Source organism: Halichoerus grypus, chromosome 5, assembly GCF_964656455.1.
Source record: "Halichoerus grypus chromosome 5, mHalGry1.hap1.1, whole genome shotgun sequence".
Classification (NCBI taxonomy): domain Eukaryota; kingdom Metazoa; phylum Chordata; class Mammalia; order Carnivora; family Phocidae; genus Halichoerus; species Halichoerus grypus.
In genome coordinates this window covers 175,368,211-175,906,836 of record NC_135716.1, presented here as the reverse complement: position 1 = coordinate 175,906,836, position 538,626 = coordinate 175,368,211, and the positions used below count along the sequence as shown (strand labels likewise).

The following is a 538,626-nucleotide window of genomic DNA, read 5'->3' as shown; positions in this document are numbered from 1 at the left end:
AGCACAAAGCACACAACCTTAGTTTAACAACCTGGACCAGACACCTGGCGGAGCGCAGTAACACTAATTCCATTACGCCCATTTTGCAGGAGAAGAAACTGAGGCTCACAGATGCCACTGCCTTGCCTGAGGTCCCTTGGCTGTGAGGGACAGCGGCTTCTGACGGTCAGCTCCTGCTTCGGGCCCGCTGGCTAAGGGTGGGGGTACAGAGGGGCCGTAACAGCGGCCTCACTGCTGGACAAGAGTCAAGCACCCCTTGGCTCCCGGGGCTCAGCCAGGGTGAAGAGAACGGAGGCCCAGCGCCTCTCAGCCGCGGGTCTCCTGTCTCCTGGGCAACAGCGGCTCCATCAGGCACACACCTGCAAGCGCGCTCTCACTCGTGCCCCCACGCACTCGTACACACTCACAGACACTAGTGCACACACTACATTTTGGGGGTGATGGGTTCCCCCAAACGCGGATGCGTCCTCTGCATTCACGCTGACACGCAGGCACGCACACGCTCCGCTCTCGAGCAGACCTGCCCATGCGCCAACACATCTCCCTCTTTACACCTACACCTACCTGCGCACCTCTTACAGGTGAGGAAGCCAGGTTCACTGGCTCCCCTCAAAACCCCGGTGATGGCCTGGGCAGGGTTTTGAGGGATGAATAAGGTTTGAGGCAGGAGGGCGCCTGGGTGGCTCAGTTGGTTAAGCGACTTCGGCTCAGGTCATGATCCTGGAGTCCCTGGATCGAGTCCCGCATCGGGCTCCCTGCTCGGCAGGGAGCCTGCTTCTCCCTATGACCCTCACCCCTCTCATGTGCTCTCTCTCTCTCTCTCATTCTCTCTGTCTCAAATAAATAAATAAAATCTTTAAAAAAAAAAAAAAAAAAAAAAAAGGTTTGAGGCAGGAGGCTGGCATGGAGCTGGAGGCCTCCAGCAGGGCAAGGATCCGGGCCTGGTGGCACTGCCAGGGGCTGGGGGCGGGTGCTGACCTGGTTCTCTTCCCCCAGGCCCGGTGCCCTCTCTGAAGTAGGGGTCAGGTGGGGAGTGGCTCCAGCCACCCCGATGCCCGCAGACCGGTGTGAGAGCTGGCTCAGCTCACACAGAGCTGTGTGACCTTGGGCAAGGTGCCTCATCTCCCTGAGCCTCAGTTTTTTTTCATCTATTAACTGGGAGTAAAAAAAAAAAAATCTCACCTCACAGGATCGCTGTAAGGATTAATGAGAAATATATGCAAAAACGATTGGCACATAGTAGGTACTTAACTCAGGGCTGAAAATAAATACCAGTGACGGGGACACAGATCTGTTGCATGATTACCGCACCAAGCTTCCCTACACCCACAGGAAGCCTGAAGAGTCTCCATTCGATGACTGTGTGTGAAGCACCTACTATGCGCTGGAATGAACAAGAGAGATGTGCCAGCCCTTGTGTCCTTTCTCTTCTTCCTGTGGTGGGGTGACTGGACTTGGCTTGGAGGGATGGCTCTGACTCACCATGACGCAGGACACTGGTCACAGCTGCTGATGTTCCCAGCTGGCAGCCTGGCAGCTCTGGGGGCAGGGGAGACTGGGAGGGGGACCCCAGCAGAGAACAGGGCAGTTCACAGAAGAGGACGCCTGGGGAGCCCACTGTGTCCCCTTCAGCCTAAGACAGGGACAGGTGGATGAGGCTGGGCAGTGGCCCCACCCACAGTCCCCTGCTCACCATCCCAGAGAAGGGACCAGGGTGGGGTGAGGGGGCTCTGGCTCTCCCCGCCTCTGGTATTCATGCTGAGCAGCTCCACACTGACTCAATCCTCTCATTGTACAGACTGGCGCTCAGACAGGGGCAAGGGCTTGTCCAAGGTCACACAGCAAATGGGTAGGGAATCAAACCCAGGTGTCCTGCCTGTCAGCCCAACTTGGCACTGACTGAAGACTGGGCCTTGCAGGGGTGGGCAGCTCCCCCTTGCATGCCCACACTCACCTTCCCAGTCCTTGGAATTCTGCTGAAGCTGACGATTCCCAGATTCCCAGACAGCTCTAAGATGTGTGGTTGTCCTTCCCCCGGGGGCAGGCTGTCCTTTCCCAGATCAGCGCACCGTCCATCTGCCCTGTGACCTTCTATTACCCTCCCCCAGTGCCCTCCTGGCTCTACCCATCTATGGGGGAGGAGGAAGAGAAGGGGAGGGAGTGCCCAGACGGTGCCCTGAATCCCATTCTCCCATTCTGACTTTGGGGATCCAGCCAGAGCCCCCGCTCCTGTGGCCTGCCCCCACTGTTCCTAGGCAGCTGCAGACATTCACTAGTCTGGCTAGACTCACAACCCTGAGCCCCTGGCCCTGGGCTGGGCCCTGGAGCATGGAGAGCAGACGCTGCGGGGCCTGATGGGAGAAAGATCAATCACCCGGAGCCTTACAGGGATGAATTAGACTCAGTCTAAGCCCAGGCGCTCCTGGAAGGGGGGCTGGCGTGGCTTGGGGGAGCCATGTGCGTAAATAGCTTGGGTCAGTGTGGACTGTGGTGCATCCCCATGCCAGCTGAGCGTTGTAAGAGCAGAGTTGCTTCTGCCAAGGGTCATGGGGATGGCTTCGAGGCGTTGGTGACCCTGGGAATGTGAAGGTTGAGTGGGACATTGGCAGGCAGACAAGGAGGAGCGCTCTGTGTGCACAAAGCTATGGAGGCAGGGGTGCTGGGGGGCGTACAGAGGACCAGAGCATCTGGTGTCTGGGGGGCCAAGCAGGAGAGGACAAGACTTCCGGCTGCGGTTGCCCATCTCCAGGCCTCCAACAGCTCCTCGGCTTTGGTTTCTCAGGAAAGGCAGAGCTGGATAAGCAGAAAGAACAGAACTGGAAGCCCAGCAGATCTGAGTTTGACTCCTCTGCCCAGAACAGGACATGGTCAATGCTCAGTAAGTATTTGTTGACTGCATCCCAGAAAGTGAGACCTCTTCAAGGTCACATATCTAGAAACTGATTACGGCTAGGGCCGACTGAGGCAACCTTTCCTTCATCTGACAAACGTTTATTGAGCACCTGCTTGTGTGCCCAGCTCTGTGTGGCACTTTCTAAGCATAAACGAGACAGACCAGGTTCCTGTTCCCTGGGGGAGGGAGGAGAGCTGGGGGGAGGTGGGCATTGATCTAGTAATGACCCGGGTGAGCTGAGAATCCCACCCCTGAGAAGCGCTAGGAAAGAGCTGTCGACGGTGTGGAAGAGAAGGGCCTTATCCAGCCTCAGGCGCGGAGGGAACATCCAGCAGAAGTGACAGTGACTGAATCCATAGCTAAAAGGGGAGTGGGACTTGGCCCGGCAGCCAGAAGGGCATGGGCAACAGTGGGAACAGTCTGGAGGCGGGACAAGGGACAGACTCCCTCCCCAGGAGGGAGAGAGGGCCATGGGGCTGGAGCCCAGGGCTGGAGCCTTTCCGGGAAGCCTGAGAAAGAAGGCCGCAGGCTGACCTCAGAATGTGCCCACTCTCAGCTCCACGCTCGGGACTGAGGGTTTCTAGCTGGAGTGGGGTGATAGGCCCGAGTCCTCCCCACCACATCCCTTACCCCCAGGCAATAAGCTGAACTAGGTGGGATAGGGAGAGAGAGAGAAAGTCCAATAGGGGAGGCAAAGTCCTCAGGGAGCTCTGAGTCTGACAGAGGAGACACAACCCCTGTGCCAGACACCGGGGGCACGGGGAAGAGACCAGCCCCCACCCTGGAGAAGCTTCCAGCCTGGTGAGGAAACAGGTACACTAAATTCATCTCCAAAGTGCCTGTGCTGGGCTTGGTCCGCAGTGGCTGCTTCATGACAGGATCCCTTCTCAGGGTTCAGAGGGTGGTACTCTGACTCCTGGGTGTTGGATCTCTGCAGGTAGGTAGGAGGCCCCCCTGCTAGGACCAAGACAGACGACAGGTAAGACACTGGAGATGCCGTTCCTGAGCTGTGAGTGTCATACAATAGGTGGCCACCAGGGGGCAGCCTGAGACAGCATCATTCTTGACTACTTTCATTTTCCTCCCACCCTTGGCCGACTGACCCAGAAAGTACCATGCTGGCAACTCAGACCCAGCCACAGTTGAAGGTTATGCATCGTGCGACCTGCACAAAGGTGCCCAGCTGAGGGGGAGGGCACTAAAATCCTTCCCATGCTCTGGTCAGCAAGCCTTGAGCTCTGGCATGGGCTGTGTCTGCCCCTATATGGGGTGCCTTTTACTTAACACAAAGATGTCATCTCCTTACTAAGCTGTGCACTACAGGGCTGTATCCACCCAGATCTATACGGGGGTGTAAGCTAGCAACACTTCTGAGCTCAGACATCACCTGGTCCTAACCCCTACTGTGCAGATGCGGCGACTGAGACCCAGGAAAGGAACCCAGGCTTGTTGGGAGCAGAGCCAGGACTGGACCCCACAGCCAGAGGGGCTCCGTGCTCCAGCTGGAGGGTTCAGGTGCTAGGTGCTACCTCTGGAGACCAGGCTGTGCCTAAGAAAGAAGGCCACAGGCTGATCTCAGAATATGTCCACTCGAGTGTGGTGACAGATCAGAGTCACCCCAACCTCTCCAGCAAGCTGGACTAGGTGGGGTAAGGAGAGAGAAAGGTAAGCCTCCAGTCTGATTGAGGGGACACAGCCACTGTGCTGGGCATGGGGGAGACTGGGGCAAGACCAAACCCTGCCCTGGAGAAGCTTCCAGCCTGTGAGTAAACAGGTGGTGAGGTGTCCTTAGCACTGGGACAGATATCCCCCAGTTTCTCCATGGACAGGCTTTCTTGCGGTCGTCACAGGCCCATCTTCGGTGGGGGAGATCCCTGCTGACCCAGGTGGGGCCATTGGTGAGGGCTTGGGGGCAGATTCAGGTGTTTGAGTTAATAACAGCAACAACATAATCATGTGTCAGCAGCTGTTGCTGAGACCCTTACGGGTCCTGTTCTGTTAATCCTCCCAGTAACCCTAGGGGTGGGTCCGAGTCGTGGCCACACTGGGGCAGCCCTTAGACTCCCCACTACCCCTCTATCTTGACCTCTGGGGTGATTCCGAGCCTGGTAACTCCTGGGGACGGGCAGCATCCCCTCCATTCCTGCTTCTTGATGTTTGCACAAGCTCTGCACCGCCTTGATCAGTCCACATCACACATGTCCCTCAAATCCCACCACTTAGGTCTTTCCTGTTTCACTCCCTCATTCATCAAATATTGATCAAATCTGTGCCTGCAGGGGCGCCTGGGTGGCTCAGTCGTTAAGCGTCTGCCTTCGGCTCAGGTCATGATCCCAGGGTCCTAGGATCGAGCCCCGCATCGGGCTCCCTGCTCTGCAGGAAGCCTGCTTCTCCCTCTTCTACTCCCCCTGCTTGTGTTCCCTCTCTCGCTGTGTCTCTCTCTGTCAAATAAATAAATAAAAAATCTTAAAAAAAAAAAAAATCTGTGCCTGCAATGTGCTGTCTGCCCAAACAACAGGATACAGTTGAGAGTAATCAGACAAGTCTCAGCTGTCTTGGAGATTAGAGTGCTTGTCAGCAAACTGATCCTTGGGCCAAGCCCGGCCCTTGGCCTGGTTTTGTAAATAAAGTTTTATTGAAATATATCCATGCTCATTTGTTAACCTGTTGTCTGTGGCTGCTTCACCTTTTTTTAAAGAATTTCTTTTAAGGGGCGCCTGGGTGGCTCAGTCGTTAAGCGTCTGCCTTCGGCTCAGGTCACGATCCCAGGACCTGGGATCGAGTCCCACATCGGGCTCCCTGCTCAGCGGGAAGCCTGCTTCTCCCTCTCCCACTCCCCCTGCTTGTGTTCCCTCTCTCACTGTGTCTCTGTCAAATAAATAAATAAAATCTTAAAAAAAAAAAAAAAGAATTTCTTTTAAGATTTTATTTATTTATTTATTTATTTTCGAGAGAGCATGAGCGGGTGGAGGGGGAGAAGCAGACTCCCTGCTGAGCTGGGGGCCCGATTCGGGGCTGGATCCCAGGACCCTGAGATCATGACCTGAGCTGAAGGCACACACTTAACTGACTGAGCCACCCAGGTGCCCCTAAAGATTTTTTTTAAGTAACCTCTACACCCAACGTGGGGCTTGAACTCACGACCCTGAGATCCAGAGCTGCAGGCTCCACTGACTGAGCCAGCCAGGCGCCCCTATGGCTGCTTCACCTCCACCTCACAACAGTGGAGTTGTGTAGTTGCCACTGAAATGGTATGGCCCCCAAAGCCAGAAATATTCTCTGGCCCTTTGCAGAAAAAGCTTGCCAACGCTGACTTAGAGTCTGGCAGAGAGGTAGATATTAACAAGTCACTAAAATAAATGCATTTATTGACAAATTGTGAGAAGAGCCAGGAGGGGCATAACAGGGCAGGAATTGAGATGTAGGGTTAGACTGGCCACCACTTCTTCTCACCTTCCACCCCTGATACCCTGACCAGGTCATCCAGGGCAGGACGTGGGCAGCATACACAACGTGCCAGCCCGTTGGAAAGTCAAATGTTGGATGGGAGTGGCCCCGGGGTTGTGTTTAGGCCAGGCAGAGGTGAGGGTCCTGCTGATGTCTGCGGCTTGGACCACTGCCCTCATTCTCCCGTTATCTGGCCTCGCCTGGTCTCAAGGCCTCCATGTCCTCCATCTCTTAGTCCCCCGGGAGGCAGGCAGAGCAGGAAGTACTGTTCCTTTTACAAATGGGACAACAGAAGCTCCTTTCGTTTAATGACTTGGCCAACCCTTGCTGAGCTGTAGGCAGAGATCTCGGTGTCATGGGAGAGCCCCGGACAGTATTTAGGACAGCGGGTTCTGGCCCAGGACTCGTGTGAACAAGTCTGTACCCCTCTGGGCCTCAGTCTGTTCATCTGTAACCCAGAGGGTTGGAGAAACAAACTTAAACTCTCTTTTCTGGACCTGCCAGTAGCACGCCAGGGCTCGCCCCATCTCTCATCTTGGTTTGCTTCCTAAAGTGAGGAGAGGAATGCTTCGGCTGGTCCCAGGCCAGGGAGATCACAGATGGGAAAGTGCTTTAAGCTCAGAGGAAGAAAGGCGCTCTATAAACCCAGGGGGTTATTAGGGTGGTGGGGATCAGGCATGGGCTGATGGCGGGAAGGCCCCAGGGCAGCGTTTGGACTGACCAGCAGAGGGCACTGTGGGGAGGCTAAGGCGGGATCCCGAGCTAGAACGCCTTTGTTCCTTCTAGAACAGGGACCCAGGGCCTACTCCGTGCCAAACCTGCACAGCTGAGTGTGGGGACATGGCCGTGAATGAATGGAACCCGAGATGCTCCCAGGCTAGGGGTGGGAGGGGGGAACATGGAACAAACAGGTTGTTGTTGGGTTTTTTTAAGATTTATTTATTTATTGGGGCGCTTGGGTGGCTCAGTCGTTAAGCGTCTGCCTTCGGCTCAGGTCATGATCCCAGGGTCCTGGGATCGAGCCCCGCATCGGGCTCCCTGCTCTGCGGGAAGCCTGCTTCTCCCTCTCCCACTCCCCCTGCTTGTGTTCCCTCTCTCGCTGTCTCTCTCTGTCAAATAAATAAATAAAATCTTAAAAAAAAAAAAAAAAGATTTATTTATTTATTTATTTGAGAGAGAGAGAGAGAGAGAGAGAGAGCGCAAGCACAAGCAGGAGGCAGAGGCAGAGGGAGAAGCAGACTCCCCGCTGAGCAGGAAGCCTGACCTGGACTTGATCCTGGGACCCTGGGATCACGACCTGAGCTGAAGGCAGACGCTTAACCAACTGAGCCCCCCAGGTGCCCCGAACAAACAGGTCTTGACACAGAGATGGGAGCTATGGTTGTTGGGGGCCAGACAGGGATGGTGACCCCCTTGCCGGGGGCTCAAGGGAAACTGAGAGGGGTCGTTCAGCCTGAAGCCCAGGTCGGAGGTCTGGGCTAGACAGCCAGAGGGATAACGTGGAGAAGGAAATCATAGGAGAGGCCTGGGTTCAAACCCTGGTTCTGCCCCCTACAGATAACTTACTTCACCTCTCTGGGCCTCGGGTTCCTCACCTGTAAAATGGGAATGGAAACAACACCTACCTCACAGAACTGTCATGAGGATTCAGTTAGGTAGGTAACACCTCTAGAGCAGGGCCTGACCCATGCACGTTCCTTGAATGTTGCTAGGGTGATCTCAGGTCGATGGTTTGGCTGTTGGCAACTGAAGCCATGAGGGGCTTGTGTCCACTTTGGGGGCGGGTGATGAGGACAGGTCCGAGGATGGGGCCACCTGGAGAAGAAAGAGGAGAGGAGGGACAGCCTGAGAGATTGGGGGGAGGGGGCGCAGAGTTGGGGGGAGGGTACAGTGAAGCAAGGGAGGGAGTTTGGAAGAAGAAAGAGTAGCCAAGCCCCCATGCAGCCCTTGCGAGTCACCCCTCTGGCCCCCTCCTCAGCTGTGTGCCCTTGGGTACATCCCTGGGCCCCCGCTAAGCCTAGGTCTCCTCCTCTGTAAAATGGGGGAATAACTCCTGCATCAGGGGGCTTCAGAGATTCTCCAAGCCCCGGCCTGATTCTGGGAGGAGGGTAAATGCCCCCTCATCATCTTCTATTGTACCCCCCGCCCCCCGGCCCCATAAGGGGCTGTGTCTGGCTCTGTCCCCATAGTCACCCAGGCGTTCTGTTTAGAAACCAGCAGCAGAGGAAAACCCCTAAAACAAACCCAGTGCGGCTGGTCTCCCCTGCCTGGCCCTGCCTTCCTGGCCCTAGAAGCGGGTGGGGGAGAAATCACACTTTGGGAAAGGGTTTTCTCCCAGTGGGTGGGGGCGGCAAGCAGGTCATGCCAGAGCTGACAGAGGGCCCGCAGGATTCCCCAAGGTGTCAAATATTCCTGTTCCAGCAGGTAGGACAGTGGGCATCAGAATCCCCTGGGAAGGTTCCAGAGCCCTGTTGCCGCCCCCCCCACACACCCTCAGGTCCTGATTCCCTCCTCTGCTGAGGAGCTGGTGGGGGGCTGGTGGAGGAGGCCCAGCAGTGGGGCTTTGAGACCTGCTGGGAGGCCCAGAAGCCGATTTGGGGAAAGGGCTGGGGTGGACTGGGAGGAAGTGGGATCCTGGGCACTCTGTGAGGACGGGGGACACTTCCAGCAGACTTGGAGGCCCAGAGGTAGCAAGAAGGACATAAGGGGGTCAGAAGCGCAGGAGAAGACAAAAGAAAAAGGGGGGGGCTCCTGACTGGCTCAGTTGGTGGAGCATGTGACTCTGAATCTCGGGGTTGTGAGTTCAAGCCCCACGTTGGGTGTAGAGATCACTTAAAAATAAAATCTTTAGGGGCGCCTGGGTGGCTCAGTCGTTAAGCGTCTGCCTTCGGCTCAGGTCATGATCCCAGGGTCCTGGGATCAAGCCCTGCATTGGGCTCCCTGCTCCGCGGGATGCCTGCTTCTCCCTCTGCCTCTCTCTCTCTGTCTCTCATGAATAAATAAATAAAATCTTTTAAAAAATATATAAATAAATAAATAAAATCTTTTAAAAAAAGAAAAAGTGCAAGAGAGGACATGGGACAAAGACACACACAGGGATGGCAGCCAAATTCAAATAAAAATAAAAATTCTTAGGATCTCCGCCTCATGAGGTGACGGTCTTTATGCACATTGTCCCTTTTGGTCCTCACCACCAGCCTAGGAAGTGGGGATGACTTGAGCACCATTGTGCCGATAGGAAACAGGCTCAGAGAGGCAAAGCTGGGGTTCCGCGTCCCAGGGGCCTAAGAGAGCATGGGGGGAGGGGCAGCACTCTCAAAGTCAGATGAGTTGGGTCAGCGGGGACGTTGTCTAGGGCTGGTTCCTTTGGGGACCCTGAGCTTCAGAGCTGAGTCACTGTGGCGCCTCCATGGCCTGGGGAGGGGAGCAGGATGGAGGTCATGGCTTAGCAGGAGCAAGGTCAGGCCTTCTGATCCTGGAGGTCAGGGGAAGGGGTCAGTCATCAGGAGTGTATGCCAGGCCTTGGAGATGTGGCTGCAGGGACAGTGGCCACTTTTCCTCCCCACTAGGGGAGCCACGGTGTCTTGCTGGAAACCCAGGCCCTGCCGTCTCCTTGGTTCTCACTTGGGAACCCACAGGGTGCCCTGACCCATGCAGAGTCAGGCAGGGAGGCTTTGGCTGCTCATCTGTGTGTCCCGAGGAAGCTGGTGGCCACTTCCCTTCTCCCCACAACTGAAAGGATCTGGTTCATGGTCAGGCCCTGGAATGGAGAGCCTGGTCCAGATTTGGAGATGAAGAAGAGATGATCCAGGCCAAGGGTGGCGGTGGGGTCGAGGTGGAGACAGGTGGGGAGGACGGAGCAGAACTCTGTAGGACCTCAGGCTCCCAGCCTCAGAAACCCTCTTCTGGAGGGCTTGTCAGGTGATTCTTGCTCCCAAACTGTCTGACTCCTTCCCAGGCCAGGCTGCAGGCCGTTCCTGGCCCCCAGGCTCTCTCCCTGCTACCGCTTCTTCCCCCCATTATCAGCCCCTCTCCCCATATCACCCTAAGCCTCCCCCCACCGTCAGCTGGGGCAGCAGGCCTGGACCACTTGGGCGCAGGTGCTCTCTGACCTCATGTGGACCTTCTAACACTTCCTCTCCTTTCTCCGTGGCGGCCGGGCTGGGTGCCTCCCAGGGGCGGGGAGAAAGAAGACACGGGGTCTGCAGGGGGAGGCGGGGATGGGGAGAGCAGCTCTCTGAGCAGGAGATGGGATGAAGCTCCGGGAGGTTGGACAGATGAGGGAGATTCCACCTGTAGTCAAGTGAGTTAGCCCTGCTCTGACCCGGCCCAGTTTACGGGTGGCTGTGAGGATGTGGGGGTTCTGCGCCTGGCATGTCCTCAGGGCTCAAGGCAAGTTCGCTGTTATCAATATTGGAGGTGGCCCCTCATGCCCTTGTCTCACCGCCTTCCTTCTCACCAGAGAAACCAAGACTCCGAGAGGGTGTGGGTTCTGTCTCGGGTCACACAGCGCTCAGAGCCAGCTGGGCTGGCGCCTCCCCAGGGCGGGTCCCTTGGGGCCAGCTCCATTGTGCTCTCCCCAGCAGGAAACCCGCTGTGCTCAGCAGCCTGGGCGGTGGGAGAGGAGGAACAAGTTTGGCTACGTGACTGGCAGGCCCTGGAGGCTGAGCCAGGCCCAGCACCAGGAAAACAAGCTGCTGGGGGCCGCCTGGGCAGGGCCAGTGGGGTGGGCACCAGTGGGGAGACCTCCCTGCCCGGAGAGGGAAAGTGAGAGGTGCTGCGGTCTCACTCCGGGATGGTGCTGGGACGAGGTCGCAGGGCCCTGTGCCCCCAACCTAGCTGCAAGGAGGCAGAGGGAGTCCTCACTGCTCCCCTGACAAGAGGCTGCTCTGGGGAGGAACAGACATGTGGGCAGCGGGGCCGGTGGGCACACACCTGGGGGTGATTCGGGGCCGGCGGGTACACAGAGCACCCGGGGGTGATTCGGGGCCGGCGGGTACACAGAGCACCCGGGGGTGATTCGGGACCGGCTGACCACCTGTTCCTCAGCTCTAGCTTACAGGAATCTGGGTGACCATGCAGGAGGGGAGGAGGGCTCAGCCCTGCCCACGGGCAGCTGGCTCCCAAGGGGCCCAGGGCCCACGGAAGCAAGGCCCAAGGGAGAGGAGTTGGGCCTCTGCCAGAATGCCTGGCCATAGGACCTGGAACAAGGTGGAGTCCCCCTCTGGGCCTCAGTTCCCCTTGGGGACTCATGGAACCATTGTGTCCCTCACTGCTAGAAGAGGCTCAGGGCGGACTTAGGGCCCGGAAGCCAGCAGTGAGAGGGCCCCACGGGCCCAGGTGGTCCATGGCACTGCCGGTCACCGCAGGGAGAGCCCTGAATGCCAGACCCAGCAGTCAGGATTTATCAGGAAGCAAAGCGGGGCCGCTGAAGTTTTCAGCACAGGGGAGGGGAGTGGTCAGCTGAGGCTGCCGGGAGGGAGCAGACTGGAGGCCCCAGCTTGGGCAGCAGCAAGGGCCTGGAAGGAGTGGGGGGGCCGGGTTTCAGGGAAGAGTAGATGAACTACAAGTGCAGGCTCCCTGGGGTCATTCCTGGCTGCCCCTCCCTGTCGGGGCACGTACATCATGCTGATGGTGTGTTAAACCCCTTGCATCTTCTTTGAACACAAAACAAAGCAAGCTTGGAAGAGGGTCAGGACACAGTGCCACCCTGCCTCTCTCTGGACGCGCCAGCACAAAATGCCCCGGGCAGGGGATGCCCAGAGCCAGGCAGCGGGGTGCAAAATAGCAAGAACAGGCCCAGCATGGGGAGACAGAGCTGTCACCTGGACAGCAGAAGGGCTGACGAGGAAGCAGGTGTCCCTCGGGGGGCCAACGGTGACCCCGTGAGCTGGGGGTGGCACGTGGTGGGCAGAATCTCAGTGGGGGGCAGGGGGGAACCTGGACACCAGTCAGTGTCATTAGGGAAGCCGGCTCCACAGCTCTGACCCGTTGCTTAAGGGAAGGCAACTGCAAGAGAAGACTCTGCCTGGATGAGAAGTCCCCTGCGACTGGGGTGAGCTGTGACCTTGAACTTGGCCGCAGTCTCTCCTGCAAGCTGCCACACACCCAGGCTGCAGTACTGTCTTGTTCCGCTCTCTGAGAGAGGGAATGGGGGGCGGGGGGTGGGGGACACAGGATGAACACATCTCAGCTCACCATCAGTCTCCCTCGGACTCTCAATAAGCCCCGGTTTCCTCATCTGTAAAATGGGGCTATAGTGGTGTTTGCATCAGAGGGCTGATAGGAGGGGGAAGTGAAACCATGTGCAAGGAGGCGTGGCGTATAGCAAGTGCCCCCCACAGATACAGTCTGCCCATGGGGCCGAAGAGGACAACTGAGGCTCCGGGAGGTTAAGGGGATCTGCCCCTGATCATCCTGCAGTTCTAACCATACAACTCCCCAGCTTGGCTTCTCTGCAGGGAGATGGCTGGCGGTGTATGAGGGAATGGGTGGGGTGGTAGGCTGGGTGCAGGATCCTCATGCCCTTCACTTGGAATGAAGGAGAGGGGATCCAGCTCCTCTCCCCGAGCCCTCTCCTCCATCTCTCCTGACCTGACTCCCCACCCCTGCCAAAGGCAGGCCCTGAGACAGATCAGGCGGGCAGCCCCATAAGCATCCCTTTCTGACTCCAGCATCCCTCCTTGGGCTGTAATGACTCTCTCGGCTCTAACCCGAATCCTTCCCACTTTAGCAACAGCCTGTTTCTGCCCCACCTGACTCTTACTGAGCCGCACCGCAGCCCACCGATGTGGAAGAGAGGTCACCAACCCCTTCTCCAGGGCATCATCCTTTCTAGCCCAGGGGTGCCTGAAGCTCTACCCAGCGTCCCCTGCTAGAGGAGCAGATGTCCCTCAGGCTCAGAGGAGTTGCTGCGGCCCCAGGAGGGAAATCAGACATCTGGTTCTAAGCAAGGGTCCAGGATCCTCCTCCTCTGGCTTCCCTTCTTGTGGCCAGATCCAGCAGGGCCAGAGCACTGAATGCCGACCAGAGCCAGGCAGGAGCCAGCCGGCGTCTCCTGGCACACCTGGCCAGGTGACACGGCAGTGAAGCCAAGAGCCAGCTCATCGCTTGGGTGTATCCAGCAGCCAGTGCGGAGCTGGCAGCCACCTCCTCTGCCCTTTCCCCAGCCCCCACCCCGCGAGCCCGGCCCAGGGGAATGAGGGTGTCCCAACTTGTTGGAAGAGTTTCCATCCCACACCTGTGCCCATACTAGGTGGGTGTGTGGGGTTGGTTGACTGAAGGGGGCCCACAGAGGATCTTTGTCCTCCAGACCCGCCCCCCCCAACTTCTCTTCCCCGATGCTGGGAAGGTGCCAGGGTTCTTGGAATGCCGAGGCCCCCACCTCATCCGACCCATCTCAGATGCCTTGGCCACTCATTCCCATGGCCCACGCCAGCAGAGCAGAGCAAGGGCAGTCTGGGAACTGGATCATGCCCTGAAGGAGGACCCCCTTGGCTCCCGTTCCCACCAGCTGAGAGCCGTGTCCTTTGGAAGAAGGGGTACAGCTCCAAGGTTTCCAGACACCTGAAAACAACAAATCTCCCACCCAACACTTAGGCCCTATGCCCTGTGCTCTACAGATGTGATCCGGGGAATGGGTATTGCCGCCTCTGCTTTAAAGATGGGGAAAGTAAGGCTGGTTGCATGGAAGCCTGAGCTCTGCCTTGGTTGCCCCTGTCTCCCCAGTGCCTGGCACACAGCTAGAGCTCAAGGTGTGCTCCTGGCATAGACGAATGAGGCTCAGAACACGCAAGTGCCAGGGTCAAGTTCACACAGCCGGAAAGTCACTCAACTGGGAATAGACCCAGGCTAGTTTGAATCCTAAATTCAGGCTGTTTTCAAGACCCACGCACCGAGGTGGGGGTATCACACACGCACACACGAATGTGCACCCCCCTGCTGTCAGATCCTGCCCACGCACATACACACACCTCCCCACACCACCCTCAGCTGAGAGCCCCCACCTGCCATACCACTCAGGCCCATGTAATGGGCCCTCCCCCTGCCACCTCCTGTGGGTGCACAAACTTCCTTCTGTGCTGGCCTCTCACACCCTCCTGTCACCACCCCTTCCTCCACGCCTGGAGAAGACAGGATGGTGCATGCCCTCGTCCACCCCCGCAGCCTTGGCACGCTCTCTGCCTCCCCAGGCCCTAGTCACCACATTGGCACCACTGCTCTGGAAAAGGCCCAGGGGCCCAGGGGACTCCCAACAGACCTGCTTGGGGACCAGCTGGGGCCTTGGGTCCCTGGGCAAAGGGGCCGGGGACTCACTCTCCAAAGCAGGCTGTACATAGAGTGGGCCCCTCCTGCTTCCCCACTCATGAAGGCCCCACAAGGCAGGGGTGGTCAGGGAGGCAGGGACCCCAGGAAGTAGAGATGGCACGGGCCAGACTGTGTTTGAGACTCCCCCCCAACACAGTTTTTCATTGAGCCTTACAGCAACCCTGGGAGATAGGCACTAATATTTATCTTAGGTACCAAGATTATTCCCATTCTCTGGAGGGGTAAACTGAATCCCAGAGAGTGAGGCACTTGCCCAAGGTCCTCAGTCCCTGGCAGACAACAGGTGTTGGTTAAATATCTGTGGAGTGGATGAAGTTGCAAGAGGGGAAGTGACTTGTCCAAGAGCACGAACGAAGTCAGGATTCGAACCCCAGCCTGACTCCGAAGCCTCTTGGCTTCCCCGCACAGCTTCCTCTGCAGCCTTGGGACAGACAGACAAAGTGTGACTGATATTTACCCCTCACGGGCACCCTGTGTGACGCGTGGCTCACTTTGCAGGGCTCCGTGCTGGTTCCTCTCACAGGGAGAAAGAGAAAACCAGCCCCTGATAGCCTGGCCTCCCCATTAGGCCATGGCATGCTCCCACGAACACAAGCAATTTCACAGATCACCAACATCAGACGAGGCCACCCAATGACCTTGATGGATCAAGACAAAGACAAGACCACTCCGTAATCGTGTCTGCACACAGACAAAAATGAACATGGTCCAAACCACAAAAATGACCAGACGTCCCTCTATCTGGCTGAATGAGGGACAGATGCTTCTTTGCCAAACACAGTTTCAGCTTCAATTCATTCCTCTTCCTTTCTAGATTAAAATGATTGAGACGCCCAATCCCAGAATTACTGCTGCTGCCGGACTGTGGCCAATCCAGAGCAGGGCTCCACCCCCCTGGAGTCCTCTCAAGGAGCACCCATCACCCCTTCATACGCCCCGGCCAGCTCCCTCTCACGGGTGCCCCGCGTCTTCCTGAGGGGTGCGTTCTCCCTCCTCACTGGGAGCAGTAAGCCCAGCTTTGTTCAGGTGTGTTTCTGGTGCTCTCTGGCTGGAAAGCATCGACAGTCTTAGGACAACTCAGCAAGACGTGTTTGTTCAGCCCATTTTGTTGGTGCCTCTGGAGGCTTGGGCCAGGAAAGTGCCAGCCTCTGATGAGGCATGACGGGGGGAAGGGGAGGAGCCTGCAATCTCCCTCTGTTCCCAGGAGGCCGTGTTTCAGGTTCTCGGGGCTGGGGGATGGTTAACCCCTACAGCACCTGTCAGCAGCATCCACCAGAGCCCAGATGTGAGCCTTGAAACCACCCCCAAACACCACCACCAGGTCTGGGCATCAGTCATCTGTATGGGAGGATCAGAGGAAGGAGTGATCGCTGGGCGAGGAGTTGGGAGACCTGGGTTCAGATCTTGCCTCTGCTTCTCATTTGTCAGGTGACCTGAGCCTCAGTTTCTCTATCTGGATAAGAGGGTGGGGTGGGGATGAGTGGATTAAGTGCAGGGGGGGACCCCTCCCCAGCTAGGATCACTCACCCAACTCTGTGCTATAAACCTTTCAGTGGTCAAGATAGAAACCTAGTCTCCCCTCAACTCCTGGCTCCCTAAGGTTAACCAGCCTTTCCCTGCCAGGCTTGATGTTGGAGTGACCCAGGGAGCAGGTGAGGGACTGGCGTCCTATCTGTCCCCAGTCACTAGAATCCTGGCTGGGTAGAGAACAGTATTAGTTGGAACCATTCCTGCGGGCTCAGGGCTCAGGGCTCCGTGCCCCCGCACCCTGTCCCTCCTCTCCATCAGGGCCCCCGTCCAAGTCAAACAAGATGGAGCCGGAGGTGCCGCAAGAAGGGCCCCGGGGCCTGTACGGAGGACACTCTGGCAGGGGCCACTGAGGAAGACAGTCTCTGTGGCTTCATTCAGCTCCACATCCTGCTTCTCCTGCGACAAGGGGATGTGGCTTCCCTCCGTTCTGCCCCAGGCAGGAGGACAGGAAAGAGGCCGAAGCTGAGGGATTGGAATAAGCCAACGACTGGGACCTTTCCTGAAAGGAACTGTTTAGTACAGAAGGTCAAGGAAGTTTGCTTTCCCTCAAGTGTAGCCCCATCTCTGTCCAGAAAGTCAGACGGGGGTGCCAAACCCACCTCCCAGCCTCACCCCTTGGCCCCCTCCTTCTCCCTCCTGATTCACCGGCACCTCTCTGTGAAGACAGCTCTTCGTTCTGCCTGGAATGCCCTTCCCTCCCCCACCCCTGTGCTGGGTAATTGCTACACATCCTTCAAGCCTCAGTTTAAATATTATTTCCTCTTGGAAGCCTCCCTTGGTTGGATCTCCTTGCAATGTACTCTGCTGCCCCCTCACAACCTTGATACCACGCAGCTGCAACCAGCTGTCTGTCTATCACCCTCCTCAAGGGTAAGGGACATTATGGTCAATTGATTTTTTAAAGAAGTTTATTTGTTTGTTTGTTTGTTTATTTTAGTAATCTCTATGCCCAGCGTGGGGCTCAAACTCACAAACCAGAGAGCCAGGTGCCCCTGGTCAATTGATTTTTGACAAAGGTGCCAGGAAAAGTAAATGGGGAAAGAATCTTTTCAAAAATTATGCTGGGACAACTGGATTTTCACATGCAAAAGAAAAAAGTTGGAACTCTACTTCACACCCTATACACTATGTACGTCCATTGTTAACTCAAAATGGATCAAAATCCTAAATTTAAGAGCTAAAAGGATAAAACTGTTAGAAGAAAACAGGTTTGACCTTGGATTAGGCAATTGTTTCTTAGATACAACATCTAAGCAGAAGCAAAGAAAAAAAATAGATAAATTGACTTGATCAAAATTAAAAAGTTTTATGCTTCCAAGGATACTATCAAGAAGTGAAGACAGGGGCGCCTGGGTGGCTCAGTTGGTTAAGCGTCTGCCCTCGCCGACTCAGGTCATGATCTTAGGGCCTGGGATGGAGCCCCACATCAGGCTCCCTGCTCAGTGAGGAGTCTGCATCTCCCTCTGCATGCTGCTCCCCCTGCTTGTGTTCTCTCTCTCTCTGTCAAATAAATAAAATCTTAAAAAAAAAAAAAACAACCACCACAGAATGGAGGAAATATTTGCAACTCAGATTCTAATAAGTGCCCAGTATCTAGAATATATAAAGAACACAGCTCAACAATAAAGTGACAAATAACCCAATTTATTTATTTATTTATTTATTTTTTAAGATTTTATTTATTTATTTGACCGAGAGAGACACAGCGAGAGATGGAACACAAGCAGGGGGGAGTGGGAGAGGGAGAAGCAGGCCTCCCGCAGAGCAGGGAACCCGATGTGGGGCTCGATCCCAGGACCCTGGGATCACGACCTGAGCCGAAGGCAGACGCTTAACGACTGAGCCACCCAGGCGCCCCAAATAACCCAATTTAAAAATGAGCAAGGGGGCGCCTGGGTGGCTCAGTTGGTTAAGCGACTGCCTTCGGCTCAGGTCATGATCCTGGAGTCCCGGGATCGAGTCCCGCATCGGGCTCCCTGCTCAGCGGGGAGTCTGCTTCTCCCTCTGACCCTCCCCCCTCTCATGTGCTCTCTCTCTCATTCTCTCTCTCAAATAAATAAATAAAATCTTTTAAAAATTAAAAAATAAAAAAAATAAAAATAAGCAAGGGATTTGAATGGACATTTCTCCAAAGAAGATATGTGAATGACCAATAAGCACACTTAAAGACACTTACATCATTAGTCATTGGGAAAATGTAAATCAAAACCACAGCGAGATACCACTTCACACCCACTAAGATGGTTACAGTACAAAAGAAGACATTAGCCACTGTTGGGAAGAGTGGGGAGAAATTGGAACCTCATACACCGCCAGTGGGAATATAAAATGGTGCAGAAGGGGCGCCTGGCTGGCTCAGTCAGAACAGCGTGTGACTGTTGATCTCGGCGTCGTAAGTTTGAGCCCCACGTGGGATGTAGAGATTACTAAAAAAAATAAATAAACTTTAAAAAATAAATAAAATGATGCAGCCACTTTGGAAAACAGTTTGGCAGCACCTCAAAAAGCTCACTGTGGGGTTGTGGGGTTACCATATGCCCCAACAATTCCACTCCAGGGAAGATACTGAAGAGAATGAAAAACATGTTTACAAAAAACTTGTACCAGGGTGCCTGGCTGGCTCACTTGGTAGAGTGAGTGGTAGAGCAACTCTTTTTTTTTTTTTTTGAGATTTTATTTATTTATTTGGCAGAGAAAACAGCACAAGCATGGGGAACAGCAGAGGGAGAGGGAGAAGCAGGCTCCCCCCTGAGCAGGGAGCCCGATGCGGGGCTCCATCCCAGGACCCCAGGATCATGACCTGAGCCGAAGGCAGACCTTATCCGACTGAGCCACCCAGGCGCCCCAGGAATGAATCTTGAAAATATTTGCACTAAGTGAAAGAAGCCAGACCCGAGGCTGCATATTGCATTTACATGAAATGTCCAGAATGCACAAAGCCACAGAGACAGAAAGTAGATTCGAGGTTGCAGGGGAAGGGGGGGCGGTGTGGGGGGGGTGGAGATGCAGAGTGACTAATAGGTATAAAGTTTCATCTTGGGGTGACGAAAAGATTCTGGAACCAGCGTTGACGGCCTCACAACCTTGTGAGTCTACTAAAAACGACTCAAGGGTATGTTTTCAAAAGGTGATCTTGGGCGCCTGGGTGGCTCAGTTGGTTAAGCGACTGCCTTCGGCTCAGGTCATGATCCTGGAGTCCCGGGATCGAGTCCCACATCGGGCTCCCTGCTCAGTGGGGGGTCTGCTTCTCCCTCTGACCCTCTTCCCTCTCATGCGCTCTGTCTCTCATTCTCTCTCTCAAATAAATAAATAAAATCTTTGGGCGCCTGGGTGGCTCAGTTGGTTAAGCGACTGCCTTCAGCTCAGGTCATGATCCTGAAGTCCCGGGATCGAGTCCCGCATCGGGCTCCCTGCTCGGCAGGGAGTCTGCTTCTCCCTCTGACCCTCCTCCCTCTCATGCTCTCTGTCTCTCATTCTCTCTCTCGCAAATAAGTAAAACCTTAAAAAAATAAATAAATAAATAAATAAATAAATAAAATCTTTAAAAAAAAAAAAAAAGGTGATCTTATGGTATGTCAATCATACCTCAATTGGGAAAAAAGATCCTTACAGATAATGTTAGCACAGAGTAAGGGCCCACATCTGTTGAGCACTAACCGTGTACCAGACTTGTTGTAAGTACTTGACATGTATTAACTCACTTAATCCTGTGGGTAGGTACTATTATTGTTCACCTTTACAGTGGAAAATGGAGGCAGAGAGACGTCACTTGCCAAGGTCACAGTAAGCGGTAGAGTCAGGATTCAAACCCCGGGGTGGGGGGTCTTCACAGGACCGAGTCTCCTTGATCCTCCAAGCCAAATGGTTATTGTTCAGAGCGGGAGCTTGAGGCCCAGAGAGGGATGACGACTTGCTCGGGTCACACAGCAACCCAATGGCAAAGCCAGGATGAGAATCCAGAGCTCCTGCCTGGGAGGCCCTCAGAATCAAGCCTTATCTGGGCTAGGGGTTGCTCTCAGGGGGGTCTGTCTGTGTGTTCTAGAGGCCTCAGGAAATTCTTCATGGAGAATAAAGAACAAAAACAGCTCCCACAATTGAACATTTACCGCAAGCTGAGCGCTGTGCTCAACACTCTGTGCCTCATCCCAGCGGAGCCTCCCAAAGCCCTAGTTACCTTCCCCATGTGGGAAAACTGGGCTCTCAGAGAGACAATAACACCTGCCCGAGATCACACAGCTGATGAGTGGCGAAGCAAAATATGAACTCAGCCGTGGAGCTTAGCGTGGGTGCTCTAAGCACCGCACTGGGAGAAGGCAAGGCTAGTCGAATGAAGGGGAGTTAAAGCACTTCCTGGCAGGTCCCAGGCCCAGTCTGCCCCTCGATCCACTCCACGGATATGGGGAGAGGGGATGGGGCGAGGGAAAGATGTTTTGGGGCAACTGGGCCAGCTACTGGGTTAATCAGAGAGCCTGGGAGAGGGGGCCCTGGGATGTGGACAGAGGGATGGGCAGTAGGCTGTGAGTGTGCGCGGCCTCCTAGCTGGGAATCCGGCGGCAAAGGGCTCCAGGCAGCCTTCCGAGTTCCTGTGCCATCTCTGGCAGGCCAGGGATCCACAGCCTCCCGCTGTCCCTATGGAGACCGCCCCTCCTGGTTGTAGCTCTTCATCAGGGGCTTCGAGCTAGGCTAGGGAGGGGTCCCGGTGCGGGGCTCAGCCCAGCCCTCAGATTCACCCCATGCCAGCCACCCCCCCTGCCAGAGAGGCACGAGGAAGGCCACGCACCTCCTCCCCAGCTCCCAGGAGTGCCTGGGAGAGTCCACAGGGCAGCGGTCGTGGCCCCAGTGCACTGGCTGTGGCAGGGGATCCCCATGGTGAGGAGCCCCCCAATCCAGGTCCCCGAGTCTCCTCACTGTCAGAATCTGCCAACGAGGGTCTCATCTCCCCACGCTGACTTGGAGCAGAGATGAGGAGCACCCCGACCTCCTCCTTTTCAGAAACCTCACTTCTACCCATAGCAGCACTGGAGGTGGGGGGGCGGGGGGAGGCGAGAGGGCCAGGGTACAACAGGGGGAGAGTCCTTCTCAGGGAGAGGGAGAGATGGGGGTCTGGGTTACAGTCACATTTGCAGAGAGGCTATGGTGTGGCACTGTCAGTTTAGGGCATGAAACTCCAAAGCCAGCTGCCCTGGGTTCAAATCTCAGCTCATGCACTGACTAGCTGTGTCACTTTGGGCCAGTTACTTGACATCTCTGAGCCTCAGCTTCCCCGTCTGTGAAATGGGTATACCAATGGTGCCTACCTCATAGGACTGAAATAAATTCATATATGCAGAGTGTTCTAAGCAAAGTGCTTAAAATAGCCTCTGGCTGTTCTAAGTGAGCTCTCAATTTTAGCACCCAGTACTCAGCGTCTGGGTACTGTTGAAAGCCAAAGTCCCCAGCCTTTGTGGAGCTCACAGCCAAGTGGAGGGTAGACAAACTATAATAAGGATTTGAATAAATAAATAAGATCGTCACGATTTGGGCATAAGTGCTGGGAGGGAAATAAACAGAATGTGGAAGGGGGTGGCAGTGTCAGGAAAAACTGCTCTAAGGAGGGACTATTTGAGCAGATTCTGGAAAAACGAGAAGTCAAGCTGTGTGATGATCTGGGGAGAGCGTATTCTAGTCAGGGCTACCAACAAGTGCAAAGGCCCTGAGGCAGGGACTGATTTGGCATGCTCAGGGAACAGAGGGGAGGGGAGTATGTTGGATGATTCTTTGTGGTAGGGGCTGTCCTGTGTGTTATAGGATGTTTAGCAGCATCCCTGGCCTCTAGCCACCAGACACCAGTAGCAGCGCACTCCCCTAACTGTGACAAACAAAAATGTCTCCAGACATTGCCAGATGTCCTTGGGGGGGGTGGGTGGAGGGCCAGGTTGCAGGGCCCATGGGGCCTTGTAAGCCACTTAGAAGCCACTTTGGGGAGTTGGATGATGGTAGGGTCACAGGGGCTGGGATGTGGCTGGGGAGAAGGGGACCTGCCCCCTGTATGGGCCTGACCCAGCTCTGCACCAGCGTCCTCCAACACTGCCGCCTCCATGCTGCTCCTCCATCCAAAGTCACCCTCCTGGCCTCCCCCCGCCTCCCCTCCTGGCCCCCGTGCTCTCCAGCCTCTGAGCTCTTGCTTCTTCAGGTAGACCCCACCCCTGGGATGCATGCATAAGAGGTCCTCAAAAAATTGCCCTAGGGACGGGTGATCTCAGATGCACAGACCAGGACAAAAAGCAGACATGAGGGTTCCTCCCTCTGTCCCCCACTCAGGGGCGGCAGAGGGGGAAGCCCCTCTGGCTGAGCCCCCTTCCCTCCAGGGCTGCTCCACCCCTGTGCTCTGTTCTCTGGCTCCCTCTTTGTCAAACTTCCATCCTTTCTCGGGGCGGGCGTCTCTTGGGCTTCTCCTTGGGCCTCTCCTCGTCTCCCCACCACTGCCCCAACATCCTCCGTCATCCTATCTGTCTGTCTGTCTGCCTCCCATCCCACCTCATCCCTCTGTCCCTGTCTTTGTCCTTCGCTGTCTCCTCTCTGCCTTGGTCTCTTTCCCTCCCTCAGGCCCCCCCACCTACCTCCTCCCCTTGCTGCACCCCGCCTCCCCCCCCAAGCCTGTCTCTCTCTGCCCCAGTGGCTCCAGTGGTTTGGACAAGCTCAGCTCCCTTCTGCCCAGATGACCTCACTTCCCCACCACACGCAGGCACGCATGCACTCCATGTCATACACAAGTACCCCCAGACGCGAACTGCCCACACACCCAAGCACGCACACGTGCACCAACGCACACTGCTCTCTGGCTGGGTTTCACTCTCAATCTGGGGGGTCCCAGCCCGGCCCTGATCTACCTGGCCAGGTCCTGGGAAAGGGCGAAGCCCAGGCCAGGCTTGCGGAAGGCAGACCGTGCTCGGAATCCACTGGCCTACACCCTACCTGGTCTCTGCCAAGCAGCCCCTCAGCCCCCTCCCATCACCCCCCTGGGGCTCAGGGGACTGACTCATGGGTCAGCCCCCCCGCCCAGGATGGACTAGCCATCTCCACTGTTCCCCTTCCTCTCCTCTGCCTTCTGCAAATCCTGCCAGCCCTGGCCTGGGAGCTGGAGACCTGGGTCCAGCTGGCTCAGCCACCGAGACCCTGGGTGACCTTGGTCTCGTGCCTCAATTTCCTCCTCTGTAACAGGGAATCTTGACGTCAGTCTTGCAGTACTGGGAGGATCAAAAGGGCTAATTTAGCCCCGTGCCTGGCACGCAGCAGACACTCAGCAGGGACAGGCGTGAGGATTCTGTGGATAGCCGCCCGCCCGCCCGCCCGCCCTCTCAGACCCCCCCAGTCTGGGCCCTGGGCACCTCTGTAGTTAGCCCCCCACTGACGGCCTGTCTCCAAGAGAACTTCCCGTCAGACTTGGGGGGTCGGAGGGAAGGGGGAGCCGGCCTCCTGCCTTCTAATTTAGATTCCTGGGTTTATGGCAGGAAGCGCAGGGAAGCTGACGCTGTAATTAAGGCGATTCCTGAGGCTGAGTGAGGAGGCAGGGAGAGGAGCCCACCGCAGGGCTGGCCCCCCACTTCTCTCTGCTCTCTGCCAGGAGTCCCAACCCCAAGCCTGAAGCAGGCTCCTCTGCCTCCGATCCCCTGTTCCTGCACTCCATTTTGCAGCCCAGGAAACCAGAGATGGGCAGCAGCATACCCAGGGTCACACAGCACATAGGGACACAGGCCTGATCCACCCTCAGAGGGCTCCCCCCAGCCCCCGCCGCCAGATGTGGTGCCGCCCCCAGGGGTGCAGGGAGGGTCCAGACACGTAGCTTCTTTGTTCTGTCCACCCCTGGACCCCAGGCCCCATCTTTCCTGAGTCCCCCTCCCCCCACATTCCTGAGGTGTCTGGGCAGAGTCTGGCCAGGGCTGCGGCAGGAGGGGCAGATTCTGCTCAGGGGTCAAGACCAGGGCAACAGCCTAGGCCTGAGCACCCGCCTCCAGGTTGGGCCTGCCCTAGCTGAGGCGGCTGGGCCAGGGCGGCGGTGGCTGGGAGGGCGTCTGGGGGCTCAGCACCTCTGACCATCCCTCCCATCCATGGGGGGTGCTTCAGGGCTGGAGCTCAGCTCCTCCCTCTGCTCCTCACTGGGTAACGTGGGGCTCCTCCCCTCCGAGTCTTGGTGTTCTCATCCGTACAAAGGGTGCAACCTTCACCAGGGAGGCCAGTCCCTCTCCCTAGCCCTGGCGGGGCTTGGGATGCGACCCTACAGCACAGATAGGCGGCCTTCCCAGCACCCCCTCCCCACCACTGCCCCAGTCCCGCCTCACCGGGCTCTGTGGCCTCTGCATCTTCCTTGGTAAAAATGAGGGCTTTGAACAGAGTCAGGGGCTCAGATGCTGGGACAATTCAAAAAATGGGGGGCGCCTGGGTGGCTCAGTCATTAAGCAGCTGCCTTCGGCTCAGGTCCTGATCCCAGGGTCCTGGGATCGAGCCCTGCGTGGGGCTCCCTGCTCTGCGGGGAGCCTGCTTCTCCCTCTCCCGCTCCCCCTGCTGTGTTCCCTCTCTCGCTGTGTCTCTCTCTGTCAAGTAAATAAAATCTTTAAAAAAAAAAAATGGGGCAGGTGTGGGTGGAGGAGCTGTGACTTTTTGCTTTGCCAAGTGAGGGTATTTTTTAAAAACATCAGCAAGCACAAAGACACAGGAAGAGCCAAGGTGAGGCAGGGCCCTCACGCTCTGGCCCTTTCTCCAGCCCAGCGGGCTGTGGACATGTTTGCTCCAGACCGCCTGGGATTCTGGACTGAGCTCAGGGCTCCGAGCTGAGGGCTGGGCTGTGTGGGGGATGCATGTGGGTATGGGGGTGTGTGCGCGTGAGTGTGTGTGTGAGTGTGGCCAGGGGAGGTGCGGGGGGGGGGGCAGGGGTAAAGGGCCAGGATTGCCTCACAGGCTCAGGACAGGGCCAGTGCCCAGCCTGGGCCCCACAGAGTGAACCCTGGGGTCTGAGTCTCCACACAGATGGAGGCGGGGGTGAGAGGGGTGCCAGGCATTCCTCAGGATGGGGAGAAAGGGGGCTTTGTTGCCTGAAACGGAGCCACCCCCAGCCTCCCTGCATGCCCGGGGACTCTGCCAAAGATGGCGAGCCCACTCGGGCGGTGGTGGGGTGTGCTGAACCTCTCCTGAAGCTACGGTCTATCCCTGCCGAGGCGTCTCCAGTCGGTTGCCCCCTACTCCCAGCCTAGGGCCAGACACGTCCTTCAAAGGGTCCAATGCCAGCCTGGGAGGGGGCTTGGCTAAGGGCTGACACCCAAGGATGGGGGTCGGGGTGGTGGCGCCAACCCTGAGATGCCCTGCCCCCACCCCCAGCTGGGCGCGTGGGCTATCTCATCCAGTCCTCGCCACAATCCTGGGAGAAGGGTCCGATGAGTCCCATTTTACAGACGAGTACACAGAGGCTCAGTGAGGGGAGGGCATGCAAGTTCACTGCAGAAGAGGAATTGGAACTCAGGCCCTCTCACCCCTGAGCTCAAGCCTCAGGGGGTCCTGCCCCCTCCTCCTTCAGAGACACCTGGGAGAAGGAGGGGGCCACCTAGCTGTCCCCAAGCTGGGCCTCCCCCGCTCCGAGTGCCTGTTCTGAGTGGCAGGTCTGTGGGGTTGGTCCTGGCTGCCACCTTCCAGAGTTTCAGGGATCAGATGACCCACGGCATAGACCAGTGTGGCTCTCAGTAAGAGTTTAGTAAGTGCTCATTGATGAGTGCTCATCGTTGATGCTGCTGGGCGACAAGTCCTGTCCCTCTCTAGGCCTCGGCCCCCCATCTATGCCCCGAAGCTGCCTTCTCTGGCTCCAGCTGACTCCACCTTCTTCTCCCAGCCCGGGGGCCCCCCGGAATCCCCCAAGGCCTCCGTCATTTCACCAGGCTGAAGGCGGCCTTATCAGCATTTCGGGGACGCAGGAGGAGGTCCTGCCCGCAGCCTCACATCACAGGCTCTGGCCCCAGATCTGAGAGAGGTGCAGGGCCTGGCATGGGGACGGTGACTGGTGGTGACAGCAGGGCCGCCAGCCTGACCTGCAGGCCCAGCTGGGGGAGGTGGCAGGCTCTGGAATGTACAACCTCTTGCTGTCCCCTCCCTCTGCAGCCTGTGACTCACTTCAGACAGGGTTAAAACACAAAGCGCCTTCCTTTGTCCCCAGCCCATGCTTAATAGGATTGGGCGGGAGTGGGAAGGGGGCCTCTGGTGGGGGGCACCTCGCCTTCCACGGCCACAAAGGGGCCCTGTGACATCACGCTGCCCCCTGCCGTGATGTCAGAGGCCACCACAATGGACCTTCCCAGACAGATGGCTGAGGATGGGGTGGTGGGGGATGGGGCCGGGACACCTGCATCCTCGGTGACTCCATCCTGGGAGTTGTTCTGAAGAGCAGGCCCTGAGCAGGCCCCCACAGGGGCACACAAATAAATCAGCTTTTCTTTTTGTAAGCCAACACACACACACACACACACACTTTTTTTTTTTTTTTACAAGGGGACAGCAAATTTTGAAAAACATGCAAGTTGAGATTTTTCTTGCCCACCTCCCCTTCCCCCAGTTAAAAACCATCGAGCTGCTCCCTGGTGCCCACCCTTAGGATAAAAATCAAATCCTCAGCAGGGCAACAAGGTGCTCTGCGTTCAGACCCCTGCCCACCCCTGCAGCCTGGACCCTCCCTGCTGCCCGCCCTGCCCCCACAGCTGCGGCCACCCCGGTCTGCCTCCGGCTCCTGAGGCGAACACCCTCCGTTCTCCCCCTACCACCCCATCCTTCCAGTCAGCTCAGATACCACCTCCTCCCGGAAACCTTCCCTGACCTGCCCTAGACTGAGCAAGTGGCTCTTTCTCTGGGTCCCCAGTTCCCATGCCTGTCAAGCCACAGAATTTCTCTCTCAGGCACTCTTGATCTTTCCCATGGGCCTTTCTCCCCAACAGACTGGGGAGTCTGTGAGGGCACCACCTGGGTTCTCCCACCCCTGACCCTCTCCCTGGTGCCCAGCACCATTGGTGGATTCCTTCATCGGATAGGCGGGGGGACCCTGGTGGGGAGCCAGGAGCCACGAAACAGACTTGTCCTCGCCCTCATGGAACTGGCCTCTGGGCAGGGGGTGGGCATCAATGACAGATATTGACCATTGCCGCCCATTGTTGCGAAGAATCAAAAGTGCAGGATAGAAATACGGTAGGGGTTCCAGGGCACCTTTAAGAGGGGAGATGGGGGTACCTTCTCTGGGGCTGGACGCATGAGCCAAAGGCCAGAGGAAGCGGGTGTGTCAGGCCAGGGGTGTGGGGAAGAGCTCCAGGCACTGGATGGCACATAGTAGCCCCTGGAGAATGCCTGGGCTCATTTGTGCCCAAACCCATCAGGGTAGAGCAGGGCTGTGGGGCGAGGTGTCCGGTTCGAAGCCTGACTCTGCCACTTGTTAGCTCTAGGGCTTTAGGAAAACCCCTCCCTTCTCCACATCTCACGGTGGGGTGACCAAATAAATTATCATCCAAATGGGGACAGAGGGTGAAGAGGAACACTATTACTAATTATATAGGACAGTCGATGTAAGCCAGGTCCTGGACAAATGGGGTACACAGTCCCCCCACCTGTGGCGTACATAGCAGCAGTTCTACTTCATAGAGTTCTTGAGGAAAAGAAGTTGAGCTGCTCAGAGGATGAGGCAGGGACAGATGGACACACGGCTGAGGACCATTGCAGCTCCACGGCCATCCACGGGCTGAAGGCGGCCCTGGGAGAGCTGGGGTGGTTTTTTCCCCAGTTCAGAGCAGGGGTGGTTCCGGGGATCTCTCAGAGGATGGGGAACCCCAGCTGGGTCTGGGAGATAGAGGACAGTTTTCGCAGGCAGAGATAGGGACGGGGGCGTGGGGGTGGGGAGAGCTCGGATGGAGAAGCCAGGGTAGGATTGGGGCGCCTGGCTCGCGCCGGAGTGCGCCGGCCGGGTGCGGAGTCTGGGGGAGGTGGGCACAGCCGATGCATCCTGGGCTGAGGTGGGGAGGTGCATCTGTCTGCGCCCAGATGCTGGGGTTGATCTAACTGACCCCTGAGGGCTGGTCCTTGGCGGGGAGGACCCCCCCGCCCAGCAGGAGACCTGGTCACACAGCTGCCTAGCTCCGCCAGACCAGTGTGGAAACTGCATCCATCCATCCGGGCTGTGGAGGCCACGGGGGAATGTGATGAGGCTGCTGAAATGGGGCCCAGGCTCAGGGGGAGAGAGGGGGCCCCCACCCCTGGCAGGGCAGGATGCGGCCGCAGCTTCCCAGAAACCGGAGTCTGGTTCTGCCGACAGACACTGGCTGACAAGGTCTGGATTGGGAAGCCAGACCCCGAGGGGCTGGAGTGGGGCCTGCCGCTGGGGACTGCCTGGGAAGAGGGCCGGGGCAGGTCTGGGGGGTGGCAGGAGCCCCTCATCCCAGCAGGGACGGACTTCCAGCCCTCCACGTTACGAATGGACAAACCGAGACCCAGAGACACTGAGGGACGTGCCCAGGGTCCCCCAGCAAAATCAGTAGGTGCCCAATAGAGCCTCTGACTTCCTCTTCCCACCCTGCTTCCCAAGAACCCCTAAGACCCCCAAATGTCACTCAGCAGCAGGCGGTGGGAAAAGAGGGCCCTTGTCTCATAATTCTGCTCTGTCACCTCCTGGCTGAGGGATCACGGTGTTTAGCCTCAGTGTTCCCCATCTCTAAAGTGGGGATAAATCCATGTTTTGCAGGGTCATTGTGATCCTTCAGTCAGACAACATGGGCTCAAGCTTGGCATGCTGATCGGCACATAGTAGGTGTTCAGAAACGCTGATCCCTTCTCCTTTACTGCCTGTGTGGTCCCAGCGGCCAGACCAGCGGGAACTGTGTTGTCTGTGTCACACACGCCCCACCCCCAACACCCCCCAACACAACCTCGTTTTGGGGATATTGAATAATCTGGCTCCAAACGGCTCCCCACTGGATCCTAGGGCCCCTCTTCCCTCATTCATTTGTTTATTGAGCAAATATTTATTGAGGGCCTGCTAGGGGCCAGACACGGCTCTGGGGAGCCAGAGATCCAGGCATAAAGCACAGTGTGGGTGAAGGCACAGAGGGCCAGAGCTGAGAACTCCAGCACACATTTCCTCAACCTCTGTTCTAGCAGCATCTGCTGCGCGGCAGGCCCTAGCCTGGGCCCTGGGCCACAGCTGGAGGTGGGGGGTGGTAGGAGGGCGGAGAGCCTGCCCATTCCTCTAGGATTTGCTAATTAATTAGGAAATCTGAGCCCCGTGTCCGGTGATACTGTTTTAACTTGCCACCTAGACTGGGAGCAGCTGAGAAAGAGGGCAACCCCCACCCAGCACCCTCCTAATTGCTGCCTTCACCTTCTTCAGGGCTTTATTGGGTGTATCAAAGGGCTGCCAAGGCCCCTGCAGCTCAGAGCCGGGGGGAGGGCAGCGGGCTGAGAGCCCACTTCCCAGCTGTGACAACTGAGGTCAGAGATAAAGGTTCTGCTTGGGGTGGGAATTCGAGCAGGGCTGGCATCATAGGGCTGCGCATGGCATGAGAGCCAGGGGCCAGGGTGGTGTTGGAACCAGCGCGTGGCTTGTCCTGGTCCAATGGGGGAGACTCAGGCCCTACCCACAGAGGTCGGGAGTACGGAGGGCAGGGACAGGCTCTTCTGAGGGCCACTTCTCTCCACCTCACCTGGTAGACTCCCACTTGACCTGTGTTTCAGCTTGGATGGCTCTTCCTCCTCCAGGGAGCCCGCCTGAACCTTTCAGGCTGGGTCAGGTGTCCCCTTCTGGCTCCTATACATCCAACTCCTCCCCCTCTTAGCCTGGGTCCTGCTGTAGGGCCACTCCTGCCCGCACCTGAGAACTCTAGAAGGGAAGAGAGGGGCCAGGTGCATCTCTGTGGCTCCAGCGCCCAGCGCCCACTGAGGGCAAGGGGGGAGCAGCAAACCCATCTCCATCCTCTCCTCCCCCTGCCCCAGTCTGAGTGCCTGGGGTGTGGGGCCCTGAGGTATTTGGGGAACCTGGGCAGGTTACGCGACCTCAGTTTTCCCAGAACCAGTGCTTTTCAGATCATATCTAGGGGGCTGCCCAACATGGCAGAGAGAGCAAGAATGTCCTGTCTTGGCAGTTGAGGGTAACAAACGGAAAAGCATTTTTTTTAAGTAATCTCTACACCCAACGTGGGGCTCGAACTCATGACCCTGAGATCAAGAGTCGCAGGCTCCACTGACTGAGCCAGCCAGGCGCCCCCAGAAAAGCATTTTATTAGGGGTTCTGTGGCTTGGGACCAAGACTGCCTGGACTTGATGCCTGCCCCGGCCATGCAGGAGCCAGGTGGCTCTGGCAAGTTAATTAACCTCCCTGTACCTCGGTATTCAAATCTGTAAAATGGGCTAACAGTGACACGCCCCTCAAAGAGTTGTTGTGACTATTAAACAAGTAAACATGAGCGGAGCACTGAGATCAGTGGCTGGCACCCAGTAAATCCCGTGTGTTTGATGATACCTGATCTGGAATTCAAGAAACATATCCCTTCTGCCCTCTGTTTTCGGTACACGTCAGTGTTTGCTGGGTTTCTCCTCCGTAAAATTTGTTTCTCCTTCTTTTTTTTAACCCTTTCTGTAGTTCCTCTCTTTGGAAGGGTATCCCTAGGTCGAGTTCACATTAAAAGCCTGGATCTGGAATTAACCTCCACCCGCTGGAGGTGAGAACCTGCATGAATTATGCGGAGCTCTTCTCTAAGGAAAATTTGTCTAGTCTCCTCTATTTAGTTATTTATTTCTTCCATCCCAATTTCTATCAGTTTGGACTCGTGGATATGTCTTTCATTGGGCTACAATTTAGTTCTGTGTCATTTGTTCAACCTGCTCCAGGTTTGGCCATGGGGGATCTCTTTCAGGTTGGCTGCTGGGTCTCACATCCCCCCATCTATTTATTTGTTTTGAGCATTTCCTTACCCTCGATCCCTAGAGGATGCTCCAGTCTCATCCTGTACTTTCCCTGCCTCAGCCCTGGAATCAGCCACTTCTCTAAGGAGTCCTGGGTTCTTTCATTAGAGAGTGGTGCTTAGGAGCCAAGATCTGGGGGCTGGATGTGCTCATCGCTTTGGGGGGGTCGCTGCCTCTAGGTCCTCTAGAGGGCAGAGCTGGGTTTATTTTAATTAAAAACACACACACACACACAATTTCCCCTCTAGGCAATCATGGGGTCCGTTGGGGGCTCCAGACAGCCGCCCACTGGCATTTGAGCACAGATCCCAGTCTGCGGCTCAGAGGTCGGTGTCCTCGGAGAGCTTCATATCCATCAAGGCTTGCAGGGAGAGAGCCCATGAGGCCATCTCTCTCCCGTGCTCAGCCACTTCCCCGTGTCCACCTCTGCTCACCAGTGGGGCCATCGAGTGGCCGAGTTGCTTTGGGATTGGGACCCAGGCCTGGCCTCGGGTGCCCTCGAGTGCCCGGATTGCTGTGGGATCGCAGGCTTGCGCCCTGCTGGACCCACCATTCTGTCGGTGGTGATGGCAGCTGTCACAGCCCCGTAACAGAGCCATGGTGGCCAGCCAGGCAGGCCCAGCAAGGGTCAGGTCCCAGGAAAACCTGACTCAGCCACGGTGCCTACCACGCCCAGGCGGCCTCGCGCTAACGGGAGGAAGGCCTGGCGAGCTGGTCCCGGGCTCCCTTTCCTTTCCCAGCCCCAGCCCCACCCCATGTTGCATGGCTCCCTGATGCTCAGTGGGCCAGACCCAGACCTGGCTCCCCATGGAGGCCACTTTCCTGTGGTGGCAGGGGGTCCGGGCGGAGCGGGCCAGGCTTGAGACCCCAAGGCAAGCTGAGCATCCTCACGACTTTGCTGCCGCAGAGCTCCAGGCTGATCTGGGAAGCAGGGCTCGTGGGCCTACTCTACCGTGCCTTCTGGTTGGGGCACAGTCATCACGTCTCACCCTGCTTAAAAATCTTCAGTGGCTCCCCACTGCCCTCAGCTTAAAATCCCCACTCCTGGACCTGCCTGACGAGGGAGGGGAGACCATTTCGGCCCCCCACATCACGCCCTAATAACCAAGTGTTTGCGGTTCCTCCTTGCACAACCACATGGTTTCACACCTCCAGCTTCCCCTGCCCCCACTGTCCTCTCCCACTGCTTCACTGGCTAATTCCCACTTGTCCCTACAATCCCTACTTGGCTCAGCTCAGGGGCCACCTCCACCAAGAAGCCTTCCTCCTCTGCCCCAGATCATCTCCGCTTACCTGGTCCACGTCCCTGGTCACCTGTGGATGACACCTTCCTTTTTTTTTTTTTAAAGATTTTTTATTTATTTGACAGAGAGAGTCCCAGTGAGAGAGGGAACACAAGCAGGGGGAGTGGGAGAGGGAGAAGCAGGCTTCCCGCCGAGCAGGGAGCCCGATACGGGGCTGGATCCCAGGACCATGACCTGAGCCAAAGGCAGCTGCTTAACGACTGAGCCACCCAGGTGCCCCTGGATGACACCCTCCTAAGGCTCGCTGTGAACGACCTCCAGCATGCGGGGCCGCAGCGTGGGATCATGGAGAAGGCTCAGGGTTTGAAATAAGGACTCTAGTTTCCCTCAACGCCTCTGTTCCTTCCTGCTGTGTGCAAGGTACTGTACATTCCTGAGCCTTAGTCTCCTCATCTGTGAGAAAAGCATCTAATTGGGATTCCCAGCCCTGCTTTCAATTCTGGCCTCTGCTTCTAACTTGCTGTGTGGCTTTGGGCAAGCCCTGTCCCTGGGCCTAGCCTCAGTTTTCCTCTTCTGTACAATGGGGCTGCTCACAAAAACTCCCAGTACTGAGGCTCCAACAAGCCAAAACTTGTGAGAAGCCTTTGTAAACCTCAGGGTCCTACGTGGATGGTCGAAAAATCTATTTCAACAAGCTCTGCAGAGATGTGTGGGAGGGGGCCCATGGCTGCTCTCACCATTCTCCTGCCTCCCAGCCCTCCAGAAGTCTAGAGATCAAAGGTGACAGAGGCCAGTTGGCATGGAGGCCAGGCTCGGCAGGGCCTGCTTCCTGGCCCCCTGCCCACCTCCCACCCACCCCCACTCCCATGATTCCACGACGTGTGTGTGCCTTGGGCAGGAAGCTCTGTTTAAGCGCTCGGGGTGAGCTCCCCACCCCCCACTTCCAACACACAGGGCCTCTCTCTGGCCCCGCTGCTCCCTCCAAAGACTCAAAACCAAGATCAGTTTGAATCATCTGCAACTTTATTCCAGAGCAGAAATAAGTCATTTCCTAACAATAAATATAAAAAAAAATAATAATAAATTAAGGTTCGAAAAAAATACCCAACAAAAACGAAATCAGTAACACTGACATAATGAATGTTGTCTAAAGGGGAGGGAGACCGGATGGACCGGCCCCCAGCCTGGGAATGTCTGACACAGGCCACCGTCTGCCCCCCAGCCCTGGCTGGGCCCCCTGCCACACACACATACTCCCCACAAAGTACAAAATATATATTTAAAAAAAACCTCAACACAACCAAGCATCCTGCGAGGGCCCCAGGGAAGCAAGATTGGGCCCGTTGGGGCTGAGGACAGGGCCTGGGGGGCTGAGGAAGGCACCAGAGGGACCGGGGAACCACTTTGGGTCTCGCCCAGCTGAGTTTGCTGGCTGTCCTCTTCTCATCTGTGGGTGGCGCTGGAGGCACCCTGTTCACCTGGCCACAGGCTAACCTCTCCACCTCCCGAGACGGCGCAGGGGAGGTCAGTTTGGAAATGTCCTGTGTCTGTCCAAATGCCTTGGCGGGGCTCCCGCCCCAGGGCATGCTGGGAACATGGCGGCGCCTGCTAAGTGCTTGGCAGTCTGTCCTTCGTAGACGAAGAGGCCCCCAGCTCGGGGTCCCTGAGCATCTCCCCAGTATAGGCCAAGGTGTTGTCCAAGACCTCCCCCCCAGCAGAGGCCTCAGGGGGGCATCAGTAAGGAATAACTAGAAATAAATAAGGTCCCTGGTGGCCTGGTGCAGAGCTAGCAGGGAGACAACTCAGCTTCTTCAAGTATTCTTGGCCAAGGGGGTTTGAGGCCTGCCGGGGCTCAGATGGGGATCCCCACTGTGTTCACCTGGTCCTTGAGTCCCAGCAAGCTGTAGGCGATGCGTTTCTGGTGGCCAGGCAGCCGCACCCCAATCCTCTTGATGTCCCTGTGGGGGAGGGAGAGAGGGAGTTAGGGGCTGGGGCTGGGGAGAGGTGAGACGAGGGAGTTGGGGGGGTGCCGGCAGAGGCTCGATGGGAGGATCCACATCCTGAAGGCTGCTAACATCAACCAAGTTAGGAAAGCGATAGAAGCACCCACTCTGTGAGAAACTTCTCCCCTCCCCGGTGCAATCTACACCATCATCTGTGAAGCAGGTGCTCTTTTCACCGCCATTTTGCAGAGTTGAACATTTGAGGCTCAGAGAGCCTCCTCCCGGGAGCAGCGTGGACGCCATCACTGGGGGCTGGGGAGCGGGGGCAGGGACCCTCTAGCTGTTGCTCACAGCTCCCCCCACCAAGGCCTCTTCTCAGCCACCGCTTTATTCCACCCCTCCTCCCTCCGAGTGCCCAATGCTGACAACTGAGGAAGAACGCAGGAAACACTGCAGGGGGACCTCAAGGGTTAAACTTCCATGTGCAGAGGGCTAAGGGGAGGGGCTTGCGGTCACCAATCAGGTGACTAGGTCACCCCAAGGCAGGTGTTCTCCCTTTAGCATCCTCAATTTCCTCACCTGTAAAATGGGATGAGTGCCTAACTGGAGGGTGGGAGATCCCCCGGAAACGGGTGGCAGAGGGGGAAGGCGGCAGCCAGATGGGGAGATGTGCCCAGGAGCCCACGGCCCTCTCCTGCCCCCCTCAATCCCCTTGTAAAACCACTTATGCTCCCAGGAGCCCTGGAGCAGGACGTTTATTGCTCACTCTGGGACTTTTCTCTTCCACCACCCTCACCCATCAGCCCAAACCCATGAAAACACCCAGGTTTTTATGGGCCGTCTCCTGGCTGTAAATGAAACTAATTATACGGTGTGAGCTCCTGTTTGCAATTCCGGAGACATGACTTTCCCACAGGCTCTGGGAGCCCTCAGAGAAGCACTGGGCAGGGAAGGGCAGACCAGGGTGCGTGGGGAGGATGGCTCAGGGACCTCCAGGAGGGGCTGGTTGCTCCCGCCGCAGCAGGAAGGCCAGAAGTCAGACACCAGGGAGAACTTCCCAATCCACCACTGCGGGCCATTCTAACCGAGACAGCTGGGGCTGTTGAAAAAGCAGCGCTGTTTCCCCCACACCTGTAGGTCTCCAAGTGTGGCTTCCCAGGGAAGCACTGGGACCCCTGGGGAAGGAGGCACTTCCTGAAAAGGCAGCATCCCAGGCCTAAGTCCAGACTCACTGACCTTGAAGTTCTGATGTGGGGGGGGCGGCAGGGAGTCTGCATCTTATCAGGTCCCAAAGACCCTGACGTATGATTTAAGAACCAGTGGGTTAAGTGAGTGCTAGGAGGGTAACAGCAGACACCTAGTCCCCTGGGCTCCAGGATAGGCCTGGTACACAGTAGGTCCTCAGGAAGTATCTGCTGAATGAATGAGTGAACATGGAGCCACTACCCAGGCCGCCTTGGGCCCCTCTCCCAGACTGGTGTAGTTAATCTGACAGGGTGGGAGTGAGGCTGCTCCTGAGACTCGTCTAGGAAGCAAAAACCCTGGGCCGGGAGGCAAGAGACCAAATTCTAGTCCTGGACTTCATCAAAGCCTTGGGCAGGTCCTGTCCTGTCTCTGGGCCTCAGTTTCTGTATATGTAAAATGGGAAGCTTTGCTTAGATGCTCCTGAGCTACCTACCCCAGCTCCACTCTTTTTCACACACAAGAGACCCTGACACCTTCCCTGCCTCATCTGCTAACCACAGAGGCACATAAGATGAGAGTCACAGACCGTCCCAAGACCGTTCCTGCCCCAGCCTCAGTTTCCCTCTTGTCACTCCCATCAACTCTCATCACAGGGGTAGGGAGACACACGACCGAGGCTACCTTTTTCCTGAGCACTCTCAATGCCGGCCCTGGCCCTGGGAAATCCAAAGGCCACACCTCCCCAGCAAGCCCCTACTGTGCACTGGCCCTGGGCGCAAGGAGTGAGAGAGGGCTCCTGGAGCCTCGCGGTCAGTGATTCATTCCCTCGGCAAACTGCACCAGCACGCAGAGCCTATGCTGAGGGCACGCGGCGACCATAAACCCCATCGGCCTGGGCCCCCTCCTAGAAAGCTGTGTTGCGTCGCCCCAGACACTGGACAGGGCCTCTTGCTGGACTGGGCATTTTCTGGGGCTACAATATCTACCACTTCCTTAGTTCCTCAAAAGACATTTAGAACCACTAGTCTGGCTAGAAACTCAAGCAACTCCAAAATAACCTGGTGAATGCTCAACCTGAGAAAAGGTGGCAAGCAGCCGGCCCCTTGGAGGGGACGGGAGTGGGGGATGGAGGGGACACTGAAGCCTAAACCTTGACCCAACCCCATCCAGGAAAGTGCTGCGTTCTGAGACCAGCTCCCTGCCTCCCATTGGGACTCATGGAATGTGTAGACACAGCCTTCGGGGTAAAAAAGTGCTCTAAGATCCCCATTCATTTCATTTATTTGAAATAAAGAAGGAGGCAGTGGGGGTGAGTCACGCAGGCCCCAGCTCGGAGCACCAGCAAGCTGGTGGGAGGCGGAGGGAGCGTGGAATGACTTCCTGCCTTTATTCGGGCCTTTCAAAACACAGCGCACATGCACTCACACACACAGCCTCCATCCACCCAAGACAGCCCCGTCCCTGCTCGTGGGAAAGGAATTGGCCAAGGAGCACCCCGGGCTATTTCGGGAAGCTTCTAAGAACATGTGTTTCCTGTAGGCCCTTCTCCTTGCCCTCCGCTCCGCTCACCCACAAGAGTAGTTATGCTTCCCCGGTGGGAGCCCCTGGAGGGGCCAAGGGGCTGTTCTAGGTTCCCAGGCAAAAGGAGGGGGTGCAGGAACCCTGGCCTCTGCCCACAGGCTGCGGGCTGAGAGCAAGGAGGTCAAGGTGGGGAGGAGAGTGACGTGGGTTAAGGCCCTGCTGTGTACCAAGCACGTCACCTGCTCTCACCCATGCAAACTGCACAGCAGGGAAACAGGAACCAAGGCTCAAAGATGGAACCGAATCTGACCAAGGTCTCCTGCTAGGAAGTGGCAGATGTGGGACTTGAAGCCAAGTGTGACTGCAGAGCCCGAGCCTGGGACCCACCCCCTCTCTCCGGGCCTCCCTCTGGCCCGCTCTGGCTCTGTCTGACTCCCCGTCCCCTGGGATGGGCCACCGCCTAGTCTAAGAAGCTTTGACCAGCAATCAGCAGCCCAGCTCAGCGGTCTTCAGAGGCCCTGGAGAATGTTCTTGCTCGGGCTCAGATCCCAGAACTTCTGTGACCCAGAACTGTGTGAGGCCCGGGTGGACCCCTCCATGTGATTCCCAAAACCTCCCAGCCCCAGGGCCCATTCCGGCCCTGACCTTGGACCCTAAACAAACTGGGCTCTTGGGACTTCACACTATTTTTAGAGGCACAAAAGGCTAAGAGGATCATGTCTTCTCCCTCCAGGGATGAGAAGAGGTATCCTTGCCAGGGCCATGCTGGGAAGGGTCCCTGATGTTGGAGGGGAGAGCAGAGCTCCCACAGGGCAGCCTGACCACCATGTGGGGAGACGTCCCCAGGAGGGGATGGCCTATGGCACTCTCTCCTAGGCAACAGCCAGGAAGTCCAAGGGCTCTGCCCATTTCTCTTCGGCACCCTGGAGAGGCACCCTGCCTCTAACTGGCTGTGTGACCTTAGGCAGGCTACCTACCCCCTCAGCCTCAGTTTCTCCACTAATGACCTCCGTGGTCCCTGAGTTCTGGGCCCTCACTGACCAGGGCTGGAGCTCTACTGGGCCCCTAGTGGCCACGGGACCCTGGGCAAGTCATTGCACCTCTCTGCCCCCCGGTTTCCCACCTGTCCGTGGAGAGATGGACAAGCCCCACCTGCCGAGTTATCCTGAGGCCTGATTCAAAGTGCTCAGACACGCAGTCAGTCCACAAGAAACACTGCTCTGATTAGGACAATGACTATTATTTTCCCATTCTGGAAAAAAGCTGCAGGAAGAGAGGGAAGCCAGGCCTGAGTGCCCAGAATTCCTGGCTGCCGGCCTGGCTCTGCCCTTCCTGGGAAGCCTCTCTGCCCGCAAAAGGAGACAGAAAGAGGAAGAGGGGCGTGGTGGGCAGGTGGGGAGAAGGTGGGGCCGGACTCACTCGTTGCTCATCTGCACCACCTTTTCAATGGCGGTGTAGCCAGCCGCCAGGAAGTGCTCTGTGTACTGCTGCATCTTGATGGACTCGAGCCACTCGGACACCGTGCGGAAGGGCACCCCCTCGGAGCCGCTGGTGCTGGGCAGCCGGATGGACACCCTGCAACGGGAGTCACCCACCTGCCGGTGAGCGGCTACAGCAGCCAGCCCGCCCCGGGGCCCCCAGCCTGCCGCTCCCCAACCTGGGCAATTCACCCCACCCCGCCGCCCGGTGCCTCAGTTTCCTTATCTGGGCAGCCGAGAAGCCCAGTCGGGTAGGGTTCAGGGAGACAGGCTGGCATGTCAGGAGCACTCCTGCTGCCACCCCACCCCACCCCCTCCCCCTGGCAACACCACCACCAATAACCACAAAATAACAAAATGTTAAGATTCAGGTTCCTGGAGGCAGAGCCCCAGCCTGGCCACCTGCCAGCACATAAAATACTTAATCGCCCTGTCTCAGGTCCTCATCAACAAAAGGCGGATAATTATAGGACCCATCTCATCGGTCGTTTGAATGAGTTCAAACATGTCAGGCGCTGAGCACAGGGCCCGGCGCGTTTCCCATGTATGTCGACTGCTTCTCCTAGTCTCATCCGAGCCCCCGTCCAGGGTAAGCAAAGCCCACGCGGAAGTCCCGAGCCCCCTGCCCACCGGCCCTGGCCGGCCGCCACCCCGCCGCGGCTCAGGAGCAGAACTGGGGGCCGCCGTGCACGGGGGCTACGGAACTCACCGGGGGTCAAAGTCAGCCAGGGTCTTGAGGGAGTCGGGGGCTCGGATGAGCTTGTCCAGGATGCTGACGATGTCGGCAAACTTGGGGCGGCGGGCACGCTCCTGCTGCCAGCACTGCATCATGAGCTGGTAGATGGCGGACGGGCAGTCCATGGGCGTGGGCAGCCGGAAGCCGTCGTTGATGGCTTTCATCACCTGGGAAGGCCGGACGGTCAGCGGTGCCCGCGCGGCCGCCACACCCCTGCAGGCTCCCTGCGGAGGCCCGCGCGTGCAGGTGGGCACAGGAGGGAAGGGGAGCCCCAGACACAGAGGGGATGAGCCTTCTTTCTCGAGTCCGACACGCAGGTGTCAGACGCACCAAGGGCAGACGCTAAGGGGGCGGTCTCCCGAGCTCCACGGAGGAAGGGGCTCCTGACCCTGCTCCCTCCGGGGCAGCCCAGGCAGCAGCCAGGCTGTGTGCCCTGCAGCCAGCCTCCCTCCAGTCTCGGGACGTCTACCCCAGCCACTCAGCTAGAGCCCACCTCCCGCTCCGTGTCGTCCCCCCACCCCCTCGCTGCACTCAGTCTCCAGGCCGCGTGAGGCACCAGGCGAGCACGCTCACACGCACACAAATGCATCTACCGCGCGCACACACGCACACACACAGGTGCGTGCACACAGGAATGCACACCCCCTCCCCACTACCGTTTCTGTGTCCTGCCACCGACTGGAAGCAGGGGCTGGCTCTGGAGCCCAGCACAAGGCCTGGCCCACAGTAGGCCCTCGATAAACATTTACTGAATATATCAGATGAAGATGAGCCCCCAAAACTCTCCTCTGCCTGGCCGCCGGGGCGCAGAAAGGAGTAAAGGGCTCCAGTTCAGGGCAGGGCGTGGGGCCCTACCTCATGGTTCGACAGCTCCCAGTAGGGCCGCTCGCCGTACGTCATCACCTCCCACATGACGATGCCATAGCTCCACACGTCGCTGGCGGAGGTGAACTTGCGGTAGGAAATGGCCTCCGGGGCTGTCCAGCGGATCGGAATCTTGCCGCCCTGCAGGGGACCCAGACCCGGTCACTACCATCCCTCTGGCCAGCCCTAGGACTCTCGCAGCCAGGCCGGATAGAGCCAGGGCCCCTGGCCCATGCTCCCTGGAGGCGTTCTTGCCTGCGGAGGCCCACGCCCAGGTGCACAGGTGAGGGGACCTGGGGCAGCGTGGAGGCCGCTTCACCCCTGGGGGGCCGACAACTGCCCTAGCGCTTACACTGGTGGTGTAGGTGGCCTCGGGGTCGTCTTCCAGCACGCGGGACAGGCCGAAGTCGGACACCTTGCAGACCAGGTTGCTGTTGACGAGGATGTTGCGGGCGGCCAGGTCGCGGTGGACATAGTTCATGTTGGCCAGGTACTTCATGCCGGCCGCGATGCCCCGCAGCATGCCCACCAGCTGCAGCACGCTGAACTCGCCATCCTTCTCCTGCGGAGCACAGGCCCTCAGCCAGCAGCCCCCGAGCACGGCGGGGCACCCTGAGCAGCCCCCAGCATCCACCTGCCCCGGGTTCCCACCTACCCCGACCCGCAGCCTCACCCGAAGGAACTTGTCCAGGGCCCCGTTCTCCATGTATTCGGTGATGATCATCATGGGCTTGTCTGCAGAGGGCGGCACAGGTGTGAGGGGGTGGCCAGAGGAGTAGACGGGGGGCGTGAGTGGGGGTGGCGGTGGGCACAGCTATGCACAGAGCCCCCCGTTTGGTGGCCCTAGCAGCCCCTCTTCACCCCCACTGGGGGTGGTCAGGTCCCGGGTCGAGGTCCCGTCCCCACCCTGGTACCAGCGCTCACATTTGGAGACAACTCCCTCCAGGCGGATAATGTTGTGGTGGCTGAACTGGCCCATGATGCTGGCCTCGCTGAGGAAGTCCACCCGCTGCTTCTCCGTGTAGCCGGCTTTCAGCGTCTTGATGGCCACGGGCACCTCCTTCTTCCCTGATGCCTTCAGCGTCCCCTTGTACACCTCCCCAAACTCTCCTGCGGGAAGACGAGGCGGGAGGAGCACCCAGTCAGCCCGGCCACTGGCCATCGCGCGCCCCCGACCCGTCCCAGGCCCCCCTGCAGGGCGCCACGCTCACCTGCTCCAATCACCTTCTGCCGCGTGACACAGGAGGGGTGGATCTCGGTGGTGAACTTGAGCACCGCCTGGTTGGGGTCCTCGTACGTGTGGGGGTCCACGTATGTCTTTAGGGGCTTCAGTTGTTCTGGAAGGGAGGAGGAGAGGCAGGGTCCCAGTTTGGGGAGGGGTCACCCAAGAGGAGGAGGAGGTGGCCACATGATGATCACTGAGCTTCCAGCTCAGCCCCTCTGAGGCGCCCAAGGAAGCCCCAGGCCCCCTCCCCGCAGAGCCCTGGGAGCACCCCAGCTGCCCCATCTCCACCACAGAGCTAGGGGGCTCTGGGGGGGCCGGCAGGGGCGGAGCTGAGCATGGAAGGGCGCTGCATCTCACCTGACTTGGAGAAGTAAACGTCCTCTGAGGACTGGCGAGTCCGCAGGCTCTTCCTCCTGAGAGAACCCCATGGGGAGCCAAACACACAGGGGAGGTCAGCGGCCTGCTCTGGCCATGAGCCTCCTGCCACCCGCCCCCCCACCTCAGCCGCCCCGTCCTAAGCGGTGGCTTGGTGTGCTGGGAGAGGCGGGGAGGAAATGAGCAAGCAGGGCTCCCTCCCTGGGATCTACGCCCCATAATGGCCCCTTAAGTGGCCATAATGAAGGCTTTCCTCATTAGAGCTCCCAGAGCTTCCTGTCTGCGTGTCCAGAGGAAGTGTGGACACACCGTTACTAACGAGAGCAAAGATAATGACCGCCACGTCCCGAGCCCCCGCGGTGTGCCAGGCACTGTGCTGGGCACTTGACAGCTCACTGCATCTTCACGGGCCCCCGCGAGGCAGGGATTAGACTACCATCAGCCCCATTTTCCAGACAGGAAACCGAGGTTCCCGCCCCTCTGCATCCCACCTCAGCCCCCGGGGAGCCGGGGCATGGGCTCCGACGAACCTGCGATGGATGAAGAAGCCGATTCCTGCCAGCACCAGAAGCAAGACAACGCCAACGGCCACACCACCAATCACCGCCATGTTGCCAGATCCTTCCATGGCTGTCAGGGGAGACCAGCTGATGACAAGGGAGCCCCCCTGCACCCTAAAACATGGCAATGCCCCCCTTTTTCTTTAAGATTTTATTTATTTATTTGACAGACAGAGACACAGTGAGAGAGGGAACACAAGCAGGGGGAGTGGGAGAGGGAGAAGCAGGCCTCCTGCCGAGCAGGGAGCCCGATGCGGGGCTCGATCCCAGGACCCTGGGACCATGACCTGAGCTGAAGGCAGACGCCCAACAACTGAGCCACCCAGGCACCAGCAATGCCCCCTTTGCACCCAAGGGCCACTTTAAGGACATGTGCTGGATGCCTTTACTTGTGATGGTTCATGAGAATCTTTATTCCCATTTCATAGATGGTAAATGACAGGTCTTCCCTAGGGAATACGGTAGGAACCGCCAGGTATGTGGGACTTTTTCCACGACACAGGATTGGAACTGCATCTGCCAATGCTGGACCCCATGTCCCTCCTTCTCACAACACTGCCCTGAATGCATGTCCCTGCGACCCCTCCCCAGACTTGGGGTCGATCCCCACCAGGCTCTCCTAGGCCCTGGCTGACCAGGAGGGGGGCATTTCTAAGTTCTTTGATCCATTTCCTCCTCCCAGACGTCCTAACTGTCTGTTCCAGGGCCCCGGCCCAGCCCATGCCCTGCTGCCCAACTCACACAACGTCTGGAACTCATGCATCTTGCTACCAGCACCCTGGCCCTCCTGCGTCAGCGCCTGCACCTGGACCAGGTAGATGGTATCCGGAGCCAGGTCATCCAGGGTCACCGAGAAGCCCTCGGTGCGGCGCACGTTATAGCTGTTGGAATCCCCCTGCGGGTGCGGGCAGGGCGGGGGCATCAGCTCAACCCACCAGGGACCACCCCCAGCCCAGTTTAGCAAGGCAGCTCACATTAGCAAACCCGATGCTCTTTTTTTCTTTTTTTTAAGATTTTACTTACTTTTTTTTTTTTAAAGATTTTATTTATTTATTTGAGAGAGTGTGAGCACAAGCACGGGGAGGGGCAGAGGGAGAAACAGACTCCCAGCTGAGCGTGGAGCCCAATGCAACATGGGGCTGGATCCCATGATCACGAGACCACGACCTGAGCCAAAACCAAGAGTCGGACACTCAACCGACTGAGCCACCCGGGCGCCCCTTGACGCTCTTAACAGTGCAGGAAACTGAGGCTCGGAGAAATGAAGTGAGTCACTCAAGGTTCCAGCCAGCAAATGCATGACCCAAGACTTGAACCCAGGTCTGTCTGATCGCCAAGACTTGGCTCTTTCCCCCACCCTGACTATCTCTTCTGGGGATTCCAGAACACTGTGTCTTCCCTCCCGTAACTCTCTGCTGTGCTGGCCTGGGAGAGGTGACTCTCAGGAAGTCCCCAGACTCAGTGTCCTCATCTGCAGAATATGGTAAGCATCTCTGGGACCGGGCCGTCCTCTGCTTACAGCCCAGCCAGGGTCAGCCCTGACCCCTTGAGTTACCTTCTTGTGATAGGTGACCTCATACTTCCACACACGGCTCTGCTGCGGTGGGGGGATGCTCCAGGAGACACTCAGCGAGGTGGTGCTGCGGCCCTCCAGCTTCACCTTGGGGGGCTCTGGGCAGGACAGTGTGGGGGGGAGTGTGAGGAGCCACGTGGGGGCAGTCGGGGGAGGGGGCTGAGTGCCCCCAGACCCAGTCCCATCCACAGCCCAGGCTCTTCAGATCCCAAGCTGGGATTCTTCTGGCTCCGGCACACACAGAGCCGCAGGCCCTGGACCCCACGGGCTGGCACATCTGGGGTGGCCTCTGAGTAGTTATGAGTGCATAAATAATAAAAGTCAAACAACAGCTAACTTTTGGTATATCCCGTCTGTGGACAGGCACTGCTCTAAGAGCCCTATATATAATAATTTACTGAATCCTCTTGAGAGCCCTATTACGACTCCCATTTTATAGGTGAGGAAACTGAGAGGGGTCCCAGAGCTCGGACGTAACCCCACAGCCTGTGATCTTTAACCACCGGATGCTGCCTCTCTCTGGACGCAGCCAAGCCCTGGGTGGCCGTCCGGCCGACGCGCGGCCCGCACCTGTCTGGTTGATGCTAACGCTAGCAGTGCGGAAGCTGCGGCTGGCCACCAGGCCCGAGACACCGTTGCGGGCCTCCACGGCAAAGGTGTAGTTCATGTGCGGCTCGAGGTCACTGACGGTCACACTGGTGCGGGTCAGCGCGTGCGGCGGCTCGGAGTAGCGCACGCTGGCCTCGCAGGGCCCGCACTCGCCCGACTCGGGCCAGCACTGCTCACAGGTGACGCTATAGACGATGTCGTCCCGGCCCCCGCTGTCCTGGGGGGGCGTCCAGCGCAGCTCCACTTTGGCGCCCATGCCCACGGCCGTGAGGTAGTGCGGGGCGGAGGGCGGGCCTGCACAGAGGGCAGAGGCCAGAGTTCAGACCCCGGTAGCCTGGACGCCACGTCCCTCCCCCCCCCCTCCCCGGCCACCCTCCCTGACCCACAGCAAGACTCACGAGTGCAGGGCATCGACAGCAGGTCCTGAGGGGCCCGGAAGTAGCCTTCCTCACACTCACAGAAGGTGGCCCCCTCGGGGGCCAGCACCGTGTGCACGGGGCACTCCAAACAGGGGCTCTCGGATGCCTCGGACTTGAAGAATCCAGGCGAGCAGGCTGGCGGACACAGGGATAGACATCAGTTCAACCAGGTCCCACCTGAAGCGACTTTTCTAGTGGGACCTCGTCGTGGGACCCCAGCAGGTTGCTAAACCGCTCTGGGCCTGGTTTCTCGTTGGTAAAGCATCTTGTGAAGACCAAGTGCACGGCAAGCACGCAGCTCACGCTGGGCACCCAGGAAGGGCCTCTCCCGTGTGCTCCAAACCTCTGCATAGCCCCCCACCAGCTCTCGCAACCAGGGCCACAGCTGAGCCTGGCGTTCAAGGCTCACATCTCACCCGAGGATCCCATCTCACACCTGGCTCGGCACCAGACGGAGCATGCTGCCCGCCTGCCTCCTCCCCTTTAATCTGTGCAGACCAGCCCGATGGGTCCCCCACCTCCCTTAGAGCTGCCCAGGGCAGTAAATGCATCTTCGCCGCTGGCCTCTGTTGACCCGCTGTCGCCACCGCCTCATCCCAGCGGCCAGGCACACCCGTTCAGGATGCCACCCCTGCGGGTGTCCCCCCTAGCCCAGGACCCGCTTGCCTTCCTGTTTCGGGGCTGGCCCACCAGGAAGCAGGAAAGGCCAGGCCCCCAGCACTTTCTGCGGAGCTACTTCCAGGACCGAGTCATTTCCGCCCCTTACAAGGGCAGCCAGGAAGCAGCATTTCCTCCCCCGGTGGAAGGTCCTGTCCTGGCCCTGCCGGCTAGGGGCTCAGGCACCTGACTCCAGAGGCTTCTTCCTCCCACCATCCTATCCTGCCCCTGCCCCTGCCCCAAGCCCCTTCCTGGCTTCACAGGCAGGAAGCTGCCCAGACACAGGGCCCACGGTGCAGGGCTTGGGCAGCTGCCGAAGTGGCCAGAGTGGGGGGTGGGATCACCCAAGGGACCTCTTCTGCAACCCACCATTACTGTACCCGCCTCCATCTTATTCACCTCAGGACATCACTCTGCGGCATGGCTCAGGGAGTGGGCCTGCGTGACTATGTCTGCCATAAAGGAGGAGGGGAGAGCTAAGGAGGTCTGAGGAGTCATAGAGGGGATATTTCAGCTGGGGCTTAGAGGCTGAGTAGGAGTTCGGCAGGGCAGAAATGTTGGAAGGAAGAGGTAGGGGTGAGAAAGAGCAAGACTCGCACAGAAAGTCTGAGTGGCTTTCTGGGCATAAATGCGGGGGGGGGGAGGGCGGGGAGCAGGAAGCAAGAAGGCCGAGGGGTTTCCAGGGACCAGACTGAGTGAGGCCTTTAATGCCAGGTCAAGGAGCCAGGATTTTATCCAGGGGCAATGTGAGCCATTAGGATTAAAGGTTTGATGCAGAGCAAGATGGCACAGTCAGATCCACACCGTCGAGAACATTCTCAAAGTCTCCCTCCTTGTCCAGTTCCCTTTGTGAGCAGAGGTGGGGAGCGGGACTGGGAGTCAGGGGACAGGCCTCGAAGGACACCTCGGCAGCCCCTCTCGCCCACCGTGAGTGAGCAGCTTGCCCCGCCACGTGCCGCCACCACGTCAGAACCGCAGCAGAGGCCCTGAGGGCGCTTGTCCAGGACACAGGGGGCTGCTCTGTGCAGTGACACAGTGACCGCTGATTAAGCACTCCTGTGTGCAGCTCCTGGACCACACACTTCACATTCATTCAGTCCTCACAACAAGCTTGTCTAAGTTGGGCACTGTATCATTCATTCCACTTTCGAGGGGACAAACCTGAGGCCCAGAGAGGCAAGACCACTTGTCCTAGGTCAACAAGCTCCTAAGACACAAAACCAAAGCCTAAACCCAGGACACCTGACTTTGAGCCCCTCTCCTCCCACATGCATCTCGTTTTAGAGCAAAGAGAAACCAACGTTCTGAAACGAGCCTGAAGAGACAGGAGATGAGTCCTGACCTGCTTTAATAGCCAGAAGATCCCAAGACTAATTTCAGAGCAGTGGGGTGGTGGGGCGGGGGTCGACATAGGTCTTTTCAAACACAGCACATTTATGGCCTATGCGAAGAAAGGGTAGAAGCAATCCCACAGCATTGGTTGAGGAACCATCTCCTATTGTACTTCTGCAATCCACATGTATTTTTTTTTAAGATTTTAATTTTAAGTAATCTCTGTACCCGACGTGGGGCTCAAACTCACAACCCTGAGATCAAGAGTCGCATGCTCCACCGACTGAGCCAGCCGGGCGCCCCTCACATGTACTCTGCATTCCTCCTTATATATCTGTCACATTACAAAAATAGCTGTCTCCTCCCCAAATCTTCAAGTAAAAATGAGACTCCAGAGAGCCGGGCCATTTTATCTTGGGATTTCAATTCCCCCGAGTGCCCTGATTTGGCCCTGGAGGGGCCTATACCCCAGGTAAGGGCTGGCCCCAGCTGTCCAGGCCCAGTGGAGTCGGGGTGCCCGGGGAACCCCTAGAACCACCTTCCAGCTCAGACCCTCAGGCTGGGGAGGGGACCACGGGCCCCCACGGCTCGGGCTTGGTTCTACCGAAGGCGTTAGCCGCCTGCCACCCCCCCACGACGCCCCCGCGCAGCCCCCCACCCAGTCCTATGCCAAGAGGAGGAAGGTGGGGTGGGGGAAGAGTCAGGTTCCATTCTTTGGCCCCAGAGCCCGGGGGTGGCCTGACTGCTGCCGGCAGGAAAGAGGGAATTTGGAGAGATTTCCGCTGCGGATATGCCAGATAATACAGGGGAGAAGCAGCGTCAACAGGGCATGTGCCGGCCTGACGAGAATGCGCTGCCCCCTCCTCCCACCGCGCGACAAGGGGCTGTCCCCGGGGCCCTGCCAGAGTGGGCCGGTACTCAGGGGCCCCGGGGTTCACGGGGAGGACACCAGCAAGCCCCCGTGTCTTTCTGACCTTGCCTGGCTGGGCTTCCTGGCATTCTGGGCACACACATCGGGCGCTCACACACACCCAACCACAGCCACGTGCACGAAATACCCACGGTCCCTTAGCCGGCCGGGGGACTCCTATGCACCCTTCAATACCCTGCTTGAGCTCCTCTCCACAGCCCTCCCAGACTGCCCAATTTCTGGCCCTCTTCTGCCCCACGGGGGCAGCTGTTACTCAATCTTATGTTTACCAAATAGAAATGGAGCACTTCCTACGTGTCTGGCACCATCTGGGATATGATGGTGAGGCAGATAAACACCGTTTCTGCTTCAGGGGAATTCACAGCCTGGCTTGCGTACTCCCTTTGAAATGGCTGCTGCTCCTATAGAGCCCTCCGTGGGACTGGCAGCAGGCGCGGAGCCCGACGTCTCTGCGGCGCTCGGCTCAGCACAGGGTCCGGCACGCAGTAGGTGCGCAGCTACCGTTTGCTGACTCGGTGGAGGGACGGGTGAGCGAATGAATGAGTGAGTGAATGTGTGAGTCAGTGGCTAACCCTAGGACTCGCCCCAGGAGTGAGTGGTGTCGCCGTGCCCTGGGAGACCCTGCGGGGACGGCGCCCCAGGACGTCCACCTGCCTGGCACGGGAGCCTGGCCTCGGCACACCTGTGGAGAGCTTCTCTGGCCCGGGGTTGACTGGCGGGCCCGGGGCCACCCCAAGCAAGGGAACTGGGCCACGGTGGCTGCACCCAGAGCTGCACCCCGGTTTTTCCAGTTCCCGATGCCCGCCTCTCAGGTGGCAGCGTGGAGTGACTTAGGGACATACACCCTCTGGAGTGACGCAAATCGCCCCTGGCAGAGCCCCTCCCCCCCAGGCCCAACCACCTCCCCAACTGGTAGTGGCGAGGTCACAGGGTCAAGAGGTCGCAGTGGGCCATTCACCTGGGGCCAGTCACCTCCCCAGCCCTGGAGGCAGAGTGTGGACTTTGTCTTGTGCCCTGACAGGCAGCAAATGGTGACCCAGAAGTCATCGACCCTGCCAATGAGGGGAACTGCTAGCTCCCGACCCTGGGGGCGTCTCGTTCCCCAGCGGGCCTGGCGGCCCCATGTGGGGATGTCCCTCTGGCCTGACTGCCCCCTTCACACACACCCTGGAGAAATCTTCAGGCACATTCCTCCCCCCCCCAGCCTGTGATAAGCACCGCTCCCCCCCCCGCCCTGCCCCACTGCCCCACCACCAGCCTCCACCTCCTGCTGTCTCCCCACCACCAGCCTTTTATCTTCTGTTTGCTTTCCCTGCCTCCTTCCTTCCGTTCTGGGGACCCACTTACCTCTGGAGGTAGGGGAGGGGCCACCCCATGGAGCTGCCAGCTGAGGGCGGGGCAGGTAGGACGCAGAGGTGGGGGACCAGCCATCCATGGCTCCCACCCCAGCAGGCCAGAGGAAAGCACAGAAATGAGGCCAATGAGGCCAGGGAAGGGACGTGCCCAAGTGTCAACAGCTCACAGAGCCCCCGGCCTGGGGATCAGTCATGTCCTGACTGAGCGGGGCTTCTGCCCATTGCTCCTGACACAGCCCGGGGCCCACCTGCCCCGAGACCACCTGACTGGAACTGTCCCCTGCCCAGGGAGTGCCTCCTCTTCAGCTATGGACCCTGGGCTGGGCCTGGGCCACTCAGGATGCCAGGACTAGGACCCTGCTTCTCACCCCGCGTGGTGAGGTCATCCAGTCAGCTGCTTACCAGGGCAATCCGGGTTCTCAGGCTTTTGGTAAAAGTCACGGGAGGTAGATCCTGATCACTAGGTCAGCAAGGGTCCAACCCACCCATTTGACAGGTGGGGTGAATGAGACCCAGAGGGACTTGCCAAGGGCACACAGCTTATGGGGAGGACACACGCCAGGAGCAGCAAGCTGGGGACAGTACACCGCCCTCCTCGTGCCAGGCCCCCGCTCTTTTGGTCACTGGTCACTGTGTCTTCTCTGGGCCTCAGATTCCTCATCTATAAAATGGAACTAACGTCCTCAGCCTTTCCGGGTTTGTGAAGACTGAAGGAACCACATGAAATGCTCAGCCTGGTGCCTGGACTGGGTAGGGTGTCCGTATGAGTTGCGGGGGGGCGGGGGGACACAGAGAAATTAGAGAGGAGACATCCCCAGGGGGCTGGGCCCCTTGAAGGAGCCTCCAAAGAGGGAATGCCCCATGGTGCCCACCTCCAGCTCTGGCCTCCCAGCTGCTGGGCTGAGCCTTTGGCCAAAGCCGCCGGCCACCTGCTCACCTGGCCGGCCGTGCCCACGGCCGAGGCGCCAGGCAGGGCCCCAGCCGCTCAGCGGCCGATGCCAGCACAGGAAGCAGAGACAAAGCCGCCCTGGGGGAGAGGATGGGGGAGAGGCCGGTCAGCATGAGCGACTCCACTGTCCCCCAGGCAGGGCCGGGGGCAGGGCGGGGGCCTGGAGTGAAGCTGGCTCATTCCTGACATAGCTCGGAGAGCTCTCTGGGCAGGGTGCCCACCTGTCTGACTGCAGCACCTGGGAGGTGCCTCCCTTCTGTTGTCCATTTAACTCTTTCCTGAGTGCCAAGCTTCCTGGGGAAAGAACCCTGAAAAGCAGCAAGCTCTGAAGATGACCTGGACCAGGTGCTCGGTGACCTCAGGGAATCCACACCCCTCTCTGGGCACGATTTGTCATCAGTAAAAGCCCCAGTGGGAGAATCTGGCTCCACAGCCCCGGGGAGGGTCAGGCGGGGAGGGCCGACCCTGCACCTGCCTCCATTTCTCCCTCTGTGTGCTCAGTAACAGCCCCCGATTATCCACCCTCCCACACCAGGAGCCGCCATCCGGGGGCTGCCCGGAGAGCTCGTGCTCCATCCCCTGGCCAGGAGCTGAGTCAGGGATTCCAAAGGAACTGGTCATTTCCCGCCCCATTTCCTGACCCATCCTCCGGCCTGGGCGCCGCTGCATCGCCTAGATTCAAATCCCGCCATGACCACACATCGCTGTGTGCCTCCAGGCGAGTCTCTTCACCTCTCTGAGCCTCAGTCTCCTGTCTATGCAGTGCCTCGAAGACAGGTGGGCCCGATTCAGCAAGTGTGCTGATAAAGTGCTCGCCTGGCTCCCGCCAGCCCGTGGAGGGCACCTGCCTATAGGAGCTCCTGTTTTTATCTCCACTGGCCCCACCGTCGGGAGCTGCTGCGAACATCTGCAGGGATATAGAGCAGCCAGGCTGGGGGTTCCCAGCCATACCGAGGGCCCCTAAGAACCACGCTGAGGGATCTCAAGGAGAAAAAATTGGGGCAACAGGTAGCTGGCCGTTGAGAGCGTTCCACCAATAAAGTCAAAGATTTTGCTCTTGGAAACCAGTCCTCCAGATCCGGGGCCTACGCAGCTCTTCACCGGCAAAGCCTGCCAGAACCCTGACCCCCCACCTCTAGGGGAAGGAAACCTGCTCCCCCCTTACTGGAGAGAGCCCCCCCGCCTCCCCCCGGACAACCCCAACATCCACTTATCTCTGCAGGGCCCGAATCACCAGCCTGTGGAAAGTTTTCAGCTGCCCCTCACTCCCCACCCCTGCATTCTTGTGTGAGGATGTCATGTGGGAGGAGCCTGCTCGACCCACTGGGCTGCCTAGGCCCCCCCACCCCGCAGTCATTGTCTGAAACTGGGAGTGTGCACTGGAGGTCACCTAAAGCAGGGGCCGCCTCGGGAAGAGAGACTCGGCATAGGGGAGCTGGAAGGACAATGGGGTGGTAGGAAGGGCTGCAGCAGAGGCTACACCACAGGCCTTCTAGGGAACTTCTCATCCAGGGGTTTACAGACTGTGTTAAGCAAGGTTCTGAGGATTTGTTTGAGGGGGCAAATGGAGCCTATCAGAAAAGGCTTTAGGCTCCTCCAACATTTCAACTTACTTCGTCTGTCACACGATCTATGGCTAAAAAACCAAGGAGAAAGCCTTCTTATTTTAGGCCAGAGATGAAGAGAGATTTACCCAAGATCTCTTGCCCAGTGGGTACATGCAACTGCAGGGACTGAACCCCAATTTCTCAACACCCCGCTTATCTCAGCAAAGAAATTCCCAGAGAGAGCAGATGAGCTGGCCTTCCAACGGTTGGCCTGCATTCCACAAATGCCCTGCCCCACAGCCATTTCTAGAAAAAGTCACCCATTGAAAAAATCCACACTGCTGTAGAGATTTCCGCTGTCACAGGCCCCGGCCGTGCCAAGCCACAGCCTCCTGATGTGAGCTCACTGATGCCCAGGCCCTGTTCCCAGACAGAGTCCCGGAGAATCGGGCCCCCCCCTCCCCGGCTTCTATTTGTTATCAGTTAGAAGATTCATCAGGAGAACCTGGGTCCGCGGCCCCGGGGAAGGTCAGTAGGGAGGGCAGATTTTGCACCTGCCTTCCACTCTGACCTCAATGCAGACATTTTTCAAAAGCTCCCCAGGTGATTCATGTACACCTGGGGGGTGTGAATCCTGGGTCCAGTTCCCTCACCACCAAGTACCAAAGAGCAGCCTGAGACCCGGAGAGGTTAAGTGACTTGCCTAAGGTCATGCAGTGAGCTAACAGAGATGGAACGAGCTCCGGGAACAGGACCACGTGTCCACGGTCCTGGTATATAGCCGATACTGAAGTTATATTTGTGGAATGAATCAAAAATAACAAGCACACTTAAAAGCACCTACGTATTAAGCACTGAGCTAAGCACTCCATGAGCGTGAGGTCATTTGATTATCATAACAAGCCTACAAGATGGGCACCGTGTTCCTCTCCATTTTACAGAGTGAGCAACCAGGCACAGAGAGGTTAAGAAACTGGTCAAACATCACACAGCTAAATGTAGAGCTGGGATTTGAACCCAGGCATTTTTGTCCTAGAATCCTTGCTCATAACCTCCACAGTATACCGTTTTTTAATTTATTCCTTCTCAGTGAATGAGTGACTCCAACCATAAATAAGGAAACTGAGGGGCGCCTGGGTGGCTCAGTCGTTAAGCGTCTGCCTTCGGCTCAGGTCATGATCCCAGGGTCCTGGGATCGAGCCCCACATCGGGCTCCCTGCTCCGCGGGATGCCTGCTTCTCCCTCTCCCACTCCCCCTGCTTGTGTTCCCTCTCTCGCTGTGTCTCTCTCTGTCAAATAAATAAATAAAATCTTTTTAAAAATTAAGAAAACTAAAAATAAGGAAACCGAAATCCAGGAAGGCTCTGCGATTTCCGCTCACAGAACCACCACACGTCAGAGCAGGGGCGACCTTCCCAAGGTCCCAATGGTGCCAAAGCCGACCCTAGAACCCAGGAGCACAGCCTCCCCCCACCCCCAGCACCCCCTTGCCCCGCCAGCGCCGCACCACCACTCACCCTGGCAGGCGTCCTCCACCTTCTCGTAGCCAGCCTGGCACAGGCACTGACCGATGGGCACCAGCCACTCGCCGTCCACCGCGCAGTGCATGCGGGGCTCTTCGCCCCCCGGCGGCACCACGGCGTGCTCCACACACGTGCCGGCCACCGTGGCCAGGGAGGGCGCGTCGGAGCCCGCGATGGTCTCGGGGAAGCGGGCCAGGCCCTGCAGCAGCTCGGGGCACTTCTTGTAGTAGACGCGGACGGAGAGCAGCGCCACGCAGGCGCCGATGTCCTGGAAGGCCAGGTAGAAGCCCTTGCGGCTGAGCGGCCCCACGGAGCGCTCCTCCACGTTCAGCTTCACGTGGCGCGCCTCGAAGTCGCTGCTGACCGTGATCTCGTCGGGCGCGATGGTGTCGATCTTGGTGAACTGGCGCTTCTGGAAGTTGGTGCCATAGTCCACGTCCGACTCGGCGTAGTAGAGGTTGAAGGTCTCCTTGCAGGAGCTGGCGCCCCCGGGGAAGCTGTTGCAGTCACGCACGGTGAACTTGAGCTCGATGAAGATCCGCTCGGCCTCGCCGCGGTACACCCAGTTGGTGCGGAGCCAGTTGTCCTGGTCGCCGGCCACCACGTTGCACACGGAGTACATGTAGATGGGCATGTCGTCCATGATGTTCTGCATCAGGTCCCACTGCGCGGGGGCCGGGGGTAGGGGGACAGGTTAGTGTGGGCAGGCGCCCAGGGAGAAACTGAGGCCCAGAGGCAATGCCCAGGTGGCAAGCATCAGGACGGTGCTTTACAGTTTTTAAATCTTGGCTTTGGAACAGATCGGCACATGTTCTTCCCTCCTCAGAACATCAGCTCAGTCTCCTCTGGGAAGACTTGGGCCAAGTGTCCCCCCCTCTGGCTCCCACAGTCTCCACGTCCCCTTTATCACAGCACTTGGTGCCTATGTGGTGATACCTACATCTGTCCCCTACTGGATTTTGAACTCATTGGGGCAGTGGGTACCCCGAATTCATTTATGCATCCCCAGGGCCTGCATGGAACAGAGTAGGTGCTCAGGAAAGTATTTGTTGAATGAACAAGTGAATGAATGAATGAATGAATGAATGAATGAAAGAAAGAAAGAAAGCAGAGGAACTGGGGATAGAAGCCTGGGCTACACTACATGACACTGGCCAAGGCCTCACTCAACTGCCCTTGGGCCTCAGTTTCAGTTTCCCACTCTGTATGATGAGTGGGTTGGATTAGGTGATCTGTGTTTCCTCCCAGCTGGACATTGCAGGATCCTGGAAACCTGCAGAGCTGTACCTCAGGCCTGCACAGGGCTAAGGTGACCAGGGACAAGCACGTGACCCACACAGACCTGGCCAGCAGTGGGAACTGCCCCAAGTAACCCCCTGGAGATGTACTTCTCCCCGCCTCAGGGCCCCAGGACAAACTCAGCAAGGGCCTATTATACAGAGGGGAATACCAAGACCCAGAGAGCAGCAGTTAGCCTCCCCAAGATCATGCAAAGCCGGGAAAAGGATCCATCCCAGTGTCTTGCCCTCCAGTCCTGGTGACAGTCGGGCAGGGAAGGGGGGCAGGTCTTGGGTGGGGATAAGGCAAAACAAACTCAGCCCCTAACAGGAAGGGGAGGTAACAGCTGGGGGAGAAGGGAAGGGGGCCGAGCAGGAAGGAACTGGATCCCATTTCCCAGGGGCTATGGGGACCCTGTCTCTCCCTTACCCCTCACCTTCTAGGCTGGGACTTTGAAGACAGGGAGCCTTTAACCCCTTCCTCCCAAGAGGTAGATGGAGAAAACTAGAGGGGGTTCCTCTGAGCATTGGCCGGCTGGGCATCCAAGGGTCCCCTGCTCTGCTGGGGCCTCCAGCTGTCTCCCCAACCCTTTCTGCCTCCCCCTTCCCCACCAACCCCCAGCCCCCTGCCCTGGTCTGGGATGGCAGACTCTGAGCCCGGTGTGGGAAACAGGAGTTTGGTGTGGGAAACAGGAGTTTGATCCCTGACTGAGCTGTTTGATTTAGGTGGGCCGCATCCTCCCTGGGTTTCAGTTTCCCCATCCCCATGCCCGCGCTTGACCTTGAAGGCTTACCCCTTTGCCATATGGGTGCGTGAGCCAGCCGAGTTCCCCCTTAGCTGCGGCAAAGTCCAACAGCACAACTGGAAGAGACAGGAGGGAGGGCCCATGAGCTTGGGGGCGTCTCCAGGAGTCAGGCCGTGGTGGGAAAGGTGAGAGTCCCCCAGGAGCCCCAAGAGGCCTTTACGGCTTCCTCAGCTTTCATAGAGAGACCCTACTATATGGGGTTACTATATCCCAAAGACCTGTCCCTCAATGGAGAGGGAAACAGGGACCCAGGGAAGGGAGGGGACCCAGTCAAAGCCATGCGACAGGCTGGGTGAGGACTAGGCCCCCTGTCTCCCAGGCCACAGCTCCAGCCACGCCACCCCCCCCCCATCAGCCCCCAGCTGGGCAGAGCAGGACAGAGCTCAGCTCAGCAGGAGGGACAGCAGCTGGGCAGAGAGCTGGGGCGGGCAAGGCTGCTAAGTGACACCACGCCCACCACATCTGCTTCCAGAAACAAGGCCCCTCAGCAGCACTTCACATGCATGTGGGCCTCGGGGGCACTCGTGTCTGCTCCTGCCACACACCCCCCCAGCATGAAACACCCCCATCCTGCCCAGGCCACGTAGCACACACAGACGAGGCACACATATGTGCATCATGTCTCGTGGCACTCCGAGAGGGCTGTTAACAGGTGGGAACAACTCCAGGGGAGGAGAGGGGGGACGATGAGAGGGGGGTTTCTGGAAACTGATCTTCCCACCACAAAAGCCACAGAGCAGGCAGGATAAAGCTCTGAACCCGTAGGGCCTCTAGGAGGGGCCCAAAGATATACACAGCTGGTGAGGTCCTGTCCCTGGGAAAGTCGCTCCCACTGCCCTGTCCTTCATACCCTGGCTACTGCCCTATCAGCAGTGCCTGGGGGGAACAGAGCTGGAAACCTTTAGAGGGGACTTCTAGGCCCAGAGGGATCAGGGGCCAGGCTCATGCTGTCCCCAGAGAGGCATCTGGAGCCTGACAGAGGGACACGTTGTCAGTGGCCTCCCCTAGATCTAGCCCTGCCCTTGGGCAGCTCCCATCAGTCCACCCCTGGCTCTTTGCCAGGCTCAGTGGCTATAGCCGAGACCCAAGACCCCGGGGAGCATCCCTCCTCCATTGCCAAGTCAAGTCCAGGTAGCTGCCAATAGGCGCCACCCTCCCTAGAGAGAAAGGACACTGGGGGAGCTCAGGCAGAGGACCTAGACAATGTTGCCCCCGCCCCCCGGATTCAGAGGGTAAAGCCGTGGGGGGGGGGGGTGAGGACCAAGCACTCACTTCCTTGGACCCTGGAGCATGAGGAGTATGGCCTCAAGAAGCGGCATTCCTCAAGCCTAGGACTTGGAAGAATAACTCTGAGGGTGGAACCCGGGCAGGCAGGGAGCAGAGATGGGCCGGATTTAGGGGTGGGGATGGAGTGAGGGGACTGAGAGAGGAGTCTTGGAAATCCTCTCCTCGGGTTAGGATGGCCTCCTCCCCTGGGCTGAAGGCCCCCAGGCCTGATGTGAGGCATGGCCACCCGCCGCTGAGCTGGGCCAAATCTCTCTAGGAAGGGCCCCGCAGCCCAGACCGGGAAGAGGAAATCCGATGTGGCACCTGTCCCAAGGCTACAGGGATAGGGGAGGGTGGCTGGAGCGGGTGGGGTAGGGGCGCAGATTTGTTCGGGCATGCCCGGGGCCCAGGCTTGGAAAACTCACTCACCCCACTAGCAAATGGAATGTTCTGGCTACAAAGGAAGGAATCTGGGGGTTCCTGGCTCCAGTGGGGTGGGTAGGAGGACAATGGGGAGTGCCCCCCACAGCTCTGTATATCCCCTCCTCCCCAGACCGGTAGGGAGCTGCAGACTGCCCCTGAGGGAGGGGGCTCAGGGCTCCCAGGCCCTGAAGGGTTAACCTGGCCCAGAGGGACCCCACCACCCCTGCTAGAGCACATTCCCCTTCCAGCCCCAGGCCTGGCTCTAGAAGTATCACGGGCCTCCATCTGAGAAGAAAAGAAGCCTTCACACAGGAAGGAGCCCCCCCAGGGGGCTTCCAGCCACAGCCCCCTCCCTGAAAATTCCCTAGAACCGATCACCAGGAACCGGAGCCCAGCCCTGGTGCAGCTCTCTCTCCCTGAGCTCTTCAGGGACAGAGGGCTCCGGTTCCCTGGGAGGGGTGGGGGGGCCAGGGAGCCCCTTGGCTGCCCCTGAAACCTTCACTGAGAGGCCCTGGCTAGGCAGGGCTCATCCGGGAGCCCTCAATCCCTGTCGCCACCCCCAGGAAACCTCCCTCTCTGACTTCGCCTTCGGTTCCATCATGAATGTCATATTGCTTTCTTTACTCAAACACAGCACTACCTGGGGTCACCTCCCTGCTCCCCGCATCCCACTTTAACCGAAACCAGCTAATTCCTAAAGAAAGGGGGGGACACAAGGGGCTCTGTGGGGAAAAAAGGAAACAGAGGGCAAACAGGGCTCTTACGGAACCCAGCCAAGGACCTTCCAGGGCCCCGGAGCACTCTCCAGCCCCCTTCCCATCAGCCACCTCATCAGCACCACTGCATCCGTGCCCAGCTATTTTGCTTCCTAGGAAAATCAGCCACAAAACCACAATGCCAGGGGCCCAGGGCTCCAGCGGCCCTAGAAGCCAGCCGCTCAGATCTGACCCTCTGTGCAGAGGGCCCTGGCTGGCAAGGGCTTAGCTTGGGCCTCCCTCAGTTTTCCCATTTGCAAAAAGGGGACAGATACAGTGGCTGCTGAGAATCCAGATAGGCTCCATCTGGGTCTCCAAATACATTCTGGCTCCTCTACCCCCAGGGAGGAGGCAAGAAAGGAGAAGGGAAGTGAGCAGAAGCCTGGGTTAAGGGTGGAAGGGGCCTGTGCGTCCTTCTCTCTGCCCACACACCCACCCCCATCTACCCCCAGCAGACCCACCACCACCACCACCGTAGGCATACCTAGTGAGTTGTTCACAGGGACTCTTGGAGCCTAAGCAAAAATGTTCCCCCACCCAGGACTCTCCAATACACACCCTCTTCCTCCTCAATCCCATGGAGGGGGTGGCTAGTGGGCTAGGCTGGGGAAGGCACAATGGGGCACAAGGACCAGGCGGCTCCAGGCTTCCAGGCTGGCGGCCGGGCACCCGCTCAGCAGCTCAGTAGTGTGGGTTCTGTCTAATCCCCTCACCCCCAGGACAGCCTTCCAGAAAAGCCTGTAGTGATTCCAGCTGTCTCTCCCCTGTTCTCCAAGCACAGTCCCCCCAGGAAGGGGGAGGACCAAAAGCTGGCGGGTGGTGGGGTGAGTATTGGAGATGGTAGAAATCCCTGCCGCCCACTCCTGCAAGTTGGGACCCGGAGCCTTGACCCATACAGGAACTGGGACAGGATGTGCCCCCCACCTCCACCTCCAAGAGCTCCAGCTCTGGCCTCTTTTCCTCCCAACTTGGAAAAGCAAAACCTCCCACCCCTTTTTGGGAGGCAGAAAAAGAAAGCAAGGCTCAAGGAAACTTCTCACCGGCCCGGGTTTCCTCTGCACTTCCCCCTGCTGGAGGCTGCGGAAGCCTCGCTCTGCCCAGGCCGACGGGGAAAACTTGCTCTCACTGTTGGAAACCGAAGCCGGCCTCGGCTGGACAGGAAGGTCCTCGGCCAAGGGCAGGAGCCCCCATCCGCTCTGCGACCCTAGCCGAGGGGCAACGCCCCCACTCACACACCTGCCCCGCCCAGGGCAAAGTCTGCGGGCCCCTCACCCGGCGCCGCTCCGGGAGCGCTGGGGCGGGGGTGGGTGATTCAGTCCCCCACCCCCGGATGCCCGGACTCCCCGGTGGCCCTGGGGTGACGGCTCCACACCTTTAGAGACCGCGCCCCCACCTGCCGCATTTCCTCGTTCTGAGTCACCCCTTGCTCAGAACGCTTGACTTTGGGACTTCCTGTCCGCACTCGCGGCCCCGAACCTGACCCCCGAGCCTGGGAATGCGGGTTGGGAAGACAGGGAGGCTCTGCGTGGGCAGGTTGGCCCGAAACTCCCCCCATACTCTCCTGCCCGACTGGAGGCAAAGGGAGGCGTGGAGAAAATCTCAGGGGGCAGGGGCTTCCGCAGGGGGCTCCCTGCCGGGTGGAGAGCCCCCTCCCCAAAAATGAGGGGCCTCCACAGGAATGCTTCTCCGCCAAATCGGGGCAAGCGGATTAGTGAAGACAGGTCACCAAGAGGCTAAGTCCGCGGAAAGCCCCTCAGACACCCCGTTCTCCAAGGGACCCCCGCGCCCCCGTCGGGACGTGTTTCTGAAGCCTCCGCCGAGGCTGCGACCGCGTGGCCGGCGCCGCGGCCCCTTCTCGGCGGCCTCCGAGCTCCGCGCGCCCGGCCGCCCCCCTTGGTCCCTGGAGGCCCCGCAACCCCGGGCGGGGGGTCCCCGATTCGTCGCGAAGGCAGCGCGCGCGCCCTCCCGACCCCAGCACGCCGGGGCTGGCGGTGCCAGGTCGGTTTCCAAAGTTGCGCGCGTCGCCCCGCGGGGCTCCGAGATGCTCGGGGTGCCGGGGTCGGGCCGCCCGGGCTGCGGCGGGCCGGGCCGGCCCCGCGCGCACACTCACCTTCCTTGCCCTGCGCCGCGGCGGCCGCGGCCAGCACGCAGCCCCACAGCAGGGCCAGGCAGGCGCGGGGCTCCAGAAGCTCCATGCCGCCTCCTCGCTCCCGGCCGGGTCCTCGGCGCCCGGCTCCCGCTCGCCCGCACGCCCGCACGCCCGCACGCCCGCCTCGCTGCCCGCTCCCGCCCGCGGCCCGCGCGCAACTTCTCGCCTCCTGCCCCAGTCTTAATGGAAGTTGGGTGAGAACCGGCTCGTGTTCATTCATGCCCCGCGCTGACGTCACCGAAGCCACGCCCTCAGGAATGTCTTTAAAGGGGCAGGGCTGGCACCGGGCTAGAAGGGAGGGGAGTCCCGAGGGGTTTGGGGAGGACTTTGGGGCCCTCTGGACTCCCTGGCGCCCCCCAGGCCCTCCCAAGTTTCAGCTCTGAGCCAAGATCCTCGGCCAAGACATGGGGATGGTTGGCCCTGAGCCGTCCGCACTCTCGCCCTTTGCCCTCGGGATGGGGCTCAACGTTGGCCGGCAGGCCTGGGCTGACGTGGGCTGGGGGGCAAGAAGCAGTTGCCTCCTCAGCAGCACGCCTATGAGGGGAGCTGCGAAATAGACCGGGATGCCCCTCTTTCTAGGACCTCTGAAGGGCGCACCAAACCGGTGGAGGTCGAGGAGAGCATCTCTGCTCAGGAGCCTTCAAGAATATCGTAATCTAAGAGCAACCACCTCTAGGAATGAGTCAGACACGGATTATCTCATGTAACTCTCCTCTGGGAGGCAGGTATCATTATCCCTATTTTACAAAAGAGGACACTGAGGATCCAAGGGCTTACACACATGCCCAAAGATTGCACAGCTCAAAGGAAGTAGAGCCAGGATTTGAATCTAGGTAGTTTCTGCTTCAACCGCTGCCAGGTGCTGGGGAAGGGCAGGCAGGAGGCTGCTGTGTGGAGCACCCCATCCCCCACCCCTGGCAAGGCTGAATCTGTCAGTCTGTTTCAATACCTTGGAGGGCACCGGCCTCCTACCTGCCCCTTCAAGGGGCCCCTCCCCAAAGGTTCCTCAGACATGAGCTCATCTCCCCTCCCAACGGAAGCGGCTGGACTTAGTGAAACAAACGGGAAATGTCCTCTCACCCGCCTGCCGGCCACCCACAGTTACCTGTTGCCCAATCGCCATTTGGCCAGTCCGGGAGGAGCAGCTGTAACAGGCCTGATTCCCTGAGAGACTCCAGGCCCCTCCGTCCACCTCCCTTCTCTTTGACCCCATCCTTGACTCTCCTTGACTCCCCTGGACCTGTTTGGCCAAGCTGGGCTGCTCCAGGACCCGCGTCCTCCCTACCAGATGTGGACATCTTGGCCTCTCGGCCTTGGCGCCTGCCCTTGGGAAGCGGGTCCAGACACTTCCTCTGGAGAAGGAGGAGGGCTAATTACAGGTGTTGTGGTAGCATAATTAAAGCCTTTGACCAAGATGATAGGAGAATCTTGGTGTTCTGAGAGTCTGTGAGCGTGCAAGTGTCCATGAGAGTGAGTGTTGGTGTGCGTGAGTGCATGTGGGCCTGTTGGGGTGTGTGTGTGTGAGTGCATGTGCATGTGTGGGTGTGTGCGTGAGTGCATGTGCATGTGTGGGTGTGTGCGTGCGGGGGGGTGTGTGCATGCGTGTAAGTAGATGCGGGTGTAAGTATATGTGTGTGTGAGTGTGCCGTCCGTGGCAAGGGCTGAGAACATAGGCTGTGGAGTCAGCCCATGGGTTTTTGGACGTTTCCCTTCTCTGAGGCTCAGTCTGCTCATCGGGAAGATGGATAAACCTCCTTCAGAGGGTTATGGTGACGATGGAGGAAGGTCGTGCACGTCAACCACACAGGCTGTGGCTGTGGGACGTACTTGTTAAACCCCAGCTGTGACGACAGTTACGTGGAGGAAGCGGCATCCGTGCTGGGTGGAGCCTGTGGCAGGCACTGGGCGCCTCGATGGCACGTGCATTGTGTGTGTGTGTGTGTGTGTGTGTGTGTGTGCGCGTGCGCGCGCGCGTGCGCAGTAAATGTATGGCTAAGTGCTTTGCATATTGTGTTGGACGCTCTGGGCTGCGGTGAATGGAAGATTTCATGTGTTGTGTGTAGGGCCCCGCCCATACAGGTGTGTTACCTGCCACGCAGGCTCCGTATGCTGGATGTCAGGCCGGAAGATACGCTCCAAGAGTGTGGGGACGTTTGTCTGTAGAACACAGTGTCTGACACATGGCAGGTGTTCAGCAAACACTCGCCGAGGGAGCGAAGGAAGTAATGAGGGCATGAGGGGGTTGGTAAGCTCTGTGTTGCCTGAGAGTCTCCGTGCGTTATGTTGGAAGGTCCTTTGCGTGGCAGGTGTCGCATAGGTTTCCCTGCGTGGCCCCACTAGGTTGGCTCCACGTGCCAGGGGCGCCAGGGGTGCGGGAGGCCCTGCTGGTTGCCCGCTGTGTGCCTGGAAGTATGTGCCCAGCTGGGGACCCAGAGCGCAGAGACAGGTGTCGCTCATCTATGACATGTGAGCGGAGGCCTGTGGGAAGGGGTGGTGTGTGCGAGGGCAGGAGGGTGGGGGGCGGGGGCAGCTGCTCAGTCTTTAGTCACTCACCTGGTGACACGCCCTTCCCTCTCTTCCTGTCTGACCCGACACAGAGTCCTTCCCGCTCAGGTTGACTGGATGCTGACAAGGAAAGTTCTTTGGTGAGTCTTATGAAGCGGCAGCACTGAAAAGTGGTATTTATTGTGACATAATAAAGCCCTAATGGAGATAGAATTACCCCATAAAGGCCCCAAAAAGCCCGCGGGGCCTGGGTGCCACCGCAGGAAGCGAGGCTTCGGGTACAGGCAGGTTGAGGCTGAGTGTGTTTGTGTGTGGCTGCGCCGGCCTCCTTGCCCACCGTCCCCACCTCCAGCCCACCAGCCTGCTCAGGTGTCCCCCTTTGCTAGGACTTGGCTGTGGGCTGGGGACAAGGAGATGACAGAGATCAACCCTGAAACAATAGCTTCATCCACCCCACCTTGGATCTGTGCCTGCCCCTGGCCAAGACTAGCAGGAGGAAAAAAAACCACTGTAGCCAACACTTACAAAGTGCTTAAGCGCCTGGCCCAGCCCGGTTGGTTCTAGGCCCTTGACCTACACTGACCCCCTTAGTTCTCATTATAGCCGCACAAGGTGGGCTCAGTGACTGTCCCCATTTTGCCGAGGAGCCAAGCTAAAAGTTGCAGCTGGCATTCTAGTCCAGGCAATCTGGATCCGCAGTGCACATCCTCACGGGTACCTGTCTTGTCCCCTACTTCTGGAAGCTGAACTCCACAGACCACCCCCCTTGCCCCGAGCCGTTCCCTGGCCTGGAATGAGGCACCTGCTTTCTGTTGCAGGTGTCTCGGAGGCCAGTCTGATGATTCCGTCTTCGGTGAAACCCCCCCGGGGATCAGGCCTTCCCCTGAGCCCCTGGAGCCCCCATACCACATGCCCCCCTGGACCCTGGCGTCAGCCAGCTAAGCTCTTTTTGTCTCCCCAGCTAGACTGTAAGCTCTCCAAGGCAAGGAAGGAGTCTGACGCCCCTTTGCCTTCCTGGCACCAGCTAGAACAGTGCCCTGCGCCCAGGAGTCACTCAGTAGATGCTCACATGTGATGGTGACATTCTATTTTTTTTTTTTTATGACTTTTAACTAATCTCTTCACCCACTCAGGGCTCGAAACCACAACCCTGAGATCAAGCGTCTCCTGCTGTGCTGACTGAGCCAGCCAGGTGTCCCAAAGGTGACATTCTACATCAGCTCCCTCCATTCGTTTCAATTCCCATTTCTTGAAGGCCTTCGATGTGCCAAGCCGCCTTCACGTAGAACTCATTCACCCTCCCAGCAGCCCTGGAAGGAAAAGCTAATATTGTGGCCATTCTTGTGGATGAAGACTGAGGCCCAGAGAGAATGGACTTGTCTAAAGTTACAGCTAGGACTCGGCAGAGGTAGAACTAGAAAGTTAAGTGTGTCTCATCCCAGAGCCCAGTCTCCCTGCTCTTTCCTGAACACACTATGTGTTTTCAAGCCTGCATGCCTTTGCCCAAGCTGTATCCCGCATCTCCCTGGCACTCTGTCCCCCTCGGCAACCCCGGGGAGAAGGAACACTGGAGAGCCCCTGCTCTACAGTGAGCACCGAGACAGACTTAGTGGGCCAATGAATGAATGAATGGACAGTGGGTCCAGCGGACCTGGATTCTGCCGCTTAACCAGCACTGTGGCCTTGGCCGAGCCTTATAACCTCAGCTGCCTCATCTATAAAATGGGCACAATAATAATGGTCTCAGCCCTTCAGCACTGCTGCTGGATTAAATGAGAAGATATCGTGTCTAGCTCTTGGCATAGTGTCTGGCACACAGTGAGTGTGAACTAAATCTTAGCTATGTGTTACCTTCACAATCAGAAGGCACTTCTGAAAAGCTGCTGGGCTCCCCCAGGCCAAATTGTTTCACCCTGGAACAAACCTCAGCTCTCAGGTCATAATTACTTCCTCACCTGCCCTCCCCTTTAGGCAGGGAGCTCCTTGAGGGATGGAGGCCGGTGTATTCCTTCTTGCCATGCCCTATGCAGCTGGGCATGCAGTAGGCGCTCAGTAAATGCTTGTGGGCTGCACAGACATACAGGCACCAGGACTCTTTTTTTTTTTTTTCAAAATAACACATGCTTCAGTTGCAGCGGCAATTGGAAGCGATGTTCAGGTGAGGTTTTGGGGGTGAACTTGCCTGAACAGAAGTTTTGCTGAGCTCCCCTCCCCCGATGGAACAGTTTGAGATTGGGGGAGGGGGTACTTAAATGTGCGCTCCTCCCGCATTTGGAGCGGAGGCGGACAGCGTGGGAGGAAGCCCTCCCCCCCCCATAATTGCGGGGCTTCCCCCAATCCCAGAGCTGGGTCGGAGACTGTGCCGCTTCCTTTGGGGCTTGCTCAAGCTTCCTGGGACCCTTTGAAGTGGGTTCCTGGCAAATCCTGCCCCGGGGCCTGGATACGGGGCGGAGTCTCGGGGGGCGGGGCGGGGCCTCAGCCTGGGCCAGCCGCTGGGGGCTCGAGGGCCAGTGTTGCTGGGGGCCATCTTCCGCCTGGTGCCCCCATCTTCCCGACTCTGGTTCCCGGTTGTCACCCCTCATTTCTCTGAGCCTTCCCTTCCCACTCTGGCCACATCCTCCTCCTCCCCTTCCAAACTCAGCTTGGACCCTCCACTCCTGGAAGCCTTCCCTGACCATCCTGGGCCACCAGCCCTTTCTCCCTTCTCTGAGGGCCAGTCTTTAACCAGGTGTCTTAAATATCAAAGGAAAAGCAGTGCCCACTTGTTGAGTACCAGTGATGAGCCAGGCCCTGGCTAAGAGCTTTGCAGCCCTGCCTCATCCCAAGCACACAAGCACCCGGAGAAGTGGGGGCTCTACTCCCATTTTACAATTGGAACTTTGAGGTTCAGGAAGGTCTGAGTCACTTGATCAAGGTCAGGAGCCTGAGGGGCAGAAGGATCTTCAAAGTCCTTGCTCTCCCAGCCCCTACACACACACACACACACACACACACACAACCTTGACCATGCTTAGGAAACTAGTCACAGCATGTCCTGTGGAACGGGACCTCAGAAGATAAAGTCCAACCTCTGTATTTTACAAAACTGAGGCCCATGGACGGGAAAGGCCTTGCTGGCGGTCACAGAAACAGCATGAAGACTGGAACCCCGGCCTTCTGACTCCAAAGGCTGTCAGGTGCCTGGAAGGTGCCTCATCAACCTTTGGATTGAGAATTTCAAAGACAGAAATAGCCCTGCCTTAGGGCCTTTGCACTTACCTTCCCCCTGCCAGGATCACTCCCTCCCACACTTCCTTCCTCACCTCCTTCAGGTCCCTGCTGGAAGTCCATTCAGCTCACTGGGGTACTTTACCTGACCATTCTATGTAAAAGGACAGCAGGGTACCCCACATTGGACTCACTATCTCCCTTCCTTGCTGTGTTTTTCTCCATGGCACTTACCACCAGCCCCACACTCTACTACGTAGTATTGTTAATCGTCTGATCTCTCTCTCTCTCTCTGTCAAATAAATAAATAAAATCGTTTTAAGATTTATTTAGCCACCCAGGCATCCCTAAATAAATAAAATCTTAAAAAAAAAAAAAAAAAGAAAGAAAGGGTGCCTGGGTGGCTCAGTTGGTTAAGCATCTGCCTTTGGCTCAGATCATGATCCCAGGGTCCTGGAATCTAGTCCCACGTCAGGCTCTCTGCTCAGCGGGGGGCCTGCCTCTCCCTCTGCCTGCCCCTCCCCCTGCTTGTTGTTTCTCTCTTTCTCTCTGTCAAATAAATAAAATCTTTTTAAAAAGTTGCCTGTTGTCTGCCCCATTAGCGTGTAAGCTCCAGGAGGGCTGGCGCTGCTCATTTTGTTCATGGCATTGAGCTTTGTTGAACGAATAGGCCACTGTTGAGCTTCAAACAAACAAGCAAAAAACAGCCAGTTATTTTATCAGTAAAATGGGTTTACTCAGGAATAGCAAAGAATTGCAATTCAGGAAAAGCAAGCCATAGGCAAGTCCAACAAGTAAAGGAGAGGAATGTTACTTTATGGAGAAAAAGGAGGAAGTTGGGAGGGATTGTTCTGAACAAAAGTCCACCGGAGGGTTCAGGGTGGTGACAGTTTGTCATTGGCTGAGTTGCTGATCAGGGAAGGAAATCTTCCTTCCGCCTGGAGGGGTACAGTAGTATTGACTTGCAAGGCACATCTCTTCCTCTCTGGGTCTGTGACTGACGGGTGGCAGAGTGGTAGTGCATGAAGGCTCCCCCTTTGGGCCTCCCAACTCCGTTGTAATTAATTAATTAATTACTTTTAGCGGGGGAGGAGCAGAGGGAGAGAGAATCTTAAGCAGGCTGCACGCCCAGCAGGGGGCTCAATCTCATGACCCTGTGATGGTGACCTGAGCTGAAATCAAGAGTCGGAGGCTTAACCAACTGAGCCACCCAGGTGCCCCCTCCCAACTCCATTTTAGATGGGGTCCTCTTTTATTAATTTTCACACTTCCCACTGCACTGGTAAGAGAATTCACTCAGTGTGATCTGGGCTAGTTACTTCTCTCTTTCCCTCCCTTTTCCTCACTGCTAACGGGGGGTGGGGGTGGGGGGGCGCTCCAGTGGGGTATGGGGGGAGGTCTTCCTCTTAGAGAGGGGGAAGGATGCCTCAAGCACAGTGCTCAGCCACACCCAGAGGCCCAGGACGAATTTGGGAGACAAGGGCTGATGGGACTTGTGGGGGATTCCTGCTGCTGCAGAAGGTGGGGAATCTTCCCTAAGTTCCAGGGTCCCCCCCCTTCACTGTGGCCCTGGGGTGCTCTGACCTTCCAGGTGCTTTTCCTGCATTATCTTATTTCATCCTCATGGCAGCCCCTGTAAGCAGCACATCCCCCATTTCACAGACAAGGAAACTGAGGCTTAGCCAGTACAGTGACCTGCCCAAAGTCACGCAAGCAAGTGCAAAGCCAGGATCCGAATCCAAGCCCATGGGCTCTATGGTCCCAGCGCTACTGGGCTAAGCATGACCTTTGGAGATCACTCTTGTCTTCTTTCCCCCCTGGTCCCCTCCTTGTTGTGAGTTGTGATGGTCCAGCCCGACAACCAGGGGTTGTGCCAGGGGTGGCGAGGGGCCAAGGGCACACTCCTGGCTTCCCACAGCCACCACTGACAGTGAACCCCGGACGAGGAGCTTCTGTTTTCTCCTTGGTCAAGTGGGGATAAAAATATTATCTTTTTTTTTCTTTTGTTTCGGGGATAAAAATATTATAATACCCACCTTGTGGGGGGAGCCATGAAAGTGTGAAAGACTCTTGGCACAATGCCTGGCACATGGCAAGTCCTCCGTAAATGGCAGCTGTGATTATTTTTATCACTGACACCATAGTACCTGCCAGGCGCCGCCCCGCATCCTGCATCCTGACAGTCACTGCTGGCCCGGCGGAGGCTCTGATGAGGAAGGGAGAAAGGGCAGGGAGGCTGGTTCTCTGAGAACCTCCAAGTCTGACCCCAGCCACTTCCCCTCCCTGAAGGCCCCATTCCCTGGGAACCCTGCCCCAGGTCCCCTTCTGGCCCTGCTCCCTGGATAAACCTCTCAGGATCCCATCAAGCCCCTAAGGGAAGGGCAGGGACCCCACCCTCCAGGCCCTTCTTCCCTTGCCCAGCATCAGGCCTGTGCCCTCACGAGTCTACACACATATTAGGAAGTGCTGTGAACACAATCACATCCCCAGCAGCACACATATCTGCATGCACACGCGGGCACGCGCGTGCGCGCGCACACACACAAACCTGTCCAGGCACACAGGTCTCTGTAGGAACCACTGCAGGACAGACAGAAGCTCCTATCCCACCCCACCCCTGCCCCTCCTCCCTATCCTGTCTCCCTCCATCTGTCTATCCATCTCCATCTACCAGTCCCAGTGGAGCCCTGGTCACTCCTTTCCGACTCCCCTCCCCATCTACCCACCCACCCATCCATGAGTCCATCTGTCTGTCCTGCTGTCTGTAGCCAGCCCAGCAGTAAGCAATCCATCCTCACCCAGTCCTATGCATCATCTCTGCCACAACCTCCCCAGCAAGACCCTGTCCCCACTCTCAGCAGTCTCTCTCATCACTCACCCACCCCCTCCCCCAGCCCTCCTCCACTCCCTCATCTGTCTCCCTCATCTGTCAGTCTGTCCATCTATCCATCCTTCCTTCCTTCCTTCTCCCATGGGCTCAGCCCCATCCATCACTTCCCAGACAGTCCTGCCTAGCCAGGTAGTCACCTCTTGGCAGCTGCTGTCTGTCCGTCTGTCCACCAGCCCATCCATCCATCTGCAATCCTATCCATCACCCCACAGCCACTTGTCCACACTAGCCACCGTTCACATAGTCCCTGGTTGGGCCCCCTGAGGTGCCCCTCAGCCAGCCCTGGGTGGGGGTGTGTGCGTGCATCTGGACACGCTGCTCACGTCTGTAGGGCCTCGGTGACCTGGGACATGCATTGTGCTGAATCCTGTGCCCCTGTGCCGAGCAGGAGGCACCGGAGACCTGGACACAGCCCTGCCTTGAAGAGCATGTGCTGGGGGGGGGGGGGGGGGGCAGTAGAGAAACTAGGAACCTTGGTGGCGCCTGGGGGGTTGGTGTGACTCTGGCTGTGTGTCCTTCCTGCGTACCGGATGCATTTTGCACCATATTCATCAGTGAGCTATACAAAAATACGTACATGACTTGAAAAAAAGTACCCAGCCTCTAACCTTATCTCCTGCTTGCCGAGGAGGGGCCTGAGCAGGGCCCCACGGTTAGGGACCCAGGCTCGCCCCCCCCCCCCCCCGCCCCAGCCCGGCTACTCCCTCTCCATCCCTGGCCCCAGAAGGGCCCTACCACCGCCGCCCCGCCGGCTCTTCCCGCGGCTGAGGGACAAACTCGGAGCCGAGGCTCTCAGAGCCGCCAAGGAGCCGGCGGGAGAGTCCAGAAAAGGCCCGGGGGGGGGCGGCCACGTGGACAAGGAGAGGCGCTGGAGGCCCGAGAGAGGGGCCGGCGCGCGGGACCGGAGAGCGGGCGGGGCCGGGCGGGGGCTCGGGTCCCTGTCGCGCGGGCGCCCCACCTGCCGGGGGCGGGGCGGCCGAGGCGAGGGCCCGCGGCGGGGGGGAGGGGGGCGACGGGGGAGCGGCGGGAGGGGGCCACCTCCCCGCGCCGTCTAGCGCCCCGCCCCCCGCTTCCGCCCCGCTTCCGCCCCGCAGGTGTCGCCGCGGAGGGTCTCGGCTCGCGCTTTGCGACCCGGCAGAGTCCCTTCCCCGCTGCGAGGAACCGCCTCTGCGCCTCCCTAAAGGGGTCGGAGCCTGGGGAGCGGCGGCCCCCCGTCGCCATGGAAACAGGGGCGGTCCTGGGGACGACGACAGGGGACTCGCGCGTCTGGGGGCGCGCGGTGGGCGACAGGCGCTCCCCCGTGCACTTTGCAAACAGTTTGCTGGTTCTTCCCCTTGGGTCCCAGCCGTCCCCCCTCACCCCACCTTTAAAAGTCACCTCCTCCTGAAAGCCTTCAGCCACTACCACCTCACCTGGCGGCCTCATTACAGTAATGATTAACAATGATCCCAGTGGGCGTTAGCGAGCTCTCTCTCCGTGCCAGGCACCAGGCTACCACTTCTCATTCATCACCTTTTGCCCTCATACCAACCCTGTAGGGAAAGCAGATGAGGAAACTAAGGCTGGCTCAAGGTGTCACAGTTAGAAAACTCCATCCTCATTCTGGTCTCAGTTTCTCCGCCTGTAGAAGGGGAAGGTTGCTCCTGGGACTTGCCAACTGACCAGCCAAGGGCAGGAGCAAGACCACAGACTTGCCTGGATGTGGGCTGAGTAACATCCCGGCTTCCAAGGTCTTTAGACAGGCATGCACGCACCAGTGTGCCCCAGCGCTGTGCACCACACCCAGTGCCCCCATGGTGAGTCCCCCTGTGATCCTGAGTGGGTCTGTCCAGGCCAAACCCCCGGTGACTCAAGAGACATCTCCAAGGGGCCTCCCAGCTCCCACATTATGAAGAGAGAGTGACCCACTCTGACTAGATGCTGGGGTGGGGGTGCCTCTCCCATTAGATTGGGGTGTTCCTAAGGGTCAGTACATTTCTGCCACTTCTCCAGGTCTGTGGTCACCAGAAACACACAGACCCAGGTGATTGAAGGTGGTTGACTACGTCTGTCCACGGACGAGCACTTCCTGGGGGTCTGCCCCAGCCCCTTGCCCTGCCCCAGAGATGTGGCTCCACAGGACTGGGTTCCTGGTGAGGAAATGCAGGCTGTGCTGTGGAAGCAGACTGGTCCCAGACCCTCAGACCCTTCCCACACACAGGCTCAGAGCAGGAGAAAGGGGTCCAGGGACCACCTTCAGGGAGCCGCCACACCAGAGTCATTAACCCTTCTGCTTAGTGAGCTATGGGTCTAGCTCGTCTTGAACCAGCCCAGTGAGGTAGTTATTATTTTCATGCCCATTTTATGGATGGGGAAACTGAGTCTCAAAGAAGGAAAGTCACTTGACTAAGATCACCCCCAACAAGTGGCAAGCCCATTCTTTCCCCCAGCACCCTGCTGCCTCTCTATTCAACTCCCAGCGTAACTCATACTGACTTGAAACTGGCTGTTGACACAAGTCTGCAGTATTGGGTGAGCATCTTGGGGGAAAGGAAGGAACAGGGCTTTGTTTTGCTTTGTCTTAAATCTGAGGCCCCAGTGCCCAGCTCAAGGCCTGGAACATAACGGGTTTGTTGAATACCCTGATAGTATCTGTCATCTTCCCTACTCCAGGCAGGTTCTGCCTCCCCCCGGCAATCCAGCCAGCGTTCACTGAGCATCTACTATATCCCAGCACTCTATCCATGTCACACTTGATACGGATCATCCCATGGTCTGTATCCCTGGCCCTGCGATCTCTCAATGACTATTCATATCCCCATTTGACAGATGGGGAAACCGAGGCTCAGGGGCAGAGTTGGCGTTCGAAGCCGGAGCTACAGGTCTCTCATGCACTACCTCTCCTGAGCCTGGGGACCTTGCCTGGGGCCTGGCTGACTTGGGGGTCCACCCCAGAGACAGAATGCGGCTGGTGGGGGTGGTGAGGGCTCTCTTTGGGGTCCTGGGAACCCTGCCATGGCCCCCAACTTCACATCCACGTGTGCATGCAGCTGCGTGAAGGTCTTTGAGCGAGGATGTGTGGGCACCTTGCATGAGAGTGAGCGGGGGTGCTGAGCAGGGCATAGGTGAGTGTGTGGGAATGTGTGCGTGCCTGTGTCTGTCTGTCCTGTCCTAGTGCAGGGGCGCGGGGGGGGGAGGAAGGCACTAGCCTCTGCAGATACTGTATACGCAGGCATGCGCGCGGTTACGATCCTCCTAATAGCCCTGGAAACCGAGGCTTAGGGAGGTGGAGGGGCTCGCTGTCTGCACGGGTGTGCACGGGTGTGCAGGTGTATGTCTGCGCCTGGGTGCGTGGGGGGCAGGGGGGTGGCGGGAGGGCTGCCTACTGTTCCAACCCTGTAATAGAGCCCCCCCGGCTTGCCAGGCCTGGAGGAGCAGGCCATAATCATTGTTTTGCCTAGGGGCTTCACCTCATGTCACAGCCTGAAAATGTGCCTTGGGGCCAATCTGAGAGACCACCCCCTCCGCTGCCGGGGGCCTGACCCCAGGCTGATCCCTGTGGGGCTGGATCTCTGGGCCCTGCTCTGCCTTCCTCACCTTCAAACTGCCTGCCTGCCTCTGTCTTCAGACTGTGAACCCCCCAAGGGAAAGGGGCAGGGACTCCTCCAGCCAACTGGGGGCCTTTTCCAGGTATGGAGTATATGCCCTCTGATCAGAGTAGAGACATTCCCAGGGCAGAGGCCAGGCCTTCCCCCATCAGCCTGGGGTGCCTCCCCCAGCCCCCCCACTCCAAGCCTCACAGACACTGCCCCGTTCAGCCCTAACCCCCAAATCATTGTCTTTGGTTCCAGTCGCCTCCCACCGAGCCTGAGAGGGGAGCCAGGGCAGTAGGGACAAGAGTGTCTGGGATGGGACTTGCTTCCCCCCACCCCTGCCCGCCCTTCCCCAGCCCTGTCATCTCCGCTTCCTTCTCTTATCAGAAACCACCAAAACCATTCAATCAGTTGAGCATCCGACTCTTGGTTTCGGCTCAGGTCACAATCTCAGAGCCACGAGATCGAGCTCCATGTCACGTCGGGCTCTGCTCTGGGATTGAGCCTGCTTAAGATTCTCTCTCTCCCTCTGCCCCTCCCCCACACCCGCTCTCAAATACATACATACATACATAAAATCTAAAAAAAAAAGCCCACAAAACCAGACATCGAAACTCCTGGCCATCTGACCCCCACACCTCACCCTGCCCCACCCTGTCTCCCGCATCCTGGCGCCCAGTGTCCATGACCCGCCACTTCTGTTCCAAGGAAGACCCAGGAGGGAGCAGAACTGGCATCCAAACCCCTCTAAGTGCTAGGCCCTCTCCCGGTGCCAGTCCCTGCACCTGCCCCTTTCTGCCCAGGATGCCCGAGTGGGGTGGGGGTGGGTGAGGGTGGTGCCCGGGGCATTGCCCATAAAGATAAGGACATCTGAAGGCAGACACTTCCAGACCAAAGTCTGGGGGGGGGGGGGAGCGGTGAGACCAGCCAGGGGCAGTGACTTGTCCCTAATCAAGGAGGAAGTTGTGCGGCCTCCCACTTTCCCTTCCTTGTCAGGGCTTGGAAAGACACCAGGCTGACCCCAGCAGAGAAGGGAAACTGAGGCCCAGGGGCAAAGGCTAGTCCAGGCTCCTAGAGCCAGGCCTGGCGGGGTCCCTCCCCATCCTGGCATGCTGAGCACAGGCCTGGGTCAGAGGCCAGTCTGTGCCCTTTACTCATTGAGGACCTGGCTGCACCTCAGTTTCCCCACGTGAACAATGGAGGTTATCAAGAGTGAATTCGTTTTATTATATGCGATAAGGACGCAAACGACACAGCTCGCCCGGCGCCTGGAGCGCAGAAGGCACTTCAAAGAGCCGCTGCCTCCCTGCCAGTCTGAAGTCCTCCTCCCCGGGGGCCCCGGGCCCCACTGCCCCAGCGTCTTTGCGGGGACAGCCTTACCTCCCCCGTGCAGACCTCAGACGTCCACCCTCACGTCCCCCACTGTGTCCCCAGATGGGAGCCCTGGGGCTGCCCCCGCCCCCCTCCGAGGGAAGTAGAGCTTCGTCCTCCTGCCTGCCACCACCTTCCCGGTGCTCCGCGGTGGGGGGGCCGGGGCTGCCGGGCCTGCTGACTCAGCGCCTGGAGCCGGGCCTTGCTTAGCAACAGGCACCCGCCTCCGGCAAACACGGCCACAGGCAGCCACACCCCCGCCACAGGAATGCAGCGGCATTCCTGGGGGGTGCCGTGGCACTGCGCCCGCAACTGGGTGGGGGGGCAGGTGGGCACCTTCCTCTGTCACCTGGGCACCAGCAGGGAAGGGGCCTCGCACCGGGGCCCCGGGGTCCCACAGCCGCCCAGGCCCTGGGGCCGGCCTGCGGGGTCCCAGCCCACACAGCCAGGGCCTGGCATCCCGGGGAAAAGAAGGCAGGAATGAGGTCCGGAGGCTCTGACTCTTTCCAAGCTGTGTGACCTGGGCCAGGCCTCCCTGAGCCTCAGTTTCCTCCTCTGTCACGTGGGCAGGAAAGAATAGCAGCCTCCTGGAAGGCTTGCCGGGAGGACTGGTAGAAAGAATGCAGGTCTGGAGCTTCGCACCGGCCTGCGTCACTGCAGGGACTCAGGGAAGGGGACCCTGAGTTACCAAGCCCGCATCCCCACCACAGAGCGAGGGAGGTCTTCTGACTCCGGGGGCGCCTACAGGGAGATCGAAGCCCAGAGAGGGATTTGTACCTCCCTGGGGCCACACAGCAGGGCCACGGCCGAGGGCCCAAACTGCCCAGTGTGCTGTTCCCTCAGTCCTCTCTGCCCGCCCACGCTCCCTTCTCTCCTGGGCAGGTCTGAGTCCCCAGACCCCACTGCTCACGGCGGCCCAGGGCTCCCAGCGCCCCCCTCAGGGGGCCGGGGGAAGGGACGTCCCACAGGAGGCCCTCTCTCTCCTGGGTCTGTCCCTGCAGCCGGTGTCTCAGCTTCCTCTCTGTCTTCAGTGCGCTTTTCTGTCCCTGCAAGGGGTGTCTTCAGCACAGAGGAGCCTTGTTCATGGAAAAAGCCCTGAGTGGGAGCCGGCTTACCTGGATTCACACCCTGGTTCTGCCTCTGACTTTCTCTGTGACCTTGGACCAGTCCCTTGCCTTCCCTAGCCTTCCCTTTTCCCACCGTCGCCTACCTTGCCAGGGCCCGTGAGGACTACCCAAGATCAGGAAGAGCCCAGCACATAGTAGGGAGTCCCATGGGAGCGCCTCCAGCCAGCATCCCTGGCCTCCCACAGCCTCCCGTAATCCCCCTAGATCTGCCGGCCTTTGATACTCCTGTCCGGGCTGAGCTGGGGCTCTGAATAGGAAGCTGAGGGCTCAGGGGCTGTGGGGAAGCAGGCAGGAGCAGAGCCTGCCAGGCCGGCCCGCGGGAGGGGGCTGCGGGCCCCTCGCCATTCACCACTAAGCCTGGATCCGGACTCCTTTGTGCTGAGAACAAAACCCAGGGGATCAGCTGTTATCAGACCTGCCTCTCTCAGCTCCGGAAGGGACCGGAGTCTGGGCCTGAGGGTGGACTGTGCCCCCTCCATGGGCCCAGGAATGCAGGGGGGGTGGCCCCACACCCAGAAGCTCCCCACTACCTCGGGGTGTGGGGCTGTGGTGGGTGAACAAACCTGGGTTCAAATTCTGCATCTTGTGACTCTTGGGTAAGGGTATGAGCTCCTCAGAGCCTCAGTTTCATGATCTGTAAAGTGGGCATTATAACGGCTCCAGCCTGGTGGAGCCTGAGGATTTGCTAAGATGATGCATTCGGGGCTTGGCAGGGCCCAGGGCCCAGCAGGTGTTCTAGAAACGGAAGCTGCTATTAAAGTACTTTTCTTCTTGCCCAGGTACGTGGGGGTATAAGCCAGATCAAATCTTGGCTCTGAGTGCAAAATACATGTGGGGCGGGGAGGAGATAATGGGGGGCTCTGAGCAAGCCTGGCCAGGCCCTAGATCCACACACCTGCCTACTCTGCTTCCCAGAGCACCCTCCAGAATGCCCAGGGCACATGGCTCCCTCCCAGCCAAGTGCCCTGGGCCTGGGGCTGCAGGCACTGGGGATGGGTCCCTAGAGAGGAGGGGTGGAGGGACTCTGAGCATCTGGGGGATGCCGGGCCCCTGCCGACTGGGCCCCAAGGTAAAGTCGAGCCTGAGCCTGTCCCTTCTCAGGCTTCCTTCTGGCCCTCAGCCCCAGGCCTCATGGTGACCAGTTGCTCCCAGTCTGGAATGGTCAAAATGCTCTGGCAGGGGCTGCCCCCTGAGGTGTAGCTGAGAGAGGTCTTGGGGGCTCTTCCTGCTCCGGGGGTCTCTCCCAGGACCCCCAGGCCTGAGCCGCTGTCAGGGGACAAGGCTCTGTCGGAGGTGGCTGGGATCGGGCCCCAGGCAGTCATTGCTTGTGTTCCCCAGGCAGGGGGCCAGGAGGCCCGTGGTCACACTCTGCCTGGGGCCTGGGCTCCGGCCAACCATCAGCAGCCAAGATTGTTGGTTCGGTTTTATTTTAAATAAGAACTTTGAGAGAGACACGTGTCTCTCCTTCTCCCCCTCTCCCTCTCTTTCTCCCCCCAATTCATTCTCAAGTATTTCTCTTTTTTTGTGTGCTTCCTCTTCTGTTTTGCCCTATCTCTGTCTTCTGTTTCCATCTCTCTTTGTCTTTCTATCTCTTAACTTCTCTCTCTCTCTCTCTCTTTCTCTCCAGCTATCAGGGGTCTGGAGTGGTACCTGACTTCCTCCCCTGGGGTATGGCCCAGGCCCCTGGCATCCCACGGCTCCCTGCTGAAGGAATCCCCAGTGGGTACCATGGCCCCATGCAGGCGTTCTGCCCCCAGGGAGGGCTAAGAGTCTCCTCCAGGGGAGAGGGGATTTGAGCCGCCGAGGCTCCGGAACCCAAATCCTCCACCCTCCTCTCCTCCTTCCTAAGCCCCGGCGTCTCCCAGATCTGCCCCTCTTGTATCTATGTCTTATACTAGGGATCTAGGAAATAATTCTGCAGCTAGAACAAGTTTTCAACCACTGATCTGGTCCAAACCTCCCATTTTGCAGCCAGAGAGGCTGGTGTCAAGAGGGACAGTGACTTGTCCAAGGCAACACAGAGAAACAGGAGCAAAGCTGGACAGATCTAGGTCCCCATTTTTTGGGCAGCATCGCCTACACATCAGGAAGAGGAGTGTCCCACCCCCGGACTCGCAGTCACTGCACTTCTCAGGCCCCAGGTCTTCCAGAAGGGTGGTCTGCTTCCTAGGGGGTGAGAGACCTCCCCTGAGGGGTCACCAGCACAAGGGACCCCCCTAGGAAATGGCAGGCCTTGGCTGGTCACCCCTTCCCTCCAGGACAGCCCTGTTACTGGGCCCCCACCTTCCAGCCCCTTCTGCCACTCACCAGGTAGCAGAGAGATGAACATCCAGACACTGGGTCCATGTCCCAGCTCAGCCTGAGTCCTTGTGTGACTGTGGACATGACCTTTCCCCTCGCTGGCCTCAGTTTGCCCATCTTTGTAGCAGAAGGCTTGTTTTTGTCACTAGGCACCATTTTACCCTTATATTTTATTGTGTTCTCGTCTCTTTTCATGGAAAGAAACTTCTGGAACACCTGATCCGGTATGCAGTTTTCCCTCCCAAAGTGGGAAGGACCCTTCCCAACATGACCAGCCCCCTTTAACCTCCAGGCTCACCGTTCCCTGGGTGCAAATGCCTTAGATGCCACAAGCAAGAGGAGAGATGCAGAGTGGGGACTGTCACCCCTTGTCAAAGGAGTGCCCCTCTGGGTGCCTAGGATCCTGCCAGAGCTCAGGTAGGAATAGGAGCAGCTGCCCGGGTGGCAGAGGGGAATTTCTCCCCTCTCCCATGGTGCCCGGAGGTCAGCCAGGGTAAATGAGGGGGATTAGCCAGCCGGGGGTGGGTGAGCTTGTCTTTCCAGATTTGGGCAAACTCTGTCATCGCCACTGGGCAACTCAGGAATCCCTGCCCAGGAGCCCTGGGTGGGAAAGAGATGAGGTGCTGGCCCCCCACCGCTGATGCTCCTTTCTGCCCCCCGGGACCCCACCCACATGCCCCAGCCAGGCGCCGAGAGGTACAACCTTCCACAGTCCCCACTATGACCTTCCACCGTCCCCACCAGTCTTGCAGATCTCCTCACCTCTGGGTTGGAATGTGGAAATGATTCACTCTACAGATGAGGGGGGAACTGAGGCACAGAGCGGGGAAGGGTCTTGCCTCTGTTGTACAGGCCTAGTGGTGAGCTGGAGCGGGTTCCTGCCGCCTCAGGGAGAGGGGCTTGTTCAGTTCTCGTGAATTCTGCAAGCCCCATTTCATTGTCACCTTGAAGTCAGCTGTGGCTGGAAGTATCGATACCACAGCAATGGGCAAGCGACACAAACCAAGGTTTTGTGTTTTATTTCTGTTTGTTTGTTTGCTGTTTGTTTTGTATTTTCCTTTCAGACAGTGGGTGGTTAAACATTTCCCAGCGCACCACTGACTGAAGGCCACAGCTTTTATAATGTTTCTAGAAGGGTCCCTAGCTTAGAAAGTTGGAAGAGCTCCGCAAGACCACGCCCTTGTCTCCAGATCTGTCACTAATCTGAGGCTGACTCCAAAGCCAAAGCAATGCCTTCCTTCCCTCAGGATGCCAGGAGTTAGCTTCTTTCTGCTCCACCATAATAACATCCCGTCCAGGGCAGTGGACTGTCCTGGCTGTCCCTTGGGGCAAGGATTAAAGCCACTGCAGGTCAGAGCGCCTGGCCAGCCCGCCCTGCCCTCTGACACCACGCAATCAATTCCATAAATATTTACCAAGCTCCTCACTTAACCTCCCGGAGCCTGTTTCTTCAGCTGGGGAAAAAAAAAAGACTCGTCAGCCTAAAGCTGTCCATCCGCTCATTCAGCCAGGGGCTCCCGTGTGCCAGGCAGGTGGCATCTTGGAAAGATTTCTGCTCGGAGTCCTGGCTCTGTCACGGGCTTCTGGGGTCACCCTGGGCCCCGGCCTTCCCATCTCTACCTTGACATTGTCTGTAAGGTCTCCTTCTAACCTCTCCCCACCTCGGGGCTGTTGCAAGACCCCAGGGGAGGCCCTTGGTGGAGAGAACTCTGGGAAATGCAAACATGGCCATCAGGGGACTACCAGGCTGGGGACACAAAGGATCAGCAGTGGCTCACACCCCGGAGACAAAACACACCCATGTGATTCACGCCAACAGTGGTCCCTGTTTCTGTTTACTTGAATGTAGAGTTCAGAAAGCAGGGAGGTGTGGGAGACTCAGACAGGACTTCCTGATGGGGTAATAAATAACACGGTAACAGCTAATGTTTTATGAGTACTTACTGTGGGCTGGGGCCTGTGCTGAGCACATGCTTGATCTCATTCAGTCCTTTCAAAAAACTCCCGAGGCAGGGACTCGGACGATACCCATTTTGTAGATAACAACACTAGAGCCCAGAGCAGGGGAAGTGACCTGACCAAGGTCACTCATGCAGTCAAAAATATTCATGGATGGGGAGTTACCGTTTCATGGGGACAGAGCTTCAGTTTGGGAGGATGGAAAAGTTCTGCCAAAGGATGGTGGTGACAGTTGCACCACAGTGTGAATAAAAATGGTTATAATGGTCAATTTTATGTTATGTATATTTTACCATGATAAAAAATTAATTGAAAAAGTTGCTATTGATCCCTAACTATGTTCTAGGCACCGTGCTGGAGCCTGTGGACAGCAGTAAATAAAGCAATTATCTCTGCCTTCATGGAGCTGACATTCTAGAACCTTCTGTGGACGGAAGGATAGACGATGGCAGTGTTCCACATCTGCTCTGTGCCATCTGATGGTCACCAGCCACAAGCGGCTACTGAGCCCTTGAAATGTGGCTAATGCCCCTGGGGAACTGGCTTTAATTTTATTTCATTTAAATTAATTTAAATGTAAATGGGCACCTGTGGCTGGTGCTGAACTAGACAATGCAGTTCTAGAAGGTTAGTCACATGACGGGGGAACCTAACCTACCTGTCTTATTCAAGCTTTCACCGCTTGAATTCCAGCAGCGTGGGCCTCCTGTGTCAGAATGGCCGGGGAAGCATGCTACAAATTCAGATCCTCAGGTTCCACCTCAAGGCCACCGAATCAGAAGCTCAGAGGATGGGGCCCAGGAATCTGTATTTTTGTCAGAGTCCAGGACAATTCCAATGCACAGTAGTTCCAGTTTGAGACCCACCGCCTTTCTTGTTCAAGACTCCCAGCTGGGGCAAGTTTGACAGGTCTGAGCCTCCTGGGCGGGGGCCAGGCCTGCTTAGGGGACCAGGCCTGTGCCCAGCTCAGGGCTTCCCCAACCCAGCTAACCCAGCCTTGAGGATAACTAGTCCTGGCTACCAGCTGAGATTCCCTCCCACTGTTCCCTGCAAAGGAAAGACGTGGCTTTTCTATATCGTGTGCAGAGGGGCTGGGGAGGGCTCCTGAGCTCCTTGTCTCATGTCCCACGGTCAGCCAGCTCACAGCTCTGGCCCTAGCCGGTGGGCAGCAGGAAAGAGAGAGACTTGGCCTGGCACCCCACCCTGCAGACCAGCCTGGCCCAGCAAGGGGAGGAAGGAAGCAACGGCAAGCCAGGCCAGGGACCAGTGGGGACAGAGGTGGGGGGTGACGCAGGCCTCAGGAATTTGAAAACAAACATTTAGCCAATGAAGGAAGAGGCTGCTGTGGGTCGCTGAGCCAGGGCGGGCCCAGTTCCCTCCTTCCCAGGGCAGAGGGGAGAGTCCCAGCCCTGCTGACAGTGGCCCCTGGCTGAAACCAGTGCATGGAGGGTTTCCACTCCAGTGGGATGGGAAGGCCTTTGTGGGGGGTGTAGGGACCCCGTGGGCTCTGCCCAGACACCGGAGCATCCTGGCGGGAGCGAGGAGAGGAGGCCCCAGAGAGCAGGGAGCACCGGGAATACCCAAGAGGAGGCTCAGTAGCAACATTTTGCTCACCAAGCATTTATTGAGCACCCACGGCATACCAAGAATTCAGAGACAAAGGCACTGCCCGGCTAGGGAAAGAGGCAGACGCAGGGGAAGATAATACTGACAGAAGCCCAGGAGCTTGTGAGCCCTTGGCAGAGGAAGTCACAGAAGGCTTCCGGGAGGAGGTGGTACCTAAGCTGAGCCCTGAAGGACAAATTCTGCCAGGGCAGAACAGAACCTTATTAATCTCACTCCTCCCTCTCCTAAGGCCAGCATTCGGTGAGTGGATAAGTGAGCAAGTGACCAGCAGATACGAGGAATGAATGAAGGAAGGAAGGAAGGAATAAATGAACAATGTGAAGTCTGAAGTCTCAGGGTCCAGACGGCAAAATCCATCTTCCCACCCTCAGCTATTAACTCTCTCTCTCTCTCTTTTTTTTAAGACTTTATTTATTCATTTGAGACACAGAGATACAGAGAGAGAGAGCGCATGAGCAGGAGGAGAGGCAGAGGGAGAGGGAGAAGCAGGCTCCCCGCTGAGCCAGGAGCTGGACGTGGGGCTCGATTCCAGGACCCTGGGATCAGGACCCGAGGCAAAGGTAGACGCTTAACCAGCTGAGCCACCCACGGGCCCCTATTAACTCTCTTTATAGCCCCGGGGCTCTGCTCTCACTTACATCCAGAGACCTGAGCCAGCCTGCACGGGTTCAAGTCCCAACTCAGTCAATTACCAGCTGTGTGACTTTGAGTATGTTACTTAACCTTTCTGTGCCTGGGGGTCCGTTCTCCATAAAATGGCAGTAACAATACTACGTCATAAAGTGTCTGTGAAGACTGCATGCGTTCAGACAAGTAGGGTGCTTAGAACAATGTCGGGCGTGGAGTGAGAGTGACATCAGTGTTTGCTAACACGGTGCGGCACTGGCTTACTCATTCACTCATTCACTCACTTATTCATTCACGGATTCATTCCTCTGTCCGATCCACCACTCACTCACACACTCCTCCCTCTCCCCATCGCTTGCTGAGCCCTCCCACAGCCCAGATCCTCTCCTGCCCGCCTTCCCAGCCCCACTCTGCCAGTCCTGGATGCCGCCCACCACACTGCTAATAACTGTAACACTTGCATTAATTCCCCCCAAACTCAAAACAAACCAGAAGAAGCTATCTGGAGCAGGGGTGACGTGCTACCACCAGAACCAGGGTATGGGCACGAAGTCTCCGGCATGGGCTCCTGGACCGGGGGCCCTCCCCAGGAGCTGCCCCAGCGATGGCCGGATTCTTCCAAATCTCAGCCTCGCCCGCTCGGCACCCACATCTCAGGCCCCATGAATGCCAGGAGCCCCGGACCTGGTCCTCAAGCCAGCTCTGCCGGAGCCAGGAGCCCATCTCACAAGTGAACGATCAGAGAGCTGTGTGTTGAGCAGAATGACGGCGTGCTGATTAATGTTAGATGGGCAAGCAGAAGATTCCACGGCTTCCTTCTTTCCCACGGGCCCCGGAAGAACAGGTCATGCTGGGGAAGAGTCCAGAAAGAACATTTCCTGATCACCTCCAGCATGCCGGGGTCCCTGCTCAGCACTTTCTATATTTTGATGGCACGACGTAGTGGGCCTGACTGCTTAAGTCATCACCGAGGGAAGTGAGGCTCAGAGAGGGAAGGGGACTTGCCCGAGGCCACCCAGCCAGAAACTCAGTCCTGGAAATCAAACCTCTACCGAGACTGGGGCTCCTGGCCTTGATGAAGCCTAAGGTGTGGGTGGGGAGTGGGCACCGCCAGGGGTCCTGACACCCCCGCCCACCCCAGGGATGAGCAAGGTTGGCATCTGGGGAGCTGGAGAGGGGCTGGGTCTGGGCAAGAGGAAGAGAAGGGGAGTGAGAAGGGCAGGGCCAGGTGCCCAGCAGGAACAACAGTACGGGGCGGGTAACGGGAGCCCGGCCAGGTCTGGGCTCTTGGGCAGGCCCTCCTGGGCCCTGGAAGCAGCAGGCTCATCCTGCAGAGCTGCCAGGCCGATACCAGCCTCGATCAGCCAACTCAGCGATTGTATCGGCCGTTTCCTGGAAGACTGCAGATGCAGTGGGGGAGTCCAGAAAGGAGGCACCTGTTTGGGAAAAGGGGGTGTGGGCACCCCTTCCAGCGCTGCCACGGCTCCACCAGCCAGCCCACGTGTATTTGCCTCCGGGCACTCTGCCAGTCGCCCCCTGCATGCGTGGACCCCAGAGCCACTGGATCAGGCCGTCAGAGCGGGTTGCGGGGGCTGCGTCCAGGTGCCACCCGGGCCTTGAGTGACCTGTGCTGCCGGCCACTACCTCAGCCAAGCCGGACAGCCTCCGGGGGCCCGTCCACACCCGCCTTCTACAGCGCCTTGTTTCGTTCGCCCCCCCGGAAGGGGCAGGCACAGACGGGTGTGAAGACGAGACTGATGTGACACCATTTGGTGTCCTCCTTCTTCGGAGAATGTCAGTGTCGCTCTGCCATGGGTCGCAGCTGTAGGGGCACCAAAGGCCTCCACGGGATGAGGTCCAAGGCATTGCACTGCCTAGCTGGGCAGAAGACTTCGCCTGGAATCCAGAAGGACTGGGTCAGGAGCAACCCCTGCCCCCTCCACCGCCCCCCCAGGCCTGGAGGAGCACCGGGGGGGGGGCAGGGAGCCCGGCAGGGCCCGTCACACACTTGTCACTCCTCATAGGGGATAACAGGATCAGGGGCTCAGCGCTGCAAACTGCATCATCCCCACACCCAAGCCAGGCGTGAGCAAACAGACGGAGGGCAGAGGCATCAGGAGGGACAGGCAGAGGGGCCGAAGCCTGGTCAGGAAGCAGAGAGGGCCTGTGGGCATCTCGGCATCATCACTTCGCCGTCGGCCCACCTCCCGGAGCTGCCGCCAGAACCGTGGCTGGTGGACGGGCATGGGCTTCCTGAGCTGGGAATGGCTGCAGAGCTGGGAGGAGGTCGTTGTTCCAGTAAAGGGCTTCGGGGAGTAGGCTCGGGGTCAGGTGGGCTTGGGTTCAAAGAAGCTCTGCCTCTTATTTGCTGTGTGACCTCAGGCAAGTCACTTCTCCTCTCTGAGCCCTGGTTTCCTCCACTGTAAAATGTGGATGCACAAACAGAACCTGCTCAGAGGTTGTGACAGTGGTTAAAGGAGGTGATCAATGCTGACCAAGTGGCAAACAACATTCAGTACTTGGTGGTGGTGATTTTTATTGTCCTTGTGCCATTATGTAGCCAAGAACTTGGCAAAAGCCTGGGACGTCACAGGCCCAAGGGGGTAGTCTCCAGAGCCTCTGGGGATAAGCATCTTTCAGTCGTAGGAATCCTCCCTTGCCCTTCTCCTCACCTTCCAGGCAGTCTCAGAGGGAAGGGGCTCTGGACTCGGTGCGGACACATGCTCGGACATGTATTCAAGACACCTGCAGCAGCCCTGAGTGCCCGGCCTGTGTGGGGATCCCTGAAGGTGTCAGAAAGCACTGACTGTCCACTGGGAGTAGGGAGACAGCCACAAGCCCCGTGATGCTGATGCCCGGGAGGCGGGGCTGTGAGGGAAGGAGGGGGCTCCGCACCCAGCCCTGGAGTCAGCCTGTCGGCTTCCTGAAGGAGGTGGTCACGATCAACCACCGCTTGCTTGTCAGACCCCTTCCTCTCAGAGTTGAGACCGGAACTGGGCACGTGCTCTTGTTTTCCGGAGGCTGTGTCCTCCCTTGCCCCCTGCCCGGCCCGCTGCCCCGTGCCCCTACCCACCCGCACAGCTAAGCTTTGGGAGGGCTCATCCCCCGGGGCCGGGAGGAGTAGGCGGGGCGCCCCCCTCAGGACCCCCGCGTCCCAGCCCGGGGCTCTGCTGCCCCCTAGTGGCAGGACTGAGGAGGACGCTGCGCCCACTAGGGGAAACCCGTTCAGGGACAGCAATTACCATAAAAAATAAAATGACGACGACAATGATGATGATGATGACATTCATCGCTTTACAGTTTGTAAAGCGCCTTCTCAGTCAATCACAGGCTGAATGGAGTAGGATGCAGGATACTGGCCTGAGATCAGAACCTGAGTCGGGTTCCAACTGGCTATGTGACCTTGGACAAGTGTCACCTCTCTGAGCCTCAGAGTCCTCCTGTGTAGAATGGGGGACAAAATAGGGCTGTTGTAAGGATTTGTGACCTAACGCCAGGTGCACGGGTTGTGCTGGGAACAATACCATTGTCGTTATCATCATAACACGTGCCCAATCAGCTGGCCGTGCATCACCTCCTCTTTGAATAATGTTTTTCGCAAACTCTTTTTTCAAGGTGTCCCCGTCTTTAATCGGCACTACTTTTTTAAAGTTCTTTATTTAGGGGCGCCTGGGTGGCTCAGTCAGTTAAGCATCTGCCTTCAGCTCAGGTCATGATCCCAGCGTCCAGGGATCGAGCCCCGCATCGGGCTCCCTGCTCAGCCAGGAGCCTGCTTCTCCCTCTCCTGCTCCCCCTGCTTGTGTTCCCTCTCTCGCTGTGTCTCTCTCTGTGTCAAATAAATAAATAAAATCTTTTTTAAAAAAAAAAAAGAAAAAGCCTTTAAAAAAAATAAAGTTCTTTATTTATTTAAGTAATCTCTACACTCCATGTGGGACTCGAACTCACGACCCCGAGATCAAGAGTCACGTGCTCTTCCCACTGTGCCATCCCGGCGCCCCTAATCTTTACTGTTACTCCCATTTAACAGATGAGGAGATTGAGGCTCAGAAAGGGGAAGTCACTTTCCTAGAGCCTCCTGGCTCATAAGTGGTAAAGCCGGACTCAGAGCCAGATTGGTCTGACTCCAATCCCAGTGCTCACTCCCCACACCCTTCCTTGGAAACCCCCATGTCCTCATGGCCTCATCTGAGTAAGCAGGCACAGCCTCTGCCCCCTTCAGCCTTTTTCTCCACCTTCTCCTACAACCCCAAGCCCAGCAGCTGTCCCCTTCCCTCCTTCCTGACCAGGTCCCCAGCCCTCAGGGAGGCTCATGAGCAGAGAGCTTGAGAGTGTCTTCCAAAGGTCATGTCCATCCCCCTGCACCCCGCCCAAGGAGATGACTGTTCATCCTGTTCTTCATGCTGCTCAGGGAAGGAGATTCCATAAATCCACTTCCTCTACCCACCCAGCGGTGGCAGTTCCCACAGTCGGGAAGTTCTACCATCGGTCTCACCAGAGTCCCTCCTGCTGCCGCATCAGCTCATTTCCTTTTGTTCTTTCCCCTCAGGAATGTCAGAAACACAATCTGGGGAGGACCCTTGAGGCCTGGAGAGAGGAACTCTGGAATGGGGAAGGGTCACTCAGGGACAGGAAGTGAGAGCTGGGCCCAGGTTCAAACCCAGGTCAGGGTGGCAAGAGTGGCCAAGCTGGTCTCCTGGTGTGCAGGGCAGCCTCAGCCCAGGTGGGGCAGCCTCGCCCACGACTGAGGGCACCGAGACCCACCCCCTGCCTCACTGGCACCGTGTGGCTCATGCGCCCAGCGTGGGAACTGAGGAACAGAGCAGTCTGAGGGCATGTGAAGCCCTCAGGCTCAGGGGCCACCTGGCTGGGTGCAAATCCCCTCAAACCCCTCAAGAAACATTTGCTGAGCTTCTCCCCTGTACCAAGCACTGCATTCAGCGCTGAGGCCAAAGCCAAGGTCGCTGCCCCACGGAGCTCACAGCCCAATGGGGAGGTGACAGGAAGCAAGTCAATAAATGATAAACAAGACATCCAGAGTGGCAGGAGGGAAGGTAGGGAGGCCACATATTTGAGAGCGATCGGGGAGGTCTCCCCAGGAGGTGGCATTTGGGTCAAGACTAGGATCACAAGAAGGAGCCAGACCTGAAAATCTGACAGGAGAACTCCCCAGGAAGAGTGAATGGTCTGGGCACAAGCCCTGAGGTTGGAATGAGCTTGGCATCTAGAGACCCACTGGAAAGCCGGCCAGAGCAGCGAGCTTGTATGGGGCTCTGGTGTATGGACTCACACACTGCCTTTCTCTCTGACTGTCTGTTTTCTTAGCTGTGAAATGGGTTCAACAATACCCGATTAATATGGAGATGAACATACAGTCCTTATATCAGGGCCTAAGTGGTCATTAAATACTTGATATTCTTTTTCTTTTCTTAGAGAGAGACAGTGCATGAGCAGGTGGGGAGGGGCAGAGGGAGAGAAAGGATCCCAAGCAGGCTCCACACTCAGCGTGGAGCCCGATGCGGGGCTCCATCACACAACCCCAAGACCATGACCCGAGCCAAAATCAAGAGCTGGACGCTTAAATGATTGAGCCACCCAGGCGTCCCTAAATACTTGATATTCTATCATCGCTCTATTAACAGGTCCATCGGTGGTATACTTCAGGTTGTAATTTCAACACCATCCCCCAGCCCCAAACTACCCCCACCACGCACACAGGACTGCCCAACTATGTAATTGGTTACGGAATGGTTTTAGGCCTTGTCCAAGTGCACTGCACTTCAGTTTATAAAGCACCCCCTCCCACCCTTCCACTGCCCTGCAGAGCGGATTGTTGAGGAACTCCTTGGAGGCGTCCATGGCAAAGGGTCCGGCAGTGCCTGGCCCACAGCAGATGCTCAGAGAAAGTCAGGTGCAGGTCCTCCCCCTGCCGCCCCCACCATGCACTTTCAAATTCCAAAGGCCTTTCTTACCAAAAGTTCTTCATCTGAAAAAAGGGTTCAGTTTCCAGCCACACAGATCCTTAAGCCCGGATGGTTCTGGCTTACAGCTAAACTGTTGGAATCAGATGGCAACCCCCCATCAAAACCCAGAAAAAATATGGGAGTAAGGGTCCTTGGGCCCTCCCACATGGAAGCGGAGCAGGAGTAGGCCAAGGCCAAGGTCTGGTCAAGGACTCAAGCCACTGGACTCCTCTCTTCCTGACTGCAAAGAGCTCCTTGTTCCCAGAGGAGGGCAAATCCTGGGTCTCTGCTCTGCTGCATCCTTGTCCTACCACCTCCATGTCATTCTTCAAGATGTAGCTTGAGTGGCGCTGCGTCCAGGAAGCCTGTCCTGGTTTCCTGCAAGAGCTAGCGGCTGCCTTATTTGCCCATCCACAGCCCCAGGGTTTCTCCTACTGGGACAAAGCTTCTGTTGAAGTTTAACTCACATACATCAAGGATACAGATCTTACATGTGCAGCTCAATGAACTGTCCCCAAGAGAGCAGCCTGTGCAAAGGGCGTCCTCAGACCCCTCCCCCACCCGTTACTACTCTTGCCCCGAGATAGCCCCACCCTGGCCTCTACCCCATCAGTGGGTTCTGCCTGCTTTCGTACGTGATGTGAATACAATCATCTGAGAAGCCCTCTTTGTGTCTGGCTTCTCGCACATTGTGTCTATAGATTGTGTCCTTAAACACACTTGCCGATGGTTTATTCTCCTTGGTGTATAGTGTTCCCCGTGGGAATAGACCACACTTTATCCATGTTGCCACTGATGAGCATTTGGGTCATTTTTAGTATTTTGGTCATTAACGAATAGGACTGCTATGAACATTCTAGTTCGTGTCTTTCAGGGCACGCATGTACACATTTCTGTTGGGTAAATACCCCAAGAAAGAAGTGGATTTGTTGGGTCACTGGGTAGGCATGTACTCAGCCTTAGCAGATGCAGCCAAACTGTGTTTCCAAAGTCATTGTGCCCGTTTGAACCCTGCCAACAGTACAGGAGAGGTCCTGCTGCCCCCCATCCTCACCGATCTTGAGCCTATCTGGGAGCTTTGCGTCCCGTCACTTGTCTGTCTCACCTGTTACAGAGAGTGGATGCTTCTGTGCCCCACCCCCCATAGGGGACACAGATGAGAGGAGAATGAAGGGGATCAGAAAGAGAGACACAGAGAGGCAGAGAGAGAGAGAAGAAGGAAGGAAGGGAGGGAGGGAGGAAGGGAGGGAAGGAGGAAGGGAAGAAGGGAGGGAGGGAGGGAGGGAGAGAATCAACAAAGAAACAGGCTGACTCCATGCTGTGGGCCCCACACCCCTGCACACCACAGTCACCCCAGAGCTTAGTGCCTGCTGCCGGGACTGAAGCTTTGGCTCCTGGTTCACCCAGAAACTTCGGTGTGCGCTATCAATGAACAACTGATAAATTTTTCTCAACAGTTTCCTTTCAGGATAAAATCTTTGAAACAATAGTAAAATCTGGGGCACCTGGGTGGCTCAGTCTGTTGAGCATCTGCCTTCGGCTCAGGTCATGATCCCAGGGTCCTGGGATCGAGCCCCACATCTGGCTCCCTGCTCAGCGGGGAGCCTGCTTCTCCCCCTCCCACTTCCCCTGCTTGTGATCTCTCTCTCTCTCAAATAAATAAATAAAATCTTAAAAAAAAAAACAATAGTAAAATCTTTGCAACAATAGCCTGGGGTCCACTGAGAGTGGTAGAGGACAGCAGGATCCCCTTGGTCCCTGTAGAGAAGGAGTAAGCCCTGGGTGGAAAGGGGATTCCAGGAAGCCTTGAGATTGCCTCCCAGAGGTACGGGGCTTGGAGACTGGCTGAGCAGACAGCCTCAGAGGCCAAAAGCCCTGCCCCAGACAGGCCCGCCCTCATCCTCATCTCCTGTCCTGCCAGTCCCACCCCCACCTTCCTCCTTCTCCCACAGCAAGCAGGGGCAGGACCCTAGTTCCCGGGCCAAGGCCAGATACCCAGGCCGGGCCTACGAGGCAGAGGCAGGTACCACTGAGAGAGGGGCTCCCTCAAGATGCCTTGCCTGGATATACCTCCCGGGTAGGTGGCAGAGGAGGGAGGCGGGCCTGGTGGGGCCTGGTGCAGCCCCTGCCTCCCTGCCTGGCAGCATGGCCCCAAAGCCAGCCGCCAAGCACTGTCCCCCCCCCCACCCCCTCCCTCCGGCCCAGCCCCCCGCAGCCTCGCGCAGACTCGGGTGCCGGCCAGCATCCAGATCGGCCAGGGGCAGCCTGAATGGGAGCTCGTTTCCTCTGCTTGGCCAGCCTAGTGCCAACTTGGCTCTCCCCACGCAGATTCAGCCCTGAAAGAAGCAGAGAGGCCTTCGGTCTTCACTCAGTACAGGAATCCCGTCCCTAGACTTTCTGAGTTCCTTACATCTTCAAGGACAGAGGCTTCGCCACCTCGCAGGGGCCCCCACACCCTGGCTGTGTAGCTCCGGCACAATGCGAGCCGCCATTTTTGGCAACTTCTGATGGGCCAGGCCCTGTGTCGGCCTCATGTTCGTTCTTTCTCTCTCCCTTCCTTCCTTTCTTTCTTTCTTCTTTCTTTTTGTCTCTCTTTCTTCCTTTCTTTCTTCCTTCTTTCTTTCTCTCTTTCTTTTTTTCTTCTTCCTTCCTTCTTTTTTTAAGCTTTTATTTATTTGAGAGAGAGAGTGAGCACGGGGAACAGCAGTGGGAGAAGCAGACTCCCGGCTGAGCAAAGAGCCCGATGCGGGGCCGATCCCAGGACCCCAAGATCATGACCTGAGCTGAAGGCAGACGCTTAACTACCCAGGCACCCTTTTCTTTTTTTTTTAAGATTTTATTTATTTATTTGAGAGAGAGAGAGCAGGAGGAGGAGCAGAAGGAGAGGGACAAGCATACATGGGGCTCCATCCCACGATCCTGAGATCATGACCTGAGCTGAAACCAAGAGCCAGATGCTCAACCCACTGAGCCACTGAGGCGCCCCGATCTGGCATATTTTCTCCCACAGGGGCTCCATGAAGTAGGCATTACTGTCATCATCCGCATTTTGCTGATGTGGTAACAGAGGCTTAGAGCCGTTCAGTGTCTTACCTAAAATCATGTGATATAGAGAGATTTCCTTCGTCCATCCAGTGGGAGGGCCTAGAAGCAGTGACACCTCAAAAGCCATGAGCACACCCAGTGCCCAGATCTGGGTTTCTTTTTTTTTTTTAAAGATCTTATTTATTTATTTGAGAGAGACACAGCGAGAGAGGGAACACAAGCAGGGGGGAGTGGGAGAGGGAGAAGTAGGCTTCCCCCCGAGGAGGGAGCCCGATGCGGGGCTCGATCCCAGGACCCTGGGATCATGACCTGAGCCGAAGGCAGACGCTTAACCGATTGAGCCACCCAGGCGCCCGCAGATCTTGGTTTCTGAACACCATCTCCAATAAAAGCAACTACGCTCCTTAGAGAAGTGACTGATTCTAGTGCTCAGGCAGGTAAGACACAAGGGTAAACACAAGGCAAGTGTGGAGCATCTCATAGTGCCAGAAAGTAAGGAAATGCTCAAAAAAAACAAAAAGAAAAGGGAATGTCAAACAGACACAGGAGGGACACCTGGGTGGCTCAGTCGTTAAGCGTCTGCCTTCCGCTCAGGTTATGATCCCAGGGTCCTGGGATCGAGTCCCACATCGGGCTCCCTGCTCAGCGGGGAGGCTGCTTCTCCCTCTGCCTCTGCCTCTCCCCCTGCTTGTGCTCGCTCTCTTTCTCTGTCAAGTAAATAAATAAAATTTTTAAAAAATAAAACCCCAAAACAGACACAGGAGTGGATAGGAAAAAGCTCCCAAGCTGGAACGATTTGAACAACAAAATACATAACTTAATATTGAATTCTAACCCAAGGAAAGATACAAAAAGGCACAGGTTCTTTATGATAACTGACTGATTATGTAAGTAGGGAAAAGGAACAAAAATCTTCCTTACAGAAGAATCCCAAATAACGGGATAAAGGGAGATACATCCACCAGGAAGCGGGAGTGTGCCTTGAATGTGGGCTCCACTTGCTTCCAAAGAACAGAGTACAGACAGGGGAAGGTAGTAAACTTCACAGTGGGGACAGCCTGGCAGCCCCAGCTTCACCATGTAATCAAGGTTAACATCACCAGTAATAAGTCACGTGAACATCACGTGCCTCCTGAGGTCATGTGATGAGAAGGGCACTTGGCCTCTGAGGTATTCTTCCCCCAAACTCAAAACTTCTGCCCAGTCATCAGAAAAACATCAGAGAAACCCAAACGGAGGGACAGTCTAACAAAATTCTGACCAGAACTCCTTAAAATTGTCAGAGCCATGGAAACCAAGGGCGGATGGAGAAACTGTTGCTGACCAGAGGACACCAAGGAGACGTGAGAACAAGGCGCAATGTGGGATCCTGGATCGGATTCCTGGACCAGAAAAAGGACATTAGTGGGAAAACCGGTGAAATCCGAATAAAATCTGGAGTTCACTTAATAGTCATGTACCCGTGTTGGTTTCTTAGTTTTGACAACCATACCATGGTAATGGAAGATGTTACCAGCAGGGAAACGGGCATTTGGAACTCTCTGGGCCACCTCTGAAACATTTCTGTAATCTACAATCATTCCAAAGTAAAAACTTTATTTAAAAAAAAAATCACATGGCGGGGGGGCCCCAGGTGGCTCAGTCATTAAGCGTCTGCCTTCAGCTCAGGTCATGATCCCAGGGTCCTGGGATCAAGCCCCACATCAGGCTTCTTGCTCAGCAGGGAGCCTGCTTCTCCCTCTTCCACTCCCCTGCTTGTGTTCCTGCTCTCGCTATCTCTCTCTCTCTGTCAAATAAATAAAATCTTAAAAAAAAAAAAGATTAAAAAAAAAAATCACATGGGTATAAATATCTGAACCAGGATTCAAATTCAAATGTATCTGCCCCCTTGGCCCATACGCTCCACCCTCCCTGCACCATCTCAGGTTAGAAAGTCATTCCCAAAAGCTTCTTCATGGGTCTGAGCGTCTCCCCATCTGCCCATGTTTGCCTTCTAGGACCAACCTAGCTCACGTTTTCCTTGACCCATGACCTCCTTTTGAGGGATGAAGGATGCTCTGGTCCCCCCAGATGTGTTCACATATCCAGGCTCATTCCCAGGTGCTTCTACTCTCCTGGGTGATTTGGGTTTCAATGAACATTGGCCTCCCCAGCAACTACCCCTCCTCTGCAGCAGCCATCAGACTCCACGTGGGAATCCATGGGGTTCCAAGAAACGTAAGTCCCCAACCTGGCTACAGAGCTAAAGCACATGACCTGGGCTAGGTCTGTCAGCACACCCCGCCCCCTGGCCACTGTGATCAGCCCAGAGGTAGCCACGTGACCCAAGCTGGTCTAGTCAGAAAGCATCCCCGGACTTTGACAGGGAATGCTAGGACAAAGACAATTCCCTCCTTCCATGTTGGATGTGAATGAAGAAGCCCCTGGAAGCCTTAGGATGAAGACAATACCAAGGACAACCGAGTAGAAGAATGGAAAGAGCTGAGTCCTCAGTGACATCAAGGAGCTCCTGGATCAAGCCTTGCTTGAAGCCCACCCTGCCCATATACTTCTTAGTTATGAGAACTGTGGTAGGCTGAGAAATGGTCCCCTAAAAGATATCTACATCTTGATATCTAGAACTTGTAAATGTTATCTTCTATGATAAACAAGGGAGGGGAGATAGATTTTTCAGGTGGGATTTAAGTTAAGGATTATGAGATAGATTATCTGGGTGGACCCCAAATGTAATCCCATGTATCCTTATCCTTGGGAGGCAGAGGTAGATCTGCCACAGACACACAGAGGAGAAGGCAGTGTGACCACAGAGGCAGAGATTGAGTGGTGTGGCCACAAGCCGAGAAAAGCTGGTAGCCACCAGAGCTGGAAGAGGCAAGGAACCATTCTCCCCTGGAACACATCCCCGCTACAGGGCAGAGCACGGCCCTGCCGACACCTGGATTTGGGCCCAATGATACTGACTTTAGATTTCTGGCCTCCAGAACAGTCAGAGAATACATTTCTATTGGTTTAAGTCATCTCGTTTGTGATCATTTGCTACAGCAGCTGTAAGAAGCAAACACAAGAGCCAATCAAGTCTCTTCGATCTCCAAGCCTAGTTGAATCTGATATTTTGTCAATTGCAGCCCAAAGCTGTCTAATTCATACCCAGCCCTGCTGTCTCCTCCTCCGGTTAAGAGGTGAACTCTCCCCATTGGGAGGCAGCCAGGGAGCCTCCTGACCTTTAGTTGGAGGAAGTGGGGCTGGGGTGGGGGCAGCATCAGACAGCCCGCAGACTCCAAGCAAAGGCATCATGGGAGTTTATTTACAGAAAAGTCACAGCCACCAGGGCCCATGCAGGCTCTGGCCAGAAGACACCAGATATATATATCTATATACATATAGGTCCCAGCACCCATCAGCACGAGAGCTGTCCCCAGCTGGGCCCCTGCCAGAGGGACCAAGAGTCAGGCAGCGTGAAGGGAGTGGGCCCCAGTCCTTGCCAGCTGTCACAGGTCACCTGTGCAGTCCCTCTGTGGGAGGAAGAAACTGGTGTCGGCCCTGAAGTGTGGACCTGGAGGAGTGTGAGGACGGGCTGTACTCTGGACGCCAGGTCGTGGAACACCAGCAGTGGCCTGGGGCTCGGGACACTACAGGTCCCTGCAGACCTGTGCAGGAGCTGGGCACGGAGCCGGCGTCCCAGGCCATGGCTGCCCATCATGCGGGGGGCTCTCCCAGTTTGCTGGTGGCACTTGTGATCCGCTTATTCTCTCGGAGGTTTCGAAGGCGGGCACTGAGGCTGCTGATCTCTTCCACGTAGGCCTGGGGCACCCACCCCTTCTCGCCATCTGCCAGGCGGACCCCCTCCAGCCAGCCTAGGGGCACGCAGGCCAGGAGCAACATCAGTGGCATCAAAGGGACTCCAGGGCCAGGTCTGCCTTGTCTGCGCCCCTGGGGCAGAGGTGACATCATCCCAGCAACCCAGTTCCAGGAAGGACCCTGCCTCTAGCAGTCTTGTAGATGAATTTCTGACCTGTTTTTCCTGACATCCTCTAAGAAGGGTATTTCCCATTCTTTCCCATCAGTCACTCTGCATCCTCCAGCTTTATAAGCGGGAAGTTCCTCCTCTTGTCTAACTTGATTCCTGCATGCTGTGGTTGATCAACACTTGCACAACTTTTTCCTGTGATGTCTTAGACATCTAGCTACCTCCTGCCCACCCGGGTCCCATCAGGAAGGCCTTCCCAGGAGGCCCCTCTCACCATCACTGGTTTGGGTCCTCACAGCCAGGATGTCAGTCTTCTCCAGGGTCAGCTCATCCGGCTGCAGAGCCTTGTATGTCCTGACACACTGAACCTGGGGGTGGTCTGACAGCCCAAGGGAGAGCGAGGGAGTCCCCGGGGCAGGGGGTGATTGGGGGTGGGGAGGGGTAGGAGAGGGAGTCCCCGGAGGGTGGGTGGTGGCTCCTGCTGCTTCATTTGCTCCGCGCCTCCCACTGCCCACCCTGGCCACTGTCCTCTTACGCTAAACACAAGCCCTTGGTGAATCCAGTCCCTCCCAGCTTGGGTTATTGCCCAGGGCTCTCACCTCCCCAGCTCAGTCTAACACCTTGACGCTGACCTCCAGGCCAGTGTCCACCTACCCCAGACACCCCCCACAAAACAGTAATGGCCCCTTCCTATGCCCCTGCTGCTATCCAGGGCTCCCTCTAATCCATCCTTCTCAACTGGGACCTCCCACTCCTCTGAGTAAAATCCAAAGTCCTCCCCACAGCCTACAAAGCCCTGCATGGTCTGGCATTGCGTCCTCGCTAGCCTCCCCTCCTCCCTTCTTTTTCCCCTCCCCCTCCCCACGCCCCTTGCTCATGAAGCTCAGCAACACTAGCTGCCCTGCTGTTCCCCCAACATTCTGAGCTCCCTCCTGCCTCAGGGCCTTTGCACTGCCTGTCCTCCTTCCAGGAGTACCTCCCCCAGAAGAGGCTGCCCCTCTTCATCCTGCAGGGGCCTTCCCTGACCACCTCTCTGGAGTGGGACGCTCACCCCACAGCCCAAACAGGACTCTTAGCCCAAGCCAGAGAACCTGCTTCGATCTAGGCCCTAGGCTCTTTCTACCACGGTAGACAGGCTGGCAGTATTGCGAAAACCACAGGCTTTGGGGCCAGACCTGGCTTGAATCCCAGCTCTGCTCCCCACTGGCTGTCTGACCTTGGGCAAGTTACTTAACATTTCTGAGCCTGTTTTCTCAGATATGAAAAAATGAGTCTACAACAGGGCTATCATGAGGACTGAAGAAACTAAATGCGTATAAAAGCCCCTTACACTGGGCCTGATGCATGGCAAGCATGGGTAGAAACCAGTTCCTTTCCCTTCTTCGTTAGCTCAGCCCTAACTCCCCCGCTCAGAAACCCTCAAGAGCAGCCTGGTATCCACTATATCAGGGTCCCTCTCTGATTGGGCAGCACTCTGGCTTACCAGCCTCACTCACACCCCAGAAAGAAGCCTCCATATCAACAGAGCTGATCCCGCACCCCCCACCCCCGGCCACTTCGGTTCCTGCCCTCTTTGCAACAGAAGTGAAGGTGGAGACAGACCCGGGCTCCAGCCGCAGCTCTGCCCCTTACTAGTTGGGTGAACTTGGACAAGTCACTTTAACCTTTCTGAACCTCTGTTTTCTAACTTGTAAAATGGGTTTCTGTGGGGATGAAATGGGAGGATACAAAAGGCTTTGCCATCTCCAAGGTGTCGCCTGAGCACATGGGGGTCGGCCTGGCCTCTGTAAATGTTGTCCCTCTTCCAAGGATCTGCACAGTGGCCCCTGACTGGCCCAGGCCGGCCCCTGACTGCCCCAGGCCGGCCCCTGACTGCCCCAGGCCGGTTGATCTCTCTCCCCGCTGGCTCTGCTGGTAACATGGCACCAGGATGGGAGGAAAGGGGAAGAGGAGTGAGGGACCCAGCTGGGGGGATGCGGGCCTTGAGGCGGGGGCGGGGGGGGGCAGGGAGAGGCAGGCTGCTACCTTGGCCCTCGCTGAAGACCTCCTTCTCCTCCTGGGAGCTGGAGGGGCACATGGCTGAGATCCATCGCTGCTTCTCACTTCTAGGGAGGGGGAGGCTGAGTTGGCACAATGCGCAAAGTGCAATCTCCCAGGGCCAGAGTGGCGAGACAGGGCTGGGAGAATTGGGGTATGATGTCCAGACTCAGGACCCACCCAGGGCCCGCCCCACAGCCCTGTCGGTCCCCAAGCTGGGGCCCCACCCAGCTCCGAGCATAAGAGAGCAGGCCCGGAAGGCTCTGGACACCAGCTCCGCCCGTGGCCTGCCTTATGCCCCTGTCCCCGCAGGTAGACTTGAAAGGCCTTGTGCCTGCCCGGGGAGGGGTCCTCTCTCTCCACACCCAAGCCCACTCACTCAGTCCGGGCCCTCAGCAGGAACTGGTGCTTCGCATGTGGCCCATGGAGGAGCTGAAGGAGGAACACGTGGCCGGGGATGCCTTGGAGCTTCAGGCTCAGATCCTTCACCTGGAGCTCGGCCATCTTGGCATGGACAAACACGGCAAACTTCCCTAGCCTGCGGGACCGGGGGAGGTGAGGTCAGCCTGGCTCACCCTCGGGACAGGGGAGTTCCGATCAGAAGGGAGTGGCTGCCCCTCTGGCTCCCTCCCCATTGGCTGCGGAAGGGCATCACCCCCCTAACAGCCAGCAGAGGCCCCACAAGGAATGGGGAACACCATTCCCACGGGCTCCCTGACAGAAGTAGAAGGTGACAAAACCCAGTCCCTGACCCCGGGCATGCTTTCAGGTTCTCTCTGAACTGCTCCCCGCCCCCCCGAGTCCTTATTCTAAAGAGCCAAGGGGCAGCCCCCCAGATGAGACCCCTGCGCTGCTTAGTGTTTGACTCTCGGACCGGTGTAGAAGCTGAACTCTGTCTCTCGTTTGCCGTTCTATCCCAGTGCTTGACACTGCCCGGCCCATAATCTGGGTTCAATAAACACTTGTGGGAAGGATGGGCAGGTGAGTGGGTCCAGGAGGTCCCACAGATTCCTTCTTCTCAACCTGTCTAAATAGAAGTCAGTATCTCCCACTCCAAACCAGACACCTTCCCTGTTCCCCATTCCAGGGAAAGACTCCATCAAGTGGCCCAGGAGGAAACTCTGCCATCATTCCAGCCTCTTCTCTCCCTCTCCCCGCACACCCCACCAGCAGCTCCATCCTACCTAACTCCCTATTGTCCCTGGAGTCCACACAAATCCCAACCACTTTGGGGGCATCTACTCTCACCTGGGCAATTGTAATAGCTTCTGGTCTCTCTCCTTCCAGTCCATTCTCCAGACTGACCAGGAGTAAAATGTCACTCATCTGCTTAACTCTCCATGCTCCCCATGGCCCTCAGAAAGCCCAACCTCTGTACTATGACTTTCAACAACCCAACTTCTTTTTCCTGACCTTCCCCTCTACGAATCCAGCCGTATTAGGCTCCATCATCCCCCAAACACACTCTGCTGTTATACCTTACTGTGACTTTGCTATATCCTCCCAAACTCCTTCTCCACCTGGAAAACTCCTACGTATCCTTCAAAACCCAGCTCAAATGTCCCTTCCTCTTTGAAGCGTTACTGATTCTCACCCCATACCAGAAGTTGCTACAGTAGGAGTGCACCTTTCCCCTCAAAACACTGACCAGGTGGTTATCAGAATGTATCATCATTGTCCTGAGAGCTCCTCTAGGCAGAAATGTCCCTAGCACCCATCAGGGCCCGGAAGAGAATAGGGGTTCGGTGACACTTTAGTGAATGAATGAATAAACCAGGAATGAACCCTTCCCATAGTCTAAGAAGTCCTTTCTTCATCACATCCAGCCTTAAGGCTTACCTCACTCAGAAAGACTTCTCCCTCATCCCAAACTGATACCAATCACAGCTAATACGGAGTGAGTGTTCACTGCGTGCCAGGCACTGTGCTAAGCTCTTTCCATGTATTATTATCACACTGAGTGTCCCTACATGGTAGTCTCTATGTTACAGATGGAGGATAAGATAATAACAATGGTTAAGAGCCTGGGATCGGACACCGGACAGACCTGGCCTCCTGGCCCCTGCACTTACTAGATCCATGCTCTTGAGAATAACAAGGGAGCCTACTTTCCAGGGAGATGCTTAGAGGACTGAAGAGAATAGTGCACACAGGATGCCTGGCACAGGACAGGCGCTCAGTAAATGTTGGCCATTATCAGGATGAGTTGGGGCGGAGCTGGGACTCCAGGACGGTGCTCTTAATCTCTGCTCTGCAGACAGCCCAGCCCTTGGTTCTCAGGTCTGGAAAATGGACTGGCCTCACATCTCTGCCTTTTCTGGGGGAACCTCCAAGGCTCGGGGTGCTCCAGCAGCCCAGACAGGGGCTCCCAGGCCTAGTGATGGACTGTTTGGGAGCCTCATGGTGGGGAAGAAGGGAGCTGGCTCCGATCTACTTCCCGCACCCTGCCCAGACTCACTCCTTCCGCCGAGAGAGCAGCAAGCAGTCGTTGAAGAGGTGCAGGTAGACTGCCTTGCTGGACAGCTTCAGCTTGGCGGGGGGCGCTGCGGGCAGTGGTGCCAGCTCCATCAGTTCCCCATGCCGAACCAGCCAGCGGGCCTGAGAGATCAGTGGGAAGATCTGGAAGGACGGAGGGGGCCGGGGGAGGGCGGGTCAGGCCCGGGACAGCAGGGCAAAAAGCACAGAACAGGGGAGGGGTGGGGCAGGGGAGCGAGGAACTGGCCTGCCGTGCTCAGGGAAGGAAGGAACAAGAGCAACCCCTTTGTGGCCCCCATCCCGCCAGCAGCAGGCATGCACCTTGCCCTCAAAGTGGATCTTCTTGCTCAGATGGATGAGCTCCTCTGTCCTCTTCATGGACTGCACGCTGGCATTGCACTCTTGCACCAGCTGGGGAGGCCGTGGGTGGGTCACCTGCGGCCCCCCCCCACCCCTGCTCCCAGAGCCTAGCCTCAGGCTCCCACCTGGGGACCAGAGGCTCTGATGGCTGGGGCTCATTTAGAGATATGCCGGGGATCTGGGGGCGCCCTGGGGAGCTGAGCTCACCTCCTTGAGTGCATTGAAGGCTTTGGTGGCCACGTCTTCGTCTTCAGAGCCCTGTGCTGTCCGCTTCAGGATGTTCTGGAGGGTGGGGTCGGTGCAATGAGGCAAGCTGGGACCTCCACCCATAACCCTGCCCGCCTGTCGTTACCCAGGAGGGGCTGTGGAAGGCACAGCACCATTCCCCCCTCACAGCCCTCACTGTAGCCGGGTGCCCTCCAGCTACCTCCACCAGCATCTTGAGGCGGGTGATCCTCTGAAATGGCAAGATAAGGAAGGAGGTGAGGGGCAGACGTTGGCATACGGGAGACTCCTCCAGGCGAGCCAGGATGCCAGGGAACTTGGGGTTCTCCAGGCTGGAAGATGGGGAGGGGCCTGGGGTCACAGATAGGCTCATAGATCCTATGAACCGCCAGGATCCATGACCCCAGCCACCCTCTTGATTTTTCAGGTACCTCTCGGCATATCCTTCCTGCCCCTTGGGGTTGGGTCTAACCTGATCCTAGGTCAGAGAGCCCTGTTCAGGAACCACCCCCCTCCCGGGTCACCGGTCCTCCATACACCCTTCCGCCTAAGACTCCCTTTATCTCCCCCCCCCCCCTTCAGAGTACAGCAGACGCTGGTAGGTGCGCTCCTGGTAGGCCTGGTTGGTGACGTAGGGCAGGTACACTCGGCGGAAGGCTGGACAGTGGTGCAACACAATGTCGCACACGCTGAAACGCAGGACATCTGCCTCTAGCCGCTGCTCCAGGTCCTGCAGAAACCTGAGGGGTCCGGAGAGGGGTCAGGGTCAGGGCCAAGGAGAGACCCCAGACCTGGGAGCCGGGCCAATCATAGGCTTTGTCCCCGCCCCCCCACCTGACCAGACCACTCCCTCACCTCTCGCTGGTGCTCTTGACCTCGGGCAGTTTGGAGAACAGCCATTGCTTGTCCTGCACCCCCAGACATTCGCTCAGCTCAGCAGATCCTAAGAAGTGGCCCACGGCCACCGACAGGCTGTGGATGTATGAGGCCTCGGACGTGATCAGCTCAAACTTGGCCTGAGTGAGGGCGGAGGCGGGGTTGAAAGGGCCCGACAAGCCCACCCCGGACACTGTGACCTCACTTACCACCCGCCCTCCCGACCCCGCCATTCCTTTACCCCTCCCCCTGCTGTCCAAGCCCTGGACACCATCTCCTTAGATACCCCACCTCCGATGACCTGGTGCCTGACGGGTGAAGGAGACCACCTCTAGCCGCGCGCAATTGTTCAAACTCAACTAAAGACCTTGCCTGAGCCCCTAGCTCCACCCATCAGGCCTGCCCCTCCAGCGGGGAGCGCTTCATTTAGCCCCGCCCCCGCCCCGCTCAGTCCCTCGCCCACCAGGCGTTTTCTCTCCAGAGGGCTCTGCCCCTCCGGGTCCTCGCTTTCGCGGTCCCACCTCGGCCGGCCCAGCCTGACTCCGCCCCTCCGCTGGCCCTGTTGGCCCCGCCCCTGGCCCCACCCCTCCGTCCAGCCGCCGCTCTCGACGGCTGCTGCAGCGCTCCCGGCCCCGCTAGCAGCCTGCCCCACCTGGTCAGGTCCGTGCACCCACCTTTCGCATAGACGGTCCCGCCGGCCCCGCCCTCTCGTGGCCCCGCCTTCCCCGCTGGGTCCCACGCCCACCTCCAGCAGTGTGCAGTCCCGCTGGCCCGGTAACCCAGGGCCTCAGGCCCCGCTAAGTCGAGGGACCACCCCTCTACCACGTCCTCCTGGCCCCGCCCCTTCTGTGGCCCCGCCCCCTGCGGGCCCCAGGGCCACCTCCCCGGCTGGCAGCCCCGCCGGCCCCCGGCGCCCACCTCCTGCAGTTTGCAGTCGCGCAGGCTCAGCGTGGCCAGGACGCCGCTGCCGCGCACGTCGGGGATGTCCTGCCACAGCGAGAAGGTGGAGCCTCGCGCCGAGCGCTGCGCCCGGAAGGAGCTGCTCGGGGAGAGGTTGGCGCGCGGCGGCCCGGGCCCCTCCTCCGCGCCCTCCGCCTCGTCCCCCGGGCCCTCCTCCTCGCGCTGCTGCCGCCGCAGTTCGCGGGCGCTGGCCACGTCGCTGTATTCCTGGTAGAGGACCGCTGGGCGGGGAGAGGGGCGGGGGAGGGCCGTGGGGCGCCCGCCGGCCGGGTCCGGCTCCTGCCCGGCGCCCCGAGAGCCCGCCTCACTAAACGAGCCTTTCGGACGGTTCGGGTAGCGGGACACCGTGAACTCGTTCACTCACTCACTCACTCCTTCCAGAAACACTGCTTGCGCACTCACTGCGTGCTAGCCACTGTGCTTGCTGCGGAGATTCAGCTCTCTTGCCCTCTCGCAAGATCCCAACCTCTCAACTCTCCAAACCCGCAGCCCCCCAGCCCCTTCCTCCCACGTACTGTTAAGGAGAAACCGTGACTGGCGCCGCTCGCTGGCGCTCCTGGACCCCGGAGCCAGCTCTTCCGGCGTGTCCTGCCTAGGAAAGGGACAGGGTCAGGGCCCTTCTTGGCCGGCACCCCTCCTCGGACCGAGCGCGAGTGGGAGATGGTACCTGGGCTCGGGCCAGCCGCTATGGCCCCCGCTCGGGTCAACAGGGGCTGGCATCGCCAGACCGTCCACCCTCATCTCTACACTGCGCGACTCCCTTCCAGATGCTTTTCCTGGAGAGGGCAAGAGCTGAGGGTGGGTGGCTCCAAGAATGGCGCTGGGCACTGGGGTGCCACACTCCAGCTGACCAGCACCCCGTCTCAGGTGTGGGCCGTGCCCCATGCTGCCTCTGGCTCGCGGCCTGCTCTTAGGGCCCAGGGAAGCAGCTGGTACCTTCCCGAGCTGCAGCAGTGCCTGACCCTGGGGTCAGCACCCTGGCTGCTGAATTCCGCCCCAGGCGCAGGGAAGAGTGCAGCCGGGTCATCAGCTCAGAGGCTGAGAAGCGCCTCCGCTCAGGCCCCTCCAGGCCTCCTCGGGAGGGTCCAGACAGCTCCAGTGGCCTAGGCTCCTCTGTGCTCAGGGTCTGCTCTGCCGCCTGGCCAGGCTCCAGGAAAACAGCATGGGCTTCAGGGCTGCCAGGGAGCTCTTCACGCTGGTACACCCGCATCTTGCGCCCTACGGGGAAGTGGGGTGAGAGCACAGGCTGCATCTGCTGGGCGCTCTCTCCACTCCCCGCTGCTGCTACCCTGTGGCCCTGAGCCTCTGAGGGAAAGGTCAGTGTTTTTGCCAGGATCTGGTCCCCCCGTCCCCCGAAAATGGGATCCACAAGAGGGGTAGCAGAGAGAGCACAGTGCTTGCCTGCAGTGGGCAAAGGGCCAAGGAGCCCAGGACAGCCACTCATTTGCAGTGCAACCTCCAACAAGTCACCAGTCCTCCCTGATTTCCCATTCTCTTCTCACTAGAATCTACCACTTGTCCTGCCTGTTTGGGGAACTCTGGGGCTTATGAAGCTTAAAAGAGCCACCCGACTTCTCCCCTGTCTGTCCCACTGGGCCACCACCCCTCACCCAGAGTGACTCACAGGCAGACTTCTTCTCTGAGCCATGACTGGCCCGGCGCTGTGGCTGTGGGTGCTGGGGACTCCAGGGTCCCTCCAGAGCTGGGGGCTGGGCACTAGGACAGTGTGGCCAGCTGCCAGCCCTGCTGGGCCGCATCCCCCCACCAGTGGAGATGTCGGTGTCTGGGACTTCCGGGGATGGCGGCCATGGCAGCCCTTGGAGAGGAGCAGGGGTCCCCAGGGACCAGCGGCTGCCAGGAGCCCGCAGCTCCTCTGGGGCCACAGGGAAGAGATCCAGACACACAGGGCTCGGGGGCTGCAGGGCAGGCAACTCTGCAAAGGACAGGCTCTCCTGCTGGCACACGGCTACCGGGTGGCGGGCAGAGCCACGTGGCCCAGCCAGGTGGGACTTGAGGGTGGCAGGTGGCCCACAGTCCATTCCTCCTTTGCTCTGCCACCCACCTGGGCCTGCACGGGAAAAGGTATGAGAGGCAGACACAGAACAGTAGGGCTGTCCAGCAAGCCACCTCCGTCTCGGAGGCCTGGACAAACCCTTGTGTACACGCATGCGCACACTCACGCACCTAACTGCATAGTAACAGCTAATACTTACTGGGCACTTACGGAGTGGCAAGTGCTGGGCAAGTGGCAAGTGCTTTATATATATTATTTCATTTAATCCTCACAACCCTGAGTTGATGCTATTTTTATCCCCATTTTATAGGTGAGGTAGGTGAGGCACAGACGTTATTTGGCCTATGGGGGGAGCCAGGATTCAAACCCAGGCTGTCTCGCTTCTGAGTCTGCGCTTTTAACCACCTTGTGCATTTTCAACTCTCACTGACCTATGATCAGACACACATACATACGTTGTCGCACAATCCATGTATGTTCCAGGCACATGCACACGTTTTCTTCCAAGTACACACCTGGACATACACACTCTCATAGGTACACATAGACACTTCAAAGCCACAGGCTCACGCATTCACACACTTTTCACACAACTACATATATTCACACAGACTCTTTCACACACACATACACACACACACACACACACACACACACACTGACCCATCAGATATTTATGTACCCACTCAAGCTTTCTCACACTCCTGTTCCATTCACACTCACACACCGAGATACAGACACAAATACACGGGCCCAGAAGTCCTTGCTTTGGTGTTACCCAACCTCCTCTACCATGCCCAGAGTTGCAGCCTTCTGCGCTGAGTGGTGCCCACACCCTGCCAAGCTGGCTGGGAGGCTCACAGACTGGCAGGCGGGCCACCACCCAGATCAGGCTAGGCCCTCCCGGGAGAAGGGCAGGGAGATGTCCTGGATCCCCCACTTGGGGCGAGAGAGGGGTTCTTCCCTACCCGGGGGTCCCAACCCCAGCGATCGAGCCAGGCTGACCGGGTCCTCTCTGGGCAGGGAGTCATCCCCAAGGAGTCTGCCGGAGCCTCGGGGCAGGCCTGATGATAGAGGGATCCGAGCCCCCACAGCCCTTCCCCCGGCCCTCCACCAGCTGCCCTCCTGCAGCCTCTCACCTCTCCAGCCGAGGGCCGCTGATCTCGTTCTGCTCCTGCTCCGGCGGGAGAAGCCCTCTCTCTGCCCAGCTGGCTGGGGGAGATCCCACCCAGACAAAGAGTTTGATTCATCAAACCCTGTGGTGAGGCAAGCGGTAGGGAGGGAGGGAGCAGGCAGCGGGCTGGGCGGGGGCCTACCCTAGCCTGGCCTCACTGTGGGCAGGCGGGGCAGCAAGGACCCCCCCAGAGGCCCCCTCTGGCCAGAGGAGCAGTGCCCAGCCTGGCAGGGCAAGGAGACCGAGGGGACAGAGACAGAGATAGAGACCCAGAGATACGGAGACCCTTTAGGCAGCATCTCGGAACGGGAGACCCCAAAACACTCAAACCCAGAAAACCACAGACGCCGAGACATTCAGGGACCCAGAGATGGAGACAGAGACAGAGACACTGAAAATTTCACAGACCAGATACTCAGAGACAGATGCAAAGCCCAGAAAAACCCAGGGAGACAGATGGACAAACGTTTTGTGGCCCACAGGGTTGCCAGTCTAGTGAGGGAGCTGAAAATGAAAACAGTTACAATCCGGGTTGGCAGGAGCCAAGCCAGAGGAACCATCAGCGCTGGGCTCAACTTGACCTGAGCATTCCAGGAAGGCTTCCTGGAGGAAGTAATGGCTAACTGTTCTGGCTGAAATAGCCAGGGACCCAATAAACATCGATAGGGAGAAAATCTTGACCTGAGAGAAACAGTGACAGCGTCAGTGACCGAGGGATGAGGGGGGGATGGAGGAGAGGACCCAGGGGGGGACCACTCCATCTGCAGAGCTGCTCCTCTGCTCTCTTCAGTCCCTACCTGGGATGGGGTGGGGCTGCTCCTAAGAGACAGTTACCCTCCCTGTCCGTGTGGGCAGCTTAGCTTGTACCTTAAACCTCTGTCCATCTGAGCACGTCTCTGTTTCCTCATCTGGTAAATAGGCTAGTCCTGCCAGCTTTAAAACACTAACACGAGAATTAATGATAGCACCCGTAAAGCCCCTCTCACAGAGTGGGAGCTTTGGAGTTGATAGTCATTCTCCTGAGTATTGGGATTAGTCTTTCTCTAGTCAGCAGGTGGCTTGGGTCGTCACACGGATGGGGAAACTGAGTCAGTGAGGATGAGGCCCACCCTTCTTTGTAGGAGCATGTGGAAGGAGACTTGGGACCACTGCCGGCCAGAGAGATCTCTTTCTCTCCAGGAATCTGAAGTCCTCAACATAGGAGTCCTACTTTCTTCTGTGGGGACCCATGTGCAAGAATGTACACGTGCTTCTGCTCCCTTGTATTCTGGGAGATCCTCTCCACTTGGATTCAGGGAGCCCCTGGAAGGCAGGGAGCACACCCCCCCATACCCTCCTGAGTTACAGGGATAAGTGAGCAAAAACATGGAAGCCTTGGGGCAGGAGCCCCCCTATTAAAGGCTTAGAGGAGAAGCCTGGGTGGATGCCAGGGGAAGGTGGTAGGTTTTCCGTAGAGAGGAGGCTGGAGGCAGGTCCCTAGAGGGAAAGTCAGGGGTGAGTCAACCTCCACCTCTGTCCAGACCAAAAGGCAATGGGAATGACCCATCTAGCTTGGATACCAGCCCTGTGGCCTTCCCAAGATGTGGCCCGCTCAACCTCAGTGCTCGGGACCAAGGAGCGGTTGAGCTGTGTTCATACTGTGTGCAGCTCATCTCTGCTAGAAAAAAAAATAAAGGAAAAAAACCTCAGGAAGAGAACTGGCCCCAAGTAGCAGGCTCATTCCCTGCTCCAGACAGGATCACCGGATATTCTAGTGGCAATGGTCATTCTGGAACCCATAGGGGAAAACCCCTGCCAAGGTTCAAGCCCAGTGTTGACACTACCAGCTGTGTGGCCCTAGGCGAGTCATAGCCTGTTCCCGGGCCCCAGTGTCCCCACCTGTAAAGTAGCATGGAAGGTCCCTCCTGGCTGCCCCCTCTAGGAAACTCGTGTCATCATGAATATCTCTGCGGGCAGAAGGACAGGCAGGGACCAAGGAGGGCCCCATCCAGTGGACACTGCTAATCACATGGACAGTGGGCCCACTTGGCAAGGCTGGCAGAGAGGGTCTCTGGATACTACTATGGCTCAGGGAGAGCACCTCTGGCTTCCTGCGCCCAGGATTTCCCTGCCTCCCTCCCTGGTCCCCCTTGCCCCGATGCCCAGAGGAGTAGGGCCCTGCCATGGCCCCTGTGCCCCTTCAGGGACAAAGCCGAGTGGAAGGTCATGGCTGGAAAGGGGATCCAGGCCAAACAGGCTACGGAGCCCCAGGAGGCCATAAGTGGGTGGGAGCCAGGATCAGAGGCCAGGCAGGCAGCACAAAGGACTCACTCTGGGAAGACTGGCGGGAGGAGGATGGGACGGCAGGCAGCAGGGTGGGGCCCTACCTCAGCCAGGGAGCTCTGTCCAGCCTCCGACACGGTCCAGGGCTCCAGACCACCTGGGGGCTCTGGGGTTGCAGCTGGGTCCTCGGGGGGCTATGTCAGCATGGCCCCTGAGCCGGGCAGTGCACGATCCTGGGTATTGTGTGGGGCGGGGAAGGGGGAGGCGAAGGCGGAGGGAACCTCGCAGGCGGGCAGGCGGCTGTCTCAACGTGCCTGCTCCCCGCCCCCCTTCCCCAGAACCGGTTTGGCCAGTCTGCGGTACAAGAGGGGGGCTGGAACAATGGGAGTCCTATGCCCGGGAGAGGCTCTGAAGGACCCCAGACCGATGTCCTAAAGATGGGGGAAGCACTGCTTTTCCGCCCAAGAAACAAGTCACCCCTCTTCTGAAGCTTCCCAAATGTAAGACATGCTGGGGGAGGAGAGGCTTCACAGAGAACCTCCCAAGCCTTGGACTTCTCAGGTACGCTGAGAACTCTGCAGTTTGCTGACCCTCCCTGAACTGGCTACAGCACCTATAAAATAGGAACACTCGTTTCTATGGTGGAGAGATGGAAATCATGAAAGTTGGTGATGTGCATCCAGGACCATCCTGGCCAACCCTTCCAGCATCACTGCTCCCATGAATGACCCATCCTCTCCTGCTGCCTGGAATGACCCACCTTGCCATTTCCAATGGCCTCCTCCACCAGGAAGCCTTCCCAGACTCTAGCCCACACCGAATAAGCCCTCAATAAACCAATAGCCCCAGTAGAACCAGCCTCCAGTAAGGAGGCTGCAGCAAGCATGCAATCTTCCCAAGCCCATGAAAGGGAAAGCTGTTCTATTCCCAATACTACCTGCCATTTATTTAAGCACTCAGCAATTGCCAGACACTCAGTGTTAATATCAATATGTACACAAATACCAATACTCATGTTGCTCATAACTTATTGTACACTATGTGCCAGGCACTGTTCTGAGCACTTCACATCTGTTTACAGGTTTCCCCCACTACCCAAAAGTAGAGTGTTCCTACGAAAGCTTTCCTAAGCCAAAACGGCATAAAACAAAGAAGCAATTACCATTAATGTATATGGAAAAATGTTTTTAGCATTTCCATACCCCAAAAATAACCTCTCTTAGGCTTTTCTGATACTTGAGGACACATCTTGCTAACAGATGCACAAAATAAATCGAGATAAAACACAGATGCCCCAGGACACAGCTCAAAGCTCTGTTGGCTTGATCCTGAGATGCTGAGTGCCGGGCCAGGGAAAAGTTTGGTGTGGCAGGCTCTCTGCTCAGGGTGTGTGCTGCCTCTATAAAGGATTGCTGCAAAACAAATGTTGAACGCTATTTTCCCTTTTTCACCTTTTTCCGTAAAAGCAAAAATTTTCTTTGGATTTCTTCTGGTTAGTGAAAACAGGTACTAATAAATAGAAGTCTTCGGTGAAAGCCAAGTGGTGTAATGCAAACTTCTGAAAAGCAAGGGATACTGTATTCATTCAATCTCCACCACAACCCTGTTACTGCTCCCACTTATCAGATGAGGACATGAGGCTTGTACGTGTTAAATCGGGGGAGGGGGTTATCCCATTCAATCTCTCATCAGCTCTATGAAGTCTCTATTTTATAGATATGAAATTGAGGTCCGAGGGATTAAATCACTTGCCCAAGGTCATACAGCTAATAGGTGTCAGCACTAATATTCAAACCCAGGTCTTTGACTCAACCACCAACCTCTGTCCTTAGCCACTGCCCAGGACTGCGTCACCAGGCTTTTGGGAGAATCTGGTGAAAAGTGTGTAAATGTCCGTTGGGAGGTGTCTCAGCTCTCCTGACTAAACCCTTTTACTATTATTCATACACTGCTGGCCTCCATGAGCATATGGGGCAGGTGTCCAGGGCCCAGATCCCAATGTACTCTCCCCCACCAACTGGTGACCACTCAGTACTGAGTGATTAGGGTCCCTCCACTCCCTTGGCCTCCAGAGCATCCAGACAATGAAGAGACACTGCACAGTGTGTGTGGAAACCAGGTGTCCATGGACAGGTGGCACACTGGGGGGCAGAGAGAGGTTTATTGCCAGCACTGCACACAGAGCAGGAGACGGGGACAGGGAGAGGGAGGCAATGCAGGACTAGCAGTCTTCAGTGAGCTTTAATGCTCTAATCCTCTCACCCCAGTTCCGAGGCCGACCTTGGGGCCGCTGGCCAAGGTACTGCCCAGACCCCCGGCCAGAGGCAGAGGACCCCAAATGGAAGGAAGCATCTGGGGAACCTAGGGTTCTTGAAGGGCAGTCCCGCCTCACTCGCGCCTGGTCCTGGGCTCTGGGGACAGCGCCCCTGCTGCAGAGGACAGGAAGCATGGCTTGGTCATGCTGAATAGGCTGGCCCTGGAGAGCAGAGGGGACTCCGGTGGGGATAATGTCATAGAGGGGGCGGGGGAGTGGGCGGAGTTTGGTGAAGGGCGGGGCCAGGCAGAAAGGAGACGGAGGGGGGCCAATTCTCCCTCTGGGAGAGGCCAAACTAGAGGGCGGGGCAAGAGAGGGCTGAGCTAAGGCGTGGGGGCGGGCCGGGGGGCGCGGTCGGGGGACCAGGGTCCGTTAGCAGTGCTGACCTAAAGCAGCGCCTCCCCGGAGTCCGCAGGCTTCTGCATGGCCAGGTAGCGCTCGCGCTTTATTTTGGTAACCAGGGCTGCTGCAACGTCGGGCACGAGCCAGGCGAGGGGGCGCACGGAGACCACCACGTGCTGGGGCCAAGGGGGAGCCAAAGAGAGAATGAGTCCCTTAGCTACCTTAATTTATCGAGCGCTTACTAAGTGCAAGGCACCATTCTGAGGTTTCCCGGGTATTAATTCACTTAATCCTCACAACAACACTAGGAGGTGAGTACAGTCACTATTCCTGTTTTACAGGTGAAGAGACTAAAGCATAAAGCGGTTGTCATTTGCCCAAAGACACGGGTATAATTCGAAACCCGTAACACTAGGGACCCTGGTAGAGACAGAGCTGGAGAAAGGATCCTAAGCAAAGCCGGAGGGAGCATGCCTCCTCTCCTTCCTCCAGGTCTGTTGCCCAAAGATAATAGTCGTAGTAGTAGTGCTATTAATTTATTGAGCACCTACAATGTGCTGGACACTGTGCAAGTGCTTGGCACCGAATCTTCATAACGACCCTATGAAGTAGATCCTATTCTATAGCATACCCCCCGTTTACAGCTGGTCGGCGGCAGCGCTTGAACTTGAACCCAAGTCTGTCCCACACACACAAATAGCTAACCCTACCTCGAAGGCGACGATGAAGCCCAGACGCACGGCCAGCAGCTTCCAGTAGAAGAGGGTGAGGTTCCCCTGTGGGTCGAGAAAGGCCGCGTACCTGAGCTGAGGAGGGCGCGGGGTCCGGCGAGTCTCTCCCGCCCCTCCAGGCCCCGGTGCCTGGCCCCGCCCCTTCAGCGGTTCCCCCACCCTCCACCCCAGCTCTGCCCAGCTGTCCGCCGCGCAGACTCAGCTTCCTATCCACCTAATTGGGCTCCGCCCCACCCCTCCCACGGGCTCACTGCTCCGCCTCCAGATTCAGCACCCCGCCCCCCGCAGCCAGGCCCCGCGCGTCCCCAGGCTCAGCGCTCCACCCCTCCCAGACAGGCCCAGACCCCCTCCTTGAGGCTCCCACTTGCAGGGCGTGAGGTCCTCCTGGGCAAGGTAGGCTGGAGGTGCGGGCACAGTTACGCAGTTGAGAAAGCTGCACAGTAGGCTGTGTGTTCCTACTGGTACAGGAGACAGGAGACGCATTAGGTCCGAGGTGAAGGCGAGGAGGAAAGCCTGCAGGGTCAGAGGGACTCCAAGGCCCAATCTCCCAACTACCCCGACCTGGGTCCAAACCCATTCCCGTGGGCAGGATGAGCCTGCGCCCAGAATCCTAGAACTCTACCTCTTATTTCCCTACCTCTGACCCTGGAATTCAGCCTCCATTTCCCTATTCCTAAGCCACCTTTCTGGGTCTCTGATCTCTATTTCCCCCTCTGACCCTGTATGCCCCTCCTTTGCCTCATGCTCACATTCACAATGACCAGAAGGTGGGCCATGGCCTCAAGCAGAGGCAGCCAGATTCCAATGCCCTGTGCCCGCTCAGCCACTGGCCTCCAATACTCGTACAGGAACTTGTGGGTCCAGTCGGATCTCTACCCAGTTGTTGCTGAGCAAAGCAAGCAAGGGTGCCAGAGCAAGGGCCCAAAGCCCCCTCACCATGACGAGGGTGGCTGCAGAGCTGGTGTGTAGGTGAGGAAGGCAATGTGGGAAGTAGGACTCCTTCAAGCCTGTCACTGGGTTCTGGGCCATCTGTGCGCCCAGAGTGGCCAACGCTGGACGTGCACACTCCTGTTCAAAGAGGCAACAGATGTGCCTCCTGGGGCCCAAGAGACTGGGTGTCACAACCCTGGGGTTGGGGGAGCCCCCCATCTTTTTCTGCCTGAGCAGGGAGCTCTGGAAATACAGGAATGAGGTCCACATCATTTTTGTTTCTGCAGGGCCTTTCCCCCCAAGGTCCTGGCTAAAAGCCTGTGGATGGATGTATGCATGCATGCATAGATAGGAAGGTAAACAGAAATGTAAACAACAAATGGATGCACTTCTGGGAGAGGGCTGAATAGGCTGATGGATGGGTGGGCAGTAGATGGACAGATGGGTGGGTAAACCGGACAGGCAGACAATTGGCAAATCTCAATAAGTGGGTGCACAAGTGGGTGAGTAAAAGGGCAGATGGGTGGATAGATGGATGGATGGCTAGGTGGATGGATGACAGACATTAGGATGGATGAATAGATAATGGATAATGGGTAATGTACTAGTTCATTCAATAACTGTTAACTGACTGGGGCACCTAGGTGGTTCAGATGGTTGAGCGTCCAACTCTTGGTTTTGGCTCAGGTCGTGATATTGGGGTCATGAGATCGAGCCCCACGTCAGGCTCTACACTCAGCGGAGAGTCTGCTTGAGATTCTCTCTCTTTGTCTGCCCCTCCCCCCTCTCTAAAATAAATCTTTAAAAAAAATAACTGTTAACTGATTGCATACTATTCTGCAGTAGATACTGGATATGATGGGGTGAACAACCTGGACAAGGCCCAGTTCCTGATGGAATCACAATCTAGTTGGGGAGACAGACGTCAAATGAATAAGCACAAATATGTATTGTGAAAAAGTCTGATGAAGGAAATGATGCTAAGTAAGGAGAGAGTGGAGGATCAGTCTGTGCAAAGGCAGGGCCATTCTTTAGGGCACATGAGTTATACACCGCACTATTCTAGAGGGCACCATTCGCATTGACTTTGCTACCTCAATGTTCCCTTTCTGCTTTCTCGGTCCTCCCACAGCTATTTAACCTCGTGCATCCCGTATGGCATAATACAACCCCCCTGGAAGGCTCTAAGGAGGGCAATGCATGATGTGATTTGTGTTTTCAAAAGATCACCCTGGCAGCTGAAAATGAATTAAGTAGGGCAAATGTGGGAGTAGGGAGACCTTGGGAAGGCTACAGCAGTGGTCCAGGTGAAGCAATATGGCTTGGACTGGGGTTGGGGGTGGGGGAGGAGCAGTGGTGGAGATGGAGACAAGCAAACAGATTCAGGATCAATGATTAGGTGTTTGGATAGGCTGGTGGGTGGCTGGATGGATGGGTGAATAGAATGCTTCTCCCCTTCCTCCCTGTTCCAAAGTTTCTCTTTGAGACCCTAAATGTGCCCAGTGTTTAATCTCACCAAACCTTGTATCATTCTGATATCAGGGGAGGGTGGAAAAGTAACCCAGGAGGTGTGGGGAGGAGCCAGATTTGGATCCTGGAATGATGGACTCCAGTCTGGGCTCCTCCCAGCATGCCTTGTGGTCTCTGAGAACTCTGGGAAATGGAGTTCTGGACCTGGCGGGCTGAGCTGGGCATCACCTCCTCTTCCTGGAAGCCACCGAGGTCCTAGGGGTGAGCCAAGGGGATGCTCCTGCACTTCCAGTGCTCCAGGAAGGCCGTGGCTCAGAAGGACATGAAGATGCTGAAGAACACAGTTGCCAGATAGTCAGAGAAGTAGCCCTACTGCAAGGGAGGGAGAGAGGACATACTGCAGGGCCAGCACTGCTTTCCCTGCAGCCAGGCCCAGGTGTCTCAAACACCTACCCATGCCCTTGCTCTTGTCCCTGGCTCACCTTGCCATGGGGCAGATCTTGGAAATATTCCACATGGCACAGGTGTTGCAGAGTGGGCACATGAGGAAGGCACCCTCACGGCCCAGATCTCTTCCCTGGGAGCAAAAGATGTCCATCATGGGAGGGGCTGTTCCCAAGCAGCAGCCGATCCGGCCCACCCAGCCCATCCCTCTGCCCCCAGCTCCAGCCACTCATGGTGTGTTGGTGCCCATGGCAATAAAGCCAGAGATAAAGACCAGGGTGCCCACAAGGGCGGCAGACAGGCTAGCAGCCAGGCTGTGCAAAAGCCTGAAGAGGTGACAAAGTCCGCGAGCCTCCAACTCTGCACTTGACCCCAGCTCCCGGTCCCCACCCCCGGTGCCCGACTCACCTAGCCAAAGTAGATGGCCACCTTCTCCCCAAAGTACTCTCATACGAGGTACAGGGGTTGGTGCTTGTGCTAGCATCTCCAGCAGCCCAGTATGAGCACAGCAGTTGGCGAGGGTTGGGGTCTGCACCAGGCACCTGATACCTGGGCAGTTCACAGGGGCCCTAGGCACATGAAAGGAGGGAGGGCTGTATTCCCTCCTGATGCCACAGCGGTGGAAGAGAGCTGAGCTTGTGTCTTCTCCACTTCATGCAGTGGGAAGGCTGCAGGGTAGACTCCCTCGGCCAGCAGACAGGCAATGGCCATATCTGTGCGTTTCTGCTCCCTATAGACCGCCACCTGCCAAGAGAGAATCCTGACATCAGCTCCCTTCCCTTAAGGTCCCAGCTCCACCCTCCTCAGGAAGTTGTCTGTTTGTGTGTCTCCCCTGTCTCTGCGTGTTGGAGAAGTACGAGTCATGGGACTCACTGCCTAGCAATCGGCGAGCAGAGCAGGGGTCAGAAGCCCTCTGCCCAGTGCGAGACCTAACACAATGGGATTGCAGGGTCTAGTCTCTAAGCTGGTGACAGAGGGTGGAGACGTGCCAGTTGCTAAGCCCGAGAGCCCATCTACCCACAAAGCTCAGCCTGGGCTGGTGTGTTCCAGCCAGAGGAGCATCTGAGGGGGATTGAAGAGGTGGGACTCAGGCCCCGGGAGCCGCTAGGACACAGACTGGCTAAGCCCTAAAGTGAGCGAGGCGACAGTTGCCTCCCTGCGGAACCTAGGAGCAAAGCGCCCCGCCCCTCCGCGGAAGGCTCCGCCCCGCCTCACGGGGCTCGCGGGGAGCTGCGGCTGGGAGCGCGTGGAAGCCCAGCGGCTGCGGGGCCACGTGTTGCTGCAGAGAGTTGCACAGGCGCAGGCGCCGCAGCGGCTCCCCCGAGCGGTCCGAGGCCAGGTTGGAGGGTCACCCGCACCAGGCGACACTCCGCACCCGGGCCGACCCCTCCCGGGCCCACGACTCGGTCTCAGTTCCTCCGCGTGGAACCAGAGAAGCGCCCAGGGAGCGCTCAGCTTGGCGAAGGGCACGGTCCGGGCGCGGCGCTGGGAGGGACCGCGCTCCTGGGGGGGCCAGGGTCTCCCGGTGGGCCAGAGCCCGGAGCCCCTCCCCTTGCGACCCCGGCTGGGGGTGACAGATCCCGTTCTGCGCGAGGGTCCTTTGAGATTCCAACGAGGAGGGAACTAGCACCCCCACTTTATAAACGTGGATAGACGCTGAGTGGGCCGGCGTCCTAGAGCAGTGGCTGCTCTTCCCCAAGTATTGGGCGCCTGCAGTGTGCCAGGCCCTGGGCTGAGCGCCGTACACACTCCGCCCACTTAAGCATCACAGCCCCTCTGGGGGGCTGACACGACGGTAAAGCCCATTTTTACAGATGAGGTGGTGCAGTCGCTTGCGCAGGTCACAGAGCTTGTTAGGGGAGTCCGCGCTCAGCCTCGGGTACCGAGCCGGCGCAGCCCGTCTCCACCGCGCGCGGGTTCCGCTGGAACTCACACTGCGAGCGCCGCCGCGGTGGGCGGGGGGGGGGGGGGGGGGAGGCACAGCGGCTCATCCGGCAAGAGCACGAAGCCTGCCCCACCGCGGGGGCGGAGGGGGGACAGTTAGGACCGGTCTGCCTCACTTCCCTCCTGGGCGGGAGGCAGGGGACTGGGTTTATCAGTCTCAGTGAAGCCAGAAAGAAAGGAAACGGTGGGCTGCAGCAAGAGGGATTGGGTTTAGTTCTGAGGAGGAACTGCCCACTGCCCGTTGCAAGCAATGGACCAGAGATGCCACGGGATTGCTCGCGGAGGGAGAGGGGATTCAGGAGAGGGACTGTCGCTTGGCTACTCTGGCCTCGGGTGACGTGGGGCAAGAGTCCCGTCTGGCCCAGGTCTCACCGACTTCGGTTTTCCCGCCGCGGAAAAGGTTGCCCCTGGATTCTGAGGCACAAATGCTGACGCGGGACGCGCAGAGATGGTCGTCGTCCAGGTCCTTGTCCTCGGTGCCATCGCCGTCCTGGGCTCAGCAGGACGGGAGTGAGGGGGCGCGGAGCCGGGCGCAGGCGCAGGGCAGGTGCCGGGAGTTTCCCCGTTCTCCGTCGCCCCCAGCTGGGCTGCCCCGCCCCTGGCCGAAGGGGCCGTGCAGCAGCCCGTGTGCCCACCCGACGACCCGACCCGGACCGTCTCCCTCCTCTCCAGCCGCGCTCAGCCCAAGAGCGGCCACCACTACCGTAAGAACAACGGGGAAGATAATAGCCAACATTTATTTTGCCCCTGCCTTGGTGCCTGGTGCTGCGCTGAACATTTTACACACATTTACTTACAACTCCAAGAAGCGGGGGCTGTTACCTTCATTTTACAGACGAACACACAGGAATTAAAGTGAATGGTCGGAGGTCCTAGTTCTCCTTCACCTTCCTTCTGGACGCCCTCCCCACCCCCAGCCTCAGTCATCTTTGCTCCCAGGATCCACCCCTACTTTCTAGAATAGAGTTGAACACCAGCTTCCTCCACCCCCACTGCCCCAGCCTCTGGGTCTGAGGTCACAGGGAGGGGACAACCTCCAGCCCCCCCCCCTTCACTCCCCACCCGCAGCTTGGCCCTCTTGGAATTTGGCTCCACACAGCTCCAACTTGTCCTGGGCCCCTGAGCCTCCTTCCTCCGTCTGGGCACTTCCCTCCCCCCCCAAGCCTGTGCCTGGCACATGGGGATTACAGCTGGCACCAGGCTGCCCCGGTAGTAAGATGATCCACCGCAAGACAGGAAAAGCCCACCCCCAGCCTGGACTCGGCCTGGGCCCTGGGAGCCCACCCAGCAGCCTTTGCAGGTGGGTTCCTGGATCCCCTTCCTTATCCTGGGGCCAGGTCCCTTGCCAGGGGTCCTCCCAGTTGCCCAGTTGCCCAGCCAGATTTGGCTGGCAGAGGGAAGAACTTGTCACTGACCAGCTCAGTGTGGCCTGGGAAGGGAGCGGGGAGGAGAAAAAGGGAAGGAAAGGGAGGAAGGAGGTGCCAGCACTGTATTCCCTTCCTATGGGCAGCCCCAGGCTTCACAGCTGGAAAAGCTGGGAGGACCAAGAGAGGAGGGCCTGTGAGGAGCTGGACCCCAAGACAGCATTAGGGGATGGGGGGAGGGGTTCAAGGGAGGGGAGTGCCTAGGGCTGAGAGCATCGGAGCTGCTTCGTGGCTCTGCAACCTTGGGCAAATGCCTGTCCCTCTCTGGACCTCAGCTTCTCTAAGTCTGTTCAGGCTGCTATAACAAAATACCACAGACTGGGTGGTTTATAAACAACAGAAATTTGTTTCTCACAGCTCTGAAGGCAGGAAGTCCAAGATCAAGGCACCAGCAGGGTCCTTGGGGACCCTCTTCCTGGTTTGGAGACTGCACTTTCTGTGTCTTCACTGGGTAGAAGGGGCTACAGAGCTCTGTGGGGTCTCTTTCATAAGAGCACTGATCCCATGCATGAGGCTCTGCCCTCAAGAGCTAATCACCTCCCAAAGGCTCCTAATATCATCGCATTAGGGATTTGGATTTCAAATTATAAATTTGGGAGGGACACAGTCAGTCCATGGCACTCCCTATCTGTAGGGAAGGGGGTTAGGACTCCTTGAGAGCCTGTTTGGGGTAAGGAAGGGGGCGGGCTGGTAAGTCCAGACTGGGAAGATCAGCAGCAGGGCTGGACCACAGCACAGCCCACCCCCACCCTCACCTCAGGAGATGGTCCCTCCTCCTACAGGCTTCCCTCCAGAGCCCCAAAGTTCAGTGGCTCCAGGGCCCTGAGCAGCAAGCATGGCTACCCTTTTCCCAAAGGTCCAAGTCAAGGCCCACCCCTGAACCAGTCTGGGGCATAGTCACTACCCCTTCCTTCCACAGAGCCTCGGGGCCCATGGAGGGGGTGGGGTGAGTGGAGAGGTGTTTGCCTTTGAGCTGTTTTGATCTAATGGTGGAATTTGGGGCACCAAAGCAGGGGGAAGGCAACTTCTTCATGGCCTTGCAACAACTTCACTGAAGTGGCCTCTGTCTCCAAGCCCTGAGAGGGGAGCTTTATCTGGAGCCCAGACCCTCTCCCTGGACAACACACACAGGACCTGCTGCATAATCTGTGGTGTCCAGAGTTTCAAGATGGCAACAGCAGAGCATTAAACCAGGTGGGAAGGCCCCTCTGAGTGTGGGACCCTGTGGACTGCCCACGTGGCAGGCCCACAAAGCTGGCCTGAATCCACTCATATGTGTCTACACATGCTTCTGGTTCTCCATGTGACACTGCCCAGAACACACACTGTGGGCCCAGCCACCGGCTATTACAATAATGGTTCGCGGTTCCTTCCTCCCTTGGGCTCCCAGTTCTGCACTACCGTGGAGTAGTAGGCTGAAGTGGCACAGGGGCAGGGCTCGCAGGGGCTGAGAAAGTGGGGCTGGGATGGCAGCCGGCTGGGCTCCAAGTCCCAGGCCCACTACCCTCCCCATCTTGTCCTTACACAGGAAAACAGCAAAGGGAATTGTTCACCTCTTGGTTTGGGGTGAAGGAGGGTGACAGGGTGATTCTCTGATGGGAGCAGGGCTAACCAGGAGAAAACTGGCCTGCTGGTGCAGAGCTGGTGCCCAAGAAGGATGCAGAAGCTTCCTTTCTGGGGGAGCTTCATGCCCAGAGATAACTGGCTGGACATGGGGTAGCTGGTGCTCACAACACAGGTACCGGTAGCTGGGGGGGAGGGGTCACATTCAGGCCCAGAGGCTACCTGGGGTCCCACTCCCAAGCTTTGCTATTTCCTGCTGGGGTAAGGTCTATTGGAGCTAAGAACAGAGAACGGGCTGAACCCACTGCCCAGGAGCAGAGGAAGCCGACAGTGGGAAGGTCTCCAGCCCAGGAGTGGAAGCTAACCTACCAGCTGTGCCACTGTGAGGCATGGGGTCCTGCCCAGGGACATTCCTTCTCTGCGGTATGGCATAAGCTCAGGTCTCAGCTCTGAACCAGAGTTGGGGGTTAGAAGATGCTAAAGTCAGTCCTTTAGGCCCTGGAAGGGGTGACGAACCTATGGGTAGTGCCCAGGGAGGCAGACATAGTAGACGCCGTGCAGGCAATCAGGGTGCCCCGGAGTGTGAGCCAGAGTGGGGAGGTACGAACCTCCTGTGTGTGCCAGCAGGAGTGTGTAAATGTGTGGAGGAAAGTGTTTTAGAACAAGTGCTAGTACGTGATCATGCATGTTGAGTATGCGGTGTACAGAGCTGCCGGTGCTGCCTTCTCAAGAGGGGGCTCCAAGGGTCAGGTGGCTTCTGGGGTCACACACCTGGGCCCCCAGGCCCTTCCAGCTGGTCAGACTCAGGCCAGGCCTCAGCCCACCATTGGGGGTGTCAGAACGCATAAAGGCCCTCTTCATCAGCACCCCCCGCCCCCAGACTTTAGCCTGTCTGGTAGATGGGGCAGATGTGAGACACAAGAATGGGCAAGTTCACTCTTGCGGGCTTTCCACAGGGCAGAGCTGCCCAACAGGGCAACTCACTCCCTGACCCCACCTGGTCCCGTCCCTGGCCCTGTGTAGTGAGCTTTCTGATTCCCCAAGTTGGCGGGGCCCCTGTCCTAAGCTTAGCCTGACACCTTCACGATGGAGAAAGGTACTGCAGAGAGAGGGCTCGCCTCCTCAACACGATGGTGGACTACATTTCCCAGCATACCCTGCAGCTCCATGTAACCATGTGACTATGTGTTGGCCAATGGAAGGTGGGCAGAGGCCAGGGCCTAGGAAACCTCCTAGGTAACCTTCCACTTGCACTCATTCCCAGTCCGCTGACTGGAGGTTGATGCCCCAGGGCAAACTGGGAAGCCATGTGTTAAAGACCTGAGTCAGGGTCTCTGCATGAGTTCATTCCCCTTTCACTTACACCTGAGGTGAGATAGAGCAAGGAAAAAACTTCCATAGAGTTAAGCCACCGAGACTTCAGGGTTTATCTGGTACAGCAGATGGTGTTACCTCAACTAATACAGGCTCTTGATTGAAGTCACTTGAGGTCTAGGGCCCAGCTGGGACAGCCCCTCTTCCCACTCACCCTCTCTGGGAGGACAGCAGGCAGTTGGGGGAGAAGCTTGAGCCCTCGGGCCCTGCCCCTACAGTTCCTCAGCTTCCAGAGCCTAGACTCCCCAGGTCAGAAGGAGAAGGCCAGGGGGCACCCAGATGCCCTCAGACCACTGACCCCAAGAGCCTTGCGTCCCCATCTCACTGCCATGAATTCTGCCAGGAAGGAGCTGCTGGGGCAGGAGGCTTCTCAGGACACCATCCTCCCGGCAGCCCCTCTGGCCAGTCCTCAGGACGAGATCCATATTCCTGCCTCAGCCTTAGGACCTGGGTGTTGCCCTCTGCCTTGGGTCACCTGAGGGTTGGGACTAGGGATCAGCTGGGGGTGTTCTCAGAGGTGTTGGGGAGCAGGCCAGCTGCCACCTGGTCCTGGTGCCACAGCTGTTCCGCCAGGCCATTGAGCACGTGGGCAATGTCAGCCAGCCCAGCCCGCCCATCCAGTGTGCGTCCATCTGCCAGCCGCCGGCCTGGCACACTCTTCACCCGCAGGAGGGGCAGTTTCCAGGCCTGCCGGAAGGCTGTGAGGTCCCGCTCAGGCACATCTGTTTGCATGTACTGGTCAAATCTGGAGGAGGGTCAAGGAGCCTGGCCGGATGCCTCAGCTTACCGCCTCATCACACCTAGCCTTAGCCCTCCTCGCTGGGCTGGTGGGGGGGAGGGCCCCTGCTGCCTTTAAGATAAAGTCCATGGGACTAGACCCCACAGCTGGGCAGAGGCAGGGTACCTGATCCCCTCGCTTCATGCCTTGCCAAATGTGGCCTCTGACTGCCCCAGGGGCCACCCAAAGGATACTTGGAGCCGATGACCATCCTGACAACACCAGGGGCCTCGCCTGCTACTCGGGCCAGCTGTCCAGGGAGGTCTTCAAAGGAGGCACGGTCGGTGAAAGAGAAGAGGAAGAGGAAAGCATCTGTTTTCTCCTTGCAAGCCTGGGGATGGAGAGGCTGATGTGAGACTTGTAACCATGGGCCCTGAGAAGTCTCAGCTCACTCCCTTCCTCCACAGGCCCAGTCCCCACTGCCAGCTCAGAGCTCTCCCACCTGGGGCAGCACCCTCAGCCCATGCCCAAATCTGGCTCCTGCAGACCAGGCAGGCTGGGCTCAGACACTCAGACTCAGAAACCCATCTCAGACAGCCAGCCCCTCCCGGACCTTCCCGGGCCCACCTGCCTGCTCACCGGCAGCATGTGATCGAACTTTCTGAGTGCAGACTCCCCACAGTCCCAGAACTCAAAGCGGAACATGACAACACGGTCGCTGGCCTGCAGCTTGGCTGGCCAAAATACCACGGTGGTCTGGATGCCTGGGAGGGTCAGCCATTCAGCATGGGGGAGGCAGAGTGGAGAGGGTTAAGGGGACCGGGAAGGAATAGGAAGAAGACACGTCCTTGGTGGGTCACCAGCCTGACAGGGAAGGCATATTCGCTGACCTGGGAGAATTCTCAGTCTGATGGGAGAAACTGACCTGCCCTAGGTGAGCCTCCAGTCTGCTGGGGAGAGGAAGCCCTAACCCTAGCCATGACAAAGCAGTTTCATTTGTACGTATAGGGGGACCCAAAGATACTGGATACTGGACACTGCTGCAATCTGCTGGCCAATCAGCATCCAGCAGAAGGAAACAAGAAAGGAAGAGTAGTGCTCCCTGAGCACCTTTCTTGTGCCAGCTCCATACTAGGTCTAGTACTTTGGGGTTGGTACTATTATCTGTGCTGAATGGAGGAGCCAGATGTAGGCTCAGAGAAGTGAAGTGACTTTCCAAGGTTGCACAGTAAATGGTGGGACAAGGGCCAGTGTCTCCTCCACCACAGGGAAGGCCTCCCCGGCTGGACTCACCAGTGGTCTCATGGTGTACCACGGGTACCTCTAGGCCAGCCAGCTTGGCCACCAGGGCTGTCTTGCCCACGCCACTCTTGCCAGACACGAAGATCTTGTAGCTGGCTGTGTCAATGGCCACGGGTGGGGGCAGCACTGGTCGCTCCAGCAGCCCTGGGACAAGAAGGGAGCCAGGTGGGGTCAAGAGGTCAACCTGCACTTGCCCCATCAGACCCATCGACTCTAAGAGCTTTTCAGTGCCAGCCAGCCATGGTTCTCTATGCTCATTACAGAGGCCTGGGACACAAGCAGGGTCCCTGGGTGAGCTCTGCTAAGAACACCTGTGCTCTGTGAGCTGCACCAAAGCCTACTCCAAATAACACTGAATTACTTTTATTTAAAGTTTGATGCATGAGATTATTTTTACTGATACTTTATCACATGTTCTAGATTTTCCACATGTAAAGGCAAGGTTTTTCATAAGTCTTTCCTCAATGGAGAAATATCAGCAAAAATATTCTCAATTACTATAAATAAACTCAGTAGAATCAATATATCGACATCTTTATGAATGCTTTTAACTAACTTGAAAAAAATTTAATTATGATACATCCATAGGCTTAGGACCTGAAAGTCCTAAGTTGTGGGTTGCCCTCTCATTCTCTGGTCTTAAGCCTTCTGGTGCTTTGTTTCTTCTGTCCAGAGCTGAGCCCCCACAGCAGATGCCAGGCCCCTCTGCTGACCTGTCAGCCCAACCTTGGGTGAGTTGGCTTCATCCTGGGAAACATGAATGTCTTGCCTTAGAGACAGCAGGATATAGAGGAGGCTTGCCTCTACTTACTAGGCTGGATCTTGGAGAAGTCTGTAAGGTGTACTGTTGAGGGTAATTGGGAGTCTGTTGTATAACGTGCCCAGCAGAGGGCCTGGCACCCAGTGAGAACTCAATCAACAGCCTCTCTGGTGACAGTGGTTCTTGGCAGGGTTTCCACTGTTTCCATGTTCCTGGTCTGATGATGGAATTAACTCTAAGGTGATTCGGTGGCGGGGTCCCCAGGGATAGGGCTTCCAGGGGTCCCCAAGCCTAAGGAGTGCAGCAAAGCAGGCTCTCACTGCCCTACTTCTTTGCTTCCCCCCCAGGGAACAACAGGCCACAGGCTTGGGGGGCAGGCACTTACCAAACACCCGTCTGCGGTTCTTGCGCAGGATGCAGGCCAGGTACTCCTTGCCCTCGGCGCTCTCGTGCCAGTCTGGAACAATCACCGAGCCCGGGGCAGGTGGTCTGGCCATGGCTGGGCGCCCCGACCGGGTAGAGAGATGGCAGAACGCTGAGTAGGGGATGGGAGAGGGTAACTGTCCCGAGCTGGACCTGTGATCCCTCTCAACCTGCTCTCTGACTCTCCCTTGGAGCCCCAGCTCCCTCCTTGGGGTGGGGGATCAGCTATGGCCCCCCAGCCTTATCTCCATTAGCGCTATTGGAGCCCGAGCTTCCTTTCAGTCCTGGAGAGTTCCACACTCCCCGTCTCCCTCTTATTACCCAGAAGGTGCAATCCCAGAGTCTCTTCTTCCCCATATTGTTCCCTGGGGAAATACTTATCCCACTATTGCCTCGGGGGGAATTTACACAGCCCTCCCCTCCTTTGTCATCTCGGGGCGGGGGGGGGGGGGCTGCTTTTCCTCTGCCTCGATCCCGACTCCCTGGGCCACCCAGCCCTCACCATCAGCAGGTCCCGTCGGCGAACGGGCCCGGACGGAGCTGGTCCCTTTAAAAGCCCAGCCCGCTCGGGTTGCTTCCGCCCTGCTGGCATCCGGCTTCGGAGCCCGCCGCCCGCCCAGGCGCGGGTGCTTGAGGCGCATGTGCGGAGGCTGTTGTCAGGGAGACGCCGGGGGCGGGGCTGGGCCCTCTGAAGTTCGCCGCTACCACTGCGCGGCGACACCCCCTGGACGGGGCCTTCCCCTCTGGGCCATGGGTCTTACTCATCGCTCGGTCCGACACCCCAAGCTTTCCTCCAAAACCTGATCAAGTCCCTCGTCTCCAGGAGCCTTCCCTGCCTCTCAGTGCTTAGTCTCCTTTCTATAAAGTGGAGGTAAAATACTATTACCTGCTAGGGGTTGTTGTTTCGTTTCGTTTTTCCAACAGCGCTCGGCCCATAGCAGTGCTCAGTAAGTTACCGTCGCTGCTGTTACTGTCTACCAATTCTGCTCGGCAGGACCTAAGAGATGAGTTAAACGCCTCTGGCTTCACAAGTGGGGAAACAGCAGCTCAGAGCGGTTAAGGGACTCGCTCAAGGTCTTAAAAATGAGTCAGAGGCCCACAGGATTGTACTGGCCAGTCATTCATTTATTGATTCATCCCATTCATTCAACAAATAATTACTGAGCACCTACTGTGTGTTCCCCCCGTCCTACGCGCTGACAATACAAAGACTACCCAGAAGTACTCCCCTCCTGGAGCTGACATTTCAGCACTGAGGCCTTGAGCCCCTCTCCACTGTTCCAACAACAGGCACCAGCCTGTTACCAGAAGGTGGGTGCTCAGTAAATGCCTGTTAGTGGGACAGGATGCAGGTGGGTCCTTCCTCAGAGGTTGTCTATTATGCTTGATTTTCACCAGTATCTTCTTCAGGGCCTTCATGTAGGACAAATCCCTGTTTTGTAAGGAATCTATAAGTTAACTTTTATTGAAGGCTAACTAAGTGCCAGACAGTGGGCCTTTATAGAGGTGACCTCATTTAATTTCGTAAACAAGCCTATGTAGGAAATATTATCCCTCTTATCTTTTACAGAAGAGGGAACTCAGAGACATTGTGATTATCAGAGGTCACATCACACAGATGGTCAGTGGGAAAACTAGACTTGGAACCCAGGGTTTTTGGACTCTGAGCATCTATCCTGCCAGACTGGGTCTCATGTTTTTTACACTCTGCCCCCAGCCACTAGGAGGGCTCTTCTTAGTAATGCTGAAAGCAGCCAGAGGGCCATGAACCCACAAATCACTGCGGCCCATTATGTCCAAGAGAGTAGAAGGGATGCGGCTGTGTGAGACAGGGCTCTTGCTCTCAACTTGCTTCCACGGCAGCCAGGCAGAAATACAACAACTGAATACCCATTCCTATGGGATTCTGCCCCTTGAAACCCTTGCCCACACTCCCAGGTTGCTCAGCTCCCTTTCCTGCAGTTCTTACCGCATCGGCCCAGAGTCAGGATTGGTCACACTGTGTGGAGCACTCTCTCTCCGTGGCAAGGCTCAGATCTGACTTATCTGAGTTTCCAGGCTTCACATTTAGCCCTGCTCTGTCTTGGCTCTTGGAGGGCTCAGGGAGAGTGTGAGGAAACGAAGCAACTTGGCAGAATGAGCTTGCCGGTTCACCTGGAGGCCAGATGTGAAGTCCTCTTGGACGGAGAGGGAGGCTGGTGATCAGAGTTAGTGGCCAGAGGTTTTAGGGGAATCAGCCTTCACTGCCCTCAGGAGCCCCTGAGAGGACACTTCAGTGAGCATCAGGAGGCTGTTCAAAACATGGATTCTTGGGGTCCATCCTCCAGAGATTCTGCTTTAGGGGGCCAGATGGGTCTGTAAGCTTGCACATTTAACAAGAGCACTGGGCAGTTTAGAAAGTAGGTTCTGCATCAGCCTGCAGGGGCTGCCATAACAATACCACAGATTGGGCTGCTTAAACAACAGAAATCTATTTTCTCACAGTTCTGGCAGCTGGAAGTCCAAACTCAAGGTGCCAGCAGGGTTGGTTTCCGGTGAGGCCTTTCTCCCTGACTTGCAGGCAGCCGCTCTGTGCACACACACCCTTGGTGTGTCTTCCTCTTTAAGGAGACCAGTATTATTGGATCAGGGTCCCGCCCTGATTACCTCATTTAATCTTTATTACCCTCTTCAAGGCCTTATCTCCAAGTAAGTCACATTGGGGGTTAGGGCTTTAACACATGGATTTTGATGGGGGGTGAAGAGGGAGACACACGATTCAGTCCATAGCAAGTCCACAGATCTCACGTAAACACTGCTGCTGGCGGCAGGAAGCCAGTCAAGGGTTAGAGCCTGGGAGTGAGGTGGTCAGAATTTCATTTCAGAAGGATGCTTGTGGACCATTTTGGTCTGGTGAGTTCCGCTTTCCTGTGCCCCCTCTGACCGTTAAATTGAGTGTCCCCCTGAGCAAGATGCTTTTCCCCTTAAGGCCTAAGGTGAAGCAGGTGGACCCTCTATCTAAAGGCCCTTCTGGTGTAAAACATCCTGATTAATCCATTCATTTCTTCATGGTTTGGTCTCTCTCCATCCCCCAAGCTGATTGAGCACCTTCTGGACAAGGCCCCATAAGGCCTGGAGAGGATTTATCAAGGCAGGGAGGGACAATCACCTGCCTGAAGTAGATGGCCCAGGTGGGCAGACACACAGGCCTGAGGATCTCGGGGGCAGGGGTGGGTGGGACACCCAGGGAGTGAAGTGGAGAAGGGACAGTCGGATTTATGTTTCTCTTCTCTTCTCTGCCTGGACACTGCAGCTGTGTCCTGCAGGGTTTGCCAGCTTGAGTCTGGAATGCCACGGAGGCACCCGAGTGGTCTTTAGGCAACATCAATCTGGCAATGCCACACCCATGCTTATAGTTTTCCAGTAGTTTTCACTGCACTCAGAATGAATCCAAACCTTGTAACTTCAAGGCCTTTTGCGACTGGCCCCTGACCACCTCGTGCTTTCAGCGGTCGCTCTCTTCCCCTTGCCTACCGCACTCCAGCGAGCCTGGCCTTCTCCTGTTCCCACACAGGGCCCCTGCACTGCAGTGCCCACCACCTGGCGCTCTCTGCATCTCCCCCACTAACCTCCCGTGCGTGGCTGCTTCACCTGCACAGAGGACTGCCTCCTCCCCCACGCAAGGACATCCCTTACCCGCTAGGCTCACTCCTTCACGTCATCCTGTTCATGATTCTGAAATTTTACTTTTTTAAGATTTTTAAGTAATCTCTCCACCCAACATGGGATTTGAACTTACAACCCTGAGAGCAAGAATCACATGCTCTACCAACTGAGCCAGCCAGGCGCCCCTTGATTCTGAAATTTTAAATTTATTGTCGGTCTCTCTCACCAGAACATAAGCTCCATGAGCACAGGGCCTTGTCTTTTTGTTCTCTTCTATCCCCGTTACCAGTTTGCTCGACCTGCAGTAATGAAGTACCACAGACTACGTGGCTTACACAACACAAATGTGTTTTCTCATTTCTGGAGGTTGGAAATGATAGATGGAGGAGTTGCTAGGGGCGGGAGGGAAGGGTCTGCTCAGGCCTCTGTCTCTCTGGCTTGTAGGTGACCATCCTCTCTCCACGTCTTCACACTGCCTTCCCTCTGTATGAGTCTGAGTCCAAATTCACTCTTCTTAGAAGGACGCGAATCATACTGGATCAGAGCCCACCCTAATGGCCTCGTTTTAACTCAATCACCTCAGTAAAGACCCTATCTCCAAATATGATTACAATCCGAGGTACTAGGGGTTAGGACTTCAACATAAGAATTCGGGGAGGGGGGGCGGAAGGACATAATTCAGCCCATAATAATCCCTACGAGCTAGAGTATGTCTGACACAGTAAAAGCTCTAAAGACGTGTTGGCTGACCGGCCGTGGCTGCAGCTTGGGAAATGGCCTCAAGAGGGTGCGCCTGGAAGAAGGACCAGTTAGGAAGCTGGGCAAACATTCCAGGCCTGGGTGGATGAAGACATGTACTTGTCAAGTGTGTACAAACACTCCCTGTGCCAGGCCAGACACTTCGAAGACCACTGTGAAGTACATACAGACCCTGCCCTTGTGGATCCAACACTGGTGGGGACTGTGATCAAATAACCAGGCAACTGCACTTAGAAGCAGGGCAGTAGGGTAGAGAGGAAGGGCAGATTGGAAATGTCCAGATTCTGTTTAAATAGAAGATTTGGGGCTGAAGCTGCCAAGTCATCCCCAGGGAGTTCTTTTGAGCCTCGAATGTGCCAGGCCTGTGCTTGGCAGCAAGGCTAGTGTCCTTGACCTGGACAGCCTCATGCATCACTTCCTGCTTACAACCCTCTACACCTGCACCTAGAGTCATGTCCACCGCCCCCCCCATGGCCACAAGGGCCACCCGCACCCTCTGCCTTCACTCACATACTCCAGACATGCTGGCCTTTCCTCTGCTCCTTGAACTTGTCAAGTTCATGCCTGCCTCAGGGCCTTTGTTGCTGTTCTCTCTGCACAGCTGCTCTTACATTCAGGTCAAATGTCAGCTGAAATGTCACCTCCTTGGAAAGGCCTTCTCTGATGAGTCCAAGCCCATCCCGTTTTTATTTTCCTCATGGTCCTCATCTGGAACGATCCTGCTCAGCTCTTTACACATCTGTCCCTTCTCCCTCACCCCCCACTGAAATGTCAACTCCACAGGGAGGGTCTGGCACACAGCATTACATTAACGCAGGGGTGAGCGCCGGCCTCCTCTTCTATCCAGTCAGCCATCAGGGGCTTAGTTTTCTCCCTATACATTTAAACATCCTCTCTGGTCCAGACCCCACTCCTGCCTGCCTCTCATCCCCCATCTCCAATGCATTCTCCAGTTCTGCCCTGTGCACTCGGGTCACAATGACCTTCTCAAGGTTCCGGAAGGGCTGGTCACACTTGGATTTCTGTGCCTTTGCGAAGGCTAGTCCCTCTACTGGAATACCCTTCTCCTTTCTCCCTCTGGCACTGGCCACAGCACCTCTCACCCTTGGTTCTTGCGATTCCCTAGCACTTTATCTGATTTCTTTCCTTCCAACTGGAGCAAGTACAAGCTTTTACCTTCACTGAAATAGAACTTTGTTTCCTGACTTGATTTAATCTGTCTGCAGTCATTTTAATCCAATAATTTCCCGGTGAACTTGAATTCAATTGACTTCTCATTCTCTACAGTTTAAACTCAATCTCCTCAAGGTTGTTTCTTCTCATCTCCCCCTCCTCTGGCCCTGGGGCTCATGTTCAATGTGTAGGAGGGCCTACCCAAATGCCAGGAAAGCATGTCTGGGGAGGGAGGCACCCGTTCCTTGGATGTCCTCTGTTCTGGACCTTTGTGGGCCTCCTGTTCCAGGGAGAACTCTCTTCCATAATTCTGCCACGGCCCCATCTATGCTGGCCTCTCCTCCCACTGTGGCTTCTGGTCATAAGCTTCTTTCCCTACTACATCTGAGGGGATGACCCCTGGTCATCAAATCCATACGGATCACTCTGCACTGCCCTCGGCTCCAAATACCAGCCCTTCTGGATATGCCAGACCTCCCACAGCTCCTCTGCACCTTTCCTGGACCACAGCGAGTCAGTCTTCCCCAGTGTGAGGCCTAGAGGCCTGCCAACATCCTGCATTGACTGCCCCAGGCCAGGCGTGGGATCCCCCAGAAAGGCTTTATTCTCATCTGCCCCTTGCCTCAGTTCAGTGGGGTGAGGCTGGGGCACGGAGAAACCCATCTTTTAGCTCTTTCTGGCTTCTCAACAACTCTCCTGCCTGACTGGCTATGTTGGTTACAGTTCTCTATCTCCTTCGTATCTTTTTAGTCTGGTATCTAGACCGTCTTTGGCTTCTGAAGCTCAGGATTTGTCACCTTTGTTCAGCCTAATGTGATACCTCTCTGGTTTGTGATGAGGCTGTGAGCAACTCTAGGGGCAGGCCTCTTTTCAGCCATCTGTGTCCCAGCACCTCGAGGGTCAGTACCTGCTCAGGGAAAGGTGTGCTGAGAATGAATGATCCTCAGGGTAGTGCTGGGCTCTCTTGGCCTTGCTGATGGGTGGGCAGGAGCTTCCTTCTTCCTTCCAGGTTTCTGCCTGGTAAGGCCTGGCTCCCAGCCCTTTCTCTTCCCTACAGTGGGTGGGCAGACAGGTTCCCTGGTGGGGAAATGGCACACACTGCCAGGCCTCTTAGGCATTTTCTTCTAACATCAGCTCAGCTTTGTACATGCTGACAGGGCCTGGGCCCAGAGCCCAGCCCGGTGGGGAAAACTGGCTTTCCCACAGCTGGGGGCTGGGGCAGAGAGGGCAGGGGGCCAGCCCGGGGGTGGTGCTCAGAAATGTGGCAGAGGCCAGGGATGGGGTCCTACCCAGGTTTTACCAATGGAGGGAGGGGAGAAATGGGCATTTTCCTCCTCCAGCCCGTTCAGTTTCCCTCTGAAGACAGCTTCTCACAGAGTGCCCAGGACGCAAAGCCTTTCACAGGGTGCCCCCAAGTGGTCTTTTGGGGAAGCGCACCCATTCCACAGTTACTGCCGGATCCAGCTAAATTGCTAACCTGTGAGGCTAGCTGCATTGCTGCCATGTTAGTGATAAAACTGAGCCTCGGATGGGGTCAAGGGGCTCCTACGTGCCCTTTCAGCCCTTGAGTTGTGGGATGACTTGTCTCAGCCCAAAGTGACAGTACCAGCTTTTGAACCAAGGTCTTTTCTGGTTGAAAGTCAGTCCATGTCCCTGTCCTGCAGCCTCTCTAGGAAGCCCTTTCTGAGTTGAAAGGGCATGGAGGGGCCCCTTGGTCCCATTCTTGATCTGATGCTTACATCAGTTCTGTCATCCCTTCCCATGCAAGTTATCAATCTCTGCTTGAGCACTTCCAGCAACGGTGGAATCACGACCTCGCAGAGCATCTACAAGAGCTCTGGACCGCTGTCGGCAGTGGTATATCGTAGCGGGGAGGGGACAGTTATGGCCACAGAGGGCAGAAGGCGGACCGGAGCTAGGGATGCTCCCCGGTCTCTGGGGAGGTGGGAAGGCACAGAGGAGCAAGGGTGAACACCGGTCCGCCGTGGCAGCACCACCAGCCGACCAGCCTGCAAGATTTTGAGGTGACGCCGCCTGTCCTGCTGGAGGCTAGCCTTTCACGGGTTCCCAGATGAGGGTGATGGGAGGCAAAGCCTCCGGCTGCAGGGCTCACTGAGAGTAGTGACAAGTGCAAGGCCCTGGTCTCCTTGTCTGAGTCAGTGATTCCTGCGCTGCCTGCCCACAGAGCCCGCTGGAGAAGAGCGGTAAAGGCCTGGGAAGGAGAAAGGGCAGTGTGGAGCTGCCCTTCCCCTGGCTAGGAGCTGTCATTTAGACTAAATGTGCACGGGCCTCTGGCCCGTCGATACCCAGAGGAGTGGCCCGGGAACCTTGTGCTAGGCCTGCATGGGAAGGCCGTGGCTGCCGCCTCCTGCCAGGCCTTGGGGGAATCGTGGATCTTCTCTGAGCTGTGTTCTCCTTGACTTTAAGGGTTCTCCCGAAATCGGCACATCCCCTCTTCTCTGCTCCCACACACCCTCTGACCTGAGGCTGATCATGTTGCTGTCTTCACGTTCAGGTCATCTCTGGAGTAGGAGCATGCTCATCAGTGGTCAGGAGCATGGCCGGTGGCAGGGACGGACTGCATCAGGACGCTGTCTGGGAGGCTTACAGGCCAACCTGTCCTGACGGCTGGGCATGTGGGGGCCCTCCCCAGGCACTGAGGCTTGCCTCCTTCCCCAGGACCATGGATCAGCCCTGGCACCCGACCCACCAAACACTGCCTCCTCTACCACATTCCACAGACTGCCCAGGCAATGCCTGAATTCCCCCAACAGTGCCGAACTGGTTCTATCTGATACATACAGCTCTGACCATAACAGAGTTCTTCCCAACAAGGCGGAAATCTCTTTTCCAGAGCTTCTACCCACTGGACCTTGTTCAGCCCAACAGACCCACAATGAGCACGTCCAACCCTTCCACAAGGGCAACTGTAAAAGAATACAAAACAGTCATTCTACCTCTTGCCAACTCAGTAGCAGCCAGCACATGGCGCTGCACCCTTTGCACCCAGGACCCTTCCTCAGGAAAGTTCTAGTTTGCTGTGTCTCTCAAAGTATAGGAAACGGAATAGACAGCATCAGACTACATGCTGTTAGAAATGGAAGTTTCATGCCACAGCTTGGGAAACACAAATGTGCAGATAGGGTGAGAGCTGCAGGCTCACAGCACCTGAGCCTGGGACAAAGTCAGTACACAGTACGCGCTGAACGAAAAGAACATAATGGTGCTTGGCACAAAGACCCATGGGTGTAAGAAACTGGCACACCGTCACCAAGTGGCTTCAGCACTGGGGCAGCCCCCTACCCTTGTGGTGCCTGTCTCCTCCCAAGCCCCCACGCCACTGCGCAGACTCATGTCGTCAGTCCCCAACTGACACTTCCAGACTGGGAGCCAACTAAGTGTGCCCTTGAATCCAGGCAGAAGAACACCTTATGTGCCAGAGGCAGAATTCAACTAGCAAACCAAGGAATTAAAGTCCAAAAGGGAGATTAAACAATGAGACAGTTCTGACCTGATTTATGGCAGCAGCTGCTACTTACTGCTCTCGAGAGGCAAAAGCCTCAGAGGTTCTCACGCTGACATCTAAAAGATGACCCAGACAACCACAGACATGCATAATCCTTACCAGGGGCATGCTTGTAGCAATGTACACAGTGAGCCCAGCTCTTTCCTTCCTGATCCTGTTTTTTCTTCAAGGGTTCTTTATAAATAATAGCCACCATCTACTGAGCACTTACCATGTGCCAGGCGCTGTGCCTAGTGCTTTCATATACAACCTCAGTTAATCCCCATAATCCTTTAAGACAGAAACAACTATATTTACAGATGAGGAAACTTGTATCCAAGGTTAAGCAGTAAGCAGGGGAAGGCAGGATTAGAACATAGGCCTCTAAGGGCTTCAGGCCTATGTTTCTAACCACCATTTGCTATGCTGTTTCAAGATCCTGGGGCCCTGTGACCTCTCTGCTTAGGAGGCCAGGGATGATGTGGCTGTTGTCCTGGTCCCTGGGCCTCTGCTCCAAGCTCATCACCTCTCTTGGGTCTCCACCACAGGGTGGTACCTGAGGCTCTGAAATGCCAAGTCCTTCAAGCATGACGGAGAGTTGCTTTATTATTAAACGGAGCTGCCCCCTGGGAAAGGGCAACTCTCCACCTCTACCCCAAAACACAACCCTCCTAGGGCAGGAGGGCAAGTTTTCCAACTACCTCACTTCCAACTTCAATCTCCAACCTCAACTGCTTTCCATCAAGGTTGTTTCTTCTTTTCTACTAATAAAACAGTTAAGACAATTCTGTCCATTTTGTTTTATTTGTTAAATTGCTAAAAAGTCATTGGGGAAAACCTTAACAAAAAATGAAATTGACAGATTTAAATATCAATGAAGTCCACTTTTCATTCCTACACTGTTACGTGCCTAAAATGACCATCTCAGGGTAAGCCACCGGGGACCCCTGAGTTGTATGGGAAACACCACTCACAGCACCAGCTTCGCCAGGGCACGACGGGTGTGCACTGACATGAACCCTGGTTGGTGGGAAGGGAGCAGAGCGAGGAAAGAGAGCAAGGGTGGAGCCAAGGCCTAAGGGTTGCTCTCATATGACAATGAACAGTGAGAGGGAGCCACTTACTGGTGACCATGCAGAACATGCCTTCTGCAGTTCGTGGGGAGGCTGCCCAGGACGCAGGCCTCAAAGTTCGGCTTCCTTGCCCCTGGGTGTGTTCAGATCCTCCCCACTGACTTGTGCGCTGGTAAGAGAGCACAGACAATGCAAAGCAGAGCACATCACCATGCCAGGATCACCACAAGGACAAGGACAGACAGACAAACCCACAGGAACATCACTTTTAAGGGGAAGCAAAGAAGCAAAGCAGAAGGAAACCCAGAAAGATAGAGGAAAAGAAGTATCCTTCTGTTCTCCATCAGCTGGTGGCTTTCTGTTCTCCAAGTCAAGACTTCTCAAGTTGGTTTTCTTTTGTTGTCCTCTTCTTCATTTTAGAGAGTTCCAACACAGTTCCTGGGATAGTTCGTGGTTTTAGCTCTTGATATAAAACTCAAACATTAAAATCAGATCAATCCACAGGGCTGGGAGGAGAGGAATGCCAATATTACCCTTACAACTAAATTTAAGCTTGTTTCGACACCTAATTTGTGCTCCTAAAATACAGAACTGTGTGTGTGTGTGGGGGGGGTGAAGGGGTGTTTGTGCAGCGCACCACCCGTGTTTAGAAGAGTAGAAATGTGAACGGAAATACAGAACCCTCTCTGCTGCCCAGCCTGCAAGGTGAGAAAACAGAAGCTCTGTCCAAGAGGGAAGGAAGACACCGAGACTCTCACAGGAGGTCCCCAAGGTGGCCGGGGAGGTCCATGTGACAGTGGGGCTCTCAAAGGCACACTTGCAGGAATGGAAGGGGTTAAAGCTTCAAGTAGAAACAAAATGTATTTTAAATACTTCAATACTGACAAATATTTGCTAATTTAGGTGCTCCTGAAGGCCAAAGAAATTTTTGTCTCATTTTTCTCAGTGAATTGTTAAGACAAAACTGGTATCCTGTCCAAACCAGAGCTGTAGTTAAACGTGCCCTCACCGAAGCATCCAGGGTGCTGGCGGACGCTCTCCGCACGTGGGACACCCGAAGTTCCCCTGCACGCATGGCTTCATAAGGGTCTGAGGACACGACCACCTTGACTGTGTGGAGTCGTTCTCCTAAGGTATCTGCCCACAGCGCCCAGGAGCCACCAAGACCAAAACCACCAGGTGCAGAGGAGGCAGATTTTTCCTAAGGAGCTGTAAACCCAGTCTGGTTCCAAGCAGTCTCGGTAATACTGGGTGCCACGGAGTTCCAAGGAGCCAGTTACTTCCCAAGGGCATCATCATCGCCTCCACTGCCTGCCCATCTGGGGCAAACAGAGGGAATCCACAAGCCAACAGCTGGCTGAGGGAGGACACAGGACAAAGGGAATGGTCACAAAGTTGAGATTCTGAATTCTCAGGCTTCCAAATACTTTATATTTAAATAGGAACTGAGTTTGGGGACGCTGTCCATGCACAGATGCAATGTCATAAACAAGGTTCAGCAACAGCAATAATGTAATACCTAATTTTACAGGCTAAGCTTTCTCTTGTGAGTAAGGACCCCACATGATCTAACAGTCTTTGCCGAAGAAGGACCAGCAACAGCCCAGGAGCAAGGTGTCTAGCAAGCTAAGTGCTGAGCTAGGAGTAGGTGGACACCATAGTAAATAGGCACATGGTAGTTTCGTCATCTAAGGGAACAGTTTCTGGAACACAGACCTCTCCCTGTGATCTGGCCCTTTCCTGGGCTTGGCACCAGGGGGGCTTTCCCACCAAGACCACATTGTAAAAGCTAATGGCTAGGGGAAAGAATTCAACATGATGTAATAGGAGAAAACACACTTATCAGACAGACTGCTAAGTGTTGGCCGGAAGCCAGGACCCAAGGCCAGCTGTAGGCAGGCTTGTGCTTGGGAAATGCTAATAAGAAAAACGGGAGTGTGAAAGATGGGAAATGCAATGTTTTAAAATTCAAATCCTAAAGTAAAAATCTTTCCACGGATGAGAAATTACCAAAAATTAAAGTGGTGCCATTTGACTTACTCTAACATCTTCTAGGCTCAGGCCATGGTTTAGAGACTGGTAATTTGTAACTTCCTACACAACCAAAGAAATGCTCTAGTTCGTTGCACTTTATCTCAGAAATGGCGTGACATAAAAACCCAACCCTTATTTGGGTCACATGTGAAAGAGACAGTCACAAAGGAGGGGCCCCTCCCGAGGTCAGCCTTGCATCAAAGAGCTAAGCACCCGACACTCAACCCAATCAGTAGTCAACAGCCAGGCAGAAAAATGCATGTCACAACAAGGGCAGAAATCACTTCTAGAAGACAGTATTACTGGGATTCCCTTTCAGGATCACTTTCCACAGTATATAAATATGGATGGGTGTGCCCAACGTGCTTTGGAAGTAAAAAGAAGCCCAAAGGGAAAAAACAGTATTTTTTGATGCTTTAAGGATTTCTCATGATACTGACATCTTGGAATTCCCTACCAGGCCCCTAAGTGATACCAGAGGAAGGGTTCCAAAAATATCTCTAGGAGATTTCCCTAGGCACCTTAGCTTTGTAAAAGAAACAGAAAGTGAGAAAGCTTTTAGGGCTTAAAAAAAAAAAAAAATCCACATATGCCAAAAAAAAAAAAAAAAAAAAGGAAAAGGCAGCTTCTGAGGATCAAGTTTTAAGGGAACAAATGTGGTTTTTGGCAACTTGCAATCAAATACGATTGTCAGAAAATTCCAAAATCAGACACCAATATGTTTTCTGAGACACGGAGGGAGCACGCTAAAGACCAGCGGACACTAGGTGGACAGGCGTCTCTGTGTAAACACGGCCTCACGGTGATCCTGGCACACACACGTGGAACAGAATTCCTGGTTGGGTAACTTTCCTCAGTCCCAAGGGCAGACGGCATGACCTCAAAGAGAAGTCTGCACCGGTCCTGTGTGGTTTTAAAAGGAAGAGAGGAGGAGTTCTCTACAGGCTCCTTTCACCCTGCCAGCTCCTGGGGCTCGTGGGCTGGGAGGCCCCACATGCGCACCTTACACATGCTCTTTCTCTAACTCCAAGAAGGCCACATAAAGATTTATGGGGGCTCTTCAGTCGCTTTAGGTAAGTTCTGACATTAGTCTGTCCCCTAAATTCTTGGTCTAGTTACCAGCAAAGGAGAAAAAGGCAGCACAGCCTCTGCTGAAACACAGCAACAAATTTACCTGAACCAGGACGGAGACCGCTCCCTCTCTGTAAACAGAGCCGGCTATAGAATATATATTTATATATTTATAGATAATTTTTTTCTTAATGGAGATTTGATCCCAGCCTGGAGTGAGTGAGGTTGGGAATTGGGGTTTTGGTTTATGGGAGTAATTCTGTCCTTTGTTTTCCCAATTCTCAGTCCAAATGCTTGCACGCTGGAAAATTAAAAGCCACAGAAAGGGAAAGGGGTTTAGAACACATTATCTCTTTGCTCGCACAAAGTACAAGGCGTTTGTTTTTGGATAGTACTTCACATTCTGTTTCTTGTCCATGAGTCCTCCAAATATGATGAGTTCACCCCTGCCTTGGACCACTGTATGCAGGCTGGTTTCAGGAGGTCCGACCACAGAACTGCTATTAAATACTTTCCATTTGACCCGCCCCTTCTCCTTGGTGTCTTTAATGTCTAGCACGTACATCTGCATGGGCTTGCAGTTCATACTCTGGTACAAAGGTTTGCCAACATTTAGGGACTGAGGAGGGTGGTGGCCCAGGCGGCGGGCAATGGGAGGTAAGGAATGTCCATCTCCTTGGGCAGGCCCTGGGCGGGGAATGGGCACTGTTTCTCCACTGCTCAGGTTCTGGCTCCCGGGAGAGCCTGGAGAAGACCCCAGAGGAGGACTTAGTGCTGCGGAGGCTGAGGGGCCTTTGGATGACATTGCTTTGATGGCTTCTAGGCTCCGACGCAGGGCACCTGGGGAGACAGCTCCTGCAAGGGCACTGGCCACGTGTGGCGGGGTGTGCACACCATTTGTCTGTTCAGGAGGGTGTCTCATGCTTCCCCCAACTGTCCTGTTGTCCACACCATCCATATGATTGCTACTCGATGCGGGTTTCAGATCCCAATTCAGATCTATTGATCCTAACCTCAGATCTTTCTGGTCCGGTAGTGACCCTCGTCGGGGGGCCAAAGAAAGTCCCATTTTGAGGTCATATCCTTCAGTGGTAGATGGAGTGCTAGGAGATACAGCCTGCACAGGGCTGTCCAAGGAAGAGCCACCTAGAGCTGCTGTTCCTGGAGACAAATTCCCACCGTTGAGGATGGGAGAGCCATCTCCTCTGGCTGGGGAAAGGCTCCCTTCCCGGGAACTTGAGGGGGTCTGCCTTTGAGCTCTGGGCCTCAGTGTTCCCCAGCGGCCGTTAACACAAGGGGCTTCATCCATACTCCTTACTGGAGACTGAGAGCGGTACTCTCGGGTTTCAGGAACCAGGGCTGGAGGAGTGGCACTGATAGGTGATGGGCGGGAGTTCAAACTGGGGCTGAGTGGGGCTCTCCCACTGGGAGCCTGGCTGAAGACCACCACACACTGCCCCACCTGGAAGACAAAAGACCTATGTTCAGTTCTGATCATTCATTCAATATCAAACATTTTATTACGAGCACCAGGGCAGGCCAGGCATTCTGTAGGTACTGGAGATCCAGAGATGAAAATAACGTAGTCTGCCTCTAGGCTAGAAGGGGAGACAGACACAGGAACAATATATGGCTAAAGCATGACAAGTGCTATCATTAGAAGTATGTCGGCAGGATAGGGGTGGGGTGGAGGGAGGAATCAGTTTTTGTTTGGGGACCCTGAGGAAAGGTTCACAAAGACATGCTTAAGGCTGGCACTGAAAGGATCAGTGGCGGGGGCTCCTTGCTGACTCAGTCAGTGAAGCGTGCAACTCTTGATCTTGGTGTCAGGAGTTTGAGCCCCACCGCTTGGCATAGAGATTACATAAATAAATAAATAAACTTGGGGCTCCTGGGTGGCTCGGTCGGTTAAGCCTCTGACTTTGGCTCAGGTCATGATCCTGGGGTCCTGGGATCGAGCCCCGAAGTGGGCTCCCTGCTCAGGAGGGAGCCTGCTTCTTCCTCTCCCTCTGCCCTACCCAACCCTGCCCCCCACCCCCGCATGCTCTCTCAAATAAATAAATATACTTAAAAGAAAAAAAAAGGGATCAATGGGGCTCACATAGGTTTCCCATCTAGAGGTTCACATATGAGCAATGCCCAAGGAGCAATGGTTAATGTCCACTTCTTTTATGATATCAAGGTGTTTTTTATTTCCATACAAATTTGCTTGGAAATCTGACGAGCCAATGTGGCTTTACAGTCAGTGCCCTGCTTACCCGACAAGCTGGGTGGCACCACAATTCTGGGGCCCCATGGTCTTCATTTTCTACCTTGAGTGGCTGCCAGGCCCAGGGGCCCGAGTGCATGTGCAATAACCAAGCATCCTTGAAGAGCTAGAAGAGAAGGACCAACACCAGGACTCAGGTGAGGTGCGCTACACAACACATACACATAGTGGGAATCCCAAAGCTGTGCTGTCTGGTCTAGAGAATGTGCAGGCTCTTGAGAAAGAACAGCAACATTTGTGGTCACTCATTCACTCATGCCCTCATTCATTCACACACTACCACTGGCCCAGAACATGCGATTGTGCTTGTAACTCATTAATCAATTGTAAGTGGTTTTGAATTTTGCCTGTGGTTGTGTGTGTGTGTGTGTGCGCGCGCTGAGTGTGTTGGTGGGGGAGAGGGTAGATAATACATATCCGCAACTTTCTGAATCTGCATTCTTAAATAAATTCCATGTAAACTCTGGCAGTTAGCAGCCTGTTTTTCTGTCCCACCCTTCCTTGAAAAAAATGATAGCAGCAAACCTTATAGCCTAAAGAGGAAGTGGGAGCAGGAAGAATATAGATACAGATATGAATATTTAAGAGACAAATGTCTCTGATTTAAAGCACCTCTCACCCCACAGGAAAAAAAAGAAAAGAAAAGAAAAGAAAAAGAGCAGAGTTTGGCCAGAAAATACCATGGCTATATACCCAAAGTGAAAAAGGTACTCTCTCAATAAAAAGGACGTCATGCTCACAAGGTGAGACGGGGAGCAAGTTTTGAACCCTTAGCAGCATGTGCCTTGTAATGCCACACCAGCAATACTCACAGCATTGGGACCGCCACACCCTCCAAGGATTAAGATAGTTGCATCATCTATGACAATCTGGGGAGAGGAAGACATTTAAAATAAACCTACAAAGACACAGGCATCTGATCTCCTATGCGTCAGTGGTAATATGAAAATAGCCTACCCAGAACCCAAATTAGAGTATTCCAGTCACCATAAACTCTCCATTCTCCCAAAACCATGTCAATTCCAATCCTTGTGAACAAATTACTGATGATTCACCTGAATGGATATATTCCTTGTTGATCAAACATTAACGTGAGCGTACATAAAGTGCAGGGTTCTCTTGAGAAATCAAACAGCAAAGTAAATGTTTTGGGGAGAGGCATAATATAAAGGCACTAAAAATAAATACAACCCATTAGAAGTTGAAAAATAAATACCAGCAAAAAAGAACGACAAAGTCTCTTTGGCTTATGCATGTTGGCAGCTTACCTGACTCCCTCCTCCCTTTCCCATCCTAACTGGAAGATGCTACAGTGTTTGCTGAATAGTTATTTTAATTCCTGAGCACCTGAGATTGGCCACCTCGAGGATGAGGACTGGGGCCGGAGATGTTCGGCTTGGACCACGCCCACTGCTCGAGGTCAAGGACCCAGACATCGTTGCTCCTATAAGATAAGGACATAAGGTTGAAGGAGTTGGGAGCTCCCAGGGACCACAGAGATGATATAAATGAAGTTACATTTATATTTTATTTATTTTTTAAGTTATTATTTTTAAGTAGGCTCCATGCCCAACATGGGGATTGAACTCATGACCCTGAGATCAAGAGTTGCACGCTCTACCGACTAAGCCAGCCAGGTGCCCCTGGAAGTTACATTTATAAAGATGCCCAGCAAAGTGCCATGGTCATAGCATCTTTTTTTTTTTTTTTACTATTATAAAAGCTTATTTAACAAAAAAGTTCAATATGAAAATGCACACGACCTGATTTTTATATTGTAGTAAAACAGGTACTATGGAGGGGACATGTGGAAGCAGCTGATTTCTTCTGATGAACACACCCATTGTTTACACTCGCTCCAAGGCTTCTAACATGATGACACCATGTCCTCGTATTACCACCATTCCAATATTGTTCTGTTGCCCGCTAGTTGCCATCTCCACACATTCATCTATCACAAGATTCATAAACGGATCGAACCTCCACAATATTCCTTGGACATGTCTGCCACCATTTAATTTCAATGACAATTTCTTGTCCATAAATGTTTTCAACTCGGGAGGGTGAGCTTTGCTCATGGTGTCTACTCGGCAAGCTGAAAGATGCCTCCAAACGGAATTTGTGGCGTCCCTCATGCTCTGGTCATAGCATCTTAAACTATATTTTTCTTCCCCTCCTTTCCCTGGAACCCATCTCAAGACCTTCAAACCTTTGCTCTTCCCACTGACCCATAAAGCCTCTTTTGAGTCATGTCTGCAGCCACATACTAGTACCTGAAGTAAGAGTGAACCAGTGATAGCAGGAAATAGCTACTGGTCAAGATATAGCCATTCAAAAGCAAAAACCACAAGGAAGAGAAAAAACTGATGTAAAAGGTAGCTCTATCACTGTCCAGGAGATAAAGATTTATCGATTCTGGCTACAAAAAGTAATTTCACCATGGCTAATGAGATCTGCAGTTTTATCAAGGACAAACTGGCATCTCCAACCCTCAAGGGACCAGTATGGCAAGGACAGACTACTGGAAGGCAGTCTCTATTTTACCATCACCTCGCTAAGGTCATTTACTCATACAGAGGAACACAGGAATAAGAACTCTAATACTATAAAGTCTACCCTAAACTTTCTCATCCGGGGGGCAGCTCAGTCTCTCCACAACTGTTTTGAAATGGGAAGATGGGGAATACCTTGTCTAACAGAGAAGATAGTTGGGTCTGGAATGCTTTTACTGTTGACAGCTCATCAGCTTCCCTCTCATGACCATTAATGCAGCTACCATCAACTCAGATAAAGAGTGATTCCGATGGATTGCTCTGGCCCTTGACTCTGGCCTGAGCTGGCCAGTTGTGGCCAGAGATGGTAAGGACAGTAGGTAGGGAGCACAGCCTCACAGAAGTGCATCGGACCTGACAGTTTTCTCCCTCCTACCCACTCCCCCAACCCATCTAATTTGGAGAATGAATCACTTACAACCTGTCCTGTCAATCTACCTCTCTTCTATAAAGCCCAAGAGGGCACAGGCTGGGACACAAAGGAGAGAGCAAGTAAAAGCACTCTGTGCTTCTTAGAAGATGGCCTTCTGTAGGCACAGGTAGAAACAAACAAGGTGGAGGCTATGTAAGAATTTGATCCCACCGAATGAACCACATACCAAATAAAAAGATTCTACACAGCTCTGATTTTATGGAGGAAGTTTTCCAACCTATTGCTCTGTGATTAGGGGATCAAAAACCAGAATGCTAGGAAGCAAGAACGGGTTGGATCAATTAGAACCATGCTGAGGAATACTGACCTGACTAGTTCACTCTTCTGACCCGTTATTCCCAGGAGTATTTGCCTTCAGGTTGATAGGCAGCAAACCAAATATACTTACATTTGCCGGGATCCTAAGGAGCCACCGAAGACAATCATTTTATCATCTATCACACAGGAGGAATGGCCAGCCATTGGAGGTGGCCCATGGGTTGTCACAATGCAGTTCCACCTAATACAAAAAGAGAGGAGGGAGCCAGCAAGTCAGCACCACCTGTATCTGGTCTTGTGTGTTTAAGGCGGAAACAGCCAAGTAGGTATCCTTTAAAATGACAATCCTATCACCTTCAGCGGAGATACTGTTAGGATAATAAATGGAAGATGGCACAAGGTATTATGCCTTTCCTACAAACCTGCTAAAGCTATGCTCACTTTCAAGTTCTCAGCGTGTACCGCTTAGAGGTGGAGTACAGAGATGACCAGAGACGCCATCATGGCTCCTTGTCTGCTTCAGCCTAATGTGCTAAAGAAGCACCGCCTTCCACTTCTTTCTACGGTCCTGATCAGCCGCAGCTGCCAAGAGCCCTGTACTAAGTAGTCCATTACAAGGAAAAAGGAAAAAGAGTGTCAGGGATCAGTCTTCGAGACATAGCAGGGAACAATGAATCATCTGGATCCACAGCATGCCTGAGGGATGAGCAGCCAAAACTGAAGAGCCCCTATTCTCCAAATGGCATATTTATTTTTCTAGGAAGAGTTATAAATCTCTTCCACTTTTTCTCTTTGGAACAGAGGTTCTTAGCTTTATTTTTTTTTTAATTCTTTTTTTCTTCTTCTTTTTTTACCTTTTAAAAAAACTTTTTTAAATGTAAGCTCTACACCCAACATGGGGCTTGAACTCACAACCTGGAGATCAAGAGTCACATGCTCCACCGACTGAGCCAGCCAGGTGCCCCTTAGCTTTAGGTTTTAAGGGGGTCCTGTAAACTCTTTGAAACTGTCAGCAAATCTGTGCATATGTAAATCTGTTTCCTGGAAAAGAGTCCAGAGCTTTTACCAAATTCTCAGAGATTCCTGGACACAAAAAAGTTAAGTCATCCATTCATTTGAAATCTTTTATTAGATTTCAAGGATTGAAAGGATCTTATCTTTGTGGCTTACCAGTTTTTAGAAGGTGAGTAAGTGTGTATTTCATCAAAGAATCTCTCTGGTTGGTGTAGGGGATACGGGCTTGGCCGCGTCCAGCCACCAAACAGCACCAGCAGGTCCTTGTACACGACCAGAGTTGCTCCAGCTTTAGGGGAAGGATAGGACCCTAGGAAAGGTCAATAACATCATGGTTAGGATTCAGGGTCTCACAAGCCATAGTTAGGTTGTCTACAGATCAGCTTTCCCTGAAAGAATCACAAAAGGGGAACCAATACTATAAAACATAAGGGAAAGGGGGAGAACAAAACTGGTTTGAAGTCTGACAGAAAACCATCACCAATTTATACAACTTTTTTTTAATATAATTGATACACAATGTTATATTAGTTTCAGGTGTACAACATAGTGAATCCACAAGTTTATACATTATGCTAAGTTCACCACAAGTGTAGCGACCATCTGTTGCCATACATCACTATTATCATATCACTGACTCATACATCGTTTATAATTAAAAGAGAGAAACCTGAGTTAGGGGAAAGTTACTTATTTTGCTTACCTGAAATTAGGGATGAGAGTACCTATCTCATAAGGCTGTTTTGAGTAATACATCTGAGGGGCACCTGGGTGGCTCAGTTGGTTAAGAGCCTGCCTTTGGCAGGGTCCTGGGAGTCAAGCCTCACGTTGGGCTCCCTGCTCAGTGGGGAACCTGCTTCATCCTCTTCTCCCCTGCTCGTGCTCGCTCTCACTCTCTCTCTCCCTCTCTCTCAAATAAATAAATAAATAATCTTAGGGGCGCCTGGGTGGCTCAGTTGTTATGCGTCTGCCTTCGGCTCGGGTCGTGATCCCAGGGTCCTGGGATCGAGCCCCGCATCGGGCTCCCTGCTCCGCGGGAAGCCTGCTTCTCCCTCTCCCACTCCCCCTGCTTGTGTTCCCTCTCTCGCTGTGTCTCTGTCAAATAAATAAAATCTTTAAAAAATAAATAAATAAATAATCTTAAAAAAATAAAAAATACACCTGAAGCACATACACAGTGCCGGGCACATAGCAGGTGTTCAGTAAATGCTGACTCTCTTGCCCATCCCTTTAATCAGCTTACGAGAACCCACACAGGAAAAGAATGTAAGGAATCTGGCGAGGACACATACAGGCTAGTACCTGGGTGCAGCGTAAAAACAGCCGCTGTCAGCGAACCTGGGTAAAACAGGTGGCAGCCTGGAGTTCTCCTTTGTGCTGAGTCACATGTTAGCATGGTGACCTCCAGGCCTCTAGCTGTGGGCCTCACTAGTACAAATGGGGGCAGAATTTCAGGCTCAATATGAAGGCATTCCAACGGAGCTGCAGGCCTGGTACCAGCAGTGTCTATTAAGGCCCTCCAGGCTGGACTTCTGAGCTATGTTGACCAAATCTTGAAACAACAGAAATCTGGCTTATGCTAGAAAACCTTAGGGATAACAAATGTCACATAGAAGCAGGATTTCTCAGAGCCTTTTCTGTCTTTTAAATAACAACTGCTATTTCTCCCAATCTCTTACTCTACATGCCACATTCAGTTTGCTAAAGATAAAGAAACTTGTCTCAATACCCAGGTGTCAGTAAATACTGTAATATTCAAGAAAAAAAATTTTTGTTACCACTGCAGGATCCATTAAAAAAAAAAATCTTAAGCAGAAAGAATCCCAACAGTATATTAAGCTAATAGCAGCTGAGGTGCTCCCATTCAGGTAGAGAGCTGGGCCCCTCCCCTTCAGCAAGGGGTTTTGGGAACATGGTTTGAAAACCCCTCTTAGACTGCTTTAATGGTGTTGATAACAAAGTCTCAAGGCTGGAAAAGTGAGCAAGTGGCTGTCTTCCTTGGGCTCCAACTTAACAGGAACTTCCATGATCTACTGGGAAGGTACCAATCCTCAGACAGTGGAGTGAGCATCTAAGAGTACTATGTGGCATCAGCTATTTTGAGCACTTTCCTAACAGAACAGACATCAATCCAAACAGGATCTGACCACAGAAATGAGTTTTCTCTAGGAATGATTCTCCTGTCAATTAGCAGCACTGACTGAGGGAATACTGGCTGAGGTACTCCACGAGCTTGCTCCTGCTACCCTCATACCCTACTGGAATCATGACTAAGGGGGCTGTTGTCCTTCACAGAGTCTTGTGATCTCTACTTAAAACTTCTGCCTTCCCATGGGACACCTGGGTGGCTCAGTCGGTTAAGCATCTGCCTTTGGCTCAGGTCATGATCCCAGGGTCCTGGAATTGAGTCCCACATCGGGCTCCTAGTTCAGCAGGAAGCCTGCTTCTCCCTCTGCCTGCCGGTCCCGCTGCTTATGCTCTCTCTCTCTCCATAAATAAAACAACAACAACAACAAACAAACAAACAAACAAAAACTTGCCTTCCCAGGAGGAAGCTTCCTAGAAAACTTAACTAATATAGTGGTCTAGTTAAAATGCTAGTATTACCCCAAAATGATTTAATTTGTGAAATACCAAACAATGCTTCAAGGTTCTTACCCTTACTTTGGAACTCATAAATACTATGAAAAAGTTGGAAAAAAGCAAATAAAACACATAACAGATTCAGCAGAGTAGTTACTTAAAAACTTTCCAGACTAAAATTTGGTTTGGAATTTGAAATACTGGAAATCCTGGCTTTTAAAATCAAGTGTACAAAATGAAACAGCACTATTTGCAATGATGTGGATGGAGCTAGAGTGTATTATGCTGAGCAAAATCAGTCAGAGAAAGACAAATGCCATATTTTACTCATATGTGGAATTTTAGAAACAAAACGAACAGCCGGGGGGGGGATAAACCAAGAAACAGACTCTGAACTACAGAGAACAAACTGATGGTCACCAAGGGGAGGTGGGGGGGGGATGGGTGAAATAAGTGATGGGGATTAAGGAGGGCACTTGTGATAAGCACTGGGTGGTGTACGGAAGTACCGAATCACTATATTGTACACCTGAAACTAATATCACACTGTATGTTAACTAACTGGAATTTAAATAAAAACTTAAAAAAATAAAATGAAGCAACAGACCAAGGGTCCCCAAAACAGAAAAACATGGAATCAGAAGCGCCTTGCTGGCTCAGTTGGAGGAGCATGCGACTCTTGACCTTGGGATTGTTGAGTTCAAGCCCCATGTCGGGCCTAGCACTTACTTTAAAAAATAAACTGATTAAATTTTTTAAAAATCATGGAAATGATCAAACAGAATTCTTAATTTTTTTTTTTTTTTTTTAAGTTTTTTTTTTTTTATTTATTTTTTGACAGAGACAGAGACAGCGAGAGAGGGAACACAAGCAGGGGGAGTGGGAGGAGGGAAGCGGGCTTCCCGCCAAGCAGGGAGCCTGATGCGGGGCTCGATCCCAGGACCCTGGGACAGTGACCTGAGCCGAAGGCAGACGCTTAACGACTGAGCCACCCAGGCGCCCCCAGAATTCTTAATTGGCCATTTGTATCAAATCTATTGTCAAAAAATTTTAAGTGCAGGGCACCTGGGTGGCTCAGTTGGTTAAGTGTCCGGTTCTTGATTTTGGCACAGGTCAAGATCTCAGGGTGGTTGAGTTCAGCCCCATGTCCAGCTCTGACCTGAGTGTGGTGCCTGCTTCAGATTCTCTCTCCTTCTCCCTCTGCCCGCCCTTCCCCCCACACTCACTAGCTCACACACTCTCTCCCTCAAATAAATAAATCTCAAAAATAAATTTTAGGGTGCCTGGGTGGCTCAGTCGTTAAGCGTCTGCCTTCAGCTCAGGTCATGATCCCAGGGTCCTGGGATTGAGCCCCGCATCGGGCTCCCTGCTCAGTGGGGAGCCTGCTTCTCCCTCTCCCACTCCCCCTGCTTGTGTTCCCTCTCTCACTGTTCTGTCTCTGTCAAATAAATAAATAAAATCTTTAAAATAAATAAATGAATAAATAAATAAATTTTAAGTGCATATGCTTTCAATCAGTAATTCCATTTCTAAGATAGCTGGAAAAATGAAAAAAGAGATAAATACAAGGATGCTCATTTGAAGTGTTAAAGTAGACCAAGGAATATTTATATAAAAAAATACTATGTGGCAATTAAAAATTATGGGGCTCTTTATTTGTCTTAGAACAATCAATGTCCATGCTTTATTAGGTGAAAACTAAAAGCAGCAACTGACCATGTGCCTATGTTTAGGGGTTATGGGGAAGGTGGTAGGAAAGGATGGGTGACTTGATTTTTTTTTTTCCCCATAAAGATTTTATTTATTTACTTACTTACTTTAGAGAGAGAGCGTGGGAGACATGCATGAGTGGGGGTGGGGGTGGTGGGGGGTGGAGATGAGAAGCAGCCAGAAGGGAGAAGGAGGGGCAAAGAATCTCAAGCAGACACTGTGCTGAGCACAGAGTCTGACATGGGGCTCAATCTCATGACCCTGAGATCATGACCTGGGCTGAAACCAAGAGTTGGATGCTCAATTGAGCCACCGAGGCACCCCGGGTGACTTGGTTTTTAAGAGAAATTGCAATTACTACTATTAACTACTGCTACTACTAATGATAATGACTAATATTTATATTTATTATATGCTAGGCACCACCTAAGTATTTTGCATGCAAAAGCTAATTTAATCCTTCCCTTTAAAAAAAAACAAAACACCTTTTAGTTTTATTCCCATTTTACAGGTGAAGAATACTGAGGCACAGCTCATTTAAATAACCTAAGGTCATAGACTAATAAATGGTGGAGTTAGAATTCTAATCTTACTTAATCTGGATTTAAAACTCATTCTCGGGGCGCCTGAGTGGCTCAGTCGTTAAGCGTCTGCCTTCGGCTCAGGTCATGATCCCAGGGTCCTGGGATCGAGCCCCGCATCGGGCTCCCTGCTCTGAGGGAAGCCTGCTACTCCCCCTGCTTGTGTTCCCTCTCTCGCTGTCTCTCTCTCTGTCAAATAAATAAAATCTTACAAAAATAAAAAAATAAAACTCATTCTCTTAGCCATTATATTAAACTGCTCTTCATGCATATACATACATTCTTTCTAAGTAGTTGCCACAAGCAAGTCAGATAAACTTTAAAAGGTGGGAGTGTTTCAAAGCTGAAAAAATACTTTCCTAAGAATTAATTAGGTAAGCCACAGAGAAAGAGTACACAAGAGAGGTAAATAAACTGAACAGAAAGCTATTCTTAGCACCTCTTTTTCCCCACAAGACTCTGGGTCACAACCTACCGCTGTTACAGGACCCTTTACTTGTTCTCTGAACTCTCCAATGAAGGGTAAACTGGGGCCAGTGACAATGACATATCAATCCTTAAGGTAATGACTTTCCAAAGTGACTTCTTGGGGCGCCTGAGTGGCTCAGTCAGTTAAGTGTCTGCCTTCAGCTCAGGTCATGATCCCAGAGTCCCAGGATCAAGCCCCGCTTTGGGCTCCCTGCTCAGTGGGGAATCTGCTTCTCCCTCTGACCCTCCCCCATCTCATGCTCTCTCAAGTAAATAAAATCTTTAAAAAAAAAAAAAAAGTGACTTCTCAAATATCTTGACCTTTTAGAAAGCCAAAATCCTTCCCTCTACTTCCTATCCCAAGGAGTGGGAGAACTCCCTCATCCAGCATTTCCAAGGCCTATTTCATGTCACAAATATATATTTTAATTTCAGCATCTTAAATATTTTGACAACTAAGTAGGGTCATACTTAAAGTTAACTATGTTCCTCCACCTAAATTTGTAAGGAAGGTGGGAAAAAATTACCACACAAGAACAAATGAAGCGGGGGGGGGGGGGGGAGGAAGGAGGGCACAGAATTCAACATACAGCCCCTATATAGTTAGTTCAGGTAGGAGAAGTCAAAAATACTAACGTATCAGATTTTCTATGACCCAATTATGCATATAATGTTTGTATTTGTTGCAAATTGGATACTTTTAAATTCTTGTTACTTTAAGAATCAATAGTGAAGCCTCTGTAAAAAGTTCCTAATTTGATCATTTCTAAGAATCTACGTATTTCTTTCTTTTTTTAATTTAATTTTATTTATTTGAGAGAGCAAGAGCAGGAGGGGGAGGGGAGAAGAGGGAGGAGGAGGAGTAGAAACAGACTCCCCGCTGAGCAGGGAGCCCCACCCTAGGGCTCCATCCCAGGACCTTGAGATCAGGACCTGAGCTGAAGGCAGACACTTAACCAACTGAGCCACCCAGGCACCCTCCTATTTTGAATTTGTTTAAAGCAGAGGGTCTTTAACTCCCCTCCCAATGATCTTAATTCAAGGTTCACAAATCAAATGAATTAAATTTATCGTGAGGTCAGAGACTGCAGGGGTCAATGAACTTTGGCAATTTCTGTAAGTTGAAGAGTAAACGGTCTTTTTAGCCAAGTGGAGTTCTAGAAAGCAAACAAGTCTGTACTAGAATTTTGAAAAAACAAGAAAACTCATATTCAAATTACATACCTTTATCTATGTTTTAAAGTTCCAAGAAAAGCAAGCAATTTCAAGAGTACTTAAAACTTTCTAAAAAACCCAAAACAAACAAAAAAACCTCAAAACATGACCACACCATTAGATAAGGCAAATAACTTTTATATGAACTAGCCCTAGACAAAATGTGGGGTCCAAAACTTTGAAGAATTGTACATACGTACATCCAATTCATCCCATACAGTAGCTAGAATGATACCATATTTGTTTAATAATTTTTTATTAACACACACCTGCGTACCATGCTAGAGACTGATTTATTGGAAATCTGGTACATTATAAAGTACTTTGACAACAGCAGACCCTCCACAGTTAAGAGGCCCATCATCATCATCATGGTGACGTATGATGAAATAAACCCCCTTCCCTCAAAAAAATTCATATATGAAGGATTTATACTCATTAGGACATCTCTTGGCCTACCTTCAAAATAATGTGCCTACTAAGCCTCTAGACAGAGTCTAAATATCACTGTATCACAAAAGTTGAGGAAGAAAGGGTGTCGATCCCATGCAGGCTCTTGTCAAGCACCACAGGACCGAACGTGCCCATATCAAACCATGTTACTCGGGCCTGTTCCCCCAGAGCCAATAGTAGGCCTCACAGGGTTCATTCCCCAAACATAATCACACAGCAGATAGGATCAGTGGAGCAAATCTCTGAACAAGGCACAAACCAAAAAGGCAGCTGTGGGAAACTGGATAATCAGACAGGCACCCTCTACACAGAACTAACATTCCCTAAAATTGCTAATTAGTTCAGATGCTTCCCAAGGTTCCTATGAAATCAGGGAATTTCACATGTGAAAGACAGTGGCAGAATTACAAGGCATTCTTGTTTACTTTTGCAAAGAAGATGGTAAAACAGTGAAGCAATTTCAAATTCTGGTTTGGTTTCTTTGCCACTTTCCCACAACTGTAGTTTCTATTCACACAGAACGAAGGACTAGAACAGCTCAAATGTTTGATACAAGATAAAACAAGTACTGGTTTTAATTAGGGATGCGTATAATTTTATGCATGGCTAAAACATTATTTCTACATCTCTATTCCATGATCGGTCTTTATTAATATTATCGATTTATTATTAAGGTGTTATAAACAATAGCCACCGTCCCCCTGGAGCGTTAGTTCTCAAACTCCAGCTTATGTTAAGTTAAAAGCAGCTGGAGGACTTATTACAATGCAGATCGCTGGGCCTCACTTCTGCCTTTCTTATTTAGTAGGTATGGGGTGGGGGCCCAGAAGTTACATTTCTAACAAGCTTCCAGGTGATGTTCATGTTTGGGGACTAGACTTTGAAAACCATGTTGTAGAGTTAAACCATCCTTGAGTGAGCCTGTTAGATAATGCTCCTAAATGACATTAACATGGAATATATACAGCCTGCCTTTCTTTTCTTTCCTTCCCTTCCCCTTCCCTCCTACCTTCCTTCCTTTCTAAGATTTACTTATTTGAGAGAGAGAGAGGAAGTGAGTGCATGTGTGTGTAAGGGGGCGGGGGAGGCAGGGAGAAGAGAGGGAGAGAATCTCAAGCAGACTCCCTGCTGAGTGCAGGGTCCCACATGGGGCTCCATCCCACCACCCGTAAGATCACAACCTGAGCCTAAGCCAAGAGGCATACGCTCAACTGACTGCGCCACCCAGGCACCCCATACAGAGTTTCTTCTATGCACACTCAGTATATGACTATATGGAAACCCTCATTTTGGTTAATAAAGTAAGGACAAAGGTCCAAAGTGGGCTTTCCTCAACAAATGCTTTGCTCACAGGGGTGCTGAAAAGAGCCCTCACATTTTCAGTATGCAAACATTTCTCCTCATCTACAGGTCACTTAACTTATACTTTGCAAAATAAATAAAAGGGAAAAAAAAAGTTCTACCTACTGGCTTTCAGGCAAATAGCTTTAAGACTTATTTACAGCAACATAGGTTACCGGCTAATAGTTCTCCATGACTCTGAAAATAGAAAGACTGACGACTAGGAATTAGGGACTTACAGTAGGTAAAGTTTGAAAACGACTATGAACATGAAAAATTTAACCATGGGACTCATGAGCATACTAATAGATCCAGAAGAAAAATACTGGACAAAAATATTTTATTTTGCTCATGGAATTCCAGAATGTTCTGCTATGTGATTTGCTTTTTTTTTTTTTTTTAAGATTTTATTTATTTATTTGACAGAGAAAGACACAGCGAGAGAGGGAACACAAGCAGGGGGAGTGGGAGAGGGAGAAGCAGGCTTCCCGCCGAGCAGGGAGCCCGATGCGGGGCTCGATCCCAGGACCCTGGGATCATGACCTGAGCCGAAGGCAGACGCTTAACGACTGAGCCACCCAGGCGCCCCTGTGATTTGCTTTTTAAAGGGGGCTTGGTCTAAACTGGTTCTTAACTGGCAATCAAAAGATTTTCCTCTGGATGCTTTCAAATATTTTACAGTAATGATGCCGATGGGGACGTTAAAGCATGAATAACTGCTGAGGTTCCAGGTCACAGTCCCGACTTCGTGTCAGCAACTCTTCACATGCACTCACTTTCACATGCAGGGTAGGTCCAAAGAAAAGCACTCCCTCGCAGCTCCACAGGCAGCACCCTAAGTCCTTCCCACACAGAACTGGCCTCCAGGGCAAAGCAAGACCAGACAGACCAGACTGACCTACAATCCTACCTCACAGCTTCTTTTGTGTGGGTGCTACTTCTCTGTGGTAGCCAGGAGCCTCGAGTTGGTGTGTGCACAGGGGGTGGGAGAGATGAATTTTGCTGAGAGAATCCAAGCTGGGTCTTGGGAAGCTGACCAAGCCTTTGGCTTGATAGAGCTGTCATTATGGTAGTGTGTGAAGTGACTGACCTTGATAGCAAGAGTTCAGAGGTCAGGAAAAGAATAATTTGGAAAGGCATTTCCCAGAACACATTAGCATCTGAATCAAAAAACCTAGAGGGTACGAGAGGACAGGCTAGAAAGTAAAAGGCAAGAAATCCCTCAAAGAAAAACTGCTGGAGTTATAATTTAACTGCTTCTATCTCTAAACTGTTGATTTTATAGGTAATACTTTGTCACAGAAACAAGGAAAACGTGTTTCACAGTTTTATCGTTTGAGGAATGGAGAGACAAAAAGGAAAACTGAGAACATTTTACAATTTCTGAGTATAAAGTCTGTCTTGGGCTGTAAACACCTGGAAGACAAATAATTATTCAGAACGGTCTCCAAAGTACACAGCCAAGGTCCACAGGGGTTCTGTCTGGAAAAGATAACAGTCTCTCTCCTGATAATGAAAATATGTCCAATTTACCATCAATGTGGCCAATAATAATTACAATAAGCCTTTGCATTTATAGAGATGCCCTCAGAAGATACAAAAATATAATGCTTATTTTACAGAAACAAAGTAGGAAGCAAATATAAAGCTATTATTTGGCTAAGTCACTAGAGAACCCCTAAACAGCTTTCTAGAACTTGGCTCTAGTCAAGTATGCTGTTTAAACAGTCTAAAATAGAGATTTAAGTTACAAGGAACATGGTACCGGATGCAGAACACTAAATTCTTCTGCACAGGCATGGCCTTCTTTGGGACCTCTGCCAGCACATCCCTCCCATGCTGAGCTAAAGAGCCTCCTGGAAGAGGAGGGGTACACAGGAAGGGACATCCTGTATCTATTTCAGTCCCAGAACTTAGCACACTGTGTTGAAATTATCCATTTAGAGTCTCCCAGTAAGATTTTACTATCCTAAAGGGCAAGAAGTATTTCTTATGAAAATGCTGAACTAAACCCAACCCTGGACACCAAATGGTTAAAGATCCCTCCTGAGTTGGGATAAGAAGTGGCTCCAGTTAATCACAGCCTACGCTGGAGGCATCAGCCAGTAACTCAGCAGGGGTAAGGCCCAACACTTTTTGGGGTGTCTCCCTTACACGGCCATTTTTTTTTCTTTTCCTATTTCATTCTTCAGTTGCAAAATGGCCAGAAAGTTACTGACCGATATCAAAACAATTCACTGATGTTAGACAAAGCCTGTCTGGATCTCGGGCTTTAGGGCTTAGATTTTCATTATTATAATTATACCCACATCAAAACATCACTCCTTGGGTCATTTACAGAACATCCAAAACAAGAGGAACTTTTATAATGGGCATGAGAAACGTTTAGATCCTGTATGCCTGCCACAGGCATTAACAAAAAGAAATTCCCTATTGGCATTGTTTTCACTTCTAAATAAACCCACCAGAAAGGCCACTTGATGAATAGGGTAGCACTTATCAGCTAAAAATTAACAACATGAAACCAATAATAGTTCCTTGTTACCATTTCAAGTAGTCTTTTTGATTCAATTTCTCCTGGAAGAGAAGAGGCCCACAGTCTGCTTAATCTGATAACTTGTTAATTGCAGTTCTAATGGGGGTTGGAGAGTGGGTACCCTTTGAAGTGGCTGTGTTTAAAAGTAAAAACAATGTTGCTAGTCATAAAGTTTCTGGCCTGGTGTCAAAACAGGAAAATCCTAGTCAGGCGGGAGAGCCAAACTGAAATATGGTATAATCTTATTTATTCTCTCTCCTGGAAGACTAGGGTTTACCCAGATTTGTGCTATGCAAATTTTCCCACTCTTCTCTCCAGCAGGAGAGAATGTGTACCCACCTTAGAAAAGCATGTATTCTGGAAAAATCCCAGGTTCTGAACTTTATACATAAACAGGAAGGATTCCTTCCTTTCCTAGGGGAACCCACTGGCTCTGCTCTCATGCACATCTCCCGAGACCACCACAGATCCAGGTTGTTTCCAGGACTGCAAATGGCTAGAGGAGACAAGGAGAAATCACCAACTCATAAAGAAGATTAACCAGGAACGGGTCCAGGGATCAGGAAGTTGCTAATGTAACAAAGAACTTAAAAGTAGTAGCTTAAGTATATCCTATGCCTTCTTCACAGAGATTATTAACACCTGGAAGTGGTATCTGGGCACCTGGGTGCCTTCCTTCTATGAAAACAGAAAAATGTTTAAAATACTTCACAGTCATTTTAATCAAAAGCAAATCATCTTAATAAAAACACATAACTGGCCTTAAAAATAAATTGTAACAAATTGTGAAAAGAATCCAAATTCATTAGTGTGCTACTTCTTTCTTCATAAATCAGATTTCCTTTAAAAATCCATGCGTCCATACAGAAGTCCTGACTCGACACAGTTTATAACTTTTTTTTTTTTTTTAAGATTTTATTTATTTATTTGAGAGAGAGAGAGAAGAGCAGGGGGAGGAGCAGAGGGAGAGCAACGAGTCTGACACGGGGCTTGACCCCACGACCTGAGATCATGACCTGAGCTGAAATCAAGAGTCAGATGCACAGGCGTGGCCTTCTTTGGGACTTGTGTGTGACTGAGCCACACAGGCGCCCCTCTAACTTATTTTAAACATGCCGCCTGCTGTCTGGAAGCACCAGTCGTTCTCTTCTTGGTGCTGTACGTTCTCCGTACGCACTGACTGGTTTACTGCCTGTTCACACCTGTCCCTGCTATAGAGCTGGGACAGCACCGGCCACACATGCGCAATAAAGAAAGGCATGAAAAGGAATACAGACGGATGAATGCAATCACTTTTCAAGCTCTGGGAACTTGAGGATAACTTCTGACTACTCCCCACTCCATAGCTAGTACTTCAGTATATGTAAAGGTGTCAACTTCATCAGATTCTATATCCCTTCTCCAGCTGAATACCGTATGGGATAAAATCTGAATAGAAACTAGGAAAGGTAGGTATTACCATCTCTACTCTAAAGGTAAGGCAAGGGGCGCCTGGGTGGCTCAGTCGTTAAGCGTCTGCCTTCGGCTCAGGTCATGATCCCAGGGTCCTGGGATCAAGCCCCGCATCGGGCTCCCTGCTCCGCGGGAAGCCTGCTTCTCCCTCTCCCACTCCCCCTGCTTGTGTTCCCTCTCTCACTGTGTCTCTCTCTGTCAAATAAATAAAATCTTAAAAAAAAAAAAAAAAAGGTAAGGCAAATGAGATGTTAAATAACCCATTTAAGGTTGCCAGTTACTGAGCAACAGAGATCTGATGCAAACCTGTGTCTGCCTGGCACAAAAACCAAGCTCTTAATGGTGTTACCAACCAGCCTCCCTCCCTCTTCCAACACATTCTTCCCATCACTTTCGGTGGGGAGGCCCTCATTATGAGCAGTATCTTTAATTATTAGACAAGCAGACGTTCCTCCCCAACCCTCTATAATACTTAGTTACATCATTAGATCTTCCTACTTAGAGCAGGACTAAGTGAACAGAGGACTCTCTGGGATACTCACCATATCTAGAATATTCCTTTTCTTTTTTTAAAGATTTTTATTATTATTATTTTTAAGTAATTTCCACAGCCAGTGTGGGCTCGAACTGACAATCCCGAGATCAAGAGTCACATGCTCTACCGACTGAGCCATCCAGGCGCCGCCCCTAGAATATTTCTTAAAGTTGATAAATGGGTCTTAAGTAAGTAAGAAATGAATGATATGTCCACAAACTTATATGAGAATGTTAACTGCAACTATATTCAAAATAGAAATAACCCAAGTATCCATCAACAGGAGGATGGGTTAAAAAAAAAAAACAGTAGTATATTCACGTTATGGAACACTCACAGCAATGAAAAGGAAAAACCACTGGTAAATGCAACCACACAGATGAATCTCAAACAAACCAAGATGAATCTCAAATCACTTAGAAGTCAAAAGGTGGTTACCTCTGTGGGGAGTGGTATTGATAGGAAAAGGCATGAGGGAACTTTCTGAAGTGATAGAAGTATTTTGTATCTTGACCTGGGTGATAATCACATGGCTGTATACACTTTTTTTTAATGAGTTTTATTTATTTATTCAATTTTTATTTATTTTTTTTTTTTAAGATTTTATTTATTTGACAGAGAGAGACACAGTGAGAGAGGGAACACAAGTAGGGGGAGTGGGAGAGGGAGAAGCAGGCTTCCTGCTGAGCAGGGAGCCCGATGCGGGGCTTGATCCCAGGACCCTGGGATCATGACCTGAGCCAAAGGCAGACGCGTAACCGACTGAGCCACCTAGGCGCCCCTATTTATTCAATTTTTAAAAAGATTTTATTTATTTATTTGACAGAGAGAGAAAGCGAGAGAGGGAACACAAGCAGGGGCAGAGGGAGAGGGAGAAGCAGGCTCCTCGCTGAGCAGGGAGCCTGATCTGGGGCTCGACCCAGGACCCCGGGATCATGACCAGAACCGAAGGCAGACGCTTAATGACTAAGCCACCCAGGCACCCCTCAAATTTTTTTTTTTTAAGAGAGCACACATGTGTTGGGAGAGGGGCAGAGGGGAAGGGAGAGAGAGAAAATCTTAAGCAGGCTCCACGCCCAGCACAGAGCCTGACGTGGGGCTTGATCTTACAACCCTGAGATCATGACCTGAATTGAAATCAAGAGTCAGGGACTTAACCAACTGAGCCACCTAGGTGCCCCTACATATTTTTTTTTTTTTAAGATTTATTTGAGAAAGAGAGTGGTGGGGGGAGAGGGAGAGAGAGAACCTCAAGCAGACTTTCTGCTGAGTGCGAAGTGCAGAGCCTGACGCAGGGAGGGCTCAATCCCAGGACTCTTGAGATCACGACCTGGGCTGAAATCAAGAGTTGGACCTTCAACCGACTGAGCCACCCCACCCAGGCATCCCTGTATACATGCTTTTACAAGTCGGAGCTGTGTACTTAAGATTTGTTCATTTTACTATATATAAATTATGTCTTAAAAAAGTATCGTTGAGAAAAAAAGAACAGCTAATGTCTGAGCTGATAGACTGAACTATCAACCATGTTTATGCCACTGTCACATGGCATCACCCACCGCTTTAACCAGTAAACAGAAAGACCACTGATCCACTGCCAGAAAATTCATTATGTGAGGTCTTCAAGAACATATTCCTCAAATAAAATGCAATCATGCTATAACTCACACATGTAAATCAAACAAACAGCAAGAAACATTTTAAGATTGGGCAATGGATTTCAGAAACCTTACTAAAATGGGAAAGAAGACAAAAAAGGAACACAGCATAAAAGCCAACAAATCAAATATAAAATCCATAGCCCATAACCACTTCTAGAGAGAATTATGGAACAGAGGAAATTATCCGGGGCACTGCTTGTGTGAAAAGTAGGATTCATTAAAGCAACAGTTCAGGAGTTCATTTCCCAAAGAGATGAGAGGTAGCTTCTAAGCTTTGAAAGGATAAGGTAGTATCCAAGGATTTGTTGATATTTCAAGTTAATAAATGACCCATCACAACCCTCGCCCACCAAGAAAGACCACCCAATAGATCCTTTACAAATCTTCTCAAAGTTACAAGAGCTAGAAACCTTGAGAAACTGGACCAATCCTGACTGTATAGAGAATAAACAACCAAATAATATGCACTGGGCAGGAGCTGGTACAAGGCATTGCTGAGTGTCCTAAAAACCAACAGTGTCATCCATGCGGCAGGAGTCAGGAATAAAATCTATATAGCAACGGAGATACATAGGGATAAAGCATCATGCAAAATGAAGTTTACTGTGCTCATAACACACCAAGTGCTGTTGGGGGGAGGGGAGGTTATGTGGATACCTGAGAAAAACAGGAACACTAGATGGTCTGAGAGTTTTACTGCACAGGAAACCCAAGAGCCACCAAAAACTGCTTGTCAAGATGGTAGGCAGACAGGATAACAGTGTGCAGATATGAAAGCCCAGAATTCTCTCCCTCTCTCTTTGTTAAGACTTTGTTTATTTATTTGACGGGGGGGTAGTGGGGGGGCAGGCAGGCAGAGGGAGAGGGACCAGCAGACTCCCCGCCGAGCAGGGAGCCCAATGCAGGACTCGATCCCAGGCCCCTGGGATCATGACCGGAGCCAAAGGCAGACGCTTCACCGACTGAGCCACCCAGGCACCCCTAATGACCTGTTTTCAGAACAGAGAACAGGAGCTTGGAGTGTATTTGAAAGGCATATGTGTCCTCTTGTTATATGGTCCGATATTTACCAGTTGATAAGCATCCACCTCTCTCTCATCTCCACAGAACTGGCATTCTCAGAACACATCTGCATATAATGGTAATTTAAAAAAATGTATAAAGTGTTTAGATGCAAAACAATACTAAAAAGCAGAATCTAATGCCTATGAGTAAGTACACTAATACATTATTTTTAAAATTCCACATTCAGCTATTTCAATGTTAACACTGACACCTGGGACCTACACTGAGGAAAGGACTGTGTGATCTTTTCTAGAACAGACTCTCCTGGTTAGCTGTTTTGGTTATACCTGGTGCCAGGTATCAGTCCCACACTCCCTTACTTGTTTTGACATTTCCTGGACACGTTACCACAGCTCAGGAAAAGGCAGTAGAGAACCTAAGACTAAACTTTTCTACCAGACACAGGACAGCACAACATCAATGGATCCAAGAGCCCTATGTGCATCATTTTTAAGGTTTCATTTACATAGGAAGAGAAACAATGACACTCTGGGCAGTTATTTCTGGACAGTTCCAGAACTTTCCAGCTTCTAAGGCTATCCTGGCCTTCCCACAGACATCTGATACGACCGATATGACCAATACTCTTTCTTTTTGCTATCCAACTCCAAAAGTAAACTAGTTTTTCTGCTGGATTACTCAGTGATTTTGGAAGATGTTATTATTCATTTAGGGAACAGTCCTAATGAAACAAAATTATTTCCAGTAGAGCTTTTGGCTCTGGGTAGCTGGAAAGATCTGGATGTGCTAGGTCATAATAAAAAAGATGTTGTCTTCAGCATTCTGCTCCCCACCAAAAAGTTTTAAAAAGTCATGTTGATATTTAAAAATTTCCTAAGCTTTGAAAATTTTTCTTCAAATGACACACCCTCTGCTCATTTTCCTTTCCTGACTCTGATGATAAACATAACAGCCAGATAGCTTAGTTATTCCCCCCAAATTCCATGGAAGATCAAGGACCAAGGACAACTACAAATAAAGGGAATCACAGGAAAAGAAAGAAAAATAAACTAGAAAAAAAAAATTTTTTTTTTTAAGTAGGCTCCATGCCTGGCATGGAGCCCAACATAGGGCTTGAACTCACGACCCTGAGATCAAGACCTGAGCTGAGATCAAGAGTTGGACGCTTAACCAACTGAGCCACCCAGTGCCCTGAAAAAATAATTTTTAAGAAAGGGAAAAAAAAAAAAAGAAAAATTTTACAGTAGAGCAATCTAAGATACACCATCTCAGCCAGGTGATCAAGGTTATCAAAAGCAATAAATCATGTTCATAGTATGTTCTCTTGATAGCATGTGATGAGAAGGATGCTCTACTGCTGTGGCGGTTCCTCCTCAAACCCCGTAACTCGGGGTGCCTGGGTGGCTCAGTCGGTTAAGCGTCTGCCTTCGGCTCGGGTCATGATCTCAGGGTCCTGGGATCGAGCCCCGCATTGGGCTCCCTGCTCGGCGGGAAGCCTGCTTCTCCCTCTACCACGCCCCCCTTTCTCTTTCTAATAAATAAATTTTTTTAAAAACCCCGTAACTCTAATCTAACCGTTAGAAAGACCTCAGACAAACCCAAACCGAATGACAGTCCACAAAATATCTGACAGTACTCCTCAAAACTGTCAAGATCATCAAACAAGGAAAGTCTGAGAAACTGTCATAGGCAGGAGGAATCTAAGGAGACATAAAGACTAAATGTAATGTATCCTAAGATGGGATCTTGGAACAGATAAAAGACTTTAGATTAAAAAAATAATAATAAGGGGGCGCCTGGGTGGCTCAATGGGTTAAGTGTCTGCCTTTGGTTCAGGTCATGATCTTGGGGTGCTGGGATCGAGCCCCGAGTCCGGCTCCCTGCTCAGCGGGAGTCTGCTTCTCCCTCTCCCTCTGCCACTCCCCCATTTGTGCTCTCTCACTCTCTCAAATAAATAAAATATTTTTTAAAATAATAAGGAAATCAGAGTAAAGTAGGGACTTTTTATTTAATAATAATGTATCAGTACTGGTTCATTCATTGTCATAAATGTACTATACTAATGCAAGATATTAACAATAGGGAAAGCTGGGTGTGGGTATATGGGAACTCTGTTCTCTTCTAAAATAAAAAGTCTAGGGTGCCTGGGTGGCTCAGTTGGTTAAGCGACTGCCTTCGGCTCAGGTCATGATCCTGGAGTCCCTGGATCGAGTCCCGCATCGAGCAGGGAGCCCGCTTCTCCCTCTGACCCTCCCCCCTCTCATGTGCTCTCTCTCATTCTCTCTCTCTCAAATAAATAAATAAAATCTTTAAAAAAAAAAAATAATAAAATAAAATAAAAAGTCTATTTAAAAAGTTTTTAAAAAATAAGTAACGTGAAATAAATTATAGAAAAAATAAAACTAGGGGCGCCTGCGTGGCTCAGTCGGTTAAGCGTCTGCCTTCGGCTCAGGTCATGATCCTAGGGTCCTGGGATCAAGCCCCATGTCGGGCTCCTGGCTCAGCAGGGAGCCTGTTTCTCCCTCTTCCTCTGCCTCTCCCCCTGCTCTCTCTCTCTCTCTCTCTGTATCTGTGTCTCAAATGAATAAATAAAATCTTTAAAAGAAAAAAAAGAAAAAAGAAAACTACTCACAGCATGACAGAGTAGAAAGAACACAGACTTTAGAGGCAAAATCTTGGGTTTCAATCACTGCTCCATCATTTATTGGCTGTGTGATCTTAGGTAAATTACTAGGTGATTTTCTGAGCTTCAGTTTCCTCATCTGTAAAATGGGGATAGTAGTAGTGCCAACCTAACTGGGTTGGTTTGAAGGTTAGATAGTATGTTTAAATAATCTGAGACCACCAACATTCCACCCCCAAAACCCTCTCAAGGGTGTCCATACACATTTCCTCAGACAGCAGGCCACTCCTGACTAACCAGGGTGTAAAAGGTAGCTCTTTCTACAAAGAAGCAGTTTAAGAGAGCACAGAGCAGCCATCCTTCCTTAACAACAGTTAGGGAGTGCAGCTCTGCATATTACACATTCACCTAACAGACTGTGATAACAAAGTGAGGTCACAGATTGCACATGAGAAAGCCAAAAGATTTCGTAGGGATCCAGGATTTCCAAATTTAGCTAGGTTTAGAATCAACTGGGACATTTTCTGTTTTTTTAAAAAAATCCATCACTCTATCCCCAACCCCTTGAGATAAGGTGAGTCTGGTATGAGGTTGAGGAATCTATTTTTTTTTTTTTTTTTTTTTAAGATTTTATTTATTTATTTGACAGAGAGAGAGACAGCGAGAGCAGGAACACAAGCAGGGGGAATGGGAGAGGGAGAAGCAGGCTTCTTGCCGAGCAGGGAGCCCGATGTGGGACTCGATCCCAGGACCCTGGGATCATGACCTGAGCCGAAGGCAGACGCTTAACGACTGAGCCACCCAGGCGCCCGAATCTATTATTTTTAGTATTTTTAGATGACTTGGATAAAAGTGATCTGCTATGGGATTTTTAGAAACAGTGATCCTGTCTCTTCTTCTTTCACAGAGAAGGAAATGGAGGCCCAAAGAATGCAGAAGTGATTAAGGATTTTAAGTTCAGAGGCAAGCGGTCCAGGAGTGGCAAAGCCAAGACCAGAACACATGGCTCGTGGCTCGGTTGTGTATCTCTGTCTTGAGTGTTTTCTAAAACAAAGGTCCCGAACCATAAGCTGTCAATTGGAATTTCATGTGTGACTGACAGGGAAGAAAATGAAAAGCAAAAGGATTTATTGGGCAAGAAGATTCTATGGGGAGAATGTAGTGGGAAAATCTACTGTGCTCAGGGACTAGTTAACAGAGATGACAGACTGGGCTTTAAATCTTCCCCTAACAGTTACCGACTCTCCTACCTGTTGAAAATTCGAACACTGAAACTTGTTCCCCTTTTGTAAATGGGTATGGGCTAATGTTTAAGAAGTTTTGAAAAATCAGGACACTCCAATTTTAAGTGTGAAAATGTATGCTTGAGGGGCGCCTGGGTGGCTCAGTTGTTAAGCGTCTGCCTTCGGCTCAGGTCATGATCCCAGGGTCCTGGGATCGAGCCCCGCATCAGGCTCCCTGCTCGGCGGGAGGTCTACTTCTCCCTCTCGCACTCCCCTTGCTTGTGTTCCCTCTCTTGCTGTGTCTCTCTCTGTCAAATAAATAAATAAAATCTTTAAAAATAAAAAATAAAAAAAATAAAAATGTATGCTTGAAAATCTCTACTGTGATTTGAAGTAACCAAAAAAGGCTGTGACTGATGATATTATATATTAAACAGATGCCAAAATTAGCCTCAGTCTGACGAACGGGTATTTTAGAAACAGCGGTTTAAACATTAGTCTTCTGAAGAACCTATCCCAAGAACTGTGCAGTTGCTTTGGGAACCAAACACAGGCTGATTAAGAATTAAGGTGTTCCCTTAGTACAACACCAGAAGGTGAAACATTCAACTTCCTAGAACCGTCTGGCAAAGACTACAACGTAGACAACTGTACATTCATAATCACCCGCCAGGATTTCCAAAGGCTTCTGTTCTGTCCCACCCTCAGTTATTTTATCTGAGTGATAAAGCAATCAGTAAGAACTTCCACCAGTTCCCACATCTATCCATCCGCCAGCATCTGCAATCACACAACCCTTCCTGTTCCTCTGGATAAGTGGTCAATGCTCCCATCCACAGCTAACCCCTCTGCCTTTCTCACCACTGGAGGACAAAGCTCTAACAATCCTTCCCCTCCATCCACACCCATTCCTCTCTCTAGATCATTCCCATCAGCATGAATATGCTATACAATCTGTCATCTTAAAAATAAATCTCTCAATTCTACATTCCCCTCCACTTAGCATCTCATTTCTCTGCTCTCTTTTACAGCAAAACTTCAAAAACTGTAATGCACTGTTTATACTTCCTGTCTTCAATTCCTCTCTTCCCATTGTCTTGAAACCTTTCCAAATACGCTTTCATCCTTATCGCTCATCAAAAATACTCTTTACTAGAAGAACCATGAGAGACAATGGACTCTGAAAAACAAACTGAGGGTTCTAGAGGGGAGGGGGTTGGGAGGATGGGTTAGCCTGGTGATGGGTATTGAGGAGGGCACGTTCTGCATGGAGCACTGGGTGTTATGCACAAACAATGAATCATGGAACACTATATCTAAAACTAATGATGTAATGTATGGGGATTAACATAACAATAAAAAATTTAAATAAAAAAAATAAATTTCTATTGTTTAAAAAAAAAAAATACTCTTTACTAATTTTAAGGACAATCCTAAGTCCTCAAATGACTGGACCTCTTCACTGTGTAGGACCAGGCTGATTATCTCCACTCTCCTGGAAACACTTTCCAGTATGGTGACTTCTAAGATGCCACGTTCTCCTGGTTTTCCCCCCACCTCCTTGAGTGTTCCTTTTCTAGTTTTTTGTTGTTTCCCCCTCTCCTCCCTGATCTCCAAATACTGCTATGTCCCAGACTTACCCTCCTCCTCTACTATCTTTACTCACTCCCCTGGCAATCTCACCCTGCCTCGTGGTTTTAAATCCATCCATATGCTAATAACTTCCATTTGACTATCTAGACAAATATCTCTAGCCTACGTGTCTCCCAGAACTCCAGACACATCTCCACCTGGATGTCCAAATGGGTGTTTCAACGTATGTTTCAAACTGAATTTCTCACGTCTCCTGCACTTTGCCAACCTTGACCACCCACACTCTTACCCACCTTAGTTAATGGCAACGCCATTCCTTCAAATGCCCAGGCTAAAAATCCCTAGGGCCATCCTTGACTCCTCTCTGTCTTCCATACTCCACATCCAAACCATGGGCAAATCCTGTTCCCTCTGTCCAATCCATCCAGTTCTTAACTTCCTGACAACACCCTAGTCCATGTCACCATCATTTCTCGCTTAGATTATTGCTACCACTTCTTAGCTGGCCTCCTCATTGCCACACTTGTCCTCTTACACAGTCTTCTCAGAACCCTAAATGACCAGTCACTTCACTCAAAAAAAATGTGAAAAAGCCCCTACAACAGCCAGGATGTCCTACATGTATGACACATTTCCCTCCATTATTTGCCCAACCCCCTCTGCCAGTATACTCTCCTTTCTTCACCCAGTGCTAGTCACACTGATTTGTCATTATCCCTGGACTGTCCCAAGCACACTCCTACCTCTGGACCTTTGCACTGGATATTCCCTCTGTTTGTAATGTTGTTTCCTTAGATATTCATTTGGTTCACTTCTTTTACCCAATCAAGTCTTTGATCTAATGTTGCCTCCTCCGTGAGGTCTACCCTAGTCACCCCAGGTGTAGTCCCCCTATCCCTGACCCCCTTAACCATGCTATTATTTCGCTTCAGTAGCTTAATCATCTTCTAACATATTATATTATATTGTCATTTATTTATTATTTTTTTTAAAGATTTTATTTATTTGAGAGAGAGAGACTGTGTGCAAGGGTAAGCGGGGGAGGGGCAGTGGGAGAGGGACAAGCAGCCTCCCCGCTGAGCACAGAGCCCAACACGGGGCTCAATCCCAGGTCCCCAAGATCATGACCCAAACCAAAGTCAGACACTCAACCGACTGAGCCACCCAGGTGCCCAACATTATTTGTCATTTTAAGTATCTGTCTTCCCTCATTTGGATTTGATCTCCATTACGAGTGGGATTTTTGTCTGTTTTATTCATTCATGTATCCCCAGCATCTGAAACAATACCAGACACAGAGTAGGAAATCCATAAATATTTGCTGTCAGAACAAATGAAGGATGAGAGTAGAATTAACTAAACAAAAGGAAGGGTTATGGCGTCATTTAAGGGAAGGCAGGCACTCTATTTTAAATGTCAAACTCTCACAACAACTAATTATGGGATACCACCCCTTAAATGTATAAAGAAATCAAAACTTAAACTTCTTCCAAATATTTATTCTCCATTTTAGCCAATGGGCCCACTATCTACCTAGCTGCCAAACCTGAAACCTAAATCAGTCTAGACTAACCCTCTCACCCTCACAGAGCCAATCCACCAAGAAGTCCTGTTGATTTTATTATAAAATTTCAGCTCAAATTCATATGCTACCCTTTCTCTCTACCACTAGGACTCTAGTCCAAGTCATTACCTCTTCTCACCCATACCACTGTGATGGCCTCCTAGCCGGTCTCTGTTTTGTTCTTGTGACTTCTTCAATCCATTTCCTAAATGGCAGCAAAAGTGTTCTTTAAAATGTAAATTGGATAATATTCCTCTGCTTAAAATTTCAAAATCTCCCAGACCTTGGGGTGGGAATGAATTGCCTCCTGTCTACATCTCAACTCCATCTCCACCACTCTACTCCTTGCTCATCACGCTACATCCACAAAGGTCTGCTTTCAGGTCCTCCAATATGTCCTATTCTTTGCTGTCCCAGGGTCTTTGCACATGCTGGTCTCACTCTCTCTTCATCCTTCAAATCTCAGCAAAGAATGTTGCCTCCTGTTTAAAGTAGCTCTTCCCCTCTTATTCTCTCTCATTCCTTGTTTTCTTCATACTTTGTTTGTTTTTGTTTCTCCCCCAATACAATATAAGCTTCATGAGAGGAGGGGCTACAATATTAGCTGTAAAGGGAGGAGGAGGTACCTCACTGGAAATGCCTGAGAAGCAGCAGCTGTAGGTAGGTGTAAGTCTCACTCAGCTGTTTTGTCTCACTCAGCTGTAGTAAGTCTCACTCAGCTGTTTTGTGTGTGTGTGTGTTTTTTTTTTAAGATTTTATTTATTTGAGAGAGAGACAAGAGATAGCAAAAGCGGGGAGGAGAGGGAAAAGCAGGCTCCCCGCTGACCCGGAGCCTGACACGGGGTTCGATCCCAGGACCCTGGGATCATGACCTGAGCCAAAGGCAGACGCCCAACCGACTGAGCCACCCAGGCGCCCCTGTTTGTTTGTTTGTTTGTTTAAGTAGGCTCCACACCCAATGTGGGGCTAGAACTCACAACCCTGAGATCAAGAGTCACATGTTCTACCGACTGAGCCAGCCAGGCCTCCCGAGGTCTCACTCAGCCATGAGAGCTGTCATTCTAACACTGGTCACTACCATGCTCCCTCCAGATGGAGCACTTACATCATTTCAAAAGGAACTAACAAGGTTTCAGGGGCAAGTCACATTAATTCCAATGGCTATGGACTGAACTGTGTCCTATCAAAATTCGTATGTTGAAGCCCTAACACCAATGTGATGGCCTTTGGAGATGGAACCTTTGGGAGATAATCAGATTTAATGAAGTTATAAGGTTGAGGCCTTTATAATGGGACTAGTGCTCTTATAAAAAGAGGATGAGACACCAGAACTCTACCTCTGCCAGGTGAGGACAGAGCAAGAAGGCAGCTGCCTGAAAGCCAGTAAGACAGCCCTCACCAGCACTGTGACTTTGGACTCCCAGCCTCCAGAACCATGAGAAATAAAGTGTTGTTTAAGCCCCTAGTCTATGTTACTTTGCTATGGCAGCCTGAGTGGGTTAGGACACCACCCAAAATGAGAAGGCTCCAGTCTCACCTGCACTATCAGCAAATAAACAAGGAAAGAGACACCTGATGCACCAGCACTCTCCAGAAAGACTCTCCACTCCAAATGAAACTGCCCCCTCCGGCTTGTCTGATGCTCTTCTTCGTACCGCTACACTTTCCCGAAGACTGAACCCTGTTTAGGCTATTGCTTTGAATACTCACTGCTGACAAATGCTCACACGTGAGAAGACTTCACAGCTGACACCACAGGGTGGCAGGCACCCTCCGGAGGCTTCAGCCACCTTCCAACCTACCCACCTCCAAGCACTAAAATGGGTGCGTCAGGCACACCAAGGCACATCAACAACTGTATTTTGTTCAGAAAGACTCGCTGATGTTTGTTATGAAGTAATTTTGGTTGGGACTCATGACAGCAGACAGAAACATTTCCTCAGGCAATCTTCCCATGGGATTTCTGCCTGAAGGAGAATCTCATAGTTTTGGTTTTTTTTTTTAAGATTTTATTTATTTTTTGACAGAGAGAGACACAGCGAGAGAGGGAACACAAGCAGGGGGAGTGGGCGAGGGAGAAGCAGGCTCCCGGCCGAGCACGGAGCCTGATGCGGGACTCGATCCCAGGACCCTGGGACCATGACCTGAGCCGAAGGCAGACGCTTAACGACTGAGCCACCCAGGCGCCCCTCATAGCATTCTTTATTAAAAACTAGTGCTTGTTTGTTTGTTTAAAAAGTAGACATTTCAAATAGCTGTTTTTCCCCCTTTAAAGCTAGGCTTTAATTGTAGATTAGAGTGAAGTGGCCAGCAGATTCTTCGAGACACTTTGTTAGAAAATTAAGCCTTGAGGAGTTTCTATGTTTTATAAAAGGAAATAGTCTAACTTTGTATTTTTATTTTTTACTTTATTTTTTTGAAAGATTTTTATTTGAGAGAGAGAGCGTGCGCATGCGGGTGCACAAGAGTGGGGGAGAGGGAATGGGAGAGACAGAATCTCAAGCAGATTCCCCACCGAGCACGGAGCCTGATACGGGGCTCAATCCCATGACTGTGAGATCATGACCTCAGACAAAACCAAGAGCTGGATACTTAACCAACAGAGCCACCCAGAGCCCCTGACATTGTATTTTTAAAGTCAGTTATTTCTCTGATACTTCAAAACATAGTCTTAGTGGTTTAAAAAAAAGAAGTCCCATGTCTACCTTACAGGGAGAAATAAGGGAAAATAAGCACAGTAGTTAGCAATGGGTTATGAAGGTCCCACAGTCCAGAGCTTCACTTCTAGAAGAAAGAGCAGTGCTTAGTTCAAATTATCAAAGGCATAAAGCTTGGTTACAAAATAGAGAAAGAAAGTATTAGTATTTTGTGACTGGAATAATCAAAGCTGCTCTGAAATGGGACCTGGACACCAAGTACAGTGGCAACAGGATGCTTAAGCTGAAGAGATAGTCTACATTTCCAAATATTAATCAGTATTACACAAAGTGCAACAGGGGACAAAGGGATAGAAAAGGAAACTCTCCAAAGTACACAATTCTGAGGGCCCTAAAATAGTACCAACTTCCAAAAATTTTAAAAGATTAACACTTGGTCATCTTTTTAATGATTTTAATAAAGAATTTCATCTATGCAAACCCCAACCCCACCTGTGAGTACCTGCTGTCAGTAGGATCCTGCCTCCTATGTTTGCCTACTGCAGGGGAAGGAATAGGAGCTTACAGCTTTGGGGGAGCAAAATACAGCTTCATCTCATAAAACGGTTTTAAGTCCCTGGCCTAGACATTCATAGCAGTCATTACACAAAAAAAGGGAAGCATAAACTAGCCTTCCCAACCCACTGGAAAATAGAATCATCTAGTCCTACTCCGTATTTGTCCCAGAGAGATGCAGTCACCTGTTCACAGATATATGGAGAACTGGCTATTATGCCAGGAAATGAAACTCAGGGCCCTTTCTACTATACCAAGTCGCTCCCCATCTAGTAATCAAAGTAGTAAATCAAGACCTAAATAAGTAAAGCATCTACTCAAGGAAAACCTCAGTTTCCTTAGTCCTAGTGTGAATTCTGACCTTGAAAAACCAAATGAATGTCTGGGAAAAGCTTGCCAACAAATCTAGTAGAGTACTTTATGCTCAGTGGACTCTATTTCTCCATCACACCAGTCCCTTCAATCTTATGGTTATGCCTTTTCAAATTGTCCTGCCTCAAGAGTGCCAAAACAAATCTCCCACCCGCCCCAAGAAAGGTTAGGTCAAAAAGGAGAAAACAGTTTCTTTTTGCTAGAATTGTGGCATAGTGGGACTGTGCAGGAATGCACCTACTCGAGAATCTTCCCACACTCCTGAGTTAAGAGTAACCGGTAGAGGCATGTCCCATACACTCCCCAAATATCTGAGCTGGCGACAACAAAAGATGCTCATTCAGAGATCTTAGCCCTGGGACAACAGCTTCTGTCAGTCAACTATAGTTCTCACAATGCTGTGTTTCTGCTCTTACTTCAACTTCATACCAAAAAGCGTATCACGCCAGTGCAAGCACTTGAGAAAACCACACAGGTGAATTCACACAGTATTACAGCAATTCTGGCAGGGCACCAACAGTCAGGATAAAGTGTTTTTTTTTTTTTCAAAGACCTTATACAAACACATTACTTTTGGCATTTACACAGCAGATTTGACAAAGGGCCTGGGGCCCCAGTACCAGAGACCAACACCAAAACAGCCGGATAGAATTACCATGCAAAGGGAGTTACCTGGTAAGAAGGCAAAGATCAGCATTTTATTTCTTACCTGAAGCCAAAGGTCGGATCCACTCTTTGCTATTTAGGTCAAGTCTCCAGAGGTCATTGAAGGCAGCATTGCAGCTGCTCTGGGTACAGCCTCCAAACACATACATAGACTGATTAGCATCGTAATAGCATGCACCTAGAAAGAAAACAGTAAGTGCATAGCTGATGTTTAACTTTGAAGCCCCTCTAACACCATAATTATAGCTCATATCTTTCAAAGATCAATTATTTCACACGTTTTGCAACTCTGTTGCCAGGTACCATCTTTTTATAACCAGTCTCTTGTCTTCAGATTGGTTAATAGCACATTACTCTTTATTTTAAGATTTTATTTATTCACCTGACAGAGAGAGAGAGAGCACAAATGGGGGTAGTGGCAGAGGGAGAGGGAGAAGCAGGCTCCCCGCTGAGCAGGGAGCCTGAGGCGCGGCTCGATCCCAGGACCCCGGGATCATGATCTGAGCCAAAGGCAGAAGCTTAACCAACTGAGCTACCCAGCCGCCCTGGAAATGTTATTTCTGAGCACACTAAGCAAATTGACAATGTCATCATTAAATAAGACAGTATCATTCCAGCAAGAGCACACAAGAATTCAGATTAAGGATGCTTAATGAGTAAAATTTCAGAACAGCTGCATAATTAATCTAAATCTGCATCATTATGCTCTAGGGCTAGGGGAGTCAGTGCTAACAGATGCACTGAGTCCTCCCGCTTCTCTCCTGCAGCCCTCCTCTTATCGTTTTTGCTTTCAAATGAAACCTGAAGCACATCTTTATATGAAGAAAATGACTAGAAAACATTTTTAATCAACGCCATGAAGTAATGACACATAAAGATCAATGCAGCTCGGGGATCTCAAAGTAGTACGGTTCCAAAGCAACTGAGAGAAAAGCACACAAGTCATTAAGCCCCTAGGTGCGTCCAAAATCCACCAACACAGGCTGGTTGGTGCTGAATGGAAAACTAGCTCAGTAACATTTAAAAAGCACCAAGGTCTCTCAGAAGAGCCTTTTCAATCAGATGATTATACACGCCTCACTGATGGGCACCATTCCAAAGCAAAAGGGCAAGGACTGTAAGAAGGGCTGGGCTGTTCCCCCAAAACCAGGAGGACCAGAGCCAGAGTTTAGATGAGAGGCACTGTCACCTTGCTTTGCACTAAAAAGCTCACTTAGTCCCTATCCTTTGGAAGAGATGACCCCACTCCTTATAGTCTTGCATTTACCATCTTGGATCGCAGGAAGAGCACCGAGCAAAACTTTCCTTTCCATTCATTTCATGCATACTGGTGGGGCAAAAAAGACCTCTCAATGTTCATATGAAACTAGGCTGGAACACTAAGTGTCCCGTATGAGGCAGGGAAAGGGAAAAGAAGCTTGAAGATTCAATCCACTAGAGCATGGTTTCAGTGATTGGCCAGCTTATTTGTGGGTCTAGTGCAGTTTAGCACACCTCTGTTTGTAAGAGACCTTCTGAACTCTGCCACCACTTACTCACGGTCAGAAAAAGGGAAGTGCCATTGCTATCATTACCTCTGTGATATGCACTAGCTCTGCGAATGACTCTCCTTTTTTTTTTTTTTTTAAGATTTTATTTATTTATTTGAGAGAGAATGAGAGAGAGAGAGAGCACATGAGAGGGGGGAGGGTCAGAGGGAGAAGCAGACTCCCCGCTGAGCAGGGAGCCCGATGCGGGACTCGATCCCGGGACTCCAGGATCATGACCTGAGCCGAAGGCAGTCGCTTAACCAACTGAGCCACCCAGGCGCCCTCTCCTTTTCTTTTCTTAACCCAGCCCACCTCACAGGCCCTTTAAGGAATCTCTACACTAGGAAGGCCACATCAGAAAACTGCAGGAGTTAATGAGGAACTACAAGCAGTGTGTTCCGTCACTTACACTTGGTCATCTCAGCCAGTGGAAGGCATAGATCCAAATCATCTGACCTCTGACACTGTACGATAATGGAGGTGCAGACTTTTCAAATTTAACAAACACACTACACAATGGTATATGAAGATTTAAGTGATCTTGCACTTTCCACTAACTTTCTTTGCCTTTGAAAATAACTTCTAATCTATATCAGTTTTAAAATCCATACCCCAACAAGAAAGTCTATTAAGAAGTAACCCTGCCCCACCAAGAAGTAAAATCCTATGAAACTCCACTGCTTGTATTTCAGAATGTTAAGAACTGCAAATAACAACAACAACAAAAAAAGAACTGCAAATAACAAAGGACAGAATTTAGCTGACATTAGACAAACAAAAAGCATAACTGCTGGAGCCACATTTCAATCACCACTAAAGCAGCTGAGCTTCAATATCTTGGGTCTTCTCATATCTGTCTTCAACTAGCCACTCCAACAAATGGGACTGAAATTTTGAACTGAACCAACTGGTGCCAGGCATGAAAGAACATTCTTTTCCTCTTGGTAACCCATACTTACGGAACAGAAATAAGCAGTGTCCTATGGCTTATGAAGCCTTAATTTGTGTCCATTATAAGAATGTTTAATAAGACAAATCCATAACTAAGAGAGTCAAGGGCTCATTTATGTCTCACCATTCTTTAAAGATCAAATCTTGGCAGCTGTTTCCTTCATATAGCAAAAGAGCACAGTGCCTTTATTTTTCAAAGAGGTAGCAAACATTCTTCTTCTCTATTTGTATTGAAAACCCAGCCAACAGCTGGGCCCCATGAGGTCCTTGCCACATGTATTTTAATCCTATACTAAAATAAGGCAATCGGTATTTTCCTGCTTCTCTTTGAGCAAACAAAGGTTTCTAGAAGAGGAAGGCACAGCCCAAACTCTGCAAAACTAGCAGGACTGAAATGACAAGTTTCACACACACTGTGTTCTCAATGCCTATCAGTTAATTAGCAACGAAGCTTGGAGAGGAAGGGAGTCAATTCAAGCAGCTATGTTTAGAACTCAGATAGAATGGAATGAGAAAATAGCCATCATAATAATACACTCAAATATTTTAAGCATCCTATTAAACTTTTGTTTATTGTCTATTTTTATTTAAGACACCTACATGTTGGTATGGGTGGGGGTGGGGAGATCCAACAAGTTCAATGGGCCTTTTAGAAAAAACTAAGAATTTAAGCAAATGCCAGTGCTCTAGTAGTCATTTCCCTTTTACCAACGTTCTCCACCCAAACAGCACATTTTCTTTTCAGAACATCTAGACCACTGGAATATGCCATACAAAAGATACAGTTCACAGTACAGTATGAATATTCTGCTAAGAAGTAACGTTAAGAATGTTTATTCTAATTGCTAAATCTCTTCAAATTTTCTGAAATGGTTTGATTGCTCCATGAACAACTATTGCAAGACATCTATCTCCAGTTAGTATCTAATGATCCCTACTCAAAGGCAAGTCAAATATTCACATTAACACCCAGCAAGCAAGCTGTTCTTCAGCATCCTGAGCACTTGCCGACTGTAGTACAATCCTCTCCAGAGCAAGGTCTCCCAGTTGTTTCATATTTCCCATGATGCCTGGGAGTCACTCAGGAAATGTTCACTGAACTCCAACCTTTGCTCATTCAAACGTTAAATTCTCTTTTGTTTTCCACTTGTTTCCAGGGAAAGGTCCTGAGGCATTTATCCCATGCTTAAAAAGACTACGCTGTCGTGTGTCTCACGTCTACAAGCCAGGACAGATTTGATAAGGCCTGTAGTTACGTAACTATGGAACAAGCAAGGCTGGTTATCCAGTTTGGGCCTGCTAGCTACTGCAGAAGCACTATTAGCAGGGGTAGGAAATGACCTGACCCTACGTGCAGCCTAGACCTAAACACTAAAAGCAGGATGCTGGGGGCTCTAACAGAGCCCTACATCAATCTGAAAAGGACATTCTCTGTTAGTCAAGGCTTCATGATTGGTCATGCACACACCCGCCAAAAAACTAGAAAAACTGGCTTCATTTTTGTCCCAGGCTTCTACACCGGAAAGAAGCTGTACTGCTCCATCTTTGTGATACTTAATTTCACAGAATTCAATAGATTTCAACTACGAACCAAGTGTTGTGAAAGGTACATGGATGTCTAAGACTTGGAACCTGCTTGTCCTCCAGTAGACAACCACTTGTGGGTGAGACATCTTCATCACCCTATCACTTTGCAGTTTAAAATATATTTTTACAAGTGTTTCCTTGATTAAATTTCCTAGCAACCCTGTGGCATAAACAGAATTTGTTATACACTTTTTACAGATGAGAACACTGGGTTAGAAGAACCAAGGAGGGGCGCCTGGCTGGCTCAGTTGGTGGAGCACGTGACTCTTGATCATGAGTTGAAGCCCTATGCTGGGGTGTAGAAATTACTTAAAAATAAAAAAATTGTTAAAGGGGCGCCTAGGTGGCTCAGTTGGTTGGATGTCTGCCTTCGGCTCAGGTCCTGATCCTGGGGTCCTGGGATCAAATCCTGCATTGGGCTCTCTGCTCAGCAGGGAGTCTGCTTCTCCCTCTGCCTGCAGCTCCGCCTGCTTGTGCTCCCTCCCTCTCTCTGTCAAATAAATGAAATCTTTTTTAAAAAATTTGTGAAATAAAAATAAAAAAAGAAGAGCCAAGGAACTTGCTTCTCAAGTTTAAAGTGCTTTCATATTCAGCCTCGTTGAAAGACAATTATGGCAACAGACAGATGGTAATAAACAGTACAAGACAGATAAGAAGAGTGTTTTAGGGGTGTACAAGTAGAGGAAGAAAAGAGTTTAATCTCCATAGCAGAAAATCTGAGAGGAGTTTATGAAGAACGTGGCTTTTGGCTTTATCTCTGAGATGGGTGTTAGAGGATGGAACATTTTCGGAACACTTTCAGTCCATTAACAAGGGACAAACAAGTCCATGGACGAAAAAGGAATGGGAGGGAAAGGAAGAAGGCAATAGGGGCATCCAAGCAAGGCCATGAAGTACGGAAGTTTAGGGGCGCCTGAGTGGCTCAGTGAGTTAAGCATCTGTCTTCAGCTCAGGTCATGATCCCAGGGTCCTGGGATCGAGCCCCACGTCGGGCTCTCTGCTCAGGGGGAGCCTGCTTCTCCCTCTCCCTCCCACTCCCCCTGCTTGTACTCTCTCTCTCTCTCTCTCGGTCAAATAAATAAATAAGATCTTTTTTAAATAAAGATTTATTTATTTATTCTATAGAAAGAGACACAGCAAGACAGGGAACACAAGCAGGGGGAGTGGGAGAGGGAGAAGCAGGCTTCCCGCTGAGCAGGGAGACTGATGTGGGGCTTGATCTCAGGACCCTGGGATCATGACCTTAACCAAAGACAGATGCTTAACGACTAAGCTACCCAGGCGCCCCTAAAATCTTTTAAAAATTAAAAAAAAAGTAAGGAAGTTTTAAGACATAACAAGGAGTCTCATGTGGGTGGAGCCTAGCTATGTGAGGATGCAGCAGAGATTCAAGCTGAAAGAGTATGCTGGGGCCTTGAAAGTCAGAGGGAGGGGAAACTTCTGCATGCAGTGTGGAAAGACCGCGGTTTTTTGGCAGAGGAGTAACAAGACTGGTTTGAGGTTACAGACTTGCCGCGGTTCCAGACACAGGCTCCTGTCATTTTAGGCAGGTCCATTCTCTTTGTGTAGGAGCATCCCATTCACTGCAGGACAGCGAAGAGTCCTGGCCCTTGCCTACTAAATGCATGCAGCGCTTTCCAGTCAAGCAAATGAGCAATGAATGACCTTACATATCCAAATGCCCTACGAGGTGGCACTGTCCTCAGTTTCAAAGATGGGTGCCAACAGTGTCTAGTTCAGGTTTAGATGAAGACAGAGAAAAAGAAGACCATTTAGAAAAAATTTAGGAAAGACGGAACAATTAGCTCATAAATGTGAGTAATGGGAAAAATAAGGAAAGATAGAGACTGCAGAAATGGACGGAATCAACAAGATTTGACTTTTGTTGTTGAAGGAAAGAGAAGAACTGAGGATAAATCCAAGAATTCAAGCCTGTGTAACTGAAAGAATGATAATGCCATTAACTAAATTATGGAAAGCAGAACATCTGGGGGCAACTACCAAATACCACCAATAGCTGGTGAGATAGGAAACATCTGTATATCTCTGGGGCAATATGAGCAAAGAGCTGGAAATGCAGACCTTGAGCTCAATGTGAGTCAGGAATAAGAAATAAAATTGGGCTCTGGGGAGAAATACACAGTAGGAAGAGAAAGGAGCTAAGGAAAGACACTGAAGGAATTCCTGGTTTTCAACCTATTCTGAAAAATGCCCATTTCCGTGTAACAGTCTTCCTTCAGTCTGCCAGTTAGCATGCAGAGAGGAAGGGAACAATGAGAGATGGGCTGAGAGGAAACTGGACACAGACACCCCCCCCCCTTTTTAAAAGATTTTATTTATTTATTTGACAGAGAGAGACACAGCAAGAGAGGAGGGGGAGTGGGAGAGGGAGAAGCAGGCTTCCCGTGGAGCAGGGAGCCCGATGCAGGGCTCAATCCCAGGACCCTGGGATCATGACCTGAGCCGAAGGCAGACGCTTAACGACTGAGCCACCCAGGCGCCCAGACATAGACCCCTTTTTAAAAAATCTATGGCCCCTTTTCTTGCCTTTCAAGTGAAGATATGAAAAAATTTTAAGGTAAAAACACATATCGAAACCCACCAACCTCTGAATTTCTGTGAGCTTACTCACTGTACTTTTCCTCTCCATTTCCCCTTCAAATAACTCTATTTTGTGGTGATACTCTTTCCAAAGCTGTTAACAGAAAAACATTTTTTTCTTCTCTCATTAGAAAGCTGAACTGTTACTGTGATAATTATTCACCTCTGAATACTTGCCAGTTTGGTTTCTACTTTCCCGATTTCCCTCACCTAGGGTTCTAAAGCTACTTGTTTCAAAAAACAATCTGAAAACGGTCTTTGGAAACCCCGTCTCCACTTGTTATTCCAAATATCTGTAGGTAACTGAAGTTAACTCCCCCTCAACAATAAATACTGGACCTAACATGGATTCTTCTGTAATTTCATTAAATATTCTTGGCAAGAATTCATTTACAGTCTGTACTTCTGAAAACATTCAAGACCCTTTCAAAACTATGTCTGAGGTAATAATACTGAGGAGGAGGAGGGAGAGAAGAGGAGGAGGAGGAGGAGGAGGTGGTAGTGATGGTGGTAATAGTAGTACTAGTAGTACTAGTTGTACCAGTCTGGGTTTGGGGTATTTTTCAGTAGTTGCTGTTAATGGCCCTTTTCACTATGTTGACATTTGCACTGATGGTGCAAAAGCAATGCTAGGTAAAACTGCTGCAGCCTGTGTAAGACTCAAGGCAGGGGTATTAAAATAAAACCAGTTCTGACTTCACAGACCTCTGAAAGGGTCTCACCGATGCCCTCCTCCCCAGAAGTCCAGGAATCACACTTTGAGATCCACTGTCTTAGGGGGTTTATAACAGGACAAGTAAAAATAGCTCCTCAAGAGAACTGAAAACACAGGAATAGTGTGGCCTGTTCCTTTGATCTATTTAGACCCAGTTCAAAGAGAACAATAAATTATAATTATGGACTGAACTCTCCTCTGGATATGAGTACAACATATGGTCTGGGCAGCCAGCCTCCAAGATGGCCTTCGATGGTCCTCACTTCCTGGTATTTACACTACTGGTCAATCTCTGTGTGACCAATAGAACCAAGCAGAAAAGTCGGTATTCACTTCAGAGAGAGGCTGGAAAAGACACCATGGCTTCTGTCTTGGTGTCTGTCTCTCTCTCTCTCTCAGTTCATTCATTCTGTGGAAGCCAGCTACCAAGTAATTAGCAGCTCTATGCAGAGGTCCAAGTCCTAAAGAACGGAAGCCTCCTGTCAACAGTTACTTGAGTGGGGTTGGCAGCAGATCCCCTGGGCCCCAGTCAAGCCTTCAGGTGACTACAGCCCTGGCTGACAGACTGATTGATTGCAACCTCATCAGAGACCCTGAGCCAGAACCTCCCAGCTAAAGCACTCCGAATTCCTGACCCTCAGGAACTCTGTAAGATAAGAAATGTTGTTTTAAGCTGCTAAGTTTTGGGGTTAATTTTTATGCAACATGAATAACCAATACACTCTCCTTCCCCTCAAGAGTTCAAAATATATACACTTATCATGATAAGCACTGGGTGATTTACAGATTTGTGGAATAACTACACTGGACACCTGAAACTAACTACTGGAATTAAAATTAAAAACTTAAATTAAAAAAAAAAGAGTTCAAAATTAGTATTAGTATCAAAGAGTATCTAAATTAGTATTCCAGACAAAAACATAGGCTTAGGGGCGCCTGGGTGGCTCAGTCGTTAAGCATCTGCCTTCGGCTCAGGTCATGGTCCCAGGGTCCTGGGATCGAGCCCCACATCAGGCTCACTGCTCCACGGGAAGCCTGCTTCTCCCTCTCCCATTCCCCCTGCTTGTGTTTCCTCTCTCGCTGTGTGTGTCTCTCTCTGTCAAATAAATAAATAAAATCTTTAAAAAAAAAAAACAAACATAGGCTTAGAACAGGAAAAACTTTTCTATGAGCTAAAGAGTTGAGAGGTTTCATGAAGGAGCTAGAACTTCAGCTGAGTCTTCAAGGAAAGGCAGGCTTCAGCTAAGTGGATGGGAATACTGAAGCAAGGAAGAAACCAGTATGGCAAAGTGACAGCCTGAAAGAGGAGAGCTCCTGGGAAAAGCTGGGAGATGAAGTAGTAAATCTGGACACATATCAAATTAAAGAAGGCTCTGAATGTAACACTAAGTTTAGTTTTTATCTTGTAAGCAAAGGACAGGCACTGAAGGTTTTTGAACAGGGAAGTAATATAATTAAAGCTGTAATTATGAGAAACTAAGAGGCCCCCTCCAATGACCTTTCTTTATGCAGAACTATTAATAATATACCTTTACTGACCTAAGATATACCACATCTCATTCTGATGAAGGTATGAATCACTAATAGAATAAAATGGTGTCTATAAAAATCAATTAAAATGGAGAGTTAATTCTAGAATAATTTTTAAAACTCTAAATTACATCTAAATTGCCAGAGCATTTATAATTTTACTATTTAAATTTGTATTTTATAGTTAATACCCTTCATGTTCAAAATTTTTGTGTGACCCCAGTCAAAATCAGTATTTTCTAAACATATACTATGTTAAAATAAGGAATTATCCTAAGACTTACTGCTAAACTCTGACTACTCCAGAAGTAGGATCTCAGAAATACCCTCGTGCACTCCTTTCCTTTGTCTTCCTCTGACATGATGTCAGATGTTCAAGTCTAAGATAATATCTTGACCTCTTTGGAGCAGATACTAGAAAAATCCAAATATAAAATTATACCAAGGTGCCTACACTGCACCTAGGCTCACACTCTTCCGATTCTAATTATAAAATTAATGTAAATCCTCATTTTGCATTCTCGTCATTAAAAAGTCAAACAAAATACATGCTTCCAAAGTAATTTTTAGAAATACGACCACAGGCAGGGTGGCCTCTGCTCTCATGGTGAATACTTACTGTGTGAGAACCGCTGAGTGATCGGGGTTCCAGGGTAAGGGTACGTCCGACTCTCCCACTGAATGTGTCCTTCCTGGACAGCCTTTATGAAACCATGATAACACTGGTGGGCTACACCTAAAGACAAAAATAACAAAGGCCTCAGCCTGGATACTTCACTTTTCAATCAAATTATTAAAACTGCATCCACTGGGGCGCCTGGGTGGCTCAGTCGTTAAGCGTCTGCCTTCGGCTCAGGTCATGATCCCAGGGTCCTGGGATCGAGCCCCGCATCGGGCTCCCTGCTCTGTGGGAAGCCTGCTTCTCCCTCTCCCACTCCCCCTGCTTCTGTTCCCTTTCTTGCTGTGTCTCTCTCTGTCAAATAAATAAAATCTTAAAAAGAAAAACAAAACTGCATCTATTAACTGTCTTATCACTTTCATAAGACCTAAATTTCTTAGTGGAACTCCAAATTTCTCTGATTTTTCATTCAAAGAAAGAAAACAGAATTTCAAAACTAGAAGATCCAATCCTTCTACTTTACCAGGGTTTAGGGAGGTTAAATGTTACAAAGCTCAAGGTTACAAAATTAGCTTGCACTGTAACTGTGCTCCCCTTTACATCATATGATGAAGCAACACATTAAAATAATTGGTAGGGGCGCCTGGCTCAGGCAGTAGGGCATGCAACTCCTGATCTTGGGGTGGTGCATTTGAGTCCTATAATGGGCGTAGAGTTTACTTAAAAAAATAAAAAAATAAATAAAAATAGTATAAAATAAAACAACTGGTATTATTTACTCCAAAGCAAAAGGGCCTGGGGAATAATTTAGCTTTGTGAGAAAGAGCATGGTAAAACTGTCTGGAATATAAATTACAGGCATTCATAAATATCTATGTTTAGTTAAACGGTGGCAACCAAGCATATTCCATCTTAAACAAAGAGATGATAATTAGCTTACAGTAAATTATGAAATGATGAATTTACAACTAAGGAAAGCTGTTTTTAAAGGTGAGAGCTTTTACTATAATGGTGGATACGTGTCATTATACATTTGTTCAAACCCACAGAATGTGCACCCTAATGCAAACTATGGACTCTGGGTGATGTTATGTCCATGAGGTTCATCAACTATAACAAACGGACCACTCTGGTGGGGAATGTTGATAGTAGGAGAGGCTGTGGATTTGGGGAGGACAGGGGGTATATGGGAAATCACTGAACTTTCTGCTTAATTTTGCTGTGAACCTAAAACCACTCTAAAAAATACAGTCTATTTTTTTTTTTTAAGTGAGAGCTTCATGTTTCTGAACAATCTATCTTTTTAACTCAAGAAATGATTATCTTATTTCAAAGAGCAACATTTTGAATGAAGAGAATAACAAATTATGTTACACTTTGAAAGAACATATCATTTAAAAAAAATTTTTTTTGAACATATCATTTTTTAATTCATATCACATTAGTGGATCCTTAAATGGGATCAGAGTACTTATACATGTTTTCCAAAGACAATCACTATCTCTTGGCTGAACTCACAATTAAGGATTAAATATTAAGGGGCGCCTGGGTGGCTCAGTCATTAAGCGTCTGCCTTCAGCTCAGGTCATGATACCACAGTCCTGGGATCGAGCCCTGCTTCGGGCTCCCTGCTCCGCGGGAAGCCTGCTTCTCCCTCTCCCATTCCCCCTGCTTGTGTTCCCTCTCTCGCTGTGTCTCTCTCTGTCAAATAAATAAATAAAATCTTAAAAAAAAGAAGATCTTAAAAAAAAAGAATTAAATAAAAAAGACACAGCCACTCAGCTTGTGACAGCACTGCCAACTACACGTTGATGAAGAAAGTAACACAGATTTATAAACACTGAAATGAGGTAAGGCAGCAAGGAATAAAAGACAGATACTTAATGACAGAAAAGGACAGGAGGGAAAATGTCTTGGCAGTGACTTCCTTCCCCCCGAAGATTTAAGACTGTGAGTACTAGGTTAGGGCTCCTCTCCCTTAAAAAAATACATATATATCAAAATAGTAAGAATGCCAAATAAAACTAAGAATAAATTCATATATTTGATTTGATCACAGTCCCTCATCTGTGATTCTTCCACGTCTATTTTAGAGATGAAATCATCTACTTCCACAGGGTAGGCAGCCAGTCTCTCCTGGAGAGTCCATTAAGTCTGCAAATAGTGGGGTGCCTGGGTGGCTCAGTCATTAAGCGTCTGCCTTCAGCTCAGGTCATGATCCCAGGGTCCCGGGATCGAGCCCCACATCGGGCTCCCTGCTCAGTGGGGAGCCTGCTTCTCCCTCTCCTGCTCCCCCTGCTCTCTGTCAAATAAATAAATAAAATCTTAAAAAAAAAAAAAGTCTGCAATAGAAGCAGGCTGTGCACACCAGTATTACCAGCTGTGAGCAAATGACCTCACAGTAACAGGGCCCAGCAAGCAGTTTCAACACAGCTGGTCCTCAGTCTTCAGGCTGGAGTCTGAGCAATTGACAACGACCCCATGCCTCACGAGAACCACCCTGATGAAAAGATTTTAAGACTCAGTCTGATCTAAAGGTTTTTCTGTCCTAACTCTGTTCCCACCAGGAAAGAACAAATTGATACAACCCTTGCTTTGATCAAAGATTATTCAACTGGCCTGATCATCTTCATTTAAAAAATGGGCCCTTTCCACTTAAAATGTAATGAAGCCAAGGGGCACCTTGGTGGCACAGCCGGTTGAGTGTCCGACTCTTGGTTTCGGCTCAGGTCATGATCTTGGCGTCGTGGGATCAAGCCTTGCATCAGGCTCTCACACTCAGGGTGGAGTCTGCTTAGGACTCTCTCTGCCCCTCCCCTCCCCTCCACTCTCTCTCTCTCTCTCAAATAAATAAATAAATCTTTAAAAAAAAAGTAATGAAGCCAATTAACTATCTATTAATTAAGAATACAGCACACTTAGTAACTACAACAGTTAGCCAAAGTTGAAATCTTGATTAGAAATGATGGAAAAACAGGAGAAACTCATTTTTAAATGTAGAAGATATGCACAGGGCCTGTACTCCTTGAGAGAAAATTAAGCAGTAAATGCTTGCACAATCCCACATTTGCCACAATTAGCTACTTTAAGAAACAAAATGATATCCTCATAAAGAACATGGACTCTAAAGCCAGACTGCCTGAATGTGAACCTTTGATCCCCCATTTACTATCTGTGTGACCTTGGGTAAATTACTTAACTATGCCTCACACTCTGTTTCTTCACCTAATCCAAAGTCTGCTGTGAGGACAGGAAAGCAGTCACTACACTGCCCGACAACAGTAAGAGGTATATTAACGTTCATTATACCGTTACTCCATATCCATCCCTACTTCTCCAGTTTAAGAATACAATTTACCAGATCAACTCTAAGAATATGCAGAAAAAGAATCTTCATTTTAAAACTGCAAGTTGGATTAAATATCACAAAATTCAAGCTGTTCATAAAACTAACCAGGATTAAGACAAAAGGAAAACGTACAGAGTTAATTGTCTCACACTAAATTTTAGAACCATAATACATTTAAGGGAGAAAGGGGAAAATGAAACTGGGAGTTCAAAAATAAATCATTAAAACAGATTTTAAATAAGCCTTTCCACTGTCCACAGTACCTTTGATAAGTCGATACCACTGTTTGCAGACAAGGGCTGCAGTTTTATGCTCCTGGTATGGTGAAAGAAAGGACAGGATATACTCCAAAACCTCTTCTGGCAGTTCAGACATGGACCTGTTATGTCTCGTCTCCTCAGCCTCCAGCGCTGGGTGGGGCTCCTCATCCTGCTCCATTGTCCCTTCCAGCATAGCTTCTTCTTGGTCCACAGCCATGAAACTGTCATCTTCACTGTCCGAGGAGCTGGCCATGACATTCCACTCAAACAGCTACGGTGGGAAATGAACAAACATTAGTATATACTGTCAGAAGCTCTGAAACAACTCAGGTACACACATCTAAGCAGCACATGATTTCTTTTAGACCCTCAATGAAATCTGTTCCTCAGTACTTGCCCACACTAACTGTAAGCCACCCCCATTTGACAGGTAGAGTTCAAATACCAAGCCCATCCCAAATATCTAACAAATCCCTAAAGGCTTCTGATTGTATTTTTTCTCTCCACTGTAAACCAGAATGACAGCCGAGTTCCGGGATAACCATAAAACTGGAAGATTGTTCTGTAACAGCTACTCTAAGGCAAGTTTCTGACTGACAGACAGCAAAGGGGATAGCAACTAGATTCCCTTGGCATGATTCAAGACCTCAAACTTCAAAGGAAAAACAAACTGTGGGTCCTATAAAGAGTAATAAGAACACTCTGAGAATGTGGATTAAGAAAAGTTTTTCTAGCTTTTATACAAGACAATTCACTTAAGAGGAAAACAAATGTTCCAAGAATAGGCTTAACTAGCTAAAATATCATATTTATATTAGAAAGCATCAAAACAGATCCAGGGAGTAAAAGAACAATATTTATGCCCATCAATAACATAACAGATATACTGTGGTACATTCACACAATGAAATTAACACAATGGAATACAGCAAGGAACTACAGACACCCACACAGATAAATCTCTCAAACATAATACTGAGCAAAAGAATACAGAAGAGTACATACTACATGACCATGCTTATATCAAATTCACAACTAGGCAAAATTAATTCATGCTATTGCAAGTGAGTGCTGCAGGGGTGCTGGTAAAGTTGTTTCCTGATTGGGTAATGGTTACACGATGTGTTCAGTCTGTGAAAAATCCACCAAGATGAGTACTTAATGTTTAATGCACTTCTTTCTCTAAAGCTTACCAAAATAAGCCATTATCAAGTTACCTCTCGTGAAGGTGATTAATTTTAAAAAACCATTATGGATGATTTTTTTTTTAAAGATTTCATTTATTTATTTGACAGAGAGAGACACAGCGAGAGAGGGAACACAAGCAGGGGGAATGGGAGAGGGAGAAGCAGGCTTCCTGCGGAGCAGGGAGCCCGATGCGGGGCTGGATCCCAGGACCCTGGGATCATGATCTGAGCCGAAGGCAGACGCTTAACGACTGAGCCACCCAGGTGCCCCATTATGGATGATTTTTAACTTCTTTTTCTATATTCCCTAAATTTTCTAGAAAGAGCACAAAATATGTTAAAATACACACATAGAAGCAGGCAACTCATTTATATCATTCTTCTGATGTTTCATGCAAAGCCTGCGATAGACAGTAAAATGAAGGGAATAGGGTGATTTATGTAAGAAGTGTGTCACAGGTTCGATTCTACAGGAAGCAAATGCTAAAAAAACAAAATTAGGAATGAAAAAAGATTTAAGGTGGGGAACTCTTGTGAGAAGGAAAAAAAAGGGAGCAGGACTGAGCAGGAGGAACAGAGCTCAATGTACCCCTGACAAAGCCTGTCCAACAGAGCTCAGGAACAAGGATAGCCAGCTCCACTACTGGGCTCATCTATAATTGCTCTGCTCAGCCACTGGCTGGGGGCTGCTCCAAAGCTGAGGCCCACCCTGAAGGGACTAAGGGATTTCTTCAGTTATACTCCTTACAGATGGGCAGGAAGTCCTTTCTTTAAGGGATATCTGAGTTCATTTTCTTATTTTCTAATACATCTATTCCCCTTGACCATACACACCTACCCAGATCACTCACTAGGCCATTCATCTTAAAATTTCAAGCATTCCCTCTAACACTGATGAGAAGAATAAAAAATAATGGGAAGAGAAAAGTAATCTTGAAATATACTTGGGGCTTTGAGAAAGATCTGAAATGTTCCAGGGATGCCTAGCTGGCTGTCAGTAGAGCATGCAACTTTTGATCTTGGGGTTGTAAGTTCGAGCCCCACACTGGGCATAGAGATTACTTAAAATACATATATATATATATATATATAGAGAGAGAGAGAGAGAGAGAGAGAGAGAGAGATCTGAAATGTTCCAAAAGATGAGGGGGGTGGGGAGAGCAAAGAACAGAATGTTTCCCCCCTCATTTCTACCATTCCTGTAATTTATATACAAACTATGTACGACATCTTAAAAACTGGAAGAATGATCACATAAAGGAAAATGAAAAAATGCATTAGCTCATAAAGTCGCTTCCAAGAAACTCATCTATCAAATTAGCTCATGATATTGCAATGTGTCCTAGCGAAGTGGCCGCTAGAATCTTGATGATGGTGAACAATAGGTGGCTAACTGCAAGTAGTGGAGTAGCCTAAGTCCTCCTAGCTGGGGGAGGAGGGACAGCAGAGGGAAGGAGGCAGCAATCCCCTCCATTCCCCAAAAGTAGGTTTACTGTAATTGTATTAAATTATCCTAGATAGTTACCCCCCACCTTCGGTGAGCTGTTTTTCCACATGCTTACCTCACTAAAGGAAGGCCTTTCCATTTCCAGCCCTAACTCCTACCCTGAAGAGTATTCATATAAAATATAAAACAAAAATAAAATTTTGGGGGGGCACCTGGGTGGCTCAGTCATTAAGCGTCTGCCTTCGGCTCAGGTCATGATCCCAGGGTCCTGGGATCGAGCCCCGCATCGGGCTCCCTGCTCCGTGGGAAGCCTGCTTCTCCCTCTCCCACTCCCCCTGCTTGTGTTCCCTCTCGTGCTGTCTCTCTCTCTCTCTCTCTGTGTCAAATAAATAAAATCTTTTAAAAAATAAAAATAAATAAAAAATAAATAAATTTTTTTTTTTCTGGCAAAAAAAAAAAGGTACTTTTTACTACTGGGAAAAAATTACTTCCCATATTCCCTCTTATTCTTTCCCCTATAAGTTATCATTTCTCACTTCCCACTGGCTATCTTCCCTTATTTATTGACTTTCTCATATTTTTAACCCCCACTCAGTGCTGAAATTCACTAGGGAAAAGAATCCAAAGAAACAGATTCCTTGGGGCGCCTGGGTGGCTCAGATGGTTAAGTGTCTGCCTTCAGCTCAGGTCATGATCCCAGGGTCCTGGGATCGAGCCCCACATCAGGCTCCTGGCTCAGCGGAGAGCCTGCTTCTCCCTCTCCCTCTCTGTATCTCTGTGTCTCAAGTGAATAAATAAAATCTTAAAAAAAAAAAAAAAAAAAGAAACAGATTCCTTGAGTTTGGCTGCATCTTTCACATTTGAATTACACATAACATCTCAAATACAGTTGTTCCTTTACTCAAAAGCCTGACAGATTGTGAGGCTAGGGTCCTCTTCAGAACAAACTAAATCCGTAAAGGCTGCAAGAGCTTATTTATAGAATACTATTTTTTCCCCAAGCAAAATAAATGTTTGGCCCAATAAAACAACTTCTTAATCCGTTCCCAAATCTTCTCAAAGTACAATTAGCAAGCAAACATAAAGGGACTCACACTTTTGTAATACCCAGTTTTAAGTAATTCTCCCATTCAACCATTTCTCTGTCCACAAAAGCATCAAACCCGACGCTCCTGAGGGCATGTTTGCGAACTTGGCCCTGAGCAAAGATGCCAATGAAAACACACAGGGATGGGATCAGATGCGATTCCTCTGTAATTACACGCCCAGGACCAATTTGCACAGTCCTTCATTTTCACTTCCATGATTAGGTAATGAAATCATCACTCATATTCCCACAGGATATGGAGGCATTCTGAAACAGTTTTAGTTTTCTTCATGCCAAAAGAAGCCCTACAAAACAATTCGCATGTAATTGTTGTTAACTCACTGAATGTGGTTTTCATGAAGTCTTTTTTTTTTCCAAGATCTTTTTTTTTTTTTAATTTTATTTATTTAACAGAGAGAGAGAGACATTGAGAGAAGGAACACAAGCAGGGGGAGTGGGCGAAGGAGAAGCAGGCTTCCCCAGGAGCAGGGAGCCCGATGCGGGGCTCGATCCCAGGCCCCTGGGATCATGACCTGAGCTGAAGGCAGCCGCTTAACGACTGAGCCACCCAGGCGCCCCTCAAGATCTTATTTCTTAAGTAATTTCTACACCCAATGTGGGGCTCAAACTTACAACCACGAGATCAAGAGTCACAGCCTCTACAGACTGAGCCAGCCAGGCGCCTCAGTTTTCCTGAAGTCTTTATTTTTTTTTTTATTTTTTAAAGTAATCTCTACACCCAATGTGGGGCTCGAACCCACAACCCTGAGATCAAGAATCACATGCTCCACTGACTGAGCCAGCCAGGCACCCCATCATGAAGTCTTTAAGAGAAATCTTCCTCACCTTTCACATTTGTGTTAGACCTTCTTAGTTTCCCCAAGTTTTTGGTAGAAACCACAAACTAGTCATTTACTGGAATCTGAGCTCCCTGAGGGCAGAGACCATGTCTAGCCATCTTGTCTTGCTAGAACTAGACATGCAAATGAGCACAAGGTTTATTGAAATTTCTACTCACACCACCCTTGTGCTGACTTCGCATTATTTTATACTAGAAATTACATCATCAGTACATCCGAGAATAGCAGACCCTACCCTTATATGTCACTGGATGCTGCCAAGATATTTTATTGGTCAGAATGAACATATCTCTCTGGTTCCTTGAATTTTGACCTTTTAAGGTGTACACTGGCCTGAGAGTCTGCACCAGACTCCAGAGCCATACCCAATGAACTTTTGCTGGGTCAAAATGGGTGGTACTAAAGAAACCATTTATCTGGACCAGTAGTATCACTACTATACTACACTATATATAGTATACTATGAGACTACATCCAACTAAATACAAATTACTTTTAAAAATCCAAATACCTTGGGGCGTCTGGCTGGGTCAGTTGGTAGAGCATGTGACTCTTGACCTCAGAGAGCTCAAGAGCCACCCACACTGGGCATAGAGCTTATTTAAAAAACAAAAATCCATATACCTTGCCCATCTGAAGTATAAATTAAGTTTAAGATTTTGAGACAAGGAGATTTGGCTACTGTTTCTACCTGTAACACTGTGTGACCCAGGATAGGTCACACAGAACAACATGGGAAAACCTCTTTACTCTAAGTAATGAAAACTCCCTATCTACTTTATAAAGATTCTGTAAAGGTAGCAGATATCAGCAAACTACTCTGAACTCCTTGGAGGAAACTGATTAACTTGTGAAGAGTTAAAATCAATTCAAAGAAATTCAGGATGGGAATGAGACTACTTTGTTATCCACGTACAAGTTTTTACCAGATCCTAGTACAATATTTGATTAACTGTGCCTTTGATTTCTGTACAACTAGACATCTGACAATCCTCTTGGAGTAAACATGTCTTTATGAAAATCAAAATACACTTCACTAAAAGGAAGCTGAAGATTTAAAATGCAATCAAGATTATTCTTCACAAATTCAAAAAGCTAAAAAAAAAATGCAATAAGGGAACCTCTCAGTGACAGTAAGATAAAGCACTGAGACTTCACTGAAGAACATGTGGCTGGACCGGATGGAAAAGCACCCACAGTTATCCCTCAACATGAGGGCTTCTGAGGCTTCAGGAGCAAAGCAGCAACCTTGCACAGATGTCAACATGAACTCATGAAGTTACCCACCTCAGCAGCACTCATGTTAGCTAAAAGGTATTGAATACACTTTTGAAAATACAAAATACTGTTAAATGAAGACCACAATATGATTCAATCTAAGATGGTAACAAGCCTTCTTATTAATATACCACATTATTATCATTGTACTAACTCAAATGAAAAAGTTACAGAAAATGGTAAAATATAAATTTCTACCTTACCTCATGCATTCAACAAATATCATGGGACATTTACTATACGTGAAAATACTGTGCTTACATCCCATGGGAGTGAAAAAGAAGAGGACATGCCGGGGCTCCTGGGTGGCTCAGTCGGTTAAGCGTCCGACTTTTGGTTTTGGCTCAGGTCATGATCTCATGGGTCGAGGATCGGGCCCTGTGTGGGCCTCCATGCTCAGCGGGGAGTCTGCTTGAAGATTCTCTCCCTCTGCCCCTGTCCCCACTCGCACACATGTTCTCTCTCAAATAAATAAATAAATCTTAAAAAAAAAGAAAAAAGAGGATATGCTACTATTTCCTCTCAAGGACATTAACCTGGTAAGAGCCAAAGACACATAAATAATGAATACTAACACAGGACAGACCTGTGGTACAAACAAGAAGCTTTAGCAATTCAGGGAAGGAGGAGATGGCTTCCAACTAGTCTGATCAGGAAATTACACGAAGGCAAGCATTTCCACGTTGAAGAATAGGTAGGATTTCAGAGAATGAAATGGGAGAAGGTGGAGGGATAAAGATCTTCAAATTACTATCTCTTGAAATGATATTCTTTGCTACTTATGGAATTACCTTTAGGACAAAGGGAAAAACTATTTTTTATTCGATGGGTGTTTTACCATTTGCACACACTACTTAATATTTTATCTACATTAACAGAAGCTCATAATCTGGAGATTCCTTAGTTCCTCACAGTCAATGTTTTGACAAAGTCTAGAAATAGAATCATTTGGCATAACTACTGTTGCTATTAGCAAACTGTGAGCTACTTTGACAAGCAAATTCAGAGAGCTGTTTCTATAAAGCATTCCAAACCTAGTAAGAGATATCAGCTGCGATAAGTTTTTTTTTAAGTGGTTAACTCATCAATGTGTTATCTAATTAAGACTCGCTTTAATGAAATCGAAAAATACTTTGCCAAACTACCCACTTAGTATACTTTTATCTTTACAATGACTGATACTAAATGAAAGCACTTTATGACTTTTCTAGAGCCATCCATATTCATACGTAGAAGCCAAAGGATTTGTTATTACTAAGTATTTGGTCAAGAAAAATGTGCTGGTTTCATATCATGAACGGAAATACTCTAGGTTCTGAAAATTCCATATGGAGGAACTACACATTCTAGGTTCAATAAAATGTTTCATTTGGTAGAAAGAATACAACAGAACTTTAATACCCAAATTTATATTTTGTGAGAGCTTGAATTTTTAGATTTTAAGAGAAGACAGTGATAATGTACAAAGTACAGAATAATTAGGATTGCAATAATTTAACATATAACAGTAATTTTAAACAAAAGGCTTTCATTTGAAGTACAGTATGAATCAGAGCAGTTGGAGGAGAAAAAAGGTGCATTAAAGGGTACATTATTCTGGGTTTGGAAATTTTTTCCCCCTCTCAAAAATAATTATTTAAGGGCACCTGGGTGGCTCAGTTGGTTAAGCATCTGCTTCGGCTCAGGTCATGATCCTGGGGTCCTGGGATCGAGTCCCACATCGGACTCCCTGCTCCGCAGGGAGCCTGCCTCTCCCTCTCCCTCTCTCTCTGTCTCTCATGAATAAATAAAATCTTCAAAAAATAATAATTATTTAAGAAAGAAAAATGCAAAAGGAGCAAATACTCATACCGTAACAGTAGTAAACTATATTAACTCAAAATTGACTGCATCAGACTACAGAAATGCTCAGAACATACCTACCTCTCCCTCTCCGCTCCCACAATACTAAGTACTGCCTGCAGTACTGGGAATTACTACACTGCAATTGTCTGTCTGCCTCCTCCTCTCCCCTTAGGGCACAAAAGAAAATTGTTTTCTGCATCCATATAAGAGCTCAGCAAAAGGCTATTGAATGAATAAACAAATACAACTTTATGAATTAATTTTAGAGTCAACGACAAAATCTAAATGTTAATTCCTACATATTCTAATGGAAAAAAAACTTCATATCAAAAAGTAAAATAAAAAAGGGACGCCTGGGTGGCTCAGTTGGTTAAGCAACTGCCTTCGGCTCAGGTCATGATCCTGGAGTCCCAGGATCGAGTCCCGCATCAGGCTCCCTGCTCAGCGGGGAGTCTGCTTCTCCCTCTGACCCTCCCCGTCTCGTGCTCTCTCTATCTCATTCTCTCTCTCAAATGAATAAATAAAATCTTTAAAAAAAAAAAAAAGTAAAATAAAAAAACAATAAGAAGAAAGTTCAGATGGCTAAAGACTAATAAAACTAGAGGATGGAAGGTAAAAACAGGCACGAAGAAGTGGGAATTTTTATTCTTTTTTTTTTTTTTAAGATTTTATTTATTTATTTGTCAGAGAGAGAGAGCACAAGCAGGGGGAGCAGCATGCAGAGAAGGCAGAGGGAAAAGCAGGCTCCCCACTGAGCAAGGAGCCTGATGTGGGACTCGATTCCAGGACGCTGGGATCATGACCCGAGCCGAAGGCAGACGCTTAAACAACTGAGCCACCCAGGCATCCTGGGAATTTTTATTCTTAAATTAAAAATGTACAGTATCTAAACAAATCATTACTATTTTTATTTTTTTTAAGATTTTATTTATTTGAGAGAGACAGAGAGATCACAAGCAGGGAGGAAGGGTAGAGGGAGAAGCAGACTCCCTGCTGAGCAAGGAGCCCAATGTGGGACTCGATCCCAGAACCCTGGGATCATGACCTGAGCCGAAGGCAGACACATTTAACCGACTGAGCCACCCAGGCACCCAAATCATTACTACTTTTTAAGATGTTCAGATTTTTCTGCCATTATGCACCTTTCTTCTGACAAGAGAGGAGTATGCAAAAACCACTGCAGGCCAGGATTCTCTTAGCCTTTTGTGGAGAGATTCTATCACAATGGTTCCCAGACTTATGAATTTCACAGATCAGCAATTTTTTTTAGACTGACATAGGGTCAACAAATTTTTATTTTCCCAAGTAAGGACAAGGAAAAAAAAAGACACCACAGACACAAATCCTACCATCTAAATATCATAGCTTCATAAAGGAGATTTAAAAATCTGAACAAGGTAGAAGATCATAATCTTTCAATAAAAGCTTTCCCCTCCAAGAAAGAAAATCTTACACACACACACATGCACACACCTTCAAGACAATGAGGGTGAACAAGTATTTTTGGGAACCACTACTGTGTCATGGTATTTCATTTTAACACTTTGCTTTATGGAAAAAAAAAAAATCCCATAATTAAAATAAGTTCTAATCTGTATTTTATTTTATTTTTTTATTAAGTTTTAGTTTTAATTCCAGTATAGTTAACATACAGTGTTATCTTAGTTTCAGGTATATAATATTGTGACTCAACAATTCTATACATTACTCAGTGCTCATCATGATAAGTGTACTCTTTAATCCTCATCACCTATTTCCCCCATCCCCCAACCCACCTCCCCTCTGGTAACCATCAGTTTGTTCTCTACAGTTAAGACTCTGTTTTTTGGGCACCTGGGTGGCTCAGTTGGTTAAGCGACTGCCTCCGGCTGAGGTCATGATCCTGGAATCCCTGGATCGAGTCCCGCATCAGGCTGCCTGCTCAGCAGGGAGTCTGCTTCTCCCTCTGACCCTCCCCCCTCATGTGCTCTCTCTCTCTCATTCTCTCTCTCTCAAATAAATAAAATCTTTAAAAAAAAAAAAGACTCTGGGGTGCCTGGGTGGCTCAGATGGTTGGGCGTCTGCCTTCGGCTCAGGTCATGATTCCGGGGTCCTGGGATCGAGCCCCGCCTCGGGCTCCTGGCTCGGCAGGGAGCCTGCTTCTCCCTCTCCCTCTGTCTACCCCCTGCTCATGCTCTCTCTCTCTCTCTCTGTATCTCTGTGTCTCAAGTGAATAAATAAAATCTTTAAAAAAAAAAAAATCTGTTTTTTGGTTTCAACCCACCTTCCCTCTGTTAACCATCAGTTTGTTCTCTACAGTTAAGACTCTGTTTTTTGGTTTGTCTCTTTTCCTTTGCTCATTTATTTTTTAAATTCCACACGAGTGAAATCATATGGTATTTGTCCTTCTCTGATTTATTTCACTTATCATTATACTCTCTAGCTACATCCATGTTGTTGTAAATGGCAAGATTTCACTCTTTTTAATGACTAATATTCCATTGTATGTGTGTGCATATATATATACATGCACACATCTTCTTTATCCATTCTATATATATATATATTTGAACACACCACATCTTCTTTATCCATTCATCTATTGATGGACACTTGGGCTGCTTCCATAATCTGGCTGTTGAAAATAATGCTGCAATAAACATAGGGGTGCATGTATCCCTTAGAATTAGTGTTCTTGTATTTTTGGGGTAAATACCCAGTAATGCGATTACTGAATAGGGTAGTTCTATTTTTAACTTTTTGAGGAACCTCCAAACTGTTCTCCAGAATGGCTGCACCAGTTTGCATTCCCATCAACAGTGTAAGAAGGTTCTTTTTTCCTTCACATCCTCACCAACACTTGTTGTTTCCTGTGTTTTTTATTTTAGCCATTCTGACAGGTGTGACGTGATAGCTCACTGTGGTTTTGATTTGCATTTCCCTGATGATGAGTGATGTCGAGCATCTTTTCATATGTCTGCTGGTCATTTGTATGCCTTCTTTGGAGAAATATCTAGTCATGTCTTCTGCCCCCTTTTTTAATTGGGTTGTTTTCTGAGTGTTGAGTTGTATCAGTTCTTTATATATTTTGGATACTAACCCTTTATTGGATATGCCATTTGCAAATATCTTCTTCCATTTAGTAGGCTGCCTTTTAGTTTTGATGACTGTTTCCTTTGCTATACAGAAACTTTTTATTTTGTTTTTTAAAGATTCTCTTTATTTATTCATGAGAGACAGAAAGAGAGGCAGAGGCAGAGGCAGAAGCAGACTCCCCGCAGAGCAGGGAGCCCATGCGGGACTCGATCCCAGGGCCCTGTGTTCATGACCCATGCCAAGGGCAGATGCTTAACTGAGCCACCCAGGCACCCAGAAGCTTTTTAATTTGAAGCAGTTCCTGTAGTTTATTTTTGCTTTTGTTCCCCTCGCCTCAGAAGCCATATCTAGAAAGATGTTGCTTCTGTGGCTGATGTCAGAGAAACTGCTGCCTGTTCTTGGATTTTTATGATCTCAGGTCTTGCATTTAGATCCTTGATCCATTTTGAGTTCACTTGTGTGTAGTGTAAAACAGTGGTCCAGTTTCATTCTTTTGCATGTAGATGTCCAGTTTTCCCAACATCAGTTTGTTGAAAAGATTCTTTTTCCCATTGCAATATTCTTTCCTCCTCTGTCAAAGGTTAATTAACCATATAATTGTGGGTTTATTTCTGAGTTTTTTATTCTGTTCCATTGATCTATGTGTCTATTTTTATACCAGTACCATACTGTTCTGATTGCTACAGCTTTGTAATCATAGTATCATGTCATCTGTAAATAGGGAAAGTTTTACTTCTTCCTTACTAATTTGGGTGCCTTTTATTTCTTTTTGTTTTCTGATATCTGTGGCTAGGACTTCAGTACTATGTTGAATAAAAGTGGTGAGAGTGGACATCTTTGTCTTGTTCCTGACCTTAGGGAAAAAGCTCTCAGTTTTTCCCCATTGAGTATGATGTTAGCTGTGGGTTTTTCATATAAGGCCTTTATTATGTTGAGGTGTGTTCCCTCTGAACCTACTTCATCGAGAGTTTTTTTTATCAGGAATGGATGTTATACTTTGTCAAATGCTTTCTCTGCATCTATTGAAATGATTATATGGGGGTTTTTTGGGTTGTTTTTTGTTTGTTTGTTTTGTTTTTTTTCCTCTAAAGAGTCATTTATTCTAGAGAGAGAGTGTGTGCACAGGAGCACGTGCAAGCTGGGGGAGGGAGAGGGACAAGCAGACTCTGGGCTGAGCGTGGAGCCCGTAGCAGGGCTCGATCCCATGACCCAAGCAGCAACCAAGAGCCTGAAGCCCACCAAGGCACCTGTTTTTTAAGTAGGCTCCACTTAAAAATTCCCCAATGTGGGGCTTGAACTCATGACACTGAGATCAAGACCTGAGCTGAGATCAAGAGTTGGGTGCTTAACTGACTGAGCCACCCGGGCACCCCAGGATCATGTTTTTTTTCCTTTCTCGTACTGATGGGATGTATCATGCAGATTGATTTATGAGTATCAAACCACTCTTGCATCCCAGGAATAAATCCCACTTGATCGTGGTGATTTTTTTTTTAATACATTGTTGGATTCGGTTTGCTGGTATTTTGTTGAGGATTTTGGCATCTACGTTTATCAGAGATATTGGCCTGTAGTTCTCTTTTTTGTGGTGTATTTAACTAGTTTTGGAATCAGGGTAATGTTGCCCTCATAGAATGAATTTGGAAGTTCTCCTTCCTCTTCTATTTTTTGGAATAGTTTGAAAAGAATAGGTATGACCTCTTTTTGAAATGTGTGGTAGAATTCACCTGTGAAGCCGCTTCATCCTGGGCTTTTGATTACCGATTCAATTTCATTGCTGGTAATCGGTCTATTCAAATTTTCTTTTTCTTCCTGCTTCGGTTTTGGTAGGTTACATGTTTCTAGAAATTTATCCATTTCTTCTAGGTTGTCCAGTTTGTTGGTGAATTTTATTTATTTATTTATTTGGTGAATTTTATTTTTAACAAAACTAGCTGTTCCCAGTATGCTGGGAAACCATTTCCTAATGCTACAAAGACAGAGGGAATGATGGCTACTGGCAAGAGTACATGAAAGATGAATGCAACCTGATTTCTTTTAGAAATATCTTAGCTGCTCTTGGGGAACCTGGGTGACACAACTGATTGAGTGTCTGACTCTTGGTTTCAGGTCCTGATCTCAGGGTCGTGAGATCAAGCTCCGTGTCCAGCTCTGCCCTCAGTACAGAGTCCACTTAAAATTCTCTCTCCCTAGGGGCACCTGGGTGGCTCAGTCGGTTAAGCAGCTACCTTCGGCTCAGGTCATAATCCCAGGGTCCTGGGATCGAGCCCCGCATCAGGCTCCCTGTTCAGCAGAGAGCCTGCTTCTCCCTTTCCCTCTGCCTGCCGCTCTGCCTACTTGTGCTATCTCTCTGTCAAATAAATAAATTAAAAAAAAAAAATCTTTAAAAAAAAAAGATTCTCTCTCCCTCTCCCTCTGCCCCTCTCCACTCCCTTGTGCATTCTCTCTCTCAAAAAAAAAAATAAATAAATCTTAAAAAGATAACTTAGCTGCTCTTTTCATAACGCTTTTTAATTTACAATGTTTTTGTTTTTTTTTTTACTCATGTGCTTTCCCCACTAAATTCTTAAGGTCTTTATTTTTAATAAGATTTAACTATAGCACTTTTTTTCTTTTAAACTGCAATTGAATATATTAGTCAGATTTTATTACTGTTATTGGGAGTATTACAGGCATACCATAGAGTTTCAAAACTTTCCATAGAAGCTAAAGTTTTAAGCATCAGGTTCTCACACAAGATGCTATTCCGTGCTACTTTCAAACAAACAAAAAAAGAACAAGTCTAAAGTTCATTCCAAAATTATGTAAGCTAGTAAACTCTTCAAGATCCAGTAGAAAGTATCAAATAATAAAGAAAACAGTCTCCCCTGCATTAAGGATTGACTAAAGCAATCACCACTTCATGGCTTCAGTTTTAAGAAAGGCTAACAGCTTTCTGGTTCACTTATCCACTGTAGATCTATTTCAATGGAAGGAGTAATTTTTTTTTTAACAAACTCATTTTACTTTATACAAGTAAATACTTGTATTTATTCCTGGGATGCAAGAGTGGTTTGATACTCATAAATCAATCCGCATGATACATCACATCAGTACGAGAAAGGAAAAAAAACATGATCCTGGGGTGCCCGGGTGGTTCATTCAGTTAAGTATTTCCTTCAGAAGGAGAAGTTCATACAGAAGAAGTTCAAGAATGTATTGGATTTAGCAATATTTATCAATTTAAAATGTTCAAACCCGGGGCACCTGTGTGGCTCAGTTGGTTAAGCATCCGACTCTTGATTTCGGCTCAGGTCTTGATCTTGGGGTCATGGGATCAAGCCCCAGGTCAGGCTCTGTGCTCAGCACAGAGTCTACTTGTCCCTCTCCTTCCCCCCCTGCATGTGCACGCACGCTGTCTCTCTCTCTCAAATAAATAAATCAAATCTTTGGGAAAAAGTAAATAAATAAAATGTTCAAACTCTTTGACTCAGCAAATTTTAATTTTCAGGTATCTTTCCAACACAAACATCCATACACATGCACAAAGATGTATGCACAAGAGGAGGTCTGTAATATCTTCTTTGTAATGACAATAACTTGCAACTACTTAAATGTCCATTAGTAGGAAAATGGCTAGGTAAATAATGCTGAACCTAAATTACATAATTATAGCAGTTTTTAAAAATGTTGGGTATTTCAATTGTGGGCATATTTCATATACTGACATGAAGAAATCTCCAAGATAAACTATTATGCAAAAAATGCATACCATAAAGAATAAATCAGGGGCCCCTGGATGGCTCAGTAGGAAGAACGTGTGACTCTTGACCTTGGGGTTGTGAGTTCAAGCCTCGTGTTGGGTGTAAAGATTACTAAAAAAATAAATAAATAAAAACTTAAAAAAAATCAGTGGCTGCCAATCAGAAAATCTTGAAAGCTATTAAAATTCAGATTCCTAAGACCATTCACACTAACCAAATCAAAATCTCTGGGGCATGCACTGGAGGGGTGGGAGGGGTGGGTGGAGGCAGGGATTGGATCTCAGTCATTTTTATCTTTAACAAAGCACCCAAACAACTCTTTCATAGCCAGTCCAACAACGAACAAAAATTATACATCCACCTAGTCTCCATATATATAAATGCATAGAAAAATTACCTAGAAAGACACACATATCAAATTTGAGAGTATAATCTCTGAGGAGGGAAAGACGGAGTCTTTGCCTTTTTAAAATTAATTTTTAACAGCCAAAAATATCATATATACAAAACTGTATAGAGGTGGAACTGTGGGAAACAGTATGGTAATTCCTTAAAAATTAATCAAAATTACCATATCTTACAATTCCATTTCTGAATATATACCCCAAAGAACTGAAAGGACAGACTGAAAGAGATTATTTGTACACCCACGTTCACAACCGCATTGTTAACAATAGCAAAAAGGCAGAGATGATCCAAATGTCCATCAGCTGATAAATGGATAAACAAAATGTAGTACATACGCACAATGGAATATTATTCAGCCTTAAACAGGAATGAAATTCTTACACCTGCTACAACATGGAAGAAGCCTAAAGACATTATCTTGTACATTACTGTACATTATCCTGTACTGCAGGATTCCACTTACATGAGGTACCTACAGTAGTAAATACATATAGACACAAAGCAGAATGGTGGCTGCCAGAGGCTGAGGGGAGAGGAGTACAGAGGGTTATTATTTAATGGGTACGGAATTTCAGTCAAGGAAGATGAAAACATTCTGGGATGGATAGTGGTGATAAGCAACAATGTGAATATATGCAGTGCCATTTAACCACACACTTAAAAATGATTAAAATGGTAAATTTTATGTATATTTTACCACAATTAAAAAAACTGTAGAGAACACAGATGTACAATTCAAAAGATGATAAAATGAACCACCGTGTACCCACATCCAAGTTAGGAATGCCCCCTCATTACCATCCACCTCTGACTCAACCAGAAGTAATCACTGTGCTATTTTATCACTCCCTTACTTTTCCTTATACCTTTACCACATAAGGATATGACAAAGAAATATATTGTTTAGTTGCTGGATGTAGCTGTAGTTCATTTTCACTACAATATAAAACTGTTGTACAAAGACATCACAATTTATCCATTCTACTGTTGAAAAAAATCAGTGTCCCCAATGTTTGCTCTTATGAAATAATGAGCATTTTTTTAGTTTCTGTAGATTAGGAGTTGCTTTCAAACTTTCCTGACAGCAAACACAGTAAGAAAATACATTTTATCTCACAAATCAGTTCACCTACACATACAGATATATAATTGGGAATAAGTTTCTCAAAATAATACCCTTATAATGAAGTACACATGTATTTTCTGTTGTATTTAACACTTAAGAAAACTGTTGGTCAAATGCCATTAAACTGCCTTCATTCTTACTACTGGGCTACAAGCCATAAGTTGAAAACAACGCTCTAGAATACATGCTTAGGAGTGAAATGTTTAGGAGTGAAACTGCAGGATTGCAGGATGTAGGTACAGGCGTGTACATCTCTACGAGGTAATGTCAAACTGTCTTCAAAAATCATTCCAATTTATACTCCTACAGTGTATGCAACAAGTGATTTTAATTTAATTTTTTAAAGTTTATTTATGTTTAAGTAATCTCTATATCTAACATGGGGCTTGAACTCATGACCCTGAAATCGAGTCGCATGCTCTTCCAAACTGAGCCAGCCAAGTGCCCCAATTTGATTTTATTTTAAAATCATAAATGAGTTTTAAAAGTTTATCAAATGTTTTTGCTGCAGTTACTAAAATATATGGTTTTCTGTTTACTGAAGCAAATTATATTAATTGCTTTACTAATGTTAAAATAAGCTTGCATTCCTCAGATAAACTGAACTAGACCATGATTTACTGTATTTTTTATAATGCTGGATTCTGTTTGCTAACATTTGGTTTAGAATTTTTGTATCTATGTTCATGAGAGAGACATGGCCTATAATTTTTCTTTCTTGTATTGTCTATCTCTGGTTTTAGAATCAAAATTATGCTCGTTTTATAAAATGATTTGGGGACTGTTCTTTTTCCCCCCATTGTCTGGAAGAGTTTAAATAAAACAGGGAATTATCTGCTCATTGAATATTTGGCAGACATCACTTGTAAATCTATATAGGCCTAGAGTTTTCTTTGTGAGATTTTTCTGTACTGATTCCATTTCTTGTGTAATAGGACTACTTGAGCTTTCTGTTTTTTGAGTCAATTTTGTAATTTCCTATCTTTTTCTAGAAATTTACACTTCATCTAAAACACGCCAGCCAGAATCAACTACAGCTTTCATTACCCGTATAATTTAAACTTAGACTATTGACAAAACACAGAAATGAACTATACAAGATGTCATCTAAGTGACTGGTAAATGCCCTTAAACAAGGTATATATCCTCTGAAAACTTTCCAATTTATATGTGCATTTAACTTTTTCTAATCTGCAACAGATGTCACTAAAAGTCCTGTTCACTTATACAGCCCTCATAGAAAGCCCATCTTTCTATGGCCTGCTTCTAAATTCCATTTTAACTTCCTTTCTTCCCCACTACATGGTACACTACTTGAGAAAAGAGGCCAAGTCATTTTTGTATTTGTAACATCTGGCACATTAGCAGGTACCTTATCAACCTAAAAACTTTTTTTTAAGATTTATTTATTTTAGAGAGAGAAAGAGAATGCAAGCGGGGGGAGGGGCAGGAGGGAGAAAGAATCTCAAGCAGACTCCCCACTGAGTGTGGAGCCTGATGTGGGGCTCAATCCGAGGACCTTGAGATCATGACCTGAGCCGAAATCAGGAGTCAGATGCTCAACCAACTGAGCCACACAGGCACCCCTAAAAACTTTTTTAATGAATGAAGATCACAAGGTCCCTTACTGAAGAGGTTAGTGTTACTCACCTCTGGTTGCCACTCTTAAGGTATTTAGTGGTTAATGTGGAAGGACTCTATTGGATTCTACTTTCACATAGCCCTCCTTGTGACCAAAAGCTCAAAGCCATCTGTAAGACAGTCTGCCTTACTTGGGAGTAGAACATAAAACAGGTTTTCCTTCATTGATAAAGTTACTGAATTAAAAATAAATCTTCAACTACTTGCTGTACCTAACTTCTTGCTAACCAAATGAGTCAACCCCCTAAGAATAAAACTATAAAATGAATAATAGGGATAACACCCAAAAACAAAGGTAAAGTGCCAAGATACTATTCAATGCCAGATTCTGAATACCTGGATTCTTTGAAAATATAACTATTACTTTATGAAAATCTGCATGTTAGGTTTAGGGGCTTAGCTAATAAAAAAAACTAAAGAGGCACCTGACCCCAAATCACCATCTTTTTTTTTGTTGTTTTTATTTACTTATTTGAGAGACAGAGAGCACGAGCGTAGGGGGTGAGTAGAGGGAGAGAGAGAAGCAGACTCCCCTGCTCAGTGGGGAGCCCGACTCAGGACTTGATCCCAGGACCTGGGATCATGACCTGAGCCGAAGGCAGACGCTTAACCGACTGAACCACCCAGGTGTCCCTTTTTAAGCATTTTAACATTCTAGTAAAATGATCCCAATTCACATTTGTCAAAACCCACAGAACTTGACAACACAAAGAGTGAAACTTAATGTATGCAAATTATGGGGCACCTGGCTGGCTCAGACGGAAGAGCATGGGACTCATGACCTAGGGGTTGTGAGTTCAAGCCCCATGTTCGGTGCAGACATTACTTAAATAAACTTAAAAAATTTTAATGTATGCAAAGTAAAAAACTTACTAGGAAGAAATGAGACTATGACAAAAGAATCTAACTGTATTACAAACACATAAAACAGCTGTGGGTAGAGGAAACCATGTAACCTAAGTAACTTTGAAAATGAGTGACATCTGTAAGACTAAATGCAGTAGGCACTACAAATAAGCACTAGACTCTATCTGATGAAGTTGTTTCCTACAGGAGCACAGTTAATAATTCTAATACAGCTATACACGTATACTGGACTTGAACAAGTAAGTAAATGGATGGTTGATCGTTGGAGCCAAGTTTCTCGCTTTTGGGGTGGGAATTCATAGATAAGCAAGGGGAAGATGTAATGATCATATGATAGTGCATTAGAGAGGCATTAGTATGAACTCATGTTTAGCTTAATATAGATACAGATGATTAGATACAGAAATATTTATAGACTTATGTATATACATGGGTTAGTATATACACATATATATCCTTGCTCTGTCAGCTGAGGGGGCCTAGAAGCAACAACACCCTCAAGTAGCAACAAGCATACCTTAGCACCCAGATCTTTATTTCTTTTTTTAAAATTTATTTTTTGAGAGAGAGAGAGAAGAGGGGCAGAGGGAGGGGGAGAGAAGCATGGAGCCTGATGCGGGGCCTGATCCCAGGACCTTGAGATCATGACCTGAGCCAAAACCAAGAGCTGGACATTCAGCTGACTAAGCCACCCAGGCACCCCCCCCCCCCATATCTTGATTTCTAATACCATTCTCTAATAAAAGGAAGCTGGGCTCCTTGGTGAAATGGCAGAATCCAGGACTAGGACAGAAACTATGCAAGATGAGCTTGAATAAACCTATTGTGTCAGGAAGTAAGGATACAATTCAAAAACAAAACAAAACACTTATAAGATCATGTCAAAAGGACAGAGGAGACAAATGACATGGCCAAAGATGAGACATCTTGAGCACAATATCCATGAGTTCATACTAACATAAATGACTGAATAAGTTAAAAAAAAAAAAAGACAGGAAACAAATCTCCCTTGCAGATTTCCAAATAATTCATATAGAGGGGCGCCTGGGTGGCTCAATCGTTAAGCATCTGCCTTCGGCTCAGGTCATGATCCCGGGGTCCTGGGATCGAGCCCCACATCGGGCTCGCTGCTCAGCGGTGAGCCTGCTTCTCCCTCTGCCTGCAGCTCCCCCTGGTTGTACTCTCGCTCACTCTCTCTCGCCTACACTCTAACAAATAAATAAATAAAATCTTTAAAATAAATAAATAAATAAATAAACGTAAGGCAAATGAGATGTTAAATAACCCATTTATAGATACTGTGTCTCTGTCAAATAATAAAATCTTTAAAAATAATAATAATAATAATTCACATAGATTCTCATACTTCCAATAGGTGGGGCTTAATTTCCCCCATCTTCCTAACTTGTCTCTATCTAGGTAGAATTCTTATTAACATACAGTGTAGCTAGACACTAAGCTAGTTTTTTACAATACATAACCAGAAGACTACTGCATAGCTTCACTCCTCATACACTGGGTAAATAAAACCTTTGTGTATATGCCAGGAAATTCACAATGGGGAAATGGAGGTTAAAAATAAAGAAATGAAAACCAGGGGCGCCTGGGTGGCTCAGTCGGTTAAGCAACTGCCTTCAGCTCAGGTCATGATCTCAGGGTCCTGGGATCGAGCCCTCCCTGCTTGGTGGGAAGCCTGCTTCTCCCTTTCCCACTCCCCCTGCTTGTGTTCCCTCTCTCGCTTTCTGTCAAATGAAAGAAAAAGGAAAGAAAAAAAGGAAAGGAAAGGAAAGGAAAGGAAAGGAAAGGAAAGGAAAGGAAAGGAAAGGAAAGGAAAGGAAAGGAAAGAAGGAAGGAAGGAAGGAAGGAAGGAAGGAAGGAAGGAAGGAAGGAAGGAAGAAAGAAAGAAAGAAAGAAAGAAAGAAAGAAAGAAAGAAAGAGAAAGAAAAGAAAGAAAGAAAGGAAGGAAGGAAGGAAGGAAGGAAGGAAGAAAGAAAGAGAAAGAAAAGAAAGAAAGAAAGAAAGAAAGAAAGAAAGAAAGAAAGAAAGAAGAAAGAAAGAAAGAAAGAAAGAAAGAAAGAAAAGAAAGAAAAGAAAGAAAGAAAGAAAGAAAGAAAAGAAAGAAAAGAAAGAAAGAAAGAAAGAAAGAAAAGAAAGAAAAGAAAGAAAAGAAAGAAAGAAAGAAAGAAGGAAAAACCAGTAAGTACTTTCCATTAAAAGGCATCACCAAGACACCCGAGACCCCATTTCCAACTATCATGATTTCCAAGTTGTGATTACCTCCCAAACATACCTTCATATTTGCACCCCAAGAACTAGACTCTGCTAATTTTGTTAGCTGACTTAGTAACAGTAGCTGACTTAATAATCATCATCACAAAACCCTTGCTTACAAGTTATTCTTCCCTTTAGCTAAAGTGAACTATCAATATTTATTAATATATATTCAGCTTCTGTGCAAATGAAAAATAGAAATGGTAAAAGAGCTGTATGACAGAAGCACAATCTTAAGGAGGCCAGGCCTCAACTGACCCCCATAACAGGATTTTCTGAAGCGCAGTTTCTTTTTTTTTAAAGATTGTATTTATTTATTCATGAGAGACAGAGAGAGAGGCAGAGGCAGAGGGAGAAGCAGGCTCCCTGGTATTCGATCCCAGGACCCTGGGATCACGACCTGAGCTGAAGGCAGATGCTCAACCAACTGAGCCACCCAGGCGCCCTCTGAAGCCCAGTTTTGATCACGTTTTTAAGCAAACTCTTTAGATCTTCTATTCCTTTGGGAATTTCTTGAAAGGATAAAAACATAAAATACTGAGGAGGAAGTCATTACCCTCTGTTATGGACTGAATGTTTGTGTCCCCCTTAAATTCATATGTTGAAGCCCTAACCCCCAATGGTATGTGGAGATGGGGCATTTTGGAGGTAATTAGGGTTAGATGAAGTCATGAGAGTAGGGCCCTTAATGGGATTAGGGCCCTTGTAAGAAGAGCCACCAGAGAGTTTTCCCTTTCTCTTTTCCTCTCTCCCCCAGCCCCCAAAGACGTCATGTGAGCACACAAGGAGATGGTAGGCACTTACAAGTCAAGAGAAAAGGCTTCAGAATGAACACTACCTTGCTAACACCTTGATATTGGATGTCTCGGTAAAGAAATATATGAGAAATACATTTCTGGTGTTTAAACTGCCTAGCCTATGGTATTCTGTCTTGGCAGCCCAAGCTAAGACACTCTCCTTCCAAACACCTCATAAAAAAATGCTAACATAAGTACCTAAGAAGTAAGCCACAGTAGATTTATAGCACAACAAACTAACATTTTTTTTTAAGATTTTATTTTTAAGCAATCTTTACAGTCAACATGGAACTCAAACTCACAACCCGAGATCAAATTGCACGCTCCACCAACTGAGCCAGCCAGGAGCCCCAATAAACTAACATTTTAAAGGAAGTATATAAGATGGGTTACTGGTTATATTTTATTACCTTTAATGTTTAGTCACTTATGATGCAGCATATTTTTGCCTTAGAAAAGATCTATTGATTTAAGCGATGCCCTTTTATATTGTGTTCCTTTGTCCTCCCAAAAAAGGTATTGATAAATTGACTGATTCTGGGATAACAAACAGGTATGGGGAGGCAGGGAAACAAATGAAATAAAAATGTCACTACCCCTTAGCCATCTTCAGTAAAATTTACCACATATACTGAGAGCTTTGTTTATACTTAAAGATGATATTGCAGTACACCTGACTGGCTCAGTCTATGGTTATGCAACTCTTGGTCTCCAGGTTGTGGGTTTGAGCCCAATGTTAGGTAGAGAAATTACTTAAAAATAATATATTTTTAAAAAAATGTTGTACTTGGGGCGTCTGGGTGGCTCAGTCTGTTAAGCGGCTGCCTTCGGCTCAGGTCATGATCCCTGGGTCCTGGGATCGAGCCCCACGTCTGGCTCCCTGCTCAGTGGAGAGCCTGCTTCTCCCTCTCTCTCTGCCTGCCACTCTGCCTACTTGTGCTTTCTCTCTCTGTGTCAAATAAATAAATAAAATCTTTAAAAAAAATTAAATAAAAAATGTTGTACTTATATATTAAAAAATTTTTTTAAATAAATAAAAATAAAAATTTTAAATTTCTCCAACACAGCAGGAAAGCAGATAATTATTATTATTGAATGAAGGAAGATCAAACATACCTATTTTTATCCAAAAAAAAGAACATTTATGGAATAGATGAAAAGATTTCATGGATTAAACTTTGATATGTCACCTGGGCAGAAAGTAAATAAAGTTACCTTCCTGGACCCTAGAAAATATAACTTTATTTTTTTTAAAAGATTTTATTTATTTATTTGACAGAGAGATAGCGAGAGCAGGAACACAAGCAGGGGGAGTGGGAGAGGGAGAAGCAGGCTTCCCGATGAGCAGGGAGACCGATGTGGGGCTCGATCCCAGGACCCTGGGATCATTACCTGAGCTGAAGGCAGACGCTTAATGACTGAGCCATCCAGGCGCCCTAGCAAATATATCTTATCTGGTTTAATTCTTCCTATCAACAATAGGAATGTTTTGATAAAATGAACAAAATTACCAGACAATAGCTGCCAAAACATTCCAAGGATTTAAGAATAAGATTAATGTCTCTTTCTCACAAATTTCAATTCAGTCATTTTGAGCTACTTGTTCCTGTAATAGACTCAGCTCTTTTCCCATCTCTGGTCTTTCTTCTTGCTGGCTACCCCGCCTTCCTAAAATACCCTTCTCCTACTTGCCAGCTTGGCAAATTCCTACTTGTTATTTAAGAGTTATCTCTTTTGTGAGATCCTCCCATTCCCTCCAGCTCATTAAGTATTCCTTCTGGCCTTCTATTAATTTTGTACACTATCTTCATTATCTTAGAGCTGTATAAATATTTGTTGAGTTAGGTGGCCTACAAGACTTAAGCCAACATTAGATAAATAACACAGATAGTTCCCACTTTTCATCACTTCAAAAGTTACAATTCTACTCATTAATAACTTGCCTCATTAAAACCCCTATTTCACTTCTTATTGCTATGGTTTCCAATAAAGGCCAGACAAAGGCAACAGCACAAAAGGTAATCAAGATTCAACATACACAGCCAGAATTCTGCTTTCAGGCAGACAGTATGCATTAAGATAGGGTACCTAGGAACATGTGAAATGACCAATGCCAACTGTACTTTTGTATGTGCCGCATCATACTGTACTTCAGATGGGTAATGTGATGGCTGAAAATCTTTAACACCCTAATTTAAATTTAGGAGTCCACATTTAAAAGGATGGAGTCAGGAAAACTGATTTCCATTTTTGATCTTCTTTAAATTTGCTGTGATCTGAGGGAAATTGATTTTGCATACTGTATCAATTAGCTGGTAAAAAAAAAAAAAAATCCACCAGAAATTTCAAAATGGGGCATATTTTATCATTTCTATAAAAATAAGTGAAGATTGTGTAGAATATAAATGTATTCAAAGAAAGCTTATTAATATCGAATTCAGCTAAGGCGTTAGGGTGGCTCAGTCAGTCAAGCATCTGCCTTCATCTCAGGTCATGATCCCAGGGTCCTGGGATCAAGTCCCACATCGGGCTCCCTGCCCAGCGGGGAGTCTGCTTCTCCCTCTACCCTTCCCCCCTGCTGGTGATCTCTCTCTCTCACATACACTCTCAAATAAATAATATCTTTAAAAATATATATATTTATATATGTATACTACCAGACAGAAATATGTGAAGGCAAAATTTTGTACTTACTTAAAATTGATTCTACAGACAAAACTAATGCCCTCAGACAACACCTTACTGGTGTTTGGAGTTAAAGGCCAATTGTATGGTTTGTTCTAAACAGCTGACTTTTTTTCTTTTTTAAGATTTTATTTATTTATTTGACACAGAACGAGAGAGAGAGACAGAGAGCAAGCACAAGCAGGGGGAATGGCAAGCAGGGCAGAAGCAGGCTCCCTGCTGAGCAAGGAGCCCGGATGCGAGGCTCGATCCCAGGACCCCGGGATCATGACCTGAACCAAAGGCAGACGCTTAACCAACTGAGCCACCCAGGCTCCCCATAAACAGCTGACTTTTAAATATTCTTTAAAAGAAACCCACAAGTAAGAACACAATATAAAACAAAATACTCCTAATTTCACTGCTTCACATGTTCTATTCTGGATCAGTTTACAAACTCTAAAATCAAACTGACATGCATTTATAGAATTCCTACTCACACAGTAACACTGTCATACAGAAGAAAGATGATACTTATGTTATTAAGAGTTATCTACTTCTGGGACGCCTGGGTGGCTCAGTCATTAAGCGTCTGCCTTCGGCTCAGGTCGTGATCCCAGGGTCCTGGGATTGAGCCCCACATCGGGCTCCCTGCTCAGCAGGAAGCCTGCTTCTCCCTCTCCCACTCCCCCTGCTTGTGTTCCCTCTCTCACTGTCTCTCTGTCAAATAAATAAATAAAATCTTAAAAAAAAAAAAAAAAGAGTTATCTACTTCTCTGTTACTTCTTTTAAGCTGCAAACCATAAATCCAAACTTCAGGAGAAATGTTAAGTAGAGAGTGCATGAAAATGAACTATATAGGCAAACAGGTATACAGACACATTCAAATTCTCTTATTCTTATCCACGAAATTCTTTGGATGAAAGCAAACCCTCACTAAATGGGAGTTTTAGAAAGGTAAACAGTGATCTTGATGTATTATCAAGAAGAAAAGAAAAATTTTTAAGAAATAAATTACCTAATTTTATATCAAGTTGGTGGCATAACACCACAGAGAAAGGATTAGTTCAAGCAGCTTTAAAATACAGCATTTATGACTATGTATCTTCTGTGAGTTATATTTTAAGTACAAAAGCATAGGGCACTTGGCTGGCTCAGCTGGTAGAGCATGTGACTCTTGGTCTCAGGGTCATGAGTTCAAGCCCCATGTTGGGCACAGAGCTTAAAAAAAAAATTAAGTACGAAAAAAATTCATATAAGAAACAATAAAGCTATACTTAATAGTCTTATTGTTAGTAACAATACTATCATTATTATTTTGAAACTAATATAGGTAAAGTGCAGGATAAAGCCAACAAAAAATTATGTTAACTATTAAAAACCAAAAAAATTTAGCATAAATGGAGAGCTATAAGTATAAAATTAAAGAGAGTAAATAAAAACCCTGTAACTGGGGAGCCTGGGAGGCTCAGTCAGTTGGGTGTCTGACTCTTGGTTTCAGCTCAGGTCATGATCTCGGGTCCTGGGATCAAGTCCCATGTCGGAGAGCACTTGGCATAGGGTGGGCTTGAGATTGTTTCCTCCCCCCTCCCCATTCTGCTCCTCCCCCTGCTCGTGCTTTCTCTCTCTCTCTCTCTCAAATACATAAATTTTTTTAAAAAATAAAAACCCTGTAATTGTACATTTGAATCAGAAGTATTAGTGGGAACTCGTTTTTTTCATCTCCTGGGGTGGTAGAGCATAAGACTCTTCATCGACTCTAAATCTCGGGGTCATGAGTTCAAGCCCCAGGTTGGGTGTAGAGATTACATAAACAAAAGAAAGAAAAGAAGAGAAGAGAGAAGAAAAGAAGGAAGGAAAAAAGAAAGAGAAAGATTTTTCTAACCCTGTCTACTGAAAAATATTCAAAAGCAATGAGTAGCAAAGAATATTCCAGAACCCCGACTGTGGTCTTTATATCCTATTTTCCACTAAAAAGATAAGTCTCCTTGGAGAAATGGCTATTTCTAAAATTGGGGCAGGAAATGTACAAGGTGAGCCTGGAACATCTTCTTGTGCCCAAAGCAAGGAGACTATTAAAGACTAATACAGTCTTGTCAAAAGGTCACAGGACCCCAAAAAAAGGCACTCCCACAGGCCTAAGAGGAAACAATTTGAGCATCAAAACTACAAAAAACAAAACTATGGATTCAAACATATGAAATATATAAAAATCTGTACATTTATAATGCTACTAAAGAAAATTCATGGTCATCAGGGGAGGCTGCTAAAGGGACTAATTCATGATTACTCTCAAATTACTTGAAAAATAAGGGGAAGAATCAAATCCCTTTCCTGCCTTTCCTATACTAATCAACAGGGTAACCAAATAGTTAATGTCATAAAATTCTTTCTGAGGAATTCCACTTATATGAAGAAGGAAGGACAGAATAAGAAAAGTACCATTTTGCAAGCCCTAATAATTTATAATCAACAAAAGGTACTAAAAACATTACATGAAAGGTTGATAGAAAACATTCTATTTTTTTTAAAGATTTAATTTATTTATTTAATTGACAGAGAGAGAGAATGAGACAGCGTGAGAGGGAACACAAGCAGGGGGAGTGGGAGAGGGAGAAGCAGGCTTCCTGCTGAGCAGGGAGCCTGATGCAGGGCTTGATCCCAGGATCCTGGGATCATGACCTGAGCCGAAGGCAGTCACTTAACCAACTGAGCCACCCAGGTGCCCCGAAAGAAAACATTCTAATGGAGAGATCAGGCTACTATCATCTGAACCCAGAGCCCGATCTGAGGATGGTTAAAAGTGAGACCTCTAGAAATTACGCATCATGAGCCAAACAATGGGAAGTATGCAGCATTGCCTGTGAAGCACTCTTTTTTTTTTTTTTAAGATGTTATTTATTTATTTGACAGAGAGAGACACAGCGAGAGAGGGAACACAAGCAGGGGGAGTGGGAGAGGGAGAAGCAGGCTTCCCGTGGAGCAGGGAGCCCGATGCGGGGCTCGATCCCAGGGCCCTGGGATCATGACCTGAGCCAAAGGCAGACGCCTAACGACTGAGCCACCCAGGCGCCTGTGAAGCACTCTTGCTTTAAATTTTTAATTTCATTATTTAGCCTCTAGAGTAAGCTAAATGATACCACAAGAAAGCAATCAGACAAATGCAGACTATGGGACATTCTGCTATTCAAAAGACTGATTGGGGCGCCTGGATGGCTCAGCTGTTAAGCGTCTGCCTTCAGCTCAGGTCATGATCCCAGGGTCCTGGGATCGAGCCCCACATCGGGCTCCCTGCTCAGTGGGGAGCCTGCTTCTCCCACTCCCCCTGCTTGTGTTCCCTGTCTCGCTGTTTCTCTCTCTGTCAAATAAATAAATAAAATCTTAAAAAAAAAAAAAAACAAGGGGAGCCTGGGTGGCTCAGTCATTAAGCGTCTGCCTTCGACCCGGGTCATGATCCCAGGGTCCTGGGATCGAGCCCCGCATCGGGCTCCCTGCTCAGCGGGGAGCCTGCTTCTCCCTCTCCCACTCCCCCTGCTTGTGTTCCCTCTCTCTCTGTGTCTCTCTGTGTCTCTCTCTGTCAAATAAATAAAAAAATCTAAAAAAAAAAAGAAAAAGACTGATTGCCTAGGCTGTCTGCCTGGAGGCAATTTTTGGATCTCAACAAAGTGAAGAGGGAACCAAAGGAGCCCAACAACCTCTCCTGAGTTGAGAAGATAGATAACGGTTCAGGGAGGCTGAAGAGGCTAGAAATTCAGGGCAAAATTCCAGAAAGGAAGGAAATTACACAGAAAAAGAACTACAAAAATCTGCATAGTATCCCCTTGAATCTTTGCTAAGTATTGTGCAACACTTGCACGATGAGTCATGGTATTGTATGGATGGAGGTTTCTGTGATTCGTCCTGCATAACCTACCACCCAGACCTACACGTATGCAGGCAGCCTAAAGAATGTTGTTTGTGAGACTTGTGCCGCATAAGTGATCTTGGGAACCTGATTAGTTGACATTAGCTGGCCTCCAGGTCAGAACTGGCCCTTCTAGTCTGCATGCCAAGAGCTATAAATTTTGCCTTGCATCCCCTCCGGCTCCAGGCTGGGCTGGCCCCCCGGAATGGAACCCGGGAAGGGAGGCAAACACACCTAGCCCAGCCTCCTTGAATATGTAAGACATGATAACATAGAAACGCAGCTCGCTCCAAACTGCACGTAGGCAAACAAATGTTTAACTTCAGACCCCATCATTTGCCCTATAAATACCGCCCTTCTGCGAATGGCACTTCACCCGGGCCTCTCACTGGGGATTCCAGCCTGGCTGTCTCTATGGGGCTTCCCCAGCTGATGAGGTTGGATGTTGTAAGTCCCCAATTTGATGTAACTCTGTCGTATTCTCCTTTACCGCTTACTATTGTCCTCACCTATACACAGATTTCCCTTTTCTTCTTTAAGTTTCTGTTAGATTTTTGTAATATCAATAAAAAGTTTTTTTCCCCCTTTGAAACTAAGAGTACGGCTGCTGTGAATCTTTTCTTCAGAACAGTCAGGCAAAGAATGACAGGGAAGTTATAAGCTGGTCAGTTCTCATAGCTCACAAGCACAAAAACATTCAAGCTCCAGCAAATTGGGGTAAAGAGTCCTTGGCGATCACCTGAGATATTCAGTAGAGACTCTATACAGGATTCACCCCTCAGTATAGTGCTCAATTGTCTCTGCAATGAAGGCGACTCTAGATCTACCGCAGCAAAACCTAAAAACAGAGCTCAAAACCATGAAACTGATCAGCAGGCAACCTACTGTCTGCAAAAACACTCTAAAGAAAGGCAACGAAAGCCAGACACTCATCCAACACCCAACCAAAAATTACTACATGTGCCAAAAGACAAAAACAAAAACAAAAACAAAACCATACTAAGAGAAAGTTAGTCAACAGGAACAAACTTGGAAATGGCAGATGGAACTGAAAGACAAGGACATTAAAACTTTGAGAATGTTATTATGTTCAAGGACTTAAAAAGAAACAAAGCTGTAATAGCGAAGAAATGGAAAATATTTAAAAGAAGAAACTTCTAGGAAGGAAAATACAATATATGAAATGAAAATATCATTGTGTGCAATTAATGGCAGATTAGAGCATGCATAAGAAAAATTTCAGTTGAAATATAAGATCCAGCAACAAAACTACCCAAAATGAAACACATAGGGAAAAAAAAGAAAAAAATTAACAAAGCCTCAGTAACCTTTAGGACAGTATCAGAAAGTCTAGCACACATGTAATTGGAGTCCTGATGGAATAGAGGGGAGGGGCCAGATAATCAGATAAAGTTTTTAAGAAATAAAGGAGAAAAATTTTCCCAATCTCGTGAAAACTATAAACCCAGAGACGCAAGAATCTGAACAAACCAAGCAGGATAAAACACATACACAGAGACAAAACCACACCAAGGCATATCATAATCAAACTGCTGAAAACCTGTGATAATGACTGTCAGAAACTATGAACGCCAGAAGACAAAGAAATGGCATCTTTATTTTTTTTTTTTTAAAGATTTTATTTATTTATTTGAGAGAGAGAATGAGAAAGAGAGCATGAGAGGGGTGAGGGTCAGAGGGAGAAGCAGACTCCCTGCTGAGCAGGGAGCCCGATGCGGGACTCGATTCCGGGACTCCAGGATCATGACCTGAGCCGAAGGCAGTCACTTAACCAACTGAGCCACCCAGGCGCCCAGAAATGGCATCTTTAAAGTGCTGGAAGAAAAAAAAAATCAACTGGGAATTCTATATGCACGAAAATATCTTTAAAGATAAAAGTGCAGGGGCCTCCTGGCTGGCTCAGTCAGAAGAGCATGTGACTCTTGATCTCATGAGTTTGAGCCCCACATGGGGTACAGATTACTTAAATTAAAAAACTTAAAAAAAAAAAGTGAAATAAAAATATTTTCAGACAGACAAGGTGGAAAGAATATAACACCAATACACCTGCATGACAAGAAATGTTAAAGGTAGAAGGACGGTATCAGCTAAAAATTTGGATATTCACTAAGAAATGAAGAGCACAGGAAATCATATATGATTAAATATAAAAGACTTCTGTTTTCTCACCTTTAAAATTTCCTTAAAAGGTAACTGACTGTTTAGGGGCACCTGGGTGGAACAGTCAGTTAAGTGTCCAACTCTTAGTTTCGGCTCAGGTTGTGATCTCGTCGTGAGATCAGCCTTGCACTGGGCTTCAGAGTCTGCTTGGGATTCTCTCTCCTTCTCCCTCTGCCCCTTCCACTCATGCTCTCTCTCAAATAAATAAATTTTTTTTTTTTAAAGTGACTGTCTAAAGCAAAAATAAGGGGCACCCAGGTGGTTCAGTTAGTTAGGCATCTGCCTTTGGCTCAGCTCATGATCCCAGGGTCCTGGGATCAAGTCCCACATTAGGCTCCTTGCTCAGCTCTGCCCTTCTGCCTGCTCTCTCTAATAAATAAAATCTTTAATAAAAAATAAAGCAAAAATAATAGAGTTTAAGGTTTATAACACATATAGAAATAAAATGTATATTATAGGGGTGCCTGGGTGGCTCAATCAGTTGAGCCACTGACTCTTGATTTTGGCTTGGGTCAGGATCGCAGGGTCATGAGATCAAGACCGCATCAAGTTCCATGCTCAGCATGGAGTCTACTTATCCCTCTCTCTCCCCCTCAGCCCCTATCACCCTCTTGTGCACAAGCACACTCTCTCTCTCTAAAGAAATAAAATCTTTTAAAAAATTTATATTGTAGGGCGCCTGGGTGGCTCAGTCAGTTAAGCAGCTGCCTTCAGCTCAGGTCATGATCCCAGGGTCCTGGGATTGGGTCTCCCGCATCGGGCTCCCTGCTCAGCGGAGAGCCTGCTTCTTCCTCTCCCTCTGCCTGCCTCTCTGCCTACTTGTGCTCCCTCTCTCTCTCTCTCTCTGTCAAATAAATAAACATATTTTTAGAAAAATTTATATTGTATATTGTAAACTGTGATCAATTATATATTGTGAACCCTAAAACCACACACACACACACGAGGTGTAGCTAATAAGCCAACAGTGAAAATAAAATGGATTACTAAAAAATACTCAGTTACTTAATACAAAAGAAGGTAGGAAAAGATAAAAGGAACAAAGCACAGGTGGTACAAAGAGAAAATAGAAAAATAGTAAATTAAAATCTGTATCAAAATATATTAAATATAGGGGCGCCTGGGTGGCTCAGTCGTTGGGTGTCTGCCTTCGGCTCAGGTCATGATTCCAAGTCCTGGGATCAAGCCCCGCATCGGGCTCCCTGCTCAGCGGGAAGCCTGCTTCTCCCTCTCCCACTCCCCCTGCTTGTATTCCCTCTCCCGCTGTGTCTCTCTCTGTCAAATAAATAAATAAAATCTTAAAAAAAAAAAAAAATATATATATATATATATATATATTAAATATATATGGTCTAAAGTCTCCAATAAAAAAATAGAGATTACCAGACTGGCTAAAAAAGCAAAACCTAATTACACGCTATCTACAAAAAATGTACTTTAAATATAAAGGTGCAGAGAGGCTAAAAGTCACAGGATGAGACAGACAGAAAGGAAACACCAAGCGTTAGAAAGCTAGTGTCTGGGATGTCTGGGTGGCTCAGTCTGTTAAGCATCTGCCTTCAGCTCAGGCAGTGATCCCAGGGTCCTGGAATCCAGTCCCAGCATTGGGCTCCTTGCTCCACCGGGAGCCAGCTTCTCCCTCTGCCTGCCACTCCCCCTGCGTGTGCTCTCTTTCTTTCTCTGACAAATAAATAAGTAAAATCTAAAAGAAAAAAAAGAAAAAAGAAAGCTACGGTGTCTATATTAATGACAGACATCGTAGGCTTCAAAACAATATTAACAAGAAAAAAAGAGGGACACTTCACAATGATATTTCACAATGACAGGTAAATTCATCAAACAGAAATAATCCTAAAAAATGTGTATATTGTCAATAAGAGCTGCAAAATACAGGAAGGAAAAAAGAAAACAAAAAACAAACCCAAGACCCGAAAATCAGTTAAAGATGAATATGTATTTATTTGTGAAATGAGAGGATATGTAGAATTTGCTTCAAAACACTCCACACCATGATGTAATGTATGGTGATTAACATAACATAAAAAAAAAAAAAAAAAAGACACTCCACCACACCGCAGCCCAAAAGCACGAAGACAGATGAAATAAGACAGGTAACATGTCAGTAATTTTTTGAGCTAAGTGAGGAGTACAGAGAGATTCACTACAGTAGCCTATTTATGAATATATTTGAAATTTCCCCTTATATAAAGTTAAAGAAGGAAGAAAAAGGTTTGACCAAACTCTGTGCACTAATTAAGGGCATACTTAATGAGGGGTTGCTGAGAACAGTGGCAAAACTGTGATGCTGCCAGAAGAATTCTCAAAACAAAGGTGCCACAGTAGTTGGGAAAATGGTACAGAAATACTTTTGTATGCATATGAATAAAATTAGACTGGCAAGGAAAGTATATCTTGGAATCACAATTGCCTGCAAAAACTCTATTTAAATTTTTGAATTCTATTTAAGTATTTCTTTTAAAAGCCTTCATTTCTTTAGCTATAAAATGTGAGTAATAATAATACCTATCTCATAAAGCCATTGTGAGGATTAAATGCTTTAATGCATGTAAATTCTTCAAAAAGAATAAGGCATATACAGTAAATACTCAAATGTTTTTTGCACTTTGTTTTACATTTCTATTTGCAGAAGTATGGTTAAAGTACATTTTTTTATTTTTTTAAAGATTTATTTATTTGACAGAGAGAGACACAGCAAGAGAGGGAACACAAGCATGGGGAGTGGGAGAGGGAGAAGCAGGCTTCCCGCAGGGCAGGGAGCCCAACACGGGGCTCGATCCCAGGACCCTGGGATCATGACCCGAGCCGAAGGCAGACGCTTAACAACTGAGCCACCCAGGTGCCCCATAAAGTACAACATTTTAAACAAGCCAGTAGTGAGAGTAAATTTGTTTTACCATAGATACCAATTTTTTTAAAAGATTTTATTTATTTATTTGACAGAGAGACAAAGAGGGAGGGAGAGAGCACGAGCCAGGGGGAGAGGCAGAGGAAGAAGCAGACTCTCCACTGAGCAGGGAGCCCAACACGGGGCTCGATCCCAGGACGCTAGGATCATGACCTGAGCTGAAGGCAGACACTCAAACGACTGAGCCACCCAGGCACCCCATATATACCAATTTTTTACCAGAAGATGTGTTTCCTTTGAGGAAAGCAGTTGTATATTCTACAACAGTAAGTTAGATGAATCAATGTTCTTAATAAGCACAAAAATGTAAACATACTGGGCTTTATTTCAAACTGATTCAGAAAATAGTGTTCCCTATATTGTTACATAGGATGGCAAACATTATTCAAAGAAAAAGTTGCACTTTACAATCACTTACACCAAGAGTTCTAAGCCTAGCAAACAAATTTCCATTGAAAGCAGTGCCAAATATTACAGGTCCAAAAGGAGATAAAACAGTCGGCCAGGATCAGTTGGTTTCCCTTGATTTTGGTTTCCAATGAGCATAATACTTTAGTCAGAGCTCCTCTGGAGATGTCTTTGCACACACAAGGCATACACGGAAAAATAGTAATATATGTGTGTATATATTCTGTATCTTTTTAATGTCAAGTAATATCCACAATTAAAAACCTCATACTGCTATCTTTAAAATTTCCTGAAACTATTTTTCATTATGTAACATGTATTGCTTGATTTCCAAATCATTTTAGAAGCTCTGGTTTCACTTTGATAGAAGAGTTACTGTCACTCCGTACAAATAATATTCCTACTTCTGCCAGAGTAGAACTTTTTTTTTTTTAAAGATTTTATTTATTTATTTGACAGAGAGGGAGAGAGAGCGCACAAGCAGGGGGAGCAGTAGAGGGAGAGGGAGAAGCAGGCTCTCTGCTGAGCAGGAAGCCTGATGTGGGGCTTGATCCCAGAACCCTGGGATAACGACCTGAGCTGAAGAGAGATGCCCAACCGACTGAGTCACCCAGGCACCCCAGAGTAAAACATTTTGTATGTAAATAAAAAATACTTTCTTTTAAATTTACAAAAGCAAACAATTTTCTAATTACAGTCCTTTACAAACAATTAGTATGGGAACTATACTGATAAAGTAAATCTAGGCAATTTATTTATACTAAGCTCATTTGCTTATTATTACACTAGGAGAGAAAATATATTCTCTTATTTTCCTCCAAAATTATCTATAGTTGACTTCTTGAATTCAGGAAGCCCTAATACAACAAAAACCTTTTAAAATCAGCTTAGCCACAAATTCTGTTTATAAAATGCAGCAGTACTTGAGGGAAGCCTAGAGTTACTGTTCTAAGTGTTTATTTTAATTTTATAAAGAAAAGCCTACTTAACTAAAACAGATTACCATAATTATCTTCATTATTATTTCCTATTTACATAGTGCTATGGCCAGAACCAGGAGCTATTTGCAAACTTAAAGAATTGAGGGAAAAAAAAGTATTCTTCAGACTTTAAACAACACAGTTACACGAAATTCTACAAATGTTTAGTGTCTACCAAAATCTGATTTAGAAAGAAATGCAAAATCATATACATGCATACATCCATATGTGTGTGTGTGTGTGTGTGTGTGTGTGTGTATATACACAGAGAGAGAGGGGGGGGGGAGAGAGTGAGGGAGGGACACACACATATATTTATGGGGAGTGGGGAAACACTTAAGATTTAGATGTTACAAGAAATTATTATTAACAACACTCACCCACAGTGGTACTGATTTCAAATTTGTAATAATCAAGATGTTAGTCATTTATATGCAAAGATGCAAAGAGTCACCTGGACTCTTCTATTTTAAATTTTCATGTTTTCTAGTCGGAAAGGACATTGGCAGTTTTTTTACATTGCTGAGCCCCCTCTGCTGGTTTAGCAGCAGTAGTTATCCAAAAATTAGTTGCAGCACTAATGAATACACCTTCATTAAATTAATGAAATAAATTAATTGGTATTTCATTATATACACATTTCATAGAATGAATATTTTCAGTTTAAAGCAAGTTGCATTAACTTTAGACCTAAAAAGGGAAGTTGTTAGTAAAAAAAAAAAAAAGTTATGTACATTAGTAAAGAAAGACATGCTTCACCAACTCTTTTTTTTTTTAAGTTTATTTTTAAGTAATCTGTACACCCAACATGAGGCTTGAACTCAGACCCCAAGATAACAGCTGCACACTCTACTGACTGAGCCAGCCAGGTGCCCCTTCACGAACTCATTTTTTACAGTCACAAAAATGAGTACATAAAACTAAATCTCATTTGTACAATATTGCCCATTTAAAAATAAAAATTATCAGTTATATTAATACCTACACAATTCTATCACTACATAGTGTTATGAATACATGAATATGTAGTAAAACATACAAACATGGGGCGCCTGGGTGGCTCAGTCGTTAAGCGTCTGCCTTCGGCTCAGGTCATGATCCCGGGGTCCTGGGATCGAGCCCCGCATCGGGCTCCCTGCTCTGCAGAAAGCCTGCTTCTCCCTCTCCACTCTCCCTGCTTGTGTTCTCTCTCTGTCAAATAAATAAATAAAATCTTAAAAAAAAAAAAAAAAACATACAAACATGCCTGGGAATAATGAACAAAATTCATTTAGGTTATTTTAGAGAGTGATCAAGGCAATTGGAAGGGGAACACAGAGGGTTTCAACTGATACCTGTGTCTTTTATTTTCCTTTTTAAAAAAAATCTGAAGCAAATACGGCAAAAGGACAAACCTGATAAAACTAGTTGAAATGTTAAAAAAAATTTTATTGCCTCTAAAAATATTTTTCTGTAAAATGTGGTATAAAACATTGCATTTCTTTAAAAAAAGAAAAAAGAAAAAACTAGAAAAATGAAGTATCACTCTTGAATCACTCTACTGGATACTTCAAATTAAGTGAGTTAAATATTAGAGTGAAATTAAACTTCAAGAAGAATCAATTTTATGTGTGGGAAAGATGAAAAATTGCTAGGAAAGAGGTTTGTTTTTTAAAAAGCAGTAAGAATATGGGGTGTCTGGGGGGCTCAGTCGTTAAGTGTCTGCCTTCGGCTCAAGTCATGATCCCACCGTCCTGGGATCCAGCCCGCATCAGGCTCCCTGCTCGGCAGGAAGCCTGCTTCTCCCTCTCCCACTACCCATGCTTGTGTTCCCTCTCTCCCTGTCTCTCTCTCTGTCAAATAAATAAATAAAATCTTGGGCGCCTGTGTGGCTCAGTTGGTTACGCGACTGCCTTCGGCTCAGGTCGTGATCCCGGGGTCCTGGGATCGAGTCCCACATCTGGCTCCCTGCTCAGCGGGAATTCTGCTTCTCCCTCTGCCCCTCACCCTGTTCTCATGCTCTCTCTCTCAAATAAATAAAATAAAATAAATAATAATAAAATATTTAAAAATAAATAAAAAACAGTAAGAATAAAGAAATATATTACTGGTCACATAAAAATGTGAATATACTTAATGCCACTGAACTATCCACTAAAATGGTTAATTATACATTACATATATTTTACCACAAGAAAGAAAAATATCATGAGTCTGGCCAGTTTAAATTGAAGGAAGACAATATTTTATTTACAGGTAAAAACTACGGAAAAAAATTCCAAGTGGGAATTTCTGCTTAATAGCAGAAATTCAAAACTGAAAGCACAGCAGACTGGCACACTAATGTAATTTGATCTCAGTCATGGATCAAAAAATATGAAAAATGGCACAAGAGAAAAAAGATTTTTAAGATTACACTGTCATCACACCTATGGACAAACAGAAGTGAAACAGCAAACCTTAAATTTATTCTGAAGAACAAATTTCTGAAAATTTCCAACTTCATCTGTTATCACTATTTTGATTCCTTAAATTCAGTTTAATCCTTGATGACTATATATCCCCATTGGTCTGGTCTCTACTACCTCTCTGACCCCTCATTCTGAGGTTCCTTTTTCCTTTCATACCCTAAATGTGGATGTGGCCCCTAAAATTCCATTTTGCCTTCTCTTTCCTTGCTACATTTTCTTGTTAGGCAATTACATGGTTTCAAACATAACTGCTAAGAGAATGATTCACTAGACCATGCGATCCTTGGTTATAGACTGTCGTGTTCATCTAATATGTCCAGCAAAGGCAGATTTAATTAGACATTTGTTCAGATGGACAGATGGACAGACGGACAGGCACACAAATCACTCCACAACTCATCTTTAGGCCTGATTCTCCTGAATTACATCTCCCCATTTTCATATTTTTAATGCTTTCTGGAGAGGTGATGCCAAATTCATATTGAACATTTTCCACCCACCTGCTTATCCTCCTGTTTATCTAACTCAAAACCTAGCGGTCATCTTTTATTTTTCCTCTTCTCTTTCCTCCCACACCTAATCAGTTGTCAAATATCCCTCGCATTCGGGGCACTTGGGTGGCTCAGTCGGTTAAGAGTCTGACTCTTGACTTTGGCTCAGGTCGTGATCTCAGGATCATGGGATCAAGCCCCACGTCAGGCTCTGTGCTCAGCATGGAATCCACTTGAGATTCTCTCTCCCTCTCCTCCTCCCCTCTCTAAAATAAATAATCTTTAAAAAACAGAACAAATATCCCCCGCATTCACCCTCGTTCCCACTTCTCTCCACTATTGCCCCAGAGGCCCGAATCATCTCTTAACTAATCTACTATAATAAAGAGAAAAGGCTGGTTTTGCCACTGCTTACTCCTTTCTTCTTCTTTTTTTTTTTAAGTAATCTCTGGGGCGCCTGGGTGGCTCAGTCATTAAGCGTCTGCCTTCGGCTCAGGTCATGGTCCCACGGTCCTGGGATCGAGCTCGGCATCGGGCTCCCTGCTCCGCAGGAAGCCTGCTTCTCCCTCCCCCGCTCCCCCTGCTTGTGTTCCCTCTCTTGCTGTGTCTCTCTGTCAGATAAATAAATAAAATCTTTTAAAATAAATAAATAAAGCAATCTCTACACCCAGCGTGGGGCTCAAACTCATGACCTTGAGATCAAGAGTCCCATGCTCCACTGATGAGCCAGCCAGGCACCCCCTCCTATTTGTTCTGTATTTTATTTCAGGATTAATTTTCATGGTGCAAATCTGGATCAAAAACTTTCATCAAGTAGGGGATGGGTGAAATAAAGAGATTAAGGGATACAAACTTCCAAAATACAAAAATAAATAAGTCATACAGATGAAAAGTACAGCATAAGGAATACAGCCAGCAATTTGTAATAGTTTTGTATAGCTACAGATGGTGGTGACTACAATTATTGTGGATGAGCACTGGGTAAGTATAGCATCATCAAATCAATATTGCACACCTGAAACTAATATAACATTGTATGTTAATTATACTTCAGTAAAAAAACTTTCATTGATTACTAAATGCCTTTTCTTTAATATTCAAGGTCTCCGGCATTGATTTTTCTTGTTTATTTCTATTTTTATTGTAAAATACATATAAAATAAAAAATAACATTTTAATCATTTTAAGTCTATACTTCAATTGCATTATGTGCATTCACATTGTACAAACATCACTACTATCCATCTCCAAAACTTCTCAAACAGAAACTCCATACCCGTTAAACACAAACTCCCCATTTCTCCCCTCCCTCAGCCCCCAGTAACCCCCACTCTACTTCATCTCTATGAATTGGACTGCTCATATAGGTAGAATGACACAGTATTTATCCTTCTGTGTCTGGCTTATTTCAGTTAGTATAATGCCTTTAATCTTCATCCATGTTGTAGTATGTATCAGAATTTCGTTCCTTTCTGAGGCTGAATAATATTCCACTGTACAGAATATTGTAATTCTCACCTCTCAATGGACATTTGCGTTGTTTTCACCTTTTGGCTACCAGGAATATGCTACCAAGAATGTTGATGCACAAATACCTGTCTAAATTCCTGCTTCAATGCTTATGGATATATACCTAGAAGTGGAACTGCTACCTCATATGGTAATTCTATATTTAATTTTTTGAGGAACTGGCTTCCACAGCTAGCATAACACTTCAAAGTCACCACAATCTGGGTCAAACCTCATTTTCTGTGTGCCTCTCCCACTCCAGCCTAGTCCTCTGTCACTCTGACAAACTAAAATTTCCATAGAGCCTCTTCCTATTACCTCTGTGATCCCTTGTCCTTGATGCTCTGTTTGGGATACAATTTCATATGTGCCAACCTGCCTATCCTTCAAGGCTGGCTCAAGTATCACCTACTCTAGAAACCTTCCCTGATTTCTCCAACTAAAAGGAATCTCTTTTTCTGAATTCCCTTTAAATTTCCTTCTCACTTTCCACATTTCTCAGTAAGTATGGGTTATATGTCTAATCATGTATGTATTGCCTTCAGTAATTAGCAGGTAGCAGACAATGAATAAATGAACAGAATGGATCAATGACAAAAGAATAAAGATAAAATATAACTCAAAATTTCCAATCAAGTTGAGGACTGTGAAGGAAAACTAAATCGTACCTGTCAAAATCTTTTAAAAACTGTTATCTGTCAACATTTTAAGTGCACGTGCCAGATGACCCAGATGTTCTACTAGAAATATGTCTGAAGTAAACTTTGGCACAATTGCAAAATGGATGGTCAGTGCAGTACTTTTTCAACAGAAAAAAAGAAAAAAGAAAAGAAAAGGTAAAGAAAAGGAAAGAAAACAAACTACATGTCCATTCACAGGGGAGTAGATAAATTATGACACAATCATAATCCTAAACAGCTGTTAAAAAGGAGGTAGAACTATATGTACTGACTTTATACTCTACAACATATTGTAAAATTCAAAAAGCCATTTCTGCCTAAAAATGTAAGGATGAATTTTTTTGTAACCACAGAAAAAATTTCATTTCAAACTGTTAAAAGTAGTTATCTATGGCAGTTTGTAAAAAGGATTCGCTTATGTGAACTGGTTACAGCAAGCATCTGTTCTTTAATTTTTAAAAATGTCTTCCAAATTTTCAGTAAATCCAACTCGGTTCCAATTTTAAAATGTAAAAATGCATATTTAAAAGTAGAATATTCTATAGTCTAATTAAAAAGAAAAGACACCCAGGAGATTTTATAATATTCCTGCCAAAAATAAATATAAGAAAATTAGCAATTTTGTAATGTTCAGAATCAAAGTGCTGAGAGTGGTTTACATATTACAACTGTGTATCTTTAAGTAGAGGGAAAAACAAACTCTGCATTAACGGGTGTTCTCTAGAGACAACTAAACATCAAGGTTTAACACTAGAGCTAAAATTATTCTAAAATTGTTCGAAACTTGCCAGACTTTTTTGGGCTTCGCTACTTTAAAATTGAGCAAAAGACTACAACAAAAGAATAAAGTATGGTTCCATTTACGTAAAGCTGACAAACAGGCAAAACTAAACTACTGCTTAGAGATATACATGCAGCTGATAACAATATCAAGAAAAGCAAGGAAATTATCACAAAAGATGAACAGTGATTACTTCCAAGAGACAGAAGTGGATGTCATTAAAGACGAGTACATTGGAAGTGCTTCTGAGGCACCAGCAATATTCCACCTCTTGACTTGGTTGGGGGTTACACAGCTGTTTGCTTATAATTATTCTTTAAAACACATACATTTTATGCATTCTTCTGAATGTCTCACAATAGTTAAAAATCTAGCTGAACTTAACCTTTAACACTATTTAATAATAACATAGAAAGATTTCTGCAGTTGAACTTTTACTCTAAACATCTGCTCATATGTTTCATCTAGAATAGTTTCAGGGGTGCCTGACTGGCTCAGTCAGTGGAGCTTGCCACTCTTGATCTTGGGGGTGTGAGTTCAAGACCCACGATGGGTGTGGAGATTACTTAAAAAATAAAATCCTGGGGTGCCTGGGTGGCCCAGTTGGTTAAGCGTCAACTCTTGATTTTGGCTCAGGTCATGATCTTGGGGTCCTGAGATAGAGCCCCGTGTCGGGCTCCAAGCTCAGTGGGGAGTCTGCTTGAGGATTCTCTCTCTCCCTCTACCTCTGCCTCTCCCCCCCACTCGTGCATACTCTCTCTCTCAAATAATCCTTTTTTCGAAAAAAAGAAAATCTAAATAAATAAATAAATAAAATCACTTCAGCTAATAGTGCATAGCAAAACCAACCTGCCAAAGGTAAAAAGAAAAACCCTATCGTTAGGAACTCAGGCAAAAAGGAGGAAATCTCTCACTGGAAATCTCTTAAAGTTCCAACGCTTCTCGAGTTTTAATGTGGATCTCATTAAACTACGGATTTGGATTCAGTGGGCCTGGAGTGGGACCTGACATTTTGCATTCTAACCCTGGTGATTCCAATGCTGCCACTGCACAGACTCAGAGTATAAAGTTCTTAAACAGCCATTAAAATGTGGCTGGTGTCAAGATGATAAAATAAAAGGGAATTAGAGAGGGAGACAAACCATAAGAGACTCTTAACCCTAGGAAACAAACTGAGGGTTGCTGGAGGGGTGGGAAGAGGGGGGAGGGGTAACTGGGTGATGGGCATTAAAGGAGGGCACTTGATATAATGAGCACTGGGTAGTATATGCAACTGATCAATCACTAAACTTTACCTCTGAAACTAATAATAAACTATATGTTAATTAACTGAATTTAAATTTCTTTTTAAAGGAATCAACAGGTATTGAGAGTATGTGCCAGCTGCCTTACCTCATTTAACCCTTACCTCAACTCTATGAGGGGCATTTTATCAGTCATGTTTTACAGATAAGGATAACAGGGATCAAATAAATTAATTTGCTCATGATTACATAGCTTTGTAAAAAGAAGAGGAGCCAGAATTTGAATTGAATTCTATGATTCCATTTCTTAAAAAAGAGACAGTATAAATCAGGCTTTGAAATTAATTTAAAATAATTCTCAAAAAAATAACTGTAACATGTTCCATTTCATAGTATCTTGCATACAGACTTTTACCTTCCCCCTTTGGTTCATTCTTCAAAATGGCCTTCCCTTTATTGTTATTCCCTCTGCTGTGATGCTGGTCATTGTTACTCACATTTAAACTACTATAGCTAATACCTATCTAATATCTAACTTCCCTGATTCCAGTCTCGGGCCCCATCAATTTATTCTGAAGTCTCCAGGAAAGAATTCACTAAATGTGAACAAATGAGAAGCATGGGGAAATGGTGTTTAAGGAAGTAGAATTCAAAGTACTCTACAATCCCAAGATAACTCTTACCAAATCTCTCAGTTTGCACATAGAGCCAGCTTCCTCACGGACACAAAAACACATTCTACGAAGAACATAATACATTTTGACAAGATGCTTTAAGGGAATGGAAATTTTTATTTCTACTTCTATTTTTTTTGGTGGTGGTGAGAGCAAAGGAATTCATAAAAAGTGAATAATCTGTTTATTCCCTATCCTCCAGAAACCTAAAGGACAACGGCATGTACACATAAAGTAAATCTTTGTTTCACAAGCTCACTTGACCATTAAAGAAAAAAAAAAAATCACCTAGTAAGTAAATTTCCCAGAGACTATCTGAAAATAGGGAAGGGTCCAGGAATCTTTTTTTTTTTTTTTAAACAAACACTACAGTAGATCCAAGTTCAGAAAACCCTCAGTAGTACTTTTAAAACTTAATCTGATGTTCTCATTTATAGTTTTCCTATGTGTTGCATACTTTACTGAGCAATAGGTTTAAAATATGGCTAATAAAATTTCCAGAAAAATATAAAATATTATAGCAGGAGATCTTAAAGATTACAGAGCAACTGAACCCTTATTTTACCAATGAGGAGAAACTGAGGTCAGAAAACATGCAACTTCCTAAAGTCGTGCAGGTAATTGGTGGCAAAACAGAACCTGTGTCTTTTATTTTTCAGCTCAGTGTTCCTTCTAACACACCATACCCAAATCTACTTTCAAAAAAAGAGTGGTAGTAAAGCATTACTTATTGATGTTTATCAAAAACTGACTAGATGAACAAATCCAGCACATCCACACAACGAAGCTGAGAAAAAGATGGATTACTTCTGTTCCAATATGGCACAATCTCCAAGATACAGTAAAAGAGAAAGGTGCAGAACAGTGTTGTAGAGAGCAAACTGGAGTCTTTCATGTCAAGCAAGGGCCTGTGTCCAGCAATGACACAAGCAGTTAGGTACTGCAGCTAGGAGATATCGTGGGGATAAGCATCAGCTGACACCCCAGAACCAATAACGAGCAGAACCAGAAGTCTGCAGAGACCCCAAACCGATTAAATCCCTTTAAAAAGGGAAGGATTTTGGCAGTAAACTGTCAGACTCTTCAGACCTGACCCCTCTATGTCTCACCACATAAAAAAGGCAACTGCGGCCAAAGGCTCTGCCCGAAGGATCTCCAAACAGAACTGAGAGCCTTCCCTGCTTAAACATAAGCAGCAGGAAGTGCCGAGAGCTGAGCCAGACCAGACTGAGGACTCATCTCAACTGCGCGCCCACAGACTGCCTTTGAGTTTGGTTCATTAACTTCCTGCACCTTTCTGTTATCTTGTTTGTTGTATGGCTCATTTTCTTTCCTGCTCTGTGTACTGTGTAAGAAGCCAAGTTTAATCACATGGTGAATTGTCATTGAGTTTGGAATCCTGAACCTGCTTTATAATTGTGATTTCACTTTGCTTTATGATTGAATAAAGCTGACACCGTGGAAAGACACAACTTGTGTGTGCACCTTCATAGCGTGCTCATGACGACAGTGTACATACTATGGCAACCTTTCGTGTAAGAAAGGAGAAAAATGAATATATGCAGATATTTGCTTATTCTTGCAAAAAGAAACACTGAGAGGATAGACCAAAAATTAATAAAAATTAGGAGAGTCCAAGTACCAGTCATGTGGCACATCTTGGCAACCCCTCCTCATGGTCCCAGCTCTGAAAGTGGCAGCCAGTGCTTGAGGTGGTAACACTTCCTCCATATTCTTTTTTTTTTTTTTTTAAGATTTTATTTATCTACTTGAGAGCGAAAGAGAGCAAGAGCAGGAGAGCATGAGCGGGGTGAAGGGCAGAGGGAGAAGCAGACTCCCCGCTGAGCGGAGAGCCCAATGTGGGGCTCAATCCCGGGACTCTGAGATCATGACCTGAGCCAAAGGCAGACACCTAACCAACTGAGCCACCCAGGCGCCCCGTCCTCCATATTCTTTAAAAGTTCTGGTAATACCATCTAACCTTTAGGTTCCCCCAACTTTTTTTTTTTTTTTAAGATTTTATTTATTCATTTGACAGAGAGACAGCGAGAGAGGGAACACAAGCAGGAGGAGTGGGAGAGGGAGAAGCAGGCTTTCCCACTGAGCAGGGAGCCCAATGCAGGGCTCGATCCCAGGACCCCAGGTTCATGACCTGAGCCAAAGGTAGACGCCCAATGACTGAGCCACCCAGGTGCCCCTCCCCCAACTCTTGAGACTATAGTTTCACCCTATAGTTATGATTCTCTAAGTTACACCCTACTCTTTTTTTACTGTCTTGCAACACATATACTACCAATTCTCTACACTAAATCTCCATTTGAATATCTAGTACATTTTTCATTCTCTTGAATGGATCCTGACAGAATGTTAAGGGTAAAAAGAATCACAAAGGAATCTTAAATTTGCCTCAGTAATTTGGTTAGTAGTAACATGGATACTATATTTTTAATATTTCTTATGTCTACTATAAGATAAAGTAAATAAATGTGAACAATACTTAAAAACCAAGACTTCCAGTTAAAGAGAGACAAATACAAAATCTCTTAAAGAGAAAAAAACCTGCAATATGTTCAAATTAAACTGGAAACATCAATATGAAGTTTTTATTTCTAAAAAACATATTTTCCAATTCTGCCCACTGAAAGGACCTAGAAATAATGAAGACCCAGTAGCAATGAACATTCCTAGCACTCAGATCTTAGGTTTCTAATGACATTACCTATAAAAGAAACTAGGTCTTCCTAGAAAAAAAATGACTAATTTCAGTCAAGGACAGGGAAAGTACAAGGCGAATCTAGGATATCTTGTTGTGACAGAAAACAACCCAAAGACCAATGGGGGCATGTCAGAAGGACACAACATCAGCTTAAAGAGACTTACACTAGCCAAAGTTCAGTGTCAAAAAGACTAATGGCTGCAACTACGTGTAAAATAATTAATAAATAAAAATCATGTACTTACAGTGATACAGAAAACAGCAAAGAAACTTATTTGCCACCAGTGAGGTGACCAATTCTTTACTAAGAAAATTTACAATGAAAAGCAAAGAATTAAACACTCTACCTTATTAGGAGAGATTTCTAGTAGCTCATTCTCAGTTGATCATATCTTGCCAGCTACTAAGTGTGGAAGGAAGAGAAATAATAATCATCCTTCTGCAACATCCAATGAAATAACTGATTCTGACAAGAATCATTAATGGATGCTAAAACCAACAAGTGAAAGACAGTTGAGAAATAGCATAATTGTGTTGTGTTAAATTGCTACCCCACAGATTACTTGATCACTATAAAGGGAAAGCTTTATAATAGAAAGATCAAGACTTTCATATTAACCAAGTGATCAAATTTAGCATCATTATAATGGAAAAATATGACACCAAGTATGATACAATATGAGTATTCAGTATCACAAAGGATTGCAAATATGAATACAATCAAGCCTTGAGTCCTCTCAAAAGGGGATAAAGGGGCTAAATGACACAAGGAAACATTGAGACAAATCATGAATGTGAAAGAGTCTACCAGAGAACCAGACTGGTACCTTCAAAAAGTCAATGTCATTTAGGGAAAGAAAAAAGGGGGGCTGGGGCAGAGGGCTTTTTAGATTAAGAAGCAAAAGCTAATTAAAGCCAAATGCAATTTAGGAATCCTGGCTGGATCCTGGTTCCTACTTCAGTCCTCTGCACTTGTTCTCTCTGTCCCCAAAACTTAACACTGAACATTGTGCCTTGTGTCTCAGCCTGAACATGACCTTCTCACAGAAGCCTCCTCTAAACCGTCCAATCTCAGCCTTCCCCTTCTGCTCCATGTTATTATCACATCACCCTGTTTTATTTTCTTCCTAGTACTTACTACAATTGGAAATTTTATTCATGCATTAATTGCTTTCTCCAAACTCGAATGTAAGATCCAGGGAACTAGATACCTTGCCTATTTTGTCCACTGTATCCCCAATACCTTGAACCATGCCTAGCACATAATAGCATTCAATAAATATCTGGGGTTTTGGAGTTTTTTAAAAAAAGATTTTATTTATTTGACAGAGAAAGCACAAGCATGGGGAGCAGCAGGCAGAGGGAGAGGGAGAAGCAGGCTCCCCTCCGAGCACAGAGACCAATGTGGGGCTCGATCCCAGGCCCCTGGGATCATGACCCAAGCTGAAGGCAGACGCTTAACCGACTGAGCCACCCAGGCGCCCCTCAATAAATATTTGTTAAATAAATGGACCAAGAAAAAGGCAACAAAGATTCAACAGACACTTGAGATCATACAATATCTCAGAAAGCTCATGAGGAACATCAATCTTTAAGAATTGAAAGTATATACTAAATGAATATCTGAGTGCCTAATATATAAGCACTAAATGTGCCTACAAGGCACTAAATATATTACATATGAATTACACTGCATGATATATCCCTTTTAAGCTATTTGGCAGAAATTAATTAGCAAATAATGTTCTTTTTGAACATTAACTTTAACCTAATTGTGCAAGGACGAGTGGCTCAGTGGTAGAGCGTACAGGAGATAGTATACAGAGCTGCAGAGTAGTTAAATGGAAAAAAAAAGAAAAAAAAAAAGGCCTGGGCTGCCTGGCTGGCTCAGTCAGTTGAGCGTCTGCCTTTGGCTCAGAACATGATCCCAGGGTCTTGGCTCCCAGGGTCTTGGCGGCGGGCTCACTGCTCAGCAGGGATTCTATTTCTCCCTCTGCCTCCCTGGCCCCCCATGCTCTCCCTCACGCGTGCACGCAGGCTCTCTCCCTCAAATAAAAATAAATAAAATCTTTAAAAGAAAAAAGGCCCTCTACCTAGGAAGATGAATGTTCCAGTTGTACACACAAGCACAGTATACATGAGAGGCAAGGCAAGGTACAATGAAGGTCATACAGAGAGTTCAAAAGATAAGCAGGGAACTAGGCACTTACAAGTTACCATGGGTTCTTAATCAGGGGAGAAACATTCGAACAATATCCCTTAAGACTGTTCTGTCAAAATACTGTCACCTCAATCTTAACCATTTCCAAAGATTACTGAGAAGAAAATCTCAAATAACAGCAGCTTCTGTTTATTGAGTGTTTACCAATGTGTTAGGCATTTAGTTAAATATTTTACACATATGTCATGAGATAGGAATTGTAATTGCCATTTGAAGATGAGGGAGACTGAGATCATAAAACTACCAAATGGCAGAGCCCTGGCAACAAGAGCAGCTAAGAACTCTAACACTAATTCAGTCTGCTTTCAGCTCCTGAAAGCCTGGTCTAGAGTCACGGCAAAGTCATGCAAACCTAAGGGATACTGAAGAAGAGAATATAGAACTGCATGGCAGGATACAGGAGATGAAAGATTTATTTATTTATTTATTTATTTATTTATTTATTTAAGATTTTTTATTTATTTGACAGAGAGAGACACAGCAAGAGAGGGAACACAAGCAGGGAGAGTGGGAGAGGGAGAAGCAGGCTTCCTGCGGAGCAGGGAGCCCGATGTGGGGCTCGATCCCAGGACCCTGGGACCATGACCTGAGCCAAAGGCAGACGCTCAACGACTGAGCTACCCAGGCGCCCCGAGATGAAAGATTAAAAAAAAAAAAAAAAAGATTCCTAGTTTTATGGTCTATCAGACCACAATAATATTATTCTACCTACGGATATGGGAATATTGAGAAGGGAACTTGCTTAGTGAAGGTTTTTACCTTAACAGAGGAGAGAGATGAGATAATGGACTCAGTTGTGAACACTTGCACAGCTGAGTTAGAGAATATGCTCTATGAAGTCCCTAGAGAACCAAGAAGCATAAAAGACAGATCACATCTAGATGGATTTAAGAGACATCAGGGCAGTGGTGTCAAATGAAGCCATGAATAAGCCCAGTTCTCCAATCAAGGGTAGAAAGAGAAGCACAGGAGAAAAAATAAAACATGCATTCCTGCAACAGGACAGGTATGCCACTGGGACTACACTATAAAGAAGTTAGGAGATTAAGTTCCCCTTGTCCCAGTTTTTTTTTTTTTTAAGTTTATTTATTCATTTATTTTTAAGATTTTATTTATTTATTCATGAGAAAGAGAGAGGCAGAGGCAGAGGCAGAGGAAGAAGCAGGCTCTCTGCAGAGCAGAGAGCCCAATGCGGGCTCAATCCCAGGACCCTGGGATCATGACCTGAGCCAAAGGCAGACGCTTAACCGAATGAGCCACCCAGGCGCCCCTACTTATCTACTTATTTGTGTAACCTCTACACCCAACGTGGGGCTCAAACTCATGAACCCACGATCAAGAACTGCATGATTGAGCTGCACGATCAATCCACCGACTGAGCCAGCCAGGCACCCCTTGTCCCCAGTTTTAATGTTCCATAAAAACAATATAATAACATCTAATATTTGGATGTTTATATGTGCTACACAATGTGCTAAGAAGTTCACATACATTCCCATATTTAATTGTCCCACAACACAGGCATCATTATCCTCATTTTTTTTTAAAGATTTTATTTATTTTTTGACAGAGAGAGACACCGCGAGAGAGGGAACACAAGCAGGGGGAGCAGGAGAGGGAGAAGCAGGCTTCCCGTCAAGCAGGGAGCCCAACGCGGGGCTCGATCCCAGGACCCCGGGATCACGACCTGAGCTGAAGGCAGACGCTTAACGACTGAGCTACCCAGGCAGCCCCATTATCCTCATTTTATAGATGAAAAAACTGAGACTTAGAGAAGCTAAGATCCATACTAGGAGAGAGAAGTAGGGTATGAGCCTGAGTCTACCTGAGGTGAAAGCCTAGGATCTTTTTTTTTTTTTAATTTTTTTATTGTTATGTTAATCCCCATACATTACATCATTAGTTTTAGATATAGTGTTCCATGATTCATTGTTTGTGCATAACAGCCAGTGCTCCATGCAGAACGTGCCCTCCTCAATACCCATCACCAGGCTAACCCATCCTCCCACCCCCCTCCCCTCTAGAACCCTCAGTTTGTTTTTCAGAGTCCATCGTCTCTCATGGTTCTTCTCCCCCTCCAATTTCCCCCCCTTCAAGGCCTAGGATCTTAATTACTATGTTAAAATAAGTGGTTTTCAAGCCATCCCACAGAGCATATATAAACCATTAAGTTACTTTTTTTTTTATTGTGGTAATATATACATAACAAAATTTGCCATCTCAACCATTTTTAAGTATGCACTTTGGTGGTCTTATGTACATTCACACTGTTATAAAACCATCCCCCCATCTATCTCCAGAACTTGTAATCATCCCAAACTGACTCTTTAACTTTAAACTATAATTTCCCAAACCCTCTTCTCCCCAGCCCTTGGCAACTACCATTCTACTTTCTGTCTCTATGGATTGGACTACTCTAGGTACTTGGTATTAAGTGGAATCTACAGTCCTTGTTCTTTTTTGTCAGGCTTATCTCACCTACCATGTCTTCAAGATTTGTTACCATTAAATTACTTTTAAGGTAAATAAAATGTGAAATTTTAACCCTCCAGGTCATTATACATCTCTAGAGAATTACATTCCCAAATTCCGTATGATGTATGAAACACACTTTTGGAGGAGAGAACTGCATTTCGTGAGAAAAAAGGGGAGAGGTGAAAAAGGTAGACAAATCAAAATTTGAAGGACCCACAGGGAAGTAAACCTTTAGTTTCAGTAACAAGGAAGAGAGCAGCTTGCTTGATCTTGACTAGACCAAAGGATCTATTTGGGAAGATGTCATTAAGTATCAAATCAAAAGTTAAGAAAAACAGTCCTGCACAACACAATGCAAACACAATACTGTTTGATCCCAAGACAAGATGTTCCTTTTTGGCAAGAGATAGCAAAGACTACTAATAAAAAAGCTTTAGGGGCACCTGGCTGGCTCAGTCGGTGGGGCATGTGACTCTTCATCTCAGGGTTGTAGGTTTGAGCCCCATGTTGGGTGTGGAGGTTGCTTAAAAACAGAATCTTAAAAAAAAGGGGGGGGGGGCCTGGGTGGCTCAGTTGGTTAAGCGACTGCCTTCGGCTCAGGTCATGATCCTGGAGTCCTGGGATCGAGTCCCACATCGGGCTCCCTGCTCGGCGAGGCGCCTGCTTCTCCCTCTAACCCTCCCCCCTCTCATGTACTCTCTCTCTCTCATTCTCGCTCTCTCAAATAAATAAATAAATCTTTAAAAAAAAAAAGCTTTAAAAAGAAACATTGAAATAGAAGGATAAATTCCATTTCCCTCTGACTTCCATTTGAAAAGCTAGGAGATGGGAAAGGCAACATTTTAGTAAAACTGTATTTTTTTTATTATGTTAGTCACCATACAGTAAGTACATCATTAGTTTTTGATGTAGTGTTCCATGATTCATTGTTTGCGTATAACACCCAGTGCTCCATGCAATACATGCCCTCCTTAATACCCATCACCAGGCTAACCCATTCCCCCACCCGCCTCCGCTCTAAAACCCTGTTTGTTTCTCAGAGTTCATAGTCTCTCATGGTTCATCTCCCCCTCCAATTTCCCCCCCTTCATTTTTCCCTTCCTTCTCCTAATGTTCTCCATGCTATTCCTTATGTTCCATAAATAAGTGAAACCATATGATAACTGACTTTGTCTGCTTGACTTATGTAAAACTGTATTGATGAATTTATAATTAACATCAATCTTTCTCCAAACAATGCACTAAGAGGTTCATTCCGGAAAAAAATTCCTTGTTCTCTATTAGCAACATGAAGCAAGCATTTTAGCATACGTGCTGCCGAAGCGAGCACTTGAACCAAGCATTTAAAATGAGATTAACAGGGGCCCCTGGGTGGTGCAGTAGGTTAAGCATCTGACTCTTGGTTTTGGCTCAGGTTGTTATCTCATGGTGCTGAGACAGAGCCCCATGTGGGGCTCTGCAGTCAGGGCAGAGTCGGCTTGAGATTCTCTCTCCCCCTCTCCCTCTGCCCTGCCCACCCATGCATGCTCTCTAGCTCTCTAAAATAAATAAATAAATAAATCTTAAAAAATTAATAAAACGAGAATAATAAAGGAAACACAAATTTGGAAAGTATGCCCTACTAGTGAATTCCTTAAAATAGTAGAAATAAAAGTACTCAAAATAGGGGTGCCTGGCTGGCTCAGTCAGTAAAGCATGTGACTCTCAATCTTGGATTCGTGAGTTCAAGCCCCACACTGGACATACAGCTTATCTTAAAAAAAAAAAGTATCCTAAATATTAAATATTCTAAAAAAATAACAGCTGAAACTAAAACCTTTATAGAAATTAACTGAACTACCTCAAATTTATGTATTACTAGAGGATAAGTTACTGTAGTAATAATTTACAAGTGACTACTACTTTATATAATACCTATACATTTATCAAATTTATATATATAAGTAAGCATCAAAGCACCACAAGATTATTTCTACTTTGGAAACAAAACACAGAACAGTGACACTGGAAAAAAATAAAAACTTGGGCAAAACTTTACAACTTAAAAAGTAGAAATTTAATACAGAAAGAATCAAATTTCAAAGCAAATTTGCTTTCCAATACAACCATGAGTAAGGAAGAGCAAATTTAAGCTATAGGAATACCACTAAGTTGTAATTTTACAAGACATTTAGAGGGTCACAAGAAACAATTTAGTTCTTTTTTTTTTTTTTCCTCTTCCAACACTTTTTTTGTTTAAAGTAAGCTATACTCGGGGCACCTGGGTGGCTCAGCGGTTAAGTGACCGACTGGTCATTCCAACTCAGGTCATGATCTCATGAGTTGAGGGACAGAGCCCGTGTCAGGCTCAGTGCTCAGGGGAGAGTCTGACTGGCTCCGTGCTCAGCAGAGAGTCTGACTGAGGATTCTTTCTCTCCCTCTGCCTCTGCCCTTTCCCACGCATGCGCTGTCTCTCACACTCTCTCTAATAAATAAATCTTAAAGTAAGCTATATGGCCAACGTGGGGCTTGAACCAACAACCCGGAGATCAAGAGTAGCATGCTCTATCAACTGAGCCAGCCAGCACCCCCAGGTCACAAAAAACAGCTTAGAAAATAAGCCGGGGGTACCCAGGTGGCTCAGTCAGTTAAGCATCCACCTCTTGGTTTCGGCTCAGGTCATGATCTTGGGGTCCTGAGATCAAGCCCCACATGGGAGACTGCTCGAGATCCTCCCTCCCTCCGCCCCACCCCCCATTCGTGATCCCGCACTCATGCGCTCTCTCTCTCTCTCTCTAATAAATAAATAAATAAGTAAGTCTAGAAAGAAAGAGAAAAGCTGAATTATGAGTACAATACTGGGCAATTTTTTTTTTTAAAGTTTATTTATTTACTTAAGTAATCTCTACACCCAACATGGAGCTCCAACTCACAACCCCAAGATCAAGAGTCACATGCTCTTGCAACTGAGACAGCCAGGTACCCTAAGACTGGGCAATTTTAAAATGACTTGTCTATGTCATATCCTTCTATATGTAACAAACTCACAATATAGGAAAATAAACAGACACATCACCTTCATTTTTCTGTCAACCAACACCTTAAAGCCCTCATTTTCAGTGTTGAATGTTTACATGGTAACATGTAAACATGAGTGTTACCAAACTGTAAATGTTCTACTAATATTGCACCCCGTAAAGATTCTACACGTCCAAAAACTCATAAAATGTTTGCAATATAGGCGACAACATGCTAAATTAATTATAAAACTACCACAGCACTAAGATGAGGAACTTGTATTGGGATACAGAAGTTCAATATCAGAGATGCTAAGCAACCTTTATCTACATGAATGGATTCTACAAAATAGTTTAGTGTAGTCCTGGTTTAAATTGTCAGCTTCACCCAAAAGAAAAAGGACCATCTCGTTTGATTATTGGGAGAAAGCAGACAGTACTAATAACTACTTACAGTCAACATTCTAAGGGATTGACAACTAAGCATTAACTAAATGTGATCAAATTAAAATCATATGTTGCTTCTTATGCCAGTTTACAAAACAAAAACAAAAACATCATCACTCTAAAGTTGTCACCATTTAGTAATCTGAGATATTTTCATTGCAGCTGCAATGTTTTTGTTTGTTGCCTGGCATATGACTCACTCTCAGGTTCTCCCAAGACTGTTGGATTTTTGAGAATGCAGAAATCATAACTGGGGCATACTGTGTGGGAAGTGTCATGACAGTGAATGAATAAAAGGGGGAAAGAACTCATGATAAAAATTTTTTTTTAAGTTCTTATAAAAAGCAAGTCACTCACAAAAGGCAGATTTCTCTGCAGAATAGGAAAGGCTGTGAAGCCATCCCGGCTCTAAGAAGCCTTCCTTGATTCCCTTGGTTGGATTCTGTGCACGTCTTACTTCTTATACTATAACATACTTAACTGGTTTCCTTGTCTGGCTCCCCAACCAGACTGTAGGCAACTTGAGACCAAAAGGTGTCTTATCTTAGAATCATTAGTACCTACTTCCCAGCGTATATAGAGGGCCCTCAGTAGGGGGTTTTCATAAAACTGATCGTTGAATAATCAACCTTACATTTACCTGTTATTTTACAAAGGACTCTCACAAAACATTACCTCTTTTGACCCATATAACAATGTTGAAATAGAAAAGGCATTAATTAATCAGCTTCTGGTTTTGTAAAGAGTTGTTAATTCACTAAAACGACCTTGAAATCACAAAAGATAATCACTTATTTGTTCATCTTTGATATAACTTCTCCTTGGGACCTCAATGTTCTTGTAAAACCCAGCGGTTTTACTAGCATTTTCTGTGCCTGCTCTTCATAATAGGTAGGAATCACACACAGCTCTGAATCTTACAGGACTTTAACTACATAAAGCAGTGTGAAGGCTCTTTTAAGAAATCAGAGAGTAAGGAGCATCCTAAGCTATTTTTCCTGATCCTGTTCTTTTTGTGACTCTGAGAAAGTAAGGAATTGCAGAGGGCAAAATGCTAGAGAGTGAATGATGTCATGGATGTCATGAAGTTGCATCAATACCTGATGATGATTTAGCACAACAATGCAACACATTATGCCAAGAAGCATAATGTCAAACCATCAGGATGTTTTACTGCATTATTTCATGACTCGTAGCAAATTGAAATTTAAGGTGGCTCTCCAATTTTCTGTGAAGTTATTTGTTCAGGTTTACATCTTTATGAAAGGCACTAAGAAAATCTATAAATCTCTATGGGAAAAGCTTTAAGAAAAGGTCAAAGAATTAGCTATTATTAAACCAAGCAGTTGTCATTTTAACAATTAAAAGCTTTTTGAAGCAGACAAAACATCCGTTGGTCCATGTTGATTGAGTAATAGATTTATACTGGGTTTGTCAAAAGCAAACAGTTACAGGGTATAAAATGACAACACACAACAGAAAGGACACCCAATCAGATTATACACATGAATATGCTCAAAAGTTAGGAATGTGATACAGAGTCACTATTCACTGTAAAAGCTACAGACTGAATTTTAAATGTTCAACTCAAAATGATGGTATTTCTCCTCTAATTTCCTTCTCCCTTTAAACCCATGTCGTCATCATTGCAAGCACAAGGAAAACAAATTTAAGTTACAAAGATATTCGGTGTGTCCGCGCCAAAGCCATTGCCTCAACATTTCCCCCATAGCACAATTCCAACTGATTCCATCATTCTTCAAGGAAGACATCACAAGGCTTCAAACCGGCTTCCCAACGTGAGAAACGAAATCAAAACCTTCCAATTAGCAGTTGAACAACAAAAACTTATTCTCAAAAAGGAATAACAAGCATAGTAGAATGTCCTTGCCAGCAAGTGAGAACTGGTAAGGTGCCTAAATCTTCACCCAGAGCAATCAGAATCCCACCACAGAAAAGCCCAAAGACTTTGGCAATTAAGGAAAGCTTTTATTTTCCTAATAAAATTCGGGAGAATTAACACAAAAGCAATTAGCTATTCCGAATCTCAAAAACACAAAGGTTTTCAAACAAACGAAGACTTCATTAGCACCGAAGTTACTCTGCAGAGACTATCAAGATCTCAGAATCGGTTTTTCTCCGTTTACAAATTCGTTCCCACCCTCCACCGTTCCCTTTGCACAAACAATTCTCACAGCCACAACGTGGATTGCTGCCTCAATCAAGGAGACCCGCAGTTCCCACTTGGCCGGAGGAACACTCAAAAAGCTAAGCGGTAAGACAGACTGCTTGTGTTTTATTTTTTAAACCAATTCCAAAATCTTCCCCTTTGCAGCTACAGCTTCCCAGATGCTGGCCCCTCGCCGCAGCCCCAATTTTGGAAGGCACTGGACTCCGGCTCCTCAGCGCAAGACGTTAAAGATCCGGAGGCTGGGTGAAAGATAGATATCTGACACTCTGAGAGCCATCCCTGCCCTAGTCATACACCCTTTCGTGGACCTGGTGAGGGGATATGAACCGCCCTACTTGAGGAGAGGGGCCGGGTTCACTCCCATCCCAAGGGCTGGGTGGAAAGGGGCACTCCTCCTCCCTGCCTAACCCAGAGAGGCCGAGGATGACGACAGCAAGGCCCCCAGGCCAGCCGGCACCGACCCCCGGGCACGATGCGCGGCCTGCGCGGGGCCAGGGACGCCCCCTGCCCCCCGCGGGCCTGGGGCATAAAGGGCAGAAGGCGCCGGCTCCCCGCCGCGGCCCCAGGAGAGGGAGAAGCCTCACCTGGCCCAGCCCGCGCCACGCTCTCGGGTTCGCTCCGCTGGCGACGGCGATGAGGGAGCCGGGGACAGGGCCAGAGCAGAGGCGCTCCGCCTCAAGCGGCGCTTGCCGCACTGGGGCTCCTTACAGCTGGCGGGACCCAGTGCAGCCCGGAGCCGCCATCTTCCTCCACTCAAACGCCGCCGCCGCTGCTGCTGCTGCTCTGGTCGGGAGAAGACAGCGCGGAGTGCGCATGCGCCGGGGCCCAGCGCGGAGGACGCGCTCGCACATACGTCAGCGCGGCAGGCCCGCGCGAGGCGGCCTGGGGATGGCGCCATGTTGGGAAGGGACGTGGTCCCAGGCAGAGGTTCCCCAGAGGCTGGAACGCCGCCCCGGGCAGTGAAGCTGGAGTGGGGAAACGTCGCGCTTCTGCGCCCGCCTTCCTTGAGTCCCTAGAACCGACCTCAGGGCTGCACCCACCCTCCTTTGCACTTAGGCCTAGGGGCAACTGGGCAGTTTTCCCAATGGCTTGAGACTGTATAGAGCTAGGGCCAGGAATTAACTCTAACTCATTTGGACCCCCGGGGGCCTGATGAGCACAAGGGAGGGCTGTGGTGAATGGAAGTGCTCTTGGACGTCAACTGAAGAAGGGAAACTCAGTGCCTTGATTGTGCAATCGAAGCCTCCCTTAATGGAGGCAACCACTGTGTGACTTGTTACTAGCTCCATTTTTCAGATGAGGAAAACTGAGGCGCAGAGTATTATCAGTATATTTTCCCGAAGCCCACACATCTGAGGGGCAAGATGGGGGTGGGGGAGACAGGGCAGAATTTGGACTTAGGCGTATATGATTCCCAAGCTCCGGTACTTTACGGTATCACTATCACCAGGTGGCGGGGTCCAACAAAATACCCCTTTCAAGGGGGAAACCTGGTGTGTAGGTGAGAATCTCCATGGACTCATGAGTACAGCAAGTGGTCTAAGGAAATGCCGGAGATACAGAGCTCAAGGGCTTCGGTCTTCACCGTTTGCGCCTGAAACTGAAGCAATCTTCAGCTGCCAGCCCACCGTTCAGGAATAAAGGCGACCTTCTGGGGTATCTCTTGGGACATAGGTCTGGGTCAGAACCCAAGTCCCCTCTCAAGTTGGGAGGGCAAGGTGCTGTTGAGGAGACGTGGGTCAGCCTCACTCCAGAAAACACTGGATCTGTGGTCCTCAAACTTGAATAATGCAGAGGCCCCAGGGGATATACTCAGGGAATCCCAGTATGAGAAACTCTGATTTAAGAAACTCAAAGTCTTTCAGTTAGGAAATGTCACTATGAAAGAGAAACTTGACAACTGTAACTGGTAAAAGAAATATTAAAATCCTGGAACGCCTGGGTGGCTCAGTCGTTAGGCGTCTGCCTCCGGCTCAGGTCATGATCCCAGCGTCCTGGGATCAAGTCCCACATCGGGCTCCCTGCTCAGCGGGAAGCCTGCTTCTCCCTCGCCCACTCCCCCTGCTTGTGTTCCTGCTCTCTCTGTCTCTGTCAAATTAAAAAAAAGAAAAGAAAAGAAATATTAAAATCCTGTCATTAAAAACCCCAAACATAAAAATTGCCATAGAGCTTGTGACCAATCCCACCACCCACCAAAATACTCTATAGAGCTCAGTGTTAGAAACACTGGACCAACTATTAAGGCTTCCTTTTAAAAATGCAGGTTCCAGGGCCCACCTTAAGACCCCACCCACCCACCTCAGACTTTTTCTAAAACTTTCTAGGACTTCTGATGCTCAGGTTGGTTTGGAACTGCTGGATCATGTTAGAACAAGTTCAAATATAGAACCACTCCCCCACTCAATCTCCTAAGTCAAAGACAGCAGATAGTTCTGTTTTGTTCACTGCTATATCATCTAATATAGAGACTGGCACACAGTAGAGACTTACTAAATATGTGTTGAATAAGTGAACACATTGGGAATTTGACAACTAAGAGGGCATCTAGTCAACAAATATTTAGTGAGCACCTATATGTGCCAAACCATGTAATATGTATAGTAACATTTTTAAATAAAACTAACAAAGCCCCGTGCCCTCGTAGACGTCCCCTAGAGTTACTGGGAGAGACAGACAATAAACAAGTAAATAAGCCAATATAAAATTATTAATTGTGATAAGCATGACAGTATTATTATTAAAGCAAAATCTTTAATAATAATCATAGCTGATGTTTATTGTGTGCCCTTATTATGTGTCAAACTGCTAAGTAGGTGCCATTATTGTGCTTATTTTGCAGATGATGAAACTGAGGAGGGACGCCCGACTGGCTCAGCTGGTGGAGCATGTGACTCTTGATCTCCAGGTTGTGAGTTTGAGCCTCATGTTGGGTGTAGAGATCACTTAAAAATAAAAAAAAATTTTTTAAGATTTTATTTATTTATTTGACAGAGAGAGACACAGCGAGAGAGGGAACACAAGCAGGGGGAGTGGGAGAGGGAGAAGCAGGCTTCCCGCAGAGTGGGGAGCCTGATGTGGGGCTTGATCCCAGAACCCTGGGATCGTGACCCGAGCAGAAGGCAAACACTTAACGACTGAGCCACCCCGGCGCCCCAAAAATAAAATCTTAAAAAAAGGGCAAAAGGAACTGAGGCACATGGGGATTAACTAGCTCAACCCAGGATCACAGGCAAAGGTTTGAACCCAGGTGGTTTTGCTTCAAAGACTTTGTTATTATTATTAATTTTGTTCATTATTTTTTCCAACTTTTTTATTGTGATAAAATAGACATAAAAAACAAACAACATTTACTATCTTACCCTTTTGAAGTAGCATTCATTGCTATTAAGTACATTCATATTGTTGTGCAACCATCACCAACATCCATCTCTAGAACTTTTTTTTTTAAAGATTTTATTTATTTATTTGACAGAGAGAGACACAGCGAGAGAGGGAACACAAGCAGGGGGAGTGGGAGAGGGAGAAGCAGGCTTCCCGCGGAGCAGGGAGCCTGATGTGGGGCTCAATCCCAGGACCCTGGGATCATGACCTGAGCCGAAGGCAGAAGCTTAACGACTGAGCCACGCAAACTACAGTTCAACATACAATATTATATTGGTTTCAGGTGAATGATATAATGATTCAACATTTATATACATTTCAAAGTGATCACCACAGACATATCTACCAAGTGTTACCACATAAGGTTGTTACATATTATTAACTATATTCCCCATGGTGTACATTGTACACAGCGAGTACATGATCCCATTGTACATAGCTGTCTTTTTTATTTTATTCATTTATTTATTATATATTTATATTTATATATTTATTATTTATTTATATATTTATTTTTATTTTATGACTGGAAGTTTGTACTTTTCATCTCCTTCCCCTATTTCACCCATTCTCCCACCTCCTCCCTCTGGCAACCACCACATTGTTCTCTGTATCTATCAGTCTGTTTCTGTTCTGTTTTGTTTGTTCATTTGTTTCAGGTTTGGTTTTTTTTTCCTTTAAGTTTAGTTATTTATTTTTTAAAGTAATCTCTACACCCAATGTGGGGCTTGAACTCACAACCCTGAGATCAAGAGTTGCATGCTCTACTGACTGAGCCAGTCAAGCACCCCTGTTTTGTTTTTTAGTTGCCATATATAAGTTAAATCATACAGAATTTGTTTTTTCTCTGATTTATTTCATTTAGCATAATACCCTGTAGGTCCATCATGTTGTCACAGAGGGCAAGATTTAATTCTTTTTTATGGCTGAGTGATATTCCATTGTATAAATATATCACATCTTCTTTATCCATTCATCCATCAATGGGCACTTAGATTGTTTCCATATCCTAGCTATTGTAAATAATGCTGCAATAAATATAGAGATGCATATATCTTTTTGAATTAGTGTTTTTGTTTTCTTCGAGTAAATACCCAGAAGTAGAATTGCTGGATGTTATGGTAGTTCTATTTTTGATTTTCTGAGGAATGTCCATACTGTTTTCCACAGTGGCTGCACCCATTTACATCCCCACCAATAGTGCACAAGGATTCCCTTTTCTCTACTTCCTTGCCAACACTTGTTTTTTCTTGTGTTTTTGATAATAGCCATTTTCACATGTGTGAGGTGATATCTCTTTGTGGTTTTGATTTTCATTTCCCTGATGATGAGTGATGATGAGCACCAAAACCTATGGTATTAATCTCTATGCAATGTTCCTTCTGACAAACAGGAGGAGATAAGATTGAGGCCAGTTTATATATGATCTGAAATATCATCAGGAAAACTGGATATTACCTTCTAGGTCATGGAGATTTGGGGACAGGGAGGATATATGATGAAAATAGTATTTTAGAGGGGCGGCTGGGTGGCTCAGTCAGTTAAGCATCTGCCTTCGGCTCAGGTCATGATCCCAGGGTCCTGGGATAGAGCCCCACGTTGGGCTCCCTGCTCAGCGTGAGCCTGCTTCTCCCTCTCCTCCCCGCTTGTGCTCTCTCTTGCTATCTCTGTCACTATCTGTCTCTCTCTCAAATAAATAAACAAAATCTTTATTTTTTAAAAAAGATTTTATTTATTTATTTGACAGAGAGAGACAGCAAGAGAGGGAACACAAGCAGGGGAAGTGGGAGAGGGAGAAGCAGGCTTCCTGCGGAGCAGGGAGCCCGACAAAAGATGAGGCTTGGGATGAGATGGGCGGCAGTCACCTCTCTATAAGTGTAAAAGAAAAGTTAGTTTTCCTCCAGAGTCTATTCCAATAATCAATTAGTGAAGTTCATTTCTTATGTATATGCTCATGTAGAATAAGTAAGCTATTAACATAGAACAACATTCAAAAGGTACAAAAGGACACATAAAAATTACGTCCATCCTACCAGTCCCCCAGCAACCTCTCTCCTCCATCGAAGTGACGCATTACAAGGAACCATTACAAGTTCCTTATATCTTTCCAGAGAGGCATACACAAAAACACACATACACATATGGGGTACCTGCCTGGCTCATTCGGAAGAGCATGCAACTCTTGATCTCTGGGTTGTGAGCTTGAGCCCCACATTGGGGGTAGAGATTACTTAAATTAAAAAAACAAAAAACAAACAACAAAAAACAAAAAAACCAACCCACATACACATTAAAATAAATAAACCTACAGATATCAGCAAACTATACATGTTGCTCTTTACCTTGCTGCTTTTATTATTATTATTATTATTATTATTTAACTATAATTCTCTGAGGTCATTCGATGTCAGCATGTTTAGGACCATCAAAATTTTGTTAACAAATTGCATTCTAAAGTACCATGTATCTTTTAAACAAATGCTCTAGAGATGGACGTTTGTCTCTACTGTTTTGTGACTATAAACAAAGTAGCAAAGAATATCTTTGTACTTTTGTTATTTGCATATGGGCAAATGTATCTACAGGAAAATTTCCTAGAAATGCAATTGCTGGGTCAAAAGGCATGTACCCTTTAAACATTGGTAAGTTTGCTCGCTTTTTCTTTCTTTCTTTCTTTTCTTTCTTCCTTCCTTCCTTTCTTTCCTCCTTTGCCATTTATTTCTTAACACAACTGCCTACATAGCCTCAGCTTGTGCATTAGATGGAATGTTTTCTTTTCTTTTCTTTTTTTTTTAAAGATTTTATTTATTTATTTGACAGAGAGAGACATAGCGAGAGAGGGAACACAAGCAGGGGGAGTGGGAGAGGGAGAAAGCAGGCTCCCCGCAGAGCAGGGAGCCCGATGTGGGACTCGATCCCAGGACCCTGGGATCATGACCTGAGCCGAAGGAAGTCGCTTAACCAACTGAGCCACCCAGGCGCCCTAGATGGAATGTTTTCTCACTGTGGGTTTTGCTCTTTTTTTTGGCGGGGGGGAGGGAGAGGGAGAGAGAGAATCCCAAGCAGGCTCCAGGCTCACCAGCAGAGTCCGATGCAGGGCTCAATCTCACAACCCTGAGATCATGACCTGCGTTGAAATCAAGAGTCAGATGCTTAACTGACTGAGCCACCCAGGTGCCCCTGGGCTTTGCTCTTAATTCCTATCACATCTCAGTGTTTTATGTGGTGTATCAAATGTGCCTGCAGTTCTGAATGCAAGTCCCAAACATGAGTGGTGTATCAAACGTATTTCACAGGAAAGAGAAACTCATGTTTTAGGATATCCGTTAATATATATATATGTGCCCCTACTTCAACTTTTGGGGCTTTCCCCCAGTGGAAGAAAACCACCACCACTTCCTCAATTTTATTTATTTATTTTTTTAAAGATTTATTTATTTATTTATTTATTTGACAGAGAGAGACACAGCAAGAGAGGGAACACAAGCAGGGGGAGTGCGAGAGGGAGAAGCAGGCTTCCCGTGGAGCAGGGAGCCCAATGCGGAGCTCAGTCCCAGGGCCCCGGGATCACGACCTGAGCTGAAGGCAGACACTTAACGACTGAGCCACCCAGGTGCCCCCACTTCCTCAATTTTAGAGCTTATTTGGCCCCATCTCTTCATTTTGCAGATGGGGAAGGGACTTGCCCAAGGTCACAAGGGGCCTATATGATTAACTAGGGCCGGTCTCCTGGTAGCCCATCTGTTGGAACAAAAGCTATTTCCTTTGCAGGATCCTCCAATGGTCTCCAAGATCTCTATCTTTCTGTTCTCCTAGAAAATTCAGTCCCAGGAATGCCCAACTAATTCCTTCGTTAAGGCACATTGCCAAATATAACAAAATTATAAGGAATTATCTCCCTCTGCTGGTAACATGCTACAACTACAAAGCCTTAAAGAGAAAAAAAAAAGTGTCCGCTGCCTTGAAAACTAATCACACCCCAAGAGACTTACGTGAGGCCTGATAGACAATCTCATCCCCCCGCTGTCCCTAAGGCTTAGTCAGTATAATTCATTTAAGAGAACAGGTTCACAGAAGAATGTATTCGAAATGAACATAGCTCCAGACAGTGAGCAAGACAACACTTTGAAGTTGGTCAGGCTGTTCATAATATTAGTTACATTTTAGAGTTGAGCTGCTAGTGGAATATCCATGTGGAGATGCCAAGAAGAAGCCTAGCTATATGAATCAAAAACACCAGGGGAGGTCAGGGCTGGAAATCAACTTTGGGAATCTTTTGGTGGCTCACACCATGAGCGTTTAGGTAAAAACGACTGACTGAGGACACACCCAGAGATGATCCGTATTTCAGAGACAGGAAATCATGAAACCAGAGAGTTAGTAAGCACGTCACTTTAACTTCTAAGGACTAGTAACATTTAATACATGACTGCAGTTTATAATAATAATTATTAGGAATACAATTGCAAAAATTCTCAACAGGAAGCTGTTACTTTAGGAAGATTAAAGGCATGCTAAAAACATGAGAAGAAACACATTCCAGGTTAGACAATTTGATTACAACAGCTAAATGCAACACTACCAAATGACAGGGTTTAAATACTTAGAGGCTTATAGGAACACATCGATGAGAATAAAAATACATGATGTTTATTTTTCCTTTGTTTTTGTGTTTTGGGAAACAACGGATGATTAGAGAATTTCAAGTCTTCTGAGGGAGGCAAGACACCCTTATAATGATAATAGCTAACCTTTGGAAGTCTTACTGCCGGTCAAGCACTGTCCCACGCTTTTCCGCATAGTAACTAGTTTAATTCTGACGATCTACCTTTGAAGCGTCTACTACTACTATTATCTCTGTTTTGTACACTCGGGGAAACTGAGGCACAGACACCGTAAGTTACCTAAGATCACAGGATCTTGTTCGAGTTGGAAGCGTCCGAAGTCGAACTTTAAAGTTGAAGGTCTCTACCTCTGTAATGGAGAAAAATAAAACAGGAATACCGTTTAGGAAGACGCGTAAGTAAACTTTTAAGGAAATGCTAATGTATGTATCTGTTATTAACGACTCAGGAGAACTCTAGTAGTGCTGGTTGTCCAGCTCGGGTGCCAGTATTATCAACTAACGATGTTTTTACTGAGGATCCAAAGGAGGGTTAAGAGATGCTTGTAATACTGCTTTATGTGCAAGAAAAACTGTAAAAAATTTCCACCCTATCACACAGAAATAATAGAATGTCTTATGCATCAGCAGATATTTTTCAACCTCTGGTGAGGTATAAAACGTTTTCAGAACGTTGAAGAAAACGTAATCTGCAGTTTATAAAGATTACGACTCACTTAAAAAAAAAAGTTTTCAGTGATTGCCTGCCCTTAGAAAACATGGCTCCAAAGAACACACTTTCCGTACTCAAGACGATGACTTCACAGGGGCTCTCCCACTCAGTACGAGAGATAACGCGTTGCCCTTAAGAAAAATGGCAACTTTCTGGTTTCTCTGCCCTTTTCCAAGATGGCTTTCTCGATGCTAGTGAGCCCTGGCCTGCATGGTGCCTCTTCCGGGTTTGGCAAGGGGCGGGGTCCATTGAGTAAAGCCTTGCGTGCCGGCGCCCGCGACGGAGGCGCGCTTCAGGGCGCAGGCGCGGGGAGGGGGTGGGGGAGGAGGGAAAGCGGCGAGTAAGATGGAAGATGAGGAGGTCGCTGAGAGCTGGGAGGAGGCGGCAGACAGCGGGGTAAGGAGGAGCCGCCGCCGCGGGGCAGGACCGGGCGGGACCTGGCGTGAGGGAAGCCTCCGGGGAGCGGGCCTGGGGATGGTTCTCCCCAAGGCAGGGCCCCACACGCCGGGCCGGGGGTGGAGGAGAGGCCCCCGGTCCCTGAGCGCCGTGAAGGCCTCTTAAAGGGGCCGCGTTCCATTTCTCCCTCCACCTCCGCCTTTGCGCCTTCCTCTGTACCCCCGACGTGCGCGTCACCCAGGGCGCCCCACCCGCCACCCAGGGCCTCTTTTCCTGGCCCCCGCGCCTGCTCGCTTGTCCCGGGACTCTCTGACCCTTCCTCTCCTGTCGCCGCCCCCCCCCGCCCGAGGCACCATTTTAAAGCTCATGTGCTCTGATGAGGAGCGACATACCATGTGTCGGGGGGGGGTTGCTGCGCGGACCGGGGCGGCGTGCCGGGCTCCGGAGAAGAGCTGCGGCGGGCAGGAGGGGAAATTGAGTCGTCTCTGGCCCCCTCCACTCTTTGCTAAAATCCCCTATTGCTTTGCGCCTTCCGCCGCTGTGGGCGAGTCTGGGGTTTTTTTCTCTTTCAGTTTTACTCTGAGAGCCCGTTGCAGGCGGGTCTCCTGGGGACCCCGCCGGAACAACCGAAAGCCCGGCGGGCAGCGCCTCTCCCCGGGGAACCACCCGACGATCTGAGCCCCGGGCGAAGGTCTCGGAGAGTGCTTGCGATTTGTAAAGTAGCCACATTCCTGGGAGAGGAGGGGGTGGAAATGGACCGTTCGATTTTGCTTTTGGAGTTTCTGTTTGACTCCCAGAAGCTGTAGGAAAAAATAGCTTATCCCAAGCTGGAACAGCCAGAATCAATTCTATTAGGTTTGTGATTAATTTGGATCTTCTCAGAGTTTGTGGTTCTGTGGCGACCCTCATGAAGATGGGGAGATGGCCTTTTGGCCTCCCCGTGTTCGTGTCTGTTCAGTGCTGGCTCGAGTGACAGCCAGCTTCAAGGTTTATGTGTTGGGAGTGGGGCGTGGAGAGCCGAGTATAGCAGGGTAAAACAGGAGCTGGGGGTCCCCGCGCCCCCCGCCCAAGCGCCTTTGAGGGTGCTCGTTAGAGCTGGAAGAGGCCAAGAAATTGACCCTCGCAGCAGTGGGTGTATCTCTGCGGGAATGTTGAAACTTGGCTTCGCTTCGAAGTTTTTTCCTGTGGTTCAGCATTTCTTTCACGGTGTTTATGTTTTTCCACTTAGCGTAATTAAGGTTTTGAAGAAGTAATTCGTTCAGAAGGTGTTTGGTACAGTTCTTATGTGCTGACCATCTTCCTTGGATTTTGACTTGAGTAAGGAGACCAATTGAAAGATTTTGTATGGAGCAACAGGTGTCATCTGGGTATTTATTCAACAAACATTTTTTAGTGTCTCTATGTGCAGGGTAGGCAGTGTGCTTAGCAGTGACTTTGTGCCAGAGAATGCAAAATTTCCGGGTACAGGCATTTTACTGCCTACCACCAATATGAGTGCATCATTCAGACACCCTTCACGTACAGCCTCCTGCAGAGAAGCCTGGCCTGCAATTTGAGTGACTCAAATGATAAGTTGCTTGAGCATCTTGGCCTTTCTTTGATTTTTCTCACCTGTTTACAAGGGACATGAGTATTTCATATTAAAGAAGAAGAAAATGAAAAGAATGAATGCAGGATTCAGAAATTGGGGATTACTTTTGTTTTTCAGAACGTGAAATTCACTTAGGGATCAGCTAGCCCAGTCTCAAATTTTACAGCTGAATGAACCCCAGGGATATAAGATTTAACTTAGATCTTTCTGATGCTTTCGGTGTTCTTTCTACTGTAAAGCCCTTTAAAACTGCCAGGTACAAAGATGGAACCCAAACCTTGCCTTGTTGACGTAATGAGTGGTAACTGCCCAAAATGTACGTTTCTTCTATATCTTTTAATTGAACCATTGAAGTAACCTGTAGAGTTAATTGTTCTTTTATAAACAAGGAAACTGAGGTTTAGGGAGTAACCTGTCTTGCTCAAGGTCACACAGATAGTAAGTAGGGAGCTGGGATTTGACACCAAGCCTGTCTGACTCCAAAGCAGGATTCAGTCTGTAGCATTTTGCTGTCTCTTTACCTGGGACCTGGGGAAGACTTGGGAGTTGGGCATTACCTTCCTTTTTTAATATGTTTGCTTTGTGCTTATATTTGAAAACTCTCTTGAATTTGATTCCCTTTTTGAATTTCACAAAGGGTTTTGTAGATGTGCACTTTTGTGGGAGGGGAGCCAGGGAGGGGATGAAGCACTATGTCCACATCACTGGGAAACCAATGCACTGTACATGTCTTTCAGATGTAGCCGGTTGCATCTGTAAGTGTTAGCTTCTGTTTATCCTGTCTTCCAACTGATACATAGTAATGAGTGTTAAGTACCCACCTGTCCAAAGAAGTAACCTGGATGGTGAGAAGACTAGCAAATGGGGGTTGGCTAATTTCTAAAGTGAACACTCTAACTTTATATAATCTGGAGGTAGTTCTGATCCTTGAAAGTAGAGGCTTTTGGTGATCCCTGCCGTCATCACCACAAAAAATTTTGACATCATGCTGGAATGTCTTAGGTGTCAATACATCTGAGGTCATTTTTTCTTGCATATCTTCAAAATACTCAATATTGAGTGCTATTGTGTCATTCTAGGAAGGCTTTGAGAAACACTCCAGATGTTCTGTAAATAGGCTGCTTTTTGCTTTTAGTATGGTGAACACTGACCTAATACAGAATTGTTCCTTTGCCTGTTTCCTCCCAAGGAGTTACATCCCCAGTCAAAGGACAATTCAAGGAATATAGCTTACATTCCGCTAAGGAAATGCTTCTTTAAAAATACACTGCCTTTGGGAGAAATGAAAATATAAATTGAGTTAATGTTGATTCAAACTCTAAATTCTGTCCTTTGTCTTAAGCACATTTCAGGGGACAAATAGAGCATTTTGTAATTGGAAGACATCTTTGTGCTCCAGGAAAGAAAAATCAGATCAACAGTTTGCTCAGTTTCTGATAGTTTGAAGTCTTACATATTCATTTCTGATAGTTTGAAGTCTTACATAGACAAAAAAAAAGACATGACCTAGTCTATCTTGTAGGTAATGGGTTAATCCGATCCTAAGGGAAGATAGATGGTACACAAATGGAATTATACTTATTATAATGCATTGGCAACCTCTCTGATTTCTTTGCATTTCAAAAGTTGCATTTTGTTTTTGGCAAGGGCAAGTCATATAGCTAATTGAAAGAAAATATATCTTAAGTTAAAGGATGACTGGTCTTCTGGACTAGAATTCAAATTTATGTTTACTTTTTACCCTCTTTGAGCCTCTAAACATGCCCCATCAGTGATGCTGGGTGGCATACAAGTCTACTGTAGGAAGGTGTCAGTAAACACTGAAAACTTACTGTGTACCAGGCACTGGCTGGAGGAGTCAAATGGGCAAGGCAGCACTTTCTTTGGAAGAGGCATAGATGGGATACCATGGCTGGGATCAGAGACAGTCCTGTAGAGAAGGTGATGATTCAAAGGACCACTAGAATTAAGTTGTTTTAAGTCTGGGAGAGGTGGGTAGAGTGTAGGGCCAATGTGCATATAGGCAGCAAGAGAAGAATGTGCTGCATTGGGAGAGCTACAAATACTCAAATACTTCCTTCTGGCTGTAGGGTAGGGAGTTGGCAGGGCTGAATGGAAACAGATGAGGCCAGAAAGGTATGCAGGGGCCAGATCTGGAAGGGCCTCGTTGTACTTGGTCCTGGGGAGCTTGCACTTTGTCCTGAAGCTTTGAAGGCTTTTTGTTTTGTTTTGTTTTAAGCAGAGTGGTGACATAGATTTTAATTTAAGAGGTAAGAACTTTGATTAACTTCTTATTCTTTAGAGAAGAGGCCATTCTCCCCGAAGCATGGCTTCTACCTCACTTTGATGTCCTCAGCACTTCCTGTAACTGCTGTCATTATGGAATATTTACAGTGGCTGTGGGTAGTGGGCAAATAACAGTTATTTTGGAGCTACCTGGTGCTGATTTCTTTGTCTATCCCTATAGTAAAGAAGGCATTTAAGACTTGTGGTATGAGAAAGCACAAATCCCCGTGTACTCTGCCTAAAGGAGCCATTTCTAAGCTATTCCGATCTTTCTGGGAAGATTGGGTCCTAAGGACTGTGATGTGCTCAGTGCTGACTTTCTATAAAGCAGTTGGCCAGTTTAGACATGATCATGCTGTGAGCAGTCTGTCCCTGCGACTCTGGAAAAAGATCTGTTTTACTACGGTTTCAAAGAAGGTACGATAATGAGCTTTTCACTATAACTTCTCAGCTCTTTTCATTGAGGCTGCATGGGGCGCCTGTTACCAGCATGCTCTGGGTGTTTGAGAGAGCTGCCATGGTTGCTGTGGCCTGGAAATTCAGGCAGTCACAGGCCTTCTTGCTTTTCCTTATACAACAGGAGAGAACTTAGTGTATCCCTCTGAAGCTTTCAGTAAATTCCTACAAAGAGAAAAGTCACTGCTGTCTGGATCTGATGACTTAAACGTGTTATTGGGGCCAGCCCTTTCTTTCCAGTTCTCACCTTTATACTGCGGTGGCTTCCCCACAGTAATATCCCTTTCTGGCTGTACCAGGTAGAAGCCTTCACAAGGTATGGTGTGTTCTTTCCTGCACACTTGCCCCACAGGAGTAGAAATTTTTTTTCTGTTGGGACAGTTACTGACTTGTTGGTTTCCTAGGAGAAGACTGAGTTTAGCTACTTATAGCTGTGGCCAAAATACAGAATGCATTTTTTTTTTTTTAAGTAGTAACCATAGAGATTTCTCTTGCTGAAGTGTTTTTAACTGCTAGCCTCTGCCAAGCATCCTTCTCTTTAACATTCAGCTCTCTGCAGGATGTTTGATGGGAAGATAGAGGTTAAGACCCACCACCTCAGAAATTAGACAAATCCTGACCTCAGTCCTTATGTAGATACAGAATCTTATCCCTGAGGGTAAGACATTTCAAAATGTCCCTCCCAGGGCGCCTGGGTGGCTCAGTTGGTTGGGTGACTGCCTTCAGCTCAGGTCATGATCCTGCAGTCCCGGGATCAAGTCCCACATCGGGGCTCCCTGCTCAGCGGGGAGTCTGCTTCTCCCTCTGACCCTCCCCCATCTCATGCTCTCTCTCGCTGTCTCATTCTCTCTCTCAAATAAATAAATAAATAAATCTTAAAAAAAAAAGTCCCTCCCAGTAAGTCATCCCCTCCCCATACCCAAAACTCTTGCCCTTATAAAATGAACACAGGAAATAACAGTCATTCCTTTTAAAGGAATAATATGTACGTTGAAATTGCATTCTTTAGGGTTGTGATCCTTAGATGAGATTGTACGGGATAGTTATGACTCGAATCTGGAGAGGTCAGGATTGTCACCACTCTTCCTAGACCATGAGAGCCAAATTCCCAGCCCTCATGCTCTGGCCTTCTTGGCTTATACAGGCATTTGTGACCCTCCAGCTGTCAGTTCTGTTTTTGCTACCTGGCTGCACGACTCGCTGGTGAATGGACTCTGACCATAAGCCTGCAAACTCCCAAATCCCACGGGCCCCTTTTGGAAGGACTTGTTAGATAGCATCTTAAGGGCTCACTACAGGCTGGGTGGAGTACATTTGTACGTTCATCTTCCCAATCAGTCTCCGTGACCTATTGACGTGGAGGTGTTTTTATTCCTAGTGTCCAGGAGAGGAAATCACTTGGCGGATCTCAGCTCAGCTATTGGCATCCTGAGCCCACACTCTCAGGGAGCATTCTGGACTGTTTGTTTACCTTTGCTTTTCAGCAGATAATTAACCAGTTAAGTGCCTTAGGATATTTAGTTGCTAGTTCCTTTGAGGTAGTTACTTGTCTCACCTGGGATTGACCTTCTGCCTCTGTAACCTGATGGTGAGGTACTAAATTTCCTGTCCGAGAAACTCGAATTTGGTTCTCGAGAGCTAAGAGGATGCTGCTGCTGTGTGTTGTAACACTAAAAACAGTGAACACTGATGGCAAGTGACATGCTGGTTGAAATCTTGATCATAAGTGGGAAATAACTTTTTAACATCTGGGCAGGTGAAAAGAGATAATATAAATAAGTTTTGCTCAGATCTCTTGAGAAGATTTAATAACTCTGCCCGCTGTCTTAAGGATCCCTGTATCTAGTTGCAAAATGGCAGCTCTTGGGTATTCAGCCTATATACTCTTTGGGATGCACATTTTTTTTTATATATTGAGTTTGAATGCCTTTACCTGGGTCTTGGTTGCTCTCCTCTCCTCTCCTCTGGAGTCCGCACTTTATGTATTGTGTAACCTCTTGTGTTCTGTCCTGCTGGCTTTATTGGCTTGGTCCTGGAGGCATTGTGTTTGCTGCCCGTGCTTAGTACCATGATTCTAACTAGCCTTTGATGACATTGCCCTTGGGTGTTTGGATAAACCCTCGTGGTGGTGTAGAGGGGAGGTAAGAATGATTTTGTGCCATTCCCCGGAGTCCAAATGCATATTTCCTTTCGGAGAGGAGCCTTTCTGTCTTCTTTAATAAAAGGAAGAAAGAGTAGGTCACTTCTGCCAGTTAGTGACCCACTTACTCTGTCCATGGCAATAATAACAAAAGTCAGAAGGCTAGGCTAAGTGTTTAGGTGCCAGGTCTGGTTTTTGGGCAAATCACTGCCTATCTTTCTCTCAGCTTCATTTTCTTCTTTTGTAAACTTAGGTTAATAAAATCTTGCTTTGCCTGATGGTAAGAGCTGAGTGAAGCACTTAGTAAAGCATCATGCAAAGGCAGATGTCAGGGCACAGAGTGCCGTTGCTGTGAACGGGAGGACGTTGTTCTCCAGCTCCCCAGCCACTCCAGTACAGCCTCTGTCTGGGAAGAGTGGGAAATTCCTGAGACTGGCTGAGGGGTCTCTTTTATTGCTGCGCCTGAGGACTAATACACTCTTTTCTGTACAAGTTGGAAGGGAAAAACAGTAATAAACTTGGAGAAAGGGGAGCCCCGTTAGATTCTACCCACTATTTTATTCCAAGGACAGGGCTCACCACCATTACTCCTACTGCTGCCTGTTCTGCACCTTTAAAGGAAAGGGTTGCATGGATTCCCGCCCCCCCCCTCCGCCCCATGGAGCCCCTTTGAAGAGGTACTGGAAGCAGAAGGAAACAGTGTCTCAACATGGCAACTCAGTTTCTGAGATGTATCCAGCTTGAGATACATCTAAATTGTAAGGCTTGTTCTCTGTTGAAGAATTACTTCTTTTTGGGTACCTCTTCACAGATTTAATATCTGGACTTTGTTGTGATGGGCCACTGCTGTAGTCCTTCCTTAGGAACCCTGAGCTTGCACTGACCTGGCCTGGGGTGTAGGGGAGGCAGGTTGGTGTTCCCTGTCAGCCTTTATCCTGCTTGGTAGTTCCTGTGGCCACCCACTAGCCAGCTCCTGAACCTTTTTGCTTCCTCTCTTGAGATTTAGGGTTCAGTTTTGTCACTTACTAGTTGAGTGGCCTTAGGCAAGTCATTTAACCTCTGAGTGTGTAGCAAGGCTGCTGTACGTCCCTTGGATTGTGCTGAGTCTGAGAGGCGGTGAAGGGAGGGCACAGTGCCTTCCTTACACGAACCTGCGGCAGGTGCTTGGAGAATGCTGCTGCGGCCACCACTGCTGAGAAAGGCCTACAGCGGCCTTAGCTCTTATTTTGTTTTTTGTTTTTGTTTTTGTTTTTTAAATAGTTATTTATTTGAGAGAGAGAGAAGATGAGAACGAGTGGTGGGGAGGGGCAGAGGGAGAGGGAGGGAGAGAGTCCCGAGCAGATTCCACGCTGAGCGTAGAGCCTGACTCAGGGCTTGATCTCACGACCCTGAGCCAAAACAGAGTTGGACGCCCAACCAGCTGTGACATCCAGGCGCCCCCTTATAGCCTTAGAATATGGAAGGTGTTGCTGCCTTTGGACTCAGATAGACCCATTTCAAATTCTGGCTCCACTCCATACTAGCTATGGAACCATGGCCTAGTTAAATAACCTCTTGGAATCAGTGTCTCAATCATTTGTGAAATGGGAATATATCTCTAAAATCCTGTTTCAGGGGCACCTGGGTGGCTCAGTCGGTTAAGCATCTGCCTTCGGCTCGGGTCATGATCCTGGGGTCCTGGGATTGAGCCCCATGTCAGGTTCCCTGCTCAGCGGGGAGCCTGCTTCTCCCTCTGCCTCTTCCCCTCCCCCTCCTTGTGCATACTGTCTCTCTCTCTCAAGTAAATAAATAAAAAATTTTTTTAAAGATTTTATTTATTTATTTGACACAGACACAGCAAGAGAGGGAACACAAGCAGGGGGAGTGGGAGAGGGAGAAGCAGACTTCCCACAGAGCAGGGAGCCCTATGTGGGGCTCGATCCCAGGACTCTGGGATCACAACCTGAGCCGAAGGCAGACGCCCAACGACTGAGCCACCCAGGCGCCCCAATAAATAAAATCTTTTTAAAAAATTATATTTCTAAAATCCTGTTTCATAGGATGGTTCATTAATTCATATGTTGGGTACTATTTTAGGCACTATGGACAACTGTAGTGAATGAAGTTTCTTCTCATAAAGCTTGCTTTCTAGTGGAGAAAGATGGACAGTAAAACAATGTTCTATACACATACACAATGAAGAAAAATAAAATAGATAAGGAGCATAAAAAGTGACTGGCAGAAGTGCCATTTGGGGGGGGGGGAAGGTCAGAGAAGGCCTCTCCATAAAGATAGGCAGAGAGACCAGGAAATAAGAAAGCAAGTGTGCAGACGCTGATGGAAGTGCATTTCGGGCAGAGGGAACAGCAAGTGCAAATGTCCTGAGGCTGGAGCATGCTTGTTTTATCTGAGGAACAGTGGGGGCTAATAGCGCAGAGTGGTAGGAGAAGAAGTCAGAGGTAGCAGGGAGCCAGATCCTGTAGAGGCTACTAGGCCATGGTGGGTATTACCTTGAAATAGGAAGCTATGTGAGGGTGTTGAGCAGAGACTGACTTGGTTTGTTTTTTGTTTTTTGTTTTAAGATTTTATTTATTTGCGAGAGAGAGAATGAGAGACAGCATGAGAGGGAGGAGGGTCAGAGGGAGAAGCAGACTCCCTGCCGAGCAGGGAGCCCGATGCGGGACTCGATCCAGGGACTCCAGGATCATGACCTGAGCCGAAGGCAGTCGCTTAACCAACTGAGCCACCCAGGCGCCCCCTGACTTGGTTTTTAAAAGGATCATTCTGGCTGCTGTGTGTAAAATAAACTGTAGGGGCAAGAGTAGAAACACAGACTGATGAGAATGCTATTTCAGCTGTCCATTCAAGGGCTATGGTAATTTGGACCAGGGAGGTCATAGCAGCAGAAGTGTTGAGAAAATTCAGGACGTGTTTTGGAAGTAGAATCAATAAATTCTGATGTGGGGTATGAAAGAGGCATCAGAGATGACTCCAGAGTATTTGGCTGAGCTGCGAGAAGACTGGAATTTCTGAGATGGGCTAAGTGGAGGAAATGTGGGAGAAGCAGACTTGGGTGAGTGAATGAAATCAAGAGTTTGGTTTTGGACCTGGTAAGGTTAGGTCCCTTGTGAAATCAAAGTGGGCATATCCAGTCAGCAGTTGTATATCGATGTCTATAAAGCTGTGGAGGGGCGCCTGGGGGGCTCAGCCGGTTAAGCATCTGCCTTCAACTTGGGTCATGATTCCAGAGTCCCCGGATTGAGTCCCACGTCGGGCTCCCTGCTTAGCGGGGAGTCTGCTTCTCCCTCTCCCTCTGTTTCTCCCCCCCACTCATGCTCACTCCCTCTCTCAAATAAATAAATAAAATCTTAAAAAAAAAGAAAAACAAAAAACTGTGGAACTAGATGAGATCACTGAATAGGCCAGCGGAGCTACAGAAGAGGAGAGGTGCAAACTCTCCAACCTCGGGAGGTCTGGATAGGAAGAGGAGCCTATCCTGTTGCAAAAGAAATCAAATACGGGGTGTGAGAGGAGCTATCAGGGAGGTAGGAGGAGACTGTGGGAGGTGGGATCTGGGAGGCTGGTATAGAAGATGCTTTAAGAGGGGCACCTGGGTGGCTCAGTCAGCTGAGTGTCCAACTCTTGATTTCAGCTCAGGTCATGATCTTAGGGTGGTGGGATTGAACCTCGTGTCAGGCTCTGCACTTGCCGTGGAGCCTGCTTGGGATTCTCTCTCTCCCTCTGACCCTCCCTTCCCCCCCTAAAAAAAAAAAAAAGAAAGAACATGCTTTAAGGAAGGAGTTTTGAGCAGTGTTGGATGATGCTGAGAGGTTGAGTGAAGCGAGGATGTAGAATTTACCATTGAATTTGGCAGCAGTGGAGGTCTTTGGTGACTCCGACAACAGCAGCTTCAGAGCTAGTTTGACACTAGGTGTGAGTGTTACTCAGAGCTGGGTCTGGACCAAACATTGGGCACTGGGTAAGTGCTAGTTGCTGTCATGCCAAAATGACAGGACTCACCAGAGTAGGTTTTGCACATCAGTAAACAACATGCCCCTTGGGTCCCTAAGGAATTAAGTTGCTAGTTGCTGAAAGATTAAATGTATAACAGATAGATACATCTTATTCTAAAGTTAGATCTCAAGCAGTGTTGTCCAAGGAAGTGCCATGCAAGCCACACATGTAATTTAAAACTTCCTCAAAGCCACATTTAAAAAGTAAAAAGAAATAGGTGGGATTAATTTTAGTAGTTTTTTAAAGTTTTATTTATTTAAGTAATCTCGACACCCAACAAGTGGGGGGAGGGTGGCTCAAACTCACGACCCTGAGAACAAGGGTCGCATGCTCTACCCACTGAGTCAGCCAAGTGCCCCTAATTTTAATATTTTAAACGGAATGCAGTATACCCCAAATAGTATCATGTCAGCATGTAAGCAATACTGATAATAGGTTAATGAGCTATTTTACACTATTTTTGGACTAAGTCTGGGAAACCTGCTGTGCATTTGGCGCTTACAGCACAGCTCAGTTGGGACTGGCCATGTGTGGTGGCCACTGGACTGGGGGGCGTAGCTGGAGAGTGTGCCCAAAGGATTTCCTCTTCCTGGGCAGGTGCGGAGAGATCCTGAAAGCCCCAGTGAACTTGGGAAGGAAAGCAGGAAGCAGTTTTCCTTTCCAAGGAAGTAAGAATTGTTTTGTCTTTACACACACTCCGCCAAAGCCCTTCAGGGTTTTCTGGTGCCCCTGGTTTCTTCAGATTCTTACCTTGCTGGCCCAGTGAGGTATAGCCGGCTTTCTGCAGCAGCTTTTTGAGTAGTGTTCCTACCAGCTAATAACAGCCATTGCCTACTGCAGCTCAAGTAATCTCAGAAGTTTTTCAGTTTAAGAAATCTCTTATTTGGGGTCCCTTTCCTTTTTTTCCTTTCCTTCTCTTCATGTTTTCATCTTTCCCCTCGATTTTTTTATACCCCTCCCTTTTCCTTGACACTTTTGTTCTTTAGGTCTCTGCAGTTTTCCCTGACTCCTCATTGCAGGATCGCTTACTCTCCATTTCTCTTCCAAAAACACTGTTCGTACAGCTAATGTAGCAGCTGTGGTTCCCTGATCTGTCTTCTCCCTCCTGGTTGGGCGCTCCTCTTCAACGATGATTGCCTGACCTCTGGGGGTCCAGCATCTGGCACATCTCCTACCTTATAGTAGGTTTTCCACAAATGCTTGTGTCCAGCTTTTTGTCACAGTGAAGCAAAAGGACACCTTTGAGATACATTAGCAAAGCATGGACTTCCTTAGGGAGGGAATTTTAAAACTATATCCTGTGCCCCCACAGTAACCCACTTAAAGTGGAATCTTTTTCCTTGCTAACGGAATAACAGAATGGAGGAGTGTTTTGTGGGAAATAGAACCTTCCAATACACTAATGTGTCTATTAAAAAGGCAGCCAATGAATTCATGGCCTTGATGGTCTTGTGTCTCAGCTTCTGAATGCTGACTTTTTAAAGATTTTATTTTATTTATTTTAAATAGATCTTTGTTTTTGTTTTTTAAGATTTTATTTACTTTGACAGAGAGAGGGAGAGAGCACTGGGGGTGGGGTGGGAGGGAGAGGGAGAAGCAGACTCCCATCTGAGCAGGGAGCCCGATGCAGGGCTCGATCCCAGGACCCCAGGATCATGACCTGAGCCGAAGGCAAACGCTTAACGAACTGAGCCACCCAGATGCCCCTGTTTTTTAAAGATTTTATTTATTTATTTGACAGAGAGAGAGAACAAGTAGGCAGAGAGGCAGGCAGAGGGAGAGGGAGAAGCAGGCTCCCCGCTGAGCAGGGAGCCCGATGTGGGACTCGATCCCAGGACCCTGGGATCATGACCTGAGCCGAAGGCAGCCGCTTAACGGACTGAGCCATCTAGGTGCCCCTAAAGATTTTATTTTTAAGTAGTCTGTATACCCAGAATGGGGTTCGAACCTACTACCCCGAGATCAAGAGTCACATGCCCCACTGACTGAGCCAGCCAGGCATCCCACCTTTCGGGGTTTTTTTTTTGACTTAACCAATAGTGTTTGCCCAGGAGTTGAGTTAATGTTTTGATCTTGACGGTGATCCTGAATGAAGCATCGCTTCAGAATCAAACCCAGCGTGGTAAGACTTTGGGGGCTTCCCTCCCTGGAGTTCGCCAGAGGCGGTAGAGTAAGCACTGTCACTGTCACACCGCTGACGGAGAGAAACAAGGCAGGCGGGCAGAGTTGGTGGGGGGCTCAGTCGGTTCGGTTAAGCGTCTGCCTTCAGCTCAGGTCATGATCTCCGGTTCCTGGGATCAAGCCCCACATCGGGCTCCCTGCTCAGTGGGGAGCCTGCTTCTCCCTCTCCCTCTGCCCCTCCCCTGCTCAGCTCATTCCCTCTCTCTCCCTCTCTGAAATAAATGAATAAAATCTTAAAAAATAAAATAAAATTGTTGAAAACAAAAAACCAAGAGTTGGGGTGGGGCTGGTTTGGAGAAGTGTCTGTGGATTTGAAAGGGCCAGTGGTGTGCTCTGAAAGTACAGAGACCTTTTTATCTGATAGTTTTAAACCAGATTTTGCTGGCTCTAGCTGTGAATTCTTGTGTTTCACTCCTAAGTGAAATTGGGGCCCTTGTAAGAACAGGCAGAATCTCATGCAGATGTGTGGTATGGGAGACATAGGTGCCTTGCTGGGGACACAGGAGGGAGTGGATGCTGGGGTCGTGCCCAAGACTTAGAGAGATCAGGCCCAGCCTGGCGCTGTCGCTGGTGCTGGGAGTTCAGGGCCAGACGTGTTGGAACGAAGGCCTGCTTTCTCCTCCTTCCCAGCATCTCCTTCTGTGCTTTTTTCTGAAATGGTGGCATTGTGTTCATCAGGACCTGTCAGGCTTCAGTTCTGAGAGAAACCCTGTATGTGGGGTTCCTGTCTCTTTTTAGATTCCACCCAGTGTCTGTCTGCAGATATGTGCTCCCCCGTTTGGGGTAACTGCACAAGACCAGACAAACCTGTGGTACATGGTCACAAAGAGTCCAAAACCAGTCATTATTCCTTGAATTTGAAAGTCAGAAAATGTCATCTTCTGAAATGGAAACTGACAAAGAGAAGCAGATTATCTGAGAAGAGTCACTTAAATAGTAACTTCTGCTGATAAGAGGTTATTTCCTAACTCGGAGCCAGGAATCTCCATTTGATACAAGATTTCTTGAAATCTTAGGACTTGTGTTGATTGTGTTGGTGACCAGGGATTCTGGTTATCAGAGGAGGGATGCAGTGGTGGAGCAGGATAGTCCGCTCCTTTGGCACTATGGCGGGGGGTGGGGGGGGACAGCAGAAGGTCAGGCACCAGAAAGGGTGGACACCCCCTCCACCCCAGTGTAGCAGAGGAGGATTTGGGTTTGTTCACTCTGTCTCTTGTGAGTTTGGCTAGTTTGAATCAGTCCCCCAGGGCGTCATCACCCCTAGGTAAACCGATAGTCTGTTTCTTGAATGTTCAGGCCTGAGAGTACAGCTGTGGCTGAGCTGTACTTGCTGTACTTTGCACCAAGGCCCAGAGCAGCCCAGTTACTGCTCTTCTTTGCCTTTCTGCCTCTTCTCTCCGCTTCCCACTTTTGTTTTTTCCTTTCTCATCCACCTCTTACTGCTAATTTGCCTCCCCTTGCAGATTCATCCCTATCCTCTTTGTCTCCTTTAATCCTTTTGAAGATGGTGGCTGTGTAACAGAGTAGGCTGGGATGTCCCCTTCCCTGCTCTTTCCCTCGTGTGCCTCCGTCCCCCAGCTTTCTGTGGGAGCTCACAAAGACAGTCATTGCAAGGTTAAGGGCATCAGCAGCCAGTGAAGCTGTGCTTCTTCCTCAGGTGAGTGGAATTTGCAGATGTTGCTTCGCTGCACCTGACTTCATTCACCTTGTGGCTGGGGCCTCTCCTTTACCTCCCATAAGGGACTGGCCCTGTCCAGAACTACCTTGCTCCCCACTCTGGTTCTTCATGACCTCCTGCCTTCACTCCTTCCTTCTGGTTTTGCTTGTTCTGTCGGACCAAGAAGGGTGTACCTCATTTTGTAGAGATGTAGCCCCACAGGGCAAGTGATCTCCGTATCTGTTAGTAGCAACAGAGCTTTTGCTTAGGTTTTGACCCAAAGAGGAGACCACACCTCTTAGCAGAGCACAGGGCATCATCTTCTGGAGTCTGCTTAGTGCTACTTGACCAAAAATAGCAGCCTTTCCAGGAACAGTCATGGGAAATCAAACTTTTCTTAGCACCTCACCTCTGATAATGCTTATGCCCTAACACCTGCTTGTGTCCTGGTGACCCCTTGTCACTCCGAGAAGGCATAGAGTGATGAGCTTATATATGGGTTTCTTTCACTACGTGTGGAGTTTGGGCCTCTAACACGGAAGTGTTGACCTTGGACCAGGGTTCTGTTCATCCTTATGAAAAGAGAAGGTGCCCTTAGGTGATAGGTTTCTTGTTGGGGCCCACATCTAGATGCTTCCTCACACAGCATTCTGAGGCCTGTTTAATTCCACTGGGCTCCACTTGTCTCTGGAGGAGACAAGCATTCTCCTTGTAGTGCACCCCGTAGGAAAGTTTTGGCTTGGTGCAGCTCTTCAGAGCACGAGACTGAGAGCAGCTCCATTGCAAGGCCTTGTCCAAAAAGAGAATGTTCTGACTCATGATACCTGGACAGACGCCAGAGGGAGCTGCAGCGCTCTCTCCATTTGCTGGCAGGGCACTCCTTAGCGGGGCCAGCTCTGGGCACACTGGTGTCCAGCTGGCCGTCTGGACATGGTCAGGAACAGCTTTCTCCCAAAGCTGTTGGATTTATATCCTATTCTCTAATCTGATGGAAGAATTCCTCCTCAGCTCTGATAAGCCATCCTGCCTGGTGTGATGGAGTTTGATGGGAGCGCTAGTCATTGGAGCGCCACGGAGCAGTGTGACATTCAGGGGAGATGAGGAAGAGATCAGGATCTAATGGCTTTACCATCTCCAGGGGGTTGAGCAGCTGTGGAGCTGTGCCGGCGTTGGGGAGGGCCTCGAAAGGCCGCAGTTCTCGGGCTGCCTCTGTGGTTTACTTTGTGACATTGGGTTTGTTTCTTAACCTCCCAGAGCCACATTCCTTCATCTGACAGAAAGGGGTAAAAGCTCTTTCGTCTATCAGACAGGGGTGGTGTAAACAGAAAATGAGTGTCTGGGGGAAGTGTATTTGACAGCCATAAAGCATTATATTGACGTAAGGCATTATTTTTATTTTTGTTTATTTTTATTTTTTTTAAAGATTTTATTTATTTATTTGACAGAGAGATAGAGAGAACACAAGTAGGCAGAGCGGCAGAGGGAGAGGGAGAAGCAGGCTCTCTGCTGAGCAGGGAGCCTGATGTGGGGCTCAATCCCAGGACCCTGGGATCGTGACCTGAGCCGAAGGCAGACGCTTAACCGACTGAGCCACCCAGGCACCCAAGGCATTATTTTTAAAGCCAGCCGTTTAATGTCAGGTATATCTAGTCTGGGGACAGAGGCCCCTTTACTCAGATATGGTCCGTAATGCCCTCTTAAAGGGCTTTTCTCTATCCAGCCTCCATTTGCTGGGCCTGGGCAAATTCTCTATCTTCCCTAAGGCCCTACAGAAAGAAGGAAGCAGTTTGCTCTCCTGAGAGAAACCTGGATGGGACTTCTCACATTCAGCTAAAGTAATGTGTATTTTACCACAATTAAAAAAAAAAATTGACTCAAGTATTAGCCCATTTGCCTAAATGCCTTATTTGGCTATAGCATAGTGATATGAAAGTGAGAGTTCATGTAATGAAGTTTAAAAATGTAGAGCTTTCCCATAAAAATCTTGAATTTGTTTTTTCCTAAAATAGCAGCTCTGGCCATGTCAGCCAAGGCTCTGCTGCCTGTCTGTAGGCAGGGCCAGTGCCCTTTGGTGCCTTGCAGCCCCTTCAATTCCCCACTGTGCTCCCTGCAAAAGGGGTTTGGGTTCCTTGCCTGGCCCATGGAGGCATTTGGTTCTGACCCTGTGTGAGGGCCTCTAAATCCCACAGATGGTAGACCTTGCATTTATGATGGAGAAACTTGAGTAAGAAGTGTCATTTTCAGGTGGGAACAAAATGATACAGTATGGAGCTTTAAAACTAAGTTATTTGTGGAAAGCCCTTACATGGTAACAGGCTTTAGACTAATGTGAGACATAGGATCTACTCAGGCTATACCACCGGTATTAATAAAAAAAATTTAGAAGAACTGCAATTCTGATAAGACAGTGCTGTGAGCCTAGACTCTCTGTGCGTCTGTCAGTTCCCAGAAACCTCCAGGTCATGCCCGTACTCTCAGTGCACCTTTGTCAATCAGTCATCAAACAGTTGTTGAGTGTCAGCATGTATCCTAAGCTTGAATGAGAGGTCTTCCATCTGGTGGCTTCCTAGCCCCTCCCCAGAGTTGATGGGACCCTCAGAATACAGTCTGTTGTGCTTGCCCCTAAATATATGTTGGGTAGGTGATAAAAACAAAAACTGTTAAACACAACTCAGCACCAATCAGAATGAATGTCGGTGTCAGACTGGATTGAAATCTAGCTTCATATGGTGAGTCAAGCTTCATATTGTTTACAGGAGACAAAAGTAAGAAGAGGGAAAGATGAGAAGGAAAAGAGAGAAACATTCTGGGGAATACTAACCAAAAGAAAACTGGCACAGCTTTATTCATATTAAATAATAAATTTTAAGGCAAAGAAGATCATTTCATAATGATAAACGGTAATTTACTAGAAAATAATCTTTGATTCTTTGCATAGTCAATAAACCTAACAAATGAGTAAGAATGTAGAGGTTCTGAACATTATAGTTAACCAGCTTGAACTATACTCATCAGCTGTAGAATAGTCATTTTCAAGACATTTGGAACATGAAAACTGGCTACCCACTTGGCCCTGAGGTGGATCTCAGCAAATTTCAAAGACTTTACTGGCAGTTAAGGCAGTGATTCTTAACATTTTGCAAGTTCTAGACTCCTTTGAAAAATTCCATATATCCTGTAGGTCAAGATTGTCAACTTCAGCACTACTAACATTTGGGGCTAGGTAATACTTCGCTGTGGGGGCTGTTCTGTGCATTATAGGATTTTCGCAGCATAGCGTCCCTGGACTCTACCCACTAGCTGCCAGTAGCACCTCCCCTCTGGCAGGGACATCCAAAAATGTCTCCAGACATCGCTAAATGTTCCCTGGTGAGCAAAGCCAGTCCTGGTTGAGAACCACTGTTATAAGCCTTTTCTTCAGAGAAATAATATAATTTTTCATACACCTTTTCCTACTCCAGTAGCTAAATGTTCTTGTCCTCACTGAGGACAGTTGAGTGGGATGTTTCGTATGAAAAAGCAGTGGGGCAGCCAAGGAGCCTGAAGGTTTGGTCTTTGCCCGCGCACAGCTTCCCCCGTCCAGTGTGTGGACCCTTGTGCGTGAGGGTATGGGAGCATCACAGAGTTCCTGGTGCCGAGGGCCTGAGGGCTCACTGCCATCCAGTTTCACAGGTGTTAGGCTTCTGTTTTGTTCTAGACCTTTGGTTAGGTACCAGTCACAGAGTTCAAGTCCATAACAGTGGGAGAGGAGAGGCTGTAAAATATGTGATACCTGTGCTCATGAAGGAATGGAAAAGGGAGAGCTTAATGTCTTGAGATGAACTGTGTACGGAGTCAGGGAGATTTTACCACGCAAAGGCCGACGTCAGTGTGGGGTTTGCAGGGTCAGTGGAAGTTTGCAAAGGGGAGGCTATTGCGGGCGGGTGGATCAGCATGCTGGGTTCTGGGGCTTAGTAACATCTCAGTGTCACAGTGATGTAAAACAGGAACAGAAGATAAAGGAAGCTAGGGGCGAGGCCTGCTTAGGAGCTTGGACTTAATCTGGCAAGCAATTGAAGGGGTTTCAGTGGGGAAGTGACACAACCAGATTTTTGTGTAGCAAGTTGATTTGAGTGGCTCTGTGAAGGACAGATTGGAGGCCAGGAGACTAGTCGGAAGCTATACAAAGAACCCAGCTGCATGATGAGATCTAGAACTATCACCATGGCCATGGGGATGGAGGGAGATGAACCTTTAGGGAGTCAGGTTCCCAAACCCGAGTCTAGTAAAGGGAGATCTGCATCCGTTACCTCAAAGGGCACACTAATGTCCCTGCTCAGAGGACACCATCCTTAGCTCTGAAAATAAAGACATAAGTTTTTATCTAAGAGAGATTTTTTTCCACTTTTTATATACATTTTTTTCCTCTAGGAAATAGACAGACGGTTGGAAAAAAAACTGAAGATCACACAAAAGGAGAGGTAAGGCTGCTGTCTGGTCTGAGGGCTCATGCTCTCTGCCAGTTGAGAGCTGGGCAGTCAGTGGTGTTCTCCAGGTGGCCGTTAGGGTTAGCAGGGCAGGTTCCCGAGCGTGTCCCTCCAGGATGTGGTGGCTAGAGGCTTTGAGAGTGAGGCTCGACTGTCGAATCTGCCTTCTAACTTAGTGGGTACCCGGTGTGAGGTGGTCTGGTGGAAAGTGGGGAGGTGACAAGTCAGAAAACTTGGGTTTTAAGCTGGCTCTGTTCCAGTTGCTCTGAGGTTTGGGACAAGCTGTTTTCCCCTCTGGACATCAGTTTCTTTCTCTGTGACATAAAGAGGTTGGACAGATGATTTCTCTGGGCCCTCCATGACGTGGTGGCTGAGGGCATTATGGGGGTATTCTGGAAGAGAAGATTCTCAGAAATTCTCAAAGACCTTTTTAAGGATATTTTCCCCCACCCAGACAGCAGAGAAAGTGGGTTTCAGTGCACGTGAAAGTTGACCTCAGCCGTCTGTCTTTGGACTTAGGTAACCTGTGGGCTTCCCACAGGGACAGTGAAGGGAGGAGGAGGAGAGGACCTCTCTGGACTTGCTTATCATTCCCCAGGGGACGCCAGGGTGCCCTGCCCACCCGCTAGTTTCCTGGCTCCCTGCCTCTGATCAGATTGCTGGCTCCTTGTCTGTCTGCTTGTCTCAGCAACTGCACTGATGTCTGGTTACAGTCCCTTTGCCATGCCATTCCTGTCCCGTGTGGGACTTGTTCCAGTCCCCCTGGCAGGAGCTGAGTTGCTCCAGCCCTTTCCCATCCTGCCAACTGGGGCTCTGAAAACAGGCCCCCCCATAGGCTGTTGGCTTCTGAAGAGAAGCTAGTTGGGGCTGCTCTGGGAAGGGTCTTTGTGGCTGTTGAAGGGCCGTCATTCCTGCCTGGATCCCTTTTTCCCTGGTGGCTTTTGTTTCTCTCCCTTCCTGTGTGGTTTTCCACCTCTCCTTGTGGACACATTGCCCGGTGTGCACATCCACCAGCCTTGGACAATGCTTCTCCTCTGAGCACTGCCAAGCACTGTTTCTAGGATCATCCTTTACCCCAGCCCCGCCGCGTCCAGCATCCCAGGGAGCCATGGTGAGGGAGGTGTCTCTGCTCAGAAACTCTTCTGAAGAGATGATCCAGTTGTCTGGAGTAGCTTGTCTCTGGGAGGCACAGGTCACTACCAGAAGGCTGAGGCGGTTTGGTAAACCCCGTCTTGGTGCCAGGCAGGGATGGTGGAGCGGGCTCCTTTGTAGTGTTTGACCGGTGTGAGCACCTGTGGTGGAGGCCATGGCTAGAGTGAACACTTTGCTGACCCCTCAGCTAAGGGGTCCTACTACACCGGCCTGTTACACTCTGCTCTGTGTAGGGAAGTTGGGATTTTAACTGACGTCATTGGATTCTGGGCACGAAATGTTTTGCCACAGGGGCCAAACAGTGGTTGATGTGACTGTGAACCGGGGGATAGAAGTCCCAGAATGAGGTGCTGTTCCAGCCCCCCTTTGCCTGGGGTTAGGTCTGAGGAGCAGACCTGAGGACGACATGAGCTTATGGCAAGGTTGCTCTTTTGGGAAACCCCTTTTGAGGAGTGAGAGTTTTGGTGTCTGGTCAGAGGCCAGAGAATAACGACTAGAATTAGGAGGAGGGAGGGGAAAGTGATGGGGGTGGGTGAGGGACATGGATGGGGCCTCTGGAGTCAAGGGTAAGACTTGTGAAGCTGTATTTGCTCTTTGTCAGCAGGAAATCCAAATCTCCTCCCAAAGTGCCCATTGTGATTCAGGACGATAGCCTTCCCACGGGGCCCCCTCCACAGATCCGCATCCTCAAGAGGCCCACCAGCAATGGTGTGGTCAGCAGCCCCAACTCCACCAGCAGGCCAGCCCTTCCTGTCAAGTCCCTAGCGCAGCGTGAGGCGGAGTACGCCGAGGCCCGGAAGCGGATCCTGGGCAGCGCCAGCCCCGAGGAGGAACAAGAGAAACCCATCCTCGACAGGTGAGTGCAGCCGGTGGGGCTGACCTTCCGCCACTCCGCCAGGCCGCTCCGAGGTGGGAGGGGGAGTGGCCTGGCTGCGGGCAGAGTAGTGAGAAGCAGGCAGAATCAGGTCTGGAACCGTGGCAGCTCCAGCTGCCAAGCCCGACCTGGTGGGCAAGTTCAGGGTCTGCTGCTTCGGCTCAGGACTGCAAGCTTTGAGGTCGTGGCTTACTGCTCTGCGGCCTCTGCAGGCTTGGGCACGGGGGTGGGGAGGAGGGCAGTGTGGCACAGAGGTTAAAGGCACAAACTCTGAGTCAGAATCTGCCATTTCCTTCCACTTCCGGCTGCCTAACCTCTCTGTACCCTCATAGCCTCATCTGTGGGGGAAATGGGATAACGATAGTACCTCCCTTGTCAACTCGTTGTGCAAATAAATGTGTAGTGTTTTGAGAACCCCGCCTGGCACAGCAGATGGTGCCCCACGAAGTGCTTAGATGTTATCTTCTGGGTCTCATAATAGCTCTCTGTGATGTTTAGTGCATTTTCTAAATCCTTTTTCGTTCCCGGCACTTTTTTTTTTCTCTGCAGTCCTAGAGGTTGCGTTATGTAAATTTGTCACCTCCTGCTAAAGCAGTATTTGTTAAAATAGCCTCTTTCTGACTTTGAGAGGTTCCTTGGGTTTGCTATTTTGGGACTTGAACTAATCTATGTACCTTCTTCCTGTCCCTTGATTAATTTGATAGACTCCCGTTCTCCTCTAAGCCTTCACTTGGCAGCCTAGAAGAGGTCTGTTTCCTTGTAGTCTTCCATGTTAAAATGAGTCAACCATTAACCACATGATTCGGAGAGAAGCAGAAGGGCAGCCATGGCCGGTGCCTGGTCCCTCTCCTGAGCTCTTGGTTAGGGGTCTTTACCTTTGCCCGACACCCTGAAGGGTCTGCGCCACGTAGTTCTGTGGAGGCTGAGCTGTCCGGGCTCACTGCCTCTGGACAAGCTGGGCCCTTGAGCACTCTCCCTGCCCTCTAGATTCAGGGGAAGCGCGCTGCCACTGCTCAGGTGAACATAGACCACCTGCCTCACCTGCCCACGGGGGCTTCGCAACTTGCAGATCCCCTGGGTCTGCTCGTCGGAGAGGGGGCCAGAGCTGGCTGACAGCTACTTTGCCTTGTGCTCTAGCTGCAGTTTTAAGATTTGGGGACCTCTTTTATGTCCTTTTTCAGGCCACCCTCTGATCTTCTTCCCTCCAGGCCAACCAGGATCTCCCAACCTGAGGACAGCAGGCAGCCCAATAATGTGATCAGACAGCCTTTGGGTCCAGATGGGTCACAGGGCTTCAAACAGCGCAGATAAATGCGTGCGGGAAAGGATGCCGCCGCCGCCGCCACCGCCTCTTGGGTCGTCCGCCACGGGTCGCACTGCTGTGGCAGACAGCTGGACTTGAGCAGAGGGAACGACCTGACTTACTTGCACTGTGATCCCCTTTGCTCCGCCCACTGTGACCTTGAACCCCATGCACTGTGACCTCCCTCCTTCCCCCCCCCTTCCCACTGTGATTGGCACGTCTACAAGGGCTGTCCCAAGTCAATGGAAAGGGAAAGGGTGGGGGTCAGGGGAGGGTTGGGGGGACCCACGAAGGACTCGGAGTAGAGAGTCAGACAGTGCCACTTGGCCACTTGGGGTAAAGCCGGTGCCAGCAATAACAGTTTATCATGCTCATTAATTTGGGATTTCAAAACACAGATGAGAATTCCCGTCCACCCACCTGCAAGTGCATGTCTTCATCACTTAAAAGCAAGTTCCATTTGAAAATATCCTTTCTTTTTTTTTCTCCTTCCTATTTTTGTTTGTTTATACAAATATCTGATTTGCAAGGAAAAGTGCATGGGAGGAGGGGTTTTAGCAGTTTAATGAATTTTTAATTGAGAAAGGGTAGTTTGGTAGTATACTTAAAAATGTTTCTGGGAAATTCACTAGAAACATTAACCAATAGGACTTCAGTGAGCTTAGCTTCTGTATTCCTACTGCCGCCCAGAAAAGGGGCAGGGCTCCGCAGCCCCCCGGACAGATGAGCACCCCATGCCTATACGTCCCTCCCTCAGCTCAGTCCCGGGGCATTTAGGCCCTACCGGGAGACCGAGCTAGCTGTACAGGCTCAGAGAGCCTGGGGAGGGTGCCAACCCCACCTCTAGTATTTTGGGAGATAGGGAAAGTGAACAGACTTCCCCTTCCCATACCCCTCAGGGTGGTTCCCTGCCAGCCAGGCTTGCTCCTTTCGGAAGAGAGCAGGGAGTGAGATGCACTCCGGGCTCAGAAGTAAGGGATGTGAGACTTGCTCAGTGTTTTGCTCTTAGTCCGAGGAGAGCCAGGAGAGAGTGGCTCCAGGACTCTGAGCCTCCTGCCCAATATGCTCAGAAGGTGGCTAGATCTTCCCACTCCAGCAATGCCTAAACTCTCAAGGGTCTGTGGAGCACCATCTCTGTTGATGGCACCAGCTTGGTAACCACGCCTGGTACATTTCCTTTGTGAAACATTACCTTGGGAGCCGACCATTCATTTGGGAAAAGGCAAGCTGTGCATTGCAAAGATTGATGGTGACAGACTGGTTCCCCATAGACCCAGGCTACCCTTCACCCATTTTTCCAGAGCGAGGGCCTGGAATGAAGGCAGTTTCCCCTCTGTCCCTAGAGCCTAGAGATTTGCTTTGGCTCTTTAAGGTGGAAGAGGCTAAGGGCAACTGCGCAGAGCAGCTGTGTGTGTGTGTGTGTGTGTACAATCGGGGTCCTCTCAGGCTTTCTGGTCTCTTCCGTTGCACCGCGCCTTATCCCTCAGCCAGCCAGATAGCCTCCCACTCAGCGGATGAGTTTGGGAGTGGGTGAAAGGACGTTTTGTGATTAGGACAGCTTGCGGTGGCCAAGGTGACAAGCTCGGTTTTGCAGGCTCACTCCACCTTTGGTTCACCTGCCTTTCAGCCTTGCCCTGTGGGAGTGTAGGCCAGGCCCAGCAAGCCGTGTCCCTCTGCATCTCCTGCTGAGGAGGAAGGGCCAGCTGCCGTTGGAATCTGCAGCTAGCCCATAGCACAGCCTTGTGACCGTGAGCAGCCGGGAACTTGTGTGTGCGCAGAGCTGGGACGGAGCTTCGGTCATGAGGAAGCCACAGGCTGTTGGGTTGTGCCCACAGGCTGTCGTGAGGGGGTGACCCCCAGGAGTGGGCAAGGAAGAAGGTCGGCTGCTGTCTATAGCTCCACTGCCCTGACCAAGTTTCCTCCTTCTAGATGCAGTGTCCAGCCCTCGCGTAATAGTGGTTTCTGGCCCGAGATGAGACTGTCCTTTCAGTTGGAGAAGGGCACAGAGGTAGGCCAGGTGGCATGGCCAGGAGTACTGGTTGCTCAGCCATCGGGACCACCTGCTCTTGCCCCCCTCTCCCCTGGCGGGAACCGAAAGGAAGGTCAGCTGATGGGTGTCTGTGGATTGAGGATGTAGTAGGGACTGGTGCTCCCACCTCCCTCTGGCCAAAGATGGGGCTTTGCCCGCTCTGTGCCTGCCACCACCCCCCAGCAGTTGTACCCTTGGCTTCCCAGATGGAGAGGTGGCAGGAAATTTTTAAAAAAGAAAGAAATGAAAACAAGGAACTGTATTGTGTTGGGGGGAGGCGGGAGGGGAGATGGGAGAATGGTTTGGATTTTGTGTGTGTGGGGTTTTTTTTTTGTTTGTTGGTTTTTTGGTTTTTTTTTTTTTTGGTAGTTGTCTGTAACTTTCCTTAAGTGCGCCTTTTTTTTTTTTTTTTTTTTTTTAAAGTAAGCTGCAGGCTTTGGCTTGGAAAACCCCGGGGGGGGGGGGGGGGCAGAAACCTGAGGCTGCTGCCCCTTTATCTGCCTTCATGGTACTGTCCCCTTCCCCCAGCTCCTCCTTGACCCCATGAGCCAGGCCTCAGACCTTCCAGCTAACCGCTTCCCATGAGCCACTATTCTGATGTCAGCCTATAACCAAAGGAGCTGGGGGTCCAGGCCTGGTGACCAACCCTTCTCAGCCCACTCAGTCAGGGTGCTCCCCACCTGCAGGCAGGAGGCAACACCCTATCTGCTACCATCAGCCCCTTCCAGAGCCCACTGCCCCGCCCTGCCCTGTCCAGCCCAGCCAAACCCTGCTCTGCCCCATGTGGGTATGCTCTGCTCAGGGATGGGCTGGCAGGGCTGCCCCAGCCTCCCTGGTAAGCAGAGACTCTGGAAACCTCTGGGGTCCTGTTTTCTGGTCGTGTGATCCAGGGGTGCACATGGGCCCCTTGGGTGTCTGAACAGAAGGGCATGGGAGGGAGGGCCGCACCCCTGCAGTCCTGCTCTGCTGGTCTAGCGGGCAGCTGCCTACCCCACCCCACCCCGCACCGCGGGCTCCTGAGTCGGCAGATTAAGCATTTTATAAATTGTATTTTAAATACATGTTTTAAACTTGTCAGTGCCTTGTCCTCATTTCAGTCCCTGGCCTCCTAACCTCTTGCTGTGCCTGCTTGTTTAACCACTGGGGGAGCTACCTTTGCTCAGTCCCAGGGAGGGGCACTCCCTTTGTTAGAGAAATAGGCCTGGGGTGGTGTGTGGGTTGGGGGGGGCAAAGACCCACACACCCTTAGGTTCCAGGAGAAGGGCCCCCATGGGTCCGGGGCTCTCTTGGTGAGAGCATGGCTGAGACCCCTCCTGCCCGTCTGCACGGTCTGTCTATCCCTTTTAGGGTCCAGAATCTTTCCCACCATTCCCTTCGAGCAAGTGGGGAGAGATGCTCTCTGCCTTTGGCGGGAGACACTTATCTGAAGAGAGTCCCAGCTCTGTGCTTTGAGAGTGCATAGAAGGTCAAAACTTTGCACCCAGGGTCCCTCTAGCAGGACCCCCAACCCCGGCAGGGTTTCAAGGTGTGTCTTGCCTCAGGGTTTCCTAAGCCTGAGGGAGGCTGGGGCCCTGCACTCTGAGAGCCAAGTGGAGGGGTGAAAACCTGGGGGCCTCCCCTGGCACCAGACACAGAGGCCAAGGTTCTTGGTGTTTATTGGCTTACCAGGCCACAAAAGCAAAATCCAGCAGCGATACCTGCCTAATGACCTGTCCACCTGCAGGTCTTGAACAGCTGCTCAGAGTCGGGACTCCAGAGGTCAGTGTGTTCGAGCCGGCACAGAGCTGAGCCACTTTCTGCTCTCAGAGCCGTGTTCCCTAGGGAGAGAGGTGAGGAGAAGGGTGGGAGGAAATGAGCCATTCCCAGGTGCCCCAGGGGAGAGGTGGCTTCCCTGGGAAGCAATGGAGCCAAGTAGTTGGGCTCAGGGGCCTGATTGCAAAGTCCTGAGTTCTTTTGCCGCCAAAGCGCCTGGAAGAGGACTGGCAGGGGAAGCTTCCCTCCATCCAGCAGTCAAGCCTGTTTCCTACCGCTCCTACATGGAGTCAGACTCGGGCAAAGGACTTGCGAGCTAACCCCCTACGTGGTGGTACCAGCCTGAGAGAAAGATGGTATGTGCCACTGAGTGTGGGCACAGCAAGGCAGAAGTGCCCTGACTTAAGCACAGTCGCTGTAGCACGTGGGCCCTCAGTAAAGCTTAGCTCCTTACTGCTTCCATCCTTTCCCCCTTGTTCCCCTTTTCCTCCCTGGAGCAGCAGTATCCTGGGCATCATCTCCTGGAAGGATGGATTCCCCTTGGGTTAGGCCAGGGCCTTGTGAAGAAAGGAGGTGGGATGGGCCTGGGCTGGAGCTCCTGCCTTCTGGGCACCCACCTGCTTCCTTGAGATCCTGACTGGAAGAGTAGGCTCCGGATGTCAGGGCCCAGGCTGGTGGGGGTGCACGGGTCCAGCACGCAGTGGCTACCCTGCTTCTGACGGGTCATCTTCTTGTCCAGCCGAGGGCAGAACGGGACACAGGGCACCTGGGCGTAGGGGCTCTGCAGGTTGGCATCTGGCAAGGGAGGAAGGAGGAGGCAGGAGCGGGGAGTGCCTCAGAGCAAGCCCAGCCTTGGGAGGCAGGCAGACCCAGCTGACATCCCAGCTTTGCCACATCCTGAGCTGGGTGGGTTTGGGCAAATCGGTTAACCTCTCTGAGCCTCTGTGTAAGCTGGGGCTGAGTACCCACCTCACAGAGCTGACGATGAGGATTAAAGGGATAATACATGCGCAGCATGCCGCTGAACGCCAAGCACAGTGTAAGGGCTCGTAACAGCTTACACAGGAACACGTATCTTTGTGATGGGTCCTGGCAGTCTGGTAGGCACACTAGAGAGACTCTGGAAAGCTCCTAGCCTATCACTTGGCACACAGTAGGACTCCTAGTTTAATCAATGGCAACTGCTCTTACGGGGAGGCAGCCTTGCCCAGTGAAAAGAGCACAGGTTTTGGAGTCAGACCTGGGTATAAACTGCCCTTTTTTGACACGGGTTAGCTGTGGGGCCCTGGGCCTTGGGCTTAAACTTGCTCAGTTTCACTGTTCTCATCTGTAATATGGGGTAAATATGTGATCGTAAGCACTAAATTCTAGCACATCTACAAAGGGCCTAGCATGGGGAGTGACCCCAGTGGGTGTTCAGTAAATGCGGAGCTGCGATTGCTAATCGCCCTCCCTGCTCAGTGGAGGCTCTCGGACCAACGTGTGCTCAGGGCTGAGCCTCAGGGAAGAGCGCAGAAGGCCCTTGTCAGAGGGCTAGAGGTGGGGTGGGGATTTTCAGACCATTGACTAATGCACACAGTTAAGCCCAAAGTGGGAAACCATGTCTCTCAGCTCCTGGGTCTGGCTGTGGGCCCAGGGAAAGAGGCCAGGGGGGCAGGAGAGCAGAGTACTCGCTGTGCCCAAGGCCCTCACCATAGTTCTGCTGCTTCAGCCGGCTCAGGATCCTGAGGACCCTTCGTTCTGGGACTTCCAAGTCTGACTGCTGGGGGTTGTAGGGAAGCTTCTTCCGGGACCGCAGCCGGCCTATGGCCAACTCCATCTCTCGGGCCTTACAGGTGCCTTCCTTCAGCTTCTTCTGGTAATAGCTGGGGAGGCAGTGCCCGCCCAGCTCAGCCTGGCTGTGTTTAATTCACCTCCCCTCCCCCCTCCCTCTTTCTGAGCCCCTGTTCCGTCTGGCCAGCTCTGGGACAGGGACACAAGCCCAGGAGTTAGGAGACCTGGGTTTTAGTCCCAGCTCTGCCATTAACTCCCTGTCACTGCCTTGCTTTGGACTCCAGTCACCCCGACCCTATCTCTGCAAGTCACATGACTTCTCCGGGCTTCAGGTTTCCCCTGGGTAAAATGGATCAAACAGTCTTCACGTTCTAGGATTAAATAACAAGGCCCATCAAGCACTCAGCAACGTGGCCCATGGAAAGAGCCTGGTCAGTGTCACCTATGCTTTCCATCACTGATATTTTACTTAGATGTACAAGTGCTCTGTAAGACAGCTGTGCGATTAACCTGCTCATCTTCCAGATTTGAGTTTTATTTTCTTGACTCACGGCGACTTGCCTGCCCACTAGACTGCGGCTCCGCTCATGCATTCAGCAGATACTCAGTGGGTGTTTACTGCAGGCCGGCCATGCATCTAGGTGCTTGGGAAAGCAGTGCAGGAGACCTCCATAGAAGGTCCCTGCCTCCTAGTGTCCCAGCCCCTCTCTCACTCCAGCCACTGCCACAGTGACCACTTCCACACGGACTTGGAGCAGCCTTGCACAGGGACAGTCTGAGGTGGCCTCACCTCAGAAGCTGCCTGCCTGGAGCTTCTCTGAAACCACGGTGGGGGCCACCCTTGACCAAAGGAGCTAGCAGCTGAGGTATACAGGTTTCTCTTTCTTCTCATGACAGAATTCTGAACCACTATCCCTAGTCTCCTCAGAAATCCTGGGGGTGGTTGACTCAACACATGCTTGTATTGGCCCTCCTCTGTTCACATTCCTTCTCTCGCTCCTCCCTGGAATCCCTTTCTAAATTGACCACCTAGGCATGCACCTAATGGGGGAGTCAGACCATGAACAAATAAATACAATACCATGTCGATAGTGGTGGGTGTAATGAGGGCAAGTAAAAGCTGGACAGTGGGTAGTGATGAGGGGCTATTTAGCTCACAGGGGTCAGCAAAAGTCTCAGGTGGTGACATTTGAGCAGAATGAGGGGAGGGAGCAAGTCAAATGGGTATCTCTGGAGGAAAAGTCAGGCAGAGGGAATGGCATGTGGAAAGGAGGTGGGAAAGAGCTCAGTGAGCTGTAGGAATGGCAAGGAGGCCAGAGGGGCTAGAGCCTGGTATGTGAGGAAGAGTGGGAGATGTGGGCAGCAAGATGGCAGAGCCAGACCACCCAGGGCTTTGAGGCAGTGGTGATGGGTGGGCATGCTACTCGGTGCTGGGAAACACTTAAGGCTTAAGTTGCTCATTCTGCTACGGTCTCTGCCTGTCTCTGGGGCCTGGAATTTGGGGGTTTGATGAGCTTCACACATAGAACACAGAAAATGGATAACAGAGCGCTCACATGGAAGTTGGATCTAGACCCCTATGTAAAACTAGGAAATGAAAAGGCAACATGTTGAGTAAAAAAGATGACCAAGAAAAAACTTCACTCCACAAGGGCCAAAAGGACATGAGCAAAATGTGTGCAACTTTCTCGGTCACAGTTTTAAAGGACATTGCTTGCTCTCCACTTCCTGTCTCCCCTTCCCGTGGGCTTGAATTCAGATGTGTTGCTGGTAAATTGGTTTAGGATTGACCTAGGGAATGGTGCGACAATAAGTTAGAAAGAAACAATAAGTTGTGTGCTGCGCAGCCTCGTCTTCCTGCCTGCTTCTTCTGGACTGTCAATATAAGAGAAATAAACTATCTTGTTTGAACTGTAGTGCCTCGGGGTCTATTCCTGAACTAATACAACAATATAGAATTCTATATCCAGCTAAACTACTCAGTGTGACTATAAATAAACTTTTGCAGACACATAAAATCTCAAAAATTTTGTATCCCATGCATTCTTTCCTCAGGAAGATACTGGAGGACATATTCTTCTAAAATGAGGGCATAAACCAAAACAGAAAAGGAAGATACACATATAGAAAACAGAAATTCCAACACAGGAGAGGTGACAGTAAAGGAAGATGGTAAAGGGAGATCCTGTGTTGGTAGTGCAACTGTCATAAAGGACAAGTTTAGATTAGATCACCATAACGTAGGAGACAGAATAGGGGTGGCATTCCTGCAGCAGTTGTTGAATCACTTCCTTTACAACCCAAAAAAAGCTACTAGGGAAACATGCTTCCATTACTTTTTAACAACCAAACAAGCCAAGAAGGATTAAGCAAACCAAGGAAGAGTAAGGCATGTAATCTAACAAACAGAGAATCCTAATCAGAGGAAAGGAAGAAAGAATTCCTAGGATGACAACAGACCCCCAAGATGACAGCTCAGCAACAGGCTTAAAAAGAAATTAATCCAAAAGTGAGAATAATGGAATTATTTAGAACATGCCTCCAAGAAAAAGAAACTCTAAGAAGGCAGCACAGGAATTATTAATGAGTACAAAGAAAACAAAATCAAGGCAATTGTCAACTTCAGGAACTAGAAAGGCAAGGAAATGAAATCATAGTATAATAAAATACTCAGCTATTAAAAATTATATAGCCATAATAATAGAAACCCCCCCAAATTATTTAGTGAAAAATGGTAATATATTAGAATAGGTAGAGGGGAATTTAGGGGATGGTTGTATCAGACAGCTAAACCCATACCATAATAGGAAGTCAATAGATACAAGTCAAAAAAATCACTAACCACAGTACATGCATATGTTTTCGAAGTAAGGAGAGAGTCAAAAGTATTTGTCTTGGGAAGGGAGACTTCAGGGAGTGGGGAGCATGGTGAAGAGTGGTGTGGGGAACTACAAGGGTTTATTATAAACCTTTTTGGACTATTTGGCTTTTTAAACAATGTACACATTCAGTTTTTAAGAATTAACTCAAAGGATAAAGTTATGTCAGTTGAATACTAAGCAAAGGAAGTTGGTATAACCATGTTAATATTTTAAAAACTAGGCCTTAAGACAAAAAGCATTACTAGAGACACAAATGATTACCATATAATGATAAAATGTTCAGTTCATCAGGAAATACAAAATTCTAAAAATGAAATATGAAGCAAAATCTGATGAAACTACAAGGAGAAGTAGACAATTTCATTATCACAGAAGTGATAATGGATACTCAGCTTTGCCAGTGTAGCATCTAGGAATCCATATACTATATGTGTGGATGAATGGATGTGGCTGTGTTCTGATAAAAGTTTAACTGTAAAAACAGCGAGCAGAATGTGGCCTGCAGCCCATAATAGACCTCTGTCTACTATAGACCTTACCTAAAACTAAAATTCACAGGAGAAACAGAGTTTGGAAGTTGAGTCTACCAAGTTAGAGGGTTTAGGTAACACCTGGGCCTTTCACAAATATGTCCTAACAAAGTAAAAAACCAAGACTACATAAACTCGAAGTGATCAGCCAGTAACTGAACTGCCTACAAGAAAAAAAAATTAACACTCATCAAAGGAAGAGTCCGGTTTCCAAACAAAACAGAATCCAGTCTCTAAACCATATCATCTAAAATATCCAGGACAGGGGCCCCTGGGTGGCTCAGTCGTTAAGCGTCTGCCTTCAGCTCAGGTCATGATCCTAGGGTCCTGGGATCGAGCCCCGCATGGGGCTACCTCTTCCACAGGAGGCCTGCTTCTCTCTCTCCCACTCCCCCTGCTTGTGTTCCCTCTCGCTGTGTCTCTCTAGTCAAATAAATAAATAAAATCTTTAAAAAAATAAAATAAAAAATAAAATGTCCAGGACACAATAAAAAATTATCAGACATGCATGGGGTGCCTGTTCTTGGTTTCAGCTCAGGTCATGATCTCAGAGTCCTGAGATCGAGCCCCGTGTCAGGGTCTGTGCTTAGTGAGAGTCTGCTTGAGATCATCTCCCTCTCCATCTGCCTCTCTCCCTCCTTGCTCTTGCTCTCTCTAAAATAAATAAAATCTTTAAAAAAATTATCAGACATGCAAAGAAACAGGAAAATGTGGCCTATAGTAAGGCCCATAAAAATAAACTCATGGAAAGCAACCTTGAGGAAGCCCAGACATTGCATTTAGTAGACAACGGCTTTAAAAGAGCTATTAAAGGGGCACCTGGGTGGCCCCGATGGTTAAGCATCTGCCCTCGGCTCAGGTCATGATCTTAGGGTCCTGGGATTGAGCCCCACATCAGGATCCCTGCTCAGTGGGGGCTCTGCTTCTCTTTCTCCCTCTGCCCCTCCCCCCACTTGTGCTCTCTCTCTCTCTCTCTCTCTCTCTCTCTCTCTCTCAAATAAAATCTTTTAAAAAAATATTAAAAATATATTCAAATAATTGAAGGAAAATGTGATCTTAATGAATAGAGAAACAGAAACTACAAACATGAAACAAATGGAAATTCTAGAACCAAACGGTACAATAACTGAAGTGAAAAAGTCACTTGTAGCAGATTGGAGATAGCAGAAAAAGGAATTAGTAAACTTGAAGACAGATCAATAAAAATCATCCAATCTGAAGAACAGGAAAAAAAAAAATTGAAGACAAATGAACAGAATTCTGTTTCTGGCCATAATGAAGGAACTGGTACCGAACTTGTCATCCTGCCATAAATAACTACACATGGACAAAATATATGAAACTGTTGTCAGATATTGAACGACAGGCAGCACAAGACTTTAATCCCTGAGAGAAAAGAAACCAATGAGATGAGCTTAATGATCTCTAGAGAACTTTGCCTGGAGGTACTTTCTGGACCGTGGTACCGGAAGTGGTACCCAGGGAGAACAGTAGACTCACTGAGGTAAAGGGATAGACATTGTAGTTGGTGAAGATGGAGGCCACTGGGATTAGTGTATCAGGATATCAGAGAGATAGGAGCCATGCAAAAGAAAGAGCTGCAGAAATATGCATGGGGTATTCTTGAGTCTTTGGTTCCATATTAAGCAGTACACACATAGTGTGAAATTTCATAAAGCCAGACAAAGAACAAAAAACAGAAGTAATTACCAGAGTTTACCTAGGGCTGAGAGACACATGGGTTTCAAACAGCCAGAGCAGAAAGACTTTGTTGAACACCTGTGGAATTAGTAGAGCTCTTAGATGAGTTCTCTTTCAGTAGTCGGGACTAACTCAGCCCTAGAGGAGAGACTATACTCAATCTTCCCTAACAAAGCTTTAAAACCTTGAAAGATGGGCACCTGCCTGGCTGAGTTGCTACAGCATATGGCTCTTGATCTCAGGGTCATGAATAGGAGCCCCATGTTGGGGGTAGAGTTTACTAAAATAAAATAACCTTGAAAGAAAGAAGACTATCCTTAGTAACTTAATCACCTGCCCTCTAGTTCAACACTTTAAAGAACAAAATCCAGACAAATATCCAGCATCCAATCAAAAACTAGCAGACATGAAAGAAGCAAGAAAGTGACCAATAAAAAAAGAAAAATCAGAAAAAAAAGAAAAATCAGTTTATATAAATAGACCCAGAAAACACAAAAGATGATGGAATTAGCAGAAGAGGACCTTAAATGAGCTATTAGAAATATGCCCAAGGATTTAAAGGAAATATGAACATGAGGAGAGAAATAAAACTATGAAATAGAACCAAATGAAATATTTAAATATGAAAAATGCAATAGCTGAAATGAAAAATTCATTAGATAAGCTTAAGAGGAGATTAGACACAGCAAAAGAAAATATCAGCAAACTTGAATGCTTAGCAATAGAAATTATTCAAAGTGAAGCACAGAGAGAAAATTCAAGATACAATGATCAGAGCACCAGTGACCTATGAAACAATTTTAAGTGCTATGGAATTGGGGGCGCCTGGGTGGCTCAGTCATTAAGCGTCTACCTTCAGCTCAGGTCATGATTCCAGGGTGCTGGGATTGAGCCCCACATCGGGCTCCCTGCTTGGCGGGGAGTCTGTTTCTCCCTCTTCCTCTCCCACTCCCCCTGCCTGTATTCCCTCTCTCGCTGTCTCTCTCTCTCTCTGTCAAATAAATAAATAAATAAAATCTTAAAAAAAAACAAAAACAAATGACCTTTACAGAGTATTTTAAGTGTTATGGAATTGGAGTCCCAGAAGGAGAGGAGGGGGGCATATAAAAATATTATTTATGGAAAAATGTACCAAAAAAAAGAGAAATATGATAAAACTATAAATTATAAATCCAGGAAGCTCAATGAACCCAAAGTAGGATGAATACAAACTGAAGGGACCTAGTCTCAGTACTAAGAGACTGAGCCAGTGAACAATGGGACATCATGCCTAGATTTGTTCTTTTCTGCTTGTTACAATCTGTTTTTCTCCCCTTTTTACAGGTATGTTATATCACAACTTCTAACTCAAATTTCTCCCTATAGTCACTAAGCTTTTAATATATGAGATTTACGAGAAAGTTTCAGGTAGGGGGACATGAAGGAGTTTAGGGCATGCCACTGCAAAACAGGCCACTTTTGGCATATGGTTATTTTAGTTAAAACAATTGAGGGGTGCCTGGGTGGCTCAGTCGATTAAATGACTGACTTCTGGTTTTGGCTCAGGTCATGATCTCAGAGTCCTGAGATGGAGCCCTGTGTTGGGCTCTATGGTCAGTGGGGAGTCTGCTTGAGATTCTCTTCCTCTCCCTCTCCCTCTACCCCTCCCTGCTTGCTTGCACCCACACACTCTCTCTCTCTAAAATAAGTAAATAAATCTTTTTTATTTTTATTGTTTTATTATTTTATTTTATTTTTTTAAAGATTTTATTTATTTATTTGACAGAGAGAGACACAGCAAGAGAGGGAACACAAGCAGGGGGAGTGGGAGAGGGAGAAAGCAGGCTTCCCGCGGAGCAGGGAGCCCGATGCGGGGCTCGATCCCAGGACCCTGGGATCAGGACCTGAGCCAAAGGCAGACGCTTAACCAACTGAGCCACCCAGGTGCCCCAGGAAGAAACATTCTTATCACAAGAGATGGGAGCCTTGGCTGAGAGAACTCCGTAATAGACCTTGTTAAAATAACTCTTATCTTCCTTTAGTCTGCCCATGTAGTTTCACTACTTCTCCACATTCACTACTCTCTGTTCAACCTAGTATAGAAACACTCAGGCTGAGTCATTTCTTTGGGTCTTCATTTTTCTTGTGAGGCCGCCCATTTACATATAACTAAGATTCATATGCTTTTCTCCTGTTCATCTATCTTTTTTTTTTAAGTTTTATTTATTTATTTAAGTACTCTCTACACCCAATGTGGGACTTGAACTAATGACCCTGAGATCAAGTCTCACAGTCTACTGATGGAGCCAGCCAGGCGCCCCTCCTGTTCATTTATCTTATGTCAGTCCCAGTTGGAAATTCTAAGAGAGAAATGGAAAATTTTCCTCTCCTGGACATCAAATGACATTTTTACTTGAACGAAGGACAAACTATGGTTATTCAGCCTTTGGTATTCAGTGGATATTTCTCTAAAAGTGGACGAAGTTAGCCCATCACTTCAAGGAGAACAACTGACAGCATTTGTTGCCTCCGATAAAATGAAAGCTTTCAAGAAAAAGAATTTTGGGAAACTTAAATCCATTAACATTTGCATATACATGTCCTGATACAAATAGTTTATAGCAGTGAAAATGAATGAACTACAGCCACACATAACACTTCTAATACTTAAAGACTTTTCTGATATTAGTGGTGATATTAATTATACTATAATATAGTATATATATACTAATTAATATAGTCATAGTATATATATACTAGTTATATATAGTGTGTATATATATATATATATATATACACACTAATTAAAATGAAATGTGTCAACACCTGGGAGATAGGCAATATTTTCCAAATGACCAGTGCATGGGAGAAGGGCCATTCAAACTACAAGATAGACCAATAGACTTTTATATTTTATTTATTATTATTTTTATTGTTTTTTAAAGATTTTATTTATTTATTTGACAGAGAGATAGAGAGCACAATTAGGCAGAGTGGCAGGCAGAGGGAGAGGGAGAAGCAGACTCCCCGCTGAGCTGGGAGCTGACGTGCGGCTCGATCTCAGGACCCTGGGATCACAAACCGAGCCGAAGGCAGATGCTCAACTGACTGAGTCACCCAGGCGCCCCTAGACTCTTATATTTAAACAGGGGCTTCTGGCTGGCTCAGTCAATAGAGTGTGTGGCTCTTGAGTTTGAGCCCACGTTGGATGTAGAGAGTGCTTAAATAAACAAACTTTTAAAAAATAAAAGAGTACAGGGGCACCTGGGTGGCGCAGTCAGTTGAGCATCCAACTCTTGGTTTCGGCTCAGGTCATGATCTCAGGGTCATGAGATCAAGCCCCGTGTCGGGCTCCCTGCTCAGCATGGGAATCTGCTTGGGATTCTTTCCCCTTCATCTCCCTCTCCCTCTGCTCCTCCCCCTGCTCTCTCTCTTTCTCTAAAAAGAAAGAAAGAAAGGAAATATTTTTAAAAATAAGTAAAAGAGTACAAAAAGTTCATTGATACGGTTTCAGATTACATATTATAACCACATAAGGCTCTCCCATTACCAAGTCTGGTGTAGTATCAAAGAAAAAGATCAACATGATGTGTGGGTATTAAATGAAAAGGCTATTAAAATACTTCCTTTTCCAGTTACATATTTGTGTGGGTCAGAGTTCTTTATATACTTCAACCAAAGCAACATATTGCAACAGATTGAATGCAGAGCAGATATGAGACAGAAAGCTGTCTTCTTTTCTGCCAGACTCGGAAGAAGAGATTTGCAATATTGTATAACAATGCCATTCTTCTCATTAACTTTTTTTGTGAAACTATAGTTATTTTTCATTTAAAATGTTTTTTTATGTTCACATGTAATGGGGTTATTATAGTTAAATAAATTAATAAGCAATTTAATTTTTTTCTCAGTTTTAAGTTCAAATATAGAAAATATTGACAAAGGTTCCTTGGTGTCCTCAAAAATTTTTAGGAGTGTAAAGGGGCGGGGCACCTGGGTGGCTCAGTTGGTTGGGCGTCTGACTCCTGCTGAGGTCCTGATCTCAGGGTCCAGGGCCCCACATCAGGCTCCCTGCTGAGCAGGAGCTTCTCCCTCTCCCTCTGCCTGCCATTCCCCCCTGCTTGTGCTCTCTCCCTCTCTCTGTCAAAATAAATAAATAAAATCTTTTAAAAAATAGTATGTAGCAGTGAGAACAATAAATGATTGATAATTACTCACAAGAATGTGAATGAATCACAAAACATAACGTTGAGGAGAAAAAACAAGTAACAAAAGACTTACTACGGTAGGAGTCCGCTCTGCCAGAGTCTGGCATAAAGGAAGACAGCTTTCCGTCTCATATCTGCTCTGCATTCAATCTGTTGCAATATGTTGCTTTGGTTGAAGTATGAGTCCACTCATATAAAGTTTATGAAAAGCTAAGCAACAAAGTATTCAGGAATACAAATGTGAGTGAAGATCAGAAAGCGCCACTCCACTCCGTATCTACCAGAAGAAAGACTGATAGTACCAAATTTGCACAAAATGTGGAGCAACTGGAACTCTCCTATTAATGGTGGGATGGTAAAATGGTACAACCACTTGGGAAAAGGTCTGGTGAGGTCTCAGAAGTAAAATACACCTACCTGCAATTCCCTTCTGCATATTCGCCCAAAGAAACAAAAGTATGTGTCCACGGAAGGACTTGTACAAAAATGTTAATGGCAGCTTCGTTCATTATAACCCCACACCGGGAACCGCAGAGAAATCCATCAGTAAAAGAATGGATGAGCCAAGTGTGGTAGATCCACCAAGTGGAACACTACTCAGCAATAGAAAGGGGTGAACCCTGACACCCACAACGACATGGACAAGTCGCAAAAGCATTGCGTCGAGTTCAAGAAGCTGACCCTAGGATTCCATACTGTATGTTTCCATTGATGTGAAGTTGCCAAAAGGCCAAACCAATCTGGGACAGAAAACAAATCAGAAGAGTGATTGCCTCCACGGGAGTGGGTTCGGAGACCGACTGGGAAGGATCATGAGGGCACTTTCGGGAATGATGGTCAAGTTGTACATAACTTCACAGGGGTTCAGCTGTCAGCAGTGGCTGAGATTCACACACTGATGATTTATGTGTTTCACTGAATGTAAATTATACCTCAAATAATGAAAAAAAACTCTAAATAAATGTCGATCTCTAGTTATTGATATGTATGCTGAAGTATTTAGAGGGAAATGACTATAATTTATTTTGAAATGAATGAAAAACCAATATGGATCAATGAAGAGAGGGATGGGTAGACGCAAGATTAAAACAAGCATGGCAGATTGGCAATGGTAGAATCTAGGTGGTGAGTATATAAAATGTTCACTGTGAAATTCTCTCAACTTTGCCGTATATTTGAAATTTTCAGTAAACAAGGGGAAAAAACAAGTAGTGAAAATTTAAAACAGAAAGCAAGGGAATAAGATGGTTAGTTCTTATTTGGGGAGAGAGTGTTTTGTGATTGGGGTAGGGCACACAGGGCTTCGAGGTTATTGGAAATGATCTATTTTTTTTTTTTTTTTAAGATTTTCTTTATTTATTTAACAGAAAGAGAGATAGCGAGAGCAGGAACACAAGCAGGGGGAGTGGGAGAGGGAGAAGCAGGCTTCCTGCCAAGCAGGGAGCCCGATGTGGGGCTCGATCCCAGGACCCCAAGATCATGACCTGAGCGGAAGGCAGACGCTTAATGACTGAGCCACCCAGGCGCCCGGAAATGATCTGTTTTTAAACTAGGGAAATGGACACATGGGTATCTTAGGGTCCACCCCAGGACCCTAAGATCATGACCTGAGCCAAAGGCAGACACTTAACCAACTGAACCACCCAGGTGCCCCAAGCCTTGCTGAGCTTGAAACCAGGGTACAGAGATAAGTAGGAGAGATAAAGCCTTAATGGTATCTGGTCTCCTGGATCCAGCCATTCCTGAGGCCATGATCCGTTATGTGAGCCAATATATTCCCCTTTTGCTTAAGCCAGTTTTATTTGGGTGCCTTTCACTTGCAACTGAGAGTCCTAACTATCAAAATTCCTCAGCTGCCAAAATACTAGGTGCCATTTCTGTGTCTGCAACCCTCCACCCCCAACCACCAGCCGCACTCACTTGGTGATCTCCTCTAAGGCTGCCTCCGGTAGGGCCAGCATCTCCACCAGCAGGGATAGGATCTCAAAGAGCAGAGTGTGGGGGTTTGGGGGAGCCATGTCCGTCAGGGCGTTCTGCTCTGGGGACATGGGATGATGTCTGCCGTTACCATTTGGCAGTTCTGGATGCCCACTGTCCACCAGCCACCAGACCCCTCCCCGAGCTCTGACTCCTCTGGGCTCATCCCTACTCACCCACGGAGCAGAAGAAGCGCCTGGTGTCTGTCATCACAGCCAAGAAGTCCTTGAAGCCTACATGACCATCTCCTGTGGAGGCCAAGGGTGTGACAGTGGACAGGGGCCTGCCAGAGTGTGCCCAGGCATTGCAGCCCCGCTTGGTTATTGGCATTTCCTCAATGGGTTTGATTATAAAACACATAGAAGACACATATTCAACACATATGTAACATGTATTCAGTGCAGCCAGTGTGGTGCACACAGCAAAGTAGAAGGTGGAAGTTAAAATCTCCTGGGTTGGGAGCTCCAAGAACTCGGGGCAGCAGTCTGAATTCACATCCCTGGTCCAGCATATCCTATCCGTGTGACCTTGGCAAAGCCCCCAACCCCGCTAAGCCTTAGTTTTCTCATCTAGAGGGTGAGGATAACCATGATACCTATCTCATGAGAGATTGAAGCCAAATGCTTAGAACAGAGCCGTGTGTATTATACAAGTTCAGTAAATGTGAGCAACTGTTATTATTACCATGTGCTAGTCACTGCATGAGAGTTATGTACCCACAAGATTCCCACCTTGGCCTTCAAGCCCCTGTAGGACCTGCCTGTTACCTGTCTCCAGCCTCACCTGGTGCCAAGTGCCCCCAGCATGAACCTGTTCTTCCACTGGGGGCACCTTTCCTGCCCCGGGCCTTTGCACATGCTGCTTCCTCTTCCTAGAATCCTCTCTACCACCCTCTAACTCTTTAGTAAACATCCTAGGCGTGCTTCTGCTTGATCATCCCTTCCCCAAGAGAAGTCAGACCTGACCGGGTCAGCTGCCCCCCTAAACACTCTCATAAAACTCTGTACTTCAACCACACGCTTGTAAGATCTGGAATTTAATGGAGGTGCCAGAAGGCAGGGACTGGGTCTGTTTTGTTCTGTACTGTGTCCTCAGGGCTTAAGACAGGTAGGTCTCGGGGACACCTGGCTGGCTCAGAGGAACATGCGACTCTTGATCTCAGGGTTGTGAATTTGAGCCCCACATAGGGGGTAGAGATTACTTAAATAAAAAAAAAAAAAGTCAGGTAAGTCTTAGCAGATGTTTTCTGAGCTACTAGACGAATGAATGAATGGTCTCTAATCCTGAAAACCACCCTCTGGAGGTGCCTAATACTCTTATCCCCATGTCACAGATGGGGCCTTAGACACAGAGAAAAGCAAGCTTTTGCCAAGAGTCACGTAGAGGCAGAGCTGGGGTCAATTCCTGGCTTGTGTGTGTGGATTCGCCCCTGTGCGGTGATGAGGAAGTATGGTCAGACAGGTAGTGGCCAGGAGCCCAGGCCCCTTACAGCTCCACAGCTCCCCACGCCCTGCATCTAGCCAACCAAACCACGTGGGATTCCCCTCACCCTGCATCCTCCTCCCTTTGTCTAGTTTATTTCTATCACGAGGAGTGCCCTTCTTTCTTCTCTCCCCGCCTAACCGCTATTTAATCTTTCACAATTTGGCTCAGGCATCACCTCCTCCAGGAAGCCTTCCTTCCTGATCCCTTCCTCCAAGCCACCTTAAGTGCTGCTTCCTTTGGTGACTCTTACTTCTGTGTCACTATCTATGTGAGCACCTCAGGAGCAGGGCTCATGGGTCTTACACATCTCTTTATTCTCAGTGCCCAGGTCAGGAATGTGCACACAGTGGGCATTTAATAAATATTTACTGGATGAATAATACTAGCAGCTCAATGTCTCCTGGACACACTCAGTGCACCAGGCATTGCGCTCAGTGCTCTGTCTGGATTATCTCATTTGCTTTTCAGCAGCCTGGTGAGATGGATACTGCTCTCAGCCCCATTGTACAGAAACTGAGGTTTGGTGAACTTCAGTGACTTGTCCAAGGTCACACACCTGGTCAAATGAGTGACCGAGTCACGGGAGAATGCCCTGTGAAGCACACACACAGGCCTAAAAGGGAGGGATCTCAGACATCACCGACTACATCCTGGGGTCAGGAGGTAGGTCATGGTCATCTCTGGGTCTCCAGAACCTGGCACTGAGTAGGTGCTCAGAGAGCATTAACGTTGGGGGCCAGGACGAACCACATAGTTTGTGGGCCCCGGTGGAAAATGAAAATGCAGGATGGGGCCCCTCACTCAAAAATTTGTGAAACCTTTCCAGACTGCAACAGCAGAGCATTAAACCACATGCAGGCCCCTTGAAGCGGGGAGCCCTGTGGGACTAGAAAGGTCTCCCATGGCTGGCCCTGCCTAGGACTCAGAATGACGCCCCCCCAACTCACCATCGACGTCAGCACTCATCAGGGCGTCCTCGACCTGCGCCGGGGTGAGGGAGATGCCCACGAGCAGCAGGATGTTCCCCAGGCTCTGGGCGTTCACCTCGCCATGGCCATTGAAGATCTCAAAGTAACTGCGGAAGGCTGCAGTGGGGCAGCGGTGGGGGGGAGGGGGGTCACATGAGGCGGGGACATGCCCTATTCCCACCATCCAAACCCCCTGTCCCCCACTTCCAACCACCCTCCTGCCCAGCACCCTTTACCACCATGGCTGGATGGGGGGGCACAGGCAGCTAAAACCGCTCAGTCCCACTAACTCACTCCACTCTCCATTCCAAGGTCAGGCCAAGGGTTCAACTGGTGTGCCACAAGCTAAGCTCCTTAGCGACCTTCACTTAGTACGAGGAGCGCACCCACTTTAGGGCTCCCCTATTATGTGCCAGGCACTGTGCTAGGCTCTTTACAGCCACATTCTCATTAAAGTCTTACAACAGCCTCATAAGAGTGGGATGCCTGTTCCTTTTGTCACGATAGGGAAACTGAGGCTTAAAGGTTAGGTGACCAGCAGGTCTTTCTGACCCTGAAGTCTGTGCCTTTGACTTTGGTGCTCTGTGGTCATTTATCTGCATGGACGTGCCTTCTAGGATAGCTTGATGCCAAAGCTGTGCCTGGCTTCTCAGCCCACGGCAAAATGCCGGCAGAATCAGCGGACCGAGGGAGGGGGCTGGCTCTGCCATTTAATAATAAGCTGGGTTGCTGCTGTGGGCTGAGCTGCATCCCACCAAAATTCTTATGTTGTTGAAGCCCTAACCCCCAGGCCCTTAGCATGTGACTGTATTTAGTGACAGGGCCTTTAAAGAGGCGGTTAAGTTAAAATGAGACAGTGGCATGGGTCCTAATCCAATCTGACTGGTGTCCTTACAAGAAAAGGAAATGCAGAAACACGAGAGACAGCAGGGATGTGTGTGCACAGAGGAAAGGCCACGTGAGGCCACGTGAGGCCACGTGAGACCACGTGAGGACACAGGCGGCCACCTGCAAGGTGAGGGGAGAGGCCTCAGAAGAAATGAAATCTGCCGACACCTTGATCTGAGAACTGTGACCTCCTGAACCCTGAGCAAAGAAATGCTCAGCCGCCCAGTTTGGGATACTCTGTTACGGCAGCCCAAGCAAACCATGCAACTGCCACGGGGCAAGCCCCGGTACTTCCCTGAGCCTCTGTTTTCTCATCTGTGAGGTGGACAGAGTGGTACATCCTCCGGGAGTAGTTGTGTTAATTCAGTGCCTGGTGCATAACAGACTCTGAAGTCTGACACACAGAACTGAAATGAGAGAGGGAGGACTAGGGTGTAGGGTTGGGGTGAGTGGTGACCCACCAAGGACAGGCACACCAAAAAAGGGAAAGAAGAGAACAGCTCTTAAAAGCAGATGTGAGCAGGGCGCCTTCAGCTCAGGTCATGATCCCGGGGTCCTGGGATGGAGCCCCGCATCGGGTTCCCTGCTGAGCGGGGAGCCTGCTTCTCCCTCTCCCTCTGCCTGCAGCTCCCCCTGCTTGTACTCTCTCTCTGTCTAATAAAAAATAATTTTTAAAAAATCTTAAAAAAAAAAAAGCAGATGTGAGCAAAATGCACCGTGGTTTGGACCATCCGAGCAGGGCAGCCAGACAGGGCTGAGGGGCGTGGTGGGAACCCCGAGTCTCTAAGCCACAGCAGCACCTTGTCCGTGAACTCTGCTCAAGGACATGGGGCAGAAGAAGAGGCTCTCTGAAAACGGCTAGAGAGTTGTAATGCTAGAAGGAGTGAGCTCCCGGGAAGCGGTCATAGGGAGCCAGAGAGCTCATTCAGGGAAGTCAGAAGAAGGGGCCAGTGGAGAGAGTCACAGATTTGGGGGGAGGAGTGAAGAGTGGAGGGAGGACAGACACGTGCTCTTCTGGGGCTGGGGCGGGGTGTGGCGGGGCTGCAAGCAACCTGTGGAGCGCATGGAATCAGCGCTCCCTCCTCTTCCTCCTTCTGGGGCAAGTGGAGTCGTGGAGCCCAGCCCCAAGAATGACGGAGACAAAGACACAGTGCCTCCCCCAGGTGGGGGCTCCGAACTTTAAAACTTTTTGGAGGGGGTGGGATGCGGTGGGAAATGGGACTTGTCCAAGGCAACTGGTCTTGTTAAACGGTGAGGGAGGGTCTAGGGCGGACAGGGGGGGCCTGGAGCCCTGCCTCCCATCCAGTCGGCCTCCGGAGGCCCCGTAGCCTGGGCTTGGGTTGAGGGAGGCAGAAATGCCTCCAAAACCTAAAGAACTTTGCCGGACTTGCTCCATTTACTCAGAGAGGCAGCTGCGGAACTGGAAGAGAATTGGACCCCAAGGGAGAGGGCCCAGTAGGGGCTCTGGGTCCCCCAGACAGCTGCCCCCCTGCACTGTCTCCCTAGCCAGGAAGTCTCCCCTGGGCCCACGACATGGGGCTGTGGTGAGCATCAGGTCAGCGGTGTGGTCTGGCCCCCCACCCCCACCCCAGGACTGAGTGAGACTTCTGCCACGGGAGGGGCTTCCCCGGACAGGCCTGCCCTCACCTTCCTCTTGCCTTAGGGTGAGGTGCTCCTCGAACCTCTCATCCCAGTTCTGGTCCAGCTTGAGGAGGCGGCGCTCCTCTAGCTCCCGCCTGCAGAGGACAGACCCCAGACACGGGGCACACATCCAGCCACCCTTGCCCGGGGCCACCCCCAAAGCCAGGGGAGGGCAAGGGCGAAGGTGGGGCAGAGGAGGGCAGGGGAAGGACCCTGGGGTGGGGGAGCTTTGGGAGGTCGGGAGAGTCTCAGAGTGACCCTGGTGGGGAGGAGGCAGGGGTGAGGGGACACGAGGGGAAGGGACACACCATTGGAGATTAGAAAGAGAAAAGCTCGCAGAAATGGGGAAAAGGACCTAGACATGGGGGAGGGAGGGGGGCAGAAGTGAGGAGAAGTGCAGAGGGAACAGGTGCAGTGCCTGGACGAGAGATGCCGGGGACACTGGGACACAGACTCTGACCTCGGGCGCCCATTCCGGGGTGGCTCCTACCGTGTCTTGGGGCTGCTCAGGCTCCTCTCTCCGCTCGGGTGCAGGAGTTCAGCCCTTCTCCAGCCCACGTCCAGGGTGGGGGCCGGCAGGGCTGTGACCAGCCCCGAGGCTGGGACCGGGGATCCCACGGGGGTGGGCGCGGGGACTGGCCCGGGGGCTGGCAACAGGGCCCAGGATGGGGCCATCGCAGGGGCCGAGGCGGGGTTCTGAGGCAGGCTTGGGGCTGAGGTGGGCACGGGGGCCAGGGTCCTGGGGGACTTCCGGTTTGGCAGGGCCCGGGCCTTGGCAGCCCTCCGATGCGTGGCCTCCTCCTCCTCCACCTCCAGCAAGCACTTCATGAAGCCCTGCCGAAGGTTCTGGGCCCCTGTGGCCACCATGGGCTCCCGAGGCTGCTTCAGCACAGGGTCCAGATCCCTCCTCTCTCCAATGCCCCTCACCTCCTGGGGACAGGACAGGGGAGAGGATCCAGCCAGACTGCCCCACAAAGCTTCTCCTGCCACTCACTCTCCATCCTCACACTGTTCTTCCTCTTTGGGCCCCTGGAGGCTGCCCTCCGAATCTCCCATGCACCCCACGAGGCTCCTCCCTGCCCTCGACCTGGGCTCTGCAGCCTCCCGGCGCTATGAGCCTGGGTCTTAAGTGAGTCACCCCCCGCCCCACCCCTCATCTATTTCCTTCCCTGGGATCAGCACAGCCTCAGTGGCCTTGTCAATACCCGTTGTTTGCCAACCCGACCAGAAGGTAAGCCTCATACGGGCAACACCTTGTTTGCCTCTTTTATCCATGACTATCCAGTGATGACACGTGGTAGGCACCTAATAAATGCCCACTCATTCATCCAACAAATCTAGCCACCTCCTGGACCTCCTATTACGGGGACAGGCCGTCCCCAGCCTGCAGCTCTTGTCCCTAAAGCACCAGCTCTATTTTGTCCATCAGCATAAACATGCTATATTATCTTCCTTCTAAAAAAAAAAAATCTCCCCTGACAAACCCCTCCAGCTACCGGCTACCAGCCCAGGGTTCTGCTCCTCTTTCCAAGCTCCAGAGGCTAAGGGCATCCTTTGCCCGCCACCCAAGATGCACACACACTTGTGCTTGCACACACGCAAACACACACACACGCGTGTGCACATCCGTGTGCGCACTCACAGACACACAGGCACGCTCACACTCACACCTTCCCCAGTGGGACTCCAAATACCATCCCAGCCCCTCCTCTGCCTCCTTCCTCCTCCTGATTCTGCACCCGCGCCCTCCGCATCCCCACTCCGGCTCTACTTACCGGTGGAGGAACAGGCCCTGGTGCCAGCTGGGTCTCCACAGCCTTGACCCTAAATAAGGGAGAGACCCCGGGGTGGCAGAGGGGCTCAGCTCAAGGCTCGTCCTCTGCACCGACCTTCCCTCAGCCCCCAGGACACTCAGGTGCACCACCCCAGCCTCATCTCTCCAACCTTCTCATCTCAGAGGGGCCCCTCATTCCCTCACATCCCCATGTCGGGACGAGGCCCTGAAAGTACAGGTTTGCAGAACAAAGAATTCTGGTGTTAGAGCTATCCTACAGATGGGGAAACTGAGGCCCAGAGGGGCATGACTTGCCCGAGGTCCTATATCAGGTCAGGAGCAGTCGGGACTAGAATCCACCTCACCTGTAACTTAACAGAAGCGTGGTCTTTTTGGGTCAGGGAGTCGGGTAGGGGATGGCATCAGAGGATGGCTTACCTTCCTTTGGGTGGGTCAGGTCCTGGCGTGGATGGCGGGAAGGAGTTGGCTGTATTTTCCTCCGGAGTTGCCAAGGGCATTAGGTGCACTGCCTCCAGGGAACTGTCCTCCTGTGGCCTGATATGTGGGGTGTCCACCTCCTTGGGGAGCTTGTCTCCCTGTGGCTGCCCACAGCTGTCCAAGGTGCAAGAAATCTCGACTGGTTGCACCATGTCTGCCCCATGAGCTGCCTGGTGACCTGGGGTGGGCTGACACTCTGGGCCCTGCTGAGGACAAGACACCAAAATGAGGAGCCTGAGCCTGGCTCCCAGGAACCTCAACACTCGCCTGGAGACCAGTCATCCCAGGCTCACTGTGATCTAGGCCCTGCAAGCATCCTCTTACTGAGGGCTCTCAGCACCCCTAGAAGGTGGCACAGACTCATTTTTCAGGGATGAGGACACTGAGGCCCACGGGAATCACGGCCTACCCAAAGTCATGGTCCATGCTTCTCTGGGGACATAGGAGGGGAGCTTGGAGGAACTGAGGTGTCTCCCTTTAAGTGGGATTTTCCAAGGAATGTTCAAAGTACAAGGATCCTTCTCGATGCTCCCTTAAAAAGGGGTGTTACGTTAACTGGTTTCAAGACTTATTGTAAAGTGACTTATGATCAGGAAAGCGTGGTACTGGAATAAAGATAAACATACGAGTGGAACAAAGACTCCACAAAAATGTGTAAATCCAGAAATCAACTTATACATGCATGCTCAACTGATTTGCAACAAAGGTGCAAATTCAGTAGGGAAAGGGGAGTCTTCAGCAAATGGTGCTGGAATGGTTGGATGGCCATACGCCAAAACCTGAACCACGATCCAACATGCCATGCACAAAAATTAACTCAAGATGGATCATAAATTTAAATGTTAAACCTAAAATTATAAAACGTCTTGAAGAAAACATAGGCGAATGTCCGATGTGAACTTGTGTTAAGCAAAGATGTGCAAGAAATAACACCAAAAAGTCGAGCCCTAAAGAAAAGATTAATAAATTAGGCCTTATCAAAATTCAGAACTTCTGTTCTTTGAAAGTCACTGTTAAGAGAATAGAAAAGACAAGGCACAGGCTGGGGGAGAACAATCATCAATCACATGTCTGACAAAGGACTTGTATTCAGAATATGTAAGAACCCTCTAAACTCAATAATAAGAAAACAAAGAACTTCATTTTTTTTAAAAAGGCAGAACGTGAAAAGATAATCCATAAAATGGAAGGAAAAATGTGTAAATCATATATCTCATAAGAGACTAGTATCCAGAATAAAGAACTCCTACAACTCAACCATAAAATGACCAATCCAATTAAAACAATGGACAAAGTATTTGAACAGCAATTTCTCCAAAGAAGATATACACATGGCCCACAAGCACATTAAAAAATGTTCAACAGGGGCGCCTGGGTGGCTCAGTCGTTAAGCGTCTGCCTTCGGCTCAGGTCATGATCCCAGTGTCCTGGGATCGAGCCCCACATTGGGCTTCCTGCTCAGCGGGGAGCCTGCTTCTCCCTCTCCCGCTCCCCCTGCTTGTGTTCCCTTTCTCGCTGTCTCTCTCTGTCAAATAAATAAATAAAATCTTTAAAAATAATAATAATAATAAATGTTCAACATTGGGACACCTGGTGGCTCAGTCAGTTAGGCCTCCGACTTCGGCTCTGGTAATGATCTCAGGGTCCTGGGATCGAGCCCAGGGTCGGGCTCCCTGAGCTCAGTGGGGAGTCTGCTTCTCCCTCTCCCTCTGCCCCTCCCCTGGCTCGTTCCCCCCACCCCAAATAAATAAATAAAATCTTTTTAAAAATGCTCAATGTCATTAGTCATCGGGAAAATGCAAAATAAGGCCACAATGAGAGTCCTCTAGACACCTATTAGAATGCTTAAAATTTGGGGGTGGGGGAATGGGTTAGCCTGGTGATGGGTATTAAAGAGGGCACGTATTGAATGGAGCACTGGGTGTTATACGCAAACAATGAATCATGGAACGCTACGGCACAAACTAATGATGTAATGTATGGTGATTAACATAACATAAAAAAAAAAAAAAAAAGAATGCTTAAAATTAAAGACCGGCCCTACCAAGTTTTGGGGAGGATGTGGAGCCACTGGAATTCTCATCCCTCTGGTGGGGATGGAAAATGGGACAACAGCTTTGGAGAAGATTTTGGCAGTTTCTTAGTAAGTTCAACATATGCCTACCATATGACCCCTTCTACTCCTAGGTATCTATTTGCTCAAGAGAAATGAAAGCTTTTGTTTCTGTGGACATGGAATGTTTGGAGAAGTTTTATTTGTCATAGTCGAAAAGTGAGAACGAACCAAATGGCCATCGGTAGGGGAAGGGGTGAAGACATGGCGATGTACGCATGCGGTGGAGTATCACTCCGCGACAAAAAGTATGAAATCTTGAGACCTAACAGCATGGGTGAATCTCAAAATAACTGTGCTGAGGGAAAGCAGCTGGGCAAAAGGAATGTACCCTGCACCCTTCTGTTTGTGTAAAATTCCAGGAGATACGAACAAATCTGTAGCAAGAAATGCAGATCAGAGGTGGCCTGGGGATGGGGTCAGGTGGGAGGAGGCATGACAAGGGACATGAGGAAACTTCTAGGGGGGGTGACGGATATGTTTATTCTCTTGATGGTGGTGATGGTTTCGTGGGTGCGGACGTATGTCCAAGACATCAAACTATGCGCTTGAAGTACGTGCAAATGTGTGTCCATTATGCCTCAGTGAAACTTTTCTTTTTTTAAGATTTTATTTATTTGAGAGAGAGCATGCACAAGCAGGGGGAGGAGCAGAGGGGGAGGGAGAGGGACAAGCGGACTCTGCTTGGAGTGTGGAGCCCAATGCAGGGCTTGATCCCAGGACCCTGAGATCATGACCTGAGCTGAAACCAAGAGCTGTACACCTAACTGACTGGGCCACCCAGGTGCCCCATACCTCACTGAAGCTTTAAAAAAAATTAATCCTAAAACGAAAATAAAAGGTATTTTGTAGTCAGATAGCTTTAAAAAGGCACCAAGCTCTAACCACCTCTTGCAAGGTCCCACAAATCTCAGCAACTAAGAAACAGCTTCGAGGATATCCTAGCATAAAGAAAACCGTTGAGCTTTGTTAAATCCAGCACGTCCCCATTTTTATTGTACATAGAACCCCTCAACTCCTCCCCGCCTCCAGCATCCGTTGACATACTGTGGGGCCACTCTGGTAAGAGGTTGCAAAGTCTTGCAATCAAGAACATCCAGAGGGGCGCCTGGGTGGCTCAGATGATTAAGCGTCTGCCTTCGGCTCAGGTCATGATCCCAGGGTCTTGGGATCGAGCCCCACATCGGGCTCCTGGCTCAGCAGGGAGCCTGCTTCTCCCTCTCCTTCTGCCTCTCCCCCTGCTCATGCTCTCTCTCTCTATCTCTGTGTCTCAAATGAATAATAATAAAAAAAAAAGAACATCTAGAATATCCCAGTGGCGCACAGAGACTGGACACTTGACATCTCCAGGGCACGGAGAGAAGTAGACACACCTGTACTGAAATGGGGGGCACGGAGGGGGGAGCTCCTTCGTCTCCCCTGTGGGGCAGTCATTCTGTACCCTCCTGCCGCATCCCCACGGACATTACCTGGTGGCTCTGGAGGGCCTGACCCTTCGCCATCCCTGGGTTCTGCTGTCTCCCCTGCTGGTCCTCGGTCTCTTTCCCTTCATGTGCTGCAGGGACCCTGGAAGTCAGCACCCCCAGCTCACTTCCTGGCTTGGCTGGACTCCAGCCTGCTTGCAGCTCCCTGGGCCCTTCCTGGGGGGCCGGAGTTGACTGCTTCTTCCTGGGGAGAACAACAAAGCGAAACCTCAGCTCCCGGATTGGCCCACAGTTTTATATTCTTAGGCTCCTATGTGGTTCTCAGAGCATCTGTGCAGAACTAGGCACACCATGGGTGCATACTTAATGCTGGAGAGGATGAATGAAGGACTGACGTGAATTCCCCAAATCCCAAACACTTTGATTTCAATGTTTAGGGGAGTTAGGATTTTATTATTAGTAGTACTGTTGTTGTTGTTGTTGTTTAGGAAAAAAAAGAAAAATCAGGAGCACCTGGCTGGCTTGGTTGGTAGAGCATGTGACTCTTGATCTCAGGGTTGTGAGTTCGAGCCCCATGTTGGGTGTAGAGATGACTTAAAAATAAATCTTGGAGGGCGCCTGGGTGGCTCAGTTGGTTAAGCAACTGCTTTCAGCTCAGGTCATGATCCTGGAGTCCCAGGATCCAGTCCCACATTGGGCTCCCTGCTCAGCGGGGAGTCTGCTTCTCCCTCTGACCCTCCCCCCTTTCATGCTCTCTCTCTCTCTCTCATTCTCTCTCTCTCACATAAATAAATAAAATCTTTTAAAAAAATAAAAGATCAATCTTGGGAGTGCCTGGGTGGGTGGCTCAGTCAAGCATCGGACTCTTGGTTTCGGCTCAGGTCATGATCTCAGGGTCCTGAGATCGGGCTCCATTCTCAGCACAGAGTCAGCTTGGGATTGCTTTTTAAGGCTATAGCTACAACATCTTAAAAATCATGCAGATGAGGGTGCCTGGGTGGCTTAGTCGGTTAAGTGTTCGATTCTTGGTTTCGGCTCAGGTCATGATCTCAGGGTCATGGGATCGAGCCCCCCATGTCAGGCTCCGAGTTCAGCAAGGAGTCGGCTTAAGATTCTCTTCCTCTGCCCCTCCCCCTGCTCTCTCTCGCTCTCAAATAAATAAATCTTAAAAAAAAAAATCAGAGAGAACTGGGCTGTGTGGAAGTTGAGACTGAAGACTTGAGCCTAGGGTCATAAGGCTGCAGGAGACAGCTCAGGATTTGAATCTGTGTCAGTCGGATCTCACTTTCATGTTCTGGAATACTTCCGCCAGGCTTCTTCCTATGCGTGTGCATATGTATTTGTCGTGGAGATTTATTTCATTACTATCTTCAAATAATTGCCCAATTTTACATAGTACAATCATATTTCATAGGTAGTTTTGCAATGCTTTTTCGATGATCATTATAACCTAAATTTTTCCCTGCCGAAACACTTAAATAAACATGCTTTTTAAGTGAAAGTATAAGCTGGCCAGGGACCCCTAAAATTCCATATTTTATATATAAACATACTCGACTTTATCACTCCTCTATCATGGACAGAGAAAAAAACTTGCATAAAACTTTGCCTAACTATTTAGGGGCACCTGGGTGGCTCAGTCGGTGGAGCATGTGACTCTTGATCTCGGGGTTATGAGTTTGAGCCCCAGGCTGGACATAGAGATTACTTAAAAAAAAAAAAAATCTTAAAAAAAATAAAAAAGATTAGGGCAATGCTCTCGGGCCCTCTCCCTCTTTGGAAGCTTTGTACTATTGCTCAATAAACTTTACTATCGCTCAATAAAAATCAATCAATAAAAAAGATTACACTCTCACTGTAGACAAGTTTAAAAATATACAACATTTAGAAAACAGTCACCATAATGCCATGTAAATGTGTGCTTCTGCCTCTCTTTTGTTTATTCTTCCACTGATTCAGTGAATACATATTTACTGAGCATCTACTATGTGCTAGGCCCAGTCCCCGGTATGAGGGATTTGAGGCTGATCAGGACACGTCAAAGAAGCTTGTGGTCTAGTAGGGCAGTGCAGATGAGAGGTTCCATGAGTAATGATGTGGCATGATTTGTGCTGCCTGAGAGAGAAGCAAGGGCACCTCTGCTTTAGGCTGGGAGCCCTGCCTCATCCTTGTCCCCCAGGTGTCTCACAGAGTTCTCTCCTGGACCTTCTCTAAGAAGTCCCCAGCTCACCTTGGTCCTGCCGGATGCGTCTGCTCCTGGGTCCTGAGCTCCAGAGGACCCTCCTCTGAGGATTCCCTGTGTCTAGGTTCCTTTTCTGGCCCTCCTGGGGTTGATGAGGGCGGCTTCCCACTGTCCATCCCTGCAGCATCTGGAAACTCAACCTGGAACAGAGATGTCCATGGCGCTGGCCCAAGGGATGGCCACAAGTACCCATTCTGGAGGGTTCCTCCCTCTCCCTGGGCATTGTCCTGGCCTCTGAGGGAGAGAGGTGAGGAGGAGGAGATGGGGGGGGGTGCGCTGGAGAGCGTGACTGGGTGTAAGACCTGGCCCGGCCCAGAGGCTGTCACTCAGTACTAATGGCTCTAGCACAAAGCTGAAGTCCAGAGCAGCACCTGAGCCAAGGGGATTCCCTGAAGTCAGCCCCACAGGGCCCCCTGGGGGACATCAAGACCCTGAGAAGATCCAAGAGAGGTGTCCACAATGTCCACTGCTTCAGAGCTCAGGCTCGGGAACTGGGTTTTGATGCCCATCTTGGTCTATCAGTCCCTAGTTGAGCCAGTGGCTTAGAGCTGGCTCCGAGCCTCACCCGAGTCAGCGGACTCCAGACGGCCTGGCTCAATCAATCGGTGACAACTGTTCTACTGCGAGATTGTGCCGGAAGCCAACACTGAGGTCACCTACCGCAGGAGGCAGGACCTGTGCCCGTGCCTCCAGGGATGGAACCCATGACACACACAAGGCAGTGGGATTCAAAGGGGTGCAGTGGCCTGCCCAAAGTCATACAGATGGTTATGTGATGGGACTGAGACCCACGACTTTGCTCGTTGAAAAAATAAACTGGGGGTAGAGGTGGAGGAAGTCCTGAATGTCTTCCCCAACCTCCTTCCAAGACCCCCCCCCCGCCCCTGCCACACACACACCTTCAGGTGCTCTCCCTGCCCCCCAGGGGAAGCCATGATTTGTAACAGAAGTTACAGGGAGAGGGCAATACTTTACCCATGGGAATGTTGACCCATTTTTTCATGGGGACATTTTTGGCTCTGGGGAAACTAGATGGGAAAGAAGGCCTTCTCTGTGCTCTTCAGTTCATGCCACTTGGCACTTAGAAGGATGGATGGAAAGAGGCTGAGAGGTGTGATAAGAGCTTAGGGTGCAGGCTGGGGGGCTGGGGAGGGTCATGGATGGAAGCCTGGAACAGCTGCCAGGGGAATAAGGGTTATAAAGGGGGCTGGACGCCACGGAAGGTGCATAGTAGAGAAAGTAGGAATTCTTATTTTACTCATCCAGCATCTATCCTGGTAAAAAGAAGCCAGCAGTGTGTGTGTGTGTGTGTGTGTGTGTGTGTGTGTGTGTTGTGGTGGTCATGGGGCCTATGGGGTTCAGTGGAGCCAACTGAGTACCACCTCTGGCTTCATTATACCAAGAGATCCAGGCCACTCTGCTCTGCCATGGTCACTAATTCAGGGATGAGCATGTGACGGTGGGCCAAAGACAGTGGTACCAGAGACTTTCTTCAACTATTGCAAAGAGGCTCTCTTCCTGTTGGGGATGCTATTCCAGAGGATGCAAGATGAGAAGATTTAAGTCTGGAGTGGCCAGGGAAATCCTTGCCGTCTTTCAGGGAGAGTGGGCCAGGGAATAGCACGTTGGAAGGCAGAGCCAAGAGACATTCGTTTAGCACCTTGATCCAGCCATACCTGAAGTCTACTGGTAGATCTGTCCGTTACCCAAGCTGACATATTCTCATTCCTGCCTAATCCAGTTTGAATTGGGTTTTATGTCACTTGTAACTGAGTTTTAATTAAAGTAGTTGGGGAGGAAACCTGGGCAGGCGAGGGGAAATGTGCCTGCTGGGAATAACAGGGTCAGAACATGAGGTGCAGGGCCCTACCTGGCTGACTCCTGACATGGTGGGTTCAGCACCAGGCCTCTTGCTGGTGGCGCTCATGCCAGGACTTGGCTGGGCCCCAGGAGCCTTGATCCTTCCCTCCATGTACATTCTGTTGTCCGTTGTGCCACGGCCAATGGGGGTACCAAGGGAGGGGCATCAGTTGCTGTGGTCCCACAGGAGAAATCCAATCAAAGTTCCGCCAAACCCATTATCTAAGCACCTTTTCAGCAGCCCACGTGGAACCTGTAATATAGAGAGCCTGACTCAAGGGAAGAGTCAGGGCCAGGCCTGGCACTGAGGGGCATGCCCCAGAACCAAAGAGCTAGCCACGTGCAATTTACGCACAAATTCTTCCTGATTCTCACAATGACTCTGAGGAAAAGGAGGCTCTGGGAAGCAAAGTGACTTGCCCAGGGTCCAACACCAACTGGGCCACAGAGCAGGAATTAAACCATGGCCTGTTGGATCCCAAAACACACATAATTTTCTCCTACCACAGCATTTCCTAATGGGTGCTCTTTGGTCCTAATATTGGTCCCACGAGGTATATCGCAAAAAAACATTCTGAGACCAAATGTGTTTGGAAAGAGCAGAGTTAAAATGGAACAGGCTCTGTGCTGCAGGACTTCTCAGAGCCTTTAATATACATTTTAGATATGCATTTTCAAGAGTGCCCGAGAATGTCACGGCCGCTGCTGTTATAGATGAAAACTCCAAGTTCTTCTTGGGCTTAAGGAACAGGAGTTGGGAACATCTGTCTTGAGAACCCCAAGGTCTCCAATGGCATATGTAGCTCACCAAAGCACCCCGCCCCCCCCAGCTGCCTCTGCCCTGGACACATCCCTTTCTAAAGCTTTCTTGGTGTCTCTCCTGCCTCTCCCGTCCAACCTCATATTGGACTGTACCACCATCCCCTACACAAACATGCTGTTTTAACCTGGGCAGCCTCCTGCGATCCTAATCCCAGAGACCCCCAGCCTCTGTGCCTGCAGCCCACTTCTCTGCCTCTCCAACCCCCACCCCCATTCTTCAGCCTCCCACCTCTTCTCCAAGCTTCCAGCCACCTCAGCTCTCCCCTCAGCCTCTGAGTTCCTCCGAGGCAACATTAACGCTATTTCTATGGGTGCATCACAGACCCCATTTTACTGTTAATGAGTTTCTAGGACGTAAATCCTACCCCTCCATGAGACCGTGGGATCTTGGAGATCTTGATGGTGTTTTCACTTTGAATCATGGCAGGCCAGCCAACAGACACGGAGGAACCTTCTATTTGCTGGACACGTTTGTAAGCAGTATTCTCCCAACCCCCCTGTGAGGTCAGTGGGTTTAGCCCTGGGGCTCAGAGAAGCCCAGTCTCTCGTCCAATACAGCACAGCTAGCCTGCAGAAGATCTGGATTCAGACCCAGGACTGTGAGGCTCTCGAGACTGCTTGTCTCACCATATTATCTTGCCTCCAAGCCACTCATTCTCATTCGTTTACCTACGCAACCAACAACTGTTTCACGGGACCCATGCCCAAGCTAGGCACAGCACCAGGCCCTGAGGGTACACTGGATGTTCGGAAGGCTCTCACCGTTTATCAGGGGGCACAGAGGGGGTGCCCCCCTCAGCCACGAACCCAAATCCCCACTCCCTCCTCCTTTCCTCCCACCCTTGCCTACCCTCCAGTTCTTCCCACAGCTGGACCAGCACCCCCACAATGCAAACAAGATCTCCACTCCCGTGGGACGCCCACCCCAGGCGCAGTCCCCGCCTCCCAAAAGATCTAGTCTCTCACTTGGCACAGGGAAGTCAGCACTGCGACCAAGTCCCTCCATCTCCCTGGGGAGTTCCTCTGTCCTCCTGTCTCTCTCCCATGAGGACTCCCTGCACATTCCCCTTTCCTCCAGGCCTTCCTGCCCCAGGGGTGGATGACCCATCTGGAGGAACCCCCTTGAGACCCCTTGAACACACCCCCCATTGTTCACTGTCTCCACCTCAGAATCCTCAGGCCCCAATATTCCACAAGCTGAAATTTTAAGGGGGCAGAGGCTCCAGAAGGGATCCAGCCGCCTCTCTGTCCCCATCTGGAACTTACAAACTCTGTGAGCATCTGAACAAGGGATGACCCCAACCCTAATAGAAAGGCATGGAATCTGAGGACAGAAATGAGGGGGTGGCTGGTATATATAGATGATGTCCTCCTTTTGGAGCACTTGGTGCCTTTTCTTTTTATTCACAGCTTTATTGAGATTTAATTCCCATACCATACATTTCTCCCGTTTAAAGTGTATAATTCAGGGGCACCTGGGTGGCTCAGTTGGTTAAGCATCTGCCTTGGGCTCAGGTCATGATCTTGGGGTCCCGGGATCGAGCCCTGTGTCAGGCTCCCTGCTCAACAGGGAGTCTCCTTCTCCCTCTGCCTGACGCCCCACTCGTGCTCTTTCTCTCACTCTCAAATAAATAGTGTACAATTCAGTGGCTTTTAATATATTCACAGAATTGTTTGACCGTCATCCAATATTAGAACATTTTTATCACCCTAAGTAGAAACCTCACACCTTGTCGCCATCACCTCCATTCTCCCACCCAACCTCCAGCCTTAGGCTACCATTAATTTACTCTCTGCCTTTTAGATTTGCCTATTCAAGACATTTCAAATAAATCGAATCATGCAATATGTATTCCTTGGTGAATGGCTTCTTCACTCAGCAAAATGTCAAGATTCATCCACGTTGTAGCCTACATCCATCATTCCCTTTTATGGCCAACATACTACATGTATATATCCATTCATCAGTTAATAGACATTTGTATGTTTCTACTTTTTGGCTATTCTGAATAATACTGCTATAAACATTCATGCACAGATTTTTGTGTAAATATATGTTCTCATTTCTCTTGAATATATATCGAGGAGAGTAATCGCTGGGTCATATGCTCACTCTATGTTTAGGCTCTTGGGTAACTGCCAGACTGTTTTCCGAGGGAGCTGCCTCATTCTACATTCCCAGATGCAGTGTATGAGGGTTCCAACTTTCCCACATCCTGACCAACACTTGTTATTATCTGCCTTTTTTAATTCTAGCCATCCTAGTGGGTGTGGGTATGAAGTGTGGGTATCCCATTGTGGTTTTGATTGACCTCTCCCTGATGGCTGATGAGATGGAGCATCTTCATTTCTTTATTCATTTTTTTAAAGATTTTATTTTTGGGGCACCTGGGTGGTGCAGTCAGTTGGGCATTCAACTCTTGGTTTTGGCTCAGGTCATGATTTCAGGGTCATGAGATCAAGCCCCCCATTGGGCTCTGCTCTCAGTGCAGAATCTGCTTGAGACTCTCTCTGCTCCCCCTCCTCACCGGCACTCACTTACTCTCTTACTCAAATAAAATAAATAAATCTTTAAAAATAAATAAATATTTTTAAGTAATCTCTATGCCCAACATAGAACTTGAACTTACAATTCCGAGATCAAGAGTTGCATGCTCCATTGACTGAGCCAGCCAGGTGCCCCACGATGGAGCATCTTTCCATGTGCTTATTGGCTATTTGTATATCTTCTTTGGAAAAATGTCTACTAGAGTCCATTGTTCATGTATAAATTGAGTTGTCTTTTTACTGTTGAGTGATAAGAGTTCTTTATATATTCTAGACGTAAGTCCCTTGTCAGATACATAATTTGCAAAAATTTTCTCACATGATGTGCATTGTATTTTCACTTTTTTGTCCTTTGAAGCACAAAAGTTCTAAATTTTATTGAAGTCTTATTTATCTATTTTTTCTTTTCTTGCTTGTGCTTTTGATGTCATTTCTGAGAATCCATTAGATTATTTTTTTTTAAAGATTTTATTTATTTATTTGACCAGAGAGATACAGCAAGAGAGGGAACACAAGCAGGGTGTGTAGGAGAGGGAGAAGCAGGCTGCCCACCAAGCAGGGAGCCCGATATGGGGCTCGATCCCAGGACCCCGGGATCATGACTGAGCCGAAGGCAGACGCTTAACGACTGAGCCACCCAGGTGCCCCTAGATTATTTTTTATTAGAACATAAATCCAAGGTCATGAAGACTTAGGTCTATGTTTTCTTCTAAAAGTTGTGTAGTTTTAGCTCTTACACTAAAACTAGGATCCATTTTTAATTTTTTGTATATGGTATGAGGTAGGGATTCAACTTCATTCTTCTGCATGTGGATATCTCAGCACCATTTGTTGAAAAGACTATGGTTTCTCTATTGAATTGTTTTGGCACACTTCTGGAAAGTCAACTGCCTGTAAATGTGAGTGTTTATTTCTGGATTCTGAATTCTATTCCATTGATCTATACGTCCAGCATCATTTCAGTACTATACTGTCTTGATTACTGTAGCTTTGTAGAAAGTGTTGAAACTGGGAAGTGTGAGTTCTCTAATTTCATTCTTTTTCAAGATTGTTTTGTTACTGAGTGCCCTTTTATAAGTGGTTTCCCCATCTGAGGAATGGGGGAATTTCTCTTGGAAATGTCTATGATGGAAGAAAAATACAGCAGAGAAAAATGGTAAGTGACCTATAATATATATTTCAGGAGGCCACCAAGGACAGCTGTCCACACCAAACCCCCCACCCTGGCCCTGGACCTGGACCTACCAGAAAGCAGCTGGATGAATCAGCAAGACTTTGCCTCTCTGTTCACCTCCTCGTGCTTGGAATGGGCTCTATCTGAGCCTATCCTCTGCCTGTTGGGTTGAATTGAATTCTTTTGGTAAATAATGTAATTAACCTGGGAGTAGATGATAGGTCCAATTATTCTCAAGCAGAGGTCTAGGAATGCCTTTTGGGCAATGTCCAGCTATGAGGTGGAGGTTTGAGAAGAAGTCCAGGGACTGTCTGACCTCCTCCGACTGCAGGGCAGTGTGGTTTCCCTGGGGCTTGTCACAGTTTCAGTGGCCTCCGTTACACAATGGAGATAACAATCTTTGCCCTGCCTACCTCACAGGTATTATTCTGTCACTGTAACCTCTTCTGGAGAGCCTTCCCTGACTGCCCCCGGCTAAGTTGGGCCTCTCTTCTCTTGGCACCCATAGCCCCCGGGAATTCCTCCATCCTAGCACTTCCCGCCATGCATTGTCAAGATTCTTCCTCGCTGTGTCCTCTGGTTTGTGAGCTCGATGAAAGCAGGAGCTGGGTTGGCTTCATCCCTGTGGCGCCCGCACCCAGCACCCAGCACCCAGCGTACGTTAGACGGAACTGAGCTGCCAGTGTTGTGACACGCTGGCAGGCCAGGCTGTCCCCGGGCACGGAGTGGTGACTCCCTCCGAGGTTCATGAGGGGAAGGCTTCCTACCTGCGGCAGCCACATGGCGAGGCCAGTCACCGCGTGCTGCCTTCACACTGCTTGGCTTCCAGAGTGGACGTGATGGAGCTTGGTGCCGATTGTGGACGCCACCCCAAAGTTCAGCTCTCGAGAGCTGGTGCTAGATGCTCTCCCAGCTGGAAGTTCTCTCACTCTAAATGAGTCCAGGTGCTTTACTCCTTGGATACCCTCTCTTCCCCTGGGTTGTTCAGCACGTATTGATGCAAGGAGTCAGAGCGTGAAAGAGAAAACGCGGTGGCACGTCCCCAAATTGCCACTTGGTTTTGGGATGTAGCCAACTGAACACACATTTACTCACTCATTCACGGAGCGCTGACTCTGTGCCAAAACCTGTGCGGCCGAATACAGGGTCCTGCAGATGACAGGGACAGGGTCCCGCGTTCAGGAAGCTCACAGTCTCTGGGGCACTTGGGTGGCTCTGTCGGTTAAGCGGCTGCCTTCAGTTCAGGTCATGATCTCAGGGTCCTGGGATGGAGCCCCACATTGGGCTCCCTGCTCAGAGGGGAGCCTGCTTCTCCCTCTGCCCCTCCCCACCACCATGCTTTCTCTCTCTCTCTCAAATAAATTAATAAAATCTTTAAAAAGAATAGAAGCTTACAGTCTGGTGGGAGAACAGTCATATAAATGTAATGGTGGGAATGTGAGGGGATAAGATTGTCGATGTGGGAGTGTGCCCTCCCTGCCCCTTTCGATATCTCTCCCCCCTCCTTTATTTTTATTTATTTATTTTTTTAAAAAAGATTTTATTTATTTATTTGACAGAGAGAAAGACAGCGAGAGAGGGAACACAAGCAGGGGGAGAGGGAGAGGGAGAAGCAGGCTTCCTGCCGAGCAGGGAGCCCGATGTGGGGCTCGATCCCAGGACACCGGGATCATGACCTGAGCCGAAGGCAGACGCTTAACCGACTGAGTCACCCAGGTGCCCCTCTCCTCCCTCCCTTAAAGGGGAGTTCTGTCTTTGACACTCCAGGACTTTAGGAAGATAAGAGACAGGATCAAAGACGAAGGAAGAAGAAATCTCATTTTCTGGGTCATTTCTCAATTTCTTCTTTGTTGCAGAGAATCAGGGTAATGAGCAAAGTTGAAATTAGAGGTTAAATCAATTCACATAAAGAGAAATTAATTTTACACCCACCAGGATGGCTGTGATCAAAGAAACGGAAAAGGGGTATTGGGGAGGAGGTGCAAACATCAGAACCCTTGTTCAGAGCTGGTGCGAACGTTACGTGGTGCAGCCACTAAGGAAAACAGTTGGTGGTTCCTCAAAAAGCTAAACATAAAATTACCATATGGCCCAGTAAATCCACTTCTAGGTAGATACTGAGAGAACTGAAAACAGGGACTCAAACATAGCAGCATTATTCCCAGGAGCCAAAAGGTGGAAAGAACCCAGAAGTCCATCAACAGAGGACTGGGTAGACAAAATGTGGAATATCCACATGGTGCAGTATCATTCAGCCATCAGAAGGAATGAAATTCTGATAGATGCTATGACAGGGAGGAACCTTGAAAACATTATAGTAAGTGAGATAAGCCAGATACAAAGGACAGATACTGTATGATTCCACTTATATGAGTTTTCTAGAATAGGCAATTTCATAGACACAGAAAGCAGAATAGAGGATACCAGGGGCTTGGGGAAAGGGGGAAATGGGGTGTTACTGTTTAATGGGTACAGAGTGTCTGTTGGGGAAGATGAAAAAATCTTGGAAACGGCAGTGATAGTCATGCAATATTGTGTATGTACTTAATTCCACTGAATTGCACTCTCAAAAATGGTTAAAGTGTTAAAGTGTATGCTGTTTTTTAGTGTATATTTTACCACAATAAAAAATAAGATCTTTTAAGAGGTTAGATTAATTCTATAATAAAGAACTTACACAGCGTTGAGTACAAGGAGAGAGAGGAGAGAGGAGATGCGGGTGGAGCAAGTTTGGGAGCATTCAGTGAAGCAAAGATTTGGGATCAGCTGTTCCCCACGGAGGACCTGGCACATTGTAAACAATAAATAATCGCTTAGTAAATAACCGTGGAACGAATGAGAGGATGGTACAGGAGAAGGGATTTTGAGAATTAGAATTTGACTATGGTTGGACAAAATGCATCCCCTATGACATTCTGTGAGAAATCCAAGTTAGGACTGGGAGTCTTTTTTCAGGACAAATTAGTAGACTTTGCTCTTCGTCGAGTCGAGGCCACACTGGGCCCTGGGCACGTGGTGGGGGAGGATAAGGGTGGCGCCCCACTTAGCGGTGGGTCAGGTAAGCCTCTCTCTTCGAGGAGGAGCCTCAATGGAGGCTTCTAGAGTCAGGAGAAGGAAGGACATTCACGGAGAGCCCGGGGAAGTAAAGGCTGGAGGAGAGATTTGCGGCAGGGTGAGCTGTGTAGGTAGATACAGCTTTGAATCTCAGCCAGCTGGGCCCCAAGTGTAAGTGTTGAGGGGATGGGGATGATCCACAACCAGACAACGGACTGCGGTGGCGTCTGCACCTAAGTTTTCTCTGCTGCGCATGAAGCCTCGTGGGAGCGGGAAGCCCCCAAAAGCGCTTGTCCCTAATCACGTGGCTTCAGGATCCGTCCGCCGCGTGTCTTGAGCCAGAGCCGCCAGCAGAGGGCGCGCGGGAGACAATCGTGCTGAGGCCCGCAAGCTGCCGCTCTAGCCTGACCCGGGTCATAGAGTCGCGTCGCTTCCGGCCCCGAGGCGGGGAAGGAGCCGGAAGTCCGGCGGCCCGCGGGTGTCGAGATGGAGGAGGGCGAGTACGAGTCGGTGCTCTGTGTCAAGCCGGAGGTCCACGTCTACCGCATCCCGCCGCGAGCCACCAACCGTGGTTACAGGTGACCGCTTGCCGCAAGGCCGGGCCGACCCCAATTTAACCCCTTCCCCGCCGCCCGACACGCCCACCGTGGGAGCCGAGGACGGCCCCGGCCGGTTTAGGGGAGAGGCGGGAGGTAATACTGCGGTTTCTCCCAGTTCGAGGCCAGAGCAGGGAGGTCTCAGTCTGCCGCACGGGGCTCCCAGCGCGGGGAAGGCGTTGGAGCCGTGTCTAGCCGTGTCCCCAAGCGTGGTTGGGGGTGGTGGTGTCACAAGCCCTTTTCTTTCAGCCCTAATTGGTGGCCTTGAAGGGAACCTTGAAAAGCCTGAAGGGGGAGGGGTCCTATCACGGGCGGAAATCCCCAGGGGGAGGAAAACAGCTCAGAACTGGCCGAAAGGACCCGTCCCAGGAGCTGTAAGCGGATGGCCAGAGCCCAGGGACCCCTCCCTGCCCAGCTCCCTTGCACGAACCTCAGGCCTTATCACAGCTTGTGGCGGTTGGGAGGAGTGCATCTGCGCTTCTTCAGTGAAATGTTCCCCTGAGAGGGATAAACAGATGCTTGTAGGGGCTGGAAGGGAACGCAGGAAAGGGCAGTGGGGGTTGGAAGGAGACTTCCTTTTACGATATGCTTTTTTTGTGCTGTTTGCATTTTGTTACCAAGCCTATGCGTTACCTATGAAAAGAAGGAGAAAAAAAAAAAAAGATGTACCTGTTACAGACAGCCTGGTCTCTAGCTATTTTGTGTCCCTGGGTCGGGGGTGGGGTCGCTTTTGAAGGCAATGTTTGTGTCAGTGATTTGGAATACAGGATTGGCCTGCACCGCAAGAATGGTGGAGTGTCCGCATATCGGGGCTCTTGTTACTTTCCAGTTGTGTTAACACGGACTTGTAGCCGATTTTCTAGATAACAGATTATTTTATTGAACACCTAGTACATCCACGGTGTAACGTAAAAGTAGCGTGAAAGCAACAAGAGAAACAATTACAAAAACACGTTTGCTTTCTGTTAACAAACTGGAGATTGGACACCAAACCCGGATGGTCAGTCTACTCTGATCCCCTTCAGTAGGATGGGTTTGGTCCCTCCTGGCCCCCCGAGAGTGAGGTTCCCAAGTGTCAAGCCTGGCTGGTTTGGCATAGAGGAAACTGGCAGCCCCTGCCCTTGACCCTCAGAGCCCCTCTTAGCTTGGATCTAAGGCCTGTGTTGCCCCACTAGGAGGAACTGAAACTGAGTCTGCTGGTTGTGAATCGAGAGTCTGCATTTGTGTGGCCTTCAAAACAACCTGTGTCCATAGTTAATGGAGTCGCGTGGGGACTTCCAGGAAAAGCCTCTTGAAAACACCCAAGGTTCTTGCTATTTGGGGGTTTTACTGAACTGCTTCTTAGAAGTAAAATGTGAAGTTACTGCTTTAAAAGTACCCAAAGAAGCTATTGTGATAGGTCGGTGGTTTCCTGGGGTTCTTTCGGCCTGGGGCACCTTTGGGGTTATGTTTGTTGGACACCCATCCACTTTCCTCACACGTACAGTTGCTCTCCTGTTCTCCTTCTGCTATATGATTGCTCCCGCCCTGCCTTTCCTCTGGGATCATCTCACTGGTCCCAAATGGTCACTCTGGCCCCCGCAGCCCGGCAGTGTCTGAAACAGCAGGCCCAGGAACTGCTTCCTTTACAGAAAGAGAACTGGAAGTCCTACTTCTGAGAAAAAGTCTCTGTAGTCTAGAACTGGGGTCGGCAAACTGCGACCCACTGTGTTTTTGTATGTCTCACAAGCTAAGGACGGTTTTTACATTTTTAAATAGTTGGGGAACATTTTAAAAGAAGGAATATTTCTTAATGCGAAAATTACATGAAATTCAGGTTTTTAGCGTCCAGAAAGTTGCGCTGAAATACAGTCACACTCAGCAGAAAACACTCCATTCCAATCCGTAAAGCACCAGCACGCTCCTGCACTGTCGATGACTGCTTTTGCCCTACAGCCGCGGAGTGGGTGGTGGTGACAGGGATGGGATGGCCCTTTTCAGAGAAAGTTTGCCAGCCTCTGGTCCTGAGCAGGCAGCCCACATGCCCTCCCCATTCCCGTCCCCAGCATGGTTTTTGTCCCCTTAGGGCCGCGGAGTGGCAGCTGGACCAGCCATCATGGAGTGGCCGGCTGCGGATCACTGCAAAAGGGCAGGTGGCCTACATCAAGCTGGAGGACAGGACCTCAGGTAAAGGCAGGGGAGGCCCTAGTGGGGCTGAGATGCCACACCTCCTACTTTGTGAAGGGAAAGGCAGCCCTGGCCAGTCCACTCGGGTCATGGGAACCGATCCTCGAAATCAAAGGCCCAGCTGTACCTCTAAGCCGCCTCCATTCCCCCCACCTTTAATAGTAGAAAGCACTGTCTCCAGGTGTAAAAGGGAGTATTTCCTGTCAAGCATCTGTCTTTGGTGGGGGGCATCCTTAAGAACATACTAATTTTGGAATCCAGGAAGAGGAGACCTACAGGTTGGTCCCAGGTAGGAAGCCCCAGAGTTTGCTTTGAAGACCAGCTTTGGGGGGAAGACGCACAACCCTCTGCAATTGAGCTCTGCTTCTTACTCAGGAATTCTGTTTATCAACTAAATGGTAACTCCCCAGACTGACCACGCCCATTAACTGAAAGAGCCGGAAGCTGCCCTACTCAGCTCTTTCTTTGGTGAAAGGACAAGCCAAGCCGGGCTGTGTTGGGGTCAGCTGGCAGATGTCACCTTAGGGGAAATCTGTCTGGAAGTCATGTGCCACCAGGGCCTCCGGGTGAGCTGTGGAGGGCAATGCGGTCTGAAAGAGCCCCAGCCCCCAGAGCAGGCATCAGGCGCTGCGGCATTCGGTCATTTATTTTTCTAACACGTAGAGATTTTCCTGGGTGGGATGGGACCAAGTGTAAAGCGTCATAGGCAACACTGGCCGCCTCTGAGAACCGCATCTCTTGTGTCTGAGCTGTGAGACCTTGGGCGAGCCACACATGACCTCTAGTGCCTTGGCCTCCTTTTTGAAATGGGGATCACATTAGCTCATACTTCACAGGATCGTTGGAAGTACGAAGTGAGCACACATTTATCCAGTTGCTTTGTGAACTGCAAGGTGACCCAAAGCATTGATCTGTTCTGGAACATGGGGCTGGCTGGGTATTGGTTGTGGAGGAGTTTGAAAAGACAGCTGCTGTGACTAGGCCAGAGGACTCTGGCTTTGAGGTTTGCTGGGGTGTCCCAGGTGATCTCACAAGGCATGGCAACACCTGTTTTCTGGGAGCCTTGGGAACGGACTTTACGGTGACAGCCTAGTGGAACAGCGACTGCCCAGAGCTGAGCTTCCCCTCCAGGAGCCATCCCAGCATGCTCTTCGCTCGGGGTCAGGCCTGCTGGGTCCTCTTTGTCTCTCGCTCTGCACTCCTTCTCGGCCAAGGCTAGTGGCATTTGGGCCAGGGGACTGTTGTGGGCTGTCAAGTCAAATTTCAGATGTGTAGCAACATCCCTGGCCTCTGTCCACCAGATGCCAGTAGCACTGCCCAAGTTGTGAAAACCAAAAATCTCTTCACACATTGCCACATATCCCTGGGGGCAGACAGGGAGCAAAACCACTCTTGGTTGAGAATCACTGCTCTAGGCCGAAGGCGTCCAGGTGAGTCCCAGATCCCCAGGGACCAAACTAGGGGGGCAGAGAAATTATCAAGAAGCTACAGACTTGGGGTCCACCGATTTGGATTCAGTTCAGCCTTGATTGCACAGTCACCTGTGAACCCCAGCATTGAGTAGAGAAGCCTTGGTCAAGTACTGGAAGCGCGAACAGAGGTCAGCACCTGTGGAAGTGATGTGAGTCCAGAACGCCCCCAGAGGTGTGCACTGCACTGGGGCCTAGAGAGCCGGAGTGACAAGGGATGTGTTCCGCAGGGGCCCCTTTTAAAACCGGTGGTCCTCTTGGCCTATCTCAGCTGCTTCAGATCCTCCTCCTCTTTTTTTTTTTTTTTTAAAGATTTTATTTATTTATTGGTCAGAGAGAGAGAAGGAGCACAAGCAGGAGGAGAGGCAGGCAGAGGGAGAAGCAGGCTCCCCGCTGAGCAAGGAGCCCGACGCAGGACCCTATCCCAGCACCCTGGGATCATGACCTGAGCCGAAGGCAGACGCTTAACCGACTGAGCCCCCCAGGTGCCCCTGCTTCACATTCTTCTGTAGGCGCCCAAACCCTCTTTCAGTGGATTCCGCGGCTCCTCTACAGTCCTGCCTCAGGTCCCAGGCCTTTTCTGAGGTTGTGCTGTACCTGGACCAGGGCCTGCCTGCTCTGGGACCCTCGGGTGTGGGCAGGTCAGCTCTAGCTCAGCCCTCCTGTGGGAATGGAGTTCCAGCATTGCTAGAGCTTTGGATTGTCAGAGAAGACCAGAGATCTGGATTATTTTACATGTAATTTGGTTTTGAAAAGTTTGGCAGTTAAATTAAGAATATTAACACTGGGCTGTATCTGACCTGCAGGCCACTCCTGACTTACCTTTCCTTGGTTATAGGTCTGTGTCTTCTCTTCCATCAGAATGGATTTGATTTGAACCCGAGAGTAAGGTTTGCCTCGCTGCCTTTCAGGAAAAAGACCCCAGTGGTGTGATAGAAATGTCAGGCTGGAAGGGGGCTCAAGGCTCACCCTAACTTGTGCTTCCAGGGGAGCTCTTCGCTCAGGCCCCGGTGGATCAGTTTCCTGGCACAGCCGTGGAGAGCGTGACAGATTCCAGCAGGTACTTCGTTATCCGCATCGAAGATGGAAACGGTAGGTGCGGGTCTCGGGGGGGTCCTCCTCATGAGAAGGGTTTCCTCTGCCTCTGGCAAGTGGGATTAATCATGTGTTGTCCCCAGGACGCCGGGCGTTTATTGGAATTGGCTTCGGGGACCGAGGCGATGCCTTTGACTTCAATGTTGCATTGCAGGACCATTTCAAGTGAGTGGTTCCAGGCCACACGTGCTCATGCCTCCTCCCTGCTTTCCCTGGACAGAATGGTTTCCCAGCTTAGGATACCCAGCTGGTTGTGTGGGATTCGTCTGCTAGCAGGGCCTCCGGGAGACTCACTGCTCCTGTGGAGCAGGCTGCCTTCTCTCCTTTCCAGTCCTTTCCCTTTCCCCCGGCCCTGTCTCTCACTGGTCAGCGGGCCCAGCCTCTGAGCTGCCATACCTCTTCCCTTACCGGCACCAGAGGAGCCGGAGGCCGTGGGAGGCTCATGGGGCCTTCCTGAGCCTGTTCCTCCGTGATATGTCCTGGGAGTCCTTTCTAAAGCTAAGACAAGGGCAGGAAAGACTGCTCCCCTGCCACCTGCAGGCCTCCATCTCTGGCCGCTGGGAAGTTGGAGTTTGTGCAGCGACTCATGTGGGCATCTCTGGCCCTTGCCTGGCCTGTTGTCCCTGCCCAGGGGGCTGCTAGATGGGTATCGTGTGGAGGGTGGGGGGGACCTTTGTGTTGCTCTCTACTTCCTGGGCATCTGTCTTGTCTCACCATCTACCTTATGAGTCCTTGTGAGTGGGGGGTGTGGATACACTGTCCTAGCCCTCATGCCGAGTGCTAGGAGGAGAGGGCCAGGTTCTCAGATTTCCTGAAGACTGGTGTCAGGACCTTCTTTTACATCCATGAGCTCACTGAATTTTCATAGCTGTCTTTAACACATACAGAATTGTATTCCCATTTTGTTGATGAGGAAACTGATGTGCACGCAGCTACTTATGTGTCAGAGTCAGGATTTGAATTCAGGCCCAACTCCCAAGCCTGCGTGTGCTCTTTCTGCCATATAAAACCTCTTCCTGGAGCGATGGCAGGTGGAGGTGGAGTGAGGGAGTGAATGCAGGGCGGCTGGTCTCTTCCTCACCTTTTTCTTCTTATCCTCTGCCCAGGTGGGTGAAACAGCAGTGTGAATTTGCAAAACAGGCCCAGAACCCAGACCAGGGCCCCAAGTTGGACCTAGGCTTCAAAGAGGGCCAGACCATCAAGCTCAACATCGCGGTGAGTCCCACCCTCACTTGGCTTTGTTGGCCAGCACCCAACCCCAGCCCAGAGTCCACCCCTCTTTTCCCACCCTTCAGTTCCATCAGTTGAGTAGATGTTTGTGGATCAGCGGCCTTTTGCCAGGTCCTGTGCCGGGGGTAAACGAGAGAGCTCTGCTCTCATGGAGCTCAGAGTTAAACGGAGATGGGCGAGACAAGATATGACCACAACCTGGCAGGGGAGGGGATGCAGCGCAGTGCCATGAGCTCCTAGAGGAGGGGCACGCAGCCCATAGTTAGGGGAAGTAAGGAAGGGTTCCTGGAAGAAGTGACCTGTAAGGAAGGGGAAAGAGGGGGATCAAAAGGCGGTTCAAGCAGAGGGAACAGCATGTGCAAAGCCTCTGAGTTGAAAAGAAGCATCAGTCACTTGCTCCCAGAGCTGGCATTTCTGACCAGGCTCTTAGAATAGGGGTCAGCTGCATCCTGGCCTTGCACCTCGAGTAAGGAAGATTTGGGAGAGCTCTGGACAGGAAGGTGTTGAGGTAGGTGCTGGGATTCATGGGCAGCTTCTGCTGGTGGTGGTGGTGTCCTGACACCCCGTGTCTTCATCTTGAGCTGCCCTGCATCTGGGTTTCCCCTTGTTAGCTCCTGTGGAGAATGGGAAAAGGTAGGGCTGGGCTGGGTGTCCAGGACTCGGTCCTCACCGGACTACAGGGAGTGGGGGTTGGAGTGATTTGGGGGAACCAAGGACCACATGGAAATGTTTTTTGAAGAAACTTTGTAACCCTAAGATAATGCTCTTCCTCTTTACTTACTCTTTATTTACTATCTCTTTCTCCTCTTTTCTGCTTCATGCTGGTGATGATTTGGGACCCTTGACGTTGGCCAACTGGCCCTTAAGAGAAAATACAGGTCATGTCCAGTGGACTGGTTGGGATGTGATTCCTCTCTTGCTGGGAGGAAACTAACATTTAATGAGCAACAGCTGTGTGCCAGGTAGTGTTTGTTTGTTTTTTTTTAGGCACTTATATGAATTAAGCATTCTCCCATTTTACAGGCAAGGAAATGAGGCTTAGAGAGTTTAAGGGATTTGCCCAGGTCATAGAGCTGGAAATAACCAGCACAGCTGGACTCTGACTGAGGGCTTTGAGGCTTCTGGCTTCAGGGCTGTGGTCTTAGTGCTGGATTAAGCTGCTGCTCCTTACAAGGTGGGAACTGTGTCTTCATCTTTGTAACTTGCACTGGTTTCTGGCTCACATCAGGGCTCAGGTTTTTGTTTTTGTTTTTAATTTTCTTTTTTTTTTTTTTTTTAAGATTTTATTTATTTACTTGAGAGCAGGGGCAGGGGCAGGAGGAGAGAGAAAGGGAGAAGCAGACTGCCCACTGAGCAGGGAGCCCAGTGGAGGGCTCGATCCCAGGACACTGAGATCATGACTAGAGCTGAAGTCAGATGCTTAACTGGCTGAGCCACCTAGGCACCCCTTTTTTTTTTAATGTTTTATGGAAGTATGATATGCATACAGAAAAGTGCACACATTATAAATGCAGAACTCAGTGAATTTTTGAAAACCAAATGTACCCACGCAAACTAGCCCCCAGATCAAGAAGCAGAGATTATCTGCATTCTGGAAGCCCCTCTCCTGTTCTTGTCCACAGGACAGAGTCACCACGGTCCTGATGTGGAATGCCCTAGATTTTGTTTTCAAACAAAATCTGCTTCTGTTCTGTTGCTAATAGTTTGTCCATTGTCACAGCAGTGGTGTATTTCATTGTGAGAATGCATCACAGTGGTACTCTTTGTGGGTTTTGTTTTAAGATTTATTTATTTATTTGAGGTGAGGAGGGGCAGAGGGAGAGGGAGAGAGAATCCTCAAGTAGACCCCCTGCTGAGCGCAGAGCCCCACATGGAGCTCGATCCCACAACCTGAGATCACGACCTGAGCCCTGAGATCATGACCTGAGCCAAAACCAAGAGTCAGACGCTTCACCAGCTGAGCTCCCCAGGCGCCCCCCAGTGTTACTCTTTAACTGACAGTGAACACTGGGATAGTTGCCAGTTAGGAGCTATTACAAATAGTAATGGCTGTGAACGTCCAAGTACATGTCTTTCGGTGCCATGAGTATGTGTTTCTGTGGGGTCTGTTTCTAGGAGGGAAATTGTAGGGTCATCAGTTCACATGTTCAGCTTTATAGATTCTTCCAGACAGTTTCTCCAAGTAGCGTTCCCCGTTTACACCTCCCCCAGCAGTGTGTGAGTGAGCGTTCTGGTTGCTCCACATCCTTGTTGGTACTTGATAGTCTGCATTTTGGCCATTCTGGTGGGTGTGTAATGGTATAGCACTCGTTTTGATTTGTAGTTTTAATTTGTATTTCCCTGATGCTTAATGAAGCCAGGGCTGAGTTTTCGAATTAGATGTATTTGGGATAGCTCTGGAATTGTGATGTGTTGAACACAGCTCACCACAGTGAGTGCTGGACAGCTGTTGACCATCTTTTGGTTATACAGATGTTTGGGGCTTGGGGGCCACCTGGGCCCTCTTTGTGGGGTTTTCCGATAAGCAGGGGGACCCCAGCAGAACTGACTGGTTTGCATCCCTCGCCTCTCTTCAGAACATGAAGAAGAAGGAAGGAGCAGCTGGGACTCCCCGCGCGCGGCCCGCCAGCACAGGAGGACTGAGCCTGCTTCCCCCGCCCCCGGGGGGGAAATTCTCCACCCTGATCCCCCCGCCTGTGGAGCAGTTGTCTGCGGGGGGATCCCTCGTCCAGACAGCAGTTGCTCCCAGTTCAGGTCAGTGCTCGGGAGTCACTGTACTTGCTGCGAAAGCTGCACCTGCGGGTTCCTCTCCCCCCCCCCCCCCCCCAGGTGCAGCTGGGGCCCTGTGGTGCTCCCTCCTTCACTCACACTGTCCATCATGTGGTACCTGTCTGTGACACCATGAAGCTGATCCTGCCCAGACTGGGTAAGGGGTTCCTCTCTTCCCTGATACCTGCCACTTCCCCCCTTAGTGCCTCTGTCTACCCCCGATGGGTGGGGGCTGCAGATTGTTGGTTGTGACACTGATTTGCTATGAAAGCATCAGCATGTGGGTTCCTGGTTCTTAGAAGCTGCTCAGTGTTTGTCGAGTGGGTGGGTGATAGAGACACGGTCTGCTCGTATCTGGTAGGTGACAGGAGTCCTGGGCACAAAGACTAATTGTATGGGTCCACATATGACCAGCCAGGATGATGTGGGGAGGCTCCATGGAAAAGGTGGCATTGAGGGGCGCCTGGGTGGCTCAGTTGGTTAAGCGACTGCCTTCGGCTCAGGTCATGATCCTGGAGTCCCGGGATCGAGTCCCGCATCGGGCTCCCTGCTTGGCAGGGAGTCTGCTTCTCCCTCTGACCCTCCCCCCTCTCATGCTCTCTGTCTCTCATTCTCTCTCTCTCTCAAATAAATAAATAAAATCTTTAAAAAAAAAAAAAAAAAAGGTGGCATTGAGGTGGGCCTTGAAGGGAGGAGATGGGGGCAGGGGACGCTTGGCATTCCAGACAGAAGAGTGTGAATAAGGCTCAGATTTTTAATCACCTGGTGTGTGTAGGAAAATGGATGTAGCATAAGTATGCCAAGGTGAGTGGTAGAAAATAAAATCGGGGATTTAGTTTAGAGCAAGGTCCTTGGTAAGGCCCTCGGGGTCCTGGGAAGCTGAGAGGCAACTCGCCCAGCACGCTGTGCTGGTGCTTGTTCTAAGGTGTAAGGAATGCCTTTTGGTGACCCTGGGATTCCAGAAGTTAGTGCCCAGTACCAGCCACCGATAGAGATGGGGAGCTAGCCCATTTCCTTGGCCTCTCCACCCTACCCGCCCAGCCTAGCTGATGTTCCAAGCCTTCCCCAGGCTGGGTGATTTCTCCACACAGATTTCACTAGGTTCTAGAGGACAGGATTGCAGGAAGCCTGCTTTCTTTCCCTTTTAAGGGTGTGGACATAGGCTTCCCCATCTGCCGGTCAGGCTTCCAACCTCAGCCTTGTGGGGAATTCCCAGCCCAGGAGTGGGCAGGAGTAGTGGTCAGCCAGCCTCTGCCACGGTATCAGGAACCATTCTTCCAGCATTGTTTCTCAGAGTAACAGGACCACCTGCCTTGGCATCACCAGGAACGTGGACAGGAATCTGTGTTCCTAACATTATTTGTATGCTCACTGAGGTCTGAGAGCCGCTATCTTAGGCCTTCCCTCGGTTGCTGGTGCATGTTTAACAGCTAATATGGAGTATCTACTATGTGCCAGGCAGTGTTTTAAGCCCTGGGAATGTTGTAAATACAGCACCAAGTTCCCGCTCTCAAGGGCTTATGGTTTGTTTTGTTTTAAGATTTTATTTATTTATTTTGAGAAATCAAGAGTGATGGGGGCAGAGGGAGAGGGAGAATCTCAAGGAGACTCCACTCGGAGCACAGATCCCAATGTGGGGCTTGATCTCATGACCCTGAGATCATGACCTGAGCCAAAGTCAAGAGTCAGACACTTGACTGAGCTACTAGGCGCCCCTCAAGGGCTTATGTTCTTTTTTTTTTTTTTAAGATTTTTTAATATTTATTAGAGACAGAGCACAAGCAGGGGGAGCAGCAGAGGGAAAGGGAGAAGCAAGACTCCCCACTGAGCAGGGAGCCCGATGTGGGGCTCGATCCCAAGACCCTGGCATCATGACCTGAGTTGAAGGCAGACGTTCAACTGACTGAGCCACCCAGGCGCCCCAAGGGCTTACATTCTAACGTACAAGACAGGCAATTAGTGTGTCTGCAGACAAAATGGTGTCAGATACTGAGCCACGAAGAGCTACCATTTCTTGAGCACTTAGTATATCCTGTAAACCAGACTGGCTGAGTTCACATTCTAGCTTATCAGTTGTGTGACAGTCAGAAGATTGCCTGCTTCTCTGTGCCTCAGTTTTCTCATCTGTAGGATGGGGGCAGTCATGATAGCCTACGGTGTGGGTTTCTTGTGAGGATCAAATGAGCTGATCCGTGAACAATACCTAAAACACTAAGTGCTTGTGTTTGTTGGGTCTCGTTCCACTAATGTGGTCATTATCACCACCGCGTGCTGGGCCTTCTCCAAGCATTCCATTGTATTAGCTCCGGCAGCACAGACAGGTTCTGTGAAGTAGTCACTGTTATCGTCCCTCACCCCCGTTTGAGAGATAAGGAAACAGACTTGAGGGATGCGCATCAAGTCACACAGTTGGTCCTGGCCTGTCTTCCCCCAGGGCCTGGGATGGGTCTGAAGGAGACAATGCACAGTAAGCACTTGGCGAGCTGCAAAACTAAATCCTTGAGGGCCCTGGTGTTATCTGGTCTCCCGGCCCAGAGCAGATTAGAAATAGCAAATTGGTGGGAGGGCGGAGGGAGGAAGGCACAGGGCCTTTAGCAGGGACAGCAGCACGGGGCGGGGTGCTGGCGCAGAGGCAGGCACGGGAGCCCCAGGTGCCCCCACCTTGATGAAGAGAGACACAGATACCGGCTTCTGTGTTGCTTCTTCTGGAAGCCTCGCCCCAAACCCTAACCACTTTGGGTCCCAGCACTTGGCACATGTCTGGAGCGTAACTTTTTCATTCAGTTGATCCAGACCCTGGACTAAGGGCTGTACGTGAAGATGACCTTGCATCATTGGTGGGCGGGAGATTCAAGAAGCCAGGGCGGGAGATAGTGAATTTTAAACAGATTGCCAACATATAAGCAGTTGAAAACAAGGTCAGCTTCAGGTATGAGCGATGGATGGTGTGTGACTCGTCCTCCCCGGCACCCTGCCTTCCACCTTGTATGTATACGGCTTTCCACTTTTCTCTAGGAGCCCTCAAGGGCTCGTGAGCAGATGGAAATGTGGCAGCTTGTTTGTTTGTTTGTCCCAGAGCAGGTCTCTGTGTGTCTTTCCCGGCCACCCGGAATCATGAGACTGATTTCAGGGTCACTGAGACCACCAGAAAGAGAGATTTCTGACTCTTCTGTCTCCTTTTCTTCTCTCCCTGCCTGGCGGATCTGGGGACATCAGTAGGAGGTGCCACCATGTCCTGGCCACACCCCAAGCCTGCCACGACTGCCACCACCGACATCTGGGGAGACTTCACCAAATCCACAGGGTGAGGAGAGGGTCACGTTTTTGTGGTGGGACTGGGGCCAGGGCTGTGTCCCTAGAAACCTGGGATTGTTCCAGATGCTTTTCTTCTGGTGTTTGGAGCAACCGCTCGGACTTGGACGTTTTCAGGCCAGCCAGAGGGCAGAGCCCCAGAGTGCTCGCTTTGGGTGGCATACTGGTCTCCGTGAAGGCTTTTCACTGCTCTCTACTGCTAGGGGACCTGGGGCTACGCTTAACTCTCTGGTCTTCCAGCCGCCTTTGGCTCATCCCCAGTAGCAGCTCCCCTCTTCCTCCACCCCACTCTCCCCACCCCTGCCCCAGCTATCCCCACCCCTGCCCCAGCTGTCCCAGAACACTGGACAGAATTAACCTTGGTTCTAGCCTTGGCCCATCCTCGTGGTCTCTTGCCTTCTCTGCCTCAATAAAACTTGAAGCCTTTCCTTGGAGTCGAGGTGAAGAGATGCTAAAAACTTATTGCATCGTTGTTTATAGGGATAGTCTGTAGGACAGGACTCAGCACGTGTTTTCTATGGAGATAGATCGTTTAGGCTTTACAGACCTTATGGCCTCTACTCAGTTTTGCTTTTGTAGCTCAAAAGCAGCCACGGATGGCGTGTAAGTGAATGGGCATGGCTCTGTGCCAGTAACACTTTATCTCCAGAGACAGAGAACTAGGTTTGGTCTCTGGGCTATAGTTTGCTGACCCCTGCTCTAGAACATTCAGGGACTCACTTCTTGGAGCTCTTTTTGCCCAGAGAGAAGCCACATTTTATTGACTTTGTATTTTCAAACATCTAAACTCTCCCACCCCTTCCTTTTTTCCTTTTACAGGTCGACTTCCAGCCAGACACAACCAGGCACAGGCTGGGTCCAGTTCTGATCTGAGTGCAACCCCTCTTTTTCCTCATACAATTTCTGGAAAGGAACCACTTCACCTGGGCCAAAGGAAGGAGGACGAAGCACTCCCCAGCCAGCCTCTGTTTGGAGCATGACTCCTCTCCTCCTCACCTGACTTTCTGGACAGACTGGCATGTTAGGCAGTAAATTGGCACAATGTCACACTGTTTGCTGGGACCCGAGTGTGCAACCACAACACAGGAGGAGGAGAGCTCCAGCATCCCCATCCCTGTCCGTCTCTTGACATGAGAGACTCTGAGACTGCTGCTTCCATCACATGACCCATATTAAACACAAGCCCCCAAAGCAAAAGAAGGGGTTGAGCGTGCTACCTGGCCTCAGCTGGGCCCTTCTCAGTGGTTACAGGTGTCCCGTGATCACTGTCCAGAAGGAGGGCCTTCTGCACTCCCATTGGCTGTAGCCACTTCATTCAAGGTGCCTTCAGAGGGGGGATTCCTTCCTGATTTCTGGCAGGTTTATAGGCTGCAGCTCGAACAGCTAATCAGGAGGGAAATCAAGAGTATTAATCAGCTTTTAAAAAATCTTTAATGTTTGCTTTGCTAACGTGCTGATCTGCACTAACTTGCCTTTGCAAAAGGGACTGTTCCTGCAAGATGCGCCAGCAGGGGCCTCGGAAAGCATTCTACCCTGTCTGCCGCAGGAACTGCTCTGAGCTTCAGAAAGCAGTGTTCGTCTTGGCCAAGTGGCCTGGCTGCCGGGGCTTCCGGGCCAGGTGGGCAGTGCCAGGCTGATGCAGGCGCCGGAAGCGTGTTTGGGCAGGAAAGCCGGAACTGTTCTCATGGAGGGGGGGGGTCTGGCCGTCCTGTCCACCGACAGCTCTCTGGGTTCACGGGCTGCCAGCACAGTTCCCAGGGGCCTTGGGTTTTCTTCTTGCTGTGGTTTCTGAAGTGCCTTGTCTGCAGACAGCCTCCTACTTTCTTTTCTCCTTCAGAGACTGTACATGACAGAAGGAGTTCTGAGCGAACTGGAAGCCTAGGGTTGCCTGTATTACTGGTTTATGAGAAATAATTTTACCTGAGCACACCTTGAAATTTGCTTTTCTCAGCATACTTTACCTCTTAATTGAAAGATCGATTTTTTGAAGGGTCAAGACAATGAACTGAAAAAAAAGAAAAAGTGTTGGCCTTTTTGTGGGACCAGATTCCGAAGATAAAAAAATAAATATTTTTACTTCTGTCGATGTATGTCAAGGATGAACATGTTTTTGGCAGCATGGCCACGAAGCCATCCGGGGTGCCACAGCTAGACTCCCAGCCACCTCTCACCGCTGATCGTGTGTCCAGATTTAAAGTCTGGTGCCAGGGTGTCAGATTAGCCAGAATAAGAGAATTGGGTCTTGTTGCCCTCAGGCAACCAGTAACTTCTCCCCTGTGCATCTGGAAGAGCACCGTCTTTTTAGCTTGTAATGTGGGAGGGGGCCCCTGCCTCCCCCCAAGACCTCTCCACAGAAGCATCTTCCTAAATAGTAAGGGTGTACAGTCTTGCAGAAGCCAAAAACTAAAGGCCCCAGCACTTCCCATGCTTGAGGGTTCGGTAAGAAAGCTGCAGTTTTTGTTAGTTAAGGAAACCGCTGCTCTGGCTAATAAACTGTCTAAGAGGGGGACTTAGAAAATTAGAATGAAGGGTCCTCTGCCCTTGGAATAAGAGTAGGGAATTTGCATCAGAGGAGTCTCAGGAGTCGTAAACTTTACGTCTGTTGCCCATTACATCCCGTCTTCCAAAGCGCTTGAAGGCTGGAAAAGGAAGCTTAACTTGAAGGAGCCCTTCCTTGAGTGGAAGTACCTCCCCTTGGACGTGGGCTCTTGGGTTCTGGAGATGGACCTGGGCTTTGGGTCTGGGCTCTCTCCTGGTTAGGCGGTGACCACAGGCTCCGTCCTTAAGTGTCACTCGCAGGAGGCACAGAGGCACTAGCAGGTGCCCATATCCCGTAGTTTGGCCGTAGTTACCTTCATCTAGAACCAGATAACCCGGAACCATTACTCAAAATGGTGGTGAGGCCGCTGGTGAAGCAGCTGTCAAGGATCTAACCCCCAAAACACCTTGACAGATCTGTGAGGGCTGGGGGTGAGGTAAGAAACCGTGTGGTGTTCTCCATCACCAACTGGAATCCTGGCTGGAAAAAAAGAAACCCTGCTGTGGGACTAGGGTCCCCAGGAAAATCCCCACTACCAAACCAGGCTGCTATTCACTCAAGACACCTGCCTGGAGCTTCCAAGTTGGTGGGGGGGACGGGGGTGTGTGAGGCCTGGGCTGCGCTCTACAGAGCAGGGGGATTTGAATACCCTGACAGACGAAGGTGGCTCCCACAATTGCCACCAGCAGGTGTGCACATCTCATGTAATCTCCTTCCAACATAGGCCAGACCCGTGGCTTCTAAGCAACACAGGCAAAGGTGACAAGATGTTTCCATGATCACGTTACAGAACATTACATCTGTCCTGCTGTCAGGACATCTGTCCAGAGACAGAGCCTCTCTCCCTGCCTTTGGAGAAGCAAGCTGCCGTGTGTGTGCTGCCCCAGGTGGAGGGTCAAAGAGGCAAGGAACTAGGGCAGCCTCAGGCTGACCGCCAACAGGGGACCAAAGCTCCTGGTCCAGCAGTCTGCAGGGAACGGAGCACTGCCCGCCCAAACCGCGGGAGCCTGGAAGCCGGTCCGTCCCCAGCTGGCCGTTCAGATGAGCCCCAGGCCTGGCCAAGGCTTGACTGCAGCTGTGCAGAGGACCCGGCCAAGCTGGGCCCAGACTCCCGACCCAGAGAAACAGCCAGTAAATGTTTTAAGCTGCTAAATTTGTGGGGATACTGTTATACAGCAATAGATGACTAAGACAAGAAGTGAGCAAAGCGTGTTGGAAGTGGGAGTCTCAGACAAAAGCATCTGGACAGATTGAAGGCCTTTGTGGCCTTGGCAGCTGACTTCACATGCTCCTTTGGGCCTTGTTGATAGCTGTTGCTTGGTGACGCTTACTACGTGCTAGGCACTGTTCCATGCACTTGGCATAAAACTCGTTTCGCCATCACATCAGCCCTACAAGGTAGGTACTCACCCGTTTTACAAACGATGAGACTGAAGCAGTGAGATTAGATAGTTTGCCCGAAGTCACGTGGCTGCTACATGCTGGGTTAAGAGCTGGGTTAGAACCCCGGGCGTCTGGCTCTAGCATCCATGCTTTTTATCAGGTGGATCTGCGCAACCAGGGCTGCCTCTAGGGCTGGCTCGGAAGACCTGGTTAATCCGTGGAAGTTCCCATTCTCCTAGTAGATCAAGAAAGCCACAATATGGCAGGTATCAAATGACAGGCCAAGGGTGGGGCTTTGCCTCCTGGGTGATCAGAAGCCACTGCCGTGCATCACGGCACATAGTAGGCTCTCAGTAGCTGTTGATTTCTCTGAGCAGAGAGTGACGGAAGGATGCCATGCTCTGTGGGCAGAATGGACCAGAGTTGGGAGAAGGCCAGTTTTTCCTTACTGCAGCTTGAACAGAGATGTTTTAATGTTTTCTTCCAGATTACAGATGTAACGCAGGTACGAAAACAAAACCACAAAGGATATTAGCAATCATCCCAAGCATTCCTTGGTTCGTAGGAACATGGGCCCACGTCTGCCTCTGTCTTCATGTGGGTTTCTCCCTGTGTCTCTGTGTGTGTCCTCTCCCTTTCTTGTAAGGACACCCTGCACTGGATTTAGGGCCTTAGGTGTATCGGTGGACCTTAAACCCAGGACGATTTTATCTCAAAATTCTTAATTACATAATCCTTAATTATATCTGCAAAGGCCCTATATCCAAATAAGGTCACATTCACAGGTATTAGGGGTTGGGACTTGAACGTATCTTTTGGGGGGACACAATTCAACTCGCCACAGTCTACCCACTCCAAGGTCCATCAGTAGGGGATGGGTTATATAAATTTAGATACATCCATATAGTGGAATACTAGATTTTTTGGGGAAAATGGAATGAAAAAGCTCTTTATAGGGGCGCTTGGGTGGCTCAGTTGGTTAAGCTTCTGCCTTCAGCTCAGGTCATGATCCCGGATCCCTGGGATCAAGCCCTGCCTGCTTCTCCCTCTCCCTGACTCTCCCCTCCACTTGTTTTCTCTCTCAAATAAATAAAATCTTTTTTTTTTCTTAAACTCTTCATATAGAGGTAAGGAAGTATTGCTGAGCTATATCAAGGGCAGGCAGGAAGGTACAGAATAAGGTGTAGATAGAAAATGGGAAGGAAAGCTACTTTATGTGCATAAAATGTCTCTGGAAAGGTACACACGAAATAGCACCCCACAAGTTGCCTGCAGGTGAGAACTGGGTGCCTGGGAGACAAAGATGCTAGACACCAGGAGATACTTGTACTTGATAACTTTCTGTTTGAATCTGAACCATGTAAATGTACCACCTTTTCAAAGAAAGAAAGAAAATCTACATTTAAAAGGTCATCTGTCATATCAACACCCAAACATATGGAGCAGGGTGAGCATTTTAGTGTCTTTTCATCTTACTATATATAAGCAGTAAATAAATTTTTTTTTTTTTTTTTTTTACAAATATGGGCTTAGTGTTCTGAAACACTTCATTTAATAACTTATAACCATTTCTCCAGGCATTGAATGTTCTTCTCTAACATTTGGAATGACTTCATGGTTTTCCATTAAACGAACCACCCAAGATTATATATGTTACTGCTGGACCTTTCAGTCTTCCCAATTTTTTTTGCTATTCAAGTTGGACCTTATAGAAAGACTTTGCAAGTCACCCTTAAGATATCCAGTGAATCCTGTTAATCAGAACACGCCCCGTCCTCTAAGCCTCCTGGTTAATGTGGTTTTACAGATGGTGGGCAGAGTCCAACCCAGCCTAGCACCCAGATTTGGCAGGCATTTGGCCCTAGCAACCCTGGGGTGGGGATTCCAGTCACTTGTTTTCCAGTTACCTGAGCTACAGATTTAGAACCCTCTGCAGTGAGCAGGTGAGCCCCTGGTGCGACTCGCTTCGGGTGGCTGGTCTTGGGGTCGCTGGGCTGAGCACCATCTAGTTATGGGGCAGGATGACCAGTGGGCAACAGTTCTGGGGACTCAGATGACCCACTGGTCAGCTGAGCTGGGAACACAGCCTCATCACAGAGAGGGGGGCCAGAGGCCTCCCGAGGAGGCCTGGGGTACATATGGGACTCCCCTGCAGCAGGGTCCTGTGGGCTCTGGGGTAAGAGGGTCAGGAGAGAGCCGCTGTGTTTGCTGTCCCTCCCAAAGTCTCGCATCAGGGAGCGTAGTATAGAGAGGAAAGAAGGGGGGGATTGAAAGCCAAAGAACTCCCTGCCGCGCGTGTATCCTTGGGTGAGTGACTGTACCTCTCTGAGTCTCGGTTTCCTCATCCATAAAATAGAAATAATCCTAGAACCTGCTTCACAGCCTAGATCCTGTTTCACAGAGTGTTCAGAGGGGACTGAGCATAGCATGAGAAAATGGAAGCCGCGGCATCCCGCACAGTGTGGCACATGGCCGGTGGAGGCCGCCTTCGAGGTCCAGGTGCTGGTAACCAAGGGACCCCTGGTGGAGGCAACAGGCAGGTCTGCTGGCGGGAGGGACAGGGATGGGGGCCTGAGGCTGGACCCTGCTGCTGGGAGGAGCACTCTGGAGTGAGGGCTCTGCAGGGACATGCAGGATCAGCAGTGGACTGATGAGGCCATGAGCCTGTTAGGGCCTGGGTAGGGACCCAGCAAGTCTGGGGACTCCAGAAAGGGTGACACAGACCTGGGCCATGCTGGGGTACCTGGGGGCCAGCTGTGCTTACTGGTAGACATCAGTCAGCCCTCCCTTGTGCCCTTCTCCTCCCAACCTCACAGCTCCACCTCCCCATCCCCAAACCCCAGGGATTGACCCAAACCTTTCTTGACTCGAAGCCCTGGCCCAGGCCACAGCCTCGCCTGCACCATCCCAGGGTGTCAGGGCTTGAAGGCCACGCTGGCAGCCTCGAGTGCCATTTCTCAGATGTAAAACCCAGGCTCTTCTTTGACAAATAGAAAACTCCCACTCACCCCCTCCTACCCACCTATGGCTGTTTTCCAAATATAAAATCATAAAATTAGGGGGGCCTGGGTGGCTCAGTTGGTTAAGCTACGCCTTCAGCTCAGGTCCTGATCTCAGGGTCCTGGGATCGAGCCCCGAGTGGGGCTCCCTGCTCAGTGCAGAGCCTGCTTCTCCCTCTGCCTCTGCCACTCCCCCCGCTTGTGCTTTCTCTCTCTCTCAAATAAATAAATAAAATCTTTAAAAAAAATCATAAAATTAAACATGCTGTTTCAAACCAAGCACACCCCTCTCTCTGCCCTAGAGATTCAGAGCTTCCTCCCCCTTTGAAAATGGATGATTTGATTCAATGCTTTGGAGAACAGAGGGAGATTGAGGCCCAGTAGGCGGATAGAATCTAGCTTACTGTTACAATAGAAATGACAGATCACGGTTTAGTTTCGAAAGCGTGGTTTCCTCGGAGTGCCTGGCTGGCTCAGTCTGTGAAGCTTGAGACTCTCGATTCCAGGTTTGTGAGCTTGGGTCTCACTTTGGGTGCAGAGATTACAAAAACAACAACAAAAAGCACGGTTTCCTCTATGGTCTGATCCCTATCCCATTTGGGCAAGGCACATGAGTTTGAGAGAAAGAGTGGGTAGCAGATGGGGTTCCACCATTTCACAGATGAGCAAACTGAGGCCAGAGCGCCTCAGGCTAGGTTGCAGGGCAAGCAGGAAAACTTTCTCCTGCGGGTGGCAGTCATCGAAGCCTCAGTACTGTTACGGTGGGCTCCGAAGGCGCGGGCAGGAATGGCCCCTCAGTCTGGCTGGCGATGGGCGGAGGCCAGAGCTTGAGTTTTAGACCTTGGAGGCCGGGCCAGGGAACACAGGCGAGACCACAGCGGGACTCTGCAGCTGAGCGTGGCGTTTCCCCTCATGCAAAAGGAGCGAATAATCCCTGTTTGCTGGGTTGTCCGGAGCAGCAAAAGAGACCGTGTTGGAAAAGCCCTCAACCCAGTAACCGCCACCAGTAAGCGCTCAACAGTTTGGGAGCGGCGGGCCCAGGGACGCGACGCGCCCTTCACCCCGGGCTACGCGGGAAGCGGGAGGGGCGGGCGCTGGCCCCGCCCCCAAAGCAGCCCCCGCCTCCGCCCCGTCCAGGACACGCCTCCATTATCTGTCCCCGCCCCCCGTTCACGCCCCGCCCGTGCGGCAGCGGCGGCGGTGGCGGCAGCGGCGGCGGCGCGCGAAGGTAGGAGGTGGCGGTCGCGCGCTCCGGCGGGCGGAGGCCGCGGGGCTGAGGCGGCGGCGCGCGCGGGCGGGAAGGCGGGCGCGCGCCAGGGGGCGGGCCGGAGCCGCCGTCCCCCGGCCCTGGGGAAACCTTGCGCCCTCGCCGCGTCCCCGCACCCCCGGCTCTGCGGGCGTCCTGCCTGCCCCCCGCTCCGGACCCTGCCCGGACTCTCGCGGGCTGCGGGCCGGGCGCGGCGGGGGCCTGCCGAGCCCGGCGGCCTGAGGCCCCGACGGGCGCCCCCGTGGCGGGTCCCCTCGTCCCGCCGGCTGGGCCGCCGCGGGAGGCCCTTCCCCACCGTCGCCACAAACAGCAGCTCCCGCGCTGCGGCTTCCTGTGGGCCCGACACCGTCCTTGCAGTCCTCGCGTGGGAAGGCATTTCGCCCTCGCTGCGACCCGATGGAGCGCAGAGTAGCCCCATTTTACCGATGAGGAAACTGAAGCCCAGAGTGGTCAATTGAGTGGCCCAAGATGGCACAGCCTGTGCAGGGATTTGGGCCCTCCTCGGGTTTCTCAACATGGGGCCTACGGTTGGCATTTTGAATGGTCTCCGTTGTGATTTTTATGCAAACCCGAGAGGACTGTGGTCTGGGCCGATGTCTGATCCCATGGTGGCCAGTCTCCCCAGCTCCCCCTGGGACTGGGACTTGTCTGGGGGATTGGGACACTGTGGGGCAGGGTCCATCAGGGTACCTTCTGTCTGTTTTCATCTGAGATTTCCTCTTTTCCTTAGCTGGGCTCATAGCAGGTGCTTCATAAGTAAACAAGTCCTGTGTTAGGAGCAGACCGAGGCTAAGGCCAGGCTGGGCTCCTTAGTTAGGAGCAGGTTTCAGAAAAGACCTCAGGAGTCAGAACGCCTAGATCTTGAGGCTTTGCCTGACTTAGCTCCTCCTCTCCCCAGGCTTTCTCTCAAGCCCTGGAGATGAGGGCCAGCCCTTGGACACTAGGCACCCTTCCCACTCAGGGGTCCCCTGTGGGGGACGCTGTCAGGTTTTTACCCTGAGCTCCTGGGATGTTCCCTGGGGGTCCTTCTGGGATCCCAGTCTGTGGGTGACATCATTTATGGCCAGGACTTGCCCAATGTGACGCCCACCAAAGCTCAGGGGAATTGTTTCTTTGTCTTTAATTTCTTTCATTTATTTCCTATATTATTCCTATATTATTACTTGTCTCTTAGCATTCATTCATTCATTCATTCATTCAACAGCTGTTCATGGAGCGCTGGCTGTGGAGACAGCATTGAACAAGGCCAACTTGGTCCCTGTCCTTGGAGGAGATAGAGAACATACATGTTACAGAAAACAGGGTATGACTATGGGCAGGGACCACTTTAGTTGGGAGGTCAGGATTAGCTCCCTCAGAAGGTGATATTTTGAGTCAAGATCTGGTTGACAAGCAGGAATCAGCCATGCAAAAGAGGGAAGAGCATTGCAGGCAGAGAAAGTGGCAGGTGCAAAGGTCCTGAGGTGGGAGCGTGCCTGATGTGTTTTGATGAGAATCAAGGCCAGCATGGCTAGGGTGGCATGAGCAAGGGGAGGGAGGGAAGGGGATGATGAGGTGGGAGAAGTAGACTGGGGCCAGACTGGGCAAGCCTTGTATGCTGTGGCCAGACTTTGAATTTTGTTATTTTGAGTGTGATAGGAAGTGTGTGTGTGTGTGTGTGTGTGTGTGTGTGTGTGTGGCGGGGGGGGGGCATTGAGCAGAAGAGGGATGTGATCTCCATTGCATGAGAATAGACTGGAACTGAGGGACAAGAGTGGAAGCAGGGAGACCTATGAAGAGCCATCTCAGCAATGCAGGCAAAAGATGGCAGCAGCTTATATAATACACATCCGAGACCCACGGTGGTGCTTGGCACACAGGAAGCGCTACATATGGTAGCCATTGCTGTTATTGTTCAAAACTTTGGAACCAGGCATGCCTGGGTCTCACATGTGGCTCTAGCTCTTCATGCTGGGTAACTTTGAGCAAGTTATTTAACTTCGCTGGGCCTTAATGTTTTCATCTGTAAAGTGGGGAGAACAGTACTGGCATCACAGGGCTATCAAGAAGGTTAAAACAGACAAGGTACAGATGCAAAGTTATGGGCAGAGCGCTGGGCTCATGGTTGGTTCAGTGTTTTTGTTCTAATTTCTGGTCAGCAGTAGGAGAATAAAGGTGTAAGTGGGTAAGAACACGGGTGTGTTTGAAACGCATGAGTAATCTCCGAGGGACTTTTTGGCTGGTTCCTGCCGCTAGATCTGGCAAACTGCAGGCTTGGAGGGTGGGCAAAGGCCAAGCAGGCTGGGAGGGTGGGCCAGAGCCCAGCAGGAATGGAAGGGAGCAAGTGCAAAGAGTGTCTCCTCTCTATTTATTCGCCAAACAATGGTTGAGGTACGCTACTGGGTACCAGGCACAAGGTTCTAGAATGGGTACTGGGAAGAGCCAATAATAGTAGTGGTAGTAATGATGACACTTAGTAAGAGCCAACACTTACACACTCCTTAATAGCATGTAATCATTTTTTTTTAAAGATGTTATTTATTTATTTGCCAGAGAGAGACACAGCGAGAGAGGGAACACAGCAAGGGGAGTGGGAGAGGGAGAAGCAGGCTTCCCGCGGAGCAGGGAGCCCGAGGTGGGGCTCGATCCCAGGACCCTGGGACCATGACCTGAGCTGAAGGCAGACGCCCAACGACTGAGCCACCCAGGCGCCCCAAGGGAGTCCCATTTCTTAAGAAGAATTGGAAATATGTTTTGGGGAACACATAGCAGTCTCTGCCACACCACATCCAAGCACACAGCTAAGCAAAGATCACCTTATTGAATCCTCATGACAGAAACAGTCACCATTATCCTCCCATTTTACAGATGAGGAAACTGAGGCTCAGAGAGGTGGAGTCACTGGCCCAGGTCACATAGCTGGTAGGGAGACATAGCCAAGAGTGGAGTTGGATGCTGAAGCTATAACGTCCAGACTTTTTCTGTGAGGAATTCAAGCACTGTCCTGAGATTTGACTGCAGATGTAGCACACACAGGGTTTGGATGTGATTCCTTGAGATCTAGAGAACCCGGTTGGACTCTAGCGGGGGAACTCGGGGCAGAGCCAAGGGTTCTGGCATCCTGCTCCCTTCCCCTGATCCATTAGGGCACTGGCTGGGGGAAGGCACAGAATAGTTCAGTTCACCAAGCGCATCTGGGGCCCCCTCGGTGCCAAGCTGGGCAAGCAGGGGTGCAGATCCTGGCCTAGTGGGTGTTTGTGACCTCCCCCCTGCTCTGGTTATGGGTGTGCAGCCTATAGAGGGGACTTCTGGAGGGTGTCCGGAGGTGGGAAAATGAGAGTCCCAGAGTTTTGTAGTGACAGCTCTCTGCCCCTGGCCGAGTTCACTTCTGCCTAAATTTGGCCTTGGTTGCCATGGCAACTTGGTGGCACTTACCTTTTTGGCCTGGTGCCCTGTTTCCTGGCTTTCCATTTGCAGAGCTGATTTCCTAGTTGAGGTGAGGGGTGCAGCCTGACTGATGTGCATTTATGTAGCACGTGCCGCATTCCTGGATCTGATCCAGACAGAGGAGTAGAGTCTTAGAGGGAAAATGCCTGGCCTTGCCTTGGAGCACTTGCTGGGGGGCTGCCTGGCCCAAGTAGAATGAGCTCTGGGTTTACCACTTCCCTGGGGCATGTCGCTTTGAATGGGTGAGAACTCTAACCTCTCTAAGCCTTGGTTTTCTCATCTGGAAATGGGTTGTGGTGGGGATTTAATGAGATAATGCAAGTATGCCTCCTCCGGGACATGGCACTTAGAGGGGCCACAGGAAGCAGGACTGATGCTAATGGGAACAGGAACAGCATCTGCGGTCTGCTCATTGCTCACTCTGAGCCCGCTGGGGTTCAAACCCCCTTACACCTTTCAACCCACTGGATCCTCAGTGACTGTGTGTAGGGGCTCTCAGTCACATTCTAGAGATGAGGAACTGAGGCTCAGAGAGGTACCTAGTCCAAGGTCATACTGCTGAGGAGCGAGGAGCGCTGGGACAGGGAAGGAGATAGACAGTTCCATGCGCGCTGGGACTCCCATGTGACCGCAGGTGATGCGGCTCAGTCCAGAGTTTCAGGCCTAACTGCTCCAGGCCGCCTCGTTGCTGCAGGGCAAGGAACCGTGGGAGGTGGTGGGTGGACCGCTGGCCCTGGGGTACAGGGACTGTCCATTTTGGATTTTTCAACTGAGTGAAGTCGATATTTATCGAATGCTCACTATGAACCTGGCACTGAGTCACACGCTCTTTGTGCCCACGCGGTTTTTGGTTTAATCTCCCAGACAACTCCATGAGATGGGTGCCAGTTACTATCCGCATCTTACAAGGGGACAATGAGGTTCAGAGAGGCAAAGTTGCTTTCTCAGAAGCACACAGCCTGTGTGTGTGGTGGGGAGTGGGGGTGAGGGGATGACGGGATTCAGAGGGCTTGGTGTGGGCGATTCCACAGCCTGCGATCTTGGCGCTGAACCTGTTGTGGGAAAAATGTCATCCCAGCACCCTGGGAATACAGGTTTAGCAGATCACGTGACCGCCGTCTGGGTCAGCAAAGAAGGTCTAAGACTGGCCTTTCCCGCCTCCTGATACTGACCCCACCCCCAGGCTTGGAGGGCTCTAGGACCCAGCAGCTGGGGAGGGTGGACAGTGTGTGTGTGTGTGGGGGGAAGGGGTTGTGGGGGGGTCCTCAGCTCCAGGGCCCTCCTCCTCCCTCTCTCCATCCTTTCCCTTTCTCCCCACCTCCTCCCCTCCTTCGTCCCCTCCCCCTCTTCATCCCTCCTCTTCCCTCTCTTCCCTCCCCTCCTCTCCTTCCCCGGCCCCTCCCCCTCCCTCAGCCCCTCCCTCCTCGGTGGTCACATGGGGGCACCACCGGATTTAAGCCTAATCTGCCCTGTGCTCAGCACAGCGGTCTGGCTGTGGGATGGGTGAGCTGAGCTGGTCTGTGGGGCCCTGGAGAAGGGCCTGGAGGGGGGTGCCCACAGCTTGCGCCCCATGAGTTTGGGGCTGGAGGGACCGTTGGAGGACCAGCCGGCACTGGAGACCGTTATCCAGGTGGGTCCTGAGGCCTGAGCCCACCCTGTCCAGGGCAGGGGAGCGTGGGTCTAGCAGGAGTGGATGAGTGGTAGGTGCATCTTGGGGTCATGGGGTGGGAGAGGTGGGTTTGGGGTGCACAGGGGCCCCAGCTTGCAGCTCCCAGCCAAACTGGGGGGTAGAGCGGGTGCTCAGGGCTCAACTGCTATGGCTCCCTTATCCCTGTGCCCCGTGGGGAAAAGGGGATCCCTCCTCCCAGATTTAAGGATTGAGGTGACCTCTGCTAGCGCAGTGGAATCCCCATCCATGTAGGGCTGGAGCTGGACTGGAGCCCCCGACACTGTGCTGCCCAGATGGGGTTTGTGAGTGGGCCATGCGGTTTGGTTCACTTCTCTGGCCCTTGGTGGGGCCTCCTTCCTGGGGCAGGGGGCACACAGAGAGCCTTCCCGTGGGGCTGTTTGCCATTCTAACTCCCAGGCTTCCCTCCGTTTGGCATTTCCTGAGGGTCTCCTGGGCACCCACATCTTGGGCCGCAGGACTTTGTTCCTCTCCCACGCAGGGGAGCCCAGGGTCCCAGGTCCCCTTCAGAGCCTCTCTCCCCCCGCCCTTCCCCCAGGCCCTGGAGAGCAGCGTCCTGAGAGCAGGCCAGGAGAAGGGCCTGAGCGTGCAGGACCCAGCCCAGGACCTTCCCAGGACCGCTCGCCTGCCTGCCCGCATCAGAGAGATTATTACCCGCAACCTCTCCCAGCCTGAGAGCCAAGGTGCTACTCTTCTTTCACCTTCCAGACACTGCCCGCGCCTCACCCCTCCTCTTATCCCCCTTTCCCGCGGTCAGTGGCAATAGTGACTCACCGTGAGGCAGGCACAACCCTGTGATGGAGGGACCCATTTTACAGATGAGGAAATGAAGGCTCAGAGGTATATTTGCTCAGAGTTGTTCCCCATGTGGTGCTGCTAGACAGTGGGGATGAGCACCCCGTTTGGCAGCCCACAGCAAAGACTTAGACCCAGACACCACATTCTCTCCCAGGGACAGTGTGAGCTGCCTGAACCGGAGATTACAGGGGGAGGGCAGCTCAGTTTAGCTCAGCACTTTGCAGAAGTCCGAGGGGTGGTACTGACCATTCCCTGCCCGGGCAGAGAGGCTGATGGGCCCCTGTTCCTCCTGGTGGGTGGCATCCACAGCCTCATATGCGGTTTGAGAGTCTGGGAAGGGTGTCCTCCGTCACAGCTGGTGTATTTGTACCTCTCCTTCGTGGTGTTTCTGGTGCTCTGGCCACAGTCCTTGTCCAAGCTCAACCTCCTTGGGAGGACCAGGGATGTTGGGGCCCCTAGGAGCCCCAGGCAGCGAGAGACTTAGAGAACCCTCACCTCAGGCTGGAAGAGCCTAGAGGCCTGTGGTGTGTGTCCAGTTGTCCTGGGATGGGAGGGGAGCCCACAGGACGGGGGGACACTTCTACTTCTCCCTTTGGCCTTTTTTCCCCTCCTCCTCTTCCTCCTCCCTCTTCCTCTTCCTCCTTCTCCTCCCAACCTGACCCATACTATCTTAAGCCCTGGCTTCAGAAGTTACATGTTAAGTGAGGCCTCCCTGCTCTCCTGGTCGGGTCTCGTTACCCGTTCCACTCATTTCCAGATCAGCAAAACTGAGGCCCAGAGACGAGTAACAGTTGGAGAACGAAGGAGCTAGAACTCAGGTCTAGTCCCTGCCTCCTAGACCGAGCCTCCTTCCCGCACGTTCTGGGCCTGCTGGGGCCACCCTTCCGCTGTGGTTGTGTCCACTCTGAGTCTAGCTCCAGGCCCATCTCTCTGCCCCCAGCCCCCCTAGCCCCCCCACACACCCCTGTTCTTCAGCTCTGTGTGTGCTCTGCTGCTGCGTCCCCGCTCAGGGGCCCGGGCCCCCTTCCCGCCTCCGGTGATGGATGTTGTGGGAGGATGCCCCCTGCACCCCGGGGGGAGCCAACCTCGTGTCTGCTGTCCCTCTCCAGCCCCGCTGCCGGCCACAGAGATGGCGTCCATGCTGTCACTGCAGGAGGAAAACCAGCTGCTGCAGCAGGAGCTGTCCCGCGTGGAGGACCTGTTGGCCCAGAGCCGTGCGGAGCGTGATGAGCTGGCCATCAAGTACAACGCGGTCAGCGAGAGGGTGGGTGCTGCCTCAGGGCCAGGGTGCTCCCCTGAGGCGAGGGCCGGGAGACAGCCGGGCCGGGCCCGGGCACTGGGCTGAAGGTGGGCCCGCCGTCAGGCTGGCCTGGGTGCCGACCGTGGCCCTGCCGGCGTGAGTGGCCTTGAGCAAAACACTGTGCCCTCCCAGTCTGTTTTCTGTCGCGGGCATGCTAATATGATGTGGGCTTGGGAGGAGTCAACGAGCTGACGGAATAAAGTGCCTCTCACCAGGGTATTTCACTCCTATCTGTCCCACGCCTGCTTGGGGTGGGGACAGAGAGTAAGACCCTTAGAGGCCCCTGCCACCCCTCGAGTGTCTGGCCATCTCTCTGTGCTCCCGTGTATGTGGGTCTTGGGGTCCGGCCAGCGGCGGCCGGACACTGAGGCAGGCAGGCTGGAGTAGACACGGGCAGCCGCAGACCTGCAGCCACTCCCCACGGGGGTGAGGCCTCGCCAAGGAAGGAGGGAGAAGCCAGGCCAGCCCCCAAGGCCAGACAGGACTCACACTCCCCGAGCACCTGTGCTGCAGGCTTGTGGGGACCCCAGGGCCTGGGCCAGGACTGCACTGTCTCCTTTGGGGCTCCAGGCTTGTGAGGGGACGCTAGGGAGTGGATGGTGGCTGGCAGTTGGTGAGAGAGTTGCCCGAGGGAGGGAGTGTCTAGATGGGAGATGTGTGGGTGGTAACAGTCATCCCAGTAACTGCTGTTGATTGAGGCCTTCCTATGGGCCCGGCGCTTGCTCCCTGCGTCACATTTGCTGCTCCAAGGTTGAGACCATCATGATGCTCATTTAACAGAGGGGATAGCAGGCTCCGAGAGGGACGGCACCGGGCTTGGGGTCACACAGCCGGTGGAGGCTTGTGAAGGCTCAGGCTCTCGACCCCCAGCCCAGGGCTGTGCATTGCCGTTTTGTTTTCTGGGTGTGCTGGGAGTTCCAGGGGGGGCAGTTGGAAAGCTGGAAGGACCTCGGACCTGAGCCTCTGGATGTAACAAATGGGAGACTGAAGCCCAGAGCTGGAAGCTGGCCCAGAGCCTCCCGTGCGCTAGGCAGAGCCAGGTTAGCCGAGGATCCCTGGGCTGGGCCTGTCCCGCAGGGGCTTGCCTTCTCGGTGGGGAAGAGGGGCATGCATCTATGTGGGTGGTTGCGGGGTGTGCTATTGTCCTGCCATTGGCTCGCCTGGATAGGCCCCCGACTTGTTGAGACTTGCAGAGGAGCAGCGCGGGGGGCCTGGGGTGCCCCTAGTGCTGGGGACAGTGCAGAGCTAGTTTTCCCAGGTTTGCAGGAGGTATGGAGAGTGGGCTGGCCCGAATCTCCTGTTGTTGGGGGTGACGGGGACTTGAGCCAGCCCTCCTCCAGTTTAGCCCCCTCTCATCTTTTGGCCACTGGCACAGTGCCAGGCCCCCGGGGGCTGTCTCTTAAATGCCAGCTTCTGACTGACAGTGAAGCTGGCGCGGCCCCTGCCCAGCTGGCGGGGGAAGAGAACGAGAGGTGGGAGGTGGCAGGTTTCTTTTCTGCTAAGACACAGCTGCTGAGGCTAGGGCTGCAGCAGGCCAAGGCTGGTTGGGTGGGGGGGGTTGCTGCATTAGTCTAGAAGATTCCCTCATGTGGCTGGGGTGGCCCCTGAATAGCATGTAGAGGGAGCCGGGTGTTTCACTTTTCTCGGTGTGAGGTGGTGTGAGTGAGGCCCCCCGCCTGCAGGCACGGTTTGGATGAGAGTGACCTCCAGGCCTGTCCTGGGGCGTGGGCTCCCGGAGAACATCAGAGCCTGGAGATCACCTTATTACAGATGGGGAAGCAGGCCCAGAGCAGGGCTTGATAAGCCCCAAGGTCAGTGGTGGAGCTGGGTTAAGGCTGGGTTAAGGCCACAGGGCTCTGTGGTCCTGTGACACTCTGTCCCTGCTGCCCACTTGTTCCCATGGTGCAGGTGGCAGGGCCGGCCCGCGTGGCCATAAGTGTTACATGTGGGCTGTTTGGAGACCCATCAGTGAGGTTGTTCTGACCCTTGCAACCCCACGGCATCCCTGGGAAAAAGAAGTGGAGGAGAGGTCAGGATCTGTGTCCTGTTGACTGCATGTAGGGAAACTGAGGCGGGGGCTCCCCGTGGCCACCTCCCAGGTCAGAAGGAGAACCCAGGCCCCCCATCTTCCTGTCCCTGAGGAGCAGGTGTTGGGCGAGGCAGCTGGGAATGGGAAGGGAAGGAAGGCAGGCCACGCCCCCTGGGCTCCACAGGCCAGACCCCCTGGGCTCCCCCAGTGTCCATGGCAACCTGGACCGAGTGAATGAATGGCGGGTAGTAGGGCAGCGGTTGCTAGGGGAGACAGTAAACTTCTTTCATCCTCAGCTTGGTGACCCGCCTCTTTCCCTTTTGAATTACAAGTTAAACTGAAAGGGTGTTTTGTGAGGGGAGAAGTTTGTGCAAAGGGGCAAGGTGTGGCCGGGAGAGGCCCAGGCCTGGCTGTGAGCACTGCGGAAGCCTGTAGGGCACCCAACGACTGCCTGAACCCCCCTAAATCACAGCAGCAAATAGCACCTGCTTCACACAGATGTGCAAAGCACACAGAGCAGGGGCCCCGATCAGACCCCACCCGGACACACACAGATGTCACATGGAAACACAAGTCCCCCATAGTGATACACTCCGATTCATGGAGCAGACACAGCATAAGTCCCCCCCACAGCCAGACGCCACACAGTCCCCCCCCCCCCATTCACAGCACATACTGCCCAGACGCACAGCCACACCACCGAGCTACCCCATCCTGCAGACTCGGGGACACACACAGCCAGACAGAGGTATGCTGCATGCCTGCACATTGCAGAGAGTGGCTGAGACGCACGCTGCAGACGCACGTGGAGCCCAGACACTCTCCCCAGCCCTGCCCACTTACAGGTCTGCACGCAGACATAAGAACACATGAACAGGGGCGCCTGGGGGGCTCAGTCGTTAAGCCTCTGCCTTCGGCTCAGGTCATGATCCCGGGGTCCTGGGATCGAGCCCCGCATCGGGCTCCCTGCTCCCTGCTCCGCGGGAAGCCTGCTTCTCCCTCTCCCCGCTTGTGCTCTCTCTCACTATCTCTGTATTGCTCTCTCAAATAAATAAATAAAATCTTTAAAAAACAAAGCAAACACATGAACACATGGGCACTCACGGAGGTCCCTGGGAAGGCCTAGACACAAAGACACACAGGGTCCCACATGGAGACAAATGACAAAACACAGCCCAGCCACAGCCAGTGAGGCGAGCCTGCGTCGCTGCACAACACCCGGGATCTCAGTGCCGCCCGCTCGGATGGAGACACGGTCCTGCCACCTGACTTAGGTAGACTCCGTGTAGACACTGATCACGAGCCTGCAGCCTCCCTTCTAGGCAGAAGCCCTCAAGCATTCCCCACTGGCCCCTCTTTATGGGTGGCACCCCGGTGGCCACTGCCGCCCCGCTCTGGTACTGACCCCAGCGCATGGGGTGAGGTGGGTAGAGAGCAGGTTGTCAGCATGGTCGGTGGCTCGTCGGAGGGCTCGCGGGCATCCTGGGTGAACGGAGGCCTGGAGGGCTGGCCTGGCCCGGTCCCGTTATTTAGCCAGGGTGAGAGCAGTGGCCCTTGCTGTTGGCTTCCCTGGGACCTGGTGTGGGGGGGCATGTGAATGGCGTGCACGGGCTAGCAGGCCAGGCACTGGGGAGGTGGATGGGGAGTGTGGGCCTGGGGCGGGATCAGCCAGGCTGGGCTATCTTCCCCTTGGTTCTCCCTGGGCACTGTCACTCCTCTGTCAGTCCTGCTCATCCTCAGCTGCCTGCTCCCTCCTCCTTTCCCCAACAGCTCAAGGAGACTGAAGGGCCCCCTGGGACCAGCAGGTGCCTGAGGGGTTAGGAGACTCAGCCAGAGCAACAGATGATGACGACACAGGCATGCGGGCGTCCAGCCTGTGCTCACGGGGTCTGATAACGAAGGGGCTGCCAGGCTCCTGGGGGTGGAGCAGGGCGCTGACGGCAGCTCTCCGTATAAGCGCGCCCTCCGTTAGAGCGTGTGCCTCTTACAGAGCGCTGTGGATGTGGGGAGTGGGGGCGGGGCGTTCATCTGTGTCACCCCGGGAATGTTTGAGACTGCCACTGTGCCTTATTGTGTGTGCGTGTCTCCAAGCTCAGATATGCATGCGTACATTTTTGCCTCTGTTTGAATGTATTCATATGTGCTCATGCGATTAATTCATGATTCAACAAACATGCCACTGCCACTCTCCTGGGTCTAAGATACAATGGAGAACAAAAATCTAGGTTTTCCTGAGCTCACCTCGGGTGGGGATGGGGAGACATAGGCATGTTGCTAATAATCAACCACAGCTGGGTTAGGTGTTTGGCGGAGAGGCTCATGGTGCCCGCACGCAAGTGCACGGAGGGCCTGTAAGGTTCCCCTCCCCCCGCAACCCCGTGCGGCTTTGTGTTTTGCATGCACATGTTCGTGGCCCACCTGCATGTGTCCACCCGTGCTTTGTCTGTGTGTCCATGCATGCTCAGCCTGTGTCCATGCACAGCCGCATTACCCTGTGCACGCGTGCTTTACACCCTGGGCTTGCCCATGTATGCCTGCAAGGCATTGTGGGTCCGGGCCCAGCCGGGCATCCTCTGTAGAGTTCTGTGCCTGCCTTCCCGGGAGGCCCGGGCCTCTCACCCAGGGACCTTCCCTGCAGCTGGAGCAGGCTGTGCGGCTGGAGTCTGGGGAGCTGGAAACGCCCGAGCCCAGGGGGCTGGTACGGCAGAGCGTGGAGCTGCGGAGGCAGCTGCAGGAGGAGCAGGCCTCCTACCGGCGCAAGCTGCAGGCCTACCAGGAAGGCCAGCAGCGGCAGGCCCAGCTGGTGCAGCGGCTGCAGGCCAAGGTCAGGGCCACCCACTCCTGCTCCCGTCCCCCCGTGTGCTCGCTGTGCCCTGCCCCCCTCCCCTGGGGCTAATCTTCCACTCCGCACCCATCCGCAGACCCTCCAGTACAAGAAGAAGTGCTCGGAGCTGGAGCAGGAGCTGGTAGAGAGATCCACAGAGCTGGAGCAGCAGCGGCTGAGGGTGGGTGCCGTGGTGGGGCAAGGCAGGCCCTTCCCTCTGCTTGCCCAGGCTGATGCCCCCTTTTCCCCGCCAGGACACCAAGCGCAGCGGCGACCTGGAGAGCGCCCTTGTCCGCCTGGAGGAGGAGCAGCAGAGGTGGGGCGCGGCCGGGAGGGCACAGGGCTGGCAGGGCTGGCAGGGCTGTCCTCTCCTGCCGTGTGCCCACCGGTCCCTTCTGCACCCCCCAGGAGTGCCAGCCTGGCCCAGGTGAATGCCATGCTCCGAGAGCAGCTGGACCAGGCGAGCTCGGCCAACCAGGCTCTGAGTGAGGACGTGCGCAAGGTGACTACCGACTGGACACGCTGCCGTAAGGAGCTGGAGCAGCGGGAGGCGGCGTGGAGGCGTGAGGAGGAGGTGGGCATGGGGGTGCTGGGAGGCCAGTGGGGCCTCAGGGGCCCAGCCTGACCCGAGGGGTAGGACCGGGGGTGGGGGGGTCAGGAGAGGGAGGCTGTGCTGGCCGGTGAGCCCTTTAGGAGAGGATAATAGCTGGCCTTGCTTAGCCCATACCGCGTGCCTGGCGTGCATTTTCTCCTGTGCTCCTCATCATAACTGTGGTAGGTGCCGTCACGCTCATTTTAAAGAGAAGTTAAGTAACCTGCCCGCGGTGATGCAGTGATGCTGCAGAGAGCTAGGATGCAAACCTGGGTCTCCAGCACTTTCTGAGCTTTGCACTGCCTCTTGCAGCCGCAGCGGGCCGAGGCATTGCAACCCAGTTCCCTGTGCGGGAAGGAGGCTCGAGAGCCTGAGCGGGACAGCTCCCGCCCTTCCCCTGGGCGCTGGCCGGGCACTGGCCCAGAGGAAGACCCACTCGCTGGGCCGCCGGGCCTCCCGGGACCCTCCCGTCGGAGTTGGGGGAGGAGGCGGGGCTGGGAGGAGGCGGGGCGGGCGGGGGCGGGGCCGGCCCTCACTCCGCCCGCCTTCCCTCCAGTCCTTCAACACCTACTTCAGCAACGAGCACAGCCGCCTGCTCCTCCTCTGGAGGCAGGTTGTGGGGGTCCGTCGGCTGGTCAGCGAGGTGAAGATGTCCACCCAGAGGTGAGTGAGGCCCGGCTGGCGTAGGGACGGCCTGGGGAGACGCCGCAGCAGCTGGGAGATAGCCCCGTTTTTTAAGTTGAATTCAGCTCAACTCAGTTGTAACTTCAGTACAACCCAACACACCTACTGTGTGCCAGGCTCTGTGGAGATGCAGAAACAACTAGTAATAGTGAACTCCTACCACCATCATGGCAGTCAGCATTTACTAGGTGTTTACTCTGAGCTAGGCTCTTTGGCCATTTTATTTCTTCTGATATCTACAGTGTCCCTGTGAGGTAGGAACTATAATAATCCCCCTTTTACAGATGAGGGCACTGAGGCTCAGAGAGGCAGAGTGACCTTCCCAAGGTCACACAGCAGTAACTAAGTGGCCGAGTCAGGATTTATAGCTCCTGCTTTTAATCCACTAGAATATTCAGCTTCTCCTACAGGACCTCACAAGCTCTAGGGATGAAAAGATATGGACTCCCAAAATTCTAGACTGAGGAAGTGAGTGGTGAGTGACATGGAAATAGAACAGAGAATATCCCAGAGTCTCAGAAGGATGGGAGGGTTGGGGAGGTCAGAGAAACACTTCATAGAGGAGGTGGAATGTGCACACTGACCTCAAGGGCTGGGTAAGATTTTAACCAGCAGAGCCAGGGGTGCTCCAGGCAGAGGGAAGAGTGGGAGCAAAGGCTTGGAGGTAGGAGGACATGATAGTCAGTGGGGCTGAAGCAAAAGGCAGGGGAAGGGCAGTCAGGCTGGGAGAGCCTCAAAGGCCCACATCAGCAGGGGAACGTGGTCCTGCTTGATCTTTGAGCAGGTGAGGCTGTGGGGAGAGCTGAGGCAGGCAGATCAATTCCTTTCTTTTTCTGCATTAAAACTTTGTTTAAAAAAAAAAAGTCATTGGATATTCAGTATCCCGATTTCCAGTTGACTGATCAGTGTCACAGATGGGTCCCTTCTTGTCTTTATAATTTATTTGAATTAGGACCCATAGATGCTCACCAAATGTAATTGGCTGACTTGTGTTTTAAGTCTTTTCATTTATTTGTTTAGGAAACTGGGACAGTTGGGGGTGCCTGGGTGGCTCAGTCAGTTAGGCGTCTGCCTTTGGCTCAGGTCATGATCCCGCCGTCCTGGGATCCAGCCCCATGTCGTCCTCCCTGCTTGGCGGGGAGTCTGCTTCTCCCTCTCCCTCCTCTTGTGCTTGCTTGCTCGCTCTCTCTCACTCTCTCAAATAAATAAATAAATAAATAATTTTAAAAAAGGAAACTGATACTGTTGTCCTAAGAGATTCCCACAGTCTGGACTCTGAGGTGGTGTTTAACACCTTTGTCCCCTGTATTTCCTGTAAATTGGATGTTAGATTTAATTTTTTTTTTAAAGATTTTATTTATTTATTTGAGAGAGAGAGAGATAACGAGAGAGAGCACGAGCAGGGAGGAGGAGAGGGAGAAGGAGAAGCAGGCTCCCTGCTGAGCAGGGAGCCCAGTGCAGGGCTCGATCCCAGGACCCGAAGATCATGACCTGAGCCGAAGGCAGATGCTTAACGAACTGAGCCACCCAGGCGCCCCCGGATTTAATTCTTGATCAGATTCAGGTTTGGGTTTCAGGTACTCCTTTACTTATTTTCATTTTAAGATTAATTTTTTTAAAGCTTCATTGAGGTATGGGGCCCCTGGGTGGCTGAGTTAAGTGTCCAGCTCTTGGTTTTGGCTCAGGTCATGATCTCAGGGTTGTGAGATCAAGCCCTGTGTTGGGCTCCATGCTTGGTGTGGAGTCTGCTTGGGATTCTCTCTGCCCCTCCCCCAACTCTCTCCCTCTCTCAAATAAATAAATAAATCTTAAAAAAAATTAAAAATTTAACATTTTACTTTGAATAACTCACATATTCACACGGTTCAAATTTCAAAAGGGTGTAGAGTGATAAGTTTCCCCCCTCCCCATTTCTGGCCCAGACACTTCCCTCCCCTCTTGGAGGCAAGCGGTATAACCAGTTTCCTACATGACCTTCCAGGCTTATTTTATACAAGCAAATACAGCAGATGACACACACACACACACACACACACTCTCTCTCTCTCTGTGTCTCTTTCTTTCTCTCCCTCCCCCACCCCCTTTGCTCCATACTCTTGGTGGAATTTCGTCTTTGTGTTCTTCTTGAAGATGCTGTCTTCACCTAATAGTTAGAACTGGGAGGTAGCTCCATATCACACTCTGAACAGCTTCCCCATTTTTCTTGGCTGTAGAGTATTCCATTGAATGGATATACCACATTTATGTAATAGTAGCCCTCTTTTGGGGCGCCTGGGTGGCTCAGTTGGTTAAGCATCTGCCTTCGCTCAGGTCATGATCCCGGGGTCCTGGGATGGAGCCCCGCATCGGGCTCCCTGCTCAGTGGGGAGCCTGCGTCTCCCTCTCCCTTTGCCCCTCCCCCTGCTTGTGCTCTTGTGGTTACACGCACTTACCCTCATGCCACCCGTGTCGGGGAGGGCCTGTTTCCCTATGGTCTCACCTACAGTGTGTGTTATGTGACTACTCTCTTTTTTTTGCCAATCTGATAGCGACATCCCACTATAGCATCCTGGGATAGTTTTAACTTATACTTGGGAGCCTGCCCCCATCCCATGCCTATCTGGTGCTCTCTCCACCAGGGACCTGCTGCACTTGGGAGGGGAGCTGGCCCGGACCTCAAGAGCCATCCAGGAGGCAGACCTGGGGCTGAGCACCGGCCTGCGGCTGGCTGAGAGCCGGGCCGAGGCGGCCCTGGAGAAGCAGGCACTGCTAGAGGAGCAGCTGCGGGACAGGGTGCTCCAGGAGAAGGACCTGGCCCAGCTGCAGGTGCAGAGCAACGTGGACAAGGCCAATCTCAGTGCCAGGTGGGTGCCTGGTAGGCAGCACAGGAAGCAGGCTTCCCTGTAGAGAGCGCATCTGGGGATTCAGGGAGGAACGAGTGTCTGTTCACTGGGGATGCGCCCTTCCCCGCTGTGTGAATTCAGCCAGTCTGCCTCGACACCCTGTGTGACAGAGGGGGAGACTGAGGTTCGGGAGCCTCTTATCCAGGGCACATTAATGAGCAGTTTAACCCGCTGATGCTAGAGCTTATGCTCCTAGCTCCTGAGACCTGGGTGAGTCCCAGAGTGCCTTCCCATGAGGTAAAGCAAGTGGCAACCTCATTCTCCTTTTACAGACGAGCAGTCTGAGGTCCAGAGAGGAGTGACTTGCTCAAGGTCACACAGCCAGGGACGTGGATGCTAGGGTCCCTCCCTGAGGCTTGGGAAAGCATGAAGGACACAGCTGGTGGGTTTGAGGAGAAGATGGGGGTGCTCCCCTTCACCTCTGTTACTGCCCTTCCTCCAGAGTAACAGAGCTGGCCCTGACAGTGGAGCGCCTTCAGAACCAGAATCTGGAGAAGGATCGGGTCAACAAGGCCCTGACCGAGAAGCTCGAGGCCCTGGTGAGATGCAGCTGCCCCTGAGATGTGGAGGGCGGGATCGGGAGTCAGAGCAGATCCGTGGATGAGGGCCGTGTTTGCTTGGGCCACCCTTAGCATCCCATGGAGACTCAGTTTCAGCCCTCATTCATTGAGCACCTCGTGGTGCCAGGCTTAGTGCTAAGTACGTTCACCTCCTTTATCCTATTTCATCCTCTCAGCAGCCCTGTAGCATGATTCCCGTTACACAGATGAGGAAGCTGAGGCCCAAGGGGAAATACTTGTCCAGAGTCTCAGAGCCAATAAGCTGGGGCTTGGGCAGATGCCTGTGCCCTGCTAGCCCAGGGCTCCTTCTCTTGGAGCTCAGCTGCCTGCCCCTTGAGAGGGACACCCTTCAGGGTGCTGCTGGGGCTGGTCATCCTTCTGTGTGGGGCCTGGCCTGGGTTCTGTGGCTCTCCTCCAATAGTCTGTGTGATCTGTGTAGTGACACTGCACTTCTCTGGGCCTGGTCTGTTCCGTGAGGGCACTGGGGCTGCTATGGGGTCTGCCAAGGGGCGGGGCCTCTGGGCATGGCTTTAGAGGCCACCTGATGGGCAGGGCCCATAAGGCAGGGAGGTGAAGGTGGAGTTTCCCGCTAGGGCGGAGACCCTGACCACCGTCTCTTTGTCTCCCCAACATCACTCCAGGAATCCCTGCGGCTCCAGGAGCAGGCGGCCCTGGAGACAGAGGACGGAGAGGGGCTGCAGCAGACCCTGAGGGACCTGGCACAGGTGTGAGGTGGGAGGGAGCCCTGCGCAGGGCGGGGCCAGGCAGGCTGGGAGCACCACCCCTCTGCAAGTGGTTGGGGGCCCTGGGGACCCAGGCTACTGCTGTTGGACACCCCTACTAGCTGAGCCTGACCTCTGCCCGGAGGGGAGCCCCGGTCTGAGAGGGGAGGCTGCCCGTTCCAGGCCCATCTGTGAGAACCGCCCGATCCTGTCTTGGTAATACATGGGAGACTTCCCCGGCCGGCGTGCTGAGGGCTGTGAGCCCGGGGAGGCGGAATCATGGGGAAGACCTGTAGGAAGGGAGCTTAGAATGTGCTGCGGAGTGGGCGAGGAAGCCGGACACGTGGCCCCCGCGACCCCACTGCCTCGCCTGGGCTTCTTGGCCCAGCTGACCCGCGGCCCCCTCCTCAGTGGCCTCCCCACCCCACCTCAGGCCGTCCTGTCGGACATGGAGAGCGGTGTCCAGCTAAGCGGCTCCGAGCGCACGGCGGACGCATCGGACGGCAGCCTGCGGGGGCTCTCGGGCCCCCGGACCCCCTCCCCGCCGCGGCGCTCCTCGCCCGGCCGCGGCCGATCCCCGCGCCGAGGCCCATCCCCCGCCTGCTCCGACTCCTCCACGCTCGCCCTGATCCACTCGGCCCTGCACAGGCGTCAGCTGCAGGTCCAGGTAGGAGGGGCCCCAGCGCCCTCCAGGGCGGCGCCAGAGTCCCGGCGAGCCGCTTTGGGCCCCTCGGGGCGGGGCCTGTGTCGTGGGGGTGGAGCCCGGGTTCCGGGGGAGGAGCCCGGGCGTGAGCCATTTCGGAGCGGGCCAGAGCCCTGAGAAAGAGCAACTGAGTGAGGACCCATGGAAGTGGCTGAGAGCGAGGAGGCAGATCTGAGCCCAGAGTGGGAGGTGCTTGGGCAGCTGGCGGCGGAGCCTGGGGCTGGAGGAGCCTGGGGCGGAGCTAGAATCCTGGTACAGAAAGTGAGGAGATTGCGGGACAGACAGAGCCAGGACCCCCGGGAAAAGGCCTGGGGGGAAGAATCAATCTAGGATGAGAGAAGCTGGGGAACTAGGGGCAGCGAGGGGTCTGGAGGAGAGTCAGAACCCGGATGCAAAGGGGAGGAGCCTGGGAGCCCTGGGATAGTCAGAATCCACGAGAGGACAGAGTGTGCTTGGTGGTTTATCTGGGGCTTAGGTCGGAGTGGCCAAGGACGTGGAGGCTCCGAGCCCTGGCAGAGCGCTCAGAAGGGCGGTAGGGGCACAGTGAATGGGAGTGGAAACCTAGTCTGGTGGCCTTAGCCCCCCTCTCCTGCCGCAGGCCTAGGCTGCTGAGTAGGCTGGTGTACCTCTCTGGAATGAGCAGAGAGTAGGGGGCGCTCTGGGAGCTTCCTGGGGCTCCTCTGGACTCAGTGGTTCCCATGCCGCAGGACATGCGTGGGCGCTATGAGGCCAGCCAGGACCTCCTGGGCGCCCTGCGGAAGCAGCTCAGTGACAGCGAGGGTGAGCGCCGCAGCCTGGAGGAGCAGCTGCAGCGTCTGCGGGACGAGACCAGCGGGGCCACCCAGGCTCATGAGGATGCCCAGCGCGAGGCCCAGCGTCTGCGGAGCACCATCGACCTTCTGAGCAGGTGCCTGAGAGGTCAGAGGTGGGGGCCTGGATCTAATGCCAGCCCGAGCCTGTAGGCATGTGGATTGCACTAATGTGGTCATCACTGGCCATGTATGTCTGTTAAAATTTAGATTAATTAAGCATCATCCGGGTGCCTGGGTGGCTCAGTCAGTTAAGCATCTGCCTTCTGCTCAGGTCATGATCCCGGGGTCCTGGGATCGAGCCCCGTGTGGGGCTCCCTGCTTCACGGGGAGTCTGCTTTTCCCTTTGCCCCTCCCTCTGCTCGTGCTCACTAATAAATACGTAAATAAAATATTTAAATCAATTAATCTTTTTTTTTTAAAGATTTTATTTATTTATTTGACAGAGAGAGAGTGAGAGCACAAGCCGGGAGGCAGAGGGAGAGGGAGAAGCAGGGAGCCCGATGCGGGGCTTGATCCCAGGACCCTGGGACCATGACCTGAGCCGAAGGCAGATGCTTAACCAACTGAGCCACCCAGGCGCCCCTAATGAATCATTTTAAAAAGTAAAAGTTCAGTCCTTCAGTTGTCCTCGCCACATTTTTTTTTTAATTTTTTTTATTGTTATGTTAATCCCCATACATTACATCATTAGTTTTAGATATAGTGTTCCATGATTCATTGTTTGTGCATAACACCCAGTGCTCCATGCAGAACGTGCCCTCCTCAATACCCATCACCAGGCTAACCCATCCTCCCAACCCCCTCCCCTCTAGAACCCTCAGTTTGTTTTTCAGAGTCCATTGTCTCTCATGGTTCTTCTATCCTCGCCACATTTTAAGTGCTTGGTAGCCACAAAGAGCTGTAGAGCATTTCTCTCGTCTCAGAGAGTTCTACTGACAGTGCTAAGAGATTATCTACTCTTAACTGCCTGGCTATTTTTGTTGTGTTGTTGTTGTTGTTTGTTGTTTCTCTTCATAAATGTAACCGCAGAATAAAAACTTCGAAAAACAAAGGGGAAATAAAAAGGCGGGATCTTGTCATAGCCTAGCCCCTGTTAACTCGCTGGTTCTGCCTCCCGTCGCGCTTGCTGACAGTGAGGCAGAGGACGCTTCTCGGACACCTGCCACGGGCCAGGCTCAGTGCCAGGTACTCCACGGGCATTATCGTAATTAGTCTGCCCGTCAAACTCACCCAGTTCGGAGCTGGGACTGTCCCGAGCTTGAGACACTTGTCCGAGCTGACACAGCAGGGTGGCGGGGGGGGGGTAGGAATTGGAATTCAGGTCCTTCTGACAGCAAAACCAGAGCTTCCCATGCCTTGGGAGAAGGGTAGTTGTGTACACAGTGAACGCCTTATTTTGCGTTGTGCTATTTTTTTAAAAAGATTTTATTTATCTATTTGAGAGAGAGAGCGAGTGCGAGCAGGGGGAGAGGCAGAGGGAGAAGCAGGCTTCCTGCTGAGCAGGGAGCCCGATGCGGGGCTCCATCCCAGGACCCTGAGATCATGACCTGAGCCGAAGGCAGACGCTTCACTGACTGAGCTGCCCAGGCACCCCGATGCATTGTGCTGTTTTTACTTAATGTTGTGTTGTATGGTTTTTCCCACCTCCTGTCGGCCTTGGCGTCTAGTACACATTCGGGCTGCCACTTCGAGTAAGAGGTGGGGCCGTGGAGGCGATGCCAGCGATCAGGCCCAGCTGGCTCGGAAGGAGGGGTGACAGACACATTCCCCTCCCCCCTTTGCTGTGACTGCTGGAACTGGGGGAGAAGGCAGCACTCTGAAAATCTCCAGTTGCTGCCCCCTCCCTCCCCTGCCGGCTCCCACGTGCTGCTGGCCTGTGCGGCAGGAAGTGTGGCATCTGGGCACACCCAGCTCTGTCTTCCAGAATTGAGGGGCTCGGGGTGCTGTAGGGGCATCTCCTGCGTGTCCCAGGAGCTTAGCCTGGCCTCTTGGACCTGGTGGGATGGTTGGAAATAATGCCAGGGCCTCCGTCCATCCCACTAGGCCTCCGAGCGGGTGGGCTGGGGGAGAAGGAAAGCTGGGTGTCCTCCCCTGGGGAGAGTCGGCTCCAGGGAGATGTGGAGGAAGTGAGTCACCCGTGGGAGGAGGCAGGGAAGGCTCCCTGGAGGCAGGTGCCTTAGAGGTCGGAGGATGTGGCTCTGGTTAGGACAGCAGCATGGCCTTCTTCCCTGGGGAGAGCAGCCCCAGCATCCCCTTCAGCGCCCCCTCCTCTCGTCCTGCAGGGAGAAGGATGGCCTGGCCTGCAGCCTGCAGGCGGCCCAGCAGCAGGCCGAGGAGCTGCGGCAGGAGCGGGAGAAGCTGCAGGCGGCCCACGAGGAGCTGAGGCACCAGAGGGACCAGCTGGAGGAGGAACGGGAGGACAGGGTGCAGGACTGCGCGCAGACTCGCCGGGAGCTGGAGCGCAGGTGAGTGGCTTCTGGTCTCCCTGCCACGGCCGCTGAAATGGACCTTGGGGCTCCTGACAGTAGCCCTGGGGGCCACGGAGGACCCACGCCTCCCACCATCTTGAAGAATCTTCACGGCACTGCTCTGAGGTAGGGTCTTCCAACCAGCCCCATTTCAGGAAACCAGGGAGGTAGAGTCACGCCCCTGGGATCAGAGGACTGCTATGAGGTAGGAGTGTGGGTGGTGACAACGATAAAAATTAAAATGACAGTAGTAATATTCATATTATTTTTTAAATGGAAAGCCACAGTAATAGTATTGATGATAATATTACCAAGTGCCAATGCCATTTTAAGCACTGACATTCTCTTGTTCAGCCGTCATGGTAACTCTGTGATGTAGGACCTGTCACTATCCCCATTTTGTGGATGGTGAAACTGAGGCACAGAAGGGTCGTGTAATTTGACCAAGGTCACACAGCTAGTTAGAAGAGCCGGGATTTGAACCCAGCATTTTGCCTTCAGAGTTAACCTCTTAACCGCTGCACTACTTTCTCGTCTGAGGCGTAAGTCACGGTGGCGTTTAGTACGCTGTGCTAGTGGGTAGTCGTCATGTTCCTGCAGCTGTTGGGGAGGTACGTCAGGCACTGTATTAAGCACTTCATGTTCAGTAGGTCATGTATCCTTATAACTACTTCGTGAGGCAGCTGTTACCCCATTTTGCAGATGTGAAAACGGAGGCCCAGAGTCACAGAGCCCAAAACGGAGGGCTTGGCTGTTCTTGTGAGTGAGGCTCTGGCCTCCAGGGCTCCTGTCTCAGGCCAGGCCCACACCCTCTGTCCCGCAGCCACAGACAGCTAGAGCGGCTGGAGGTGAAGCGCTCAGGGCTGGCGAAGGAGCTGGTGGAGGTGAGGGAGGCCCTGAGCTGTGCCACGCTGCAGCAGGACATGCTACAGGCCGAGAAGGCCGAGGTGGCTGACGCGCTGACCAAGGTGGGCCCCGGGCGCTGCACACCCACAGACCTCCCTCTCCCCTAGGCCCCGGGCCTTCTCACTCTGGCCGCAGACTGACCCCTGCGTCAGGTTGGTCTCTGACCCTCCGTCCCTTCTGCCTGGACCACAGGCTGACCTCTGACCCCAGCCATCAGTGACCTGACCTCTGTTAGAGGTCCTGTCCTTGCCTTTCCGGATGCTCCTGGGGCAGTGGCTGTCGTTCAGGTCATCCTGTCCCATCTCTGGTCCTGGGGACTGTGAGAGCTGGGGGCGCCATCCTTGACGGGTGCCTGCCCCACCCCTGTAGTCTCGGCCCCGAGCAGTGCCCCCCCCCCCCCCCCAGACCCCACTCCGCGGGACCCTCTGACCCTGCCCCTGCCCTGCACGAGCTGGGCTTCACCTGCTCCCGCACAGCTCTGCCGTGTGCGGCTTCTTTTGAGTAGCTTCGGAGGCAGCAGGCCTTCCGCACTGGTTTTCTGTCTCACGTTGTGTCTTCTCTCGCCCCCCACCCCACCATCTCGGAGGGGCCCATCTCTCTGCCTCTCCTTTCTCCCCACGCTCCTGCCTCCATCTCTCCACCTTCTCCGTGTCTCTGTGCGTCTGTTCCTGCCTCTCTCCGGCTCTCCTCTTTCTCTGTCTCTCCCTTCTGCCCCTCCCTGGCCGCCCTGGCCCCACAGGCGGAGGCCGGCCGCGTGGAGCTCGAGCTCTCGGTGACCAAGCTGAGAGCAGAGGAGGCCTCTCTGCGGGACTCCTTGTCCAAGCTGAGCGCCCTCAACGAGAGCCTCGCGCAGGACAAGCTGGGTCTGAACCGCCTTGTCGCCCAGGTATGCCGGGTGCCGGCGGGCCCCCCTGCCTCGCCCCCCTTATTCCCCACCCCTTGCGTCAGGGCTTACCTCCCTGTACCCCTCTAGCCCTGTACCTGTCCTGGCCGCTGCCCCTCTTTCTGTCTCTGTTGTTCCGTTCTGACTCCATCTGTGTCCGAGAGAAAGAAGATCCACGGGCCCTCCTCTCTACCGCCCCCTTCTCAGTGTCCACACGCCCGAGGGACCACCCTTACCCCCAGGGGGCCTGCCCTGGGCTGGCTGTGATGCGTGGCTGGGTGGAGAGGAGGGGGCGCATCCTTGGTCAGGGGTGGGGCCCCCTTCCGCAGGTGGAGGGGCTGGGCCGACCCGCTCCCTCTGCTTCCACCTGGCCGCCGCAGCTAGAAGAGGAGAAGGCAGCGCTGCTGGGCCGGCAGCGGCAGGTGGAACAGGAGGCCTCCTTGGCGCGGGAGGAGCAGGAGCGGCTGGAGCAGCTGCGGCTGGAGCAGGAGGTGGAGCAGCAGGGCCTGGAGGGCTCCCTGCGGGTGGCAGAGCAGGCCCGGGAGGCCCTGGAGCACCAGCTTCCCACGCTGCGCCAGGAGCGCTGCCGGCTGCAGGAGCAGCTGACCCAGGTGGGTGTCTGGGCCCGGGGGGTGGGGGGGGAGCAGGTGGGAGGGGCTTTCAGGCCCCCGGCCCCCTGCATCCCGTCCTGGCCTAACTCCCAGGCCTAGGAGCCTGATTCCTCCCTTTGCTAGCTGGGAGCCTTGGGCAAGCTACCCAACCTCCCGATGCCTCAGTTGCCCCCTCTGTAACACGGGGCTAAGAGTTCTTATCACAAAGGATTGTTCTGAAGAGTACACCGTGTAAGCGCTTGGTAGGTGGAGCACTCACCACACAGTAAAAATTCACGATATGATCCCAGATAGAGAATTTTTGAATTGGAGTCTTAGCCTTTTTAGAACATAGCTGGAAGGCACCTTAGGCCTTTAGGGATCCAGGGACCTTTATACAGCGTCTGTGCTGGAGGGCCCAGGCTCCTGGGAAGGGGCTCTAGGGGATGGGCCGTGGGGCACAGGGAGCAGGGCTCCAGGTCTCCACTCCGAGTCTGTTTTGTATATTCAGCTCCTCCAGAAAGTTACTCCGCAGACTGCGTGAGGACGCTTACCTATTTTTGTACGCGTGTACGTTGCAGGCCCAGAGAGGCTGTGATTTGCCCCAAGCACGCATAGCACATCCGGGCAGAACCTGAGCTTGACCCCAGGTCTCCCGCCGGCCTGGCTCGGGGCTAGGGTGCTGCTTGGTGAGCAGCTGGGAGATTCGGGGAGTGGTGCTCACAGTGCCCGGGCCGGGTCCAGCTGTCCCGGCAGCTGAGCGGGAGGGAACAGGAGCTGGAGCGGGCCCGGAGGGAGACGCAGTGGCAGGCCGAGGCGCTGGAGCGGGCAGCCCGGGAGAAGGAGGCGCTGGCCAAGGAGCGGGCCGGCTTGGCGGTGCAGCTGGCGGCAGCAGAGCGAGAAGGCCGGACCCTGTCGGAGGAGGCCTCTCGCTTACGGTAAGGCCCTTGGGCTCTGCCCAGCCCACCCTGGGGGGTCTGCCCGGGGCCACACTGTGACCAGCCACACCCTGGCATTGGTCCACGGGGACAGTTACTTAGGAACCAGGCTGGCCAGCATGTCCTAGCTAGGGCCCCGGCTTCCCCAGGGAGCGTGGGCCTGGCTGAGCAGGTAGGCTGGCACTTGGCCCACGGCTGGCCGCGCCCTGAGAGTCACAGTTTCCTGGGACCCCGGGAGGCTGAGTCCCAAGGCCTCAGGGGTCGTGTGTGCTGCAGCCTGGAGAAGGAAGCCCTGGAGAGCAGCCTGTTCGAGGTGCAGCGGCAGCTGGTGCAGCTCGAGGCCCGCCGAGAGCAACTGGAAGCCGACGGGCAGGCCCTGCTGCTGGCCAAGGAAGCCCTGACTGGTATGTGGGGGGGGGCCTGGGCTGGGGGTGGGGAATGCCAGGCTCTAGCCCAGGCCGTAACCTGTCGGGTCCTGGGGTCTCCGGAAGTTGCGAGCACTGGCTTTGGAGTCTGGCTGGCCTGAGTTCTGATCCTGCTGCTGCCACTTAGCTCCGAGCTTTCTCGGGGAAGCCCCTTCCCTCTCTGGGCCACCAGTTCTTCATCTGACAGTTAGAGGTTATAACGCTCACTTTCTAAGGCTGTTGCCAGGATGAGGCGAGAAAAGCACGTGAAGACCTTGGCACAGGGCCTGGCAGCCAGAGGTGGCTATTTCTCGTCACCAGGGCACTTAGAGAGGTCTGAGTTCTCTGCAGAGCCATGGACTCTCAGCTCCACACTCCCAGCCCTGCTGCCCTCCACGTTCCCCGCCCAGTGTCTGAACTCAGGGGTTCCTCTTGCTCAACAAGCATGGACTAGGCATCTACTTGGGCCATGAAAATTAACTTTCCCGTCCACATCTACCTGAGCCAGACAGAACCAGGAAGGGAAATGCTGAAAGAGTCTCTGGCGGGCTTCCGACCCAGGAGATAGTTTTTAGATTGTCCACGGTGGGGTGCAGCTTCCCCATGGTGACGTCCATTAGTGCTGACAGCCCACCGAGCATGTTTATAGCAATCAGTCAGTAGAAGAGATGCTTTATGGAAAGCGGTGCAGCTTTGGGGAATTACCTGTCTCCTCTGGGCCTCCATTTCCTCCTCCGTAGATTGGGCACGAGGTAAGCTATCTGTGTGTTATCCTGAAGCTCCAGTGAGAGCAGATCTCTCACGTGCTCAGCCAAGAGTCTGACCCCTCGTAAGCACTCAATCCATAATGGGGGTGGTTATATTTTGCTAACCTCCCCATTGAGGGGGTCTTCCTCATGTTATTTCATTCCTTTGATGCCATTCCAGCTAGATAGGGAGGGGGACAGGGCCAATGGAATCATGTGGTAGATGGGGAAAAAGGCGTAGGGAGGGCAAGAAGCTTCTCCAAGGGAACTCAGCCTAGATCCCAGGTGGGCCCTCTCCCCTCTGGGATTTTGCCCACATGGCTCATGTGGTTTGAGTCTGCTGGCCCATGGGGAGGTTCTGACCCAAGCCTGTCCCCTCCTCCCGTCCCTCCTGTGCAGGGGAGCTGGCGGGCCTACGGCAACAGATGACAACTGCAGAGGAGAAGGCAGCTCTGGACAAGGAGCTGATGGCCCAGAAGCTGGTGCAGGCTGAGCAGGAGGCCCAGGCCTCTCTGCGGGAGCAGCGGGCGGCCCACGAGGAGGATTTGCAACAACTCCAGCGAGAGAAGGTTCGGGCAGCTGGTTGGGGCAGGCAGGGCTCTGAACCAGTGTCTCCTCTGTGACCTCAGAGCACTCATCCTTCTCACTCCGTGTCAGTCTCCAAATCTGTGAAATGGAACTTCATCTCTGTTCCCCTAAGGGCAGCTGAGAGAATCCACTGGGTATGCTTTATCAGACGTGCAGTTTCCCAGGCCCCAAATCTGGTTCAGCCCTGGTGATCCTGATGCAGGGGATCCACAGCCACATTTGGGAAATGCTGACCTAACGTATAGTAGGAAAGCATTTTCATTTGCTAAGAAGTGCTGTCTGCATATGAAAGACCGCTCTGGAAAGGCATAGAGCCAGGTTACTAGAAGACAACAGAGCTATCTAAGAACACTGGTTCTAGAATTTCAGTGCCTGGCTTTGGACCTGATCTTGGCCACGTCCTGGTTTTACCTAAAGGGCCTTCATTTCCCCGTCTGTTACAATGGGGACGATGATACTATAGAGTATTGTGAGGATGAGGTGAGATAATCCGTATAAAGGGTTTGGCATAATGACTGGCACTTCATAAGTGCTCCACTATTATTATGGCACTGAGATACAGTCCAGAGCAGGCCTCAGGGCAGGGCACCCGAGTCACCCATGTTGGGCAGGGCTGCCTCCGACAGAGGTTCAGGCTGTCCTTTATGGCTAGTGGAGGGCCACGTCCCCCATGTAGTCTTCTTGGATTTAGGTAGGTAGTATCTCACTTCTCCAGCAGGTGGCAGCAAAGCCTTCGAAGAAGGAGCCCTTGTGCCTACTTTTCACAAAGTTGCTAAGGCCTAGTGTAGGGCCAGGTACCTGCCTGGGACCCCGAGGGGGCCTTTCTTTCCCTGTGGGTTCTACCTACCCACCTACCCCCGCCCCCAGGGAGCCAAACTCCCGTGTCCTCTCTAACCCCTCCTGCACCTTCTGACTTGGCCTCTTCATGTCACCAAATCTGTACTCTTCTGTCCAGCTATTTTGCCGTCCCCAGGCCCCCTTCATCCCTCGCAGCCCACCCAGCTCCTCTCTACCCAAGCCTCTATCCCCATTCCATAGCTTTGAACAACTCCTTAGTCCCAAATTCGGCTTACTCCTTGTCACCCTGACTTGAGGCTCTCTGATGCCCTGACTGTTCTCAGAATCAGCCGAGCCGTCCCTACAGCCCACAGGGCCTGGTTTGGCCTGGCTGTTGCCTGTGACTTTGGTTCCTTTGCTCACCATGTCCCCTCGTAGTCGAAGCTCCGGGGCCCTTAAATACAGTGCGTCAGGTTCTCTCTATCCTCCAGGCCATCTCTGGGGCTGGACTCTGGGCCTGGGGTTCTGTTTCTTTTCTCTCTTGACCTGGCTGACTGCTGCCTGTCTCTCCGTCGGAAAATGTTCTCTGACCCCCGGGCCAGGCGGCTGCCACTCCCTGGGGCTTGCACAGCCCTGGCGTGTCCCCGTCACAGCCCCAATCACTCACCCCACCTTGTAGTTACCCGGTCAGCTGCCCTGCCCCTCGGGGTCTGGGCTACAGGCGGCTCTTGCCGTCCGGAGGCAGGTGAGGGGCCGCCTGGGCCCAACCTCGTGGGTCACTCGTGCCCGGGCCTGGCCCGCAGGAGGCAGCCTGGCGGGAGCTGGAGGCCTCGCGGGCCCAGCTGCAGAGTCAGCTGCAGCGGGAGCGGGAAGAGCTGCTGGCACGGCTGGAGGCCGAGAAGGAAGAGCTGAGTGAAGAGATCGCCGCGCTGCAGCAGGAGCGGGATGAGGGCCTCCTCCTGGCCGAGAGCGAGAAGCAGCAGGTTTGTGAGCCCTGGTGCGGCCTCCGCTGCTGCCTGAGGGGCCCCTGTTCTGGGGCTGGTCCCTGCTCAGCCACCCAGCAGCTAGGAGTCCCTCTCTGGGTCTCAGTGTCCTCACCTGCAGGATGGGGGGGGCCCAAGGGGCGTGTGTGAAGCGTTGCTGAGACCCATGTTCAGCGAGCCATGCCTGGTGTATGGTGGGAACTGACCGAGTGGCATCGCATTCGTGACACCGTGAGCGTCGGGTCCAGGAAAGCGGACCCACAGTCCGCCATCCCTCCTGCCACTGTGAGCTGGCCAGGGTGCCCCCAGGACTGCCTTCTGAGCAGTCCCCGTGATGCCCACATGTATCAGCGGACTCTCCTTAAGAGAGCTAACTCCTGACTTTCCCATAACGTCATGGAGTCAGGCTGGACTGCGTCCATCTCCTCATTAGCCGTGGCCCCCTGAGCAACTCACTTCACCTCTTGAGTCCGTTTCCTCATCTGTAAAAGGGGAGTAATGAAGGACAAGGATTGTTGTGGCAAGTTAGTGAGATTTCTTTTTCTTTTTTTTTTTTTTAAAGATTTTATTTATTTATTTGACAGAGAGAGAGTTAGCGAGAGCAGGAACACAAGCAGGGGGAGTGGGAGAGGGAGAAGCAGGCCCCCCGCAGAGCAGGGAGCCCGATGCGGGGCTTGATCCCAGGACTCTGGGATCATGACCTGAACTGAAGGCAGACGCTTAACAGTTGAGCCACCCAGGCACCCCAAGTTAGTGAGATTTCTAAGTTGTGTCCATGTCCAGACTTACTGTTATGGCTCTTGTGCCCTTTTCTGGGGCTACAGAGGGGGTGAGTCATTTCTGGGGCCATAGAAGGGGTGAGTCTGCGCTGCTGCCCCGGGTCCATCTGCGGTGACCCAGACAAGGTACCGAGCCCCCCAGTGGGCACATTTCCCAGGGCAGGGTGGGGGCAAGGCCCGAGCATGCCCCCATGACCAACCAAGCCCCCACACCCCTTTGCTCCCTGCCTCTGCCCAGGCCCTGTCCCTGAAGGAGTCAGAGAAGACAGCACTGTCAGAGAAGTTGATGGGCACACAGCACAGCCTGGCTGCCATCTCCCTAGAGATGGAACGGCAGAAGAGAGAGGCTCAGAGCCGGCAGGAGCAGGACCGGGTAGGGCAGGCCATGCAGGTGGGCCCCCATCTGAGCTGGGAGGCACAGCCCTGTCTGGAGGGGCCCCCTGTCTAAGGGGTGGGGGGCATGGCTCTGCTCTGGGGAAGCCTCCGGGCTGTGGGGCAGCTTCAGCCCTTCCTGGGGAGCCCCCGTCAGAGGGAGCTCTGCCCGGTGAATCCTAGCCTGAGAGCGAGAGCAGCTACGGGGACAGCATTCACTGGGCAGCAGGGGACCAGCAGACGGGCCCGGCCGGGCAGCAGGAAGGGAAGGGCCGTGTTTGGAGCTGAAGGTGGACAGCTGAGCTGGCCCCACTGGGAACGGCCGGGGGAGGGGTGCGGTGGCACCAAGTCTGAGGAGCCCGCCTGTCCCAGAGCACCGTGAATGCCCTGACGTCCGAGCTGCGGGACCTACAGGCCCAGCTTGAGGAGGCTGCTGCTGCCCACGCCCAGGAGGCCAAGAGGCTGCAAGAACAGGCCCAAAACCTGGACAGGCAGCGGGAATCCTCTGCGCGCGAGGTGAGCTGTCCCCCCCACCCTTTCCAGGCAGCCCGCTAAATGCTGCTAGGGCCTGGCCTCCTAGGGTACAGAAGAGTGTAAGATTTGTCCCGGCATGTGAGAACAAATGAACAGCCAATGCAGAAAGGAGGCCATAGCATTTACGGAGGCCTTGTGGTGTACATGCGGGACTCAGGGCACTGGTGGGGTCCCTGCCCTCTTGGGGTCCCTCCATAGAAAGATCCCGGTGGGTGATTATTTCAGGCCCAGACACCACTAACTGCAGTGTGCTTTGCCCCAAATCAGAACTCATACGTGTGGTCAGAGTTGCTGCAGAGCGAGGGGGCAGGTGCCTGTGGCCGGGGACGTGGGTGTGGGCTGGTTTCTGCCAAGTCCCAGCTGGAGTGGGGCCTGTACCCTGTCCCATGACAACCTGCCACCCTCCCAGGCAGAAGAGCTTCGGACGCAGCTGCGCCTGCTGGAGGATGCCCGGGACGGGCTGCGGCGGGAGCTGCTGGAGGTTCAGCGCAAGGTGCGCGAGGGTCAGGATGGCCACGAGGCCCAGCGCCAGGAGGCCAGCGAGCTTCGGCGCAGCCTGAACGAGGGTGTCCAGGAGCGCGAGGCCCTGCGGCGGTCCAACGAGGAGCTGCGGGCAGCTGTGAAGAAGGCCGAGAGCGAACGGATCAGGTGGGGCAACGTAAGGGGACCAGCCCCGAGTCCTTCACCGCATAGCTCATAGTAGGGGCCACGTGGGCAAGTAGCACTCAGGGCACCTCTAGGCCACGAGCCGGCCAGACCCACTCGAGGGATTAGGGCAACAGCCGCTGTGTAGATCCACACACTGTACTCTTCCCGGGACCTGTGGCCACTTCTGACCTCTGCCTCCTCCCCACTTCAGCCTGAAGCTTGCCAACGAGGACAAGGAGCAGAAATTGGCACTCCTCGCAGAGGCGCGGGTGGCCGTGGGCAAGGAGGCCGAGGAGCTGCGGGCTGGGCTGCAGGAGGTGGAACGTTCTCGGCTGGAGGCCCGCAGGGAACTGCAGGAGCTCCGGCGGCAGGTACCCTCCCTGGGCACTGGCTGCTGGACCAGGAGCACCCCCTTTTGTGGAGCCTGGGCCCCCGCATCTGTAAAACCAGGGCCTTGACCTCTAACAAAGCTTCCCAACTTAAGAACCCCTGAAACTGTGTGCAAAAGTGTGTGTGCGTTGGGGGTGTGTGTGTACATTTGTGTACGTAGTCATTCACATTTCTCCCAGGAGAGGGTCTGGAGCTTTGTCCAAATCTCAAAGGAGTCTTTGAACAAGAAGACCCAGTGAGGTGGATCAGGAGCGGGCGAACATTTTTTGCAGAGCCCCACAGTAGATATTTCTGGCATTCTGCCATTGCAGTCCAGACAGTTGGCGTAACCACAGAGTGAGAAAGCAGCCCCACGGTACAGAAATGCGTGGGCATGTGTTCCATTCCGACTTTGTGTATGGACACCGAAATTCGAGTTTTATATCATTTTTCACGTGTAAGAAATGTTGTTCTTCTTTGGTTTTCTTCCAGCCATTTAAAAACGAGCCATTTCCAACAATTTAAAAATACAAGAGCCATCCTTGGCTCAGGCCTTCCCAGAAGACTTGCAGGACTAGATGACGGCCCCCCTGGGCTCCTTGGCTCTGCCTTACCCGGTGCTGTAAGAGCCTGACTACCAGATTCTCTGCATCTCCCGCCAGTGCCCCCCTCTACCCCTTCAGGCCCCTTCCTGTTGGGTGGAAGTTCCGGGAAAGCACGGGAGTCCCTGAAAGGAAGTCATATTTGTGCGCCAGGCTCTTGCTGGGGGCTTTGGGTGCTGCGGCATGATCTGTGTTCTCCTCTGGGGAAATAGGGGCTTAGAACATACTTTTGCATTCTGCTTGTCTGAGATCGACTCCCAGTCTGCTGCTTGTGGGCTGTGTGACTTTGGACAAGTCACTTCTCTTCTCTGAGCTTCAGTTTTCTCGTCTGTTAAATAAGGATAATGTTAGCATCTGCCCCGTTATAGAGTTGTGTGAAGGTGAAATGAGCTCATACAATTGAAGTGCTTAGAATAGGGGTGGATGTGTGGTAAATACTCCATAAAAGTCAGGCATCCCTGGAGAGAAAGGCGGCCAGGAAGTTGTGCTTCCTGCCCTCCAGAGTTCCTCTCCTGATGGGGGTCCACCACTCCCCACGGTGCGTGGTTACAATGAGGCAGTCAGTGGAGGTCCTTGGTGCCCAGGTGCCTGGCATGGCTGGAGCTCAGTGAAGTTATCTGGGGCAGGTTCCCAGTGGATTTGAGGTGGTGTTCAGTGTTTGTATCCCTAGAGCAGTGGGTCCTGAGTGCCCCCTGGGCCTGGGCTGGGCAAGGTATAGGGGCGGAATTGAAAAGGCCCTCAACATCTTGGGCTAGAAGGGGCTGTGGATGCTGAGAATGGGTCCGAGGTCCTCCCTGTGTCCGCTCTCTCTCACAGATGAAGATGCTGGACAGTGAGAATGGCAGGCTGGGCCGGGAGCTGGTGGAGGTTCAGGGCCGCCTGACACTGGGCGAGCGGGCAGAAAAGGAGGGCCGGCGGGAGGCCCTGGGCCTCCGACAGAAGCTGCTGAAGGGCGAGGCCAGCTTGGAGGCCATGCGGCAGGAGGTAACTTGGTGGGCGGGCTGTGTGGATGGGGAGGGTCTTAGGAGACAGTTGGGGTGCCCTGTGCTTCCTCCCACCAGCAAGAAGTAGGTGGGGACTCCAGTGCTAGAGTCATTCTGAGAGATGACTCCCTAGGACTCGCCCCTGTTCCCCCACTCTTTGAGATTCTTCCCCAGGTATAATAGTAATAACAACTGCAAGAACCATTTAGCAGGGGCGGGGGGGGGGGTGAGAGGAAGCTCTGTAGACATAACCGGGTTTGAATCTCCCAGCAGCCTCAGGAGGTAGGTGTATTTAGCCCCATTTTACATAGATACCCAGATACTTAGGCTCAGAGAGGTCAAGGGATCTACTCAAGATCACACAGCCACCCAGGTCTGTCTGACTCCAAAGCATGCACTCTTTCCATTCTGCTTTTCTGGCTGTTTCACTGTAGCGAATCTACTGTGTGACCTTGACTAAGTCACTTGACCTCTCCATGCTTCAGAGCATTCATGGGATGGGGGCCTGGCATAGGTCCTGGCTTCCAGGTGCTCCGTAAATGGTGGTTTCTAGTGAAACTGATGACCATGAAGGTTGAATTATTCTCTAAACCAGAGGGCTGTGTGTGTGACCATGCACTCCATCAGAAAATAATTTTTTACTACATGCCCTGTTGTGTGATTTATTGATAAATTATGTGCACTGAGAGGCAGTGCAGCCTAATAGTTAAAAAAACATCCTCTGGAGTCAGTGTGCCTGTCTTTGAATCCTGGCTCTCAACTTAGTAGCCGTCCGGCCTTGGTTAAGTTATGCAACTGTTGTGTGCCTCAGTTTTTTCATTTGTAAAACAGAGATGATTCATAGTGGTAATGAGGGTTGAGATGTTTGGAAAGTACTTAGTGCCTGCCACTGGTGAGTCCTATCTATGTGGGCTGTTAGTTTATTACTAAGAAACTGTGTATATTACAAGGCACGTACACAGAAGGAAAAGAAAAAACAAATTCTAGTAGTTAACTCCCACACTCCCTGGGATGTTCCTGCACGTCCTGCCTGCGTGGGGACCACTAAAAGTCAGGTGTTGTGCAAGCCGCTTTTGGGGGGGTGGGCTCCAGGTTGGGCCTGCGAGGCAGGGCGCCTGGTTGGGGGCGGCCTTGCTGACCCCCACCTCCGGGCGTCGTCTGCCCCAGCTCCAGGGGGCCCAGAGGAAGCTGCAGGAGCAAGAGGGCGAGTTCCGGGCCCGCGAGCGAGGCCTGCTGGGCTCCCTGGAGGAGGCGCGCGGCGCCGAGAAGCAGCAGCTGGACCACGGCCGCAGCCTGGAGCTGAAGCTGGAGGCGGCGCGGGCCGAGGCCGCGGACCTGGGGCTGCGGCTGAGCGCGGCCGAGGGCCGGGCGCAAGGCCTGGAGGCCGAGCTGGCCCGCGTAGAGGCGCAGCGGCGCGCGGCCGAGGCGCAGCTGGGCGGCCTGCGCTCAGCCCTGCGTCGGGGCCTGGGCCTCGGGCGGTCCCCAAGCCCGGCCCCGCTGCCCTCGCCCGGCTCCCCCGCCCGGAGCGCGCCAGCCGGAGGTGAGCAGAGTGAGGCGGGAAAGTGGGGGGGGGGGGGGGGGGGCGGGGCGTGTCTTGCCGAGTCCCCGCCCACGGCCACGCCCCCATCTAGGTCAGCTTCGCCTGAGAGCCCGCTGCTGGCCGGACCGCACCTCTCCTTGACGACGAGCCTCAATCCCGCCCCCATATCGCTTTCCTTCCCTTTGGTGAGCCCGCCGAGGCTCCTTCTCTTCGCTGATCCGTGCTCCCTTGGTTGCTTCATTTTCAAGGGGGTGATGGTGCTGCTTCTTAAGGCCCCTGACTCCTCTGAGTCTTTGAGGCTCCATCTAATAGAATTGATGCTTACCCTCTCCCCATCAGCACCCCATCCTCCTCAGTCTCCCACCCGTAGCTTGACACCCCTCCATACTAGGCTCGTGACCCTCAACATCACAGCCAGACAGATACACACCCAGCCTAAGAGCCCTTCCAGCAACTCCTTCAGAAATCCTTCTAGTCCCATTTGCTCCCAAGGCCCTGTGGATGACCCTGGGAAAGTCAGCCCCGTGCTTCAGGGGGTGTGAGCACGCATTCCAGAGCATCCGCCTTGTCTCAGCCCGACAGAATCTTGATTCCTGGGGCCTAGAATAGAACCTGTGGCATCTTAGCACCGTGAGCAATTCACTAGGGGATACTGAGTCCTTGCCTCTTCAAATCTACGGATTTAGCCCCAGGATCACATTCATTCAGTTATTCAATATTTATTAAGCACCTACTATGTGCTGAATACAATTGGATGGAGCAGTAGACAAAACTGACTAGCGTTTCTGCTCTTACGGACTTTATAGTCTAGGGATGGGAGCTGCAGACTTTAATGCGGTATATAAATGAAATAGACAATGTATTGGGTGGTAGTAAGTGCTGGAAGATCGGTAAGGAAAAAGGCATCAAGGGATGTTGCTAGTGAGAGTGTAAAAACAGCATCCCTGCTGTAGAAGATAACTTGGCAGTTCCTCAGAAAATTTAGAATTACCATGTGCCCCAATAATTCAGCCTCTAGGTGTAAAACCAAAAGACCTGGAAAAGGGGCCTGGAACAGATAGGTGTGTGCCAGCAGCCATAGCAGCATTATTCACAGTAGCCAAAGAGCGGAATCAACCAGTGTCTCCGTCGACAGATGAATAGGTAAACAAAATGTGGTGTATCCGTACAAAGGAACGTTATTCAGCTTCAAAAAGCAATGGCATTCTGGGGCGCCTGGGTGGTTCAGGCGGTTAAGCGTCGGACTCTTGACTTTGGCTCAGGTCATGATCTCACAGGCATGAGATCGAGCCCTGCGTCAGGCCCCGTGCTGAGCGCAGAGTCTGCTTGGGATTCTCTCTGTCCCTCTCTCCCCTCTCTCTCTGCCACACTCCCCCTCAGCTCGTACTCTCTCACTTTCTCTCTCTCAAAAAAAAAAAGACAATGACATTCTGACACATGTTACAACATGGATGAGTCTTGACAATATTATGCTAAGTGAAAGAAGCCAGTCACAAAAGGACGAATATAGTATGATTCAACTTACATGAAATGCCTAGAAAAGCCAAATTTTATAGAAACAAAGTAGATTAGGGGTTCCTGGGGGCTGGGGGGAGGAGAGATTGGGAGTTATTGTTAGTGGGTACAGAGTTTCTGTTTGAGGTTGTACATGTTAGTTTGCTTGGGGCTGCCAAAACAAAGTACTGTAAACTGAGTGTTTTAAGCAACAAATTTTTTTTTAAAAGATTTTATTTATTTATTTGACAGAGACACAGCGAGAGAGGGAACACAAGCAGGGGGAGTGGGAGAGGGAGAAGCAGGCTTCCCGCTGAGCAGGGAGCCCCATGCTGGCCTCAATCCCAGGACCCTGGGGATCATGACCTGAGCCGAAGGCAGACGCTTAACGACTGAGCCACCCAGGCGCCCCAAGCAACAGAAATTTGTGTCTCACAGTTCTGGAGGCCAGAAGTCTGAGATCAAGCTTTTGGCAGGGCCGTGCTCCTTCTGAAGTCGCTAGGGAAGGATCTATTCCTAGGCTTGTAGTTCCTAGGCTTGTGGCAGAACTCTAGCCTTCACATGGCCTTCTCGTGTGTGTGTCCAAATTTCCCCTTTATATTATGACACCAATCATACTGGATTAGGGGCATACCCTACTCCACTATGACCTCGTCTTAACTAATTACATCGGCAACAACCCTACTCCCATATAAATTCACATTCTGAGGTACCAGGGGTTAGAACTTCAACCTATTAGTTTTGGGGGGACATAGTTCAACCCAAAATAGGGGTGATCGAAAAGATTTGGAAACAGTGTGAATATAAGTAATACCACTAAACTATACACTTAAAGATGGTTAGAAAGGCCATCAAAATAGATGCAGAAAAAGCATTTGATAAAATACAACATCCAGTTATGATCCAAACTCTGGGAAAACTAGAAAAAGTTTTCCTTAACTGATAAACTAGGTCTTCAAAACCCTATAGCAAATGTGACATTTAACCCTTCTATTTAATATAGTACTGGAAGTCTCAGAGGTCCTAGCCAATACACTATGGTAAGAAACATAGAATTAACATCTTAAGGTTCAGGAAGGGAGAAACAAAATTGCCACTATTTACAGATCACATGATTTTTCTATGTAGAAAATATAGGAGAAGCTACAATAAATTTTTAGAACAAATAAGAAACTTTATTTTTTTTATTTTTTTTCAAATAAGAAACTTTAGTAAGGTTGCTGGAAAAAAGATCAATCTACAAAAATTATATTTTATTATATCAGCGGAAGCAGAAAATGTTTGTTGGTAGATTGCCAACAACATAAATGATAAAATGTCTTGTATACTAGCACTAAGAATTCTCTTCCCCAAAGAAAACACCAGATCTAGATGACTTTACAGATAAGTTCTACTATGCAAGGAAAAAAAAATAATACTAATAATCTAATAAAATATGTACAAGACCTTTATGGAGACAACTATAAATTTTATTGAGAGATATTAAAGGAAACCTAAATAGGAGAAACATACTATGTTTGTGTATCAGAAAGTACACTATTATAAAGTTGTCAGTTCTTCCAAATTCATCTATAGATTCAAGGCTATTCCAATCAAAATCCTAACTTTGTGTGTGTCAAACTCCACAAGCCAGTTTTATAACTTCAGTGGAAAAACAAAGGCTAAGAAAGCCAACACACACTTGAAGAAAAAGAACTAGATGGGTGGGGGCAGGGCTTGCCTTGCCAAAGATAAAAGTATAAAGCTTTGGTGCTTCAGGCCCTGTGCTGCTGAGACAGCAGTTGATCAAGTAGTCAAGGACCAGACCCACATGTCTAAAGACATCTGATCTATGTTGGAAGCTTGATCTGTGATGGGCTTTCCAATAAACAGTATTTGGATAATTGAGAATCCATAAGGGGGGGGAAGAAAAAGATCCTTACATCACATTTTACGTAAACATCAATTTCAGGTAGATTAAAGATTAAATGTGAACGACAAAACTCTAGCTTTTAAAAGACAATATAGGAAAATATCTTTATGACTTTAGGGCAGGAAAGGATTACCTAAGACACACGCACAGACCCCATTAAGTATAACGTTAATGAATGTTGATTAAAAACCTAAAAAAAGATGGTTAGGAAGGCATATTGTATGTTATATAAATATCACAAATTTTTTTAAAGATTTATTTTTGTTTTAGAGCATGCACAGGGAGAGGGAGAGAATCTTTAAGCAGATTCCCCACTGAGTGTGGAGCGCAACTCGGGGCTCGATCCCAGGACCCCAAGATCATGACCTGAGCTGAAATCAAGAGTTGGACGCTCAATAGATTGAGTCACCCAGGTGCCCTGCAATAAAGAAACTTTTTAACGATATAGCAAGGGCAGGGGTAGGGGTGTTTTATGGGAGATGGGGAACCCCACTGAGTAGGTTGGAGGTAGGATAAGTAGGAGAAGAGACTCAGGACAAGTGGAAGGTCCTGAGTGGCAGTTCGCCTGTCCGGTGAACAGCAAAGGTGACAGAGCAGCTGGAGGGCGGGGAGCAAAGTGTGGAGGAGTGGGAGGTGAGGACGTGGTGACACTAAGATGCTAGCTTCACTCTGTGGGGGTGGGAGCCCTTGGGGACAGTGGGTAGACGTCCTGCTCTGGGTCCTGTGGGTGCTGATGGAGCTATGGGGCAGCTTGGGTGTCACCTGGCCCAGGCAAGAGGGTGCCGACCGCCTGCCCTGCAGTTCCGATGTTGACCTCCAGGTGCCGCCCTGTCTCTGTGCGCACTGCCCCTCCCACCTCTTTAAGCAGAGTTCATTTCTCTGCCTGGAAATAGGGCTACCTGGTTCCCAATCTCAGCTCAGGATCTTCCCAGCTTTGAGACCAAACAAATCCCTTAACTGCTTTGAGCCTGTCCAGCCTGTGCAGGGGGGCATTGGTCCTTCCTTCTCAGAGAATTGTGAAGGTGGAATAGGATGTCAGGAGAGCCCAGTACCTGGCATGTAGGAAACATTGAGGGGGTGATGTTGAGGGGATGGAGTGTTGTTGAGGGGGTGGAGTGTCCACCTTTGGACTGGGCCTTGGGGGGTGCAGCCCTCATAGTGCTCCTGGTCTGGGCGGGGAGGCAGATCTCAGAGCCTCATGGCGGGGGATGAGCTCACCCCAACCCAGCCTGGGGTCAGGGACACCTCTGGGAAGCAGGCCTAAAGGAATGGGCCAGGCAGAGAGAAGCTGTGGGGAGAGAAGGGAACAGCATGTATGAAGGCCCTGCTGCTGGAAGGGGGACCTGAGAGTAATGCGGAATGGACAGCTTGTAAAGGTGAGAGGGCTGTGCTAGGGTGAGCAGCAGGGCCTCTGTGTGATGGCAAGGATGCTGGGTTTTATTCTGAGGGCCGTGGGGCCTGGAAAGGGTTCAGCAAGAGGGTGAGGGACCCAGTATGCAGCGGGAAGCTCATGCGAGCTGCTGGGTGTGGCAGGGTGGGTGAGGTGGTGTATGAGGAGCCTGCAGGCCCCTTCCAGGCAGGAGAGGCCCGGGCTCCTGCACCCCTAAGCATACCTCCTCCTCTAGGAAGTGGCGAAGGGCTCAGCAGCCCCAGCCCCTTGGAACGCAGCCCTGGGTCTGAGCCACCATCCCCAGGACCTGCCACCTCCCCGGCATCTTCAGACCTGGACCCCGAGGCAGTGCGAGGGGCCCTCCGGGAATTCCTGCAGGAGCTGCGGAATGCCCAGAGACAACGGGTGAGGCTGGGTGTGAGCGGCTGGAGAGGGAACCGGGTGGCCCAGGGCCCTGCAGGGCGCTGCGGGTTGTCAGAGCAGAGGTCTTCCCTTTCCCCGGACGTTGGGGCCTCAGGATGAGCTTCAGGCCCAGATGAGCACCCTGAGTCGCCAGCTGGCCGAGATGGAGGCCGAGAGGGACAATGCAACGTCACGGGTGAGGCAGCTGCAGAAGGCGGTGGCCGACAGTGAAGAAGGTGAGTGCCACCCCCTGGGTCCTTGTCCTGTTCTCTGTGCTCTTAGTAGCCGCGGCGGGACCTGTGGGATTGGCCTGAACAGCTCCTGCGTCCCTGCCCTGGCCACCATGTCCTGTCTCCTCTGGGGGACCCCCCCAATCAGTCCCACTCCGTGTGTCCAGACCGGCAGGCCCTCGAGGGCCCTGTGGTGGGTGGAGGGCAGGCCTGGCCGGGCCTGACGGGGCTGGGCTGCCACAGCGCGGCGTGGCGTGAGCGGACGGCTGAGCGGGGTGCAAGCACGCCTAGTGCGCCAGGAGGAGAGCGTGCGCCGCAGCGAGCGGGAGCGCCGGGCCGCCCTGGGCCAGGTGGCCGCCCTGGAGAGGAGCCTGCAGGCCACGGAGAGCGAGCTCCGGGCCAGCCAGGTAGGCGGGAGCTGAGGGCCAGCCGGGGTGGGGGCGGCTGGGGGTCCGACTGTGCTCCTCTCTGTTGCTGTCTGTCGGGGTCACAGTGCCCGCTAACGTGACCAGCCTGTGACTCCGTCCGGAAGCACATTCAGATTCCGCCCTCCTATTCGTCCCCGGGGTCACTAGGCCGTAGAAGAAAAGGCCTGGGCTTTTGAGCCCGAAGGAGAAAAGCCTGGGTTCAAGTCCTGGCCCAGCTGCTTGCCTGCCTGCTCTCATTTTCCTCCTCTGTAAACAGGGGACACCAGGCATTGTCTCCCAGAGATGATGCTCGAAGGGTCTTAACATACAGTGTTCGGGGGCCCTCCGTTTCCTTTGTCTCTGTGTAGCCACACGAGTCGTGCTCTGGGGTTTTTCTGTGTGTGGGGGGGGTGGGGTGGGGGTGTGTGTCTGAGGCAGGGCACCCTGGCCCTGGTGGTGACAGTCCAGGCCACCAACGCCTTGAGCCTTTCTCCCCCTCGCTCCCTCCCCCTCCATCCTCGCCCCCACAGCCCACCCCCTGCCTCTGGCTCCAGGTCAGTCTGAGCGGGATTGTTATGTCTGTGGTTCCAGCTCTGGCCTTGGGCCCGGCCGCGGGGGCCGCAGCGGGGGGGGAGGCCAGGAACACAGCTGAGCAGAGGCCAGAGTGGGGCTGCCAGGCCCAGACATGGCAGACATGGGGCTCTGAGCACGGCAACAGAGGGGCCAGACCCGGGGCGGGGTTGTATTGGCTGTAATAGGATGGGAATGGGAATGGAAGGGCCCCAGTCTGTCTTCCGGTCCTGTCCCCACTCCTCTAGCTTCCTTTACTGTCTGACCCCGTGTGAGGGAGGGAAGAACATCATCCCCTAAAACCAGGTAGGGCCCAGGGCTCCCACCCGGCTCAGCTCAGGGCACACAATGCAGCTTCCGGGCCTGCCTCTGGAGAGTGACGCAGCAGAGCAGGGGATGCCCTGGAATCTGCATTTTTACCCCCCCTCCCCCAGGGCTCTGTGAATACCTTGTGGTGCCCCTGGGCAGTGCAGTCTCCCCACTATACGGATGTGAAATAGGGCCACAGAGCAGGAAGAGAGAACCCTGGATCACAGAGCCTGTTAGACCAGCCCAAACCAGAATGTGCTCGGGATCCTCAGGTCAACCCATCCTGCGAACATAGGGGGACACTGAGGCCTCAGGAGGGTCACAGGCCGGCCCCAGGTCACACAGGGAGTGGCTGGACCAGCCCCCTCAAGGTCCTGAGGGGATGGGGGGAGGTGTGGGGCGGCCGGACAGCTGGGGCCTGATCCCTCCGCATCCCCAGGAGAAGGTCAGCCAGATGAAGGCCAACGAGGTGAAGCTGGAGAGCGACAAGCGGCGCCTGAAGGAGGTGCTGGACGCCTCTGAGAGCCGCACCATCAAGCTTGAGCTGCAGCGGCGCTCGCTCGAGGGGGAATTGCAGCGCAGCCGCCTGGGCCTGGGTGACCGTGAGGCTCAGGCCCAGGTCCTCCAGGACCGGGTGGACTTCCTGCAGAGACAGGTGGGTCCCCACCACCGCCTGCAGGCCCCTCATCTGCACGCCCAACACCAGGTGCTTTACACGGACCCCATAATACTTCCAGCAACCCTGTGAAGCAAGCGTCATCCTCATTTCATGGATGGACAGGCAGAGACTCAGACATGACATCATCACCCAAGATCACATAGCTAATAAGAGACACAGACAGAACCCGAGTTTAAGACTCTGACAACAGAATCTGCACTTCTAGGAAGCAGGTGGGACAAGTTAGAGTTGTAGATTCCACTCGTGTCCCTTTTTGCCTTGGCTGCCAGGAAGCTCAGCTTTAGACTGTTCAGTAACTCTGCGAGCCCTGCACAGTCACCCACCAAAGTCAAGAACACAGAACATTTCCAGTTTGTGGTGGTTGTGGTGGTTACTCGTTCTCTTCCATAGCAGGGAGGAGAAGGGAATGAGAATGGGGAGGAGACCGTGGGGTCTGAGACAACCAGGTGGGTGGCACTCCGGGTGAGGGGAGTTAACCAGCAGTGGGACCAGGGCCCTGGTTGCAGTAGGCTGAGCCTGCGGGAGCGCATGGGAACAATGAGCATCAGTGATGAAGGCCTAGGCAGAGTGGGAGGGGCTTGGCTTGGGTTCAGCCTCCCTGCTGGAGGCCATGTCGAGAGCAGAGCCACTTAACCATCCTGTCTGTCCTCCTGCCAGGTGACAGACAGTGAGGTGAAGGCAGGGACCCTGCAGCTGACAGTGGAACGGCTGAGTGGGGCCCTGGTCAAGGTGGAAGAGAGCGAGGGGGCCTTGCGGGACAAGGTGCAGGGCCTGACCGAAACCCTGGCCCAGAATAGCGCCAGCCTTACCAGCGCCCGGGACAAGAATCTGCACCTGCAGAAGGCCCTCGGCGCCTGTGAACATGACCGCCAAGTGCTGCAAGTATGGATTCCAGGGCCTGGCTCGGGGTGGGCTCGGTGAGAGTTAGCCGCCAAGGGCAGGCTTGGAGGGGCCCTGAGAGAGAGCCAGCCCCTGGGGCCATCAGTCGGGAGCCCTAGGGAGCCAGTGAGGCTTGGAGGTGGGGGGGCCCAATAAAAGCATTGGCCAATAAGAAGAGATTTGGGGGAGCAATAAGAGAATAAGTCTACTCATAGAGGCTTACAGACACCCAGAGGCAGGGTTGATGGGATAGAGTTGGGGTCCGAGGGGTCCCCACCTGATGTAGGTCAGTGGGCCAGGCCTGCTGTCCGCCTTGCCCTCAGATAAGAGTTTTGAGCTGTTTTACGGGCTGTGACCCTGACCCGGAGGTACAGAGGAGAGGGAGCCTTTGCTCCATCCTGGCCCCATCAGCCCCCGTCCCCCAGGAACGGCTGGAGGCCGCTCGGCAGGCGTTATCCGAGGCACGGAAGCAGAGCGGCTCCCTGGGCGAGCAGGTGCAGACGATGCGGGGCGAGCTGGCGGACCTGGAGCTGCAGCGGGCGGAGGCAGAGGGCCAGCTACAGCAGCTTCAGGAGGTGAGGGCCGGGATGGGCCCCTTCTGTCCCCAGGACGCTGAGGCCCTCCGGATGGAGTGGGACCTTCCTTGTCCCAGCCTCCTCCCAGACCCAGGCCCAGCCTCCCCTGGGGAAGCCTGGTTCCTTCAGCCCACACGCCCATTACACAGATGGAGAAGCCGAGGCCCGGAGAGGCGGCCGCAGGTGATAGGTGTCTGCCGTGCGCCTCCCAGGGCCGGCGGCGCTAGGGCCTTGCTGGCTTCTGCAGGTGCTGCGGCAGCGCCAGGAGGGGGAGGCCGCGGCCCTGCACACAGTCCAGAAGCTGCGCGACGAGCGGCGGCTGCTGCAGGAGCGCCTGGACAGCCTGCAGGCCGAGCTCGCCCAGCTGGAGGCCGAGAAGCGGGAGGTGGAGCGGTCGGCGCTGCGGCTGGAGAAGGACCGGGCGGCCCTCCGGAGGATGCTGGACAAGGTGGGCGGAGCCTCCAGGGCCTCCCCTCCCTCCCTCTGGGTCCTAGCTGGGGTTGCGTTTGGCCGCGTGTCCCCAGGGCCTGGGGGCCTCGGGTGCTCCCTGGCCCCCTGGTCTTCCTGCCTCTAACCTGACACCCCTCCCTGAGCCCCCCGCTCTCGGCGGGACCTCCCTCCTTCCCGGGGCCCCCTGCTGCCCTCCTGCTCTCCCTGCCTAGGTGGAGCGCGAGAAGCTTCGCAGCCACGAGGACACGGTGCGGCTGAATGCCGAGAGGGGCCGCCTGGACCGCACGCTCACAGGGGCCGAGCTGGAGCTCGCTGAGGCCCAGAGGCAGATCCAGCTGCTGGAGGTCCAGCCCCCGGCTACCCTCTCTCCCCCGAGCCCTGGACCCGGACCCCCACCTCCCGCCCCTGCCCTCGGCCTGAGTGCCGAGCTGTCCCGGGAGTTGCTGGTGGCTCAGGCGGCCCAGGCCCCTCAGCCTCCATAACCAGTCCGGACCCTTGGAGGGGGGCAGCCCAGAGCCGGGTCCCAGAGGGAGGGGTCCTCCCCAGCGTGGAGAGAAAAGAGAAGCCAGTTAGCTGTGAGCCTGTGTGCGTGTAGGCTGTGGGCACGCAGAGGTGTGAGTGTGCCTGGGCGTGTTCTCGTGCATGTAGCGTGAGTCTCGTGCACAGACGTGGCAAGTCGCAGTATTAGGAACGTGTTTTACGTGTGTGTGTCTTTGTGTACAGACGTCTTCCTGTATGTAGATGTAGCAGTGTTGGGCTTTTGCACATACGCGTGCATCCATGTGAGCCCGGTGAGTATTTACGTGCTTGCTTTTGTGCCTGTGGGGGGGGGGGGCCTGTCTCTGTGTTTGACCACGTCTGCGCGTGTGTGTGCCTGCCTGTCAGTGGGGCTCGCTGGGTACCCTGAGCCAGGCTTTGCAGACCAGGTGGGCCAGGAACGTGGGGGGCAAACACGGATCTCTCCTGCACCCCCGTGTGCACTGACTTTGCCCGGAGGGGCCTTTAGGCTCCTGGGAGGTGCCCGACATCCCCTTGCACGCGCGCGCACACACAGGGCCAGACCCCTGACTAGCCGCCCCGCCCGCAGGCCCAGGTGCAGACAGAGCGCACGCTGGAGGCGCGGGAGCAGGCCCACCAGCAGCGGGTACACGGGCTGGAGGAGCAGGTACCCAGGCCCCTCCGCAGGATGTGGAAACGGGGGGGAGGGGAGCAGCAGAGGGCTGGCCGCGACCCCCGTAGAAGCAGTCAGCAGCACCCGTGACTGAAATGGTCCGGACATGGGCTCAAGTGATGTCATTGGAACTCCGTCCTCATGGCTGTCCGCTGGGTGGCACAGATGGCCCGAGCAGCCCCAGCCTAGGTTATCCCAGCAACCCACCATCCTAGAGGAACGGGGGTCTTTTCTTCCTGAGAGCAATAGCAGAAGTCCCAGGGATGATCCTTACTGGCCAGCTTGGATCCCAGATCCCTGACCTGACCTGTGCATGGGTAGGCCAGGCCTGGGTCATGGGTCCCCCCAGTCGGGCTAGCGCCAGGCCTACTTAAATAATGAGAGTGGGGACAGGTGGCCCCTGAAGAGATGCCGAGGAGTGGTCAGAAGACAGCCAGCTGCCCTGTGAGACGGAATGGGAGGGGAGGGAAGCATCCTGGTGCTTCATGAGACCCACTTTTGCCTGAAACAGGCAGGATCAGGTCCCCTGTGCGGCCCCAGCTGCAGCCACCCCTATTTCTCTGACATCAGGCAGGGGGCCTGGGCCAGCCGGGCTGGCCTCACCTTCCCTTTCTTCTCCAGGTGTCCACGCTGAAGGGACAGTTGCAACAGGAGCTTCGGAGGAGCTCAGCATCCTTCTCCCCCATGTCTGGCCCCTCAGGGGAATGAGCCCCTTCCTGGTGGGCATCCTGGAGAGCAGCAGCAGCCATCTGTCCACGCGGTCTGCCCTGGCCCTGGCCTGTCCGGGCCACCAGAACTCGGCGGGGGGTGGGGAGGAGCCAGGTGGCAGCACCGAGGGCTGAGGGCCGGGGACTCCAGCAGCAGCTTCTTGGCATCATCCGTGGGTCCCACCTCGGTCTGGTCCCTCCCCTGGGATGAGCCTCCAGGTCCCATGAGAGCCTCCCTGAGTGGCTGAGCCGAAGCCGGGGGTCACGGAGGCCCCCTTGCCTCTGGCTGGCCCTGGAGCATGGACGCACAGGAAAGAGGAAGGGAGCCTGGGAGTCAGAGACCCAGGCCTTCCCCCAGCTTTCCAGAGCTCTCTTTGCCTTAGTTCAGAGTGTGTGTCAGGAAATTCCTCAGAGTTCAGAGTCCCTGTATTTTTATACCTTTTTCAGTGTTAACGGTTCAGAACTGTTTTTTGTAGCAAGGAGACCTCATTTTCTAAAAACGGTTTGTACAGACGCGTCTCTTCACTTCTGCACCTGAGAGGTGGTGGGGGGAGACGCTGGGGCCTGGGCCGGGAGGGATGAGGCCCCTGGCCAGGGGTGCACGGCGGGGCGGGGGCGCTTGAGAAGGGCTGTGGCACTTCCCAGCCTCACAGGATGTCGGCGCGGGGAGGGCCCCGGGGTCCTGTGCCACCCGTCCCAGGTAACAGATGGGGCTGTGACCCAAACTGCCCAGCTCGACTCCTTCCAGCTGCAGCTCTCTGGCCCCTCCTCAGGACAGGGCCCCCCCCTCTGGACAGTGGCAGGCCTTCCAGGCCTGGGAGTGACCCTGGGGTCTTGTCCTGGCTCCGCCCAGTGAGCCCAGCGAAGCTGCACAACTTCAGAGGCTCGGTTTGCTCGTGTGTAAAATGGGGACGCGCCTCAGGGTGGTTATGAGGAGGTACTCGAGCAAGGTGCTCAGTGTTCGCGAGGAGAAATTCCTGTCCTCCCTGGAGTCCGGTGCAGTCAGGTTCTGCCCCAGCTCTGCCACCTCTAGCTGTGGACCCTTGGTGGGTCACCTGCTGCCCCTGGGCATCCTGTCTGTAAGACGGAGACATTCCCAGGCCCGTTGGGAGGGGGTGCTGGCCACGCACGGGCAGCCTGGTCCTCCCGAGCTGGTCAGAGGGAGGCATTCTAATGCCTTGCCCTAGTTCTGCCCTCTGAACCGCAACCCTTCCCCCAAAGGTGGATCTGAGTCCACCTGCCTTGACCTCCTGCTTTATACTCTGTGTGCATCTTTATGCCTCCATGTGGGCGGCCTCCCGTCTTGGCTTGTACCCCTTGTACCCCTCTGATGACAGGGAACTCACGCCCTCACCAAGCAGCCTGAACAATGAGGAAGCTGTATCCCCCGCCATGCCCCCACAGACCCTGGGAGGAAAGTTGTCACAGTCCATCTTTCTGGGGGGGGGGGTCCGCTGAAGCCAGTGGGGGAGGAGGCAGGACTGGGACCGCAGAGGCAAGGCCACAGGTCACGCGAACAGTCCCTTCTCCCCAGGGCCCCAGGCAGCCTCTCAATGAGGACAAGCAGTCGGAGGCAGCTGGCCACCCGCTCTGGCTCCCAACTGAAAAGTGACTGAATCTTTTGTAAAAAGAATTTTAATTTTATATAAAACAAAGGTGGTCTATGCCCGGGAGCTGTAGGAAATCCAAGCAGACCAGCTGGGGTGAGGGGCATAGCCTACCTTGAGGGGCCAGGGGACTGTCCTCAGAGGGACTGAGAAGGCACATCAGAGGCCCAGGTCCCACCCAGAGGCCTGGGGGTGCCCCTCATCAGGGGGCGAAGAGTGGGGAGTGGGGAGCCCCCCTTGTGCCGCAGGGGTGTCTGCAGGCTGGGAGAGGGGCCTGAGACGAACCCCCAGGGCCACAGTCCACTAACTTTTTACAGAATAAGAGGGTTGTCAGGCTGGGGAGAAAAGCACCAGGTCAGGCAGGGCCTGAGGGCCCCGGATCCGAGGAGGGTCCAGGGCGGGGGTGGGGGTGGGGGGGACCAGCTCCACCCTAGCAGCCCCCGCAGCTCCTGGCACAGGAGGCCGCCACGGACTGGCACAGCCCACTGCTGGCCATGATGCCACATTTGGAGAACTTGTCCCGACACAGGTCAGCTGCGGTGGGGGCAAGGAGCCGGGGTCAGGGCGGGGCCGGGTGATGGAAAACCACTGGCCCCTTGTCCACCCTGTGGCAGGGAATGTTCCGAGGCCGAGCAGCCAGGAGGGGGCTCAGGATCCCCCCGGAAGTGGCCCTGGCGCAGAACACATGCTTAATCACCACCAGGTGGGAGGGTGGGGGGCGGGGAGGGGTCTAGGGGTGCAGGCCTTCCTACCTCGAAGGAGCTCCTCGTGGGCACAGACCGTGCGGACACAGATCTCCTTGTTGACCACGTACACGCGGCGGAGGCTGGGGATACGGAGCCGGGCCGGTGGCGTCACCCCCTCGCCCAGCCCCACTGGGGGAGCCCGCGCGGCCCGACCCCTACGTCTGGGCTCAACTTCAGGATTCGCGCTTCCCTCAGGTCCCACCTCGGCCGGGTGCTGCCGCCCGCCCCGCGCCCCCCCTGCACCCCCTGCCCCCGCCCTGCCTGTGCTCACCTGTAGAAGCAGACCTCATTGAGACACTGTTTGCAAGGCTTGTGGATGGAGTAGAGGCGGGTGCACGGGTACTGCTCCTCGCGGCAGTCTGGGGGATGCGCGGGATCAGACGGGGAGGCTGCAGCCTGGGGCCCCGAGCTGGGGGGGGGCCCAACGTTGCCCACCAAGCCTGGCCCTCCTATCAGGGTCTAGGTCCACCCTGCGCCCTCCGGCCCGGGGCGCACACGCACACGGGCGCGCACAGATGCCAGCCTGGCCGGGCCTCGGGGGGCTGCCCGATTTTGTACAAGGCATTCATATGCGCACAGAGCAGCAACCACACTTGGAAGCATTTACTAGGACACGCATAAGCTCAAACACGCCCACGCCCACACTCACATGGTCACAGGAGTCCACACCAACCCCGCGGGCAGGGCTGTGCACGCTCACAGGACCGCACCCTAACACTGAGCTCACGAGGGGGCAGCGGCCTCGCGCTCCGGCTCCCGCAGGCTCGTGGGGGCAGCACAGGGGCTCCGCTCTTGGCCTCACCCGCCCCGGGCACCAGCTGGGCCTGCTGGCTGGCAGGCAGGAAGCCCCCTGCACGCTCCCTTCCTCTCCCCAGTGTCTGGGGGTCGAGGGCCCTTCCTGAGCCTGCAGACAAGCCCGGGGGCAAGGGGGTCCCCCAGAGCCCGAGGGGCCCTGGAGTTGCTGGCCTAAAGCAGGGGCATGTGTGCAAGCCACTGACCCTACCATCTACCCAGCCAAAGCCAAAGGCCCGGCTGTCCCCGTCCCACCAGCGCCGCGCCCCACTCTACCCCGACTCCTGGGGCCGTGCCTCTGTTTCTCCAGCTGTCAGGGAAGCTCTTACCCAGAGGCCCAGGCTCCGTGGGCTCTGTCTCCACATTTCCTGGAGCTGGTGTTGGGAGAGGGGCAGGCAGAGATCACTGAGAGGGGTCCATTCAGAGCAGCTGCCCCCCCCGGCACAGACCCGCCGCTCCCAGGGCCGTCAGGAGCTGGAAGCCTACCTACGGTGGGGGCCGCGATGACTTCCTGTTGGACTTGCTGCTGGGACTGGAACTGGAACTGCTCCGCGGGGGGCCGAGGAGTCACCTCTGAGATGGGGCACGATCAGGTGGTCCGCTCCATTCTCTCCACCCCTGCACCAGGCTGCCCACCCACCCGCCCTGCCCCGGCCCGGCCCGGCCCGGCCCTTTACCTTGATAATCATAGTAGTCCGGGTTGTCTGAGAACAAAGACGAATACGGAATTGTGGGGGGTCGGGTGAGCTCTCAGTCCCAGGGGCCAAGGAGGTCACGGCTAAACCCAGGACCACCCCCTTGGACTCCCACCTCCCTTCCCACCGGGTCCCCAGCTGAGTCAGGCACACCCGGCAGGGTGTGGGGAGACCTGGGCGGGGCAAGGCCCTTACCTATCTGGTCACTGTAGTGGGTGTACTGGACGTGGTCTGGGAACGGGGGCAGCGGGTCTAGGTCATATTGGCCCTGAGCCAGCAGGCCTGCTGTGAGGAAGCAAAGTATGAGGGGGTGCCCTGCAGGGAAGGACAGCAGGGGCCCCGAGGCACCTCTGGGGAGGATGAGTAGAGGTCCCAAGGGCAGGCCGGCAAGACCCTAAGATTCTACAACTAGACTCTTAGATCCAAGGGATCCAAACTCCTTCCTCAAGCACAGAGGTCCTTACACTCCTTGTTCCTCTGTCACCTCACTGACCTTTTTTGGCCTGCCACCCCCATGCTGGCTTCCTGGCTATTCCTGGAACTCAGCACACTCCTGTCTGCCCCAGGGCCTTTGCACTTGACTTTCCCTAGGCCTGTAATCTTGGTTAACTTCTCCTCCTTCAGGTCTCAACTAAAAAGTCCTGCCAAGAGGCCCTCCCTGGCCCATCCACCCTCTCCATCCTGTTTTTCTGTTTCCATCACAGCACTCGACACACTGACATTTATCACATGGACTTGATATGTCAGCTGCCCTTCCCTAGACGGGCAGCAACGAAGGCAGGGATGTGTCTGCCCGGTTCATCACTGTATCCCCAGAGCCTAGGCCGGTGCCTGGCACATAGTAGGAGCTCAACAAATATCTGTTACATTAATAAATGTTAGACTTGGCAGGGCCTTTGATCCCCACTGATAACTCCTCATTTGACCAACAGGGATCACTCCACGGTCAAAATTGTATAGGGTGGTTGGGTCCCACATGGGTCTAGAACCCAGACCTCTCTAGAGACTCCCTGCCTTGCGTACCTCTCCCTCCTACACATCGGCCCCCAGGAGGGTCAGTACTTCAGAGGAAAAGCATGGGCTCCCGGTGCCTGGGTGCGTGCCCACTCTCCAGAGCCCCAGCCTGGCTGCTTCTGTGGGGGGTTGGGGTGAGGGCCTGGGAGGTGCCTCCGACGTCGGGAGGGGTTGGCCAGTCCAGTCTGTGGTCCAGGAGGCCGGAGGCCCTGCGACCCGGGGAGCTGAGTTCTGGCCACAGGGCCCAATAAAGGCTCACCGCCAGCTCCCAACCTCCGCCCATGCCGGGGGGAGCCCCCCAGCCCCAGGAGCACTTACCAGGCAGGAACAGCAGGAAGAGGTAGGCAGCTCTCATGGCTACGAGGTGAGGCAGTCTGGGCTGGTGTCGGGACAGCTGGAGGAAGAGGAGGGGCGAGCTGTAGCTCAGGCCCACTCACCCAGGACTGCGGAGCCCACCTCCGCTCCCCCGCATCTAGCCCAGAGAAGGAGGCGCTCGGAACGGAAGCCAGGCATAGGGAGGGCCAGGAGTCGGGCGGGGCGGGGGGAGCTACTTTGGAGGGCCATCTGCTGTCCCCTGTGGCCCACTGGGTGTTCAGGTCCCAAGGGACAAGGCCTCCAACCTTGCTGCAGGGTTGATCCAGCAAAGGGACAGAACCCACCCTGCCTTTCTCACTAAGGGGGCCTTTCTAGCCCCCCACTAGCCTTGACTCCACTCTCCCAGCCCACGGCCATGCCCACCTTCTGACTCAGCGCCTCCTGGTGTCTCATGCACTGATCACGTGAACCCCTGACCCCAGGCCCAACCGCAGGACCCCGGCCCCACTCAGCCACCATCACAGCCGGGACTCCGCAGCGTCTGCCAAACCCACAACCTGCTCCCAATTAGCCCCCGGGCCCTGAGTGTCTTGCTCTGCAGGAAACCACATGCATGCATGGGCCCCAGGGGCCGAAGGGCAGCCAGGCCTGGGCAGGGCTCCCACCCCCAGAAGATTCCTCTCCTGCCAGGCCTCCAGGCCTCCTAAGACCTGGCTGTCTTCATCACAGGCTCACGAGACTAAGGTCTATTTGTCTGCAGCAGCAGGAAACACTTAGGGTGGAGTCTGAGGAGAGTTTCTCTGGATCCTAGAAGGGCAGTGCTGGAGGGACCGTGATGTCACCCGGCCCAGGGGTTCTGAGCTTCCTAACACTGTATGACAAGTGTTACACGGGTCATTTTGCGGGGAGGGAACAGTGGTCCTTAGCCTTCATCAGGCTCTTGAAGTTCCAGAACTTCAGTCTTTGGCCACACCGTGGGCTTGGCCGGGTCTACAGGTCCCCGTGTGCATTCCCGGCTCAGTGGGAGGCAGTCTCCGGACTGTCATCCTTCCGCCGACAGTGCTGGGAGAGAGCCCAGGGTCCTCCCAGGAGGGCCCCTCCCACCACAGCTAAGGGAGTTCTTCCAGACAGCTAACTGGACCCCTAACTGCCCCCGGGCGTCTGGGGAGAGGGGAAGGAAACGTGGGCATCGGTCCCTCTTCCCTCCCAATCCTGAGCCTTCCGGGACCCCCCGCCTGGCTCATACATTCACCACCTCCCTTCTTTACTGGGGTGGAGGAGATGAGACCCCATGACTCAAGCTGCCCCAGAGGCAGGGCACATCTGGCTCCCCACAGTCCCATTCTGAAAACCCTTGGCCTTCTCACGGTAGGAGGGACCAAAAGACCCGGAGCTCTTTCCTTGTAACTCCCCACAAGGCCTCACTATCCCCTCCTTGTCCCCATGGGCTGGTGGCAGCCAGGCCAGTTGGAGCTGTCACCACTCAGGAGGAGGCCCTGAGTTGGGGCCTAAGGGGTCTTAAGAAGTGGGGTGGGAGTTGTCTGTCCCCCAAACCCTTCCTAGGCCTCTCAGCCTCCTGCATGGAGTCTTCCTCCCCAGGAAGTTCTGGCACCCAGGCCCAGGCTTATTGGGGGAAGGGGCCCCCAGGGCAAGGGGTGTGGGAGTGACGGATCCTCCTGGGGGGACCACATCTCCAAGCACCTCTGTCTAGACTATGGATTTTGGGGTGTGGGGGAGGCCGGGACCTGCCTAGGAGGCGGCCCCCTTCTGGCCCCTTCCACAGCTGGGGACCCCACCCCAAGCGATCGTGGGCAGGAGGGGATGAGCGGGGCCTACTCAGAGCCCTGGACCCCACGCTCCCGGGGCGGGGGGGGGCGCCGGCTGCGGAGCGGTGTGGGGGGGAGACCAGATGTGGCGGCGCACAGCTGGGAACAATCAGCTGCGAGCTCGCTTGGCGGCTCCCCGCGCCCTCGGTCCCGGCTGTCCCTTTGTCTCTCCGCGGCTGTGGCCCGGCCGCTCCCGCCGACGCCTCCACCCCACCCGCGGCAGTCCAGCCTCCCGGGGCCAACGAGAGACCCCCCGCGCCCCGACGCCCCAACTTGGGCTCCCCCAAACTCTTCCAAACTCGGGCCCCCCGTCCAAACGACTCCAAAGTCCCCAAGTGCCCTCTTAGCATCTGCTCAGACGGCCCCGGGGTTCAGGAAGCCCGGCAGCCGCCCCCAGGCCCGGGGGCCCGCGGAGCCCCGCACCCAGGCCCCCCCACCCCCAGGGCCCCTTAGCGGCCCCCGCCGCCAGGCCCGCGCCTACCTGGTCGGGTCACTCCGCCGCCCGCTCCGAGTCCGCCCGCGGAGCCGCCCCTCCGCCCGCTCCGAGCCCCCCTCCGGGCCCCCGACGGGTCGGCGCCCGCCCTCCAGCCCCGGAGCCGCTGGGTCCTAACGCGAGCTCCGCCCGCCCGCCCGCGGGGCTCCAGCCCGCTTCTGGGGCGGCCCTGGGGGAAGCGCCCCCGGGGCCACCCTCACGTCGGCGCGCAGACCTCAGGCGGGCAGAACGCCTGCCCCGTCTCCTCGCCACGTCTGGGCTGCGGTCTGGTGTGAGGTGGGTTTTGGAGGACGTGTTACCCCATTTCACAGAGAAGGAAACCGAGTCCCGCAAAGGGGATTCGCCCACGGCCACGCAGCTCTCTCCCCTCTGGCTTCTCTTAGCTTCCGGGACAGCCTTTCTGACCTGCTTTCCCTCCTGCCTCTCTGGCAATGCCTTCTGGGTCTCCCTAGGCAGCTCCAGGTGGGGGCTGGCTTCCAGAACCAGCGCTGCTGTCCGCCCCTGCACCACAGGCTACCAGGCCTGGCCCCAAGAACGTCCCCAAGGCAACAAGGATCCAGCGAGGATCCAAGTCCAAGTTCATGCCTCCTGACTGGCTCCCGGAGGGGTCCCCATCTGGGCAGCAGTACCAGCATCCTTCCATCCCTCAGGCTTCCTCCCTTGCTCTCCGCCCCTGCACGGAGCCCAGCACCCAGCCCAGCACCCTGCCACTAATCCCGCTTCACAGAGATTGAGTCTGGGCACTGCCCCCGCCGTGGTGTAAGCCACCATTAGCTCTTGCCGGGACTCTGTAATAACCTCTCATCTAGGCCTTCCCAAGTGGGCTCTGCCCTCCCTGACCCCCTCGGACGCTGGCCCCCTTCTACTTAGAGCCTTTTGCTGGCTTCCCATGGCACCTGGGAAAAAAGCTAAACTGGCCTGTGACCCCCCCCAGGACCTCACCCTTCATCTCCGTCTGGCTCTGCCTCCTCATTCCCTGCCTGGTCTCCCAGCAGCCACGTGGCCTTTTGGCAGTCTCTCACTAAGCCCTTTCCTCTGCTGCCACAGGACTTTTGCTCAAGCTGCTGCTTCCTCCTGCAACACTGATGAGGTCCGCCTCCTTCAGGTGATAGACCAAACCCTCCCTTCCTCAGAGGAGCCTTCCCTTTCTCCCTGTTCCGCCCCTAAGCACCTTCTGCTCTGCGGCTCACAGCCGTCCCGTTGCCCTACGTCTGTGCCCATTTGAATCCTGCTCCTCTCCCACTTGAGCTCGTGAGCTTGGGAGCTACATGAAGACAGCGACAAAGTGTGTTTGCTCATCCCCCGTTTATGCTCATTAGGCACAGTGCCAGGCTCAGAGCAGCTGTTCAGTAAACATTAATGGAATGAATGAATATGCACTCAATTCTCCTGGGAGAGACTGGCTGGGTGGGGGGTGTCGGTCCCTGCCTCTGGGGCAGACCTCCACCCTGCCTGGTCTGGGGAGCCCATGCCTGAGGCGGCAGCTCTGGCTGGGAGGACATGGGGATCTCCTTACCCCCAGTCATGCACCCCACAACTGCCTATCCCTTAAACTCTGAATCCTATTAGGCAGAAACTCCGTATGTCCCATGCATCCTTTGTTCCCTGGTGCTGGTTTGTCAAAGGAATGAATGAATGAATGAATGAATGAATATCTGCCACCCCCTCTCCAGGGTCTATCACAGAATAGCAGGGACTTCTGTTACCTGGAGCCCTGGGGGCCCTGGGGGCCAGCACAGCCCCCTCCGCCCTCCCTTAGCCCTTGGCTGCTGCCAGCCACAGTCCCACTAGGGTAGGAGGGGACACCAGCTGGCAGAAAGGCTGTCCCCTACACTCATGACAAAAGGGGGAAACGGAGACCCCAAAGCTTCCCACTCTCACGTCCTGGCCCCCAGATCCTCTCTGCTGCTTCCACCCCCTCCCCTGGCCCTAAGGACCCAAACAGAGACGGCAGCTATGCAGGGAGGGGGTGGTGGGTGTGGGTACTCTTCTCCCGACGGCCTCGGAGATTCGCTTCTTCCCTGCTCCCCTCTCCCACCGGGTTACAAGCTGTCCACGGGCAGAGGCCAAGTTTCTTGTATACCGTCCGATACACGCGCGAGTAAATTGGCGAAGGGTAGAGGAGGGATTCGAACCCAGGCCTCTCCTGGTGTCCTCCGGCCTCCCCTTGCCCAGCACCTGCCACCCCGAACTATTGCTGGTTGATGACGCCGTGCCCGGTGCAGAAGGTCTGTGGACGCGCCTCATCGTATAAATTGCTTTTTCACGCCCCACATCCCTGCCCCGCAGTTTGAGTCCACATTTACTGAGCTCCTGCGAGGGCAGGCCGCGTTTGGCGCCGGGGCTTCCGGTAATGAGGTCGGCGGGGGCTTCCGGAGGGCGGGAAGCCGTCTTTCTTTCCTGCTCCCTCCTGCCCCGCACCGACGGGCCAGATGACCGAGTTGCCTCTCCAAAGTAGGGCTTGGCCAGTGTCCCACTGGTGGGATGAGGTCAGAAGCACCCACCCTTCCCCGGGGGACAGGGCATGTGGTTTGGGCTGGGAGACGTGGGCTCAGAGCCTGGACTTTCATCGGAGCGAGGAGCCAGACCACAAACTCGTCCGGGGGGCAGGGCACGGGGGGCAGAAGGGAACTGACCCCGTTAAAAGTCTCGGAGGCTCTGGCACTTGTGGGAGGCACGGCCCTTCTCTTGCTGCCCCCACAGGACGGTAGGAAGGAAGAGCGTGGATGCTGGAGTCCGAGCGATCTGGCCCCACCTCTAAGTGTGGGGCCACTAAGCCTCAGTTTCTGTATCTGTAAAATGGGGATAAGACTGACTCTACAGGGCGCCTGGGTGGCTCAGTTGTTTAAGCGACTGCCTTCGGCTCAGGTCATGATCCTGGAGTCCCGGGATCGAGTCCCACATCAGGCTCCCTGCTCAGCGGGGGGTCTGCTTCTCCCTCTGACCCTCCTCCCTCTCATGCTCTCTGTCTCTCATTCTCTCTCTCGCAAATAAATAAAATCTTAAAAAAAAAAAGAAAAGACTGACTCTACAGTGATGAGGATTGAATGAAGACGCACACGAGGTGTTAACGGGGCACGAGGCCCGTGCTCAACCCGAAAACATCATTACTGTCAGATGAAGACGCGGAGGCCCCGAGAGGGGAGTCGCCCAACATGATCTGAAAAACCAGGGGCGCCAGGAGCAGACGCACGCGGGGGGCCACCCGCCGGGCACCCGGTCAGCGGTACCACGTGGGAGACAGGCTGCCCAGGAAAATATTACGACTTTATTTGCTGCACTAACAATGGCTCCGGGGGGGGGGGGTTGGTGGCTGTCGTCTCTACACGGGATGTCTGAATGGGGGACAGCAACAGCCTCTCCCCAGCTGAGGGCCGGGCGGCCTCGGGGCAGGAGTATGACATCTGCCGACCTCCGGGCTACGGGCGCGAGGGCGGTGGGGTCTCCGGCGACGGGTGCCAGGCGGTGGCTCAGAGGCAGGGACAGCCAGCGTCTGGGGGGCCGAGGGGCCTGCACTACCTCACCGGCGCGGCGGGCGGTGGCCAGGGCTGCTCGGCCAGCTCCCGCTCCAGCTGCTTGAAGCGCTTCTTCGAGGCCCTTCTGGGCCGGAGGCGCCGCAGGCAGGCCGGGAGGCACCGGTCCAGCACGCTCTGCGGGGGACAGGGGGTTGCAGAGCGGCGGCTGCGGCCCAGCCCCGGAGCCCCCCGCCGCCCCCAGCCCAGGGTGAGCCCCACCTCCAGCATGAAGGCCCCCACGAGGTTGAAGGCCACCAGGCCCAAGAGCAGCAGCTTGAAGCAGGTGTCAGCGACGGTCCTCAGCGCCAGCGGGCCTTGCAGGGGGCCAGGGACCAGGAGCAGGCCCACCAGGATGGAGCCCAAGAGCGCCAGGGCCACCAGGAAGGGCACTGGGGGTGAGGGCGTGCATCAGGCCAGGCAGCCCCTGCCCCCTCCCACGCATGCCCAGTGGGGGCCCCCCCGAGGCACCAGACCCCCTCAGCCCGTCCCTCCTGCGCCCACAGCAGCCCAGCCGGGCAGCAGCACCGTTGGTGTAGAGGGGCCGGCGGAAGGGCGCCCCCTTGGACACGGCTGCGGCCAGGATGAGGTACTGGAAGCTGGACAGAGAGAAGACCACCGTGTTCTCATAGTTGGGCAGGTTGTCTGGCGCGGGCACGGTCTTGTTCAGAGGCACGAACCTGGGGGCGCGAAGACCGGGGCTCAGGGAACGAGTGTGCGGAGGATGGGGCAGGGGTGGGACTTGGGAGCCGGGCTCCCTACTCACCAGGGTTGGGCCACGGTCAGGAAGTAGCCCCCCAGCTGCACGCCGGCCACCAGGGTCACCTGCAGCAGCAGGCTGCTCAGCACGGGGACGCTGAGCAGGGCCCCCGGGGGCCGCGCCCGCCCCAGCACCAGCGCCGGCCCCGTGCGGCTCATGAGCACGGCCACCGTGGTGGTGATGACCAGGTCGATGGCCAGGAACTGCACGTCACCCAGGTTGGTGTTGATCTGCCGGCAGGGGAGGAAGGGCAGAGGGAAGATAGCAGGGAGGCACCAGCTCCCTGCCCCTCAGGAGTCCGATGGGGAAGGTCGGATTCTTGCCCTGCAGCCCGATCGGGGGGCGTGGGGGCAGCGCCCTCCTGCCTCCGGGGACCTCCTAGTCTGGCAGAGAAGACACCGCACTGCCTTCAGGGAGCCCCTCTTCCAGTCTGAGGGAGAAGGCATCCTTCCCTGCTGACCCTGGGACACTAAACCTGATGGGGTCGGTTCCTCCTGCCCACAGGAAGCTCCCAGTCTGAGGGGGCTCAGGCTCTGCCTCGCGGAGCCCCTCGGTCACCAGAGGACCCAGTTCTCGGTGGACGCCGGGACAGGTGCTGGTGCGAGATCTGCATTGCCCCACAGGGTCGCCTGCTTTCCGCGGGGGTGAGCCGCGTGAGCTCAGAGCAGAGCCGGGGAGATGGCCTCTGAGCAGGGGTGACGGGCACGGCCAAGGTCTGGGCCGGGGCGAGGATCCGTGGGGAAGGAGCAGCGGCCCTGGCTCCAGCCCACTCCTGCCTCCGGCCCTGCCTGGGCTCTGCCTCAGTGTCCCCTGCAGACAGGAGCTCCCGAGGACAGGGACGACACGCTAGCACAGGACGGCTGTCCCCGTTTCTGACGACCCACTGTGTGCCGCCACCCGAGGCTCGGGAATCACCCAAGCCCCGCGGCTAGGAAGTGGCAGGGCGGGATCCGAGGCCGCACCATCCGCGCCAGAGCTGCTGGGCCCCCAGGCACGCCGCTGAGTGGCCTGGCTCTGTGCCTGCTCCGGGCAGCGGGCTGTGCGCACTCACCGTGTAGAGGATCAGGACGGAGATGAACTGGGTCAAGCTGTACAGAGCCATGTACTTGAAGACGCTGAACGAGGTGTCAAGGGAACACCGGCCTTCCCTGGGTGCGGGGTTGGGGCGTTAGGCGGCCCTGAGGGCACCCCCGAGGGCACCCCCGCCCCCGCCCCGCCCCGCCGGCCCCTGCCCTCCTCACCTGATGACCATGGGCACACACTCGATGCTGGCCATGCTTGAGGTGAAGGGCGAGACCACCGAGGCCTCGGCCTGGGACAGCGAGATGCCCACGTCGGCCGCCTTCAGGGCCCCGCAGTCGTTGGCGCCGTCCCCGCACATGCCCACGCAGTACCTGCCCGGGGTGGGGGGGGCCTGGCTGGAGCCCGTGAGGTGCCTCCGCGTCGGCGGAACGACCCCTCTGGCCTCCCACGGGCTCGCTGGCGAGCGTGGGGATGGCTGGTCCCTGCTGCCCGCCTGCTGCCCGGGACATCTCAGGGGCTCGGTGAACAGGGGTCCTGACTGCTTTTGGCCTGATGGCCCCCGGAGAGCCTGCTGGGGTTCTCCCTGAGGGTGACGGTAACTCCGAATGCCTGCAGTGGGAGGTGGGGGCTCGTGCACCCCCCCACCCCGTGCTGTGGACCCGCTAGCCCCCCGCAGGCCCCTCGCCCACATGCACTCACTGGAGCTTCTGGAGCTCACACACCAGCTCTGTCTTCTGCTCGGGAGCCATGCGGGCGAACACCGTGCCCTGGACCAGCACCTGAGAGCAGGGGAGGAGGGAGAGACTGAGGCAGCTGCACGTGGGGGTGGGAGAGCCATGAGGAGGGAGCAGAGCGTGGGGAGGCTGAGAGCGACCGGGGGGGGGGCTCAGGGGCAGCCCTACCTTGGGCAGCAGCTTGGGAAAGTGCTTCATAAGGACACCAAAGGTGGACCCGCTGAGGGCCAGGTGGCTGGATCGGGGGTCTGGCTCCACGGTGTAGCTGGAGGCCTGGTCAGGATCCTGGGGGCCCAGGAAGCTCAGCTCAGCTTCCCCTGCCCACCCCGGAGAGCTGGGGCCAGGGTCAGGTAACACGGGTGGGGTCATCGGTGGGCTGTGTGGCCGGAAGCCCGGCTTGGCCTCACCTTAGCCCCGTTCACAGCTGCGGAGGATTCCAATGGCAGGAGCTCGAGGGAGGCAGGCTGGCCTCGCTCAGGGGGGGTGGCGTGGATGATGACCAGATGCTCCTGGGGACCCACCATGCCGCAGCCCTGGGCCACCGTGACTGCTGTCTGCAGGTTGTCCCCTAGGGGTGTGGGGCAAGGTCAGGACCCAGCTCCTATCCGGGGGGGTGGGGGGGGGGGCATCCTCACTCTGATGCTTACAGATGGGAAAACTGAGGCCAGACACGTTGTCTGCCATGACTGGCTGTGTGAGCTCAGGCAGGTTCATTAACGTCTCTGAACCCCACCTTCCTCACCTATAAAACCAGGCATCAAAGGTCTTAGGGGAAAGTGGGGATCAGGGCCTATGTCCCACATATACTACTTAGTGCTGCAGGACTTTGCTGGAAAGCGTGTGTGTACGCTGGCAAGGAGAAGGACACAGACTACTGGGCTCCTCCACGTTGCCCTGGCTAGAAATCTTTTCTTGCTCCATAAAACTTCACCACTGTCAAGGGTGACATAATTCCGCACATTTCCTACAGGGGGCGCTGGAACCTGGAGAAGCCGCCTCGCAGGCAGGCGCCGCGCTGGAACCCAGGCTGCTCAGCACCACCCCCGGGGGGCCGTCTGGAGGTCATTCTACTCCCCGGGGCCTCCCCTTCCTCATCTAAGTGGAGGGACAAAGGCCACTTGGGAGGGATCCTGAGATGTCTGAAAAGGACCTGGCCTGAAGCAGGGGCCCGAAAAGAAGGGGTGCGGCATGCCCTCCCCTCTGCCCATGACCGGGGCGGGGTGGGGGGGTGCTGCCCACGGGCACCTGTCACCATGACGGTGCGGATGCGGGTCCTCCGCAGAGCCTGGATGACCGCTGTGGTCTGGGGCTTCAGCAGGTTCCTCATGACCAGCAGCCCCAGGAGGCCCAGCTCCCGCTCCACGGCGTCCCTAGAGGGTGGGCAGACGTGGGTCAGAGGTCACGCAGTGGCCCAGGCCCCTGCCCCCTCCCCCGCTGCCAGGCAAGGCCATCTCCTCGCGGCTCGGCCGGCAGAGAGCCCCCCTCTGCCCATGCCAGGACCCGAGCCCAGTCCCGGGGGGGCAGGCGACAGTCCACCTCGTCAGCTGCTGAGCGGCCTCCAGGCTGGGCGCGACAGGCAGTGGCTTGCCCGCGAGGGCCACAACGCGGTAGCCGGCGGCCGTGTAGCTCTGCAGCATCCGGGCAAAGTCCGGGGGCACTGCCGGGGAGAGGCGGGTGTCACTGGGACAAGGAGGTGGGGGCCGGGGCGGAGGCGGGGCGCCCACCCCCTCCTGGGCCGCGGCGCGCCCCCTCACCTGTCTCGGGCTTGCAGAGGCCTGCCACCAGCTCGGGGGAGCCCTTGACGTAGGCCTCCGGCTGAGCAGCTCCCGGCCACGCCACGACCACGTTCATGCGCCGCAGGGCTGACGAGAAGGGGAAGCGGCTGAGGATGCTGACGGGCACCGGGGGCTCCTGCTGCAGAGATGGAGGGGCAGCTGAAGGGCCGGCCTGTGGAGCCCCCTCCCACCCCACCCCCCACAAGCACCCCCCATGACTCACCATGCCCTGCAGCTGGGGCTCCTGGGGTGGGGGTTTCATCACCGCCAAGACCTGGGTCCCAAACGCCGAGGCTGCAGCCGGCCCCTCCTCCAGGACCTGGGAGGCAGGCAGGGAAGGTTGGCCCCGGAGGGAGGTGGCGGGAGATTCAAGTTAGCCTCCTGGAGGACTTCCTTCGTGTGAGAGCGGATGGCAGTCAAGGACACGGGCTTTGGAGTCGGATGGACCCCAGTTCAAACCCTGGCTTTGCCACTTACAAGTTGCAGGGTGACCTTGGACAAGTTATTCCAAACCTCCCTCAGCCTCAGCTTCCTCCCTGTGAAGCAGGTTCGGAAGCGTCCTTCCTGGGCTACAGGAGGAGCTCGAGCCAAGGCCCGTGCCATGACTGTGGCACCGGCACCACGTGGGTGCTGCCACGCGGCCTCGGCCGTTGTTATTTATGACGGCGGCACAACGGACGCCACCTGGAGTCCTGGAATGAAGACCAGGCGGGGTTAGTGAGAGCCCAGCTGCCCGGAGGCAGGGGCTGGCCTGCTCGGCCTCCTCACCCAGCCAGTCGATTCCACCATCTTGAGGTCCATGGGGTCGCCCACATGGGTGTCCTGGAGCCGGCTGAGGGCATGGCAGGTGGCCAGCGCTCGGAGTAGGGGCCCCACGGGCAGGCGGCGGGGCTCTGGGACCAGAGGCAGGAACGCCTGCCCTTTTAGGGGCACCACACCCATCACATCCAAGCCGTCCTCCGTGAGGGTGCCCGTCTGCAGGGGGCAAGGGGTGGGCCACTGATGAGTCCCGGGTTGCTGTGTGCCGCTGGGCTGGGCACCCCCACCCCAGGCCAGGCGGGGCCTGTGGGAATCCCGGGAGCCAGCGCAGGAGCCAGAAGAGGTCCCTCTGCCAGGGTCGCCCTCCCGAACCCCCGCTTCCTCTGCCTGGCACCGCTGCCTCCAGGAAGTCTTCCGTCACCCTACAGCTGGGTCAGGCGGCCCCTGTTTCGGGCTCCCACCCACGACCCCTCTGCCACCCCCCATCACTTGTTTGATGTGGGGCCAGGAAGAGGGCCTGGCCACACAGCATACGTGTCCAGCTCCTTCGCCAGTCTGGGGTCGCTGTGAACCCAATCAGGCCCCCCCTTTCTGTTTAAAAACTCCCCGTGGCCCCCAGTGCCCTCAGAATCATTAAGGTCTGAATTCCTCAACAGCGCTCACCAGCCCCTGCCCGACCAGGGCCCTGGCTGTCTCGGCCTGCCCCCTTTCCCCACTGTTCCCCGTGCCCCAGGTCTGTTCCTCCGAGGAGCCATGCTGACTGCTCCCCAGCCCCCGCCTGCCCTGCCTCACGTCTCCGGGGGCACCCCCCCACCCCGCACTGAGGTCACAAGGAGCCTTCCTTGATGCCATCTCCTGAAGGGAGTGACCCCACAGACCACCCTATCGTGTTACCCTGTTCACTTCCTTCCCCAGACCCATCACCATCTGCAGCTCCCTGTGCCCCCTGGTTCGCTCATTCTGGTGGGGGGACATCACCCTGGGGGTCTCTGCTGGGTCTAGGCGCTGAGAGCAGCACCAGGGAACGACTGATCTCAGACGGTTGTCTGCCGGACCGAGAGCCCGACACGCGTGGGAGCTGGGCGGGGCGGGGGGGGGGGTCTCCGAGCATCTCTACCCCAGGACCGGAGCCGGCACCGAGCAGGCCCTTGGTCAGTGCTGCCGACTGAGGAGTGCAGCTGTGGAGGCCTGGCCGAGGTGCCCGTGGCCCCCGCCCTGCGGCCCCCACCTTGTCAAAACACACCAGCTGGAGCTTGCCCCCCAGGTTGATGCGCAGCGGGTGGACGCAGAAGATGCCCTGACTCCGGAGCCGGCTCTGGGCGTAGAGCGTGCACACGGTCATGGCGGCTGGCAGGGCGGGCGGCACCACCACCGTCACCAGGTCCAGGGCCCGGATCACGATCTCATGCACAGGCACCTGGCAGGAAGCACCGTGAGTGCCAAAGGCCAGGCTGGCCCTGCGTCCCTGCCGGCGGCCCCCACTCGGGCCCCGAGGCTCACCCGGTTGCGGTGCAGGATGAAGATGCTGTAGATAGTGCCGAGGAGAGCTGGGGAGACAGCATGTGACTCAGCAGGACCTGGGAAGGGGCTGCGGGGGGGGGGGCAGCAGAGGGGCGTGCAGGGGGCCGCTCACCCAGGACAGAGAGGGCAGCCACGAACTTCATGCTGTGTTTGTAGAACTTGAAGTTGATGGGCCGGGGGTGCAAGATGGAGCTCACCAGGCCCCCTTTGGCTGTGCAGAACCCTGGGAGGAGCCGGGGGGGTGGAGTGGGGGGGCGAGGGTCAGGACAGGCCCTCCCAGCCCCTGCCCTACCCCACCGCACCTTGGGGTTGAGAGACACGGTGCTCCCGGGATGAGAAATCATCCAGTTTGGGGTGACTTGGGATGGCCCACAGGCCTTGCCCAGCCCTCACAGGGTTTAGTGAAAACGGAATGAGTGGACAACATCTATAAAGTGGGTGGTTTCACTTAAAATCCAGATATGTGGCTTCTGCCGAAACACTCAGATCTGGGTACACTAGGTCCCATTCCCATGTGACAAGAACCTGCTGGAGTTGAATAGGGCTGCTCCCTTCCTAAGGGGTGGGCTCCCGCTTGCTGGCCACATCCCTGCCCATGTCGTTGGCCCGCCCCTAGCTGGGGGTGGGACTTGCACCAGGTCCCACAGCGGGACAGCGGCAGAGATGGCTCCTGCCCTGCCCAGAGTTGTGAGCCCGGCAGCCCTCCCTGCCTCCCTGACTCCTACCTGTTCGAGTCACCACTGCCAGGACGTGGGGTCCGACGAACGCTCGGGCCTGCAGGACGAGGGTCCCACAGAAGAGCATGTGCCGCCGGTGGGTCTCTGGGCAGTAGGGCTCGGGCCCCTCCGGCAAGGCCGTCTTCAGTACTGGGACGCTCTCCCCTGGGAGGGACGCGGGAGGAAGCCCGTGAGGCGCCTCCACGCCACTCCTCCCCACCACCCAGACAGGAGTTAAGCACACTTAACTCTTGTAACCATACGTGCAGAAACCATTGCCCCCATTTTACAGAGAGGGACACTGAGGCTCGGGGCAAAAGACATAAAGACACAGCCAGACAACCCGGAAAGGATATGTGCCAGCCAGGAACCAGGAACCTGCTCTCGGGGGAGCCCGATGGTGTGTGTGTGCGTGGATGCACACGGCTGGGGGAGGGGGGCAGGGAAGACATTCTTACTCTGTCGGAATGATTTTATAACAAGCAGTATTACTTTTATAACTCAGAGCAATACACCAGAGGGTGGGTGGGGGCGCTTAACCTCTCTGAAGCCCTGGGCGCCTGCCGGGTGTAGGACTGTCACCCGAGAGCAAAAGGGGAAGAAAAACCTGGAAGTGCTGCGCGAGGCAGAGGGGCCTCCGAGGCCGCGGGGGCCGGGCTGACCTGTCAGAGAGCTCTCGTTGACCACGCACTCGCCGGCCACCAGGGCTGCGTCACAGGGCACCAGCCCGCCTTCCTGCGGCAGCACCAGGCAGTCTCCCGGCACCAGCTCGCTGGAGTCCACCCATTCCTCCTCTGCAGGCGAGCGGGGGTCCTCAGCGCGGCCCAGGGCACCCCCAGCCACCTGCTCAAGCCCCCCTCCCTTCCCTTGCTCTCACCTCCCCCGGGCCGGCACACGCACACCCTCACCGACAGCTGCACCATGTCCCTCAGAGTCTCGCTTTGCTGTGGGGGGAGGGGGGCACGTGGGGAGTGGGTGGGTGGCGGCCCCCTGGGGTACGCGGCTGCCCCGCCCCCTCCACCATCGTCCTCCCCCCCCCCCCCCGACCTTTCTGGTCTTGTAGAGCGACAAGCAGATGGAGGCGGTGGAGATGAGGAAGATGCACAGGGCGTACGAGTAGTAGTGGTCCGCCAGCCACAGCCCGATGCTGAAGGCCTGGAACCCATAGTAGGGGTTCAGTGCCTGGGGGAGGGGCGGGGAGGCAGCATCAGGGCCCGCGTCCCCGGGGCGGCCCTGCTCAGCCCCTCCAGACATCCATGGAGACCCCGGCTTCTTGGCTCTAAAGAGGACCCAGGCATGTAGATGCCAGGCCCCTGCTAAGCATGTCCCCTAAGTGACATCCAATAGTGGTGACAATTCCACACTCCATTTTGCAGATGAGGGCACTGAGGCACAGAAGGGTCAAGTTACTTGCCCCGAACCAGGCAGCTCCCCAGTGGCTGCCTGGGGTTTCCATCAGGCCCGACTCCAAGAGCCAGTCTCCCTCTCATGGGCGTCTGCCTCCGGCTCAGAGGCTGGGATGTGCAGTGTCCTCTCGGGTGTCCGCGCCATGGGCTCCCCTCTGTCCCCTACGCCACATCACCCCTCTGAACCCTGGGATCTTTGCGTGTGAACCGAGCGCCCCTACTCTAAGGCGGCTCAGGCGCAGCAAGGTCCAGGAGAAGCCCGGGCCCTGTGGCCTGGCCTCCCGGCCTCTACTCCCAGCCCCAGCCTGGACCACAGCCTCCAATTCCTTGCCCTGAGCGAGGGTCAGGTGGGTCTGAGGTGACTTTCCCCTGTGGAGGAGGGGACAGCTGCTCTGGTCTGTCACTATCAAGTGACCCTAAGACGGCCAACCCCCGGCCAAGGTCACACGGCCAATCCAGGCCAGAGCTGGGGCGAGGCCCAGGGCCAGCCCTACCTCGTCCACCAGCAGCTGGGGATAGGACTTGACCGGCACGCCGATCACGTTGGGGCCGTAGATGGTCTTCCTGTAAGAGAAGTGGCCGGGCGAAGAGATGGAGGGGCAGTAGCAGCTGGGCCCTCCAAGGGCGACGGAGCTCCTCACCTTTCAGCCAGGGAAACCGAGGCCCAGAGAAGGCAGGGGACCACAAGGCCACGCTCGGGGGCGGGCAGAACGGGGCCCCCAGTGTATGGGGCGGCGCCCACCTCACGGTTTGGTCCTGGAGGCTGAGGCCGGAGCGGGAGCGGTGGATACTGTCACAGGTGCAGCCGTGGTCCAGCAGGCTGGGGGCGGGGCGGGGGGGAGACTCATGTGGGCAACGGGGCCTCCTGCCCCAGGGGACTCGGGGCTCCAGGCCCCTTCTGGCCCACTGAGCTCGGGGGAGGAGGCAGGTCCCTCACTGACTCTGGGCTTAACCTTCTCCTGTTCCTCTGATCGGGCCCCGAACCACCTCGCCGAGGAAGAACACTGAGCGGCGATGAGAATACTTAATAGTGACAAGAATCGCTATTACTGAGTGACGGGAGGATTCTTTACAACGACGACGCCTTCCGTAAGTGACTTAATCTCTCTGTGCCTGTTTTCTCATCTGCAGAGTGGGGATGGTGCCACGTAGGGCTCTGGGGGGATGAGAAGCCACACAAAGCGCGTGGCTGGTGCCATCCCCACGTCCCCTTGGCACCCACCTCTGTAGATGCAGCTCCCGTTTATCAAGCACTTAGGAGGAGGCAAAGCGGGGACAAGCCCCCAGATGGATGGTCCGAGCCCAGAGCCTAAGATCTGATTCAGCGTTTTCACCTCGGCCGGAGGCTGAGCCAAACTTTAGGCGAAGCTCATGTACTCCCCCCCTCAAAACGGCCTGGAGGAGGCAGGGGTTCTCTTTATGCCCCAGTTACAGAGACCCCAGGGCCTGGGGAGGCTCATGACCGGCTCGTGTCGCAGGGGACCGAGGCACACGGCCACGGCCCTGTCCCCTACCTGACTTGGCAGAAGGCCTGCTGGCTCTCGATCCAGACGTAGCGCTGGCCCCGGAAGAGGTAGTACCGCAGGGTCCGCTGCTGGGTAGGGGAGAGGAAGCTGGAGGCAGCCTCAGGAGGAGGGGGAGCGGGGGGCAGTGCAGGGGTAGAGGCCAGAGTCACAGGAAGGAGGCGGGGAGGTGGTCGGCCGAGCATCCTGGACACTAGGGACAATGGAACCAGAGGTGCCTGGGGAATGTGGAGTCCAACCCTCCCATCGTACAGAGCGTGAAACTGAGGCCCAGGGAGGGTTAAGGACTTGTCCAGAACCCAGCTGTCCACTCACTGCCTCTTCGCTCCTGCAGAACTGGGCGGTGTCCTTCCATGCACCCTCCGGTACCGTCCCCACTGCCGCCTGGCTCCGGCCGTCCTCCGGGCCCTGCGCCGGCAGCTCCAGGCTGGGAGGGGCGTGGGGGTTCTTGTGGAGCTCTGGAAGCTGGTCCAGCACCTCCCCAGCCCACGGAGCCGCGGTCCCCCCGGGGTGCGAGGCACTGATGCCTTTGTTCAGAGCGGCTGTGCAAGGGGGCGAGTGGGGAGCAGGGGCTTCTGGGAGGGGTGATGGGGCTGCCTCACCTGCCCTCACTGACGGCCTCAGTCTGCACCTGCACAGTGTACAGCTGCCACGAATTATCCTGGAACAGAGGTGTGGACTCGGTACCAGAAGAGACTGCCCCCCTCCCAGGTCCCACCCTGCCGCCCGGTGGCCCCTGCTGCGCGAGGCAGGGATCAAGGACGTAGGAGCCACCCTTCTGCCCACTGCTCGGATGGGAAAGCAGAGGTTCAGAGAGGACACTCTGAGTGCGGTCCCACAGAAAGTCAGCGGCCAGATGGGGCTGAGACTCCACGCGTGACCCCCCGCCCCCCGCCCCTGCCCCAGCACCACTCCCTCTAGCACCAGGCTGCCTCACCTCTTTGTCTCTTATTTCGATGACGAGTGTTTCTGCGCGGGCCAGGTTGCACGGCCGGAGCCGCAGCCGCACCCCCCACACCGGCTTCCAGCGGAAGAGCAGCAAAGGGATCCCCGCCATCATCCAGACCACGAGGTGATAGCCTATGACCCTCCATGGACTGCCACAGTAGCCGCTGAGCCTCTGGGGACGCGGACAGAGAGGGCCCAGGTGGGGGCGGGGCGGGCGGGGGGGGAGGGGCGGGGGGGGGCCGGGGGGAGGGGCTCACCTACCACGGATGAAACTGAGGAGCTGAGGGGATCTACAGATGTGTCTATCGTCAGGGTCCCATAGCCGGCGGGCGTGCTGCCCACGAGAGGGCTGCTGTCTGTGGGCGCAAAGGAGAGAGGTCATGGGGGGGCGCTCCTCCCTCTCTTATGACTTTAAACAAAATGAGCATCGTCATTCTGTGGCCCCGTGTCGAAGCTGCGGTGGCCTCCATGCAGCTGCTGTGGTCAAAAAGGGGCCGGAGGGACTGCTCTCCCGGACGGCTGCCGTCCCATTCGCTGTAACTGACCTGTAATATTTTGGGAAAAGATAGTCCCCGCTGCGCCTGCCATTTCTCAGGTACAGACAGAGTCCTCTATTAAAACTGACACGCGGGGCTCCTGGCTGGCTTAGCCGGGTGAGTGTCCGACTCTCGATTTCGGCTCAGGTCATGATCTCAGGGTCGTGGGATCGAGCCCTGTGTCGGGCTCCGTGCTGGGCGTGGAAACTGCTTGGGACGCTCTCCCTCCCTCTGCTCCCCTCCCTGCGCCCTCCCCGCCCCCAGCTCTTTCTCTCTAAAACAAAAAAACCTGACATGTTTCCAGAGGCCAGCAGAAATGTTCTGTTGATGGGGTCTTGCCTACAGTTACCAGAGTAGAGCTTTTGAAAACTAGCTTGCTGAAGAACAAGGACCAGCATGGAGGGGCAGATGGGAGCGGGTTGGGCACGCGAACTGGGAAAATGCAGCGGCAGGTGGCACAGAAAAGCTTCAGGTGTTGGTCCCAGGACCAAAGGCAGCCAAACCTTTGATGCCGAAGAGCACGGGAAGGGGACAATAAGATTGTTCAAGACAAGGGTATCCGCAGCTGTGTGAGATGAAGGTTCTGGCAGGAACCAAAGTGGCACTTTCTGGTGAGTGAGGATCCTCGGGCCATGGCCGCAATGGACACAACCACCTCAGGACCTGGCTGCCCCCACATTTCCGGCCGTGCCTGATTCTGAAGACTGAAGACCCCAGCCTGCTGCTGGAGCGAGGTCGTGGCCAGGAAAGCTGTCTTCATCTGTGATTATGGGCTTACAGCGGGGAGAGGAACACTATGGGAACGGGGCAAGCAGGAAGACAACGGGTTATTTTAGATAGAAAATCACGACCTTTGTATTTCTGCTAATGCTGCCATGACCAAAGAAAGACTTGAAGTAAAAAGAAAGCATCGCTAGGGGCGCCTGGGTGGCTCAGTCGGTGAGGCGTCTGCCTTCCGCTCAGGTCCTGATCCCAGGATGCTGAGAACCCTGCTCAGCGGGGAGTCTGCTTCTCTGCCCCTCCCCCAGCTTGTGCTCTCTCGAGCGTTCTCTCTCTCTCTCAAATAAATAAATAAAATCTCAAGAAAAAAAAAAAAAAAAAAAGCATCGCAATTTTATAAACTGGTCTGACAGACCCAATGGCTCAAGGCTTCATGGGTCTGTTATCTGACTGTTCTGGGGCTCCCACTCACAGTGTCATCTCCTTGTGTGTCTGGTTTTCGCTGTGTGGGCCCAGAGTGGGGGACAGGGCCTGGTGAGCGCCCTGAGCTTCCACAGCCCTCACACATCCAGCTATCTGCTTCCTGGGAGCTCTGTGTCCCACTTTTGCATCCGGTGCCCACCCAGAGGGCACGGATCAGGGCTGCTGATCCTTGTCCAACTCCGGTGCCCAGCAGAGTCCTGGCAGCGAGGAGATGCTGAGAAGTCGAGTCTGGACTGAGGAGATGTCAGGCCTGCCTTTGACAGCAGCCAGGAAAGGGGCCCCCACTCTGAAGGTGGGATGGGGGAGAGAGGAGCCCAGCCAGTGTGGGGGGACGGGGTGGGCAGAGAGGAGGGGTGAGTGGAGGACAGAAGGTGCTATGTCCCAGCTGAGCACTTACCAGGGTTCCTTACTTAACCCTCTGCGGGGAAGGGCTGACTATCACCCCCATTGTACAGATCGGAAAACTGAGGCTCAGAGAATAGCACTAGGTGGCTCTATTGCAGAAATTCTGTTTCCTCCTGTCTCGCCTACGGCAGAGCCGTGGTCCTGGCAGGCAGGCGGATAGCGAGTGTGCTGGGGCTGCAGAGGGCCTGGGCTCACTGCTCCCACCGCGGGCAGCTTTTGTGGGGTTGAGACACGCAGGTGCCTGGGCCCGTCCCCAGACCTGCCGGAGCGATGGCAGCAATGCGGGCCACCTGCGGGTTTCATAGGAGCCTCTGGATTCACTTAGAGGGTGGGGGCAGGCTGCCGATTTCTGAGCTCCTGCCCTTTCCCCTCCCTAGCCAGAGCCCTGCAGAGCCCTGACCTACAAGTTTCCACCAACAAGCCGAGTGTCCCAGGCTGCTGCCACTGTCACAACATCCCCAGCCCCTCAGCTGCTCTGTCCCCAAACACTTGGGCTTCCGAAGCCTTCAGAACACTTCCGAAAGCCTGCTATGTGCGCGCTCTGCTCCTGGCCCTTTTCAACACAGTTAACACACTAACCTTGCTGTGTGAGCTCAATTGTTATCCCCTTTTTATAGTGGAAAATGAGGCTCAGAGAGGTTAAGTAACTTGGCCAAGATCACACAGCACGGCCGCGGTAGTGACAGGATGCGAGTCCAGGCAGGCTGACTCCAGCGTGGGTTTTCTCTCTCTGCTGCACCACCTGAGGATGTCTGAGGACTGGGGCTTTGTGTCCCCAGCACACCAGGCAGAGTCTGTGCTCTCCGCCCCAGCCCCTGTATCTCCACATAACGATGGTGACCATAATTACTATGGCAATGACCATCATCTGAGCAGCCAACAGCCATTAAGCACTTCCCAGTGACAAGCCCCGCTCTATGCCTCCAGACGAATTGGCTCATCTAACCCTCCAGCAACACGAGGGCGTGGACTCCTTTCTCTCATTTTACAAATGAGGGAACTGAGGCTCAGAGGGACAAAGACACCCCAGTAAATGGTGGAGCCAGGACACTGGAGCCGGATCCTGTGGTTTCGGGTCCCAAGTGGGCACTATCAGAGACCAGGGCTCCTGGCCTCACCTCCCCAGGCCTCTCTGAACTCGATGACTCAACACCCCAAGCCCCACCTCCGGCCAGGCCCTCCCTGGCCACTCGGCTGACTCGGAGAACAAACAGAGCCACCAGATCCAGGAAGAAGCCGGATCCTGGGGAAAACTACACACACACACACACACACACACACACACACACACACGCACGCACACACGGCCTGTAGCCCACAACCATGGGCGTCTCTGGCCAGCAGCAGCCTTCTTCCTGGGGCTCCGACAGAACCCAAGCCGGGTCCCCCGGGGCGGTCCCTGTCATTCTCCGTCCCATCTGGCTTGTGAGTGGGGCTTGTCAGGGAAGCATTGCCTTCCCTTCCTGACAACGGCCCGCAGACAACACACAGTGGAGGGCCCTCTGCTAGCTGGTGGAGCCTGGGAGGGGGTGACTCGCTCTGGCTCCTGGCCCGGGGCAGAGGAGCAGGCCTTCAGGGCAAGTGACACAGCCTGGCAAGCTGGGTTCTCAGGTCCTTGGCCACCAAAAAGCCACAGACCTCTCTTGCGGTGGTCCAGATGCTACTGGAGTCCCGGCTGTCTTTTTTGTCAGAGTCCTCCACCTGCCCCAGAGACAGACTCCCCCAGTGGGGCACGGTGGGCTGTGTTTTGGCCCTTAGCGTTGGTCTTGGGGGTTTCCACGGCGTAAGGGAAGGAGCACCTCGGGGTTCTAAGGGGTTGACACAGGCCAGGCTCTGTTCCACAGGCTTCAGTACGGTAACTCACTTCTTCCTCACCCCCACTCTATGAAGACGGTACTACTTGTATCCCTATTGGACAGATTAGGAAACTGAGGCCAGGAGAGGTGAAGCCGGGGGCCCAGGGGCCACAGAGCCAGTGAGTAGTGGGATCTGGATCTAGGCGTTCTGGCTCTCGGGTCCACGCTCCTAACCACTGCACCCCCATCCTCACGGCTTCTTCCCCAGAGCCCCCGGCTCTCTTATAGGCAAGCTGTGTTTTGGGAGGCAAGTGCCTTAACGTTTCTGGTTTCCATTTCCCCTTGCTAGGAGCATAACCCCGAGCAGCCAGCACACGAGGAGTGTGAGCAGTGGCCGCCCCGGGGTGGATGACGCTCCTGGGGCGTGGGCCTGTTTCACAGGCAGCTGCCGGCTTCCCTGCCAAAGGGGTGTGGCTCGGCTCTGACCCACTTCTCAGGCTCTCCTCCACGTTCCCATCTGCCTGTCTGAATACACAGCCGTGCCCCTGCTCCCCTGTGCACACTAGACCGCTTCTCCCCGGCTCGCTGCTGGGCTGGGGATGGGGAAGAAGCCTGCGTGGCACGCTGGGCCACCGGAGCAGGTCGCTTCGCTCGTGCCGATCTGATTTCATCCTGCAACCATCCTGCAATTTATCCCATTTTACAGGTGGGAAGACTGAGTCTTGGAGAGGCAGTTGGCCCCCCAACTTGTCTAGCAGCTGGAGAGGGTCTGTGTTGCTCCAAAGCCCTCTCTGCCGGCCTCAGCCATACCCACGGACCAACAGTCGTGCCATCAGGCCAGACCGGGCATCCCCGTCCTGCTCACAGTGCCTGGCACACGGCTGGGACTCAGGAACCATTTACTGAATAAGCGAACGAGGGCACGCCTGCTCATCTCGCTGACAGAACAGAGCATGGAAGCAATGGTTCGGGGTCACTGCCCCCTGCTCCTGGTCAGTCGGCGGCCAGGTGCAGAGGGCTGAGCCTCTTCAGGAAGGGGCGTGCCAGAGATCACCTTGTGCCACCCTCGTCTGCTTGCTTCCCCAGCGATCTCAACAATGTTCCCTCTGGGAAGAGTGTCCTGCTGCCTATCACACACCCCTCATTTCCTTGGGGAGCATACTCTCCCAAGAAAGGACAAAAGAGGGGCTTGAAGGAGGACATCACGTCTGTGGAAAACTCTAGTCTGCCGGGAAGGTCAAAGCCCCGTGCACTCTCTCCTGCGGGACCCCTGTCAAAACACTCGGAAGTGCTCGTTTGTCTCCAGTCACATTTCAGTCTCCCCAGGGATGGCCCAGGAAGGTCAGGGCCGTGTCTGATCTCTTTCAGGAACACCAGCTCAGGCTAGCCCCGAGCAGGCTGTGCGGGATGAGAATACTTTTCACGCGGATTGTATTGCTCTTCCAAATAGCAGGGACTGATCTTCATGCATCACCCTCAGAGGGCGGGGCTATTATCAGCTTACTTTACATCATTTTACAGTAGGGGAAACTGCAGGAACAGAGCTTCAAAGCACCTGGCCCAGAGTCATACAGCTGGAAAAGGGAGAAGCTGGAAATAAGTGGGTCTGAATGAACACATTCCTCTTAGTTCATCCTCACAGCCACCCCATGAAAAGTATGGATTTGGATCCCATTTAATAGGAGGCACAGAGAGGTTAATATGTCCACGGTTGCACAGCTATGGATGGTCCAGACTAGACTTGAACCTCCCCTGACTGCACAGCCCGATGCCACCAGCACTGCAGAGGGGAGGGGCCGGAGTCAAAGCCATCTGAGAACCTCTTGTTTCCTGCGGAAGTCCTGCTTCCTGCTGCTGACCTGGCAGTGGCCCAGCTGCTGCCTCCTTCCTCGCAGTGCTTCCCCCTGCAGCCAGAGGCTCCTCTCCTCTGCCAGGCTAGGGGGGTGAGGAACAACCTGCTAGTAGTAACCTGATCTTTAGATCTGGAGTTCAGAGGGCCTCTTTCCTCAGCTTTCCCCCTCCCTCACTGGGGTGCACGTTCAGCTTCTGGTAGGGTGGGAAGAGAGGTGGGAGATGGGGAGGGAGAGACCAGAACTGAGGGGTCTGCCTCTGTAGACCATGCTCAACCTTTGGTGGGCCCTTTGCTGAGGTCTGGGGTCTAAGTGACTGCCATGGAAATGAGAAGAAGAGAGGTCTCCTGGCTCCTTTCGCAGCAGGTGGGATTTAGACTCCGGAAAGGGTGGGCCTGGGACACATGGTCTGGGATGGGTAACATGCAGGGTGTGGTCCTCGGACCTGGGTGTTGCCAGGCTTCCTCTGGGGGCCTGAGGTAGGGGATCAGCAGTGGCATTTGTGTCCAGGACACTCTGACCCAGGGATTCGGGACCCCTGGCTTCTCCAACCCCATTCATTCATTCATTCATTCATCCAAGAGGAATAACTACCAAGAGGCCCCGGATGCAGCGGCCTCCACGGCTCTTCCTCGACCTGGACATCTGTCATTGCAGGAGGGAGTCCAGTGGGCGTGGGGCATCTCCCCGCGCCCCTTCCCCGCGGACCTCCAATCACCCTCCTGCACAGCGCCCAGGGCTGCACGAAGGCGGGGAGGGGACGGCTCCGCGCGCCGCCATCCCCGGGGCTCCTGGCCTCTCTGGGAAGCGCCCCGTGTCCACTCCCCCAGACGGGGCAGGGACGGGCACGGGGATGCCCCCCCCGGGGGTTGTTTCCCTGGCCCGCGAGCCTGCGGTGGGGGTGTCGCGTGGCGCGACGACGGGAGGCCCGGGGACCGCGCCCGGTTCTGGGCGGCCCGAGCCGCGCACTCACCTGCGCTCATGCCGGCTCCTCGCGCTCATCGCCGGCCCCGGCGCTGCGGCCCGTGGCCCGGCCCGGGCGTCGCGATGCCCCGCGGCGGCGGCGCGAGGCGGGAGGCTGGGGGCGCGGGGCGGAAGGCGGGGGCGCGAGGTGGCCCGGGGCACCTGCAGGAGCCGGCGGCTGGCGCGGCTGGGAAGGTGCCGCAGTCCGGGTGTGCGCGCAGCCAAGCCGCGCCCGGCCCACTGCGGCCCCACGTCCGCCCCGCGCGCGGGCTGCCGGGACTTGTAGTCCGAGCCGCCTGCGCCGCCCGCCGGCGACAGACAGACACGGGGTGGGGGGAGCTCAGGGACTGCGACAGCCATCTCTCAGACACAAGAACACACAGACACACACTCAGAGACAGCAACCCTCAGACACACACACACAGAGTCACACACAGAGGTGACACGTAGAGACAACGCACACATACACAACAGTGGTGTGACACTCAGACACACAGATATAACCTCCCCCTGCTCCGTGCCCTGCACAGCGGAGTCAGCCCCAGCTGCATACCACAGTGGTTAAGGGCTACGCGTGCTGCTTCAGGCTGGCCTCCATCTTGTCCAGACTGTGTGACCTTGGGCAAGTCACCTCTCTCTGGGCCTCCTTTCTTTTTTTTTTTTTTTAAAGATTTTATTTATCTACTTGACAGAGAGAGACACAGCGAGAGAGGGAACACAAACAGGGGGAGTGGGAGAGGAAGAAGCAGGCTTCCCACTGAGCAGGGAGCCCGATGCGGGGCTCGATCCCAGGACCCTGGGATCATGACCCGAGCTGAAGGCAGATGCTTAACTGACTGAGCCACCCAGGTGCCCCTGGGCCTCCTTTCTTAACCTATAGGATGGCAACGACATCAGCGATGCCCACCTCATAGAGCTGTTTTGAGGCCCACATGAGGAAAAACGTAAAACACTTGGGACAGCACCTGGCACGGCTTGATAAACGTCGAAGAAGGAAGACACACCTGCCCAGAGACTCAAGACTCCAACGTGTGTGTGGACCCGGGGAGACTCCGCAGTGATGCACGGGAGGAGTCTGAAATGCCAGAGGAAGAGCGGAGGGATAGCCCAGACCCCAGAAGCCTCACAGCATGACTGCAGATACACCTGCACAGGTGGGACGCATGGAGGCCCTGACAGGCACCGGACACCTCATCCCTGTATGCAGCACTTAGCATGCTGCCCCATCGTGACAGGCGCAGACATGGTGTCCCCTGACCCCGGGGTCGGTGGCTTCTGGACTAAGGACCTCCAAAGGCGGAAGGTGAATCAGAGACCCCAGGGTCTGGGGCAAATCAGGGAAGGATCATATTAGGGCCAGGATAGGACTGGCCCAATTCATCATCCATCCAGCGTGATCTGCGGCATGCCAGGCACTGTTCTAGGAGCTGAGAACATGACGGCGAATGAGACAGACACGGGGAGCAGCCAAAGGCAGGTAGAGGAAAACTCCAACAACAACCTGTCATGGAAAGGGCTGGAAAGAGCCAGAACTTCGATGCAGGGGTAATGGTGCAGGACAGACTCCAGAAGGGAAAGCAAGGAAGGCCTTGACAGGGTCTGATACACGGCAAGACCTCACACACATTTGCTAAAGGAGCAAATGTTGGCAGCACTTGCTGATGGGTGGGATGTGGAGTGCAGGAGTGTGGAATCAGAGACGCTGCAGGGTTCTGTTCTGAGCAGGTGGGGGCAACGGAGCCACTTGCTGAGCTCGGGCAGGCTGCTGGCGGAGCAGCTTGACCACCTGGGGGATGCGGCTGGCTTCACTCCGTTGATGAGCCCTGTGTCATCTGCTGATGACATTTCCAGGGCAGGCAGGCTACTTCTCAGAGTCCCCATGTCCTCCTCCAGAGCCTAGCCCAATGCCTGACGGACCTCTTGCCCGGGGAGCCCAGACCCCCACAGCAGGCAGAATGGCTGGGTTCGGAGAAATGACCTGCTAGGATGGCCTTGCCAAGAGGCAGTGTGGTACGGGGACCAGGGCTGGGTTCTGGCACCAGAGACCTGGGCTGCGATGTGCATCTGGCACTTTCTAGCTATATGTGCTTAAAAAAGTCACTTTCCCTCTCTGAGCCCCTCTCCTGCTGTGGAAAACGGAAGCTGTTCAGAGGGCAGAATGAGATAGCAGGTGCTTGGTGGAAGCCGGTTGCTTTCTTTAGCTCCTGGCGCTGGGCTGGAAGCTTCATAAAAGCAAGGGGCTCGGGACACCTGGGTGGCTCAGTCGGTTAGGCGTCTGCCTTCGGCTCAGGTCATGATCCCAGGGCTCTGGGATCGAGCCCCGCATCGGGCTCCTTGCTTGGCGGGGAGCCTGCTTCTCCCTCTGCCTCTGCTTCTTCCCCTGCCTGTGCTTGCACTCTCTCTCTCTCTCTCTCTGACAAATAAATAAAATCTTAAAAAAAAAAAAAAAAGCAGGGGGTTCAGAGACCGACCGCCTTGCCAGATTGGTCCCCTCATTTATATTGCTCATGGGGTGGGCTCTGAAGAGGCTCCACCTTCTGAGCCATCTGGGAAGGAGCTGCACTTGCTGCTCCACCCATCGCCTCGATGGGCTTCCTCCCAAACCACAGAGGATGTGGAAGGCCCTGCTGTCTGCTGGGGTTACCTTTGGGGAAGTGGCTCTCACTGTGTGGTCCTCTGAGTGGTCTGTGGGTTGGGCTCCAGTCACCTGTGGGTCAGAACCCATCAAGGAATTTTCCTTGCAAAGTGGCTGCTCCCTTGGGGGCCCCCAAGAAGGACATAAAATATGCCTGGTCCAAGTGGCAAAAGGTTTGACAAGTCACTAGTGTGAACCTGTTTATTCTGGAGCATTGCCTTACTTCTCAATTTCTCCAGTTTCACTAGATTTTTGCAACAAAAGCGGGTTTTCTCACCTAGTAACAAACCCCATGACAAGACGATGGCTGTCTAGACACATAAAGTGGGGTTTCAGCAATTTGTCTCGCAGTCTCCTGGGCAAGGAGAAGGGCCAGAGAGAATTTGGGCGTTGGGGTCGTTGTGACATGAGAAATGAGTACTGGTGGTCCTGGTGAAAAACCATCCTCTGGATGGGAGATCCCCCGCTCTGGCCAGGCAGGTGAGACACATCTCAGGTCGTCAGATGCAGGGGGCTGGGACCTGAAGGCCTGGGTGGTCCCTGTGGCACGGAGTGGGACTTCCATGCCGTAGGGATTTGAGACAAATCAGCTGAATTGCATTTCTGGAGCATTCGCTCTACCCCAGGCTAGATGCTTTCCTGTTTGTCTTTATTTTTTTGAAGATTAATATGTTAAGTATTTATTTAAAAATTTTTTCAGGGGCGCCTGGGTGGCTCAGTCGTTAAGCGTCTGCCTTCGACTCAGGTCATGGTCCCAGGGTCCTGGGATCGAGCCCCGCATCGGGCTCCCTGCTCTGCGGGGAGCCTGCTTCTCCCTCTCCCCCTCTCCCTGCTTGTGTTCCCTCTCTCGCTGGTCTCTGTCAAATAAATAAATAAAATCTTAAAAAAAAAATTTTTTTTTCCAGCTTTTTTGAGGTATAAAGGATTCTCTTCCCTGAGTTCACACATCTATCAGGTTACATATTTACTTTTTTGGGGGGGTGAGAACTCACATTTATTCTCATTTGGAATTGAACCACAATTCTGAGCGGTAAATGCTATTAATTCCCATTTTATAGACAGGAAAACAGAGGCACAGCGGTTCAAGTTGCGCAAAGACCAGGGAAGAAGAGATGGCTGGGTCCCATCTCAGAGAAACTCGAGGAATTCCACAGTATTACTTTTGTGAATGAAGGCACATCGTCTGGACACGGTTCAGACGTAGCACAGAGGGAGCATAAGGGACAAAATACCGTCTTTCTCTGCTCAGGTCTGAAGTTTTTATTGGGAAAGTCTTTGTGACTGTTGGAATGGAACGTCTGCCTGCAATCCAGGGAAAGGTGAAATAAACAGTAAATGCAACTGTGGGTGGATCCCATTTGGCCCGGTTTGAGACAGGGTGAGAGTGGCCAGCAGTGACGGATCTGACAGGTGCGGAAGCAGATCTGCGGTGGCAACTCCCAGGACAGGACACTGCCTCGTCCCCAGAACGGGCGGCGCAGAGCTTGTCGTCCGAGTCATGACGTTATTGGCGAGAAAACCCGTCTTTATCTACCCATTGAGGCATGACAGGCAAAGTCAAATCATTCGTGGATCCATGACTGTGACCTTCCTGGGGCCGGCAAAGGTGGACGGGGTGTGAGCGGGTGTGGAAGGTGTGGGGGCTGCCGGGGCTCTTTCGGTTCCCGCTTCCGAACTGAAGCTCTCTGGCACCTGGGGACGGGGTACCGTGTGGTCTTCCAGGGGTGGTCAGGAATTTGAGATGCGACACTTCAGGGCGAAGACCCTGTTCTGAATTTCTAGTAATTCAGTGTCTGTTCCTTTTTAATTTGGCGGCTTGGGCTCCTTGGTGGCAGGGAACACATCTTGCTCATCTCTACCCCCAGCGTCTCACCTCTCGTAATGCTGGAGACAAGTGCTTTTGAGCTGTCCCTTTTCAAAGCCAGAAACGCTCATTAAGGTTCATCCTGGGCGAGTCAGGCATTTTTCTTGGCGGCCTGCCTCACGATGCAAGGAGCCTTTGTTTCCTGGCTGATCCCACTGCTGTGGGTGAAAGAGCAGCCTTGGAGTGTCCCCGAGCGAGAGGTGGGTCCACCGGGCGGCAGCAGCAGGGCCATTACCGTGCACCTGCACCCGGAGCATCGAACCCGGGGTTCGAGAGGCTCAGGCGGAATTTAAATCACACACACAGGTAGATCTTTATTAGCACCGAAGGGGCCCTTCTATATTGTGCGGTAAAAACAGAAGGCTGCTGTTATTCACAATAGCCAAAAAACGTGGAAGCAACCCAAGTGTCGATGGATGAATCCACAAAATGTGGTGTCTACACACAATGGAGTAGTCTTCAGCCTTAGAAAGAAAGTTCTGGGGCACCTGGCTGGCTCAGTTGGTGGGACATGCGACTCTTGATCTCGGGGTTGTAGGTTTGAGCCCCATGTTAGGTGTAGAGATTACTTAAATTTTTTTTTCTTTTTAGAGAGAGAGAGAGAGAGCATGCACGTGGCGGGGGGGGGGGTGAGGGTGGGGAGGGGCAGGGGGAGGGGGAGCGAGAATCTCCAGTAAGCTCCTTGCTCAGCAGAGCCCAACATGGGGCTTAATCCTGTGACCTGAGCCGAAATCAAGAGTCGGACGCTTAATGGACTGAGGCACCCAGGCACCCCTTAAAAATAAAATCTTAAAAAAAAAAAAAAAAGGAAAGTAGTTCTGACATAGGCTACAACACGGATGAACCTTGAGAACTTTATGCCAAGTGAAGTGTTACCAAAGACAAACTACTGTATGATTCCACTCACAGGAGGGCGAGTCGTCCAAGTCTCAGAAACAGAAAGCGGAAGGGTGGTGGCCGGGGCGGGGAGTTGTTTGATGAGGACGAGTTTTGCAGGATGCAGAGTTCTGGACGGTGGTGGTGGTTGCACAACGATACGAATGTACCTAATGCCGCTGAACGGTGCACTTAACAATGGCTAAGAACGTAAATTTTGTTATGTATATGTGACCACAATAAAAAAGAGGAAAAATGGAAAGTGGACAGGTTATATCACACCGTTTTTTTTTTTTTAAAGATTTTATTTAAGATTTATTTGAGAGAGCGAGCGAGGGAGCGTGTGTGCTGGGGGAGGGGCAGAGGGGGAGGAAGGGAAAGAATCCCAAGCAGACTCCACGCTCAGCCCGACAGGGGGCTCGATCTCACGACCCTGAGATCATGACCTGAGTCGGATGCTTAACCGACTGAGCTACCCAGGAGCCCCATATCACACCCCGATTTTGAAGGGAAAGCTTTCTGTATGCCCGTTTGTCATGACATAAAGGTCTGGAAGGAAATACAACTGTCAGCGGGGGGTGGGGTGTGGGGCTCGGGGCGTGGAGGGCCTTTCACTTCCACCCCGACGCACTCTTGCACCGTCTGGCTTCCCTGAGAGCGTCGCCGCCTGGGCAGCTGTGCCGGGAAGCCGCACTTGCCAGGAGAGGCCCCTGGAGGTCAGCCGTGGAACTCGAGGTCACAGCTGACCCGGTCATTGCTCTGTGCTGGAGGCGACTCACCTCGCCTTGGTGAGATATGATGACTTGGCAAGACGCGGCTTTAAGTAATTCTGATCCGGGTGGCTGCTAACACTTCGAGAGCACGCAGAGCGAGGGCCGGGTGTTCCCGCAGTGATGGGGGAGGTGGGCAGTCACCACCCTCCCCGTACGGACGGGCAAACGGAGAGGCTAAGAGGACAAGGAGCCTGCCCAAGGGTGTCCAGCTGGGGAGGGGCAAAGGGAACAGGCCCGAGGCCATGCCTGTCCGGCCCCGCCCTGTTCTCAGTGCAGGAGCCCCCGCCCCTCTCCAAGGACAAGGACACTTCCTTCTGGCACCTGTGCATTCCTCTTCAGCAAGTAAAAGGAACAGGCTTGCTTTTTTGTTAATAAAGTAGAATAACGTTTATTTATTTAAAATTTTTATTATACATGCTGTATTCATGGAACATCAAGACCTCTGAAGGGACTCGAATTGGATATAAAGCGTGTCCAGCTGAGCTGGCTGTCATGCTTGGCGTGGGAACAGTTACACTGATGCTTTCTTCCCCTTATAGGTGGCCATCATTTTCTTGATTTCAGCAATAGCTTTGCCTGGATTCAGCCCCTTGAGAGAAGAGAAGAGAATCGGTATCACGGGGTAAGCGAGACCGAATGAAGAACCCAGGGCCTTGGGCAGACTCCCCCAGCGGGAACAGGGTCAAAGCAAGGTGGATGCAAACCACGTCCTTCCAAAGCCAGAGGCTCAGGCTCAGGGCTCTCCCGTTTCCATCTGCAGACACCTCCCCACGGCGAGAGCCCAGCCCAGGGCTGACCCCCTGAGGGCTGTGTGCTCAAAATGCACACACATCCAGGAGGGGGCAGCTTTTCCATGGCCACAGCCAGTGTCCCAACCAGCCAGCGGCCCCTGGGCCCTGACATGTTCCCACGGGCACAGGCGAGCCCTCACGGGTGACGGGGAGCGAGCCTAAGCGCCATCAGCAGTCTGACTGGCCGGCCACGCTGCTTCCGCAGGAGGCACCATGACTGAACCCCGCGAGGGAGGGAGACCGTGAAGACGTGGCAAAACGAGACAAGGACTCCTCCGAGGTTAGAAGGGAGTCCCCCCGTTGTAGCAGGACAACTCTAACCCTGACACTCAAGTGTGTGGGAAGAGGCCCAGAAGATGGGTCGTGAAGACCCTGAGCAGGAAGCGAAGTCTGTCGCCTCTAACACCCAGGAACTGGCCAAGGATACGTGGCCATGCCCTCTCGGTGGCAAGAAATTCAAGGGCCCTGAGTTTGTACGCGTATCTACCGTCAACAAGCATGCCGACTAAGGAAGTAAAGGAGGAAGGTGGCATTTGTAACAACTTTCTCCCTGGTGCCAAGCGCCCGGCTCTGCCACCTGGCCCTGCCCAGATACTCCCCCCAGGCCCAGCCCCGGGACCCCCCTGCTCACACTGGACTCCCCAGGGCCTGATGCTCTCTGGTCGGCCCCGGCCCCCCATGTTGGGCTATGGAGCTGGTCCAGGGAACTAGGATGCCTTCCGCGGACACCCATGGGCTGCTACGGAACACCGTGACCAGGATGCTCCAGATGGCGTGGACTTCCCTTACGCCATCTACTTGCCCTCACTCCGGGTACCATCTATACTTGTGACTGCCTCGTCCCACCCAGCTGAGAAACCTTTGTCCATTCAACTCTACTGCCAAAAAAGCACTTCCATAGTGGGGGAAAAAGTGTGGAAAGAAAGAAAAAGAAATGAGATCTTCAGAGAGAAAGAAAGGGAGAGAGGACACTCTTCAAAGACTGATATGGGTCTCCAAAGTAAATTAAGGGGAAAAGGCAGTGTGCGACAGAACAGGGCCCATGTGCATTTGGGGGCAGTGGGAAACCTCTGGAAGGGCCTCCGCGGCGCCCCCGCCCCCGTTTGCCGCAGGACTTAGTGGCCTGCACCTCATCTGGGGCAGCAGGAAGAGACCACTCTGGGAGGCGGGGGGACTGCTTTCCCAGCCCTGCCCTGTCCCCATAACGACCTCTGCAAGTCGCTGGCTGCCCCCCTCCCCCAACTCCCACCCAGGGCTCAGCTTCCCCGGCTGTGAAAGGGACCCTGCCAGCTCACACAATCTGGGCCTCGTCTCATCCCACAGGTCAGAGAGTGCCTCCATTCCTGTCTCCTGCAAAGGCGCCTACCCGGGGAACGCACCTCAGAAGCCCAGGCAGAGCTTTCGGAGAAACACGGCGGCCCGCCCTACCCTTGGAGCTGCCGTCTCTGACAGCCTCCCAGGCCGGACCCCGTCTGTGGGCCCATTTACTGAGCGCTCACTGTGCGCCAGGAGTTGTTCTAAGCACATCAGTGCCTTAACCTGCCCCACAAGTCAGAGGTCCCGGGGGGGCAGAGCCTGGGGAGCAGGCTGGAGCCTTTGCTCTCCCTCGCCTCGGGGCCCCCGCCAGGCCCCACTGCTGCCAGACCATGAGAACACCGTGGTAGAGACGGGGGTCCCTGGAAACAGTGTCGGCAAAAAAGCAGGGAATTACCCAGTCTCGATTTCCTGTTTAAGCTATGCTATCTCCCCCTACCCCTTTTTAAAAACTGCCAACTGGTTACCCTAGAGTTTTCCATCTTGCTGTCTGCTTCCTCGCTGCCTCTTTCAGGGACCCTGCTCTGCACAGTTTCTGCTGGAAGGGCAGCCGTGTCCTGGGCCACATGGCCCCGGCTGCTCCCTGCCTGACCGGACCAGGGCTGGCACCTGACCAGCGGGCAGCCAGTCCACAGCAGGCCATCCTCCTGGGATGCGGGCTGCCATGGACATGCTGACAGAAGACGGGCAGGTGGCGGGAGCCGAAGGTCAGGGTGAGTGCAGGAAGTGGGAGGATGAGCAGGAAGCGGGAGTGAAAGCAAGGTGAGCAGGAGCCCTGAGACGGATGGAAGCCGAGGAGAAAGAAGAGGCTGGCTGCGAGAGCACAGCACGTTGGCAGCAACGTTGCGAGCTGGAGACCCTGCGACACGGAGCTGGAATCCGGTCCCCACAGCTACCCGCCTTCTGCCGCCTTTCCTCTTGCGGCTCCTATCGAGTCAGGGAGAGCAGAGGTTCCTATTCGTGGATTCCTGGGGCATCCCCGACTCCCTCAGGCCCGCATGCGACCCGCAAGTAAACCTTTCTCCCGAGGGGGAGGGGCTGAGCCAGTCTGGGGCCAGCTAGCCCGCAGGCTCGCCCTGAGGAGCCCAGGAGGCAGGGCCGGGGGCCGCATACCTTGGGGCAGGTCCTGGTGCAGTTCATGATGGTGTGGCAGCGGTACAGGGAGAATGGGTCCTGCAGCTTGGCCAGGCGCTCCTCTGTGAAATCGTCTCTCGAGTCAATCATCCAGCGGTAGGCCTGGGGAGCCGGGGGGCTGATGAGCCATGCTGGCAACGTAACAAAGCCCCGGGGGAGCAGCAGAAAGGCAGTCCCTCAGCTTAGAGGCCTGTCTCTGCTCTGTAAGTCTTGCCACCTTTCAAGGAGAGGTCCCTCCTCTAGAACTCCTCTCAACTAACGCCCCCCCCTCCCCCGCCCCCGGCGCGCACCGCACCTGGTACCCTGGTGTTTCATTACATGTGATTAGGTATCGTTTCATTATCTTAAGGTGCTCGGTGGCTTCCTGCCCAGATTATGAGTGAGGGAAGGCAAGGACCATATCACATGACCCTGTCCTCATAGCACCAACCCACAGTCTCCCAGTAGACTGATGACTTAGGAGATGTGTCCGGAGATAGTATGTTCCACGGATGGACTCTTGGTCAGCCTGCCCTGGAGCCTGGCACAAGCCGGCCGGAGGCAGCTGACCGCCCGAGCACCGGCTGCTTGCAGTGAAGCGGAGGGGGCTCCGTGCCCCACCAAGTCACAGTGTGGGGGCAGAGGCCAATTGTGAACGCGCCTCGTTATTCGATCTTTCATGTGGATGGAAATCAATACTGCTAAGTGCTCACACAGCACGTAACTTCCCTTTTTGTGGGATGATGAGAAATGAGAACTTGTTTTTTGAAATTAGGAATCTGTGAAAAGCACTGACCACAGATGTAAAAAGCCCAGCTTTCTGGGAACAAAGGCAGTTTCTCTGCAGTGGGCTATACATATACGGCGACGGGCCCTGAAAGGCAGTGCTGTCTTCTTGTGAAGTAACCCTTAAACCCAGGACTCCAGGCTTTCATTAGCCTGGAAACCAGTTCCAGCCTTAGAAGCTGGGAAGCTGCCCCTCGACGAAACTTCTCTCCCCTGCTTGCAGGTCAGAAATCCCCACGCGAGGGAGCTGGGCGGCCACCCGACAGCTGCGGTCTAGGGACAGTGGGCAAGTGGGTAGGCAAGAGCCAGCTGCACCGGGGATACGTTTTAAAACACCTGCAAGGCCTGTTTTGCCAAAAAGCACGCGACCACCCCTCGGGGTGGCCCTCACCACACAGAAATGAGGTATTTTGCAGATGAAGATTTACTGAAAGCCCAGTGAGCAGAATGCAGCCAACTGCCCTGCTTGTAACGGATGCCCTTTGGAACGCCTGGTTTCCAACAATATACTGTCCTTTTGGACTTCTCCATTTTTTTTTAAAAGAAGATGTATATATTTATTTATTTGAGGGAGGTGGGGAGGGGCAGAGGGAGAGGAAGAGAAGCAGACTCCACACTGAGCGTGGAGCCCGACACAGGGCTGGCTCTCGGGACCCTGAGACCACCACCTGAGCCGAAACCAGGAGTCAGCCGCTCAATGGACTGCGCCAGCCAGGCGCCCCGGATGCGTCGGTCTGAAGCTTTCAGAGCAGCGGGGGAGCACCTACCTGCATGAGAACTGCAGGCCCCAGGTACTTGTCTCCGTTCCACCAGTAGCTAGGGCAGCTCGTGCTGCAGCAGGCACACAGGATGCACTCGTACAGCCCGTCCTGTGGGAGGGGAAGGGCGGTCAGGAGCACGCCAGCGGACGGGCGGTCACGTCTCCAGCTGGCTGAACGTCCTGTCTGCGGTCAGTGCACGAACAAAGCGCCCACCTGCAGGTGAGTTTTCTTGGCAAAATCTTAGGGGCGGCCTGCAGAGATTTATCAGATTCATAAAAAAGGTCTTGGAATCGAAATGTATGGGTTTGCTGGGTTAGAATCCAGAGTTCTTAAGTCCAAGCACTTATTCTCTAATAAACAATAACCTTTCAGTTATCTTAAAAAAAAACAAAAACAAAAATGAAAAACCCCACAAAAAACCAACCAACCCACCCCAAACACCTTACTGCCTAGAATGCACTCCAGGAGAAATGAGGAAGGACCTGCGTGCTGGGGCATCCAGGAGTCTACCCCAGCCTCTGCCCGGGCTGGCAACGGGGACATCATCCTAAATAAGCCCCATGCGCCGTACTCACTTTCCCTCATTTGATCATCACAACAATGCTATGGCGTGAGGACTACTAGCGTCGCAGAGAGGTCAGGTCATTGGTCCAGGGTCACACAGCTCCAAGTAGCCACGGCTGGGACGGGACCCCAGGCAGTCCGACTCTGGAATGCCTGCCTGCACTTGAACCCTGCCATGCTGACTCAATCTGTCCCCCCAGTTCTAACAAACCGGACTTTCTGATTTTGCGAAAAACAAACGGTTAAAAGCAGCAAGACAGAAGGGCACACTGACAGCTGACTGTAACAGATGACACAGAGTTGACAGTCATGATTGTAACCCTGAGTCTTCAACAAAATCTATGTTCTGTTCAGAGAGCAGATGGGAGTGCAAACTGCCTCACTGGTCTAGAAAGCATAGGGTGATGCTCATATTCTTTGACACACTTATAGAAAAACTTACAACAAGAAAAGGGAACTCAAATTTTTGGCTAGAACTCGAAAGATAAAGATGTTTATCCAGCCTTATTTGTAACACTGAGCAACTGGAAATAATTTCATTGTCCAACAGTAGGTAGAATGGTTAAATAATACACAATGCATTCAACTGAGGTAGCAGAAAGCAACGTCTAAGCAAATGCTTATGAAGAATTCTTAAGAACATGGGAAAATGGGGTGCCTGGGTGGCTCAGTTGTTAAGCATCTGCCTTCAGCTCAGGTCATGATCCCAGGGTCCTGGGATTGAGACCCGCATCGGGCTCCCTGCTCGGCGGGAAGCCTGCTTCTCCCTCTCCCACTCCCCCTGCTTGTGTTCCATCTCTCACCGTGTCTCTCTCTGTCAAATAAATAAATAAATAAAATCTTAAAAAAAAAAAAAAAAAAAAAGAACATGGGAAAATGCTCACAATAACATAAGTGAAGGCAGGATACAAAAGCATATTTACATTTTGATCCCAGCTACATTAAAAATGTAATGTAGCACATAAAAGAAAAAACAAAAATAGCTGTCAATGGACGTTATCCTTGGGTGCTGGAATATTACAGATTGTTTATATTTTAAAATAGTTATCTGTATTTTCCAATTACCCACAGTGAGCATGATGCCTTTTAAAACCGTGAGAAAAAGTTATGTTCAGCGTATTAATTTAAGGAAGTGAAAAATGCTTAACAAATTTTTGGTATTTAAATGTGTAAACTTGGTTATCTAGAAAACACACTCGGGGGGGGGGCCCTTCGTGCCCTCCTACTAGTGCATCGAGGCAGGCGGCGGTTCCTAGCTGGCGGCTTGCCTAAGGGAGGAATGCAGGAGGGTGAGTTGGCCGGAGAGACCAGAAACCAGGTCCGATCAGGACACCGTCCTGCCGCCAACCCCCCCCCCCCCCCCCCCCCGCCCCAGTCAGGAATGCGGGGCAGAGCCTTGTCCGGAGAACAAGAACTGACCCAGGAGAGAGCTGTCCGCACTGAGTGACATCACCCTGCGAAGAGTGCTGGGCATTCACGTGAGGGCTCTCCTTTCTTGAAGTGTTACAGGAAGAGGGGAGGGCCTCAACATTCTCCAAGACTTCTAAAAGGTACAGTGCATTTACTCAGCCACGTGCCTAACACACACTGATAAGTAACCAGCACCAGGGCCTCGGGATTCAGAAAGGAGTAAGACTCGGCCGCCGTCCTGGATGTGCGCTCAGCCTGCTCGAGAGGCGCCGGTCAGGGATGCTCTTCGGGCAAGTGCCGAATCGGAGGACCGCGTGACGTGCCGACTGTGACACACCACACGTCCTCGGCCCCATGCAGACATGCTGTCAGGACCCATCTGCTGGGTCCCTTTCCCACCGCCCCTCTCCACAAGGACACTGAATATGCACGGAGTGCAGGTGTAAATCAGAGGCTTCTCAGGGGGAAGAGGGCCAGAGAAGGAGACTGAAAACTTGAGAATGACCCCTTCACTGTAAGATGTCACAGCCTGGACACTGGAACGCCAAGAGAGTGACAGGGCCATCACCGCCCCACCCAGCAGTCCCCGGACGCTCGGCGTTAGGAAAGAACGGCAAGGTTCCAGTCCCCATTTGGCCACCACCTGTAACACAGGGTGGGAGCACGACTGCCAGGGGCCGGCACGTGTCTGACGTGCCCACACCATTAAAGAGCAGCTTTGACAGAGCTGTCACCTTGGCAAGACTCGATTATTTGCATACAGGTTTCCTCTGAAACAAACATTCTGCAACATGGTAATCATATGCCCTTCCAAGCAGGGCAGATGTGCTCCGGATCCTTGGTCCACTGTGGGCCCCTTGTGGGATCACACTACCCCCTGGCCCTGAGAGGATGGGTGTCCAGCCCTTGGACAGATGCTCTTGTAGTTCCTTTCCAGAATACGCTCCACAATGGTCTGCAGCGTCCCATGCTGCTACTCCCCACCCCATCCCCTCAAGCCAGGCTTCCTGGCAAGCATGTTTGCAACAAAATTCTTCAAAGCAAGACAATAAATGCGGACTAATGACCAGCTTCTCACGATCTTCTATAGACTGCAGATACTGCTGCTTGCCCTCCTGGGATTCGTCCTTCTTCTTCAAATAAGGTTCAATGGATTTGTACTGAGCGTAGAAGTTGCTCAAGTCCTGAGGTGAAGAGGAAGAAGAAGAAAAGAAGGGTCAGATTCCACCATCACTCCCTAGCTTTCTTATTCACCCCATTCTTGGACACTGCCCTTGGACTCCCTGGCTTTCTTATTCACCCCATTCTTGGACACTTCCCCATCCCACGCCAGCAGAAGTCTGACTCTCTTCCCTCAGTGTGGATCCATGCAAGGATGACAGAAGGAGAAATGGTCAGAGTGTTAATCGTGGCTGGGAAATCTCTCCTTCACCCACTTGGGTAACCTTCCAATCCCGCAGCCCTGTCAGTGAAGGTGCTAAGACACGGGGAGGCAGAGATTAAAGTACAACGTGTAACAACTGTTGCCTTCCCCACTGGTCTTTTCCACATGAATTCTTTGTAGTTATGGCCAAATTCTTGATTCTGGGGCTGTTCCAACTCTAAAATCCTATGCCCTGTTATTCCCAAACAATCCTCCCCAATGAGCGGCTGGAGAATCTTCTAGGCATGTTTATCTTCCACCATTCAAATTCCTTAATTAAACCCAGGAAAAAAGCCCGCCCTAGAGAACGATAACATAGATCTCTCTCACACACACCTCTTCCCTTCTCCCTGGAAAATAAAAAAAGGGGGTAGGGAGAGTGGGAGAGAGAAGGGGATGGGAGAGGGTGGGGAGGCAGAAACTCACGGGAACAAGATCCTTTATCACATACATATGCGGAAGAGGGTAGATTTTTGAGACTTTGTTGAGGTTGGTGTCGATCCTTCGGGTGCAGGCCAGGGTGTTGCCTCCGTTGATGTTCATGGCACAAGAGCCACAGATGCCTGAGAGAGAGAACGCATGTAACACCTGCTCACCCGGGCCTGGCAGTCCAGCTGCAAGCTCTTTCTAGAATGTCATTCCCCGACCATCAGGAGCAGCACCGACACGGAGTACACCTGCGGCAGAGGTGCCCTGTTGCTGTTCTCCTTCTCCTCCGTCTTCCTGCCTGGAATGTACATCTAATGACTGTAGTTCCAAATGCCATTTTGTGACCGTGAGGCAACAAGGGTTGGAATCTACACGCTACAGCCAGTGCGGGAGACAGAAGGGGACTGGGGTGCTGTGGGCATCATGGAGTTCCCACACCGGTCCTAGCGCCATGCTTCATGCATTTTCAGAAGTAAATTAGCACCCCAACCCCCACCCTCTTTTTATTTATTTATTTTTATTTTTTTAAAGATTTTATTTATTTATTTGACAGAGAGAGACACAGCGAGAGAGCAAACACAAGCAGGGGGAGTGGGAGAGGGAGAAGCAGGCTTCCCACCGAGCAGGGAGCCCAATGCGGGGCTCGATCCCAGGACCTTGAGATCATGACCTGAGTCAAAGGCAGACGCTTAATGACTGAGCCACCCAGGCGCCCCATCCCCAACCCCTTTTTTAAGAAGCCCCTGTTATTTGAACTCAAACTGTGACAGACAGAGCCCAAAAGCAAATCAACACCGTGCTGGTCATCTTCCAGCTGAGGCCTGGACATGGATTATCCACATAGAACTCTTAACTCTATTGTCTTCACTAAAACTAGCAGCACAGTGGTTGCCCCCGGGGACACGAAACCAACATTAACTGCATGAGCATTGCCTTTCCAGGGAGAAGAATGAACTCATGTGAAAGCAAAGCAAAGCAAAGCAAACCAAGCAAAAACAAGGTGCTGACCAAGGACCCTGAAAATGACACGTTTCTTTGCCTGGACTCATTTGCTGTGTATGGAAATTTCCTAGGTATTTCAGAGTTTAAAGAGGACTATGCAATCTGAACCCACTTCTCTGAAGCTTTTTGAAGATCATCAGGTCAGAGAAATGTGATTACTTGTGAAACCTGTACTGGGTTATCACTTTAGTAAGACCACACCCTCTTCTTCTCCTGTAAATCTTTTTTTTAAAGGTTTTATTTATTTGAGAGAGTGAGAGGGAGAAGCAGATGCCCCACTGAGCAGGGGACGTGATGTGGGACTCAATCCCAGGACCCTGAGATCATGACCTGAGCCGAAGGCAGACACTTAACCGACTGAGCCACCCAGGCGCCTTCCTGTAAATCTTAGTAGGCGTGTAAGAGAACACAAAGACCCATCATAAGCAAATACCCCTTAAGTTTCCCAAGAGACTGAATGCTATCAATATATTTACATGTGCCTAGCATCCAACCAGAGAAGTATGCTCTTATAAGAAATGGTATACTATTTAAAAAATAAATCCAATGAGTCGTCTCTGAAAAAGGCTCCCCTGGAAATTCTCTTAACAATCAATAAGGGAATAAAAAGTACTCCCTTTTTGATATTCATTTATATCAATTAATTAATATCATTCTGGGTGGGATTAATTAATATCATTCTGCCTCATACTTTTTAGTCCAGATGGATCGCATCATATGTTCCTGGCTCTGAAAAAGTCTTACGGGGAAAGGTTACTGAAAAGCATCTATATTTCCTGTGTTGCCAGGACTTACACGGGGAAGGCTGGTATTTAATTACAGCAGAACGTTCCCTGAACAGCAGGACTCAGCCAAACTATCCTAGTATCTGTCAGCATTTGGTACACTAAATCCCACCCTGTACGATCAGCTGAATCAAAGCAGATGTCTTAGAAGGAAGACTGAAATACTTGAAACATACAGCAGAACACAGACAAGAGTGATGGGCCAGTATCTTTAGTGACTTTTCCTTTTATGGAAGGTCATTTTAGGAAGAAGTTTCACACTGGTCGTGGCCCAAACTACCCTGTTTTGGTTTTATCCCAGGTCTTCCCAGCCTGGCCAGCAGAGTGTCCCGCCTGAGTGCAGATCTGGAATCCGACAGCTCTGGCTGACTCCTGGCTCCCCAACTAACTATCTATGTGTTTTTCTGGAAGTCCCTTAACCTCCCTGGGCCTAAACACTCACAGTGCTGGCCTATTCCCCTTCAAGTGCCCAGAACAGAGCCTGGCCCACTGACTGGGCTCTATGGCTGTCAGGAACCATCAGCCCTTGTGGTATCCCTTGCGATTTTTGCCACGTCCGAGTACTGCTGAAGGATTATTTATGAGTTTTCTTAAAATCAACTCATTTTTACTTACATTTATATTAAAAGACGATTATCACTGTTACATGGTCATTAGTAATTATATTTTTCTAACATGTCACATAAATATACAGCTATTACAGTAAAAAACGCTGGTCTGAACACGGCCTAAAATCAGCTCCTGTGGCACCAGCAGCACGCTGTGGGCAACTGTTCCCACCCAGAACGTTCCTACTGAGCAGCTGCTCTATACACATGTACACACGTAATGCCGGGAGCTGGGGGGGGCACGGTACCCCCTGCTGGATAAGGGTTAAGTGTGCATAAGCACCAACTAGAAACTCTCCACTGTCCCCCCCACCTCCCCTCCAGTGAACGAGCTCAGCGCGGTGCTGAGGTGGCTGCTAGCAGGCGGGAGCTAGTCCCCGAAGGGTGCGGCAGCTCAGGGGGGTCGCCAGATGCAGTAACCACGTGACATAAAGCTCCCAACGGGAAGAAAACTCAGAAACCAGAACCTGTACTACGCTTGGAATTTTTTTTTTTTTAAGATTTTATTTATTTATTTGACAGAGAGAGACACAGCGAGAGAGCAAACATAAGCAGGGGGAGTGGGAGAGGGGGAAGCAGGCTTCCCGCCGAGCAGGGAGCCCAATGCGGAGCTCGATCCCAGGACCCTGGGATCATGACCCGAGCCAAAGGCAGACGCTTAACGACTGAGCCACCCAGGCGCCCCTATGCTTGGAATTTTTGGTGCATTTACCCAAGGAAAGGAAGTGTGATGCCCAGCAAGGTCACCTGGCAGAAGGCCAGCTCAGTTGTGGCAGGCCCCGGAACCAGAGCCTAAGTGTCTAAAGCCTAACAAGGAAGGAAATGCTTACCTTCTCTGCATGATCTTCGGAAGGTCAAGGTAGAATCAATTTCATTCTTAATCTTGATTAAAGCATCCAACACCATAGGACCACATCTGACCAAAAACAACAAAACACCCCAGTTGTATTGATGGGAAGTTCAAACTCCCTGCACTTTATCATAATATGATCTGAGACATCTGCATACATTAGCGGCTCAGAATTTTTTCCATACTTTTATTTTTGTGTATTCTTACACATTTTGAGCATGGTGGAGTCGCACCGTGTATACATTTCTAGGAAAAGGAAAGCTGCAGGAGAGACAGTCCCCCACTACAAAGCGCTATGAGTGTCTATGCGTGTAGAGTGCAGTTCTGTGGAATGGCTCAAGCTCTCTGAGCCTATTTCTTGATCTGTAAAATGGAACTAATCTTTATGTCACATGATTGTTACAAAGATGAACTAAAAACCTGCCCTTTCCATGGCAGCTGGTGTACAGGCCAGTGCTCAACACACCTATTTCTGGCCGCTGCCCGTGCCGCTCGGTACTTCCCTATGCATGGCATTTAAAAACATATGCCCCCCTCCCCAAACATCCTTTAGCATGATCCAGACTTTTTTTCCTGGCTTTATTGAGGTATCATGGACAAGGTGTGGATTTAAGGTGTGCAGCATGAGAGTGCGGCACAGACCCTGGCCTATGTTGTGAAATGTCACCAGGATGAGATTAGCTAACACGCTGCCTTATCAGTCTTCTATCAGCAATGTGCAAATACCCCACCGCCCTACCTTTGCTAATATTGGGAACTGTGACCTTTAAAAACCTCTGCTATTTTGACAATTTTACTATTGTCAGTGTTTTAATCAGAGATCTCCGAAAATCACAGTAGCTGAATATCTGTCATAAAATCAGTGATTTTTCTGCACTCACCAACTGTTTATTGGAAGTCTGCTCTGTGCCAGGTTCTGCTCTGGGTGCTGGAGGTGCACCAGAGAACAGATGAAAATCCACGCCCGCATGGCATGTTTGTTCTAGTCGACTAATGCTGCAGACTCTGTCCGCCCGTGTTCTTTGCCTATTTATGAGATCTTGGGAATTTTTTTTTTTTAAGATTTTATTTATTTATTTATTTATTTATTTAATACCTTTTTTTTTTTAAAGATTTTTATTTATTTGAGAGAGAGAATGAGAGAGAGCGAGCGAGCACATGAGGGGGGAAGGTCAGAGGGAGAAGCAGACTCCCTGCTGAGCAGGGAGCCTGATGCGGGACTCGATCCTGGGACTCCAGGATCATGACCTGAGCCGAAGGCAGTCGCTTAACCAACTGAGCCACCCAGGCACCCAAGATTTTATTTATTTATTTGACAGAGAGAGAGACACAGTGAGAGAGGGAACACAAGCAGGGGAAGCGGGAGAGGGAGAAGCACGCTTCCTGCTGAGCGGGGAGCCGGATGTGGGACTTGATCCCAGGACCCTGGGATCATGACCTGAGCCGAAGGCAGACGCTTTACGACTGAGCCACCCAGGCGCCCCGGGAATGTTTTTTAAAGGAAATTTTTTTTAAAGCTGTGAACCTTTCACCTTCTCACCCCCGATACTTCACTTCTGATACTCCTGGTCACCAAATGCGTAGTTTCCAGAACCGAGCAATGCTGCAACACCAGCTGGGTGTCCCACATCATAACTCAATCTGCCCATTTGCACAGAGACAGCCTCAGGTCCTACAGGGGAGGGGCTCGGTTCACAGACTGCCCACCCTCCTCAGACCCTGCAAGTCTAGCTGTCACCTGTGCTCCGGATGGCTGGCTATAAATCAGAGATTCTCATGATCCCCTCCCTGGGTTTGATAATTGCTAGAGTGGCTCACAGAACTCAGAAAAACAGTTAACTTACTAGACTATGATTTAGTAAAACAGCCAAATGGAAGAGATGCACAGGGCCAGGTATGTGGGAAGGGGAAGCAGAGTCATGCCCTCTCCCTGCACCTCCATGAGTTCACCCACCTAAGCTCTCTGAACCCCATACTCCACGGATTTTAAGGAGGCTTCAGGGCCTCGGCATGATTGATTACACTGGCTGCTGGTTTAAATGATTCACCTCTAATCTCTCTCCCCTCCCAGGTCAAGGGGTAGGGCTCTGTGTTCCAAACTTCCAGACAGGGTGGGTTCCTCCCAGTTATCTAGGAGATTTCTAGAAATCACCTCATTAACATAAAGGCTGGTGGCTGAAAGGCTCTTCTTATGAATAACAAAAGACTACCCATTTTACCTTTATTATTTATCTGGAGCTATTTCAGGAACTAGGAGCAAAACCCAAATATTATAATAAAAGATAACTCTGTAGCTCTTATCTCTTAGGATTACGAGGGTTTTAGGAGGATTTTGAGGGTTTTAGGAGCCAGAAAAACCCTGGACAAGACCAAAATATATACCACAAATCTATTATATTTGATGCTAACCCTGCCCCTCCCCCCCCCCCCCCCCGCAGCCCTCAATCAGCAACTTAGGCTATTTGACTTCTAATTTGGGTAATGGAATTTTTTTTTTTTAAGATTTTATTTATTTGTTTGACAGAGAGAGAGAGCACAAGCAAGGGGAGCAGCAGAGGGAGAGGGAGAAGCAGGCTCCCCACCGAGCAGGGAGCCCGATGCAGGACTCGATTCCAGGACCCTGGGACCATGACCTGGGCTGAAGGCAGACGCTTAACTGACTGAGCCACCCAGGCGCCCCTTGGGTAATGGAATTTTTTAAAACACAGATTTAAATACTTACGTCGTTAAACTACCTTTTCCTCTTATGATACTATCACTGTTAAATCTAAAAAGACCACACCCCTTCCTGAGGTTTCATGAATACATAAAATTTTCTTCTAGTTTTTACATCTTTAAAATTAATTAATTAATTAATTTTTTGAGAGGGGGAATGGGGGGGTAGAGTGAGAGCATCGCAAGCAAGCTCCACGCCCAGCACGGAGCCCAAAGTGGGGCTCCAGCCCAGGACCCTGAGATCATTACCTGAGCTGAAACCAAGAGTCAGATGCTCAACCGACTGAGCCACCCAAGCACTCCTACATCATATTTTAAGGGCTGTGTCTCCCTCAGATGTCCTGTTACTGCTTTGTTTTTGTTTTTTAAGATTTTATTTATTTATTTGACAGAGAGAGAGAGAGCGGAGAGCAGGAACACAAGCAGGGGGAGTGGGAGAGGGAGAAGCAGGCCTCCCACGGAGCAGAGAGCCTGATGCGGGGCTCGATCCCAGGATGCTGGGATCATGACCTGAGCCGAAGGCAGACACTTAACGACTAAACCACCCAGGTGCCCCTACTGCTTTCTATTTGAATTCACGCTAGAAGATCCCAAGTTTTTGGAATTTATTTGATTTGTTTTACGGCCCAGTTATCACAGTGAATGTAGCATGCACACTTGAAAAGAACGTGTTTTGCAACCATTTGGTGTGATGTCTCAAAAATATTAATTAGAGCAAGATGAATGATAATGTTCAGATTATCTGTCTTTACTTAATTGTTCTACCCATTGCTGAGAGGACTGCAGATGTTTGTTCCTTAATTCTTGAAATTCTTCAATTCTGCCAACTTTGAAGCTCTGTTATTAGGTGTATACACATTTATGATTGACATGTCTTCCTGATAAAATGATCCCTTTATCATTATGAGATGTCCTCTTATTTCTGGCATATTCTTTGCCTTTTAGTAATCTGATTTTACCATAGCCAGTCTACCTTTCTTATGCTTATGCAGTTTGTATGGATATCTTTTATTTTCAACCTGTGTCTTTACATTGTTAAAAACAAAACAACAGGCCCAAATGGAGTCACTTATGCCAAGCCTCATGTCAAACTGAGACTTACCTTCAGTTTTGGTTCTTCCAGAGATGTAATTTAAAACCAGTCAATTAGGAATCACCTAGTTAGGCATTTGCCTAACTGATTTTGCCATCCTGTAAAGGAAAGTGACTTTGCCATAACGAATATGCTTTTTTGTTCTTTCTTCCCACTCCTGTCTGCCTATAAGTCTTTCATTTTGTGCAGCTCTGTAGAGCTCCCTTTTCTTTTTTTTTTTAAAGATTTTATTTATTTATTTGACAGAGAGAGAGACAGAGAGGGAACACAAGCAGGGGGAGTGGGAGAGGGAGAAGCAAGCTTCCTGTGGAGCAGGGAGCCTGATGTGGGGCTCAATCCCAGGACTCTGGGATCATGACCTGAGCCGAAGGCAGATGCTTAATTGACTGAGCCGCCCAGGTGCCCCCCCACTTTTTTTTAAAGTAGACTCCAACCACAACCCTGAGATCAAACCTGAACTGAGGTCAAGAGCTGGATGCTTAACTGTATGAACCACCGGCTGCCCCTTGGCACCTGGCAGCATCTAATCTATCTGCTAGATTACATGCTGCCTGATTCAGGAATGGTTACATAAAGCCAGTAAAATCTTTAAAATTTACTTAGTTGCAGGGCGCCTGGGTGCTCAGTCATTAAGCGTCTGCCTTCAGCTTAGGTCATGATCCCAGGGTCCTGGGATCGAGCCCCGCTCGGGCTCCCTGCTCCGCGGGAAGCCTGTTTCTTCCTCTCCCACTCCCCCTGCTTGTGTTCCCTCTCTCGCTGTGTCTCTGTCAAATAGATAAATAAAATCTTAAAAAAAAATTTACTTAGTCGAATTTTGTTTTTAACAATATTTAAAGTGCATTTCTTGTAAGCAGCATGAAACTTGGTTTTGCTTTTTATCTATCCTGACAATGTTTGCCTTTTAATTGGAGTGTTTAGTGCCTTTACATGGTGTAATTATTGATGTGTTTGGATTTGGGTCTCTCATTTTACTATTTTACTGCTTGTCTTTCCACTTGAGTTTGGGTCATGTTTTACTCTTCTTGGTATGATTAGTGATGCTGGACTGTACGTTGGTCCTCGTGAATAACATGGTGTAGAAACTCTGGATTTTATTGTCTCTCTGGAGAGCACTTTTTTTTTTTTTTAAAGATTTTATTTATTTATTTGAGAGAGAGAGAATGAGAGAGAGCACATGAGAGGGGGGAGGGTCAGAGGGAGAAGCAGACTCCCCGCCGAGCAGGGAGCCCGATGCGGGACTCGATCCAGGGACTCCAGGATCATGACCTGAGCCGAAGGCAGTCGCTTAACCAACTGAGCCACCCAGGCGCCCGAAGAGCACTGATTTTTAAAATAGTTTTTAATTTAAGTAGGCTCCATGCCCAACATGGGGCTTGAAGTCACAACCCTGAGATCAAGAGTTGCATGCTCTACCAAGAGTTGCATGCTCTCTTGCTGAGCCAGCCAGATGCCCCTGATTTTGTTTTGAAGACTTTCTTTCTTTTTCTTTCTTTCTTTTTCTTTTCTTTCTTTCTTTCTTTCTTTTTCTTTCCTTCCTTCCTTCCTTCCTTTCTATCTATCTATCTATCATCTATCTATCTATCTATCATCTATCTATCTATCTATCTATCATCTATCTATCTATCATCTATCTATCTATCTATCATCTATCTATCATCTATCTATCTATCATCTATCTATCATCTATCTATCTATCTATCTATCTATCATCTATCTATCTATCTATCATCTATCTATCTATCTATCATCTATCTATCATCTATCTATCTATCTATCATCTATCTATCTATCATCTATCTATCTATCTATCATCTATCTATCTATCTATCATCTATCTATCTATCATCTATCTATCTATCTATCATCTATCTATCTATCATCTATCTAACTATCTATCATCTATCTATCTATCTATCATCTATCTATCTATCATCTATCTATCTATCATCTATCTATCTATCATCTATCTATCATCTATCTATCTATCTATCATCTATCTATCTATCATCTATCTATCTATCATCTATCTATCTATCTATCATCTATCTATCTATCTATCATCTATCTATCATCTATCTATCTATCTATCATCTATCTATCTATCTATCATCTATCATCTATCTATCTATCTATCATCTATCTATCATCTATCTATCTATCTATCATCTATCTATCTATCTATCATCTATCTATCTATCATCTATCTATCATCTATCTATCTATCTATCATCTATCTATCTATCATCTATCTATCTATCTATCATCTATCTATCTATCATCTATCTATCATCTATCTATCTATCTATCATCTATCTATCTATCTATCTATCATCTATCTATCTATCTATCTATCTATCTATCTATCTATCTATCATCTATCTATCTATCTATCGCAGGCACCCATGAGCAGGGCAAAGAGGCAAAGGGAGAAAATCTCAAGCAGACTGCGCAGAGCGTGGAGCCTGACACGGGGCTCGATCCCACATCCCCAAGATCATGACCTGAACCAAAATCAAGTGTGGCCTGTACAATTTCCTTTTCTTTGAATTTTACTAATGATTTTTGGTTGCTGAGTATTTGGTAATTGTCTCCTTGACAAGAATGTTATATTATCAACTAACTATACTGCTTAATAGAACTTAAGTGTCAATAGAGAGTCAAAGAAAGCATTGAGAGTAGTAGTTTTCAAACCTTTTTTTTGGCACTATGGAAGTTTTTGTTCAAAAGAAATAAAATACTTATTCACTGACAAATAAAACAGATCATAAAATAGAGCAGTTCTGGTTATGCTGGGGAGGGGAGGGGTGGCACAATGGGAAGCTGGAGCCCAGCTCACTAGATTCTTCCTTCCCTTTGGCTACCTGTGGAGATCCTTCAGGGTGGAAGCTGATGAGAGAAGAGTGGCTCAGAGAGAGATGAGGGACTCAAGCTGCTGTTGCTGCCTTTGAAGGTGGGGACTATGAGCCACGGAGCACAGAGGCCTCTAAAAGCTGGGAGTGGCCCTCAGCTTACAGCCAACGAGAAAATAGGGACCTTGGTTTTGCAACTGTAAGGAACTGAATTCTGCCAACAGCCTGAAGGAACAGAAAATGGATTTCCCCTTAGTCTCTAGAAAGGAACATGACCTGCTGACACCTCGATTTTAGTCTGATGAAACCTTTACCAGACTTCTAACCTGCACAACTGGGAGATAATAAATCGATGTTGTTTTAAGCCACTAAGTTTGTGGCACTTTGATGTGATAGGAATAGAAAAAATAATAGAGGTACGAATCTCTGTTAATATTTTAACTACATCCCTATCTTGTCCTATCACCATTCCAGCCACATTTATGGTGTCTATCCAGCTCTACCAATACTCCTAGAAATTTGTCATCCTCTGATTTGGGGAAAGGAAAGGAATTTCTCAAAAGTTAATCTTCTTGGTATTAGTCCTTTTTTTTTTAAAGTAGGCTCCACGCCCAGAGGGGAGCCCAACATGGGGACTGGACTCAAAACCCTGAGATCAAGACCTAAGCTGAAACCAAGAGTCGGATGCTTAACTGACTGAGCTACCCAGGTGCCCCCGGTTATCTTTTTGAATCAGGTACATACCTCATTCTTGTTTGAAAAAGAGATGATAAATTCCAGAGCCACTGAATGATGTTTTTAAACCTTCCAAGGATGTGAAAAGCATGTCCCTGAATCAGATCAAGAGTACACTTTCACTTATCAAATACCTAGCTCTCACATAAATACTCACTTATTCAAATCAATTTCATAAGTTTGCATATGAGGTTTATCTCCAGTCTTGTCTGGGTCCCATCGGTAGATGGCAAATTTCTTGATTCGGGGAGCTGCAGCGGCAGCTGTCTGTGCCCCCCGGCAGGCCTGAAATTGAAAAAATTCACAAGAAGGAAAAAAAATATTAAAAATGCAAGATAAATCCTTCTGTTTAGCTGGCACTATAAACTACCACACTGGACACAAACCCACCCATTACTGACACACAGTCTTTTTTTTGTTTTGTTTTTTTAAAGATTTAATTAACTAATTAATTTTTAAAAGGTTTTATTCGACAGAGAGAGAGAGAGAGAGAGAGAGAGAGAGAGAGAGAGAGAGAGAAGATAGCGAGAGCAGCAACACAAGCAGGGGGAGTGGGAGAGGAAGAAGCAGACTTTCCGCCTGGCAGGGAGCCCGATGCAGGGCCCGATCCCAGGATCCTGGGATCACAACCCGAGCTGAAGGCAGACACTTAATGACTGAGCCACCCAGGAGCCCCAAGATTTATTTATTTTAGAGTGGAGCACGTGAGCGCACGGAGCGGGGAGGGGCAGAGGGAGAGTCTAAAGCAGACTCTCTGCTGAGCCCAGAGCCCATGGCAAGGCTCCGATCTCACAACCCGGATACCACAAGCTGAGCCGAAATCAAGTTGGGACACCTAACTGACTGAGCCACCAAGGTGCCTCCTGACACAGTCTTCCCGAGAAAGGCAGTCATTTGATATCCAACAAATACTAAGCACCTAGCACATACCAGATATGGTACTGGGGGCGGGTGAAATAGCACATAATGAAACAAAGTCTTTGCCCTCACAGAATCTACTTTGTATGAGCAAGAGAGAAATTTATTTAATTAAATTAATTAATTTATTTATGATTTTATTTATTTATTTGACAGAAAGAGACACAGTGAGAGAGGGGACAAAAGCAGGGGGAGTGGGAAAGGGAGAAGCAGGCTTCCTGCAGAGCAGGGAGCCCGATGTGGGGCTCGATCCCAGGACCCTGGGATCATGACCTGAGCTGAAGGCAGATGCTTAACGACTGAGCCACCAGGCGCCCCTATAAAAAGATTTTTATTTATTTGACGGAGAGAGAGAGAGAGAGAGCGAGAGCGAGCAAGCGCACAAGCAGGGGGAGCGGCAGGCAGAAGCAGAAGCAGGCTCCCCGCTGAGCAAGGAGCCTGATCCGGGGCTTGATCCCAGGACCCTGGAATCATGACCTGAGCCGAAGGCAGATGCTCAACTGACTGAGCCACCCAGGCGCCTCAGCAAGAGAAATTAAATATTCATAATAAAGTATAAAGAGGGAAGAACACAACAGAGACTTACACTAGTACAAGAGATCAGGGAAGGCCCCATAAAGGATATTCAAGCTGTGGCTTGGTAAGCAGGGATCAGGGGAAGGAGTAGGGATGTATAAACTGAGGGGACAACACGTGTGGAGGCCCAGATCGGGGAGAGCACAGCGCATCTGGGAGAACCGAGAGAAGTCCAGTATGAGTGAGGGAGGCTTGAGTAAGGATGGAAGTGGAAGATGTGAGCAAGTCAAGATTTCGATTTTATCCTAAGAGCAATGAGAGGCTATCACAAATTATCAGGTGGGAGACATAATCATTCTTTATTTTTGAGAAGAACATCACTGGCTTGAAGGAAGAACTGTCAGACAACATGTGGAGAAACCAGTAGAAAGCTACTGTAGTTGTCGTAACGAGATGCTGGTGCTTTTAGATTAGGTGTCTTAGTCAGCCCAGGCTGCTGTAACAAGACACCAAAGACTGGGTGGCTTAAACAACATGTTTCTCACAGTTCTGGAGGCTAGGAAGTCCAAGATCAAGGTGTCAGGCAGACTTGGTGTCTGGTGAGGACCCTCTTCTTGGTTTACAGATGGCTGCTTTCTTGCCGTGCCCTCATGTGGCAGAGAGAGAGATCTCTGTCTTTTCCTCTTTTTGTAAGGGCGCCAAGCCCATCCTAAGGGCCCCACCCTCCTGACCTCATCTAACCCTAATTCCCTCTCACAGGCTCCACCTTCAAGCACCATCACAATGGGGGCTGGGGTTTCCACGTATGAATTCTGGAGGAACACAAACATTCAGTTCACAGCACTATAGCAGGAAAGAAGAGACTACATTTAGGGAACTAACAAACAGCTGAGTCCTGTTCTCGAGGAATATTCTATTCCAGCTCCTGGATATTCCGTCTCTGCCAGCTCACACCGTGAGCCCAGAACCCTGGGGTGCCACTGCAGGGCTGCTACGAGAGGGACAGTGAGGAGGTCTGGCCTCTGATTCCTTCCCTCTTTCACCGCAACAGCTTCCCCCTAAGAACAGATTTGCAAAAAGGGTGCTATTGCTCAAAAGTTTCATTTTTGAATTCATACTCATTTTTATTTATTTATTTATTTATTTATTTTTAAAAGATTTTATTTATTTATTTGAGAGAGAGAGAGAGAGAGAGCGCATGAGAGGGGAGAGGGTCAGAGGGAGAAGCAGACTCCCCACTGAGTGGGGAGCCCGATGTGGGACTCGATCCTGGGACTCCAGGATCACGACCTGAGCCGAAGGCAGTCGCTTAACCAACTGAGCCACCCAGGCGCCCCATACTCATTTTTAAAGCCACTATTTATATGAGCTGATGAGAGGAGCCACAACTGGAACCCAAGTCTGCCTGACTCCAGAACCCATGTTCCTAAAACACTGTACTATCCTATTTATTTTTGAATATTTGCAGGTCTCTTCTTAGTTCTGTCTTCTTTTTATGTCTTAAATTCCTTGAGGGCATGTGTATTAGAGTTCTCCTGAGAAACAGAATCAGCAATGTGTATATTTATACATACATATACATGTATACATACATATGAAAAAATACATACATACATATATATATTTATAAAAAGAGATTTATTATAAGGAATTGGCTCATGACTATGGAGGACAGCAAGCCCCAAGAGCTGAAGTTGGCAAGCTGGAGACCCAGGAGAGCCAATGATGTAAATCCAGCCCAAGCCTGAAGGCCCATGAGCCAGGAGAGCCGATGATGTGGTTCTAAATCAAAGGCCAGCAGGCTTAAAACCCAAGAGTTGATGTTCAGTTTGAAAGCAGTCAGGCAGGAGGAATTCCTTCTTATTTGAGGAAGAGGAACCTTTTGTTCTACTTACGCCCTCAACTGATTGGATAAGGCCCACCCACATTACTTGGTTTATTTATTTAAAAGGATTTTATTTATTTATTTGAGAGAGAGAGAGCAAGCAAGAGAGCAAAAGTAGAAGGAGCAGCAGAGGCAGAGGGAGAAGCAGGCTCCCCACTGAGCAGGGAGCCCGATGCAGGGCTCGATCCCAGGACCCTGGCATCATGACCTGAGCTGAAGGCAGTTGCTTAACTGACTGAGCCACCCAGGCGCCCTGGTCTATTGATTTAAACGTTAAACTCATCCAAAAACACCGTCACAGAAATACCCAGAGTGTCGGACCAACTACCTGGGCACCCTGTGGCCCAGCTGACACATAAAATTAACCACTCACAGCATGGAACAGGTTACATTTTACATCTCCCAGTGTACCTGGTCCAGGCCTTTGCACACAGCAGTTCAATTTATGGTTAGGAAAAATTGAAGAAAAATGCAAAAAATTATACTGGAATTTAAAATAAAATAAAATTTAAAAAGGGAAAAAAGAAAAAAGCAAAACTTGAGCATTAGATTAACACAAACATGCTGTCCCCATCCCACAGCCCTTGAAACTCTTCCATCCAGGAGGAGGACACCAGGCGGAGGCCACACCAAGTCCCCTGGGCCCATCCGAGGGGCAGAGTGGGCGTCCTGTCAGTCCAAACAGCAACTAGCAGCTGAGCCCCCAGTTTGTATGCAGACACATGCAGACTATCTCCCAGGCCAGCTAGTTCTCTTATAAACTGGTAAAAAAAAGTTGAAAAACTGGGAAGGTTAATTGTGTAACTACAAGAAATGTGATGGTCATACTTGCTGGCAAAAAGTGTCCTGAATTAATATTATGCAGCCATCAAAAGGAATGAGATCTTGCCATTTGCAACGACATGGATGGAACTGGAGGGTGTTATGCTGAGCGAAATAAGTCAATCAGAGAAAGACATGTATCATATGACCTCACTGATATGAGGAATTCTTAATCTCAGGAAACAACATTGAGGGTTGCTGGAGTGGGGGGTGGGGTGGGAGGGATGGGGTGGTATAGATAGACACTGGGGAGGGTATGTGCTATGGTGAGCGCTGTGAATTGTGCAAGACTGTTGAATCACAGATCTGTACCTCTGAAACAACGCAATATATGTTAAGAAAAAAAAAAGATAGCAGGAGGGGAAGAATGAAGGGGGGGAATCGGAGTGGGAGACGAACCATGAGAGACGATGGACTCTGAAAAACAAACTGAGGGTTCTAGAGGGGAGGGGGGTGGGAGGATGGGTTAGCCTGGTGATGGGTATTGAGGAGGGCATGTTCTGCATGGAGCACTGGGTGTTATGCACAGACAATGAATCATGGAACACTACATCAAAAACTAATGATGTAATGTATGGTGATTAACATAACAATAAAAAAGCAAAAAAAAAAAAGTGTCCTGAATTAAGTGAGGCTGAAAATATAAACATCAGATCTCAGTATGAGAAAACGAAATACAGAGAGAAGGTGAGAATGAAGGTGAAGTGTTATTTTCTTTTATTACCAATCTGGCTAGGATCAGCAGTAAAAGGAACATCTTCCATTAGGGACTCCACCTTTTTTTTTTTAAGGAATTAAAGGCAGGATTCTATTCTATTCCATTCTGTTTTATTTATTTTTAAGCTCTACGTGGGGCTTGAACTCATGACCTGGACAGCAAGAGTCGCTCCCTCTAGCGACTGAGCCAGCCAGGCACCCCCTAGGAACTCCATTTTGTAAAACAGCAGGAACATTTGGTTAACGCCACCTTGTGGCGTTTAAGACAAAGTGGACGAAGTGAAAAGATCACTGAAGATATTTGCTGCAGCAGCCTTCCACTTGCTAACTGCCCCCACCTTGTTTTGGTTAGATTTAATGAGGTATAATTCATTACAATAAAATTCACCAATTTTAAGTGTATAGTTTGATGATTTTTAACAAAGCAGTATAACTCCTACCATAATTATGACAGAACATTTCCATCTAGAAAGTTCTCTAGTGTTCCTAAATTTACAATCAGTGCCCTCTCCCTAACCCTTGTAACTGCTGTGCTTTCTATCACTACAGATTTGCCTTTTACAGAATTTCATATAAATGCAATCGGACTTGGGTCTAGCTTCTTTCACTCGACATAATGCTTCTGGGATTCATTCACAGTGTTGTATATATCCAGAGTTTGTTGCTTTTTAAAAAAAATTAAACTTTTCATTTTGAGATACCGGATCACATGCATTTATAAGAAATAATAATGAGATCTCTCATATCCTTTACTCAATTTCCCCCCTGTGAAAACACTGTCCAAAACTACAGCACAATCCCACAACCAGAACATCAACACTGGTACAGTCAAGACACAGAGCATTCCCATCCCCACAAAGACCCCCAGTATTGCTCTTATCAAAGCCACACCCCACCCCTCATGCCTCCCTCCCTTACTAGCCATCACTAATCCATCTCTATTCCCATAATTTTGTCATTTCAAGAATGTTATATATAAATGGGATCATCTAGTATGTAACCTTTTGGGATTGGCTTTTCTTTATTCAGCATAATTCTCTGGAGATTCATCCAAGTAGTGTTTCTTTTTACTACTGAGTAGCTTTTCATGGTATGATAGACTCCAGCTTGTGTAGCCATTCTCCCACTGAAGGACATCTGGGTTGTTTCCAGTTTTTGGCTACAATGAAGTTAAAATGAGTATTTGTGAACATGTTTCCATTTCTCTGGGATAAATGCCTAGGAAGGTAACTGCTGGGTTGTGTCACAGTTGGGTGGGTGGCTGCCTTGCCTGTGGTAGATGCTAGAAGAAAGAGGGACAAAATGCCTTTAAAACATAACTCCTTCAATTTTTTTTTTTGGCCAAAACATTAGTAAAGCTTGGACTTTCAAAAGAACCTGGGACTTTGGAGTTGCCAGCTCTAGTTCCACGGTTGTGAAGGCTGCTTTAATAGTTCTGTCAGAGGGCAAAAGGCATCCAGTCCCAGGAAGCTCAGTCTCACTCCCACAAAGGCTTACTGAAGGTGAACGGCCACCACCTGCCACAGGTCCTCACCTTAACACCTCTTCCTAAGACCTATGTCTGCTTCATAGGCACTCTACAAAAATACAAAGGTCTACACTTGCTCATGCAGATCTCCCCAAATGTGATTAGGTTTTTCAAAGATCATTTAAATTCTTATCCTACGAATGATGTGAGACAAAACAATGCAGGGGTGCATCACAACAGAGTACTATAAGGCAATGAGCCCTAACATAAGTTTTGGGGTACCCCAAAGTGTTACTAATTTTTTCTAAACAACTAATTTAAATTCATTTTGTATATTTTATACAACACTTGGTGGGATGGGGGGGGAGGGCTAACAGGAAGCAGGAGAGAAGATATGGAAATCAAAATTACCAGAAGAAGCTGTGGTTCTAAGTGAAGGAGTGGTTCACTTGAGGGCTGCACTAAGAGTTAATCCAGAGGAATATGGCAGCTGCGATAAGAACAAATAAATTCGTGCAATAGAGAAATCTAAAAATTTGTTACACAGGTGTCCCAGCAGAAGTAAAAAACCAAAAACCAAAAACCAAAAAACCAAAAAACCAAAACCAAAAACAAAACTTCCATTCACTGAGCCCTTACCATGTATGAAATGCTGTACTAAATTGTCTCTAATCTTTACAACATCTCCACAACGGGAAGTTTTATTATTCTCAGTTAAAAAACGAAAGTAAAAATCATACAACAAAAGAGCCAGGATTCAAACACGGGTCATTTGACTGCAAAGTTCAACCCTTTACTCATTCTGTCTGTGGCAAAAATGCAAATCCAAAACAGAACAGCACAAAAAGGTAATTCCTTTTCACAAACAAACCTAAGAACACTCAACTCATACAATTAGCAAGATCTTAGGTAGTAGCTAGCCCAGACCTATTCATTTGTTTATTTGTTCAATAAATATGTTCTATGTATAGAACTTCTATGTTCCAGGGACTGTTCTAGGCCCTGGAGATCAAGGGCAAAATACATGTACATTCTGATCCTCGTGGAGCTTACAGTGGCTGGAGGCACACACAAGTAACATCGATAGTATGTGGGCCCAGGGGATAAGTGCAGTGGGCGGGGGGAGGACAATAAAAAGGAGGGGTGGGGGTCCTGGCTATAATTCTACAATTCTAAATGGGGTGGCCAGGGAAGACTTCACTGAAAAGGTTGACAGTTGAGCAAGACCCGAAGGAGGTGAGCGAGCAAGCCATGTCTGCATCTAGGGGAAGAGCAAACTGGGCAGAGGGGACACTGAGCACAAATCTTGAGGTGGACACGTGTTTGAGGAGCAACAAGGTGGTCAATGTTGTTGAGAATGGAGTGAGTGAGTGAGATAGGAATGGGGAAGGAAATTAGGAAGTTACCAGGAGAGCCAGACCACATAGGACCTTGTAAGGTTTGTTTTGTTTTGTTTCTCCATGCCCAACGTGGGGTTTGAATTCATGACGCTGAGATCAAGAGCCACACGCTCTACTGACTGAGCCAGCCAGGCACCCCTAGCAAATTTCTTTAAATGTACTCGATGGAGGTTGTTTATTTGAGATTCAAACTTTGGAGAATATTCTTTCTTTTTTTTTAAGATTTTAAAAAATTATTTATTCATTTGAGACAGAGAGATAGAGAGAGAGAGAGAGAGCATGAGAGGGGGAGAGGCAGAGGGAGAGGGAGAAGCAGGCTCCCCGCTGGGCCAGGAGCCTGACGCGGACTCGATCCCAGGACCCCGGGATCATGACCCGAGCCGAAGGCAGACGCCCAACCATCTGAGGTGCCCCCCCCTTTTTAAAAGATTTTATTTTAGAGAAAGAGAGAGAGAATGTGCAGAGAGGGGCAGAGGGGGGAAAACCTCAAGCAGACTCAATGCTGAGTGCAGAGCCCCACGTGGGGCTGAAACCAAGAGTCCAACGTTCAACTGCTTGAGCCACCCAGGTGCTCCCCCCTTTTTTTAATTAAGTAAGCTCTAAGTCCAATGTGGGGCCCTGAACTCATGACCCTGAGATCAAGAGTTGCATGCTCTACCAACTAAGCCAGCCAGGTGCCCCGGCCTTGTTATTTCTTTAGGAAAGTTTCCTTAAGGAGCAGGCTTGGAGCTCAACAGAACAGACACCAATTTGGAGGTAGGAAAGAAAGGTGTGGAAATGGGGAGGAGGAAGGCGAAGGAGTCTGTATAAACCTGAGTAAAACGGAAAGTGCAGGCTTGCTTCTGAAATGTGTTCGTGGCACTGGTTTAAATCCAAGCTCTACCACTTAGTAGCTGTGTTTCTTTGGCAAATTACTTAACCTCTCTGATTCTATCTCCTCTTTTGTATAAAGAGGAGGAAGTATTAATATCTACCTCATAAGATTAAACTGGAGGGTCAAGCGACTAGCATAGCCCAGAAAGTAATTCTGCTTTTCAACACTGGCAATATGATCAGTTTCTCTACTATTCTGATTGGCAGACAGGTATCCTAAGACCTGCCAGTGCTAAGAGCAATGAGATACATAAATGAGAGAAGGCGGTACTTGCCCTAACGTTGTTCACAGCCTAGACGAATAAGGCAACACAATCAATTAATACCTTATAGCTAAACACTATAGGCAAGAACTATGGTTCACTGGTGCAGACTAATGCATAAAAGGAATTCAGAAGAGAAATCCTACCATATCTTAGAGTCCTAGGAACCTGAATATTACCTATTGATAATATACCAAGTTCATTATTGGATTCTTTTTTTTTTTTAAGATTTATTTATTTGACAGAGAGAGAGCGTGCACATGCGAGCACAAGCAGGGGGAGTAGCAGGCAGAGGGAGAGGGAGAAGCAGACTCCCCGCTAAGCAGGGAGCCTGATGCTGTGGGGCTCCATCCCAGGACCCTGGGATCTTGACCTGAGCTGAAGGCAGACACTTAGCGACTGAGCCACCCAGGCGCCCCTCATTATTGGATTCTTTTGAGGTGGCTTTTACGGGAATGAATGCAGATTCCTAAGAGGTGGAGAGGAGGGACTCTCCTATCTCTCTGCCCTCAGGAAACCCTGCAATGGCCTCACCTGGAATTACGAAACTGACCTATGAAACTAGCCTTCTCCTCAACTCATTCATGGAAGAAAAGAGGGACCTGAGCTTTAGAACTCACTCTCATTGGTGGGGCTCTCACAACTTAATTGCTTGCTCAGCAACTATAAAAGGAACTGGTAAACAAGGTCATTATTAGTCATCAATTTAATGCTCAGAGGACACCAACCTGAGGCTCTGGTAGGCAGTCCTTCTCCCCTATCTCCCCGTTTCAGAAAGACTATAAAATGACTTGTCCGAGTTCACATATAGCATACTGGAAAGAGCTAGTACCAGAAGACGGGCCATACACACTGTTACAGGGCCAGAGCAGTACTTAGAATGAGAGATATTCTCATGCAGGCGCAAGAAGGGGAGAGGAACTAATTCTTGGTTCATCAGTGCCCAGATCTGTGCTAGGAGTTTTTCTCATATTATGTTCAAAAAACTGGATTTAGGTCCTGTATCTTCCAGTTCTTGGCCATGATATTTTGAACAAGTAAAATTTTCTTTCCCGGGCCTCAGTTTTCAAACTTCTACAAAGGAGGTAAGAACTGCTATTCACCCACCTTGCAGGGGTTGTTGAGGAGCCCAGAGGAGGAAACAGATTTGAAAGGGATTTGTAAGTCCCTTATGTGTGCAATGGCGATTTCCCTTCCCCTTACAAAAATTCCCATTTACAATATAGATTAGAAGTGTGTGGTTTCCTGAAAATACAAGGGGGGTGTGGGGAAACGTATCACCGCACACTGAGTAATATAAACAAATACATAAGGGCAGCGCCAAGCTCCGTACCTACGAGATCCGTGCCAAAACTCTGCGCTCGGTATTGCTGTACGCCCCTTACAGACAGGGACACTAAGAGGATGACACTGCTGTAAGGCAGCCAATCTTTCCCGCAAACCCCCACTAGGGGAAGGGTCCAGATCCTTCCGGAGACAGAGTGATCTGCCTCCGTTTCTCCCTTCCCCTGCTGTTCCCTTCCCGATCCCGGTCCAGCCCGTTTACTGAGCCCTCAATCTTGCATCCTGGAGGAGACCTCGCCTCCCAGTTCGCATCCCTCCCACTCCCGCAGGTATGTCTCTTCCACAGGGGCTAGTTTGAAGACAGAGAAAGGGCTTGGAGCCCAAAGGTTTGGATTCGAATTCTGCTTCCAACAGTGTTACTCGCTTGCCATGTGACCTTGGGCAACTCGAGACTCCTCTCTGAACTTTTCTTTCTTATCTTAAAAAAAAAAAATCGTCTCCGCCCTGATAACCTCCCAAGCTGCGGCGAGGGGCAGAAGGATAACGGACAGGGATGTTCCAGGCCCAGACCCGAGCACTGCGCAGCGGGAGCGGGTCCTCCCCTTCCCTGAGGCCTTGCGCTGTGCTCTCTCGGCCTCCTCCACGGCCCCCTCAGCAACAGGCCGCCTCCATCACTCTCCTGCCTGCCCGCTCCCTCCCGCCCCGCACCTCACCTGCAGGCAGGCTCCGCCAAGGGTTGCAACCGGGAACCGGCGTTTCAAGGAGACTCCGACCACCGCCGCCATCTTGGCTTCTGACGTCGCGCCCCACCCCTTAACCCCGAGGTGGCTTTCCGCCGTCGTCCCGCCCAGCACCGCGGCGCCGAGCCGGCGTCCACCCAGGACCCGCTAGCCGCGTTGGAGCCGCCGAGTGGGAGGCGGTTCCGGTTTCCCGAGTGGGCGGAGGGAAGGCGGAGAAAGCCAACCCAAGCGTGCGCAGTTGCGGCGTGCGCGGCGCATGCCCAATTGGCCTCCCGCCTTCCTAAGGTGACCTTCCCAGAAGGGGGCGGAGTCTGAGAAGGAGGGCGTTGGAAGGACCGAGGCTTAGATGATGGGGAGGGAGGAGCCATCCGATCTGAGTCCAGTCCCTGTCTTAGCCCCCTTTCTTCCTGAAAATTTGTCAGTAGTATCACTCATCTCTTAGTGATGAATTTAGTGGCTTTAGTCAGACAGTTGTCAGACACTGCGGTTTGCCCGAGACTGTCCTGGTTTCAGCACGGAGAGTCCTGCATCTCGAGAAACTCCTCGGTTGGTGAAGGAACGGAGCGGATGTCAAAGATGATGGGTCATCCATCCACCTACCCACCCATCCATCCATCCACCCACTCACCCACCCACCCATCCACTCACTCCCTCATCCATCCATCCATCCACTCACCCATCCATCCACCCACTCATCCATCCATCCATTCATCCACCCACCCACGCACCCATCCATCCATCCATCCATCCATCCATCCATCCAAAGATACACCAGCAGCACTGCTCTGTACTGGGCGCTGGGCAGCTGTAGTGAGTGAGCAAGCCAGGCACAGTACCTGCCCTCACCGGGTTTACTGTCAGCTAGGCGGACAACCAGGCACTCACACCTCAGCGAGCTCTGCTCTGTAAAATAGTGGAGAGAGGGGAGCCAGCCCTTGGTGGCTTACTTAGTCATATAGCACCAGAAACCATTGCTTGAGCACCTGCGATATGCCTGGCATTGGGCTTCATCATCTCACTTAAGCCCCCCCAGCAGTCTTGTGCGAGAAGTCTGTGTGTGTCCGTCTTCAGTTTAGTCCTCTCAGCTGCTTTCCCTGAGCTCTCCGTGGCTCATCTCGGGGCCTGCCTCCTTCTGGGGGCTTGATTACCTCAGTCCTCCAAGTTCCTTGGTCTCTTGGGTCACCTCTGGCAAAGTTTATGTAGGCGGTTGGCTTTGCAGGTACCCGTGTTTGTCAGGAATGGCGTTTTCCCTTCCCTGCCTGCTTGTTTCTGACATATGAAGGGCACCTTTTAACAGTCTTTGGTTTTCTCACAGATCATTTAGATGTGACTGGGGAAATTGAGAAGGCCAGACAAATTGGTTTGTTGGGGCTAAGTTTCTGGAGCCCTGGGCTGGAACCTGGCTACATTGCTCTGTGGCCTCATTAAAGGAGGGGTGTAGTGAGGCCACAAGAAACAGCCTGGACCCCTGGGTCTAACCTCAAATCTTCTCAAGCCTGTGTGACCTTGAACAAGTCCCTCCCCATCTTTGGCTTATAGTTTCCTTGCCTGTATCATCAGGGTGTTGGGCCAGCTGATGTAGGGTTTTGTGATTCGGGAGGCTCCTGGGGTGGCGGGGGCATCTTGAGTGCAACTGTTGATGGGGCTGAGGTCACCTTGACTTTTCACTGGGGCTGACCCAGCACAGGAATAGGGCTCCTCTGAGTGTGCCTCAAAGCCTCCTGGGCCACCCAAACTGGATGAAATCATGGGAAGATTGTCACTCTAACTCCTCCTGGCTGAATTATCTTCTGAGATGAAGGAAGAGCATCCTCTCCCTCCAAGGAATGCGTTTCTAGAGAATTGGTCCTGTTGGCTTTTTCATGATTCTTTCATCTCGAAGGCAGATACTATTCCTAGAGGAGCGACTACCCTTTTACTTTGCCCAGGTCACCTTGGAAAAAGCAGTCTGAGGTCAGCAGAAGTGAGACCTTGATTTATGGAGGGGCTCTTGGTGCCAAGGGGCCCACGTGCCCTGCAGTCACATCATTCCTGGGCTTCATGGGGATTTGAGGAGCTCAGAGTTATGGAGGAATAAATTCCTGGATGGCTGCACCTCCGCCCTGAACTTTGGGATTCCAGAAAGGCACAGCTGCAGGGCTTAGAAGTTTTCATGGCCTGCTCCTGACAGATCTTCCCAAGATGTCCCTGTGGTGAGATCCGAGGCTTTTTTGTCTGTTTCCATTCGTCTAGTGAGTGAAGTATTACTTTTCAACAGTCGGCTACGTGCTTTAAGTTTATGCTGAGCCTCATCACTTACAAATGTATTTACATAAATAGTCTTCCCTAGTCCTCATAACAACACTTCTTGGTTAGAAGATTTTTTAATAGACGTTCTTAGTCTTTGGATAATGGGAAAGCTGAGCCATCCTGGGTGGGAATCTTGCGTTAGGAGCTCTGCCTTTCCCAAGGGCTGGAAATCCAGTTCAGAATTAAAAATTAAAACCAAAACCATTGTGGTGTATCAACTATCATTTGTACAATCCACTATATTTCTAGAGTCTTGTGATTTAGGGCAACCTGGCCAGATTCCTCCCCAGTCAGAAGGCCAAGGATTTAGGGGAGATTTATCAGATAAGATCTAGGGGAGAAATATCAGGGAATTTTATTGCCTGGGAGAGTTATTTGTCTCTGCGAAAAACCCGCCTCACCCCAATTAATTTCCGTGGTGGGACTCAGGGGCCTTTTCGTCCAAAATTCAGGATTTCATTTGCCTTTGACCAATGGGCTCGCTCTTCCATTTCTGGCTGACTCCTTCCCTTTGTCCAGCTGTCTCCTGAGCATCTCTATCTGGGTGTCCCAATGGTCTCTGATACTCATCCTGTTTCCAACCGTACATATCACCTGAGGCGTTCACAGCTCCTCTCTTCTCAGCACCACCAAGCCAGAAACCTGGTATGTACCCCGACTCTTCCCCCTGCCACATCCAATCAACCACCAACCCCCAGCATGGCCTCCAGGTCAGCTGCCTCTTCTGGAAGACTCACTGGTCCTGTGTATCGGGCCCTCTGCAGAACACTTTGGGTACATTTTCTCTGTCTAATCATGAAGGCAACCCCATGAGGTAGGGATTTCTGTCTTTCATTTAAAGTTGAGGCACCTGAGCCTCAGAGAGAGTCAATAATTCACTTAAGTCATACAGGTAGGAGGTCAGTATTCTCCATTGGGGAGATGGCTGGGCTCTAGGCAGCCCACCCAAGGCTCCTGGGAACGTGGTGGTTGCAGCTACTCTGGTCCACCTGCAGGGGGTGCCCCTGCCTCATGGAACTGCCCACGGCTCCCTAATAGCCCTTTTCAACCTGCCCTTAGAAAGGGCTTATCTAAACCCTCCTCCCTCTAAACCCCACCATGTAATTAGACTTCTCAAAATATTCTCTCTGAGTGGGCTGAGGACCATCATATGTTACAGACTTCTCAAATTTCATGAGCAGCCTCTATGGAACTCCCGGAGCAAAAGTCACGAGCCCCCCCCCCCCCACTCCAGATGGGGCTGCGTTTCACAGAGCTGAAGTCAGCTCAGCTGCTGGGACTTAGTGGCCCGAGGCCTTCTGGGGACCGTCACGTTGCTGGGCCCTATAGCATCACACCACACCACACACACACACACACACACACACACGCACACACAATTAGAGCTCACCCACCCTGCTAACCTCTGTCTCACTCCCGTCTGCCTGCCACATCACCAGCATACTCTCAAATTAGCAGTTAATTTGATCCTCTGGATGTGTGTGGGTGTGTGCTTTGTCAACACAGTCCATGATAAAATTCCCTTTCCAGCTGAATCTGAATTTTGAGCATCCCTTTCTATCAGAGACAGAGTCATGTAAATGAAACGCAAAAAACAAATAGTGGTAAATACTCATCGGTAGTGACTAGACATTGGCTCCCTGGAAACAGAACAAGTCAGAGGGGTGCAAAAAGTTAAAAGCAATTTCGACCTTCTAGAGAGCAGGGAGGTGGAGTGGTTAAGTGTGCAGGCCATTGGAGGTTCAAATGCTGCTTTATCAGTCATTTGCCGTGTGACCTTGAGCAAGTTACTTACTGTCTCTGTGCATTACTTTTCTATCATGTAAAATGGGGAAAAAGAATCAGTCTCCTCACAGGCAGGAGTAAATGAATTAGTATCTGTAAGGAGCTGGTCAGTCTTAAACTGTGGTGGGAAGCCCAGCTGGGGGAATAAAAGAGGAATAAAAGAGATTATGCTAATCAGGATGGGAAGACTTCAGCATAAAAAAGATGCCACGGGTTTCAGGCAGCTTTCAAAAAAAATTTAAAAATACATATGTAATTAAATTCTCACAATGTAAAAATTTCAAGCAACATAGATAAAGTTTAAATCCCCTCGGTCACACTTCCTTTCCCAGAGGTGATTACTATTGTCAGTTTCATGGGATTGCTTCCCTATCTTTTTCTTTGCATGTGTATACATATGTATGTTCCTATAGAAATTCATGGCTTTGCTTGACGTTCTTTTTTCCCTTTTTTAAAAAAATACCAACATCAAATGCTCTGTCTTGGAGCTCTTTTTTTTTAAAGATTTTATTTATTTATTTGAGAGAGAGAGCACAAGTAGGGGCAGAGGGAGAGGGAGAAGCAGACTCCCTTGCTGAGCAGGGAGCCTGATCCAGGGACTCTGGGATCATGACCTGAGCTGAAGGCAGACACTTAACCAACTGAGCCACCCAGGCGCCCCAATGTCTTGGAGCTCTTTCCACGTCAGTGCTCATAGATTTATTTCATCTATGTGCTGCCAAATGTTTAAATGTAGGCATGTACCATGGTTTGATCATTCTTCAGGTAGTTCCTTAAAAATTATTTTCCTATTAGTTTAAGAGCAGTAAAAAATATTTATGTTACTGTCCTCTTTCTTTTTTTTTAAAGATTTTATTTATTTATTTGACAGAGAGAGACACAGCGAGAGAGGGAACACAAGCAGGGGGACTGGGAGAGGGAGAAGCAGGCTTCCCACGGGGCAGAGAGCCCGACGCGGGGCTCGATCCCAGGACCCTGGGATCATGACCAGAGCCCAAGGCAGACGCTTAACGACTGAGCCACCCAGGCGCCCCTACTGTCCTCTTTCTAAAATGCAGGATTGATCACGTGGCTGCAGCTATCCCAATCTTCAGAGGGTCCCTATTTCTCAAACCCTTGTGTTTCCAGCATAGCTTTAGTCTATGTCTTAGCCACTCGCTATGATCACCATTTCTGAAATAGGGCACACATTTATGCCCCCTTGTATCTCTGCTCAGCTTGGCAGCCCCCCTTCTCTGACCAGCCATCCATTCCTACACTCATTCGATGCTCATTCTAGCCTAAATGAACACCAGGACCACCCTTGGTCACTCTCCCAGCTGGAAAAAATTGTGTGTGTGTGTGTGTGTGTGTGTGTGTGTGTATGATTCTACAGCTCTTTGTACCTTTCTCATTCCTCCCTCCAGCAAATATTTGTCAAGTGCCTACTCCATCAGCCTGACTCCTGTCTGTCACCCTGACTTGGCTATCAGTTCCTGGAGGGATGAGATCATGTCTCATGCATAGGGGTTTCCAGGGAGAACAGATATCCTGGTTTGCCCAGCGTGGTTCCTGTCTCACCTGTTATCCGGGTGAAATTATTGGTAGTGCCCCCTTTCACTCTGGTTTAGATGAGAAATCATACCATCACTTTAGTTTTATGTACAATAGATGCTTACAATAACTGTTAATTGGAAAAAAGAATGGATACGGCAGATGAATGAATGTAATTTGCTTCTCACGTTTGGAGATGCCATCTTACCCTGAGCTGAAGCCTGGAGAGAACACACTACATTGTGGACAGGTCATTTCACCCTGGGCTCTGTTGCCTTTGAGGGGTTTATAGGAATCCTATAATCCCCAGACATATGCTTGCAGGTAGTGGGGCATTTTTGTTGTAAGGTTCTAATGGGCCACAGTAAGAAATGACTGGCACAACGGAAACATTTATGAATAAAAGAGCTGATGACCCGCTGGACTCGCGTTAGGAAGCTGCTTCTCAGACGGGGTAGTCCAGAGCAGAGGCTCAGCCGGTCGGTCTGGAGTCAGATCACCCCGGTGGGAATCCTGGTTCCGCTACTTCCTGCTGTGGAAACTTGAGCCAAGTCACTTCCTCCCTGAGCCTCAGTTTTCTTATCTGTAAAGTGGGGATAGTAACCCCACAGCTCTGTGGGGGGGAATCAGAGGCGATGAGGAATGTAAAATATCATATGAAATCATCTCTATTTGATCATTTTGACCTTCAAAACAGCTTTTCACATAGTTCAAGCTGGCAGGTGCCTGGCACGTAGTCAGTGAGTAAGAAATGGTGGCTGTTAACACCTCACATCTAGTTGGGCTGATTTTTCTGTTTCCATTGCCTAGCCAAACAGGCGTTTCTTTCTTTCATTCAAAACGTATTTGGGGCACGTGGGTGGCTTGAGGCGCCTGGGTGGCTCAGTCTGTTAGGTGTCCGACTCCTGATTTTGGCTCAGGTCATGATCTCAGGGTTGTGGGATCGAGGCCTGGGTCGAGCTCTGCGCTCAGCTCAGAGTCTGCTTGTCCCTTTCCCTCTGCTCCTCCTCCCCGTGAGTTTGCTCTCTCTGTCTCTCTCAAATAAATAAATAAGATCTTAAAAAAAAAAAAGTCTTTGCCGAGCGCTATGTGCCAGGAATTGCAGAAGGTAAGTAGAATAATCCTTGTAACATTTCCAGTAGCAGGGTAGCATGTAAGGAGGGCTCCAGAATGCAGGTCAGAGACTAGTCCGTAAGAGTCATCTGGCAGCATACCCACGACGGACAAAATGGGCCTTAGCTTATAGAGCGTGAGGGGCTGGGACACAAGCAGGCTTGACCTGAACCTGGCACTTTGCTTCCAGACTAGCTAGAGAAGCCCAGACCTTTGTTTTCTCAGAGATCAGGGCTCAAAAGGAGCCTGGGCTGCCCAGAGGTGAAGCACAAGTGAAAAGGCAGATTTCTCACATCAGCCAGCCTGGAGACAAGGCGGCAGAGCTGAGCTTTCTGCCTGGGCATGTCCTTTTTCTGGTTGTTCAGCTGGTGGATGAGATTCCACGTGCTGTCATTTGATGTCACTCACTATATTTAGTTACCAAAAATATCGCCCTCGGTCCCCTGGACCTGATGCCACTTGGGTGAAGATCCTGGATATGTAGCACTGGGCAGGCAGAATTCATCCCTGGCTGCTCTTTTGTTTTGGGGGGAGGGATCCCACTTCCACAAGCTTTTGGCTCTGCTGAGGTATGGATCAGGTCCCGTTTGGAATGAAGGGGCTGAGATAATGGAGACTTCAACTCCACTCACTGGGGACCTGCAGACAACATCCCGCAGTAACGTGTGGACTCGAGTTGTATCCCAGATGACAGTGAGGGGAAGGAGGCTAGAATCGAGGCGGTTCTATTTTCTATGAGGCTGGTGGGGGTTCTCATCTTGACAGTGGGCAGAGGTGGCATGGCCAAAGATACTCGCCTTGCTGAGGGAGAGGGCAGTTTTGGTAACACGGCAGCAGCTACACTCAGGCAAGAGGACCTTCTGGAGGGGCAAGGCTCTGCGCACCGGGGCCAGGGAGGGCTGATGTCTATTTTATGCTTCTCTTTTCGGTATTATAATAATAAACTTTTGTTAGCTATTGCAGTCAGACTAGCTGGACACTGGGGATTTAAGGAATGTGCCTACTCTTATAATTGGGCTCAGCCTGGCAGGGAAGATTCTAGAACTATGCTTTCAAATGTGGTAGCCACTTGTGGCTAATCTGAATGAAGATGTCCTACAAGTAGAAAATTTAAAATTACATGCGTGGCTTGCATTACATTTCTATTGGAAAGTGCTGTTCTAGAAGTCTCAGGGTGACTTCCAGCCATGCTGTAGGTGAGTGGCCAAGATAGGAAAGCACCACCAGGCTGGATTTAACACACCACCATCCCTTGGGGAGTCTCAGAAATTGGTGGTTGGGGAAACCCTAGCGAAGATTGTCATTGCTGTGGCTTGGGCCACCTTAGTTGGGTATAAAAGGGAAGCATGACCTCAGAGAGCTGGACCCACGGGTTAAGTCTTGGAGTATGAGAACTAGTGGTTTTCATTTTGCAGTCTCTTCTTAAGATGGCTTCACCAAAACATCAGTCCAGAAGTCCAAGATGGGGCTGAGGGGCAAGAAGCCCCCAGGTCCATTCCAAAGAGCTGAGGAGTGGCTTCCAGGCTCAGCAAGCAACTAGGTGGCTTTATTTTTGGGCTTCAGAGAGTTTGTTCACAAAGACCCTGTTAGACCATGGCTATGTAGTATGGATTTTTATACCATGGGTCAAATCACAAATGCCCACATGTAACAATTCCATATTATAAGAACATGATATGATCCAGAGCAGTGGACACTGTTGGTGCCCTACCAGATCCTCTTCTGGTTGTGAGCCCATTCCCCAGCTCCTGTGATTTTGCTGCTAACTGCAGCTGTGATCCTCTTTAGATGATTGCTCATGGGCCACTGGTGCCACCTTACCCATTCAGAGAGCCAAAGTCCCCATAGCCAATGACTGGCTGGTGCAGGTGTACAAAACTCTGCCTCCAGGTGGGACAAGTCTGAGCTGCACTTATGCTCCAGAGCTCTCCAGTGATCAGGCTGAGGCTACACCTCAAGTCACATTCTCATTCGGCTTCTTCCCTTTCCCTGTCCTGTACCCTTCACTTAATAAATAATAAATCACTTGTTCTCAATTGCTCATTTCAGGGTCTGCTTCTGGGGAACACCACCAGAAAAACACAGCCAGACTTTATTGTGCGTATTGGTCTTGACCTTGGGTGGTGGCCATGTAATACACATCCATTGAATGTGTGGGGGATTCCAAACTCTTGAGATACCTTTGCTGAGCCCTGACCTTGTGCCCAGAAGAGCAGGCGTTGCAAGACCAGAACAGTGCCTCTGTCTGGCCTGCTTCACTCCAGGCTGTGTTGATGAGGCAACAACAAACATCACAACACATGACTTCCCCTCTGATGGTTTATTTTATTGCTATTTAATTAGGCTCTTCCCCAAACATCTTTTGATCTCCATCATGGTCTCTCATCCAGAAAGTTGAAACTGTGCCCTGCTTCTTGCCATCTTCATGGCATAACCCCCTTCCCTCTTACACAAAATATTTCAAAATAAAGATCGAAACAGAAACTTAGTTGAGTTTTGCAACACAGAACTGTATCCTAGGCCTACATTTATAGAAAGTGGGGGGTGGGGAAGAGCGATGAGTCCATGGGGATTGGGGGAGGTGCACACGCTGAGGGTAGTCACACGAGGCAGGGTGGGCAAGCAAGATGGAAATATGAGTCTGAGTCCTGGACACTCCAGAATCATCAGAAATTATCAACTTACCGACGGGGAGAGTTTTAGAAAAATCTATAAACACGCACTGTCTCCTCATGGGAGGTGCTCACTTCCTCTTAAGGTGGACTAGAAAAAAAATGAAAGAAAATCCCAAACCCCACATTAACTTAATACACACACACACACACGACAAACTCTAAGTCTCCAGATGAACACTTTCAAATAGGCACTTGGTGTTTTCAGCTCTGGGGTTGCAGAGATCTGGGGCTTTGGCCCCCAAAGTCAGGGGCACAACAGCTTCTGAAGACTCTGGGGTCTGATCTGTCGGATGGTACTGGCCCAGGTGGGTGGGAAAGGAGGCCTGGTTGAAAAAGAACCCTCCACCTTCATCCAAAATAGTGATTTGCAGGAAGATCTGTGCTCTGGGCATTTCCTGAATATAGTGGGTTGCCGCTTCTAAAGAGCACAGCACTAAAAGGACAAATGCTGGCCATTTAGATGTGGACAGTGCATGTTGAGAACTGACCGGCTCCAGGAGGCAGGGACCAGGCCCAGTGTGCTACTGACCACCATATACCTCAGAAGCCAGCACTGTGCCTGGCGCTTAGTAGGCACACAACAAATGTTTGCTGAACGCGTGAATGAAATAACCCAAGAAGAAAATCCTGTTCTCCCAAGAATACAAATTTATAACCCTCTCATTGGCTATAAACTGGTTCTTTTTAGCCTGCAAAGTGGAATTATAATTCACTTATTCTCCTGACATCAGCTGGCCCTCAAGGAAATTTTTTTTAGTTGAAACCGAGTCTTTTGGGTTGGAGCCAGGGAATTAATCTAGTTATGTAAATGAGAGGGTGTTCAGCAAATGCGCCGGTGAACTTCCATGGGAGAGACAGTCTGTGTCTAAGGCCACCAGCTGGTCCAGAACTGGCTGTTGGGCTGGGGGCCAGGCCAGGTCCTTAGATGTTGGGTCTAAGGTCTGGGGAGAAGAGGTGGGTCTTTAACCATATCCTGGGGGCAGGTCTGAGCCTGGCTGATGGTGAAAAAGTCCCCATCTAGCTGCTTAGAGGGATGGCATCAGGAATAGGAAGTGGAGGCATGCGAGGAGGGGGGCCAGGGACTGCCCAGGGAATGGAGAACCAGGCAGGAGAAGGATATGGCTGAGCCCGGGCATCTACACCCACGGCGCTCTCAGGTACAAGGACGCTGGTCTGGGGGGACCCCCGCAAGCATTTGGGAGAGCCTGTGTCCACCAGAAAGATGAGGTATAAGGAGCATCTTGGAAATGGAGAGGTCTGATAAAATCCACTTCTGGGGAAGGTTCTAAGCTAAATTATTGGACCCTCAGGGAATGGGGAAGCTAGTCAGTGATGTCTACACTGCAGAGAGAAAGCCAAGGGGATCTGAGAGAGGCCGGGAAGGAATGAATAATTGCAGGCAGCCACCTGCACACCCCAGGGGAGCTGAATTTGAAATGATGACAGCAGTTCAAGGTACGTCTGGGGCCCCAGGGTCCCTTTCCGGGGGATCTACCTTGACCTTCAGGGCACGGTTGCCAGAGCTGGCGATCCCAGAGCCTCCAGAACCTTCTTCCCTTCTCCCTTCCTTCAATTGTGGACAATGGACTAAGGACTGTTCGGGGAATGGTTTGGGTACAGAGTTTTTGTTTCTTTGTTTTGCATGTCAGGGCTGTACAGACGCCAGCCAAGTGCACAGCTGTTTTCAGGAAGGACCGAGTTGAGACTCATCAGGGGTGACTTTGGTGGACGCTGGGGCCCTTCTGAGAGATGGCAAAGTACAGATATCCCAAATCCCTACCCCCTTCCCGGAGGCCTCCGGGGGGAGGGGGACAGTCCATGCCTTGTCAAGTCCTTGCCAGGCAGGGGGAAGCTCTTGGCGGGGGAGGGGTTGGTGCCAGGGGTCTGGAGAAGGAAGGGAGGAGAGACGTGCCAGGGCCCCTGTCGTGTCAGCCCAAAGCCCGACAGTTGTGTTTTCTCTTCTTGGTGATGCAAGTGCCTGACTTGGGCTTTGATCCCTGAGGTATCCACTTCAAAGCAAGCTGTCTCCGATAAGCTCGTTGCCAGCCACAGGACTACGTAAAAGTCCAGGCTTCCTCCTCCCCCAGGCTCCTTTGTTTTAGAAATCTTGGCTGGTTTCTAAAGCTGATCATTTGGGCTCCTTGATTTTCCTCGTCCTCGAGTTTTACATTCCTGCTTTTATGTTTTAAGTTCACCAATAAAGAAGGAGCCCGCAAAAGCCCCGGCCCCCACCCTCGACCCCCCAAAAAGCAGAACCCCAGGCCTGTGCCATCTCTCTCTCCCTGCGACTTTGCTGTGTGGCCCCAGGTGTGCCGCAAAATTTCCAGGTCCTGGAAATAATCATCCTTCCCCCCCCACCCACCCCAAGTTTCCTGACCATTATTGCTGAAGGGCGTCTTGCAATCCTAAGAACCACGAGGGCCGGTCCCGCCACAATCTTGGTTAGTGACAGGCTGAGACCCGCACAGCACAGCCCCCCCGCAGCTCAGGGCACCATGTGCCACCACTTGAAGGAGAAGGGCTTCCTGCGGACGTTGGTGCCGCAGTGCACCTCCCCCAGAAACTTGTGGTAGGCGGAGATGTCATCCACGAAGGTGCAACAGAGGCCCAGGGGCTCCAGCAGGGAGCGCACGTGCGTCTCCAGACAGCACACCTCCTCCACCTGGGGCCCGAACGGCTTAGGGATGCCCAGGTCCTTGTCAAGCACGATCATGTTCACCTGTGATGGGGGTGAGGCAACAGCTCCCATTTAATGAGCACCTACTACTCGCCGGGCCCTGTTCTAAGCTCTTGGGCATTCCTAACTCCCCTATGATGTAGGTGTTGCGATCATCCCCATTTTACAGATGAGGAAACCGAGGCACGGAGGGGGCACAGCAGCTCATACATGGCAGAGCTGAAGTGGAAAACCAGGGGACCTACCTCGGCATGCGTGTGTGTGTACAGGTACTTGCACGTGGTTATATGTGTGCGAATAGTGCGTGCAAGTGTGTATCAGTGTGTGTGTTCTAACCTCCCTCCGTCTCACAGAATATTCTCCTCTACGACAACAAGCATCCCTCCTGTCCGTAAAGGCCTTTTTTTAACTAGAAGGTACTTTCCTATCTGTTAAGGGAAAGGATTTCCCAGAACCCCAGGGAGGCAGCTAGGATGAGCATCTCACCCCTAGGAGGGAATGCAGCCCAGAAGGGTGAAGGGCCTGGGGTGGGTGGGAGAGGCCACAGAGCGGCTCAGCCAGGACAGGGACCAGGACCTCCTGAGTGAACAGCCTCAGCCGAGGGGTCCTTCTGGATCTGGCTGCCCCTGATCAGCCTAGATGAGGTTTGGGGCCCAGAGTGCCTCACCATGTTTGGGAAGTAGGCTCTGGCCTGGCGGTCCTCATCCATCTTGAACAGAGCGGGCAGATCAATGATGTCCTGCTCTGTCAGCCCCAGCTCCTTCTTGAGGATGTCACGGTTCCAGTCCAGGCAACGCTGGGTGAGGGGAGAAAAGGGAGGGCAGGCAAGTGAGGGGACACTCCTGCCACTTTGTCAACCCTGCTCCTGTCTGCAGTAGCAGACCCTGGGCCCCAGCACTCCAGGGAGAGTTCTAGCGCTCACCTAGCCCCCTTGCCACCTCTCCAGTGCCCCTCCCACCAGGGTCCGGTGACAGTGGTAACAGAGAGAGAAGACAGAAGATCACAGAAATCATGCTTTTAGATAGAAGTGAGACGGGGACTCAGAAGGTGGGATCCATTCATGGTAAACTTCCGGGAACTCTGATCCCCTAAAATACATAAAAATCCAGGGCGTATATTGACACTTGCATTTTTCTAGAGGGCAGCCTGGAGCTTGTGTCATATTTTATTTATTTATTTTTTAGTTAATTTGTTTTTTAAGTAGACTCCATGCTGGGCATGGAGCCCCATATGGGGCTTGAAATCATGACCCTGAGATCAAGACCTGAGCTGAAATCAAGAGTCGGATGCTTAACCGACTCAGCCACCCAGGCGCCCCTGCATCATATTTCAGAGGGCCCCAGATGTCATGGGCTCTAGACTCACAGAGCTCTTGGCTCTTTGAGACTGCCTGATATGCTTTCCTTCCCTGGTTTCCTGTCTGCTTCTGGCCTCTGCTGACCTGCACGCCTGCCTTTGTCCCTCCATTTAGCTTCTGGCTTTAGCACAGGAGCAATGCAGGGAGGCTGCACCAAATGCTCATGGAGGCCCTTCCCTCTGACATGTGCCGTTGGTCCTTCCCTCTGGAAGCCGTGAGGATGTGATCGGTGTCACTGGGCACAAACCCTTCCCTCCCAGGGCCCCCTGCTCCGCCCTCACCTGGAAGTACTGGTTCTCTTGCACGAGGCTCTCATTGGATAGAATCTTGTTGATGGTGATTCTCTTGCTGCTCATCCCGCCCAAGCCTGTAGAAGTCAGAGGTCATAAGGGACTGTCTGGCCTCAGGTACCCAGCCTGGGTGCTCCCCTCTATCAACACCCCCCCCCCCAGCTTTTGGGCTAACTGCTGGGAGGAGGGAGATGGAGCTGGGACAGGCTGGGACACGGGAGGGGAGCCCCCGGGAACCCAGGCCCCTCTGCCAGGGTGACCATGTTGCTTGGACCAGGGACGAAGGGGTGGTGCCTTGCTCTCTTTCTGGCCAGAGGGTGGGGTGGCACAAGTAGGTACCTGGCTCTCCCACCTGGAGCCTACTTCTAAGGGTAAGCAGCTGACCAGGTGAGGGTGGTGAAAGCAGGTACCCAGAGGTCACCCTTCTGTTTTCCAGACCTGTCTCATGCTCGGCCCCTGCCCTGGTCGCACTGCCTGCACCTACCTCCTAGTTCACACGTGGATTTTTGTTCGATTAGTGATACCTAACACTCATTGAGCACCTACTGTGTGACAGGCACCCTTCTAGATGTTTTAGAGGGATTAACTCAGGGATCTTTCCTGCATTTCTATGAGGTACCTGCTAGCATTAAAGATGGGGAAACGGAGGCACAGAGAAGGTAAATGACCTGTCCAAGGTCTCATAGCTGGTGGCAGAGCCCGCATGCAGGCCAGACAGTCTGATTTCAGAGCCTAAGCTATTAATAATAATTCTTCTTCTTCTTCCTCTTCCTCCTCCTCTTCTTCTTCCTCCCCTTCTCCTCCTTCTCCTTCCCCTCCTCTTGCTCCTCTTTCTTCTTCTTCCCCTTCTCTTTCCTCTTCTTTCTTTTCCCCCTCCCCCTCTTCCTCTTCCTCCCCCTTCTTCTTCTTCTTCTTCTTCCTCTTCTTCTTCTTTCTTCTTTTTCTTCTCCTCCTCCTTCTCCTTCTTCTATTTTGCCTGATCTGAGAAGAGTTTGCTGGTCCGTTGCACTTCCCAGTCTTGCAGCTTGTCCGTGGCAAAGAGATTGGGGCTGTCACACCCTTTTCCTGCACCATCTCCACACCCCACTTGGACCCATCTGTACAAAGATAATGGTTTCTATATCCTATGGGTAGCTTCAGGGTATGATTAGTATATAAAGAAGCCTCCAGAAAATCCAGACTCATGCCTGCCAATCCAAGGAAAAGATTTCCCATTGGTGGGGAATCAAAAAAGGACAGAGGGCTTAAACTGGCCTTGTCTGCTCTAGATACCAGTCACTATCAGGAACACTGCCTTTGGATCTGGCGGGCAGTGATGTATGTAAGTATTAACCAGCCCTAATAACGCGACTTTTGGGAGTAGGCAGATTGGAGATACCAACCTGAAAAGTGACACAAAGTAATGTAAGAAAAACATGTAAGGAAGAAATTGTCACGGCCTCTCTAACCTGGCTCACTGTCTCCACCTGACCAGCTTTCCCTCTTTCCATGATTAATTTAAGAGCACAGCTAATCCCGGTCAACATCCGTCCCAGTTAAGGGAATGTCTACATGAAGCAGGTAATTTCTCCCTCTGGGACTGACAGTCATCACTGTCTGACTCTAGATCATGTCTATCTACTCCCACTTTTCTTCCTGTCCCTAAATTGCGTCGTGTATGTTTTTCTCTATCTCCTTTTCAAGCTCCTTGTATATAGATCGCATGTCAGTTAACTCTCTTTTGGGTCTGGTGCCATTTAAAGTAGACGCCAGGGCCTAAAGAAGCATTTGGCACTGCTGATGATAATAAGGAGCAGTGGGTGGCTCGATGGTCCGGCTGACCACAGCGAGGGTCACTAGAGGCCAGGGCTCCTTCCCACCACGGTGACCTCACAGCCTGGAGCAGGCCAGACGCCCAGGGAAGGGGAGCTGGATGCCCAGGGGCAAAGCAATCACCTGCCCCATCCTCCTGAGCATCTCTCTGGGGGCTCAGCTCCCCACTCCCTGCCAAGGTTCCGTGGGCACTCACCTTTGAACATGATGGCCTCCCCGTGGCCCTCCCTCTGCTTCTCTCGAAAGAGCTTGTAGCAGGCTGACGTACTGGCCATGAGCATCCGGAATTCCTGCAAGAGGATGTCCAGAGGGACAGTGTCAGCAGAGGGGAAGGGGCCAGGGAGCACGAGGGAGTCCCTGGGGACTCGGAGCCCTGTCTGCCTGTTGTCTCAGGTCTCCCCATGCCGAGGGGCAAAGGTGGCCTGGCAGGGTTTTCTCTGTTTCAGGGGAGTATTTCTCACCCGTCCTGCTATAGAAATTCCTTCACCTCAGCAATGTCATCGCGTCAAAGCTCAGAGTCCAAAATGGCTTTGGACAGGGTGGAAGCGCGTCTCCCAGTGGCCAAGAGGATGGGCCATTTGCGTGACATTTCTAGGGTATGAAGTTGCAGCCATTCCTTTCACTTCAAAAAGTGAAAAAGCCCCAGACCCGTACCCCAGAGTTCTCTAGAGCATCACGGCAAATACAGTAGCCGCTAGCCCCGTGATTACTGGACTCTTGAATTGGGGCTAATCTGAATTGAGATGTGCGGTTAAGAGTAAAATGCACACTGGATTTTGAAGACTTGGTATGAATCAAAGAACATAAAATCTCTCATTTATATTTTTACATTGATTACATGTTGAAATGCTAATATTTTGGTATATTGGGTTAAAAATTTACCCGCCACAGCGACAACAGGCAAACCAACTTGAGCCTACTTCCTTCTTCCTCTATGCAGTCCACTCCCTGTAGAACCTGCCCCTGCTGACAAGAGCTGGTAGTACATGGGTTCTCCATCATCCTATTCACTCTAGCCTCGGGGGCCAGCTCACCTTGGTGCCCGGGATGGGGACGAAGGTCATGAACTCGTCCACGTGGCCCACGGTCAGCCAATCCGAGTAGAGCTCCACAGGTGCCTGCACCTGCTGGGCCTGCAGGAAGTCCCTCACCACCTTAGTCATCCTCCGACCGCCGGACCTGGCGCAGGGGTGGAGAGGAGGCAGCTCTTCAGATGCTTTCCCACTGTGCCTGCCTCACCAGAGGGCCTACAGGAGCTCAGCCTCTGCAACCCAGGCTGTATCCAGGGTGGCATCAGCAGAAGTCACGGGAAGGAGCCTGAGCCACAGGGCTGAGAGACCCTGGTACCGCAGGAAGGCATTTGAGCCCAAGGGGAAAGAAGGAGGCGTTAGCTGGAGCCATGGCCTCTACGAAGGCCACGGAGCCCAGCCTTCAGCCCTTTCAGCTCCTGAGGATGTCAGTGGATATAAAGAGACCAGCTTCTGTGCTCAGGGGTCCTGCTGGACTGCTGGAGGGGGCTAAGGCACAGGCATGGTTCCAAAATCTGCCCTAGCCCATGTGCCTCTTTGTTACATTAACTTCTACTTAACTTCCATCTTTAATCAGTTCAAGCGACACCTCCTCCAGGAAGCCCTTCCTGAATTTTAGACTCTCTGAGGTCTTTGATCCCTAGTACCCTTAGACTATTACTCAAGGGCCTCCCAGTGGCCAAGAAATTCCTCTCTGATTTGGCCCCTGCCTGGATCTGCTACCTCCTCTCCCTCCCTTCCTCTTTGTTCTACTTCCTAAGTTTGCTAGCCCCAAAAGGCTTTGCCCTCCCTGTTCCTTCTATTTGAAATGCTCTTTCCCTCTGATCTTCCATGGCTGCTCCCTTCTCATTCAAGCCTCGATTCCCAAGTCATTTCCTTAAAACCACAAAAGCTGAAGTGCACCTGCCGCATCATTCTTTACCATGTAACCCTATTTTACCTTCTTCATTGCAACTTATTAGCATCCAGAAAGGTCTCATTTGCTGGCTTCCATGTTGATTTCCTGTACTCCTCCCACCTTAATTGAAAATTTCCCAAGAGCTGGGTCTTTGTCTGCTTGGCTCACTGATGTATCCCTAGAGCCTAGGAACAGTGCCTGGCAGAGAGAAGGCCCTCAATAAATATTTATCTCCAAGGAGCCCTCCCTGGACTCCCCAAAGGGGTTAAGGACCCCTCTTTGGGTTTCCCTGGCTCCCTATCATTCTTTCTATCACTGTATATGGTCCTCCCTCCCCACTCCCTGCTGTTTCATGTCTGTGATCTCCACTGTCTCCCTGAAGGCGGGGGCTGGGTTTCAGGTTTAGAATGCCATGGCTGGCACTGGGCTTGGCACTTGGCTGGGGCATGGGAAATACCTGATGAATGGATGAGTGGTTATTGAGTGGAGGGAGGAGAGGAGGTGGGCAAATGGGCACTGCCTGGCTAGTGGCCTCCCCCCAGAAGGTAGAGCATCCCATGTGGCTCAGAGGGACTTGGTGCCCAAATCCTGGCTGATCCCATGTATGCAGGTTTCTGGCAGCCCTTTTGTGAAATGAGGACCCACAGTACTCACTCTTTCAGTGACTGTCCTGACCAAGGAAGAATCTGCCTTTTCATTGGGAAGAGGGTCACCTGGGGAGGGAGTGATGGTGTTGTGGACAGGCCAGGGAGCCAGGGACTCATGCTTTGGGGCAGGGCCGTGTCTTCTCAGCCCTCTTTTGTGTATGGGTCACCCCAAGGACTTGATGGTACCTTCCCACTCAGCCTCTTTCGGTTACCTTCTATGGATTCCTTCCTCCCTTCCCTACCTGGTTTAAATCTCATTATATACCCTCCCATTTTGGGAAGAGCTATTTATTTAGTTTTATATCAGATCCTAAGTCATACTAAGATATAAAGGCTAACTTGGTTTTATTTCTAAGAGTGTCTGTATCTTTTCAAAGTCACAGAAGGGGTTCATTTTCCCAGCCAGTCACTCCATGTGTGAGCAACCCAGGCCATTCCTAAAGAGAAAGAGTAACTTCTCCACCCCCACTTTCCCCAGCCCCACCCTGGCCTCTCTTACAGAGGAAAGCTGCTCCCGATGAGGATCCGGCCCAGGGGGTATGTCTTGCCGTTCACAGTCACTGGTGGACTGACCTCCAGGTTCCCAAAGGAATCAAGGCTGGTGACAGGCTCAAAGAGGGGCTCCCGGGTCACGTAGCCAAAATCTGGGCCCTGGGCAGAGGGCACACACCCATCATTAGTCTCCTGTAGCCAGAGGTCCTTAGCCCCGGGTCAGCCACCCGCTGATGACTACTCTTTCACCACCTTCGGTCTGGCCCTGTGGGCACTTGGTTTCTAGGGGGTCTTCTTATTCCCACTGAAGAGCAAGGGGCAAGGCACGGGGAGGCTGAGTTTGTGGGCAGGTTGGTGTGAGGGTGGGCCTACATGACAGTATATAAGTGTGGATTAGTGTGTGTGTGCACTGGGTCTTTGTATGTACCTCTGCTTCTAGACACAGAGACATTTTGATGACTTCACGGCTAGTTCTCATTTTGTGCTGTTGACATCCCTGCTCATCTCTTTATTTATCTGACCCTCAGTTTCCCCATCTGTAAAAGAGGTGTCGGATTTGGTACCAGAGGAGGGCGGTAGATTGTATCCTTGTTCCCAGAGATTTGCTGCCCTCTTCCCAGGAAGAGGATTTTGCATCCTGAGCCATTGCTGGTGTGTGGCATCTCCCAGTGGAAGGAATAGAATTCCCCACCCAGTGTTGGACTCGGTCATGTGACTAGCTTTGGCCAGTGAAATGTGAGCAGAAGTGACGCATAAGATCCTCTGTGTGTGTCTGCCAAAGTGTTCTCTTCTCCTTGTGCTAGGAGAATGGCATTTCCCAGGCTGGGGCTGTTCCTGCAGCCTGGGCTCTAGAATGGGGAAGGCACGAGGAACCAGGGCTGCAGACAACCGACCAACCGGCAACACAGAGTGCAAGCGAGAAATGGACCTTTGTTGTTGTCAGCCACTAAGTTTTGGGGGTTGTTTGTTACTGCAGCTGCACCTAGTAAAAGCTGACCAATACATGCAGGAATGGCAGATATGTAACATATAGACCATCCCAACCCATTCCCAACCACCTGTATTTGTTCACTGAGTCCGCAGAGAGCCTCAGAATCCTTCTTAGAACAGAGCTCCAAAAAACTAGAGTTGGCACACAATATAACCCCAGGGACCTTTGAATTTTAAGGTTCCTTTCAGGATTTTTTGGTGAAAAAGTAGGGCGCTTGCTTGGGAACTTGCACTGGGGCTGGAACTAAGCTTGTCTGACAAAAATTCTTGTTAAAAAATCCCCTGAGGTGGGAAGATGTGGCTTAATCTGGCCCAGTGGAGAGGCTCAAGGGATAGCTGTGCCCAGTGACATGGATGGCCACAGCCTAGCGCTTTCTCTCCCGGGAGTCCCAGATGGCAAGGTGTGATTTGCTGGAGGCTGGGGCAGCTGGGCTTTTGGGCATCACGCAGGCGGGCAGGCACGCAGCACAAAGTCGGGCCTGGCCCAGGCCCCCAGGAACAATGCAGCCCGGGACCTTGGCACCAGGCCAGCCTGGAACACTGAAGGCAGGTAGTGACCTGGGAAGAACGTGAGAACAGGAGCTGGGAGGCCTCGGTTCTCAGGCCTGCGGCAACCGCTGCTGGGGGCCGGTTTGACTCTACCCTTCACAGTGTGGGAAGACGCGGACAGTCCTCACCTAGGACAACGTCCAGGGCTGTGGAATGACAACTGTAATGGGGGCTAATAATGATCATTGTATTAGGTGCAGCAGGACGTCTTCTAGGTGCCTTCAATCTTCACAATGATCCTGCGAGTGGAATACCATTTCCAGCCCCATTTACAGATGAGCAAACTGAGGCTTGAAGAGGTTAAGTGGCTTGCCCAAGGTCAAGGGGTGGAACAAGATGCAAGGCCAGGCTCTACCACCGTCTCCCTGTGGTGAGGGCTCTAGGTTAGGGAAGGTTCTCAGGAAGTAGATGTGAGCCTATGAATGTTTCCAACTCAAGCAGAGGCTGCCCTGCACGTGACCTTGGGAAAAGCCCCTGACCTATCCCAGTCTATCCCAGTCTCTGCTTTGTGCTCTGTCTGAGCCTCCCCTGCCTGTTCAAGGTGGAAGGTGAGGATAAAAGAGGCAGGTTTTGGTTCTGCCCTCACTGCACCAGTGGTTACGGGCATCAGTGGGAGTGGTAATGGCCTATAGAATCAGGGGGTCAGATTGCTTTCAAAAACACACACAGACTGAAAACCACAGCTTCAGTGAGCTTTGAAGTTGGAACCATGATTTTCGACAATTGCTTAACTATAATTTTCCTCTTTGAAACTGATTTTTCTGCAAGTTGGGGGTGGGGCAGGGGCGGGAGCTGCCTCTTTCCCATAGTTCCCATTTCCTACGAGAAAACTCTCCTATGAGTAAATTTTTTTATCCAAGGGATCGAGAAGTCTTGTCAGGGTGCTTTTCACTCCTGCCTTCCAAAGTGGGTGATACTGATAACAATAGTGCATTTATTGAGGACTTGTGGTGGGCCAGGCCCTGGGGTAGTGGTCACACTTTCCTATGAGAAAGGTCTCCAAGGAAAGGACCATGGAGGTCACTATCCCAACTGACCCATTCGGCAGATGAGGAGATGGAGGCTCTGGGCAACAGACTAACTTGTTAAGGGTGCCCCCGGGTCTCCTGTCCACTCTATCCTGTAAGAGTCCCCAGGATCGTTCCCTCACCCCCCCACCCCAAGGTGGCCCTCAGCATCTCACCAGAAGCTGCTTCACTGGGAAGTCCTTCAGGTTTCCATCTCGGGGGGAGTCCAGTACCACGGGGAAGCCTTTGTGGGGGGCCTCTATGTAGCCAAACTCAACTTCATCCTGTGGGGACACCAAGGAGAGCCGTCAGACGAGCCAGCCTCCCTAGTTCTCCTCACTAGCAAGCGATGGCTGGGGCTCCTTACATAGCCTTCTTCAAATAGTCTCTGCATGCTCTAAGCATGTTTGTACTCCTATCAACCCCATTTCTTAAAACATAATCAATAACATCCTATGTACAATTTCCTGCAAGTAACACCTTAATTTGAAGTGCATTCTGTATTTTTAGGTTGGCTTCTTTTTTTTTTTTTTTTAAAGATTTTATTTATTTATTTGACACAGAGAGACACAGCGAGAGAGGGAACACAAGCAGGGGGAGTGGGAGAGGGAGAAGCAGGCTTCCTGCTGACCAGGGAGCCCGATGCGGGGCTCGATCCCAGGACCCTGGGATCATGACCTGAGCCGAAGGCAGACGCTTAACGACTGAGCCACCCAGGTGCCCCAGGTTGGCTTCTTTTTAGCTGTTGTATAGTACTCCACGGTAAGGCTATCCCCTCATATGGTTACTCAGTCTCTCCTGGGGGACAGTCTTTTGCTACTTCAAGAAGCAATGCTGCAGTGAGTTGCCTTATACATTTGTCTCTGTGCACATGTACACGTATGAGCTGAGAGCAGAATTCCCATACATGGAGCTGCTGGGTGCCAGGGCACTGATGTTAAGCCAACTCTTCTTGCCTGAGCCATGGGCCACATCCCTCCCAGCCCGCAGTGCCTCACCTGGATCCAGCGGTCACCTCGGTTTACATACTGGAAGCAGACCTTCAGTTCACAGTTGGTTTTCTCAACCAGGTTCTTCACCTCTTTCAGAAACAAGTAATTGTCCTTCATGCTGAGAATTTCGGGGAAGAGAGGGAGGACAGGAGGAAGGGTGAGGAGGGACGAGGGCCAGTCCAACTGAGGTGGCGACAAGCAGCTTTCACCTCTGGGTTGTGCTGGGCAGATGAGGCCACAAATGTGTTCATAGTCACCTTTGTGAAGGCTGCTGGAGACAAGGCCAAGCAAGCACCTCCACTCATGGTGTTTGCCAAGGTCACGGACACATAAAACAAGAAGGGAGACTCTTCCCCACACCCACCCAGATTTTTGGAGAGCTGTGTCTAATCCCGAGGCAGGGGATTGGCCCAGGGCCTCAGGGTCCCACTTGTCATGGCCAGCATTCATCTGCAGGGACTCCTTTCCCTTGTTTCTCATCTTGCTGCAGCTGTCTAGCACATAATAGGTGCTCAAAAAAAAAAAAAAAAAAAGAAAAGCTGCATAAGATGAGCTGAACATCCATTGCATAGGAGGTTTCCAACCAGATGGTGCGGGCCAAGAATGAGAAAAGGAATGATAGCTATTTTTTAAAAAGATTTTATTTATTTATTTAATTGACAGAGAGAGAGAGAGAGAGAGAGAGAGAGAGAGATAGCAAGAGCAGGAACACAAGCAGGGGGAGTGGGAGAGGGAGAAGCAGGCTTCCTGCCGAGCAGGGAGCCCGATGTGGTGCTCGATCCCAGGACTCTGGGATCATGACCTGAGCCGAAGGCAGACGCTTAACCAACTGAGCCACCCAGGCGCCCAGGAATGATAGCTGGTATTTTTAAAGCACAAACTGTGCCAGGACCTTGGATTAATACTTTGCCTGCTTCATTTAATGCCCACGGTGACTCTGTGATGTCAGCATTTCACATAAACAGAGGCACAGAGAGGTCAAGTGAGTTGCTCAAGGTCACACAGGTGGTAAGTGACAGAGCCAGGCTCTGAACTCAGGTCTGTCTGCCCCTGAAGCCCCAGCTTTAACCACTCTGCTGCGCTGCCTTCCTGAGCCCTGGCCATTGCTTACCAGCACACGAACACCGACACGGGAGGCAAGATGTTGGGGGTCATGATCCACGGAGCAATCCGGAATATCACGGTGTCCGTGAAGATGGGTGTCAGGGGAATCTCCTGAGCGTGGGAGAGGGGAGGTGATCAGAAAGTCTGGTCAGGGTACCTTTCATGCCTGCTTTCTAAAGTGGGTGAAAGCGATAACCATACTACATTTATTGAGCGCTTGTGGTATGCTAGGCCTTGGGGTAGCACCACACGTGCCATTTCATTTCTGCTTTACAGCAACCCCAGGGGGTAGATAGTATTATAACCCGTGTTTTACAGGTAGGGAAACTGAGTCACAGACCTCTAGCCACAGACCTGTTTCATGTGGTTAGTAAGGGGCAGAGCCTGGATTTAAACCCAGGTGGTCAGGCGGCTGCCCCCATACTCTTAACCACTATCGGATCTTGCCCCATCAAAGTCCCCTTCCTGAAACCGGCCTGCAAGATGGCCGGGCCAGCCCTGCACCTTCTTCTGTCTCTGCTTTGGGCACCTTGCCCTTTTCTACAGGTGAGCATTTTAATGTTGCTTGGGGGAATTTTGCTTTGTCCAGATTGTTCTTTAAGGAAAGGTTCAGGGAGCTTGCCTGGAACCTGAGGGAAAATGAGTGGATTCCGGGGTTCCTTTGTGTAGTTGGCTTTGAACAGCTACAGGAAATGGGCACCTGCCCTTGGCAGAGACCATGGGGCAGGTGGGCCTAGGGGCCTAGCTGGCCTTTCCTGCCTGGGTCTGCTTTGTGAGTCTCTGTTGGTGCCTGCTGGAGGGGCAAGTCTGAGGCCCTGATGGCCAGGCTACTCCAGGCACAGGTGGGAGCAGAAGCCCTCCCCCTGTCCCGTCCTGCCTTTTCTGCCTCTCTTCTTCTGAGGGACTCGAGGGCTCTTTGTGAATGAGGTCTTACAAGTTTGGATGCTCACAACCGCCGCAGAAAGCAGAAACTTCTGCTGTCTGTCTTACAGATGGGGAAACTGAGGCACGGGGCGTAAATTCACCTGCCCAATGTCTCCTGGGCTTGAAACTTGGCAGTCTGACTCCAGAGCCCGTTCTCATAAATCTAAGCCAGATTCAGCCTCACCTTCTGCAGACCCCACTGTGTCCTGCCTCCAAAGTACTCTGAAAATGACAATGGGGAGGGGACTCTGTGTTGGGGAGGGCAGCCAGGTCCCTCCCTATATCTGAGCAAAGCGGGGTGGGCTCGAGAGGTGGGAGTCTGGGGGCTGCAGTCTTTGTGACGAGAGGTCCTTGTCAGCAGGACACACTCTAAGTGAGGGGGGCTTCTCCTCTAGAGGGGCAGGCGCTCTCCTTCCTGTCCAGTTTCCCAAACCAAGAACAATGGTGAGTGAGATGTCTGGCCGTAGGGCTGGGGGCATGACTTGGGCCTGGGATTTGGGGTTCAGCCTGTGGTCAGAGTTGGTATAATCCGCAGTTAGGGTGAAGGGTCCGTCCGGGGAGGGAAAAGCAGGGCATATAAGTAGTCGATAAATCTCACGTGTGTGGCCTAGTTTGCTCCCTGCACTAACCACTGGGGATCTGTGCCTCAGAACTAGGCCCACACTGCTGCAGGGAGGAGGGCAGACCAGGGCACAGATGTGGGGATGCCAGAAAACCTTACCCGCAGGGAATCCTGGGGAGTAGGTGCAGCAAACAGGAGGATCCCTAGAGCATAGCCCAGAGGAGCCTGGCAGACAAGTGCGGGTGGTCGATGCGGAGCAGCTGGATCTCCAATCTTGGCCTCCCCCCCCCATGCTTTGAGGGGAGTGGAGCATTGTGGGGACCCCTGAGAGTGGCCCTCTGGAAGGCCTGGGAGCCCTCACCTTGGCCATGTATTCCAGCAGGCTGACGTGGATGGAGACCAGGCCTGGGAAGCCCTCGTCGGGAAAACGCAGGCCTTCGACAAAAAACAACAGCTCCGCGGAGCCGCCCGTGTACTTGACCACGTGGTAGAGCTTCCGCCGGCCCAGGATGTGGATGTAACGCTGGCCGAAAAACGGATCTGGAGGGAGAAGGGCCCACGTCAGGCCCCCGCCCCTGCCAGGGGGGTGTCAGTGGGGTGGGGGACAAGATGGCCGAGTCGCTTGTCCTCTAGACACAGGGAGAAAAGCACAAGCAGAAAATGCCACCAGAAGGGCCATGGCCCGGTCATCGTCCCAGCACTGCTGTGTGCTCGCCATGTGGCACAGCGAAACCAGACCACCTCTCTAGTTTCTGGCTTCCTCGTCTATAAAATGGGCTAACGCCCAGGGATAGCACGGGTGAAATGACAGCAGGTGAGGACTGAGCACCGAGTGGTGTTGAGGAAGGATATTATGTTGCTGCTTTACAGATGAGGAAACCGATTCTCAAAAAGGAGAAGTGGCTTGCTGAGCAAGCGGCCAAGCTGGGGCTCAAATTCATGTGCAATTCTGAAACTCAAGCTCCCCTCCCCTTCCATACACAAAACACCAAGGTGCCCATTTATACCCCAAATTCCTGTCCGTATAACGGAAGCCACAGTGGCATACAGCCCCGCGCATGGTCTCTGGTTGCACCGTCTCGTGGCTGGGAGGAAAGGCAGGTTTCCCCAGTGTATCTGCCCCACTGGAGTCCCCCAACTCTTTCCAGTGCTGTTCCCTCTGCTGGGAATATTTCCTTTCCTTCCAGGCCTTGATTTGGGTCCCTTCTGGGAATGACGCCCAGAGACCAAGCCACGGACTCTGTGTGGAGCTTCTGTAGCCTCCATCCTTGCCCATCACAGCCCTTCTGAGTGGGTATGAGCTCAGTGTTTAGTTGTTGGCCCCAAGAGACTGTCACCTGAGGGCAGAGACAGGCCTGGCCGGGCCCAGTGCCAATGTCGCACAGGTTGTGTTTAATAAATGTCTACCTAATGAACCCATAGCTTCCACACCACTCCCTATGGGAGAATTTTCAGGCCAGAGCAGAATTACTACTCTGTTCCCAGCATGGGCAACCTCTGGCGGGGGGTGGTGGTGGTAGTGGATAGAAATGGTCAAGATGCTATATTTATGTCGGAGAGCAGTGCTCAGCCGATGATAAGATAATGCCAATGTGGGAAGTGTGTAACATGGGAGAGAGCTCGGGCAGGTTCCTGGGGTGGGGAGTGGGGGGAAAGGGAGGCAAGGTGGGGAGCATGTGAGCAGAGGAAAGGAGACTTTGAGATGCCCTTCGGGGTGGCAGAGGTGGGATGCAGTGAGGAGAGGAGATACTTGCATTGCCAAAAGGCATGGAGGGAGGACAGTATGCAGTTCCAGAAGGAGTTTCTTTATGCCCTGCAGAGCTGGAAGGGCAGAATCAGGCTCGGCTTAGTACTCATCGTCAACAACAATGGTAAGGGTTAATGACTAGTCACCCGCGGATCAGTCCTCGTACAAATAGGGTGCATGATTAAAACTGGCAAATTAAATAGAGGAACCTCCGAAGCCCGGGCTCCGGACAGCTCCTCACGAAGGACAACATGCTCAACTGGACCCTGGTTACACGTCTTGTTGAGGGCACGTTACCTTAGTGGTTATGACTTCCAGAGTCAGAGAGACCTGGGTTCCAATACCGTTCTGGCTTTACAAGCAGCAAAACCTCAGGGAATTCACTTAACCTTCCTGAGCCTCAGTTTACCCGTTTGTTAAATGGGGATAATAACACCTAGGCCACAAGGTCATTGCAAGATAAAATGACACATGGGCGCCTGGGTGGCTCAGTTGATTAAGCAACTGCTTTCGGCTCAGGTCATGATCCTGGAGTCCCGGGATCGATTCCCACATCGGGCTCCCTGCTCAGCTGGGGGGTCTGCTTCTCCCTCTGACCCTTTGCCCTCTCGTGCTCTCTGTCTCTCATTCTCTCTCAAATAAATAAATAAATAAAATCTTTAAAAAAAAAAAAGATAAAATGACACAGCATCAGTAACTTAGGGAAACCCAGTAACCATGGGTAACCATCATTAACACAGCTGGGACCTGTAGGTATCAGTATTACGAGAGCCCGTGAATGAGTTGGCACATCCCTTTCTGCAAAACTTATGGCCTTTGTGTTGAACGGCTTATGAACAGAAGGCAAAGAAATAATACCTCACCTCACCTTCCCTTAGATGGGCCCAAGAAATGAGGCAGATAGACTGATACTTTGGATGTGCCAAGGAGCTGACACAGAAGGTGAAGTCCTTCTCGCTCAGAAACAGCAGGGTGCACCCTCAGGAGATCCTAATTGCTAAATAAATCCAGATGGATCTGCAGAATTAAAAAGTTCTCTTCCAGGCATTCAGGCTACACTTGAGCTGAGGCTCAGGGGAGAGATCTCAGGCCTAGAAGCTGACTTGTCTTTGCAGAGATCTCCAAAGCTTCCCCAGGAAGCCGGGCGTTCCACCCGGGCCTGGGGAGGGAAGGGGTCTGGCCAGGAAGCTGAGTCAGGTGGAAGGACACGTTCTTGCTCATCTGCATGTAATTTTCTTTTCTGTTTTTGAAGATTTTATTTATTTATTTGACAGAGAGAGACAAAGCGAGAGAGGGAACACAAGCAGGGGGAGTGGGAGAGGGAGAAGCAGGCTCCCCGCTGAGCAGGGAGCTCGATGCGGGGCTCGATCCCAGGACCCCGGGATCATGACCTGAGCCGAAGGCAGATGCTTAATGACTGAGCCACCCAGGCGCCCCTGAATGTAATTTTCTCCCTCTTGTGGCCTGCGATTTACACGTGTCTCTCTTTCTGGCGCTTGGGCTCAAGGCGGATTGATTCCGTGGTGGGAACAATGCAGCCATTGTCCCAAGCAGCCTCCTTCCCCTGCCCCCAGCTCGGTGGCCAGCTCTCCCTGCAGGAGCCAGCAATGCCCTTCTATTGAGCGGCCCACATGCCCCGAGCTGGGCCTGCCAGCCACCCTGACCTCTCTTTGGCCCCATGGTTTATGGTTTGGCATAACCCTTCTGGTCGCCTTGGAGCCATTCCACTTCCCAAGCAGACTCCTTGATGGTGTGACCAACCGTCCTGGTTTGCCCGGGACTGAGGGTTTTCCCAGGATGGGGGATTTTCAGTGTGAAAACCAGGGAGGTCCTGGGGAAACTGGGACAAGCTGGTCACTGTCTTGTTATAGGAAAAGGTCAGGCCCCGACTTTGGGATCCTGGGGCAGAATCTGAGGCTGAAACCCAGACACCTGTGTCTTCTTAACAGCACGGAGGACTTCTGTCTATTGCAAGGATTGTAATTCATAATCATCAGAATAATCCCAGCCAAAGCAATAAGTGCCATCTCTAGAGAGCATTCCAAGGGCCGGCTCCTGCGCCCCAAGCCCCGCAGGACAACAGCCCAGATAAGGCAGACTGGGGAGCGGCAGCATCTCAAGGTGTTTGTCTGCTCAGGGCCCATCTCGGATGGCAAGTGAGAGGCAGGGATGCGATTACGGGGCCGGAGGGCAATCCACTCCCATTAACGAACAGAACCCTCTAGATAACATCCAGGTGTCCCTATTAGCAACATGTCGCATGTCCCAGTTCAATGCCATGGACGAGAGGAGCAGGTGGAGGTTCTGATGTACCAGTCCCGCCTGCCCCGCTGGCAGCCCCATCCACCGCGGTTACCTTGGGCTGGACGGGATAAACATCAACAGCTCCGGCCCCCTGGGGCAGCACAGCCTGCCTGACTCTGGGGACATTCCAGCCTGTGGGAGGTCACTGCCAGGGCCCAGAGTGGATCAGGAGGACTGGCCTTGGGTGGTAGCTGTCCACTGCTGTCCGGGCTAAATCACTCCCTGCGGTGAGGGTCCGGGGCCCTCATGACCAGCTCCTCATGGCGACTGTCCTGGTTCTAGCGGGCCTTTCCCCAGAGGGGTGCCAGAGATCCTGGGCCCCCCAGACAGCTGGGCGCACAGGGAAGCCCCACCCCGCATCATGGCAAATTGCAAAGCTAACTATTTTGCTGAGAGAGCTTTTTAATACATAAATCAGCTCTTGACAGTCTCTTGCTTAAAACCCTCTAATGGCTTTCCACTGCTCTCAGAATAAAATCCAAGCCCACTCTGCATGCCCTGGCCCCTGCCCAGCTCACTGACCTTGACTCCAACACGACTTTGGGATCCTGGGGCAGAATCTGAGGCTGAAACCCAGACACCTGTGTCTTCACCTCTCATCTCCCCCTTTTGCTCCTCTAACGTTCGAGGCTGGTCCACTCCTCTCTGCTTTGTGCGTGCTGTTCCCTCTGCTTTGAACACTCTTCCCTCAGCTCATGAATGGCTGGTTCTTTCTCACTGTGGATTTGGGCCTCAGCTCAAACGTCACCTGCTCAGAGAGGCCTTTCTGGACCGCCCGGGGCCAGCGATGCCTCACCTCTGCCCCTGAAAGTCCCTCGTACTTGGTGGGTGTCATTTTCTCCATTGTGCTCCTTATCATGTCTCCCTCCCTAGACCATCACCTCTCCCCGGGTGGGGTGTGATTGCAGAGTTCATTGCAGGGGACCCCAGCGCTGAGAACAGCGCCTGGCACGGGGGGCTCAACACGTATTTATGTGGACCTCAAAAGCCCTTCCTCCCCTGCTTCATGGGGGAAGAAGGAGCTCTGGGTTGTACATAAACTCAACTCACTACCAACTCCTTTGAGGGAGTAGAGGCCTATCCCTGGGGCCTCCTGACTTCAAGGGACAACAGTGCTCCCAGTGACCATTACTAAGAGATGCGTCCTGGCCCTCTCCAGTCACCTGCACCTGCAGCGTTCATAGCTGCTGAGGGGGGACTCTGGGGAGTGTGGAGGGCAGAACTGGGCCCCGGGGAGGTTAGCTCCGTGGGCACCAAATAGATAGAAACTTCCAGAAGGGCTGCACTGGGGTCACTCACTCTCCACGTAGAACACGCCCACTTTGTCCGAGTCAGCCATGGAAATGTAGAGAACTATCTCGTAGCCGGCAGGGAGGCGGTCAGGGCCTTTGGTCCGCAGGATCATCTGGGACATGTCCTTGAGGTCTGGGGAGGGGGGGATGCAGAGGAGGTTAGAATTAAGAGACATGCAGCTACAATGTGGGCTCAGGAATAATCGTTACTTTTCCAACTGGGACAGAAAACCCCACACATATGTATTGTGGGAACTGTAGAAAAGCATAAAAACTGATTGTCTTCTCTGAGACCATGACCTCCTGTAATTTTTTGGGAATTTCCTTCCAGTCCTTTCCCTATGTGTTTGTGTAGGTGTAATTCCTGTCACAAAACATGGTTCCAATTGAACTGCATTAATAGTTTTATCTTCTGTATTTTAGCAAGAGTAGATTTTTTTTTCTTTTTTTTCAGAGAGAGCCGAGCCGGGATGTGCAGAGGGAGAGGGAGAGAATCTTAAGCAAGCTCCACACCCAGTGAAGAGCCCGACACAGGGCTTGATCTCACAACCCCGAGATCATGACCTGAGCCAAAATCGAGAGCTGGATGCTTAACTGACTGAGCTACCCCGGTGCCCCAAGAGTGGATATTTCAGTCCACCATCTCCAGGAGACCGAAGGTCACTCCCGCCTCAGTCTTGGCCCAGCCCACAATGGAGCATGGGTGTTTCCATTGCTCCTCCCCACCCCCCACCCTAAAGGTGGGTCCTGCTGGCACCTTCCTTGCTGTAGACCTTCTCATCGTTCAAGTCCTCCTTGGGCAGCCAGGGCGTGTCTCGGTCACAGTTCACCAGCAGGATGGCCCCCTGGCCCTCAGGGCCCCAGGTCCAGGATGCCTGCAATGTCAGGGAGAGGGGTCAGCGCCTTCTTGTCTACCTTCTGGCTGATTCCCAGCTCTGCTGCAGACCCCACAGGACACCGAAGAGACAGCCCCAGGATGAGAACAAAGAGCAGCCACCACGCATCGGGGCAGGGGTGACTTGGCAAATGTGAACCCCACATCTGATGCCCAGAGAGGCTCAGTGTAGGCGCCAGAGACAAGCTCAGGAGGGGGATGGGGGCAGAGAGGGACACAGAGATTGGAAAACTGGGCATTTATGAACCTCAAGCCGGGTGTGCCTGTACCTGGAATGGGTGGGGGCAGGGAGACGGAGGGCGGCCAGAGGAATGAGCAGGCACGCATTCTACAACGTGTTCTGGAGTCCCCAGAGGGGATCAGGGGGAGATGCCTGGATGGACGGACACCCAGCTGTTTCCAGACATGCTGAGTGCTCCAAATGGGACCTGCAAGGTGATCCACTCTCTCTGCTGCAGCCAGGGCCATAATAGAACGAGCTCCAACCGGATCATGTTGCTTTCCTGCTTTAAGCCCTGTCCGGGGCTCCCTGTTGACTTAGGATAAAGCCCCAATCCCTGACTGCAAGCTGCAAGGCCGGGTAAGACCGGCCCGCTCTCCCTCCATCCGTCTCCCGCACCAGCTGGCTCGCTCTGCCCCCTCCAAGCAGATTCCCGGCTCTCTGCCCTCCCAGGTCCTGTGCTCCCGGCGCTGTCCCGTCTCCCCTCACCTGGCCATCGCCATTCCTCCTGTGGTCACAGCATGACCACCCCTTCTTCCCGGAAGCCTTTCTGAGTCTCCAGCCCTGAGCGGCTGCCCTGGGGTTACATTTAGGTCACCGTACATGTTCTTTTTGGGGGCGAACTTGGGACAATTGTGATGAGATGGTCACCCATGTCACTCTGTTTAATGTGGTCTCCCCCCCACCCCCTGCCCTGGACCATGGGCTCCCTGAGGGCAGCAGCTGACTTCCTCTCTTTCCTTCTGCAGCCCCAGGGCCTGACCAGTTCTGGAATATCAACAAATACATATGAAACAAGTAGAGAGAACAGATGAAACTTCACAGGCCCAGATAGAGAGTCTGAGAAAGTCCAGGCCCACCGGGATTGTGTGACTTCACCAAGGCTGCAGAGTTGCTCCGGAGAGGCTGGGTGCCGCTGAGGCCTCCGTGGGGTCCACTGTCATGTGGCTTGGCCACGGACGCAGACTCGGCGTCTCCTTGCTGCCAGCGGCCTCCAGAAGGCAGAGCCCCACGGAGGAGCCGGGGAGAAGGGGCTCCCCAGCAGGCCTGAGGCCCCACGTCCCTGGTACAGAGAGTCTGGGGCTGGCTGCTAGGACCCAGGCTTCTCTCTGGGCTGTGTTCATTTAACTTTCTCAAGTATCCATCTACATGTCATTTAAAACAGGGTTTAGGTTGTTATTATGAAAGAAATATAAGCCGGTGGCAACAACCAATGTGAGCGATACAGAAGGCCAGAAAACGGAACACAGAAGCACCCCTGCATGTACACAGCAAAACCACTGGAGCTTAAAACCTGCCTGGAGGGCAAAGTACACGGCCGATTGAGACGGAGAACACAATGCTGTCTGCGCAAGCTGAAGGATGAAGATACAGCAACCACACTGCGTGTTTTGCAAGAACCGTGAGAACAGAAAGGAACACTAAACCCATTAGGATGGTCCTTTGTAGGGAAGCAACATGGGAGTGTGAAATGCAGGAGAGGAGGGAATAAATTAATGAGTAGATAAACCGATGAAGCAATGATGAATGAATGAATAAAACAAGAGAGGGGGCGTGGGTGCACCCTTAAAAATAACATGCCTCGAACTGAGAATGATTCATGCAGCCTTCTGCTCCTGATGGTCCCCCTCATTCAGTTTTAACATTAAAAAAAAAAAGGCAAAGTAATAAGAGCAAATGCCTCCTTGCGGCAGGATGTTTTCCAACAGCTCTGCGAACTGGGTGTCCCACCCTGTGGATGGGGGATCCGGCTGCGGAAGGCGCTTTGCAGCTGTTGCTATAAGGTGCTTGGTTCCTCGGTGGGCCTCAGTCTCCTTATCTGTAAAAGGAGAGCTGTCTGTGCTTGTGGGGAGGACCATGGCTGCCTGCAGCATCCATCCTGGGGCTCTGCTCCCCGGGAGCTCCCTAGTCCAGGGCCGTGTGCCCTGGTAGCTCAGTACCTTTCTTGGGTTGTTCTTCTCCACCACGCCGTCCCGGTCTGCATCCACATCCAGGGAGATCTCTGGGGACAGACACACAGGTGAGTTGTGGAGCCTGCCAGACGGGGGGGGCAGGGCTGGGGGCTGGGAGGAAGCCCTGTGTGATTAGGGTGCAGCTCCCATGTTCGCTTGGTCCCTGGAAGGGGTGGGCCTTGCTGCCATCTTATGCACTCCCCTGCCCCAACCTCCCGCCGCCTGATGGAGGACGTAAGCGGACACCTGACAGACTGGAGAGGGGCTAGCAGGTAGGGCAGAGGACACCCCACTTCATGGTTCTGCAGGCGGTTCTAGGTGGTGCGTGGGATGAGCCTCACTGGAAAGATCCAGGAGCCTTGGCTCAGAGACGCCAAGTCATGTGCCCCACACGGTGCGTTTGGCCTGACCTGAAGCTGAAGCTCATGTTTGGAAAACTCTCATAGGAGTTCCTGCCCGCCTTTCTCAGTCTGTCCTGGTGGTGTGCACACACGCATTTGTGCGTGATCTCTTCTAGAATTCCTGCCTCCCACCAGGGTTCTACTTTGGGTGGGAAGCTGGGTCTCCAACCCGTCTCGATCTGAGGGTGCCCAAGAAAGCCAGGCTGTCAGATAGAGGATCCAGGCTGGGGTCTCTGTTTATTCTTCCTCTTGGGGAAGGGGTGTTTGGTATCCCTAGGCCTGTCCTGGGGACCGTCTTCATGGAAACTGTGGGGCGGTAAAAGGAGCCCAAGATTTGGTGTTAGTGCTGGGTTCGAACCCTGGTTTTCTGCTTACAAGCTGTGTCACTTTGGGCAGGTTGGACAGCCTCTCTGAGCCCTAGTTTCCCTACCTGCTTTGGAGGATGTTTAACATTATCCCTGGCCTCTCCCTGCCAGATGCCAGTAAAATCCCTCAGTTGCGACAACCAAAACGTCACCAGATATTGCCAAATGTCCCTTGGGAGGCCAAATGGCCCTGAGTTAGAGACTAACAGGGCAGGGCAGGGGGGTTGTCCTAAGGTGATGGGAGTGTCACACAATGGGATGAGCCGAGTCCAGGTCTTGGGGCTGCTCCATGGGCTCGGCCTCACGCGGAGCATGACTTGGACAGAGGCGGGAGCTGGGTGGGAGTGAATGCATTCCTGCTCTGTTCCCTTGGCAGGCCTGCTCTCTCCCTGGATCGGGTGGGGAGGAGGGTTCTGGCACAGGAAAGGCCACTGATGTCACCCTCCCTGAGGCGGCTCACCCTGGGGATAATACTCAAGTCCTCTCCTTGCTCACAGCCCCATTCCCTGCATGTGGCCTTTCTGGGTCTAGAAGGAGGCAGGATGGGGGCAACTCTCAGGGCGCTTGGTCCTCGGGAGAGACAGCACCCCAGTGTCCCAGCCTCTGCAGCCCAGCTGTCAGTCGGGTGCCACAGGGCATGCATGATTAGATAAGCTCCTCCCATTGATCCCATCTGCTCAGCAAATCACCATTGAGCATCCTCTGTGTTCCAGGCGCTCGACGAGGCATGGGGACCCAGTGGTGGGCATTTAGGGCACACCTGCCCTGGAGTCCCCAGTCCTATGACATAAATATTATTATTGCCACTGTAGAGGTGAGCAAACCCAGCCTCAGAGACGTCACCTGTCAGCAAACTGGGCTGATAACCTGGAGGCTGGTGCAGGGTAAGGATTCCAGGGACAAAGTGAGGAAGCGGGTACCACCAGCTGCTGTTAAAGAGACTGAAGCCTCAGATGGAGGAACAGTATTGACTTTGGCGTCCAGACCTTCATGAACTTTCCAACTGGACACTCCCCAGTGAATGTTGCCTTTCAGGGAGGTTGGCTTCCTGAAGCTCCTCCCTGGGAACCAGCCACAGACCTGGGCTCCCTAAGGCACCTGTCTTTACTTTTCCAGATAACAATCTCTTCTGTGTGTGCAGTTCCCTTTGTCAGAGGCGGAGCGCCTCCCCTTCCGTGTTCTCCCCTCAATCACACCAACAGGGAGAGTTATCACCCACCTAGCCACCCTCACCATACAGATGAGACCAAGGCACCCTGCAGGGAAGTGACCACAAAGTCCCCAGAGAGTGCAGAGCCGGGCATCCCACTTGGGCCTCTGACTCCAGACTGCTGACCTTGGCCTGTTTCCTCTCCACCGACTCAGGCTGATCTCCACCTTGGGCTGTTTCTAAGACCTAAGACCGCTTTCAAAGACTTACTCCCCTTAAGGCCATTCCCAGAGGAGCTGGCCATATCCCAACCCTGGCAGCCCTGGGACTTTCGTCTCTAGGCCAAGGTGGCACCACACCATGGCTGTTGGTGGGTCCATGAACACAGTGGGTCACAGGAGAGACATTATGAAGCACTTAACTGTGCTTTACTTCATGATAAATTCCTTAAGTTTAAAAATTTTATTGATGTAGGGGCGCCCGCTCCGGTGGCTCAGTCGTTGGGCATCTGCCTTCGGCTCGGATCATGATCCTAGGGTCCTGGGATCGAGCCCCACATCAGATTCCCTGCTAGGCAAGGAGCCTTCTTCTCCCTCTCCCTCTGCCCCTCCTCCCTGCTCGTGCCCTCTCTCTCTCGCTCACTCTCTCTCTCTCAAATAAATACAATCTTTAAGAAAATTAAAAAAATAAAAATTGTATCGATGTAATATTTGCACAAAATGCAACCCCCCCACAAAAAAACAAACAAACCTCAAATAGCACCAAACAGCTTCTAAAAAATAGCAGTTTCCTATCCATCCCATCCTCTCACCTGCTTGAGGCAATCTCCATAATACTAAGTCATATGCTTAGTGCTCTTCCTTGATTTATTAACTTCAGACAAGTTTCACTGACTTCCTGTTATAAAATTCAGACATTATGTCATCAGGCTCTCTTATCACCCATCTCCCAACCTCCAGGGCTTCTCCCCTTCAAAGTTCCCTCTAATGTTCCATTTAACTAGATTTCAATGGGATGATCCTTGTAGGGACAGAGAACAGGGCCGTCAGTCATGACCCACCCAGAGCTCTGCCCTCTGTCATCCCCAGAGGGAAGGAGGGTGAGGACATCTGTTTTGGGGCATCTGGGCTCCAGATGACATTTCCCAGAGGCTCGGAATCCTACCTCAGCTCCCCAGAATAGCCCCACGGCATCAGGTGGCACCTGGGGTATGGGGCAGATTTATGGGAAATGTCACTGGGATTGAGTTCAAGGTAGTCTGCCCTGAGAATCTAGACACCGAGGCTTCAGGCTTGACACAGAGGCATAAGCATTTTGGCAGGCCGCTGGCCCCCAGTGGCAGGGTGCCGACCCTTCTTATGTAACTGGGCAGCTTGGGGTGTGGTGGGGAGGAAGGACTTTCTCCCCCACAGCCAACTAGGGCAATTACCCTAGGCCCTGGGGAGGGGGCACAAGAAATGAGGTCCTTAGGATGAGGCTAAAAATTCTCAAGGCTCATGCCCTGCTCCTGCTGCCAGGACCACAGCCAAGAGGGTGAGACCATTCTTCCCTCTCCCAGTCCTCCCCTCCCACGGTCCCCTTCACAGGAAGGGCTTTGCAACTCAGCCCTACCTGGAGTCTTGAAGGCCCTGAGGGACCAACAGGCGCGAAGCCTTCATTTTACAGCTGGGAGAAAGTGAGGTCCTGAGGGGTGGGCTGCTTGGTGAAGTCACACAGCACGTCCTTGGCAGGACTGGGAGCCAAGCCCCAGGGCCTGGTTTGGCCAAGGGCACCATGGGTTTGTTTCCAAATCCCAGGAGCAAGACCGAGGGACAATACGGTTCTTCAACCCCCCAATAGTAAGCCTGACAATGTTGATGCTTGGCCAAAAAGAAAAAAATATTAATAAAATAATTTGCCAACAACTATCACCATCATTCTAACATTTTCGCACCGAAAAAGTAGGCAGAGGAATCATTCCAGAATAAAAGACAGTCATTTATGTTACAGAAATAAACCTCACCCACTGAACTTACATTTCCTGTTCCACCAGGGACCTTGGTGGAAATTGGTTCCTCTTAGGGTCCACTGGTCTGTCTGACCCTCTGGGTCTTGTCTTCCTCAGGCATCCACCCCAGGGGCCCTGAGCCCGACGTCCTGAGTATTCACCACCCCTTCATAGGGAGGGCACCTCAGAAGCAGGAACACCCCGAAAGTTCTGGGATGGTGGGGCTGCCCCCCCAGGGACATATCAGAGTCCATCAAACCCTAGTTCTGCCCTGAGCCCACCCTGAGCAGAAACAGCCCTGGCTGCAGGGTAGACATAAATTAGTCCAAGTTCTGGTTCTGCCCCTCCAGCCACATTGTGACCGTCACCACCCTGAGCCCCAGGTTCCTCATCTGCACAGAGGATTTCACCACGCCCTCGTGCACAGTGCTCACAGGGATCCGATGGGAGGCTGTGTGCAAGGGGTAGATGCTCAAGTCAATACATGTTCTTCTCTCCCTTCTGCTTGGGGTAGCCACATTTTTCCTCCGCCTGGGCAAAGTTGAAGAACCGTATTGTCCCTCGGTCTTGCTCCTGGGATTTGGAAATAAACCCATGGTGCCCTTGGCCAAACCAGGGCCATAATAGAACGAGCTCCAACTGGATCATGTTGCTTTCCTGCTGCTCCCTCGAGCACAAGCTCCACAGTCCTTCAGACAAGGGGGGGGGGGGTTCCAGTCCTGCCTCCTTATGGGGTGTCGTTTTGCCATCTATCCTGTCTGCCTGGCTTTGGGGGAAGTCTCGCTCATGGTGGAGTCAGCCCTCTGGGCCCATCCTCACTGGACAGGCCTCGGGCCACTGCCCTTCCTGCTTACGTCCTCAGGTGTCCCCGTCTCGGTGGGATTAGGTTTCCTCAGGGCCGGTCATCTGAGACGCCCCGGCGGCCGTGTGTGCATGTGAGGTGCGGGCCAGCCCTCCACTGCAACTCGGGAGGCTTTTGTGCCTCTCCCAGGGCCCCCTGAGGGTGTCCTGAGGACCCCACCCCAAGGCTGGGCACTCCCCCAGTGCAGAAAGAGGGTCAGGGTGACCAGAAAACAGGAGGAGCATTGCTGTGGAGACTACTTTGGCGGCTGGAGGAGGAGAAGCTGATGTGGGAATTAGTTGTTTTCTGGGGTAAGTTCTGAGACCCCTTGTCTACCCTGGGAATAGCTGGAAGAGTGGATTGAGATTGTGACAGTAAAGGATTGGAGCTCAACACACGGTTGGTGCTCAAGAAAGGTCAGGCGTTTCTCCTTCTCCTCCTCGAAGCACCCAGCTCAGGACCCAGAGCAGGTGTTGAATAAATGGAAGACATTCTCAATAGCTGATAGTTCTCTCTCCCTGCCATGTGGCAGCTCTATCAATGCTAAATTAAGGCTGGACAGACAGAACGACCCCCTGACCTGTCCTCCTGGCTTAAACATTATGTAATTAAAGTGAAAAAGAAGATATAAAAACACCTCACCTGCAGGAGAGTCGAGTGACTGAAGAAGACCACACCCCACGAGCCCCGGCACCCAGGCAGGGGAGTGCTGTGTAGATGGGAAGACCCCGGGAGGGGAACCATCCTGAGCCCTGGACCCAACCCAACTCCCTGGAGCCAGGGAGTTGCTGTGTGACTTTGAACAAGTTCCCTAACCTCTCTGAGCCTCCCTGTCCTCAATGCCAAATGAAAGGCTGGCACTAGGTGGAGTTCCTCTCTGTGTTCCCAGGGCAGGGTCAACGGAGGGCAAGCGGGTAGCTGGGATTGTCAGGGACATGCTATGAGAGGCAAACTCTTCTCCAGGCTGCAGGGGAGAGGCGGGGAGGAACAGACTTTGCTCTTCTCAGTGGCCCACAGAGCCTGGGGTGGGGATGCTGACCCTGGGGGCGAGGTGCTGGCAGACCAGGGTATGCCTCCTCCTGCAGGACAGCCCTCACCCCGGGACAGAAGGATCTGGGCATGTGTGGCACCACTTCTCAGTCCTGCATTATTCAGAGGAAGCTCCGAGTGCCAGGTCTGCAGTGTGGGAAACAGGCCAAGTGCTGCTGAGAAGGGCAGCAGCGTCAGACCCTGGGGAGGAAAGCACCCAGGCCACAGCCACACCAACTTACCAATGGCCGTGAGGAAGAGCCCAGCCTGGTCAATGGGCATATTCCCCTCCTCCTCGTAGTAGTTGACGGTGACCTTGGCAGGGAGGGGTGCATTGGGAGGGAGAGAAGAGCAGAGATCACAGATCACAGGTGGGGAAATCTGCAGTGACCACCTCCCTGACTCACCTCTCACAGCCTGTCAAGCCAATTCTCCCCAAACAGCCAAACCCCCTCCTCCAGGAAGCATTCCTGGGTTGGTGGGCTGCTTCTTTCAAATTATCCAACAGACAGGGGGCTCCCCTCCTCTCAGAGGGCATGCAGGGTGCTGACTGCTTACCTATGACCCCCAGACTGCTGCCTGCCCCCCGCCCCGGCCCCCCCCATCTGCCATGGTGTATGACTCGCTCCTGCTAAACCACCAGGGGGCGGGGCTGAGGTTGTTTTCTTTGGATAATGCCCAGTGCCATCACTACCACGGGGCGCATGGGGAGGTTCATAACTAGAGAAGCCAGCGAAGAGACGTCTGGTCTCAGCTTCATCACTTGGGCAAATCGCCCTGCTGCATGGGCACTCGGCACCCCATTTAATACACGAGGAGGCCAAGGATGTTTGGGGCTGTAACTTCCAGTGATTCTAATATACCACTCAGCAGCCCACAGCTTTAACCTTCCCCGAAGCCATCATTCCACGGTCTGGCCTTGAGCTCGCCTCCAGTCCAGCAGCCACCAGCCACAGGTGTGTCCTGTGCACATGCATGTGGCAAATCTGATCTGAGATGTGCTCTAAGTGTGACAGAGACTTGGTATGAAAAAGAACGTACGCTAGCTCATGAATTCTTTTTTTATGTTGGTATCATGTCAGAATAATAATATGGTGATCTCTGGAGTTAAGGAAAATACACTACTAAAATGGAGTCCACCTGTCTCTTTCTGTTCTTTGAGTGTGGCCACTAGGAACGTGGCAATGACAAGTGTGGCTCGAATTCTGTTTGTGTTGGATGGCGCTGCTCTCGCTTGGCCCCGGGTTCCCGCCGCCCTCCGAGGACCTCCCCAGCCAGGGTACCTTGTCACTGCTGGCCTCGGCGCTCGCCTGGCTCATGGTGACCCGCAGCGTGGTGCTGGGCGACAGAAGCCAGCGCTGTTTGCCGTTGGTGGCCACCTCCTCGGCCTGCCCGTCACGCACCACCTCCACCCTCACGCGCTCTGAGTGCTTCAGGCTGAAGGTCTGGGCCTCGGCTGGGGCTGCGCTATAGGGAGAGAGGAGACGGGGTCGTGGAGGGGGGATCCCAGGGCCGGTGGGATGAAGCGCTTCCAAAAAGGACTCCTGGAGGGGCGGGGCTGCAAGGGACCCCCCCCAGGTGGCCAGGTCTGGGGGACCCCCAAGGACCCAGCTGCACTACAATCACCCGGTAGTGGGGAGGGTACTTGGTAACAATACAGGTTCCTTGGGCCAGTGTTGTACCCACTGAGCCAGAATGTTCGGGGGCGGGGCCTGGGGATCTGAATTCTTAACAGGCCTCCTTGTGCTTCTGATGGACAGCCATGTGGGGCCCTAAGGGTGCAGGCACTGAGGCCCAGACCAAGAAACGAGTTTGCTCCAAAGGCAGCGCCCACCCCCAGTCCAGTGTGCGAACTGCAGGCAGAACTTGACCGAAGGGCACGAGGCAGGTGTCAAAGCGCTGGGTTTGCCCAGGGAAGGAGCCTGGGACTTGGGTCCTCAAGGGGCAGGGGTGGGCTGGCTCTGTCACAAAGATCCCTCCCTCCCACCACACTTTCTTTCCCAGCTTGGAACTCCCTCCTCTGAGAGTCATTCCTAGGGGCTGAGAGTTATTCCTAGGGGTTCTGGAGTGGTTTCCTGTTAAAGGCTGATACCTTTGGAATTCTTTTTTTTTTTAAATTTTATTTGTCAGAGAGACAGCGAGCACAAGCAGGGGGAGCTGCAGGCAGAGGGAAAAGCAGGCTCCCCGCTGAGCAGGGAGACCGATGCGGGGCTCGATCCCAGGACCCCGGGATCGGTGACCTGAGCCGAAGGCTGATGCTTAACCGACTGAGCCACCCAGGCGTCCTAGTACTTTTGGAATTCTTGAAAAGCCATGAAGATTTCAGGGCAGGAAACGGACTGGTTTGATCTGGTTGCTATATGCATGTCTGTGTGCCCCCAAATTCACATGCCGAAGCCCTGACCCCCCCCCGACATGATTGCATTTGAAGAGAGGGCTTTCAGAAGATAGAATTAAATGAAGTCATGAGCACGAGGTCTGATCCGATAGGACTGGTCGCCTTGTAAGAAGGGGAAGAGAGATCTTTCTCTCTCCCACACTCCGAGGAAGGCCGTATGAACTCATAGTGAGAAAGTGGCTGCCTGCGGGCCAGGAAGAGCTCCCACTCCAACTGGACCACACTGGCCCCTGATCTCAGACTTCCAGCCTCCAGGACTGTGAGAAATTCATTTCTTTGTTTAAGCCACCCAGCCCACGGTGTTTTGTTACTGGTTTAAGACACTGGTTTAAGGGGAGGTGATAGGAAGGATGGGGAGACTGGGGGAGGAAGGTGCTCAGGGCAGACAGTTTTGCTAAATCCAGTCCCTGGTCTGAAGGTTTCCAGAGGCTAAAGAGGGCTCAGAGGGATTTAGGTGGGATCCTCATGGGATTTGGGACTAAGATAGGTACAAGTGTCTGCCTCAAAGCCACATCAGCTATTCTGAAGGCCTGGCGCTCCTGGGTTCCAGAACAGTTTTCCACTATGGTGGGGCATCAGAATCAGCCGGGGGTGCAGCCTAAATCTCTGGGTTTTTGTTTTTTGTTTTGTTAAGGCTAGAGATCAGTAGATCCTTTCCCTGGAGAGTCTTGCTGGCAGGGCGGAGGTCGGGTTAGATGAGAGGTTTCCACCAGTGGTTCTCAGAGCTCAGCAGCATTACCTGGAAGGCTTGTCTACACGCCGATTGCTGGACCCCTCCTCAGAGTTTCAGATCCGGTAGGTCTGCAGTGGGGCCCCCATCTCCAGGAATGGTTGGTGATGCTGGCCCAGGCCTATACTCTGAGAACCACTGGTCTAGACATTCAGCAGTGTGGCCTGGTGGTGAGAGCCCTGGGGTGGCCGAAGCCGTGAGTGTGAGTCCCGCAGGGTCTCTCTGAGGACCCAGGCCACCGACTGCAGGTGCTGCTGGTAAAGACCACTGGTCTGGGGGCCACTGTGGGAGAGTGCGGGCAAGGGTCTGGCAGTCCACACCTGGGCCTGGGAGAGGAGCTTGAAAAAAAGCTCCAGGGCCACCCTGTTTCTTGTCCATCTACCCCCTTCTAAATTCCTTAGCCCCTCACGGGGCCACTGGGCTGATCGGAGGCTGGATACTCGTTGGCAGTGGTCTGCTGCCATCTGTCCACACCCATCAGTAGGAGAAGCAGAGTCTCAGCAAAAACCCTGGATTGGGGGTACTTTCGCATAAGATGTGGGTTTGGGCCCAATTTTGCCACTGAGTTGCTGAGGGAGACTTGAGTGTCCATTCGCCGACCTGGAAGACACCCGCCCACCCCCGCTGCCCCACAGGCTTCGTCCCTTGTCCCTCACCGGGCAGGGGCAGCCCTTCATCTCAGGGTGTTGCCATGGGGTACCTGTCCTCCTCTGGATTGCGAGCCCCTGAGGGCAGGGTGTGTCCTCTTCCATCCCTCCTCTTTCAGAGTCCAGCGTAGGGCTGGGCACACTGCACACACCCCAGCAAAGAGGGTGGAGCCAAGCGGGACGGAGGCGAGACGCTTAGAAGTGCCTGGTGGCATTGCCCAGAGGGTGCATGTGTCAGATGCCGCCAGGTGGCACAGGGATGCACAATCGAAAAGAAAATTTATGTATTTATTAAATGTGTTATCTTCTTATGGCCATTGATAAAGGATTGCTACTTACGGTAATGATATAAGATCTCCATTTATTTATTTTTTAAAGTAGGCTCCATGCCCAATGTGGGGCTTAAACTCATGACCTTGAGATCGAGAGTCACACGCTCTGCCAACTGAGCCAGCCAGACACCCCATAAGATCTCCATTTAAAACAAAGTAATAGGGGCGCCTGGGTGGCTCAGTCAGTTAAGCGTCCACCTTCAGCTCAGGTCATGATCTCGGGGTCCTGGGATCGAGTCCCTCATCAGGGAGTCTGCTTCTCCCTCTCCCTCTGCCCCTCTCTGCCCCCCCGCCCTCCCCACTTGTGCTCTCTGCTCTCTCTCGTACTGTCTCAAATAAATAAATAAAATCTTAAAAAAAACCCCAAAGTAATAAAATGTGAGTTGATGTAAAGAAAAATGTTAAATTATTAGCACTACACGTGGAATATGGTTAGTCTGAGCAATGGTGGGTGGGCCCGGGTCAGGGAAATACGCCTCTAGTGTAAGTCCCAGCCTTGACCATCAACTTGCTGGATAGCCTGGGGCAAGGCACTTTCCCTCTGTTTCACCAAGTGTGACATGGGAGCGTGGCACTGGGTAGGGGTGGTGCTGGCATCCGGGCAGCGCAGAGGGGGCAAGCCCTGGACAAATGGGTAAGGAGGGAGGCATGGAAAAGCTGGGGATCACTTGGCTGGGTCCCCACTCTCCTTTAAGTAGAGCCACTGAGATTTCACCTGGTTTTACATATTGGGTTTCTGCATACAGTTCTATTTAGCAAAAAGAATGCTTTACAAACTCACGGGGCAGGATGAGTTTTGGGACCCGACTCTGACAATAGCCGCTCTAAGCGATGTCTCCTGCCGCCTTCGTCCCTCTGGGCCGGGAAGAAAGCGGAGGAGGCCCCAGAGGCTCAGGGGCTTAACGCCCTGCCCGCGTGGGAGCTCCAGGGCCCCACACCCTCCTACCCCAGCACGAGCCCTGCTCTGAGCTGAGCAAACAGCTATTCTTGGAGCCGCCCTGGCAGAAGCAACAAAGGCGCCCATTGTCCCCTGCGGATTCTGCTGGCTTTGCCTCCCTGCCCAGGAAGAACCTCGCAGAACTCATCCCCCAGAAACCCGAGACCCAGGGGTTGGGGGCAGCTCGACCGACTGTCCCTGGAGGCTGCAGGGAGGGGCCCAGGATGGTGTCGAGGGAGAGAGTGGGGGTACTGGTGGTGGCCATGACCTCCTGCTTGTGGGATGGAGACTAAAGATAGTGAGCCCAGGACAGGCTGCCAGTCCCCGGGACATCTGCCCCACCGACCATTGCACCCCAGTGCCCAGGACAGGGCCACGCTCCATATATACTTTGGGAATAAATGAATGATTGAACCCACCCTTCTTGGCTTCCCAAACTGTATTACCAGAGGGATTAAAAAAAAGGACATCAGGTTAATTGCTTGCTTGAAAATATTCAGTGGCTCCTGAGTGCCAGCCGATACGATAAAAGCTGGGACCCAACCAGCGACATTTAGCCCCTGGGTCTCAGCTTGACTCTCCAGCCTCTCAGGCCTGCACTATCCCAGCTCACTATGGCACTTTGCAAATGCAGTTCCTTCTACCTTTCCTTTCCCTGACTGCTCTGCCGGGCAACTGACCATCCCTCCTTAAAGACCCGACTCAATACATTTGTCTCCATCCGTGTCTTTTTCCCTTGTAGCTCCTTGAAGGTGGGGGTTGTCTCTTCTTTCTGTTTCAGCCCCTGGCCCATTCCAGGCTCACAGTGGCTCTAAGTGTTTGCTGAAGGAAGGGCTGGAAGAGCAGGGCTTGCTTATGTGGTCACTTATGCCCTCAACACATATTGACCGAGGACTTACTATGTGTCAGGAATAGTTCTAGGTGCTAGGGGTAGATCAGCAAAAGGGAGAACATGTTCCCTGGGCCCATGGGGCACATGTTCTCGTGGAAGAGGAAGACTTTCAGTGGGTTACACAGCTGATGATGTGGCTTTGGCGGTGAGAATGACTTTAACATAGAAGCATGGGGTGCCATGAAGCCCTGGTCTGCAGGTCAAAGAGGGCTTCCTGGAGGAAGGGGCATTGGAGCTGGGGTCTAACCCTATATTCTGAAGGACAGCAAGAATTAACTAGACCAGTGATCTTAAATTTGGAGTGTGTATCAGCATTATCTGAAGGGCCTGTTAAAACATAGATTGTTGGACCATCCCATCTCTGACTTAGCTGATCTGGGGTGGAGCCTGAGAAACATGGTTTACATTTCTTTTTCTCCCCCAAATTGGTAGGGGAACAATTGACAAATATAATTATATATATTTAAAGTGCCCAACATGATGACTTGCTGTACGTATTACATTGTGGAAAGAAACTATGCTTCTTTCTTTTCTTAGTTTTATAACTCATCTAATGGCAAATTAACAAGGGTTATCTTCCCAAAAGTTATGACACCAAATGTGCTCTCATTTCTTGAGGTTGATCAGATACCTAGAATCATAGGCACTTCCCACAGAAGAGGCATGATATAAATCAGACGTGGTTGATCACCAGTGTTTATAAAACCAGACCTGGGGAAGGACCAAGGCCTGGCGACACAGGCATGGTCTTAACATCACGAATGTGTAGCCTGGAAACTGCATTTCTAACAAGTTCCCAGCTGCTGTTGTTACCGCTGCTGGTCCAGGGACCACAGTTTGAGAACCAGCGAGTTGGACAAAGAGAGGAGGAGGAGGAGCAGAGATTTCCAAGCAGCACGGACAGCCTGGGTGGGGGCCGAGGTGGACATTAGCCCAGTGTGTTGGAGGAAACGGAGGGAGATCAGTGTGGCTGCAGTGGGTGAGCAGGGGGAGGGCAGTGGCGGGAGGAGAGGACCCAGCTCGTGGCGAGGAGCTGGCCTTTCCCCCCGAGGGCACTGAAGGCTTTGGGGGGGCATGATTGTTTTTGCACTGAAGACAGATCACCCAGGGTGCAGAGTGGGAAATGCATTTCCGGAGAGCAACACTGGAAGTGGCGGACTCAGGGAGAGGGCGAGCGCAGGTGTCCGGGCGAGTCATGATGGCGGTGTGGGACAAGGTGGTGGCCATGGGGATGGAGAGAAATGGCCGGTCGGTTGGTGTCAAACAAAGGAATTTTGAGCAAGACTGGAACGCAGTGTCGGATGTAGAAGAGGGATGTTTCCTGAGCCCAGCCCAAGGCAATGGGCTTTGTGAGCTAACATCGGCTCAGCCCCACAAATGCTGTATGGCCTCTGGGGAGCCAGTCAGCCTCTCTGCTCTTCGCTCACTCAGTGGGGAGGTCACCGACTTGGCCTCGCAGCCCTGGGGTGCCCACTCAGCCCCAGGCTCGAGGGCCTGATGTGCCTGCTCCTCGCTGACATCTGGCCCTCTCAGCTTATCCACCTGTCCCAGGCCTCGTTAACACCAGCCAGGGATCACGCCCCCAGCGAACCCGGCTCCTGGCACTGCGGGTATGACTTCCTGCCCCCGGGTCTTTGCAGGAGTCTGAGGGGGTTCGTAGGTGCCAACCTGGCACGCAAGCCCAGGGCGAGCAGCCTCAAGGACAGGGATGAGGGGAGGAAGGCGAAGCCCTCAGCTTGGCATCATGAGGGCTGGAGCCCCGAGGTGGGTAGCTGCCCTGCACGGGGGATGCGTCTATCTTCAGCCGGCCCCCTTCTCTGCCTGGTGACCTTGGCCGCTTCTTTCACTGGGCACTGGTGCTTCCAGCTGGCCCTCTCCTTAGGGCAGAAACAATCGAATCTGTGGTCACTCCCTCCCCAGACACCTTCGATAACTCCCCACTGCCCGTGTAACAGTCTAACACCTGAGCCTGGGAATCAAAGCCCTGGTTTGAGCTCATTGAGTCTCCAGCCTTGCGCTGAAGGCTACTGAGTCTATGCCCTTTCTGCCCCCATGTGTCCCAACTGTCCTGCCAGGCACCGTTGCCCCCGCATGGCATGTCCTGGTCACACTGTGAACCCCCATCCATCCTTCAGCTTGGTTACCACCTCCTCCAGGAGGTCTTTCCTGTTCTCATCTGCCAGGACTCCTCCCTCCCTCCCCTTTGTTGGTGCCTAAAACAGCACCTAAAACAAATGCTATTCAACATTTCTCTCCCCTGAGTGTTATGGATGCTTTGAGGCCAAAGCTCATTATTGTTTTAATAATATTACAGTAAGCCCAATACTAATTCATGATAATGACTTACTGGGTATTTATCATGTGCCAGGCACTGTTCTAAGCCCTTGGCCCACATGATCTCAGTCCATCCTTTTGGAACCCCATGAGGTCTGTATCGATATCATCTCTTTTTACAGATGAGCGTGTTGAGACCTGCAGAGAGTGAGCACTTGATCCAAGTCTCAGGGACAGTAATGGCAGAGTGTGGGGTAAACTCAAGCTCTCTGAGCTCCTGGTCGGGCTGCTCCCTTCCTGGGGGATGATCTACAGGTTGTAGCCTTCCCTAAAGGTCCTCTAGTGGGGATGGGGGAATGTTGGGCCTGGCTCAGGGGAGGAGCACAGGAGAGGCCTGAAGGAACCTCTAGAGCCCCCTACTTATTTTGTAGGTGGGGTCAGAGGCCCAGAAAATGGACACCAAAGGCTTGGGTGAGTGGCCTAGATAGGCAGGCTTGGGCCAGTCAAAGCCCCTGGCCATGGAGCCTGGCAGGGCTGGGCAGGCAGAGCTGCCTCTGAAAACTGGTCTTCCCCTGCCCCCCCACCCCACCATCTAACAGGTGTCCCTGTCCAGCTGGGGGGGGGGGGCGGTGACACAGTGGTGAGCTCCTATCACTATGCCCCCAACCTGATGCAGGGCCCTGTGGGCAGGAAGGGAAGCCTCTCAGGGATCCCAGTTGTACAAGGGCTGTGGGCTTGACACAGGGTACCAGGTCCTCCTTAGACTAGTCTGAAACCAGAGCCGTGGAGCAGCTCCTGGCAAGACCTCCTTTTTAGGGTTGAGAGTGCTGGGTACTGTTCTAATTTATGAGGCCACCTGACCTGGCCTGATTCCTCCTACTGTCATTCTCTTAGGAGCAAGTGTTGCTCTGGCCAGGCTCGGCCACATGCCCTTGACCTTCCACTGGCCAGTGCAACAGCGCTCATCCCTTGAGGCTGGGGGGTGGAGAGCTCAGCCCAGTGACAGCTCAATCTTCATGCATCACTGGCCACATCCATCCATTCATTTACTCAATGAAGGAGCCCTTCATTGACGTGAGGGCTGGAGGTACAGGGCAGTAAGGAAGGCAGAGGGTGTGGAGGGGGACACTCCTGAAATATAAGTCCCAGAAGACAGCCTGGCAGAGTGGTCTGGTACCTGGGCGTGGCACCGCCACCGTTTGACTGCTGTGTCAACTTGCACAAGCATTCCTATCTCAGTTTCCCCAACTAAGGGGGCCAGGAACAGTACCTAACTCCTAAAATTGTTGTGAGGTTTAAACACGTGTAAATTTACTAAATACATGTGAGATGAGTATGGAAGGTGTTAGGAAGGCAGTCTGGGACAGAGTAAGTGTTCAATAAATGTCAGCAAGTAATATTAAGTAAATAAGATCTGCAGAAGGAAAAATGGTACGGAGGTGGAGAGTGCCTGGGGCTTGAGGTGGGATATCACGAAACAAGGGTAGTGAAGAACGCTGCTCGGAGGAGGTGACGTCTGAGCTAAGCCTTGATGGATGAAATGTCAGGCTTGCAGAGGTCTGGGGAATAGTACTCCAGGCAGAGGGAATAGCATGTACAAAGGTCCTGTGGCACGAATGAGCTTGGTGTGGTCAAGAGCTAATACCATCCACAAAACCAACGTGGCCAGAGTGCAGTGTGTGCAGGGTAGTTGGCAGGAGATGGGATCAGTGAGGCAGGGCCTGGCTCTCTCAGGGATGGGGAGACCATGGCACCCCACTTCTCTAATGCTTCTAACTGGATCACAGACCTCCCCTCCTTGGCCTTTGTCCTAAGGATACTTTCTAAAACACTCACAGCAACCGAGCAATGGGGAGGAAGTCTAAGAGTTGAGGGAGTGAGATGGTGAATTTTGATTCTCCAGGCTCTTCCCCAAGGTGGGGTACATCTCTGTACCCTTCCCTGTTTTCCCAGCATTTTACTGTGCCTGCTTCTCCTGCCCCAGTACCCTCTGCCTATCTTCTGCCCGAGAGTGACGGGCAAGACCCCGTCAGGAAAAATGACCAGTCAGCCTCTGCCTTGGGGTATCCCAGGGGAGGGGGTGGGGGATCGCTCCCACCTCCCACCTCATCCTGAGGTCAAATGTAATTAGGAGAATCTTCTGCAGAGGCAAGAGACCATTGTTAAGGTCATCTGTGCCCCGAAGCTCCTGCAGACTTTAGGAAACGGATCCTGACCTTTCTTCCCCAGAGAGAAGGGGATGCCTCGCACTCCCCTGGACAGATGCATAAACCAAGGGAGGGAGAGGAGAAGCTGTCTACACAGCCCGGATTGTGGGTCAGTGGGACAGTCAGGCACAGTGTGATCACCCCGTTACTCGACTCCAAGGTTGCCCTTTCTCCCGGCTCTGGGGGTGTCTCCGCAGGGAATCCAAAGTTGAGTAGGGAGGTTGAAACCGACATGGAGAGGCCACTCGCTCTGTGCCCTCTCTAGCTTCAAGCCCGAAGCAGATGGGGACCCTGGGCAGCCCCAGCGAGGAAGCAGCTGCGGGTAAAGGGACTGTCGGGGAGAGGGTGTGGGCGAGGCGTACATGTGCCAGATCTAAGGGAAGATGCTTGGGACTGAGAGAAGGAAACAGGAAGTACCTTTAACAACTTCTGCAAAGTAAATCTCTAGAAAAAAATAATCCCTTCTTCCTTTTTTTCTGTGCATTTACTTACTTATAGCTCGCTGGAAACCAGCACTCAGAATGTGCGTGGGTCAGGGCATCTACTCCCAAGGGTGGGTCAACCATAGGGTCTGCTGAGGACCCCCCTGAGTGACCCCCTCACCCACAGGGGAGGCCCCCGCTGTGTGTCTGCAGGGAAGGGGGGCAGCACGTGCATCTCAGGAAAGGGGGCCCAAGCCCTTGGGAAGGGGGGGTGGGTGTTGAGACTTGTTCATTCACTTTTGTCACTCAGGAAGTGAGGGGTCCAAACATACTCCCTTACTAACTGGGCCCAGGGTCCACCAGGCCTTGCCCCTTGATGTCTCCTTGGAGACCCTGGGTGGGGGGGCATTATGTGGGGTCCAGAGTCAGAATCTGTGTCTGAGTCCAGAAGGACTCCATAGGAAGTGCAGGGTTGAAAGGGGGTGGGTGAAGTGTTTGGGGGCAATGGAGGGTGGAAGAGACCCAGGCCAAGAGGGTCACCCAGTTCAACTTGCTAGTTTTAAAGTCACACAGAAGAGAGTGGAGGTGAAGAGCATGGGTTCTGAGTCAGACAGACCTGGACCCGAATCCTGTGTGACATCGGGCGACTGGCCTCACTTCTCTGGGCCCTGCTTCCTCATCTACAAAATGGGATGATCTCAGCATGACCCCCAAGGTCTGTGGTGAGGAAGAGACAAGAGAATGCATTTGGTTTCCAAGTGCTCACTAATATCCCTGCTATTATTCATATTAACACTAGCTCTTACCACTCCCGGATACTAGGAGGGACATGAGCAGTAATAGCCCGTCTCCTTTGTTCTAGAAGAGGCTTCCTTCCACTAGACCAGTGGTTCTCAACTGGAGGTGTTTTTGTCCTCCTGCTAGGGGACTGCTGGCATTAATCTGGAGACATTTTGGGTTGTCAGAGTGGCAGGGGGGTTACTATGAGCATCTAGGGGTTAAGAAGCCAGGGACGCCGCTAAACATTCTACCACGCACAGAACAGCCCCCCACAACAAACGATGATCCGGCTTCAAATGCAGTAGAGCTGAGGGTCGGAACCCCTGCCTGTGCCATTCAGTACAGGGACAACCAGCTACCTGTGGATGTTGAGCACCTGAAATTCAGTGAGTCTGTACTGAGACGAGCCCTATGTATAAGATACACATTGGATTTCAAAGACTTAGTATGAAAAAAGACAATGTAAACTATCTCCTTAATCATTTTTATATTGATTAGATATTGGAGCACTAGTGTTTTAGATCTCTTGGGTTAAATAAAATATATTATGAAAATTAATTTCACCTCCTTATTTGAATCCTAAAAAACGTGGCTGCTAGGAAATTAAATGTACACCTGCGGCTCTCTGTGGCTGGCATGTTATTTCTGCTGGACGGTGCTGGTGTAGACTCTTGGGGTTCTACTCTTGGGGGTGATGGGGTCTTGAGTGAAGTGCAGCTGGGAGACGGGGGTCATCGTGGCAGTGGTGGCTTTCTTGAGAAAGGACACAGAGGGTCATCACACCTCTGCCCCCTGCCAGCGGGAGGATGAGGAGTCCACCCCTGCCCCATGCACTGCCCCCGCTGGGGCTGGGCCTCTCTCTTCCAGGACAGGGGAGGGCAGGAGGCCCGAGCACGGCCCCCCTCCTTTCTCCCCATCCCCCCACCGGAGGCACCATGCCAGCCTTTCAGGCTGCAGCAAAGTGCCTCAGTGAACAAACACTGGGTATAGAGACAGCTGAGGCTTAGAGACCTCAGTGCGCTGGCTCCCAGCCCGCTCCCTGCAGTGCCGGGTTTAGGATCAGGGGTGGGGAAGACAGGGGAGCTCTTCCAGGCCACTGAGGCCGGGACCACAGTCCCCTGCTATGTTATGACCCTCAGAAACCACCCTTGAGGTTTCCATGCGGACAACTGAGGCCAGGGGCAGATGAGCGGAGAGGGTCCCTGGTCTGCATGGTGACGGGGCCCTTGTCCTCGCAGAAGGAGGCTGGGGCCCTAGTGGTATCAGCATGGCCAGTCCCTGCTGAAGAGGTGGCAGGGGACTGGCTGGGCAGGGCTGCCAGGGCCACCGGAGGTGACTGAGAAGATGGGCTGGGGAGGGTGTGTGGGAAGACACAGGGATGGGATTTGATGAGGGCCTGGGGGAGGCGGGGTGCTCTGGATGACAGAATGATTTGGGAGCAATAAGGCACATTGGCACCTCTAGCTCAGCTCAAGGCACAGAGAGGTTAGGGGACCTGCCCGAGGTTATCAGCGTGGGGTCCCACCTTAGAGTCCTGCATGCCCCCTCCTGCAGCGCTGACCCGTCCCACTCTAGCTAGGGGGATGCATTTTGCATGCTTGGAATAGAGGGCTGCTTTGATAGAATGCTCATGGAATGATCCTGCCGGGACCCTCTCCACCCACACCAGCCACACCTTCGCAAGGATGCCCCACAGAATACAGGAGGTGGACCTTTGGACTTGCCTGCTTCCTGGGGGCTGGAGGCAGTGGGGAGGGGCATGACCTCAATTTCCCCACCCTATGTCCTGCTGTCTCAGAAATCCTGCACCCCACCCAAATTTGTGGGCCAGAGAAGAGGGGGAGGGAACAGGGTGCCGTCAGGGACGCTCTTCTGCCAAAGACCCTGCCCCTGCACCCTCCAGCCTGGCAGAACCAAGTCCTCCCCAACCCCAGGGTGAAGTCAGGGGAAGGCATTCAGGGACATGGAGCTCACAGCCAGTGCCTGGGGACAGGCAACCACCAGCAGCCCCCACAGGGCGAAATTGGAGCCTGAGTAACCCCCAGGGCCAGATTCCACCCCAAGGCAGCTCCCCTCTGGCCCCGCCCCCCGCCCCCAGCAGATCCTGGAGGAAGCTCAGCTGATCTGAGGTGGGTGGTGAGTCAGAAGGTTCTGAGAGGAGGGGGAGAGCCTAGGGGGGAGAAGGGAGGTGCTGAGGGGAGAGCAAGGGGAAAGACTAGGGTTCTCCCAGGTTGTCCTGGGAGAGGGGCTGCAGAGGGTCAGACCCTGGGAAGACTGGGGTCCAGGGGAGGGGCTCTGGGAAAGGGGTGACGAAGGAGCTGGGTCTGGGTCAGGGTGTGTGAGAGGGTCTCAAGATTTTCTGGAGGCTGTCAGTTTGAGGACAGTCAGGCTTCTGGGTGAGTTTCTTAGGATTTCTGGATGCAAGGGCCTCAGGATGAGGAGCAACTCGCGCTGGAGGAAGGCCGTCGCGTCCCCACATCCGAGGAGGCTCTCGGGATTTCTGGGGCCGGGGGGGGGTCTCAGGCCGTCGCGGTGGCCCCACTCACCTGTAGACATCGGTCCAGAGGTAAGTGCCCAGCACGTACACCGCCTCGATGCGGCTCCCGTACTGCAGCCGCACGGTCCGCTCGCGCAGCATCTTCCCGCAGTGCCGGTCCTCGCTCGTCCAGGTCGCGTCCGCCCGGGGCACCTGCGGCAGGTGAGCCCACTCCCGCTGCCCGCGCCGCGGCCCCGCGCTCCGCTTTATCTACGGCCGGTGGGCGGGGCGGCCGGTCGGCTTCCTCTCGCAGCGGGCGGCGGGCCCGTCCGTCAAGCGTGGCCACGCCCCCACACTTCCCGCAGCTCCCCCCGCCTCTCCCCCCCATCGCCCGCGCACCCCCCCTTCCCCAACCCCGGGCCTGTAATCCGGGTGAAGTCAGCGGTTGCCAATTTCCTCCTTTCCACGCTTGGTTCACTCGCTCAGCATATTCTCAGTGGGCTCCCAGCTAGCGGGCGCCAGGACGCAGGGCCAGCCTCCCCTCCGGGCGCCCCCAGCTTCTCAGGGCAGATAATGCCGCTGTGGAGCCGTCCTAGGGGTGACGACAGGAAGTGGTGGCAGCCCAGAGGGAGTGGGCGCCCTAGCCCAGCTTGGGGTCCGGACCTGAGCCTTCCTAAAGGAGGCGTTTGCAAACTAGGGGGAAGGGAGGAGGGGGAGTCCCGGGAGCAAAGCCAGGAAGCTGGACACAAGCTGACATCCCCTCCACCCCCACGATCGGGGAGAATGGGGAGCGGTTGGCAGGGGAACCCAGCAGCCTACAGGGTCAGAATGCCAAGCCAAGGCATTGCTGGCTGGGTGTGCAGTGGGAGGCCCGGGGTGGCTTCTTCAGCGAGAAGGGGCCGGAGTGGACAGAGGTTACAAGAAGGAGGGGGCAGGCTGGAGGGGGTACATGTTTGAGAAGGGGGTAGTGTTGCTGGGAGAATGGGAGCCCTGGGAGGGGGTGCACCTGAATGAGAGGATGGAGGCTCACAAGCGCCCAGAGCTGAGATACACCCAGCTTCTGACCCCAGCGGCCTTTTTGAGGCGGCCCAAATTAGGAGATGGTGACTAGCCCGGTGGCTTGTGGGTAGCCAGGATTTGGGGAGAATGTGGGTGGACAAAGGGAAAGGCCTGAGTTGGGCTGGGGGGGGAGGCATCTGCCCCCAGAGGCTCACAGAGCCAGGGAGACCCTGGTAACTTTTGATAGGAATGAGACTCAGGAGACAGCTCGAGGGCAGCTACCTGCCAAAGAGGAGAAAGATTGGGCATCTGGGAGCTGACTTTGAGGGTCCTCCCAGGTGGGCTCTTGTCTGGGCACCCCTCCACTGGAATTACTGTTGAGCCCCTACTATGTGGCCAGAGGCCGCATATGCCAGAGGTCCCCCCCTTCTTGGGGTCACGAAGCATGATACCCTCATCTCACCCACTGGGGAACTAGGGCCCCGGAGTTGGGGGGAGGACTGCTGCACCCCCACCCGGGGGCCTGGCAGGTCACGATGGGGAGCAGGATAGTGATAACGTCAGGCAAGGGGTGGTGATTGCCAGGAGAGAAGGAATGAGCGGGCCCTTAATGCATTCTTGTGCGCCAGGCACTGGTCCAGCGGCACTTTTCATGTATTAGAATTAGATCATTGTACCCTCCCAATAACCCTGCCACTTTCCAGATGAAGAAAGCGAGCTGCACAAAGGTTAAGGAATTTGCCCTCAGTCTCCCAGCTCCCGAGAGTGGTGGGGCCAGGGTAGGAACTTGCGTGGCCATGGGGGAACGGGTAAGGCGGGGGAAGGGCAGGTAAGGGCAGAGAAGGAACACTGTCTCTTAGTTGGTAGATGAAGAAACCCAAGTTCTAGTTCCTTTGTGGAGACTGCCGTTGTGGAGCCCTGGGCAATTCACCCTGCCGTTTGGCAGCTCGTTTTTGTCATCTGTGAACGACTGATCTCTCAGCATAGATGTGAGGATGGCATTAAATGAGACAATGTGTGGGAAACACTAGCACAGTGCCTGGTACAAAGCAAGCACTCAAGAGATGAAACTCCCTCTCCTTAAAAATCCAACCTGGACCCAGTGGACCCACATTCGGGTTGCTGCGCCTGGCTCAAGGCCTGCGACGGGTGTTGGGTCACAGCGCCTGGTCGGTGTGAGGGGAGCCTCCCGGTGCCCAAGGGTTTAAAATAGCTGAAGTGGTCACAGCTGTTGGTGGATTCAGGGCCGGAGGTCTCACGCATCACGGCTGCTCCCACCGCTCCCCTGGGGCCCGGAAGAGCCACAAGGCATCTCATTGTGCCTTTTGGGGAATGCCAACAAAGAAGAGGCTTAGCTTGGGCCAGTTCCTGGTACTGATCCGCACCCCTCACCCCCAACTCTGGCTCCTGCCAAGTGTGTGGCTGGAGAGCCTGGGCCGGGAGGGCTCCTCTGAGCTATTCCTGTGCTATGATCCTTTCCCCGGGGGTCTCCCTGTGCCAGGCCTTGGGGAGGTGACTCAGACATCTCACGGGCCTGCTTTGAGAAGAGTGACAGCTCACTGAGGGCATCATTCATGCAAGAATTTAAAAAGAAAGAAATATACAATGAATACCTGATTAGTATAGAAAAAGAAAAAAAACTGTGATCACCCAGGACCTCAGGGCCAGAGAGACACCATTGTTAACTTTTTCTGAGTACGATCTTGCAGGGCCCGCCCGGAGGCAGTCCGGTGCGGCTGTGGGTGACGGTCCTGGCTGAGCCCTTAGGCTCTGCCAGGAGCCACCCTGAGGGCTTTGCACCTCTTAGCTCATTTAATCCTCCAACAACCCTATGAGGTGGGAGCTATTATTATTCCCAATTTGCACAGAGGTACCAACTGGCCAGGCGGTGAAGAGCATGCATGGCCTTTGGACTTGGCAAAGCTGGGGTCAAGTCCAGTTCTGCCCCTCGCTAGCTAGGGGGCTGCTCTGGACCTCAGCTGCTTCTTCCTTATAGGGCATGCTGGCGGTACCCAGCCGGCAAGGTGGTAAGGATTAATGAGGTGGTACACACAGTGCCATCTTAGCGCGTCAGAGCCCAGCTCCGACTAAGTCCAATAGATGGTAATTATTTTCTAGATGCACACTTCGGACTGTACATGCTGTTCTATAACACTTCAAAAATCCTCTGCAATTTATCACGAACATGCATTCCTAGGGTGCTATCATCATCCCCCTTTATGTTGTCCAGAACTTCAGAGTTTGCAGATGAAAGCAAGGCTCTGATTAGCCAAGGAGACTCAGAGAGGGGAAGAGATGGGAGAGAGGTCACCCAGCCAGACAGCAAATGGCAGAATGCAGAGCAGGGAGTGGTGATATTTAGTGAGCGTCGCTGTGTGCCGGTCTGTACCAGGCACCAGGTGGTGTGAGATGTAAAAACAGGTAGCTATGGCCATTCTTGGGAAGGGGAGCGTGGGAGCAGTCCTCTGTGATCAGCCCTTGATCACTGCTGGGGGGGTGGTGAATTTTCTCTACCCTTTGAGATTCTTCTAGCTGGTCTAAGAATCAAACTGACATGAGACAGACTAACAAGAGAAAATCAAACAATGTTTAACAGCATGTATATCTTCTCTGTACACAGGGGAGACCCAGGGAAACAGAGTAGCTCCTGAAGTGGCTGAAGTCATCACCTTAGATACCATCTCCAACTAAAGACAAAAGGTGTTGGGGTAGGGAGTCAGTTATGGGAGGTGACCAGGAAAAGCGCAGTCAACGAGGGTCAGGTTGTGGCAGATTTAAGTCCAAGCCTTCTCCATTGATGGAGTTTCTAGAGATTTAGAGTCATCCCCCTCTTCCTGGTACAGAGAGGGAGACACTCTTACAAATGAAGTTTCCCTTATACACATTAAATGTCTCTTACAAAATGGTAACTTCTATTGGTTTTCAGAACTTCTCTTGTGTCTGCAAGTTCTTAAAAATAACCAGTTTAAAATAAGCAATATGCCAAAAAGGCATATTTTGGGATGGCAAAATTTGCTCCTGTACTTCACCATTAGGCCCCCTAAAGCCACCCAAGCACATGCCTGAGTCTAAGGCCCTTCTCTACAGAAGTTCTGGAGGGGTCACTGAGCCAGGGCTTGGGGACCCAGAGGAGGGGTGCAGGGCTGCTTTGTAGATGGGGGGAGGGAGCCATTAGCCCAGGTGAGACTTGAAGGGTGTGCTGCAGGGGAGGAGGAGATAAGGAGTGTTCCAGACAGAGGCAAGCACACATACTAGGGTCTAGTGAGTTCCATCTGGCCAAGGTTTGCGTAGGGCAGGGGCTGGCCTGGCCACGACCAGGTCACACAGTGCCTTGTAAGTCATAGGAAGGACATTTGGCTTTATCTTAAGGTCGTAGGAAAGCCTTGCAAGGAACTTGAAACATGGCAAATGTCATGAGGGGTGCTTTAGGAAAATCACTCTGATGGCCATGTGGAGCTGAATTTGACAGGAATTCTGATAGGGGGCCAGCGTGGGGAGGTGATGGGCCATCCATCCCCAAGGCAGCTCCTCTGTGCCCAGGGACCTCCCCCACCCTGCCCTCAAGAGCAGCTCCCCGCACCCTGGGTCTTTCCTTGTTCCCTCACATCCCCTTTTCCCCAGCAAAGCCCACCCTACTTGGAAGGGGTCTCTGGCCAGCCAGTGAAGGAGGGATGGGGCATTAATTCCACTTCTGCCTCAGCCCTCAGTCCTGTAAGCCATTCTACTCAGGAGGAGGGAAGGGCTGGGATGTTACATTGTTACATTTACAAAGTGGCTTGAACAATGCAGTCATTTGACCTCTAATACCATAGGTATTCAGAGTGAGAGAGGTGTGTCCTGCTCTGTACTCACCCTTGATTCCAGGGCTACTATCACCCATGGAGATGTGTGTGTGTGTGTGTGTGTGTGTGTGTGTGTGTGTGTAGAGAGGGAGAGGGAGAGATTGTTTGATTGGTTTTTTTTGGGGGGAGGGACAGAGGGAGAGAGAGAATTTTTTTTTTTTTAAGATTTTATTTATTTATTTGACAGAGAGACACAGCAAGAGAGGGAACACGAGCAGGGGGAGCGGGAGAGGGAGAAGGAGACTTCCCCAGGAGCAGGGAGCCCGATGTGGGGTTTGATCCCAGGACCCTGGGAACATGACCTGAGCCGAAGGCAGACACTTAACGACTGCGCCACCCAGGTGCCCCGAGAGAGAGAATCTTAAGCAGACTCTCCACTGAGCTCAGAGCCTGATGTGGGGCCCCATCTCACGACCCTGAGATCATGACCTAAGTCAAAACCAAGAGTCAGACACTTAACCAGCTGACCTACCCAGGCGCCCCGAGAGATACGTATTTTAAGGATTTGCTTCATGCTATTATTGGGGCTGGCAATTCTGAAATTTGTAGAGCAGGACCGCAGGCTAGCTGGAAATTCAGGAAGACTTGATGTTACTTTTTTTTTTTTTTAAAGATTTTATTTATTCATTTGAGACACAGAGATACAGAGAGAGAGAGAGAGAGAGCATGAGCAGGGAGAGAGGCAGAGGGAGAGGGAGAAGCAAGCTCCCTGCTGAGCCAGGAGCCCGATGTGGGGCTCGATCCCAGGACCCTGGGATCATGACCTGAGCCGAAGGCAGACGCTTAACCATCTGAGCCACCCAGGCGCCCCGATGTTACTGTCTTGAGTCTGAAATCTGCAGGATGGAAACCCAGGCAGAATTTCTATGTTGCAATCTTGAAGCAGATTTACTTCTTCCGAGAAACCTGTGTTTCTTAAAGTCTTCAACTGATTGAATGAGGCCCACCCGCGGTGTGGAGGTGATGTGCTTTTCTCAGTCTGCTGATTGAAATGTTAATCACACCTAAAAAGAATACCTTCACAGCAACATCTAGTCTGGTGTTTGACTAAACAACTGGACACCACAGCCTAGCCAAATGGACACATAAAATTAACCATCACAGGTGCCAAAAAGTGGGGTTAATTAATTAATTAGGTGCTTTGGTGGGATGGGGCATTAATTAACTAATTTGGTGCTTTAGGTCACCAACTATGGGGCATTGATTTCCTGCCAGTTATTCTTGCTACAACCTCAGAGGTAAGTACTTTTATTACCCTCATTTTACATTTCAAAGGGTAAAATGACTTGCACAGCATCTTATCCCCAGTCATTAAGATTCAAACCCAGCTCAGTGGGAGGACAGAACTTGGATGAACCCCTCCACACCCTGAAAACAAAGCTGCAAAGGTAAATCCTAAAGAAAATGTACGTAAAGGGCCAAATCTCTGAAAAGTTGCCAAGGGGCCAGAGTAAACGGACTCAAGTCTATTTGTTGCGATGTGTGCAATGTGGAGGGCAGCCACTGGCCATTGAGCATTTGAACTGGGGCTAGTCTGAATTGAGATGTATGGTGAGTGTAAAATACACACCGATTTTGGAGACTTAGTATGCAAAAAAAGGTAATTTAAAAAATTGACTACATGTGCAAATGATATTTTGTATATATTGGATTAAATAAAATATATTATTAAAACGATTTGCACCTATTTATTTTGATTTTTAAAATGCAGCTATGGGAAAGTTTTACTTTGCATATGAGATGTGCATTTGCGGCTTGCATACTTCTGTTGGAAGTGCTGGTCTAGCCTCTTCTAAACGGTTAGGCAGGAGCTGTGGCCCCCTTGCTCATGATTGCCTCTTCCGGATTGAGCCTTCCTGCCTAGACATAGTAAATATTTGGGGAGGAGAGTGGAATGCCTTGGAATTCCCAGAAGGCATCAGTGGGCTCCCTGGCGAGAGGTACGGAAAGGACAAGGTGGCGGAGGAGGAAGGGATGACCACTAGGTGGCGCCAGATCCCCATCTTAGAAGCAGGGAGGAGGGAGGTTTTTCTCACGTGAGGCACGGTACCAGCCAGATCACGGAAGAAGGCGCCTTTCTTTGTCTTAGCGCCTTCCTTTAGCTTTTGGTACCTTCTCCTCCCACCGGATGGCTGGAGTCAAGGCTTAGGGACTCCATTTGTGTGAGGTCAGTGGCAGGTCCCTTGGAGTGGGACCCTCTCCCTGGATAGAGGGACAACAGCAGCCCTGAGAAGGGGGAGTGAAGCCCAGAGAGGGACAGCGACCTGCCCAAGGTCACACAGTCTGCCAGGTGCTCTGAGCCTCATCGTTTGTGCCTGTCCTGTTGTCTTACGGCCTTGGTCCTGTGAGCCTGGGCACATTCATTCATTCTAATGAGCACTTAATAAATCATCCCTGAGCATGCATCATCACTGACCTGGGCAGGAGGAGGGGCGTGAGTCCATAGACACAGTCCATCCTAGCAATCTAGCAGGGGTGACACAAGCACACACCCCCCCCCACACACAACCCTTTTTATAGGACTACTTCTCGGGCGTTCACAACTACCTGGAGGCAGGCGCTGTGATTATTCCTGCTACATCCCACAAGTGGTTAAATTCTCCATCTCTAGAATCGGTCCGCCTGGATTTAAATCCCAGCCCTGCCACTTGTTGGCTTAGGAGACCTTGGACAAATCGTTTTACATGAGTCTTGGTTTTCTCAACTGTGAAATGAGGGTAACCATGGCACCCACTTCCCAGGTTGTTGTGAGGTCGAAATGAGCGACGACATAAAAAGGACCGGGCACGTCGAAAGTGCTCGATTCATCTTGCTTGTTTTAGTGGGCATCACGCAAGGCCTCTGCTGGCCAGTGCTCCAGCAAAGGCATCAGCTAAGTACCGTGGAGGGAATGCACAGGCCTGGGGTGGATTCCCTGGAAGCAGATCCTGCCATAGAAATTCAGTGCAAGTTGTTTATTTGAGAGGCTGCCCTAAGAAGCACCAGTAGGGGTGAGGAATTGAGGCAGGAGATGCTAGGGAGTCAACCGGGAGAGTAGTGCCGAGTTTCCCGCTGTAGGCAACTGCAGTTTGGGGGGTCTCTGGGAGGCAGCGTGGAGCATGAACTCAGAGTTGTCCCCGAGAGGGGTGACGGAGCTGGGGTGTTGGTCCTCCAACTGAATCAGTGGTGGAGGGCTGCACCTGGGTGGGGGCGGGGTGATTCCTTAGCACTCCTGGCCTGTGGTCTGCGGTAGAGAGAGCCTTCTGCCCGGCGAAGAGATGCAGGTGCTCTTGGAAGGCGGGACACACAACCTGTGCTTCACAGAGGAGGGAAAAGTTAAGTCAAGCTAAGGAAAGAAGGGAAGGCTTTCTGGAAGAGGTGGCTCTGGAATTCACCTTTGAGGGATGAGTGAGAGTTTGACGAGGGCATTGCTGGCAGGAGACAGGGCACGGCCAAGGAAGGTGAGCGTGGAAGCTCAGGGAGTGAGGGTACATGGCGGGGAGATGTACGGGGGACAGGGCCAAGACAAGTCTGGGGCTGGGCCATGGAGGCTTTGAGTGCCGGGCCAGAGAGACTTTTGGCTGGATTCTTTGGGCACTAGGGAGCCATGGAAGGTAGGATCTCTGGCTGCTGGCGAGGGTGGGCAGGAGGGCCTCCTAAGAGCAGGTGGGAGGCCGCGCTAGAGGTGACACGTGATGAGGGCTCAGCTGGGCCAGTGGGACTGAGCTTAGAGAGAGGCGGAGTGGAGGTTAAAGAACTTTCTGGGGACAGGTCCTAGAAATCTTGGAGCCTGGAGCCCTTTCTGTCCCCCAGGGGCGGAAACCTCGGGTGAGCTTTCTGTGCGGCGGTGCTCGGCTGTGCCATATGCCCACCTTCCAGCAGGAGGCGCCACTGGTACAGAAACCCTCAGCTTCTCAGCGCTCACAAACCAAGAAAGAAGGGCCCCCTCCTCCCGCTCGGAGTGAGTGAATTGGATGCATTCCACTCTTTAGGGGAGGGCTTGAGCCCTAGCAAGACACAGCCAGCAGCCAGGAGTTGGGTGGGCCTGGATTTAAATCTACATTTCCCATCCGTGAAATGTAGGTGATAAAAGTATCTTCTCCAGATGATTGTTACAAGGATGAAATGAAATAAAGCACATTAAAACCCCTGGTACATACTAGGTGCTCAGAAAATGGTGGGCAAGTTCTGGAAACGGCCACTAGCCGTGAGGGCTGAAGCCAAGTGACAGGAGCCGTCCAGAGACCAGGACCTTGCCCGAGGATGCTAGTCCACCCACACAGTTGGCGGACCCTAAAGTCACTGGGGAAGCGGGAGCGGCTGACCTGGTTTTCATTTCCATGGCTAATGCTACCTGAGTGTCACTGTGGGTTCTTGGTGCCCTTGAGGTGGCTTTTCTGCCTAGAGAAGATTATTCAGGCTCCTTTGGTTTTCCAAAATTAACATTCAATTTCTTACAGTTATAAATTCAATAACCCCACTTCAGCGTTTGAGTCTTCCATGAGTAGAGCAACTTTTAAAATAAGTTTTAAAAAATATCATTTAAAAATGATGATGGTTTGTTTACGATCTTGGTTAAACATGTGTAAACACTTTAAACGGAATATATAAATTTAACATATTCAATTTGTTTAAAATACTTCACTTGCCTTAATGACAAACAAAACTTTCTCAAGCACTTAAACAGTTCTTAGAAATCTAATAATTTATGTTAATAAATATGGTGAATTTAAATTCTCAAAACTACTCTGATGCTGTTGACAAACTTGGTTAGATTTCAATTTAAAAATCCTAAGTCTAAATCAATCAATGATTCGTGTGTGCATTTTCAATTAGAACCTTAAGGCTGGTCTGTTACATCCATGGAGCATATTCTCTTAAATATTATAAATACTCAGAATTCTAAACACGCACCCATTATTTTTTAATGTCACTATGTAACTGCTATATGTTTCTCTTAAGTACCTTTGCACTCGATTCTTATCAAGCTTAAAAAAGTGGGTTCATGGAGGCTACGATTTTGCCACTCCAAGCAAATGTTGGGGTTAACTTCCCAAGCCATTTTGGGGTTATCTCCTCTAAGATTTCTTAATATCCACAGAAACCGCAGGCTTAGATGTAGGTTTTTGCCCATGACCTTGATGGGACATGAGTCCTATGTACGTCACTTGAACAGGATTTCCCATCACCTGACAGGGAGTGGTTGTGTAGCCTGGTTCCTGTGGGTTCCACCTGTGGATTCCCTATTTCTCAAGTCATATTTGAGGTTGTGTTTGGGTTTGGGTTTTGGTTCAACTGGATTTACTGCTTGAATCTATCTTGAACCCCGTTCAAGGACTTCATTTTGGGGCCACCCAGTAACAGATATTTAGATGACACTCAACTGAATCTTTCTGCTTTTGTTTGGTTCCTAGGGAAAATTCTAAGGTGTTTATAGTGACAACCTAAGAATTGACAACTCAAGTCTTAAGTTGAAGTTTAAGAAACCTGCATGCAGCTGAAGAAACGGGGTGCGGGTAGGGGGCAGAGGTGGAGTCTGGGGTGGGGCTTCCTCTTCATTCTGGTCTCAGCTTCTCTGGCCAAAACCCCCCACCCCCCATCCAGGTCTATCATGCTGATCACCCTCGCTTATTTTCCTCAGATGATTTGTCACCAGCTGAAAATATCTTGTGCAAGCAAATAAAAACACAAGACACCCAGTTAAATTTGAATTCCAGATGAACAATGGATAATGATCCCAGGTTCCGAATATTGCATGGTGCATTGAAAACTATTGTTGTTTATCTAAAATTCAAATTTACCTGGGCACCCTGTAGTTCATCTAGCAAGCCTACCCTACTTCTTTGTGGTGCTAAGTGCCTGTCCTACACCCTCTCCCCAGCTAACACCGTAAGCCTGTGAAGGTTCAGTCTCTCTGCCTTGTTCACTGCTGTATTCCTGGTGCCCAGCACTGGACTGGACTCATGGTATCCCTTTTTTGGGGAGGTTGCCCTTGGTGATCTCTTGAGCAATCAAATCGAGCCTCCAGGCTGAGTTCAACACCAGGTTTTCTTCTTGGGGCCTCCTGGGCCGGGCTGGGTTCATCCTAGACAATTTATTTTTTTTTAAGAGTTTATTTTATTTTATTTTTTAAAGATTTTATTTATTTATTTGACAGAGAAAGAGACAACGAGAGAGGGAATACAAGCAGGGGGAGTGGGAGAGGGAGAAGCAGGCTTCCTGCCAAGCAGGGAGCCCGATGCAGAGCTCGATCCCAGGACCCTGGGATCATGACCTGAGCTGAAGGCAGACGCTTAACGACTGAGCCACCCAGGTGCCCCTAAAGAGTTTATTTATTTGTCAGAGAGAGGGAGAGAGAGAGAGCGAGCACAAGCAGGGGGAGCGGCAGGCAGAGGGAGAAGCAGGCTTCCCACTGAGCAAGGAGCCCGATGAGGGCCTCGATTCCAGGACCCTGGGATCATGACCTGAGCTGAAGGCAGGTGCTTAACTGACTGAGCCACCTAGGCATCCTATCCTAGGCAAATTTTTTGAGTGTGTTGTTCCAGTGTCTTGTGATGGAATTTGGAGCTGGGGGTCAGCGTTTCCTGCTGCTCCTCATGGTTGGGACCAGTCGGGGAGCCTGGCCCAGGGGCCTCTGAGGGGCCTCTGAGCCCTGATGTTGCACCTGCTCCAACAATCCGAGGCCAGTACATGGCCACCCACAGCAAAGCCGAGTGGAGTGGTGAGCCACTCACTAGTCCCACCTGTCACCTTCCCAGGGCTCCCTATGTGTACCCGAGAGAGAGCAGGGGTCCCACATGTGACCTGCAGGAATGTGCTCTCCTGGGCCTGGTGGGGACCTTCCTGCCCTCATAGGCCCTTGTAGCCTCTCAGGAGGGGCCCTGGGGTCCCCATGTGGAGCTGGGCTGCATGAAACCACCCTCACTCCAGCCAGGGAGGGGTCGAAGCCTCAGCCGCTGCGCCCGTGAACCAAACTCTGAGTGCACAGATACGCCAAACCTCACACTCAGGCCCAGACCTGCACATGTGTGCGCTCAAACACGCACATGAGCATATCCTGCTTTGATCCCATGGACCCTGTAAGCTCCCCAGGAGCCTTCCTGGGATCCAGTCCCCTCTTGGAGGGCATGCCTCATCCTGAGGGGCAATGAGGGGCTGGGAAGTCTGCCCCCGTCCCTGGCAGTGAGCTCCTGGCGTTCAGGGACCTCTAATTCATCAATAACCATTTACTGAAGGGTACGAGCAGAGACCTTGTCCCCACACAGCAACGAAATTAAGCATCGAGCCCTGTTTCACGCCAGGTACTGCTCTAAGCTCTTTAGCTTAGAGCTTAGAACTCACAGAGTGCTCTCAGTAAGCTTAGGAGGTAGGGACTACCATTACCCTCATGTTACTGAAGGGGAAACTGAGGCACAGAGATTCAGTGATGACAGTGGTGAATTCATTTGAGCCCTGTGAGCCTGACAACAGTAAAGGTTAAGAGACACTCCCCACCCCCACATAACTCCCCTTAGCCACATGACTTAGTTAAGGCTCATAGATATCCCCTGGTTTCCCTATGTCCCCTGGTTTCCAAACTCCCATTCTTTATCGGATAAATGATTAGCTGAACTGCTTGTCCCCACGGATCCGTCAGAACAAGGTGCTTATTAACCAAGCTACTTTCCTTCCTCCCCGGGTATCTGGCCCACCCTCAGCATGCGCCAGCTACAGCCCCCCTGGAAATAGTATTGCCATGGGGGAGAACTAGTCTACCTCCCCATCACCCATGTTCCCTTCCACTTCCCCACACCTGGTTCCTCTTGCCTCATTCACTCCCTTTTATAAAAGAAAAGCCCTTTTAGCCTGCCTCTAGAGATACCTGCAGAATGTACGGTCCGAGCTCTCCCTATCGCCAGAGCCCTCTCCCTCTCCACCCGCTGAAATCGTCCTTCCTCCCCCGCAACAATCCGTGTGAATGAAGCCGTTCTTTCCCTACAAAGTCTGGGGTTGCCAGGATGTATTTGGCAGCAACTTGCCCAAGTTCACACGGCTAGCAAGCAGCAGAGCAGGTTCAGACCCAGGCCTTCGGCTCCCGACGCTGGGCTCCAGATGCTCTACTCACTGGCCCGTCGTGGCCCCTGCGCCCTCCACACCTCCGCAACCACGTGCAGACCCACCTGCGGAACGCGCACCTCCGCCGCCCTTCTGTGCATGGGGGTGGGGGTGGGGCTCACGCATGCGCTCATCATCACACAGGCGTGCCTCCCCATGTGCACGTGTGCATGCGCTCATCCTCACACAGGTACTTCCCCCATGTGCACGTGTGCACGCGCTCATCCTCACACAGGTGTACCTCTCCCCATGCGCATGTGCGCACGCGCTCATCCTCACACAGGCGTACCTCCCCATGCGCACGTGCGCACGCGCTCATCCTCACACAGGCGTACTTCCCCATGCGCACGTGCGCACGCGCTCATCCTCACACAGGTACCTCCCCCATGCGCACGTGCGCACGCGCTCATCCTCACACAGGCGTACCTCCCCCCATGTGCACGTGCGCACGAGCTCATCCTCACACAGGTGTACCTCTCCCATGCTCACGTGTGCATGCGCTTATCCTCACACAGGCTTACCTCCCCCATGTGCACGTGCGCACGCGCTCATCCTCACACAGGCGTACCTCCCCCACGTGCACGCGCACACACTCAACTCCCCCCCCCCCCCCCCCCCCCCCCCCCCCGCACAGCAGTGCTGGTCTTTGTGCCGGGAAAGGAAGGTGAGTCTGTGGAAAAGCTTGTAGCAGGTTTGGTTGTGGGCCGACGCACCGGCATTCCCTCCGCTGCCTGCCGGGATCTCCTGATCCCAGGCCCACGCGCGAGCTCTCCCGGGGCGCCCGCCAGGCTGATGGCACTGCTACTCTCCACGGGGTGTGATTCAGGCCCCTGCAAGGAGAGAGTGCAAGGGGGTGGAGGATCCAGTAGCTGGCTAATGGAGCTGGGGTAACGTGGGCCCCAGCGCTCAGGATCTGGCTGGCCGGTGGAGAAGGAAGGCCTGAGCTGCACACATCGAGGCGAGGCTCCCTGTCCCTCCTGTCTGAGCGGAACCTCTGCCCCAGGGAGGAGGAGCCCAGGACCCTGCGCTTGCTTCTGGGTTCGAATCTTCGTCTGCTGCCTGCCAGCTGGATGGCCTTGGATGAGTTAACCTCTCTGAGCTTCAGTATTTTCATCTGTTACGTGAGGACAAAGAGGACAATTAAATAAGATGAGTTAACACTCACTATGTGCCAGACACTGGGTCAAGGTGATTAGATGGGTTAATTTATTTGATCCTCTCAGTAACCTGCCAGGTTAGATTTTAGGACAAACCATGTGAAATTGCCATTTTTATAGGTCAAAAATAGTCAAATGCTGACAGATGTATTTAGTATAGCCTGATATTAGCATCCCTGTGTTACAGGTGAGGAAATGGAGATTCAGAGGGGGAACAAGACCTGCCGGAGATCACACAGCCATGGAGCAGCAGAGCTGGGATTTGGACCCAGGCCCACCTGGTTCTTCTGTTAAATGTCAATGCTGGGCCTTGGTGAGGAACAAACCAGCCCAGGGTAAGTGCTCAGCATGGCACCAGGCACACAGTAAGTGCTCAATAAATGCACTCTCTCTCTCCTTGTTCCTGCGGTGACTTCTCAGCTAAAATCTCACTAGTCTAGACAATTGACTCCCTCATTCCTACCCCAGCCCCTCCCTCTGACCTGTTACTCACTCCAGTGCTGGGGTGAGATCAGGTGCTGGCCTCACCCACACTTGACCCTCGTCCTTCACCATCGTCTAAATGCTTTCTGGCAAAGGCAGACCATCTTGTCTCAAGGAGTCTTCCTGGATGGGCACCTCCCTGCCAGGTGCACACTCCCCTTCTTCCTGGGCTCAGGTTCAACACCAAGTTCAACTGGTTCTGCATTCGCCCACAGAGGCCGTGTGCCTGCAGTGCTCAGTGGGGCTCTGGAGCCAGAGTGCTCCCCGAGATCATCAGCTAATGTCATGTGTGGGGCACTGGGCTAAGTGTTTTCTGTGTTCTCTAATTTTGTTCCCATAGCAACCCTTCGAGAGGGAATACTTTTATTCTATTCTATTCTGCAGTTGTTGAGACTGAGGCTTTCAGAATTAAAGTGACTTTCAGGGTTGAGGTGAACCTGAGAATGGAGGGGGCTGTGACCTCTGCCCAGGGGAATGAAGGGGCACATCCTGGTGGGGTGATGTTTGGGGGGGGGGCTTGACAAGGGGCTGGCCTGTCAACAGGCAGGGGTAGGGAGGTGAGAAGAGAGGAGAAGACGAGCCAGGTGGAGGAGACCATGTGAGCAAGACTTGAAGACACGAGCAGCTCTGGGTGTTTTCAGAGTGGATGGAGGAGTGGGTGGTAAGCAGGGTGGGTGGCGGGGGCTCACAGCGTGACCAGACAGTGAGACCCTGGGACTGAGATCAGGCAGAGGGAGGAAAGTTGCTGAGGTCGGGAAGGGAGTCATGTCCCAGGTAAGAAGTGTGTCCTGACCATCTAGGAGGTCACTTCCACCCAGAACACTCTGATATTCCACTGTGCTAAAAGTCTGCAGTTCTCACATACCTGGGCTAAATGAGTCTATCGTTTTCATGTTTGTTACTTTGAACAAGTAGCATCCTAAGATTCCCTAATCCTGACATTTTAATGGTCTAAGGTCATGTGTTTCTTCCATCTAAGCTTCTACTAAAGCAAGAGCTTACAAGCTCAGAGGTTCTATAATTCACACCCGCTGAAGAGCCCTTTGCATCTCAGATACTGTGATTTGCAGATTCTATGATTAATTTCAGGAAGATGCTAAGCAGGTGGGTGGGGAAGGCAGGGACAAGGCTTGTGCGTAAGCATCAACCCCCTTCTTGAGTGTCAAGTTTCCACGGGCTGGGTACAGAAGAGGAATCAGGAAATATTTACAGAATGAATGTTAGGGTGAGAAAGGACAAGGCCAGCTTGGGGATGGGGGCTGGGGTGGTTCTGGGCCAGGTGCAGGGCTGGCGTTGGCACAATTAGGAGGAAAGGGTCAAATGCATTTGTGGGAAGTCCGCAGGAATTTGCAGATAAGGGTTGAGCATTTGAGCTCATATTTGACGTTGGGACGACATGGCATGCCGCGAAGTCAGATTTGCAGTCCAGCCCCCTGGCTGCTGTGAAGCCAGGATAAACCCCAAATGGAGGTGGACCAGCCTTTTTCATAGACGGCCAGCTAGTAAATATTTTAGGTGCTTCGGACCAAGATACGTATTGTTTTCTCTTAGCACAGGTACAGCGTCATTGTAGAAGTACAACGCTTTGCCACTAAATTCAATAACAAAATAATACACACACTCCCCTGTGCCTTAAGTGTGACGTCTGACCATCAACAGATGGAGGGATAAACATATTGTAGTAAATACATATGATGGAATATTATTCAGCCTTGAAAAGGAAGGGAATTATGACATCTGCTACAACATGGATGGACCTCGAGGACATTCATCCAAGTGAAATAAGCCAGTCACAGAAGGACAAATACCATGTGATTCCACTTCTACGAGGTCCCTAGAGTAGTCAAATCCATAGAGACAGAAAGGAGAATGGTGGATGCCAGGGGCTTGGGGAGGAGGGCATGGGGAGTTAGTGTTTAATGGGTGCAGAGCTTCCATTTTGCAAGATGGAAAGTTCTAGAGATGGGTGGAGGTGGTTGCACAACAGTATGAACGTATTTAGTGCCACTGAACTGTACACTTTGAAAAGGGTTAAGAGAGTTAAATTTATGTGGGGTGTATTTTACCACAATAAAAAAAATTGCAACATTCAAAGTCTACTTTTTTCGATGTTTTGACATGATCGGAATGCACCAGTTTAAAAAAAAAAAAGAATATCCTGTGGTGATCTGCACGCTGTCACCTCAGCTGTGTCACTGTGATTTGTCGCACCCTGAGCGGCCACGCATGGTGAGCAGAGCGATGAGTCTGGAACTACTCAGCTCAGTGGCTGGGGGTGAGATCACCAGGGACAGTGTGTAGCGAACAGGCACCCTGTGTTCCCCTGAAACTTTATTTATGGACATGGAAACACAATTTCATTTAGTTTTCATGTGTCATGGAATATTCTTCTTTTGATTCCCCCCCCGCCCCACCCCAGAATCAATGTTAAAAATTGTTAAAATCATTCTTCGCTCGTGGGCTGTAGGGAAATCAGCCATGGATTTGATTTGTGAGTTGTACTTGGTCAGCCTCTGGTCTAAAACATCAAGGTTTCTTGATAATTTGGCCAATGGCTTCCTTGGAGGATTGGTAATATGGCGGACTGACTTTTGGTCTGTTTGCTCTGAGTCTGTCGTTCTGCCTCCACGGGCAGGGAGGAATTCAGGCTGCTTGGGCGCCACTTTGCCTGACAGCCCTTTCTCGGAAGAGAGAGACTCCTGGTGCTCTAAACATCTGGCTGGGATACTGTGGTCCAGGTCAGCTCCCTGGGGGAGAAACTCAGGGGATCAGGGGCAGGACAGGGTTTCAAGGCTGTGTCCCAGAGAGGAGCCCCTCCACCATTATGCTCTTGGATATTGGGGGCAGAAGGCTCATTGGAGCCCTCCACCAATGTGGTAGCTTTGGGTCTCTTGGTTCCAATCCCAGTTACCTCCTCTGTGAAGTGGGGTAAGGGGGATGTCCACTGTGGGTGGTACTATCTTCATTGTTCAAGCAGAGAGCCTCCTATGTGGAGGTCAAGGTGTGCACTGAGCGAGCAGCAGGTACCAGGTGGGTCTGAATGTAGCTAAGGGCTGGGGTGGGGCAGACTGGAGGGGCCTGGAGCACTCACTGCCCAGATAGCTCCTACCTACATCACCGAAGACCTGGATTCCACCATCAGTGACACGATCCCCCCAATTGTGGCATGTTTTCTAACTCTGCAAGTTCTGCCATGTCCATGAATTATGACATGATTGCTACTTATATTATTGTCTACTTGAACAATTATTTACTTGATCTGTTGTCGTTAACTCACTTTTTTTTTTTTAAACTCACTTTTTCAACATAAACTTAAGAAGGACAGTTTATATCAATATCATAAGTGGAAAACCAGCATGGCTTGCCCTCAGTAGATTCCTATAAAATACATCTAAGGAAAGTGAAATCATTTTTATTAAGGTCAAGCCAGAGACATTAGCTTGGCATAGGTTTGGAGAGCCTGAGACCTGATCTCTTCTTGCCTGAGAGGGAGATTGGCAAGTGTTAAAGACGAGACTAGCACCCACCTGAGATTCTCTCCTTGAGATGCCCAGAAGGAACAAAGAGAATTCTAAAAGGAATTACTTGCTTCAGGGGAATTCAGTGCTACTTAATGCTGTGTTCATTTCCCTGCACCTCCTGAAAAGCATCTGGGGGACCACTAGTGACATTTTTGATACATCGGGGAACAAGAGAGTAAGTCACTGGCCTGCCTTAATGTGTTAGTTACTCCAGGGCTTGGTTATTCGGAGAGCATTATCAGAACAGGATACTTAAGGGTAAATGGTTCTGTTGGTTCCTTCCCCATGGTTGCTGGTTGGATGAAGGGAGGAGGAGAGATGGGTGGTAGCAGGAACAGGTTAGGGGGCAGTCACTGGGTAGGAGGGCTGGAGATAGGGCTCAAAGGAAGGGGGGCAATGCATCGGTAAAGAAACACTGAGTCTGGGGAATCTGCTGCTTTTACAGCAAGAAGAAGGAAGACGGCTTCATCCTAGGGGCTGCTATCCCCTCACCCCTCCAGGTGCTTGCTGCAAACAGGAGCCTGAGACATGGCCTGAGTAGGGAGCAGTCAGGATGCTGCAGTTTGGGCAGAACCAGCAAGAAGGCACAGAGATGCTTAGGGCTCGTGACCAACTGCCTCTCCTAAGAGTGACATGGGTGGGTGTACATCTCCCTGGGGACGGGAGGAGGGAAGAGGCTTTTTCCACAAGGGAGCTTCATCTTGCTCTTGAGCTATAGGAGCATTTCAAGTCTGCTTTCCAGGGTGACTTTCACTCCCCATGCCTTTCAGGATACAGCTAATCATCCTCATCAAAACACACTTGTTCCTTCCGTTGCTGAAGGACCGAGTATCTGCTATCTGCTGGGCACTGCACTGACCCTGGAGATGCACCTGCTATGTGCTGGCCATTATGTGGACCCTGTGAAGGGTCTGAGATCTTACCCTCCCTTTAAGCTAATACGCCACCTGTTACAGTTTCATGGATGCTGGCAGAAGACCTGAGACCCCTACCTTGTGCTGGAGCCTGGGATTTGGGGATACATAGGGGCAGGTTCTGGCCACAAGGAGCTCTCAGTGGGGACACTGATACAGGTTTCAACCCAGTACCTGCTAGAGCAGGAAGTACCGTGGAAGGAGCAACAGGTGGGAACTGGGGAAGGCTTCCCAGAGGAGGTGGTGTTTGAACTGGGTCCTGAAGGACAAGCAGGAGTTTGCCAGGCAGAGGATAGAGAAGGGTGTTACTGGAAGGGGGGTGGGCTGTGCAGTCTGGAGATGTGAGCAGTCCAGAATGTTCCAAAGAATGGGTCTTGCACGTTGGCCTTGGATCCAGAATCCTCCTCATTTAGCCACTTTCTTACTCAGCTACAGCACCTGTGGGGCAGGAGAGACCCCCCCCCCCCAGCAGAGAGGGTTGGAAGCCCCCGACCTTGAGGATGCCTGAGTTCTGCCCAGCACAACATGAACTGTTGCCAGGGAGGGGCCGGAGGAGGGAGAAATGGATAGGGAACACTTCCCAGAAGGAGTGAGTCATTTTATTTTAAGAACTATTTTAAAAATTATTATTGCATAGACAATGCATATTTTTTGTAAAAAAAAAAAAAACAATACTGAATTATATAAAGTAAAAAAAGTGAAAGCTTGCTCTCTCCCACAGTCCTTTTTCCTAGAGGTAACCACTTTTAGCCATTCGATGTGGATCTTTCTAGAACATCCCTAACATATATAACCATATTGTATGAAATTTTTCCAACAAAAATGGGATCATACTAATATATATCTTATTCTGCAACATGCTTTTATGCACGATCATTATTTATTTGCTCAACAAATATTTATTGAACATCTACTGTATTCCAGGCAGTGTTAGTGCACTCTGGAATGAAAGCAAAGATCAGGTCAGGCAAGGTCATTGCTCAGGTTGAGCTTACTTTATACAAAGAGATGAATGATAAACAAGCAAACAAATGTATAAATAATTACAGGGTATTAGAAGTACTGTAAAGGAAATAAGCACGATGCTGTCACAGAGAAAATAGAAGAGACCTATTTACTAGGGTGGTCAGGGAAGGCTCCTTGGAGGAGGTGACGTTTGAAGTGAGACTCAAAGGAGGAGCAGGTAGAAAGCAACTGAAAAGCCAGGAAACCAGCTTTGGGCAGAGGGAAGAGAAGCACAAAAGTTTACGCCAAAGTGCATCACCTGAGTCTAATCACCAGGAAGCATCAGATAAAACCGAGGGACGACTTATGAAAAACTTCAAGAATGTCATTGTCATGAAACGCAAAGCAAGTCTGAGGAGCTGTTTCAGATGAAAGGGACCTAAAGAGACATGATGCAACAGATGATCTTGGATTTTGTTTTGCTGAAACGGACATTATTTTGACAGTTGGTGAAATCTCAGTAAGATACATGGATTAGGTAAAAGCATCGCGTCAGTGTTAGCTTCCTGGTTTTGATAATTGTCCTGTGCTTAAGTAAGAGAATTCCACAGTTTTAGGAAACACATAAACAAATGCGTATTTATGGTAAAAGGACATCATGCCTGTAGCTTACTATGAAGCAGTTTGGGGAAAAGTATATATATAATATCTATAAAATACAAATATATATATAGAGGGAGAACATTAATGTAGTAAGATGTTAATATTTGGGGAATCTGATCTAGACGGAGCGTATCTGGAAATTCTTTGTATTATTTTGACAATTTTTCTGTAAATCAGAAATTATGTCAATAAGAAAAGCTTTGGACAAAGTATAGGGTTGATCATTCTATTCCATTTTATCTATATATTGATAGATATTGAGAAGTTCCCTTCCAAAAAAAAGACCATACCCTTTATCTTTCTCACCACTGGTCTCCCCATACCCACGCTAACAGTGAACATTAGTAATCTTTTGAATCTCTGACATTGTGATAGATTAAAAATGTATCTCATTTGTTTTATTGGGCACCTCTTATACTTGGGGCTGAGCACCTTTTTCTTTGTGGGCTGCCCATTTTCCTTCTGTGTAAGTAGGGAAGCGAAGGGGGTCCGTGACCAGACCCTGGGGCCCTTTGGAGGAGGAACAGAGAAGTTGAAGGAAGCCCAGAGAGCATGGTGTTGAGAAAGCCGGGGAAACAAAGTGCTTCTGGAAGGAGGGAGGCCAGCTATGTCCAAGGCTGCTGAGAGGGCCAATAAGATGAGGACAGAGGAGCGGCCGCTGGGGTTGGTGGCCTGGAGGCCACAGTCTCAGTGGCATGTTGGGATGGAAGCCTAATCACAGCGGGTAGAGGGGAGAATGGGAGGTGATGTTTTGGAGAGGCAGACCATCCCCACTCTTTCAGGAATATTGCTAGCAAGGGGAGTGAAGAAACGGGGCCGGAGCAGGAGGGGAGGTAGAAGGAGGGTGACACTCCTTGTGTTTGCTCCTGGGGACGTTCACATCCTGTGGTGGCACACGGGAGTGGCAGAGATAGCAGGAGTAACGTGCATCAAAAGAGAGAGGATGTTACATTCTCCTTTGGTGACCTCCTCCAGTCCCCTGGCGTAAATCCCAGCCAGACACCAGTGACTCCCAATGGTAGCCCCTTTCTTCACCCTAACTGCTTCCCTGAGCCCCAGTTGTGGCCATACACCTGCCTGATTGATATCTGTCCACAGATGGCCGAGTGGGTACTCAAACCCAACTTGGCCAAAGAACTCATGACTTTGGGGCTCCTGGGTGGCTCAGTCGGTTAAGCATCTCACTCTTCATTTTGGCTCAGGTCATGATCTCAGGGTTGTGGAATCAAGCCTTGTGTCAGGCTCTGCACTCAGTGGGGAGTCTGCTTGGGATTCTCTCTCTCCCTCTCCCCCCTCCCCCTGCTCACTCTTGCTCTCTCTCTCTTTCTAAAAACAAAACAAAACAAAACAAAAACAAAAATCTTCTAGGGTGCCCAGCTGGCTCAGTTGGTAGATGGTAGAGCGTGTGACTCTTGGTCTTGGGGTGGTGGGTTCGAGCCCCACATAGGGTATAGAGATTACTTAAAAAAATAAAATCTTAAAAGAAACAAACTTCTGTCTGAACCAGCTTCTGCTCCCACCTTCTGCCATTTTTTCCCTTCTAAAAAAAAGTACCACCATCTACCCAGTGTCCACAGCATCCTTGACTCCTCTTTCCCCTGCATCCCCAAGTCCAGTTCCTTATTAGCAAATCCTGTCAATTACTCCCCACCCGCGCTGCATCCTTACACCTCCCCTGCCCCCAGTGCCCCCACCTCATTCTGAAAGTCTTCATCAGTCCTCCCCTGCAGCGTGGACACCTCCTGACTGGACTCCCGGCCCCCACCCTGGCCCCACTCTTGCCAACTCTCCACACAGCAGCCAATGTAATCTTTTATTTATTTATTTATTTTTAAAGATTTTATTTATTTATTTGAGAGAGAGACACAGCAAGAGAGGGAACACAAGCAAGGGGAGTGGGAGAGAGAGAAGCAGGCCTCCCGCTGAGCAGGGAGCCCGATGCGGGGCTCGATCCCAGGACCCTGGGATCATGACCTGAGCCGAAGGCAGACGCTTAATGACTGAGCCACCCAGGCACCCCCAATGTAATCTTTTAAAAATGCAACCAGATTGGGGCACCTGGGTGGCTCAGATGGTTAAGCGTCTGCCTTCGGCTCAGGTCATGATCCCGGGGTCCTGGGATCGAGCCCCGCATCGGGCTCCCTGCTCGGCGGGAGGCCTGCTTCTCCCTCTCTCACTCCCCCTGCTTGTGTTCCCTCTCTCGCTGTCTCTGTCAAATAAATAAATAAAATCTTAAAAAAAATAAAAAAATAAAAATGCAACCAGATCACAACACTTTCCTGCTTAAAACCTTCCGACGGCTTCCCACGGTACTCAGACCTCAACTCCCTCCCCTGCTTACAGAACTCTGCGCACTCCGGCCTCTCCCATATTCTACACTCTCCTCCTTGCCCACTGCTCTCTAGTCACACTGGCTTTCTTTTGGTTTCTTGAACATTCAAGCTCATTCCTACTTGGAGACCTTGCCCCACCTCATGGGCCCCTCCCCTGGAGTGCTTGTCCCCCCCCCGACCATTGTGTGGCTCGTGTAGGGGTGCGGACGATACCGACTCCATCTTTGGCCCTCCATCTTGTTCGGGTTCGCTGGATGACCTCTCTTGGGGCTCCATGTTCTGGGTCCCTTGGAGAGTAACGTACGTACCTTAGAAATGCCCGTCAAGACTGGGATCGGGGAAGCTTGTTTTGGCCTCCCGTGAATCTGTTCGAGATAACACAGTCTTTCCCTTTCCTGACACGCAACTGGTGCCACAAAATCTAATGAGAGGTTAGCTGTCAATTAGGTGCATGCAGATGCTTTGAGGTGTGTGCGGATCCTTTGATCTCACCACAGCGCCCTTCTGTGTGGCCCCTCGCTCTATAAAATCTGTGGACTGAGGTCTGGACTTTGTGGAGAATAACTAGGCCGATGCCATGGACCGTCCTCCGCCGGATGCCGCCGCCAGTAAGTTATCCAGAATAAAGCTCTGTGTAAATTGTATGGGGTCACCTGCTTTGTTTTCTGGTCTCAAAGAGCCTTCTCGGTTTGGGGGATACTTTACTGTCCCTCCTACCTTCTAGGAGTGGTCTATTCTTGTCATTCAGGTATCAGCACCTTCCTGAGAGATCTTTCTGGAACAGCCCGCCTAGAGTGGCTCTGCCATCTCAATCATATCTTCCGGTTTTGCTTTGCTGCATAGTCCTTCTCCCTGCCTGCTGTATGAGGTATGTGTGTTTGTTTGTTCATTATTGCTTGTCTCCCCTCCCTAGATCATTCCAAGAGTGGGGGACCTTGTCTTGTTCACCCCGTACCTCCGATGCCTACCACAGTGCCTGACATACAGTAGTTGCTCAATCAATAATTGTTGGATTGATTTGAAATTATGTGGTTCGCCTCTTTGTGACTTTTACTGTTTTTCTACTGAGTTGTTATTTATTTGTAAGAGCTATTTGTTTATTAAGGATATTAGCACTCTGTCTTTTGATCTCTTAGAAGGTCTTTGCTGAAAATGGTGCAAACTTTTGACTATGGTAGCATGAGCTCTAACTACTTGGATTAACTGCTCCAGCCTCAGAATATACAGAGGAAAAAAAAACCCACTAATGGACACTTAGAGTTTGCCAACTCACATGCAGAATCAAAGGGAGGGACCACTTCCCCTCCTCGGAATGCTGAGGAGCTTGGACTCCCAGATCCTTGCCCTGACTTAGCTAGTGGCACGAGCAGGTGACTTTTTGGCATGTCTCTTTGCCTGAGCTGAGTCACTCGGGGATAATTGATGTTTATTCCTGGCTCATCAGCTTGGGGGTGTTTTAAACTTTTCAGGTAGAAGGGTTTGGTGTTGGATCAACAGGTCCACAAATTTTGAGTGAGTTCCCTCTGCCATGGCCCTGATAGAATAAGACATCATCTGCCTTCGAGGAGCTTAACGTCCACACAGGGAGAGAGACGAGTATGCAAATCAGTCTAGTGGCTACGGGAAATGGTGTGTGTGTGTGTGTGTGTGTGTGTGTGTGTGTGTGTGTGTGTGTAGAGCCACAGACATCATACCCACGAAGTGGGTGGCTGCCTAGAGGGAGGGCAAGAAAGGCTTCCCAAAGGAAAGGACATCCGAAAGGGTTGAGGGAATAAATAGAATAGAAGTTTGTCAGACAGACAGCGGGCAAGGCGGAGAGAGGGACGTGCAGGGGCTTGGAGGCTCGCCCTAACACAGTGGAGATGGGGACACTGCCATCTGTGGGATTCCTCTCCGGCTGGCCCAACACTTCCTCTGCTTCTTGCCTTTCCCGACTTTGGCCTGAGCCAAGGGGTTCTTGGCGGGGAGGTGGCTGACGCGTGACTGCAGGAGTGCCCAGCCTCCTTGGGGAGGGCTGGGAAGCAGTCCTGTTATGAGGCGCTGCTTGGGGGGAGCAGGTCTTTAGGGGGCTTGTCAAATCTCCTTTCTCCGCACCACAGGGAAAGAGACAGAAGGAGGCTCTGTCCCATGGCTCTCTCGCTTGGCCCAGCAGTCTCACCTCTCCTAGGGGAGGATCCTTTCCGGGAGCAGAGAAGCCACAGGGATGGGGACTCTGGGGGGAACTGGAAGATACTGAGCTGAAAGGCAGAGCTGGGGAGAGTCTGAGCTACCTTAGTCCAGGGAGGGCAAAGTATTTCATCTTTCCTGGGACCTCTATCCTTGGTGCGTGGTGGCCGCTGGGAGTGATGGATTTGAGGCTGAGATGTGTTTCAGCAGGAAAGTGCACTGTAATCAATTAGCAACGTCTGCTATGGATGCTGAAGGGCAGAGAAGGGGCCTGCATACTGTATTTCTTGCCATCTCTGACCTAGTCAAATGCTCTCCTTTTACAGTTGGGGAGACTGAGGAACAGAGAGTGGACGTATCTCATTTGTTGTTCTATCTCCAGTCCCAGGACAATATCTGTCACACAGTGTCAGCAAAAGTCTGTGGAACTGCCTTGCATGAGACCAATAACCCAGTCCTCGAGCCTCAATTTTGTGTTCTATTAAAACTGGACAAGTGGCCGTTTGGTGCATGGCATCTTGCACATTCCCTGGGAGTTTTTCTGCAAAGGGACAGGCCCCAGAGGAGGAACTGGAGTGGTGCCTTCTCTTGGCAGCTGTGGGCTGACCAGGCTGCAGGAGAACTGACTTTGCCCTTTCCAAAAAGATCAATTCAAAAATATTAAATATAACAGTAGAATCATGGAACCTCAACAACCTCTGAAAGCCCTCAACAGACTTTTATTCTAGTTCAGCGGCGGGGGGGAAAAAAAAGCACAGACCTGGGCTCAAACATCAGCTCTCTTTCTAGCTGTGTGACCTTGGGAAAGTGACCTAACCTCTCTGATTCCATTCAGTTTCCTCATCTGTAAAAGAAGAATAATATAACCTCCAGCTCAAAGGTTTAAATGAAACATGCAAGCAAGTTGCCAGCCAGGTGCTTGGCACTGAAAATAAGAGTCTCCATTTTACAAAGTGGAAGAAAAAAAAAAATGAAAGAAAACCCAGCAAATTCAGGTTCCAAAGACACTAGTGTCCATATTTTAGCAAATATTCATATAAAATAGGCACATTCACTGGTCTTCCACACCTTCCAGAATATGCCATCCCTCCACTTCTCCCACTAAGTCTCCAGGCCACAGTCTTGTCTTTTTCACCAGTTCAGTGTGGAGTTCTGGAACGACCCCAAAGACCCCAGGTTCACTCAGCACCTACTATGTGCAACGGCCCGGCCTAAGCGCTAGGGCCCCAGGTTAGTGTAGATGGGAACAGGTGATGACAGTCGGTGACCAGGAAGTCCAGCTCTGCTGGCTCCAAGTTCCTTCCTGCTGGGCCTCAGTTTCCCCATCTGTGACACGGGGATATGGGCGTGACCAGAGGAACTGCGGGGGTTCACCCTGCTCTAGCCTACGGTGTGGGGCAGGGGGGTGGTTGGCTGTTGCTGTTGGGGGTCTGGGGGTGGGAAAGGGCGAACCGCGTGGCGTGCGCAGGGCGAGAGAAGAGCTCCCGGCCGGGCCCTGACCTCTCACCGCCCGGCCCGGCCTGGGAGCGAGCCCGCAGCGAGGGTTTAGCGAGGTATTAGCTGGAGATTAGGGCGGACGGCCAGCGCTTCGGTGACTAAGCGGCGGGTTCGCAGCCCGAGCCCCCGCCCTAGGCGCCGGGGCTCCCAGGGACGGGCCGCGCCCTCCTCCAATCACGGGCTCCGTCTCACCCGGCCGCCGGGGCGCTGGAGCAACGCCGGAGCCCATTGGCTGGCGGCGGCCCTCCGCCAAGCCTTTGAGCAAGCCCCCCCTCCCACCCCGCCCCATCTGCCTGTGTCGGCTGGGGGCGAGCGGTTGACCCTCGGCTCGGACCCCCAGTCCCGCCCAGCCTTCTGAAATCAAGAATCAGAGGCTCAGCCGACTGAGCCACCCAGGCGCCCCCAGCCTGCATTTTAACAAGATCCGCAGGAGATTCCCAAGAGCTGTGAATAGTAACCTGCCCCGGGGGAGCTGGGAGACCCAAGACCTGCCTGCAGACCCTGTCTGCCTCCTACCACCTGCTAAGTTTGGGCAGGTTATTCTGGGGCGCAGTTTCCTCCTCTGTAAATGTAGAGAATAATAGTGTGTAAGAGTGTGCGTTTAGAGAGTGGTCCTGAGGATTAAACAACTGAAAAATGAACCCTCCCCCTCCCCCAAAAAACCACCCCACAGGAGAACAGTGCCTGGTACAGAGAAAGACTCCATCAAGGACAGTCCAACATAAGGGGCTCTCACATCTGGCCTTTACTTCTCCTCTTTCCCAGAAAGCAGCCCCCAGCCCTAGTGTCTGCCCTCCTCCCTCCTTCCAGAGACCCCTGTTTCCCTCTCTCCATGTCCCCCAGCAGGGAAAGGACATGTGCCCTCCGATTTCCACTACTCTTAGGGCTTTACACACAGGAGGTCATTAATACGCTGACCCGCCCTTGTTGCTCTGTGTGCGTGTGTGTGTGTGTGGGGGGGGGGGAACGGAAGGGGGCTTAAAGGGAATTTAATGATAGCCTTTATTAAGTACTTGCTAGGTTTCTAATCCTTGCTACATAATTTCCGTGGTTATTCATTTAGTGCTCAATAAACAGCTCTGAGTGAGGTTGGCGCTCTTATTATGCCCATTTTTCTGATGAGGAAGTGAAGGCTCAGGGAAATGAACTCATTGGTTCAAGTTCCCATCGCCGGCAGGTGGCTGTCCTGGGATTTGGCTTTATCTTTCTGCCCTGCTGTGTGACGCTGTCCTCTTTATTAAGTCTCTGGGGACAAAGAGCAGTGAAAGAACTGGGAGAAGGGGAGTCTAACCTGGGTCTGGATTGAAGCGGGGTCAGAGGTTCTCCTTTGCCTGCTCCCTGGAGAGAGTATTAGCCATGGTGTGGAGTGGAAGGAGGGAGGGAACAAAGGGGAGGGAGGGAACAAAGGAGAGGGAGGGGAGGGGGAGAGAAAAAAGAGGATGCCTATGAATGGGAGCTAGCTCTTTCTAGAACTCTTCTTCCCCATTTTCCAGATGGGGCGAGTGAGGCTAACTGCCTTTCTGGGAGTCCCACGGTCGGAAGCTGAGCCTCCAAGTGCCTGTTTCCCTCCCCCAACACTCTGGCTGCACCCAGCATCTGGGCCAGAATGTAGGCCCTGCCCCTGTTTCTTCCGGCCCCTCCCAAGACTCTCCCTTAATCCTTTCTGCTTTGGCCTGACCAGGTGAGGTGGCTCAAGATCAAAGGCCCAGAGGAGAGCGTGGGGGTGGTGTTCGGCCAACATGCCTCACTCAGGTGGGGAGACAAGCTTCCCAGCAGAGGGTGAGCCCCTTGCCCTGCCCGCTAGAGAGGAAGGAGACCCCATGTAAGTCTGGCTTCGAACCCTGGACTTTGTGATTTTAGGGCTGGGCTCTCAAACTCGAGTCCTCCCAGGATTCCAGGGAGGTTGTTGCTGTCACGTATTTCCCAAATGGGGAAATTGAGGCTGAGCGTCTGTATTTGTTTTCTATGGCTACTGTAACAAACTGCCACAAAGTTGGTGACCGAGCCATACACATTTATTATTTTATAGTTCTGGAGGTCAGAATTCCGACGTGAGTCTCACTGGGCTAAAATCAGTGTCAACAGGGCTGCATTCCTGAAGCTCTAAAAAAGAATCATTTCCCTGCTTTTTCTAGTTTCCATTCCTTGGTGCATAGCCCCCTTCCTCCAGCTCCAAAGTCAGCAGGGTTGCATCTCACTACGCCTCCCAGCCACAGCTAGGAAAGGTTCTCCTCTCCTAAGGATTCTTATGATTAGATTGGCCCACCTGGATAATCCAGGGTTATCTCCTTATCTCAAAATCCTTAATTTAAGGGCACCTGGGTGGCTCAATTGGTTAAGCGACTGCCTTCGGCTTAAGTCATGATCACAGGGTCCTGGGATCGGGCCCCGCATCGGGCTCCCTGCTCAGCGGGGAGCCTGCTTCTCCCTCTGACCCTCTCACCTCTCATGCTGTTTCTCACCCTCTCTCTTTCTCTCTCTCAAATAAATAAATAAATAAAATCTTTAAAAAAAATCCTTAATTTGGATCATATCTGCAAAGTCCCTTCTGCCATATTCCTGAGTTCCAGGGATTAGGATGTGGACCTGTTTGGGGTGGGGAGCATTATTTTGCCTAGAACAGAGGGGTTAAGTGATCTGTCCAAAGCCACACAGCCCAGGAGTGGCAGAGCTAGGACTTGAGCCCCAAAACCCCAAGCCCCAAATCCTGGCGACCTCTCCTACCATGCTCTTCTGCTGCTCTGGTTCTAACTTCTGTTGACTGGGTGAAGGTTTACTCAAAGGTTTCAGGAGACTTCTAAATTAATAAATCACTTTATAAACGAAGCTGTCTCAGTAGACTGGTGCTCAGTAGATACCATTAGTTGGAGGACAGAAATGCCAAAGGTAGGATGGAGGAATTGGACCCCCTCCGCCCCCAGTGTCACTGCTGCCCTCGAAGAGTCAGACTCTGCTGTGGTGCTTTAGCTCTGCCTCCGTGCTTATCCAGCTGCCTCTAGGACTTCACCCTAGATTTGCATCTTGGAGTATAACCATGAGGTTTCATTGAGCAAAAACTGTGGAGAGAAGTGGCAATACAAATGGAGCTGGAAGATGAGTGGCCATGTCCCCTTTCCCACTCTCCTACCATCTACGTTAATAACAAGCGGGGTCATAAGAGCCCTATGAAAACAATGTATTTATTGTGGGGATATTCCTAAAACTGTTTATATTTGTTAGGATATTTTTCAGCAGCTACAGTTGGGTTTGTAGAAAACTCAATTAATAAAGGGAATTTATTGGCTCATGATACTAAAAAACCAGAAGTAGATTAACCTTCAAGTAGAGCTTGATCCAGCAGCTCATACATGCTCAGTTCTGTAGCTCTGTTCTCAGTCGGATTCTCCCCTTGTGTTCCTAAGATGGCTCAAGAAGTTTCTGGGACTCTGTGTCTCTAGATTTAAATTCAGTAGTAGAAAAAAGTTCTGGAATGGGTTTGTTGGCCCCAGTTGACCTGTCTTGGGTCATCTGTCCATCTCCCAGTCAATAACTATGGTCAGAAAGATAGGACATGTTGATTGACTTGGACACCTGCCTCTGAAGCTGGAGGCGAGTTTCTCTTAAAGCACCAGATTGGCAAATTTGGGGTTCCAATAGGAAGGGAAAATGGATATTGGGGAATCTATGGTATGGCCCTTCCGATCATTATTATGTCCTCTTTGTGAGGACACATCCCTTTGCTCTTTCACAGTAATGGGCACATTGTACCTATGGATGCCATGACTCTTTTTTTTGAGAGAGAGAGAGAAGGAGAGAGATGCAGAAGGAGAGGAAGAGAGAGAATCTTAAGCAGGCTCCACGCCCAGCATGGAGCCCAACATGAGGCTCAATCTCACAACCCTGAGATCACGACCTGAGCCGAAATCAGGTGTCAGATGCTTAATTGACTGAGCCACCCAGGTGCCCCTGGATACAATGACTCTTCTATGTGTGTGGGTTGGGAGGGTGGGGTTCAAATCAGAAAGAAATTGAGAAGAGAAAATGATGGTCAAATAGGATAGAGCCAGGGAGAATTAGCACATGGAAATTAATGTCACAAGCTCGTACTTTGTCCCAGCCTCTGTGGGCCTCAGTTTCCTCATCTATAAAATGGGGATATTAATCCCAGCATCATGAAATTAAGTGAGAGGCGGTTTGTAAAAGCATGTAACTAGAAAGGGGTGGCCATCCAGTCATTCAGCAATCATTTATTAAGCACCTGTATGTGCCAGGTACCTTGCTGGGGATCTAATGATGGGGAAGCCAGATGTGGTCCCTAACCCAAAGGGCCCAGAGTTTTCCAAGTGTAAGAAGTTGTTGTTACCATTATTTAAAGATGCTAATGTCAGAGGGGCCTCCCCAAAGAGCCACGGGTGGGTAGGGACTTTCCCAAGGCCACACATGGTGGAGCTGGGAATTGAACGTGGAGCCTCCAGCCTTCTCCAATATGACCCCGGGTCTCTCCCTCCCCACAGTAGCTACCTTCTGGTTAATGGGCCAGACTTCCTTCTGGTGCATTTCAGAGCCACGTTTGATGTTGCTCAGCCTGGCTCCAGGAGCTTACAGGCCCTCCTCAAATTACCGCTGGTAATTGGGGTGGAGAATTAATCACAGCTTTGAGGTTCCACTTTCCCCTCCGGCAGCCCTGCACTTCTGCCCAGAGAGGGAGGCGGAGTGCCAGCATCGGGTAATGATTTTTGTGTTCTGGGATGAAACCACTGGGAGGAGGTCAGGCCAGCTCTGCTCAGTGGGTACATATGTGTGCGGGCACATTCGGGTATGCATTGTGTGTGTGTGTGTGTGTGTGTGTGCATGCCAGGGGGTCTGTGAGTGTCAGAAGTATCACTGGGCAGGGTTGGGGCCTCCCCACAGGAGACCTTGTTCCACTCGTCCCTAGTTGGGTCACCGGGGCCAAGTTACTTTTCCCCAGCTGGCCTCAGTCTCCTTAACTGTAAAATGGGAGTGATCTTCGCCGTGGTCCTTGTCTTCCTTAGGAGATCTTCGTGAAAACACATAAGACCATGAGGCCAAAACCGGCTGGGGGAAAGGGAAGGACTCCCCATAATGATGCAGACTGCTTCTGTTCAAGTCCCAGCTCCCCTCTTTATTAGCTGCATACCCTTGACTTCACCTCTGTTGGCCCGCTTCCTCATCTGCAAAATGGGGACAATATTGGGAGCGACCAAAGTTCATCACGTGTAAAACTTCCATCAATTGCCCAACACCAGTATTTTATGTCCCCTAAGTAAAGAAAGAAGGTGACCAGCCAGGACACAGTGCTTCCTTACACGAGGTTATAGTTTATTCTTACTGGAAGAGCTTTTCGCCAACACTTTTTATCATAAGTCGGTCTTGTGGATACATTGCAAGGAAAATATAAATGAAATATAAGTACATTGGTTAAGATTTTCCTCAAGCATCTTCATATTCAGAGTCCAACTTTTCAGAATCACTTTTCAACTCAGACTTGCCAGGGAACGGTTTTCCCAAGATTTTGTCCTCCGTGTCAGCAGAAGTGTGCACGAGGGTCTGGCAGCCTCTTTAAGAGAGAGCTTGTCCTGCAGTGTACTTCCTTTCAACCCCTTGACCTTCCTGCATTCCGGGGAGCCCTTTGCCCTCAAACTGTGCCGCTGTAAGAGGCAGAGAGATTCAGAGGAAAGGTGACAGGTTGCAGCCCCTCCGCCACCCTGACTGACAGGGGTTCGGAGGGCAGGCAGACTACAGAAGTTTGGGCACCCGAGAACAGGCAGGACATGAGTTGGGAAACAGTGATCAGGGGAGGGCTTCCAGGCAGCACCCCGAGTTCTCTGATGTCAGACGGGTTGCAGAGCAGTTGTCACTTCTAAGGAAGGTGTGCAGTAACACTGTGGGGTCATGACAAGGTGACCCTGGCCCAGGGCAACCGAGACCTCACAGCTGGAGACCAGGCAGGGATGCAGACTCGTCAGGATGGTCAGGAGCCACATGGCATGACGTCCACCTCTGATTCTACCCAAGTGCTGGATGGCTCCAGCTCTGGTCAGCAATATTATAATGCTATATTTAAGTTATTTTTTATTTTTTTAATTTCAAAGATTTTATTTATTTATTTGACAGAGAGAGACACAGCGAGAGAGGGAACACAAGCAGGGGGAGTGGGAGAGGGAGAAGCGGGCTTCCTGCTGAGCAGGGAGCCCGATGCGGGGCTCGATCCCAGGACCCTGGGATCATGACCTGAGCCGAAGGCAGACGCTTAACAACTGAGCCACCCAGGCGCCCCTATTTAAGTTATTATTTTTTTTTAATTTATTCATTTGAGAGAGACCGTGAAAGCAAGAGAGAGCATAAGAGAGAGCACGAGTGGGGGTGGGGCAAAGGGACTGGGAGAGGCAGACTCCCCGCTGAGCAGGGAGCCTGACATGGGGCTTGATCCAGAACCCCGGGATCATGACCTGAGCTGAAGGCAGACACTCAACCGACTGAGCCACCCCGGCGCCCCTATAATGCTATATTTAAGTTATTAACTGGAATTTAAATGCTACTGAAAAAAGAGGAAGGGGTGAGGAATGGGGAGGAAGAACCCCAAATTGATGGAACTCACCCTGATTTGGTCAAAGCAGATAAATCCTAATTGGCTGAAATTGATCTGAAATGACCAAGGTTACCCACTGGCTGGTTTAGGCTTCCACCAGCAGGGAACAAGGAGCTTGAGACATAAACTACATTCAGTTGCAGAAAAACAAAATGTTTTTTTGCGTATGTGAGTTTGTGTCCTGGGAAATCCACACTCATTGCATATTCAAACCCACATGCCTACATATGCAGATGAGTGTTCATGACTATATTGATATAGGCAGGAAAAAGATTCAAAGGAGAGACATCCAAGGTTGATACAGGTTTCTTCAATGGGGCAGGACATGCACAGTCTAGGACTGATGTGGGGGCTGACTGATATTTTAGGTCCCAGGCTCCTTCTGACTTGTTGCTCCGCCCTCCTCAATATTTGGCTTCCACCTTATGATCTGATCTGGCTGCCCAGATCCTTCCCTCACATCTGCATTCTATCTGGTGGGGAAGAAGAACAGGAAAGGGAGGACAGATTTCTTTCTTCTTTTTTTAAGGGCACCATCCAAAAGTTGCACTCATCGCTTCCTGTCACATGACTTGGACATACCCTGGTCACATGGTCATGGCAGCTGCAGGGGATGCTGGGAAATGGAGTCTTCCCTCTCCAGCCTGGTGTCTACTTTTCAAAAGAGAGAGTGGATCTGGGAGAGGGACGTCTAGCAGTCTGTCACATGCATGGCTTTCCGTGTTCCTTTTTATCTTCCACAGTTAGTGAAATCATCCTGCCCCATACTTCTGATTCCATTTTTACCTGTTTCTTCCTTCCCTGTCTGATGGGAGGCAGTGTGATGTAGAAGGAGGAATGAGGGTTTAAATCCTGGGTTTAACTTTGCCACTTTCTGGCTGGGAAACTTAGGACAAGTCATTTAAACTCCCTGTGGGGGATGCTGTTGTGTGTTGCCCAGATGCTCCCCCTCCCCGCAAAACAAAACAAAATCCTGAAACACACGTGCCCCAGCTGTGAGGACTATTGGGCGGCCCAGAGCTCTCCGGTGAGTCCCTCTCCAGGAATTGCCCTTAGCCAGAGGGAGCTACCTTGCCCAAGGCCATGCCCCTTTCCTGGGGCAGCCCACATACAGCGACTCGCCAGTGTGGGGGTACAGAGCCCACCCCTCGCCTCAGTGGAGGACATTTCTGAAGGACATTCCAGCTGCAGAGCCTCTGGTGGGGTTAGCTGAGGTCTCTTGGGGATGCACTCCAGCCCGGCTTCTTCCTCCACCCAATCTGGCTCTCTTCCCCCCACTACCACCCCACAGGAATCGATCCTGAGAGCACCCCTCAGTTAACTCCCTGTGTGCAAATCCCCATCCCAGAGTCTGCTTCCCCGGGAGTGACTCTAAGTCAGTTCCCTGGATCTGTAAACTTGAAACAATATTGCTATGATGTTTTAAGTGAAACCGCCCAGCACATAGTAGTTGCTCAGTAAATGATAACCTTAGCGAACACCTAAATGGATAGGACTGACTCTGCCAGACCGTGCTTTCTATCCTATGCACATGTGATATCATTTATTCTTCACGATGAGCCTGTGAGAGAGGTACCATGATGTTTCCCATTTTACAGATGAGCAAACAGGCTCAGAGAGGTCAAGTAACCTGCTCCAGGCACCCAGCTTGTGAATACTCAGACACGGCGCTGACACCTGTTAACTGATGGGTCAGGATTACAAAGCCAGAGCCAGGAGGACAGCCTCAGTGACTCCACACAAGGAGCCTCTGCGTGTCACCTCAGGGGTTCCTTCAAGGCTCCCTCCCATGCCACCAAGGACGGAGGTGCTTTGTGAACGGGAGTGCGCCGGGCACTGTGGAGCTGTGCTCATCTCCCGTGATTCTTATTACGATGATGACGGCGCCCATTTGTGCAGCACTCACCATGTGCCCGGCCCGCGTTAAGCACTTGACAAGCATTATGTCATGTACTTCTCACCCACCCCACAAGGCAGGCGGCTGTTCCTGTCTGTTTTCTAAATGAGACAACAGAGGTTCGGAGAGGTTAAGTAAATTGCCTCGGTCCCAGGGCTGGGAGGTGGCAACGTGGGTCACCAACCTGGGTCAGTGTGAGTCTGGAAGGTTGTCCCTCACCATGAGACCTTCGTCAGGATGAAGCTCTGAAGTGACTGCCCTCAAACAGACCCCAAACAGAGAGGATAAGTCTACCAGGGCTGGCCAGTGTCCCAGAGCAGGAGGTCCAAGGAGTTCCCAGGGCCACCCCCGAGAAGCCCCTAGTTAGATGGGCAGGCTCGGCTTCTCTCTGGGCAGAACCGCTAGTCTGAGAGGGGAGGTCCTGGGGGAGCTGCTGGTGAGGCAGAGGAGACACAGGCCCTGCCTTAGAGGAGACCCCAGTCTAGCGAGGGAGGCTCAGGCCCAGCCCTTGCTCTCCACGGGGAAGGAGAGCAGTGGTGGAAAGGGGCCAAGGAAGAGGAGAAGCTGAAGCAGGAAGCTGGCTCGAGGCCAAGGCCCAGGCCAGTTTCTCCTGTCTTGCCCATCCCCCGTCTGCTCGGGCCTCAGTAGCAAGCCCGTGAGTAACTGCCCAGCACCTGGGCACCAGTCATGAGGGCATGATGGGGCCTCAGGAAGAAGCCACATGACCTGGGGTGGAATCTGCTGACTCGGAGCTGCCCTGTGTTGGGTTGTGCTCAGGCCGGCTCCACTATCTCCCTGGGCTGCTCCCTGCCCCCACAGGCTCAGGGGCCCTGGGCCACTTCTCTCCTCTTGGGGCCTCAGTTTCCCTATCTGCCAGGGGTGGGGGGAGGCCTTCAATTCTCAGCCACCTCTGTCTGGGGACCGTGGTGCTGAAGACGCCTCCACCGCTGGGTTCCCCTCCCGGCCAGCTCCATTTCGCACACCTCCACAGCTCTCGAAGCCCTCCACAGAGCCCCTTCTGAGGGAGCCCTTAGCTGCATATAACCTGCTCCCTCCCCTGGTTGGGTGATGGGGCAGGTTCCCCATATTCCTCTCCTGCAGCTCTGTCACCTCCTTTCCCCACCGCCCCCCCCCCCCCCCCCCCCCCCCCCGCCCTTGGCAGGGTGCAGGGGATGGAGGACACTCAGCAACGCTCAGCGCTCTCTCTGTGGGAGCGACTCCCGGGGTGCGTGTCCAGCTGCCCCAGGGGCTCCCGGGGGGGTGTCCCCAGTGCCACCTGACAGGAGAAATGATCGCGAGGCTCACAGCCATTCCCCAGGCTCTGTTCTCGATGGGCTGCTCTCTTTCCCTTCCCCACACTCACAGTCAGTGAGGCCTTCACACCCCACCCCCCCAAGAGGGTTTGTGCCCGGTACCCAAAGCCGGGTACCCCTCAGACGGTGTGCGTTATAGAGCTGGGATTGTGTATATGCTGCGTGTTTTCCTACCCTGGTTCTGGACTCGAGCCCTGGCATGTAGTAGGTGTTCAATAAATGGTTGTTGTTGTTGTTTTTTTTTTTTCAAATAAATGTAGTGACTGGATGGTGGAGTAAATGCATGAAGGTTTCGTCATCTGTATGGTGGGAATGGTTACAGGACTGGCTTCTTTAGGTATCTGGGAGGAGAAATGAGAAACGCTGTGGGGGGCTCCGCCAAGCACCTGGCTCATAGGAAGTGCCCAGTGCATGTTGACTGTGACAATTATTATCTTGCTGTAATTTGGCAGGACGAAGTGATAGGAACTTGCACTTGCCACTCTGTGAGTTTCTTTTAGGCCTCAATTTAGATTCCTGCCCATGGTTCTTTAGAGCGAGTCTAGGCCAATATCTGATAGAGGAGCTCAGAAGTGCTGAGTCTCAGCCTCCAACTCCTGGGGACTTGTGGGCCACTCAGACCTCAGTGTCATTATGGGCCAGTGCCCATAGCAGTGACTGGGAGGGCAGCCAGAGACCCTTTAGGAGGACCCCATCTGAGAGAACAGAGGTGAGGCAGGACCCCGCACAGAGGGTGACTCTTGAGGTTGGACCAGCCTTTAGATCAGTCTCTCTCTACTGTGCACCTGCCGTGTGCCTCCACCTGGGGAGGTGTGATCTGGGTGAGATGTGGGAGGCCACTGCTAAGAGGGAGCTTGGAGTCAGGTATACTTGGGGTCAAATCAGAATGGAGCGGCCATGGAGAAATCCCATGTCTGAGATGGGATCGAGCCCCACGATCACCTGTCTGAGCCTCCATCCTCAAGCTGCAAGCTCGCACTGAGGACGGAGTGGGCACAGAGCACAGACTCAGATGTCACGCTGCCAGGTGCAGCACGGAGCATTCCAAAAACAGCACCTACCTTGTACGTTTAATTATAGCTTATGGTCTTGGCTCTCAAGGATCTTGTATTCCAGCTGAGGAGACAGGACGGGTAAGAAGCAAGCTGGGAGTCCATAATTTCACCTATGATGTGGGTCCCAAGGGATAAGCATCTTGGCCTCAAAGGTGGAGACTCACCTGGGTTAGAGTGATCCGGGAGGGCTTTTTGGAGAAGGGGTCCCTGAGCAAAGCCCCAGGGAGAAGAAACAGGCTGTGGGCAGGTGGCTGGGAGAATCGAGGGCATTTGGGCAGGGGAACAAGGTGTAGGGGTCATGCTGGTGGGGTGGCAGGGGTGTGGCCTGAGGGCTGCCAAGGACACTTGTAGGGTGTAACAGGAATGAGGTGGGAGGCAGGGCCCACAGTCTCCTGAGAGCAGGAGGAGGTTGCTGAGTGTGCCTCTTTGAAGAAAGTTTTTCTCTTTCACACCTCACAGGGTTAAGAGTTAGTTTTAGCAGTTCGGGGGAGAGACATGGGGGCCGCAGCCTCCGACATCTTCACGATCAGTCCAAGCCCCTCAGCCTGGCTGCCCAACTGGGTTCCTCGGTGACCTGGCCTCTCCCCATCTCTCCCACCTGAGCAGCCCCACCCAACCCTCTGGCCCTTCAGAACCATGCCCATCCCTAAACCACGCCCTGCTTTCGAGGCCTTTGCTCTACTGTCCTTGGCCCGGAATTCCCTTTCCCCCATGCCCACCTGGCAAACCCCTGCTAATGCCTTTAAGACCTGGCTTCAAAGTCACCTCCTCTGTGAAGTCTTCCTGGATTTGCCCAGGAGGAAGGGACTCCTTTCTCCTCTGTGCCCCACAGCACCCCCTGCCTTCATTCACCATAGCAAATGCATTTTGCCAATTAGTGGCCCTCTGCCAATTAGTGGCCGCGTGACCCTGGGCAAGTCATTCAATGTCTCAGTGCCTCAGTGTCCTCCCCAGTGAAATAATAATAATACCCGCCTCGAATGGGTTAACACTTGTAAAGCATGTAGAACAGTGCCTGGCATCTAGTAAGTAGTAAATGTTACCCATGATTAAAATAATTACTGTTGCCTCATAGGGCTGTTACAAGGATTAGTGAGTTAATGCATGTCAAGTGCTCAGCACGGTCCTGGGCACCTAGAGAGCCCTTAACAGATTGGACCTGTCCTCCCCATTGTTACTGCCATCCCCACCATCGCCGTCATCATTCGGCATCTGCCTCCCCCACACAGAGCCCCCGAGGCACTGCGAGGACCTGGCCGTCTTTGATCCCAGTGGCCAGTTCTGAACCTGTCACATAGTAGGTGCTCAGGAAGTGTGTTAAGTGGCAGCGAGGACAGGGTAGGAGACACTCAGAGCTGGGTGGAGAGGGCTCAGGGGAGCCATTCTGCCCTCCTTGGAATATATATATTTTTAAGATTTATCTAATTATTTTAGATTGAGAGAGAGAGCGAGCGCGAGCAGGAGAGGCAGAGGGAGAGGGACAAGCGGACTCCACGCGGAGTACAGAGTCCGACGTGGGGCTCGATCCCACGACCTGAGCTGAAACCAAGAGTCAGACTGTGCCACCCAGGCACCCCCTCCTTGGAATATTTTAAAGATAGCCCCCCTCGAGGCTTGGAAACTTCTGTCTAAGCTGTCACCTTGCTCCAGGAGGCCTGTCCTGTGAGGCTTTAGACCCAGGCATAACCAGCTCTGCAAACTAGTAGCTGTGTGGCCTTGGGCAAGTCCCTTACCAGCGTGGGGCCTCAGTTGCCTGCTCTGTTTAATGGGGGGGGGTGGTCATGGTTATGACCAGCATTCAGTGAGTGGCAGCCCCCGTCATAAACGCTTTACATATGGTGGCTAATTGAATCCTCAGAGCCACCCCGCGGGACAGGTGCCATTGAAACGGAGACACAGAAGGAGTCCGCGTAGTAACACTGGTGAAGGGTTTGGCTCCACATCTGGCCCTGGGGAGCACTCTGCTCTAAGAGCTGCCACTGAGGGGCGCCTGGCTGGCTCAGTTGGTAGAGCGTGCAACTCTTGATCTCAGGGTGGTAACTTCAAACCCCACGTTGGGCCTAGAGCTTACTTAAAAAAAAAAAAAGGTTAAATCTGCATAAAAAAGAATGAAGAGTTGCTGGTGACATCGAAGGAAATTTATTTCCCTTGCAGAGAGAGCACAGGCCCTAGGACCCTCCGGATGCTGACTAGGACTGAGTCAGGCCCATCCTCCGAGTTCTGGACCTTGCCACCCGCCGGCACGAGGGGACGTCGGCGCATGCCAAATCTGTCTCTGGAGCCTGGTCGGGCCACCGGCCTCTCTGGTCTGCCTTGCTGTCCCCCCGGCAGCGGCATGAGTCACGCAGTGCCGCCTCCCTGGCTGTGAGCCTGGCCAGCTACCTACTGTGTATCACGTTTTGATGTCAGTTAATTACAGCCATTACTACCATTATGAAAAAGTTACGTGATGGTGCTGATCCAGGAAGCCCCAAAATGCCCCCCGGGGGAGCTCCTCTCCGGGGCTGCTCAGGAGGAGGCTCCTCCTTCCAGCCAGTTCTGTCTTCCTCCATCGGACAAGGAGCCCTTTGAGGATGAAGAGAGTATCTCCCTCATGAGGCTGGAGCTCCGGACAAAAGATGTGATAGAATGTTTTAAAATGCACGACTGAGCTGGCAAGAAAGTAAAAGAAGCTATTCAAGAGCCAAAAATAAGTTTAAAAAAATTAAAGATGAAGAAAGAAAGGATGTGTACACAAATCAAGAGCGGAAAGTGAGCCCCCCACTGGCGGCCTCCCCTAAGAGATGCCTGTAAACTAGAACTTTGCTAGTTTTTCAATGGAAGCCAAATTTACAGAGTACAATTCGCCCCCTTTAGTGTAAAGGTTTTTGAATTTTGACAAATGCAAAGACAGTTGACCCTTGGGTGTCACCCCATCGTGCAGTCGAAAATCCCCATATAACTTTTGACCCCCCAAACTTAACTACTAACGGCCTACTGTTGACCAAAAGCCTTATTGGTAACATAACAGTCAATTAACACGCATCTTGTATGTTCTATGTCCTGAATACTGCATTCCTACAGTAAAGTAAGCTAGAGAAACGAAAATGCTATGAAAAGTGTATGGAAGAGAAAATACATTTGCAGTACTGTTCTGTATTCATCAAAAAGAAATCCAAGTATAAGTGTACCCACGCAGTTCAAACCGTGTCCTTCAAGGGTCAGCTGTAGTTGCGACCCCATCACCAGGGTCAAGATCCACACATTTCCTCTCCTCTCAAATCTCCCTGTGTCCCTCCGTAGTCAACCTATTTTCTCATCTCTGGCCCTTGGCAAACACTGATCTGATTCTGTCCCTATGTTTTGCCTTTTGAGGGATGTCATAGAAATGGAATCCTCTAGTATGCCACCTTTTGTGGCTGGCTCCTTTTTAGCATAAAGCATTCGAGATTGATCATGTAGTTGGGTGCCCGGTAGTTTATGTCATTGTATGGACGTACCACATTTTGCTTATCCATTTGCTTGTTGAGGGACATCTGGGATGTTTGCAGTTTTTAGTGATTACGAATAAAGCTATTATATACCTTCATGTACAGGGTACGGTGTGAATGTAGGTTTTCATTTCATTCGGGTAAATAGCTAGGAGTGAGATCACGGGGTTGGATGGCATGTACAGGCTAGACTTTATAAGGGACTGCCCTAACTGTTTTCCAAAGTGGCTGTGCTACTTTGTTCCCCCTCCGTGACCAACAATGTGCAGCTTTGCTTTTATTTATTTATTTATATTTTAAGGTTTTATTTATTTATTTGAGAGACAGAGAGCAAGAGAGCGAGCATGCGTGAGTCGGGGGAGGAGCAGAGGGAGAGGGACAAGCAGACTCTGAACTGAGCACGGAGCACGATGCGGGGCTTGATCCCACGACCCCGAGATCATGACCTGAGCTGAAATCAAAAGTTGGATGCTTAACCAACTGAGCCACCCAGGTGCCCCTGGAGTTTTGCTTTTAATAGATGCACATGAGACAGGACACATAGCCTAAGACCTGACCAGGTAGAAAGGGGGATCTGAGATTCCCCGTATGGTCAGAACCTCTGCAGACAACATCTTCAGTGAAAGAGTAAACTTGAAAAGTATTTGTCTTCCAAAAGGACATGTAAGAAAAATGTTGGTCCTGGCTTTGACTCAGGATGGAGGGAGAAATAAACTCTTCCCTGAGCCAGCCATCAGGTGAGACCAGAGTCCAAATTCCTACTTCTCGCTTGGTCCAGAAAACTCCAGCTGAGAATTTCAAGTTGTTCCTGGTGAATAATACTCCCAGGTCTCCAGCAAAAAACAAAAACAAAAACAACTCTCCCCCACAAACTAAAATCCTTTCTGGAGGAAAACATATCAATCAAAGCCTTATAAAATTCCCACAGATAGAGTCCTAATGATCATGAGCCCACAATGAAAAATTTTAAAAACAGACAAAAACCAAGATTCCATGAACAAGTTTTAATAGAAACAAGAAGCAGCAGAATCAGATCTGCAAACACCTCAGGTATGGTAATTAGAGCATTCATCTTAGGAAATAAAGGTGCTCGATCATTTAAACAAATAAAAGAAAGTATTGAAAGTATGAACAAGGAACAAGAGACTATCAAGAATGACCAGGCAAGGTTTCTTATAAAATTAAACATATACTTACTGTATAAGCCAGCAATTCCACACCTAGGTATTTGCCAAAGAGAAATGAAAACATATATGTCCTGGAAAAGATGTTTGCGTGAATGCTCATAACACTTTCTGATAGCCCCAAACTGAACAACACAAATGTCCATCAACAGGCGGATGGAGAAACAAATGGCAGTATATAGTGGAATGTTACCTAGCAATAAAAGGGAATAAACTACAGATAATTTTGATTCCCTAAATTCATCTCAAAAACACCATGTGGTGGGGCGCCTGGGTGGCTCAGTCGTTAAGCGTCTGCCTTCGGCTCAGGTCATGATCCCAGGGTCCTGGGATCGAGTCCCACATCGGGCTCCCTGCTCAGCGGGAAGCCTGCTTCTCCCTCTCCCACTCCCCCTGCTTGTGATCCTGCTCTCGCCATCTCTCTCTCTGTCAAATAAATAAATAAAATCTTTAAAAAAAAAAAAAAAAAAAAAAAAAAAAACACCATGTGGAGAGAGAGAGAAGCTAGATACGACACATGGTATGATTTCATTTTTATGAACTTTTCAGAGGCAAAAGCTAATCTCTAGTGACAGAATGCAGATTAGCGGTTGCTTGGTGCAGAGAGTAAAGGGGCAAAAGGACACGAGGCACCTTTCTTTGGATAATGGAAATATTCTACATCCTGATTGTGGAGGTGGTTCCGTGAGTGTCAAAACTCATCAAACTGTACACTTCAAATAGATGCTTTTACTGGGTGCAAATTATACAACATAACTACACCTGGGGAAATTATACTTCAGTAAAGTTAATTTAAAAAAAGCAATAAATTGGGGCGCGTGGGTGGCTTAGTCGGGGAAGCATCCGACTCTTGATTTCCGCTCAGGTCATGATCTCAGGGTCGTGAGATTGAGCCCTGAGTTGGGCTCTGCGCTGGGTGTGGAACCTGCTTGAGATTCTCTCTCTCCCTCTCCCTCCGCTCCTCCCCCACTGCTCACATGCACACACTCTCTCAAAAAAAAAAAAAAAAAGGAATAAGCCGTTTGAAAAAGACTTAATCTGAGCTTCTAGAAATGAGATATATAAAATTGAAATAGAAAATATGACAGATAGGTTGAGTAGTAGATTAAAGACTGAAAAAAAGCTGAGAAGAGAATCGATGAACCAGGAGGTTGGTAAATAAACACCCAGATCCCAGCGCAGAAGGACAATGAGGTGGAAATGGTGAAGAGATGTGAAGGATGGCCTGAAAGCCTCTGAAACAAATGGACTCAGCTTTCTAGAAGGGGACATTGGGGCAATAATGGGGCAACGTTTTTCAAAGGGATAAAGGCTGATAATATTCTAGAACTAAGGACAGATGAATCCTCAAATTCAGAAACCCCAGCAGGAAAAATAAAAAGAAATACACAATTTGACAATTAGATTGAAATTTCGGAATACCAAGGATAAAGGGAAGACCCTAAGAGCAGTATGGGCAGTCACATTGCCGGCAAAGGGACAGCGACAAGGCTGATAGGCGACCTTTGGTCAGAGGCAGCGGAAGCCAGAGGCCACGCCAGGAGGAAAGCGCAGAGGGAAAAACAGCCCTCAACCAGAACTGATGCTTCGCGAAGCTATCTTTGTGGAGTCAGAGGAAGTTTAAGGCAGTTTCAGATCCGGAAAAGCTGAGAGTGTAGTTCCAGATGAGACACATTTAGAGGAGATCGTCAAGGATGTGCTTCAGAAAGAAGGAACATGATCTCAGAAGGAAGTCTGAGCCACAGATGGAATTGTGAGTAATAAACATGCCAGACATGTGGCTAAATCTAATTAAACACCAAATCTATAATTAGCCATAATAATGTCTTTTTTGAGGGCTTAAAAAAATAGAGTGAAAATACCAGACAACAGTAACATGTTAAGTCACGAGGGGGTGATGGGCTTTGAAGTTTTCTAAGGCTGCTGTCCTGTTTCGGAGGAAAGTACCTATAGTGATTTATGGACGAGTGCTTTCGGACAGACGTCGGCAGACTATGGCCCTTGGGCCAAATTAGGCCCAGTGCCTGTTCTTATGCATAAAGCTTTACTGGAACACAGCCATGCCCATTCCTTTAGGTATCATTTATGGCTGTTTTCATGCTGCCTACCGCAGCAGAGTTGAGTGGTTGCTACCCAGACAGTATGGTCCGCAAAACCTAAAATATTTACCACTGGGCACTTGGTAGGACACGTTTGCTGATGCCTACTTCAGGGTAGCTACTGCATTTAAACCGAGGGGGGAAATAGAATGAGGAGAAAATTCAAATCAAAAGAAAAAAAGAAGAAAAAAGAAAGATTTTAAAAAATCAAGGTAATAGATAGTACAAAGCAGGATGGTGGAAGTAAGTGCGGATCCTTCTAGCCCCTGCCTGATTCTCTGCTGCCATGTCAACGAGAGGCGCCTGCAGAGGTGGCCGTATGCACCGTGTCCACCTCTCGCCTCTCCTCTCTCCCCAACACTCCCCAGCGAGGCACTTGTCCCCGTGGCCCCCTGTCCCAGCTCTGGTCCAGGTGACCAGAACCTCCCTATGGCTGAGCCCCCCCAACGCCTCACCTCGTGGAAGGCTAGCTGGCACCTCAGTCTCAACACCCGCAAAACCAACCTCCTTATTTCCAGCCCCACGAGTCTGCCCCTCGCCCAGGGTCCCCATTTCAGTCAGTGGCAGCCCCAGGCTTCTGGTGGCCCATGCCCAACCGTGGAATCACCTTTGGCTCCTCTTCTCTCACACCCCACATCTGACGACTGTTTACCTGTTCCACTGCTGGTTTCTTGTCGGGGTTATTATCGCTGTCTCGGGTCTCTCTGCTTCACCCTGGACTCCTATGAGCTGCGGTCAGCAAGGTGGCCAAAGGGATTCTGTTAGAACCTGGGTCAAGTTCATGTCTCTTCTGCTTAAACCCTTCCCATGGTTCCTCACCTCATGCAGATGCGTGAGACCCTTCCTTCTGTCTTCAAGGTCAACATGAATCCACCTTCACTTTTCTGACCTCATCTCCTAGCACCCTATTCCTTTCCCTCCACCCCCTGGCCACACTGGCCTCCTTGGATGGGTCTCAGGGCTTTGTACATTTGTTCCCCTTCCCAGCACTCAGATCCCCTCCCCCCCATATCCCCACTGCTTGTTCCCTTGCTTCCTCAGGTCCCTACTCAAGTGTCACTCTGCCAGAGAGGCTTCCTGGCCCCTGTACAAAACAGCGGCCTTGGGGTGCCTGGGTGGCTCAGTCAGTTAAGCTTTTGACTCTTGATTTCAGCTCAGGTCATGATCTCAGGGTCGTGAGATTGAGTCCCCCATCGGGCTCTGCACTGGGGGTGGAGCCTGCTTAAGATTCTCTCTTTCTCTCCCTCTGCCCCTCCCCCTCTCTGTCCCTCTCTAAAAACAAAAACAAAAAAACCCAGCCACCTTGCCCTGCTCTGTGGCATTGAGCACCTCGTCTTACCACTGTTGGCGTGAACCTTGATCACCTGGCTGAGGGTGTGTTGGTCAGTTTCCTCCACTTGTTATGGGTTGGATTGTAGACCAGCCCATTCCCTAAATCCATATGCTGAAGTCCTAATCCCCAGCACCTCAGAATGCGACCTTATCTGGAGATAGGGTCTTTACAGAAGGAAGCAACTCAAAAATGAGGTGGTTAGGTGGGCCCGAACCCAATATGACTGGTGTCCTCATAATAAAAGGGGCGATCTGGAGACAGACACGCAGGGAGAACACCATGTGAGTGAGGAGGCGGCCATTTACAGGCCAAGAAAGTGGCCAGGAAATGTCCGCGGATATGTCCATCTTGGACTTCCAGTCTCCAGAACTTAAGACGGTCGATTTCTGTCATTTGAGCCACTCAGTTTGTGGTACTTTGCTACTGCAGCCCTTGCAAATATGTACACCACCGTGAAGTCGGTCTTTCTTCCCCCTTTCCACGCTCTGTGCATTGGAAGAAAGTCATGTGCAGCCCATCATTAAGCTCCACCTCCTTGAGGGGAGAGTAGCTACGTAAGCTGTTTGAATTCTCATCCATGGACAGTATCTGTGTGAGTCACGTGTTTCTTGTCTGTGTCCCCCAACCAGACTTAACTCCTAGGGCTTGGATTTTGACTCTTTGGTTCACTGCCATATCTCAGCCTCGAGAACAGTGCCTGGCACAGAGTAGGGACCTGAATATTCGAATGTCCAAAAGCGATGAATCAGCAATGACAATAATTGGAAATGGACTATATTATCTACTTTAAAGACAAAGATAGTCCGC

The 538,626-nt window shown here is 51.5% G+C and overlaps 12 protein-coding genes, 2 long non-coding RNA genes, 2 other non-coding genes and 1 pseudogene across 47 annotated transcripts; 5 read left to right on the top strand and 12 right to left on the bottom strand.

The window, feature by feature from the left end:
* Window positions 1–33,395: 33,395 nt before the first annotated feature.
* EPHA2 (EPH receptor A2) lies at window positions 33,396–60,020 on the bottom strand. Of its 3 annotated transcripts, none has more exons than XM_036067030.2 (17): window positions 59,814–60,020; window positions 55,248–55,315; window positions 53,171–53,840; window positions 44,862–45,017; window positions 44,425–44,757; window positions 43,837–43,952; window positions 43,023–43,176; window positions 42,252–42,351; window positions 41,704–41,759; window positions 41,333–41,458; window positions 41,046–41,231; window positions 40,795–40,856; window positions 40,474–40,683; window positions 40,113–40,262; window positions 39,231–39,424; window positions 38,463–38,618; window positions 33,396–34,352 (listed from the first exon to the last, which is right to left on the bottom strand). In XM_036067030.2, exons 1-17 carry the CDS (start codon window positions 59,896–59,898, stop codon window positions 34,247–34,249), a joined length of 2,928 nt encoding a protein of 975 aa, XP_035922923.2. In that variant the 5' UTR covers window positions 59,899–60,020; the 3' UTR covers window positions 33,396–34,246. The 3 variants fall into 3 exon arrangements, with proteins under 3 accessions (XP_035922923.2, XP_035922924.2, XP_077929884.1); XM_036067031.2 differs by lacking the exon at window positions 59,814–60,020 and adding an exon at window positions 58,744–59,508; XM_078073758.1 differs by lacking the exon at window positions 55,248–55,315.
* A 33,304-nt stretch (window positions 60,021–93,324) lies between these two features.
* Window positions 93,325–110,229, bottom strand: ARHGEF19 (Rho guanine nucleotide exchange factor 19). Of its 7 annotated transcripts, none has more exons than XM_036067012.2 (20): window positions 110,144–110,229; window positions 109,759–109,824; window positions 109,093–109,224; window positions 108,655–108,868; window positions 104,096–104,168; window positions 102,567–103,010; window positions 101,879–102,160; window positions 101,610–101,718; window positions 101,458–101,534; window positions 100,901–101,163; window positions 99,962–100,122; window positions 99,694–99,846; window positions 99,309–99,438; window positions 99,089–99,163; window positions 98,843–98,932; window positions 98,505–98,665; window positions 96,426–96,584; window positions 96,035–96,186; window positions 94,284–94,388; window positions 93,325–93,896 (listed from the first exon to the last, which is right to left on the bottom strand). In XM_036067012.2, exons 4-20 carry the CDS (start codon window positions 108,742–108,744, stop codon window positions 93,739–93,741), a joined length of 2,682 nt encoding a protein of 893 aa, XP_035922905.1. In that variant the 5' UTR covers window positions 108,745–108,868; window positions 109,093–109,224; window positions 109,759–109,824; window positions 110,144–110,229; the 3' UTR covers window positions 93,325–93,738. The 7 variants fall into 7 exon arrangements, with proteins under 7 accessions (XP_035922905.1, XP_077929882.1, XP_077929881.1 ...); XM_078073756.1 differs by lacking the exon at window positions 110,144–110,229 and having other exon boundaries at window positions 93,325–93,554; window positions 93,690–93,896; window positions 109,759–109,922; XM_078073755.1 differs by lacking the exon at window positions 110,144–110,229 and having other exon boundaries at window positions 109,759–109,922.
* A 5,061-nt stretch (window positions 110,230–115,290) lies between these two features.
* On the bottom strand, window positions 115,291–122,776 carry CPLANE2 (ciliogenesis and planar polarity effector complex subunit 2). 2 transcript variants are annotated; one of them, XM_036067021.2, is made up of 6 exons: window positions 122,634–122,761; window positions 122,094–122,207; window positions 120,940–121,092; window positions 120,286–120,410; window positions 119,901–120,037; window positions 115,291–119,673 (listed from the first exon to the last, which is right to left on the bottom strand). In XM_036067021.2, the coding sequence occupies exons 2-6, from the start codon at window positions 122,203–122,205 to the stop codon at window positions 119,424–119,426; spliced, it is 777 nt and encodes a 258-aa protein (XP_035922914.1). In that variant the 5' UTR covers window positions 122,206–122,207; window positions 122,634–122,761; the 3' UTR covers window positions 115,291–119,423. The 2 variants fall into 2 exon arrangements, with proteins under 2 accessions (XP_035922914.1, XP_035922913.1); XM_036067020.2 differs by having other exon boundaries at window positions 118,958–119,673; window positions 122,094–122,243; window positions 122,634–122,776.
* A 10,918-nt stretch (window positions 122,777–133,694) lies between these two features.
* Window positions 133,695–238,234, bottom strand: FBXO42 (F-box protein 42). The gene is made up of 10 exons (XM_036067019.2): window positions 238,027–238,234; window positions 181,876–182,143; window positions 178,264–178,380; window positions 168,775–168,909; window positions 142,074–142,227; window positions 141,034–141,144; window positions 139,008–139,104; window positions 138,473–138,529; window positions 137,650–137,766; window positions 133,695–136,853 (listed from the first exon to the last, which is right to left on the bottom strand). Exons 2-10 carry the CDS (start codon window positions 182,123–182,125, stop codon window positions 135,738–135,740), a joined length of 2,154 nt encoding a protein of 717 aa, XP_035922912.1. The 5' UTR covers window positions 182,126–182,143; window positions 238,027–238,234; the 3' UTR covers window positions 133,695–135,737.
* Window positions 139,117–141,021, bottom strand: LOC118519508 (small nuclear ribonucleoprotein G pseudogene; annotated as a pseudogene).
* Window positions 238,235–246,471: 8,237 nt separating the features above from the next.
* On the top strand, window positions 246,472–271,760 carry SZRD1 (SUZ RNA binding domain containing 1). 5 transcript variants are annotated; one of them, XM_036067028.2, is made up of 4 exons: window positions 246,472–246,555; window positions 265,270–265,319; window positions 267,082–267,333; window positions 268,560–271,760. In XM_036067028.2, the coding sequence occupies exons 1-4, from the start codon at window positions 246,505–246,507 to the stop codon at window positions 268,660–268,662; spliced, it is 456 nt and encodes a 151-aa protein (XP_035922921.1). In that variant the 5' UTR covers window positions 246,472–246,504; the 3' UTR covers window positions 268,663–271,760. The 5 variants fall into 5 exon arrangements, with proteins under 5 accessions (XP_035922921.1, XP_035922919.1, XP_035922920.1 ...); XM_036067026.2 differs by having other exon boundaries at window positions 268,533–271,760; XM_036067027.2 differs by having other exon boundaries at window positions 267,079–267,333.
* Window positions 271,761–272,442: 682 nt separating this feature from the next.
* On the bottom strand, window positions 272,443–292,891 carry SPATA21 (spermatogenesis associated 21). Its single transcript, XM_078071796.1, has 10 exons — window positions 292,680–292,891; window positions 292,243–292,291; window positions 290,958–291,397; window positions 290,474–290,562; window positions 287,918–288,055; window positions 285,662–285,733; window positions 285,429–285,546; window positions 274,128–274,300; window positions 273,053–273,230; window positions 272,443–272,500 (listed from the first exon to the last, which is right to left on the bottom strand). The coding sequence occupies exons 1-10, from the start codon at window positions 292,889–292,891 to the stop codon at window positions 272,443–272,445; spliced, it is 1,527 nt and encodes a 508-aa protein (XP_077927922.1).
* A 15,515-nt stretch (window positions 292,892–308,406) lies between these two features.
* On the top strand, window positions 308,407–322,696 carry NECAP2 (NECAP endocytosis associated 2). 3 transcript variants are annotated; one of them, XM_036066998.2, is made up of 8 exons: window positions 308,407–308,553; window positions 310,637–310,737; window positions 313,194–313,298; window positions 313,385–313,466; window positions 314,408–314,516; window positions 317,108–317,285; window positions 320,520–320,604; window positions 321,432–322,696. In XM_036066998.2, exons 1-8 carry the CDS (start codon window positions 308,462–308,464, stop codon window positions 321,478–321,480), a joined length of 801 nt encoding a protein of 266 aa, XP_035922891.1. In that variant the 5' UTR covers window positions 308,407–308,461; the 3' UTR covers window positions 321,481–322,696. The 3 variants fall into 3 exon arrangements, with proteins under 3 accessions (XP_035922891.1, XP_035922890.1, XP_035922892.1); XM_036066997.2 differs by having other exon boundaries at window positions 320,517–320,604; XM_036066999.2 differs by lacking the exon at window positions 320,520–320,604.
* LOC144381979 (uncharacterized) lies at window positions 317,294–319,044 on the top strand. Its single transcript, XR_013448368.1, has 2 exons — window positions 317,294–317,746; window positions 317,966–319,044. It is a non-coding gene; the product is annotated as an uncharacterized LOC144381979 (long non-coding RNA).
* A 6,025-nt stretch (window positions 322,697–328,721) lies between the features above and the next one.
* On the top strand, window positions 328,722–374,615 carry CROCC (ciliary rootlet coiled-coil, rootletin). Of its 6 annotated transcripts, XM_036066988.2 has the most exons (38): window positions 328,722–328,761; window positions 330,005–330,103; window positions 334,452–334,596; window positions 335,821–335,975; window positions 340,679–340,864; window positions 340,962–341,045; window positions 341,119–341,180; window positions 341,273–341,438; window positions 342,013–342,119; window positions 344,759–344,983; window positions 345,465–345,561; window positions 346,224–346,307; window positions 346,738–346,971; window positions 347,715–347,914; window positions 350,102–350,284; window positions 351,111–351,255; window positions 351,933–352,079; window positions 352,457–352,687; window positions 353,411–353,604; window positions 353,881–354,008; window positions 355,154–355,323; window positions 356,923–357,102; window positions 358,120–358,272; window positions 358,626–358,769; window positions 359,197–359,435; window positions 359,647–359,806; window positions 361,223–361,390; window positions 362,557–362,929; window positions 367,961–368,130; window positions 368,243–368,363; window positions 368,601–368,764; window positions 370,083–370,298; window positions 370,980–371,204; window positions 371,627–371,776; window positions 372,024–372,224; window positions 372,439–372,570; window positions 373,314–373,391; window positions 374,019–374,615. In XM_036066988.2, the coding sequence occupies exons 4-38, from the start codon at window positions 335,841–335,843 to the stop codon at window positions 374,103–374,105; spliced, it is 5,739 nt and encodes a 1,912-aa protein (XP_035922881.2). In that variant the 5' UTR covers window positions 328,722–328,761; window positions 330,005–330,103; window positions 334,452–334,596; window positions 335,821–335,840; the 3' UTR covers window positions 374,106–374,615. The 6 variants fall into 6 exon arrangements, 5 of the variants coding, with proteins under 5 accessions (XP_035922881.2, XP_035922878.2, XP_035922876.2 ...); XR_013448367.1 differs by lacking the exons at window positions 328,722–328,761; window positions 330,005–330,103; window positions 374,019–374,615 and adding exons at window positions 333,630–333,856; window positions 372,950–373,017 and having other exon boundaries at window positions 373,314–373,355; XM_036066985.2 differs by lacking the exons at window positions 328,722–328,761; window positions 330,005–330,103 and adding an exon at window positions 333,630–333,856 and having other exon boundaries at window positions 341,273–341,366.
* A 1,108-nt stretch (window positions 374,616–375,723) lies between these two features.
* Window positions 375,724–381,650, bottom strand: MFAP2 (microfibril associated protein 2). Of its 5 annotated transcripts, none has more exons than XM_036067005.2 (9): window positions 381,581–381,650; window positions 379,277–379,352; window positions 378,140–378,229; window positions 377,927–377,953; window positions 377,736–377,822; window positions 377,579–377,623; window positions 376,729–376,816; window positions 376,464–376,537; window positions 375,724–376,245 (listed from the first exon to the last, which is right to left on the bottom strand). In XM_036067005.2, exons 2-9 carry the CDS (start codon window positions 379,311–379,313, stop codon window positions 376,142–376,144), a joined length of 552 nt encoding a protein of 183 aa, XP_035922898.1. In that variant the 5' UTR covers window positions 379,314–379,352; window positions 381,581–381,650; the 3' UTR covers window positions 375,724–376,141. The 5 variants fall into 5 exon arrangements, with proteins under 5 accessions (XP_035922898.1, XP_035922896.1, XP_077927878.1 ...); XM_036067003.2 differs by having other exon boundaries at window positions 378,140–378,226; XM_078071752.1 differs by lacking the exon at window positions 381,581–381,650 and adding an exon at window positions 379,697–379,837 and having other exon boundaries at window positions 378,140–378,226.
* A 3,324-nt stretch (window positions 381,651–384,974) lies between these two features.
* Window positions 384,975–403,193, bottom strand: ATP13A2 (ATPase cation transporting 13A2). 7 transcript variants are annotated; one of them, XM_078073748.1, is made up of 29 exons: window positions 403,033–403,192; window positions 396,531–396,625; window positions 396,259–396,441; window positions 395,924–395,982; window positions 395,637–395,748; window positions 395,313–395,392; window positions 394,541–394,618; window positions 394,293–394,362; window positions 393,440–393,574; window positions 393,270–393,336; window positions 393,055–393,186; window positions 392,402–392,557; window positions 391,789–391,899; window positions 391,656–391,702; window positions 391,384–391,572; window positions 390,165–390,371; window positions 389,620–389,715; window positions 389,376–389,532; window positions 389,158–389,278; window positions 388,867–388,991; window positions 388,029–388,189; window positions 387,790–387,906; window positions 387,587–387,666; window positions 387,106–387,258; window positions 386,916–387,012; window positions 385,871–386,094; window positions 385,633–385,784; window positions 385,327–385,496; window positions 384,975–385,242 (listed from the first exon to the last, which is right to left on the bottom strand). In XM_078073748.1, exons 1-29 carry the CDS (start codon window positions 403,040–403,042, stop codon window positions 385,108–385,110), a joined length of 3,519 nt encoding a protein of 1,172 aa, XP_077929874.1. In that variant the 5' UTR covers window positions 403,043–403,192; the 3' UTR covers window positions 384,975–385,107. The 7 variants fall into 7 exon arrangements, with proteins under 7 accessions (XP_077929874.1, XP_077929875.1, XP_077929873.1 ...); XM_078073749.1 differs by having other exon boundaries at window positions 389,376–389,535; window positions 393,440–393,547; XM_078073747.1 differs by having other exon boundaries at window positions 389,376–389,535; window positions 395,313–395,389; window positions 403,033–403,191.
* Window positions 396,706–396,840, top strand: LOC118519534 (small nucleolar RNA SNORA16B/SNORA16A family). The gene has a single exon (XR_004909201.1). It is a non-coding gene; the product is annotated as a small nucleolar RNA SNORA16B/SNORA16A family (small nucleolar RNA).
* A 6,338-nt stretch (window positions 403,194–409,531) lies between the features above and the next one.
* Window positions 409,532–439,436, bottom strand: SDHB (succinate dehydrogenase complex iron sulfur subunit B). The gene is made up of 8 exons (XM_036066982.2): window positions 439,258–439,436; window positions 428,556–428,683; window positions 420,987–421,072; window positions 417,759–417,895; window positions 416,977–417,093; window positions 413,942–414,043; window positions 412,389–412,511; window positions 409,532–409,759 (listed from the first exon to the last, which is right to left on the bottom strand). The coding sequence occupies exons 1-8, from the start codon at window positions 439,327–439,329 to the stop codon at window positions 409,682–409,684; spliced, it is 843 nt and encodes a 280-aa protein (XP_035922875.1). The 5' UTR covers window positions 439,330–439,436; the 3' UTR covers window positions 409,532–409,681.
* Window positions 434,254–439,230, bottom strand: LOC144381978 (uncharacterized). Its single transcript, XR_013448366.1, has 2 exons — window positions 435,136–439,230; window positions 434,254–434,538 (listed from the first exon to the last, which is right to left on the bottom strand). It is a non-coding gene; the product is annotated as an uncharacterized LOC144381978 (long non-coding RNA).
* Window positions 439,437–448,309: 8,873 nt separating the features above from the next.
* On the bottom strand, window positions 448,310–492,544 carry PADI2 (peptidyl arginine deiminase 2). 2 transcript variants are annotated; one of them, XM_036066981.2, is made up of 17 exons: window positions 492,357–492,511; window positions 482,020–482,171; window positions 479,475–479,658; window positions 478,434–478,506; window positions 472,407–472,468; window positions 470,109–470,226; window positions 469,359–469,484; window positions 464,370–464,548; window positions 462,530–462,633; window positions 461,425–461,536; window positions 460,603–460,710; window positions 457,888–458,039; window positions 455,850–455,994; window positions 455,012–455,105; window positions 452,995–453,080; window positions 452,024–452,152; window positions 448,310–451,398 (listed from the first exon to the last, which is right to left on the bottom strand). In XM_036066981.2, the coding sequence occupies exons 3-17, from the start codon at window positions 479,508–479,510 to the stop codon at window positions 451,165–451,167; spliced, it is 1,758 nt and encodes a 585-aa protein (XP_035922874.2). In that variant the 5' UTR covers window positions 479,511–479,658; window positions 482,020–482,171; window positions 492,357–492,511; the 3' UTR covers window positions 448,310–451,164. The 2 variants fall into 2 exon arrangements, with proteins under 2 accessions (XP_035922874.2, XP_035922873.2); XM_036066980.2 differs by lacking the exon at window positions 482,020–482,171 and having other exon boundaries at window positions 492,357–492,544.
* LOC118519532 (small nucleolar RNA SNORA72) lies at window positions 484,810–484,942 on the bottom strand. Its single transcript, XR_004909198.1, has one exon. It is a non-coding gene; the product is annotated as a small nucleolar RNA SNORA72 (small nucleolar RNA).
* Window positions 492,545–538,626: the final 46,082 nt, after the last annotated feature.

What these genes read in the sequence shown, in the direction of transcription:
- SZRD1 (XM_036067026.2), top strand. Translation starts at nt 246,505, where the DNA reads ATGGAAGATGAGGAGGTCGCTGAGAGCTGGGAGGAGGCGGCAGACAGC. An exon ending in AGGAGGCGGCAGACAGCGGG is followed by an intron (nt 246,556 to 265,269) that starts GTAAGGAGGAGC and finishes TTTTTCCTCTAG; the next exon opens with GAAATAGACAGACGGTTGGA. An exon ending in AAGATCACACAAAAGGAGAG is followed by an intron (nt 265,320 to 267,081) that starts GTAAGGCTGCTG and finishes CTTTGTCAGCAG; the next exon opens with GAAATCCAAATCTCCTCCCA.
- MFAP2 (XM_078071751.1), bottom strand. Translation starts at nt 379,792, where the DNA reads ATGGTGGCTGAGTGGGGCCGGGGTCCTGCGGTTGGGCCTGGGGTCAGG. An exon ending in CTTCCTGCTGTTCCTGCCTG is followed by an intron (nt 378,230 to 379,276) that starts GTAAGTGCTCCT and finishes GCTTCCTCACAG; the next exon opens with CAGGCCTGCTGGCTCAGGGC. An exon ending in CATCGCGGCCCCCACCGTAG is followed by an intron (nt 377,624 to 377,735) that starts GTAGGCTTCCAG and finishes TCCCAACACCAG; the next exon opens with CTCCAGGAAATGTGGAGACA.
- ARHGEF19 (XM_036067012.2), bottom strand. Translation starts at nt 108,744, where the DNA reads ATGCTTCCTTCCATTTGGGGTCCTCTGCCTCTGGCCGGGGGTCTGGGC. An exon ending in CACTGCTGCAGCTCGGGAAG is followed by an intron (nt 101,719 to 101,878) that starts GTACCAGCTGCT and finishes TGCCCTCTCCAG; the next exon opens with GAAAAGCATCTGGAAGGGAG. An exon ending in AGATCCACTTTGAGGGCAAG is followed by an intron (nt 98,666 to 98,842) that starts GTGCATGCCTGC and finishes CCGTCCTTCCAG; the next exon opens with ATCTTCCCACTGATCTCTCA.
- FBXO42 (XM_036067019.2), bottom strand. Translation starts at nt 182,125, where the DNA reads ATGGCCAGCTCCTCGGACAGTGAAGATGACAGTTTCATGGCTGTGGAC. An exon ending in CACTCAGCGGTTCTCACACA is followed by an intron (nt 168,910 to 178,263) that starts GTAAGTATTCAC and finishes TTTTCTTTCTAG; the next exon opens with GTGCATGCTATTACGATGCT. An exon ending in TACTCACCTTCTAAAAACTG is followed by an intron (nt 141,145 to 142,073) that starts GTAAGCCACAAA and finishes TTTTTGTATTAG; the next exon opens with GTGGAACTGCATTGTGACAA.
- SPATA21 (XM_078071796.1), bottom strand. Translation starts at nt 292,891, where the DNA reads ATGGTGCAACCAGTCGAGATTTCTTGCACCTTGGACAGCTGTGGGCAG. An exon ending in GATGAGTGCTGACGTCGATG is followed by an intron (nt 285,734 to 287,917) that starts GTGAGTTGGGGG and finishes TGGCCTCCACAG; the next exon opens with GAGATGGTCATGTAGGCTTC. An exon ending in GCCTTAGAGGAGATCACCAA is followed by an intron (nt 274,301 to 285,428) that starts GTGAGTGCGGCT and finishes CTGCCTCCCCAG; the next exon opens with CTATTACCAGAAGAAGCTGA.
- NECAP2 (XM_036066999.2), top strand. Translation starts at nt 308,462, where the DNA reads ATGGAGGAGGGCGAGTACGAGTCGGTGCTCTGTGTCAAGCCGGAGGTC. An exon ending in GCTGGAGGACAGGACCTCAG is followed by an intron (nt 310,738 to 313,193) that starts GTAAAGGCAGGG and finishes TTGTGCTTCCAG; the next exon opens with GGGAGCTCTTCGCTCAGGCC. An exon ending in GCATTGCAGGACCATTTCAA is followed by an intron (nt 313,467 to 314,407) that starts GTGAGTGGTTCC and finishes TCCTCTGCCCAG; the next exon opens with GTGGGTGAAACAGCAGTGTG.
- PADI2 (XM_036066980.2), bottom strand. Translation starts at nt 492,448, where the DNA reads ATGCTGCGCGAGCGGACCGTGCGGCTGCAGTACGGGAGCCGCATCGAG. An exon ending in GTGTCGGTGTTCGTGTGCTG is followed by an intron (nt 461,537 to 462,529) that starts GTAAGCAATGGC and finishes CGAAATTCTCAG; the next exon opens with CATGAAGGACAATTACTTGT. An exon ending in ATCGGGAGCAGCTTTCCTCT is followed by an intron (nt 455,995 to 457,887) that starts GTAAGAGAGGCC and finishes CCCCTGCGCCAG; the next exon opens with GTCCGGCGGTCGGAGGATGA.
- CPLANE2 (XM_036067020.2), bottom strand. Translation starts at nt 122,772, where the DNA reads ATGCGCCTCAAGCACCCGCGCCTGGGCGGGCGGCGGGCTCCGAAGCCG. An exon ending in GGTACACCATGAGACCACTG is followed by an intron (nt 120,411 to 120,939) that starts GTGAGTCCAGCC and finishes TGACCCTCCCAG; the next exon opens with GCATCCAGACCACCGTGGTA. An exon ending in AGTTCGATCACATGCTGCCG is followed by an intron (nt 120,038 to 120,285) that starts GTGAGCAGGCAG and finishes CTCCATCCCCAG; the next exon opens with GCTTGCAAGGAGAAAACAGA.
- CROCC (XM_036066983.2), top strand. Translation starts at nt 333,797, where the DNA reads ATGAGTTTGGGGCTGGAGGGACCGTTGGAGGACCAGCCGGCACTGGAG. An exon ending in GTGAAGATGTCCACCCAGAG is followed by an intron (nt 342,120 to 344,758) that starts GTGAGTGAGGCC and finishes TCTCTCCACCAG; the next exon opens with GGACCTGCTGCACTTGGGAG. An exon ending in CCGGAGCGCGCCAGCCGGAG is followed by an intron (nt 362,930 to 367,960) that starts GTGAGCAGAGTG and finishes CTCCTCCTCTAG; the next exon opens with GAAGTGGCGAAGGGCTCAGC.
- ATP13A2 (XM_078073746.1), bottom strand. An exon ending in CGTGTGCCGGCCCGGGGGAG is followed by an intron (nt 393,187 to 393,269) that starts GTGAGAGCAAGG and finishes GCTCGCCTGCAG; the next exon opens with AGGAGGAATGGGTGGACTCC. An exon ending in TGTGTGCCCATGGTCATCAG is followed by an intron (nt 387,013 to 387,105) that starts GTGAGGAGGGCA and finishes CCCCGCACCCAG; the next exon opens with GGAAGGCCGGTGTTCCCTTG.
- SDHB (XM_036066982.2), bottom strand. Translation starts at nt 439,329, where the DNA reads ATGGCGGCGGTGGTCGGAGTCTCCTTGAAACGCCGGTTCCCGGTTGCA. An exon ending in CCGAAGATCATGCAGAGAAG is followed by an intron (nt 417,896 to 420,986) that starts GTAAGCATTTCC and finishes TCTCTCTCTCAG; the next exon opens with GCATCTGTGGCTCTTGTGCC. An exon ending in GCACCAGGACCTGCCCCAAG is followed by an intron (nt 409,760 to 412,388) that starts GTATGCGGCCCC and finishes TCTTCTCTCAAG; the next exon opens with GGGCTGAATCCAGGCAAAGC.
- EPHA2 (XM_036067030.2), bottom strand. Translation starts at nt 59,898, where the DNA reads ATGGAGCTTCTGGAGCCCCGCGCCTGCCTGGCCCTGCTGTGGGGCTGC. An exon ending in GCTGTCGATGCCCTGCACTC is followed by an intron (nt 44,758 to 44,861) that starts GTGAGTCTTGCT and finishes CCCTCTGTGCAG; the next exon opens with GCCCGCCCTCCGCCCCGCAC. An exon ending in CTGGCTGACTTTGACCCCCG is followed by an intron (nt 38,619 to 39,230) that starts GTGAGTTCCGTA and finishes CTCCCGTTGCAG; the next exon opens with GGTGTCCATCCGGCTGCCCA.